The sequence below is a fragment of the Ambystoma mexicanum genome, chromosome 1q (genome assembly GCF_040938575.1).
Source record: "Ambystoma mexicanum isolate Mex_15411 chromosome 1q, UKY_AmexF1_1, whole genome shotgun sequence".
Taxonomy (NCBI): Eukaryota; Metazoa; Chordata; class Amphibia; order Caudata; family Ambystomatidae; genus Ambystoma; species Ambystoma mexicanum.
Window position 1 is genome coordinate 844,136,286 of NC_090922.1, and position 576,716 is coordinate 844,713,001.

General features: G+C 45.8%; 1 protein-coding gene across 1 annotated transcript; it reads right to left on the reverse strand.

The window, feature by feature from the left end:
* Positions 1-2,395: 2,395 nt before the first annotated feature.
* SOAT1 (sterol O-acyltransferase 1) lies at positions 2,396-456,424 on the reverse strand. Its single transcript, XM_069641479.1, has 16 exons — positions 456,292-456,424; positions 341,182-341,311; positions 235,880-235,938; positions 197,582-197,730; positions 194,779-194,838; positions 171,636-171,743; positions 159,031-159,313; positions 142,863-142,941; positions 141,921-142,002; positions 110,597-110,642; positions 103,171-103,300; positions 88,051-88,148; positions 64,601-64,699; positions 35,354-35,489; positions 33,803-33,948; positions 2,396-4,951 (listed from the first exon to the last, which is right to left on the reverse strand). Exons 2-16 carry the CDS (start codon positions 341,303-341,305, stop codon positions 4,895-4,897), a joined length of 1,656 nt encoding a protein of 551 aa, XP_069497580.1. The 5' UTR covers positions 341,306-341,311; positions 456,292-456,424; the 3' UTR covers positions 2,396-4,894.
* Between the last annotated feature and the right edge of the window lie 120,292 nt (positions 456,425-576,716).

A 576,716-nucleotide genomic window follows, 5' to 3' on the forward strand; every position in this document is an offset into this window, starting at 1 on the left:
TACACATGTGGTGCAAGCTGCTAGCACTTTACTTTCAAATTCGTTTTTTTAACTTTCCATCTGGATTCCCACCCTGTTTTGCAGCTATAGTTATTTTCTTTTAGGCAGTAGTTTATTTGAACCACCTATGCACTGAAATTGACATAGCCCAGAGCTGGAGTTCCTTTAGAATTACTGATCCTTGACACTTTGCAACTTAAAAGTGAAGCTTTTTCCTGTGCGGCGGAAAATGAAGTTTGTTGATTTTTCTCAGATTTGGTTTGACAGGGCATGTCATTCCGGGGTCATGCTTGGTTTTGCTAAAGCACAATGGGGATCTGAATGGGCATGGCAGGGCCTCATTACTAACAGTAGTTTGAGGAAAAACAGATAAAAATAGCGTCAGAGCAGCATTATTTTAAGGTAAAATACCCCCTTTTCAATGGGTACATTGAGCTGGCAGCAAAACAGCGCTGCTTTTTCACTTTCCTTGGTATATGTAAGAACACACTGGCAAGCTCCCTCAGTGTGCACCCTTGTCCCATCCTGCCAAATATGTGCTTGGCAAGCTGGTGCAGCCATCTTTCTGTTGCTGCAAACGCAGTTTTGGTACAATGGTGCTTACTGGGGCCAGCGCAGCCATTTTGTTGTTTCTGCTGAAATGCAGCTTGGTGATGTGGGGAAGTACAGCTGAGTTCGCAAGAAGCTGTAAGCTCCGACCATCGAGTACAACCACATGGGGGAACACTGGGTTGACAGGCAGACACCCAAATAATGACCATTGATTTAACAGGAAGCATGCATTGCTATTTGAAGAAAAGCAGATACAAGTCATTTTGAATACCGAACGAAATGAAAGCAAATTGTGCACACTCTTGAAGCTTAAGAGGAGTGAAGGAAAGATTGTGAATCTTGTTTGTGAACTGTATTGAAACAATGGACTGCATTATATCAGAAATCGAGCTCTGGCAAAAGCCAAAATACAAGGAACTGTATTACCTGAGAAACAAGTGCTGGCAAGGCCAGGAGCACAGCTGTATGGTATGAAAAATCCATCCTTAACCAAAGACAAGAGTCTTCAAGGAACTGTATGAGGGAACAATCATTGGCAAAAGTATAAAAAGTTCATGGGGGCCAACTAATTCACAGTACTGCGTCAGGAGAGGGACACCTGTGCATGAAGCAAGCATCACTAAGGAGAAGCAGTGAACTGGTGTTGATGGGAAAAGCAGTCAAGAAGGGGTACTGGCTGTGTGACCTGTAATGGGTGGACCGTGTGGTCAGATCACTGTGCATAGACTGTGCCCCCTGAATGGAAAAGCCACTGAAAACACCCATGAAGAAGCTTGCGTTTTGAAAGAACCTTTTAGGGGATTCCAAGGTCAAGTGTTTTGAAAAGTTGGAAGATATGAACTCTTGGGAAAGGGACCCCCATGTGCTTTATGAACTATTTTGAACTTGGGGAAAGGAAAGCCGATTACAAGCCAAACGCTAGAAGATCTGAACTTTATTTTTAACACATTTTTGTTGCGACATCCCTACACATTGTATGCAGTTAGCTGTGAGGGCAAGTATAGATTTTGGACATAGACAGATCTATACTTTGGATTCCCTGGTGCAGACCAGCCTTCCATTTTCTTTAGGCAGGAAAATATCACCTTAGAATAGGGCACGTTAGGCTACTCCATCCTGCCTTTTGAGTTAATACAACTTTGTGAGACGAACATGAATCTGTTGTCCGTGTCTGACTCATGACTTCACACCATCCATTCATCCATTCTGAAGCACAGACAAATGCGTACACACAAGCACCCATCCATTAAGACATCCGTACACTTGCCCATACAGTACAAAAGCAAAACATACTAGCTCCACCAATGTGGTTTATACACGTGAAGGCTTGCATAGTGAGAAGAATGTAATGTGCAATTGAAGGGCGCCTTTGCAAGCCAATCCTAGAGACGGGGGAATGGGTAGAATGCACATAACATAATACATACAATAAAAATACGTATGGCTGTTTGCAGAGGCATACACTGGTTTCTAGAGGCTGAATAAAACTTGTGTCAGGGGAGATAATCTAAAACAAATAACTTCCCAAATTATTTACTATATAATTTCTTCTGACTTGTAGCATAGTTAACCCATAGAAAACTTTAGTCTCCATGAAAAGAAAACAGAGTTGCACATCTGGAACAGACTTCTCAGGTAGCCTAGGTCTGCCGATTTGTATTACCTAAATGATTAGGGACCCTTTCTATATACAACATTTTTCAGGAAAACCTGCAATAACTAATGAGTTGCACAAGATGAAAACGAGGTGTTGAGGCTCGTGAAACGGGTCAGCCAATTTGTTATGTTTTCCTTTTGCCTCAAGCCCAAAGAATGCTTCATTCCAATAGAGAACACTACAAGGTTTATAAAGTGAAACTTTATTAATGTGACCTTACACATCAGATCATTGGCAAGTGCACTTTATCAAAGGACGGCATAAAAATACTACTACATACACTCAGGGCCACCAGCCCAAATCGCTCATCCACAATTATAACACAAAGTCTGAGGATACCAAGGCTGTTGCAGTGGCATTTACTGGCTTAATCACCTGGAGCCAATTACTAAGGACAACTGGCTTAATCCACACTACCTGGGATTGTAAAGGTTTTTGTTGGGCTATCTTTTCATAGTCTCACAAAGAATCTGGTTTGGCTTCCAGTTGGCTTGCTAACATAGCATTCGGGCCCACAGTCTTACAACTTGGCATATGTAAGAATTCCGAGCAAGCACTGAGGTTTCAAGTATTCTTCTGACATGTCTCACTTATTAATACAAACATAGACAAAGAAATTGCTTTTATACATCTAACTGTAAATTCCCAATAAAGACATTATTATTACCTCAAAATTAAACAGAAAAGCAAGATCAAATATCATTAACAAAAGATTTTCACATCAACAACTTCTGGACGGATTCAATAACAGAAAGAAACCTTTTTCTGCAGAGTGGTCCCATACCTTTTGGAGAGCTATTTCTCTAGGCAGTCTTTGGCCGGTCTTACCCACTGACAAGTTGCACTAAAGGGATGCATGCTACCCTGCTGGGAAACCAGCTCTTCAGAACGTAGCCTGCTGGGTATTTTAAGGTGAAGCAAACCTTTGGGAATCTATCCATTGGAGCCATCTCAGACAGGAAGTGATTTCTTAGGTAGATTGCCCTATGATGAGGGCCAAAGCACAGATCAGTCAGCCAAAAACCCAGAGTTGACAGTTAACCCATTAACAGTGTCACAGGGGGCCATCCTCTGTCGGAAAACCATGTTTTGTGGTGATGTTATAACAGAAAGCAACCCTCAGGTTTGCGCTCCCTTCAGGGACACATGACTTGGGTTTTCTTCCCAGCTGGGAAGTCGTGCAGGTCTGCCCAAAGCATATCGGTTGAGATGCAATGTCAAAGGAAAGTTATCCCCATTATGAAAACGGGCCGCATGGGGCATTCATTTTTCAAGAAACATCTTGGGGCAGTCTACCCAGACAACAAGCCACACTAGAGTAGTTTCTTCACTGGGAAGCCACACCTTTGTGTGTGCCCCTGTTAGCAAGCTCACAACTCAGAAAGGTAAACCCAGACTGCAGATTTCGTAAGGGTGACTAGCATTTTCCACCAACAGTCCCCCTTATGATTGAGAAGACAAATACCAGGAAGCCCCTTTGCCAGAGGGCCACACCTATGCACCATCTCCTAATCAAAATCATCCATTTCAGGGTGCTTTCAGCACACCAGAAAAACCCACTTCAAGATGCTCTCCATTGTCGGAAAGACCTGCTTAATAAGGGTCATCCCGTTTGTCAGGAAGCCACAATGTTGGGATATTTACCAATCATGAGGCCACTGGTCTCCATGTTGGGAAGCCTCACTTTGGGCTGCAGTACAAATGGGATGTTTCACTTCAAAATGTAGGGAGGCTATACAGCATTCTCCTCTGTGGAGGTCATTAAGACAAGCCAAGTCTACCCCATGACAGGAGAACTGTTTCGTGCATAGGTCAGAGAAAACGCATGGTCAAGGATGGAATGCATCCTGTGAGCATTTTAGTGCACAAAATCTCCAGCTGCAAGAAAGCAGGACAAAATTGAAAGGACCAGTATATTTCAGTTGTGGGCTGTTATGCATACAACCCTCTTGCTTGTACAAGCAATGTTTTAAGAACATTTGAAAGGTGTTGTGCTCTACCGAACAGTGTCCAATAAGAGTGACTCTTGTTCTGGCAGTCTGTAGCTTCTACTTCTGGGACGCAACTAAGCATTCACATTGCAAGGATGTCTCAGTGATGGAGAAGCCAAAAAAACAGAAATGTTGGAAGAAATTCAGCAAAGGGGAAATGTAATAGGATTTCAAAAGCAGTTCATTAGGATATATCATATCCCAACATGAGACGAAAATATCACTTGCTGTCTTAATGGTACACAAATGTTGAGTGATGTCCCAACACGATTGACATTGTACAATGTCCAGACAGTCCAGCAAATGCACAATGATATCACAGGATAGCAGAAGAGGGCTGATCAGGCTGCGCAAGAGGTGGATGAAATGTCACATTCATTGTCGTTTCGCTCTTGGTACATTTGACAGTCACATTTTTGGACATAATTAAAACTGTACAGCAGTATCTGCTCCTCTGGCAACCCATGCAACCTCTGCTTTTTGTCCAACAATATATCAACTTGTTGTAAAAGCTCAAATATCAAGAGCTTAGCCCTGCCAGGGTGAAAGTGCCATTCAGACAGATTGCTTATCAGATGTCAGGATCCTGAGCGTATTCCTTTTCATTTATATTTCTTTTCAGTAAAACATGATAATTCAACAATTGAACCTGAAGGTCGAAACAAAGCATAACTTTTGTTGCTTAATACAGGGCTTAAAGATGTCGTCGACATGTCCACGAGCGAGGTTTCACGTAATCCAGGAATGTAGGCTACAAAGGAGAGAAGTAGAGGGGTTAGTGTTAATGGCAAACCATTGAAAATACGCTATCTGCTGTGCTAAGAAATATCTCTTCCTTTACAAGGAATAGTGAAGGACAGCTACCACAATTCAGTTCTGAATGAAGGAAGGATACCTTTCCCTCAGCATGGTTCAGTGAGGAAGTGAAACCCCCTCGCCCCCCACCCTTCTAGCACCCTACTTCAGTCTAAGCCAAGGCAGGTTATGCGAGCCCTCCTGTCATTGGATTTCCCCCATTCTGCCCCTTCAGGGTAAAGGCAGTACATAAGCAGCACATGAGATGCCATGTCATGTCAGAATTCCCGTCATGTAAGTAATCAGCATAAGTTTAATGTAGTGCTTGGACGGTAGCAACACACTAAACACTTGGACAGTCTATACTGCAACATGACATTTTCGAGATCGCAATATAGTGCTTTAAGCAGCAAGAAGTCAAAACGATAGAGTCCTGTATTGGCCTACAGAAGCCTAATTTTGCAGCCACTTTGTGTAAAGTGTGTTTGTGTGTGCTTCTTTCATTCATTGATAAACATAGCCATTCATTTCAGTGAAGCGCTCAATCTTCATGCATGCAAACATGTCTACACGTGTAGAATTAAGCAGGTTGGCATAAAAACGACATTTACTTACATACTGAGCCAGTGTGCCGTAAAAATCGAATCCATTTTTCCTTTTTTATTCTTCATATGAATGGCAATCTGCCAATGAGGCACAACCCGAATACAAGCCGAAGGCCTTCACTTAGGACCAAGACCAACATAGTCACCAGACGCTTCAGAGCACATTGCTTACAAAGCAAAATTCTAAGAACTGTTCACATGACGAGACGTCTCAAGCGCCACGCGAAGAATGGATATTGTCACCAGACACTAAGGGCTGATAATTCAGAACCTTACTAAAGGGGGAAGTGCTTTTTTGATTTGTTGATCTACATCACACATGTGGGGAAGGGACTAAGCGCCCATGCCACATAGACTTCAATAAAAAGAAAAGGGTCTGCCCTACGAGTGACAAGTAGGTTTTATAATTAGCAACGCATAAATTAAGCAGTGTCACATAGCAATTTGATATGCAATTTATAGGTTTGCTAATTAAATTGACACTTATGTAACACAACTTGCTATTTAAATTACCTTGTTCAATGAAAGCGCAGCTCTACCAGCAATCTTCTTACCCTTGCGGCTCCAACTACCATCTTTTATCTGTTCACTGCAAGTTCAAAGCTGCTAATGGGAGATTGTGCCCGAGTAATCATCTCCTCCACTTTTAAAATTGCCAAAGACCTGTGTGAGTGTTAGGAAAGAAACTCTCTTTTTGAAATAATTGCAAAGGAGAAGTCATTGAGATGATACAGGTATTAAGCTAACTATATAATCTTTGGCAAAGACCAGTATGTGTTAATTTAATTATTTTTAAAAGAGTCCTGCAATTCCCTTCCTAAAGATTTCAGTTGTTACAGGATACACAATTACAGTATTGCTACTGTCAAACACATCATTGTTGCCAGTGGCAGCCGATATTTAGGGTGTGGGGGCGCCACCCCCAGTCCCATGGAGTGCAGAGAGAAAAGAATCCTCTGTTTGTGATTGTGTTTGTGTATAATGTAATTATTTTAAGTGCAGTGGCTGACCGCAATGTATATGCGTTAAATAAATTACACGGTCTCGTTTGCTCAGCTCGTGGCAGGCTGTGCCTGACCACAGGGGCGCGTCCCATTTTATGCAGTTTTCCTTCCATTACACACTGCATGGAACTCATAGCTCCAAGCACATTACGTAGCAGCACTGTAGCATTTTAATGTCTAGCCTGGCGCAAGAGCAGTGGCCACGGCTCCGCCAATATTAATCTATTCTCTGTGCCACAAACAGCGATCATTGGACTGTCTGCATAGTAACAGTCTTTACAGTTTTTTCATTGGCTGTTTGTCAGCCAATTAAATTCATTACGGTGGTCAGGTCACGTGTAGTGGGCGATGAGCACACGTGCGCAGCGCTACCTTCTCACTGAGTTGGTTGCCCAGGACGTGGTCTTCCTCCTCCATAGCAGCAGAGCCTCCCCGATCCATGTGTGTTGTGTGGCCTAAAAGCTTGCCTTAGCTAATTGGCTTGTTTAGCTCTGGGCAACCCCGAACCGAATACGACAGGCCCCTCCACTCAACTCAATGCCGTGTAAGTAAAACTGTGTGCAGTGTTTGGGGATCAGCAGGCTGCCAGTGCCACACTAAGGCCTGGTGATTGGTGCAGGCCAGGAGTGGGGTCCAGATTATGGTGACCGTGGATTACACATTTGGAAGCTTGGTGATGAATTTCTAGCGCTCTCTCCCCACGCACAGGCGAGGTCTTTTTACCTAGTACCAAATGCATTGGGCATTTTTGGAAAGTGGCTGTTATTGGCAGACTCTCCCCTGCCTCCCCCATTAGCATGTCTGTATAAAACATTGCTATAGTGCTGTATATGGCGCAGAGTGTGCCGTTGTTTTCAGTAACAAGTTGATTGACAAACTACTACTGTTATGAGCATTTGAGACTGCTGACATTTGATGTGTGGTGTTTAATTAGTGACTATATGCTGGTCAAGATGGCTGCTTCCCAGGTGCACATTCAAGCTGCCAGTAATATTGCCTGAGGTTCAGGAAAGTGTTAAATAAAAACACAAGCTATTTCCTGGCATTGAAAGCGCTGTTAAGAGTAAGACATATGGAGGTTGATGGTATGCAACTGGACACTACCATGCAAGATAGCATTAAGTCGCTGCCGATTCTGAACCTATCGTTACTCGCTGGCACCACGAGGACAAGTGAGGACTCTACGAGCTCATTACAATCCCTGGAGGGATGTTAGCTGACACCAGCTCGGAGCCCACTGGCACATCACTTCCTCACACAGCTAACACTGTGCTGGCCAACACCTATATGCCAGGCATCCGCACAGAGCTGATGCAGCTGATTTCAGAAGCATGTCCATGGGCGGCATGTGCACGCACCTGCCCGAGCATGTACATGCACGATTTGGAGGCCTGTTGCGATAGCTTGTCGGCGGCAGATTTTTGGACATCGGGTATTTTATGTCCAGTGGACTAGAGCATGGTATAATCTACTGTTGCCGCACTGCGACACAGGCAGGTGTGGACTGGCCTTTACGGAATTTTGGAGATTTCCCAGAGGCTCTTAATCATGTGTCTCTTTGGTGTAGTTACATATTTCATTCACAAATTAGACCTTCATTCGGCATGAGACCATCCTTAAACCCTGCCAATGAAAACGCTGAAAGCAATGAACAGCCTTACGGCTCTGTACAGCCTTACAAAGCTATTCGAAAATCTGGACAGAAAAATGAATGAGCAGCATATAACTCAATATTTGCTAAGCTAGAACCCTTATCGAAAATGTACTCTACAGAAATGTTCATTGAATGTTAAACAATCAAGAAACATTCAACCGGGAGATAACTGAACGCTGCAAGCAACTAATGAAGCTGAAGGAAGGCACTGATACAAAGCTCTCCCCCTCAGTGGAATTAATCAAACCTAAGCAAAATAAAATTACAAATGGAACACAAACAATTTCATCCGGAACACTAGAAGACGGAAAGATCAGCAAGCCATGGGAATAAATGCACCGTAAAGGAATCTATGAAAGACAAAGAAATCCCCCCCAGATCATACATATATGTTCTCTTGCTCTAAGAAGAAAACTAAGAAACCAATCACTGAACAAATCAAAACACAAGTAACTGAACAATAAAAACTAAAAAATAAAAATAAAAATCAAAGAAATATTAAGCAAAACATTCAAAATCAAGTGTTAGGAACGGTCACAAAATGGCTGTTGAAGGAACAATTGTTGAGGCTGAGCCAAGTAATAAAACGCGTAAGCCTGCTCCTTCTGGAAATGAGGAATCACAGAAAAATGAAGCAACAAAGTTTTCTAGTAATTATGATAATTCATCCGTAGCTGAAGATGAATAAATATAAACACAATATCAGAAAATTATGAAAATGAAAGAAGCACTACATCTTTTGAAAATAATCAGCAAGAGCATAGTGAAGACCAAGATTTGAAACAATGCCTACTGAGAAATGCTTTAAAGATGAAACCATTGGCTTCTTGACGCTTGAACAAAAAAGGATTAGCAATGAGAAATCCGTGAAGATGACACCAATTGACCCTTTGATTCTGAAAAAACTGAAGGTTTCAGTAGAAACCAACATTGCTTAGAAAACTGAAGTCCAAACATATCTAAAAAAAAATAAATCCAGCCCCTGAAACGATTGACCCTTATATGGATAATAATATTGCAAAACCAGGATGTCAGACGTTGAGTCGTGCAGACATTATACAAATGACAATGCTTGACCAATCCTGCAGACACCCCTTTCTAACCAGATCTACTATTCTGGTGAGCTTTTGGGCAACAAATGATCCAAGATTAATTGAATCACAAGATATTGAACCAATCTACATAAAAAATAATTAAAAAAGAAAACACTGCAATTTTAAAGATTTCATATACAGTCAAGGAAACAATATGGAACCGTAGGAAAGCTGAATGCTCTGGGATTTGAAGTAACCATCAGTAGATTGTATAGTACCAACAGAAAAAGCAAAACAAATCATTACCCATCTGAAAGATATAATGAAAAGAGAACATCACCTACACATACATTGTGAGGGTACTAAAGGAAATCTACAGAGAAAAGTGTACTCTCACCCCGATAAAAACAGAACAATCGTCAAAATGGTTATGGCTTCAAGAGGCGATGAATAAAACGAATCATACAAGCAAACAATAGAACTTGATAAATGAACCGTTCAAGGTTATCATATGGAACACCAGGGGTTTTCCTCATTTGCCAAGTAAAAATCCTGAATGTCCTCTTGATAACTACACATTAATCCTTTTATAAGAGACATGGATAACATTACAACCAGTAATCCCCAACTACGAAGTCCGCTGGAAACCAGCAGTGAAAAAAAAAAAAGGAAGACCTATGGCTGGCTCATCAGCCATGCGCCTAGATTCTGGAGGGAAATTATCTTCACCACATCCTTGTATCCAATTATTGAAAATAGAATTGAGAGAATCAACACCCATTTCTAATGAATATTGCAGTACTAAAGCTGTATTGGAACTCCACAATTATAGCCGACACCTTATTCATAAAAAACATATCGGACTTGCTTGATATAATAGAAGAGGATCCTTTATCATACTCAATTATTACTGGAGATTTAAACACAAACTCTCACCCATTAAATTTGAATGGTAAAAACAGGAGACTGATGAAAGAAAAGAATTTAATCATCCTTAATGGCACTATATCTTGAACATTATGTCTGAAGCCAACTTGGAAAATTAATGATGCCAAATCAATAATTGATTATACATTTATATCCACTAAAAATTTTAATTAAATCAAATCTTTTAAGATCATTGAATCGACGAAATGTGACCATAATATGATGGAGACAATTTGCAAACTCTTCGATTCTTAAAAATATAAGATGCCTGGGAAATTTTTCACTAAAAAACTGTCTTAACAGATTCAAATGGTATGCTGCTAAAATAGACAGATTATGGACAACAGTAACCCAAGAAAAACGCCAATTAACAAGCAAAGTCTGCAGGATGTAATCCCATATAATAATTTCTTAGCAGTTCTACATGAGCAAATTCAACATATCCAATGACCAGTTTTTTTGCATAAACACGTATCGGAGTCTGAGATCAAACTATTAAAATTAGAAAGGAGATGCAAGTCGAGGAAATTAACAAAACTTCCAAAAGAAGTACGTACAGCAGAATAAAAAAAAAGAAAAACAAAATATAAAAACATTAAGCAAATACAAGCGAAAAATAAACAACCAGGAAACGAGAATATATTGAAAGCGCCGTTTACAAAATCTAGCGCTCAAACATGGCAACTACTAAATAACTCACAAGAACGGAAATAGGACCACAATGACATTTCTAATGCCATCAAAAGACAATACAGCTTCATTGCGGGCACTGGAACTAGCCCCAATTTATTGATTCTCTTAACATTAAAGGAACAAGCAAAAAAGTCTCAAAAACCGCTGTATATTCCCTTCATGGACTGTCAAGCATTGATTCTATAAACAGATTAAAACAGTGGGGAAAACTTGAGAAAGCAGCCTGGCCAAAGTGCATCATAAATGCAATAAAACAACTTTATACTGACACAACCATTCTAATTAAATTAGATGAAAACTGACCCTTATCTGAACCAATACCAATTCTGCAAGGACTAAAACAAGGCTGCATACTGGCAGCTTCGCTTTTCAATTATTATATACAGGAAATAAGCCTGCAATGGTAAGAAACTCCTACCCTCCGTAAATTGGAAAGCAAATATCATATTTGGTCTGTGCAGACAATCTAATAATAATCGATCAAACACCTATTGGTCTACAGCAGTTAACTTATGGCATTACAGAAATATACCAAACAAACTAGCTTGAGATAAACACTGACAAAAATGTGCCTACTTAATAAAAAAGGACCTCTTAAAAATAACAGATTTAAAATGGTTCCTTGGTAAAGCGCAGCTTGAAATGGTCTCTGAATACAGATTATCTCGGTATACATTTTAACAATAATAAACATGATGATCCTGATAAATCTGAAATTCAAGCTAAAATAATAACACTGGCATCACAAGGTAGAAGAATTCAAACAATATATGGGAAATTCGCATTAATGCCATCAATCATTTTTATAACCAGAAGGCGATACCAATGATCCTCAATACCAACCTAAAACAGGACTATATTGAAGGGAAGTACTGGAAAACATTACTTCTTGTACTTCCTAGCTTTCCCATTGTTATAATAAGGCACAAACTTGGATTATTATCATTAAAATGTAGATTGTGGTGAAATATGATCTCACTTTATAGAAAATGCTTCATGCCCAAAATATACAAATTAACCTTAATTCCGACAATATCTGAAGCCATCACATCTGAAACATGTGTGCCCCAGTCCACTGGAAACAGACTGTAAAATGCTATTGGAAAAAGCTGATATATCAATAGAAAACCTGATGGTGAATCCAGACAGTGCAAAAAAAAGAATTATGGGACTAGGATTGGTCTCGGATTTAAATGAATGCAGAATTTATAAAATCTGTACAATTCCTAATCTGCCTCTAAAAAAAAAAAAAAGGGGTGTGATACCGAAGTTCTTTGAGAAATTTTAAGACCCTCGGTATCGAGAACAACCAATGCGACTGAGATTTGATTTTTGGCCAACTAAAAAAGTCTTGGTGCAACAACAAAGGAATCCGGATTTTAGCACAAGTTGCAGATTCTGCAATGATAGAAAAATTATTGAAACACGAACATTTATTGACTGATTGTAAAACCCTAGCTGAAAAGTGCATTACTTTAAATACAAATAAAAAACAGAAACTTTGATCAAGTGGTAATGTGGAACATGATAATGCATAATCAATCTCTGAATATTAATACAATTTGATTCCTTGATCTAAAATTGTAATTATAAAATCATTGATCACATGTTACTGTAATTTTAAATCTGAAATGTAGAATCAACAGGAGTCATGTTATCTATCATGCGATTAGAGATGTATTATATATGGCTGAAAATGTCAAGCTTATGTATAGCATTATGAATAATAAATTATAAGTTACTCTCCGTATTGACGAACATACTCTTAGTCCATAGTCCCCTTTCCTCCATACTGTATGGGCCTCCCTTCCAAGGGACGGGAGACGGAACCTTTATCAGAAAACAACTTCTTCCCCTTTAAAATTAGAGGTGCGCAGGGGTGCTGTCCAGGGAGCATGCGCTGCCCTGGCTCCGCATACCGGCGCCACACCACAGTCCCCATTGACGTGTCAACAATAGATTTAAGATTGCCTAATGACACCAGTATTATTAGGGGGGAGGTTGGTGGGACATATGGAGGAAAGGGGACTATGGCTTAAGAGTACGTTAGTCACTACGGTGAGTAACTTAGAATTACTTTTACATCCCGTCCCCTTTCCTCCATACTGTATGGGCGATTACAACTGAATGTAGCCTCAGGGTGGAGAGGAGACCCTCCTTAAGCAAATAGATTCCCGAGATCTGCCTGTCCGAAGGCTACATCAGATCTAGAGCCGGCATCCAAACAGTAATGCTTACAGAAAGCCGAGAGAGAGGCCCAAGTGGCCGCCCTGCTTAAGACTTGCCAAGGGATATGGCGCTGGAATGCGATGGCCGTTGCCTTTGCCCTGACTGCGTGGGCATGCATGTTGGCCGAAAGTGGCTTGTGCTGGCCCTCGTACGGTTCTTTGATGACACAGACCATCCAGCAGGATATGAAAGCCTTAGAGGCCCGATAGCCTGGTCTTGACCCTCAGCAAGTGACAAACAGGGCGTCCCACTTGCAGAAGCCCTTGGTCCTGTCCAAGTAGAATTTTAGGGCACGCCTGAAATCCAGGCAGTGCAGCACTCTGTGCTTCATCCTTGGGATCGGGAAAAAACGTAGCAAGGATCATTTCCTCATTCAAGTGGAACGCAGGCGGAAGCTTTGGCAGAAATGCCGGGTGCGTCCGCATAACTACCTTGTCCTTGTGAAAGGTGGTATATGGTTCCGAGGCAACCATCACTTGGATCTCGCCGACTCTTCGAGCCGGGGAAAAACCAACTAGTAAGGCTGTCTTGATGGTGACCAGTCTGATGTTCACGGACGCCATTGGCTCAAATGGTTTGTGTGCTAGGGCGCCCAAGACTATGTTAAGGTCCCACACAGAATGGGGTCTCTTGACGGGCGGATAGAGCCTAGCGAGACCTGACAGATGTTTCTTGACTATAGGGTTGGTGGAAGAGAAAATGCCCTCCTCTGAGTTCCTGTAGGCCCCCAATGGCTGCAAGGTATGTGCGGCAGGAGTCCACATGCACGCCTGAATGAGCGAGGTGCGCCAAAAAAGGAAAGCACGTCGTCCAAAGTGCACGTCAAAGGGTTGATACCCTTGGAGTCTGCACAGTGACAGGATATGGTCCATTTGCTTTTGTACTGGGCCCTGGTGGCTTTGCTTCTGGCACCCTGTATGATCTCCAGATTGGCCTGTGAGAGGCTAAGGTGCCGAAGTGTTACCTTCTCAGGTACCACGCTGTGAGGGCTAGTTTCCCTAGGGCACGGTGGATGACTCTGCCCCCCTGCTGCACCAGAAGATGTGCTGGGCCTGTCGGAAGGTGAATACAGCCGTCTACTTGGAACATTGGAGCCAAACGAACGTTGCTGCGAATTCCAAACGAAAGGGTGAGTCTTTACCCTACGTTTTATATTTCAAGTGAAGGAAGGTTTGTCACTTTCTCACCCCGTAACTTTCCTCTGTGACTTGATATGGGATTTGGTTTGCTCTGGCACCAACGATTTGGCCATAACTCATTTATATGATTCTCCTAGCAAGCTACTAAAATGGAATCACATTGTCTGCCTTTGACTTTGCAAATTACAGACTAGGACTGGTTACTTGTAATTAGCAAATATGAAAATTATGGATTTAACAGCGCACCCCAGTACCCTGCCTTTTTCAAGTCACCATCTGTTATTGCGAGTCACTTTTTGTTGATAAAGAAAATGTATTAGCCTGTTATTCAAAGGGGTAATGCATCTTAAAACACCTCTCTTCTCGAATTTTTATTATTTTTTCAGACTTTTTCGGGTTGCTGATGCCGAAAAACTAATTTTCGACCTTGAAAACTACAATTAAAACAGAAACACGAAACTTAATTGTTGCTTCGATTAACTGGATGTGAACTGAAACACTATCCGCATACCCATGGTCTAAAGAAATATACAGTAAAAACAGTACCTTTATCCTAAACTGTTATTTGTTTGCAGCTTTTTATATCTATGAAATAGGCAACTCAAGCTTATTTTGTGTTATTTATCTTTTTCACATTTAGAAACTTCAAGATAACAGGAAGGAGAAGAATTCTTTTTCATTCCCAATAATTTTGTTTGTAGAATATTGAACGCACAAGCCAGTGACAGTGGGTCTCGGTTATGGGATAGACTGCCCCTGTCAATACCTTACAAACTTGGATGGTAAGAATTTTGGCAGTAATTTTAGTCAATCATTCTTATTTTTTGTATTTTGACTAAATTTACCTTTGAAGTTAAACACAGTCAGAACAACATCTCTCTTAAACAAGCCTTCCCTTTTGTGTTTGCCTCCCTCATAGGGATTGGTTTTTCCCTTCACAAAACTGCCCTGAGGAAGGCGTGCTTTGTGAAATAGGTGGTCACGCTGAAACATAATTGAGGTCATCAGTTAACGAAAAAACATCTTGGGACTTTTAACAAATTAGAACTATAGCCTCATCGGACCTCATAATCAACAAATGTTAAGCTGTTTTTTTTACGTAGGCAAACCTGTTGTAGACAAACATGCTTTACTAATTATGGTAAACTTGTTCCAAGTAAATTGAAAATTTGGTTATTTAGGCAAAACCTGTTACAAACATGCTTTGCTAATTCATGGCAAACCTGTTTCAAATAAATTGAGAATTTGGTTATTCGGGCAATTTTGAAACTGACTATTTAGCCTGCAAGAATTATACACATTATTTTTTCAATGTTTCTTGTTGGATATAATAATCTGTTTATATTTTTTTTCAAGATTTTAATGTTTATTTCATTTTTCACTAATAATTCAATCACAATAATTAAAAATATTCCTTTTTTCATATTTTGTTTTGTTCTGGCTGATTGTTTATTTTAACTACAAAAGGTAATATTAGGCCACAGATATCTAATGATACTGATATCATAAAGTAGATTGAATTCATTGTAAAGTTTCCAAAAGTCTGCTTATAAAAGTATACATTTTGCCCAGTTTTTTTAATGTTTGGTGGAAGGTGAATCGGGGGCACTTCAGAGAGGCTGAGAAGCTCCGAAAACCATGGCCTGGCCGGCCACCATGGAGCTATCAGAAGAATTGCAAATTACCCTGTGGATCAAAGGAGTGGGCGGAAAGGCATAGGCTTTCATGCCGGTCCACGGGAGGTGAAATGAGTCACCCAGAGAGCCGGGCCCTGCCCTTGCCAGGATGCAAACTGGGGACACCTCTTGTTGTGCCAGGTGGCAAACAGATCCATGTGGGGGTGACCCCATCTGTTGAAGATCTCCTGAAGAATGAGGTTGTTTTACTGCCACTCGTAATTGTCCGCTCACAGCCTGCTGAGTCTGTCCGCTTCCAGGTTGGATTCCCCCGGGAGGTGGGACTGACGTGAGGTAAAGGTCATTTTCTAGGGCCCATGCCCACAAGCTGATCGCCAATCTGCACAGAGGAGGGGATCTGGTGCCTCCCTGCTTGTCGGCGTAGTACATGCTGGTTGAGTTGTCTGTCTGGATGTGGACCACCTCGCCCCTGAGAAGTGGTAGGAATGCTCTGATTGCTAGCCAGATGGCATTCAGCTCCAACCAATTGATGTGGTGTTCCTGCTTCTGTCGAGCCCAGGTGCCGTGGACTGAGAGGCTGTCCAGGGTGGCTCCCAGGCCCTCGAGCGAGGAGTCTGGTGATGGTGGCCTGCGTGGGGTGCGGCCAAAAGGCCTTGCCCGTCCGTAGGTTGCAGTCCCTGGACTACCATGTTAGGTCTGGGTGGAGAGATGGAGGGACGTTGATGATCTCTGATTGAGAGCTCCTCTCCTGGTTCCAGGAGGCCGCGAAGTGCAGCTGAATCCTACTCATCCTTAGTCTCGTGGGCGGAACGGCTAACAGGACGCTGCAAGTAGACCCAGGAGATGCTGGTACCACGCCGAGGTCACCACTCTGCTGAGGAAGTGGGCGGTGGCCCTCTTGATGGCTGAGATTTTGTCCTCCGACGGGAAGACCTTCTCTGAGCACGTGTCCCGGGTGACGCCCAGGAAGGTCAGAGTCATTGTGGGTCGGAGCTGTGACTTCCTGAGATTGAGCGAGAAGCCCAGATTGTGTAGTGTGTTCATAAGGGCCTGGGAGGAGTGGTGAACCGCATCCGGAGATGTGGTCCTGATGAGCCAAGTCGTCGAGGTATGGGTAGATGTGGAGACCCTGCGCCCTGAGGAGGGTCGCCACGGCATACACAAGCCTGGTAAAGACCCTGGTAGCCGAGTTGAGGCCAAAAGGAAGGACCTTGTATTGAAAATGGTAGCCCATGATCCTGAACCATAGGAAAGAACGATGGGGCTGCCAAATCGGGACGTCTAGGTACGTGTCATCCAGATCCAGGGAGCACATCCAGTCCCTGCATCATCTGTATATATGCTTCTCTGTATTTTACACGTATATCTTCTATTGTACATTACTGTACAGCAGTGTAACCAAGCTGAAAATATCCTTACTGCCTTCTGCGCTCTGATACCCACAGGTCTGGCACGCATTAAAAATATTAAAACAAACAAAAGTCTCCCTTGTCCAATGTCTCCGCAATAAAAGCTGGCGTAACCATCTTGAATTTTTGCAGGGGTAAGGAGAGATTGAGGGTGGTGGTACTTCTGGATGGCAAAAATCCTGGAGTAAAAGCCAAAGCCTCCCTGGGAGGCTGGTACTTGCTCCACGAGTGACAGGATCTCCGCCAAAAGAGTTGCTGTCCCAACCTGTCGGAGTGGAGGGGAGGAGATGCTGGTCAAGGGAGGCAGTACCCCGTGGATACTACGGATAGTATCCAGGGGTCTGAAATTCTGGCACCAGAACTGTGGATGGAGAGCAAGCCTGCGCCACCCCCACCTGAGACCTGGACCCGAAGGGACGTGTCATGCCTTCCTTCCCTCGGAGGCCGACGTTGAGGAGGGGGATTGGAAAAATCCCTTAATTCCCCCCCCCACCTTTTTGTTGCTTGCGCCGGCTGATACGGCGAGCGTTCCAGTTCCGACTTGGGCGTGGTCTTTGTAAGGATGGATAAAGACTTTGCCGTTTGTGAGCTGTTTTTCTTTTTTGTCCAGCTCTTCGTCTGTAGAGGAGTGGAAGAGCCCTCACCCCCTGCCCCCTGAAACGGTAGATCTATAATGCTCTCCTGGATGTCCGGGTTGAATTTTTGTTGCCCGGAGCCAGGCTGTTCTTCTCATGTCAGTGGCAATACAGATGGCTTGGCCTGAGGTATCGATATGAGCCACTGTGGACTCCATGATGTCATGTGCCACTAGCTTGGCTTCAGCTAGCCCCACCTTAAAGCGCGATTGGCTCTGGGTGGGGAGTTCCGGGAGGAAGTCCGCAATTTCCCGCCATAATCTTTGGTTGGCGGCAGCCAGCATGGCATCTGCATTGGTTTGACGAAGATGCAAGGATGCGTTGGAATAGAGTTTCTTGCCGTACACCTCCAAGATCTTCTCCTCCTTGCCTAGCAGCGCCGCAGAGGAGGCGGCTGAGGACGCTTGAGGTTTGGAGTATAGTGATGCCTCAGCGATCACAGAGGAGTCTGGCTGTACTTGGCATCCAGGCTTCGATTGACCGGCTGGGCCGAGTGGGGTTTGAGCCAGCCCTTCTTGGCCAGGGAGACTATCGGAATGCATAGGAATCCCCGATTTGGTAGAGGGGCGTCGCGTGGGGACTTCAGCAAGAACCACCTCTGCCATCTGCTCGGGTTGGGGGAGGCCCAGGTAGTCTGCCATACCAGCAAGACGTTCGTGGAAGGCCCTGGCTGAGGATGGCAGGTCCGGATCCTCCTCCTCATCCATATCCTGCGGATCTGTGGGATCCTGTGGAGGAGGAGTAGTTGGCGCCGGAGGCTGGGGTACAAAGCCTGCGGCCGGAGGCTGAGGAGGCAGCGGAGGCTGCGAAGGAGCCCCCTATGTAGTCATCCTGGGGAGACGGAGGAGGTGGCTACGCCAGGGCCCGGGGCGTTGGCGGAGGCATCTGTGGTGCCTCTAGCATTGCGGGGAGGACTTCCCTGATGGCGTCTGATAGCCCCCATCTGAGGTGATGTCATGAGGCCGAGGAGCTTCTCGAAGAGCACCTCCTCACTAGCCAAAGAGGTGGCAGTGGGTGCTGACGGGGTAGCAGGGAGCTGCTTGAGCCGCTGCATACCCTGTCCATATGGACGCAAAGGAAATCTGCCCTGCGCAAATGAGGGGTAGACTGTAGGCCACGTACCTAGTTGAGGCCAGTCCCACCTTGACACTAGTTCTTAGCCGAATTCTTGGAATGGCGTTGGACGGGTGCCTCTTTCTGGCGCAGCGGCCATTTTGTCGAACTGCCTGCCACGTGCCTGCAACGTGGTGCTCGGCCCGCTGGGCCCGGCCTCGTCCAAGACTCTTGCGTGTGACACCCTCGACTCAGGGGTCGATAGAGCTGCGTTTAGGCACCCCTTTGGACGTATTGCCAGTATTAGGGCAAAGCCCCTCGGCCATGGTGCCGGTGAAAGGGCAGAAGCCCTCAGGTGTAGACCCAGTAAAAGAACCTTCCAGTCCCCCAACACTGCATCCGGAAGGATCCGAGGATCCCTCGACCCGACGGCCGGTAGATGAAGCAGCCTCGGTGCACATGTCGGTAGAAGGACCCGACCAGTTCCTCCCGCAGGGGATAGTCCCTGTGAAGGAGTCCCCCTTGCGGGGTGCGCTGGAAAATATCGGCCCTACCTTGGGCCTGGTGCAATGCTTCACAAAGTTCTTGAGATCCTCTGGAGGCGACCTCTGGAAGAGCTCCCTCCACCCAGCTAGTCTGCTCTTCAGCGTCTTCGAGGATAGAAAGTCACACGCCGAACATGATTGCCTACTTTGCCTTGGCCCAGACCACGATTGCCAGAGGGTGTGGGGGTCTGAAGTTGAAAGAGCCCGTTGCAGGATGGACACCTGCTAAACCCTTTAGGAGTCGACATGCGCCGGGGAGGAGCGCGACGCCTGAGGACAGAGTACCTGAATAATATATAAGACAAAAAAGACAAAAGTATTGGCGCGTGGAATTACATGGCCAAAGCCAAACCCATGAGAGCTGGTGAATTCGGCCCGTTCCTGTAGACGCCGAAAAGGGGACTGAGGTGTGGCGCCAGAGAGCGGAGTCAGGGCAGCGCAAGCTCCTTGGGCTGCACCCCCACGTGCCTCTAAATTTAAAGGGGAAGGTTTTTTCTGGTGAAAAAGGTTCAGTTTATTGTCCCTTGGCAGGGACACCCATACAGTATGGAGGAAAGGGGATGGGACGTAAGAGTGTGTTAAATAATATGTATATGAAAGATATTTTATGTTTGTAACGACCGATGAGATACTCTTATAGACCATGCATTTTAAAACTTCTACTGATCCTTTTTATTTTAATCGCTTTTTGTAAGATAGATAAATATACAAACAATTAATGCTGATAATAATGCCAAATGACAAAACATGCAACCATGTCTCATTATGTGGAAGCAAGATGTAAATTATACACCTAACAAGTAAAAGGCTTAATTTAAGCCAAACCTCTTTAAATAAAAAAGTAGGCCTTGCTCGATTGATCAGGTCTGCAATAGGTCAATTTGGGGTAATCCATAGATGGAAAAGAACTGAACCACAAACTTCCCTTTCAGCTACGACTTGTGACATTCCCAAGAGATGACCAAGTGTGACCACTTGCAGATTCAAACTGCTGGCGAGACAGTCGCTGTTAACTCATTCTTGATTGCGCAAAACCAGAGGAGATTGGATTCTGATGAATCCTATGGATCCCCCACTGCACCCCTGCCTAAAGTCTCCTTCCAGGTTGCCAAGGAAAGGCAGACGCTTCCTGTTCCTGACCTTGGGATCAGGAACAGGAACCGTGGGAGGATCACCATGAAGGAGACAGGGCCCAGGGAGGTGAAGGGATTCAATGGGACGAGATACTATTTTTGAAAGGTAATAGCCTTTCATATATACCAAAACATACAATATAATTTGTATGATCCCAAATTAAATGGAGAAATATGGTCCGAACGGGATAAAACATCTTTAAAAATATTCCACTTAGGGAGGAACTAGTTAGACCTGATGTGGTTAAACATCCACCTTACTTCCAAAGGTATGGAGAAAGAAGATCTGTAAATGGTGGTATGCATGAACTTCCTTTCCCTACAGTGATTAAACATGAAGTACTTTTTTAAAAATCTGTAAACAAAGTATTTCTAAAGTCAAGAATAGAGAATTACTAGTTAGAACTGATTTTGTTGCTTGGGACTCAAGTCCCATAATTGCAGGAATACTGGGACGAAGAAGAGGGCTGAAGAGATTTGCAGGCCTGGAGATCAGGCAATTAGGCTTAACAGCCCACACCTGAGTGAGGATTAAAAAGTTCCCTCCGGTGCAGGCAAGTAGAAAAAGTTGTGGCTGGAGAGGTAGTAGCAGAAGTACTTGCTGGGGTAGGAGGAGGTGGCAGAAGAAAACAAGCTGCTGGCGAAAGACAGAAGTAGGAGAAGAAGGGACGCCGGGATTTACCATCCACTTATTCCAGTGTTAAATCTGCACTTGGTCCTTTTCCCCCAAAGTCTGGATTACAGAGTTTTCATAGCGAGAAGAGTGTGGCAGACTGTGCGTGGAGTCTGGCATGCTCCAAGGGTTCGTGTAGAGCCCAACTCCATGCCTGTGGGGTGGAACCAAAGGCAGCTTGGAGAGTGGAGCGTGCCTGGTCAAGAAATCAACAGTGGTAGAATCTGGGCAGCCTGTGATAGAGGCCGAGCGGCCGGCGACTGTTGCCACACGTCCCCAAGCCCTCAGGGAGTGCAGGAAAGCAACTGTAACCAGTTTCCTTTTACTCACGAAGGACTGAAATTAAATAAAGCTGACCGGAGCGTGTCAGACAATAGAGTGCAAAATATTTAGCACTCGTATGAGCCAATACTCTGTAGAAGGAAGTTTTAAACTTTATACGTTCTTAAAACAGCTTCAACAACATTAATAATTGTCGCGTGCACTTAAAAGTGACTAACAAAGACCAAGCCTCCGTAAAGGCCCAACAACATTGTATCTTGTAAAAACCAAGAATTGAACTTCTATAAGCCTAGAGGTGAACAAGCATTGCCCTCAGCCAAAAGACTGAGGGCAATGCTTGTTTTCCCAAAGGAAAATAACAGTTCCTTTGGGAATAACCATTACTACCAGAGGAAAAAGGGCTGATCTACCATCTTTAAAGGTGGAGCTTGTACATTAATGATGTATAATGATGAATAATGATGATGTAGAAGAACCAGCTATTGGTCAGAAACTCACATGGAGGTCGAATTCAAAGTACTTGGTTGGTGGCTTAACAAAAGACAAGAATGGCTGCTGCTAAGGCTTGGAATGCTTTGCCTCTCTGTCTCAGTGTGACGGCGGATCATCTTAGCTTATGCCAGTTATTGAAAACCTTTTTATTCTAAATCTTATAGGAAAAGACTGTACCTCTGCTTCCAGCACCAAGGTGCCTTTGGGTGTACATGTGCTCAATAAATATACATAACATAACAATGGTAAAAAGGTGGCCCTAGAAGGAAGGTGGTGTTAAAATGAGACAAAGACATCGCTTTTCCAGCAGTGCTAAAATAGCATTGGTGAAAATATTGTCTTTTCTATAATGTTGTACAGAATATGTTAAAAGCTGTTTGAGGTAGAAGCAGTTGTGTTTAAATGCAGATTAAGTAGTCAGATCTGGCAGGAGAGTGGACCAGACAGAAGCAGAGGTAGAAGACTGGGAGTGGATCACCCCAGTGAATGTTGAAGTTCTTGTGTTTCATGGTGCCAAGCAAAAAGCACTGATATTTTCTGAGGAAGCCTGCGTGTTTCATGGTGTCAAGGAGGAAGCACTTTGATATTTTCTGGGTCAGAAAATGATTGCGTTACATGGCACTGCAAGAGAAGCAATACATTCTTGTTTAAAGAACTTCTTGAACTATATTTCCTGGAGGAGAAGGATCTTCTCTGGGTTGAAATGTTTCGTCATGGACCTGTGGACATTTCATTCAATCCAAAGAGACTGATCAGGAACTGTGTTCGAACTTAGTTACAACCTTAACGTTCCTTGTTGGACCAGACTTACAACCCGAGGAAGGGGAGTTCACTCAGGTTATGAACATCACATTCAAAGGTGTTACACATTTAAGTGTTTGTCTTGCAAATTGCCATATACTTTGTTTATGTTAATGTAGACGTCTGAGGGCCAGAAGTATGTCATGTTAGTGTTTCTCCTTCAGTTATTTAGGCTGGGGAAATACCTGTTTCAGTGGGACAAGAGAGGAGTTTGATTTGCAATTTTTGGTTTAAAAAAAATGCACGTTTGAAAAAGCTCTTAAATGTGTCTGCTTCACATTTCTGGCCCCTCACAAATCCCTGTACAATTTGAGTGACGCCACACAGCACATCTAGTTGATTTAGTGCATTGCGGTTGTGTTATACGTAAGGATCTAAAAAGGTGAACCTCTGGTTGAAAGTAAAAAACTGCAATACCAGACCATCTGCCATGAATTCCAGTAGTTTATGTGGAAAGGCTTCCCACAGATAACTCACTGAAAGGTCCAGGAGATGAGCATTACATCGTAACAGTGACAACCCAATGTCCAGGGTGACCGCACGCTAACCCTGCCAGAAATGCCCTCCAACGACCAGCAAAGCAGGTCCTCGTGAACCTGAGGGGTGGGGGTACAAAATGCCCTCCATGTCCCTATTGAACTGGGAGCACTGGCATCTCACGGCCAATGCAGTAACCACATCTGCAGTCCTGCTCATGGGACTATGAAGATGTAGCATCCTCAAGAAAGCCCCTGCCAGGAGTCCACATTCAATTGGAAGAGAGCTAATCCTTGCTCCATGTTTATGAGTGCCCCTATAAACTGTAAACATTTGAAAGTGATCAGAAAATGCTTTTTAGTTTAAAGAAGAAGCCTAATTGGTCGCACAGTAATGTAAGGACTCCTCTGATGTGGCTGACATCCTATCTACGCAGAAAAAAGGTATGTCTTTCTCTACCTCTATGACTAGCTCCTAAAACTACTACATTCATTAATATTGGAGCCTATGTGAGGCTGAATAGGAGTACTACAAAGAGGCAGCAAGTGCTTCCCACCACAAAATGAAGCTATCTCCGATATTTGGGGTGGATAGGGACATGAAAGTACTTATGTCCTGCAGATGTAAAGACACAAGCCAATTGTGCAGCTCCAACGCCTGGAGAATCTGTGCCAACGTGAACATCTTTAAACAGTCCTTATGGAGAAACTTGTTGAGGAGTCTCAGCTCTGTGATGGGTCCTTATGAGCTAGGAAGTGGCAGGAATACCAGCCTTTACAGACTTCCTCTGATGGCACAATTTCCAATACTCCCTTCAGCAAGAGTGGAGTCATTTCTTGGGACAGGAGCACTTCCAGAAGAGGCTAAGCCTAAGTATGGGAATTCTAGGAGGGCAGGCGATCATCTTGATCCAAGATCTGTAGCACCCACATTCCCAAGGTCATTTCCTACCATGCCTTTGTGATACGTTCAATCCTGCCCCCTTCAGAAGACTTTTGCAGCATTGAGGGGGAAGAAAGCAGTATTGGAGCCACTGGGCATGAGGGAACCGAGGCTGCAAGCTTAGGATTTGATGCAACCCCCACCCCCCCACCCATCCGCAGTGGATGGTTAGGCCTTTTTAGGTGCAGTTTCTGCAGCAAATAAGCCTATCCTATAGGCAAGAGATATTACGGGGAACAGAGCAATGGGGCAAAGACAGATCCAACAGTTTTGCCACTTTACAAGAATCTTTCAGTTCCTGGAAACATTTGTTAGTCTGGGTACAAAACCAATCAGAAATGTCAAATGGCGGAGTGTTGACAGAGTGTTGGCAATCTCACTGGTGACTGGAGCTGCGGGAGCCCACTGTGCGGAAGAGTCCGTCTTCCATTCTATTCCCCTGAAGGAGGAGTCTTTTCTACAAACACTCCACTCGCGGAGCGTCGCGGAGTGCTGACAGAGTGTTTGCAGAGAGGTTGTGGAGCGATGGACCCACCAGACACCCGGGAGATTGGAAGGCTCCTGAGGACGCACAGCCAGGCGAGGACTCTGGTATCGTCTCACGGAGGTGGTGGGGGAGGGGGGCACAGCATTTTGAGCAATGTTAACGCCAATATAAGAATGAATGCTAAGAACTGATTAACTCACTGGCATTACTGCTGTTCCTGCGAGAGATCCCCTCCTTACACAAAGTCTGGACCCAACCAGAGGCAAAGCAATCTGGAGTGTTCCACTGAGACTCATTCCACCGGCACCTGTAACTGCTCTGATGTGCCCAGTAGTAGCCCCGCCCTCGCTCCCATTTAGAGAAATTCCCTGCTTACCTTCAGTCACGGATGGAAAACCTGTACCCTAATCATCCTCTCTGCACGTCAAATGTTCTACCCGGGCCCACTATAAACATGATACTTCAACCACACTCACAGAGCCTGCTGGAGAAATTGATATCTGGCGCCCTCCCTGCCCGTGAAACGAACGACCCCATTACAGAACCATTGCTTAACCTTCAAAAATCCTCAGACGAAAAGCTGACAAGGGAGACAGATAAAGTCACTTTCCCGCTGCCACAGGAAGCAAGCAACATCGCTTTGAGGGGAAAAGAGGTAACCGTGCCTTTTCTAAAATGAGAAGCAAATCCTTGTCGGACTACAAAAATGTAAAATGACATTTCAGACCGAGGGAACCGTTACCACTGGCGCAAAATGAAGATGGCCGCAGAAGCCGGTCTCCTGCCATCAATATATCCTCTGAAATGACCTCACAAGAGGAGAGCTCCACCAACTCATCCTACGCTTGATATAGCGGGTGAATGGCAGGTCCCCTCTGAAGCTGACCTGCTGTCAAGTCCCGATCCTCTGATAATACTGTTACAAGAAAAAAATAAAGTAACAAGGAAGAAGGCATCTTATCCCGGTTCGGAAACTAATCTCCCTATGTTACTGGTCCAGACAGAAGGCTTAAAGGGAGCTCACCCAAATAGTCCAGAACTAGTCCATTTTCACTCAAAAATGCCATTAGATGACTGACAATAACAAAGATGCTTCTGAGTCCTATTCCCGTGTAACAACTGCCGACTGGAGCCCAAGCCGAGACTCGGATAGGGTCTCTCAAACTGAGGCAGAAATAAATGCCTCAGCAGCTCGCCTGGTAAAAGACGTGGCAAATCTGACCCTGCGATTGAGCACAAACACAAACTATAGGGTCGGTAAGCGACTGACATGGAGTCCAGCCCGCCTTTTCCTCAAAAAAAGTAAGATCATTGAGAGAGCTAAATGCTGCCGTGATTTCCCATACGAAAGTTCCTAGATCTGCAACAATGGGTAACAGCCTGGAAGGGCGGAAGACCTCTTGTAGTTATGAAGGTAACCGCTCTGCCACTCCTAGTTCGAGAGAGGATTCTAATGAGGACTCCAGGAGAGAAGATCTAGAGATACAGATAAGAGGAAGAGTCGGTGTGAAACTGGCTATGACAGCGCAAGAACTTCCTGAGCATCAAGGAAAAAGGTAGTTGGGAGAATCTAACGGCACAACTTCAAACAGCAACTGGATTGATGGTTACTATCTCACTGTCCCGATACTTGAAATTATCATTGAGATTTTTATATGATTTCAAGGATCAAGCGATCCTTCTCACCTTGATGCATTGCAAACCCGTTTTTATTGAATCTCACATCGAAGCAACTAGGGAAAGACTACTAAAAGAAAAGGCGACAGGGGGTAATCTTTAAGACTTTCCTCAATCTAATTGAAGCAGCAAGAGAGGTCAAAAAGGCATTTCTAGACTGCTTCCGGGATTGAGTAAAACTAATGAAGCAAGATAACTACAGAGGTAGAAAATTTAGTCCAATCAAGATGATAGGGCGTCGAACCTGTTACAACTAGAGCCCAATATAATTATGAGGTTGCCCAAGATAAGAAAGGAACCTCGTCAAATTCAGGAGGTTGGAGCACAGTTGAATGTAGAATCCAACCTAATTCTCGAGTCCGATAAAGCTGGAGCGACTAGAAATCAGAAAAACAACCGACTCGACACCAATACCTCATTGATTCAACCAGGTTGTAGCACCATGCCAAAGATCTCAATAGAGACGGTAAATCGAGAAGCCCTACAGAAAAAACCAACGATGGATCCACATCACTACCCCATCTTTGGAAGTGATCTTGTAAAGCAGTAATCCTCCATCCAAAGTTAAAGAGAAGAAAAACCACATATCTTTGAGAAAACCTAAGAACACTCCTAGCGAGAAAATAATGAAGGCCAGTACCACAAGGAACTTTATAACAAATTTGAGAATTATTTCGGTTTAACCAGCTACGACTGTAAAATCAAATGCAAAGGACCAGAGGGCCCCTTCACTAGTGGCCCAACTGCATGAGCTAACACGGGGGAGAATGCTTAGATCTCAATCTCCCCAAGAAGTTATTACTGAATTGGAGATTGCAGAGGATCCCCTTTTACAACTCTACATATGAGCACTACAAATCGGAAGACTATTTGCCGGAATCAGAGCCAGACCCTGATTTGAGTTGGGATTTTCTGGAAGTTAAACAATAAAAATATTGCATGAAATACTCAAATCAAAATACTCCAGCATTTGAAACCTTTGAGTAAAAACGGAATAGAGCAACCCGAAATCAACCTCCTCCGGAGAAACGAATGGATAAACCAAACCCTTATACAGGAAAATAGAAAGGTGATTCTGGAAAGGGTGCTCAAAGAAGAGGATTATTTAATTCTGAACCGGGTGAACATTACGCGTTTATTCCTTCATGTCCCTCAATTGTGAGTCATAGAATCAAAAGACATTAAAATAGTGGAATTTCCAAACAAACTCGGAAATGATTGAGTATGTCTATACACAACTTCATCAGCCTCAATCTCCTTAATGGTGAACACAATTGAAGAACTACGAGCATTGGGATTCAACCTTAAAGACTGCAACACTTCGGCAGTCAGTTGATCTGATCTATATTCAAACACAACAAAAGAAAGAGCGCGAGAACGCGTCAGCAGTCGTAACATAGAATCCAGGGTCTCGTCCAAACCAGGGACAGATATTCCTGCGGTCTTTAAAGGGCCTGAATCCCTGAAAATAACCATAACAGGACCGAATGAAGAAAACCCACAAGGCGACGACCTCTCGCCTTAGTTTTCCTCAGCTACGATGGATAAAGCCCAGTCTTGGGACTGGCTACCAAAGCCTCCCGGGATTAGAGGGCGAACCGGAATGGACCCGGAATTCTATAGATTGGATCCCGGAACACTCGAGGATTCAGCCATCTGTTCCAGGCGCTGAACATAAGTTTGGCTGAAATGGACATTTGTTTCCAAGGATCTTGACTAAAGGAGACCCCGCTAATGGATGGCTTTACTGGCTACTTGAACAAAGTGCCAAAAGGGGTCCGAGGTAGACCTAGCTCTGGATTACTGACATTGATAAACGAGGGATCGGTGGGCAGGGTGCTACGAGTCATCCACCCAAACCCCCTCACTCAAATAATACTAAAATTATTAGATGACTATACAGAAGTACAGGGGAATCTAGCACTATTCAACCTTATTGGAACCCTGATGCCAAGGATTCCCATACCTTTGTTAAATGTGTCATTAAATGGATAGATTGGATATATGCTAAAATGGAGGGTGCATGGATCATCAGTGCAGATTTAAACATCGAGTGCTTCCGCCCTGCTCCAAGAGTTAAAGGAGTGATCGTGAAAATGCACCAAAAAAAGAGCACTCAATTAAAAGTCTGGCTGGAAGAAAAAGCCCTTAGAGACCTCCATATGGTAAATGGTCAAGTGAAGGGAGAACGGAAGGGAGCTCCAACTTGGCACTCGAGATTTGCCAGTGCAACCCTGGACTATTTTAGTTTCAGGACACCTCTTTCCTCGCGTAACATCTTTAAAAAGGTAATTGCAACTGAACCCAGCAATCACAACCTATTAGTGCCGCCTTCTCAGAAATCATGGCAGAATCAACGGCCCAAAATGTAATTGAAGCACTAGAAACAGCATTTACTGTAGTGCCGGGCGGAAATAGACTTTGCATTAACCCAAAGATCGTACCCTGCCTTACGGAAAACCTTAAAGCCTGGCAAGGGAAGAGATCCATAAAGTGTAGAATACGAAACCACCTGAGCACTATTTAGAGAAGAGAGAATAAAAGGAACAAAATGTGCTGGCAAGCCTAAACACGAATTTGATGCACTAGTGGCAACAAGGAAATGTCCCTTGCATCGGTATCCAAGGTTATTAAAAGCACTTCCATTGATCTCTAGGGACCAAACAATCAAAAGGGGAAACAAATACAAAAACTGGCTCCTATTTCATAAAGCCATTGTTTATCAGAATGATGCCGAATACATACTACAGGCCATTGATTAAAAAAATATGAGAAATCTATGGCAGTTGATACATGACAGAGAAAATGCCATGAATGTGCTACAACTAAATCCAATCCCCAAGAGTGTGTGGGTTGAACATTCTGAAATCATCTTCACCATGGGAGTCCTGGAGAAAGATGAGGCAAGCCAAGCAAAATCCTGGGCAATATAATGAGCGCAAGTAATTCCAGAGCACCAGGCTCGGATGGATTAATAAATGTTGTGCTGAAAAAGACCCGCGAAGCCTGGGGCAGATTTCTGTGCGACTATTTGAAAGGATTGCAAGATGCGGCAAAGGACCAGCCTCATGGAAACTAGCAGTTGTGATTCCCATTTATAAAAAGGGCGATAGAGGGAACCCTAGGAACTATCGACCTATTGCCCTCTTAGACGTACTGGGAAAGCTCTTTGCAGGGAGTCCTGCTCAAGCGTCTAAAAGAAGGGATAACAGTCAAAATCATACGAACCAAGGCAAATTGGCTTCATCAGTAATGTAGGCTGCGATTTGAACTTCTTGCTTATTAACCTTCTCAAGATGAAGACCCAGAAAGAGAAAGGAAACTTCTACAACACCTGCATTAACATGGAATGCGACTTGGACTGCATTGTCAGAAACCGGCTATGGGCTAAAACGTTATCAATGGGGTGCCTAGGGATTTAATAGCTGCAATTCAAGGCCTATACACCGGGACTGCCATGCAGATCAGACTTGATCAGTTTGGGAATCTAACTAGCGAGATAAAAACATCTCAAGGATTGAACCAGGGCTGCCCCCTAGCACCTATCCACTATAATCTATTCATTTCAGACATGAAGGAGGCCTTAGATCCTCAGAGATTGTGCCCCCAAGGATCAATGGAAATTCTGCTGCATGGCTTCTATGCACCGATGATTTGGTCCTGTTGGACAAGACCCCTCTCTCCCCCACCCTCTAGAAAAAGCTAGACACATTACAGAAGTATGTGCAACAAAACAGACTGAAAATCAATACTGGAAAAATAGAAATGCTGAAAATTGAAAACTCAAGAACAAGTAGTAAGATCAACAAGCTGGTCGCTGAGGCCAAATAAAATAAGATCTGTGGCTGAAATAAAATATTTAGGGATAATGATCAGCACAAGCAGGTGGGGGATGCCCTGGAATCTCAATCTGAATGTAAAAATAAAGCAATGGCTGTGCAAGGTATGACAATAGGGAAGAAATATGGAAAATGTTATCTACTCCCCATCACCAAAATTTAGTATCAAAATGGTAGAGCCAACACTGTCCTACGTGGCAGAGGCGGGTTCGGGGCTGCCATGCCATTCCTGGGAGAAACTAGAGCATTTTCTGGAAGAAGATCCTAATATTGCCAAACGCAATTCCCATGGCTATCCCAAGACATGAGCTGGGTCTCCTATCATTGCATGTATGAATCGTTTGGAGAGCCCTGTTGACTTTCGGCAAACGTAACACTGCGGATTGCCCGCCACAGTTCCATATTATAAGGATGAGAGAAGAGGGTATGACGGACTGGGCGTTAAATCTATGGCGAGACAGATGCCTGGGAATGCGCTCTAAACTGGGTCTGTCAGATGATATCCTCTGCAGAAATCCTTTAGTGGTTAAAAGAGCACTATGGATGACAGATTGGAACAAAAAGGAAACACGAAGATCAAATTCAAAGATTCACACCTTATCTAGATCACTTATTTGACAACTAAACATCACTCCATAATATTTGAAGAAATTCCTGCATGCCAAATATAGGGACCCGTTTTTGAGATTTCGACTGAACATTCTACATACATACCAGTCACCCTACTTAGATACAGTGGTATGGTTGAAGATGATACATGTCGTCTATGTAAGACCCAGAGACCCTAAAATATTCTCATCTGCCTGGAACTAAGAATTGAGAGAACACTCTTCTTGTACGAGCGGATGAAGAGAACTTTTGGGACAGACGCAAATGCCTGGTGGGAGTGTCTTTACAGGGGAACTAACCTAGGCCTAATGAGATCTCTGGTAAAATTCACAGAGCTCATATTTGATCAAAAACTCAGAGAATTTATCAAATCTCAAAGAGAAAGCGATAGAAACGCTTTGGCTTTTGGATGTAACAGGTCAGTATAAACCCCCTGGATGTACTATCTTAGTCTTTGATGATGCCAAATGGGAATAGTCACTGAGAATTGTGCTAATTGAGGATTTGATAAATTTGCAACTAGTAATTAATCTGTGATTTTCATCTTCCTTATTTATTTTTTGGCACTTTTACCTCTGTATTCTTTGGACACTCTTTCCTGTTAATTCTGGGTGGCGTTTTTCTAGGCTGGTATTTTTAAATTATTAAGGATTGCAATAGTGAAAGTGTATAATAAACTAAAGGCAAAATGCTAATGCTAACAAACAAAAAACAAAAAAATGGCTTGTCTTGGGTGAAAGTGTCTGGCCTTGCCTAGGAATAGCACCTTAGGACTGTGCCCATAGCAAGGCCCACAGTGTGTGGAGGCTAAGCCCACAACCAAGATGTTCTGCACCATATCTTTGCAATCCTGGACCAGCTGCACGAAAGATACCTGTAAATGTGCAGGAACATGGCTGCACACTATTTCAGCTGCTTCCCACAAAGCATGGGAATATTGTGCCAGAGTACCTCTAGGGCTAGTAGTGGCAGCGTGTATAATTAGTTCTCTGGCAAAGCATGGGCAGTTTATAAAAAAAAAATAAAGATATATGTTAATCTGGTCCAACCCTATGTTTTTGTGTCATGTTCATGTCCATGAATGAGCTGGACACTGGCATGGACCACAAGGGAAGCAGCTTGTCTGTTAAAGTCCCGCTACAGTACAATAATGGGATCTTTTCCAACATGTGGGCAATATGCAACATTTGCGTAACTAATGAAATGGTGAGCAAAAATCATACCTTGACAGAACATATCGGCATCCATATGGTGGCAAAAATATTGCAACCCAAATTATAACAGTTACAAACTTAATATCCCAAATAGATATTAATGTATAGTAATTAATATTTTAACCCAGGCAATTTGGCAAACTTAATTTAAGATTAAATTGGTGCATACATTGAATAATGCTTAAGATGGTCACTGTTGAGTACAGAAGACTTAACAGTGTTCAAAACTTAGAAGGATTAACAATTTACTAAGGCTTTGGGGTTATACTGCAACAATATTTGAGGAACTAGTGTAAAAAGGTGCATTTGGCACATTGGTCACAAATTGGATCATTCAAAGACCACTTTAAAGAACTGTTACGGGGATTCCAGCTTTGATTTGGAGGAATCTATTGGCATGTTCATTACAAATTATGAACAGCAAGTTCATGGATTCTTTTCAGAAGCTATGCAAATGATTACATCACCCCGGCACCTCATCGACCTTCCCTGGCTTCCACTGAGCGCACAAATCTTCAAGTCTGGTTGCATCCTCTATAAGGCAGTCACGCTCAAGTCACCCAGCTACTGAGCGGAGAAACTTAGCATCTCTGGTGGACAGTGCATCACCAGAAGAAAGGACAGTGCAGCCTTGAAATCCGCCGCTGCAAAAATGAAAGGACCAGAAAACAAGCATTCTCTGCCTACGCCCCAAGACTATGGAACCTTCTTCCCCTCAACATCAGACTTTCACCCGTGTTCCTAAAATTCAGAGAAGAACTCAAGACCCACCTCTTCAAGGAGTCTCTCCTCCTCAACACCTAGGCCATCTCCTTGCCCTTCGCGCCACCTGATTTGCTAGATGCCGGCCGCCCCTCTCCTTCCCGCCACCCAGTACAGCTGTACACCTCCTTTGTGCCTCTCTGTATCCTACCCCCGCTGTATTTCTGTTACCTCTGAAAAGTGCTCAGTTATGCTTAAAAAGTTGTGTTATTCATGTGGACTGTCGTATACCTCTGTAAATTGCATTGCAGGTTCTATTTTTTTCATCCTGCCCCCAGGTGCCACCACCCGCAGAGTAGCCAGCCCATGTTTCTATGCAGTGCAGACTGTGCAGGTGGGCCCAGACAGCACTTCAACACCCAGAGTAAAGATTTGGGGAAATAACAAACCTAATACACCAAGTCAGAGAAACATCCAGATGTCAGAAGGGGCCAAAAGGGATACAAATGATGCATACGCCAGGTTGGAAGCAACAGATCAGCAGAGTCTTGAAAGGATGTAAATAAAAGATCAGGAAAAATGGCAAGAATTAAATACCTAAAGAGGTTTATATGGACCACATTGTTCAAATGCAACAAGGTAGAAAACCTAGGAGTTTGAGCCAGTGATGGTGTATATGGAAGAGGGGGATGCCTGAAGCATCAAGGGGATACTTGCACGGGGGGGAGATTCTAAATGTCAAAGATGCAGTTTTATAAAGTATTGTTTTATAAAGTATTGTTTTACATCCTGTGCTGTTCCAGGGTTCACAACAAGTTGGGAAGTATGAAGCATGTAGGGCATACGAGTAACATACTTTTTAAAAGCGCTCCACATTGCGACTCAATCCCTTGCTAAGCCCCTACCACCACTCACATTTGTCACAGGACACTGGCTCTGCGCATACCACTCCTGCGAGTACAAACAGAGGAGAACTCCTTGTCCTAGAAAGAGCGACGTCCACATCACCACGTTCCAGATGGGTCCTTTCCGCCGATCGTGCAGGATGAAGTTGAAAAGCACTGCGTTCAGGGAAGAATGAAGAGATAGAGAAAGCAGGTTAGTCAAAACTGCATTCAGCTGGAAAGGGTGCGGTGGCAAGCAACTACACTGCATCTCTAGGGGCCAGTTGCCCACATTCACTATGGGATCTGGAGGTTTACACCCCTTTACCTAAACAAAAGCTGCTGCAGGATTAGGCACAAAAAACAAAAAAATCAATCTAGGAGGTGAAAAAAGGGGTAGAAATTGGCCTTTTTTAATTTTTTCCATGAGAATGCAGCAAGGGTCTCCCCCTGCATTCTCTGAGTGAGTCGATTTCTGCCCTTGTACTCATGGGGAAGAAATAAGGGCTCCCTAAAGGGAAGGTGTAAAGCTGCCTTTATTTTCACAGATAATTTGTTTAGTGTGCGCACAAATAAATACACAATAAAAATCAGCAAATCGGCTTTTTGCCGCCCTATGCAAAGATGTATGTGCTTGCCTCAGACACTGTTGTTCAACCTGGAGGACACAATCAAATATTGGTAAGGTCCACTTTGCTCTTCATCCTCATCAAGTTAAACTCAGTACAACAAGAAATAGGACACAAGAACATGCATTATTACAGCACTTGGAACCAAAAGTAAGTTGGATTGAAGTGCTAATTAAAAAATGTATTATCCAGTCCTGGATTGGTTCTTTGCGGGATTCTTGTCTTGCATTTGTAATGGAAAATCTAAGTAGCAGAAATGGAACTTAAAAACAGGACTGGATGATTTGCTCATGTTGCATGGGACAACTGGAGACCTACTAGCTCAATGATATTCAACCCTCCCCCCACACCCAATTCACAAAAGGCTTCGATATCTTCAATATGCAGTTAACTGACAGTTTTCCTCTCCCTAGTTTTCCTTCTTTTATCTCTCATTTTGTCTGTTCCTCACAACTCATTTCCTTACTTTCCTCTTGGATCCATTTTACATTCACTTCCCCAATTTTTGGCTACTCCTTTTCCCTCAACCATTTCCTTTCCTCCCCTCCCCATCTGCAACAGTTTTCATTCTCCTGTTCTCCCTCAGCATTTTATATTCTATCCATCTCTCAATTGGTCCTCAGCCTCTGCTCACTATATAAACTTACCATCCTGGCACCAATTAATTCATTTATTAATGAATTCCTCCTTCGTTCCCCCCTGCACTGTTGCAGATGTTTGACTTTACTTTCTCAAACACTACTCAAATTGCTCCCTTTGTATCCCCTCACCCATCTCATTGCTTATTAACCTCTGCTACCTAGTGTCTTTTACCCTGCCGCCACACCTTAATCCCATCCATTTTCCCCTCACTCCCCGCTTTCCATTTCTCCCCACTACCTTCCTGTCCATTTCCTTGTCACCCCCATTTCATTTCCCCTCACACATCAGCCATCAATGTTCCCATTACTTACTACCGAAGCACATGAAGAGGACGAAGAGGACCGGATAGAAAAATCCAAAGCAGATTGCCAACGCGTACTCGTGCACCACAGCAGAGACGGTGAACACGGACAACATTGCTGCCACTTTAAAGCGCTTGCCAGTGAACTGTGAGAAAATAGAGAGAATGACACGGACGGTGAGGTTTGACAGAGGAAGACTGACTGGAAGGGCAGAGCAAGTGAAGGCGAGAGACTGTTCTGTAAAAAGGAGAGATGGCAGTGGTAGATGGGAATGTGAAAAGAGGCATGCAGGAAAGAAAAAATGCAAACATTGCAGGGGGGAGCCATCTATAAATCCAGGAGAGTGGCAGTATGGGGAGGGTGGTGTTAAAATAAGGTAGGGAGAGAGTGAAGGGAGTGTGATAGTGGTGACAGAGGGATAGGAGTCGAGAAGAATATGACAAAGGAATGAAAAGATGGAGAAAGCCATAAATAGGTTACATACAATCCGTTCACTGTGTGATACTTAGAAGGGTGGTGCAAAAGGAGCTGGGCGTAAAGGAGCTGGACATAGTGATCATGAGATGCTACATAATTTAACATAGTAAGGCACTTTTTATTCAGTCTGAAAATTGCTTGACATTTAGACAGCACAGACCTTACACGGTCGGCAGTCTAGCCCATGTTTATTGCTCGCAGACTATTTTGAAGCAATGTATTGGTGGTCTATCGGCCACAACTACTAGGAGGATGTTTCATACATTCACCATACTCCCATAGAGAATATTCTGCAGCCACTAGGAGGGTTTACTATACCACCGTTGGTGTGCGGTTTAGTGAGGCCAACCTGTAGGGTTCCATGTTCTTTTGCCGACAGCAATTACTTCATGGTAATATTTTGATCAGCATGTTTTTATTTCAATTGGGGGTGGGGTGGTTTTGCCCCATGGCCAATCTTGCCCTTCATTACTGCCCCTACCCCAAAACCCAACCCACCCCCTTTTTAGCCCTTAACCCACAATTCCCTACATATTGCGAGGAAAATTCCAATAAGTACTTAGTGGTAAAATGACTACAAAGTAATTACTGTTGGCAAAAGAACGGGATTCCACCTTAGTGGACCTGCAGAGTTTCACCAAACATTAGGCTAATTCCCAGGGGAGACCAAGTAAAAGATTGCTCACACAGAACATATACGAACAAATAACTAACATGTATTTTAAAAGAATGTGCATTTAGATTAAGTGTACCTTAACTTTAAGTATCACTATATATAATTAACAATAGTAAGGTATTGTAAAGGGAAAACCACCAACACTTTAAATGGAAAACCATATACAGTTGTATACAAAGAGGTTACAAGGAGGTAAAGAAAAAGTGGCAAGGAATGACATGGTTACAATATATTACAGGCTTTATAAGGTGACACCAGAAAATTACCAATATGAAATTCACAAGTCAAGCCTTAGCCCCTGAACAATTGTCCAGCAAGAAGCAAAAGTAAACTTTCACTTATTTAGGAGAAGCTTAAAACAATACGTAAAATTCTCCCTTGGACTAGTACAGGACAAAGTCAATAAGCAATTGTGGTTGTGTTACAAATGTTAGGTATGTACTCCCAGGTGGTGTGAAGCGAAGGAGAGACTATAGCAATTTGGGGAGCAGAAGGACCTCACAGCAGATACCTACACCCAGGTTCCGCCACCTCCAAAAACAAGGCCAATGATAGCTACAGCTAAGGACTTCGTTCCCTATAGAGATTTACACACCCTAGGGGTGGGAGGCTGAGGGGGCAAAAGAGTACGCAAACATGCCAAGGAGGCCCCCACAATTACGAACAACTCCAGGTGAATCAGAAGACTTAGGGAAAACCAATCATGCTAATGTTTGCAGTGAAGAAAGTTCAGGGTAAGAGGCGAGTTAAGGGGGTTGGGATGGTTGTGAATGAAGGATAGCACAGGGGCAATGCACTGGTCTTTGAAGCAAGACCACATAGAGCAAAGAGGTTCGAATTCTGGATCCGCACTTAGAAACCAAACTCCGGTATGGTATTAGGCAGGTTATTTAAAAAAAAAAATAATAATAATAATAATTGGTTTGAAGCTGGCGACAGTTCAATTTTCCTTTTCAGACCGCACATGCCTGTAGCGGACTTAAGTATCCCAATGCGTGGAAGACACCCACTTGAAGGCATCTGTTCAGATAACCCTCCGCGACCAACATAGCTCTCTGGAAATGGTATTCATCCGTCACTATGGCTCTCCTTCCAACCCCTCAGCAGACCTCTCCCTACCTAGCCTCCTCCAAACTCCTTGCTCCTATTCAAAAACACCACAGTCAGACTGAGCAGGCTGGCTTTTATAGCCTGGTCCCTCATCCCCTTTGGTGGTGCTTAGGGGCACGAACTGCAGCTAGGATTTGACCTGAGGTTATGTCAAGTATTGCCGCAATTTTGGATTTTAAAAGGGTCCAGACATGTTGATCGCTTTCCCTCCCCTTTGAAGCCTTGATGGCATGACCGATTTTGAAATCAGAAGTTAGGGAAACCGAAACCATTGATAAGCAAGGGAAGTTTGTTGTAAATAGAAGGCTTTCGTCATGGATGGTAGGGGAAAATATAATCTTTGGGGATTCTGACATCTCTTTTTATGGACAATAGACAGTCTTATTTTGGGGATTCTGAAGCCATTTTTCGGGTCTCGCTCAAACTCTTTGCTTCCCACTCCCATTTTTGTTGTTGCTGCTGCTTGATCTCCAATTGCTGGCCAGAGGGACTTCTCTGGGAATCCCCCTGCCATTATGTCCGTTTTCACCTTATATGAGGTATATGGTATTGGGGTTTGTGGGGTGCATGTACTCCTGTGACTGCCCCTTTCCCAAATGCAGGAACCCAGTGAGAGTGATCGTACAATTCCCCACATACTTTCTTCGTGTCTAGCTTCCACTAGCTCAGGAGGACCCTGGCATTTTGGATCAGCCCACTGTCTGTCCCCATGGCTAGGTAGGCACTGTCACGGCCATGTTGCTGATGAGTTCCAGTGGGTGAGGTCATTTATATATTTAACAGAAGAAGCTGGAACCTTGGGGCACTCTAAAAGGTCAGGTTATGAGGGGGTCATCTGATCTTAAAGTTAACACAAGTGCTTTTAGTCTCTCAGTCAGGAAGAATGCAATCCAGCATAGGGCGATTTCTTCCACCCAATGACCTCTAATCCACTTAGTAACCTCGTGACTAATGGGGTCTAATGCGACAAATGTCCACAAGGATGATTGCACTGGTAGGGTTATTGTTGGTGTCAGGGAGAATTCTCATTTCTGTGCTAATTCCTTTCAATCTTAGAGACCCCCAGCTCTTCTGCTGGACTTTAGGACTTAATTTCTATCCTAGAGTGAGCGAGACCTTTTTCTCACTCATGTATTTTGATTCTGTATTTTCTTTGTCTGACAAACTTGTCAGACTTTGTTTGGAGTCTGACAAACTTCATAGGAATCTACTTTTCGGATATGATATATGATATGGTATTCATAACGCGCCTATACACAAGTGTTTCAAGGTGAGACAAGGCAAGGGTGGGGGAACAAAGGGAGGCCAGACAACGATCATACTAGGCCAAATGTCATTTAGATTGCGCAAGTGCAGGGGATGGGGCAAGGGGGAAAGCGCGGGAGCAGGGGGAAGGGACAGTGCAGTGCATGGGAATAGAAGAATAACAAGTAAAAGTAACGGGCAGTGGCAAGTGCAAAGGTGAGTGCAGACATCAGGTGTCAAGTGCTGGTAGTGGGACTGTAAGGATACAGAAACAGTCATCTAGTGCGGGGGTTGGCAGGCAGTGCAGGTGTGTGTGTGACTGGCGGGGGAGGGACCTGGGCCTGGGATCAGAGGGTGGCCAGGTAACCAGTGCTGATTCAGTTTCAGCCAGGAGGTCAGCAGGTGAGAGGAGGAGAAAAGGCAGAAGCAAAGAGAAAGGTTTTGAGGTACTTCCGGAACCAGAGATGGTTCTTCTCAAGTTTAAGGGAAGCAGGGAGGCTGTTCCAGAGGGAAGCCCCAGCCGAAGAAAGATCTATCACCAACTCGTTGCTTGGAGAAGCGACTGACCCTGAGGGAGTTGGAGCGGATGAGCAAAGAACTCGAGAAGGAAGATATTTATAAAGAGAGAGTTGAAGGTATTGAGGCCCCTGGCCCCAGAAGGCCTTGTGGACAATGCAGAGAGTTTTGAACTTGATCCTCGTAGCCACTGGGAGCTAGTGCAGATATTTCAGTCATGGAGAAATACGATCCTTGGGGTTGAGGCCAAGGACAAGTCTTGCAGTCCTGTTCTGGATGAGTTGCAGAGGGCGGAGAATAGAGGCAGGCAGATTTAGAAAGAGGCTGTTGCAGTAGTCCAGCCTAGCGAGAACCAGAGCTCTGGAGACAGTGAGCTTCTTGGGGAAGGAGAGGAAAGGTAGAATACCTCTGAGGAGGTGCAGCTGGTAATGTGACTTCTTAGAGATGTCAGATGTGAGGAGAGAAGGAGTGTGTCAGGGACGTCATTTCACCAAAATGCCAGGGGTGGCGGAAGTGACATCACACAACCCTTGACCCCCTAATGACATCACCAGAAGTGATGTCATTTGACCCCACCCCAAAGTGATATCGCGGGAAGCGATGGAACACGACCTTTCACCAGTTGACAAAACATGAAGTGGCATCACATAGCATTGTACACTACGAAAAATATGGTTACGATACCACTATATTGTGATGTACATTTCATACCTGAATGGATCGCCATATGTATTGTTAAGATCAGTGTGTATAGGCCCATATTACCAAATTACTGTGGTTGCAAGCAGACGTCCATGATCAAATGATAATGTGTTATTATAAAGCACCTAAGCTTTAGCACTTTACATAAAAGAAATATACACCCAATATCACCCAACCTGTGTTGATACCCATTTATCGACCTCAGAAGGATGAAAGGCTGAGTTGAGGCGTTTCAGAACAAACTAAATCAGTGACTCACCCCCTGAAGTGTTCCTGAAATAAACCTTTAATGAGTCTAGCAATTATTGTATAGAATTTCAGAAAGACATTTTTTGGCATTCCTATTATTTCTTATTTAGGTTCAGTGCTGAAAGTGTTAGACTTGTGGCCCTCATGTTCTAATTTTTCTTTTTTGCCTGAACAAGAAAGCTAGCCACTCCAGAATTAAAGAGCCACATGGTGCTGACCACAGCCCAGGAGCTTGCATTGCAAGCAAAAAAAAAAAAAAAATACATTTTAAAAAACTTTTTTTGAGAGGTTGCAAGAGTGAGACCACAGAGGTCGCACTTGCGACCTCTGGCAACCCCCAAATGACGTCCCTGGAGAGTGTGGGGTTGAAAATGACCCTGAGGTTTTTTGCCTCGCAGGTTGGAGCAGGAGGTAGCCAAGAGAGTCCGGCCAGAGAGCAACAGGGAAGGAGGGAGCGGGTGTGTCTTACTGGCATTAAGGCAGAGGCCATTGGCGGCACACCAATCCTGGATAGCAGACAGTCAGAGATGGGAGACGGAGAGGAGGTGGCCAAAGGTAACCTGAAAATGAGCCGAGTCATCCGCATAGCACTGAAAGTTGGGGCAGAGAGCGGCAATCCGGTGGGCAAGAAGTGCCAGGTATAGGTTGAAAAGCCAGAGAGAGAGGTTAGGCCCCTGGGCGACACCACAGGCAGAGAAAAAGATAGCGGAGAGGAAGGGCCCAAGTTGGACCTGGGAGGGTCGGTCAGAGGAGGAAAAAAGTCAGCCACGCCAGGGCCTGACCAGTGATACCCAGGTTATCATGGTTGACCGTGTAAAAGGCAGAAGAGAGATCAAGCAAGATGAGCACACGGGGTGTTGGAATTAAGGTTGGAGAGCAGGTCTTCATGGATGTTCAGGAGAGCAGTTTCCGTGCTTCTGGCAGTTCTGAAGCCAGACTGATGGCCATGAAGACAACCAACAGATTCAGTGTGGAGATTAAGTTGGGCGATGGGCAGTTTTTTTAAGAGTTTGCCCAGGAAGGGAGTGATGGAGATTGGGCAATAGTTAGCCAGACAGGAGGGGTCGGCAGAAGGTTTCTTAAGGAGGGAGTGCTTCAGGGGGGATGGGAAGACTCCAATGGCGAAGGAGTGGTTGCAGAAGTCGGCCGGGGCAAGAGCCGGGGAGTCGAAGTGGTCCTTAATGGTTTTGGAGGAACAGGGGTGAACCGGTTTAGATGAGACTTTCAGAGATCGGACTTGTCTCGAAACTTTGTCTGCGGAGAACAGGGGAAAGGCAGAGAAGGAGGGAGGAGAGGTGGCTACAGAAGGGCCAGAGGAAGAGCAGGGAGTAGAGGGAGAGGAGGAGAGTGATGACAGAATTGTCCTGAGTTTTAGAGATGAAGTGAAGTCAGGGCCGTGCAGAGGGCCTGGGAGGAGACTGGAGAGGTAGAGACTGCAGCAGGATTGGTCAGTTCCTTGCAGATTTTAAAAAGTTCAGCCGAGTTGTTAGATGCCACAGAGACGCAGGTTTGGATAAGAGCTCTCTTCTTGGGGAGGACAGAGAGGCGGTATTGCCTTTGGAGTAGGCGGCAGGCCAATTTGTATGGTGACACACAGCACCTTAAGTGCAGTGTCAGAGAAATCCTTTAGATTTCTCTTAAGGTTTAAATACCTTTTCGTGTGAGAACTACTGTTCCCAAGAATAGTAAAGTGAAATTGACTTTACTTACCTTTTCCCTTTGTAGGTCCAGCACGCCCCATCTTCTGTGGATTGCTGGGGGGGTTACTTAGTAGCCCCTTTTCCTACTTATTTAACATTTACTATGTTACCCTCAATACTTTTAATGGCTGGTGGCAGTGGTTAATTTTCCTACCATTGTGCTTCTCTACCGCAGGCCAAATCCTCAGCTGCACTAAAGCACTCATGGTTGACCATTGTGTCAAAATGGCCCTGGTTCTCTTTTTTCACTATTTCTTGTTAGTGTGGTCTTGCTTGGGTTTTACTCGGTGCGCCAAACCAGGTTTAACGCTTTTGTTTGTTTTGCCTTTGGCTGGCTCCACTACTGAAACCCGCCTCTGGCCTCAGTGTGTCTGGCAGGGTAGGAAGCTAGGGAGGTGCCTGAAACTCCCTGTCCTTCGTCTCCTTGGTTACCTGAATGCACTCAGTCCGGACTGGCTGGCTGTCCTTGTAGGACAGCCACCCTGATGTTTGAGTGACAGCTGGACTGTGCATGAATGGGAGAAACCTGCATAAAAGGAGAGGCTTCTTGTACTGAAGACAGTCGAACACTGAAAGAAACATCCGAAGGAATCATGCAGAGAAGCTTGCTGCATCCTCCTGGACCAACTGCCCGGTGAAGCCCTGCTGCTGTGCTGAAACTCCTTTTCCGAATCGACTAGAGATGCTCTGGAAAGGACGACTTCTTCCCTTGGGTTGGTGGGACCAACTAAACCCAGGATGAATTTTGCTGAAAGTCCTTTCCCAACTGACTGTACTTATTTGCTGCTGCTGTAACTGAGTGCCAGGGTTTGAGAAATCTGTAGTCGAGTGCAACGTCTAAGCCAGACCTTAGCTCCAGGAAGATCCTGAGGACCCTGCCAAAGTAGGACAACCCAAGCTCGAGTCACACCAGAGTGCTGGACTGAAGTAGTGAGGGAAGCCCATTCAGTGTCCAAGATCCGCGGGTGTGCTATTGGCCGGTAGCTGAAACCACGAAGTGCTGTTGAACTGAAAAGAGCCCGTAGCTGCCGCTGACCTTTGAACTGCAGTGCAGGAGTTCTCCAAAAAACCTTCCTCTTGTCCCCACGACTGAGGCCCAGGAACACAGGATCTGTAACCAGGACAGAAGCCAGCTGGATCCTCTTCTAACCTAAGGTACTGTTCTGACTAAGGGGTACTTACCTCTTTGCCTGTAGCTTGCATTTTCTCACTAGACTTGCAGTAGCTGCTTTTCTAGAGTTGATCTCAGCTCTATCTTTCACAAGCCTAACAGGTTGTGGCCCAACAGTGATTTTCTACTAACTCTAACTTTGTGCAAGACTTTTTTGCCATCTAAAAAATTGCCTCCGCTCCAAAGACTTTATTCAAATTGACTTTGGCTGTCCTGGCTCCCTGCAGACTCTTCTGATACATTGCCTTGAATTCCAACTGTCTCTCATAGGTGGTACATTGGGTTTTAACTAGTATTGCTGGGAAAGGTTTTATCTAGACTTCATTGGGGGGTTTAAAAAGTGCTCACATGCTCTGAGAACTTGTTTCCTTCCTTAACCTTTCCCACAACCTCAGAACTTTACCAAGTACAAAAGTAATATATAAATTCCAATACTGCCCTAGCAATTGAAGTCACCTAGGGGTGTAGGAAGTGTGTATGAAACATCTCTAAAGAGTATCTTCTTATCTTGATTCTGAGAGTTATGAAGTGTATTTTTATTGTTCCACATTGCCCTTTTAAAAAAATGCTTATTTAAAACTGACTGTTAAATAATAATTGTTACTAGAAAACCTTGTGTGTAAGTGTTATTTGGATACTTGTATGTGTGGATCTCGATGCTACAGCTCTACAGCTCACATATACCCCTCTTGCGATAAGTCTGGCTGCTCACTCTACTAAATTGCATAGTACAGACCTATACCAATAGGTGTATTAGTTAATCCCAAGTGGACAAGACTGGTTTAGTCTACCACAGGGTTACTGCATACAATCTTGCCTAACAGTCGACATTATTCATTAGAAGGTCATAAATGGAGAAAAGTGTGCATTCTGTTTCTCTCGTTGGCCTGAATCCATGTTGCGATTCATGGAAAAGGATTTTGAATGACATTCCAAAAGGTGACAGTAAATGAATTTGTTGAGGACTTTGCAGATAAAGTGTGTTGGATATTGAGCAGTAATTGGCTGGGTTGTTTGGTTCGGCCATGGGTCTTTTGGGGAGGGATTTATTGACAGCACTTTTAAGGCGAGTGGGACTGTCCACAGCCTGAACAAGCCATTGAGAAGGGATAGGAATGCAGGAGTTAATCACGATTGCGTCATTATAGTTCTGTAAATTATCAGGGAGAGTTGCATGGGGGTTACAGGTCTTGCAGAGAACCCGCTGGGTTGATGGTGTTGACAGTGGAAATCAAGTCCTGGGTGGTAAAAGGGAGGAACAAAACTAATGATAAAGAAGAATCTGTAGTCATGGATTCCCTAGTTCGGTCGTCAAGTGCTGGTCCTTTCCTAACTAGGAGGCCTTGGATATGTTGAAAATTACTGTTGCAGTATATCACACATTTATCAGAGTTGTTGCCCAAGTGCAGGAGTCGTGTAGTAGGGTTCTTGAATTTTTGTATGATTTTTAAGACCTCCTTCTAACCATGTTGTGCGTGTGACCTTTTTTTGACGGATAATCCCTACACTTTAGTACTATAATTGTGCACTATAAACATGTTTCGGACAAGGTATACACACCATAAGACCACGATGCTGGTAAAGTGCGCAGTACAAATGCTGTATAACAACCATTTGGTCATGTTAAGGCAGCTTGTCTCTCACGACAGTCCTTCAGGTTTTTATGCAATTCTGCTTGGGAACAAACCATTTGGAGATATGTTTCTTTTGTGACTTTTTGAAAGGCTTCTTTGGTGCCATCCTATCCAGAAGTGACTACCTCTAGTTGTAATTGTTAATTTGCTCCTTTGGAGCTCTGGTCAAAGTTTCAGTTGCTTAAAGAGGCTTGTATGCATTGGGGTTTTCCAGCAGCGTGTCTGTTGAGACCTGTTTCAATGGCCTGGTTAACTTTGGGAGTACTAGGGAGGGTTTCATGAGTGCTGGCACTTCAGCGAAGATGGTGAACAAGCTAGAAAGTTGCTCTCTCCTATGTAAGCAGACTGAGGGGTAAAGGGCAGTTCTTGTAGCAAAAACCATTCAAGACATGTCCAGCTTCATGGGAAGGTTATTTAATCAAATATTTGAGATGAAGTCAATAAATGTTTGCAGAGAGAAACATTGTAGCACTGATATCCTCCTTCTCAAGCCAGATGTTAAAGTAACCCAGTATGATGAAGTGTTGGTGAACTATAGACGGACACTCGTCTGCGAAGGAAGGCTTCTATGAAGCTGGTCTGTATGTGTAAAGTATGTAAAGTGTTGACATGCATAACATCAAGTAGATTATGAGATTTACAGTCTGGGATACCAAAGACTGGAGTTGCAATGTTGATGCAGTCCCTGTGAACAAGTGTAGTTCCTCCTCCACTCCAGGCTGCTTTCTTCCCCCACTTAATTTTGTAGCCTAAAGGAATGGTTCTGTGTAGAACTAATAAGCAATATTATGAGAGCCAGGTTTCTGTGATAAGGAGTAGGTCTCCTTTGTCCAGGAATAGAAGGTCATAGATATCAAAGAATGTTTGGCTGTGCAGCAAGCATTGATGAAGACATCTGGTACTAACCATTCTTAAGTGGTTCCTTCCTATAGTAAGGAGTTGATTTGGTTGACTTGTACATTAGGTTTGTCATGAACTGCTGACCTTTGGTTTTTGCCTTCATCTTCAAATAAGGATCTTGGTGGGTCTGGTTGTGCAACAGCATTTTATGTACAACCCTTTGGTGAGGGCTGTGCAACTATTAACCTTGGTGCGTGGGGAGGGGTCGGTTAACACCATACAAGAAAGGGAAGAAAAGCCCCTCTTAAAAAGGTAGGTAACGTGGACAGATCGACAAGGCGCAACTCTCAAGTAGGGGGTTGCAGGCTGAAACATTTATAATTACTCAGCACCCGTTTCTCTAGAAAATACAGCACAATGATGTATTGAAAAAATATACATCTTAATTATGCTGCACATGTAGAGCTCCAAGTTCAAATACTTACTCCGGCACATGATATACCGTATTAAAAAATACTGGGCATATGTATAAAATCAGTAATGTGTTTAATGGCTGTCCTCACCCCAAGACTTTAATGTGGTCTGTACAGGTTGATTGTCCAGATTCCAGCGAGGGATGTCTGCCGGATGCAGTTTCTTTACACGAAGGCCTGAACAATACGGACTTCTGAGCTGATGTGGTGCTGCAAGCTGGTCTGACCAATGGTGTGGTTGTCAAAAGGAACTTGCTTGAAGTTATATGTTGTTGCTATTGCTTTCTACTATTTTCCCATGCACCGAGTTGCTAGCATTAAAAGAGCTGGTCATTTGCTGCTATTGTGGAGAGTTGTTTGAGGAGGGATTGGGAGGTCAAGAGCCTTTTTGGCAGGACAGGGAGGGGGAAAAACAGGTCTACGTCCAGTGTTGCGCGATTGATTTGTAGGAATTGGGAAGTTTCCTTCTTTACTCAGCTCAGTTTCTGCTACCTTTCAGTGTTCTAGTCAGGAAGAGGTCTTGCTCGGAGGTTACTGGTGGGTATAAGGGAGATCTATGACAACCTGTTGTGTGGGTCCCTAGGTAGTACGTTTCATTGTCTTCAAGTGATGTTTCAGTTGCAATTCTTCGGGTTCCCGGGTCGTTGCAGGCAAGCAAGAGTTTATAATATGCACTATATTGGTCTTTGAAAGAAGTGCAAGGTAATGAACATTCAGGTACTGTGCAGAGTAAGGCAGTCTATACAAAAACTTTCTGCTATGAAAACTATTAATTTGACTGATCAAAAAAAAAAATGAGCTATGCAACATTTATTCAGATTTGTTGATTTACGTCTGGCTATGCAAGAGTTAGTCTAATTGTCCAAATTAAATATGGGTATTCAGAGTGGGTCTAGCTATGCAAATTGGTCTCATTGTGCAACACAATGAAAATTTAAACTAAATGAGCAGGGAATATTTGCCCATTGTGACGAATCCAGGGAATTCGTCCCTTATCCCCAAGGGGAGCCAGACCCCGCTATGCTTAACACCTCACAAGGATCAGGGTGAGAGGTGGTGATTGCCCCCACCCACCCATCTTAGGGGGACAAGGAATCCCCAAACAGGATTTTTGCTCATCCTCCCTCCACTACAGAATCCCACGTATTTGTGGTCTATATCAGGAATGAGCGGGGAAACGACACACAGGGCTCTTTCAAACCGACGAATGTGGTTTCTGACCGTTTATTGTTGCCATCATTGTGTGAAGCACAGGACCAATGATCTGTCCCATCTCGTTTCAGGGAACAAAGATCCAGTGACTCAGACAAGAGAAAAGCAGAAGCAGAATCTAAAAAAAAACAAAAAAAAAAAAAAGACTGCCTTCTCTGACCAGCACTGCAGCAGAGAGCAAAATATGCGCTGCGACCCTGGAAGTGGTGGCATGGCCCGGTCATTACCCAAGAGGGGGCAGGACTTAATAGATCAATAGAACCAGAGAAAGGGTGAGACACCATATAACCTAAGAGCGGATGAGTTTCAAACTAAGAACTGTACAACCTGCTAAACTGTCTGGGAAAAGCCATAAAATCATTTGGGTCGGGGCAAGATCAAGCACCCAGGTGGCTGAAAAGCCACATAGCCCATGCTGGGCTGAAAACCAAGATATGCCTTCGGGGGTGGGAACATTAATAACTTCAGAAGGGCTACAAAGCCACATAGCCCACCTTGGGCTGAGCAAAGAGATACCTCACAAAGGGGTGAAAGAAGTGAACGTGCAAAAGCTTGGGAGGCCACCTAGCCTACACATGGCTTAGAAACCAGGTACCCCTTGTTAAAACAGTGACACATACAGACTGGCTGAAGAACCTGGCAGCCCATGCTACACTACAACAAACCTAAAGGGCCCCAAGCAGGAGACAGATACAAAACATAACCAAACAGAGACCCAGACCCAGACAAGAGGACATTATCAGGCTACCCAAAGGAGGCCAAGACAGGCTCTCAAAAAGCAGGTTTGCAGGACCAGTTTCCACAGTTGAGAATATAACTTGTTTGAACGGATTAGAACATCTGCATTGGGGGTCTGGAGCAACCCTCTCGAAAGAGAAGAAAAGACATTTTGAACTAAATTAGGTCAGGCCTGAGAGAGTGAAAGAACCAAGACGACAATTGGGTGGGGCCATGAAGGGGGGGCTCAAGCCAAGCAGTGGGGAAGCAATATTACCTTGGCAAAGTTTATGTTTAGTTCATTAGTGGTAAGGATGAACGGACGATCGTTTAGAATAGGTTTGGTCAGAGGAAGGAATCTTTTGTAAGAAATCCAAACAAGCACTAGTTTGCCATTTTTCTTTTAGTTTAGGAAAAAACAGCAATAAACATTTAAGTTGAAACAGGTCTTCTTGTCCGTCTCTTCCATCTGACTTAGCACACTAAGCAAGATGAGTGCACACCACCTGGATGGGCAACTGATAGAAATGGCTGTACCAGAGGCGTCAGGCTGTGCAACAATGCCAGTTAAGGCTTCATACACATGCTATAGTCACCACATGTAAATGGGGGCTTCATGTACAGTTGCTGCCATCATATAGATGCAGTAAAAAAAGTATTCACTCAAGTATTGCTTCTAATGCTATCCAAACACAGCTAATGCCTCATGGTTAGTCACCATGTAATGGTCAGCTTCCAAAGTTCAGCTGCTGCCACCACATGGATCAGTAACGCCAACCATTACCAGTTAATCTCATGTTCAAGTTTTGCCACCATATGTAATGCACAACCTAACTGGACCAGCTGCTACCATTGTTAGGACAGGTTTTCTAAAGTCACCCCCAAAGAGCCTTTATAAAACTATACCTTGGGTAATACAGAAACTCCAACTCTTAGTATGAAGCTGTACCACCTGGTGGTATGTCTGTAGCAATGACAGAGCACAGAGGGGTAGATTAGGAGGGAGAGAGGGCCGTAGAAAGGTAAAACAAACTTGTTGCATACATATGTTTCAAGTAAACACTTAAACACTGATGTATTGTCAAAATAATTGATTTCTTATTTGCATTGGTTTCTAAACCTTATACATCCTTATTTAGCAACTGGTTTAAAATACATTATAAATATATTCAATGCAATTGCATTAGTATAATAAGAGTACAAAAACAGTTTTATTATAATTTCCAAATTATAAATAAAAATCAATGTACAAATATTCTGCTAAAACATTAAAATACATCAAGCTACTTCACTTCCTTTAAAAAGGTTACTGCCCTAATTAATGATGAGTGTGGTTGTCGCCCTATACTACAATGCCAAAATGAGTAGGGAGATACGATGCATCATGGACATAATTCTTTTCTTTTTTTTTAATTGTATTTGCTTATCTTCCAACGCTGGACAAAGCTAAGTGTCAAATATGTGCTTAAGTGTTTCTGTCCGGTCGCCGACCTTGAAATGTGCATGTATTACTTGCAATCCGACCTCTAATGCATACTATTTCCCTGGTGTGGATAAGATTCAATCCAACCCTTAGAAAAGACCTCATAATTCTTTCATGTGGACAACGCATCAGATAATCTAGCAAATTTCCTCCTTTTTTGTACCCCATACAGAGATCTCCATAAATCTTATAAACTCATCTTTTATTGCAAGTTTCGATCCAGTCTAGCTCTAAAAATGTCCTTTTAGTTATACTGTAAATTTCAATAAATTATCACGGTACTGATTAGGAGGAACACTCATATAAAGGTTTTGAAAGGGATAGGGATGGGCGGATGGTGATTCTGTTAATAGAAGTACAGGGCCAACTGGTATCTCTATGTAATATTTACGCGCCGTCAGTGGATGATGGAACTTTCTTTTAGAAAAGTGGCGCAGGCCTTACAAGACATGGGTTCGCGGGACATTATCTTGGGTGGTGACTTTAATGTTGTATTTAACTCCAGTATGGACAGGAGTTGGAATTCGGCTAAGTGGGGTGCTGACAGGCAGCACTTGGCATTGGATGATTTAGTTTTGGAACATGATCTAAAAGATGGTTGGAGGTTGGAGCATCCGACCTCTCGTGAGTATACTTTTTTTTCAGGAGCGCATTCGGTGTATTCTAGGCTGGACATGTTTTTAACGGCCGGCAAGATAACAGAATCTTATAAGAAGAGCGAAATTGGCAGTATATTGTTGGCTGATCATGCTCATGTGACTCTGCAGCTACGGTTGAGATATGCCCTAAAGAGGCGTAATTCCTGGAGGTTGAATGTTGCCTTATTGCATAGAGATGACGTGGTGGATGCAGAGGGAGATAGATTGTTTTGTGGCGAGTAATCATACGGGGGAAGTTCGTCCAAGTATGGTTTGGGAGGCTCTGAAGTGTACAATGAGAGGGCACTTGATTGCTGTTTCTAGTGGACTTAAGAGGCAGGCTGATGACAAGGAGGCATTGCTGGGGGGAAAGTTGAATGATCTATCCAAGAGAGTTATGGCGGGACAGGTTGGGGCTGAAGTCATGGCAGAATTGAAAAGAGAAGAGAGCTGAAGTCAATGATAGATGAACGTGCAGATCGATGTCACTTTTATCTTAAATGTGCTTACTACGAGAAGGGTGAGAAGTGTGATAGGTGGTTGGCTTATAGACTGAGGAAGAGGGATGCTGAAAGGGCAATACCGGCGATCCGTGATGGGAATGGTAAGATTACATATCATCCTGGTGAAATAAATAAGGTTTTTCAAGACTTTTATGTGAATCTGTACAAGAATGAACCTGAAGTGACCGGGAGGGGTGAAGCTTTGATGGATAGATTGGGTCTCTCGAGGATAGGTGACCGTGATTCAGCGCTACTGGAGGCGGATGTCACAGTTGAGGAAATTGAGAAGGCTATTAGTAAGTTAAATGTGGGGAAATCCCCCGGCCCTGATGGGTTTCCAGCTGAATTTTATCGATTGCTCCCTCAATCGGCACTTCGGCTCTTAAGAGACATGTATTTGGAGTCGTTTGATAATGGTGTCCTACCAGATTCTACTAGGCATGCTATGATTTCTGTTTTTCGGAAGAAAGGAAAGGATGATACTCTGCCCGCAAGTTACAGACCGATTAGTCTTTTAAATGTTGATAACAAAGTTCTGGCAAAATTATTGGCAATTCGGATTGAAAATCTGCTCCCGACACTGATTCTTGTTGACCAATCTGGATTTGTAAAAGGTAGGAAGACCTCTAGTAACATTAGGAAGGTATTGAATACTATTTCAAAATCGGAGGGACGTCAGGGAGATTGTGCTATGTTGTCGTTGGATGCTGAGAAAGCTTTCGACAGAATAAATTGGGATTTTCTTTTTTCGGTTTTGTCAAGGATGGGTTTCGGTGCAAAATTTGTTTCTTGGATTAGGCTGCTGTATGCTGCTCCCACGGCTGAGGTTAACACTAATGGTTTGCGATCTGGGAGGTTTGTGCTGGAGAGAGGAACTAGACAAGGGTGCCCTTTGTCGCCGCTATTATTTGTGATTGCCATAGAACCATTAGCTGAGGCGATTAGGGACGCGGATGAGGTGGTGGGACTTTCGAGTTGGGGTTTGAAACAAAAAATGTGGCTGTTTGCAGATGATATGCTGTTGGCTCTGGATGATCTGGAGAGGTCAGTCCCGGTGCTTATAGGGATTATGGCTGATTTTCAGCTGTGCTCAGGATTTAAGATTAATTGGACTAAATCGGAGGTTATGCCTTTGACACCTTTTGTGGACAAGAGATTTATGGTGGGCCTGGGATTTCGTTGGTGTCCTGTTAAGATGCGGTACTTGGGGGTGTGGTTATCTCCCGTGGTTAGAGACTTGATCTCGGAAAATACGAAATCAGTAAGCAGTGGGTTGAGGGTTGATCTTGACAGATGGGGGTTTATTGAATCTCTCGCTGTGGGGCAAGGTGAACGCCCTGAAAATGATCTCAGCCCCAAGGATTAATTATGTTCTGGGTATGCTTCCTTTGGTGTTACCATCTTCATTTTGGAAGGATTTGGACAGGATGCTTCAAGAATTTTTGTGGGATAAGAAGCCTCCAAAATTAAAGTTGTGGAAATTACAACTGCCATTAAATGAGGGTGGTTTAGGGGTTCCTAATTTCAGGGCCTACCACTTGGCCTTCATGTCTGATTTTTTGGTTCCGTTCGTGGATGAATTGCAGGATGTGTGGGTGGAGGCTGAGACTAGCTTTGTTGGACCGTTGACTCCGCGGGCGGTCTTGACTTCGGTTTCAAAAAAGAAGTGTGGGAAAGATCCGCTGATTGAGAATTTGAGGAGCGCATGGAAAGGTATTTGTGAATGTTTGGGTGTGGACGCATTTAGAGAACCTGGTGCGTCGTTGTGGTTTAATCCTGCTATTCGGATCAATGGTAATGTGGTTTTTTGGGCGGATTGGTTTTTGGGTGGAGTGCGGTGGGTGGCTGCTCTGTTTGAGAATGGTATTTGGATGTCTGCAAGGGAATTGCAGCGGCACTTTGACATAGAGAATTTTAAGATCTCAGATTATATGAAGCTGAAACGGGCAATTGGGGTTATGGACTTTGACAGTAAAATTGATCTGTGTTTGTTTACTAGGAAACCGATTGGGAGGGAAGGTGGCCTGGCCAGTCGAGTCTATAAAGAGATTGTGTCGCACTACAATGGTAATGACTTGCTTAGAGAGGAGTGGGGTAGGAGAATTGGTTTGGATATTTCTGAGGATTCGTGGCACAGGATGTGTGAAAATGTTAAGTTATGTTCTTTGGGGCTCACGGAGAGGTCGAGACAGATAAAGATTCTTAATCGGGTTTTTTGGACACCTGAGAGAATGGTGAGTAGGGGGATGTCGGAGAGCTTGGATTGTTGGAGGTGTATTCATGTGGCAGGTACGTTGGAGCACATGCTGTGGGACTGCAGGTTGGTGAGATTGTTCTGGGGTGAGGTTGGTCGGGTGTGCGATGTGGTGATTGAGGGTTTACCTGCTTTGGATTTCAAAATGGTGATATTGGGGGGTGATGAGTCTCTGGAGGATCTTACTCAGAATCAGAAGAAGTGGTTGTTCCGAGGGGCAATGATCGGTAAGAAAATTGTTTTGCGGAACTGGAAGTCGGTAATGACTCTGAATATTGAGACGTGGTTGACTGAAATGCATGACTTGGCGGCTATGGAGAGGACACTTTACAGAAGGGAAGGGAAATTGGTTTTATTTGAGAAAATTTGGGGTAAATTTCTTCAGCTATACTAGACTTGGTGTTGTACTTATGTAAATAGGGGCTGGGGGGAGGTGACTGGGGATGTGGTGAATTAGGCTGGGGGCTATGTGTGGTTATATGCTTCAATGTAATTAGTTGTTTTTAAATAAAATGTGTTTTGATGGTTTCAAGTACTTTAAATGTCTTATGGAGTGTATTGTAATGTATGTGATTTTATAGTTTTGTAAATAAAGTTTCCAAAAAAAATAAAAATAAATAAATTATCACATTTACAAATAAATTCAAGGGATATTTTCCTGAAACGATTTATGCATCCCACCTTAGATTTGTTCAGGTTTATTTTATATGTACCCAGGCAGAGAGATAAGTGAAACACAATATAAAAACCAATACAATACTTACGGTAAGTAAAGCAAAGCATATATCCACATTTAAAATGGAATTATGCAATTCAAGGTGAGGAAACCCCAGCATTACACATTTAGAATAGCAGTACGCTATTCAATGGGAGTAACGCCACATTATTAGACTTTTAGAATGATAGTATGTAATTCAAGGTAAGCAGAACCTATTGGTAGTAAACTGTCACACTTCTTCCATGTCAAGCAATAATACAGTTCTACTACTAACATTACTTTCTAGAATAATGGAGCACAATTCAAAAGTAAACGACTTTGAAAATACTTTTCAGAATGCCAGTAAGCAATTCCCAGGTAAGTAATAACTTTGTAACACTTGTAACTTCTATTTCAGGAATATGCAGTTACAACACCAACACATAGCAAGTAAGTACTTTGCAGCACTTGTTATAATTTCTTCACAGAGGCCTTATACTTTAGAATTCCTTCTCTAATCTAGAGCATGAGTGTTCTCAGAGGTAGAAGGGGGACATTAGTTAAGTGGCCAACATTAGGTAGGCAGGATAAGTGCCAAATGCAGGAAAGTCAGAGTTCCAGAGGATTTCTGGTCGTACAAGAAACAGACTATAGAGTTAGTGGAAATGTTCAGGGACTTCGTAGAATGCTCCCTAGATGCGTTCCAGCATGAGGCCTGGGCGAATGGAATGGACAAACTCCCAACTACATGAATCACTACCATAGCCACACAGGAGCAACAAATACTTTAAGTATTACCTCAAGCCACACGGTACCTCAGCAGTGAAGAGCTTGCAGACGGACGCCTTCACGATGCAGCAGCACAGGACCCGGTCTCTGGATTCTTGCCGTGGTGACAAAAGGACACTGGATGGGAAATTACAGCAGCAGCTGAGAGGAAAGGCTCCCAGCACAGGATTCCTCTGTGCTTCTAGTGGCTCTACAGATTTGGTACCTTTGTCAAGGTACCAGAACAATTGTCCGATCGATTCACCTCGCTATCTCGGTCCAGCACTCTGGTGAGGGGACCTTAACGAGTGGAATTTTGCTTCTGTAGGTGCAGCAGGATTCCACTGAAATTCCAGTGAGATTCGTTGACGGGAATACGTTGCACAGCTCTCAGCTTCGAGCTCCTAGGGTATTTTTCGGTTTGCAGCCTAGGAAGGTCACAGCTCGCTGTGGGATTGCTAGAAATGAAGGTCTTCTTAAGACTGATTGTTCCCACCAGTCTAAGGGTCAGCGTCTTCGGGACTCCTCTGTCGCATGGATGAAGGGGGTCAGCACAGACATCGGTTACACAGCAGGCATCGGCGGTAACTGGATTCAGCTACAGCCGTCTTCTCTTTCTCATCAGATTCAGCACCAGTGGTCGACTTATTTAAAACCATACACATCGCCTTACCATGAAGTGCGGTTGGGATATTTCTGTCCTCATAATTTTCTTTTGCAGGCACAATTTGTCCAGGATGGACCAGTGGACGCAGATTCTTTCATAATGCGTTTACTTTTCTCTCGGTGCACGTTTGATTATACTCTAAAATGGCTGTGCCACAAGGTCTATGCGTGTCCTTTGACAATTTTGTGCCTTGGATTTATTCCTGCTCTATCGGGTCCTAAATATATTTTTTTACAGAAAGCCCTTTCTCGGGCAAAACCTCTGCTTTCCCGAGTAAAGTGGCTGTCTGTGTTGGGGCCTAATGTGGGAGCTTGGTCTGTCTAGAGTCCACATTCAAGCCACAGTGTGTCTGTTGCTGGGCAGATATGTTGGCCAGGTGCTGTCCATGATTGGCCAGCCCCTGCCAGTTTGAATAATGCAGATTCTCACCAATGCTGTGCTTAGAGGCAACTACAGTCCAAATCCTGGATAAAAGGAGGACTCCTGCATCCATTCAGCAGATTGTTGGAGCCAAGACCACTAAGAAGTGGTGCATCCTGCTGACGACCCCAGGACGGCTGTTGCAGCCAACCAGCATTGCCTCCAGCCAAACTCTGGTGAAGCACTGCTCCTCTCTACAGACCTCCAGAAGGCCCTTGTCGGTGATTGGACCGCAGGACCGGTAGAAACAACCTGTCACAGACCCCTGCTTGAGAATACATGCCTGCTGAGCCTTTGGAAGTGCCCCTGGACCACTCTGAGGACTGACCAGCTTTCTTCCCTGGCTACCTCACTGAACCGAGTGAAGCCTTAGAGCTCTGCAGATCTTCAACTTGTGGGACAAGACTCCTTTACCTGCAATTTCTACCGTCCTGACTGAAGAGATGCTGTGCAGGGCCCATTCCTTTGTTCTCAACACGATCACTGCCTGACGCTGGCTTATCGTGGTGACTACTGCTACAACCCACCTTCGTCGTGTCCCTGAGATCTTGTGTCTCCAGGGGTCACCTACTTTGAGAATGTCTTCATCATGTCATTCCAAGGATGTCCAGCTATCCAGCCTCCATAACCGTTTCGTCAGAGCCTGGAAACACTGATTAGCCAAACCCAATCCAGACACTGCAAAAGACCATTGCAACTGCTGCCAATGGACCTCTTGATTAGACAAAGCCTAGAAATAAGTGGGCCAAGCGGATTCAGGAACCCCTGAAGTGGTTGCGGAAGAAATCTGAGTAAAGAGTAAGGGGGCGAGGTTGCATGCCTATTCCCACCCTGCTTCTTCCACCATAGGATTGAATGGACATTAAGTGCTAGCCTACCTCTTCTTTGCCTGGCTAAGATTGGTGGTGGTCTAGAAGGGTTCCCCTTGAGCTTCCCCTAGAGTGGTGGGAGGGAGACCGTAAAGAACTTTACTTCCCTTGCTTTTCTAATTCTATGTCAAGACCAGAGGCTCACATTATGCTTCTCTTTCTTTATTAGTACATGTAAAGAATGCTCAGCAGCAAGATATTTTTGTGCACCTTATATACTAAACATGCTCATATTGGAGGTGCACCAAAAAAATATATAACAAAACAAAAATGCATCCAAAGTACATAACAGTCTAATAACGGCAAAAAACTCAATTTCCCATGATGGTCCCCAAGGTCATCCAGTGGTCATTGACATGTGACACCAGTCCTCCAATGGGCAAGTGGGTAGCCCCATAAACAGTCCTGAACAAGTAGTAACTTCCTCTTTCTTTGCTGCTCACAGCAACAGATAAGTTCAATTCTTGTTCAGAACTGTTCATGTGGTGTATTTGATCATATGACATAACAATTGTGTATCTGTTTATATTGTTGTTTATATTATCATCATGGATTTGTCTGTCATCTCGTAGCTAGTTACTTACAAAGATTGCCATTATTTTCTCTCGACAGCTGCGTTTTACCTCGTTTCCTGACGCCAGCTGCTTCCTGCTGGCGTCGGATACTGTATTAATAGCGAGCTTTTCGTTCTGTAATTTCGCTTGCGACGCCTTTTTAGCCGCTGCAGCGGGTCCCGCTGTGTCTGCGCTCGCTTCCCTGGCCCAGAGGAGTTTCGCGCGGGCTTCAGGGAAGACAGCGCAGCCTTTGCCGGTGGGGGGGGGGGGGGGGGGGGGGGGGGGGCGGCGCCCGTGAGCCACCAGGGGGAGCTCCTGCTCTCCCTGGTCCATTTCTTTATACTCCGGCGCTCGCGTGAGCATTTCCGTTTGAAATAACGGTTAATGTGAATGCGAGCGCCGGAGCCTCCACTCTCCTCTTACTGTTTCTTTCATACTGAAGCATAATAAAAAAACGAAAGGAGGAATTCTTTCAGACATTTGCTACTAGCAGCCTGATTAAGGAACATATATATAAAAAAAAGGAATTCAGAGAAAAGAACAGGAGCAGAATCAAGTACTCCTAAGAACTGGTTTACTTCCAACTACTGGGCTGTGAGAGGTGTTCAGGAAGCCCAGAAGAAGAAAAAAATAAAATAAAAAAGAAGGTTAAGGTGCTCATAGTTATCATGGCAACGCAGTACTCCCCTCAATCAGATCAGGCTTGGTCTGAATGGGAGGAGGATTCATGCTATATTCATGAGGTGGCTATGGAAAAAAGCCTTCAAAAAAGGTACTGGGATTCACTGTTGAGAACAGCATTAAATAACAAGCATGCTCCTGCCAATACAGCAGCTCCTAGAGAATATGGAGGAGCGCATGTGTGAGGCATCTCCGACAGCGAGAAAAAAGACCCAGAAGAGGAAGCACCTTACACAAGGGGGATGTAGTTGGCTCGTAAGAGCAAAAGCTCTCTGAGCCCCCCCAAACCAATCTATTCCTGCCACTGCTGCCGTATCGGACGCCTTCGCCAGGCTGAAAATAACCTTTATGAATAGGAAGGTAACCCTTTCCCTTAAAGGACCCTCTAACCCAGAGGAGAAAAAAGAGGTACTAGACCCTCAAACCCAGAGGGAGATGGACAGGGCATGGAAGATGATCAAAGTGCAAGAATATATGATGGCGATCTATCGCACTCTTCCTCAGATGAAGATACCCAGATCTGGGATTCGAAACCCTCAACCTTGGGGATTGCGGCTGCCCCCATCCCCAGGAAAAGTACCAGGGAACAGCCACCTGCAAAGGGGATGTTCGCTCCCGAAGACTTAATACATCCCAGGTCCACTGACTGGGAGCCATCAGCCAGAACAACCGATTACATTTTTAGTAGGCTGCGCAAGCCTCTCGACAGAGATCAGAGCGAGACGCCGGGCAGAATGCCCACATCCAGAGATACCAGACAGAGTGGCTTTGACTCCGGAGCTAGACTCAAAGATGATCATGTTTTTGGGCAAACACGTGAAAGATCCTAGGAAAGGCATCGACCGAGCCTGGGAGTCCTGTCAGGATATGCTTCTGGACATCACCAGTCCTCTTGCAAAGATCTTAGACCTGGTAGAAGAAGCCACCAGCTTTTCAGACCCTATTGACCCAGTGATTCTCTCGGGTTGGGCTCAGAGTCATCCGTCTACTGGGAAATGCAAGCTGCGCTATTTCTACCGAGCGTTGAAAGGGCATCCTCTTCAAAATCGACTCAAAGCTAACTGAATTGGTGAACACTGAGTCTGCTGCTGCTGCCCTAGGCTTACTCTTTGGGGATCCTTTCATGAAGACAATGTCTACGTTTGTCAGTACCTTTGCCGCATTGGACAAAGCCCAGGCCTCCATCAAGAGGGTCTTTCCATCAAAAATGTTCTCCAGGGCCGGTCAAGGTCAATCCTCCGGCCGTTATTCCTTCGAAAGAAGACCGCAATACCACTGGGAGCAACACAATGCCTGGCAAGAGCGCACAGATACCTTCTTTCCTTCAAGAGGATGAGGCAGAGGGTGCTTCTGGAGGAGAGCCGCTAAGAACGCAGCCCAGCAACAACCCCTCAGGTCAGTCTACTCATAACAGCGCCAGTGCCGCAAACACCTGTTAGGGGGAGGCTAGCGCTCTTTACAGGTGCTTGGGATGTCGTATCAGGGGATGCCTGGGTCAGGGACGCAGCACGCAGTCTGTGCCTAGAGTTTTTCATGCAGCCCTTTCAGGCCAGTCACCCCACCCCCATAGTGATGTCAGGAATAGATCGGAGGGCACTAGACAGCGAAATACACAGCCTATATAAAAAGCGGGCGATTCGCCCCTGCTCTAGTCCAGGCGGTTTCTTCAGCCCAATTTTTCTGGTGTGCAGGAAGGAGAAGATGTGGCCCGTCATTTCAAGATGGAAGGCATCCACATGCTCAGGGACATCTTGAAACCAAACAATTGGCTCATGCGCCTGGACCTGAAGGATGCCCATCTCGCAGTGCCCATTCATCAGGCACACATGAGTTATCTAAGGTTCTCTTGGGGGTACCGAGACTGGTAATTCACGAGCCTACCCTTCGGGCTCTCTTCAGCACCCTGGGCGTATGCCAAGCTGCTGAGACCAGTGGTAGCTCATCTAAGAACAGGGCGTCCGACTGATAGTTTACCTGGACAACATTATTTTTATGACTCAATCTCAAGAACTAGTGCAAGACCAAGCCAAGCTAGCCATATATTTACTGCACAGTCTCGGCTTTCTCATCAATTGGTAGAAGTCAATTATTTGTCCTTCCAGGAATTTAGAATTTCTGGGGTTTGTAGTGGACACCCAAAATTCACAGCTCTGTCTCCCAGCTGCCATAATACATTCCACCAAGCGGGAGATTTGCACACTTCTGCAGAGGGACCTAATCTCTCTCTGCCGGAGCTAGCGAGTGTAATAGGCCTTCTATCCTCATCTATCCAAGCAATATTTCCGTGTCCCCTTAATTACCGAGAACTGCAAAGACTGAAGGGTCAACACCTAAGGTGCAGCACCTCTTAATCTCCACGCCTGACACGGTCCCCCAGGCAAGAATAGAACTCAATTGGTAGCTCACGCACATGGAGGCCTGGAACGGTTGGGCCATCTTCGGTTCCACCCCGGATATCATCTTCGAATCAGACTCCAGTCGCTCCGGTTGGGGAGCGAGAAGCAGCTCGGTAGCCACGGGAGGGACTTGGTCTCCACAGGAGCTGGAGATGCATATAAACTGTCTGGAGCTCCTTGCGGGCTCATTCGCAGTTCGCTCCTTTGCCAGAAACAAAGTGAGCGGCTGTATCTTGCTGAAGATGGACAACCTATCCGCAGTCAGATGCATCAATCATCTGGGTGGTACCAAATCACGTCCACTAGCGGAGCTAGCCAAAGACTTTTGGCATTTCTGCCTGGATCACCGGATTTTCGTCACAGCGGAATATCTTCCGGGTCTCAGGAATGTGATAGCGGACTGGCACTCCCGCCATTACGCCGATTCCAGCGACTGGAGACTCAGCAGGCCCTTTTTTCTCTGCCTGCAACAGATCTGCGGTCCAATGTCCAAGAATCTCTTTGCCTCCCGCCTCAACACTCAGCTTCCAGTGTTCTACAGCTGGAGACCCGACCCAACAGCCTCGGCGACAGATGCATTCTTACAGTCCTGGACAGAGGGAATTCACTACGCGTTTCCCGCCCCTTTTCCATGATAGCGAGGACCCTGGCGTAGGCCCGTCAGGAACAAACAGAACTAGTTCTCATAGCCCCAGTCTGCACTTCTGGATACCAGGTCCGAGTTCTTCTGGAACTTTCTACGGATTCTCCAATCCTTCTACCCCATTCTCCAGATTTTCTATTGAATCCGTTGGGGCAAGCTCACCCCCTGCTCCTCTCTGGGTCCCTGACTCTGGCGGCTTGGAGGATTTCAGGGCGAGATGGAGGACTACGGGCATGTCCCTCAAGGCAGTCCATCTCATTGAGGAGAGCTGGGCCCCTGCTACCCTCTAAAGGTATACCAATTCCTCGAGCGCCTGGAGGGTCTGGTGTCAGTACCAGGGTTTTCACCCAGTTTCAGAACCTTTAGAGAAAATTATCAATTTCTTAGCCTCTTTGGTGGAAAGAGGCCTTGCGTACAGAACAGTGAACGCAATTTCTGCAGGCCACAACCTCATACAAAGGGGCCCCAGCTGGGGAACATCATCTTGTTTGCAGATTGCTTAAAGGCGTCCGGCTTACAGTGCCGCCTCCGACCCGTTATAACAAACTGTGGGGCGTTCATAAAGTGCTCAATCTTTTTCTCTCGTGGCTGCCTAACGAGGCGCTATCACGTACGGCTCTCTGGCAAGCTTACTATTTTGCTTTGCCTAGTTTCTTGCAGGAGAGTTTTGATGTCAGAGCTCTAGACCTAGCGGGCAGGTCTTTTTCTCCGGACTGTATCGTTTTTCACATACAAAGAAGAACTAAGTGCGACTCCAAAGTGATTTCTTACCCGGCTTTTAGGGAACAACCCGTTACGCTGACCTGGTATCCACAGGGACGCCACCCAGCCCTGATTGGATGATTTGCACTCTCAAACCCTCTCCCTGTCCCTTGGTAAGGCCTCTGGTTAAAGATGGCTCTGCAATATAGGAGAGCTGGATTCAATACCAGATTGTCTTTGTTTTCCCACCTCCCTTGGACTCAACTCTTTCCTCCCCCCCTTGGGCCTTCTCCTCACCTTAATATTGTAAAAGGTGGATTCTCTGTCCTGCTCCTCGTGGCAGGGGCGCGTAGATGTGGGGGCGAGCAGCGACCAAGTTACTTCACTGGTGCAATCCCCCCCTGTGGGAATCCAGGCCTGCTGCGACTCCGTAGGTTTGCTGCTTTACAGTCTTTACATGCAGTTCTTATGTTCCTCTTAGTTCGAATAATAAGGTCTTGCTTCTTTCCCCTTTAGGTATGGAAAGGTATTTTGGTGGTGTCATGCAGTTCGAAGATAAGCATGGGCCGGTAGGCGAAAGCACGGTGTGCGCAATGCTGTCGGGTGAGTAATGCGTGATGTGCAGCGCTGTTTTGCCTTTTATATTGCTAACCTGTGTCTTTTCTCTCCTTGCAGGTCGCGATGTTTCTCGCCGAGCGCCGTAATGTTCCAGCAATGATACTGACCAGGAGAGGACTATCCAGGTAAGAATTGTGTGGCTTTCTTCGATCGGGAAGAAATGCGAGTAAACGCTTACTAATGCTGTCTTTCTTTCTCCTCTTTCCAGGTTATGGTATTCCAGGATGCATGTGGTGCCGGATGATGGAGTTCATATCTTCAGGTGAGTGGAACTGAAGTCGGCGATGGATTGAAGACAGCATAATGTTCCAGGTAAGATACGTAGTGTGATCTCTCTGCAGGTCCTTGGTTTCAGGTAAGCTGTCATCAAAGAACTGGACACGGTGAGCGATTTGCTGCCCACAGCAGAATAACGCAAAGCATGTTCTGCTGTTTGGGTGCGGTTTAAATGGTCTCAGGTAAAGTAGTCCAGGTAAAATAGTCCCAGGCCTGCCACACCCAAAAGACTAGACCGCATAGCTAAGTTCCTTGTAACTGAGCTATGTGTGCGCCTCCATGTTGGCTGGAAAGTTAAATTGTCCCAAGTAAAAAGTCCCATTCCAGTGTTGGTCTTCATGATGGTTATGAGCCAAAGGCGCCAGGCCTGACTCCAAGAGAGTCTTGGATGAGGTTTCAAGGCCTTCGACCTGGCCCTAACTGGAAGGCCGACTAGCCAGTGAGGGCCAGGGGTAAGGGTCATGACACAACCCAAGCTTTGCTTAGACAGTGTTTGAAGGTCTACAAAGAAGTGACAGCTCCTCTCAGGACCTCACCTAACGGTCAGCTTCTCATAGCTATTCGCAGACCCCACAAAGCAGTTTCGGCCCCTACTTTAGCACGCTGGGTGCGCTGGACCCTAGCTCAGGCGGGGATAGATACACTCCAATTTGGCACCCACTCTGTCAGGGGAGCCATGGCCTCCAAAGCCTTCCAAGTTGGTGTCCGTTTAGAAGACATCATGAGGATGGCGGATTGGGCAGGCGAGTCAATATTTAAAGAGTTCTACCTGAAACCAGTAGAACAGCTTGCTTCGGTTGTGGTTAGTAAGCTTTGAACGAGCATAATGGGAGCCTACGGTCTAGACATAGAATAAAGATTTTCCATAATAACTTACTAGAAGGTCTTAATTCTATTAAAAACACAGAGGTGAGCATTATCCCAACCAGCGGGGGAAAGGAGCGAGGCGTATCACTTAAGAATGATTTTAGGCATTGCAATAAGCTGTTATTTGAAAATCCATGCATAGTTTGCAGTAATACAATGCTCTTTTCTCTCCCACCCCACAAAGGGATCTAGGGTTACCATATCATGAAGTAATTATAGTTCTGTATCTTTTTTCTTGAAAGCGTCTACAGACAAGTCCGTCTGATCCGCAGCTCGATGCCTCTTCTGGTTGACCGCAGTTGTGATTCTACTTAGCATTCACGGACAGCCAAGTTCGCAGCCTCGAAAGAGGAAGTTAATTTTTGTTCAGGACTGTTTATGGGGATACCTACATGCTCATTGACAATTTGCAAGAATCGAAACTATAGCACTAGCACCTCCCTGGGGTAAGGGGTGCAGGGCTGTCGGCCTGAGCATTAATGGTAAAGCAAAATAGAATGCCATGCCCCCAGCAGATTACCCCACCCTAAATGTAGTGGCCCCCACCCCACCAGCACACATGCACATGCGAACTCCAACACAGGGCCCAAAATTGCTGGATGCCGTTTAGCTCCTGCTTCTAGCCCTGGAGAGTCTAGTTAGCTTTACACCAAAAGCTACCAAGAGCTTCTTTTGGCTAATAAGGCCATCCAGTGCCATACAAACATACCAGTGACAATAAGTTTCTCTATTTGGCAAGGTCTATAAAGAATCAAAAGAGATATAGAAGATTGTATATAATTGACAAAATATTTCACATAAACATTAGATTTGCAGCACACTATGCACCATCTCCTGGTTTGCTAGAGGTAGCTCCCACCTACTAGGTGATACCGAATACCCAAGAGCTAGTTTTAATGCCTGCTCATGAAATGTTAATTTCGAGCTCTGCCACACTTTCTCCCGCTTAGTCGTACATCATTCAAACAACTCTCGCATGCAGGCATACATAAAATAAAAACATTCACGCGCACAAACATACATTACATTTAAAAAATAAATAAATAACATACCTTACCTGCTTGCTCCCTCAGCATCCGCTGAGCTGCTAGGGAGGACCAGATAGCCCACCTCTCCTCTTCCCAGAACATGAACACGCTGACTGACAGGAAAGGACCTCTCTTCGGTTAGTTGGCATGCTACGCTGTTAGTACAATATCAGAGACTGCGGGGTCAGACTTCTGAAGTTCCGCTAGCCTCACATTATTGTGCGCTACATTTGTTGCTGCATACGCAAAAAAAGAATACAAATGCATAGCGGGACACGCCCCCTGTTCAGAGGCAAGCAGCGCAGTCACCCAATGCAAATCAAGCACATGGGTGGAGTGTGCAGCTTGCCACTCGGGCAAGGGTTCGGTGGCCTCTACCCATAGTGGCAAGCCACCAGGATAGGTATCCCAAGCAGCAACAATTTCTAATTTTGCTAAAAGAAACCATCCATTCATTTGCTGGGACTCACCCACAGGAAATCCCGGTACACATAGTTATACAGCCAGTCATGCACCACTACGTTCCAGGTCCGGTAATAATTCGAAAAGGATGTAGAATTCCACCAATCCTGGGAAAGAAAGAATATAGAATTTGAACTAAAATGGCAGCCAAAAACCTTGTCAGAATAAACAACGTCATACACTTTCTTTTTTTATTATTTTTTAATGGAATCCACAGCTCTGGCCCTGATGTACAGACAAAAAGTTCAGGTGGAACTCGCAGCCGTTACTTGTGAAACCCAAATAGAAGATAGCTCCAGAAGATACAGCGTGGACATTTTAACTCCGCTCACTGTTAGAATGTAACCAAAGAGATTTTCAACAAGGATATTTTTAAAACAAAGTAGCAATCTTAGATGCATGATATCAGGAACGTGATATTGGAGCATATTATGCATAATTAATATTTCAAAATAGGAGCCAACTGGCCTGTTGCATGCAAGTTTTACAGAATATAAATGTGAAAAAATATTTTAAGCCAAAATAACTTTTGCAAGTTAAATGCCAGTGAAGTTATTAGGAAGACGAGGAAGATAAGATAATAGACTACACAAACTTTGATTTGCTTCAAGTTATTTTAGTGTGCAGGAGGAGTCACGGAGCAATCCGAATTGGCTCCATGCTCAAAAAGGATCACATTTTGTAAAAAAATACTGACCAGTTCAGGTTTGAAAAAGAAACTAAGTAAAGCGTTAACGGATTTCCTGATGCCTTAAAGGATATAAAGGCGACAGATCACTGCCATAAATTGCATTCCTGATATTATGAGCTTGAGCAGAGCCACTGCATTGCCTTTAATTTTGCTGGTGAACCACTGAACCTGTACTGTGTAATCAAAAGTTGTGCCATGACTGATCACAGGCGTTTCTAGGAAAGGTGGGGAGATTAACAGGAGGCCAATCTCCAGGGCAAAACAGGAAGGTGCCAGGTTGTACAACAACCTTTTACTTTGTTAAATGTACATGTGAAACAGGCATGTCAGTAGAGAGTAGTTTCTTACCTGTAACTCCATTTCTCCAGCGTTGGAATCTTTCATGGATTCACATGCTTAGAATAATCCCCGTCGTCAGGCTGGGAACCCTCGGTATATTTATTAAGATGTTTTCCATAGGAAAAAATGTAGACACTTCTGTGTCCTATCTATGTCGTTTTTTTGGGCTGCTTACGCATGACCCAATAGGACGTAGCGGTATAAATAGCTCTGCCCCCGAGGCTGCCTTCAGGTTTTAACCCCCAAAGTAGTAGAGTCATATAAAGTTTGCATTCAGGGGAGGCCGGCGGGCGCATGTGAATCCATGAAAGATACCAACGCTGGAGAAATGGAGTTACAGGTAAGAAACTACTCCCTTCTCCAGCATTGGATCTTTCATGGATTCACGTGCTTAGAATAGATTATATAGCAGTACCCCCAACTTGGAGGTGTGCAATGCAAACCAAGATTATCAGAGCCGCACATGCAGTTAGGCATACGAAAAAAAAAACATCATGGCACATTAACAATAACCCAAATTATGGTATATTGACAAGAGAACACATCCCTCTGTGGGGCTTGCCTTACTGAAACAAATGTCGAAGGACTGGTCGTCCCATCTGCATATTCGCTCCATGTTGTTGCTCTAGGCAATAATGCCGAGTAAATGTGTGCGGCACGACCTGATGCCGCTTGACAGATGTCCACCAGTGTGGGATTCCGGACCACAATGCCAACGATGACGAGGCAGATCTTGTTGAATGAGCTTTTGGACGTCTTTCCAGAGGCTTTTCTGCCTTAGAGTGACGAAATGCAATAGTCGACGCCACCCAGAGGCCAGTCCTTGTTTAGAGATCTGTTTTCCCTTCACAGAAGGTCCATAAGCCACAAACATTTGTATCATATTCCTAAACTCTAGAGAGAGATCTTTTGACATCCAACGTGTGGAGAGCTTTTTCCGCAACAGAAGAGGCTGTCACGAAGAATGTTGGCAGAACAATAGAAGAATGCTTGTGGAATGCCGTTGGAACTTTTGGTATGAAATGAGGGTTGGTTGCCAATACCACCTTGTCTTTCAAAAACCGCAAGTATGGGGGGTCAATGACCAATGCTTGCAATTCCGAAAGCCTTCTTGCCTAGGTAATGGCCACTAAAAAAGCCATTTTCCATGACAAAAACGTCAACGACGACATAGGCTCAAAAGGAGCCTTCATTAGTGCTGACAGTACCAGATTGAGACTCCAGCTAGGAGGAAACTTTTTGGCTGTAGGAAAGGTCCGAAATAAGCCTCCCAGGAAATCCTTAACCAGTCGATCGCTGAACAATGGAGTTGAATGTCTTTTACGAGTAAATCTTGAAATGGCTGCCAAATGAACTTTTATGGAGGAGAAAGCTAATCCTCTCTCCGCTAAGTGTAGCAAATATGGAAGAATCTGTTCTGACGCGACGTTTAAGGGGTCCACCCCCGGTTGATCCCTGCACCACACAGAATCACTTCCATTTACATGCATATGAAGTGTTAGTAAACGGAGCTCGTGGCACCTGTAAAATTCTTCGACACTCCAAGGAAATGTTCAGGTTCCCAAACTCGGAGCAGTCAGGAGCAAGGCTGTCAGGCTGAGGACGACCGGGTCGTGATGCCAAACTGCTCCCTTGTCTTGGGATAGAAGGTTCGGAATCTTGTGGAATCTCACTGGTTCTGCCATCGACAGTTGAAGCAGGTCTGAGAACCATGATTGTCTAGCCCAGTAAGGAGCCACTACAATTACACGACATGGGTACTTGCAAATCTACTGGAGGGTCCGTCAGATGAGTGGAAACGGAGGGAATGAATACGCGAACTTGTTAGTCCACTGGAAGGAGAAGGCCTCCCCCAGTGAGCTGGGTTGTGGCCATCTGCTCGCGTAATGTCTGCACTTCTTGTTCTCTCAGGTTGCGAAAAGATCTAGGGAAGGATGACCCCCCACTTAGAAGTTTGTCAGTTGTTGATCATTCAATTCCCACTCGTGCAGTTGATTCATCTCCCTGCTGAGAGAGTCTGCTTGTACATTGCTCACTCCTGGAAGATTGTAAGCCATTATGCTTATATCCTGTTTCGAGGGCTCAAAGCCATATTTCTTGAGCTTCGCTCGAGAGCGTCCTGGAACGAGTGCCCCCTTGGTTCCTGAGGTAGAGCACGGTTGTATTGTCTGTCAATATTCTTAGAACTGATCCCCGTATGCGTGGCAAAAAGGATTTCAGAGCTGAACGTACCGCTCTTAACTCCAGCACGTTGATGTGAAGAGTCGACTCTGCCAGGGACCATGGACCTTGAACTTGTAGGGTTCCCAGATGAGCTCTCCATCCTTTCAGCGATGCACCCGTTACCACCGTTGATTGAAAATCCGGTTCCTGTAGGGGCATCCCTTTCGTCAAATTGTCCGAGAGCTGTCACCACTCAAGTGCTCGTAGAAGCTTGCTGCTGATGCTCAACTTGTCTGACCATAAACCTCGACTTTGGGACCATCGGTCCGCCGGAAACTCCTGTATTGGCCTCATTAAGAGGCGACAGTTCACCAATGGGATACAGGATGCCATGGCACCTAGTAGTGACATGTACTTTCCGACTGACACTCTGGTGCCCCGATTCCACTCCTTTGCTTTTTGTTCGAGTTTTTGAACTCTCTCCAAGGACAGCTTCACTAGCCCAGATTGGGTTTGGAATTCCACGCCGAGAAATATCAAGCTCCTTGAGGGAGCTAAGGAGGATTTCTCGAAGTTCATTGCAAAGCCCAAATGCTGCAGAAGTTGCATGGTGGCTTCTAGGCTTGCTTGACCAGCCAATCGTCCAGGTAAGGGTAAACATGATGACCTTTTCTTCGCAGCCAAGCTGCCACTGGAACCAAGCATTTTGTAAATGTCCTGGGAGACGACGGAAGTACTTTGAATTGGTAATGACTCTGACCGACTACGAACCTTAGAAACTCTGTCGTTGACGCATGGGTATGTGGAAATATGCGTCTTGTAGGTCTAACAACGCTAGAAAATCTCCCGGCTGTATGGATCGGAGGACCTCCTTAAGCGTAAGCATTTTAAACTTCAGGCTTTTCAGAGTCTTGAGAGCCTGAAGGTCTAGAATGGGTCGCCAATTGCCGTTGGGTTTTTGACCACGAAGTAACTGGAGTAAACTCCCCGACCTCTCTCGGCCACCGAAACAAATTCTATAGCCCCTTTTTGCCACATAAGCACCACTTCCTGTTATAATATGTGAAGATGTGGTTGTGCCGAATACACAGTTGGACTCTGTGACCTAGTTTCATCGTGTCTAACACCCTACGGTCTGATGTTATTCTTTCCCACTCGTCAACGCGACAGGACACTGCCTCCCAGGACGTCCTGAAGCTCGTCATTGTTGGGACTTTGACTGCTGGCCTTTCGTGTACGACGAATATCCTCCCTTTCTCCTTGAAGCCTGGTAGTCTCGGCCTCTCCGCATTGCTTGGACAGCATGCCTATAACCTTGGGAGGAGTAAGATGGTCTGCTGAAACTACGGTCTCTGGATGCGGTAAATTGGGAATTCCCTGATGCTCCTCGGAAGGGGCGAAAGGACCTAAATGCTCTCCCGCTTTGTAGGGCTCCTAGTGATCTTGCTGTATCCGTGTCCTTTTTCATACCTTTTAGGGCCTCGTCCACCTTCTCCCCGAACACTGCTCACCCTCATATGGCATATCGAGCACCTTATACTGGACCTCCGGTCTAAAGTTAGTACCTTTCAGCCAGGCTTGCCTTCTCAAAACCACTCAGTTGTTTATTTGCTTGAACTGGGATTTTGCCAAGTCCATGGCGATGTTGATAGAGTGGTTCGATGCCTCTTGCCCCGCACGGACCAGCAACAAGGCCGATTTTCTATGCTCCTCAGGGAGGTGTTCCAGGGTAGGGGCCAAACGATGCCACATCTCCCGGTCGTATCTTGTCATGATAGCTAGCGAGTTAGCTGCCTTAACCGTCGTTGCACTTACCGAAAACACCTTCTTACCAAAAGCGTCCTGCCTTCTAGCCTCATTGTCCAGTGGTGTTGTACATTTATGCTGCAACCTGGCTTTTCTAGCAGCTGCCGCTGACACTAACGACTCCGGGGTGGGCTGAGCCGTCAAACATTTAGGTGTAGAATCCGGGGCCTTGAATTTCTTTTCCAACCTGCCCTTTATTGCTGGTTCTGAAAATGGATGGCACATTGTTCGCAAGCCTTCCTGCTAGACGTGGTCCAGAATGGGCCCCGAGAAGACTAACTTCCTCCTCTTCCCCATATGGTCAAACAAGAAGCATTCCTTCTTTTCTTCCTCTGGGGTCAGACCAAATTCAATACAGGCTTTGCCCATCATCGCCTGAAAAGAGCCGATGTCATCTGACAGTGACAGTTGAGCCGGGCTTTTAGGCGCTTGCACTTCTGCCTCCGATTCCCATGTAGGATCTCTCGAAGGGGACGATGAAAAATCTGAAAAAGAGTCTCTAGGCACTTGTTCTGACTCTGAATCTTGCAATTCCCCTTCTTCCGGGTGTGAGCATGGAGGCTCCTCGCTAACTGGACTGGAAGCTGGCATCCCCGTCGTTAACCGCAGAGAGGGACCTGGTTCGTCGTCAGCAGGCATCGCCAGCATCCCTGTAGGCGCACCCACCGGGGGGAGGGGTAACCTCGCATCCAATTGGCTCAAAAGAGACCATAGTGTAGTCAACACCTGTAAGGATAATACTGACTGAGGGTTTAACTTAGACGATGCAACGGGGACACTTTGCCCTCCCGAAATCGTTGACGAGCCAATGCCCTGCAAACCCAGATCCGCTGGACCAACAATCTGTTCACGGTCTTCCTCCATTGATATTGAGAAAGCTGCCTCCTGCTGCAACAGGGTCTCTGGCAAAACCGCATCATACACCTCCGGTTGCCAAGCCCTTGGAGGATCTACCGTCAATGTGGAAGCTCTTTCAATCGTCGCTGCCGGAGTCGACAAAGCCATTGCAGGTATTGTCTGCGCTGGTGTCAATGATCCCGTCAACGACGGAACCCCTGTCGACGGTGGTGGAGGCTGTAAGGCAGGCTCTTTAGGCAATCCCGCCTTTTTTGAGCTGGACCTATGTTTTGTCGAGTCTCTACTCAAGGAAGACCTGTGATGGTCTCCTGAGGAGGAGGTCTTTAAAGGATCTTTCCCTTTTTTCGGCGAAGATGAAAGACTTCCCTTGATGGTGATCTTGTCCATGTTTGGAAGAGGATTCTTTTGCCGGGCATTTCTCGGAGGGACGTTTCTCCGTAGAATGTGGCTTCTTCGTCGGTGGCTCTGCAGACACTGATCGGCGATGGACTACCAACGATTTAGGCCTCGATGCCAGACTGTGTGCCGATCCTACCTCCGATGAAGGGTAGGTTCCTTCATTTAGCCACGTCACCAGACGCCTATTCCGATCTTTCAGCGTCTTCTGTGAAAAACCCTTACAAATCTCACAAGTGTCCGCAGAGTGATGCGGGTGTAGACAGTACAGGCAATCCATGTGCCCATCTCCTTCATAGACTTTCTTCAGTCCGCACGTGGCACATGAGTGGAACAACGCCTTTCCACACATTGTAAAAGAAAGACTTGCAAGAGTAGAATTCAACCTTGTACAGAGTAGAAAACACGAGGTGCTCCCGCTACTTTGGAGACGGTTGAAATCTGAAGGGAGCCGCGGGGACGGGGCTATTTATACCGCTACGTCCTATTGGGTAATGCTATGCAGCCCAAAAACGACAGATATGACACAGAATGGTCGATTTTTTTCCTATCGAAAACGTCTTAATAAATATACCGATGGTTTCCAGCCTGACAGGGAATATTCTAAGCATGTGAATCCGTGAAAGATCCAATGCTGGAGAAGCTACAAAGAACAAGTTACTCTCTTACCTAGTAACGTTCTTTAGATGGGATGGTTCGACGACGTATTCCATATCTATGACAGTAATCACCACAGCTGTGCTGCTTTGAAACATTTTTGGCGTCTGCGTCCTGCATCAATGACGTCGATAGGCTGTCCTCAAGGGCCTCCATCGAGCCGACGTCACTGGATGTTATAAGTAGGACGCACAACGCCCGTAGCCTCAGTTGTTGCGTTTTCCCCAGAACATGTGGTACCAACTACTGCCAGTATGAGCACAGAAAGCCTTGCGGAAACGTAAGCTGCAATCTCATAAGAAATTCTGTCGTGGGATAGGCAGGGAGCGATATGGAATACGTCGCTGGACCATCCCATCGAAAGAACGTTACCAGGTAAGAGTAACTTGTTCTTCCGAGGGGATTGGGTCCTCCAACATATTCCATATCTATGACAGACTCCCAAAGCAGTACCAACGTAAGGAGGTGGGAAAATAATTTAAAAAACAGAAATTTAGAATGCCTAATCACATTGCAGAGTAAAGGACCGCCTTGCCAAAGGCCAGATCCTGCCCATGGATAGAATCTAGGGAGTAGTGTCGTACAAAAGTATGGACCGAAGCCCATGTGACTGGTTCACAGATGTTACGAATAGGAACACCCCTCTGCAGGGCACTAGAGGCAGCCATACCCCTAGTAGAATGGGCCCGTAAGCCTACCGGAGGGTCCTTATCCACCAAGCGGTAACATTCAGATATTGCCAAGATAATCCATCTAGACAGTCTGCTTAGTAACAGCTTGTCCCAAACGCCTTACAGCGTAACCAATAAAGAGCTGATCGTCCACTCTGACCCAGCACATGCGTGAAATATAGAAACTTAAAGCTCTCCTAGGATCCAACCTATGGAGCCTCTCCTCTTCCTTACCAGGATGTGGAGGAGGGTAAAACGCCGGAAGAATAACCTGGCTTAAATGAAATTCCGACACCACCTTCGGAAGAAAGGAAAGGAAGGACGAACTCTAAGGACAACCCTGTCCTTATGAAACACAGTGACGGGTGGCTTAACTGAAAGTGCCTGCAACTCAGTCTGCCAGCGAAAGTGACAGCAACTAAAAATACAGTTTTAAGTGTTAACAGTCTCAAAGGACAAGAATGTAAAGGCTCAAATGGAGTACCGATTAGGAATTTTAGAACAAGGTTCAAATCCCAACCAGGCACCTGGAAAGGTGACGGCGGGAACACGTTAGTAAGCCCTTTGAGAAACTGAGAAATTAAAGGAATTTTGAAATAAGAACACTCCTCAGACGAGCGCTTAAAGATGGACAGTGCCACCAGGTAACCTTTAAAGGTACCCACTTGCAAGCCTTTGTGGGCTAACGAAAGCAACAAAGACAGAGCCACAGGAATGTCACATGAAAAAGCATCCACATTCTTAACCCTGCACCAGTCGCAGAACTTTCTCCAACCGCAAAGGGACTTTGTTGCCAGCCGTCTGCCCGAAAGCAACACCTCCATCACGTCTTCAGGGAGGTCCCAATCCTTATACCTCAACCTTTCAGAAGCCAAGCGTGAAGGTTGAGGGATATGACCTCTGGATGGAGAACCCGACCCTCCCCCTCATATAAGAGCAAATCGTCTCGGTAGGGAAGACGACGTGGAGGGCAGATGGGCAAGTCGAGAAGGTCTGGGTACCACGTCCTCCGGGCCCATGCCAGAGCAATGAGGATCATCCGGGAACCGAACCTCTAACCTCTGCAGCACTTGCGGGATGACGGGGACTGGAGGAAACGCGTACAGCAGTGGGAAGGACCACTCCACCACGAACGCGTCTCCTAAGGTTCCTCTTGGAGGAAATTCCCACAAGCAGAACCTTTCGCACTTCCGGTTGACACGGGAGGCAAAGAGGTCCACCTGAGGGGTCCCCCAAAGGGCGAAGATCTCCAGGAGAATCTCCTGAGCCAGCTCCCACTCGTGAGAGATCGCGCTCTGCCTGCTCAGAGCGTCCGCCGTCTCGTTTACGTGTCTGGCTAGATGAACTGCCGAGATCGAAATTTCCCGCTGGATGGCCTCCCTGCACAGAGGAAGTGACCCTGCCCCCCCCTTTTTGTTGACGTAGTGCATGGCCACTGTGTTGTCCGTCAGAATCAGGACATTCTTTCCTCGCACAGTCGGCAGAAAGGCCTTCAGGGCAAGCCTGACGGCCCTCAGCTCCAACAGATTGATATGGAGGCTGGACTCCAGAGACCAACGACGGCTGACTGTCAACTCGTTGGCATGAGCTCCCCATCCCGTGACGGATGCATCCAGGGTAGCCAAAATGGAGCCCCCCTCATCAGATTGCCTTTGACGGCCCACCACAGAAGGTCCTGGGCGACCGAGGGCGGCACCTGAACAGGGTCCGACATCCTGCCGGAGGACTGCGACCACTGCATCTTGAGAGCCCATTGCAGAGATCTCATCCGCAACCTGGACTCTGGCACCAGAAGATTGCAGGATGCCATGAGGCCGAGCAACCACAAAAACTCGAACGCCGGGAGAGTCTGGGCATGTTGAAACTTGTGCACCATCTGAGGAGCCCTCACCTGGGGGAGGTAAACACTGCCCCAGGGACGTGTCGAGCACTGCTCCGATGTACTGGAGCCGCTGAGTTGGCATCAAGTGGGACTTCTTTAAGTTGAGGGAGAAGCCCAGCTTGTGAAGGGAGTGGCAGGTGACGCACAGATGATCCAGGACTTGCTTGGGAGAGTGCGCCCTGATCAACCAATCGTCCAGGTAGGGGTAGACGTGAATCCCCCTTTCATGAGATACGCTGCCACCACTACCATGAGCTTGGTGACGACCCTCGGGGCGGAGGTCAATCCGAACGGAAGGACCCGAAACTGAAAGTGCGGGTCACCAACCGCGAACCTCAGGTACTTCTTGTGCTTGTGGTGGATCGGCACATGAAAATAAGCGTTCTTGAGGTCGAGAGACACCAACCAGTCCTGAAGTTGAAGGGCCTGGAGGACTTGAGAAAGAGTAACCATCTTGAACTTGTCCTTCCTGAGGAGCTTGTTCAAACCGCACAAGTCCATGATGGGTCTCAACCCCCAGTCTTCCTTCAAAATCAAAAAATATGAGGAATACCATCCCTTGTTCCTCTCCGCTACAGGTACCAGTTCTATGGCGCCTTTCTCCAGCAGGGATTGAATTCCCTGCGCAAGGAGCGGATCCGGACTCTAAGAGAGATTCCCTGGTGAATTGTCGTGAGGCCTCTGCAGGAAAGGAAGACAGTAGCCGTGGGCCATGATCTCCAGAACCCACACATCTGAAGTAATGGCACGCCACTCTACAAGATGCTGCGCCAGCCTTCCCCCAACCGGCGAACCATGGGACATGGCCTCATGACTGAGCTGAAGCGGCTGCGGCAGTGTCTGAGGGCAAAGAGGCAACTGCCTGAGCGGCCTTAGCACCTCAAGTACCCCGTTTTCCACCTCTGGCACTCCTATGGTGGTCCCTTTGACTTGCAGCTCCTCTCGATTTACTAAAGGATGAGTAATATCGAAAGGAACCTCCCCTCCATTGCTGTCCCCTAGGACAAAAAGGCGGAGGCTGGCGAACTGCAGCGCTCAATCACTTTGCTGCAGCTTTGGAGGCCTGCAACCGCTCAAAGTTCTCGTCAGCCTTGCTGCCAAAAAGACGTCACCGTCAAAGGGCATGTTGAGGAGCCGGGTTTGCACATCAGGAGCAAACCCTGACCTCCGCAACCATGCAAACCTGCGTATTACGGTTCTCGCGCCATGGACCGGCTGATGCAATCTACCATGTCCAGACCCGACCAAACGGACTCACACATGGCATCCTTGCCATCCTGCACGATAGCAAGAAAACCATCCCGTTCCTCCCCTTCGGTAATATGTTCAGCCGCTAAGGAAATACAGTTCCACAGAGTGTGCGTGAAACGTGACAAGGCACATACGGAGTTGGCTGCCTGAAGAGCCATACCCCCCTGAAGAAAGCACCTTCGCCCAGCCGTCAAAACGTTTGTCGTCCCTATCAGGAGGGATGGTAGGGTACGACGCCTGCTTTGCGGGGGCCGTAGCCGCCTGCACCACAAAACTCTCCGGAGTACGGTGCGTGGTCAAGTAGCAGGCGTCTCCACTGGCTGGCTGATATTTCTTCAGCAAGGACTTGCTCACTGCCGGGAGAAGTCCAAGCTGCAGCCATCCTTCTCTGCAAGGCCATATGGAATGGCAGCACCGGGTCAGTTGGAGGACCTTGGTCGAGGAGATCAGTCATGTCATCCTGCTGAAAATCCCCTGGAGACCACCCCAGGTAATCTGTGACCCTCGACATCAGGCGCCGATATGAGGACTCGGCATGCGTGCCAGGCTCAGGCCTACCAAACTCCACCTCCGGAGAGGTGTCTAGACCATTGGCGTCGTGCAACGACTGACGCAGGTCCTCAAGTTGGCTATGCCCAGAAAGGAGGTCATCAGGAACCTCTGCATGAACCACACCTTCCTCAGACCCCTCATCCACCTCAGAAATATAATCCAGAGGCCGGAAGGAGGGTACAGAAAAAGGAACAAAGACATGTTTAGCCTTGGCCAGAGCCTTTCTGGGGGTTCCACCGTGCCACGGGGAACCTCCGACAAAGCCGCCTCGAAAGGAGTCGATGGAATCTGCATCGAGAGTGGCGCCGACAGCTTCGACGGTGTCGACACAGGCCTTGAGGGCAGAGCCCCGAGCGGGTCTCGACAGCCTGGGCGCCAATGGCGTCAACGACTTCCTCGGAGGCGGAGCCTCGAGAGAGTCAGTTGATGATCTCGGCGCCGCAAGCATCTATGTCTTCTTCGTAGACTTCACAGGTTCTTGCAGTCTTGAGGGCGTCGAGGACCGGGACCTGGAACGGGCATGTCTAGAGCGACCATCCTTGTCCGACCGGGACCTCGAAGGCGCCCGATAGTCGCTATGACCGTTCGAGCCCGAAGGCGTACGAGCAGCGTCTCTAGAATGGTCACGGCCGGCATCTTGACGGCGTGGACGGACCAGAGCCCTGCGATTGGAAAATCCCCAACATCTCCTTTCAGAATGGAATGCTTGTTGGGACAAGCAACCCACCGACGGGCAGAGTCCTCGGACGAGAAAGGTGGCCTGTGACGGCCCTTCCTGGAGAGCTTCGAAGAGGCAGAGGAATGGCGGGACCAACTCCCAGACTGAGAACCCCCGGACTCACGACGACGATGTGGAGAGTCGCCCCTCGAATCATCCGTCGAAAGACCAGTGGAACGCGACTTCCGGGGCTTGGCCACCTTACCGACCGACAGCTTCTTCTTACGCTCCCGCAAGGCCTTCGATGTGAGCGATTGGCAGTCGACAGTCACCCGTATCGTGGTCCTCCCCGAGGCACCAGAGGCAAGCGTTGTGCGTGTCCGTCAGCGACATCTTGGACCCGCACACCCGACATTTCTTAAAACTGGACCGCGGGATGGAAGAAGCCGAAGACATCCTAAGAAACAGGTTCGAAGAACCGAAAGAACAGGATTCAGTAGAACCGAGGCGCGCCGAGATCTCCCAAGCGAACACGTTCGCGGAAATAACAGGACCGAGGCTACGGGCGTCGTGCGTCCTACTTATAACATCCGGTGACGTCGGCTCAACGGAGGCCCTCGAGGACAGTATCAACATCATCGACGCAGAAAACTTTCTGAAGCAGCACAGCTATGGTGATTACTGTCAGATACTGAATACGTCGGAGGACCCAATCCCCTCGAAACCATGCCTATGCCGGTTGTATGTGTAACTAAACATTAGCAAAGAAGCATGGACGAAGGCAATAGTTCTGGCTGTTGTAGGGGTGTAGTCTGAGTTCATGCACATAGGCATATCTAGGCAGAAGGACATATCAAGGGGAAAGCAGAAGGAGTGGAGAGAGTACAGGAGGGGCAGCAAAATGAATGGGAGCACTTATTGATGAATGAATGAATGCGAGGGAAGAGGTGTGATGTAATGATTGGGAGTATAATGTGCGACTAAAGGCATGCTGGAGAGATGAAATATGTGGACGATGGATGAATGAAAATATAATGCGTAGGACAGTCTGAGGATGTTTGCATGGGTAAATGGATAATGATGAATACATATGTGAATAAAAAACATCTACATTAGTAATGCATGTTTTCGGTGTGCCTTAGTTCGAATTGATTAACACTGCTACCAATTGAATGGAAAATGTTAAAGGCAGAATTCCATTTTGGGGGGTTCTGCAGTCTCATTTTATGGGACCCCTACCCTTTTTGCTTTTTCCTTCTATGTTTTTGGAAGTTTTTTTTATTAATTTTGGTGGTAAGAGGGACTTTTGCTGAAGTGCCCCTGCCACAACATCCCTTTTTACCTTACTTAAAGGTATATGGCATTGAGTCAGCCCATAAAGGTGCCCAGTCCCCATGGTTGCTTCCCGGGCACTCCATTTTTCCCCTCAGGTGATTTTATCACCCTATATTGGTTTTAGGAGGGGTAGGCTGGGAGTGAGACAATCTATCGCATCAACAGTCCAATGTACCTTGCATGTTTTTAAATATTATCCATAAAACAATTGTTCTACCAACATAGGCTCTTTGTGATCCCAGGATGGCAGCAGCCATAGTGGTGTAGAGCAGTTTCTGACCTTCCAGTGGGGTGGGCCTGGGTGTTTGGCAGTTTGTGAAGCCAACCTGTGTGGCTGGCAGAAGGCGACCACTGCGAGTGAAGAGAGATCTGGATTAAACCCAGTTCCTGAGCTCAGTCATGCTCGATTTATGTAAGGGGAGCAGGTTTGCTAACCTGCTAAATGATGTACAACCAGTGCTGCATTTTTAAGCCCTCTTCTGGCCATGGCAGCTGCATGCAGTAGTCTGAACATAGCCCGGGGTTGGGGTTTTGGCTGCTGGGTGTCCTTCCCGAGACTTCCTCGTTGTGCTAAAAGTCCTCATCTGCTGGGACCAGGCCTTCCATCCTAGGACTGTTTTCTGGGCAGTTCTACATTTTACCATTTTCCCTCCAGGGTGTGTCGCCTTGGTTTTTAAGCTGCCACCATCACAAAGGTTATTGGTACCCCAACAATACACCAAATCTTTTAGTCTGGTAATCTCTGGTCACTACCACTGTTGTCCTGCTGCAGGGCCTTTTTTGCTGGTGTGCCATCCACGTTTGCCTGCTCAGCTTCAGGGGTTTGCTGTGTAGGTTCCTCAGCTCTCCTGCAGCCATCTTCATCGTTGATTCCACTTCTGGATGGTGGGTCCCTCTCCTGTGAATGACTATTGTTCTGCTTTTGAGCCCTTGGGGTCTTCGTTGACTCAGGGTGCAAAACTATGGTTAACCAGAACCTTCAACTCACCCATTAAAAAAAATAAGCCTTTACTTACCATTGTTTTTCTCTCGCTTTCTGGGAACTGACTTTCTGGAAGAAACACCAACTACTTATCTCTGGGACCTGGTTTGGCGGGTTACTCAAGATACTCACAGGGCTCTCTGTGGTACAGCTTCAAGTCCCCCTTCGATCACATTGGGGCCTAAATCCAGCCCGGCTTTTCTGCTCCTGGCTTTGCTGGATCTTGAACCATCCCCTGGATCATGTCTTCTACATCTCCAATGGTGTCTCACGTGGTAGATTGCTTTCTTGGGATACCTGCGGAAACTGACACATATCTGGGATTTTATGTTTCCTACAAGAGACGGTTCTCAACACTGGAACTCCTACAGGTGGCCCTGCAAGGTACTTTTCTAGAGTCACCATAGATTACCTCTCTAACAAGCCCTGGATTTGTCTTCAAATTACTATGTATATCCTAGGCAGGAGTGTACGCTTGATTGCTGAACATGATAATTACTGATTCTATTATCTAGGTGTCTAAGCTATAGCTGACATCTGGAAGTATATAGGTCATCTGTCTGCCACCAGTTATGGGGCTTAAATTTTGTATAACATGAGTACTTATTATTCCCTTCATAAATAGTGTATGTCCGACCTTAGAAACTAAGTCTTTTTTTCAGTATATATCGTTTTGCCGAAGTAAATTAATTAGTTGGAATATACTTCAACAACATTACTTTGTGGAGAAATAATTATGTATATGTGAGTGCTAGGGGGGTAAAGTGGGGTGAGAGCATTGAGGAGTAGAGGTGATAGTGGCAGGGGAAAAGGGGATAGGAGAGGTCACCCATTTAAAAAAAGTAATGTGAAGGTTAAATTGCCTAGTGTGTATTTTAAAGGCCTGATAAATGATTGCATATGTGTGTACTCATTGCAGCCCTAGACCACACTCGCACCACTCCAAGTCTAAGCCTTACCGCTCTGCTATTATATTTATTCTTTGGTTTGGTTAGACTTTAGTGCCTTTCCTGTTCACCATAATAGATTTGCCTCACAAAATCCATCCGTGGGGTGCCTTCTGGGAATCCATCTTAATAGGATCCTTATTTGAAACTCACCCACCTCACCTCCATCTTTAGTTTTTTTTTTATGTTGGCCACAGTCCAAAGATAATCTTCACTTGCCAGAGTAGATTTGAGGGAACTTTTATATTCTTAGATGTATTGTGTGCATTATAGAGACCTTCAATAGCTGAAACTGGCACACTGATTGGTGAAAGCAATCCTGAACTTTTTTCAGGGATGTTCATTATCGAATTCTCATTTTCAAAGTTTTTGTCTGGCCCACAACCAACAAGCATTGGCAAAGCCAACAGTTTGGGCTTTGCACCTGCTACTATCGGCGCCAGTTAATACCACTATGGCAGTGCCTGGTTTTCCAATAGTTTTGTCGTATATAGTAGGCAGGAAGCAAGTAGTAGTCTGCAAGTAAGTCTTCAATGTAAGTTCCTTATTTAAGTTCACTGTCACAAGTAAATATTAAGCCATTAGCAGCAACCATACATTTATTTCAAACCAAAGATTTGTTTTCCCACGTACTCATTGCAACTTCTTGTAATGTCTCTTCTCATGTTGCCACTAATAAGAGCTGGCAGAGGCAGGGAACACTGGGGTAGGGCCGAGCCAGGACCAAGCCTTTGGGTCTGGCTCTAGAAGCCCAATGCGGACCGAGCCAGTGTCTGGATCAGGGGTGGAGGCCAAGGGGGAATAGCGGCACGCAGTGTGGGGGGGGTTAGAGGGGCAACGTCAGTCTTTTTTATGGGGAGTGGGGCTGCGAAAGAGAACAAGAGGATGTTGGTGCTGGGGGAGAGGGACAACGCTACTGTTTTAGGGATGGCAGGAGGTGCAGGGAAAATGAAGATGGTGACACTTAGGGCGAGATGTAGACAGCATGAGTATTTTTTTTCAAATAGTGAGGAGAAGGCTGGGGGAGTATGGGCAAGGGGAAAAAATGCTGTAGAGGTAAGGCGGGCGAGTGATTTAAATTCCCCCGCCAGCCCCTACCCAGCCGTTCCAGGAAGTGCTCTGGCCCATTCCAGCCAATAAAGTGGCTGGGTTGGGACAGCAAGTCTTGCAGGCCAGACAGGAAGTCAGGGGCTGGGCACCTGAATGTGTTACCAGCACGCCCAGAGCATTCCTTTTAACGATTTTCCGTGTTATGGGGCAGCAGGTGAAGCTCTTGATCAGTCCCTGCTTTGGTCAGGCACTGACCTGAGAGAAGGGTCAGGCTAGAGCCCCAGTTTAGGCCCAGGTCGGCCAAGCACCACTGGGCTCGCCCACTTCCATCAGTAAATATCAAAGATTGATGATGCTCCTTGCATTGCTCTTTCCTGTGAAGTCACTTCTGTTGGTGTGAATATATAGGCAAATTAGGAGGTTTGCATGTGGCCTGGGCAGATCTCTAACAGTTCAGGTCCTGCATGGATAATGGCCCTACAGTTTTGTTATTTGTTTGTGCTGCGTATGTGCTAAAATGCCATATGCCACTAATGTTCCTAAAAAGTTGATGGTGGGGAGGGGCATGGACGTGAATGACACTGTATGGAACCACATGCACTGCGCTACTACGTCTAAAGTGTGCTGCACATCCATTTTGTAAAGTCGACCACCCTAGATGGAAAATGTTGGATGGGGAGGGGTGTGTGCGCCTGTGTGAGTGAGAAATTAAATTATCATCGGACGTTTCAAAGAGAAGCTACGTCCCAAAATTAATGACAAAGGTGGAGTGCTTCAAACGTAAATATGAAAACCAAGAAGTCTACAAAGTACTGTTTAGAAGTAGGAACAATGTTTATATTCACTCTTTTGACCCATCATTAGACAAACGCATCTGCTCTTCTCACGCGTGAGTTTGAAACATCCGAAACGTTCATTTATTCAACATAAACTTCTTTCCTGGAAATGGGCACGGGCTGCGAAGCTCGGCTGGTTTACAGGAGGAACGAAGCCTATCTGAGTACAGAATGTTTTCGACAAGCTGCAGAAGCCAAGCCCAGGGAGTGTCATGGAGAAGGCACACAGCATGCCGCTCACATGCCCTCCTCTTGGATGCAATCACATGGATGCAGTGAGAGCAAAAAGAGCACTCTGTGCAAGCTCTTCCCCTGTTGCTCATTTACACTCCATTCTCACAGAGTGCCCAATGCGGGAACTGGCCTCGCTTCTCAGGGAACTGTTCCTCTCACAGGACCTCACCGCTCAAGGAATACGAAATATGCCTTGATTTTAGTCTGTACGAAGTGTGAAAAACACAAGCCTAGTGCTGGAAAAATTTTGATCTGAAACAGATTAAAGACCAATACACAACATGCCAAACATACAGATCCAGTGACATACCATGTTCAAATGCAGTTACTTAAAGGGGTAGTTCACTCTAAAAAAAATGACAATAGATTTTTTTATTATGGCCAACATTTTTAAAGCATAACATTTTGAAGTTCCGATGGCAAATCATTTTTAAAAAGACCATTGAAGTGTTGAATTTCAAGCACTTGGTTTTCTAAGGTGGAGCAGTTTTGTGTGTGAAAGTTCATGCAGTGCTCTCACGGCAACAATCAAGGAAAGCTTATTGCAGCTGGAGAGCATAGCGTTTTCCAGCATTCAGGCAGAAGAATCGTTGATGCTGGTGACATTTAAAGTGGAAAGCAGAGCACCCATTTAAGTGGAAACAGGGAACTAAGCTGATCTCACCAGGGCCATGTGATGCTTACGCCACAGGTCTATTCAGCTGCTGTGTTTATTCACTGATGCCTCGAAAGCGAGGTCACTCCAGAGCAACCAACCAATACACAGAGTAAGCGGATACACCTACACAATAAGCTTCAATCACACTGTACTGCGGCTTGGCGGCCGCACCGGGACCCAGCTGAAACAGTAATGCGCTGCACCACCATTTGCCAGTTTCCCCCACTCAATGATTTGGCAACTAGATATCATGCAGAATTTGCCAGGAACACCACAGTGCTCACAGTATGATTGAAGCTTATTGGGTAGGTTTATCTGCTTACTCCATGTATTGGTTGGTTCCTCTGGAGTGACCTCACTTTTGAGGCAGCAGAATGTAGAAGAGCAGGTAGTTGCTATCCTGCTAGCTCCCACCCCCTCACAGCCGTAATATTGGAAGTCAGAGAAAAGCAATAAATGGGACCCTCTGCATCATTCCTATACTGTATCGAGTGTATGAGATAGGTTATGCATGCAGACATCCATACAGAATGTACCCTCGCGCTGAAATGATGGAAGAATGTTGCATGGAAGAATGATATATGGAAGGATGTTGCCTGCCAAGATGTCAGAACACACCTGTGGACATCATGGAAGTAGGTTAAGTGAGGACAAATTGATGTCATAAAGAAGATGTATGAAACTATGCTGAAACTATATGAAAATATTAATTAACGATGTAATTAAAGCACCAGGAGTAACATCTGCGCTGAAATCCCTCCAGTAGCTCCCTGTGGCTGCAAGGATCAAGTTCAAGACCCCATGCATAGTCCAGAAGGCTTTCTGGGGACTTCCTAAATACTCTCCCTCTAGAGCACTACGCTCGCCATCCTCCGACTCTGCGGGTGAGCCATTTTTTCCAAACAAAGCTTTGGGGGTAGATCTTTATCCTCTGCAGGTGCCTCCCCCTGGAACAATCTCCCTCTCTCCCTCTTGAGCTGGATCTCCTTAAATTCCGGAAACTCCTCAAGACCTACCTCTCTTGCTAACCTACTTCCCTCCTCCTTCTCTTCCCTAACTCTGCTCAGTTTTGCTGACTGGTCGCCTGGTGCACCTCCAGAGCCTCACAGGTCCCAGGCTCCCTCGCCAGTCTTTGCACTTGCCTCCGGGCCTCTGCACTGTGCTCAGCACTGCTGCACTTCAGAATTCGTTCCATAAGAAGGGTAACCTCTCTGCACTAAACCCAGGGCCCTGCTGGACTGGGTGCACTTGTTCCCCTCCCCCTCCCTTGCGCTCCCGTACTGTGCACTTGCATTACCTCATTGAACTAGGCCTACTTCGTCAGGCCTTGATTTCACATAGTTTGCTTTGTCATAGTGATACATTTGTTTATTTTACTCAATCCCACAACTGTTAGTGGTTGGAGCGCGAGTCACCTTCCCTGATCATCAATTAAATGTCTGAACTTTACAAACCCTGTGGGTGGTTTGTGGGAATTGTGTGTTCGCCGCCACCACACTCTTTTGGACCAAATTTAGATTTTGCTAATGGGAGTGGTCACTAGCACATAGAAGTTAGATCGAACCCACATCCTTTGATAATAAAGTAGGACTTTGCCATATTCTTGGAGTCTGTCCGATTATTTGGTCTGAGACGATTATTGTAATTCCATCTAGCACAAAAGACGTTTCAGTGTGCTAGAGCACAAGTGAATAAACACAGCAGGCGAATAGACCTGTACAGTAAGCATCATATGGCCCTGATGAGATCAGGTCTTCCCTTTCTCCACTTAAATAGGTTCTCCGCTTTCAATTAACACTTGAATGGTCATTTTAAAAATGAGTTTCAATGGGAACTTTTTTAAAGCAATGCCAATATATCTTTTATTATGGCCAACATTTTTAAAGCATAACATTTTTGAGGGAACCAACCCTCCAAAAAGGAAAACGGATCAATGTGAAGACATGGACTAACATTGTATTCAGCAAAAGAAAGGTCCAACATATTCCGAATACAGATTTTACACACTAAGATGCATGGTATCTTTCAGCATTCAAAGATGGCTGCTAGTTTCGGATTGTTTCCAGAGAGCTTCCTTAGAGGCAGTCATCCAAAGTGGCTGCCTCCATGGAAGAGCGCAAAGAGTTCAGCGATGGGCAGGAAAGTGGTGGGGGGAGTGGGGGGATTAGTCATAGGGATTAGCATGGCTAGGGGCAGGGAATGGGGAGGGATTCAATAACCGGACAACTGTGCATCCTTCCTCAGCACTATCTTCAGCACTTGCCTCAACTCCCCCTCCACCCTGGAGGCTCGCACTTACCTTACATTGCACTTCACCCGTTGCTCACCTATGAGCAACCTAGCACCTATCCCATTCCCCCGCTCTTTTGCATTACAGACCCTCATTCAAAGTCCATATTTGAAGGTCTTACGTTAAAGCTCTTATTTTAATGACAATAGTTTCGGCTTAAAGGTAGCGCTTTCAGCGCAACCTAATAGCACATACTAAAAATGAAACTGCTGTACCAGGGTCTTTACGAATCGAGCATTCTCCGTCAAATATATTGACTCTGTCCAGACATGACCAAATTGTATTTTGCCAGGCGCAACATTTTTATATTTTGGAGCCCATGTCATAAAATTCAACGGTGTCAAAATTCCATTTAAACCACCACCCTGGTTGTACATGTCATTGTTAATATTGTCATAAAGATGTACAGTTGACTGTAAGAGGATATTCAGTGTTGTAATAGGAGAAAGCTCCCTAGAGTCCAACTTCTCTCCCTGGACCACTTTCTCCTTAATTCGCACCGAGTAGCTTGCAGGATCCAATACACCACTAATAGTCTGACTGTACCCATGGGAGCTTACAAATGTCTCGGGTGATGCACTTAGATCTCCACATACTCTCCTAAAACTAGGAGGCAAGAATAGTTTTGGAGCGGTCTGCTCCACCAGTCAAAGTTAAATCATTGTCCCTGAGCCAGAGCTGGTGTGAAAGAAACAACTGAATCATCTTACTTCTAGAGACCATGAGGATCCTAATAGGAAAATAGTCCTTTGTTTTTTTCCTGAAGTTGAAGCCGCTCTTTACTATTCCTTATTTGGTGTCCTCCTTAGCCTCCATTATTAAGGGGCACCAAGATATCAAAGTCATTGGCACTATTATTTGATAACTGGAGTGGAGTGCAAACCAATTTGCACATTGCAATATAGGTCCTCCTTCCTCACCGCTGTAAACCATGCTGTGGGGCGGGGATTGGATTTTCGGATAGGCACCAATTTGTGACGTTAAATCCCCTGCCGCCAAATTGGGACTGCGTCTTCAGTTATTCAAAATGCCTCCAGTTTTCCCATTACTCTAGAGATTGTACGTAGCGGCCCTACCCGACTATGATGAAAAAAATCAGGTATCAAAAAGGAGAAACTTAGCCGTTTCCGCTGGAGGAAAATCTAAAGGAAATCTCCCAAATCGAGGCAATCGACACTGGTGGAAAAAGCTACCAACCACACCACGTACCACAAACTGCCAGAAACAGCAGTTCCTAGCACTTCGAACCAAACTGGCATATAAGTACTCAGCTCACAATGCTTATCAGGGCTGTCGGCTGCAATTAAAGTGCCAGTTGTAGTTTCCTCCTTGAACTGCCTCCGGTCTTCCTCCAAAATTTGGCATTTGACAAATTGTCACCCAAACAAAGTCCATAGCAGCAAAACACAGTCTTGGCCTTTCCAGTCAGAAACTGCACTTCCTTGCACTTCGCTGTTCAAAGAAGTTCAGTGGTTCCGACTGGTGATTTTCTGTCCCTTTGTTACTGCATTGAATTTTGTAATTTTACAGAGATTATGCATAACATTTTGAAAAATTATCAAGTCATTGGTATGCTTGTTTTGGTGATTTCATATCTTGCCACCAAGGGTCTGGCAAAGTCTTGGTCTTTGCTGCAGAGGTGTTCATTGTGAACACCTACTCTAGTTCTGCCATACCTTCCATAAAATGTTCTACACTAGCAACACAACCGCACAGAAAGCAATTTCGGTGCCACTAGGATAAGGGGGCGGGGGGTTATGCGACCTGCAGCTCGCCTGGAGTTTTAGACTAGGACTCTGATGGTAGTTGTCCAAAGAAATGTATTGAAACCCTTCAGAGTCCCATGCCATCTAATCTGCATGCTTTGCTCTTTATTCAGTGCATGCTTTGCTCTTTATGCAAGGACAGTTGACCCAGCTTATCTGGACTATTAACCTTTCTGTAGTATATAATCAACTTTCTAAAAATGAATCGTGATGCTTCCATTGCATCTTCCATTTATCAGCACAATTATCCCACTAACAATCGCATTAAGGTAATCACTTCGTGGAACAAACAAATGGACAGCTTGCCTGCATGTAATATCACTATCCGATTAGATGCAAATATACATAGTGATATCATTTCACAAGGACCACCATCTATGCCACTTTATTGCCGGCTACCACGAGTAGTATATTTCTAAAAACACATTAGCGGGGACACATGAATGCATGCTTGTAACTCCAAACCACCTTCATAGCCGCAATGCCCCCCCACACCGGACCACAGTGATGATTTCCTGCCTGTAAAAAACACTGGGTGCCTGCTCTGCAACACCACACTATGGTGTGCTTTATGAACTGAATCAAATAGAAGAAATTTAGAAGAAACGTTGGTTTCTTGCATGAGGGAACATCTAGTCCACCCATGTCTCCTGTTACTTACCTTTAGAGTGAGCCTGTCAGTTAAATTCTACTAAACCTGCTGCCGTTCGGAATCTTTGTCGATTGACTGTCTTTGCCAGCAGTGCGGGAAGCACATTCGGCCACTATTGCTATTTCTTTGTGCAGTGCAGATACCTACGTACTGTATACATTTGAAGCATCTTGAACTTAAGTTTATTCATGTTTATTTTCTATTGTACATCCTCTGGACACTTGTTTTGCTTGTAGCTTATTTTCAAGTCTGTTTGAAATGTGCTCTGGGGTTCATAGAATGTCAGTGGAAGTGTACCTTTGCTAGTTCATAAAATGTTAAAAACTTTGTGAATAAGTAAATCAATGCCTTGATATGCCATTATATAATGGAGGCAGATTCTGTTGGCCTCTGTTACTGCTCCTGTGCTTGACATTTGGACAGCATCCGTGTACAGGAGTACTGCTGCATAACTGGAGTATTATGCCCGATAGCGCCAGACATTTGTCTGCAAAATTTTTCTTGCTCTAAACTCAGACTGGCAATTGCAGCTGCATGTGCTTTTGTGGCTGGCAAGCACAGTAGAACGGAATCAAACGGTTAATGCTTTTTTAAAGCAATTAGAAGGATACGCTACCATACACAAGAGACCCATTTTCAGATTTCAAAAATTGATCCAAGTTTCCCCCTCACATCTCTGAGATCAAATGGACATTTAATCCCATGCACTGTACAATATTTGAAATTTTGCAATGAATAGAATGGTAACATGGCAAACCAGATAATGTAGGAATTTTTTCATTACCTTATAGAACATCCGGTCCGCAAAGCGCAACATCTCTGCAAATGCATTTAACCAGCAGTGGAGTAAGGCGAAAAACCCCAGAAATAGAACTAATACACCTGGAATGATAAATATATATCAGGACATTAGAATTTTACCAGCATTCATTCATCCACTCCAACTTATGCCAAAAATAAAGTACTGATATAGAGTACACAGCACAAAAAGAATGGATTACAGTTGGTTCCAAGAAATAGGTGGGTGGATCCACTGGGGAGGACCAGGGGCGGGGAAGATGCGAGTGAAGGCTTCTGAAGCAGAGAGTTGCAGCTCTCATTTGGTGCTAGGGATGTAAAGATCACTATTCTGGTAGGTAGTAATAACTTTCTAAACAATCTCCCAATTATTTGTTGTCCATCATCCCTGCACCCCCCCCCCCTTAATGGTCACGACAAAGAATAAAATACACGGCCACCCACACTTTGCCAAGTCAACTGTTCACGGTTGGCTGAGCTGATTCTGAGGAAACTATTCATCTGTTGCATTCTATACTTTTAGGCACTATAAAGTCTTGCTTTTTAACATGTGATCACAGTGAACTGAGCCTTAAGGTTCAACATTGCTCTCATCTATTAGCAACAAAGACTCAAGAAACATGCAGAACACAGATGACGAAAATGTTTTTGCAAGATGAAAAAAAGCTTGATGCACATCCCAAGAGAGGATACATATCTTTAAAACTTGGAGAAGACACTTGCCTTCGCACACTCCTTATGTACTCAACCTGCAAAAAGATTTCCCTCAAGGTTCATGAGCTGTCCAATGCATCCATGATAGTGAAACCCTAGACCTCATATTTTGGACAAGGTGATAGATAATATTTCACACTTCCATTTAAAGCCCTTTTCACCTCTGCACCAGCTGAGACAAAAAGGTGCTGCCGTTTTTGTATGAATTCCGTCCACTGTCCACTTGGGGATTGCATTTTAACAGGGAAACCCTGAATCTGGCTGTCCTAGTGTCCTGCAATCCCAAAGTTATTAAGGCAGCCCTCCTCAACGGACCAATGCATCACGAAGATTCATTATATGCATCTGAGATCAGGAATGGTGCCTTGATCCATTGAGACCTCACTGCCAGGAATCCCTGTTGATTTAACTAAATAAACCTGGACACTTTTCAGACTTCTCAGCTTCCAGTAATGGCTAGCAGCCAATAGAAAAGGCTGACCTTGGACATCCGACTTTTGGACTGTCCTGGACGATGTGCACCAAATTCAGGTGAGGTTTTGGCTGGGCAGGAGGAGGGAATCCGTTGTGTCGGTGCCAGACAATACATTAAAAAAAACAATGAAATCCGTGTCCTTTTATTAGACCTGTAACAACTGTTTGACACAGTCAACCTTGCCCTCTTGGTCAACTTTACTCTCTGGGGCAGCGGTTAGCCACACATTTTTGGGGATTTCTATTGTTGCATTGATTTTTCTAGGTTCAATGACATAATGTAGCTATCACAGGGACTGAATTCTCCCTGCAAACCTTTTTACTATATGGTTTTGTGGTAGCCCATATGGCTCCTAGGACAGGAGTACTTTAAGCACCCGTTTTTAACCTTGGGCGAGTTTATCACCCTATTAATAGTATTGTGGAATAGGCTGGTGGCAGCTGTAATTTAGTTTTAGCTTCACAAGGGGTGCAGCTGATTTTACCAGATTAGTAGCTGAACTGACCTTTTTGTTAGCTATTGGGGCACTAACATTTTTAGAAGTACTGCTAGCTGCTATTTTGTTTAGGCCATCCCTTTACCATGAGGTAGGTCTAAAATGGCTGTTGTGCAATTATGGGCACACACTAAGAACCTCTGTGCACTCAAATGGTTTGAACTGTTTCGGGCTGGTCCCTCGTCTGACAAGCCAATACACAAACTATGTGGGTGGACCTGTGTGGTTGGCGGCTTTTATGGACAGCCTGATTGGCTGGCTGTCAAAAACATTGCCTTTTTGTGTGATTGGAGGGCTTGCGTTGTGGCACAGACTCCGATCAGGGATGTTAGCTGAGTTACTTTATTTAAGTAAAGGTAGACAAAGCGGGCGGAGAAAGCAGCCCTTTAAACCACCTTCCCCAAACGTCAACTCCCAACATTCTATTAAGCTCACTGGATCTCGACATGGAATCTTGGGACCTGCTGCACGAGGCATGTGATTACAACACACCCCTCCCCTTTCACATTACACAATGTCCAAAGTCCCATACCCTCAGGGGCATCAACAAAGGTCCAATGGATTAAAAACTTATTCCAAGAATAAAAATAACAGTAATTAAAATATACGTAACTCTGTGAACCGCACATTACATTAAAGATCTATATGCAAAGCAATGAACATAAAATGATGCAATTAACAACATCAACCACTTCTTGAAAAATCACAGAACCAATATAGTACTTTAGAACATACGACACACTTCTAATAATACAAAGTTGGCTGTCCTGCATCTAACCACATTCCTTCTTTAACGGTTTCCCCATAGGGATGCCATGGGTTTAGCATAGCACATACCAGGGCAAATGCAGTGGGAATCTGCGCTCACTTAGGCTCGTACTCATGCTCTCCCTGCATCAGCACACGCACTAGCAGGCAAATCAACCGACTGGAGCCCCCGGCTTCGGTCGCCCTTGCACAGCCCACAATCCCCCCCCCCCAACGTTTGTGTCCACAGGACCAGTCGGGAAGCAATTCTCCACTGGAACCATGCTACATTGCTTCTCTAACACGGTCCCTTGCGCAACAATATCCACACAAACCACTCTGCCCAAGCTCCATTTTTAATTCTCCAACATTCAATCCTGACCAACCGTAATGACCTTCACGAGAGGCAAATACCGGGATACCCATTTATTTATTTTTATTTTACTTATTTATTTATTTCTGTAGCGCCGAAGGCCGCAGGCATCAAGGCGCATTGCATGAAGACAAGGACAACAGAAAAGTGACGGGACAGTAGAGTAAGATTACTGGTATGATTAGATTACATTACATGGACATTAGTATTATGCAGGTCCTTTATTTGAACAAAAGGGTCTTCAGTTTCTTCCTAAAGGATAGGTAGTTAGATTCTAGCCTTAGGCTGCTTGGGAGCTCATTCCACTTAGATGCCACTTTGGTAGGGAATGCTCGTCCAAGTCCATTGGCTTTTTTGGAGCGATTTACTTTCAAAAACCCTTGCACCTTGGATCTTAAGGTGTGGCAAGGTTCGTATGTGTTTTTTTAAAAAATTTAATTTAATTATTTTTTTAGGTATACGGGTGCAGATCCATACATACAGTGTTGGACAATGGTCATTGCTTTAAAGGTGATCCGGTCTTCCAGGGCTAACCAATGAAGGGACTTTGTCTTCTGTAATACGTTCCTCTCTTTTTTTCTTGGTAATTGTCCTTACTGCATTGTTCTGAAGGACCTGACCTTGTTTGATGCATTTTTTTTATTATCCCCCCCCCATAAGTAGTGCATTCCCATAGTTCAGTCTGGATAATATTGTGGCTCTGGCGATAATGGTGCTGTTGTGTTTACTCAGTAATGGCCTGATGCGGCTGAGCAGATTTTGGTGGTAGCAGCAATTGTTTGTCAGTTATGTTATGTGGGCTTCCACTTCCAAGGATGCTTGCAGGTAGACACCTAGTGTCTTGACCTTATCAGAGACCCTTACATTTGTGTCTTTGATCTTAAAGGTGGTGTATTCGGTGTCTACCTTAGCTCTTGCCTGGTGTGATACAAAGATCATGAGCTCAGTCTTGCTTCCGTTGAGGCAAAGCCAATTTGTCATCATCCAGGCTTCGATGGTGCTATAGATGCGAGCAAGCTTATTGTTGTCAGTGGTATGACAGCCGGACAGATCAATGACAAGTTGTGTATCGTCTGCGAATTTTGTGGAAGACCCCCAAGTTGGTTAATAGGGTACATAGACACTGCAGACAGAGATTGAGCAGAAGGGGCGATAGGCTGGCCTCCTGGGGTACGCCATGATTTATAGGTCTGGGTATGGAGTAGTGGTCACCCCAGTGGATCTTAAAGCTCCGCTCTTTGAGGAAGGATGTTACCCAGTCTATGGCTCCTCGAGAACAATTACCTGATTTATCTAAAGCTTTGTGGAGTTTGATGGTCGAGCAAATTAAATGCTGCCGAGAGGTCCGATAATAAAAGCATCCCTGTTTTTCCCACGTCTAGTATCCTAAGCATTTTAATCTGAAGGTCGAGCAGGACCGTCTCTGTACCATGTGCTCCTCGAAAGCCCGATTGTTGGGTGTGTAGGAGGCTGTTCCTGTCGACAAAATCTTAGAGTTGGATGTATCGACTGTCCAAAATTTTTAGGAGAAAGTTACAGTTCATTATTGGATGGAGATTGGAAGGGTGATGTGCCTGGGATCATTCACTCCAACATCATTTTCGACAGGTAAATCAACATCCATCCCACCCACGTGGGCGTTGTGATACCACTTGTATTTTAGCTAATTGTTCCTGACCCTTCCCATCACCTTAAAGGTCACCTGAAGCCGAGTCAACGACCTCACCAGATGGTGTTGCTCATCGCCAATTGTTGCGACAGATGCCGTTAAGTTAGCTGGGTTACTATATTTAAGTAATACCCCTTGGTGTTAAGGAGAATTCTTAGAAATGTGCTAATTCCCTTCACCTTAGAGACCCCTAGCAACTTTGCTGGATTTTGAAGACTTGATTTGTTTTACCTGGAGAGTGTGTGAGGCTTTTTTCCCCCATTCTCTCATGTATTTTGATGTGTGTTTTACTCTTGTGTTCTTTGATTATGGAGTTTTAGACAACTCCATAGGCATCTTTTCATGTGTGTAACAGCACCCTCAGTGCAATAACACAGGGACGCCTTTCTAGGCTGTCCCAAGGTTTAAATACCTTCTCTGGGATAAACTACTGTTTCCCAGAAAATGTAAATTTAAATTGACTTTACTAGTCTTTTTAAATTCCTAGACTCAGCACGCACTATTTTACAATAGAGTGCTGGAGGGTTATCTAGTATCTAGAAACTTATTGTAGCAGTCAAATGCTACCCTTTCCTATCGAAATGGCTGGTGGCAGTGTTTTTACAACGAAATACCAAGTTTTTTCCCGACCGCGAACACCGGTAGCGTTAAATCGCGGGAGCCATGTTTTTCAAGATGGCATCTGAGCCTCCTTTGTTTAAACGGGTCCCGGTATATTTTCGCCGTTTCTTTTTGGAAAGGTCCAATCTAGAGTTTGTCTCTTTGTTTCTATGCCTTTGGCGGGCTGCAGGACCGAAGACCGCCTCTGGCGTCCGAGTGTCTGGGGTGGGCAGGAAGTGAGGGAGGTGCCCGAAACACCCTGTGCTTAGTCTCCTAGGAGACGCAAATGCACTCTGGCGGGATTGGCTGGCTGACTGTCCCGCAAGGATAGCCACCCTGCTGGGTGAGTGGCAGCTAGGATGGAATGAATGGGAGAAAACCTTTTAAAAGGTGAGTCTCTTGGCTTGTAAGTCAGAGTCGACCACTGGAACAAAAGAACCGAAGACGAGCTGGAAGAGGACGGCTGCTGCAACTAATGGACCGTTGGTTTGCCTGGTGGAGCCCTGCTGCAGGTCCGAATCGCCAAGTTCATCTCGACAGAGAAGCCCTTCAAGGACAACGTCTTCCTTTGAGTTGGTAGGACCAATCAATTCGTAAGCCACGTGGACACCATTCACGGAGCTGGTTGTATTTTCAGGAGTGCTGCAGGAAACCGAATAGCCAGGGAGGACACCAGTTTGTGTGCTTGAAGACAGCTACCGGAATCAAAGAATTGCCAGTTTGCCAGCTTTGTTACTAGTCCCTGTGCAGTGCAGGAGTCCCCCGTCATCCTGCCTCTTGTCCCCTCAACTGAGGCTCAGAAACAGCGAGATCTGCAGGAACAGAAGTCTTCAGCTGCATCATTTTCTTCAAAATAAGGTACCGTGAAAACCCGACCGAGAGAACTTACCTCTCACTGCGAAAGTTTCTGGAACTATGGCATCTTGCAGGCCTAGTCAGCTTGTGACCCGACAACTTTCTTCTGAGAACTTCTTCCGAGAACCGTGGCAAAGACTTTTTTGCTTATATACCAGAACCGTTTTTACCTATACAAGACATTAGCCCATTGACTTTGGCCTATATATTGCATTGCATCAACTCCTCTGGTGAACTCTTTAACTATTTGCACTGTTTGAAAGTACCTCTACTTCGTTTTAATAACGTATGCCTTTTTGCTCCTACTTCAATTGCTCTGAATGCCATTTTGCTCCTACTTCAAAGTAGTTTGAATGTTTCAGAACCGGTTAGTGTGAAGTATTGTAGGATATTTTAGTGTGCTATTGATTTCCTCCTTTTAGTGAATGTTTTCTAAATGACTGTGTAATAAATTAAGTGTTTACCAAGAAACATTGAGTGTAAGTGTCTAATTGAATACGTGTAATTGTAGACCACTGTGTAACCTCATTACGAGCTCACATTCACTCTTGAGATAAGCCTGGCTGCTCAGCTCGCTACCAAAAACCGTGGTACAGACCTATATCAACGGTTGGTTTTGATTATACCTGTAGTCCTAGTTGTGTCTAGTGGTCCCAAAGGGTACTGCATACAAACTTTGCATAACACTTGGTTAATCAATCGTACTCGGGTACTGAGAGGAGCTGAGTTGTTCCAACAGTTAATCTTTTCTCAGCATGGGATATGCTTCACAGACCGATAGCATTGAGTTGCCTAAAGTTCATACAGAACCTAATCGATCCATCAGGTTTTGGTAGTAAAACTATAGTGGAGCACCATGGGCTTTTGGAAGGTTCAATTATTCGTAGCCACTACATTTCTTGTATTTCTTACTAGATGATTTGGTTTTGTTCGTATGTGGTGTTCTACCAGGTGGGTTCTTATGCTTATGAGTAGGCTAGAGAAGAGATGTGTGATTGTTTCCAGAGTTCTTCTCACATCTTTCTTTTCTTCTGATAGATGCTCACCCCATTTCACCTCTGAAAGGTCAGCCAGCTCTCCGCCTGAGAAAGTTTCAGTAACCAGTTCCGTTCCAGTACTGATGTGATCAATGCAATTCCTGTCGGCTTATCACTCCATTGGGAGCATAGCTCAAGGGCCACACCTTCGCCTTGGAAGCAAGACGACACAGAGCAACACAGGGTCAAGCCCTGGGTCCGCGCTTAGAAACCTCTGGGTATTAAGCACGTTATAAATAACTTATAATAATTATAATTCCTTGAGGAGGTTGACATGGTAGACCTTTTCTTTCTAAAGTCTGTCAGGTTGACTTATCAAATAGTTAACTTGCCCCAAGATCTCCTTGACAACATATGGTCCCCTCCACCTGGCCAGCATTTCGTTTTCGTGGGTCGGCAATAGTACCAACACCTTGTCTCCTTGTTTAAAGCTTTGCATTTGCGCTGTTTGGTTGTAATGTTCAAGTTGCTGGTCATGTTTTTTCCCATAGATTGACGGCAAGATCCCGTAGAGAAGACAGGTGTGTTCTCAACTTGTCAGCATATTCTGATAACTGTTTCGCTGACTGCTTCCCATTCTTATTTCACTAGGTCGAGCAGGGCACAAGGTCGTTGACCAAAAAAGTTCAAAAGGAAAGATTCACGGTGGAGGATTGTGGCATATCTTTTAGTACCATTAGTATTATCAGTAAGATTTTGTCCCAATTTTTCCCATCTGGTTCGGTTCCCTTTTTCCAACATCTGTTTGATGGTCTTGTCAGATCATTCCACATGTACGCAGTTGTTTCACATTCATGAGGTGACACACCCATTTCATCACCGTTGACACAAAGTTGGGCCTCTGTTCGGACACTTTCTTTTGGAAGTCCGACTCATGAAAAAACCTGTATCAAGACATCACGTACCTGTTTTGCTGAAATCTCTTAGGGGAAAAGCCTCAGGGTAACGAGTGGCATAATCTGCCAGAACTAGTATGTACTCAAGTCCTCCTCCCACTTACTGGAGACTACAACCTTGATGCAGAAGCTCTCCTCCAGATATACTCCACTATCCAAACCTGGATGGCCATCAATGGTCTGCCTAAATGGGGATAAACCTGAGATCATCATCTTGGGCCCCAAGGAAACCATCTCCAAACTCAACACTAAATACACTGACTTCATCATCGACCACACTAACATAACAGTCTCCTCATCTGTTAAGAGCCTCAGAGTCTACTTAGACACGACTCTCTCGATGTCAAGACAGGTCCGCGCCATCGCTTCTGCCTTTGCTCACACCACTAAACTTAGAGCAGCCATAAAACCTTTTCTAACCACTCAGAACTGCCTATCCATAGCCAGAGCCACAACAGGAGCCAGACTTGATTACTGCAATGCCCTTCTGGCAGGCACCTCGACTACAAACATCAATAGGCTCCAGATAACACAAAACAATGTGCTCCGCGCAGCCCTTCACATTCCAAAAAAAAGGACCATATATCCCAAGCCAGACGTGATGCCCACTGGCTCCCAGTCAAGGAAAGGCTCAACTTAAAAATGATCACTCTTACACACACATGCATCAATCTTTCCGCCCCATCATACCTATCAGACACCATATCCAAAAACCTCACTACTCGCCCCGCCAGAAGCCACCATGCTAACCAACTCTGTGTACCTCTCATAAAAATAGCCAACGCCGGAGGCATGGTCTTCCCCTACGTAGCTCAAAAACTCTGGAATGCCTTCCCCAACGCACTCAGAGCAGAACCCTCACTACTCACATTTCGCAAAACCCTCAAAACCACACTATTCACATAAATCTCTGCACCCTGCAACTCCATGATGAATCAGAAATGCATATGTCTATCTAATTACCAGGTCTTCCTTTGTAACCAGCAATGTATCATGTGTAACAGCGCCACAATGCCTCTGGGCTGATGAGCGCTTTAAAAATGTGAATAATTAAAATAAATACTTCTACTCTCTGCTGGTCGATTCAATGGGACCCATTATGTCCATCCTATTCGCTGAAACAGTTCTTTAATTGGAGGCATTCTCTGCATTTGGAGGAATATATGCGCTCTTCTGTTGACAAACTGGACAAGTTTTACAGAATCTCATTACTTCTCCATAGATTCCCGGACAACAGAAGCATTTCAATAAGTTGTTTTGCATTTTCTTCAGTGGCCATGTGACCTAGCGCATGTTCGTGAGCCATTTTAAGAAGACCTTCTCTGAATGTTCTTGGTACTAAGAGTTGTTCTTTGGGTGGCACATTGTTCCTCTTGGATACTTTTTTACTATAGACCCCTATTGTTAATAAACCAGTGATCCCCCTGAGTGCTAAGCTTGCTCATTACTGTCTGATTTTATTCTTGCACTTTTCAAGTTTTCGTCCGTTAATGGTTCTGCCCTAAATGTAGGTACATGCGATTCCACGTACCAGTCGATGACGCAACGCTAATATTGGTCTTTTAAAATTATGCTTGTTCTCCCTGATCTCTCTCTGGGTTTCATGTACCCGTGTTGTTAGACACCAGTTGTTCAGAGGCAGGGTTAGGGAGTTTAGGTACAATGGCGGCATGCAGGATGGTTCGGTTGATTCGTACTTCTAAGTAAATCATTCGGCTTGGGTAACCCTTAACATCTCCATGCCCAGATTTAATCTGAATTATTATGTCCCATCTCCCTTGTCTTGCCCACTTACTTGTGGCGTAATGGCAGTCTATTGGCTTCCGCTGTGCAACATCGCTGGAGCCGCTACTGCATCCACCTGAACTTCCATCATGTAATGTTGTTTTCCCGGGAAGACTTGAGTATATATAGATATGATTTCCATGGGTATGGCTTTGGTTTTCCTGGGGCAAAATCTAGCTATATGCCCCCACTCTCAAAGCATTGTGGTTGTATTTGTGTAAATGTTGTGGGTATTGCCCCCACTCTCAAAGCATTGTGGTTGTATTTGTGTAAATGTTGTGGGTATTGTCTTTAGTTCTGGCCTGGCAGTGTTTCCTTCATTGGTGGTCCATTTAGGGGTTACCACACGGGTGTTGATACCTCTGCTGTATTCCTGGTTGGGTTGATCACGCTGGTTCCCTATTTGGAAACCGCTGCTTTTTGATATGCACTGGCAATATTAATGGCTTCAGCTAAGGTTGGTCTGTGGTGCTGTCTCATCCATCTTTGAATTGATTTGGGCAACGAATCCAGGAACTGTTCAAGCACAACCTTTTCAGTAATTTGTGTAGTAGTGGACCCCGTTGGCTGCAACCATTTTTCAGTTACATCTTGAACTCTAGAGAACATTTGCCTTCGAGTTTCACCAGGTTTTAGATGTGCTTCCCTCAGCGGTAGGTGGTAAGCCTCTTCATCCATTCCAAGCGTCTATTTCTCCATCTGGCGTCTCACCAGTTGGGTTCACCACCTGGTATGCTCCCTGCATAGGGCCGGTGAGTATAGGTGCCACATAATGTCCCCATCTTTCTGGAGGTCACTGTGCATTACGGGCTATCCTTTCAAAATTAGTTTAAAAAAAAAAAAATGCAGGCTCTTTCCCGCTTCATACTTTTGTAGAATCGACGGAGGAACCACAGGATAGACACTTTGGTGGCAACCATGGCATCCATGATCGGTTTGCGGCTTTGATTTCTTTCTTGAAGCATGATTTGTCTGTCTGCCTGTAACTGTAGTGCTTGCTGAAACACCTGCCAGCCCCACTTGTGCCCAATGCCTTTGGACCTGCAGCATCTGTTTTAACAATTGCTGCCCTTCTGAAAGGGTTTTTATGATTGCTTCCATGGCGTTCTCTATCTCACCACTGCCACCATTTGTGGTAAGTAGAGAGCCAGACAGCTGGGTAAGTAGAGTTAAGCCAAGTTTATTCCAAAAATAAAATAACAGCTTATTTTCAGCAAAACAAAACATTCTTGGTAGAAATTCTTAACAGTCCTGGCATATGGTTATCTCTGAGCCTTTCTCCTTTGTCTTCTGGCTTCCAGTTTAATAGCCCCAACAGTATTTGACTCCCTCTTGTTCATGGTCTGTGTCCTGCAGTTCAAAAGATCCAAGAGAGACATTGTAGCAGTTGTGCCTGCTTTTATACTCCGATATTGCCTTATTAGCCCATTAGCATGAATGTTACCCCCTCAGAGCCAATCCTCTCTATACTCGTGAAGCACCCGCCCCCAGCCCCTTCCACATGATCACGGGCCACCAGGTTTCTTTTTCGCGAGGCCCGTGAGCTCCATGTTCCGCCACCCCCCCAGAGTTCCAGTCTAAACTATTCTGCATTGTTCCTGCTACAAGTAAGTGGCGTGAATATGCATATAATACATGACACAGCTGTGAGTCGGTGTTGCTGTTACTTTCGCTGTGTATATTCACCATTTGTAACCCACCCATGCTGCAACGTCTTTTCCCTCTGCGTTTAGGGGCCCGTTCAGGGTTATCCTGCTGTGAGGCCAATACAGAGCCCATCCCAGCATGGGAGTGGGGGCTTCACTGCTGAGATGTGAATGCCAGCAGCTAGACTGCCCCCTCAGCCGCTGTGACGGTGCAATGTTCTTCTGAAGTCCCCCACCGTCTCTTGTGGGTGGCTCGCTGCACCTCTCCCGCCAGTCAGCTGCTCAAAGCCAGTCAATGACTTCTGTGGCTCCCTGCACCTCTCCCTCCCAGCCCCACACAACCCCACCTGGGTTGGTTAAATCTCCCTTTTATATCTTTTCCACATTTCTTGTTAACCGGTTTCGTCAATGATATTGCGTCCTCTGGTCTGGGATGAGTTTCTCTGTTCACATGGTACCAGTCTTCCCAACTGTTATGGAGAATTCTCAAACATGTGCTAATTCCCTTCTACCTTAGAGACCCTGAGCTATTTTGCTGGACTTAAGGACTTTTAATTTCTAACCTGGAGAGTGAGAGACTTTTTTTTCCCACTCTCAGGTATTTCTCTGTGATTTGGACTCTGTTTCTTTTGACTTTGTAGTCTGACAAACTCCATAGGCATCATCTTTACGTTGTGACCCACAGCACCTTCAGTGCAGTAGCACAGGGAAATCTGTTAGATTTCCAAAAGGTTTAAATAACTTCTCTTGGTGAAACTACTGTTTCCAAGAGCAGTGAAGTGAAATTGACTTTACTTACATTTTGTAACTTTCCAGACCCAGCACACACAAACTTACCATAGGGTGCTGGAAGGGTTACTTAGTATCCCCTTGTCTAGGTTCTCATGTAACACTTCTGTGTTACCCTTTCTACAATTAATGGCTGGTGGCAGTGGTTTACGTTTTACTACCATTGTATGTTTTTACAGCAGGCTGGGTTAGCAGCTGCAGTAAGGCACCCACGGGTGCCCATTTTGTCAAAATGGCCCCAGTCTTTTTCGCCATTTTTTGTTGGAAAGGTCCTTCTTGAGATTCATGCCAAACCAGGTTTGGTCCCTTTGTTGGTTTTGCCTTTGGCGGGATTAACGAGTGAAGCCCGCCTCTGGCTCCAGTAAGTCTGGCAGGAAGTAAGTGAGGTGCCCGAAACTCCGTTCTTAATCCCCTTGGTTACAGGAATGCACCCAAAGATGATTGGCTGGCTGGCTTGCATTGCAGGACAGCCACCCTAACAGCTAGGCTGGAATGAATGGGAGAAACCTGCATAAAAGGCGAGGCTTTTTGGCTTGGAAGGCAAAGTCGACCACTGGAAGGAATCTGAAGAAGAACCTGAACAGACGCCTGGTGAAGCTCTTCTGCTGTGCTAAAGCTCCGAATTTGCCTCGACTAGAGAAGCCCTGCAAAGACTACTTCTCCTCTTGGGTTGGTGAGACCAATCAACCCCAAAGTTAACTTGTCTGGACCATCCTCTCGGAGATGGCTGTACTTCCATTGTTGCTGGAACCGAAGTACCAGGGAGAGTAACACCAGATCAAGTGCATCACTTTTAAGTCAGACCCCAGCGCCAGGATAATCCTCCGTACTTCCATGAAGTAGGACTGACCAAGCCAGAGCCACCTCAGAGTGCTGGACCCCAGATGCGAGGAAAGTCTGAAGCGGTATCCTACAACTGCAGTGTTGCTATTTGCTATAGATGCGAGGAGCTGAAACCGCAAAGTGCCGCTGAATGGAAGTTTACCCATTGCTGCCGCCGACCTTCCTACTGCAGTGCAGGAGTCCCCATACATCCTCCATCATATCCCCACAACTGGGCCCAGGAACAGCAGGAGCTGCAGAGCTGTACAGGAACAGAAGACAGCTGGAACCATTTCTTCTAACCAAAGGTACTGTAAACCTAAGAGGACTTCCCTCTTATTGTGTAGCCTTGCTTGTTCTCAGTTGAGACTTGTCTTGGTTGCCATTGCAAAGTTGCTTGCAGGTTTGCCCTTCACAAGCCTCCCAGCTTGTGATTCTTCAAGTGAATCTTATTTCTACAAACCTTTCTAAAAACATTGTGCAAGACTTTTTACTTACCCGCAAAGAAGATCTTCAGCTCCCCTAGACTTTGCACAGCTAACATTGGCTGTCCTGGCTCCCTGAGAGACTTCCTACCTCTGTGTGCTGTTGCCTTTCCTCCAGGAAAGGGTCAACTTACTTTGCATTGGAGGGTTTAAAAAGTACTTACCAGTTTATGAATTATTTGTTAACCTTTGTTGTATTCCCCTATCTAATCCTTTACACCCAAAACTCAGTATTGCTCTAAATGTACCAGTGATATGTCAATATCCACGGTGTCCTAGCAATTTAGGTCACCTGAGGGTGTAGGAAGTGTCTTTGTGCCATCCCCAATGGGTATGATATGATTTAGAGAAACAGTGTGTTTTGAAGTATACTGTAAGTGTTACATGTTTTGCTACCTTCTGAAGAAGGCGTACATAACTGACTGTTAAATTAATAATTGTTTAATCAAGAAACCTTGAATATAAGTGTTTATTTGAAGAACTGTCACTGTGAAACTGTTTTACAACCGTGCAGTTCACATTAATCCCCTCTGGAGATAAGCCTGGCTGCTCAGCCACACTACCAACCTGTGTAGTACAGACTTCTACCAAAGGTTGGGTTCCCTATTGCCAGAAGGAGAAGGTTGCTGTAGTCTCCCAAAAGGTACTGCACACAATCTTGCTTAACAAGCATTAATGCTGACCGAGGAGTATTATTGTAAGGGAGGTGGTGCTAGTATTTTTACTATGCAAAATGTAAACAGATGAAGGACACTTTGCCATTCCTTGTATGTCTTAAAAGTGTTCAGGGAAATAAAGCTTGGCTTAAGTGGTTCAGACTCACTGCTGTTGCTTCTTCACCCACACTCCAGACTGCTACACTTTCAGCTGAAGTCCCTCTGACCACAAAAAATAGGCCAGTGATACAAAAATAAAAATAGGGCAAAAGAAAAAAGGTTAAGGGCAGCAGAATTTCCAACAATAGAAAAGCGGTCTTTACAGTTCAGAACATCCAGTTTTTAATCTTTCAGTTCTACTCTAATAGCAATGATACCGAGATCCTCATTGGTATAAATCAGCTGCTGGGAGGTAGATATGCACTGCAGGATTATCCACTGAAACTCAACAGCGCGAAGACCAGTAGTCTGGCAGGAATGAGCAATCTAATGCAACACTGATACGAAGAGATGGGATATTTTCCCAGCCCTCCCATTTCAACAATGAACCTGGAATTGTGGTCGGCTGTGAATGTATCAATCACCATCTACTCCAACCTCAGTTTCCCTTTTGTATCCTTTTTTCTGACCAAATGCCATTTTTGGCTTTAAGGAAGTGTTGTCAATGTTCACACACTTAGCCTCCCTTTATTAGTTGGGAAACTATCCACAGAAAGGCACCTATCCGTGTTCAATCTACACTTGCTTTCAGTGCCTATTTTAAGAGGTTCTGACTTTAGCATTGCACTTGGATTGTATGGCCTTGAAACATCTGGTTGGAAGAAAACACTTCATACTTAAACTGCAATATACAACATTTTCTAATCACAAAGTATCAGCTAGTGCCAGGTTTTCACATTTGAAGTAGAAGGGGCAAGGGCATATGGAATATGATCTAGGTTAGAACATCTTTACATTTGACTTACGAGCTTAGCAAAATCAATATAGCAGTCTCTAGAGTTGCAAAGGTTTGAAGAGTTGCAATTCTACACAATGTTGCAAAAAAAATTCAAAATAATCACCTGGTAGGATGGAGTTAAAGATGCAGAGGACCAGAACTCTTAAGTTGAAGGGGCCCTGGCCGATGTTCCGGAACAGTGGGATACAGAGACGAACAAAGATATAGTACGCATAGAACGTGCAGCCCATAACCTGCAATAGAAATCAATCACTGCAGTGAAGGAGAGCACCATTTAAAGATTTTCCAGAACTCTAAAGTTTAAACCAACTTCAAGATTGGAAAAGAAATTTCAGGAACAATGTATGTTTGTTATTTATCAATAACACATAAGGTGGGGGGGACATTAGCATTTAGGTCTGAAGATGATGGCTATTAACCTCCAAACCCTGTTTCCCACATCACAGGGAGCGGGTTTATAGCTATTAGCATCCTTCCTGGCATGTTGTCTGTAGTACCAAATGATTTTTATTTATAAAAGTTAAAAGCTGAGAAAAAAGAAGAAAGTACTCCACTAGGTAATAGGATGGCAAGGACAGAGTGGAGGTGGTGGGGTGGAAATAAATAAAGTCCAGGGGTGGTGGTGGTTGGTGGGGGCCCTGGATTGTGGCATCCCGGGGGGGTGGGGGGGAGTGAGTCGATGGGAGGGACACACACTTTGTGGGCAGAGCAGGAGGGAGCGAGGGAATGGCTGTGGCAAAGCAGGCAATACCCATGAGATTTGGCTTGTCTTTCAAAACCCCCGATTGGTTGAGATGCCGTCTGAAATTGAAAACCCAGTGCTAAAGTGTTGCACATTGAGTACTGCTGTCATTTGCATGGTCTCCAAGTGCTCTGGCGGATGGCAAAGAACAGGGGTGTGTTAGGTTAACGTGGAGACATGAAAAATGCAGTACACTTGGTCAGTCTAAATTCGACCTGCTTTTTTTATTGGAGGGGGTGGGATGTCCCCATGACGCTCTGCCCTAGCCCACACCTCCAACCTCCCAGAACCCTCCTACATAATCATATATGACAATGCATTACTTACCGTAAAAGCATTTCTGATGGTTGTATCTGCTTAGATTCACATGCTGTGCATAGGTCCGACATCCAGTGGTCACTGCAGAGTATTGCATTTTGTTTTTCGTAGTCGAAAAGGGGACGTCGACAAGGCGTGTCTGTAACACTATCCCTATAGTGACGTGCGTTGTACCCACAATCCCTCACGCGTCGAGGTCCCTCTGTTTGTATTTTTTCTGCCCTGAGGGAGCCTTCTATACGTGAGTGAGTACAGAAAAGAGAGAGAGATGTAGAAAGGTGTCTATGTTCCTTCCATCCGAGCGGGGAGGAAGGGTGGGCGCATGTGAATCTAAGCAGATACCATCAGAAATGCTTTTACGGTAAGTAATGCATTGTCTTCTGAGGTTTGTTAATCTGCTTAGAATCACCTGCTGTGCATAGACTAGCGAGCAGTACCCGGAGTTGGCGGTGGGTTATGAGAAGGAACAGTAGAGAAAAGATGTCTTAATACTGCCTGTCCCACCTGGGAGTCAGATCTAGAGTGTGCATCTAGACAGTAGTGTTTCGTAAAGGTGTGCACAGAACTCCAGGTAGCCGCTTTGCAGATGGACTCAAGGGGAACATTTGCAATGAACGCTATGGAAGCCCCAGTGCCTCGAGTAGAATGTGCTCTTGGCTTGAGGGGTAGTTCTCCCTTAGCAAGAGTGTAACAGAGAGTGATGCATTGAACAATCCATCTAGATATAGTGGACTTTGAGACTGCATCTCCTTCTCTTCCTGCTGTCACCGAGACAAAGAACTGATTAGTCTTTCTCAGTGGTCTGGTTCTTTCCATGTAGAATATGACAGCTCTGCGTACATCTAGTGTATGCAGACTTTTTTCTCCCAAGCTGGAAGGGTTTTGAAAGAACGTTGGTAGTTCTATTGATTGGTTTACATGGAATTTCAATATGAATTTTGGTGCAAACCTTGGGTGTGTGCGTAGAACCACCTTATCCTTGTGAACTGTTACGAAGGGGTCTAGAACAGAAAGAGCCTGTCGTTCACTAGCTATTAGGAAAGCAGTCTTAAGAGTGAGGTCTTTAAGAGTTGCCTTGTGCATGGGTTCAAAAGGACGGCCCAGGAGACTAGAAAGTACCACATTTAAGTCCCATCCGGGAGCTGGGTTAGCTATCGGAGGGTGTATTCTCTTTAACCCCTCCATGAAGCCCTTGATAACTGGGATCTTCCATCACGACAATTTAAGTTGGGAAGTGGTGTATGCAGAAAGTGCCGCCAGGTGGACTTTAATGGAATTGAACACTAGACCTGAATCCAGTAAATGGGTCAAGTACAGAACAATGTGTGTGGGAGAGCAGTCAACCGGGTGGATGCTCTTATCTTTACAGCAGATGACAAATCTTTTCCACTTGCTAGAATAGCAGTGGCGAATATTAGGTTTTCTGGCTTCCCTGAGGATGTCCATACATCTCTGCGGGAGTTGTAGATGTCCAAATTCTATGATCTCAGGAGCCAGGCTGCTAAGTTAATGGTCTGAGGGCATGGATGCAGTGTCCTGCCCTTGTCCTGTGACAGCATGTTGTATGGGCAGGGAAGTTTCACTGGGGGAGATAGGGACATCTCCATCAAGTGAGCGAACCATGGCTGCCGGGCCCACATTGGGGCCACTAGTATCATGGTAACCTGCTCCTGGTGCATCTTGTGCACCACTTTGTTGAGAAGGGGAGTCAAGGGAAAGGCGTAAACAAATTTCCCTGACCATTGAATCGACAGACCGTTCCCCTTGGACTGGTTCTGGGGGTACCTGGAGGCGTAACTTTGGCATTGTGAGTTCTCCAGAGTTGCAAACAGGTCTATTTCCGGGAATCCCCATTGCGTGAAGACGTCTAGGACGATGTCTTCGTGCAATTGCCATTCGTACTCTTCGGGCAGGGGGAAGTCTCTGCTGAGTTCGTCTGCTAGCAGATTGAGTTCCCCTGGTACGTGTTGTGACAGTAGGAACATGTTGTGTTTGAGAGCCCACTTCCATATATTCTGGGACAGCTTGGACAGTCCTGGAGAGTGGGTGCCCCCCTGCTTGTTGATGTAGTACATGGCTGTGGTGCTGTCTGTAAGGACCATCACTGTCTTCCCTTGGAGGCGTTCCTGGAAGGCTTTTAGTGCTTTGAACACCGCCAGTAGCTCCAGTAGGTTTATGTGCTTGGATGCTACGTTCGGAGTCCACACTCCGTGAGCAGTCTGATGGGATAGGTGAGCCCCCCATCCTGTGAGGGATGCGTCCGTGGTTAGAGTGGCCTCCACCGTAGGTGTGGCAAAGGGTTTCCCTATTATCAGGTTTTCCTTTGTCCACCACCGTAGCGAGATAACCAAGGCTTGCAAGACCACCACTAGATCGTCCCATTGTCCGCTGGCCTGACCACTGGCTGTTGAGCCACTCTTGCATTGGGCGCATGCGCAGGCGTGCGCGAGGTACCAAATAAATACACAACGCCATCATTCCTAGCAATCGCATCGCTTTGCGCACCGTCACCTCTCGACCTGCCACATATTGGGGGATCTGAAACAGCATGTTTTGGACCCTCTCGTTGGAGGGGAAGACGAGGCCGTCCTTTGTTCGAATTAGAGCCCCTAGGAATTGTTTGACTTGGCTGGGGTCTAAGCTGGACTTCTTCTCGTTGATGGAGAAGCCCAGTTGGAACAAAAGGTCTACAGTCTTTTGGGTGTTTGAGAAGCATGTCTCGTAAGAATCCCCTGTTATGAGCCAGTCGTCGAGGTAAGGGTATACTGGGATGGATAACCTGTGCAGGTGGGCCACTGCCACTGCCAGTACGTTCGTGAATACCCTTGGTGCAGATGCTATGCCGAAGGGTAGCACTCTGAACTGGTAGTGTTTGCCCTCTATCATGAACCAGAGGTATTTTCTGTGCGGTGGCAACATTAAAATATGAACGTATGCATCTTTCAAGTCCAGTGTTGTCATGTAATCTCCCTGTGATAGCAGTGGGATCACTTCCTGTAAGGTCACCATACAAAACTTTTGGGGTTTGACAAACTTGTTCGCTGGCCGCAGATCTAATACAGGGCGCATGGTTAGATCCTTTTTGGGTATAAGGAAGTACACTGAATAAATACCTTCCATTACCTGGGATAGAGGCACAACCTCTATGGCTCCTTTTTCCAGCAGTTGGTCCACTTCTTGGAGAAGGATGGCGAGGTGTTCTGGTGTCATGCGGCTTCCCCTCGGGGGTCTGTATGTTGGGGAACTGTTGAACTCTATACAGTAGCCGCGGGCTACGGTGGAAAGTACCCAGCGGTCTGATGTTATTCCCTCCCATGCTGGAAGAAAGGATGTTAACCGGCCCCCGACCGGCGTTGCATGGGAGGGGACGCAAATCTTCGCGTCACTTGGTGGTGTTGTTGGCTTGGGAGCCTCTGGGGGTGGAACCCCTGCCTCTTCCCTTGCCACGACGTTGACCCCTCTGATTGTACTGGCCGCTATTACTCTGGTAGTTGCTGGCAGAGTACTGTTGTAGTTGGTTTTGTTGCTGGCGTTGTCCACGAAAAAAACGCTTATTACCAAATCCCCGCCTGTTAGGGGGTTTTGAAATTTGGTCTAAGGTCTTTATTGTATCAAATTCTTTCTTCGCGTTCTCCAGCGCGTCATCCACTGCTCTCCCAAAGAGGTTGGACTCCTCTATGGGTTTGTTAATAAGGGACGCTTGAGTTTCCGCCTTAAATCCGGAATTGCGAAGCCAGACATGACGCTTCAGTAAAATTCCTTGTACCAAAGTGCGGCCAGCCGTCTCTGCTGCATCGAGGGTATTCTTGACGATGCTTTGATTAACCAGAGAGCCCTCGTTAACTGTAGCCAGTAAATGAGTCCTTAGGGGTTCGGGAGCTTCTTCGATGTCCTGTCTGATTTTAGCCCATTGAGCATCGGCGTAGCTTGCCAATAGGGTATTATTATTGGCGATTCTGGTAGAGAATGCTGCAGAGGTGGCGATTCTCTTGGCTAGGGCATACAGCTTCTTCCCCTCTTTATCTGGGGGTGCCTTGCTAGTAGATAGTGGGACTCCTGCCCTTTTCCTGGTGTTGGTCACGACCAGGGAGTCCGGGATTGAGTGACCCTTAATATAGAATGGGTCTGATTGAGAGGGAGATAACAGTTTCTCAATCCTCGGATTGACCCCTCTCAGCAATGCAGGAGTGGAAAGAGAAGGTGTAATACGTCTCTTAACTGAGGCGAGGATGGGTATAACCTGGCTAGTGGGGGGGGTTTTCTTTGATAATCCTCTCCACAAAATCGGTGTCTGGGGTGACCTCCCCAGTTTCGATTTCGAAATGTGCTGCTGCCTTTTTCAGCAGTGCATTGAAGGTGGGTTGATCATCGACAGGCGAAGGGTTCCTGACTGGTAGTTTCAGTAGACCTGATGACTATACTGCTACTGCCTGTGTCAGTTGACCTAGCCGGTGACTGCCAGGGATTTGGGTCGCCCTCGCCTGTGTCTTCCTGGAATCTTTCCTCACATAGGTTAGTTTCCTCGTGAAAACCTTCCTCTTCGTGAAAACCTTCCCCTTCTTGTTGGTCCTCAACATAGGTGAACTCATCTTCCTCTTGGAAGAAGGTGTCTTCCTCAGTGGGATTGTAAGAGTTTATGTCCTCCTGTATGGGGTTATAAAACTTCTGGTATTTAGCCCTTGGACTCTCCAGGGGTGCCTCCCTTGGTCTCTTGGGTGTCCTGTCTTCTGGGATGGACATGTACCTATCTAGTTTGTCCATACAGGTCTGGAACCTTTCAAGGGTCCACTGAGGTCGGCCGGGACGGTCAGGGAAAGAAAAAGGGGTTTCTTCCTCCTGTAATTGTCTGGTTCTGTCCCATAACATCAAAGAAAGAGAGCCTTCGCCTTCTGAATAGCCTTCTTGTTGGCTAGGGCCTTCTGTCGGCGTCGGGAACTGGCCTGATCTGTTTTCCGGCGCCTTCGGCGTATCTTTGGCATTGTGCACGGTTTTCGGCGTTTCACTCGCCGTACGTCTTTGGCCGTCCTTAGATGCTATGCGCGCGAGGCTTTCGGCGATCATTCTCTCTTCCGAGGGATCGGTCGCCATCGCTTTGCTCGTCGAGTCCTCCTTGTTGGCAACGTGAGCGCTCTTGCGATGCGCGTCGCCGGGAATTTTGCTGTTAGCGCCCTTATTTTTAGAGTGCCCAGTCGCCTGTCGCGGAAGCGGTGGCGGGGAGGGCTGACGACCCTTACGTCCCCGTCCCCGTTGGCGCTATGGCTGCCTTCGTCTTCGACGAATGTGTGCTGGGGGGTATGTGCTTTGTTGTTTTACTGTGTGCGTCCTTGTCGCCGGGGTGTTCATCCCCCATAAACTGGGCTTGAGCCGGGCTTGTCGGGGCCGGGGACGGACGAGGAGCGTGAACGCTCCTTTGAGAGGTCTACAGCCTCTGTTACGGGGGCCGTGTAGTCACTGTCCTCGTCACACTCGGCGGCGGCGGCAGCAGCGGGCGAGGAGTCAGGCCTAGACATGGCGTAGGCCGCCCACCCTTTGACCCTGCGGTCTTTTAGAGTTTTGGGCTTTAGTAATTTACAGGCCGCACAGCCGTCCTCCTGGTGATCGAGGGGTAAGCAACGGTTGCACCATTTGTGCTTATCCTTCCAGGTATATTTACCCTTACAAAGCGGGCAAAACCTAAATGGTGTCCTCTACATAGCTGAGGGTAATAAGTGCGACTACGACCTCGAAAGAGAGGCAGGGGAAAGAGAAAGGCATTCTTAAAGAAAAGAAAGGCCACAAAACCCCACTCTCCCTACTGTGTATGGCCGGCGAGGCCAGGCCACGTGTTCGGCAGCGTCGAAGGATCCCCTCCGCTTGTCCTTCCGTCGAAGATCTTGTTCAGCGGAGAAACGGCTCTGCGTCGAGGGAGGGATCTACGTTATTGATATTATAACAAACGACCAAAGGTCGAAGAAACTATTTGGCAATGTCTCTCGAGGAGCTCCGCATAAAGGCGACCAGTAGCTGGGCGGAAAAAAACAATCTGAGGGACCTCGACGCGTGAGGGATTGTGGGTACAACGCACGTCACTATAGGGATAGTGTTACAGACACGCCTTGTCGACATCCCCTTTTCGACTACGAAAAACAAAATGCAATACTCCGCAGTGACCACTGGATGTCGGACCTATGCACAGCATGTGATTCTAAGCAGATTAACAAACATCAGAAGTATATATACACACACATACATACATGTAATCAGACGATTCAACCAAAAGGGCAGGAAAAAAAAGACTTTCAAATGAAAGTCTTTTAAAGCAACTGTTTCTTGGGGCCATGTAGATTGGACGTATGTCGTATACGTTTAACACTCACAGAAATGTTGGTTATTATGAATAAAAGGTCAAACACAATTGATATGGTTATTCTTACCCACAAGCAGCCAACAGGCGAACACAAAAACACAAGAAAATGGCAGAGGAACTCACCTGGGCAAATTTGGTCGCCACATAGCCCCATCGAATGGTTGGATTCCTATTCATAATGTTGGGTGAGTGGGGTAGGGGAGTGGTGGAGAAAAAAAGGAGATAATATAATTTGACATAACAGCTTATATGGTGAGGCAACACATACGTAATCATATTCAGAGTCAAAAAAGTTACATTGGTTTAGATTAAACACCTTTATAAACAGATTGCAAAGTCACACAAAATATTAATTCCATTTAAAGAGGTGTTGGGGTGGGTGCATATGTTCCAAAGAAAAATGTGGTGTGCATTCCACATTCTGGCCCTTCCCAAATTTGAAATGGATATAGAGAAACATTTCGTTAGGTATATTAACATCCACTGCCCCATTTATATTTACCAGTTACACAGCCGTTAAGGCAAAGGTGATGTAAAATGTGCATTTACCTAGAGAAGCACAATGAATCTTTAAAGTATGTCCAGCACTAAGTGTTCTCACTGCTTCAAGTAGGTCACGTGACTTTAGTTGCTTTTTGGCTCTTTACTGAATTCCTGAAAATCGCTTTTGGGATTTCGGTGTTTTGATGTGTGTAGATTTACAAATAAAGGAAATCAACTAGTACTGACAGTATTGGGGACGGATGAGAAAGGGTGTCCCATGGAAGTCTATTGGAGGAAAGCAGCAAAAAGACAATATTTCCCAACCTGTCAGTTACCACCTCCATGCTTTGAACAGAGCCCCATTTACCATCCGCATGAGCGCCCTACTGGCATATGTGGGGTATAAGAAGCGGTTGAGATGAAGTTTGTTTTTGATGGTTTTTAGCATCATTTTGAGACCTTACACTAATTTCCTGGCTTTTTTTCCCCTGGCCCTTTTTGCAAATGACGTGTTGTCCACCCCACGTGCCTCTAACTCACATCTTGGGACAAGTACTGGCCAGACCCTGCAGCTGCAAGTACAAAAGGGCCAAATGACTCACCATTCTGGTTAATCACAACTGCTACTTAAGTACTTCACCAAAGCTACCCCCACAGGAAGTGACCGGGATAGTTCAGGGACCTATGATGGCCTAAACCAGTTAGAACCAATATGGAGACTGCTATGGTGGGTTTGCAAGGAGCCCACATAATCGGGAAAGCCATTTTGGTCCTACCTCATTGTCACCCTGAATAAAGAATGACCTGAAACATAAAATGACAGCAGGATTTCAAAAATTCTAATTGGGACCAGAATCGCTAACAGCAAAGTACATTGAGCTATGAATGCGTTACAATGTTTTGCACCCTTTGCAACGCCAAAACTAAAGTCTAGCTGCCACCAACCAACTCCCTAAAACCGGTGTAGTGTGATCAACGATGGGCAGAAATGGGGGTGCGGGGCTGAGGGCCAACCCTGGTACGGGGCACCTCCAGGGAAACCCAATACTATATACCTTAAGTAATGTATAAATGGTCGCAATTTAGGAGAAGTCCCTCTAGCTACCAAAAAGAAATACTATAAAAGTGAGAGGAAAAGGCAAAGTTATAGGGCCCCAGAAAGGGGCAATAGAATGCCCAAAATAGGAATTCTGACAACATTGAGGGAGAGTGCTTGCAGGTAATCCAAGTATAACATTACAGACTATATGTGGTCTTTGCGACCATACGAAATTCCAGATGCTCCAGAGTCTTCTGAATGAACCTTTGTGTCATTCTACACACAACCATGGTCACAAAGTGCAGAGCTAACCCATACTTTTATCCTTGGATACCGGCAAGTACTCTCCAACAGCATACAGATATACATCTCTGAATTTACCCCCCCTGTTAGTTTGAGACCAGCTTGAACAGGTGTTTGTATGTAATATAAGGGGTCAGAAATGTGAGGCGGACAACTTTGCGAAGAGTTTCTAACTTCTGCCATTTTATTAAATAAAACAGGTTAAATAAACGCCTCACTTGCCCTACCCTAACATGGATTTCCCTTGCATTAGTAAACTAAAAGGAAAACACGCTAATCAAGGGATTTCTAACACTCACACTATTACAACAATCAAAACAAAAAAGGTATAATATGGCAACTCAATTCAACAAATGCATACAACATATAACCTGGTTCACAGTATAACCAATGTCTCTTGCAATGGAATGGGCGAACTGCGCTTCCCCAGATATAAACAAGGATTTTCTTCACAGTTCAAAGGAAAACCAAGGAAATCCAACTGTAACACACATAGTTCTGTTCTTTCAATGAAGTAACTTGTCAAAGTCAAAAGCTCTCACTTCCTGGAATGAGAACTCCTTCACACCTTTGGCAACAACAAATTATTTGTGATCTGCTTCAGGTTTGACAATTGGTGTTGTCTTAATGGTCTGCGCCATGAATTACTGCAGGAAGAATTGTAACCTTCTCAATCAGCTTTCACAATTCTTCCAAATGTCACAACTTAATATGTTGCTTTCCAATAGTACCACTCTTTAGCATTTTTAAAAAAATTATAATTTGTTTTAGTTTATCGTAAACATTTACAAAACGACTAAAAGGTAGATAAAATACATTCAACAATTATCTATTTTACAAAAATATGCAAAAAGAAAAATGAAACATACATCAACAGAAAACATTTCATAAAGTATAAACACGAGAAAAAAGAGGTTTAAAGAGAAAAAAAAAAATCATTTCAAACCAAAAAAACAATCAGGCAAACAATATTATGACTAAGCTATCAGTTGTCTTAGGTAGCAAATGGTTTCAAATAAAAATCTCAGATCTAAAATACAAGTGGTAATACTATAAATCGCTCTGTTCTCTATACCACAATTACTAAGAATATAAGACACCTCTTGAAAAGAAAATAACAAGTTTTATCAGATCTTAACTTAGATCACAAACGTTCCTCAAAAAGGAGGATACCCGAATGTTCAAGGTAGAAGAATTCTCATGTAACATTCTGTACCATATAAATTATTTATTTACATCCTGAGTTGATCGAACAAATTGGGCAAAATAACTTATCCTCTGAGACAAAAGACCTGGACATACCAAGAGGATATGTTGTAAAGTTTCAACTATCCCTCCTTTTTACAATACCTACACCATTTCCAATCGACAGAATTACTGTTTCTGATACAAATGATCTGATTGGTCAGCATTACATTAAATCTGAAACGCATGAATTCATTGCAATGTCTTTTGCTGGGATATTTCTTTAAGTACCCCTTCCATAATCGGAAACCATTTCCATGATGAACATGCATATTTGTATAATTTAGATTTCAAGATTCTATTCTTGGTTTTCTGCCAATCAAAGCCCATAAGGCTTACTTTGATTTTATTCGGTTTATTACGCAAGGATAAGACAGACATACCTAGCCCAGCTAAGCGTTGCATCATTTCAGTATGTGTAAGAGTTAGAGGGTTGACTATCGGCACAAACAAAGAGTATCCACATCTGCCATTTGACATTTTCTCCATAAACAGTCTTTTCCAGACTGCATAAATAGATAATGATGTTAAACCCAGTTCATATTTTATCAATTCGAAGGGGGTACATTTAGGTTTAAAAAAATAATAGTCCTCCAAATAGTAGCTTCTATGTATTTCAGATATTCATTCATCTCATTTGAAAACAAATCCATGCCATAGGTTAGACGAGGTATGATTTTTTTTTTTACATAAAACTCCTAGTGGTATCATAGAAAATGTTCCAAATTTTGTCTAAATTGCACACATTTGCCAGATCTCAAACTCTGCCTTTAGTTTGAGCTGGCATTTGTTCAAAGTAATAGAGCCGACCACAGAAAAATGATAGCCTAGGTACTTAAAAGCTGGTTGAGCTTTAATCGTTTTATCACCACACAGCCAAGAAAAGGCGTTTTCCTTCCTATTGGGTCTTCCAAAGCGAACAGTTACTGTTTTTGATGGATTTATTTTAAGTAATAAACTATGTATAAACTTCTCAAAAGCCTTTAGCAATCTTTGGAGACCAATCTTGGTGTTACCCACCAGAAGGAAGTCGTCCGCGTAAGCCATCCAAGATAAACAAACGTTATTTAATTTGGGACAGACCAAGCCCTTGTTGCTTAACGCTTTGTTTGCACCACTCTTATATAGATTGAATATAGTAGGAGCCAACATACATCCCTCTCCAAGACTGTTCGGAATGATAAGTTCTTTAGAAAGGAGGCCCTCAGAATTAAGTCAAACTTTCAGCCTGGTGTTTGAATACAGAGCCATAATGATATCAAGCAGATTTGAAGGGATATCGAGATTTTTTAATAGTTGCCATAATATTTTCCTATCCACCAGGTCGAAGGCCGAACTCCGGTCTATAGAGGTGTCATGATCTCTGCTTCCAAAAGATCAGGACTTGCCCGACTCCCTTGGAAGCAGACCCATAACCCCGGTTCCGAGTGCCAGCCAGTCCCAATTGGGACCTTTTGGACCCTGTCCTGGCGCCAGTGGCACCAGGCTCATAAAAATGCCCAGTCCCAGCGCTGGAAGCGCCGGGCTCATAATGCTTGGGTGGACTTACCTGCAGCAGACCATGCTGCTTACTTACCTGCCAGTTGAGCCCCTGATCCTCTTCTGTTTGGGACTACTTTTCCTGTTGGGTGGGGCAGGAGCCACTCCCTAGGTTCAGAACACTGGAACTCTTCTGGAAAGCAGGAACTCTTTTCTCACCTAGGCGTGGCTGTGGAAGGAGACACCTAAGCACTACAGGAGGCTATTTAAACCACACCCGATGGATGAATCTTGCTTTGCGTTATTCTGCATTCTCTGCAGCAGAACGCTCATCGTGTCTTCTGCTTCTGATCCTGGGCCTAAGGGAACAAAGGCTTACCATCCTGGAATCCAGTCTTCAGCAGCACCTGTAAAGACAAAGAAAGAACAGGTTAGCACTACGGTCTTCAGTGGCAGGGCATCTCTTACCTGGTCCATCGGCTGTCACCAACGCCTCGTGCTGCATTCCGGCATCTGAAAGACAAAGGCTTACCTACTCTTCGCATGCTCCGGAGGTCTTCGCACTGCATTCCGGCATCTGAAAGACAAAAGCTTACCAGCTCTTCGCACGCTCCGGAGGCCTTCGGCGCTGCATCCCGCATCTGAAAGACAAAAGAAGGTGCGTTTAAAGACATTGGGCAACTTTATTACTCACGTGCCATTACTCCTTCCCACGCCGAATCCAGTGGGTATTCCAGCACCCTTCAGCTTCTCTAAAGCTCCGAACTTGTACCTGCAAGATAAAAGGGACAGTTAGTGCGCATCGTGAAGCAGGCTACAAGCGCTTACTTGCGTGCTTCCAGGCGCTTCTATTCCTCACGCGGGTTCGATCCTCAACTCTCATCAGCCCGCCATCCGCCATCGCCGGAACCCTGCAAAACAAGAGATATCATTACAAAAGACTTTTAAGACATTTGAAGTGCCCAGAACTTACCGTTCGTGCAGTTAACGACGGACAGCAGTCCTCTGAGGTCAAGAGGCCTGCACCCTTATCCAGTGAAGAAACTGGTTACGGCACCCTGCCCCGAGGCAGATGGAGAGCTCGGCGTTCACTTACCTAAGGTGAGGGCGTTAACCTTTGGGGTTCTACAGGAGAAGAGAAAGGGAGGAGGAGAGAGGCACCCAATAACCCCAGTTCATTAATCCCATATTTTCTATCTGCAGACATCTTACTCTTCGAGTCAGACATACAGTGCACAGAGGTCCAGCCCAAAGAGCCAACCGTGTGTTACACGTCACCTTTGAAGATACGGTAGGACAAAGACTGATATGCAGGGAAATTTCTTCTCTGTGAAAAGAACAGTGAGCTAAAGACTTGGTTGAGACTCTCCCAGGGGCCATTCACCCAAGAACAAGTCAATGGGCTGTGTTCGTGCTGGTAGAGAGTTTCCCAGACACCCCTTCTTTTGCAAAATTAACTTTGGGTCTAACCCTAAGTTACCAGGGCGATCCAGACGTGGACCCCTTGCTCACTGTTCTTAGGGAGGCGCAGCTTCACCTCACTGATGATGCCCAACAAGGCTGAAACACGTGTATGGGGTTGCTGTGGTACTCTTGTTCAGAGGAGAATTGCCTAGCATTTCGGTGCTGGACTGCCTCTGGGCAGGACAAAGACTGATATGCAGGGAAATTTCTTCTCTGTGAAAAGAACAGTGAGCTAAAGACTTGGTTGAGACTCTCCCAGGGGCCATTCACCCAAGAACAAGTCAATGGGCTGTGTTCGTGCTGGTAGAGAGTTTCCCAGACACCCCTTCTTTTGCAAAATTAACTTTGGGTCTAACCCTAAGTTACCAGGGCGATCCAGACCTGGACCCCTTGCTCACTGTTCTTAGGGAGGCGCAGCTTCACCTCACTGATGATGCCCAACAAGGCTGGAACACGTGTATGGGGTTGCTGTGGTACTCTTGTTCAGAGGAGAATTGCCTAGCATTTCGGTGCTGGACTGCCTCTGGGCAGGACAAAGACTGATATGCAGGGAAATTTCTTCTCTGTGAAAAGAACAGTGAGCTAAAGACTTGGTTGAGACTCTCCCAGGGGCCATTCACCCAAGAACAAGTCAATGGGCTGTGTTCGTGCTGGTAGAGAGTTTCCCAGACACCCCTTCTTATACAGTGCACAGAGGTCCAGCCCAAAGAGCCAACCGTGTGTTACACATCACCTTTGAAGATACGGCATTCACCCAGTCAAGACCGGCGCCTCTGCGGGAATCAGGTGAGCGTTACAAGAGGCAACGAAGATTGGTCTAGCTCCTATTTTCATAGATTTGGTAATTAAAGATTTTAAAATTAGATCACCAAAATCAGTGCCAATGTTCTTTTTAAATCCAATTTGTTTCAAGTCTAAGATATGGTTTTCCATAATCCATTTTTGTAACTCTAACAATACGAGAGAAGAAAACAATTTGGACTCTGGATCTGCAATTGCTATTGGCCTATAACTGAATGGACACAGACAAGTGCCTTTTTTGAAAATTGGGATTATAATCGATACTCTCCAGGACAAAGGAATACATTTATATAGTAGGATATTCTCGAATAGCAACGAGAAGATATTTGACCAAATGGCTGGTTCAAGTTTCAATAATTTATTAGAAAGGTTATGAGGGCCAGGAACACCCATATTTTTTGATTTTTTAAAAAAGGCTAACTATATCAGCTGTGGTGAATTTTAATATCCATCTTGAATTCCGAGTGGTTTTAATAGGTTCCGTAATTCCTTTATTGGCATATAAATTTGAAAAGTGCCCCAACCATATATCTTCGTTAATTGCATTAAAAGTACTATTCTTCTGTGGTCTTTCGAGGTTAAGTTCCAAAAATGTATACAGTTTGGACCTCGCAAGGCTTTTATCACTGCTTCCCCATCCAATTGACAGCATTTTCCTCGATGGTAAATTAACCAATTTCTATAGCTTTGAGTTTCCTTTTCAGATTTAATATCTCTAGTGTTGGCAAACACGATTTTTGCACGTATCTAAGCTCCTTCCTAAGTGCACGTTTGCGAATCTGCCCTTCGAAATCAGGGTAATGTTTTTGGGCTTTATTTAGGCTTAAATTCAAGCATACGTGCTCAATCAAATTCTCCATAATAGAGGTAATATAAGGTGTAAAGTTTTGTATTGAGTGAAGATCCACCCGTTGGTAGTGGGACCGCATATCAAAATCTTTCACCATAGTTGCAATAAATGTGGCGTTTTTCTTTTTGGTCCATTTAATTAGATTACCCTTGAAATTGGACACCAGACCTTCATTATACACACTTTCATTTCATCTGTGGTATTTAACAGCAATTTCTATGGTTAAAAAACAATGCTCGCTACAGCTCGATTCCTTAATTGAACAAGTTACTCTCTTACCTGGTAACGTTCTTTCGATGGGATGGTCAGACGACGTATTCCATATCTATGACATGTAATCACCACAGGTGTGCTGCTTCAGAAAATCTTCGGCGTCTGCGTCCTGCGTCGATATGCCACCCTCTAGGACCTCCTCCGACAGCCGACGTCACTGGATGTTATAAGTAGGACGCACGACGCCCGTAGCCTCAGTTTTCGTTTTTTCCCCCCAGAATGTGTGGCACCAGTCTTCTGCCAGTCTGACACAAAGCCTTGTGGAAACGTAAGCTGCAATCGCATAAGAAATTCTGTAGCAGGGAAGGCAGGGAGGGAGCGATATGGAATACGTCGTCGGACCATCCCATCGAAAGAACGTTACCAGATAAGCAAGTAACTTGTTCTTCGAGGGGATTGGGTCCTCGACGTATTCCATATCTATGACAGACTCCCAAAGCAGTACCAATGCAAGGAGGTGGGAAAAGAATTTTGAATGCCCAATCAAATTGCGGAGTAAAGGACCGCCTTGCCAAAGGCCAGATCCTGCCCCCGGATGGAATCGAGGGAGTAGTGACGTACAAAAGTATGTACCGAAGCCCAGGTGGCTGCATCACAGATGTTACGAATAGGAACACCCCTCTGTAGGGCAGTAGAGGCAGCCATACCCCTGGTAGAATGGGCCCGTAAGCCGACTGGTGGGTCCTTACCCGCCAAGCGGTAACACTCAGAGATAGCCAAAATAATCCAGCGAGACAAAGTCGGTTTCGTCACAGCTTGTCCCAAATGCTTTCCAGCGTAACCAATGAAGAGTTGATCGTCCACTCTGACCCAGGACATGCATGAAATATAAAAGCTTAACGCTCTCCTAGGATCAAGCCTATGGAGCCTCTCCTCTTCCTTACCAGGATGTGGAGGAGGATAAAACACCGGAAGAACAACCTTCTGGCCTAAATGATATTCCAACACCACCTTCGGAAGAAAGGAAGGACGAACTCTAAGGACAACCCTGTCCTTATGAAATACAGTGAAGGGTGGCTTAATTGAAAGTGCCTGTAACTCCCTCACTCTGCGAGCAGAAGTGACCGCAACCAAAAATACAGTTTTAAGAGTTAACAGTCTCAAAGGGCATGAATGCAAAGGCTCAAACGTGGCACCCATCAGAAACTTGAGAACAAGGTTCAAATCCCAACCGGGCACCTGGAAAGGTGACGGAGGTAACATTAGTGAGCCCTTTCAGAAACTGAGAAATTAAAGGAATTTTAAAATAGGAACACTTCAGACGAGCGCTTAAATATGGACAGCGCCGCCAGGTAACCTTTAACGGTACCCACTTGCAAGCCCCTGTGGGCCAAAGAAAGCAAAAAAAGACAGAACCATGGGAATGTCACATGCAAAAGGATCCACATTCTTAACCCTGCACCAGTCATAGAACTTACGGCAATGGTACAGGGACTTTGTTGCTGGCCGTCTGGCTGAGAGCAACACCTCCATCACGTCTTCAGGGAGGTCCCAATCCTTATACCTCAACCTTTCAGAAACCAAGCATGAAGGTTGAGGGTTCTGACCTCCGGATGGAGAACCTGACCCCCGTCCCGTGAGAGCATATCGTCTCGGTAGGGAAAACGACGTGGAAGGCAGATGGACAAGTCGAGAAGGTCCGGGTACCACGTCCTCCTGGCCCACGCCGGAGCAATGAGGATCATCCGGGAACCGAACCTCTGCAGTACTTGCGGGATGACGGGGACTGGAGGAAACGCGTACAGCAGTGGCAACGACCATTCCACCACAAACGCATCTCCTAAGGCTCCTTTTGGAGGAAATTCCCACCAGCAGAACCTCTCGCACTTCCGGTTGACACTGGAGGCGAAGAGATCCACTTGAGGAGTATCTAAAAGGGCGACAATCTCCATGAGAATCTCCTGAGTCAACTCCCACTCGCGATAGATCACGCTCTGCCTGCTCAGAGCGTCCGCCGTCTCGTTTTCGTCTCCGGCCAGATGAACTGCAGAGATCGAAACTTCATGCTGGATTGCCCAGAACCAGAGCTGCATCGCCTCCCTGCACAGAGGAAGTGACCCAGCTCCCCCCCCTTTTTGTTGAGTTAGAGCATGGCCACTGTGTTGTCCGTCAGGATCAGGACATTCTTCTCTCGCACAGTCGGTAGAAAAGCCTTCAGGGCTAGCCTGACGGCCCTCAGCTCCAACAGACTGATACAGAGTCTGGACTCCGACAGACACCAACGACCGCCGACTGTCAACTCGTTGGCATGAGCTCCCCATCCCGTGAGGGATGCGTCCGTCACGATCGTCACCTCCGGCCAGGGTAGCCAAAATGGAGCCCCCTTCATCAGATTGTCTTCGACGGCCCACCACAGAAGGTCCTGGGCGACTGAGGACGGCACCTGAACAGGGTCCGACAACCTGCCGGAGGACTGAGACCACTGGAGCTTGAGTGCCCATTGCAAAGATCTCATTCGCAACCTGGCCTCTGGCACCAGAAGAATGCAGGATGCCATGAGGCCGAGCAATCTCAAGAAGTCGAACGCTGGGAGACTCTGGGCAAGCTGAAACCTGTGCACCATCTGCTGAATGTGATGAGCCCTCACCTAGGGAGGAAAACACTGCCCCAGGGACCTGTCGAGCACAGCTCCGATGTACTGGAGCCTCTGCGTTGGTGTCAAATGGGACTTCTTTAAGTTGAGGGAGAAGCCCAGCTTGTGGAGGGAGTGGCAGGTGACTGACAGATGATCCAGGACTTGGAGAGCGCGCCCTGATCAACCAATCGTCCAGGTAGGGGTAGACGTGAATCCCCCCTTTCCTGAGGTGCGCTGCCACCACTACCACGAGGTTGGTGAAGACCCTCGGGGCGGAGGTCAATCCGAACGGCAGGACCCGAAACTGAAAGTGCGAGTCGCAAACCGCGAACCTCAGGTACTTGTGCTTTGGATGTATCGGCATATGAAAATAAGCGTCCTTGAGGTCGAGAGACACCAACCAGTCCTGAAGTTGAAGGACCTGGAGGACGAGAGAGAGTAACCATCTTGAACTTGTCCTTCCTGAGTTTATTCAAACCGCGCAAGTCCATGATGGGTCTCAATCCCCCGTCTTTCTTGGAAATCAAAAAATAAGGGGAATACCATCCCTTGATCCTCTCCGCGACAGGCACCAGTTCTATGGTGCCTTTCTCCAGCAGGGATTGAATTTCCTGCGCAAGGAGCGGATCCGGAATCTTCAAAGAGAGATTCCCTGGTGGATTGTCTTGATGCCTCTGCCGGAGAGGAAGACAGTAGCCATGGGTTATGCTCTCCAGAACCCACACATCTGAAGTAATGGCGCGCCACTCTGCAAGATGCTGCGCCAGCCCTTCCCCAAACGGCGAACCATGGGACATGGCCTCATGACTGAGTTGAAGCGGCTGCGGCGTTGTCTGAGGGCAAGGAGGCAACAGCCCGAGCGGCCTTGGCACCTCGAGTATCTTGTTTTCCACCTCTGGCACTCCTACGGTGGCCCCTTTGACTGGCAGCTCCTCTCGCTTTACCAAAGGATGAGTAATAACAAAAAGGAACCTCCCGTCCATTGCTGTCCCCTAGGACGAAAAGGCAGAGGTTGGCGAACTGCAGCGCCCAACGACTTTGCTGCAGCTTTGGAGGTCTGCAACCTCTCAAGGCTCTCGTCAGTCTTGCTGCCAAAAAGATGTTCCTCGTCAAAGGGCATGTTAAGGAGCCGGGCCTGCACATCAGGAGCAAACCCAGACTTCCGCAACCACGCAAACCTGCGTATCATGGTGCTCGCCGCCATGGACCGGCTGACGCAATCTGCCATGTCCAGACCCGACTGAACGGCCTCACACATGGCATCCTTGCCATCCTGAACCATGGCAAGGAAACCATCCCGTTCGTCCCCTTTGGGAATATGTTCAGCCGCTTAGGAAACAGTTCCACAAAGTGTGCATGAAACGTGAAGGCACAGAGTTGGCAGCCTGAAGCGCCATACCCCCCGAAGAAAACACTTTCTTCGCCCAGCCGTCAAAACGCTTGTCGTCCTCATCAGGAGGGATGGTAGGATAAGACGCCTGCTTTGTCAAGTAGCAGGGGTCACTACTGGCTGGGTGGTATTTACGCACAAAGACTTGCCCACTGCCGGGAGACTCTCCGGAGCAGTCCAAGCCGCCGCCACCCTCCTCTGTAGAGCCATATGGAATGGCAGTACCGGGTCAGTTGATGGACCTTGGTCGAGGATATCCATAAGGTAATCCTGAAGAAAATCCCCTGGGGGAGCAGACCATCCCAAGTACTTGGTGACCCTGGACATAAGGTGCCGGTACGAGGAGTCGGCATGAGTGCCAGGCTCAGGCCTACAAAACTCCCACTGGCATCGTGCAGGGACTGCCGCAGGTCCTCAATTTGGCTATGGCCCGAGTGAATCTCGTCCGGCACCGTATCCGGAACCATGCCATCATCAGAGCCCTCATCCAGCTTGAGTTTATTTCAGGAGGTGGTGGTAAGAAGGCACAGAATGTGGAACATAGCCATGCTTGACCTTTGCCAGAGCCTTTCTAGGTGGTTCAACCGAGCCCTGGGGAAACCCCGTCGAAACAGCCTTGAAAGGCGTTGCAGCGTCGACACAGTCCTCGAGGCCGGAGCCCCGAGCGTGTCCCTCGACCGCCTGGGCGCCGACGTCTTCCTCGAAGACACCACAGGTGCACACGGTCTCAAGCGTGTCGAGGACCGGGACCTGGAACGGGCATGACGAGAACGATTCCCCTTGTCCAAGTGGGCCCTCTACCGCGAATCGTGCCGACCACCCGAGCCCGAAGGCGTGCGAGTGGTGTCTCTCGACCGATCACGACCCAGCCCACTCGGAGGCACGGACGGACCAGTGCCCTGCGATTCAAGAATTGCCAACAATTTCTTCCCAAAGGAAGCCCATTCCTCCGGCGTTGCATGCTTGGTGGGGTAAGCGACCCGCTGATGGGCGGAGTCCTCGGATGAGGACGGGGAAGGCGACCTATGACGGCACTTCCGGGAGTGCCTTGAAGAGGCAGAGGAGTGGCAGGACCGACTCCGGGACCGAGACCCACTGGACTTCCGACGACGAGGAGTCTCGTCCCTCGAATTGTAGTCGAAAGCCCCGCAGACCTTGACTTCCGTGGCTTGGACAGCTTACCTACCGATAACTTCTTGCGCTCCAACAAGGCTTTGGACGTGAGCGACTGGCAGTCGACACAGTCATCCATGTCATGGGCCTCCCCGAGGCACCAGAGGCAGGCGTTGTGCGAGTCCATTACCAACATCTTGGACCCACAGTCCCCGCACTTCTTAAAGCACGGACGCGGTGTGGAAGACGAGGTAGACATCTTCACGAAGAAAGACTTCACAATACGAACGGGTTCGAAGAACCGAGAAAGAACAGGAACTCCAAAGAGTCGAGGCGCGCCGAGATCTCCGAAGCGAACACGTTCGCTGAAAAAACGGAACCAAGGCTACGGGCGTTGTGCACCCTACTTATAACATCCAGTGACGTCGGCGGTCGTCCTCGAGGACGGCGTATCGACGTCATTGACGCAGGAGCCGAAGATTTTCCGAAGCTGCACAGCTGTGGTGATTACATGTCATAGATATGGAATACGTCGGAGGACCCAATCCCCTCGAATTAAAGTTGCACATATCCTTTGACAAGGCTACCGACAGAAAATGTAATCAATGATTGACTCAAGGCCTCTAGCCTTCCACGTATAGTAATACAGCAAATCGAGGCCCCATAATCCTGCATGATGGGTCCGTATTCTCCCTCGAAATTTGGTATTGCTCTCTAGTCTGACATGTATGTCGGGTTAGCTAAAACAACGTCCCTGTCATGACCCATGACCCTGGCCCTCACTGGCAAGTCAGCCTTCCACTTAGGGCCAGGTCAAAGGCCTTAAAACCTCATCCAAGACTCTTGGAGTCAGTCCTGGCCTCTGGCCCCAGGCTCATACACGAAGACCAACATTAGAATGAGACTATTTACTTGAGACTATTTAACGGGGGGGGGGATCAGCCAACATGGAGGCGCACACACAGCTCAGTTACAAGGAACTGGGCTATGCGGTCTAGTCTTTTGGGTGTGGCAGGCCTGGGACTATTTTACCTGCACTACTTTACCTGAGAATTATTTAAACCGCACCCAAACAGCAGAACATGCTTTGCGTTATTCTGCGGTGGGCAGCGTAACGCTCACTGTGTCCAGTTCTTTGATGCTAGGTTACCAGAAACCAAGGACCTGCAGAGAGAGAAGGAACACTACGAAACTTACCTGGAACACTATCCTGTCTTCAATCCATCGCCGACTTCAGATCCACTCACCTGAAGGTACGAACTCCATCATCCGGCACCGCATGCATCCTGGAATACCATAACCTGGAAAGAGGAGAAGGAAAGACAGCATTAGTAAGCGTTTACTCACGTTTCCTCCCGAATGAAGAAAGCAACACAATGCTTACCTGGGTAGTCATCTCCTAGTCCGTATAATTGCTGGAACGCGCTTGGCGAGGAACATCGCAATCTGCAAGGAGAGAAAAGACACAGGTTAGCAATATAAAAGGCGAAACAGCGCCGCGCATTACTCACCGGGCAGCATCGCGCACACCGCGCTTTCGCCTACCGGCCCATGCTCATCTTCAAACTGCATGACACCACCAAAATACCTTTCCATACCTAAAAGGAAAGAAGCAAGACATTATTCGAACTAAGAGGAACATAAGAACTGCATATAAAGACTGTAAAGCAGCAAATCTACAGAGTCGCAGCAGGCCTGGATTCCCACAGGGGGGCTTGCACCAGTGAAGTAGCTTGGTCGCTACTCACCCCCCCCCCACATCTACACGCACCTGGCACGAGGAGCCAGATGGAGAATCCACCTTTTACAATATTAAGGTGGGGCGAGGGACCAAGGGGGAGGAAGGAGTTGAGGCCAAGTGAGGTAGGAAAACAAAGACAATCTGGTATTGAATCCAGCTCTCCTATATTGCAAACCCATATTTAACCAGATGCCTTACCAAGGGATCGGGAGAGGGTTCGAGAGTGCAAATCATTCAACCAGGGCTGGGTGGCGTCCCTGTGGATACCAGGTGAGCGTAACAGTCCCCAGACAAACAATCACAATAACAATCAGCATTCACATCTCCTGCTATGACAAGCTGCCCACCTACATTCTTGAGGAGCCATAGTTCGATTAAGGTTCCTAATTTAATTAGTTCTTTTTCAAGTTGTTGGTCGACCAGTTCGCTGGGGTTCCAATATACATTTACAATTAATACAGACATACATTCTTTACTGATTCCAAGCTTAAAGGAGGCCACAAGGAAGTGGTGGGAAAAACACCATTCCCCAGTTTTTGTCAAATCGTGGAGTCTTTAGCTGCTATGATAAGACCCCCTTTAGGGCGCCCCTTGTTTACACCATGAGCACAATTGGATGTCACAATAAAGCCTTCCATACACAATTGAACTCTAGACCAGGTTTCCTGTAAAAGGATAAACTCAAACTGGGCCAAATAGCACATCAATTTTTCATTATGGATAAGATTGTAGCTGTGAGGGATTCCAGCTCACAATCTTTAGGGTACTTTAAGAGCTAGAGGGACTTTCCCAGTTGTTTAAGCAAGTCAATAGACTCACGCAAAGACAGGGCAAGCCACCTCCAGTCTTGTTTATTCAGCTCAGAATCAATTTTGGAGTTGATCCTACCCGAGTTTGATTCTTGATAAGCCCTATCCTGTTTCATTGGTCTTGATGCCAGAATTTGAGCCGCTGGCATGGAAAACTTATGCTCGTATATATCAAACCCACGAGATTGCAGTTTTGCCTCTTTCAAAAGAAGGGACCTCACCAAAGGTGAGAGTATGACAAGTCGTACATAATCATACCTATATTATCTATTAACTATGTCTGTAGACAGGATCAAGCTTAGCTCTGGAATTGTCGCAAATAGGGATAAAATGTTGGGTCTATTGAAGGATATGTTGCCATCGTCGTTGAATGTTTTAATAATTAACCCTGGTGTCTCCGGAGAAGCCGGCTGTTTAAGGTCTGTGTCTTGGTGGTTTGAAGCCCTTTGGTCACCATCATCACCCATGACATTCTTCATGATAGGATAGACACCACCCCTAGCCCTCTCCAAATCATTCCCTTCATGTTTTTCAGGAAGGATTTCCAAGGTCTTAGTTTCAAGAATTGGATCTAACACATTACACCTTGGTTCTGATGGAAAATTGTCCTTAAAGACCTTAAAGATAAATTGACGAAACGCCTCTTCACTCGTGTCTCGGTCAACCCCCTCCACGAGCTTCTGCTACTGCCTTTGTGGGTAAAGTCCCAAGAGTTATGGTGTTGGTAAGGTCTTGATCAAACACATTGGGTTTGACTGCATAGTTATTTCAGATGCTGTCCAGTCAGTGTTCCCCATACCAGAGTTAACGGTTAGTCCCCTTCCGACAGTCACCTGGCTTCCTTTTTACCCTAGCACTGGTTTCACGGGGTCCCTCAAGGCTATTCTGTCCCCATGCAAGTTTTACTAGTAATTTTGTGTGTGGGGAAGGTTTTAAAAATGTCATACATTGCTTCCCTTGTCTTTCATAGTGTCACAAAGGGCATGCTCCCCCTTGGAAAATACACCCAATGTGGCTTGGACGTTCGTTCCTTTAGGGTCTGGCAGGACAGGGTGCATAGAAATTTGTTTTCTTTGGGCTTAAACCTTTAATTTCAACAGCAGAGGTTGCACTACCATCATCCTCTATTGCGTTTTTTAGATCAAGGTCCCTCATGAATTTTCTAGATTACTTTTTGAGTGCCTCATTTTTTTTCTTTACTTTGGCCAGTTTTTTGCTCTGTCTTTTTGATATTTTTATTTCAAAATCATCCTTGCCCACCGTACTCTGGGCCTCGCTTGTTTCGACGACATTATCTTTATCATCCACACTACTTATTCTTGCTGTGTTGCTTTCATCAGGCCACCCACATTCAGCTTCCTGAGTCCCTGATATTGTTATTATCTCATCTGTGGTTAGTGAGTTAACTACCCCCACCTTCAATTTTTCACCATTGTCACCCCTTCCCACAGTCCTCAGTGTGGTTTTCTCAACCTTGAATATAAGGGTAAGTGACTCACTTAATCTGGAAGGTAAATTCCCTAGTTCTGTGGCTAAACTCATAATAGCTGCCATCTGCCTTCTCAATTCGGACAGCATCAATCTGTTGAAGATACCAATCATTGTAGTTAAGTCTGATCCCTCTGTTGGATAAGTGGGATCAGAGATGCTCCCTGTACATTGATCAACAGACTTATGCTCATTAGATGGAAAAATATAAAGCAGATCGGCAAGGTTGTCATAACAAACTTCTCGGCTTTTGTAAGTCTTGCACAACCGGTACCGTTTCAGTTTCAAGAATAGTTAATCCTTTTAGTTTGATTGCATCACGGGACCCTGTTTCTTTAAAGAGTAGTTGAGCTGGATCAATTGGATCCTCAGTTGTTTTGGCCATGGATGAACAGTTTTGAGCACATTGTAGTAACGCTTCTTCATCGTCATTGAAGTCGGGTAGCGGGAGTGCCGCTGCACGGGCTAGACTAGCTAGTCTAGTGCTTACTGCGGCAAAGAAGTCTGCTCCCGCTTCTTTCCTCATTACAGGGAGTTAATTTTTTCTCATTTTTTATGTGTAAAGTTTGTATACAAGAAATCAAACAAATAGGGGTACAAAACGCAAAATAGCACCTCATTACTATGGCATATGAATGAGCACTTGCTGCTATCGTAGTAGAACCACCAGCCCCCGTCCACCCGCAGCCCAACAGCATACACTTACGGATGCGCACGCGAGATGCGCATGCACCGCATTGTTATGGAAACGCTGCACCCATAGAATTCGAATGGGGCGGGGCTGTGTGAAAAACAAGGATACTTGTTGTAATTTCAAAACCTGCACACAAAAAAGAAAAAAAAATACAAACAAAAGCAAGAGAGTGCGTTCCTTCTACTGCCTTGAGTATCCCTTCACCATGTTTTTTCGGGGCAATCACCTCTTGCCCTACGTTTCTTCTCACCTGCCCATGTACCAAAACAGATAAAGTGCTTCAATGGTAACTTCCACAGTAGAATAACAATAACTTCAATGGACTTCTTTATCAAACCCAGATTAACAGCTTCAAGCAATAGAACAGTGACATTGATCCTTATACGGACCTCTCCACAAACTATGCTCATCTCCCTCTGGATAACAACCTCCATAGGCACAGCCTGTTCGACACCTTTCACTTCTGCGTCAATAGCGAAAATAATGGTCAGGATTCAAGTCTTTTCCTGCTATTTTGGCTGTAGCAATGTGCATCTAAATTGACCACAATGTTAGGTATTCCCGATCCTGAATGGCAACCTTTACAACCTTGGGGCTTCTCGCCATTCCCCTCTTGTGTTTGGCAATCTTTATAGGACCGATATTGCCAGTTTCTCAATGTCTCTTGGCTTAGGTATTGGTTGTATGCCTAGGTTTCTAGAACAACTTCCCCACCAGCTTGTTGGTGTTTGCCCAAACTCACTTTCATTATCGCACATCGTATGTTTACGATGGGCCACTTTTGCAAGTCTGCTGCAGTTCAGTAGTCATAAGATTTACTAGCTTGCCTTTGGAAAGGTGCAATGATTCGGTATTCGCAAGATTAGCTTGCCTTTGTAAGTTTGTAAGAGTTTGGTATTTGTGATGCTTATTAGCTGTTTTTTGTACGTTAACTACACTTCAGCATTTGCAACGTTGCTTATACAGCCTTTCACCTGCTTGCAAGTGATCCTGTCTGCACTGAACACACAGCCTGCACCGGAGCACCCCATAGTCAAGTGCGTGGCTTAGACTCACCGTGTAAGTCACTTTCAGGAGCTCCTCTCTGCATTCGCAGGACTGCTGCAACTGTGGCTTCTACCGACCAAGCGCACCTTCTCTCTTCAGTCGTCGCCGCCAACGCCATGTTGATTTGAAGAATCTGACTCCTGACACTACGCCTGCAGCATGATGCAGTCTTCCTAGATAAGCGTTTCTTCCCCATGCTTCCCCTTGTGCAACCTCTGCAGTTTAGGAAGATCAAGGCACAGTTCCTCTCAGGACTCGCAACGGCCCAGGCGTCTTCTCGCTCCTCTACTCCATTCTCCAGCTGCATACACGGCCCGTACTTCTGCTTTTCAAACTGCTTCTGCTTCTTCTCAACTACCTGCACCCGAGGAGGCCTTTTATACCTTCCAGTCTCCCTCATGTGTAGGTCATTCCTGTTAATAAACTGACCATTTCTATATCCCTCTTCCTCATCTCAGTAGTTATGGGACTTGAAGTCCTGAATAAGTTTGTTTTCATTACTCTTTCCCCATCGTGAGTTTGATATCCACTTTCTACAACATTTAACAAAGGAGTTAAACATATTACAAGAGCCTGTCATAAGGCACGTTTAAGAAGTGGAATATGGTTCTTGGCTCTTAAGACTTCAGTTATTATACAACTTCCTCTTATTAGGTTTTTGGGAACTTGGGGAATTTGTAACTACATAAATATCTTGGGTTATAACAGGATATTTGTTATTCTTACCACCACAATGTTTATGGTTTATTTCATTCTCACTCATACGGTCACCTTGTGGAATAATGGAATTATGATAGCAACACGCCGTTACATAATGTGCTATTGGTGGAAGGTCCTCTTGAAAAGAGGTTAAATGATGTGTCTCATCCCACAGGTATCCCGCACTCTCCTCACGGGAGGTCCTCTCGCAGTACACCATGCCCAAGGTCAGCATCAGGAAGGGTCTGCTTTTCCCTGGCCACCCGAAGGATACTTTAGGTAGGGTTTCAGTGAGGGATCCATAGAAATCACAGTAAAGAGTTACTAGAAGGTTGTCCTGTGCACAGGATGAGAAGGGGTTAATCCTTTCCTGCGTCGAGTGACCAGGGTGAATGACAGCACTGGTTCTAATTGAACAGGCCTCCTTGACAGAGTGGTTTACAATTAATGTGTATTGCTAGGAGACAGATGACCTGGCAACTAATTGCATCAATAAGAGAAAAGAAGGCTTATAGTTTTGCTCCTTCGAGATTGAATTGAGAAGAATGGATTCATGCAAGGGAAGATTTTTAATACCTGTCCCAGAACTCTGTCTGAAAGATTTTCAGGATCATTGACTTAAGGAGGGGATGCCCAATCAACATACAATTACAGACTATCTGAATTAGAATTATCTGGCTCTCAAAACCTCTGGAGTAACCCACCCAAGAGGGAGACTACCTATGGAATAGGCAGGGTATAGCCCCTGTGATCGTTTTGATTGCAGGAAGCTGCAGGTTATGACCAGACAGACTGGCTGGTACGATGATCATATTTATACAACTACTTAGAGAGGCCTAGCAGCCCTAGAATGCTCCCAATTCACGTACACTTCTACCAAGAAGGTGAAGGTTCAATATCAATTCATTAAAGCTCTACCAAAATGTGGAGATTCAGCAGCCACTTGACACCTCAAGATATGTCACTATATTGGGAGAGTAGCACACATCAGCCGATAATGGCTGAATTCATCTCCAGTTCTATTAGGGTGCAGAGGTTCCAGCAGCCCCTGTAATGTCGAAAAGCTTTAGCAGGTGCACCACGCCAATACAGCTGTTAAATGAAGGTGCCAATAGGGGTGTTGATGTGTAATAAAAGAGGAGCCCATAGTTACTACTCACAGATGTGCTTCTCCCCCTCCAGACCTTCGTGCCCCTCCACTGCCTGAAGCAGGTGTCAAATCTGAGGCAAAGAGAAACATCTCTGGGGTCACTTTTGTGGCTTTCGCTTTGCACCTAGGGGTCTGGTGATAAAGTGCTGAACTTCTGGTGGAGTAATAATTGGTGTTGACTGCTGTTTTCCACCCTTATCAACCAACTTCTCTAGGCAGCTGTTAAGCAAGAACTAATGTAGTAACCCTGTGGGAGATTACACAACCCTGGTTCTCTTAGTATTAGTTAACCCACCTTTTGCTATAGGCCTGTACTACACAGGTTGGTTGAGTGACTGAGCAGCCAGGCTTATCTCAAGAGGGGTACATGTGAGCTGTAGAGCTGTAGCAATTAAATCCACCAATACAAGTATCCAAATAACACTTCTACACAAGGTTTTTGTTATAAATAGTTATAACAGTAGTTTTTAAATAAGCATTCTTTAAAAAGGGCAATGTATGTAACAAATATACTTTAAAATTCTTTTCCAGAATCAACACAAAGCTAGTCAGACCCTCCAGGATTTTGCGGCATAAAATGGCAAATTTTGTGGCACAAACCTTTATTTATGGCGCCATTTTTGCAGCACAATTTTTATTGACTGGAGGGTGCAAGATGGGTACACTGCAGGAAAGAGGCCGGGTGCAAGGCTACAAGAGAGCCAGGGTGTCAATATATGTATCTTTTGTATCAAATAGGAAGAGTCCTAGATGTCTCTGGCTTGGCAGAACAGGGTTTGTTTTGGCAAAGGTTTCTGGTTTAACGTGCATGCCTATTTAATATTATTAACGTTATTAATCATTATCAGTTGCAATGCTGAAAATGTTCCCCTTCTATGTTCCCCAATGCCGCAAACACCCACTCACCTCTCACCCAACACACCTCACACGTCTCACCAATTCCCCATCACAACTTGTATTTTTGAACCTCACGCTCAGTCATACACATACTCACATGCTCTGTCACACTGCCAAGTCACAAGTTGCGCTCTCTAGTCCCTACCAAACTGCAAATCACACTCCCAACTCACACTGTAAGCTCCCCAATTCCTCCCGCAGTATACAGTCCTTCATTCTTGCATGCTACTTCTGCATCTTTAATCCTTTCTCCAATTCTATCACACTCTTCCCTCATCCTTTCTCCCAATCTGCAGCTTACTGCCCCTTTCTGGCCAACCCCTCTCTGCTTTTGGCCCACTACTACCCCTGAGCCCACGTTCCTTCCACTTTCTGTACCTCTGCTCTCTCTGATTTCTGGCCCACCGCCCCACTGCATCCACTCTGCTCTCTTGCTCACCACTTCCCCCTCCGACCCACTGCTCTCCCTGTGATCTCCCTTTGCTTTCTTGCCTATCATGCTACAGCTCACCCATCTCACTCCTTTCTCTCACATATTGTGACTATTTTTCAATTTTTTAATTAAACTGTAGATTTTGAACTAAAAAGATGGGGCATCTGAAAATAGAGCAGAGTATGTGCTGTTTTTAGATAACCCATTTTTGGAAATAAGCAGGTCACCAAAGGTGACCTGCGCATTTCCACGGGGCTGAGCTGAAGCACAAATGATGCACTGGCCAGCCATGTTGAATACGTTTGTGTTGGCAGCGCTCTCCCGACAATGGTCTACAGGCTCCCTATGCATTTCACCGTGACTGGCCCTTAAGGGTCGTGCCACTGTAAAATGCAACCCAAAAAAACACATTTCTATCCCATTTGGGGAACAGAAATGCAAGTGAGACAGCAGCTGTCACACTTAAAAATGTTTTTTTTAAAAGTTTTGCATGAGTCAGTAGGGTCAGTAAAGACCCTATAAAGCAGTGGCACCCCTCGTGCATGTATTTGAAGTGGGCGCATAGGGTGGCCTACAGTTTCTGCTCATTTAAAAGTACATTTTGCTTGTCAATTTGGGATGCACTTTTAAATCTGCAGAAACGCCCCCTGATTTGCGCAAAGGGGTGAAAAAGGACATCTGAATGGGTGCATATAAGAAGCGTCCATTCAGATGTCCTTTGTGGATTGGACTGCTCTTTTTTTTGTTGCTCAAGTGATGAGATGTGCTAGCGCATTTAATTTCTTGAGTCCAAAAAAAAAGTTCAGAAACTGGCCCCTTGAGTATATATTTTTTTTGTTGCAAAAATGGCCATTTTTGTGGTGTTTTTGCAAAAACTGCCATTTTTGCGCTTTTTTGCAAAAACTGCCGTTTTTCGCTGCATTTTGCAGGATCGCAAAATCGCTATTAGCTGGAGGGTCTGGCTAGTAGATACTCTTATGGGATGCTTCATACACAATTCCTACACCCCGAGGTGACTTCACTAACTAGGACAGTAATGAAATTTATATATCACTAGTACACTTTGTAGATGCTGAGGTTTGTAGAAAGGAAAGGTTAAAGGAAGGAAAAAGGTTAAACAGGTTCTCAGAGCATGTGAGCACTTTTAAATCTCCAAATGAAGTCTCGGTAAAAACCTTTCCCAGCAATAAAAAGTAAAAACCAAGTTATCAGTAAGTATCAAAGTCAAATGGACTAGAAGAGTCTGCAGGGAGCCAGGACAGCTAAAGTCAATTGGAGCAGTCTATGGAGCTGAAGCACTTCTTAGATCACAAAGTCTTGCACAATGTTAGAGAGTTTGTTGAAGAAAAATCACTGTAGGGTCACAAGCTGTTACACCTGTGAATGGTATAGCTCAGATCAACTCTAGTAAGGTAGCTACTGCAAGTCTCAACTGAGAAGAGCAAAGCAACAGACAATGAGGTACATACCCCAAGTCAGAACTGCACCTTAGGTTAGAAGAGTGGTCCAGCTGGCTTCCATCTGGTTGCAGTGATGCAGATCCTGTGTTCCTGGGCCTCAGTCATGGAGAAAAGAGGCAGGTCGTCTGGAGGACGCCTGCACAGCAATTCGGATGTCGGCGGCAGCTACGGGGTCTTTTCAGGTCAGCAGCACTTTGCGGTTGGTTTCAGCGCACGGTAAACCGCACCGCCGCGGATCTTGGATACTAGTTGGGCGTGCTGCACTCTGGTGAGGTGACTCAAGCTCTGGTTGTCCTGCTTCTGGAGGATCCTGGGGAGACTCCCGGCCATAAGCTCCAGATCACTGGCGTCGCACTAGACTATGGATTTTTCTACCCCTGGCTCTCGGTTCCTGCAGCAGCAAAGAAGTACAGCCAGTCGGGGAAGGTGGTCCAGTGGAGTTTGTTTCGGGGTTAGTAGGTCCCACTAACCCAGGGGAAAAAGTCATCCATTCCAGAGCTACGCTTGTCGATTAGAAAAAGGAGTTTCATCACAGCAGAAGGGCTTCACCGGGCAATTCAAAGGTCCAGGATGATGCAGCAAGCTTCGTTCACGGTTTCTGAAAGAATAGTCAGCCAGCCAGCCAGCCAGCCAGCCAATCAGGACTGGGTGCATTCAGGCATTCCGAAAGACAAAGGACACAGGAGTTTCAGGCACCTCCCTCACTTCCTGCCCTTACAGACACACTGGAGCCAGAGGCGGGTTTCAGTATTGAAGCCTGCCAAAGGCAAAAACGAACAAAGGGCTCAAACCTGGCTAGGCGCGCAGAGTAAACCCAAGAAAGACCTCACAAACAGAAAATGGCGAAAAAAAGAGGACAGGGGCCATTTTGACAAAATGGTCACCCATGGGCACTTTACTGTAGCCAAGGATTCAGCCTGCGGTAGAAAAGCACAATGGTAGGAAAATTAAACCACTGCCAGACATTTAAAGTAGTGAGGGTAACATAAAAAATGTTACATGAGTAGGTAGGAAAAGGGGCTACTAAGCGACCCCCCAGAACTCCACATAAGATGGTGTGTGCTGGACCTATAAAGAGAAAAAGTAAAGTCAATTTCACTTTACTATTCTTGGGAACAGTAGTTCTCACACAAAAAGATATTAAAAAATAAAGAACACATACTCCAAATCAGGTCAAAAAACACAAGAGTGAGAAAAAGGGCTCACTCACTCCAGGGTTAAAGTTAAAAAGTCCTAAAGTCCAGAAAAAGATACATTGATCATGGCTCACCCTCTGGTTCAGCAGGATGGGTATTAATTAGGTACTGGAAGTTTATGAGCACTTCCAATGAATTTATGAGCCAACATCCCATTATGGATCATCAAGTACGAATTTCCTTTTGTAAATCAGAAACTAATTCTAAAGCCTGCCTATTAAAATTACGACTACGGACATACAGAAAGTGTTGCTCCGAGTTGGTCATTGCTGAGGGTGTTTATGTACATGCTACAGTTTGAGGGAAACAAGTGATCCTGAGTTCTTTCCCATTTTAGGGGCTTGCTATACATTGCCCCCCCTTTAGCTAGGTAGGGGCACATACCTGTCTTAGGATGGACATTCTATAGTTGAGGACATCATAGTAAAACAAGTGGTGTATGCCATGTCCACATCATGCTACGGGTAGCACCATGCCTGCCTCTCAGTGATGGTTTCCAAGAACAAGCACGTGTGCATTTAAAAAGGGGTTACACACGCTTCAAGTTAGACATCACCCTCACGAGAAATGTGCAGCTAGTGGGTGAGAGAAATGTGATAAGATGTGTGTGTAAGGGAGCGAACAGAGAAAGGCCATGGATTATACAAGTGGGTATGGCAGAAATGGACAAATAAAGTGGCTGTGCGTGTAATTAGGGGCACTAGAATATTGCATGTTTTTAAAGTGACACTGTGTGTGGGTATGGCAGGAGTCCGGGATAGTGTAGGTGGAAGAAATACAGCTGAGTTTATAAGCAGTTGAAGTGTTTTTGCTGATTGGTGTTTTATGAGGCAGTGTACTGGGGAATGTATTCTGAAGATGCATTGTAGACACGGTCTTGGGCGATGCCCTGGGCACAGTGCCCATCTTTGAAATGTGGCCATAGTTCATGACCAAAGCCTATGCACTGTGGGTAGTGGCACTAGACTAGGGCATGGGCATTGTAGGAGCCTGTGGGTGAAGACAGAAGCATTAAAGCTAAGTGTGGATTATTGTGACTAGATATTCAGTGACAATCCTAACAGAAAATGTTTAATAAAATCAGAAATTAAAGAATGCATGTTCACAAAAGAATGATTCAGTATACCACTGACAACACCAAAATTAGTTGAAGACCCGGTAAAAGGAGTTATTACTAATATTAGAGAGTTAAAAGAACTATGACAGTGAGCCACACGTAGGTAACACAGTAAATGCTTTACTTGGCAGTTCATATATGTAACAACCTGCTAGGTTCTGCTTTAGTGCAATTGTTCTGCTCAAGGGATTATTATGGACTGTACACTACTTTCCAAGCACCCACTCACGTATTTTCCCCTATCAAGCGCCAATGCTACACAGCTCAATTTTTCCCAAAAGTAACCTATAATTGTTTATACAACCTATACATGATCATGGAGATATCCGGGTCTCTTGAGCCTCAGTACTGGGTCTTGCACACCTTTTTTGGTGGAATACCAAGTGTCTACTACCTTCTTATTGCGATAGATGGGATAAGACATTTGGCACATAAGATGGTGTACCCTTTGGCAGAGGAAGAAGCCTGCATGCACGATTTCCGCCTCTGCCTTGACACCTAACCAAACCCCCACAATTGCACACTTGCCAGTCATGGTCTTGATTGTGTGGGGATGTTTTTCTACTACTGGCAGCAAGCAAGACCACCCTCCCAGGAGTCGGAGTTTGATCTTAACCTAGGCTCCTACTTCCGCCTTTGTCCCTTTTAGTGCGTTTGTATTGTCAAAGTCAATTTGCTTGCTTGTCATACCCTGTCCTTTAGTCATGCATAATCTAAAAATTGGACACCAGCTTTTCTCATCCAGGTAGGGCACATTTGTGTTTGATCTGCGAACCCTTCGGATTTCAAACAGGTATACTAGTGGTGTGAAGCGATTAATGATCTTCACTTTCACAACTTCTTTAAACTTTGTCTGTTCCCAATGCAATTTGAATGCTTTCCTTTATGACCATGTTGCATCTTGCTACCTTCCCATTGCTTTTACAGCGAGTAAATCACAACGGTGTCAGGGCGTACTTCAATTATCCTCAAAAATCCCTTTTGGTTTGAATTGTACCCCACTATCAGTAAGGATCTCACAGTGTATCCTTCCTTTAAGAAGATTTAATCTAAAAATGGTATAACCTTTCTTGTAAGGATCCCTCTTGCAAAAGGCAGTACCAACTACCTGGATGGATTGTCCGCTAAAACTACACAACGGGCTGCCCCATTACAAGTTAAGTGGCGAAGGAAAAAAGTGGCGGTAATTCCGATACCGCCACTTTGTTGGGTGGTAACAATTACCGCCGTTTGTCCCACAATGTCAAGTTAGAAAATTGGAGGTGAAGCGTATCAACAAGCTGTAGGTGAACCCACCACTTTACCGCCAACAATTGGTGGATTTACCATGCAGTAATCCCGCCAATGGTAAATCTGCCCAAAATCCCCATGGATTCAAAAAATGGGGAATTACCTCCACTTGTAATCGCATGGTAAATCCACAGGACCAAGTAGCGGTTACTAATCTAGTTTAGCGGTAATTCTGCAGATATGCTGTCGAATTACCACCAAACTCGTAATGAGGCCCAATAGTCTTTCCTCTGAGCAACAATATCCAAACCTACCCCTTCCTACCCAGACATACCCTTACAACACGCTCTACTGGGAAATCTTGGCCTGGCCACCATAAATCTATTCTTCTCTAGGTCAAGGATGAGTTTGTGCAGTCCATTTGGTGGCACTATTCAGTCACATAGTCCTCAATCTTGACGTGCTACATGTAATTCCTCCCTAATGGCCTGTACCCACTCTTTACACATTCCTTGGACAACGTCCTATTACAATCAGGTAGATTTGAAAATTCCCTTAAATCTGCAGCATGGGCTACTTCCGATTGGATCTGTCTATCAAACCCGGACGTACTTCTAATGCTCGCTTGTCTAGCACTTCCCGGTTGTCTTGTACGAAGGTTAACCTGGTTATGTAGTCGGTGTTCATCTCTGCAATATGTGACATTAAATTCCTGCAAGCCTGCTACCAATTTTCTGATGCACGATAACACCTTCTTAAGGCCTTTAATTCCAAAATCTTGTTGCATGGTTTATGGTCCCTTTTCAACTCAAATTCTACACCTCACATGAACAACATTTTATTTTGATTGCTAATTCCCATCAAATTTCCTTTTTCTCCAATGAATGCGCATGGACACTCGTCATCACAAAGAACCCGTGATGCAAATGCAATATTTTCTTCAGATCAACCAGGCCCGGAAAGGTGCCTAGGCCTACATTACTGACAGTCCTCTTCACATAGCACTAATTTGCTAAGAGGGAGGACTTGACAAATTGCAGTTTCACTTCTGTTAATTCCTTTGTACACTCCTTGTCTCATTTAAACACTTTCCCCTTTTTTGAAAATTGCATGAGTATCATCAGGTATGAGGTAACCGGTTCTTCCTCGTTTAATGGTATGGGTTTGTCCCATATAGACCCACCAAATCTTTGCTGGGGTCTACTCACTGCTCCAAAATGAAGTGGACAATGTATCTCTCCATATCAATTTTCCTCAACTTCCATTTCTCTCTGCTTAGAGTCACCACACTATTAGTGCAGCGGATGCCCCTAGTAGCTAGAATTATGACAGAGCACAAAGTAGGTAAAATGTTTTTTGATCAGATCATGTACATCCCCACCCACCAGCTGTGCCCTTGCCGTTTGACCCTCAAGGGAATCACAATCCAGAACTGTGCAGCTGTCTACCTTCCAAGCAACCACTCATAGATGTTCCATTCTAGCAATGCCACAGGAACCTTAAAGATTTCAATGAAATTCTGTAGTTCTGGACAGCTACCCAACCATTACGCATTCTACGAATGCACAGCTTTTGGCATCACCCATGATGCCACAGATATCACCACATATAACATCACTAAATATCTCAATCACGAGATTACGGATGCAGCTGTTCCGTTTTAAATTTGTAAATACCGCAAGACATGTGTTGGTAATGTCAGATATACATCTATCTGCTCATGGTTAGGTGGGGCAATTTTGATACGCTTTCCTCTGGAAGCTGTAAACAGACTGGCCAGTTTCTCTAAGCACTCCCGTAAAAGATCAGTGGGTTTGCTTTTCTGCTGCAGAGTTCCATTTACAACTTGCAAGATACAAATTTGAATGCAAGTGGACTAACACTACTTTAATCTTCCAGAGAGTGACAACACAAATGCAACTGAATTAGGTACATGAAAAGGGTATTAATACACAGAGCTAGTAAAGTACACCTGAATAAATATTTGCTTTCCATCATTTTAAAAATCATTGCTTCTTTGGTCGAGCAAAATGACTGGCACTGCAGGTACCTCAGATCAAGATGACATAGGCTAGTGGTGTGAAATAAACCTGAAACCACACTAGAAGCTGGGGAAGACAGCAGAGGGCAGTGGAATGGGGGAATAGTCTTTACATAAGGGGCGTTGCACTCTCCACAAACTGGTTTTCCCATACCAATTAAGGAGGCAGTCCTAAATACAACAGTGCTGTGCTCCCAATGGACTAAGATTAAAGCATAGGTCAGATAGTCAAGTTGCTGAGCAGTTTAGAGTGAGTGCAACCCTAAAAGCACTCAACCAATATTTCTTCTATTGTAGAGCCGTTGCTAGCGTTTTCTTTTCTACATTTCTTAGCATTGTAAAGAAAGAGGTGTTGCTATTCTCTAGTATAAGAAACGTTATACCCAAATGCAAATGCTCCTTTCTGTAACTAAGATAACCACAAGTAACAGCGCTGTGATCCCCAAGGGCTGTATGTGCGCTATAGAAATGTAAAATAAATTTCAAAGAAAAACTGTTATTCTTACCTGATAGGAGTTACACGCCAGATAGAAATACCCAAACTATCTTGGCCAATGGCAGAGACTAATATATCTGCATGCAAGGATATGATTATATTCTCAATTGTAACGTGTACAATTAAAATGTGTTTGAAATGAACGTGGCAAAGTCACTACATTATTTTCACAATCACCTGGTTGCAAATTTTGAATAAACAGAAATCTCAGATTTGACCACAACAGTGATGCAAGATCACAGGTTCAGGCTCTGATCAAACTGTATGCTGAGACTTGAGTTTGGGTACTCGGAGAAACCAAAGCCCGCATATCAAGCGCACATTTAATTTTACAGCAGCTTTCATATGATGTTTGTTTATTTATATAGCGCCTATACACAATGTGTTTCAAAGCACTTCAAGGCAAGGGAGGGAACAAGGGAAAATACAAACACATTCTTACAGGCCATGAACAGTAAGGATGTGAAATTAACTATCGTACTGGGCCTGACGACTATTCAGATAGTGCAAGAGCTAAGACATAGATAAGGAAGGGAGGGGGAGAGTGGGAAGGAAATGGAAACAGACAGGCGACTACCGTACTAGGCCTGACGACATTTCTGGTAGAGCCGGCGAAAAACAAAAGATGAGGGAGAGGGGTGCAGAAAGGGAGAGGAGGAAGAAAACAAGCAACTATAATACTAGGCCTGACAACATTTCAGATAGTGCTGGAGGGGTGGTGGGGAGGAAAAAACAGTAATGGGAGGGTGGAGGAAACAGACGAGGTTCTTATCATATTAGGTCCAGGGACAATTCTGATAGAGTAAGTGCATAGAAAAAAGTAAGGGGAGGAGATAGGAAAATGAGAGAAGGGAAAGTATGAGAGAAAAGAGTAAGCAGTCAAAATGAGTGGAGAAGCAAGAGTGGAGAGCGAATACAATTGCAGAAGTCAGTAGTAACACAATGTTGCAAGCCAGGATACAAGATGAAGATGGGAACAGCATGATTCAGGGCCACCATGAGTACAAGATGCAAAGGAAGTCCAGCATGAGAGTTGAGAAAGAGTGACACACCGTGAATGAATGAAGTCCAAGTCAAATCCAGCATTGGCCACAAGACGGTGAAGGAAGGAACCAGGTGGGCACGGCTTGGTAAGTGGTGAAAAAGAGCAGCAGGCAGGAAGGTACCAGGTGGGCGGGGCTTAGGCCAGGTGACCTAGATCCACTTGCACCTGCTCCCCATCTGCAAAGGAAAAGAAGCTGGAGGGCTCCTTAAGTAGGGAAACCGAGCGGCAAGCTGGAAGGCACCAGGTGGGCGTGGCTTGCTAAGTGGTGAAAAAGAGTGGCAGGAAGGCACCAGGTGGGCGGGGCTTGTTAAGTGGTGAAAAAGAGCAGCAGGCAGGAAGGCACCAGATGGGCGGGGCTTAGGCCAGGTGACCTAGATCCACTTGCACCTGCTCCCCATCTGCAAAGGAAAAGAAGCTGGAGGGCTCCTTAAGTAGGGAAACAGAGCGGGAAGCAGGAAGGCACCAGGTGGGCAGGGCTTGCTAAGTGGTGAAAAAGAGTGGCAGGCAGGAAGGCACCAGGTGGGCGGGGCTTGTTAAGTGGTGAAAAAGAGCAGCAGGCAGGAAGGCACCAGATGGGCGGGGCTTAGGCCAGGTGACCTAGATCCACTTGCACCTGCTCCCATCTGTTGTTGCGAGGACTGAGACTACCAGCTCATTGGATTTTGCTGCGTCTACTTTTCCATCCACAAAGCAACTTCAGATTGCAGGTCAACACAAGAATTCGACCTTGGGTACCAGAGAAAGATTTGCAAATAGGCGTCCTTAATGCAAACATTACTGCTCAGACCTCCATGTGAGGGCGCCTAGTCAAATATAGTTCGCTGACTTGCCTAGTGCTGGTCTCAAGAGTAGATTTGGTATCTAAACAGTTTTGCAAGCAGTGCCTTACCTGGGGTAGCTGTCCCTATAGATGAGCGTGGGAGCAAACAGGAAGTAGAGGTAATGCGTCAGCTGTGGGACGGGGACAACACCTGCAGGACGAGAGTTACTTTTAAAGTAAAGATTTCCATAGCTGGGAGCAAGCCAAGGTTTGGATGCATGCCTTGATGCTAGAAGGTCCATGAAATAGTGCAAGGGGTCCGGCATGGTGCTGCTGTAGTACAATAATGCTGCGTATTATCAAGTGAAAAGAGCTGGTGTGCAGAGTAGGACCATAGTAGGCTGCTTGCCATTGCTTGCAGAAAAAGAGGAGTTGAGATACCGTGCGGAGTGCAATCATATGATCCAGGCTCACTGCTTAGCAGGCCCAGCAGACAGTGCAAGGGTGAGTCAGGATGACTAGTTTAAAATGAGGTGCAGTGAAAACGTATAGGCTTTACATAACGAGCAGTGAGTGTCAGGGTGACAAGTTTGGCATGGTGTGCAGTGGTAAGAGACGTGCAATGTGCTTATTGTGGTGTCCAATGTAGCTGTGACTTAAGGGTGATAAGTTCATGTGTTTCTTTTGCAAAAACAATATCTACCACTGTAATTCATGAGTTATGATGATGCCCAGTGGTAGGACCAAGGATATGTCCTTGGTAAAGACAGGCTTGTGTACTTACGATGATCTGTGGTGCAGTGCAAAGGCAAGGTTTGAGGTATCTTATTGGATGCTTGGTGCGTTTCAGAACAGGGCATAGCATACACTGTGGTCAGAGAAATCTACTTGAGGTGGTTAAGAAGTTTGGTATAATAAAGTTAAGTTTGTGTGTTTGGTACAGTAACATTAGGTCGATGTGTGTGGCACGGTGTGCAAGTGGCGGAGTCAATGCGATATGCGTGAAGTGTGTATTGCATGGAGTGCATCAGTTTGATGATCTTAACATTTCTGTGCAACGTAATCACTCACTGGATTTTTCCTTGGTGGAAGACAGGACTCTGGGAGCATTTTCTCTAACAAAGGAATGAGCCTTCATAACAAGTCGCACCTAAGAAATGAAAGAAAAAAAAAGACATTGTCTGAACTACAAGGAGCGTAGAAAATAACCTGAAGAGACCCAAAAGGTGCAATTGCCCATTTTAAGATGAGTCTAAAGCAACATAATGACATTCAATTCTCAAAACTGAAGCGCTCTGTTAAATAGCAAAGTTGACGTAATATACATTTGCAGTGACAAAACACTAACAACTATGTCGCCTCCATTGTAAATCAACCATAACTGCCATCGCCGTGCACAGGACCTCTCCATCTGGGAAACCGGCCCATTCATTTCATTTCTGCAGTTTCGGTGTTCTTTAGCGTTGTCCCTCTTGTTAATTTCAAAGTGCCCCAACTAGTTTAGGGTAATCCTATGTTGTTTTAGCTTGTTGGAAGTGGGTGCACAGCCATGTTTGTATTGTCATATGTGTGGCCTAATGAGTGTGCATGACGGTGGTCGAGCTATGGTTGCTTTAAGATGTCACTGGTGCAATTTTTGTGACTTTATAAAAATGGTAACTGGTAAATGTTTTTTTGGTCTTTTGCTGCAACCAAAACGTTCCTTTCAAAATGATTTTTTAAACTAAATTTGAATGTTTTTCTTTAAAGAAATCTAACCCTGAACGTTTCTGTAACGAGGATTTCGTCACTGATCTTCAGTGATTTAAGCAAATGCAATATATCTGCAGTGTTAGGTGGACAGCCCACTCGCTACCGGATGTGGGCCCTCTGTACTTTTTGCTTGCTTCTCTGGATTTTGCACTTTATCTTTCCTTTCAGTCAGGCTTAATCTGAAGCCTGCGAAAGTGTCTCTCCTATGAGTGAGTGATTAGGAAAGATTTTCTTTTTGCAACCTTCCCTCCATTGACATCAACGTAACTCCCACCCCCCAACTTGTTGCTATGGCTTGAACCCTGTCCTGATATTTGGGGGGGGGGGTAAAGCCTTTTTGCTTTACTTAACTTGCTTCACTCATCTCTTTTGGGGGCATTGGTTTCCAGTTAATATGGCTACAAGTGCAGAGTGACACTGTACCCTTTACAAGATTCCTTTACTTCTTCCTTAAACGGAGGTGCATCAGATGTACTTTGCATCCCTTTTCAGGTTTCTTGGTAACACTGGTTACATTTTTTGACGCATCCAAGAAGGGCTGGTTGCAGCAGACTTACATGTTTTTTGTTTTCACCACATGCACTTCATAGTCAAACTCCTCCCCTGCTTCCTGTCATCAGACACACTGGAGCCTTGGCGGGCACACAAAGGGTTCCCGCCAAAGACCAAACTTGCATCAAGGCCTCCCCCTCCCAGGATGGTAGAAGAAGGGCTGAAAAAGGACAACCATGTAAGAACTGGCGGAAAAAGAAAGGAGCCACCCATGTTAAAACATTGGGGATCCTCTTGTGCACAGCCGCAGCTGTGACTACAGCCTGCGGTGGAAAAAACACACAGTCAGTAGAACACGTCCACTGCCATCAGCCATAACTATAAGGTTGTCACTGTAACCAAAAAGTTACAGGAGCAGGGAGAAGGGGGATACAGGGTTGTTAGGGAGAATTTTCATTTCTGTGTCAATTTCCTTCCACATTAGAGAATGCCAGCTCTTTTGCTGCACTTAGGACTTTTTAATTTTAACTCCTGAGTGAGTGGGACCCTTCTCTCCCTCCCTCCTGTGTTTTTCCCTGACTAGGATTTTATCTTTTCACTGTTTCTGGAGTCTGACAAACTCCATAGGCATCTGCTTTTTGCGTAGTGACACACAGCACCGTCAGTGCAGTGTCACCGAGGTGAGGAGTACCTTGGATTTCTCAAAAGGTTTAAATAGCTTTTCTTGGGTAAACTACTGTTCCCAAGAGTAGTAAGGTGAAATTGATCTTATTTACCATTTTACTTTGTAGGTCAAGCACACATCATTTTACGTGGAGTGCTGGGGGTGTGGGTTTACCTAGTATCCCTGTATCAGACTTTCTCATGTAACATTTTTTATTACACTTAAAGTGGCTGGTGGCAGTGGTTTACTTTTTACTACTGGTGTGCATTTTTACCGCAGGCTGAACCCTCAGCTGCAGTATAGCACCCATGGGTGACCATTTTGTCACAACGGCCCAGTCATCTTTTTTCATCATTTTCCGTTTGTAAGGTCTTTCTTGGCTTTTACTCGAAGTTGAGACAGGTTTGTGCCTTTTGTGTGTTTTGCCTTTGGCGGGCTTCAGCCCTGAAGCCTGTCCTGGCTCTTGTGGGTCTGGAAGGACAGAAAGTGAGGGAGGGCCTCGAAACTCCCCTGCCCTTTGTCTCTAGGTGTGTCTAGAACGAAACCAATCCCGATTGGCAACTGGCTGTCTGGGAAGGACAGCCACCATGCAGGGTGATTGACAGCCTAGGGCTGTGAATGAATGAGAACCAGCTCAAAAGGAAAGTTTCTTGGGACTGCAGGCAGAGCATGTCCCCGCATAGGTTGTAATTTGTTTCAACACTTTTACTTCTGGGAAAGACTTACCTAGATTTCATTAGAGGATTCAAACTGTCTTCACGTTATACGAAAGTATGTTCTAACCTTTCTATTTCCCTAACCATTCCTTCCTGAAACCAAGAGTCTAAAAAGTATATTGGTGTTTAAGATAAATGCAATACTATTCTTGTTATTGAAGTCACTTCAGGGTGTATGAGAAAGCATGCCCAAAGAATATTTACCAACTTTGACTTTGTAAAGTGATTCCAAAGTTTGCTTGACTGTTACAAACAATTGCCTTTAAGCATGCTTAACTAAAACGGATGTCTAAATAAATACATATGCATAACTGAAACCTTGAGTGTAAGTGTTACTTGTATCGACTGATTTCATCTGTACAGCTCTACAGCTCACATTTACCCCTCTTGAGATCAGGCACACTACCAACTTGTGTAGTACAGACCTATACCAAAAGGTAGGTTACCCCAATACCAAGCAGATAAGTCTTGTGTAGTCTCACACTGCGTGACTGCACCAATTCTAGCGGTATCCCCTCTGCACTCCACATAAGGTGGCGTGTGCTGATCTTTCCTTAAGAACAGTCGTTTTTAAGGAAAATAATATAAAAAGAAGAACCCAAAGGGTCAACAGCAAAACTGCACATAAGGTGCCGTGTGCTGCAAAAGTGATACAGAGATGCCTTTAAAGAGTATGGAGAAAAGCAATACTCTGTAAAATAAACAACACAAAGGACAGATTTCCCATGGTTAGAGCAAATAAGAATGAGGGGGAAAAGGCTCCCCTCATTCAGGCGAATAAGAAAAATATCCAGAAGTCTAGCAAAAAGTGCTGGGGGTCTCACTAGGAGAGGGGATTATGCATAAAACGGATACATCTTTTTAACACTTAGCCTCTCTAAACACTTAACTCCCAGATAAAAAAAAAAAGCATTTTATTTGCCTTAAACTGCATTTTCCTTAACAGGAAAGCCACAATACTGTATATACAATATAATGTTATACAAATATAGTGTGTGGACAATCTTTCAATGAGTGTAGTGAACAAGTTAACCACCCCGCTCACCTCCTAAGAGTTAAGGCTGGGCTTCTCAGCCACACTACCACTTAGAGAGCCTGGTGAAATATAAGAAAGTCCACTAGCCAAACAAATAGGCTAACCACAGGGCGTCAGGAAAATCTCACTAAAAATACAGGGGCTACAGGGTAAGAAGGCCTGCGGGCATACCTGGTGGACGCAGACTCGGACAGGGCCTTTAGCAGAGCCCTGTGCACACCTGTGCCACCAGATAAGCCCACAGTGTGAAGGCCTTGCACGTGAATCCCTGACTAACCAATCATCCCGCTGAGCAGGGCCTATAGGCGCGTGCACACACAGCGGCCACTTTAACCAGGGAAGGGCTAAATGTTATCACTGGCAATGGTCAGTTGCCATGGCAAGTGATCAGTTTTCCTGGTCTGGCCTATATGCCCCAAAATGACACATTGTGGCAAACGGCCATGTCCTGCGGCGTGGCTAGTGCACCTATGTCCTGGGGATGACCTTCAGCCACACCCCAATTACAAACCCAAACCACCCAAACCGCACACTGGCCATGGTGCCTCAAGATTGGCCTATGGGCATTGCCCGGGCTCAAAGCTAGACTCCAAGAGTCTGCTCTGGCAATGGTCAGTGGCCCCAGATGCCAGACTCTCCTAGTGGTAAAAATAAGAGAACAGTCAAGTCTTTTCACTTACCAGGGATGCAGCTTGGTTAAAAGGTACAGTCTAACACACAATAAGGAACGGTCCACAGAATATATTAGAAAGCATACTTTATACAGTAAAAAATAGAGAGGACGAATGCATTATGCAACAGGGAGTCCCTTTTAATTTACATTTTTTGATTCATTTGGCTGATCTACAGAAACTCTTTTACCACAATAACAGCTCTTTAGAATATGTTGGCATACAGTAATATTAACACGTTTCCATTCATAATTTGCAAAAAAGGAGAAAAAAAACCCAGCAGAAATCACATTATAAAAGAATTGGTCAGTTCGAAACTCCATAGAAGCATGTTTTCCAAACAGTGACAATCTCCAAGTAATTTCATACCACTTCAAACCTCTTCCCATTCTTACCACATAGGACTCAAATACTTTATAAAGTAGGCTATTGTGAAGAATCTTACAAATCCCTCCTCAGAGAACCCCTGCCTAAAGTCTCCTTACACGTGGCCATGGGGAGGGCAGATGCTTCCTAATCCTGACCTTGGGGGTGGTGTACTGCGGGAGGATCACCTGGGAGGAGACCGGGCCCAGGGTGGTGAGGTGATTTTCTGGAATGAGACAGTATTTCTCCTCAGACAGGAAGATTCTTACCACTATGCCAGAAGAGGTTATGGCTTATTGTCATTTTAATGTCTCTCAATCTCATGCGATTTATGTTATGGGTATTTGTAAAGCGGACATACGCCCAAAGGCATGGCGCTAGAATTGGAGGAGCGGCAGCATCCATGGGCTTAGAACAGTAGTGTCTTTAAGGAGCAGCGAAAAAACCAAATGGTCATCTGTGGCACGCAAGGATAAAGGAAGGACATTCCAGGCCTTTGCCGCCAGCACGGCGAAGGCCTGGCTGCCTGTACGCGCCATTCTGTTACAAGGGATGGATAGCAGAAAGGCAGACTGGGAGCACAGGGGGCAAGCCGGAACATACTGTGGAAACCTTTCCTGGATATATTCTGCTCCTAACTTGTAGAAAGCCCAGTGCACAACACACATGGACTTGAAGAGGATTCTCTTTTCAATGGGGAGCCAATGGAGCTGTCTGAAATGCGGGGTCATATCTGCTTGAAAAGGGGAAGGGGGTGCAACAGATCTAGCAGAAGCGTTTGAGCAGCTGAAGACGAGAGGCTCCGTGCCATGACATTTGACAGGGAGGAAAGGGAGCACTTCACGTAAAGTGCGAATCTTAAAATGTCCGGATTTGCACACAGCCACCAGTTGCTTTGCAGTGGATAGAGAAGATGACATCACCCCCAGATTTTTTACTGAGGTGGCAGGCAGGGGGCACGGGCCCAGGGAAGAAGGTCAAAACTCTGATGTCCAAAAGGAAAGAGGGCAGGAAGTACCAACAACAAGCACCTCCGTCTTGTTGGCATTGAGCTTTAGCCAGTTGGCCGACATCCAGACACCCAAGTCCTCCTGGAATCTCCTCAGCTGAACCACAGTATCTCAACAGGTAAGGTCCAGGCGGACCAGAATCTGTGTATCGTCTGCTAAGAGTAGTATCTAAAGCCGTGTGAAAGAATGAGATGAAGAAGAGGTCTAATGTATTTGTTGAACAGAATTGGGGAGAGTGTGGATCCCCGAGGCACAAGATTAGTACAGATTTATAGAGAAAAGGGGGAAGCAATACTGACTAGGAGTGATCTGCCAAAAAAGCAGAAAGCCAGTCCAAGACCTGGCCAGCAATACCAGCATCCGAGAGCTAGGAGAGCAGTGTCGGGTGATCAACCATGTCAAAAGCAGCAGACATATTTAACAGTAATACTGCTCCCACCCCACCCTGATCCACCAAATGAGCAAGATCATCCATGACAGAATTAAGAACAGATTCAGTCCCCCTCCCAGGCCAGAAACCAGACTGGAAGGGATCAAAGAGCCTGCATGTTTCCAGAAAGGATGAAAGAAAAGAGGACACCAGGGCCCCAAGAACCTTCAAAGAGAAGAGTAAAAGAAATTAGGCGAAAATTACCCAGCACCGCAGAGTCCAGAGATGGCTTTTTCAACAATTGGAGCACCAGAGCATGTTTCAAAGGGCTGGGAATAATGCCTTCTTGGAATGAGGTATTGATTGCGGGAGAAATGTTGTGAACCCTAAGGTTAGAAAATCAGAACAAACTATACCGAAAGAAAGATCTTTTTTGGCATTCCAGACTTAACACCTTCCTCAAAACCAAGGTTACTAGACCATTTTCCTCTGTAATAGCTAATTCTCACAACCCCCCGTTAAATACCTTAAGGGAATTATGTAGAAGTGGAAAAACCAAACTTGTGTAAAAAAACTACAAGTCCCAGAATCCTAGAGGTATACAGATATAGTTGTCAGGCAAATAAGTGAGGCAATTAAGGTTAATTGCCCCATACCTGTAGACAATCATTGAACTTGTGAGGCATAAAAGGCCCCAGCAGCTAAGGAGGAGTAGACGGAGTTGGAACAAGAGTTGGAAGGCTGGCTGTAGTAGCAGAGGAGAAGCATGAATGAGAGAAACCTGCTTAAAAGGCTAGGAAACCGTGAACAAAGTTTTATATATCCTCCTGGACCTTTGAATTGCCCAGTGAAGCCCTGCTGCTGTGCTGAAACTCCTTTTTCTGATCGACGAGAGCAGCTCTGGAAGGGACGACTTCTTCCCTTGGGTTAGTGGGACCAACTAAGCCCGAGAAACTCCACTGGACCATCTTCCCCAACTGGCTGTACTTCCATGCAGCTGTAGGAACCGAGCTCCAAGGGTCGAAGAATCCGTAGTTGAGTGCAACATCTGCAAGCCAGCCAGGAGCTCCAGCAGCCTCCCCAGGACACTCCAGAAGCAAGACCACCAGAGCTCGAGTCCCCTCACCAGAGTGCAGGACCCAATGAGTGAAGGAAGCCCAAATGGTGTCCAAGATCCGCGGTGGTGCCGTTTACCGAGTGATGAAACTGCAAAGTGCTGCTGATCTGAAAAGAGGCCGTAGCTGCCGCCGACCTCCGAATTGCTGCCGCAGGAGTCCTCCAGACATCCTCCCTCTTGTCCCCATATCCGAGGCCCAGGACCCCAGGATCTGCATCACTGCAACCAAACAGAAGCCAGCTGGACCACTCTTCTGACCAAAGGTACTGTTCCGACTTGGGGTACTTACCTCGAGTGTCTTTAGCTTTGCTCTTCTCAGTTCGGACTAGCTACTTTGCTTGAGTGGATTCCAGCTCTACCCTACACAAGTGTAACAGCTCGTGACCCTACAGTGATTTTTCCTTCAACAAACATTCTAACTTTGTGCAAGACTTTGTTATCTAAGAAGTGCCTCATCTCCATAGACTATGCTCCAACTGACTTTGGCTGTCCTGGCTCCATGCAGACTCTTCTAGTCCACTTGACTTCGATGTTTACTGTCCCTCAGAGGTGATAACTTGGGTTTTAAACCATTATTGCTGGGAAAGGGTTTTGTCTAGACTTCATTGGAAGATGCTCTGAGAACCTGTTTAACCTTTTTCCTTCCCTTAACCTTTCTACAATCTTCAGAATCTACAAAGAGTACTAGTGATATATAAATGCCATTACTGTCCTAGTTAGTGGAATCGCCCTGGGGTCTAGGAAGTGTCTAAAAAGCATTTCCAAAGAGTATCTACTAGCTTTGTGTTGGTTCTGGAAAAATATTTTAAAGTTTGATTGTTACATATATTGCCCTTTTTAGAGAATGCTTATTTAAAACTGACGTTAAATAAATAACTAACTGAAACCTTGAGTGTAAGTGGTACTTGGCTACTTGTATTTGTGAATTTCATTTTTACAGCTCTACATTGCACATTTACCCCTCTTGAGATAAGCCTGGTTGCTCAGTCAAGCTACCAATTTGTGTAGTACAGGCCTACGCCTATAAAAGGTGGGTTGCCTAATACCAAGCGGACAAGTGTTGTGTAGTCTCCCACAGGGTTACTACATCAATTCTTGATTAACAGGGCTCATTGATCTAGCTTGTTAAGTTTCTCTATGTCAATGATTCCACTCCTTTCTTAATCATTCTCATTTAGACAGTGGTTTTGCAGTTTTTAGCACCCAAATAATCTTACTACAGACATAAAATGTCTGTTTTGCATTTTGTGCAGCAAAGGAGGACTAGGCTCCTACCTTGGAAGCAGGTCAAACAAAACCATTATGCAATCTAATTTACCCTCCATCGCCTCCGGTTAATTTAGCCAAGATCAGACTTCTATAAAACAGTTCTGGATAGATCTGGAGTCCTACCAGTCCTGCCAATATGATCTCTTCTTAAGGCAGTTTCTCCAGCAGAGATCATTCATCCGAGGATACATTCTGGAGAACCTAACCAGAGAAGGCCGCCGGCAATGGAGGATCTTAATACCATGTAGCTTAAAGCCTACAGATCCACTATGGCTAATCAATTTGTTACAAATTAAAGTCCAAAGATTAGAGAATGCAACCCCAACATTCCTCCTCCCATTTTTCACATACACAGAAAAAGGCTTGTTCAAATGGTCCTCTCACACGGATTGGGGGGAAAAAAAAATGTCAACTGCCACTGTAAGCAGTTCGACTGTTTCTGTTAAGGCTGCCAATCCTTTGGTTCTTACTTCAGATGCTGAAAAAGCTTTTGATCATGTGTCCTGGGATTTTTTGTTTGAGTCTTTTAAGTGCTATGGCTTTAGCCCCATCTTTCCAAGATCCAACAAAAATCTTTATTCTTCTCCTAGTACGCATATCTTTATTAATACCAAATCACAATCTTTTGACATTATGTGAGGGACCCAGCAAGGATGCCCTCTATCCCCTTTGCCATTTATTCTTGCCCTTGAACCTTTCTTACAAAATATCAGAATAAATATGAATATCTGGGGTATCTCGATTGGTAATTAGTGTGCAAACCTTTCGGCATATGGCGACAATATCGACCTAATCTATTGATAGATTCATGATTAATTACTTTCTTTTGGCCTCATATTAAAAACTAAAATCTTGATAAATCAGAAATGCTTCCATTAACTAATATATGCTCTCTTGGTAACATACCGTTACATGGAATTAATTGGTGCCCTACTTCAATAAACTACCTTGAAACTCAAATCTCTAAAGACATAGTCATGACTATTTTACTTAACAGTTCTTGTGTTCTAGATGGAATCAGAATGGATTACTAGATGGACACCATTCGATTTGACTCAATGGGGCTACCAAAATATATTAAAAATACTCTTGGTCCTGTTATTCTGTATATATCATCTATACCACCTGTTGCTTTTCCCTTGTCATTTCTTAACAAGATTGACTACGTTTCTTTGGAATAACAAAACTCCCAGAATTGGAATTCCTGGACTTCCATACTTTTCATAGAGGTTTTATTCTGAGACAAATTGCCATCTTTCAGCAGTCTGAAAACCAATTATCTATTCATTCTATTTGGATAAGAATTGAAACCCAACTTGTTGCTCCTTTTTCCTTATTACACTTTTTTAAAACTACTGCCTGGCCAAATATTAAGTAATTCCTGTTGTTGCATCTATTTAAGATAACTTGCAATACATTTCAAGATGTTTCTTCTGACTTCGGTGATATTAACATTCAGTAGAACAAAAATAACTATTAAACTGCCTATTCCCATCATTCAAACAGCATATTTCTAGTAAACCATATAATATTGTTGCGGGCCTTACCTTTTCCTCATTTGTATATTAGATTTAATGTATTACTTAAAGAATTAATGAGTGGCATAAAAATCTAAATTTGAATCTAAAACTTGTCCTATTTTGGCACAGAACTGCTGTTCCAAATGTTTGCTACATTCAATCCATTAGTCTTCCAAAGCTGCTAAATTTTATACAATTATAAATGAAACTTGCAACAGAAACCGCTTACATACTAAACCTATCGAAGTGGGGAGTAAACTGAGACCTACATATTTATCTGGATATTTGGGAACACAGTGAGACAATGTCACTCTCTCTGTTGCAGCCACCATTACTCAAACCAACTTCTTCATATTACATTGTGCTTAACTTACCATTTGTAAAATTTCCAAGATTTCACTTAGCACTCCAAATCTTTGTTGGTCTTCTAATATTTCTAATCCTTATTTTCTTCACTTCCTTTTCAATTGCTAATTTGTTTCAACATTTTGGGAAAGGATATGGGATTGTTTACAGGCCATTTTCAATGTTCATGAACGCCTAATGTAATGTAATTATTGATACACTAGTCAACCCCAATATGACTTTGATCCCCTCTCCGATGTTAATCTCTTTATTTCTATTGGTTTTCACCTTATTTCATCTAATTGGAAAAACCCTGCAAAAGTTACCTTTTATTGTATGATGTAATTTCATTTGTTTCATTCACAGAATTGAAAAATGTCATGCTCTATGCAACAATCTTTCTACTTTTTATTAAAAACAAAGAGGAGGTTTTCAATATGTACCTCAACAGTAGTTAACAGATTGTTGGTTAATTCTTTAAATTAGTTTCTTCAAATTGTTATTGTTCCATTACAGCCTACCTCTTCCACATATTATCTCATTGCCGGTCTTGTTTGTAACCTGAGATCTTTCTCAAAATTAGATAGGTTGAATGTTACCTTCCTGTTATCAATGACTATTTATTATATTGCTCTTAGTTATACATCGTTTCACGTGTTTGCATATACTGTTTTTGATTGCTTAGCTCTTAATAAAAATCATTCAACACAAAATGTTTGCATGTTTTGGTAGCTCTGAAACCTTTACTGATTTTTGCAATGCCTTAACCCTTTTACCCTGTGAGTCCACCCATTCAATTCTTGCTGAGGCCACAACTATTGATTTTTGTCTCCATGGGAGTTAGGGCTTCCACAGTGGGGGCTACCAAAATGGTGTCCCTTAAGTCTCCTGGTTGAGTAACTATACTGATGCAGTGCGTCTAGGTTCTGGCTTGTGATAGATGTATCTTATGTCATGGATGTACTATTTGTGTCACTTTCAATGCACATGAAGCCTTTTTGTTCCCCCGAAGAGCCCTAGCAACGGGTTTCCTTTTAACGTTGAGTATGCAAGCAAATGTTTTTTGCTGCCATGTGTGTGTAGCAACGGGAGTTAATAAATATGGTCACTGCTGCCCTGAGCTCCCTCAGGAGCACACAATGTGGTTCTCAGTAGGAGTCCCTGTGGGTATCCAGGAGTGGGATGTCTAGCAGTCCTCTGAAATTCACACCTTTTTGCGCCAATGAAAGATAAAGAAAGTTGAATGTGGGGACAAGCACAGATTGGCAGACTGCCACATGTTTGAACAGTTAGTACATGTGGACATCGGTAGCTAGGTCAGCTCCAAGTCCTCTGTTCAGGACTGAAAGCCGAGACCCACACTAGTACATTGTCTATCATTGGGATTTGATCCTGAAGCACTTGGAAAGGACGGCTCACCTGCAGATGCAGAAGACATGCTTATGCCACACCTCCAGATTCCTTGGATCACAGACAGCGGAGCTGTGCCCCTTGCTGACAACCAAAGAAAACAAACTTCAGTGATCCCTTCCTTTGATAGTATGGGGCCAGTCGGATCTAAAATCTCTCTGCAGCTTTTGGATTACCTTGAAACTTTCTAGATTGTGCCTGTGTTGCAGTCCCAGAAGCAGCTCAGTTTGCCTTAAGATGCCTGGAGTTGCTGCTGCTAATGGACACCATTGCTTGAATGGGATACCATCTTCCAGCATGCAGATCACCAACGGCTTGCTCTGCAGCCTTTGTCCTTCACTGGGACCTGTGCAGACCTTTGGAGGGTAATCAATCTGTTAAAAGATGCAGCTGTGGTGCATCTCTGAAATCATGAGACAATTTGTGTAGTAGTCTGGCTTCACCCAAACCCCCGTTCCATTCCTGCAGTCACTGTCTTTTTAAATTGCTCACCCTGCCCAACTGGCAGTGAACCATGACCTCTCCAGCTGCAGAGTCTGGAAACCATTCCCCACACACTGATGAGGAATCTTCAAAGTATTTTCATTTGGGATCATCTGACTTCATCTGTGGTTTCAGTTCATTCCCTAAGACATTGCTAACTTAAGTTGCAGAACCTGCCCATCTTGCATTAAAAGGAGACTCATCTGGTTACTAATTGTGGACCTCTGTCGACACTTATTCAGCAAGTGCTGTGACGAATCTGGCAAATACGCACCCCTTTCAGCTCCAAGAAGCCCCTCCAGCATAATAAAAGTGGAAAGTTGTCCCAAAAGACATCTAACTTTCACTCACTCTAGCACAGACCAAGCCAATACTGGTTTTCATAGGGAAGTGAATGAAACAAAATATCTAGAAACTCCTTTGAAAAAGTATTATAATGGTACTGCGACGAGGAGGCCTTACAGAAAGGTGCTGTAGAAGGCTCAACAATGATCAAGTGCAGAGGTATTCAAACTGTGGGGCATGCCCCCACAGGAGGGGCCAGCCCCATTCCAGGGGGGGGTGGTGCGAGTTGTCAGCTTAATGAGGGGTTGTGGGGGGGCCCTTGGCAGGTGCTGCTTGTCCATAATGGGCACGGGGTGTCGACCCAGTGGCCCCTCACCCATTATGGAGGAGCGGAGGGCCCAGCCCAGGGAAACACTGGCGCTCCCCCTCAGCTGCTTTTTCCAGCTGAGGGAGTGCTCCTGGGCTGGCTGAACTGTCAAAGGGAAACACTTTTCCCTTTGACAGTCCAGTTCCCCAACCGTGCATGCTCAATACAGACAGGGCAAGCTGGAGCAGAACATTTCAGCACTCGCACTCAGGTCCCCATACGCATGTGCAGGAAGCTTTTGCTTCCCGATTCCTGTTCAAGATGCAGGAGCTGGAGCGCTGGGGATGAAACTTCATGACCAGGGCAGAAGCTACGTTTATGTTCACTTATTTATGTGTATGCGAGAGTGTGCATGCGTGAGCATGGGTGTGCATGAGTATGAGTGTCTGTGAGTGAGTATGAGTGTGTGTGAGTGAGTATGAGTGTGTGTGAGTGAGTATGAGTGTGTGTGAGTGAGTATGAGTGTGTGTGTGTGTGAGTGAGTAGATTTTGGTGACGGGGGGTGGGGGGCTGCCAAAATCTGCTCTCCTTCTGAGGAGCAGTGGAGCCCAGGGGACGGGGTTGATATTTTTTACTGGACATCAGTCATATATGTCCTTGAAATAAAAAATAAAATAATAGCATGCTTTCCCCCTTGGCACCCCAGCTCCTTGCATACACCCAAAATCACTGTGTGCATGTGTTAGGCGCTGTGAGGCTCAGGGGACATATCTTTTTACTGGACATCAATCATAGATGTCCAGTCAAAAATACCATGCCTGTCCTCTAGCCCCCACCCCCCAAGCACCAATTGCAAACTGTTTGGCTTTTTACCCAATATTATTTTTTTAAAGTGTGATCTAAAATGCAACATTTGAACCCATTATTTAAAAATAATGGGGGTGAGGGGACCCCCCCAAAACTGCCTTGATTGGCTTGGGCTCCCTCGGTACCTCAGTTGCTGTGGCATATCTGGGAGAAATAATTACGCACCTCCGCTTAAATGATTCTCCAGCTGCCACTGGCCCTGGGACTGACTGTGCTGGGAGCGGATGGGGGAGCCATGGCATAGTGGTGGCAGCAGGGTGGGGAGCGCCTAGGGACTGGGTTAGTGGTGGGATGAGGCAGCCCAGAGACTGATGGGAGCAGGTGGGGGAGCCCAGGCACTGTACTGGGAATAGGGTGCAGTGATGGCGTGTGATAGTCCATAGACATTTTGACTTACTATCCATTTGGCATTTTTGGAGGGGCCTTAGCCAGCCCACATTTTGCTCAGGGGGGCCCAGGCCAAAAATGTTTGAAGAGCACTGCGCTACAGGTTGTCCTGTTTTTATAGAAAGAGCAGTAGAGAGCAATAACGGTGTGTATAGTAGTGGCAGTGGTCGCAGTAGTAGCGGTTCGAGTTGCAGGATACAAGAAGGAAACAGCAGAGTAATTACTGTGCGTGTTGGAAGAAGAGAAAAGCAATAAAACTTAGCATTATGGCAGAAGAGGGAGCGACTTCATAGAAGTTTAGTTAGAAGCCAGGGTAATGCAGATACATTGCTGCGGACGGAACGCAATGAGAAGTTCACCGAATGCAGAGAGGGAACATTTTATCAGACAGGCTCATTAAAGAGCCTCTCAGAAGTACTTGAGGAAATCTAAACTATGGGAATACATGGTGATGTGAGGAAAAGAAAACACTTCCAAAGCGAAGTAGAAGTGTTTCAACTTGCTGGCGTTCTAGAAAAGGAAGCCGTGACAAGAGAGGCGAAGGACGGCACAAATCATTATACAGTATGTAAGTGTCGAGATGCAGAGAAAAACTTCCCCAGCTCAAGTGACGGCAGAAACCAGGGCTGGGGAAGTGGTCTTGCGTCTCGATTTTTATAATAGAACAGCTCGCATTGAAACAGCAAACCCGTGTCGAAAGGGAACCTCAGGAAACAAACCCTTTGTCAGCTAGTGCCAGCATCAACACACACAAGAGGAGAGACTACCATAACAAAATTAGGAATAAACCAGAGGGGTGGTTATTCGCCCCAAAGAAAATACCCCTATGAACATCAAAAGCAGCCACACAACTAACAGGAAGAAGAAAACATTGAGCAAATTGATAACCCGCACTTGACGGAGGCCAAGAAATATGCTCAATATTGATCGCCCCGTGCCCTGTACTTCCTCGTCCCAGTGCAAATGCAGTAGACAATACCTTGAGAAAACAAAACTAGCTGGCACAAGACAAACCAACGTTAAGTTATTTTTACTACAGTGACTATAAGTGTGGAGAAGACCTAGGGAAGATGATTGTCCCCCTTGGTATTAGTGGAATTTCATTTTTGAAGAGGTTTGGTGCATATAGAGTGTCAGAGTTAGAATAGGTTTTAGACACAGGACAGTGAATACTATTTTGGACATTCTGATGAGGACAGCCTCATTAGTTCGTTTTGTTGAGGCAGGGAACCCTCTCACAGAGATAGGGCCTATGAGGCATTATTCAACCCCCGTTTATTATTTCAATAAAAGCACTGTAAAACAAACCAACCCTGTGTCCATCGCCTTACTCTGTGTTCTGGGTCTTTCGGTTAGCCTCATCCTCTTTAGGGTGTTCATTCTGCTCTTCTGGGTGGCAAATGGGGGTGGTGGTTTGATTACTCAGTCCGAAGACTCTGCATCTTCGCCCATACGTACACATTGGACCATTAAAAAGTATTGCAAACTGTACAATTCAACCAAACATAGGAGAGCTTTTTTCAAAAGGGAACTAATGTGTAACCCATTTAAGGTGACTTGGTTTAAGGATTCTCTCCCAAAAGGTCCCACTGGGCAGTAAAACTTGTGAACACGTATGACCATCAGGTCTTGATGCCTGAAAGACTATTATTGAAGAGTAACCTGTAAATTGTAGTACTCGTATACACACTTTAATACAAAAAAAGATTTGATAAATATATCATGTGGACTTTCCCATATTGTGTGCCAACTACATTTCTTTTTTTAATGCATCTTATACACCATCGTGATCCTTCCTAAGAATTTACCTCGACTGCCCAGTAGTAGTACCACTTGGGAAATAAGGTAACACCCTATAAGCCATGAAGATTGTTTGACTCATAGTACCAAACAATCTACACAAGTCACCTTCCCTCCTTAGATGGCGAATTTAGAGCACACTGGAACACTCACAGTTGTATGCAGTCTGTATATATCATTGTTGTATGCATTACAGAGTCGGACAACTCAACAATGAAGTCCCACCAGCCTCTGGTACATCATATCCAGGTTCTGCATACATTCATAATTCTATAATATCCTCCCAAAATGGCTTCCAGTGTCAGGACCTGCTGATCCCAACATTAACCAAATGTTAATCTACTGGCCAGATTCACCTGCATCACAACTTACCTGCTCCAGGATAACAACGAAGCGGGATGCTGGTGGAAGACTGTTCTGAAGCACCACATATGCTGGCCCAAAGACCAAGCCCAGCATCTGGAAGATCATGAAGAGCGATCCAAAGAAGAGAGAGCGAAGCGTTCTGTGAGATGAGCTCCGGTATCCTCTGGCCCACATCAGGAATAAGCCATAAGGAACGATGAGTGTGGAGAAGAACATGCAGAGCCAGACCGAGATCACCAGGGGAAACTGGCCAAAGGCATAGACTAGTAGATCAAACTCCAGCACCAACCTAGATTTGTTAATATGGAAGAAAAAATAAAACCGTGGCATTACGAGAAAGAGCAAAACAACAAAAAACAAAAACATAAGGAAGGCAAGAGAGCAGAGTGGGAGCAATAACAGACCACCAAAATGGACATTAAGAGAAAGAACATAACAGGGTTAATGGTGCAGGGAAGGACCAGTGGGAGGGAGACTGAAAGAGACCAGGGAACAAACATCAAAGTGACAGAACCCATAAAAAGGAAGACAAAAGTGGCCCAAGAAAATAGGGCATGTGGGAAGAGACAAGAAGGGAAGGAATAAGAAAGGATCATAGGGCGAAGGAAGAGTGACTCGTGTGGTGACAAAAGGGAAAGCAGGGGAGAGAGAGAAACCTTTCTTTCTCCTTACTAGGATGAGGTGGTGGGTAGAAAGGTGGAGGTACAATCTTTTGGGATATATGGAAATCTGAAACTACCTTCGGTAGAAAGGTAGGTCTGACTCTTAACATTACCTTTTTCTTTGAAGAAAACTAAATGGTGGCTTACATGACAAGGCCTGCAACTTCTGACCCTGCATGCAGAAGTTATAGCCGTTAAGAAGATAGTCTTTAAAGTGAGCAATCTCAAAGAGCAAGAATGAAGTGGCTCGAACAGAGCACATTTGAGGAATTTTAGGACTAGATTCAAATACCAAACGGAAACCACAAAAGGGATTGGAGGGGACACATTTGCGAGTCCTTTTAAGAATTGAATTACCAGTAGTAGCATCTTAAAGTAATTTGTTTGCTCAGAGGTGTGCTTAAAAACAGAAAGCAGGGACAAGTAACCCTTGACAGTGCCAACTTGGAGCCCCAGATCAGCCAGATGCAGTAGGAATGATAACACCATAGGTGTGTCGCATAGGAAAGGGTCCACATTCTTCTCTTTGCACCAGCTGCAGAACTTACTCCACCATCAGCCATACAAAGATTTAGTTGCTGCCCTTCTGGCCGAAAGCAAAATCTCCATCATGTCTTCCGGGAGGTCCTAATTCTTGTATCTCAGCCCCTCAGAAATCATGCACTAAGGTTGAAAGTCTTGAACTCAGGATGGAGAACCCAACCTTGTCTTGCGAGAGAAAATCCTCTCTTTGTGGAGGACAAATTGGAGGGCAGATTGGAGGGCAGATGGACATGTCCAGACTGTCTGCGTACCATGTCCTCCTGGCCCAATCCAAAGCAATTCAAATCATGGGTTTCCCAAAGTTTATCAACCTCCTGAGCATGCAAGGAATGACTGGGACTGGAGGAAACGCACACAGGAGTGGAAACTCCCAGTCCACTACAAACATTCCCCCCCCCAGCGCTCTTCTTGGGTGAAATTACCCAGAGCAAAACAGCTTGCACTTCTGATTGACACTGGATGCAAACAGATCTACCCGAGGGAGTCACTAAAGGGTGAGGCTCTCTTGAAGGACTTCCTGAGCTAGTTCCCCACTTGTGGGAGACTGCTCTGCCTGGTGAAAGCGTCCGCTACGGTGTTCTCTTTGGCTAGGAGATTCCTTCTTGAAATGCATAACTGTACTTGCTGCCATGGCTCTGCTAACACCATCGACAGAATCCAGAACTGATCGGGAAGACTCACACATAGCGTCTTTCCCATCCTTCACAATATTCACAAATCCATCGCTCTCCTCTAAGTCAGGGATGTGTTCAGCTTCCATAGAAATGCAATCCCACAAGGTGTGTGCAAAAGCGCAAGTGGCATTGATCAATTTTAAAGCCATACTACTGGCTGAAAATACCTTTTTAGCCAGTGCATCGAAACAATTGTCTTCCCTATCCAATGGAACGGTAGGGTAAGCTGCCTGCCTTGATGTAGAAGTCGCAGCCTGTGCCACAAGCCTTTCCGGGGTATGGTGTCTTGAACGAGATCCTGAATCAATGCTATTTGTCCGAATTTTACTGATGGCTGGGTTTGTATCTGCAGACTCCCAGTTAACATTGACCCGTTTCTGAAGAGCTGAATTAAAAAGGTAAATGTGGTCTTTTTGCAGACTTATCCAAAATGTCAAATCATCCTGCTGAAAGGGTGCAGCTGGTTTCCCCCAACCCAGTTATTCGGTTACCTTGTTCATAAGTGGTCTGTAAGACACCTCAGAATTCTCAGACGGATCGGCTTTCCCAAATTAAATTTCAGGGGACGCGTCAAGGCCACTTGCACTCAGGAACATTGGGAGTTCCAGACCAAAAGGAGGGAGGGTCTTGATCTGAAGGTTCATGTTCATCAAAAATTCTATGAAAGGGATTTGAAAATTCCTTTTTCGGAAGAGGCTTGGAAGACTTTTCAATTTACTTTGAGCGTGAAGGTTTCAACATCTTTAAAGTCAGTGGCACTGGCCTCCACTGCGACTAGGATGAGTCTTCAAGGGTCGAGCACTGGGCCTCACCTAGAGTCGAGGCTTCCAAGGCTCTCGATGTGTCAACGGTTTTTCACTGGTCTCGAGGGCACCTGAAATCTAGCCTTTGTTGCTTCCTTTTCGGCCTTAGTAGGATCGACAGGTTTGTGGCCTTTTATCTTACCTTTCGAGGCGGTTGGGCTGCATTCTCAAAAATGTTCATCATTTAAAGCCTAAAGGCCTGCCATTCAGCTTTCAAAGCCGACTTACCTGGGCAGGCTACTCTGCGTCCAGGCAAGGAGTCGGAGGATGTAGACCTGTGAAGCTGCTTTTTCGATTTCTTGGAAGACTAAGAGGAATGGGGAGAACCGCTTCGAGACCGTGAACATTTCTTTTAATGTTTCCTCGGCAGCGACTAACACCTCAATTCATCCAATGAACATCTTTTGGAAGGTGTCATGCAAGGGGATTTATGAGGGGCCGACCAGCAGCAAACTGCCCTTTCGCTCCTTGAGCGCCTTCCCCATCATGGACTGACAGGATCCACAGTCAGCTGTCGTCTGGTCAGTGCCAAGGCACCACAAACAGAGGCGATGAGGGTCGATTATGGACATTTTCGACCCAGTCAAAAAAAATGTCACCCAGTCTTCAGGGTAGAGGATGTAGACATGTTTGATAATCATTCGAAGATTGTCAGAAAACAACCGTGCCAGATCCGAAGCAAAAGCTTAAGCAGAAAAACGGAACTGAAGTAATGGGAGCAGTGTGCGCTATTTATACTGTTGATGATATCAACCTCAATAGGGGACAGAGGACGTTGAGGAACATTGAGTCACCGATGCACGGCATCCTATACCGCAAAGCTGACGCTGGAATGGAGATATAAGATGAGGAATACGTAGGAGGACACAATCCATTCGAAAGATGTGTCTAGAGAGGGGAGATAGAGAGGAACTATTGGGCAAGTCACAATGAAGGAAAGTGGTTGTGGGGTAAAGGTGAGCATAGAGAGTGAAATTAGGAGACCGAAAGAGAAACTGATAAGAGGAGGAGGGAATGTAAAGTGAACATGGAATGAAAATGTTACTGTAATGAGAACAGTACTCCTAGACCATAGTCCCCTTTCCTCCATTCTGTTGGCACTCCTATCCAGTAGGGTGAGACCAGAGCCATATTTGCAGAGCAATGTGCCATTCTTTTGTTATTTCTTTTTTTTTTTTAAACACAAATGTTGCTTTGTGTTAAAAAAAGAGCAAAGAAAAAGCATGGCACATTGCTCTGCACATGCGCAACACCTAATTGTGCAAGTGCATGCCCCGCCCTCTGTAACCACTGTTGAGCGCTTTTCAATCAGAACAAGTAGACAGATTAGTAGACAGCAATTTCCAAAGGTGGACAAAAAAAAAAAAAAGACTATAAACTAGTATTACAGTAGAGCTTACTATCTTGTACATACTCTAGGACCTGTCCCTTCCCCACCTGCATATTGCTTGGAGCTTTCCAAACATGCTCTATTCCAGAGTCTGGAAATCTAAAACTTACCAAACAGGTTAGAGAGCACTACCTGCCAAAATTGAGCATCGCTCCAAGCACTGATGAATGTTGAAGACCAGATAGTTGCCCTGCAGAGTACTTAAAAGGGCACATGCCTCTAAAAGGCAATAAATGCAGTTTTTTTTTCTTGTAGCGAGGGAGCATGAATACATTTTGGAGAGGACTTTCTGAATCTTGTAAGCTTTCAGGATGCATGAGACCTGCCAGCTTTTGCTAGGCGCTATGGAGGTCTTTAGAACCCAGACAATTCTTTCATAACGTTTTTCAGGTGCCTCGAAAGGTAAGGCCCTGTCAAGGTAAAACATGAGGGCCCTTTGATCTTCCAGGCAATGAACCTGCTCAGAATCTGAGAAGTCAGGAAAAATGGTCAGAAGACAGATTTCTTGTTGCATGTGAAAGTCGAACAACTTCAAGGGAAAAAAAAAAACGAAGGTGGAAGGATGAGTTTACAACATCACATTGTCCTTGTGGAACATAGGATGCAGTACCCATGTAGAAACAGACTAACTTGTTTACATGGCAGGTGGAGGTTCGAGAAACCTGGAAGGGTGCTTCGTACCACACAAGGCAATTTCTGCAATGGCCACAGACTCAAAAGGTTTGTAGAATAAGACAGAAATTACTACATTTATATTCCAGGCAGGATGAGGTGATTTCACCAGCACAAGGTGTAGGGATGCCTCCAGTTGATGCATTACTATGGGATAAGAGCATAAAAATGAAATGCAATCAGTTTCTATAGTTGCCAATGGGCACCAAGTGAGCCATGCAAGAGTCTACGTTTACTCCAGATGAACAGAGGAGGTGAAGGCACCAATGGGAAAAACAGAGCTACTGAGTGTTGGACCCTGGTTGATGCTCCCAACCTGCATTAAGGACAATGCTTTTTTAAAGGAGACAAGCCCAAGAGACAGCAAGTCCCGGCACCAAGCTTCCACACTCACCCATTGATGTGAGGGCTTGTTCCCCCAACCCTACATGCCCTCAGGTGTATAAGAGCATCAGGCCGAAGGTTAATGAAACCGTGAGGAAGACGGGCCAAGATAATTAGGTTAGACAATGAGCAACCCACCGCCAGTAAGACTACTAGAATTAGTTTGAAGTTGTGAAACTCTTGGAATTTGGCTAGTACCAAGAGGGGTCAATGGAAAGGAAAGATGGTAAGGCACATAAAGACACTGTTCCATCTCAGCATGACGAGGGATCAGAAATACAGACCTCTAGGGTAGGCAAATTGAAGGCAACTTGATTTGAATGATTTGGTGAAGGAATCCCCCTCAGGGAAGTCAAACTCCTTGTGACATCTTGGAGTTCCAGTTGGGCAAAAAGGCATAAACTGCAATTCTAGCATGAACCCGCTGATAGGTTTTCTTTTTTGAATCAGTGCACCAATGCTTTCTCCAAGTGTGCCCTGATCTAAGGCATTACTAGGAGCACAACTGTTATTTGCCCTATGAGAGACTTTAAGACAGTGAGGGGTGCTCCAAAAGTACCCAATGTTCCCCTGGACAAGTAATCTTGTCCAGTTACCTGCATTTACTCAACAGGGTAGCAGCAGTGATACTTGTTACAACGTCTTTGCTACTTACTTGCAGTTTATCAACAGAACCTGCTCCCAGCAAAGAGCTCCTATATGGCTCTCTTGGGTTAGAATCCCCAAAGGAGTTCCAATGCTAAACTTGGATTTCTTTTTTCTGAAAGGCTACATCTGTGGCTATGTGCGGTCAAGGCCACTACCCGATTAGTAAACTGGAGGCAGGGGTGGCTAAATTCAGGTTTGGCAGTACATTTATAGGAGGTCTAGGATTCAAGACTGAATTCACATGCAGTGTGCTTTCCCATGAAGAAGTCTGAAGATCTGAAGATGCGAATAAGACAGCCTGTAAGGACTGGAGGGCTGCCAAAAGATAGAAAAGGATAAAGGACTGGTCGAGGAGATTATACCCCTCTCCTAACAGTCCTCCAAGATATAGGAATCTGCACATTGCCTTTGTCATCAATGGGATACCCAGAGCACAAGAGGAGAGTATGCCAAACTACGATGCATGAGTAAGCTCTACCGCAACATCGTTGCAAGATCACAAAACGAAAGCTATTTTCTTGTGGGCTCTCCGGGATCCAGCCTTCTCCAGAACATATGGAACCATGAAACTGGTGCTCCCTTCACCCTCATCCGGTGGGGTGTATCTGAATTGCCAGCCTCCAGGACACACTACTTCCAGAAGATGCCTTGCTGCTTGCTCGCATGGCTTAAGATCCGAGACGGGAGAAATGGATGACTAGAGAAGTGGAGATGGATTGAGATAGATTCCTACCATTCCAAAACAGCCTGAAGCTCAAAGAACACCTGGGATGTTGAAGAACCCCATGTTTGCCCAACCAGTGCTGGTGGATCATGGCTTGAAACTCCTGGTACCTGACCAGCAACACTAGGTGTTATACAGCTGCACCGGACTCAAGCATCAGTTTCTCTCTCCTCCAGTCCAACAGAATCTACAAAGGCTACAGAGTCTATGTTTATACCATCAATGCCACACCAGAGACCATCTTTGGCCCTGGTGAACTTTGACTTGACAGTTTTGTTAACTTGCAATGGATTTCCTTAAACCGCAATAATGAACATTGCATAAACACTGCACCCTAGAGACTTTCTTCTAGTTAGAATAAACCTGGTCCTCCAAGACCCTACTGTTACAGATGGCCTTAAGAACATCCAGACTCCAATAGGTGGTTCAAGGTTTATTTTGAAGATGTTATGTTATAGGTACTTGTATAGCGCACCGTCACCAATGGACACCGGGTGCTGAGCTTTGGTGCGATGCTGAAAATCAATTTTTTTTTCTGGTCAGGATGCAGACACGGTGGACCTCTGGAATTTCCTCTTTTATCTATTGTGGGCTTCCCACCCCACCAACAAGGCATCCTATTAACCCAGGTTTATCCGCTAGCTATCAGTAAAACTTCCTGTCTAACACAAGCTTTTGGTGAGGGCATAAAGACAACGCCTTACATACCTGGCAACCCTAAAAGGATTTCCTAAGGGTACCCTAACCCACAATCCACCAGGTATCTTAACAGGAACAGTTTTTTTGTGATGTGCCTTGTACTCTCTCCACAACCACCTACCATACTTGCTCACTTTCACTCTCCAATTCCCCGTCACTTCTTCCCATCTTTATTTCTCAACTATTATTCACCCCTCACACTACATTGCATACAACTGGGACCACTTTCTCCCACAATAAAAACTGTCCTCTGCCTGGTCTCTTGGTCCACCTACACACCTTCATCACCACAATCTGCACTCCATTCCTTACCCCTTTATAATGCTCTCTTTCTAGTTGACTTTCTGCCTCACCTCCTCCATTGGTGCAATCCCTCAACTGGCTATTGGCCAATCTAAAGCTGTCCCCCGCCTCCAGAGGCCTGGTTACACAGTTGAAAAAAATTTAAAATCCTTCTCAGCCAAGTCCCCTTTTCAGTCCGTTTGCAGGGCAGTGGCCAGGTGCTCAGGCTGCTCGTTTTTCATGTGATTTTCCTCATTTGCAGGTGAGCTTTGTTTTCAAATTGGTTTGGGGAGAGTTTCCATGTTGCTCCTGTTCCCCTGCAGTCTCTCCTCACCCCATGGTTTGTGTTGCCCCATAATTTGTTTAAGGCTGGCAGTTCAGCAGTTGCGTGTCACATTTCTGTTTTACAAGACAAATCCCACTTTCTGCCATTTTAGTGGACGCCATTCCCCTGTTTTCCCATGTGCACTCAGTTTTTGCTCTGAAAGAGAATGGAACTCTGGCCAGAAAAAGTACTAGGAGGCAATCAATCATATGACGGAGTGCTACCCAAATTTACATTCAAGACACTGGAGGGGCTTTCAGGGACTGGGCCTGCCCAACTTACTCCCTTGCATCTGGGACAGAGCCGGATCTGGCTTTTGTCCTGCTAACCCTCCTGCCCCAGGTTGGGAAGATTCACTGTTCACCCCATGACAAGGTCATAACCTTTGTCATGCTGCCAGTCAGTCTACGTGTCCACTGGTACTGGTTGAACTTGGCTTAATCCAGTGACCCCACCCGGAAGGGGCTCTGTAAATTCGAACATTTTATCCTACAACCTTTTTCAAGTCCTGTGATATTTTTGCTTGTACTCTCGTTTCACTGATTTCCAGAGCCCATACAGGGCTTTAAAGGAAATTAAACTCTGCAACGTGTGCCTGGGTGTCCCTCTGACTCCAAGGATCCCAAAGGAAGTCTGTAGACTATTTCCCAGAGCAGGGCACCCTTGCCAGCTACTTGTGCTCCTCACTGGCAATTTCTAGTTTTGTGTGCAATTTTAAAAGCTGCACACTTTAATAACCATTTTATTTTTCAGGGAACAAAGGTTTGTTTACTGCAGTGCAACATTAAAATGATGGCCTAGTTTAGGTATTGCAGTGAGATTTCACAACAAAGTTCTGTGTTGGGAGGGTTTTCAAAGTCACTACCTGTGGCTGGACTTAGAAAATCCAACCCAGGGTTAGCAAGGTTTTCACAACTACTGTTGAGCTAAACCACTCTTCAGTACGTTAAGCCAAGCAGTAATGCTCAACTAATGAGCTACTACACATCGCAACACAAAACTAACTTTCCCATGAGATGCAAACACTACATTTCTGTCTGTAATGCATTCATATTGCCAGAGTTAATATCATGTATAAGGCATCCTTTGCACTCAGTGGCCAAACATAGCTATGAATACGGCCATTCGTTACTTTAGAATCACAAGCAGTTACTCAGACAAATAAATGCAAGAACCATGGTAGTGTGAAAGATGTTACACTCATCTCAGCTAGTAGGCCTTATACTTGTAAGCATGCAGCAACATCGAAGTAGAGCCCTAGCATACTGTCACAGAGGGCCTAACTAATACTCCCAAGGACAGTTTGATGGTTATTACCACCAGGTTGCAAACAGGCACCATGGGCCGTCTGTTATGAAGTCATCTTCTGAGGCAGCAGGTATCAGACTACATAGGATCAGGTAAATGAGATCAGGAGCAAGGTTCTTTAGGAGAGTCCACTGACCCCTACCACCCAGGCTACGTATCTCCAACTGCCTGGAGTGGAATGATCACGCAAACCCAAATATTCCATGCACTCTCAGAACTTTCTCACATGACATAACACCTCCCGTCCTGCCACACAGCTAAATGGAAACCGGTGCCACAATGAGGAAAGGAGAGAAAATACCTTTCTACCTTAACAGAAACCTAACACCACCACAACGGCACATACACATCTTCACCACACAACCATCTCCAAACTTAGACAGTGATGCCCAACCAGGCACAGCCAACCTTCCGCACAAGGATGTACCACAAATCTACACATGCAACCACCAAGAATAAAGAAAATCACAAACCCGTTCATAACCATCAAACGTGACCATACACAAATGCATCCAAGCCCCATCAACACCAAACAGATGTTCAACCCGTTGGTGTACCCGGGCATGCTTCAATTAGACATCGCCCTGACAGAAAGTAAATATATCCTAGTACACACATCACCGCAACTCAAAGCGCAATGTGCTCACACAAACTCAAACATTACATGCACTCACAGAACATTTTCACATGACATCACACTGGACATACAGGAAGGGAGACGGGATATAACAAGGTCTTTCTCCAACTCTTCTAGAAATAGCGCGTCACTTCCTAACCTAGGTCTTCTTACTCCCTGGTTAGTTTCTATCGATTATTGATCCCCAAATTACCTAAAACTCAGTCTGCTCAGGTAGCAATGGCCGAAAGGCAAAGGCCTTTTTGCTGAAACTTCCTCAGGGACCTCTTGGGTGGGACTTACTCTGCTCCCCTGGGTGGTTCTAGCCATCAGGATGGTGCCTTCCAAACCCCTACGCCGTAGTCTGTCTACTTCCATGCCCTGATGTCCTACTCCCTAGGTCTCTCACATTCCTTTTCCTCCTCCCTCTCCTTATTACTCCTCTCAACAAATCCTCCCTCCTTCACACCACTATGCCCCTCCTTCCGCCTTTCCTTCCCTCCTTGCTACCCTCTCGCCCTCCCTACCTCAAACTACTAATTTCACTTCAACATCTCCCAAGCACAATCTAAAAACAGTACCACTTTCTCTCATCAACCAATACTGCACCTTTTCTACAAGGCACTTATGCATTCCTTTCCATAGTCCTTCCTCCTTCGGGGCTCTTGGTCTGCCACCTCCTCCTCTAACCTCACCCAAACAGTCCACACCTTGTTTCCTGTACCTGGTATGGTCTCTCTGCCTATTGGTCCTTCCATGAAGTTTCCATGGCCAATATTTTCTATTTTTCCCTGCCCGGGAAGGGTTACAGAATGGTAAATGCATAGAATTGGGGTTAAGGCACACCCCCTTCTGCTTCACGGGCTTATATCAATGGCAGCTCACATGAAACACTACTGTATAGTGTTTTGAAGCTGCTCTGCGGCTATGTGATAGGGCAAGCAGATTGTGTCATAGGAGCACGTTTTTGTCCTAGAGCAGCTGCAAGGCTGAGCCATGGATAAGCAGCTCTTATTATAGTAAGCACAATTATAGTATGCTTAATTGTTAGCTTGGTAAGCAGACTTTGATATTATTAGCCCTTAGCCTGGAGGATGAAAATAAGAATGATTTCCTGGGTGAGCCAAGAAGATGCAGCTCATTACATCTGAGCAACATCTCTTTCTTGATGGAAAGAATGTTGACCCTGCCCAAATGCGAATGATATGCTGTAAGAGAGAATGTGCGATTGGGAAAAAGTTGAGAATGTGTAAGCTACAGAGGAAAAAGAATTCTGGCGAATATGGTCAGTAGGGCTTCCCTTGAACCTACTTGACCAAATGGAATGATATGTATCTGAGAAAGTTCATTGCCTACTTGCGGTTTAATATTCTGCCCACTTCGGAGTATACAGGTAACTGGGTAGACATCCATTTTGGAGGCAAGACTCTGTAGGCTATGCTATAGCGCAGTTGAAAACTGGACGCAATTTATTAACATGTCCATGTTTGTTCTCTATAACAAGGGATATCACCATTTAATTGATCATATTGATTTTATTACGTCAGATCAACTTTGGAGTTTTTTGTATTCCGCAGACTCATTGGTCCTTACTGCTGCTGCCGGTTATGTTTGACACAAGGTTTTAACTTCTAAGATAACCGATTAATCCATTTAAGGGCTTGAGTATCATAGTAGCTGAACCAAGTAGAAAGATCATCATTTTATGAATTATTTGTAATGCTATGCTAACGTTTTGAAACAAAGATTTTATATGTCATAGTGCATCATTGTTGATGACTGCATTAAGTTTGAAATATATTTGATCTTTTTCCTTTGTGCCAAAGATATGATTAGCCAAGTGCACAATAACATAAAACATTTTTTTTTTAAAGTAAGCACAAGTTCATGTCATGGAGCCGCTCTACAGCCATGTTTAATTTGCATGAATCTGAATCAGCAGGCGGCACAATTCTCTGGCTACGCTCCGAAGTGGTGCTTCCGTTACACACAACGACGCACACTCTTTGGTGCATTTAGGATTCTGCTGGCGGGAGACTTCTTAATGAAGATTGTGGTGGAGTGCCTCGTTGCAGGTGATTCACAAGGGCATTGGAACCATGTTTCTTTCTGCAATAAGAAAGAATGGCCAGCATCTTTGTCAAGAGGTATGGGTTAATTACCAGTCTTACTGTTCATACACATATGGGAATTTAGATAGGGGACCATTCGCAAGGCGTCCCAATATCATCTACAGGAATTCACTTACACTGAACTCCAACAACAGTGCGCAGAAGTTGTAACCTCCAATGAGAGAGCCAGTGGTTCTGAAAAAACTGAACCTAGTTTCAGTGAAGTTAATGAGTCAGCCTTCTGAGCCTATGCACAAATCTGGTTGATCGCGACTTTTCTGGAAGGCTGGTCAAAGCAAACACCTCATATGACGTTCCATACTGATAAATTGTGTTCTTACATAGCGCTTAATGCCAGATTGCTCCTGCTTCTAAGGGCTGTAATAACAGGTGTTATGTTCCTATTTTATGGTACTATATCAACCTTGGAAAAATGAAATTTCAAGTTGGCCTACCAAAAGATTCAAATTTGCTAAGTGCAGGCTGTCCTCATGTCAAACACCAGTGCCTTCCTCATAAACCATACAACAAGGCAGAAATATATTTAGTATTTTTGGATTTAATGATAACATGAGAGATTTCAAGGATTACAATCAAGTAACATTTTCTAGTGATCCCGAGATACCTTACTCGGGTCGTCTATGCTATGGGGACTGTCCAAAATCTCACTCCAGGAATGAACACCTAGAAAAACCTCATCTTCAAAATTAATTCTCATGACCTGTGCTAGCTTCATGGTGCAGTGTTTATACTTTGTAGAGGATCCTTACCTGCCCTCATCGATGAAATCCACAACTAGCGTGCTGAAAATAAATAGGATGAGCACAGCAATGAACATGTGGTAAATTGTCCGAATGTGGTTCACTTCGAAGAGTTCACTGCAAAAAGACAAGAGAGCCATGTTAACTGAAGAGCCAAACAAAGATTTAAGAAGTACTGCAGTATACCACAAACATACAGAGCAATTCATGTTATGCCGAGACTGTCCCATTACAATGTGTACAGCTCAGAACATGTCACACATCTAAAAGGTTATCCAGAACAAGAATGTTGTATGATCACATCCTATATCAAGGTACTTAACTGAAAATGTTTAAACATTGATTAAAGGATACTTTAAGCACCAGAGGAATCCTAATGAGGCTTTCAACACATCTAAAAGGTTCTCTCTAAAAGTATGTTTGCAGCTGAATGTGTATGTACAGTTAAGTCATTGGGACAAACCCAAAACACAATTAAGTGTGCCAAATGGTTTCTCGACGACCTGCTCAAATGTTTATAAAAAATAGAAGGTGTCAAAGAGATCAGTGAGTAAAGCAGGAAATAAGAAAGATGGAAAATAAAGACAGGGCAAGTTTAACTAGGAGAGGATTGGAGGGTAGGGAGATTGCAATGACTTGCAGAGTTAATATACCAGTCCTCCCCCAATTGCCATTCACCCCAAAATTGGTCAACCCTCTGTTTGGGCAGTATTACATTTTGGGTGCCTTGGTATTCCATTTTATGGATCCTTAACATTTTCATTTTTCGTCATGGTTATTCAGAATCTCAGACCTTGTGTGTGGTCAGAGGGGCTTCTGAAACTGCAACCATTTTTTTTTTTTTTTTTTTTTTTTAGACACTTTCCTATGGTAGCTGTGAAGGCATCATGAAGTAAGACAACAGACTTAAAGTTCAAACAAAATATATTTATTAACCTAAATGTCAGGATGGTAGAAGGCCTAAGTTGCCTTATGCTATGGTGGGATTTCCCTACCTGAACAAAACTAAGGGCAGTCTGAGTCAAAGAGTTAAACATAAATATCTGTGTGTCCAAAATCTATTCTTGCCCTCACAGCTAAAGCTAAGGGATGTTACTAACAAAATAAACAGTGTTTAACTCGAAGTCTGAGCTTCTTCTAGCTCTCTGCTTTCCTTCAGCTCTCCTTCCCCAAGTGCAAGAAAGTTCCACAAACTCTTAAGATTACCTTTCTCGCATTCAAGTTAACAGTTCCAAACAAAACTCGGAGTTCCCTTCCCCAAGTTCCAAGCAACACAGTTAAAAAAGCAAAGGGGTCTTGAGGCGTCATCCTCAAGACAATACATGCATTTACTCATGCCTCAGGGTTGCCTTCCACAAGACTAACTCCCCAAGTTTATTTCAGTCTTTTCAAAAGTATAACATAACTCAAGGTCAACTTGACGCTCCTTCCGATTTACCTCACCAGTTCACTCGCAATACTTCTCCTTGGTTTCTTTCACAATGTCCGATTTCTCCTCATTCAGGGCTCACTGGTCTAGGCGCAGTTGTCAGACCACACAGTCCACCCATCATTTGTCACGCAACCCAAGATCCCTAGGTTCTGAGGCCACACAGGTTTTTCAGCTCCTGCCCCCATGAACCAAGTCACTTTCATTTAATTCCTTTTTTGTTGGCCTTATGTGCAGGTTTTACACTTCTCTGGCTTCTCCTGGTCAACCTCTTGGTTCTGCCATGTCACACAACTCTTGCCAGTCTGTGGCCTTGCCGGATTGCATTCACTGATAAATGTTTACCTTTGTGGAGTTTTATTCATATCAAACGTTCTGTGGCACTCTTTCACACTTATGACCTTTTCCGTAGTTTATTTTCACATGGGCACTTTGGTTGTTTTTGGAAAGGCATTTTTTTTAAACTTGTTTTCAAAGACTGCGTTACGTGTACATGTCTGTTAAGATCAGCCCTGGTTCCCAAGTGCTCTCCCTGACATTCACCGGCTCTTTGCAGCTTCTGCTGATGGTCCCCGCAGCTTCCTCTTAACGTGGCCAGCAGGCCGTCTGGCGCAAGCCTTGCTTGCATACCGGGCATCCATAGAGAGATCTATCTCGATCTCTCTCTCTCTCTCTCTCTCTCGATCTCTCTCTCTCTCTCTCTCTCTCTCTCTCCTCGCATTCTGTGCTGAGGCTCCCACACCTGTGGCCACGGCATGGCCCACTTGGTCTGGATATACAATATATGATGTGGCTTTTATAACGCGCCTGTAAACAAGTGTTTCTAGGTGTGACAACACAAGGAGGGACAGAGAAAGAGGACAAAATAACGATCTTACTAGGCCTTGTGTCATTCAGATTGCGCAAGAGCGGGGAAGAGGGAAGTGGAGAAGTGCCAGGGGGTAAAGGGGGAGTGCAGTTAACTCACAAGTGCAGCCAGAGAGTGGCTCATAAGTGCAGAGAGAAGGGACTGTAAGGTTGCAGATACAGACCCTTGAGTGCTGGGGAGCCCGGAGGCAGTGCGAGGGCAACTGGACATGCAGGAGCCTGATCCAGAGTTCAGAAGGTCACCAGTGCGCTTTGCAGTCAGGTGCATCAGCAGGGGAAAAGGAGAGGGTACACAGAAGCGAAATGAAAGGTCTTGAGTTGCTTCCGGAACCGGACGTGGTTCTGCTCAAGTTTGAGAGAGGCAGGAAGGCTGTTCCAGAGGGAGGCCCCAGCCAAGGAGATAAGTCTGCCCCCAACTCTCTGCTTGGAGAAGTGTCTGACCATGAGAGAGTTGGAGGTGGATGAGTAGAGAGCTCGAGAAGGTAGATGTTTTGGAAGAGAAAGTTGGAGGTAGAGCGGTCCCAGGCCCCAGAAAGCCTTGTGGGTGAAATACAGAGGGTCTTGAACTTGATCCTTGCAGCCACGGGGAGCCAGTGAAGAGATTTCAGAGCTGGAGAGATACAATACCTGGGCTTGAGGTCAAGGACAAGTCTTGCAGTCCTGTTCTGGATAAGTTGTAAAGGTCGAAGAGTAGAGGCAGGAAGATTTAGAAAGAGGCTGTTGCAATAGTGCAGCTTAGAGAGGACCAGAGCTCTGGAGACAGTGAACTTCTGGGGGGAAGTGGGAAAAGGAAGAATACCTCAGAGGAGGTGCAGCTGATAGTTTGACTTCTTAGAGAAGTCAGGGATGTGAGGAGAGAAGGAGTGGGTGGAGTAGAAGATGACACCAAGCTTCTTAGTCTCATAGGAAGAGGGCCCAGAGTGGGTGGCCAGAGAGGAAAAGAGGGAGCAGGTGTCCCAATGAGGAGTATCTCAATCTTACTAGCATTAAGGCAGAGATGGTGCCACACCATTCCTGAATTGCGGCCAGACAGTCTGGTATGAGAGAAGCAGAGGTGGCTGAGGGGAGCCTGAAAGAGCAGTGTCATCCGCATAACATTGAAAATTGGAGCAGAAAGTAAAGTAGTGAGCCGGTTGGCAAGAGGTGCCAGGTAGTGGTTGACGAGCAAGGGAGAGATGTTGGACCCCTGGCAACCACCACAAGTAGAAAGAGATAAGAGGAAAGACCCCAGTTGGACCTCATGGTTGACCGTGTCAAAAGCAGAGAGTATAAAGAGGAGAACGAGGACAAAAAGGGAGATTAGAGTCAAGATTGGAGATCAAGTCTTCACGGGTATTCAGAAGAGCAGTTTCTGTGCTTCTGACAGCTCTGACGCCAGACTGGTAGTTATTGAGACAACCAACAGATTTGGTTTGTAGAGTAAGCTGGGAGATGGCCAGCTTTTTCAATAGTTTGCCCAGGAAAGGAGTGATGAAGATCGGGCGATAGCTGGAGAGGAATGATCGGCCAAGGGCTTCTTTAGAAGGGGGTGCACAAGAGTGCTTAAGGGAGGAGGAGGAAGTTCCAGTGGCAAAGGAGTGATTGCAGAAATCGGCCAAGGCTGGAGCAAGGGTATCAATGTAGTCCTTGATGGTTATTGGGTTATTCATCATATTTTCCAGCAAGCGTTGTACAGGTCTTGGAGTAGTGGGATATTGCAGGCTTCGCCATTGGAATCTATTGCCTCCTTCCTGCTCATGCTGGCTGCATCTCGAACATGGCCATGGAACTCTTCAAAGGTGCTTGTATGGTATCCCCCTGGTTTGGTTGCATCTTTTTCCACACCTATGAGGTATAACATATATTTACCTGGCTTTTCCCATAACGTTAGTGCTGCCGATTGTATTTGTCCTGTTATTCCCTATGGGGAACACTACTACAACGTGTAAATGGCACTAAAGTCCCTTTGGAAGGTACTGACCTGAACGCCAACATTTTTCCTGGGTCCCCCTTTGGGTCGCTGGAGTCTTCTACAAAAGACGGCATTAAATCACTGCAATCCTGATACAAAATTGTACTACAATACTGTTTCAAGCTGTGGTTAACGATCCTTTCTAGAAGTGCAACAGGACTATACTGGCCTAGCACTGTACATCTAAGTGTATTCTGACTTGTTTTGGTTTAGCAGCCTGGGTATTATTGTAAACATGTTAACCCTCCTTCACTACATCTATGTACAACATCAAGTATATGGTCTACATGTGCATTCATACGTTTTCCTACTTATTAGAAGTTGTGGGGATTACGACTACTCTGTGGTGGATATTTTGTTCCCAACTTGGACTTGGTAAATGCAATTTAATGTTGCCTAGGGTTCCTGGCCCCCCTCCCCAACCCCTTAGCCTTGTGGGTATTGCATGTACCATCAGGTAGAAGCCATAACTTTGGACTAGGAGTGGAAAGAGTCTGCATTTGGCCCTTTTCTGCTTTTATACATACTATGTTTAACACAAAGTACTTTTGAACTGATAGTTAAGATGTATAATTCTATAAAAAGGTGCATATTTTTCAGTATATCCAAGTATTCTTTTGGAGTTTATGTGGAACTAATTGTACCTATCCAACAGTCTTCCTTCCTCCTTTTTGTGAAGACAGACAGCTCTGCCATAGCTACCTATTCAGAGAGTTTGGTCTATCTTTTGGTTGGCAATGTGTCTTCTTTAAATAGGGAGATTTTTCCACAAACCTTTGCATAGGGGTGTGAAACCACTGAACACTTTGCCTGGTCGAGTCAAGAGGCTGTGGCAGAGAAACAGTGATGACTAGTAGCAACAATGAAGGCAATGGACAGTATGTACAGGATTTAGAAAATAATTAAGTGGACAGTGAAGGCATCATGTTCAACTCCAACAGGTGCACAGCTGTGAAAAGAAACTAGGGTGAAGAACATGGACTCGAAGGACGAGTTCACACCACATTTAAAAGCCTTGCATGTACTTCTGGAGACCGAAAATAGACATACATGGAAGGCTTTGTACAAAGCTTCAAGAGACCTCTACTTTCTAGAAGACAGCCAGCCATTCTAGTTTCAGAAATCTCAAAGGATCTTTATGATGGGCAATTTGAACGATGATGGGATCATCTGGAAACATGTTAGGCTAAGGAGACCAGCAATGCCATAATGCAAAAGAAAGATGACGAAGAAAAAGAAAGGATACCAAGAGCTGTAGCACATACACATAAGAGGCAAATGGCATCCTACATAAAACTAAGGTTTTATTTTAAGCACCTTTTCATAAAGAGCCAGTTGAAACTGGGGGTGATAACGAATGGCAAAAGGCAAACAGCGATAGCAAAATTAGTGATCTTTGGGGCAGATGGGTATGAGGGCGTCTGGCTTAGCAGAAACAGGCAACAATTACTAGCCGAGTGGAGGCAGGAAAAGCCTGATGCAAAGTCGATGTCAAGAACAGAATGAGGAATCACCTGAAGGTTCTAAACAGACTATAAAAGGCAAATTGTATGGGTCCATCAACCAGGGCTGGGCATGCTGAACGGTTTCTTGCGGGCAGACTACAAGCTGAATTATTTCATTGTATAGCATTTCTGTCTAAGGGAACATAAATGGCCAAAACCTGACCTTGTCAGGAAGAGGGGTAAACCCAACTATGTGGGGGGGGGGAGGTGAACGGGAAGATCCAGAGCCAACATTAATATTGAGAACAAACTCAGTAAAGCAAGCCCAGATCCCATTTACCCATCTGTCCATATGTAGATGTGCCAAACCATGTCTCCCACCATGCCTCTTGCCAGAAAGTACACTAGCGTTTCTCTTTTTGTTGCGGATCCACTGCAATGCCACACTATCAGACGGACCATACCAAAAAGAAAGGCACCAACATCACCCACATCATTAGCGAACCTGAAGTTTTACAGAGCAAATCTCAAGCCAGCCCAAACTACCGCAGAGCCACCCTGGTGACAAAGACCAGTGTAAGGAACTAATTTTGGCAACAGTAAAGACTGACACGAGAGATCACAGTTCAAGAGTGTTTATTAAAATGTATAGGTAGGTTTGGAAAAACGCTTAATCTAAACCTAAATCTAAGATGGGAGCAAGCTGTGACCATCAAATAAATAGAAGGTAGTCCTAGTGCCATCTTGTCAAATATTTTGTAACCCAGAATCAAGCCTTCGTAAGCACTTTTATAGCGCCTCGATGACTGCGGGCTGCAGTGCGCTCTACAAATACAAAAAATAAATAAAAAGAGCCTATACTAAGAAAAACCTATTGCCAATCCTTAGAACTAAATATAAACAGTGTGGGATAGGGTTAACAAGATAGAAAGAAGTGTTCACAAATGGTAAATCAGTATGTGGTAGCCAGGGGTCTCCCCCATGTTTTAAGCACAGGACAAGGCGGGATCCACAACAAGTTAAGTGATATCAGGACCTTCGGCGGTTAAATATCTTGCTTCCTAGAACCTGGTATGTTTAAAATAACCAAAGTTCCTTTCCGATTGCACTTGGGGTGATGATTCTTCACCACTGGGACCCCCTCTTCTGGGCTAGGACCCCTCTTGAATATCAGCCTCCCTTCGTCAGGTTCACTATGGCTTGTATGCAAACAATTGTATCCGTTACTTTCATGTGTCGGTGGATGGTGGTTTTTCACCCCTTCTGGGCTCAGACCCTTTGAATGTTTGCCTCCCACTGTCTGGTTCACTACGCTTTTACCAGATCAAATTCACCTGTGGTATTCATGAGTCTTAATGTCTTTTTAAACAGTTCACTGTAGACATCCCTCTGTTGGGTTCACTCTCGTCAACAAAAAGTTCCTTCTACTTTCTCACTATACGGGATTCATCTCCCTTAGCGTTCAAATTATGTGTAGGTGAAAGCCTCGACTATACAGGTGGTTTTGCTAGACGCCTGTATGACCCCTTTGACCTTCCCTCGTGCAGCTCTCCTAAGGCCTTCTGGTATCAGTAGTTTCGACAAAACAGCAAATCAACCAGTCTCAATGAGCACCCACGTGGCGTCGGACACTTCTGCAGCCGGTTTTCCCCTTAAGACGATGACAGTTCTTTGAACTTCCCTTTTGCAACTTTTGTTCCAACACAGTTTGGTTTCTTATCGGTTGTCCCCTCGACTCACAGGCTGTGATGAACCGCTTCGCTTTCCTTTTATCTGGAGTCAAGGACGGTAGCACAGTAGCAAGCATCTCCTTCTGTCCTGATTATCAGCGTAGGTGTGCTCTGTGTACCGTTGACCTCTGCTGCAACACACGCTGGGTACTGTTTGCAGCCTTAGGCTTCCTTCCACGGAGGCGTTACAGGTCTGGGTTGGAAATGGCAAGGTCGCTTCTATCCTCGTCACCACTTTGGTTCTCGCCGCCTTTCTCCTTCTCTTGAACTGCCACCCAGGAATAGCAGTCTGGTTGTGCTGTCTGCCTTGCTCCTAGTGTGCTCTCGTGCTCCAGCTTTTATCCATGTGGGGGAAGAGAAAGGGGTGCCAGGTGTGTGTGATTCTGGTTAACTGCTGACTCTGCCAGACCTGTGTGTCCGGACATGTCCAGAAAACTGCTCTAGGGTTATTCCATTGCTTTCCATGGTGTGAGAAAGTGTCCAAGTCAAAAGGGGGGTTGGTAGAGTTTCCAAGCATCCTATGGGGTGGGATGGGGAAAAGGTGTTATATGGAATTATAGCCCTCGTACTGGGGGGGATTGGTAAACCCAGAAGGGTAAGATTGGTAGGGTTTGTAAAACAAACGGAAATGACAGATTATTATCGTGAAATGAACAAGGCGAGGAATGTGGGAACGGTAGTGTTTGATCAAAGTAGACTGGGAAAGAATAATCAGAGGGATGTGGGTAAGCATGATGGGAGTATTCGGATAGGGAACATGAAAACAGGGATTCTGGGAGTTGTGGTTTTCGAGTGCAATGTGGTTAGGTCTCCTAAGAAGAAATTTACCAAAGATGGAAGGGCCGCTGGATCTGGGCAAGAGAGATTCATTTGGGGGGGCAGGGGGGTAGACAGACAGATGTGGTACACCCTACAAAGATCTTTGGGATCCAGTCCTCTCCCCGTTCCCCGGTATAATACTGCTTCTCACCTGTGGCATTTCCCCAAGCACATCCACAGGCTCCCCTACTCAGGTGATCCTTCCTCGCTCATCCACCCCCAGGGTTGAGATTTGAGAGCACCAGGCTTTCCCTGGCAACCTGAATAAGGGATTCAAAAGGTCTACTCGGGAGAATAACTTCAGGTTTCTCACAGCAGCAACTGGAAGCCGCAAGTGTACGCGTATACAGGCAATCACAGAGACAGCGCAGTCCTGATTGGATGCACCAGCAGGGCCTATTGCATACATCCACTGAACCACCAGGGACAAATAAAGAGACTTAACAGTAGTGGGGACATGTTCCCCCATAACCATTAACAAAGACTTGGTACACATCCATTATGTGGCAAGTACCTGCAGAACTGGTGGGCGGGGCTTAAGTTTGTCTTGAAAGATTCCTTCTGCACATACATGCTACGGGAGCAAAGCAGATTCACTAGGGAAAGAAAAACAATTCCTGAGAAGAGATGAGTATTTATGAAGTAGAGTAAACAGCAAGTGGTGGGTGTACCAGGTGAGATCAGCAGTGGAGGACGACCAAGAGACCAGCAGAAGGAAGGAAGGAAGGTGCAGGAGTGTGTGGACAACATTGTTGGAGAAGGTGAGGCATTGGTTTAGGAGTGTTAGTGGTTCTGCAGTGTGAGTGTGTGAGAGACAAGGATAGAGTAAGGAGTAATAGAGAATGCTGTTACTGGGTGAAAGGAGGTTCTTTGAGTGAGGAGAGTAGTATTGTGGGCAGAGTAGTGGTGGGAGAAGAATAGTAGTAGAGGAGTTTGGTAAGAAGCGAGTAGAAGTGGTTGGGCGAAGAGCAGTAATCGAGCAGCTATATTTGTAGTAATAGAGTGGGTGGAGTAGTAGTGGTAGTAAGGGAAGAAGTGGTAAGGGGAGAGAAGTAACATGAGGCAGGAGAAAGGAGAGGTGAAACATCAGGGGGAAAGGACACCGGTGGGGAGAAGTAGCATATAGAGTAGAAGGGAAAGGTGCAAATGGTTAGGAGAGAAGTAGACTATTCCTAAGAGCAACTGCAGGCACTGTTCCCAATTCCCATTCGAAAGGTAACCGTGGCAGGTGTAGGGAAAGTTAAAAAGTCCCTGAGGGAGTTGGTGAACCAGCATTTGGGGACACCATTGCTAGTACACGCTCTTAGGACAGGACAGTAGGGGATAAGGTTTGGTGGCACCAACCCAGATTTACGGATTTCTGGCTAAGGGTGGGAATCCCAGGAGAGACTAGAGAAAGTGGAAGACAGCCCAAGGACTCACAAATACAACCCTTGAACTGTACTCGAGACTCAGAGTGGTTTCCATTACATCTTGCAATCCTGGTTCTTCTACTACCCTGCCATCTTTCTTTAGGTTTTCATGTAGCCATGGGGCCAAACTAAAGATATGCTGCAAGGAATTAAGCATCTTACAGAAATATGTAAAAGTGAGGCTTATCTGTCTTTATTCACTTCCCATCTACAATATTGCAAATGTAGAATACTGAAGGAATGTACTCTGTAATAATGAAATGATAGGGGAAGAAATTGAGCTACAAATACTGGTGCAATGTTATTGAAGTAGTAAAGCATACTAAGCAAGTCCAAAATGTCCAGAGTCACTGTCCATAACCAAAGCTCAATGTTATTACTTGATTACACCCCAACTGATTTGGATGTCATCGTATTATGGTCAATGATATACATCTCTGATTAGTATAGCTAGATAGTTACTCAAAATAATTAATGGTCCAGCTCACTGATTTCTAAAAACATGGTTAGCACCTGAACCCCCTTTCTCCAGGGTAGCTTCTGAAATCAGAGCACAAAGGACTAATTATAACTCTTGAGGCTTCAGGAGCCAGTGAAGCCAGCCCACCAGCAACGAGTTTGCCTTCTCACACACATTTTGAAACCGAAAGGGCAATACATGAAAATAATCTATTGTGGTATTCGTCCACAATGCTGTACATATATCACCTTTCAGGCCAACTCTCTACTGGACTGGCAAACTGCTGCTCGGCATCCTTTCAAGAAAGCCTACAACTGTCGCTTGAATCTGTTAGCAAAGATTTTCCTTTTATGCTGCTTTAATCTCTCAGACCCTCCCCCCCCACAACCAGCATGTTTGCTGGCTAATTTGGTTTTTCTTCACTTATTTTAGCAAGCAAGGTACTTCACACTCCAACTCATTTCTTAGCACAAACACTCACCAACCACTAAGGCTGGTAAGTGCAAGGGGACTCCTTTAACAATTTTTTGGTGTAGTACTACTACTGTCCTTTTGGCTGGATGCTCAAGTGGACCGTGACCCCATCTATTTCTTGTGAGACAGAGTGGATTTGTCATACAGTGTTTTTCTGATAGTGGTGGCTGTGTTAACCTATTTTTAATCGTTTTACAGGTGCACTGTGCACCTTCATTGTTACCACCAGGTTGACCTGTGCCCAGTGCAGTGCCCAAAACAGCAAACTTGTCTATGAACCACTGCCTTTGTTTGCCCGCCTTCCGCTTATGTGGTGCTATGTACTTGGAACTAGGTAGGTATCTAGGACCTCCTACTCAAGCTCAGATGAATCATCAATGACAGAATTCCGGGTGTGTATATTGAGGATTAGATAGCCTTTGTGTTTGAATGCTTCATGTCTGTATGTGTGCCGGGATAGCAACCAGCCCAGCATTCTGTCCATATGGGGATGTTTTGTGGCTGTATGATAGTGACCACTGGAACCTTAATTCGAAGCACTGAGGAACGGGAAAGATGCTGGGACCACAACTGCCAAAGCGAACTCCCTTAAGGGGAAGCTCTGCCTCTCAAATGGGGGAGCCATTCTAGGCGATTCCCTACCTTGGATCAGTGAGAGCAACTGGTCACTGCCCTACACCTCAATGGGCACCCTCCTGAAGCTTGTGGGACCTGCAGATAGACTTCAATCACAAAGGCTGCAAATCATGAATGAGGTATCTGCTGTGTCAAGTCAGCATACCTTGATTGCTACTCCGTCACTGGCTCTGCTGCTGCTGCTCTAGGCCACCGGGCAGAGTTTATCTGCTGGTTCAGAGTCACACTGTCCTAGACTGCTGCATGCAGGTCTTCGCTGGGTCATCGCAGAACTGACCACCAGTTTCATCTTCTGCACTTCAGCTTCATGGGATTCCAAGCAAAAATCGTACTTCAGTGGGATCCTGAGATCCATCACCATCTTGTCCTTAAAGTCCATAAGCAGATGCCGGAATGGCTGTTGGTGAGACTAAACTATCCACTTTCCCCCTTCCTATCTCCCCATCTTCACCTCTGCTCACAATCTTGGCATCCAGACTCCTCCCTCTCCTTCTCCTACCACATTTCTCTCACCTCTTGTTCCCGTCGTCACCATCTCTACAATATCCGCAAGATCCATTCCTCCCTCACCTTCCACGCTTCTAAAATCTTAAACTCTTAATATCTCCCCTCATCTTCTCCCGTCTCTTCTACTGTTCCTCTCTCGTCTTCGGTCTATCTGCCTCTCATCTGAACCCCCTCAAATCCATCTACCACTCCGCCATACGTACTCTCTGCCTCCTGGGTCCTCACGACCATTTCCTCCTCACTCTCTCAACTTGGCTGGCTTCCCTTCCCCTCCCAACTTAAATTTCAATTTCTCTGGTCCTTCAAATCTCTCCATGACCTTGCTCCCCCCTATCCCTCTTCTCTCCTTCTACACTCCCTCTCGCTCTCTCTGCTCTGCCAACCACTTTCTACTTACTGTACCCCCGTCTCCTTGTGCTGCTTCTCGCTTCCACTCCTTTCAGCTCCTGGCCCCCCTACGTTGGAACTCCTTACCTCTCTTTATCCGCTCCACCCCCGCATACACCTCCTTCTGCACCTCCTTGAAAGCCTTTCTCCACTCCCCCCTTGGCCCCTACCTTCTCTCCTCCCATCTCCCCTGTCCCCTTAACTTCCCTTTCTTCCTCTCACATCCACTTGACATGATATCACATAATTGAATCTTGTTCCCCTTCCCTTCTCTACCCAGTCTCCCTTCCTTCATATTTTTCCCTCCAATAGCCAAGGAAACTGTTTTACATATTGTTACACTGGTTTGTCTCACGTTTGTTAACTTGCTTCTTACATTATTGTCTCTTGTTGTTTTATTGTAAAGCGCTATGGATTAAAGCTCTATATAAACTTAATAAACATAAACCCAAACACTGAACTTATCTCGGCATCCATGGCCCCGCCTTCATTACTGCAACCATCCGCGCGAATAGTCCCCCCTCCCCACCCCCTTCACCCCAGGTCTCCTGAATTAGGAGTAGCTGGTCTTGCGCTTGGGCACCTAGGGCTACTATTTTCGCTTGCCTGTCAAACCGTGGCATAAAAGGCCCTACATGCAGCCACCCTTTGCCTGGGTCTTTGGTGGTGGAACCTACCTGGACGCAGAAGTCACTATGGCCAGCCATACAGATGGCCGCCTTTGCTCCTTTCTCAGAAAATTAAGTACATCCGTACCAAACACATTACCATATACTCTTATCCAATGTGGTATTGTATTTTTCTGTCAGTTCACCCCAGAATGTGCCCTGTTTTGCCACCAAGGTTTCTGCAGATTATCCTGAAGCAGAGCTCTTTTCAGGCCCGACGCTGACAAAGTGTGGTTGAACCAGCTCCTTTTGGTTCCTGTGTATTTTTGTCACACCAGGAATGAAGCAGCGTTCTTATTCCATGCACTTTGTTAGTGTGTTAAGCATGTTTGGTATGCAAAACTTTAGTTTAACATTTACATTTCTGCAGACTGTCAATGCCTTTGTTTTCCATACATGTTTTATTCTTTTGTGTTTCAGCCTTCCTTTTGAGTAAGTAGCATAATTTTGGCCTCTTTCAAAATGTAGCGGTGTTAATATCAGCTTCATGGTGTATATCTATTTTTCTTCTTTTGGGTTATTTCTGAAGATTGTCCACTTTCCTTGATTTTGAAATGTAACTGGATCTCGCATTCAGTTTATGTGTAGAAAGCACTTTGAACACTGCCAAAGGTCCTGGATACTTGTAGGGTCACTGCTAACCAAGTCAATCTGTTTACTTATGGAGTGGGCCGCTTAGCATGAACAAGAGCCAGGGTAAGACCAAGCAAGACATTGGGGACTCTAAGTGCATTTTCAGTTCAGGAAGCATCCTCAAATGACTGCATATCCCTTAGGTCTGAAGAAGTGGGTTAAGTGGTACGTGGTGTTAGCAGGGGTTTGGGCACCCTCCCAACAGGTATGGTTGAGAAGAAGTTGATGTCATGCAAGTGCTGCGCCTGATCAGCAAATTGAAATGACGCATTTCTGGGTAGTACCAGATATGGCTCAGCCATATTTTTGTCAGCATTATATGGAGTAGCTAAGTATACAGGGAATACCAACAACACACATCCTTTGATTATCTAAAGTTAATGGAGTGCATGATGAAATTGAGCTGCATTCAAATTTGTATCCTGAGCAGCACTTACCATGGCATTATGTATTCTTACACCAGAGATGAAACCTCTGTTCATGCAAATAGCACACATCCCTTCAATGCCTTTACACCTGTGCACTAAACCATGTTTGTCAACCCCTTCTCTACCTATCAACTATGGGAAGCGCCTACCTTTTGATACTGCAAAAGTATGCTGAATTTCAATGTTACTCCTGCAGTAGGGATGTGACCTAGCAGTTTGGGCTGGACGTCTCCTTCTGGGGTGGGACCAAGCCCGATTTGCATATGTCTTTTCCTTTCTGTAATGGCTTGGCAGGCAAAGCACGATGGTCTGGAGGCTTGCCCAGAGCAATGCCAGGGGTTAAGATGGATTCTAAACCTTCCAACCATCACCTCTTGTGTTTGGCTACTGCTGCAGCATGGCCAGAATCACAGCGATAGTGACCGGCTCTAAGAATAACCATTTACAGGACTGCACGGGATTGCCGATTTACTGGAGGTTTATTTTCATATACAGAACAGAGGGTTTAACTTGTTTAACAGTCCTGTAAAACATACTGAGCTTAAGCGTGCATAATGTAATATAATAAAGGGTTATACTTCATGACTGGAAGGGGCACTAGTATAAAGCACCTGTGGAGTGTTGTCAACAGGCATTTGAACTTGAACTGAAATAAACAACTGTGAGGCTTCCCGTCCCTTACCCACAAAACAGTCCACCACAGTAATGTCACAAGCAAACTGAGGCATCATCAGTAAATATGCTGCTGAGAAAGAGCAGTGTTTCCCCTTGCGCTGGCTGACAAGTTGGTAGAAGCAAAACATATTAGGGGTCCTGTGATGGAATAGCCTTATGCATAAGCGCAATTCGAAGTCATGCATTGGGTGGAAACGCTGAGCTGTGCTCTACTCGGACCTCAATGCCAGATTACAGAGCAGCCGGAAGATGTGAAGAGTGTTGCTATTGTGGGCCTGGGTTATCTGTCAATATACGGGGCTGTGTTTTAGGATGATTTCTAGAATCTGACCTGGACAGAGATTTTCGGAGGCCGCCCTAGTTATAGTGAACAGGGTACTCTTGAGAGGGTAGCCAAAACCCAATTCAGGTAGGCGTGGAGAGCAGTCAAGACTATTCTCAGAAGAGTGCAAGTGGGGTCAGGGGTCCACAATGAGTCCACAAATTGAAGCACACAATAATTCAATTTATACAGGAATAAGTATTTAGTATAGGCCTTAAACACACACTAAGAAATTAAACTAGCAGGTGATCTTATCGCACAATACTCAATAATAAAGATATATACATTCACCATAGGTTCTTAAAAGGTATTCAAATGACGTAATCAATATCAGAGGTAAGTCAATTAATGCAGTAACGATGGAACCAAGTCACAAGTAAATGTCCCTAGCTTCAGCAGTCCAATCCCTAAGAAGATTGGAGTCTTGTGCCCAAATGTGACATGTGCCACCATGCTTCTCCCCAGAATGCATCTGAAGCAGGAAATGCATAAATGTTCTTGTGTTGGCAAGTTCAAAAGAAGAGATGCAACAAAAATACTAGATAAGTAAATTGTGTACTACACAGGTTTGACGACCAAAGGGCAGTGAAATGGAATGTTAGGATACAGACTGGTTCTCAATGTTATCCTATGGAGGAAAAGGGGAAGACAAATGCTTTATGTTTACTCACCCCCCCCCACCCAGTTTTTTTCCCAGATGACTTGATTGGTCACTAGAGGTTGGATTTCTCGCCATTGGTTCCAGGGAGAGGTGCCCAGGAGCAAGGATTATTCCGGTCAGGTCCAGATGCAAGATACAATCCCAGGCAATGGAGAAATGAAAGATTTGCCGATGCAGGCCTCTTCAGGACACATCATGGGATGGGGGAATTTTGAGTTGCAGAGACGGCCATTGCACACAGATGACAGCAGGCATCCTTCCAGTCACGGTTGAAGAAGCCTCTCTTGGATAGACAAATGTTTTGTCTCCTAAATAATATTCCAGGGACAGGCGTGTGGCTTCTTTCCCCTGGCTTCGGACTGGTTCTGTTTAGGAGCGTATCTTCTTTTCAGTAATGGATAGTCTGTTTCTCGTAGGGTGCCAGACCCTCTTATTTGGTTCTCATATGGGTGCGGGTCCCAGACACTCAATGCGGCAACAGCACGTCTTGGTTGACTCTACTGTCCAGTACGAATGCCCTTTTCAAATATCTCTCGCTCATGACTAGCAGTATGTATTCACCACAGTTCGGTTCACTTCCCTGCTGAGCCTGTGGTTCTCTTCCACTTCCTTCAAATACTTTCAAGGTCCCAGAACCTCTCATTCTCCACTACTCATGTGGGGGCGCCCCAAACTCGCACCTTGTTTTCAGAGTCCCCAACCCTTCTCAATTGCGTCCCACACCACCCAACTCACCCCCAGCTTCCTCGGATCTCTAGCCCTGCTCAGTATACCAGTGTACCTTTTCTCTTGGTTTTCATCTCCCAGGGAACAGGACCCTCCTGCGAGGCTTTGGCGGCACTTGGGCTTGACTTTGCAGTTTGTCACTTCGAAGCCTTTGGTGTTCTCGGAGTGGCTCTGCTCTGCCGCTCTCTGGTTCAGGGGGAAGCCGAGCGGTTGATTCAGGTACTTGCTTACAGCATCCATTTTTCCTGAACCCTCCAGCGACGTACCCCGCCCTCTGTGTGCAGTGTCTCACCTTTTTTACCAGACTCGCTGGTGCAGCTCTCACGGCTGCTCGCGACTCTCCTCCTTGGAGGTTAGCTCTCTTTGAGTCCCAGCTGACAGGGATTTGAACCCCCGCACTTGGAGTGATCTGCCTCGTCTTCACAATACTTGTGTAATCTTCATATGAAAAACCAGTAGTGTCCCCTGGTATTCTAGTCAGATCTGAGGTTGACAGACTGCACAACAAAGGATGCTAACCCTAAAGACGAGAAAGGGTTAGTCTTCAGTAAGGCAGGGGCTTGGGAAAAAGCAAGAATATACTGTGTTCTCTAGGAAGGGTCGTCCCTAATCCCATAAGGGGCTTCTTTACCCATGTGATCCTCCCCCTCTGTACCACCGCCAGGGGAACGATTATACTCGGTTTCCATGGGAAAGGTCTTCCACTAGAGGAGAAGGGATGGCATCCTCAGATTCGTCGCAGTGCAGTCACAAGCAAATATCTTTCGAATTGGAATTTATACACTACATTTAGCAAAGATAATCAGTTTCCAGGGGAAGGGAGTTTTGATATAATATATGCCTGTCATTCTGCATAGCACTCTAGAAAAATTGATATTGAAGAGTTTTGCAATGTCAATAGGAAGTATATTTTCCGTGGTAGGACGAAGCACAGAAGCGTCTCAGGGAGTCTCCGATTCGATCTTTTAAAAACATGCATGCAAATTTAGAAAAGGAATTGCCACACTATAAAAGTGCATTCAATGCTGGCTAGTCTCGAGACACTAAAACAACCTAAGTATACCCTACTATAAAAGTAACCCAAACGGCCACATGGGCAGTGAAGTGCCCCGCCTGAAGATCCCATAGACTATTTGCCTCCATACTCTCCACCGGACTGCCCCCCCCCCACCCTCCTCCTTCACGCCAACCCATCGCCTCTTTGCTGGCAGCCACCACACAGGCCCCAATTTACACGTGGATCTCTAAACAAGCCACCTTTGGCAGCATCCACATCACTACCAGCTGCCGAGTCTGAATCCACCTGTGGTCTTTGTATCACCACAACAAGCTCACCTCCCACGCTGAAACAGCATGGACAATATATTGTCAAACCAAGTCATACACAAATATCTAGTAGCAGTAAGACTAGGGTCCCTCACCAAATAGGACACCAAACCTAATCCATCAATGCAAGACCTACAACTCTCCCTTACTGCCTTTTCAGAACCTCCCACAGTGGACACCTGTGATCCTATGTATCCAAAGCACACCCGCGATCCCAATGCCAACATCTTGCCTATGCGCACATATCCATCTCCTAATGATGCACAGCACACTTTACCCATACACTCCATCGAGCTCCACCGACATATTGTACGACACAGCAATTCCCCTCACTGCCTGAGAATTTATCTGCATTTTTGGAACACCTAGCAACAGTGAACTGTAACCCCCCCAGTCAGGGATTAATGACTGTATCCGGGCACGTTAAGCCGTGCTGGGATCCCCAAAAAAAAAAAAAAAAAACGAATCGGATCCCCGGTGCAAGTGCCACACCAGGGATCAGGAAATTAAAAAACGAGAGTAAGGGTCCATCTTACATGGGCACGCGAAGGTCCCTTTACGCTTAAAAAGAAAAAAACAAAAACATTGCTGGTGCGAGCGCAGCACCCAGATAACTAAAAAAATAAAATAACTTCAAGAGTGTTAGTGGTTCTCCACTCAGCAGCAGCAGGGGAGTGCCCAACACACCGCTGCCAGCCCTTGTGGCCCATACTTGCAGCCAGCTGTGCGACACACCAGATTATTGGTGCTCCCCATAGTAGGGGGTGCGCCCAACGTGCTTTTAGTCCTCCTGGGGCTAAGTATAAAGGGGCCACCCCCTTTCAGGTGACCCACATGGACTTCCTGGGCCAGACGTGGCCCAGGTGGAGAGGAGTTGTGTGGGGCACATGCTATTACCAAGTGCTGTGCTGCACTTTGCCAAGCATCCCATCCCAAACAAACTTTTGGGGGGGGGGGGGACACACGGGGGGGACACACACACACACACACACACGCACGCACACACGCTGCTGCTGCCTGCCACAAGAGCCACCACTTAAGAGCACAGGAAGAAAGAAGAACCCGAGAGCAGCAGCAAGGACCTTGAGACAACCCTGTACAGGTTGTCTTGCAAGTAAGGTCCTTTTTAAAAAGGACCCTTCTGATATTTATGGGTTTTATTTTTTTTGTTACAGAGCTGCTAAGTTGAAGGTAATTTGTATATAGTGTCTTGTGTTTTACCCCTTTTTGTAAAAAAACTCACAAAACCCTGCTAGTGTAATGGAAGAGGAAACGTAAGCTTATAACTAAACATAAACGAACACCAGCATTCCTTTGTCCGCCTTTCCTTTAGTGTTCATTACTCTAACCTTGTGTTTTCTCCTTAGGGGTATTTGGGGAACCTGCCTGTGCTAACCTCTTGATTTTCCCCTGCCCTTACAACTTTCATAGCGAAGTAGACAGGGGTGTTTTTGAACCCAAGAGAGCAGGGTTTGGAGACAGGTAAGAGGCAGGTCAAGTTATAAGTGAAGGTGTAAGCTGTATATGGAGTGCCCGCCTTCAACCATCATAAGGTGCGTTAAACTATCACCCCGCTACAGAACACTTGCTACAACCCCACCCTTGCAGACCTTGAGCAGCTTCTCAGTGCTGTTCTGAAGGACTTGTTACAAACAATTCATGGCCAAATTACAATGGCCAGACGTTTTATAGGCGAAAATGAAACATGTGTCAAGAAAATGACAATTGGCAAATCTTGTTAAAACAAAAATACCCCAAGAAATCCGACAACCAAAATAGAAGGCTGTAAGCAACAATGGTCTGAATCCCCATCAGACTACCTCTCTAGGCTGAATTACTGTTTAACAAGTACTCTAGCATTGATAATGTGGCCCAACAAGCCAAAACAGCTCTTGCCTCACATTTTGTTACTTGTCTTTCTTCCCGAAATTTCCAACAACATTCAAAATGACCAGATAGGCTGGCAAGCAAAATCCACTGACAAGGCCCTATAGGCTGCTCAACATTTTTATGATAAACAAAAAAGACAAGAACATGTTGCTAGACTTCTGGCATTACAGATTCAACATTATCAATCAAGGAATGTGACAGGGGTCAGAGGACGCTCCGGACCTACTCATACTTTATGACGTTCTACTTCCTGGCACGCCCAACCACCAACCCTGCCTTCCACAGCAAATACAGAGGCAACAACCTTTCCCTCAACATGGTTTGCCTCCCCTGCAAATGCAACCTGCACAGCCATTTTGTAGGTATTGCTAATAGACTAGCCACCTTATTCAACAATGTGAAATCGGACCTCCAAGACTGCAACTCCAGAATATTGCTGCGCCTCAGCAACACTTTTCCCAAGCTACCATTGCTGGTTTTCCTACTCCCCCGATGTCTGATTATCAGGATATGCGCATTTCTTATGGCACACAATAGGAATGCCAGAGGGTCCCTCCTGTGATATCAGCTGCTTTGCTCCCTCTGGACAGTTCTGGTCCATATTTAGAGTGTAACATTAAAGGCAAATCTGTAAACTCTTTGGTTGACCCTGGAGCTAGATGTTTCACTTTGCCCACTATTTTTACATGTTTCTACTTCTAATGAAATCATCAATGCCGTAGGACTATCTTGTACTACTGTTCCTCACCGGGTTTCCAATGACCTGTAGGTTTCCATTGGCCCTATTTCCGACCAGCACGCTTTTCTGTTGAACCCTTGCTCTCCTGCAAACTTATTAGGTATTGACCTACTAAGCAAAATTAATTGTACCATTTATTGTTCTCCTGATGGCATATATTTAGACATGCACAAAGGCTCCATGCTAATTTTCTCTTTCTCTTGTAACAACCACCTTCTACATCTGCGGTTTCTGACAATCTGCTCACGCCCACTCAGGTGGCACAGGTCTTAGATTTTTGCAGTATATCCCTGCTTTGCTGTGGACATCTCATGCTAATGATGCTGGTCCTATTCTTTCTGCGGAACATGCATTCATTACACTTAACGCTGCTGTACCCTTACCTACAATACCTCAGTAAAGGCTTTCACCACAAGCTGAAGAAGGCATCAAGCCTGCCACCGACTCCCTCATTCAACAGGTCATTCTATACAATACCATCAGCCCTTGCAACACCCCAATTATTCTCATTTGTAAGAAAGGTACGAACAAATACCATTTTGCTCATGGCCTATGCAGGTTTAACAAGGCTGTAATCCCCTCCCACCCTGCGATTCCCCAACCCCATTACCACCCATTGCTCATCACCAATCGCATGCATTGACTTGGCTTCAAGCTTTCTTCTCTGTACCCATTCACACCGATTCTCAATAACTACTTGCCTAGGATGATGAGCTCCGTTTTGTCATCATTCAGGCATAAACCATGGGTGGCCATTCATGCCTGGATGATACACCTTATTCACCAAGGCCAAATCCCTGACGTAATCCCCGGAAAGTGGGAGGAGAATCTGAGTATCATCTGCATAGTTAGTGTAGGTGATACCCAGATGGTCCAGAACGTTAAAAAGGGGCTTAGTGAAAATGTTGTACAACATAGGGGAGACACAAGAGCCCTAGGGCACCCCGCATGTGATAGGAATGGGGTCTGCTGCTGCTGACGGGGAGAAAGCCCTCATGGTCCCGTCACTTAAAGACTCAATCCAGATTATGGCCTCTTGAGAAGTGGGCAGTTGAGTCGAGATCCACAAAGTCGAATGCAGCCGAAAGGTCAAGAAGTAGGAGGAGGCTTGTTTTCCCCTTTGTCTCTTAGCTCATCGACCTGTGACTTCAGGTCGATGAGAGCGGTCTCAGTTCTGTGTTGCGGGCGGAAACCTAATTGTCACGCTCCTAGGAGTTTTAGGAATTCCGAATATTTTTGGATTTGAAGCTAAGCGATCTTATCAAGCATTTTTAACAGGAAGGGTACTGTCGTAATGGGACGGTAGTTTGTAGGTATGAGAGGATCTAGGGATTTTTTTTTAGTAGTGGGAGCACCAACGATTGTTTGAGATTGGATGGGACAGTGCCGGGTGAAAATGAGGCATTGATAAGTTTGGCTATAGAGCAGCAATCCCACTACTGGTGTAATAAGTCTTCCCCCAGGTCTGACTTCAGCCCCTTGATGTATAGGCATTGTGTGTGTCCTTCACTGAAGTCTTGTTAAAAACAAGCACAAAGCCAACAGTTTTGGCTTATGTGTAAGTATTGGGCATTTGCCAGGCACTGCTACTAGATGCCTAGGTACTTTGATTATTTTGCACCCAATACCATCAATGGGCTGTTAATACCGGTGCAGTGCCTGGCAAGTGCCTTTCCCAAGGCCAAGCTGTTTGCATTGCCAATGCTGGTTTTAAAAATGCTTTGAAACAGTTTGCTTTTCCAACAACATATTTTTATAATTTCTGGGTGAGAATATGAACTATCAAACATCAGGAGTCCAACAACTTGAAGCGCCATGGACTAGGTGATTGTTGGAAAATGAGACTGTAAAGAGTAGTTACACTGGTGCACTCCGAATGTGAATAGTTGTGGCTGCTATAATGGCTGCTGCAATGCCTAGCCCTCCAGAAAAAAGCCCTCAAAGCAAAACTCTGTTCCTGCATAGAACAGTAGAATTATCTGGGTATAACATGTTGAGGATGTATAGAAAAAAGGTACACCAAGAATGTTCATCCAAATTTCTAAACTAAATCTTTAATGAGCCGGGTTTGGCAGACAGGATGTAGTTACATGGTCCATGGTCAGCTCTCCTACACAACCTTCAGCAGACATGCAACTGAGAAGGAATTACTGAGTTGCTTGAACCCGGATGACTACCATAATACAACACGAGTTGGCTCATGTTTGAACCCACTTACATGTAACGTCGTATATACACTGCAACAGTCAAATTATGCATTAAAGAGTTATTCTACTAATTTGGAGGGACATTGCTGGAGTATGTTTTGACTATGCACATTGAACCACAATACAATTCTACATGGTTTTCATGACATTCAACTTGACCTCTAATATAACAGAGCACGAGAAACAGTGAATAAACTCCCTCCCTCCATTAAAAAGGCCAATTTGGTTTAGGGCTTGGCAGTTCAAAGCTGGACTCTGACGCTATCTACACCCCTCCACATCACCAATCCAGATTGTGCAAGAAACTGACGCACAACCATCCTCAACTGCATACTATTTTTTCCATATGTTCCCTTAGCTATAGTTGGGCCATGGAGATAAAAAAATTAAATGGATTTTCCAGACCTTTGTTTTCAGGCTAAGTGCAAAATATTTCTTACTATTGCTAACGGAATCAGTTACTGAAGAGAAGCCTTTATACAGGTCACATACCTCCCCCAAAGGCACAGGTGCTCAAACTGGTCACAATCACTCACATAGGCAATGAGGCATAACAGAGGTCCATGAGTGAAGGGGGTGTTTTATAGACTAATCCCAAGAAAATATACCCAGCCCAAACCATGTCAAAAACGAACTTGCAGGCATATATAGATTGAACATCTGAAAGCAGCCCACCTCCATAAAGACCAATATAGATTACTGAACTGCTGAGTCAACTACATAATTACAAAGATGTAGTCACTAAATCTGAAATACTCACTCAAGTAAAGACCGCCTTGATATGAAGAGCTTCCCATGCTCTGCGGGTTGTTTCAAACCCCTAGGGGAAAAATTCAAGATAAAAATCAGGAACAAGGTAATAGCAGTAGAAAGAAGTCAGAGGAAAGGGGTGAAACAGCATAAGAGATGGGTAAATATATTTTGACATACAAGAGGACAATGGAGAGCAGACGGAGCAAGAGGGTGATAGGACAGGAAATGGTGCAAACAAGAAAAGAGTAGAGCAGGGCAGAGAAGGTGGGAGAAGTGGCAAGAGAAGGAAATAAAGTCAGGACAAAAGCTGAAATGCAGGCACGAAAGGGGAGCCAAGAGAAAGAAACAGGAAACAAACAGTGCCACAAAAAGATCCAGACGGAATTATTGAATGTAAATTGCGACTCAAAAACTAGAACAAATCGCACCATAAAAACAATAAATGCCTTCTGAAAAAGATTAAAAGAAAAAGCTAGCCATCAGTTCAGGTCATTGTAGAATTGAGGTGTTTCTGATGTGGAAGGAGGATATTGCCCCACCGTGGCATTGTTGTGGTTATAGACTTATTTGGGTTAAAATAAGAGGAAAACCCCAACTGTCCCTAACACGAAGAGGGGTTTCCCTGTCTCAACTAAATACCAAGGATTGTCAGGCTGTCTGTCTAATGAATAATAGTCCACTGTCCTGTGCCAAAATCTATTTCCGTCCTTTACACTCTTAACTAAGGAAAAACGAGACTCTTCATACTCAAGAAGGTCTCTTGTTGTACTGGGGCTTTGTGTTCACCTTCTGGTGGTGAGACATTCTTCAACTTGCATAAAACAAAAGTTCTAAACGTTCTAAGCTCTCTTGGAGGATTTCTCAGTCAGTGGTAGGCACAGAAAATAAAGTATCTTCATTCATAATACCAAGGAGATGGCTCCCTCCCCTCTGCGCTGCTCTTGGACTCACTGACGACTCAGCCAGTGGTGGGGGAATATCTCCTGTCCCTGGTGTTAGACCCTTCAGGCAGTTCAGCAAATGGTGGGGGAATGTTTTCCTTCCCATGCCTTTCAGCATGCCAGAGAAAATGGACTCCTTGTGGCTCTTTTCCAACTTCTAACTCCAACGGAAGGACTCCCTTCTTTCAACGCCAGAGGAATTGACTCCCTTCCCTCTAGCTCTTCAAGCTTCTCTGCCGTTTGTGAGGTAGACCTGGTTCACTATCCTACCAGATACTGCTACTTTTTATATAGTAATTTCTCTGTACTTGGGGTTCCCAGACCCTTGTTTCATCTGTAACCATTTCTTCACATTCATTCATGTACTTATGTTACCAGACCGCTTCATAGTATGCAGTTGTTCGTTTAAAGTCTCTTTCCCAGGCTTTCCTCCCAGCCTTCTACTCCAGGGTACTTTTACCTTTAAGAGGTTCCCAAATCTGCCCTCCGTTCACCAGCTAGCCCAGGCAAGCCCCCATCTTCAGGGAGCTTCCGTTCGGGGACTAGCCAGCTCCAGGAGTCAATGTCTTCCACCCCCATGCTCTCGGTTTAGCCTGCTCCAGCCACGGCATCTCCGTAGTTGCTGTTCACCGCTGGTTTGCTTTGCAGGTGTGCACAGTGCGGTGCCTTCTCTCGGGCAGACCTCGGTGGAAACCCTTTTTGGAAGTTTCACCTTCTTGCCTTTAGTCTCGGCTCACCGGGTCTCCCCCTTCTCAGCTCCACCGTCCTGCTTGCAGCTTCCGTTTTTACACATCGGTTGCTTACATATTGTCCATATTGACAAGACTGCTGGAGTTGGTTCCGCAAATTAATAAGAGAGCACACCGTCCCCTTCTTCATCCAAGTACTGATGCCATTCCTCTAAACTGGGTTACTTGGCATCTCTTTTGCCTCAGTACTTTTGCAGGATTCATACAGGTAGTTCCTACTCTACCCAGTCGCTGGGTTTGATTCTCTCCCTTACATAGGTACATGGAAGTGTGTGGAATCATGTTGCCCTGCATAGGGTTGGAAGATTAGTAGTGTGCATAGTCCCATAGGCGGGGATGCCCTCCCCTGAGATCCACCCACTGAGTACCAGCACCAGGGGGATTATAGCGGCCTCACCTCCCTGGCCTCATGGGAAAGGTCGCCTTCTAGGGAAGCAGCTGCAATATCCTGGGATTTATCACAGATGGTACACACAAAAAAATGCATAATTTCCAGATGACAGGATAACCTTTGAAGCAAAGACCAAATACATCAATAACTAGCTCCCAAAATCAAAAGGCAAACATGATCTTGTTAAATATCAGAATTTAAATGGTGGGCTCCATCTGTTGTGTTGTTCCCACACAGTGCTCAGCCCGATGCATGGTAGTCTGAGCGCAGACAAGAGATCCACAAAAGATCAGAAAACACACTCTTCTGCCTACATCTATTCTACTCTCGATTTACAGAGCCTTGGTCCCAATTCCTCACAAGAGGCAGATTCACAATGAGACAAGGATGCATAACAGCCGTAATATATGCCAAAGTCCCAAAATGGTTTGGGAGCTCCAGATGAATGCAAAGGCCAAAGAACGAATATATAAAGAAAGGATGAAGGTTGACTTAGGAGAAATGACAAGCTGGAAGAGAAATGCAACAGCAAGCAATGGGGGAAAGGAACAATGGGCAAAAAAGAGACCCAAACAAGTGGTGGGCAAAGGGGGAACTTTTTTTTAAAGTTTAAAAAGTGAACAGGCCCAAAAGAGTACAGTGGACTGAATTGAGGAGAGGAAAGAGGAGTTTAAAAAAAAGCAGGGCAGAGTCAAAGTGGTAGGTTGGTCAAAGTGGAATGCCATTTACCTATTCTTGAGGGATTCCTTCTCAGAAACAGCAGGGGTAAAGATTGATGCCGATGATGCAGATTCCAGCAGCGTTGATTCCTCAATCAAGTTATCCACAAACTCATTGAAGTGGCAATCGACCTCCTTCATTAATTCGGTCTTCAACAGCTGCAGGGGAGGACAACATTATTATACATGAACAGCCAAATTAGACCTTGAGGGTGCACAAAGCTGGGAGGGGAGACATTGATCAGATGAACCAATCACTTTCCAGGATAACCTGTCAGGTAAAAATCGGTTTAAAAACCCAGTGCGTTTCTCCAAGATATAGTTCTAAAACTTCAAAGTATACCACAGCCTCTTGTGGGGCCTCATTGGAATGCAAAATCAGGTCATTAGTTATTAATAGTGCTTCACTGAAAAGCTGCATTAGCCTACAAACAAAATACCCATAACCAAAGCAGGGGAGGAATTGGGCCAGAAGAAGACAGAACTGTACTCTGGCAAATAGAGTGTTGCCGGAGCGCCAATCTGTGTAGACCAGAGGCACAATCACCCCCAATTGAGGAAAAAAACTCAGCGATTCTATGTCATTTTACCGACTGTCATTTCTTCGATGGACACACCCACATCCTCTCCATTCTGTGGGAGTTTCCTCCCTGGCCCCCAATTTTGACAATCCCCTCAACTGGTCTGCTGTACTGGTTCTACGCCACTACGGGAAACATTCTGCAAATCGCAAACATGTGGAGCCCAGGTCCTCCAGCTCCTCTTCTCCCGAGAGACCCAGGAAAAAGGCTGCAGGGTTTTCTGAGCGGTTGATGCAGATTTTCAGGAAGGCTATTCGGGAAAGAAAGGTTGGCCTCAAGCAGTAGCAGTATAGGCTCTCTCCTGCCTCCTCTTCATTGTCCTGCGCTGCCAGCCCCTCTTCCACTGATTCTGTTGGCTCCATGGAAGAACAGAAGGGCAAGTACCTAGCTAGGGACTCTCTGGCCTCTGCCCAGATCCAGGTGGCCCACTGCAAGGGGTTTGCCTAGCCGGAGCCCGTGCCCATGGATGCCTCAGGGGAATATCGCCGCCACAGTTTAAAAAGACCTTGAAGTCTGGACTTCCTTTCTTGACTGAGGTGAGGGATGATATCCTCTATAAATGGAGGGTACCCGACTGTTGCGGTCCTCAGTTTTTTTGGCAAAGCTCTATCCTCTCCAGGGGAGGAGAACCATCTGCCTAAGCCCATTCAGTTTGATACCATCCTCCTATGTTTGGTGGGCCAATCCTCCATGGTTCCAGAAGAGTCTATCCAAGACTCCACAGACAAGACGACGGATGGTGCGCTGCGTAAGGCCTATGGGGGTGCTCATCTCTCCATGCATGTGGCAGCCAATTTCTCCTATATTGCCTGCTCGGGGCGGGGGGTGAGGGGGCAGTCTTCTGTGTCCAAGGCCATGAAAGCCATCATCGTGGGCCATTTTATCTCCATATCAAGGATGGCGTACTGATTTACACAAAGCGGCTGTGGCCTTGAAAATCCCCCTTGAAGGACATACCTTGTTTGGCGACTCTGGAAGACCAGGCTGTCAAGCACACGACAAGCTTCAGAGCAAATCCAATGCAAAGTCAAAGCTGCAGTCCTCTCTGTATCAGCCTCTACTTTTGGGGGTTTCTAGCCGTAAATGTGTCAGGGATCACCCTCACTGGGTGTCTCGGAATAGGCATCCATTCTCCTCTCAGAAACAACCGAAGTCTTGATGCCAGGCCTGTTGGGGAGGGCACCTGCGGTAGTTTTAGTGGGCTTGGTCTGATTCGTCCAGTGACCCCTAGGTCGACCAGATGGTGCGTTGGGGCTACCAAAGAACAAGTTACTTACCATGTCTGGTAACGTTCTTTCGATGGGATGTTCCTCCGACGTATTCCACATCTATGACAGGTAATGTCCACAGCTGTGCCGCTTCGGAAAATTTTCAGCAAAGGGTGTCCTGCATCGATGGCGTTGATCTGTTGTCCCTCGAGGACCTCCATCGAGGGTCGACGTCACTGGATGTTATATGTAGGACGCACAGCATCCGTAGCCTCAGTTGTAGTTTTTTCCCCAGAACGTGTGGCACCAATCTCCTGCCTGTATGACTGCAGATAGCCTTGCGGAAATGTAAGCTGCAATCACATAGGAAATTCAGTAGAGGGGCAGGCTGGGAGGGCGGTGTGGAATACGTCGGAGGAACATCCCATCGAAAGAACGTTACCAGACATGGTAAGTAACTTGTTCTCCGAGGGGATTGTGTCCTCTGACGTATTCCACATCTATGACAGACTCCCAAAGCAGTACCAAGTTATGGAGGTGGGAAACGAATTTACAATTTAGAATTTTAGAATGCCCTATCAAATGGCTTTATAAAGGACTGCCTTACCAAAGGCCAAATCCTGCCCATGGATGGAGTCCAAGGAATAATGTCTCACAAATGTATGGACAGAGGCCCATGTGGCTGCTTTGCAAATACTGCGAATAGGAAAGCCCCTCTGTAGAGCAGTGGAGGCAGCCCCACCCCTAGTAGAGTGAGCCCGTAAGCCTACTGGAGCGTCCGTTCCCACCAAACGGTAACTCAGCGATCATCAAAATGATCCATCTGGACAAGGTCTGCTTGGAAACAGCCTGACCCAAGCGCCTTCCATCATAACCAACAAAGAGCTGATCGTCCACTCTGACCCGGGACATCCGTGAGAGATAGAAACTCAAAGCTCTCCTAGGATCCAACCTATGGAGCCTCTCCTCTTCCTTACCAGGATGTGGAGGAGGATAAAACGCCAGAAGAACCACCTTCTGGCTCAAATGGAATTCCAACACAACCTTCGGAAGAAGAGAAGGTCGCACCCGCAGGGCACCCCTGTCCTTATGGAAAACAGTAAAGGGTGGCTTGGCAGAAAGTGCCTGCAACTCACTGACTGTGTGCAGAAGTAACCGCAACTACAAACAGTTTTAAAGGACAACAGTCGCAACAGACAAGAATGTAAGGGCTCAAACGGAGCTCCCATTGGGAACTTTAAAATCAAATTGAAATCCCATCCCGGCACCTGGAAACACATTAGTTAGCCCTTTAAGAAACTGGGAAATCAAAGGAATCTTAAAATAAGAACATTCCTATGACAAGTGCTTAAATATGGACAGCGCCGCCAGGTAACCCGAAATGGTACCCACTTGCAGGCCCTTGTGGGCTAAAGAAAACAAAAGACAAAACCAAAGGAATGGAACATTGAAAAGTTTCCACATTCTGTACCCTGCACCAGTCACAGAACTTTCTCCAACGGCAATGGTACACAGATTTTGTTGCGGGCCTTCTGGCCGAAAGCAACACCTCATCACGTCTTCGGGGCGTTGCCAATCGTTATACCTCAACCGTTTAAGAAACCAAGCATGAAGGCTCAGAGCCTTGACCTCTGGTTGGAGAACCTGACTCCCCTCCCGTGAGAGCAGATTGTCTTGGTAAGGAAGACAGCGTGGAGGGCAGATGGACATGTCTAGAAGGTCCGGGGTACCACGCTCTCCTGGCCCAAGCCGGAGCAATGAGGATCATTCGGGAACCAAACCTCCGTAACCTCTGCAACACTTGCGGAATAACGGGGACTGGAGGCAATGCGTACAGCAGTGGGAAGGACCACTCCACTACCAACGAGTCCCCTAAAGCTCCTCTTGGAGGAAATTCCTGCGAGCAGAATCTCTGGCACTTCCGGTTGACACCGGTGGCGAAGAGATCCACTTGTGGGGTTCCCCAAAGGGCGAAGATCTCCAAAAGAACTTCCTGAGCCAGCTCCCACTTGTGAGAGACTTTGCTCTGCCTGCTCAAAGCATCCGCTGCTGCGTTTTAGTCTCTGGCCAGATGAACTGCCGAGATCGAAATTTCCTGCTGAATAGCCCAGAACCAGAGCTGCATCGCCTCCCTGCACAACGCGAGTGACCCTGCCCCCCCCCCCTTTGTTGAGGTAGTGCATGGCCACTGTATTGTCTGTCATAATCAGGACATTCTTCCCCTGCACAGACGGCAGAAAAGCCTTCAGGGCTAGCCTGACGGCCCTCAGTTTTAACAGATTGATGTGGAGTCTGGACTCTGACAGAGACCAATGGCTGCTGGCTGTCAACTCGTTGGCATGAGCGCCCCGACCTGTGAGGGATGCGTCTGTCACAATCGTCACCTCCTGCCATGGTTGCCAAAATGGTGCTCCCTTCATCAGATTGCCTTCGTCGGCCCACCATAGAAGATCCTGGGCGACCGAGGTCAGAATCTGAACGGGATCCGACATCCTGCCGGATAACTGCGACCACTGCATCTTGAGAGCCGCCTGCAGGGATCTCATCCGCAGCCTGGCCTCTGGCACCAGGAAAATGCAGGATGCCAGGAGGCCGAGCAACCATAAGAATTCGAACGTTGGGAGACTCTGGGCATGTTGAAACTTGTCCACCAGCTGCAGAATGTGATGAGCCCTCACCTGGGGAGGCGAACACTGCCCCAGGGATGTGTCGAGCACTGCTCCGATGTATTGGAGCCGCTGGGTAGGTGTCAAATGTGACTTCTTTAAATTGAGGGAGAAGCCCAGCTTGTGAAAGGAGTGGCAAATAACGGACAGATGATCCAGGGCTTGCTCGGGAGAGCGCGCCCTGATCAACCAATCGTCCCGGTAGGGGTAGACGTGAACCCCGCCTTTTCCCAAGATACGCTGCCACCACCACCATCAGCTTGGTGAAGACCCTCGGGGCGGAGGTCAAATGTGAGTCGCCAACCGCGAGCCTCAGGTACTTCCTGTGCTTGGGATGAATTGGCACATGAAAGCAAGCATCCTTGAGGTCTAGAGACACCAACCAATCCTGAAGTTGAAGGGCCTGGAGGACTTGAGAAAGAGTTACCATCTTGAACTAGTCCTTCCTGAGGAGCTTGTTCAACCAACGCAAGTCCATGATGCGTCTCAATCCCCAGCCTTTTTTCAGAATCAAAAAATAAGGGGAATACCATCCCTTGTTCCTCTCCGATACAGGCACCAGTTCTATGGCGCCTTTCTCCAGCAGGGATAGGATTTCCTGCACAAGGAGCGGATCCGGACGCTTCAAAGAGAGCTTCCCCGGTGGATTGTCGTGAGGCCTCTGCCAGAAGGCAAGACAGTAGCCGTGGGCTACGATCTCCAGAACCCACACATCTGAAGTAATGGCCCCGCCATTCTCCAAGATGCTGCGCAAGTCTGCCCCCAACCAGCAAACCATGGGACATGGCCTCATGTCTGAGCAGACGTGGCTGCGGCAGTGCCTGAGGGCAAAGAGGCCACTGCCACAAGCGGCGTTGGCACCCCGAATACCTTGCTTTCTACCCCTGGTACTCCTACGGTGACCCCTTTGACTGGCAGCTCCTCTCGATCTACCAAAGGAAGAGTAGTACCGAAAGGAACCTCCCCTCCATTGCTGTCCCCTAGGATGAAAAGGCAGAGTTTGATGTACTGCAGCGCTCAAAGACTTTGCTGCAGCTTTGGAGGTTTGCAACCTCGAAAGGCTCTCGTCAGCCTTGCAGCCAAACACCATCAAAGTGCATGTTCAGAAGACGGGCAGGCACATCAGGAGCAAACCCCGACTTTCGCAACCATGCAAACCTGTGTATCATGGTGCTCGCAGCCATGGACCGGCTGACAGTCTGCCGTGTCCAAATCCGACTGAAGGGATTCGCACATGGTGTCCCTGCAGTCTTACACAAGGGCTAGAAAACCATCCCTTTCCTCCCCTTCGGAAATATGCTCAGCCGCCAAAGACGCACAGTTCCACAGAGTATGTGTGAATCTCGCTAAGGCACAAGTGGAGTTGACAGACTTCAATGCCATACCCCCAGCCGAAAATACCTTCTTTGCCCAACCATCAAAGCACGTATGTCCCCCATCAGGAGGGTTGGTAGGGTACGCAGCTTGCTTTGAGGAGGCCGTAGAGACCTGCACCAAACTCTCCGGAGTAGGGTGCGTCGATAAGTAGCAGGGGTCACTACTGGATGGGCGGTATTTCTTCAGAAGTGACTTACTAACTGCTGGTAGACTCTCCGGAGCAGTCCAAGCCACCGCCACCCTCCTTTGCAAAGCCATGTGAAATGGCAACACCGGGTCAGTGGGTGGACTTTGATGGAGGCGCCGACGACTTCTTCGAGGCCAGAGCCTCGAGAGCGCCCCTCGACAGACATGGCGCCAATGGCGTTGACGCCTTCTTGGAAGGCTTCACAGGTTGCGACGGTCTTGAGGCGTCGAGGACCGGGACCTGGATCTGGCACGGCTACAGCAATCTCCCTTGTCCGAGCGGGACCTCGACAGCTCCCGATGATCGCACCGGCTGCCCGAGCCCGAAGGCGTGTGAGTGGTGGACCTAGCCCGTTCCCCGCCAGCTCCTTTTGAAGGCGCGGCTGGAACTGTGCCTTGCAACTCAAAAATCACAATCATCTGCAGGCGGAATGCATCCCATTCAGCCGGCGACGAAGACTTGGTGGGACGAGTCAACCGTGTGGCGGAGTCCTCCTCCGACGAGGACAGGGAAGGCGACCGGTGACAGCGCTTCCTAGAATGCCTCGACAAGGCAGAGGACTGGCGGGAACCACTCCTAGACCGAGACCCCCTGGATTTTCGCTGACAGAGTCGCCCCTCGAGTCATTGGTCGAAAGCCCAGCGGACTTCGATTTACGGAGCTTAGACACCCTACCTACCTTCAATTTCCCCTTCCGTTCCCATAAGGCCTTAGACATCAGGGACTGGCAATCCTCGCAGTCGTTGGTGGCATGGCTTTCGCCGAGGCACCAGAGGCAGATGTCGTGTGGGTCCGTGACGGAAATCTTCGAACCGCAGTCCAACATTTTTTAAAGCCTGACTTCGGGGTAGTAGAAGAGGATGAAGACATCGTACACGCAGAAAGAATCGAGCAAGCCGAGATTCCGAAGCAAACACGTTTGCGGAAAAAACAACTGAGGCTACGGGCGGTGTGCATCCTATGTATAACATCTGGTGACGTCGACCCGATGGAGGCCCTCGAGGAACAACGGATCGACGCCATCGACACAGGACACCCTCTGCCGAAGAATTTCCAAAGCAGCACAGCTGTGGACATTACCTGTTAGGGAGAATTCTCATTTATGGCTAATTTCCCTCACCTAGTGAGTCCCCCAGCAGCTTTGCTGGACTTCTGGAGTTGATTTTTTCCCACTTGGTAAGAGCGAGTGCTTTTCCCCCACTCTTACCTGCGTTTTGCTATGTGTTTCTACCTGTTTTTGTGATTGTGGACTCTGAAGTACACCACTTCAGTAGCCCCCCTTCTTTGTGTGTCACAGCACCTTCAGTGCCGTGGCACAGGGTTGTCTTTGAGACTTCCCTCGACTCTATTTCTGAGGCGACTACTGTCCCCCAGAAAAGGGTAAAGTTTCCATTAACTTTACTTCGTCAATCTACCAGAGATCCAGTATACCCAATCGTCCATGGAGTACTGGGAAGGGTCAACTTGTATCCCTTTTGTATCTGTACCTCCTAGAGCTTTGTTTCGCTCTTTTAACATTTAGACTTGGCTGATGTCAGTGGTATCTACCCTAACTTTTCTACCGCGATTATATTAGATAAACTTGGTACTTTTCTTGGCTATTAGATTAGCCTCGAACATAAACCCGCTTGACCAAATCGTTTTTCTCTTGGCTCCGGTTGGGTTTATTCGCCATTTCTTTTTGTTAAAGTCCTTCTCGTGTTTTACTTTGCGCAGCAAACTAGGTTCGCCTTCTTTGTTCACTGTCTTTTGGCGTGCGTCTGCCCAGAAGCCCTCCTCAAGGCGCCTGGGTGTCTAGGTCGGCTGAATGTGAGGGAGGGGTTTTGTCACCCCCTGCACAGGGTATCCTAGGAAACCCAAGTCGCACTTTGTCGTGATTGGCCAGGGTGGACAACTCCCCTGCTGGGTGATTGACAGCCAGGCTGCGTGAATGGGATTTTTCACATAAAAGGCAGGTCTCTTGGGCTAGAAGTCAGAGTCGCCACTAGAACTACAAGGAACTGAAGAGAAGCGGGGAGAACGACAGCTGCTGCAACTACCCAGTCATCCCGGTGAAGCTCTGCTGCAGTCCTGAGCTATCTGCCCTTCAATGACTCGGAGAAGATCCAGTCCGGAGTCTTCTTCCCTTGAGCTTGGTGGGGATAACCAGCTCATCTTCTACAGCCAGAGGATCCTCTTCCGTGGTCGAAATCACTGCACACTGCTGTAGTGGTCCGGATAGCCACCTTAAGAGCCTCCTGTTTTTAAGGAGTGCACCTTTTCTTCCTTAACGCTGCTGCCGGCTTCATCCCTGTGTGGTGCAGACCCCCTTCAGACGTCGTCCTTCACAACAAAGCTCCAGGAATTTTGGGTCAGCGGGAAACTAACAGGAACAACTGCCAGGGCACTAGCTGCACCACTGGAACAAGGTACTGTGTTCTGTTGAGGAAACTGGGTGAATCCCTTTTTCTTCATTTCCAAGGCTTGCTCTTGTCTTCCCTCCTTCTTATAACTTTTGCTTCCGAACATTGACAATACCGAAGTACTTTTGGCTACGTTGAATCGTGAACTTTCTGACCGTGTGATCTTCGGCAACTGGCCCCGGTGTCTTTCGACCCTGGCTTTGACTTTTGACCTCCTGTCAGAGGGTTTCTTGATTCTGCCTGCCTAACCAAAATATTGCCTGTGATTTTTGCGTCCAACTCCCTCTGGGTATCTCAGGTGCTAAGTATGTTTTTGCCCCGGTAGCATTTCATGGCACGGATACGTGTTTGTTTAGTAGACCGAACTGTCAAAAAGTGATCGCAATCGTATTCGCGGTAATGTTTTTTTCAGAACAACGGTTCATTCAAACACAGGGTACTTACCTTGAGACTTACTGTACAAAGTGAATTGGTTAGTTGTAGAATATTTAATGTGTGGTTTTTATTGAAGTTTAATAGAAGTGTTGTGTTTATAATGCATGGTTTAAAAATAAATGTACTTATATTTTTCTACCTGAAACCTTGAGTCAGCGTTTGCTTGAGTCACAGTAATTGTGGTCCCTTTGTGTCATCTCTGCTACTGCTCATATACTCTTGAGATAAGCCTGGCTGCTCTGCCACTGCTACCACTCTGACATAGTAGTACAGGCTTGTACCAAAGGTAAAACTTGTAATGCCACCTGTAGTCTTAATTGTGTGTAGTGGTCCCTAAGGGCACTGCAGAGGATTCTGCCTAACACATGTTATAGATGTGCAATACATCAGAGGACACAATCCACTCAAATCGAATTTGTAGACACCCTGGGTAACTCAGGGCTTGTCAGGATGCCTCTCCCCAAACAGACTGTCAATAGGGCTGCAACGCACCAGGCTATCGTAGGCCATCTAGTGAAGGTGGCCAATCGCCCAGTGCCCCGGACCGAGAGGGGCCAAGGGATATACTACATAGTCTTCCTTGCTCCCAAGCCAGAGGGGAAGATTCCGGCTCATCGACCTAAAGGCCCTGAACCGCTATATTCTGACACGCCATTTCAAGATTGTTTGCAGCGGGTGATTCCTCTGATCCAAGACAACTCACTGGCCTCCTGGGACCTACGGGATCCCTATTTCCACATACCTGTTTGGAAGAGTCATCAGCGGTTCCTTGTAAGGGGGAAGCATTACCAGTTCCAGGTCCTGCCCTTGAGCCTGAAATCTGCTCCTAGAATCTTTACCAAGGGTCTGGGTCTTGTTGTAGATCTTCGCCTCTGCGGCATCAATGTCTTCCCCTACCTTGATGATTGGTTGATCGAGGTTGCCTCCCCGGAGGTTTTGGGCCTTCATCTGTCTGACCACCGGGAATCTACAGGACCTGGGGTTTCTTATCGGATGTAGGTGATTTGACTGAATCCATGTTTTCTAAAGAGTTCTCTCCCTCCTACCCCCTACCTTTATCAATATCTTTTACCCCAACCCCACATCTCATTTAAATTTTTTTTTTTTTACCCGGGATAAAATCTAGTCGGTCAGTTTTTCCCCGAAAACATTGGATTTGGACACTTCTACTGTATCGTTTCTTATCAACTGGAGCAAGCCCCATCTGAAACCCTCCCAGGATCTCCAATTCGTAGAGATTGGTTCTGGACGTCATGGGGGGAAGGGTCCTTCTCTCAGGCACAGGCTTCCAAGCTGCGCTTCAGTCCCTGTTGTACTCCTGCAGGATGTCAGTGAGATGCTACCTCTGATCCCTGGGCCACACGACTTATTAAATCTCCTGGTGCCATCGCCTTGCCTCCATCTACGTTCTCTTCTGTGCTATCTCCATAAGTTCCGGCAGGACGATGATCCGGACCTGGAGCAGTGGATTCCAATCACCTCCATGTTGACCCTGGATCCGCAGTCGTGGTCCTGGATGGACAGCATTGTGGGTGCAGCGCTTTTCTTGTGGCCCGGTGCCTTCCAGAGCAGTGGTCGGTGCAGGAGTCGTATAACTGGAGGGACTTTGTAGCCAATTATCGTGCTCTCTGGGCCTTCGGCCCTACCTGGCGGGGGAAGGTGGTCCTCTTGCAGACAGACAACACAACAATCGCTTACATAACCTGCAAGGAGCAGGGTTCGAGGGGGGGTTGATCAGTCCTGAGCCCTCAGACTGCTGGCTGATGCCCTGAGAACACAATCTACTGTTCCTCAGAGCAGTCTACATCGGGGGTGTGGGGGTGTGGGTTCAGCAGCGTCTTCCTGTACGGGGACTGGGAACTTTAGGGGGACATTTTTCTGGCTGTGCAAAGGTTTGGACCCCGTGGTTCGTACAGCTTGCCTCCCCCCGGACAAAGAAAGCCCACAGTATCTGCTCCTGATGTCCTGATGTCCTTGTTAAGGTGCGTGGGGGACAGATGTCATGGACACAGAGCCTCTTTATGGGTTCGCACCTCTCCCCCTACTCCTGAGTGTTCTACGGAATATCAAGCAGTCCGAGGTGTTGGTGCTTCCGGTGGCTCCCTTTTGGCCCAGCAGAAGCTGATTTCCCCTTCTAGTGGAGCTGGCTGTCGCTCCAGTGTTTCTCCTGAAGTCTCAGCCAGTTCTTGTTCCTCTGGCTCAGGGGTTGGTGCGGTCCTGGGAGTTTGGAAGTTAAAAGGGCCCGTCTCTAGGGCACGGCAGCCCTTCGGGGGTCCTATCCTCCACCCTGACCTGCTTCTAACGGGATGCATCTCGATCCAATTACTGTTGGAGTCTACAGTTACCAACACGGCAAACCACCTCGTTGCCAAGCATCCCAGCCCTAGCCCGCAGGGCCAGACATAGTTCCTCCAAAGTTACCCTAGCTGTCATCCTGGGGATGACATTATTTGGCCCTCCTGGAGGCGGGTCATCCAACATGCGTAATTATCCTGGGCTCGTGGGGGGGGGGGGGGGGGGGAGACCTCCTCTGACAGCACTGGTCGGCAATTCAGAAATGTATGTCAGCTCCCCTCATCTCCTCAGCACCGACCAGTTAGGGTCCTACGCAGCTCTAAACTTCAACCGGCAGGATAATCTTGGAGTCCCCCTGCTAGCAATCTAGCCTGATCTTTCGACGTCCATTAGGGACCTGAATACATACATTCCACCCAGATGCCAGGCCTACACTCGCACCTGCCTGCCTTATAGAGCTCGGAGGGGTCTTAGGCCTACCCCCCCCCCCCCACCGGAGTAGAAAGCATTGCGGGAGCCCCCCCCCTCTATATTTCCAAGAGGCCACGCAGGGGGAACTTGACGGGGCCTGTAGAAATGGCTAGGCACCTCAAATCTGCTAAGAACACTGACCTCAACACTATGCTGCTCTCTGCTGAGGGGGGGGGGGGACCAGAATCTCCAAAATTCACACTTCAAACATCCTCTGAAGGTACGTGACACCTGGCAACCAAGGAGAACATTCAAGCTTCATGTCAGACATCAAAGCAGAATTTAGATCCTGTCGGGGCTTACAACTAAGCTGGAGCAGACGGACCAGTGGGTCGCTGAAGTAGAGCAGAGACTGGGGAGATAGTGGATCTGACCCAAGAGCACTCCACAACTCTTGGAAGTACAACGCTCTATCCAGGCTCTAATCAATAAAAATGAGATTTGAAAATTTAAACAAGAGGACCTCGAGAGCAGGGCCCGTCGAAACAACCTACAGATTTGGGGGGGTTCTCTCCTCACACCTGGACAAGAAACTTGCCGAATACGTGGGCGACTCTTCGTCTCTGCTGCCATACCTGGACAAATCACAACTCATGCTGGACCGCACCCACAGACTGTGGCCTTGTCACATCGTAGAGACGGACAACCCCCAGATGTAATAACAAGGGTACACTTTACACTACCAAAGAAAATACCACAGCAATACGGTGATTCCGAGCTGAGCTGACATTCCAGCGCTCCCACTTCAAATCTATCAAGATCTGTTCCTGGTGACAATACGAAAACGGAGAGCCAGAGACCTCTTACGCTCTTCCTCCAGGACCAACAAATTAGATACTGCTGGCTGTTTCCAACTGTGTTGCAATTCTCTTATAAAGGAGTTCTCTGTAAGATTAGCCACCTGGACGAAGCTGCATCAAACACATGCCCGACTCTCCTGGAGTGATGGATGGTGCCCTGCCTGACCATACGACCGCCGAACCGGAGAAGTCAACCCCCCACCCAGCCCTGTAAGCCGAAACGCTCGACGTGGACGAAGGTGCAGAAAGGCCGGAACGCGAGATGAGCCCTACACTCAGGACTTGGCGAGGTGGACCTGTGGCTCTCTCCCACAGCATGCCGCCGTCCCCCTGCTCCAGACTCTGTTGCTTCAGCTGGGCTTAGATGGCGACGGAACACAAAGCTACTAAATTATGGTTGCGGGCTTCACACGCCTCATGCCCAATCCAAGGTGAATGACACCAGAACCCCCTTGGAGTAGGATACAGAAAAATACTCTACAAACTGTTTTCGCCCCATTGGCTACGGGATACGCTAATGAGGAGAAATCTGCTTCCCATGTTTCTGTAGTTTTAGCCTCCCGTTGGAGGTTGATGTTAAAACCCCGGTCACACAATGAGGTCAAGATAACTAAGCCCCCAGATGATGACTGAGCCACGCTTGGACCAGACCCCACTCCCAGGACACAGAGATGCCCAGGACTCATCCCCTCCACACCAGAAATTGAGGTTCATCTCGCTGAACATTAGAGGTTTGAACTCACCCTACAAACAAAAATCTACATTGCAGCGGTAGCACGACGGGGAAACTCGGTGGGTTTCCTGCAAGAAACACCTAATGCATGCGGATTTTACACGTCTCCGTAATAGACTTTCTGCTTCAATACCGGCTTCCAACGTAACCAAGAAAGGGGGTACAAAGACCACAGATACTTGAGACTCAGTGTCCAGAAGGCGGCTATATGGCAGTCAATATGGCAGCTTTAGTCCATCGTCTCGATTTATGCCCCAAATGATGGGCAGGAGGCATTCTATGAAGCACTGGGTGAAGCCCTTCACGCGTTCGCCAAAGGCCAAATCATCATTGGAGGAGACTTCAATGGGTCCCCTGACCCTAAAAAGGACAGATCACAGCCCCCAGAGACTTTAAACTTGCTACAAGCCTCCTTCAACTATTCCGAACCCTAGAGGTGGTAGACACGTGGAGAGTGCTTCATCCCAGCAAGAGAGACTTCTCTTTCTACTCACAACTGCATAGAACTTTCTCCCAGATTGACCTCTTGTTGACTTCTCCACAGACAACTATTGATGATGTAACTATCGGACGGAAGGTACTATCCAACCATGCTCCGGTAACTCTGACCCTCCGTGCTCATGATCCTGACCCACCTCCTCGACGCTGATGGAATCTATATGATCCCATTCGAAATTAAATGCCATTAAGGGACTCCGTAGCTAAAGCAATCAAAACATTTTTCAAGGAAAATCCGAATGAAATCACCTCCCCAGACACATGGGACGCTATGAAAGCTGCGGTGCGGAGAGAACTAAAATTGCACATCGGGCGGCATTCCATAAACGCAAGTGACAAATCTGAATGATCTCGAAAAAGAGGTCCAGAGAGCCGAAGCCGACCACAAACGCAAAGGCTGGTCCCCAATGTCCCAACGAGCTCTACAAGCAGCCCGGAAAAAGCTGGAGGCCCATTAAGCAGAGGAAACAGCGCATCTGTTGGCTCAATCCAAGCAGGGCTACTATGCCAGAAAAAACAAAGCAAATAAACTATTAGTGAAGAAGCTACCCAAGGCGAGGAAAAGAAATACTATAATGGGTCTTTGTGACACCCCCCCCCCCCCCCAGGGCAAGGTCCAATATGCGGAACGAGGTAAACTGCGACTGTGCACCTCTCTGAGGTAATGTCTGAATCATAGCGGAACCAGTACCTACAAAGTGCTGCACCTCCTTGGCTCAAGGACTCTAGAATCGACACCCCGATCTCAGGTGAGGAGATTGACGCAGCCATTAAGTCCCTGAAACCTAGAGCCCCGGGCCCGGACGGGTACACAACAAGGTAATATAAAGTATTTTGCCCACAACTGATAGCCCCACTAACAGCCCTCTTCAACCCCTTTGGTGTGCCAGGATCCATTACCCACTCAATGCATGAATCCATCACTGTCCTCTTACTTAAACCGGGCAAAGAGCCTAGGGACAATAGCTCTTATAGGCCTAGTTCCCTACTTAATATCGATGCCAAAATACATTCGAAAATATTGGCGAACCGCTTAGCGAGCGCCCTACCCGACATAATAAACCCAGACCAGACGGGCTTCATAATGCATAGGTCAACTGGGGATAATACCCGTAGAGCCCTGAACCTAATTAGATGTTGCAACGCAAGATTCACAGAAGCTGCCACTGCTGGCTTTGGACGCAACCTAAGCGTTTGATAAAGTGGATTGGGCCTTCCTGCGACTCACCCTAGAAGCCTTCCGTTTTGGTCCAAACTTTCAAAAATGTGTTCTGGTAAACTATCAGTCCCCAAAGACCCTTCTCAGGGTCAATGGCTCCCTATCAGACCCGATACCCTTGACCTGTGGAATCAGACAGGGATGCCCCTCACCTCCTCACCTATTTGCTCTGGTTATGGAGCCCTTTGCCCAACGAATTCGGCTAGACCCGAAGATCAAAGGCCTTCACATTAGCACCTCCCAGCACAAGATTGCACTGACAACGTGATGTTAACCATCACTAATACCTTGCTAATGCCAGCCCTCAACAAGATCCGCAGATTTGGGAAGGTAGCAGGCTTTACTATTAACTTTGGGAAGTTAGATGCCCTAGGGATTGGTCTAGAGCCAGGGGAGTGGGAGACCCTGGAAACCCAATATCCGGTTCAATGGAGCGAGAAAGCTATTCCTACCTGGGGGTCCAGATCCCTGCTCGCCCTGGAGATGTATATCAAATGCATTTACCCCTGCTCTGTAAAGAGCTGGAGAGCGAGCTCGACCGATGGCTCTCACAAGACATCTCACTCACTCATTGGGCGTATTACCACCTGCAAAATGAATCTCCTTCCATGGTTCCTATATGCCTGTTCCTCCCTTGCCCAACACAATCCCATTGCCCCCCCCCCCCCAACCTCCCCTCCCCTTCGACGCTTGGAGATGTTTCAGTTTATCTGGAGGGGTAGGAAGGCAAGTATTTCCCAGAAAGCTATGGTGGGCAGCGCCAGATGGGAGGGCTGGGGGTCCCTGACCTGCGTAAATATCAGGTAGCAGCACAGCTGGCACACATACGGGCATGAGTCATGACCGCTGGATGCCCGAAAGGGGTGGAGGTGGAGGTGGAGCAATCTCGCCTGCCACTCCCCCTGAGCTTCCTTCCGCATGCCCCTGCTACCCCGGACTTGGAGTGGGACTCCGACTTCTGCTAAAAACACTAAAAAAAGTGGGACTGGGCTTTGAAATATAAGGACATCCTGGGGGGGTTTGGTCCCACCTTCCCAATATTCCATAATTTGGCTTTCTTGCCTGGATCCCGCCCACTGAATTTCAAAAACTGGATCAGGGGGGTTGGTTGGGGGGGTAGGGGGGCGTTGTTCGGTCTTGAATCCCTGGGACAACTCTTTGTGGGGCACCAGCCTCGCTCCTTCCAACATTGCAAAGCAGCCTTTCATCTATCAGAAACGGATAGGTTTTCCGACTTGCAATTGTGACACTCGTGCGGACACCCTCAAACCCGTCAAGCAGCGGTTGGCACCCCTAGCCCTCTTGAACTTACCTTAAAGGAACTTCCGCTGCAAGGGAAAATCTCCATGCTCTACAAATTACTGCAGGAAGACTTACTCACCACAAGGGCCTCCTACAGGCCAAACATGGGTAGATATTTGGTCAAGGATGCACTCCTCACCCTTTTGCATCACTAATCGGGAATGCCCCCATAAACTGCTCCTACGATGGTACTACCCTCGTATGCATCACTTTAACTGGGTCCTGGATCTGGATCCCCAATGCTCAGTCCCATTTTCTTGGAACTGGGGTTATGGTATGTCTTTGCGCTGGTAGAAAAAAAAAAAGGAAAAAAAAAAAGGAAAAAAAAAATAAAAAGGGTGGGGGGCCTGACCTGTCGATTGGTTGATTTTATCCAGCAGGGTGAGTAGCCCGCTACCCTAAAATCCAGGCACTGGGGTGTTTTACAAGCTTGGTACTCTCAGAATGCATTCTCTGCCGTCCCTTGTGAGGTTCCTGGGGTTCTTCAGTCTCTACTGGAGGATTATGAGACCAGGGTTTTGCTGTGTCCACCTTGCGGGCTCAGTGGGCAGAAGTTGGGACATTTCTGGGATTTTAGCCCGGGGGATTGTTCCTAGGCCTCGTGCTTACTTAAGAGTGGTTTCTGCTGAGTGACTCGGCCTTTCTCCCCAAAATTGGGTCACGCTTTCATGGGTCTCAGGAGGTGGTCCTCACTGCATTATTCCCCAATTTCTTCCATAATTCTGCAGCTGAGGAGGTGATGGGCTGGAGCCACCTGGATGTCTGCCAGGCAGTCCTGATTTATTTGAAGCATTCTGGCCCCTACCAGACGACGGATAGTCTGTCACTTTTGGGGTAATGGGACGGGGTCTAAGGCTTCCATTCCTACCATTAGCAGATGGAAGAGGGACGCTATCGCTTTGGTCCATCAGTCCGCTGGGTTGCAGGGGAGGTCCACATGGGCTATGGCAGCCTCTTGGGCAGAGGCGCAAGGGATTTCCACTTAGACATTTGCAGGACTGCCACGTGTGCTGACCCCAATAACCCTTGTACGACACTACCGCTTAAATCTTCATATGGCAGGTGCCTTTGACACCAGGATTCTGTGAGTTGGTACCAAGTGAATCTCTGGGTTTATTTTGTTCTTCATAATAAAGCGGTGCTGGGGTGTGCACTCCTTGGTGTCTTGTGTGTTACTTGCTCCATTCAGCGTATCCTGTGGCATGCCTCATATGTTGGACTGGGAACAGGAAGAGGGACAGGGAAGTAATGTGAGGATTGTGATGCTGGAAATGCATCGGAGGGACCGGGACTCCGTATCCTTGTCCTTTACTGCTTTTTATTGTGTGTTCTGTCGCGTTTTCCATGCAGGAGTCTATGTGGGTCTCCTGCCGGTGCAGCTCTCTTTTGGTTTGATGAACGGACCCGTGGGATACCCTTATGGCACCCATGGGTGAAGGTGCAACCCTGTGCCCCTAGTGTATGTTTTTGGGCACCTGTGGGTGGCCCACAGAGCAGGGTATGGGCTGGTGGCAGCTCCATGCTGAATTTGACAGGTGCGCGGAGTATCTTCCATTTTGGGATACCCCGGCCCTGCCATTGGGATCAGTTGATTCCTGGTGGAAAATAAGATGGCCCCGGTGGCCTCTTGCTTTCTATTACCCATTACCTTGTTTTCCTAAAGTCCTGGGAAGCCCCGACTCTATCCCTTCCCCCTGACTGGCTGTTGGGTGGAAGTGCCATATATGATGTTGTTGTAAAGGCCCGGCAAGACTAGCTGGAGCCTTCCCGGTGATGTATGTTGTGGGTACCTCCTGTGGGTGGGACCTGGGTGAATAGAGTGTGTGACAAATATACATTGTGTTGTGGATGTATAGTATCTGGTGGTTGACACAATGACTGAGAGTCCTGCCAGAAACCGGTATGAATGCAGTTTGGAGTGTTGAATGGCTCGGTACTTGTCCCAATAGACATAACTTGTTGTGAATGTCTGGAGAGAAGTGAATGGCCTGAATACCTCGTGTGCCCGATTGGCTGCCTGCCTGCATGAATGCCCTTAGTCGTGATTGGATGCTCGAGTGTGACCCAGCGGAATGAATGGGAGATCAACAGTATATCTGGGGACCTCTCACTGCTAGGAATCGTGTTCAGAAGCTGAAGTCCACTACGACGAGTAACTGGAGTAACTGAAGCTTGACCTTGAAGCCCTGCTGGACGAGAAGAATTGCTGTTGCTCTCCTTCACAATCTGAAAGTTGCTGTGCCTCCAAGGACTGACCCAGAGAGGACCTGGTAAGGCGCCCTCTTCCCGAGCTACGAGGAACCATCGTGTACAGCTGACCTTTGTCAAGGCTCCCTGGTTGACAGACCTTCGACAGGCTGCCGACCCAAGACAGGCACTGCCGTGGAATCTCAAAGAGAAGCACTCTGACTGTTGTCCGCCACTGTCGACGACCGCCGTCGCCGACCGGAGCCACCGTGCTCCCGTTTGCCTAAGAACTTCATTTGATCATCGGACGCTCTCGTCTGCATCATCGCCCGCTTTATCCTGCTGGAGAAGGCCCGACCGTCGACGCGCCGAGGGGCATCCGCCAGTGGGTTTCCCGCCACCTAAGGACCACAGACGCCGACGACTCGACGCCCTTGCTGGGCCACAGTTCTTCATCATCTCTTTGCGGTCCAGAACTATCGTCACTGAGGTGCCCCGCACGCCTCTTCCTTGCAGGACGCCAACGCTCTGTCATTGACGAGCATCGCTAGGAACGAAGCTGCCACTTCACTGCCGTAGTTCAACCTGTTCACCGGCGGACGTTCGACGACCCGTGACTCCTGCCTTAAAGGGAGGGCACTCAAGAAGGGCCGTCGACTCCCCGACACCGAACGCCGAGTTCCCCGACGCCTCTTGACGATCCGTGGCTCCTGCTTTAAAGGGAGTCACTCAAGAAGGATCGGTCGATGCCTCTTTGGAGAACTCTACTCCACCAGGTACATTGGGGGGGTAAAACCTTTATAGGAGGAAATAGGACTATTGAACATTACATGGACTGGGCTTGTGCTATATATCTTTATTTACAGGTTGCCCAGGTGGGGGGGCGAGGGGGATCTCCACACAGAGCCGTGTCTAGGTAACGGGGCCAGCATCCTGCCTATTGTTTCAACCATTTCCTCGTTATTGATCTGTGTGACATTTTAACCGTACAGTTGATGCACTTTAATGAGATTCGATAACATTGGAGGTACCACTTTAGAATAGTTTATATTTATCATTATTGACTTCCGAGTACAAAGTGCGTTATTGTGATCATGTACATACCTTTGAATATTAATTATATAAAGACTGTTTTCAGTAATACAGTGTGTGGACATTCCTTTGTGGGGGTTCGGGGACTACACTGTACTTAAGAACCAGCCTGCATCACCTCCTGAGAAGCTAGGCCTTGATTGCTCGTCCATTGCTACCACAATGGAGAATCTTGGCTGGGGTCCTCTGTGCCTCTCCTCTACCATATAGAGAGCGGAAGTACAGACACCCCCTACCAGTCTTTACAAGGATAACTTGCCAAGAGGGTAAAAAAGTGATGCAGTTTACGATCCACTTTTAGATAGCTGATTTAGAGACAAGGTCCCCTTCTCTGCCAGCTGCCACTGAAACGAAGAACTGGTTTGTTTTCCTTAGTGGCTTTGTTTTTTCCAGATAGTAGACAACCGCTCTCCTCACATCAAGTGCGCCAAAGCTTCTTTCTGCCACGTTAGTGGGATTCTGGAAAAAGGTGGGTAGTTCTATGGATTAGTTTACATGGAACTTTGAGATAAATGTAGGCGCAAAGCATGGGTGTGTGCGCAAAACCACCTTATCTTTGTGAATTGGGATGAATGGGTCCTGAACAGAAATGGCCCACAGTTCACCAACTCTCCTTAGAGGTGATCGCCACCAGGAAGGCGGTCTTGTAGGCGAGTGCTTTAAGGCTGACCTTGTGCATTGGTTCAAAGGGAGGTCCCATTAGTCTGGTAAGAACAATATTCAGGTTCCACTCAGGAGAAGGGTTGGAAATAGGGGGATGAAGCCTCTTTATCCCTTCCATAAACACTTTAATTACCAGAATTTTCCACCACAAAACCTTACTTTGTGACATGGTGTATGCCGAAACCACAGCCAAGTGCACCTTTAGAGAATTGAAAACCAGGCCTGAATCCAACAGGTGGGTTAGGTACAGGACAATATGTTTACGTGTGCATACAATAGGATTGATGCCCTTGCCATAACACCAGATGACAAAGCGCTTCCATTTGCTGGAGTAGCAATGCCTGGTGTTAGGTTTCTGTGCTTCTTGGAGTATGTCCATAGATTTGTACGGTCTATGAGTACTAGAATTGACTTCCCCCTGCAGGTTTGTTTGGAAGGCCTTTAGGGCATTGAACACTGCTAGCACTTCCAACAAGTTTGTGATTGGATGCTACTGCTGGGGACCACACGCTGTGGGCCGTCTGATGGAGGTGAACCCTCCTTACCCGTCAGATGCGTTTGCATGAGAATGGCTTCTACTGCAGGGGTAGTTTAGGTTTTTCTCTGCAAAAGGTTTTCCCTTGACCACCACTGCAGAGACTGAACGAAGGCTGCCGAGCCAACCACTAGATCATCCCACTGGCCTTACACCATTGGCCCGAGAACAACTCTTGCATGGGGTGCATATGCAGGCGAGCATGTGGAAATAGGTAGATGCAGGAGGCCATCATTCCCAACAGTCGCATGGTCTTGCGTATGGTCACCTTGTGACTGACTACATAATGAGGGATCTGGAATAGCATGTTTTGAACCCTCTCGGAGGGAAAGATGAGACCATCTTTGGCCGAATTAGAGCCCCCAGAAAGTGACTTGGCTGGGATCTAAGCTGGGCTTTTTCTAGTTGATCGATAAACCTAGGTTGAAGGTGATCTACCGTTTTCTGTAAATGCTGACTGGGGAACTGCAGAACTGCATGTCTGTATGTGCAAGGGGGCGTCCTTTTAATTTAAATGTGTGTGTATGCATGCATGCTTGTGTAAGGTGAATGTATGATGGATGCCGGTGTGAATGAAAGTTTGCTGGGTGTACGTTGTGTAAACGTGTGTATGTGCATGTATTTATTATTTAAATGTGTATGGATGCATGTGTGCTTGTGTTATGAGTGAGTGCATGATGGGAGCGTGTGTGTATTGGACGGTGGAGCCGATTTTGGTGAGTGGGTGCAGGTTAGTTTGTACAACAAAGGCTTTTTAAAAATGCCTTTGTTGCACAATCCCAAAATGAGCTCTCCTGAGGTGCTGTGGGGCAGAGTGGACAGACATGGCAGTTTGTGTTCTGGACATCTTTGATAGATGGGGTACTCCAAACCCCCTTGATTGGTGCAGGGTGCCTCGCTATGCTCAGTCGGAAGCTATCGCAGATCTGGGACAAATAATTAATCCCCTCCCATTAAAAAATTCACCAGCTGCCACTGTTACTGAATGGGGTAGCAGGGCACATCACCCCAAGACACTACCAAATCACAATGATCGATCGGTATCAGAGGCCCTGTGTGGTGGGCCGTTAGTTTGTGCTGCCCTCCTCCAATGCAGCATGTCCCTTGGGAGAGATCACGGGCGGTGAGCGCATTTTCCTATTATGCTTGCTGCATTTGAACATTTCACGGTAGGAGTTGAACGGAAGATTGGTGGAGCTGTGGTATTTAAGGGCACGGCTCGAGTAACAGGTCATTCGGTTGCAGTCTGAACACAGCTTCCATCACACGTCTTCATAGAATCAGCCTGTGTTAAGCAAGTTTTGCTCCCAGGATTTAAAAGGGATCGTCCCCGAATCGAATGTTAAAATTTGGTCTACGGTGAGCAAAGCTGCCTTTCACATCAGCTAGGTTAACACTTTGCAAATTAACAAGGAGTGTCCTGGGAGTCCCTCTGCCAGACATTAGTCCTGGTTATGAGAGACACACCCAGAGTCTTTAGCTCACTATCTTTCACAGAAAAGAAATATCCCACACATCAGTCTTTGTCCTGCCCTGGGCAGTACAGCACTGAAATGCTAGGTAATTCTCCTCTGAACAAGAGTACCAACAGCAACCCCAGACACGTGTTTCGTTCTGGGTGGACCTCATCAGTAGGGTGGAGCTGTGCCTCTCTAAGAATAGTGAGCAAGGGGTTCACGTCTGGATTCCCCTAGGAACTTAGGGTGAGGCCCAAAGTTACTTAAATATGCAAATTAACAAGGGGCAGGGGTCCTTTAGCTGGCTGGAGCATGTGGTCGAAACTTGATGGGTTAAGTTAAGGAAGCAGCTATCATTAAGCGTCCGAAACCCCTGCCATACGTCTGCTAGGGCAGGAACTCACGTGAGGCCAGAAAGTACTCAAGAAACCACACGAGTACTCGGACGGGATGAGCGATTTTCCTCGAAAGGATTTCACATCCAGTCAATATGTGAAGAGGCCCCTCCCAAATCCAAAGCTGTGTATTGCTACCCAGCAAGCCCAGATGCACTCAACAGGGACAATAAGTACCCTCTATTTTAAATCAAAATTCATTTAAACATTTGGCGCCAACAGAGCGTAAATTCTACGGTGTACAAACACCGCCTAAGTTTCTCTAGTTTCCAAAAGAAAATATCATTACACAATTTAACAGTGTTAAGAAGGATAAATTGTAAACACAGGTGTAAAATGAATGGAACAATCAGAACCAAGACATTAGAGTTAACTTTTGGATTTTAATCCCCTTAATCCAATAAGTCCAGGGACGTCATTTGGGGGTCGCCAGAGGTCGCAACTGCGACCTCCGAGGTCTGCCTTGCGACCTCTGTGGTCTCCCTTGCGACCTCTGTTAAAAAAAAGAAATTAAAAAAAACATTTCGTTTTTTTTTTTCGTTTTTTGTAACGCAAGGTGGCTGGCTCTCATGTTCAGGCCCTTTAAAAAAAAAAAAAAAAAAAATAAGAACAGGGGTGCCACAAGTCTAACACTTTCAGCACTGACCCTAAATAAGAAAGAATAGGAAACCAAACAATGTGTCTTTCGGGAATTCTGTACAATAATTGCTAAACTCATTAAAGGTTTATTTCAGGCACACTTCAGGGTGTGAGTCACTGATTTAGTCTGTTCTTAAACGCCTCAACTCAGCCTTTAATCCTTCTGAGGTCGATAAATGAGTACCAAGACAGGTTGGGTGATATTGGGTGTATATTTTTTCTATATAAAGCGCTTAATCGTAAGTGCTATACAATAACACATCATTATCATTTGGGCATGGACGTCTGCTTGCATTCACAGTAATTTGGTAATATGGGCCTATACACACTGACCTTAACGCTACATATGGCGATCCATTCTTGCATGAAATGTACATCACATTATAGTGATATCGTAACCATATTTTTCGTAGTGTACAATGCTGTGATGTCACTTCCTGTTTTGGCAATGGGTGAAAGGTTCGTGTTCCATCGCTCCCGCGATATCACCTCGGGGTGTGGTCAAATGACATCACTTCCTGTGATGTCATCAGGGGTCAAGGGTCGTGTGGTGTCACTTCCGCTACCCCTGGCATTTTGGTGAAATGACGTCCCTGAATAAGTCGTACATGAATAAACAAAAAGTAGTACTATCAGTGTACTCTATTTACATATGGAAAGAGCACTTGTGGGTGTTCCATATAACACAAGTAGGAACAAACGGCGTAGATAGAAAACAGCCCGTATAGAGCAGCACAATTGCAAATCCAGCAGTTTACAAAGCTGTAAATGCATAGGTTCGACCATTCAACAATTTACAAATTAAGTCTCATATTTAGATATAACAAATGAGGCCGACGCGTTTCGGTTCAAAGAACCATCTTCAGGGGATAGACTTAATTTTTCATATTCATAACCATTAAGTCATAGCACAGTCTCTGTGGAGTAGTAAAAGAAAGAAGATTTTTCAGTAGAACTCTTCAGTTTGTAAGAAATCCATTATCAAAGTGAAAAGAGTCAAAGTCACTAACCTTGCTGATACAAGCGCCGAGACACAGAAAAGAGATCCAGACATTGTCACTGTAGTTTGTTTCATTATCTCCATGGTTACGCCACACTCGTTTTTTCCCATACCAAGATGGACGTCGCCTTGGTGCACTCACGCGCATGCGCGAGGTTACCAAGGCGACGCTTTTGTTTGGATTGGTTGAACCTATGCATTTAGAGCTTTGTAAACTGCTATACAGATTTGCAATTGTGCTGCTCTATACGAGCTGTTTTCTATCTACGCCGTTTGTTCCTACTTGTGTTATATGGAACACCCACAAGTGCTCTTTCCATATGTAAATAGATCGTACTAAATTTTGTTTATTCATGCACGACTTATTGGATTAAGAGGATTAAAATCCAAAAGTTAACTCTAATGTCTTGGTTCTGATTGTTCCATTCATTTTACACCTGTGTTTACAATTTATCCTTATTAACACCGTTAAATTGTGTAATGACATTTTCTTTTGGAAACTAGAGAAACTTAGGCGTTGTTTGTACACCGTAGAATTTACGCCCTGTTGGCGCCAAATGTTTAAATGAATTTTGTTTCAAATAGAGGGTACTTATTGTCCCTGTTGAGTGCATCTGGGCTTGCTGGGTAGCAATACAAAGCTTTGGATTTGTTTGGTTTTCTCTCCCAAGTGGCCTTGTGACGACAGCCCGATTGCATCAGAAGTCTTTGTATAACATTTGCACACTATTTCTTGTTGATACATTGTTATTCACAATCCTTCCACTCTCAATCCTTTATTTAACTTGTCTGTGCACCCCTATACTTCTCTCAAGAGGACCCTCCCCCCTTCCCTGCAATGGGATGAAGAATGGATAGGCAACCGCTCCCCCTCACCAGCAATGGGAGTGTGGTGGGAGAGGCGTGACATGTAAGCAGCTGGAAAGTGTCCTGCTTAATTGTGACCCCAATCCAGTAGCCTCACAGGTGGACTTCATAATCTACTTTGAAAACACTGGCTTCATAAACATGCACAGCTCATTTAGAGTATTTGAAAGCATGCTCTATTTTGCCCTCTATATAGAGATCCCAGGGGTATCTTGTAGCTGCCGATTATTTTTAAGGATGAACTTTGCATTATTCCGCGCGGGGACGGGAACCCATTGGCAAGAGTGGATGTGTTCGCACCGGCAAGTCACGATCTGTGGTAGAAAGAGCCGACTGCTGCTCTTTTAATTTGCCCTCTATGGCGCTCTACAGGTTGAGGATACAATTCCATGCTCACAGTTACATACACAAATTGACGCATTTAGATACGACATACTATGCTACAAAATGCCCCTCATTTACCTCGAAGTGCAAGAGAGACGAGCACACTCCCAACACAAAGCACAGCTCTGCAGTTTGAGATACAGATCGGAGTTTCACAGTTTTGCATTCATTAACAAATAAAACCTATTTGTTTATTTTACCTCAAGGGCAGGTAGTAGTTATTTTCTACATTAAGAAAAGAGTCCGTAAAACGATGCACCATCTAGAGTGCTTGGTTGTGGAATTTGTGATTTTAAGGAGCGTGAACAAGTAAGGTATAGCGCTTAGAAGCCGGACAATAATAGCACAGAACGCTATAACAAAATTCAGACAACACACCCCTTTTGGGACAGGTTTAATCCTAATATTCGGTGAAATACTTCTCTAGCAAGTACGTTTTTATGTATTTTTACAGATACATTACCGCTTTTGCCTTTCTTTGACTACATAGGCTAAATTATCACACTTGTGTGCTCTTCGGCGTGAGCATTGCACAAAGAAAACAAGCATTTTACGGGCCAATATACAATAAAAAGTGACTGACGAATAATTCTTTAAAAAAGGACTTCAGGTCCTACATTCCCAAAGCGATTCCTTTTATGAAAACCAGGGAACCTGCACAGAAATTAAAACTTGAGGTGGAAAGATGCGACAATTTTATCTGATGCAAGAATACGTACCTGCCTTCAGCATCCTCTGCGGCAATCGAAAAAGTGGGATTTCTAATCGTAAGAATGTCAAACAGTAGGAAATTTAACATGGCCGTAACCTAGGAATTATTTTAGCAATAATGGCGAATTTCGAGTGAAGACACTAAGGGGGGCGAAGTTACCTCACAAACTATTAATTGAACGAAGGCTAGGGCATTATTGGCATTGCAAAATCCAACCCAAGCATTGCAGAATGCTAGGTTTAAAACAAGGAACGAAATTAAGAACCGGGAGCAATATTAGAACGCTCGGACAATTTACTTAAGATGACTTCCTGCCCTCTGCAATTGGACTGCCAACATTCCAATCTTAGGAGGAAACGCCCCATAAAAGCTCCCGACGTGTTAGAAAGTGGAGTTTTGCGCTGGACACGAATTGTTATGCATAAGAAAGCTGTAGCTTCAAGTCAGAGGCACAGGCTGAATTACTCTTTCAAAAGGAAACGCCATCAGCCAGGGCATCTGGAACTTGATAGCAACATTTAAATATTAAAGATGGTGTCATGTAAAGGAAGGGAACACCACTTTAAGGTATAAGTAGCCAGACAAAGGGAAGGATCCTGGCTAGAAATGCATAATTCAACAAAGTGAGTAGAAGAGAAATCCAGGTGCGGTGAGAGGGCTGGGACTGTAGTCATGGAAGGAATTGGGCGGGAACAAGACAAAGCTGTGCTCCAGCAAAAAGTGTCTTGCCAAAGCGCTGGTCTGTGTAGACCCGAGGCCCGCCCGTGCTACTGACAATCCACCCCCCATTGCATGTGCGGTGGGGGAGGAGTGGAGGGGTATGAGTAAATGTTAATTTCCAGCACGGACTGTAGGTGAGCGGGCGTGTGCAGAGATTGCGGCTTACTTTCTCAAGACTGGAGAAGGCAGGGAATGGATCCATGATTGCCACAACAGCCCCTTAGCCAACAGGAAAAAAGAGATCTGTGGCCCAGGAAATGAACAGGCCCATTACCGTGCGTGTCCAAACAAAATAAAAGTACATCCTGTGTCTGTAATCCTATTCTGGCCTATTAAGGTGTAAAGGTCTCTTGATTTCTGAAAGTGCTCAAATATTCAAATCCGACGCAAAAGTTCAAATCGAACGAAAAGGCTTGCAAAGGGCAATATTCACAGTGCCAGGGAATGGCTCCCTTCCCCAGATTCCTTGAACGAATATAAAACCATTAAAAAATAATAAAGTGTCTCAGAATAGAAGATGATCACTCTGTACCCTTGGTGTACTCACAGTTCTCGGGAAACGGCACTCTTCACCGGGTTTTCTCTTCACCTTTAATATTCTGCACCTTTTTAAAGTGCAGGTTGCAAATTCACAACTTATCTGGTATCTCCCTTGCCACACTTTTCGCACACATTCATAGTCTTAAGGGAGTGGGTCTTCCTTGACATTCTCTTTACATTATAATGTACACGTACACACACACACACACACACACACACTTGTCTTCACCTCCTGCCAGGACTTTATTTAACAAAACACTTTCCCTTTAACATTAGCCCATCACTGGTTCATGAAACCTTTTTTCATTCTGTTCTCTTCATTACACGTCACTTTCCCCACATGGCTGTTAGAACTGAAGTTCACAAGGTGAGGGGTTATCCTTCTATCCCATTGACCTCTCTCGGGGTATGGGCCTTCTTTTGTCCAAGCACCTTCAGCTTTAATTTGCTTTTTCCTTTAAGGTCGTGATCCAATAACCTGTTTGTAGACTGCTTTTTTTTTTTTTTAACAACTTTAGTCGGTTGCAACATGGAGTATCATTCCATGAATCAAGCTTCAACCATCGAAAATAAACCACATAACAGATCCCACAGGAATCCTCCCTCTGCCCACCCCAGCCCTCCTCCCCCTCCCCATCTCAGTGACATGCTATAGGGGCTGATGTGCTTGTAAGAATAGTCTCAGTCATTAATTGCATGTTAAAGCTGGGAACCCTGTGTCATAGTCCAGGAACAGGGACCACATCTCAGAACTGATGTAGTCTACCCTCCTCTCTGGCTGCTGTAATAGCCACTAGAATGTCCCAGAGTTTGAGCCACCATAAGGCAAATATGGGGCCCTCTGGAAATGTCCAGGCCCGGCTATAGTAATCTTAGCAGACAGGAGGAGTGGAGTAATCAGCTTGGCAGTTTTGCCGGATCTGGGGTATATCCCTGAAACTGTTGCCCCCCAAAAGAGCACTTCAGGCTGAAGAGGTAGCCTAATTTGGGTGAGATCCTGGATACAGTCAAGTATCTTCTCCCAGTAAGTTTGAATTAGGGGACAGTCCCACCACATATGAAAGTATGAGCCTTGTGTTCCACATTTTCGCCAGCACGTTGGGTCCAGGGCACCCTGTATATGATGTAACCGGGTTGGGGGAAGGTACCACCGAAGCACCAGCTTAAGGGCGCACTCCTTGTTTGTTACACAAGTGAAGGAAGAGTGGCTCCTCGTCCCGATGTCCAACCATTCTCGGTCATCTAACGAGCGGCCCAGATCCTGCTTCCATTGGAACATACATTTGGGCTGAGAAGCAAGCAGGTCATCTTGTAGTAGTTTGTAGATTTTAGATATGTTGCCCACATGAGACCCGTCTTTCAGGCTAAATTCAATTGGCCCAACATTTCGAGTGAGCCCCCCCCCCGTTTGACTGCGGGGTGCGCGATCCAATGGCAAAGTTGGGCATATGTGAATCTGCGCCAGTCCGGTGGAACTTTTCCTTACAAAAGTAGAATGGCCATCGTCAAACAGGTCTGCTATGGTGAACAATCCCCCCCCAAATCCAGTGCACAAAGTGGCCAGGTTGCAGGCCCTGGGTGAAGGAAGAGTTATGGAAAATTGGTGTGAGTGGGCCTATACCTCCTGGGTTCCCCTTATACCTAAACACCCAGTCCCAGATTTTTATGGAAGTTTTCGTGGAAGACAGCAGCAAGGGCCATGATTGCCGTGTCGAGTGTGGAACATGTGGGAGGCAGTGAAGAGGAAGTGAAATCCTGGACTGTTCGATGTGAACCAATTTCGATTTGTTAGAGGGAACCTGCCAGGTAAAAAGCCTTGGCAATTGTGCAGCAGCATAGTATTGATGTAAATGTGGAACCCCTAGGCCACCCAGACGTGGACTGCCCATCACCCCCCTTTTGGGAATTCTAGTTTTTCTGCCCGGCCAAACCTCTGTTGTAAATGGAGAAAGGGGCTCAGCAGGATCTCCACTGGGAGTGCTGAACAGAAATATTGGAACAGGGGAAGGTCAATTTTACAGGTCGTAATGTGCCCCATTAATGATATCTCTTGAGTCAACCACCTTGCCAGATCAGCTTCCAAAGCTGTGAAAACAGGTGGAAAGTTGGTTGCATAGAGCTTTCCAGTGAGGCTGCAATACGCACCCCTAGGTACTCCAGGGAGTCCCCATTCCATTTAATTGGACACATCGGTTGTAGGGAGAGAATGTAATTTGCGGTTAAGTCCACCCTCTGAGCAGCAGATTTATTATAGTTAAATTTGAAAACTTGCCATTTGACCAAAGGATTTTAATTCGGACAGTGTGCTGTAAGGAAACTTGTGTGTTAGTTAAGGTAAGAAGAACATCATGTGCGTAAAGGGATATCTTATGCTGCATCTGGCCAATTACCAGCCCTTCTATAGAGGGGTTGTTCTGTATCTTTTGGGCTAGGCTAGGGGCTCCATTATCAGGGCGAATAATAATGGGGTCAAGGGGCAACCCTGCCTAGTTCTGCAGGTGAGTGGGATGGGGCTGTATGTACCAGGTTAACCCGTAAGAAGGTTTTCAGGGCCCTATTGTTAGCCAAAATCATTTTACGAAAAATGGGTCTAAACCGAAAAGCTTCTACGGATGCCTTTGTTGCATCCAGGGCCAACAGCGCCAGTTTATGATGATCTCAGGCCATCACCTCCACCAAGTTTGGGGCCCAATGAATATTGTCCCCTGTCGTCCTACCCTGAATAAATCCTGTTTGGTCCGGGTTGGTAAGTTGGGGGAGGACTCGGGACAATCGATTGGCCAGGACCTTTGAATAGATGTTGGCATCAATGTTAAGCAATGAGATTGGCCTGTAAGAGGCACAATCTTTAGGGTCTTTCCCTGGTTTCAACAATAAGATTGAGGGCGTTTGCATGTAGGGGGCCAAGGATCCAGTTTGTTGGAAGGAGTTGAACAGAGTTGTTAGTGGAGATATCAGCTGGGCCCAAAAGATTTTATAAAACCTGGTTGTGAACCCATCTGGGCCAGGGCCCCTAGACCTCAATGACGATGAGTCTACCACTTGTAGGGTAATAGGGGCTTCTAATTGAAGCTTGAAATCTTCTGCATATTGCACCTTCCCCAAAGTATCCCGTAGGCCCACTATAAAGTTGTGTCGTCTACCCTTCGCCAAATTACTGACCAAGAATCTATTAGCCTTATTTCCTTTGGCGCAATATCCCCAGTTTCGTGGTTATAACAGATTGAGCTGATTCCTCCGTGTACAGGGCTTCGAGCTTACTAGGGCCAGCTGCAGGGACCAATGACTTTTAGGGAACCACCTCTTTTTAAGTTCATCTTCTGCCTCCAGTATTTTTCTCTCTAGTTGGGCCTGTGTTTCCCACATACATTTTCGGTATGCCGCTGTATGGTCATAAGTTCGCCCGTCGCAACCACCTTCATTGCATTCCAGGTGATTGCCACCGATGTGAGATTGGCAGGATTCTCCTGAAATTAATTGCAAATCGCTGTTGCCATTGCATCCCTCAGAGACATTTCGTTCAGGATAGGGTCAAATAAAAGCCAATGTGGCCTCGGAGGGGGCAACAGGTCACAGATGCAGGCCGTCAACCTGACAGGGGCATGGTCGGGTAGGATCCTGGGCTCAATCTTCACCTCATCCACGTACGGAGGAAGGTGGGAGGTAGCCAAGAGGAGATCAATACGGGAGGAGGGGCAGTGGACATAGGGAAAAGAAAGAAATCCTCATCATTGGGGTGCAGCACTCCAGGTGTTGACCGACCCTCTTTCTATAAAAAAGAAGAGCAAGCCCAGGGCAATATTAAAAGTCCTTCGAAGTGGGTTAGTGAGTTCTGTCCATCAGGGGGTCCGGGGCCCAGTTTAAATCACCCCCAATTACAACCTGGCCCTCCGAAAAGGGGTTAGGGGGGAGAACTGATTTCAGCTCCCGTAGAAATGTCTCCTGGTCCCTCGTTGGGGGCATAAATCGAGATTAGAGTATAGAGTTGTCCAAATAGTAAACCTTCAACCCCTGTATAGCGATGCCCTGGATCAATCACAGTTTCCAGTCCCGTGAATGGAGTTTCACGAAAGAGGATTATGCCAGTTCCACTTTTTTTATCTGCTTGAGGCATGACATTGTATGGGAACATCTTGGTTCCACAATCGAATAAAGTCTGGTGGGGCCAGGCGAGTTTCGTGCAACAGTGCTACCGATCCCTTTAAGTTTTTCAGGTGTAGTAACATCGATTTACGTTTTACTGGGGAATTCAAGCCTGTGACATTAAGCATTTCTGGTGGGGTGGAAGAATCTGTTGGGAATCAGGATCCACCAGGGAGGGGAGAGGGAACTGATGCGATTCATCTGCCATTTAGCTTCTTCTGAGCTCCAACTCCACGTGGCAACAGGGTTTTAGGGTAAAAAAACCAAAACAAGAAAAAATAAAATAAAGTCCAACTTATGCACTGTAGCCAGAACGTAAAACTGAAATAGGGGCCTTCGCCCCGTCTGCCATTGGGTGCCATCGCACTCCCGGCCAGGCATGGGCTGTGTGAAGCCCGGGCCATAAGAATTCTACTTCCATTTGTGTTGCCGGGAAACCCGTTGACCGTCACAAGCAGAGTGGGGCTCACTGGGGCTCTGTCAGTATGTGGTCAAGTTTGCTGTGGGGATGCCATGTGTTTCCACCGCTTGGCCACCTTTGCCCAGGTTTTGCGTTTCGGGAGCATCCAGTTTCAATGGTGTGGGAGGCTTTGTAGGAGAGCCTGCATTATCATCAGGATCAGCGTTCTGTAGGAGGTCTTCGGCTTCTTCTAGACAGCTGATGGTCTGCTTTGTGCCCCTAGGGTAAATTGCACAGTAGCAGGAAACAGCCATCAACATAGGACCTATTGGTCTTGCAGGAATGTCGTTAGTGGTCTGAGACCCCCCTTTGCCTTTGGACCGTCGCGATAGCAAGATCTTGGAAAATGTGTAGACGTGTCCCCTAGAAGGTTAGCTCCCATTGTGTCGGCTAGCCACCAGGATTTCCTGTTTAACCGTGAAGAAGTGGACCTGTGTGATGACATCAAGGAGGAATCTGAAGACAGACCGCTACAGGCACGTAGTCTATGGGTCCGGTCTAGGAGACGGATTGATTTGTCGAGGTGCAGTAGAAGAGTTTGGAAGAGTTCCCTTATGTATTCATCCAAGGCTTGATCTGGGATTGAGGAGAGCGCCCCTTTGACCCCAGAGGTTATTTCTTTGGGCCCTAGTCTCCATATCTTGTTTGTACTCCATGGCCTTGCTTTTCCCCTCCATTACCCGAATCCTGCGTTGTAGCTCCGTTAACAGCGCGGTTTGATCAATCGAATGATCTTCAGCCTCACGAGCAGTCGTTCCATCTCCAGGACCTGTTGATCCAGACGGTCCACCTTTGTTGAAATTTCGGTCATACAACTGCGAAATTCTAATTTAATTTCTGACATAAAGGACTTGAGGTCCTCCTTTGTGGCTAGTTGAACTGTGGGTTGCTCCGGCGAGTGGGTTTGGGTTTTTGCCGCCTCCATTTTCTTCCCTCTGTCCTGGGGTTGCAGGATGACTAATATCTGCCGTCTTTGGAGGCTTCAGTTTGGACATGGCTGGAATGAAAAATTGTTGGCAGGGGCTCAGCTCTCAGCATGCCCCTCGAAGCTCTGGCTGTGGTTCCTTGCCCTGGTGCTAAACCCTCCAGCTCAGCATGCAAGGAGGGTGCGTTCTTTGGATGAGGCAAGGACCTTTGACCAGGGGTCTTGGAGCTCCCGCTTTCAGGGTGGTATGGCCCAGGGGCCGGGGCCCCGCAATGTGTCTTTGGGGAGATAACTACTCTACAGGAGCCCTGGGTGACTCCCCATGGCAATCCTCAATTCCTCAGCCCGCAGGTGGTGGGGGCCGCATGACATCAATTGGCACAGTTTATGTAGGCTCTCTGCCCCCCCCCCCTGCACCCTTTCCCAGTGGCTGAGGGCTGCTGCGATTTTGTTCCTGCTGACCTGGAGTTGCTGATGGGCAAGGGGGTGGTCCCCTCACCCCAGGACAGGAGTTTGAAGCTGACTAATGCTGCGGATCAGGCAGACGGCTCCTCAATGCGGGACTCCCTCTGCAGGAGAGTGGCCACCCGTCGCGATGGATCTCCGTGGTGGACCGTCTGCCACGTCTATCCCGCCCATCACTGGGCAGCTCATCGCCTTATTGATAGTGCTCTCCACGGGCGGGCTGCCGTGATGGTAGAGGCAGCAGGGGGACAGAGTGTCGTCTCTCGGCTGGTCGCCGCCATCTTGGGGGAAGTTATGCCACAGGCACAACGGAGCTGTCATTCGATGCAAGTCAGCTCCTGGGTGGTCTCCTGTCCAGTCTTCCCACTGCTTGCATGCCGTAGTCTGCTTTATATTTACTTTCACTTCTTTAATTGCCTCCCTTTTGGTCTCTCGCTGTGTTTGCATGAAGCTGCACATTTTGTTAACCCGGTAACCCACTGGTACTCCTTGGGCTTACTGGTTGTTTCAGGACACCTTTTGCTTTGGTTCCCAATTCTATGTCATACTTGGATGGAGCGGCATATGCTTGTGGGCACCCCGATAACCCAACTTTTTCCCTGGGCTAACCAGTTGCATTCAGTGCTTCTTCGCTTCAGTCTGCTTCAATTTGTTGGCTCTGCCTGCACCCCATTAATCACTGCACCGTTGCTGCGTTACCCTTCACGGTACATGATTCACGTTCTCTTTTCTCGAGCAGTGAACTGCCTGCACCTGGGATCTCCTTTCCGGGGTCGGGTTTGCCTCCACACCGCTTGCCACAGCGTGTTTGCCCCTCAGCGATGAATTCAGCATTGGTGCGGGTTGCGATCCAGCCCGGCGTCTGCAGCTCTCTTCTCCTCGATGTCAGCTGTGTCTGGCATGAGTTTAAAACTTCCCGGCCTGGTTATACATTTTCCAACAACTAGACCGCTGTGTTGGTCGCTCTGTTTTAGTGATCTTCATTGCGCAGTTTCTTGTCGACAGTAGTGAGGGGACCATTTCTTTAATGTGGTTGAGGAAGAGGATATTGAACTTCATTGGGCGTGATCCTCACTGCTCCCTGCCCCTTCCTTGTCCCAGTTGTCATATTATTCTTAGTGGGATGTTGGGGAGTATCCATAGTAGCTCTAACAAGAGGTTGGGGAAGGGTGTGACAATATGCCATTAAGGCATGTGGAATAGAGGAAACATCAATGAAAGGGAGGGGGGTTGGGGATATATGGTTTCCTCCAACAATGCCCTGATCTCCCTGGTGGTCATCTCCTCCCATGTGGTCCTCCCTCATATGGCCACCCCCAGGGTCAGGATCAGGTAGCGGCTGCCCTCCCCTGGCCACATAAGGGAAGGCTACCTTAGGGAAAGAAGCGAGGACATTGCTAGATTCATCACAGTAGGTTGGCAGGCCAGGTGCAGTCTTGAACTTTTGCCCATCAGGGCCTAGGACGGTATTCGGAGTAGGGGCCAGTATCCCTTGTCGTTTCTCCCAAAGTCTACCCTAGTGTATCCCATCAGACTCAAACGCCTCTCCCACAATGCACATAACCCCTAGCCAACATGTAATCCCTCCTCCCTGCCTTTGCGGCCGTTCTAGAGCCTGTCAGCGTTTCTTCATGTCATGGCAGTAATAAGGTAAGAGATAGTCCCATGGCTGAGTTACAGTGGAGCAGGTGAGGCACTCCTTGCTAACCTTGCTAATGACCAACGGAAAATGAGTAAAGTGACGATTGGTTCGGATTACTTTCTTCATATGTCCCGAGGGTGGTCACACGCAACATCACTTGCCATGAGCCTCCAACACTGATCACTACGTTTATGACTGAGCCAACTGCTGTGTGCCTACTGTTAAGCAGGTTGCTTTAAACGTCTCATTTCAGCAAGTCTGAGGGAAGGGCAGTTGTACTGGGCCCCGATCTGAGGTGGGGTAATGGGCAGTCACCACGCAAGATGCAGAGGCGTTGCTTGGGGAGGTGTAATGGGGGGGGGGGCTATAGCTCCGGGTCTTTTAGTTGTAGCCCCAGATAGAAGCTCAGGGTCTATAACGAAAAGGCTAGCTAGCCCCGTGTCCCCACAGTTCCGACATTAGCGTAGCCCCGGATTGTTTCCAGACCTGGCAACATCATAGTAAAGGCAACTGGCCTACATCCATATGCCCCAATCGTTTATTTTATTGAAATTGGACCCATGAAACGCAACCGCTCCTTTGACATTCTATAGGCTGATAAGCTAGATAAAGCCCCGAGCAGAGAGGACTCGGCCACCACAGAAAAGAGGATGACGAGTGTATGGAGGGGTGGGGGGGTGGGGGGGGGGGGGGGGGTCACTCCAGCTTTGCCACGATCCTTCCTGTACCAGATGAATGCAAATTCATGGTGATTGTCACAGCATGCATTAGTGTACATGATACGGTTATTGCAGGACTCTAAATTAGTAATCTAGAAATAGGAGTACACAATTCAATCAGGTACAGCAAGCTAGTAAACTGGGTCAATAAGTTCTTCGGGTAAACTCTACTGATCAGTGGAGAGCATTTTAAGGAATGGGAAGGGAATGACTTGAGCGATTTTCCATCCAGTGGCCTTCAAAATAGTCCTGCCTAAAAGCAAGGGACTCGGAAGGAAGAAACAAATGCATTTAGTCAGATAGTACAAAAAAGGCTGCAGGGTGCCCTACCCCAAACAGTGACAAAATAAGGTATGCTTTACACGTCTTTGGCCTCTGGCTGATGCTTTGTAACAGTTCAGTGCAGCCAGGGATCTACAAATGGATGGGGATGGGGATGGGTGCAATTCCATTGGTCTTCCTGGTGTTCGTTTATTCCTGCATTTCTCCAGAATGGGAAGTGAACAGCCAATAGCTAAAAGCATAGTCGCATAGTCCTTAGTTGTACAATAGAGACTAATTCCTTCAGTCTGAAAGGCATCAGAGAAGCCATTAAAACAGCTCAGTCCTCATATTTGGAGATATTTCTTCATTATAAACTCTAATACCTTTCGGATTAACCTGCTCGCCAGCACACACCCCTCTTGCAAATAAATGGCTAAGGATTTCCTTTCTTGATCTTTAATTTCAGGAGGTTTAAGTGCATTGCAGCAAAGTAAAGTAAAGCCAATCAACAGTATCATCTGTATTCCTATTGCATTCGTTTGTTGTGTATGTGGAGAGATTTGGCGCTCTGCCAGAGCTCAAGCAGAAGTAGAAGAGGGGTCCACGAACGGCATAGAAAGAGTGCATCACAGTGAAAGCTCTTATAGTGGCATCCATTTTGTAAGATGATCAAGCTACGATGTCAATTGGGCAAGGAGTTAAATATTGCTTTTAACAGTCTCTATTGGTTCCATGTTGCTTGATATATTGTTTTTTCCACTGTTGTGCTGGATTACATTTCTTTGTTATTACTGCTGTTTTTTATGCTGCCTGGTACATTCGTTATATTATTGGAAATGGTATTGTGTTGGTCAATTTCTACCAAAGTTTGCAGTGTTAAATAATAGAATAGGGCTCCAAACCCATAGTCATTTCCAGTCAGATTCAATGGCTAAATTACTTAACTAAGCTTTAAAAAAAAAGAAACCTGGGATTCCGGGCATCTTGAACTGGATAGCAACATTTAAAATATTAAAAATGGTGTAATCTAGAGGAAGGCAACGGATAGCCATATCAAATGTGAAGGTTTCGGCTAGAAATGCGTAATTTAGGACAGATCATAGGAAGAGAAATGCATCACTAGCAGGTGGTTGCTGCTGAATAAGCCTTGGCACAAAGGTGGAGCAGTCAGCGAGGAGACACAGCTAAAAGGGTTTAAAAAGTAAATTAATGGCTTATTTGGAAAGATTAATTTCGCAGCAGAGGATTGGACATAAGAATCCAAGTTCAAAAAACTCTGTATGCTGTGATTAATTGTTATTATTGTTCTTTTATAACAGGCCGGTTTCTAAGCGCGAGCCTGGGATTCGAACCTCTGTTGCTATGTGTGGTCTTGCTTCCAAGACACATGCGTTGCCCCCAAGCTATTCTTCCGGCATGTGTGATCGATCTTGTATCATGTCAATACCCAGGAAACTCAACAGCCCTATGGTAACTCAAAGAATGATTATCTGAATAAAGCAATGTCGGAGAGAGCACTCTGCACCTAGAGAAAAGTGTCTTGAGAGCAGTATTTGGGAGGTCCCATTAAGCGGTTATAGTAGGACAAGATCCTTCCTGTACCAGAAGAATGCAGATACATTTGTTTTTTCATTATTTACATGGCGATTATTCAGGTTAAGCAAGTGGGTAATAAACACGTGTGTGAAGGAGAGAGCAAGGCGTAAGAGCAAATGAGGGTGAGATGCAAGTGTGTGAGTGAGCGAGAGAGGGTGCAAGCAAGTGAGCGAGCAGGGCTCGCGATCGCAGGGAGCGAGTGGGCACTAGTGGAAGAGTGATAGCAGGAGAGAGAGAGAGTGCGAGGGGGATACAGCGAAGGGTGTGTGTGCGCTCCTATTCCTCTGCATGTGTGAATAAATAATAGGGCATGAAAAATAACAGATCTCAGTCAAACACACCAGAATACAGGATTTTATTATGCATAAAACCCTTTTCCTTTCTTTTGTTACTCCTCGGCTCTTATTACGCAAACCATAATTACACGGTCTAAGTCAGGGCTAACAGGTTATCTCACTTTTGCTGAATGTAGTTAGCCTAATATATACCACAGATGGTAAGTATGGGTAAGGTATATAGAAGGTAAAATTTGGGGGGGGGTGTTTAGGGGGGGATCTCCCCCACTGTGTGGTAATAAAAACGGGTAAAAACGGCAACAAACAAAATCAGCAAAGTTGCCAATCGGGAAAAAAGACTTTGGTACAGACTAATGGATCCTGGCTAATCCACTCAGTCAGTTTACCATTTTCACCAGGGATAGCAAGAAGTATAAAAGTACAGTTGGTTTACCTCTGCCTTTCTTTTCAGCTCCATCCTCTTGCTAATCACATGCTCCACATTCACCAGACCTGAGAAAAAAGCAAAGAAAATCAACACCAAAGAGCACAGAGGACACTTCTCATAGTTGGGGATCACACCATCATGGGAGTGAAGCTCCAAGTACCCGCAAACAGACAACATGGCAAAACGTAGAAGCACACTTACTAACAAACTGTGTTCTTTCCGAGTAACCAAAAAGAGCACATGGCAAAATGTAGAGGAAGCACACTTGCTAAAAACCTATGTTCTTTAGGGTAAAGTTGTACAAAAGCTGCACTACTCCAATCAACTACTGTAGATTATACACGTCAGACAATATAAACATTTCAAAGCATAAGAGGTGTATGTACCAATTTAAACATTTTCTGAAATTTGGACTCATTTTCTAAATATTACTTGGTCCATCCCTCCAGACCTTTTAACAATTACTTATTATTCCTATAATAAAAAAAAAAGTGGTACATTTTCAGTACAGCCAGTGAAGCACATCCACACATCGTTCATATCCCCCTATCAGAAGGAGCCCATCGTTAGTCTACCCCCACCAGAAGGAGCCAACTAGCATCAATACAGGTTCTGCCTCTTATTGCATTGCTTGTTGGCTTCAAGAATGTTGCTCTACTTAAGTAGCGTCGAGCACATACAAACAAGGTGAACCGTTTCAATTGTTCCGTTACTACATTAACAGGCTCCTAACCACAGCAGCTGCTTCCAACCATCCACCACCGCTCTCATTTCTAGTTGGCACAAACGGGATACAAGAAAGCACCTCCCATCTTTAGGTCTGGGAAGGAATTCAAAATACTGCCAATAGCCCGGAGAATGAAAAGCAGTACAATTTAATCTTGCAACAATTCAGTAAAAACATGCTACTTTTTGATTAATCTATATATTTTTGGTGAATCGAAGACATGCAACCAATTTTTCTTGGCACATGTATTAACACCCTCCACCGCACATTGCATCTCAAATCGTAGCAAGAAAAACGTTAATAATGGGGGCATAGTATTAGGGGACTTCAGACGTCTGCTCATAAAGGAGTCCGTCGTTACCTTGGCTATATAGCTTGAGCCTAGCCACAATGCTGCAACCAGTATGGAGACAGAAGTCCAACAGCTTTGCCACAAGGAGCTTCACATTTAAGAAGATATTTTCTCATCTTGGGATGCGACCAGATTGAGTAACCATACAATATTACTGTCAACAATGAAAAAGTAAGCTTCACTCCAAGGGTTTAAGTGTAAGATCACCATATAGACTATTAAAGGGCAATAACCCTCAGAAAATTGCTTTATGTAGTGCAGAAGTTATTTTAATGTGTTTAGGCTGTTCCAAATCCCGACCATAGCAGTTTCAAAGTCTGGAAAATTGCTTTTCCATCTCATAGCAGGTAATAACTCTAGCCCTGAAGTTCTATTAGCACTTGGCCTCTACATTTTCCTTAACCGGAGTAAACAGACTCCTTTCCGGCTGTTTGGGACCGCCATTATATATTTATTCTGTTTATTCATTTTAGTATGTTTATCAGCACAGGAAGCCCAATACCTCTGAACACCTTTAGTAGAGGAAAACAAAGGCAAGAAGGAAAAGTGCCTGTCCAAGAGGCCTTATAGAGAGGGTAGTGAATAAAGAATATGGATATCCCAAGGTAGCATCACACACACACAGATTAAACCCCCCCCACCCAATCCCCTCAAGAACGAGGTCATGTGACAAAATACCTGCAGCAGAAGGTGGTAAAGATTGGATCCACATATGAACAAGCAAGACACCAGGCTCTACCCAATCAAAATCAATCCAACAGAGAAAAAGGCTTGACGACTGATTGCAACCAATAGTCTCCTTCTGAATATCTGAATCTAGAATAAAAAGAAACACCTGCAAGAGGAGAGAGGAACAAAGCTCTACTGTGCTCAAATCACTAGTCAACAAAACCAAACCACAGGAATCGCAACTGTACCCAGATGTCAATGGGAACGACAGAGAATAATTTCCTGCAGAAAATAAAGCCTTCCATCATGATGGTAACAGACACGGAAGCCTAGCTTTGCCTAATCCACAACTGCTCCAAAGAAGATGGGATACGAAAACAGGATGCACAAAATACTAGCACTACCCGAAAGCACCCAACATGAAGGTACACAAGAGAAAAGCCTGCCTAACCTTTAAGAACAGTCCTGAAGGCAGACTAAACCCTATCATAAAGGGGCAGCTTGCAGGATCAAATTAGATGACTTTTTTATTGTATTCATGACATTTTCAGTTTGTATGTTTTTTATTTATGTGAAGTTCAAATATGCGATTAAAGGTTTTCAAATGTATAACCATAAAATCACCTTAAATAAATAAATAAAATATTTTAAAAAACCTGACTTCACCCAGTATACTCAATGCTGCATGTCAAAATGCAACTTAGTTGCGCAGCAGCCCACAATGCAATTTGAAAAAAATGGGGTGGTCCATATAGCATTACTCTAGCTCAACTTTATGAAATCGACTATCGCACTACATACAAGTGTACTTATATTAATGAGGTTTTACTGCGGTCTTCCAAAAGAAGGTTCTTAACTTCTTAAACATGTATTTAGGGCATTTTGTACAACACTAATGATGAGAACAGCAGGCGTGAAGGTATGGGTCCTTTATTAACATCTGAACCATGTATAGGTACGGGAGGATGGAGCCACTGGCACACCGCCACCCAGGCCTGTGTCCAACTGTTAATCCTAGAATTTCCAGAAGGGGAAAACGCGACGCGCAAGAATTCCATTGGTGACCTTGTGCTGAAAACACACAATTCATACAGATCACACATAGCCAAAGATAAGTTGAGAGAACACACGTCACTACAAACACCTTTTAAAGTGGACTAGCAAATAGTACCCGTTGTCTGAACGGGTTATGTGGACAGACATGACAACACTGTTGAAAATCAATGACCCTGTAGGCCCCTGTTCTGGTTCGCTTATCGTTTGATGTGCTTTGCACTCTGAAGTAAACGGCACTGGGAATGGGTGTGTGTGGCTGGCTGCCATAACCCGAAGCAAACGTTCGCAAGGGGGGAGGCGAGAGTTGGTGTGCTACTGCATACTGAGACACTGCTCTCTCCCCACCTGTTGCCACACCCTGGCGTAATGCAGTTCATTGCCGTGCAAATGTCCCAGAAGCTGTGCATTCTAGAGTGGAGGGCGGTCATTCTACAACAACAACGATATTTCGCCTATTTCAGGCAACCGTCACGTGTGTGAAGGTGCTGGAACCCGGGGGAAGTGGTGGGATGTCCAAATGTCATGTAGCAAGTAGCATCGGCAGGCCCCTAACGGACAACTATGCAAAATGTGGTGCAGATTGGTGAAACTGTGTGGAATTGTATAAGGAACTACTTTTCGCATAGCCGCAAACTCAGCCACAAACCCACACATTTTCAATTTTATAAATATAGATGGAATTAAGACCATTTTGGGGGAGTGTAGTCTAACAAAGATTTTGATTTGGTTTGTGATAACTTGCTGTTCAGTCATTTCCACATCACGAAATATACAACCAATCTCTAATTTGATGTGAGCATGGACTCAAAGATGGAAACCATTCCGCGTGCTGCCAATGGATAGGTTTTAGGTGAATATTCAGACCGATTTATTTGGGATTTTGTTTGATGGGGAGTTATGGATTTTTGAATACGTTTTAAGTAAAGCAATGCGATGTAAAAGAATCAAGCATAATGCCAATAAATAGGCGTTCTACAATTTCCTGTGTAGACTAAATAGAAGGCAGTGAGGTTTTTAATTATGTACTTAAATAGAAATGTGCACGATTTAAAAAAATCAATTTCTTTTTCACTAGTTAGTTTGCACCAAAGGATTAAACCTATGCCACTAGCTTTGCTGTACTACCAGATAGAGTTCTAAGCAGAAGACGTGTTTTATGGTTCAACTCTTCTTTCACAGACAGACTGTGCTTGGATACACACAGGCGACGAGTACTTGGGGTAGTATAGGCATCATATTCCTGTGTCTGGTAATCAAAGATTTTGTAATGACTCTTTTCTGGTGTTGGAAATGTGTTTGAAAAATTCTGATATGCCAATTTAAAAGACCACGATTGATTGATTATTCGAGAACACAGTGTTCTAAAACAAAGCATATCATTAGATTGTTTGAAGGAGAACTCAGGCAGGGTTATGCAAACATTATTAATACAGCCTTTTAGCCCCTATGAGCTGGCTATACTAACCGTTAATGGTCAGGGCACCAAGACATTCCAGGAATACAGATTAACACCTGCTATGGATGGGGGCGTGACTGTACACACCCAGAGTGAAAGAAAATGTAGTTTGTTGGTCCATGGAAATAACTGAACAGGGAATAGCCTGAAAAATAAACCGTATTAGATCCGGCATCCCTGCATGTACAATACGAATTATTTCTTGCAATGAGTTTAGTCCTTAGCAGTCTAATCAATAATTTGTGTTATGAAAAAGCACAAAAAGATAGAACTGGTCCATTTGTTCCTGAAAAATTCTTCTACACTATATATGGTACAGTACAATCGTACCTCCAGGAAGTTAAGTACCTGAGTTTGTAATAGTATCCCTCTTGTTAAGCACTGCAAAAAAAAAGAAAGCAACTTTTTAGAAAAGATTTTAGGTTGTAGAATTTTTTTTTAAATCTTACAAGAAATGCTTACTTTGCATTGTCAAAGCTGATAGTTTAAGCGGCCGACAAATGTATGCCCGCATGTGGTGGTCATTGATCGACACCAAGGACAGACAACATGATGTGCTTAAGAAAAGGTTCATTAGAGACTGTGCACAAATTTAGCCAAAATAGGAAACTTGAAGGATCTGAAATACTTTCCTTAAGATTTTATTTTATACACCACAAACCGAAGTGGTCCGATGGTTACTCTCCAGGATATGGGTAGTCCTATAGGATAACTGAACAAAAGAATGTGTCCCTCTCAGGGCAAAGAGTCTTCAAACAAAATATTCTCCCAGTTATCTAACCATGGGGCTAGGTTTCTAGCAGCAGATAAATGCAACCTGTGTGTTTATAGTCTCACGTTTAATATGTACTAGCTTTGTCTCACTCATCTCCTTAGGATTGTTCCTCCTTCGTTCACAGTCCCAGACCCAATAAGAGGAGACCCCTTTCTCCCAAAAGGAGACATTCTAGGAAGCTTGTTGGTGGACTGTTGCAGAGGTCGTGAGTGGCGGGCCCTCCAGCATGGATCAGAACCATAGGTTGACAGGAGGCAGTCCAAAAAGGCGACAGGATTCTCATCACAACACTAAATACCGGTTTTCTGGTTCTCCAACTTTTGCCTCCGGTCTCTCACCCACTCACCCACCCACCCCTTGGAATCTTTCCTGCAGTCTTGTTCCTCAACATCTCGAAATGATTAATACAGCATTTTTGTGTACCGCTGAAGTCAGTCATTAGTGAGATTAGTGTCTTTGAATGTAAAAACTGCCTGATGAACAAAAATGATAACAAAAAAAGCTCTGAAAACAGTATTCAGTGCAAGGCTCTGTGCACATTGTTAAGCGGAAACCTGTGCAGTTCCCTCTGGGACCACTGCAAAAGATTTAGGACTACAGGTGTTTGGCAGTAAACCCACTTGGTAGCAGTCTGTACCACACAGATTCACTTGGTAGCTGTGGCTGAGCAGTCAGACTTCCCTCAAGAAGAGTTAGGCAGTATGTGGAGTATACAAAATAGGGCAATCTACACAGTAGGACAAGTAGACACGGAACAAGGCTTCGGTGTAAAGATATAAAAGGTATTTATTTATAACGACACATCTATGGAGAACACTCTGGCACTAATTCGGCAAACAACTTCAATCACAATTACTTATACGAAGAAACAGATCAATCCCCCTAACAATAGTTTGACAAGTCTAGGTTCACCGGCATCACTTATTTGCAGACAGAGGTGTATGCTTTAACCTAGATGGCACTCTAGTATTCGTTAGGACGGGAGAGAAAAATAAGGCAGGTTATGAAATCAACTCGGTACCAATACTTTACGGACAAATGCAAGGCAAGTAAGGCAGGGTCTACTGTAGATCACAAAGTTCAGAGGCCAGGCCCACTCGGAGGGAGGCAAGGCGATATGTCCCAAAAAGTGTCTCAGTGGAAATGTGCTTCAAGTCTTTATCGCAAATTGTTATGGAAAGATTGGACCAGTTCAGAACAGTACGTTAAAGACAGCTTGGAGGCGACCCAATGGAAAGGCGAGGATTAAGACACCTCACTATCCGGCAGAAAGGGAAGCCAGGCGGACACGGTACCTTGTTTGTGGAGAGACAGCTCCGGCGGGGGCAGTTGTTCCTGGTGGTGGATGCACATTGGGTCTTTGCCAAAAGTAGAGATGATCTCGTCGTCGAAGAAAAGTGAAGTCCGGTGCACCACCAGGGAAGAGACCAGCTGCGGAGTGCTCCGTCACAAGGCACCACCTATTGGTCGCGGTACAGGGGTAGTGGCTATCCGGTTGCCGGGGTGCTCTGCACGGGCAATTCGACCACTGCGTGCTGGGGCGAAGAAAAAGCAAAGGTGACTGGTGGTTCCCACCAATCAGGGGAAGAGACTCTCCAGCAGGGAGATCTCCTCTGTCGTCGGGAAGTGGTGAGTCGGTTCAGCAGGGCTCCACCGGAGGTGTCGTCGTTGCAGGTCGGCTCAGCTTTACCCTCGTCGGATTCTTAGGTCCTGTGGCAACTTCTAAAGATCCAGTCCCAAAAGCCCTGCTTTTATGCAGAAAACCCCCATTCATTCAGCCTAGCTGTCAATCAAAACACGCTAAGTGGTGAGCAGGGTGGCTCACCACTTGGGCCAATCACACCAGAGTGCGACCGGAGTTGGCAAGGCAACTCGGTCCAGGGTGCCTAAACCCCCTCCCACACCCCTGTGGTAACCCAGACAGAATGGCACCACTTTGGAGGGTCTCTGTACAGAGGCCCGCCAAAAGTGGAACAAAGGGCTCAACCTTTGGTTTAGGAGTCAGAGACGAACACAGACGCCATTTTAAAAACCGAGTTCTGGCAGAAAATACCATCCGATAGACTTATTTAAGATAAGTAAACCGGTGGTATGTTAGAGATTAACGAGGAAAAGTATCAATCTCCAACAATGGGAAGAATCCCATAGGGTTATATTCGGGGTCGAATATAACAAGTAGTTTCCACTGCCACCAGCCAAAACTGGACATGGGGGGACGGGACAGTGCCCCCTCGAATAACAGACCCAGGAGTAATCGAATTACCCCTACTAGTATGTCCACAATAGGATGGTTTGTACTAGTTCTGTTAGTAAATTTAGGTCTAGTAAAGCCAATGGTGACTTTACATGCCCGGGGAGACAGTAGTCAGTCCCCGGGTATGGAGTTTATGATGTGGGTCCGCTAGGACGCCCCAGCGCTACGGCACGGAGGGTGCGTGTAACACACATAGTAAAACATATGAGACCCTATGGAGTAAAAGACCCCATAGCCCATAGAACACATTGACATTCAAAAGGAATTGCACACATTCATGTCCAAGAGTGGGAGAAAAAGAGTCTCACTCTTGGCAGGATGGAAAAAACAAATTCCAGAAATCCAGCAAAGCTGCTGGGGGACTCACTAGGTTAGGAAATTCAGCCTAAACAGAGAATTCTCCCTAACACACATAGATGCAATTGGTGTTGCACAGGGCACGGTCACATATATTGCATGCTTGACCTTCCATTTACTGTGTGAGGAGAAGTTCAGAAGTATCATAAATCAAAAGGTTCCCTATGTTAAAGCCTGAGTCTAAGTAGGTAGTCTGGTGTTGCGGCAGGCAGGGTAATGATCAACTACAGGTGGACAAGATGGCCTTTGCCCGTCATTGATATCAACTGTTTTCAGTATAGTGTTAAATACCACTCGAGGGAGGGCAGTGCTGCTAAAGGTCCTCCAGCCCGAGCCAGGGAGGCCCAAGCACAGTTTTTTTTAGCCCTGCGCACCCATGAAAGCAGTGTTTATCTCCATTAGCATTCACACCCCAACCTCTGTGGTGCGGATACTCTTTTTATGTTTGTTTTTAAGGGAGCCAGGCTCTGCGCAATTCATGCTTCCATTACAAAGAAATTACACACAGGTCTGCGATTGGAAGAAAATATTTCCAGGAGTGGGTGGTAGGAGGGGAGGGGAGGGGGGCGAGGGGGGAATGTAGGTGTGGCATACCAGTGGCAAATTGACCTGGGCCATTGTATTCAAGGACAGGGTGAAGACTGGTCAGAGGCCCAGCATGAAATGCATGTGGCACCTTGCAGATTCCGCTTGTGTTCCTGGCCTCCATATTGGCCAGCACTCTCTTGCAGTGGTAATATATAATGCAATCATCATTGTAAAGAAAAGTGAGCTCTAGAGGCCAACTACAGTGTATGTTATTGCATTAGATCTGTAGATGTACAGACTCGATGGAACTATTAAATCACTACTTTGCATAAACATCTAGCTTACTTTGTGTATTCATTTTGTAAGAGGAAATAAAGTAAGACTAAGCAGAGTGGATGGCACAGCAGGCAGAGAACTGGGCAAACTAGATGGAATATTGTATTTTGTGGCATCTCACTTTCAGGTTAGCTGGTAAAAATCAACAGGGTGATGAGATGGATTGTCAATCAGTTTGGGATCAGCTCATGGGTTGAGCACCTGTTGCATAGATGTATGCAACCAGCAGGTCACAGAACAAAGGGAATGTCCTAATAGATTGACTCCTTGTGCACCAGGTGTGCATCTGTTTTTGAAGGAGCCGATCAGTGGCTGTTCATTTTACATCTCAGCAGGAACAAAGCATACTCATTTTAGCTTTTATCAAGTAAAATGTGAAGTGATATTATTTTCCTCCTTCAACATTGTCTTTATTCAGCATGGAATAAAGTGTTCACTCGTCGATAGGATGCACCTTCCTCAACAAAATATATCTATTTTTGTTTTTGTATAGCGCCCCATCGCTCATGGGCCTCAAAGCGCTCACGAAGAGACGACATGGAACAGAAAGACTCAAGCATCCGTATGGCAGCCAATGCCGATTAGGTTTACTCTTCATCGAAAACATGTGCCTTGAGTAGTTTTTTAAATATGGTGAGAGACACCATCTTTGATTCCAGAGGGCCTCAAATCGTGGGGGCCCGGTGAACAAAGTTAGTACCGCCAATTTTAGTCTGCGTTTTCAATTGGTGTTGTAGGATATTTTTACTGTTGGATCAAAGACTTCTACGTACTGGTGCCTTGGTTAGTCCCTTAGTGAGATAGCTTGGGGCGGACCCCACCAGGCATTTGTAGATCGTAATTGAGCACTTGAATTTTATTCGCTGTTGTACCGGAAGCCAGTGAAGTTTTCTTCTGGCTTTTGAGATTTTTTTCTCTGCGTCTATTTAGTCCAAATACAGCCCTTACTGCACCGTTTTGTATAGTCTGTAGTTTTGTGATGTTACCTTTAGACATGCCCATTAAAAGGCTGTTACAATAATCCAACTTGGAATTAATTATTGCTCCAGCAATCAGTGCTAAGTTTTTCTCAGATAGGTATGTACGTATTTGCCAGATGAGATGTGTAGAATGCACATGACGACTTAAAAAAGAGACATGTCTTTTATACAGGAGATGAGAGTCCATGAAGATTCCCAAAGTCTTGACATGCTCAGATACTTCAATGAAGCGGTCATTAATCTTACATTTTTTAAATTGTTGATTTAGCTTACCTACTTTCTGAGGTGTGCCAAGGATGAGCAGTTCAGTTTTTGCCTCATTAAGTGCAAGGAAGTCATTAGCCATCCATTTTTGTACGGCATTAAACACCTCATTAACTCTCATCACATCCCTTTTATATGATCCTGTCAATTCAAAGACCAATTGGGTGTCATCAGCGTAATTTGAAACTGGACTCCCATAGTTTTAAGCATGTCGCATAAAAGTTTGGAGAAGATGTTAAAAAGTAGCGGTGATAAACACGAACCTTGGGGGACGCTGCATGTGAGCAATGTTTTCAGAGAACTATAGTTGCCTTTTACCACCGCGGCCATTCTTGGGCCCAAGAAAGACTTAAACCAGTTTATAGGTGATGAAGAGCATTGACCCGTTGTTCATAGTCTCTCGGCCAGAAGATCATGATCTATGAGATCAAATGCCGAAGAGAGATCAAGCAACATTAATAAGGCCGGATTTCCTTTTTCGATGATGTTAGCAATATTAGCCTGGAGATCCAAGAGCACAGTCTCGGGTCCATGTTTGGCTCTATATCTGGATTGTTCGCTTGCCAGTAATTCATTAGTATCCACAAACTTCTGATACTGTATGTACGCAATCTTATCAATGATTTTGAGTAAGAACGGCACATTAGTTATTGGCCTGCAATTGCCGGGTATTGATGGATCTAGGTTTTCCTTTTTCAGAAGCGGCGTAATCCAGGCTTCCTTGAGGTTTGCAGGGACATAGGCAGTGTCAACAATATAGTTGACACTTGTAAATTTAGATATACTAACCTAAACTTTACTGACAAAGACCATGCAGTGTTGTACAGTAGCAATACTGTAATTCTGAATTAACACATTTTTACGAATGACTTGGTCTGTCTTTTAAAAAAAAAAGTAAAGCTAACCCTTACTGGTCTTTACCAAACAGGGGCTTGGTAGCTTAATAAAAGTATCCATTCGATTACTTATGGTTTGCAATTATTTGAAAAAGAAAGAACTTTCCTTGCCTAGCACTCCTACACAGGCCTTTGGCACTTTAAGAAATGAAGATGAGGACTACTGCACTCTCTCCATTAGCCCCTTTGAACCTGCAGTGAACAGAGAAAGAGGGCAGAGTCAACCCTGCGGGCAAGAGGAATGCAAGGTGAGCTGTGCTTTCATTGAACAGGGCAATTTAATTAACAAGTTGTGCTACATAATTGTCAATTTTATTAGCAAACCTACAGAATGGCATAGCAAATTGCTATACAACACTGCCTATTTTATGCCTTGGCTATTGATGGGGACTGCGGAAATCAGTGCTTAGATTTAGGAGACCCATTCTTGCTGCCAATCCAAACACCCCCAATTTACTGCTGTTAAACTCACCCCACTGTCTCGTCTTCCAAACTGGCATAGCAAATCTGTCGCGTCAAGGCCCTCGGAGTGGCCCAGATCACAGAATTAAATGCAGTCACCCGGCAGAGCATGCAGATCATTAATCTGAGCACACAGTGTCCGTTAGCCAGAAAGAGGGGCATAAGTAGTCTATAAGTAGTGTATGAAAGAGTATTCACACTGAGCAGCGAGTTGTTGACCGTAGGCTGTTACTAGTATGAGGTCAGCATTGCACTTTCCAGCTGCTTATCTGTCAGACGTGTGAGCCAGCCATGCTTCTCAGGTGGGGACAAGGGTGGGAAAGAAGGCTGCAGGTAGTGAGCCATACAGGCGATGGGGGTCTCGTAGCAACTACTCGGGCCTTGCAAATCCTTTAAAACCCCACAAGACCTGCTGGGCGAGTTCCTTAGTTTACATACTTGGCCTATGAGAAATACAGTCTCCCCAGGAGGACAGGCAATGCTGTGTGTTAATGATGCATGTCGCCATAAGCATACTTCATATTTTGTGCAACCCAAAAGGCTAGCCACGTACAGTAAAATGTATTTGACATTTACTGCAAACAAATTACTGCCAACTGTTTGCAGTAAATGTCAAATAAAATGTTCACTCTCAATAACTGCCAGAAAGTTTGTGCGTCATATGAATGCTCCTCGTCCTACACATCCTTTACTCACCTATGCGAGTGGGCTAGTAGATTTTGCAAGCCCTAAAGCTACTTTAAAAAAGTATAATTACTTATGAAAATATTGTTAGCCATTCGGCTGACTCCCACCCTGACACAGCCCTCTCCTTGCTCCACTCTGCTATTTCTGATACTCTTGATATCCTTGCCCCTGTCATGAGAATCCGCCTGAAGCCCAAAGCCAAATGTAACTCCTGGTATGATTTGGATCTCGTCACCCTAAAACGCAAGTGCAGGGTGGCAGAGAGGAAATGGCGTGCTTCTTGTTCATCCTCTGACAAACTGGCCTGCCGCCTGCTCCAAAGGCAATACCGTCTCTCCGTTCTCACCAAGAAGAGAGCCCTTATCCAAACCCGCATCTCTGCGGCATCTAACAATTCGGCCGAACTCTAAAATCTGCAAGGAGCTTGCCACCCCTGCTGCAGTCTCTACCTCTCCTGTCCCCCTCCCAGGCCCTCTGTACTGCACTGGTCTCTCACTTCATCTCTAAAACTCAGGACATCCTGTCCTCACTCTCCTCCTATCACCTCCGTCCCTGCTCTTCCTCTGGCCCTTCTGCAGCCACCCCTCCTCCCTCCTTCTCTGCCTTTCCCCTTTTCTCTGCTGACAAAGTTTCCAGACAAGTCCGATCTATGAAAGTCTCGTCTAAACAGGTTCACCCCTGTTCCTCCAAAACTATCAAGGTCCACATCGACTCCCTGGCTCCTGCCCTGGCTGACTTTTGCAACCTCTCCTTCGCCTCTGGAGTCTTCCCATCCCCCCTCAAGCACTCCCTTGTGCACCCTCTTCTTAAGAAACCCTCTGCCGACCCCTCCTGCCCAGCTAACTATCGCCCAATCTCCATCACTCCCTTCCTGGGCAAGCTCCTGGAGAAACTGCCCATCTCCCAGCTTAACCTCCATGCTGAAGCTGTTGGTAGTTTTCATGACCACCAATCCGGCTTCAGAGCGGCCAGAAGCACGGAAACTGCTCTCCTGAACATCCGTGATGACCTGCTCTTGAACCTCGACTCCAACACTCCGTGTGTTCTCATTCTGCTCGATCTCTCTTCTGCCTTTGACACTGTCAACCATGCCATCCTGCTCAACCGTCTCCACGATAACCTGGGTATCACTGGTCAGGCTCTGGCGTGGCTGACCTCTTTCCTTTCCAATCGACCCTCCCAGGTCCAACTTGGGTCCTTCCTCTCTGACATCTTTTTCTCCACCTGTGGTGTTCCCCAGGGATCTAATCTCTCTCCCTGGCTTTTCAACCAGTATCTGGCACTTCTTGCCCACCGCATCGCCGCCCTCTGCCCCAACTTTCAGTGCTATGCGGACGATACCCAGCTCATTTTCAGGCTACCCTCGGCCTCTTCTTCTCCTGCCCTCATCTCTGACTGTCTGTCTGCTATCCAGGAATGGTGTGCTGCCAACGACCTCCGCCTTAATGCTAGTAAGACTGAGATTCTACTCATCGGCACACCCACTCCCTCCTTCCCTGCAGCTCTCTGGCCAGCCTCTCTTGGGCCTCTTCCTGCTCCTACCTGCAAGGCAAAAACCTCGGGTCATCTTTGACTCCACACTCTTCTTCTCTCCTCATATATCTGACGTCTCTAAGAAGTCACACTACCAGCTGCACCTCCTTAGAGGTATTCTTCCCTTCCTCTCCTTCCCCCAGAAGCTCACTGTCTCCCGAGCCCTGGTTCTTTCGAAGCTGGACTACTGTAACAGCCTCTATCTTAATCTGCCTGCCTCCACTCTCCGCCCTCTGCAACTCATCCAGAACAGAACTGCAAGACTTGTCCTTGGCCTCAAGCCCAGGGACCGTATCTCTCCAGGACTGAAATCTCTACACTGGCTCCCAGTGGCTGCGAGTATTAAGTTCAAAACCCTCTGCATTGTCCACAAGGCCTTCTGGGGCCTGGGGCCTAAATACCTGCAAATCTCTCTTCCTAAATATCTTCCTTCCCGAGCCCTTCGCTCATCCGTCTCCAACTCCCTCAGGGTCAGCCGCTTCTCGAAGCAACGAGCTGGGGGTAGATCTCTCTCCGCGGCAGGAGCCTCCCTCTGGAACAGCCTTCCTGCCTCCCTGAAACTTGAGGAGAACCATCTCCGGTTCCGGAAGCACCTCAAAACCTTCCTCTTTGCTTCTGCTTTCTCTTTCCCTCTCCCCTGCTAAATTCTTCACTAAATTCTGCACTGAATCTGAAACTTGCCCACTCTCACCGACCTCGGTCCTGGGCCCAGCCACTCTCCACTTGCACTGCCTCCCTGGCAACCCCTGCACTGCGGGACTGTCTCTGTATCCCTACAGCCCCCCCTTCCCAGCACTTGTCTGCACTTACCTTGCACTTGCCACCAGCTGGCCCTATTTATTTATTTATCTATTTATTTCTATTCTACTTACCTTGTACTGCACTTTTCCCTTCCCCCTACCCCTGCACTTGCGCGGTCTGAATGACACCTGGCCTAGTAGGATCATTGTCTGTCCTCCCCCTGTTCCTCCCTCCCTGCCTCGTCGCGCCTTGAAACACTTGTGTATAGGCGCGTTACAAATGCCATATCATATCATTACAAATGCCATATCATATCATATTAATGCAAGCAGTAACCAAATGTACTGTTCAGAGATACACAAATATCTGGGAAAGTCAAGCTTGAAGAGCCAAGGGAGACATCTGCTGACATCCATGCATGCCACTGGACTAGACATAGGGAGGGCATATGTTTGCCAGTTTCCTGGTGGTAAATCAGGATACCAGCAGACAAATGCAGATACCGGCACTACGAGCACCGGTGTCGGTTGTTAATCCCCATTCCATTGAGTCCCACTGGACTATGGGGGAAATGTTGCTGGTAATACCAGTGATTTTTGCCGGTAAGGTACTTGACTTACCTCCAGCTCTTGGCTGGCGGTACATCAGGCACCTCACTGGCAAACCTGTAGTTGGCCAGTGCGGAAAACTGCTCGCAAATATTAATACCGGCAAATTAATTACGCACGGCCAATTTATGAGCCCCATAGAGGTGTGTGTTCCATTACAAAGGAAACATGGACTGACAATTTGGGAGGGCCTGCTCCATATCCAGGCAGAGCCCAGAATGAGTAGCATGATTAGTCCCCTTACACAATGGCACAAATGGCTAGAATACTATGAAATTAAAAGTTGTCCAGATGAATTCCTTACGGTTAGAAACAATTCAATGTTTTCTATCCATCACCTTTTGTCAACATAACAGGTACCAACACACCCAAGATAGCATACGGGTACCTGCTGTGTAAGCAACTGTAGAGGTCATAAATTCCATTGCCAGAACAGCTCAATGCGCCTGCCACAGAGATCTCCCTTTAACTTACAAAACAGGGTCCTACAAGCGTTCAAACAAATTATGAACGCACATTGCATTTGCTTTAGCTAATCTTGGTCGCTCCACTTGACCAAATCGTGCAATACATGGAAAATCTCTCCCTCTCCCTCTCCCGTTCCCTCCCGTTCCGTCTCTCCCGTTCCGTCTCTCCCGTTCCGTCTCTCCCTCTCCCGTTCCGTCTCTCCCTCTCCCTCTCTCCCTCAAAGGTGGTCTAATATAGAGGGCGCTAGAGGGCCATCCAAGATGGCCGCCTAAGTCTCAGCTCCCGTGTAGCCCCGCATCAATCCAGCCTAATCCTGCGGTTCCTGGCTCTGCTGTGCCCCGGAACCCCTGTTCCTGAAGCTCTAGCCTCCTTAACAACACTCACGAAATCTGGAGGAAAATCGGCGCTCCCTGCCCGAAAAATCGGCCCAAGCGGCCCGACCGCCGAACTACGCAGGACCGGTCCACTCGACTCCACGCTCCCAGGGCCGGCTAGTCTATCTACATCGAGCACCTCCCACGCTGTCTACGGAGAGTGTGCCCAGAGAGAGGGAGAAAATCAGCAGCAGACCGAAGCGGGCCGAAGAACGCCCCCCCCCCGGCCGGTGACGAACCATCGGGTGAGCCTCACCTTCCTCTCTCCCCCACGTGCAGCGGAGACAACAGCCGGTTGACCGGACTGCCTCATCGCCCGCCCCCATCGGCTCCGGCAGCCGGCTTCCCAGCCATGGGCTGTGGAGCGTAGCCTCATCCCCCCCGCTGAAGAAGGCGGTGAAGAACCAGAGGGAGCAGCAGCGACGCGAGGACATCTGAGCCCGGCCTCCTCCACCGAGCCCGTCCGGCGGTCGGTGCCCGATCAAGAGGAGCATTGAAGTGTGTGCCCAGTGCAAATCGAATACAGTTGGCGGCGTCCCAGGGCTGCCGGGAAGTAAGGAGGGGTGGAGAAACTTCGACTCTCCCCAGGAGCTACCCCGAGGGGTGGGGACCCGCTCCCCCAGCTAAACTTTCACAACAGTCCCCGCCAGTCAAGGATTGTCGTTCGGAGCCCGTGTGGTACCCTGTACTACTACACAGGGGTAAGGGCATTAGACCATCCCCCCCTCCCGCCTCCTGCGCTAGATCTACCCAACGGTAAACATCCCGGTCATCGATCAAAGGTGCCCCTTGGGCGGGCATTCCCTTGTCACACATCAGTCCTGTAACAAAGCTACTTGTGGAATCTGCGCCACCGGAGGAGGGCTCCATATATGACGAGAACAGACCCCCCCCACCCCTCTCCTGTATCGCCGCCAAGAGAGGTGAAAGGACACAGCAAGACCTCCCGCATTCCAATTTAAGCTGCCTCGATCCCGCAGCCGTGATGGGGAAATACGATAAATCACAGAGGAAGCTGAACTTCGAAAGTGGCACGACCCCTAGGGCTCTACCCCCCCCCCCCCCCCGAGAAGACCAAGCTTCCTCGTCTGTTTGCCCCCAACAGGAAGCAATCGAGGAGAACCCCTTTGAAATAAAAGAAATCCTTCTGCTGAAAGCTGGCATCGGCAGTTTGAGTAACAAAATGGACGGCCTAGCATCCAAGGTCGATCTCCTACAACATCGCATGGACTCCCATGCCGAACGCATGAACGAGATGGAGCAAAGGGTGTCGGATCTCGATGATAGCTCGGCAACCCTAACCAACAGAGTCTCTCAGCTGGAAACACAGATGAAACTAACCACTGCCAAGTGTGAGGACCTAGAGGGTCGATCGAGGCGGAACAACCTGCGGATAGTCGGAGTGAGAGAACAGCAAAAGCAGGAGAAAATGGAAGACTTTGTGGAATCTCTATGCTCCACTCTATTTTGCTGGGAGGCCTTGTCCCAACTATTTATTATTGAGAGAGCCCATAGGATTCCTGCGACAAGACCAGCACCAGGCGCTCCTCCCAGGCCAATAATTGCGAGGGTGTTGAATTACAGGGATCGCGACGCCCTGCTCCGCCAGGGAAAAGGGCGAGTTAAACTACGACGGGGACACAATCCACCTCTATCCCGATTTTTCCACAGCAGTACAGCTACAAAGGAAAACATTTGCTAGTGTCAAACAGAGACTCCGCAACAACCAACTGCCGTATTCAATGCTCTATCCAGCACGCTTAAGAATCCAGCACGGGGGGAGGGTCCAGTTCTTCCAAACTCCGGACAAAGCAAATCTGTTCCTCGATCACCTAGGTCTCCCAGATCAGAACCAGGCTCGCCCTAGACCTCAAAGAGACAGGAACCCCAGGAATCCTCCCTAAAAGGCACTTCAAAGCTATGCATAAAATGCAGCACAGCAGTGCAGAGTAAACCAGTTCATTTACAGCAGTATGAGTCGGGGCAAGGCCACTTGGGAGGCCCCAGGTGCCCCCAGCACAGCTACTGTTCGCCTACGTGGAGTCGGTACATTCGAGGTGTGATTTAACGCCTCGGCATGGTGACTCCAATGGCCTTTTTGGTTTTGGGTTGGGTAATGCAGAAACTCCCAGCGGGCCAGTTTGAGGTTGCCCGCCCAGGTGAGAGTTACGCCTTGGGCCTGTTGAGTTTAGCCCGCAGTTCGAGCCCCTCGATATTAAGGGGAAAGTTAAGCGCCACCGGATCGCGTCTGTCCGGCTCCTCGCCGGCTCCCTGCCCGCTGCCGAACCAGTCGCCGCACCGAGGCCCGCAGCCCGGGAGCAGGGACCCCAACGAATGCTCAAATACCGCCAGACCCCTGCAACCCATGAAACCAGAAACGCGGCTTGTTATAAAAACTAAGTCGCCCCATTCAATGTTCTAACATGGAATATAAGAGGCGGCAACATTCCGGCTAAATCCAGAAAAATTCTGCAATACCTAAGGCGCCACGAAGTGGACGTAGCACTGATCCAAGAGACTCATTTTGCTCAAGGGAAGGACCACCAGTGGGCCAAAAGCTGGGGCTGCCATAGATACTTTTCATCTTACTCCACATACTCGAGAGGAGTCGCTATCCTTATACACAGGCGGCTCAGCTTCCGGCTACTACACACGGCAAGAGACGATGAAGGCAGAGCACTATTGGTGAGCGGCATTATCGCAGGTCAGAAAGTGACTTTTGTTAATTCGTATGCACCGAATATAGATGGCCCCGACAACTTTGGCTGGGTGCTAACGCAGCTATCGGCGCTCAACCCAGCAACAATCGTCTGGGGCGGAGACATGAACACGGCGTTAGATCCTGTAAGGGACAGATCGTCGACCATTCAACATCCACCCTCCAAGGCCAGTCTCCAGAAAAAAGAAATTTGTAGAGCATTTGACTTACAAGACTCGTGGAGAGTCTCCAATGGGGACAAGCGCGAATACACCTTTCACTCGACAGTCCACAATACAAGCTCCAGGATAGACTACTTCACCTCAACAAACACCCCCCTATCATGCGGCCGGTGCTCCATCCACCCGAGAACACTCTCAGACCACTCACCAATCCTTCTTAAGCTCAAATCTGCCACCCCCGCTCCACCGCTACAGCGTTGGCGCTTTAAGCAGGGGTCACTAAGAGACGAGGTCTTTGCCTCCGAGCTAAGAGGAGATCGACGTGTTCCTGGAGGCCAACCTGGGGTCGGTCCCCTCAGCAGGCACAATCTGGGAATCCTTAAAATGCTTCATCAGAGGTGTCTGCCTCGCCAAAGAAAATGGCATTCTCAAACTTATTAGAAACAAGCTTACAACCAGCGAACAAAAACTGAAGCAACTCGAGATCCAGAATCCGAACAAAACCAACCCGCAGTCAGCAGCCGCCATAAAAAAGGAACTACAGAAATTCAACGCAACAGCGGAACGTGAGGTTAAGTTTCTATACCGCACCAGCCAAGTGCGTCAATATGGTGAGGGCCAGAAACCAGGAGCTCTACTGGCAAATCTAATCAGAGCCGACAACAAGCAGTCCCAAATAGAAAGGATCAGAACCAGGCAAGGAGAGGAAGTCCACACGGATGAAAAGATAGTAGAAGAATTTAGGCTCTTTTATCAAGATCTCTACAGCGCCAGGCTCCCGAAAGACTCGAACCTCCCGCTGAAATACTTAGAAGACACCGAACTCTATTGGGTCAAGCACCAACTACGCGAACCTCTGAACGAACTAATTTCACAAGAAGAGATCCGTGCAGCTATAAAAACCCTACCATCCTCCAAGGCGCCAGGCCCTGACGGCCTAACGGGTGAATTCTATAAAGCCTTTGCAGAAACCCTGGCTCCCCTGTTGGCAGCTGTATATGAGGAGGCATTGGAGCGTGGGTCCCTTCCTCACTCCTCCCGCGAAGCCAATGTCATTCTACTACACAAATCAGGAAAACCTCCGGAAGAATGTGCCTCGTACCGCCCGATCTCATTGCTTAACCTAGACAATAAAATCCTGGCCAAAATCCTAGCGAACAGATTGATGCCCCTGATGCCTGCCCTGGTGCTAGCTGACCAAGCGGGCTTTATACCAGGCCGCAATACGACCTTCGGCATCCGAAGAATGTTTGGAATGATCGAGGCTCTTGACCCAGCAGACCAAGCAATTGCAGTCCTGTTAGACGCAGAAAAGGCGTTCGATTCGGTGGAGTGGCCGTTCATGTTCCTGGTTCTCTCCAGGATGGTGTTGGGGGCTCGCTTCATCAAGCTCGTCTCCCTCCTATACACCAATCCACAAGCTAATATCGTAGTGGGCTCGGCAAAGTCATCCGTAATAAACCTACAGCGTGGCACAAGACAAGGTTGTCCTCTTTCGGCACTAATATTCGCTCTGGTAATGGAGCCACTAGCCTCCAATCTGCGGAAACTTTGTCAACAGAGGGATCTCATAATCGGCCCACACAAGCTTATAATATCCCTATACGCCGATGACATGGCCCTATATATACGTGACCCAGAGGTTAATCTGAACCCAGTCATGCGGGAAGTCATCAAATTTGGGGCGGCCTCCGGATTGAAAATTAATCATTCAAAATCAGTCGTCTTCCCACTGACTCGAGACACAACTGTTTGCAGACGACTTCGGACTCACGTGGAGAACCGCCGGGGTTCGATATCTGGGGATCCAACTGTCACTGGACCATCAAGCATCGTTCCGGGATAACTATGAAGAGGTGCTCAAATCCCTGCACGACAAGGTCTCCCGCTGGAAGACACTCCCAATGACACTCTGGGGCAGAACCTCATTAGTCAAAATGGTAGTATTGCCAAAACTACTGTACCTCTTCAACAATATACCGCTGTTACTACCACAAACCTACTTGAAAAGGCTCAAAAGCTTGGTTCTTGAGTTACTCTGGGCGGGCAAACCAGCTAGAGTGGCGTATACGACACTGACACTCCCCGTGTCCAGCGGCGGCCTGGCCCTCCCCGACCTTGAAAAATATTTTTGGGCAGCCCAGGCACAATACCTCAGCCACTAGTATGCAAAGCAAACAATCCGTCCTCATGTACAGGTGGAACGAGCCCTGGCGACTCCCAACTTCCTAACTACAGTGGTCTTCGCCCAGCTCCCTGTTCCCATCCGCACGAGGAACGTGATGCTCACAACTTACAAGGTCTGGAGGACCGTGGCGAAGAAGTTGGGGGTGCACACAAGGTACTCTCCCCTCTTGCCAGTCAAATTTATCCCTGGGATCCCTCTGACATCAGAAAAAGTGTTTCACTAGTGGGTTGATAAACTGCACATAAGATCCCTAGGGGACCTATTCACAGAAGGTGGTTTCATGACACCAGACCAAGCCAAACAGAAAGGGGGCAACACTGCGCTTGATGTGTTTCTCTACTTCCGAACTCGCTACACCCTGCAGACCCACCTGCCAGACTTCCCACGTCAACCACCTACGTGGCAATTGTTGCACGATGTCATTCAAGCGCAAGGAGACGGCAGGTTGGTGTCGCAAATATACAAAACTCTGACCACTGGAACACCCCCCGTCAACACTGGGGCGAAAAACAGATGGGAAAAAGCGCTAAACACAAATATACCAGAAGCAGATTGGAGCTACATATTGAATCAGACGCAGAAAATCGCACTTAATTCCCGGCTCAAACTTATTCATTTCAATTTCCTTCACCAAACATACTACACACTGGAAAAAGCTACCAAACACCATCCCGACATCCAGTCAGTGTGCAAGAGATGCGGAACCATAGCCGCAAGCTTTATACACATGGCATGGGAATGCCCCGAGGTAGCCCCCTTCTGGAACAGAGTGCTGGATACGTCGACGGCGATCCTGGGAGAAGCAATACAACAAAGATGCACGGCAGCCCTGCTGGGGATGACCAGGCTGCTAACAGCCCCTTCGAGGAAGCTGGCTGGAGTCCTACTAACACTAGCCCGCAGGAGAGTCGCCCTGGCATTGGGCCGCGGCCCCCCTCCATCCTACACAGCCTGGCGAAAGGATCTACTCTACTACCAGGATGTTGAGGCAGACTTCATTAAACTCCTTCCTCAGCACGCGCGCCCGCCTGACATCTGGGGCCCGCTGATAACTTTTCTGATAAATGAAGATGAAACCTCCTCGACACACACTTCGGAGTCAGGCAACGCACCCTGATACAGGCTGAAGTCAGACCAATAATCCCCGGAACGAGGACCCAGTGGGGCGAACTGTTGCTAATCAGCATATCTGCCTTGAGGCGCCGGGTGGGGGGGGGATGGAGGGGATCTAAGTTAACGGCACAAAGTTGATAATCCACCCTAATGTGGGTGTGTATTTGTTCGGTGTGTTAAATACCAAAAATAAAGGTTTTTTAAAAAAAAGGTGGTCTAATATGCAAGTTGGCAGCTTCCCCACTTGACCAAACCGTGATATTGGATACTGTTAAACATTTTGACCTAACCAAATTGTTCTCTTGGGCAAATCACTTTATCCAACAGCAATGAGTTAGTTTCTAAGTACTTCCAACTTAAAATGAAAGAGGAAAGTTTGCTTGACCAACCAAGTATACTACCCTTCAACACAAAACATGTGTCTCAATTGCAAGAAGACTACTGTCCTCTTTCCATAGTTCAACAAAAATAGTACACAATATCCCAACAGAAAAAAGCTGGTCAGTATACAAAAACCAGAACTATTGGCTTAGCTAATGCTCGTTACTAATCGATATCAACCACATTCTGAATATCTGGCAGTGATCATGCAGGTTTACGTTCTGGTTCTGAAAAAAATTGTGCAAATTCATTATCTGAACCAAACACCGTCACAATTGTGGCGAACAATGATCCAAAAGTTCTGCAGGTGGCATATCTGATGACAAATTCTCATCACAAGATTTACCACCACAGGAGGAAGCAACTAGGATAAAGTCAGAGGAAGAGAAAAGGGAAAACAAAAGCTGTGTCCCGACAACGGAGACTTGTATGCTTTTGCAGAATTAAAACAATTGAAAACGTTGCCAGTCAAATTGCCCAGGTTTGCGTGAATGCTCACTCTTGCACCCAAATCCGAGGCCTTCAAACCATGCCAAACGTCACCCTGGTATTTAAATGTATAATGAGCACAACACGGAGGAAAAACCTTTAGTTAATTATCTCTAGGTCACTGGTAAACTCCAAGTTCAAAAAACAAATGCCAAGTCTAAGAAATGGCATACTTTAACTGCAAAAAAGGTGGATCTGCTTAGTACACAAAGTTTCTAGGTGCATTTGGGCAAGTCAAGGGTGATCGTGAGGAAATCGCATCATTCTGAGACTCCAAAATTGGGCCAAAAGTCACAGACAGGAACCCAAACAGTTCCAAAAGTAGGAAACAGAGCTTTGGAGGTGGCAAGTGTGCCATGAAAAACAAACATAAAAAAGGCAACAGACCAAAATGGCCAAAAACCCCCAGTGTTATGGCATAGGAAAGGGTGTAGGGTACAAAATGAAACGATGCATGGAGTATCACGAGTGCTATGGGAAGTGACAGCAAAAATCATGTTGTAATTCACAGTGGTGGGCAAAGTGAAGTTTCATAAGATGGTGAAGGGGAAAGGTGAATCAGCAGAGAATGGTCATGTGGTGCACTGTGAGCTTTGCCTTTGAGTAGAAAGATGCACTTATGCAGTGGCAATGCCTGTAACATTGAAAATCAGCTCCGTCTTTTGCTGGATCTCTACCGCCTCGCCCGCCAGAAGCAAAAAAAAAAAAAAAAAAAAAAGCCTCTACACTCACACAAGTACTGAACTGAACAGAGAAGGTGGCAGGATCCCCATGTCTGCCCTTTAGAGCACGAACAACGCAACAAAGGAGCACCAAGACAGAAGCATATTAAGACAGAGTCCCTAAGCCCTGAGTTCAGAGCGTGGGAAGCACAGTCACCTTCCGACCCCCTGCAGGATTTCCATGGCTCACCAGTGGGTGAGCAGTCAAGGGCAGCTCACAATATAGCACAACACCAACATTCAATAATTAAGTCCACAGAAAGAGGCTATGAAAAAAAATGCTTACTCTCAAAATGTTCCACAGATTACAAATAAACTGAGAATAGTCTTCAGTGAACATTGGTTGTCACCCTACCAGTTAGGGTCACCAGCAAAGTTCAATGGATAGACCATATTTGTCTGTCAGTAGCACAGGGCCACCTCAGGATCCAAAATCGCTCAGAGTTAGTCTGTCACAGGAATCAATGGGAAAGGTGGTCCAGCTTCTCATTGAGCAGGATACTGGTCCTTATAAATTGTGGGTACCACACTAAAGGTGTGCACTGTGTGTTGCAGTAGATGGGAAGCAGAGAAGCCAGAACTATTGCTGCTGGAGGCTGTCCTTCAAAAACCCACACCGGCGCGCAGTGTGTGATGTGTGTTTCAGTATTACAGTGGGCCAGTTGGGCAGCTGGCCTATTAACTTTTATCCTGGTCTTGTGGCTTTCTGCTCGTCTTCTATCTCAAGAAGGTAGGGCGACTGTTTCTTTTACTCATCAATTACAGTGTTAAGTGACTGCTCGCCGGCAGTTTGTTTGGATTCCTCTTATGGCTTGTGAACTAAGAAGTCAGAAATGCCAAACAGTGTGAATTTATGTCCCCTGGAGTAGGGATGGCGAAGTAACTCTTGGGGAAGGACCTTGAGGGTGGTCTTAGTCTGACGCCATCTATCCTGCCGATGGGGCCTCTCACGCGATCACACGACGCAGCGGCTACTGTTATCAGTGCTGGGCTGGAGGCTTCAGCTTTGATAGACAATTTTCCTACCCAGAGACTAAACCCCCTACCCTTGCTGCTACGATACTCTCTCTGCAAATGTCTCACTGGAGATGGTACACTCCGAGGCCTCTTGTTCCTTGGACCATGTCAACCCCTAAGACTTCTTGGCTTGTATAAACATAATTTTGTGTCTGATGTGTAAATATTAGCGCCAGTGGTGGCACACGAGTTAGCAAAAAGGTTTCGTCTTTGGACACAGGTAGCTCATATACTCCTGCTACTCCTTCAGTGATGGGGGTGGATAAGGTACGGCTGCACAGGTCCAACTTTAAGTCTAACCTCTAATTTTGCTTCTCCGAATGGGGAATTTTTGGAAGAGAAACTGCAGACACTGACTCAGGAGTACATTTTCTCCAATCGTGGGAAAACTACCAGTTCACTGATGCATATCTGGTTCCTTTCAGGAGCATACTGCGCATGTGCAGGGCATGTTTTCTCCTGCATTTACCCAAAAGCACAAGCAGGGTGATCACATAACAGATGCCTTTTTTCTTACTCCATTTTATCAAGGATTTTAAACTCAATGGATAAGGGACATGACAATACACAATATGACCTTCGGGTGGTCCGTACTACCCTTAAACAACTCTCAGCTAAAATGAGCTTTATTGAAGGGTTTATTATGCGTTGCAGTAGTTCATTGGGTAAAGTGAATGAGGACTGCTGTCACTAAAAGAGGCAGTCCAATGAACAAAGCTGCTCTGTGGTTTCAACCGCTTGCCAAACATTGCTTTTGGACTTGCAGTTACCAGTGCTCGAGTCAGTAGATCATTCCACCAATCCTGATGTACTCTCATAGGTCTTACTTGAAGTAGCTTCTTCGGGTCCTTGGGGCTCTGTTGAAAGTCAGCCTGAAGCTTTGCTTAAAGAATTGGCCTAAGAGCCGCCTTCTCAATCTGCAGTATTTTTCTCTGTGGATGATGTAGAGCCTAATAATTCTCTCAGAGCTAAGCGATGCATAACAACAAGAAAAAGAAATCGAAAAATAGGAAAATCTCACTTGGCCAAGGACAGAAAGGTTCTTTGAAAGGTCTTTGTTCACCAAGGCTCAGACTGAAGCTTTTCCTGAGGAATGCGTGCCAGTGGTCCATACTGGTTCCACTAAACATTTGCCATATACATCTTGTGCTATGGGTCAGCTGAACAGGTGTAAAAAAAGGGAAACATAATATTACTGATTTATGTACTTTGTCTACACTGATTGTTTCTCCAATGCCGAACAAAGGGGAATGCATTTATAACTGCTTATCTGAAACCAAAAGCAGTGTCTAGGGTGTCCAACAACATGGATACGAGTATCTTTACAACCCATTCAGTGCACTGAGATTATATTGACTCAATGAACCAAATTGAAGTGGTAATAGCCTCAGAAACTAAATCTGAGGCTACCATGTATCGGCAATTGATTCCATGAATTGCGGATGTTCGGCCTAATCAATTGGCACTGCTGCCTACAGCACCGACTTTTCTTCCGCTAGGTCGCACAATGAATCTTTTGTTCAAGGAATGCCGCATTTCTTACTTTGGAGGAGAGACGCAAGAATTGTATGAGTCAAGTTCTTCATCTGGTCCCCAACACATCTAAGGTGCTGGATCAACAAAACACTAAACTGCCATCCGGTTTTCAGCTGCCACGGAAGGGGGGGGGGGGCTGAGTGCCCTCTCTCAAATTGGTAGCAGACTCTGAAATCTCCACACATCAATTAATGGATGGGTTGCTGTATCTATATCTTAAGCGGTTGTTAGGGGTACTTATCCTCTAAACAGACAATATATCTTGGGTCTGTTTGGGGAAGTATTAGCCCTAAAACCACTAACAAAAGACCTAGCATGTGTTGAATTTATTGATAAGGTGTGGTAGGATGTAGTAAAGTTGGGTTTTTACTCTCACTTGGTGAAGAACTTGGTACTGTTAGAAGTACCACAGCTGAGAGATATGGGTTATCCCATTTTAGACGCAGTGGATGAGGTTTATTCTAATGAGCCAAAAGAGACCAGGGGTGGTAAACCTTTGCCTATTCCACGCAATCCTTAGGTGATCAATATTAAATTAGATAATCAAGTTAATATAAGTGCTGTGCTTGTGCAATTTTAGGAAGGTTCAGTAACCTGTCACTGGACATATATAAATAATTCCCTCCATGACCAGGGTTTGGACAAAAGAGGACATATTGAAAAATCGGATTACCAAAATTGCAGGATTTCCATCAACTTTGTACTAATCTTGAGATTTGGTCTACGGCCGATTTAATTTGTTTACATGAGACACTAATGTTAGATGTCCCAGTGCTAGATGGTTTTACTGTAGTACACAAGCCTGCAAGAAGGGGATCTAGAGTAAGGCCCTTTGTTGGCCTATTATGTGCCTGGCGATTAGCTCTGGGTACGATGGTGGAAAAAATTAATTCAACTGGGGAGATCTGACAGATGATGGGGGTGGGAGGGGAGAGAGAGAAACATTTTTTTTTTTATTTTTTAAAAAACAAATGGTGGAGGAGGCTCTTGTAAACTGGAGAATGTTTATTGCTTGGTGTGCAAACAGTGCGTTTGATGGTGATAGGAACTCTGTTCATTCTCAGTCTTCCTGGATACTTGTCAATTGCCTTCACTTTTTTGGTTTTCCTTTCGGATTCGAGACCACAGCACTGCGCATGCGTGGTGTGCAAACAATGCGTTTGGTGTTTGGAGGCTGGGGACTGTAACTTGGCGAGAGCAGAGGCATGAACTATTTCAAGTGACAGAAGTTGATTTGTTTGGAGCTTGTAACTGATTGAGACTGGAGATTTTTCAGACCACAGCATATTTACAGAGCATCTGTATGCTTGGGTCCGGTTTTCATATTTTGATATTCGGGAGTGTGAGTGGGGGATTCTGTCTCAAAGCCCTTATATAGTAGCCACGATATTGGGGATTTGGGAGTGTGAGCTTTTGTTTAAAAGCTTAGCCGTATCCTCTAACCCAGTTTACAAAACACCTCTGGTTTATGAAGTACGACCAGTTCAGCACTGAGATGATCTTTTAATAACACAAGTAGGCAAATCTTACTATTATGTGTGAACTATGCAGTGGAAAACCTGATTCTCTCAAACAAGACAGTCCAGTATATATCGGATTCAGAGATGCTCACTGCAATTAATCTGCCTCTGCTACCCCCTATATCTATCCATCTACATTTTACTATTGAGGATTTGTTCCATCAAATCTTTTTTATTTAAAGATATTTCATTGAATTGCCATACATAAAGTGTAAAGTGCTCATGCATTGAAACCCTTTCATCAAATAGGGTTTAGTCATATAAACACTTTACATTTTTTGCATGGAAAGTCGGTGAAACATAACGTTACATGGAGCTGTCCAGCACTGAAGTGGAGTACAAAAATTACCAATCTAATCCAGCACTGGACAGCTCCCTCTAACTTTCTCTCTTTTTTTTAATGGGGGGCTCCCCAATAAAATAAAAGTGCACAGTCCTGAAATAGCTCACTAATACTACACAGGTCAGAGGGAGCTGTCCAGTGCTGAAATAAATTCAATACAGTTACAATGTATTTCAGCACTGGACAGCTCCCTCTAACTTGTGTGGTGTGGGTCCCCCCCCAATTGGGGGTGGGTCCCCCCCCGACCCACGTTTTCAAAACTGAACTCTTTAAAGTTATATTTAAAATGTTATATTGTTTGAAAAAGCATTTTTAAAAAGGTATGTTTGAAAGTATTGAAATGCTTTTCCATCAAAATACAATGAAAATAATTCAATGAATATTCATTTCGATGGAAATGTATTTCAATCGATAAATTTCGATGGAAAAATAGTCTATGGATGTTTTTTTGATGAAAAGACTGCATACCAAGCGGAACAGGACAATTTGGCCTCACATTCCAACTTTGGGACTGCGTCGGCTTCAAGTGAGGCGGTGGCAGTTCCATCGTGTTCAAGCTATCTGCAAGTCCCAACTGTGAATAAAACGAATAAACTGATTACCTCTTTGTTTGCCTCTCAAGGGAAAATGAAGACTGGGGTCAATTCGATACATGCTACATCCTTAATCACAGATACAAAGGAGTCCTCAGAGATTACCAGTGAAAGGGTATGAAATGTGCGATAGTGAGGACTCTGTGGAGTCTAGCTTTGCCGATTCTCCTCCGGACATTGCAATTAATTCCACCTCAGCTACGGATTCCTTTTCTGATTCTCCCCCAGCGTCAGCCCAACCGAGAACTCTTCATTGACTCCTAGAATGAATTGTCGATGTAATTCTTCATCGAATCAAACCCCGATTGAGATGAAGCAGGTTCTGTGCATCTTGGTTTTCTCGGTTTGAAGTACGAAGTTAAGTCAAATTCAGCAGCATGGGAATCGCTGCCGTTTACGTTTGATAACCTAACATTTCATCTAGCAGCAAAAGAGTTTCTCTTCCAACAATGGGGTGGTCCTGTTTTGAAGGCCACAGGGGTCAAGCAAGTATCAGCTGCTGATAATTTGAGGTGGGGGGTTGGAGGGTTCAATCGATTCACATGAAGGACTGTTCGAATGTGGCAAAACCCGGGAGGGTGGGTGCTGGCGGGGAACAATGTATGTTCATCCTCCATGTCATCCTCCAATCGTAGATTAAATCACTAGGCAGGTTCCTGCTACACTACACTGAGACGCTAGATTACAGGTCAGACTTCACGAAAGGGTAGTCCTAATCAGGCTGGATTTATAGTAAGGAGTCCTGCATCAGGGTTGCGTTCTGGCCAGGTTTCTTTTCAATATGTATATCTCTGTCATAGGGGATTGCCTATGTGACATTGGCACTAATCCACCGAAATTGGGCTCACTAAAAGTGCACTACCTCACATGCAGACTTGGTTTTGGTTGATTACACCCCTATTGGCCTTCAGCGGGCTTTGAAAGCTATTGGTACTTATTTTCACAATATTCAACTGAACATAAACGTGCCAAAATCTAAATCCTGATTTTGAATACTCTGAGGGTGAGAAGTGAAATTCGTTTGGTCAATTAATGAGCAGAAAATGGAGGTGGTAGATAATTTTAAATATCTGGGTGTTGCAGTTAAGGCAAAACTTCGCTTTGTGATTTTAATCAGGCCATAAAAGCAGAAGCAATTTCCGCTGCCTGTCAATTGCATGTGGTAGTTAAGAAATATGGTAGATGGTCCCCAATTCCGGTACTTAAAATGTACAAGCAAATAATACCTAGACTTACCCACAGAGCAGAAGCTCGAGAAGATGATTGGTCTAAATTTATATGGAAGCGGGTGTTATCCTTTTTTGCAGTTTACTATCCACTATGAAAAATATACGATTGACTTTTTAGATCGAACCATTTTTGCAGACACTACTAACAGGTTACAAGTCAAACCCTTCCACAAATCCACTGATCGGAATTTTGTTAAAATACGACTGTTTCCATCCTAAAACTCTCCGGGACAATCTTCCATTTGGCCAATTTCTTAGGTTGAAAAGAAACAGTACCAATCGAGATACTTTTGAGACAGAAGCAAAAACTGGGAGAGAATTTAATCAGAAGAGGTTATCCTCACAAAATTGTCAAACATTCTTTTAAAAGGGCTTCCAATAACCATCGACAGCCACTGTTGGAATACAAAAAAAGATCTTCTACAATAAGTTCTGATGGACTGGTGTTTGTGAGAATTTACAATCCGTTGTCTCAAAAGGGAACAATCCCATTTCGGCTCCCATGTGCGCGTTTAAACGCGGACGCAATCTTAAGGAAATGCTCACGAGGAATAACATCAGTGAGCAATTGGTTCCACAGAAAACAATCCCTGAACAATGGGGTCTAGATAAACCTAGAGGCCATGCTCCGTGTGGTCAGTGCAAGTGCTGCTCCTCAACTAAAAGAAGTGTCTGTGGATATAGGCCTAAAAAAACCTTGGGAACAGAAACCTTTTACCAATTGTAACACCAGCGGTGTTATATATGCCATCTGGTGCAATTGTCCAAAATTGTATATTGGACAAATGGAGCGCAAAATCAAAATCCGAATAACAGAGCATAAGAGTTGCATTAGGACCAAAAATGTTGCAGCTCCTATGGTTGAGCACTTCTTGAGCAATAATCATAGCTGCGAGGAATTTAATTGGACAGTGCTGAAGAAAATATGTTCACACTCTGGTGAGAACATAAATAAAAGTGTCTTGAAGAAAGAAGAAATTAGGTTAATTCTTTTTAACCAAAAGCCATCTTATTGGACTTAATGAACAGCTTGATTTGGTTCTGTAATAAGTTTCCAGTGTACATTTCTAGCAATTTGTTATTCACATTTCAGTGATTTAGATTTGTGGCACCTTACCTTGGTCGGCTTGTTATAGCTATTCGATCACAGCCCCTGCATTTAACTTCATTTACTCGCGGTTCTTTGTTATTCTTTAAACCATTACACGACAGCCGCACGTTCCATCTTTTATGACGTGCACATCATGTGATGTGTTTTCTGACGGTGACTCTACACATATTGAGCCCACCTCCACTCTTCCGGTAGTCCGTCGACCAAGTTTGGGACGACTCTGCTGTTTTGGTTCTTGACAGAAGCCCGGCAACTACTCCCGATGAGTTTTCTACAGCAACAACACTTCTTATACCAAGGTTTGGACTGCTGTATTCTCTGCAGACCGTTTTGTATTCTATTCACTTACGATACGTGGGTGACTATCTTTATGGCTGATCTCGGGTTTCATGCATGCTTGGCCCATTAATCCAGCTACGAGAGTTGGTGCGTTTGTTTCTTTAACCTCACACATATTGAACGGCCACCATTGTTGCATTACCTCCCTGCCTTTCTCCTTTCTAATTTTTTAGACGCTACTTGCACTTGCCAGTATATGCATTTACTTTTCAGTGTTTTAATGAAGGTTTCCTTGACTCAGCTTGATCGTGTAACACACATTGCGATGCCGGCTAACACGAGTTCACTTTTCATACTTTGTTTTGCAATTGAATAAACTGACGACTGTCCACTTGTTTGTCTGATTATGTTGACAGGCTCCTGCTACCACCTATTAACGAGATTTTCTTGTTATTTAATACATTGGACTACTTCTTTGATTCAAACCTTGCGTGACAGACTGTGGCCATGATTAGTAAATGTGTAACGGTTTCGCCTACAGAAGGTAGATATGCTAGTTTTTTCAACATATCCCATTTTCTGATTAACTGGGGATTGTATTCTAATGGACGCGTGATTTAGTACATTTGTACAAATTATGGCACTATGTGAATTTTCTTTTTTCTTTTTTTATTTCCTTTATTTCCCTCTCCATCTTGAAGGGTACAATAGTATGAACTATATATAGACACGCGTGTGACTACAGACTTACAGATCGACCACACTGCCGTATTCTATTTGAACCCCTCTCGTTCTGGACCGAGTAAGCGCGAGTATATGGCAATTCCTTTGTTGTGTTGAATTATATACCATTTACAAATTGACTCTGTGGGAGCTGATGCCAGTTTGGATCTGTATTCTGATTGTGTCGTTTACCAAGTTCAGGTTGACTGGTCATGTATTCAGTGACCAGTTTTAATTTTAAATTTTTAATCCAGTAATTAGAAATTGGGACCCGTTCCAATTGCTCGACTCTCATACACGGGACAGTTGGTTTTTGAATTCCATTTAATGCAGTTCTCTTACCTTAACGGTCCTTCCATTGAAGTTAGTGACCTCTCTTGTATAATAGGTCCTAGGACCTTTATATCCAGCCCATTGATAGAGCTGGACTATAGTTTCACTGTTCCTTTCTTATTTATTTTGAATGTGAATTGTGATCCTTACTCTTGTTTTAGGTGGCAGACCAAAACTTTGATACAGTGATTTCTGACAGTCCAGGACCATTCGTCTCCAGAGACTCCCAACCTCTCTCTTCCCTGACGAATTTCCTAATCAATCTAATAACGAAGATGGAAAGAAACATGTCGGTTCTTTGATGGGTCTCTTCTTTTCTTGTCAACTAAGCCGACAATTGGTGCCTCCCAGTTGTGGGACGCTTTATTCCTAGCAGTATAGTAAGATTACTGGCTAGTTTTTGAAAATTGTGTTTAATAATATATTTTTTTATTTAGTTGTGTGTTGAAATTCTTTCTCATGTTTATTTTTTGTCATGTCTGTGTATTTTGACATTGTTGACCAATACATTTTAGGTATGTATGAGTGCAGTATGGATGGAGTATTTGGAATCGTGAGTGGGTCTTACTTATGGCATTTTTGCTTAATTAACATTATTGTACAAATAGGAATTATATATTTTTCCCGTTTCTATTTTTCTATTGTGTTTTTATGATCAATACATTATATAATGTGATAAATATTTAATTGAATTTAAAGATATTTATTTTTTATATGTTATGGCAGTGAATTGAATTTTTTCACTTTCCAGTGGTTTACATATATTTCTATGTATTGCAAGAGAATAGGCTTACTGCAGGCACCGTTTCCACTTGGTCTGCGACCTACACAAGTTTACATATCCCGACCTCCTAGTTGTTTTCTATATACATGTGCTCTTTCCAGGCACGGCCGTGTATATATACACGTCTATTTCCCTGGAGTCCCCTTAATGTTTTCACAGCGGGTGTTATCCTTACAGGGGGGCGCCTTTTCCTGCTGTGCACCACAGGCTAGGTCTATTCTCAGAGGAGGCACGTATTAGCTGATGGAGGTTACAGCAAGATCTATTCTGCTTCCTCCGGTGAATACTTTGGGCCTCATTACGAGTTTGAGGCAGCCATGCCCTTAAGGGCATGGCTGCCTCCAAACTCTGGTCCAGGTTCCGTGAAGGAGGAATTAACGGGTCATTCCAACCTTGGAGGACACGGTAATTCCTCATTCAAAAAACCCATCCCCATTTGAGCCCCCATAGGACTCAATGGGAAGGGGGCTAATAACGGGCCCGTTATTAGCACCCAGGTCCCCTTGCGGGACCCGCAAAGGACGTCTGGTCTGACCAGACGTTCAGAGCGGGTCCCGCAAGGGAACCTCGTAATAGGGCGGAATGGGTTTACCGGCGCCGTTAAACCCATTCCGCCCACCTCGTAATGAGGCCCTTTGTTTGTGAAGATAAATGATGTATGGATGAAGAAGGCATGTAGGTCTTTAAATGGGTGACTGCTTCGCTAATCCTGATGACAAATAACTCAATCAATGAAGATGATTTTGTATACTTTCCTTCCTGAGTGAAGAGAATTTTCGAAAACGAACAGATTGACAATCGAAATCTACTGGTGCCTTAAAAAATATTTGACCATTTAAGTATAGATATAAAATCTACCAACACCTTGCAGCCCTTTAACAGATATAGCTGAAGAAAATTAGAGATTTTTCTGATCAGAGTCGATGTTAAATCCATTTCTTAGTAATGATGTTAAGGGTGAAAAACTAAAATCCCAAAGGAGGATCGAGTTTGCTGCTGTAACGCTCACCTGATTCCCACGGAGGCGCTGATCTTGGCAGGAAGGTGTCTGACTCGAAAGGTGATGTGCAGAACCCGATGGGCTTCTGGGGTCGAACCTCTTCGCACTGTGTCGAACTCGTAGGGTGAGGTTTCTGCAGGTGAAAGAATATGGGGGTTAATGGTCTGGGTTGTTCAATGTCCCTCTTCCTCTCTCTCCCTCTCCGTAGAGCCCCCAGGTCAACGTGCTCACCTTAGATAGGTGAATGCTGGGCTCTCCATCTGCGTCTGGTGCAGGGCGCTGTTGCCAGTTCCTTCACTGGTGAAACATAGGCCTCTTGGACTCAGAAGACCGTTACCGTCGTTAACTGCACGAGCGGTGAGTTTCCAGACACCTTTTTAGTCTTTATAGTCTTTAGGTGCAAGGCACGTTAACATTGAACAGGACTTCGTATAATGCTTTTCTCCCTTTTGTCTTGCAGGACTCTTGAGGAAGATGGAGTGAAGCGCCTGGAAATGCGTGAGTAAATGCAAGCGCTCTAACTGTCTTTTCCTTGCAGCGTAGTTCGTGCTGAAGAGCAGGCGTTCTATTGCGAAGAGCGCGATGGGCGTAAGTAAATACCTGTCTAATGTCTCTTCTTTTGTCTTTCAGAAGTTGGTTTGCAGCGCCGGAGTCCGAGGAATGTCCGTAAGTAGTGACAATGCTTTTGTCTTCGCAGGCGGAGGTGCAGCGTGCCGAAAATGACCGCAGCCGATGGATCAGGTGAGTAGCACTGCGAGATAAGGCTGCTTTGCTAACCTGCTGTTTCTTGTCTCTGCAGGTGCTGCTGTCGACTGGATGCAGGAATGGGGAGTATGCTTCTTGCAGATTCAGGATGCAGGAATGGTGAGTATGACTCTTGCAGATTCGGGATCGTAAGAAGAAAGGCTGGAACAGACTCGGTGAGCGTTCTGCTGCAGATGCAGAATAACGCGAATCACGTTTCGTCTATCGGGTGTGGTTTAAATAGCCTTGGAGTGATGAGGCGTCTTCCTCCACGGCCCCGCCTAGGTAAGAAAAGAGTTCCAGTTCCAGAAGCTTTCCAGTGCTGAATCCAGGGAGTGGAGCTTGCCCCACCCAGGTAAGAAAGTAGTCCCTGTTCACAGAGGACTTCTAAGAGGCTGGTAAGTAAGCAGCATGGTCTGCTGCAGGTAAGTCCACCCAAGCATCTGCACACATATTATGAGCCCGGCGCTTTCAGTGCCGGGACCGATGATTCCGATGAGCCTGGTGCCACCGGCGCCAGGACATGGTCCAAAAGGTCCCCGTGGGGACCGGCTGGTGCCTAGGATTAGGGTTAGGGGCCTGCTTCCAAGGACGTTGGGCTGGTCCTGGCTCCTTGGAAGCAGTGATCATGACAGCTGCTTTGTATGGAATGTAGAAAAACGTTGAAATACTTGCTAATTGAATGCATGGTGCTCCTTTGTCTCCAGTTGTACTACTTTTTACAGGCATGTGAAAAAATTGTCCATTGTATTTTAGGAGTGTGTGTGGTGGCATCTACCCATTGATTCAAATGACCAAATGGCTATTGCAACAATGAATTTTATGAAAAATATTTTTGGTAATGATGGTCTATCATAGCATGAATTATTTTTCCCAGTAATGTATCTGCTTTTAAAAAAAATTGTATCTATACATTGCATAAGATTTGATTACTGTTTTTAATGACTACAAAGTGTTTCTTTGAATTATTTCTGTGTGGGTAAAGTTTTACTAAAGTTGAAACCAAGTCACGCAATAAATAAATAATAGGCCCTATATAGAAGAAGGCTGACTGCTAACTGAATATGTTGCATCTCTGCAAGTCAATGGGTTCACATTGGCAGTACTGGTCTCCGGTACGGTTGTGACAGAGGTTAGGTAGGTAAGCAGGATGACAGAAGGTATGCTGGAAAAGGTGTTGAATAACAGGGAATATTAACTGCTGAAGCACGTGGCTTTTGCGCAGTTTACCGCAGGTATGGCTATGGTACTAGCCATACCTGGGGCATCTGGTGTCCATCAGTTGGGAGTTCAGATAGGCCCAAATCCATTTTTTAAGGTTGCTGCTTGGCTTATGTAGTGTTCATGGTTCACTCGCAAGGCTTTGTCGAAAAAGGGCATCCTTGGGGCTTGTAACCCGACTGCCCACCAGATTATGGGTAGCAGATGGGAAGAAGTTGCTGGTTACTCAGTTGCCGAGTAGTTCACTGTCCACAACACAAGCAGAGATACAACATGAGAGAAGTCTTGGCAAGAAGCGGACAGCAAAGCTTTAACACAGTCCTCTTCCGTTTAGCACTTCTAGGTTCCAGTAAAGTCTGGCAGAGGGCCCAGTCATTGAGCTAGGGAGCATACCAGACATGTACTAATAAATGCCCATATACTACCAACAATAAATGAAATAAAGCCTAAAACAATTCCCAACTTAAAAAAAAGTCATCGGTCATATCTGCTTCCACCCAAACAGCTCTATGCCTATGTTCGGAGCATTTGTACCAGTATAGCAGTGGTACAGGAAGGAGCTCGACTATTATTACTGCTTGAGCTATAGATTGCTATTATTATTATTATTATTATTATTATTATTATTATTGCGAGGGGTCAGTAATGTGAGGCTGACAAAAGCTTGTAGTTTTCTCAAGATCAGACATTTTATTAAAGTAAAAGTTTGAAAATAAAGCCTTGCTTGCCCTACTCTATCAGGGAATTCCCTACACATTCTAAAGGCTAAGGGAAAAACTCCCAACATAGGTATACTGGCCCTCAAACTAAACAAAACATTCAAACAGTAATCATAAAACAGAAGATAATAATTGAACAGTAGTTAGATGACCTTCACCTGTCCTGGTTAAATCCTGTCCCCAGGGTTTCAAAGTCAACCTCAAGCTGTTCAAACAAAAAAAATTGCCTTGTACCCGTTCTCATCAGTTCTTCAAAATGTTCAAAGCAAAGTCTTAAACCAGGTCATGTAAGGTCCAAGTCAAAACAAACGTTCAAACAAAAATCCACTGGTAACAATTCTCCGGCTTTGGATGAAAAGATCACCTTCCAATTCCAGTCAAGAAAATAGCACGAACGGTAATCCTGGATCACCTCCTTCCAAGATTATTTGCTACAGTTCAAAGAATAGATACAAAACAACTTCTACAACGTTCTACTTAATTAGGACCTCTGCAGTACATGCAGTATATTTGTCAGGAGGCTTCCCTTTGGGTTACAGTTTCCCTCTTAACCACCCTCCTTCTGTTCTTACGTGAGAACAGTCACCACCTTTGTCCCACAGTATGCCACTACTTCATTGTAACATCCACTGAGTTTTTACACACCACCACAGTTCAGGTACTTCTGCTTCAGTCTTATATGTACACATTATTAGGCATGCATTGACAAGACACTTCAACCTCTACAGGTAGCCAAGGCACTCTTCCATTCTATATAAGTTCTGAAAGGGGCAGCCTCTTTGCCTCTTCCGTCTGTCCCACATATAACTTGCCTCTGCCCCAAGACGGGTGTCTTCTCAGCTTCAGCAGTCTTTTGCATTACAGGTGGTTTCCTTAATATACTTGACAAGCACCCATCTCCTTTCCCTAGCTTTACTCACGCCTTCCCTGCTCCAGAACACGCTATGAACCCTCAGGCATCTGAGCACTGCTTATTACCCACGGTGTATGGTGCTCATGCATCAACCTTGGAAGGATGAAAGGCTGAGTTTGGCCCTGCCGGGATTCGAACCTGCATCGGCAGGCTCTGCACGGATGTCAAAGCGAGCGCTCTACTCGCTGTGCCATCTGACAGGCTAATGGGCTTTGTTCCACTTTGGAAAGGGTTTGCTCTTGGCTTGGGTAATGCTTGTTCTGCTAGTCTGAATAATAACTTCTGGTAATAAAGAATGATTGCTCAGTATGCTACAAGGTTCAGTCTTCAAAGGGGAAACGCATTTAGGCTCCGCGACCACTCTACGGTAGATCTGTAACCTTAAAGAACTGCAAGTAATTGTATTCCCAGACAATCGCACAGAGATGATTTCAAACTTATCTCGGGAAACACAATTGGCCACATCCGACCTTCCTTTGATGCTGTATTTGCTTGTAACTCTGGTGGAAATGTTCAACAATGGAGATAATGTGCTTTACTTCTTACGCAAACACTATTTCACCATTAGTGTGCGTGCTACATTTACATTGTTAGAAGGTATTTTAGAACAAACAGCTTTCACGCGCTTCAAAGTATACGCAAGTAACTTAAAAGTTGGATACAGTTACCAGCAAGGCTTACAGAGTGAAACTGAACTTCAGTCACAGGCTCCAGGAACACTGGTTGCGGGCTGCTTCACTTTCCAGACTTCCACAACTTCTACTACTGCTTTGGGTACACTTGGGACCTGCATCCTTCTGCAGCATGGGTGCCTCTGGTCCGGCCACGTTGCTTGGGAGTCTTCTTCACTCCCAAGTCAGTCGGCTTGCCTTCTGCTTCGGGCATCTGCTTCAGCACGGTCACGCACATGGGGAAAACTTTACTCTCAGCACATCTTCCTTTATGCAGCCACAGCAATGCAGGTTTTGAGACCCTCTCAGAACTTGCAGGTGAAATCTGCTGTCTTCGCATTCCAGTGTCCCTTCTGTGCTCCCACATACTCGTGAATTGCCAGCCTTGTGCTTCTCTTCTACTACTACTACTACTACTGCCAGCTTTCCAACTCCTGCTCCTTCCTCCTTCCTCCTTTCTTCTCCTGCTGGTACCTTCTATGCCTCTCAGGCTTGGCAATTGGCTTCAGGAATGAGCCATTAGTTTCAATTGTCTGACTCCTGCCTGAGCTATTAGTCCCAATTGCCCGACTACTACCTCTATATGCCTCTTCAGCACTCTTCCTGGTCACAGTACCTCTAGGATTCTGGGACATGTAGTTTACTTAATCAAAGTTAGGTTTTTCCACTTCAGGGGTAGATTGAATTCACTTTGTAATTTGAACAGAGGGGCTGTAGGTTTTAACTTTTATAGAGTAAGATGGATTGGAGAAGACGTTCCCTCAATCTCTTGTAGTGTACCCTGAAAAGTGAGAAGGGTCTTTAACGGTATAAACCAGAAGGAGTCTTTCTTTTGGTATAATATGCTTTGGTGTAACAACCTTAGGATGTACCATTTTAGATTTAATAGGAGGTTGAGAGACATCAAAATGACAATAAGCCATAACCTCTTCTGGCTCAGTGGCGAGAGTCTCCCTGTCAGAGGAAAACTACTGTGTCTCATCCCACGGAGCTACTCCCTATACTGGGCCTGGTCTCCACCTAGGTGATCCTCCCACAGTACACCACCCCCAGGGTTAGCATCAGGAAGCGTATGCCTTCCCCTGGCCATCTGGGAGGAGACTTTAGGCAGGGTTTCGGTGAGGGATTCGCAGGATTCTTCACAAGAGGAACTTTAACTTTAAGGAAGGTAAAAATGCACCTTTTCATTTCTGCGAATTACTAGGTGCATTGAAGTATGCATTACAAAGCATCCGATTTAGAGTTAAAATACCTTTTTACTGTCCTAAAAATGGGGCCATTTTCATTAGGAAATCCTTTTTGCACACTAGAAAAAAAATGATATACTTCAAACTTACCAAAAATATGGCGTAAAATACTCTCACTTCAAAATCATATCTGGTGCACTGATAAACACTGGCAACTAATCAGAAAACCCTAATTCTACGGATGTTAACCCAACTCCTTGCCATCGTGGTTTGCCAGCACTGGACATATATTCTAAAAAGTATTCCACAAAAAAAATGAGTCAACTTATCTCAGCATTAGTGTAGCAATTTTGGCATGCTGATGGATACTAGTGGGCAAAAGTTTCATAGTGTCGAGTTGCTGTGGGTGTTGGCATCATGGAATGTCACGATGCTGGGTGACTCCACTTGTGGGTACAGTTCCTGTAATTATAGGAATATTTTGGCATTACTGTAACCAGTGCTCCAGATAAGATTTGGAAGTGGGAGAATTTTATTGCCTATTTTATATAGTTGGGAGTAAAAATGTTTAGGGAGTCAAAATTTACAATTAGTGTATTTTAGAAGCGAGTAAACATGTTTTACCTGAAAAACAAAATGTTTTTGTAATATTTATTTCTTTGCACCTACTTTTTTACGCACATTAAAAATGCATTCTTACTTCTTCCAATCAGGAAGTTAAAATTGTAGTTTCTTCATGTGGTACTACGTGCACTACTAGCCAACCAGTCCATGGAGCTGTAAGGGTGAAAGTAGTGGCGCAAGATTATATGTGTCTTTTATATTTTTTGTTCAGAGGATTTTTAGTCCTTTATTTTTTGGGAGTATGTGCCAATTTTTAGGGAGTAAAAGTGGCCGATACACCCCTTATCGTAGGGCTGACTGTAACACTGCGTGTTTGTCACTTTCTGGGGGAAGAGAACATTTGCTTGATATTTACTAGCAATATGGTTGTCTGGTTCTCCTATGATGGACGCGCAAGGTGTTTCTCATGGTTGTGGGGAATACATTATGTTGGGGGTGTCAAGCTTTGAGAGGTTGGAAGAAGCGGTCAACCACTGAAGAACCATGAGAGGTGACAAGAAGTGTCCAAAACTGGGTGAGGTCTTAACAGACCTCAGTGAAAGCAGAGGCTTATTGGGATGAGCAGACTGCATGACCGAGTCAAGAGCTCACTCAAGGGGGAACTCTATACTGGTGAGATTAGGCTAGGGATAGACTTGTGAAAGTTAGCTTGTAAACTTTTTTGGGCCAATCCTAAGAACAATTGTTTTATACACTGGGAGATATGGAGAAGGGATAATTAAGCTTGGCTTTGAACATTTGTTTTTGGCACCCCTGTAGAGACATTATAGCTCATTAGTTTAGGGTGTCTCGAAAAGACAACGAATGTATAAGCATAGGTACAGATACTAAAGGCCGCCAAGGGGCACTGCACCTGTAGAGATGCCAACGTTGTGTTGCCCCATCCAGTACATGGTTTTACTTAAGAGATTCCTATTCAGTTATAGTGTATTTCCCTAGAACATGTAGGCAGGTGTCCAAACACTAACCAAAAGAATTGAAGAAAGACGGTTTGGGGTGTAAACCCCATTTAAGGGACTTGTGTATCATTGCTTGGCCTGCCACATAACATCACTAGCTTAAGAAAGGAATAGTCACAAAATATTTCACTCAGCTAAAACACCAGTCACAAGATGAGACGGTATGATTTCGAACGAACACCAGCTACAGAGGTAAACAGACAGAATTCAATATCTGCTGAACAAACACCCATTGCAGAGGGGAACAGATCTGGAAGAATCAGTAGCTAAAACAAGAGAGGGCAGACACTTGAAGACTGCTCCTGCACTACCAGCACCTGCCCTATTGAAGAAGACAAAAGGTTCTACAACCCAAACACATCCATCGGAGAAGATCACAAACAGGCACATACTTTTATAGAGCCATTAACAAATAAGGGTGGAACTGAAACAGCATAATACTAACAGGTGAAAGTACAAGTACAATAAACTATACAATTCAATAGTTAGCGAGTATGTGGATCACGGTACTAAATGCAATAAAATGATCACTCTGGTGTGATAAGACGAAGGCTACAATAACATTTTACAAATCATTAGTGCTTAGTATCTTGCTTTGGACCAGTCATCCAGGCAAGGCCAGTTTGCCACATGAGGCATGAGTTGCCCACAGAAGGGGGCAAGGGTCTTCATTGGTCTGGAAATCGTAAGATGACATTTTTTATTAGAAAAGATCAGTTTGCCTCATTTTTCAGAATGAGAGCTGATCCTTAGTACAACAAATACCAGGGCCCCATACAATGGTTAATCCAGCAATACATTCTACTTGCGCTAGTACATTCTTTAAAAGAATTGCAGGGGTTTCCACAGGACCATAAAAAGTGGAAGAGGGAGCCCAAAGCAGAGAAACCCCCTCCAACATAATGGAGAGAGAGGGGTTAATTGTGTGTAGCTTTTCCGGGGTAACATACCATTGGTAACAAACCTTCACTGTACCCTGTCACACATCTGGAGCCTCCAAACGTGCAAGCCCAGATTCGGATACACTCATCCGCATCTAGCTCTTTCTCCAGATTCTCTGTCCATTTTTTCATATTGTAATTGTTTATTTAGACAGAGCTTACACACAATTGAAGTGCTTCAAGGCAGGAACGGAGCAAGGGGATACAGTAGTCCTTGAAGTTTCCAAATGTTCTAACAAAAAAGTAACTAGCATACTAGGCCCAACGTCCTTTCTCCTAGTGCAATTGCATGAAGTGTTTCAGGTGCAATGAAACTAGGGAGGGGAGACAAAGGGGTTCAGGACAGAACTTACTAGCCTAGTAAATTCAGGTAATTCAAGTGTACAGATGGATTTGCGAGGGATTGTGGGGGGGGGGGGTGAGACAAGTGTGCCCAGTCCAGCAGGGCCCTGGATTAAGTGTAGAGAGGTTACCCCCCTCATCGAACGTATGCTGAAAGTGCAGTAGTGCTGAGCATAGTGCAGAGGCCCAGAGGCAAGTGCAAAAGACTGGTGGGGGAGCCTGGGACCTGTGAGGCTCTGGAGGAGAACCAGGTGACCAGTCAGCAAAAAATGAACAGAGTTAGGGAAGATCAGGAGGAGTGAGGCAGGGCAGGAAGACAAAGCTGAGGTTTAGCATGTAAGAGGGAGAGAGAAAGATGAAGAGAAGAGTAAGGTCTTGAGGAGTTTTTCGGAACTGAAGGAGCTTCGGCTCAATGCGAAGAGAGGCAGGGAGGCTGTTCCAGAGAGAGGCACCTGCAGAGGATAAATATCTACCCCCAAATCTATGTTTGGAAAAACAGCTCCCCCGCAAAGAGTTTGAGAACGAGCAGAGGGCTCTAGAAGGAGAGTATTTAGGAAGAGAATGTTGCAGATCGTGCTGACGCCGGGCCCAGAAAGCTTTGTGGACTATGCAGACGTTTTAACTTGATCCTAGCAGCCACGGGTAGCCAGTGGAGGGATTTCAGCGCCTGAGAGATGCAGTCCCTGGGTTTGAGGCCAAGGATAACTCTTGCGGTTCGGTTCTGGATGAGTTGTAGCAGACGGAGAGTAGAAGTAGGAAGATTGAGAAAGAGGCTGTTGCAGTAGTCCAGCCTGGAGAGAACCAGAACTCTGGTTGCATGCCTTTTTGGCGGGAAAGTAAGAAAAAGGTAGAATACCTCTGTGGGGGTGCAGCTGGTAGTGGGACTTTTTGGAGATGTCAGAGATGAGAGATCAGAACGAGAGTGGAGTCGAAAATGACCCCCAAGATTTTTTGCCTCACTAGCAGGTGGGTGCGCAGCCAACGGAGGCAGTCCAGTAAGAAATTGGGAAAGCGGGAGCAGGGGTTCCAAAGAGGACGATCTCTGTCTTACTGGCATTGAGGCAGAGATCATTAGCAGCACACCAAGACTAACTGCGGACAGTCAGGAATGGGCGAGGAGGAGGAAGAGGCTGAGGGTAGCCTGAAAGAGAGCTGCGTGTCATCCACATAGTACTGAAAGTTAGAGGTGAAGGTAGAGATTCTGTGGGCCAGAGGGACCATGTAGACATTGAAGAACCAAGGGTATAGGTTAGATCCCTGGGGGACACCACAAGTAGAGAGTGATAAAGGAGAGAGGACCCAAGTTCTACCTGGGAAGGACAGTCAGAGAGAAAGGAGGCAAATCACACCAAGGCCAGATCTGTGATGCTCAGGGTATCACAGACGGGAGATCAGGAGGTTGTGGTTTACTGTGTCAAAGGCAGAAGAGAGATCGAGAAGAATGAGGACAGAAGCAGAGACCTCCTTGACCCAAGGACCAGATCTATCCAATAATTTGCATAAGGTTGACATTTTCCCAGAGGCTGCATTCGATGTTAGGATGAGATCCAGAGCAGTGGACTCCCTACCTCCATGTGTCTGTATTTGGGCGAGACATCCAGTGTCTCAGTTGGGCATATCAGAAGTGCTGGTTTTCCGAAACTTGCAATTTGGTCTTACACTCCCCGAAAGATAAGTGTTTTTCCATTTACATAGAAGTCGCAAAGCAGTGTTAAGCCCCTCCCGCCCCACCCCCACCCTTTCCATTGTCGGAATCTAATTGCATCGCATCCTGCGAGAAAGTCTTGATTATTCCGGACTGGCGAAAAAGGCCCCAAAGTGGATCCGATTCCCTGCGTACTCGCTGCCCTTTTCCAATAATAAATGATATTAGTAGTAGAGTAGTAAATGTGAGTGGTTTGGCCCCAGGGTTCTGCTGGGAGACTCTTTGAGGGAGAAGTGATAGTGGTTTTCAGGCCCAAGGTTCCTCTATTAGTTTACATTTTTAGGCTTCCTCTAGTACACGCCAAGTAAACATGTGGGATAATTGTGCAGTGAGATTGTACCCAAAAACATCAGGGACACCCAACCCCGTCCCTCCCCTGCTTTTGATCACCACCATGCCCTCCCAACACCCCTCCTCCGCCCAGGCTTCACCCTCTTCAAGGAACAGGGGTTTTTCTTTCCCCATACAAATATAATTCCCCTCTGTAATGTTCCCCAAGCCTACATCTGGGATTTTGACCAGTAAGGTGAGCCAATAGTAAAGGAGTCTGGAATGATATTCATTTTAACTAAGCTAAACCGCCACTGAAAATCCATAGATTCATGTTGTCCCATGACTTGTTTGTATAATTGTCTCTGCGTGTACATGTGGCGCCCTGATGCCTGCGGGCTCCGGCGCAGTATAAATAAATAAAAATCTATTTGTCCATACATGCAGCTAACCTTTTACATTTTACAGATATTCATACAAGGCTTGTAAAGTCTACTCACCCACTTGCATATTCTAGTAGATTTTATGAAGGGGAGTACCATTTACAGGGGAAACTTGTATTTAACATTTACTTTGTCGTAAAGGTCAAGTGATGGTTTCACTGTGCATGGCTAGCGGTGTGCCAAACAAAGTGGGTTTGTGGTGACATGCACCATTTTACAGAAAGCACACTTACATTTTTTGTCATCTTTTGGCATGGGTCGAGTGGTTTTTCTTAGGTCGAATGCAACCTGCAGGTTTAGCATAATTTTATAGAATTTTCAAGGCCTGACTCATCTCACTGATGCCTTAATTCAGTGATACACAAACATGCTGTATTTTTGCTCATTTTATGTCTTGGTTACAAATAGTTTGTGAATCAAGAAAAATGTAATTGGCAGACTCTGCATCTCAATTGTTGAAAACGAATGTATGCCTTCTGGACCAATTACATTTCTTTAAAACCACATGTTTGAAACCCCCTCACTCCCGAAAACCCTCTTGTTGGTTTCAGGGATCCATGCTTTGCTCGCTCTCAGGATTCAGGGAAAATATTTCTGCCGGCCCACTTAAGCTCAGTAGCTACCACTGAGCACCACCACCAGTCTATTCTCGGCGTTAGACATTTTTGCACCTCTAAACAGCTGTCTTGTGACACAGGCATTCAAATTAATCTGTATCAGATAAAAATAATGTAGGAAATTGAAGTGCAGCATACCATCGAAACCATAGGGAAATAATAAAACATTCTGGTTAAACCCGGCTAAGGCATAATGTCGTCTCGTAACTAGGAATTCAGTTGTCTTCTTATTTGATTTAATATGGTGCTTAGTATTAGGGATCACATTGTTGCCAAATAAATTAACTGACCAAAAGGCATACAAACAAAGAGACCAAACCTAGTTTGGCACGGAGAGACAAAAACTTGAAGGACCTTGCCAAAAAAGAAATGGCGAAAAAATAAGACCAGGACCTGTTTAAACAAAGGGGCTTAGGGGGCAATCTTGAAAAACATGACTCCTGCGATTTTTAGCTACGGTGTCCGCGGTCGGGAAAAATCATGGTAGTTTGTTGTAAAACCACTGCCATCAGCCATTTCGATAGAAAAGGGTAGCATTTGACTGCTACATGACTTTCTAGACACAGGGGATACTAGATAACCCCTCCAGCACTCTATAGGAAGATAGGGTGTGCTGGGTCTAGGAATTTAAAAAGACTAGTAAAGTCAATTTAACCTTACATTCTCTGGGAAACAGTAGTTTATCCCAGAGAAGGTATTTAAACCTTTGAGAAGTCTAAAAAGACATCCTTGTGTCACTGCACTGAGGGTGCTGAGTGACACACATGAAAATATGATGCCTATGGAGTTCTCCAAAACTCCATAATCAAAGAACACACATCAAAATACATGAAAGAGTGGGGAAAAAAGGCTCACTTTTTCCAGGTAAAAAAAATCAGTTCCTCAAAAGCCAGCAAAGTTGCTGGGGGTCTCTAAGGTGAAGGGAATTGTCACATTCATGAGAATTCTCCCTAACAATATGCAGAGGTGCAGCAACTCTGATGCATTTATTCCCTCAACACAAATTATCGGCATGTTCCCCCATCCCTTTAATTACCCAATTCTAGTGGCAGATAAACTGGCATATTTTCTGGCTCTCTCCCTTTGGTTGGAGTTATACCATCTCAAACAGCGTAGCAGGTCTGAAATGTTTGCCAACCACAAGAGTTATGACAAACATTATGTTATTTGTAAGATTGTCATCAGATGAGCATTTTTCCTCTGGCACCATAAAACATGTCTGCATAGCCGAGCATTGTTTGCCAGCCGACAACCACAACTAAACTTAATGTTTATTCTGAGAATACCGTGCTTTCTTTTGGTGCATACATTTATGCTTCTCTGCACAGGAGTACTGTGGAAGATCTTGAACTCTTGGATTGGTTCATGGGCACTTTAGAAACCACATATGAAACATTTTTTTTTTTTTTTTTTAGACATTTACAGGAAAAGTGCTGAAACAGTTCTTACTACTATGTAAAGAACTGCAATGGTTTGGAAGGGAAAATTCACTTCCACCCACCCTTCAATGATGATCGCTAACTCATGCTCATTTCGTTCGTCTGTTGCGCACATAGAAAAGAATGTGCAAACGAAAGCAAACAATTTCCACATTTACATACAAATATTTTGAGCGAACATTGCCTGGGATCCCTTAAAGGTGCCCACCATCTTGGAGGAAGAAAAAGCCGGCCCCTACTTCTTTGGTGGGGCTTTCCTTCCCGAATAAAAATAGTGGGGTGGTTGCAGACTTTGTAAACCTAAATAAACGCAAGCATAGCGGTATCTTTTCTCAAGAAGCTTAATTATTGCCGTGTTTGTGTGTAGGCCAGTGTTTGTGGGAAGGCCAGGCGCCTGGATGGCTAGAGTGGGACAGGGGACACGTTCTGACTCCCAACGTTACAGTTCTTTGGGGAACTAGCCTGCTGTTCTCAGTGAGTGACCCACGGCGCTCTTGAAACCGCAGCCTGCAGTCAGAACAGTGTGGCCGTTTGTGTTCAGGGAGGACACTCCTTTCACTTCCCTTTGCCCTCACACAGACGGGAAGGGTGACTAAGTTGCGGGCCGTTTCACAGTCACCCTGTGCATGACTCGTGGACGGTGAACTCATACATAAGCATATCTGATTTCTTCCTCCCACGAGGAACACCGCCAAGAAGAAACACTGCAAGAACAAAACAAGTACTTGAATGAAAAGATTACTTGGAAACATCCTGTTAGAAAGAAAACACGTGCGCTGCTGTTCTCGCTTGTACCAGAGCCTTTGTTGCCGGCCACAGGCCTGTGCGCTTTTGTTCCATCTTGCCCTTGCAGAGTCATGACATCCTTATTGTGAGCTTACAGGAAATCTACCCGAGGCCTGCCCTTTACTCGGAAAAAAGAATATTCCGAAAAGGACTAGTACCAGGGCATTACACTTTCCAAAAGGATTTCCCAGGTAACATCCACACTCGGGGCCACCAGCAGCATTGGGCGGTTCACGTTTCAAGTAGAATTGTGGACATTCCCACAATGGAAATTGGCAGATAAAAAGGCACCTTTCCAACACTGATTGTGTTACATCTTTAAGGCACAGGCATAATAGTGTGCAGACACACACACACCTAAGATTACAGAAATTGGCTTGTGAAACAGGTTTTGTGGATTTCGGTCTCAAAAGGTGTGGCTAAGGATATGTGGGTGGAGCCGAGAGGAGTACATGTCTACAACAAATACTGCAAGCAACAATTAAAGACCTTTAACATTTAGACCTCCCAAATTCCTTTTACGTCAGTTTCTCAATAGACAACTACCAGCTCCAGTCCTTTGAGCGTAGCAGCAACAGTGTGTAAACCAGAAGCAAATGTTACATGACCTCAGCTGTTTCATCTCAGGTTCCACTGGTTTGTGAAATGATGTGTTATGACCCATATAATGGTACCTCTGAAGGATGAAGGGTGTGATCCCCATCCCACCCATAGAGATTACAACCCGTGAGTACAGATTGATCATACTCTTAATTCTGTATTCCTTTGCGCCTATGGGCCCGATTCATGGATCGTTTTCCTATGGGATTGCGCCATTATGAAACACTTCCATGAATCAGGCCCTTTATATCTGAAGGTGAATTTAGTTGAACCACAGTTCTGAAAATCAACTGCCCTAGATGTAAGCTATGATAACCCTTCTCCGATTTTTTATATTGCTTTTGAAGAGACTTGGGGCAACCATATTACCTATGCAATTTTTGTTCGGCAATTGACTGTTGAAAGGGATAACTGACGAGAGATCCAAATCCATACACAGTAGTGGCCAGAGTTTTGCCAAAATCTTTGAAACTGTTTGATGTTCATTATGAAAACCAGAAGTCAAATCTAGTAATTCACTCTGGCCAATCCACCACTCATTTGTAAAGGGTTTGGTTTTAAAAGTGAAGCACGATGCACTGTCCTTTTAGTCAACTATGTAGGGCTTCTTCCAAACATATGTTACAATAGCGTTTTATTGTAAATGTTTAACTATCAAATTAGTTGAGCTTTGGATGGATGTCTTATAGAGCAATAGTCTTAAAGTCTGAGGAGCTCGCCATTCGGCATGCCATTTACAAGTGAGCATGGATGTGCACTTTTGTAATGCAAGATGGTATTTCTACATGTGGGTTTCCTACACCTTGCGCTCACATGGCTGCACTCGGAGATGATCATTAGGTCTACAAATCTGACTGACTCATGACCATTTGGCTGGCTCAATTCAACACACACTGGCAGCATTTTTTACAGTATGCCCAATAGTCTTTGAAATCCTTTAAGGTATGAACCCATATTAAAAGTAGGGCCAAATTACCCCAGCTGCAGGGCAGCATGGTAACCAAGATGTGAGAGGTTATCTGCACATGCATGTGCCATCAGTCACCAATCCCTACGTTAGTTAACATAGGGAGACACACCTGGTCCCCACTGTTGTACCCTACAGATACAGGAGGTCCTCCCCATTAAACAGTTTAATAGAATAAATCTGACCAATTCAACAAGCATGTTACTGGATTCATTTACCTCACTGGTTTAGTAAGGAATATCTTTCCAATTCACCTGTCCAGAACATTGCTATTTTCCCTCTAGTCACTTCTGGTCAATATTAACCCCGGTCTAGGAAGGGATGCCTCTGGGGGTCATATTGCTCATACTTACAATTCCACTTCATCAACAATGATTGAAGAGGTAGCACCATACCTGCCTAGTCTCCGGGTGCATCCCTGACACTTGGGATTTTACGCTCTTCTCCATGGAGTCTCTTGGATTTCCGGACCCGTCTGGCACGTCCAATGCAGACTATGCAGCAAATAATGTTAACGCAACTAGCCACCAGGCATCCGCCTTGCACGGGCCGGGCAGTGTGATACTACTATGGAATGTGCCCTGTTGAGTGCTTGCATGTGACCCAGGTCACAACATCAGAGTCAAACTACAGGTACACAGTCGCCTGTGACACATTGTTCGAGCTGCCACACGTTGCCATTCCTAATGTTAGGAGGGACAGGGCACCGCTTGCTTTGCCCTCTGTGCCACCCTGCTTTTTGCACTGTATCATTTCAATTGATGGAACCATGCATTGCTCCCCAGTAAGAAACAGCCTGTGGGTGGGCAGAGTCTAGGGAAAAGGGGGTGGGGTGTCCAATGACATCCTCTGTGTTTTTCTTTAGCAAATGTGGGCAGGTATGGGTAGAACCTATAAAGACAGAATTAGTCAAGCCTAAGACTTGAGGAAATAGCTGGTACACAGCCAGGGTGTTTTTCAGAAGACCACTCTAGGAGATGAAACCATGACTAGGAAAGATTCCTCGCGCTTAAACAAGACTGAGGCAGCTGTAAATTAGCCATCAGGGATAAACGGGACGCATTCCTATTAGACCCAGCTTCTAATTCGACTAATTAATTGATTAAAATTCATTAACCCCTACACCCATGAATTACAGCAAGTTGGTGCAACACATTTTCATCCTCTTCTGGCAAAAAGATCAACATTACAGCAAGTAGTAGCCCACCCTCACTATGTCTAGGCCCTACATGACTTCCCGATCGATCTTGCTGCAGCCTTTCAAAATCCCACAGATGCCCATCAAATCTTCTTTAGCCTAAACACGGATTATCAGGCTAACATCTATTGTAAGCAGTCCACGTTCGTGCACATTTAGAGATGGATGTGCAAATGGTGGCTTGTGATAAACCAACACAAAACAGCTCCTCCTGGACTCTATTTCCTCAATTACGGGGGAATTTCGATTCTACTCTTTGATAAAGGCCAACATTTTGGGGGCAGTTTTGGATTCTCTCTTCATGAATGGAAGACAATAATAGTGAACTCTGTTTCACTACCATCTAATGCTATTAGCGAAGTTCAGACCTACTTTTGCCAGTATATTGTGCTACCATTGCCAGAGCTATTAAAAGCCCCAAACTGGACAACTGCAACACTCTGCATGCCGGATCTTTTGAATATATCACCTACCGGCTCCAGGCACTGCAGAATACACAAGTGTGATTAGTAACTAATACCCTTTCATCTCCAGTCATCAGGAAACTTCGTTGGCTGCCAGTCAAATAAAGAGTTGCAGCGAAGCACAATACCATTGCATTTAGAGACCTCTAGGGCCAAGCTCATTTCCACTTCAAAAGACACAGCTCCTCGCAGTTACAAAGAGCCATTGATGGGAACAATATTTTCATGCCACACTTTAAACAAGAGATTTTGGCGGTTCCTCCTAGGTGCTAGCAGCAAGATATTGGAATGCTTCCTATGGTGATATTCAACACATCAGGGACCTCTACGTCACCCCTCAGCCCCACCTTGCTAAATGCTGTGCGCCCCTCTTATCCCTGCCACCATGAACAGCTGTACACCACCTCTGTGCCCCTCTGTATCCTACTCCTCGCTTTATATCTGTTCTGTTACCTCCATACAGCGCTCTGTTATGCATCTGTCCTGTTGTATACATCTGTAGAGCGCTCTGTTGCTTCTCGAAGCTACGTCCACCCTCAATAAATACCATAATAATTATATGTTGTGCATACTCTGCATTATTTCTCAGGGTCGTAGCCCTTCAAACGTACCCAAATACTAATACACATCAGAAAAACATCTAGGGCCTGGAGCAGGGACTAAATGAGCAGTAAGGTTACATTAGGATTTATTATACATGGCCAACATTTACAGTTTTCCAGACTTCTTGGTGCCGACTAGGGGATGACAGTTCTGTTGTTGGTTGACCTCATCACACAGGGTGATCAGGTAGTAGGCCTTCTGCAACTCAAGGGTGCCTGTGTGGTGTATTTTTTTAAATAACTTTATTTGTTTTCAATAACTAGTAATTTGCAAACTAATCACTACACAGTAGTTTTACAATCTGCTCATCAGGGCAAACACCCTGCATTGCATACAATATTACAGTCAGGATTGACTTATCTGTGTGCTCATTTCCGGCCAGTGCTTCTGTGGGAGGAGTTAATGAGTGTATAGTCGAAGCACTGCAAGGTCTTTTAGGTGGCGAAGAAGAGTGCAGAGGGGCTGAAAAGAGGTGTGTTGAGGGCGACTGAAGTGAGGGAAGATGGGTGGGAGTAAGAACGGTGGTATGAAGGTGAATTGTAAGAACTATAGAGTAGTCTAGTGTATAAGAGCTATTATAGGCAGGGGTGATTGGTAATGGGGTTAGCAGTTAATGGTTAGGTGGAGGGGTGCATATTGATCGTGCTTGCAGTTGTGGAAGAGGTAGTGAAATGGTGAAAGCTAAGTGGGGGAATAGTGTAGTGAGGGAAAAGGTCGGTAGGAGGCGCCTGGGGTTTCCGAAATGACGAAGGAGAAGGGTGATCTGCATAATAGGTCTTAAATAAGATTATCTTATAGTTAATCTGCCAGTACCGAGATCCAAAACTGCTAATCTGCCTTCTATGGTTTACAGTACTTTCACTGCTCGCAGCTTTAAAGCCACATACTCTACTCCTTTGATCTATCGCCCGCATAGTCCACTCACTACCTTTTTCGTTTAATGTATTCAATTGTTGGGCTTCAGGATTTAAGTCTCATTCCTACAGATTTTGGACAATGCCTCATACCTACAGATTTTGGACGATGCAGACTTCGCACATACTGTATTTGTTATTCCATAATGGATAATATTTTCCCATCATAATCCCACCTTGCTGATTTATACCCCCAGTACATCAGGAAGGTCAGAATATAGATCACGTTTTGTCTAGGGTTTGCAGCACAACTGTTATTCGCATGATCTGTGCATGATTTGACCATTTTGACAGACTTTTTCATTACACTGGGCTAAGAAACTGTTTAAAATAACTAGCCTTTCGGGATGTTCGTACTAAAAGCAATCATAAAAACGTTTAATTTTAGAATGCCACCTTGTATAGTAGGTTGACTAAAATGAGCAATGATACAGCTCCTCTTGAAAAAGAGAAAAAAAAAAGCTGCTCGTGGTTCGCAGGATCTACACATGCCCCCCCCCCCCCCCAAAAAAAGGATCTGCCTCCGATTAGAGACAATGGCACACGTGTTTTTACCCAGATCTAAACGTGTCTTTGTGAACCCACTGATGAATTCTCCAGCCGTATTAGTTGTATATCCAAAATTAAAGACTGGATGAGCCTAATTGCTATTATAATAAAAGTACCTCAAACTGGCCCCTTGGCATCTGCTTAACAAGCACAATAGCTCACCCGTTCCAGATACTTCAATGCAGCTATAATCAAAAATCAAGCAAAATGACGAATCAGATATTCTCAGTAATGAGCTTTTTCCCTCCACACTCTGCCTACTCGAAAGGTCTGCTATTCCCCCCGCCCCAAATAAATCACCATGTTGTAGTCAGAGCGTAGTTCATTTCAAATTGAATTACGCGAACGTGCTGTACTCAGGATATTCACTATCAAAATGAACAACTATTGGGAGTACAGAATGCAGTGATTCACTTGACCTTTCGCCTCAGGTGTCGATACCAGGTCTCTGATCTTTAAGAGACCTTTGCATTGGCTTCCAGTTGAATTATTTTGAGGACCTTGAGCCTAACCTTTACGTGCCAGAATGGACTCGTTCCTGTTCATTCAAGTCAGAAAAATCAGATGTTGCATCCCTCCTAGAAAAATGCATTCTTCTAAACTCCACATGCTAGAAGTTCCCTCTTTCAGATGCTCCACTGAACAAGGGAACTTCTAAGGGCTGTGTACCGCCATCCCATACCATGCAAGAGCCATAAATGATTCCTACATTCTCCACAAAACCATTAAGACCCATCATTTTGGCTGAGAAAATCTGGGTCTATGCTTGGGAGTACTGGAGGGCGAGGACTGATAGATTACTGCATCGACGGGGTGATGGTCCTTGTGGTGGCGAAAGAGTTAAAGAGTGTTCTCAAGGGGGTCAGCAGCTGGGGGCGAAACTTTTTATAGAATCGGGTCGAGTTCCCATCTGGCCCTGGGGCCTTCGGTTTGAGACTCTCGATGGCTGCGTCAACCTCTTTGCACGTGATTGGTCCTCTAGTTCTTCTTTCGACGCATCTAATGTGAGGGAGGGCTGCATCCTGTAGGTAGCTTTGTTGTTCCTCAAGCGACCGCGGTCTTAGACAGAATCCTATGCAGTTCCCTTAGGGAACACTGCAAATAGATTAAGACTACAGGTGTTGGCAGTAAACCCAATTGGTAGCAGTCTGCACCACCCAGATTTACCTGGTAGCTGTGGCTGAGCAGTCAGACTTCTCTCAAGAAGAGTTAAGCAGTATATAGAGTATACACATTAGGTACTAAAATACAGTAGCACAAGCAAGCACTGACCAGAGCTTTGGTATGAAAGTATATAATTATTTATTTAAAAACACACTTGTAAAAATACACTGGCACTAATATGTCAATCAAGTTCAAACAGTCCCTAGAAGTATATACACCTCCCTGATTAAATTATTTGACAAGTCTAAGTTAAGGCACCACTCATTTGCAAAACAGAGGTGAGCGCGTAAAATTAGATGGCACTCCGATACTTCAGTTAAAAAAAGGAGAGAAAAGGCAGGGTATGGAAATATCACAATACCAACACTTAAGAAACCACAGCAAGTCAAGAAAGGCAGGGTCTACTGTAGAGTAAAAAGTTCATAGGCCAGGCCCACCTCTTGGAGAGAGCAAGGCGGAATGTGCACAAGATCAAACAGTGGAAACGCACTTCAAGTCTTTGCAGAAACGTCACAAAAGGAGTAGGAATAGTTCAGAAAAACAAAGTTAACAGGTCTGGGGCCAACCCAGTATACAGGACAAGGATTTAGGGGACACCTTGAGCACTCTGTAGAAAGGGAGGCCAGGCAGGACACAGTACCTTAAATGGGAAGGAATTTCCAGCGGGGGCAGTTGTTCCTGGCAGTGGTTGCAGCTTGGTGTTCCAGTCAAAGGAAGAGAGGATCTCGTCGTAAAGGAAGTTTGGGGGTCGTTGCACTGCCCAGGGATGAAACCAGCCGCGGAGTTCCTGATTAAAAGGTGCAGTCCTTTTATTCTCAGTCAAAAGTGGTGAGCTTGGCTATCCGGCCGCCGGGGTGCTTGGCACGGGCGATTCGACCAAGGCACACTTCTGGGAGCGAAAGAAGGCGAACTTGATGTTCCTACCAGCTCAAAGGGGGACAGACTCTCCAGATGAAGATCTTCCCTGTCGTTGGAAAGTGGTGAGTTCGTGCAGCAGGGCTTCACCAGTGGTGTTGTCGGGTTGCAGGTGGCTCAGCTTCTTCCTCGTCGGATTCTTAGGTCCTGTGGTGGCTTCTGAAGTTCCAGTCCCCAAGGCCCTGCTTTTATGCAGCAAACCCCCATTCATCATCCTAGCTGTCAATCACACATGCCAAGTGGTGAGCTGGGCGGCTCACCAGTGGGCCAATCAGAACAGAGTGCGACTTGGGTTGCCGAGGCAACGCAGTCCAGGGTGCCTAACCCCACCCTCCACCCCTCCTAAGGAACCCAGACAGAGTGGCACCACTTGGAGGGCTTCTGTGGAGAAGCCCGCCAAAATAGTGGAACAAAGGGCTCAACCTTTGTTGGAGTCACAGAGATGGACACAAATGCCATTTTAGAACTGAGTTGTGGCAAATAGACCTAACCGGGGAATTAATATTAATTAAATAAACCAGCGGTATCTAACATTGCACCAAGAAGTGGTGCGTTTAAAATCAATGGGAAAATCCCATAGGAAATATTCTGGTGGAATATTTCGCGTGATATCCACTTCCACCAACCAGAAACTCGACAAGGGGGGACTGGACAGTGCCCCCCTTGAAAAACAGACCCAGGGGCAATCGAATTACCCCTACCAGTACTTCCACAATATGATGGTTTGTACTGGTTCTGTTCACAATTTGAGACTAGTAAAGTCAATGGTGACTTTACATGCCCTGGGAGACAGTAGTCAGTCCCAGGGTATGGAGTCTATGGTTGGGGGTCACTATGACACCCCTGTGTTACTGCACTGAGGGTGTTGTGTAACACATACCAAAAACACATGAAGACCTATGGAGTAAAAGACCCCATAGCCCATAAAACACATTAACAGTCAAAGGACACTCTCAAATCATGCCTAAGAGTGGGAGAAAAAGAGTGTCACTCTTAGCAGGAGAAAAAACAAACCCCAAAAATCCAGCAAAGCTGCTGGGGGACTCACTAGGTTTGGGAAATTACCCTTAACAGAGAATTCTTCCTAACACGCGGGGATGCTGACATGGAGTCTGAGATGGGCAGCTGCTAGTTGTAGCTTGTCCCGATCAGCAAACTTGACTCTGCCTTGGGGATCATGAAGGCCTCGGATGGTGTTTCGCTTCTTGACCTTAGCGAGTTTCTCCACCAGGAGTTTGTTTGCCTTATTTTTGGCATAGTAGCTTTGCTTCGTTTTAGCTAGCAGCTGGGCCGTGTCCTTGGCGTAGACAGCTTCGAGGCCTGTAGGACCTGGCGAGTTCTCTGGGTCCAGTTTCTGGCTTTACAAACTGCTTCTGCCTCTTGGACTTTATCCTCCAGAATCTGGCGGGCCTGTCACCTGCGTTTGTGAAAAGCTGCTCCTTGAGAGATTAGAGCAACCCTCACCACAGCCTTCATTGCGTCCAAAGTATTGGCCGGGGAGGTATCCTCATTCCTATTTTCCGTAAAGTACTCCTTGATTGATTTCACCACGGAATCCCTCAGTGACATGTCCCCGAGAATCAGGTCATATAGCGTCCATCTTCACATTGGGGAAGGGTCAGGGTCATGGTCTGTAAGTGTTAAGGTGGCTGGGGCGTGATCTGAGAGCACCCTAGGACCAATGGTCACATCGTCCATGAAGGCCAAGACTTGGGGGGAGGCCAGTAGGAGGTTGTATGCGGGAATACTTTGTATGAACATATGAGTAGAAGGAATAGTCTTGCTCGTCGGGATGCAGGACTCCCCATAGATCCACCACATCTAGGGTTCTGAACAATTGGAGTAGGCTTGCCGCCAAATTGAAGTCTTTGCGAGCGGGAGGGTGCGATTTGTCTTTGAACAGATATGGAATTCCATTGGCCCTCAATGAAATGCGGGAGGGCTTCCTCTAGGGCTGAATAGAACTCTTGTTTGTCATTCGGCGCATAGATCGAGATGAGCAAGTAAAGCGGACCATGGATTATGCATTTGATCGCCACGAAGCAGCCCTCAGGGCAAAGCAATGTGTCTAAGATTTGTGGTCCGAGGCCCTTCGCAAAGAGAACAGCCGCCCCACCTTTCTTTGTACCATTAGACACCAGAAATTGCAACGGGAAGTATCTGTCGCAGAGTCGGGTGAAGTCCGCCGGGATCAAGCGAGTCTCCTGGAGGAACAGCACAGAGGTGTCTTCATTCTGCAAGTGCTGCAGCGTGGATTTCCTCTTATATGGGGGGAGGGGAGGGGGTTGGAGTTCAGGCCCCTGACATCCAACATCAGGAAGTTCAGTTTTTGGTGTGGAGGGGGTGCCTCCTGGGCTTCTTCCGGCTCCCGGGGCAGACTTTGGAGGGGGGGGCGGGGGGGTGACTTCGTGGAGCTCTACCATCATCTAGAGGCTTAGTGAAGGTGTGGTCCTCCTGCGGCTGGGTTTTGTAGCACCTCCAACAGGAGGGTAAACTTGTGGTGGTGCGGGAGTCTGATTTTTGTAGCTCGGCAACTCCCATGGCCATATCTGTCCCTCCAGCCAACGGGACTAGGACAGTCAAAAACAACGCTTCCAAGGGTAGTTAGGTGGCACACGCCTTGGAGGAGAGCATGGGCTGCTCGAGGCCCGCAGCATTGTTTTTTCCATTTTCGGTTCCGCGGTCAGTCTCCCCCCCACCCCCGACAGTAAGTTGCAGCAGCTCCATCTCACATTTCGACGTCTCTGCACCTTGGACCAGGCAGGGTGCCTCTGCTTAGGGTGGCAGTGGGACTGGTTTGGCTCTTCCTGAGGGCAGAGCGGGCAAGTCCCCAGGAGATTCCGGATGCAGGATCGTTGCAGCGTCCTCCAGATGGCCGATTCTGCGTTGGGTTCCCTGGTAGGTGAATTGCAGGGCGGGGGGGGGGAATAGCCATCGGTAACAGACATACTGGTCCTGCAGAAATAGGGTTAAGGGTCAGAGGGATCTTCTCTTTTGTAACGTCCCTAGGGAGAGCTCCTGATAGATCTGGAGCGGGGCACCTTGAAAGGTCAACTCATCTCGGGTGCGGCCTAGCGCCAAGATGGCCTCTTTTGTGGTGTAGAAGTGGACCCTCATTATCACATCCGGAGGAGAGTCCGAATCTACCCCTCGTCTTGGGCGCAGCCTCTGGGTGCAATCTAGTATGAGTTGGGCCTTGTCCATGTGCGGGAGCAGGGATTCCTTGTCCTGCACCGTTGAGGGGGCCCCTCGGATCCGAAAATTGTTCCGTCTAGCTCTACTTTCTAGGTCCTCCTGTTTTAATTCAAGCACCTCACTGCTGTTCTGTAGGGCCTGGAGCGAGCGTTGCATTTCCATCAACGTAGCGTTGTGACTCTGGGTTAGGTCTTCGACCTCTCCCAGCCTTTGTTCCGCTTCCATGACTCTCTGATCTGTTCGTTCCAGTTTCATGGAGGGCTCTGCCATGTAGGATCTGAACTCCGCTTTAATATCTAGCATGAAGGACTGAATGTCTTCCTTGATTGCTAACCTTCCCTGCTCTTCAGAGGTCTTCTGTGGGGTGTTTGGGGGGGGGGGCGATCAGATTTCTTCGCTTTAGCCGTCGTGAGCAGCATGGTGGAAATGGCTGAGCTTTTGGATGGTTTTAGGTGTTTAGCCATTGCTCTCGGTCTGATATGGGAACCCTTGTGTCGGCTCTGTGATAGACAGGTGAAACAAGCAGATCTCAGAGGAGAACGTTCCCCGGGGCTCCAAGCAGAATCTGCAGCTATCAGTCCGTCTCAGATGGAGAAGCGCAGATGCGGGCTTGTAGGAGTGATGCCTCTTGGGTGAGGCGGGGGCTTATTGTCACTCACCTGTGTCTCTTCAGGAGCGATGGACGAGCCTCCCTTGACCGCGAGTCTTCACTTCCCATGTTTCACCCGGAGGAATACCTTGATCTTTATTAGGGTGTGCACTCCATCCTGCATTCGCAGGGGAGCAATTCACTCATGTGATTGGTGCCAATGTCTGTAGGCTGACTTCAGATGCCAAACGCTGTGTTATGCCTTCACAGCAAGGCCGAGAGCTCAAGGCGCCAGTTTCTTCACTGGCTAGAATGTCCTTCCCACAAATGAACGTTGCGTGGAGAATGTGGAGTGTCCAAAATTGTCCATATTGTCTTTGTATGCCGGTATTTTTGTGGGTGAGTAGCGCTGCTATAGAAGCTAGCTGCTGATAGGTTTGTGCAGCGCCTTCAATTCGAGCGCGCCTGGTAAGGTCTCTCCCTTTCCCTTGCAGGAGAAATTATGTGGTATTAGCGCCTCGAGTCCAGCTTCAGCGCTACTGGAGACTTAGTGGTTAGGTAAATTTGCACAGAGGCTTTTGGTAAGTATGCACCGCGTAGAGAGGGAGAGCGCAGTGAAATATAAGTCTGCGTTATGGAGCGAGCGCAATAGATGAGGTCTCCTCTTTCTTGTACAGGGGTTTGTGCGCTCGTACTACTAACCTTGATTCCAGCGTTGTGGGAAGATTCGGTGAGTATGCGCAGCGTTATTGATGTGCGCATGTTAACGTTGTACTTCTTTGTTCTAACAGGTGCCGGTGTAGAAGTCCCCGATTGACTGGAGATAGCTGCAGTGGGGAGTAAGAACCAGGTACGCTGAAGCTGAATGATCCAGAGCAGGTAAGCAGAAGCAGGATGATGCTGAGCAGGTAAGCAGAAGCAGGATGATCCGGAGCAGGTAAGCAGAAGCAGGATGATCCGGAGCAGGTAAGCAGAAGCAGGATGATCCGGAGCAGGTAAGCAGAAGCAGGATGATCCGGAGCACAGCAAGTGTGTTGCTGATACAGCTCACAGTAAGCAACACGAAGCACTGGAAGAATCTTGGGTGTGGCTTATATAGCCAGCCACACCCAAACACTAGAGAGCTCATGAGTTATCATGCACTTCCAGTTTGGCAACAGAAAGTGGTAACCAGGAAGTTACTACAAACACTAGGAAGACATGAAAGGAGGGATTTGTTATGGGTTGTGTGCCTATGCAGGGCCTGCCAAGCCTCCACCCAGCTTGCCCCAACTACCTGCCTCATACCCATGACACTTATGTTACTGGGAGGGCTTTCACTTTGCCAGGGGGTGTGAAGAGAACCTTGGCTAGGATTCACTAGCTGTTGGTAGCCAGTCTTGGGCATTTAAATAGGCAGACCTCCAGGCTTCAGCATTCCTGAGGACTTGGTTGATGGTAGCTGGGTGCCCCACAGGGCGGGTCTCTCACTGCTGCTAGCTGGCCTCGGGTGGAAGAGGTATTATCTTTTCCAGCGATAGCCGTTGGACCTCAGATCGTCGGTGGAATGAGGCGAGTGGCCCGGGACGCCACAGGAAGCAGCCGGATGGAGAGCCCCCACAACAGCCGACTGTAGAGGAAGCAATCTAGCTAATGGCTCTCGCCTCGTAGGAGCTGTAGTGTTGCTGGGATTGCCGCTGATCCGTGGTGCTGCTGAGCTAGTGAGGCCCAGCATCGTTAAGGAGAGCTCGGGAGCACCCGGAGAGCAAAGAGGTTGGCTCTCAGAATACTGCAGGTGGAGGTAGGCTGTGGATTGGGCTGGATCCCTGCTGCTGTAGGTAGCCGTCTCTGGAGCTCCCCTGGGATTGTCGCCTTGCTCGCCCCCTACCTTTAAGGGCCCAGAGGCGTATCGTGGGTGCCTCTGGGGGAGCAGAGTGCGTGGTATGGTTGGGGGTGGGGGGATCCTTGTCTTGAAGCTATAGGGTCCGGGTGAGCCGGGTGTTCTGTTTGCGGCAGGAATCTCTCACCTCTGGGTCAACGGGTGCTCCGGGCTGCTTCTGAAGAAGGGCTGAGTCATGGGAGGCTCAGGAAGTATCAGGCTGGGTTAGTTCCCAGGACTGCTGGTTGGTCTGGCGCTTCAGGGGCACTGACTCTCCGTTGCCAATTCCTTGCTTCGTGGCGTGGGCTACAGGTCTCTCCACGTCGCGTTGAATTTTGTTGCGCTGGACAGTCTCTGCCTCTAGGCCTACGGGCCGTGCTAGTCTGGTACGCAGCAGTGTGGCACGGGCTCTGTAGTCAGTGAGACCGCGGCACCCCGGGTTTTGCTCTTCAGCATTTTCCTCCAGTGGGGGGTCGGGCCACTCGTCACTAAGCTTTGGGGTTGGCTCATGCTCGGACTTGAGATGAACAAGTTACTCTCTTACCTGGTAACGTTCTTTCGATGGGATGGTCCGACGACGTATTCCATATCTATGACAGTAATCACCACAGCTGTGCTGCTTCGGAAAATCTTTCGGCGTCTGCATCCTGCATCGATGACATCGATACGCCGTCCTCTAGGGCCTCCATCGAGCCGACGTCACCGGATGTTATAAGTAGGAAGCCCGACTCCCGTAGCCTCAGTTGTAGTTTTTTCCCCAGAACGAGCGGCACCAATCTACTGCCAGTATGACCACAGAAAGCCTTGCGGAAACTTAAGCTGCAATCGCATAAGAAATTCTGTAGCGGGGAAGGCAGGGGGGGAGCGACATGGAATAAGTTGTTGGTCCATCCCATCGAAAGAACATTACCAGGTAAGAGAGTAACTTGTTCTTTGAGGGGATTGGGTCCTCCGACGTATTCCATATCTATGACAGACTCCCAAAGCAGTACCAACGTAAGGAGGCGGGAAAAGAATTTAGAAGATACCAATTTAGAATGCCCAATCAAATTGCAGAGCAAAAGACTGCCTTGCCAAAGGCCAGATCCTGCCTATGCACCAAATCTAGGGAGTAGTGACATACAAAAGTATGGACAGAAGCCCAAGTGGCTGCATCACAGATGTTACGAATAGGAACACCCCTCTGCAGGGCAGTAGAGGCAGCCATACCCCTAGTCGAATGGGCCCGTAAGCCAAAAGGAGGGTCCTTACCCGCCAGGCGAGAACATTCAGAAATTGCCAAGATAATCCATCTAGACAAAGTCCGTTTAGTTACAGCTTGTCCCAAACACCTTCCAGCGTAACCAATAAAGAGCTGATCATCCACTCTGATCCGGGACATGCGAGAAATGTAGAAACTCAAAGCTCTCCTAAGATCTAACCTATGGAGCCCCGCCTTGTCCTTACCAGGATGCAGAGGATAAAATGCCGGAAGAACCACCTTCTGGCGTAAATGAAATTCCGATACCACCTTCGGAAGAAAGGAAGGACGCACTCTAAGGACAACCCTGTCCTTATGAAACACAGTGAAGGGTGGCTTAACTGAAAGTGCCTGTAACTCACTCACTCAGTGAGCAGAAGTGACTGCAACTAAAAATACAGTTTTAAGAGTTAACAGTCTCAAAGGGCAAGAATGTAAAGGCTCAAACGGAGCACCCATCAGAAACTTGAGAACAAGGTTCAAATCCCAACCGGGCACCTAGAAAGGAGATGGAGGGGAACACATTAGTGAGCCCTTTTAGAAACTCGAAATCAAAGGGATTTTAAAATAAGAACATTCCTCAGACGAGCGCTTAAATATAGACAGCGCCGCCAGGTAACCTTTTATGGTACCCACTTGTAGGCCCCTGTGGGCTAAGGAAAGCAAAAAAGACAGAACTACAGGAATTTCACATGAAAAAGGATCCACATTCTTAACCATGCACCAGTCGCAGAACTTTCTCCAACGGCAACGGTACAGGGACTTTGTTGCCGGCCGTCTGGCCGAAAGCAACACCTCCATCACGTCTTCAGGAAGGTCCCAATCCTTATAGCTCCACCTTTCAGAAGCCAAGCGTAAAGGTTGAGGGATCCGACCTCTGGATGGAGAACCTGATTTCCCCCCCCCTCCCGTGAGAGCAGATCATCTCGGTAGGGAAGACGACGTGGAGGGCAGAAGTCGAGAAGGTCAGGGTACCGCGTCCTCTGGGCCCATGCCGGAGCAATGAGGATCATCCGGGAACCAAACCTCCGTAACCTCTGCAGCACTTGCGGGATGACGGGGACTGGAGGAAACGCGTACAGCAGTGGGAATGACCATTCCACCACGAACGGGTCTCCTAAGCCTCCTCTTGTAGGAAATTCCCACAAGCAGAACCTTTTGCACTTCCTGTTGACACTGGAGGCGAAGAGATCCACTTGAGGTGTCCCCCAAAGGGCGAAGATCCCCAGGAGAATCTCCTGAGCCAACTCCCACTCGTGAGAGTGCTCTGCCTGCTCAGAGCGTCCGCCGTCTCGTTTTCGCCTCCGGCCAGATGAACTGCCGAGATCGAAATCTCCTACTGGATAGCCCAGAACCAGAGCTGCATCGCCTCCCTGCACAGAGGAAGTGACCCTGCCCCCCCCCCCTTTTTGTTGAGGTAGTGCATGGCCACTGTGTTGTCTGTCAGAATCAGGACACTCTTTCCTCGCACAGTCGGCAGAAAAGCCTTCAGTGCTAGCCTGACGGCCCTCAGCTCCAACAGATTGATATAGCTTGAGCTCCCATTGCAAAGATCTCATCCGCAACCTGGCCTCGGGCACCAGAAGAATGCAGGATGCCATGAGGCCAAGGAATCTCAAGAACTCGAACGCAGGAAGACTCTGGGCATGGTGAAACTTGTGCACCATCTGCTGAATGTGGTGAGCCCTCACCTGGGGAGGAAAACACTGCCCCAGGGACGTGTCAAGCACTACTCCGATGTACTGGAGCCTCTGAGTTGGCGTCAAGTGGGACTTCAAGTTGAGGGAGAAGCCAAGCCTGTGAAGGGAGTGGCAGGTGATGGACAGATCTAGGACTTGCTCGGGAGAGGGTGTCCTGATCAACCAATCGTCCAGGTAGGGGTAGACGTGAATCCCCCCTTTCCTGAGATACGCTACCACCACCACCATGAGCTTGGTGAAGATCCTAGGGGCGGAGGTCAATCCGAACGGCAGGACCCGAAACTGAAAGTGCGAGTCGCCAACCGCGAACCTCAGGTACATCTTGTGCTCGGGATGGATCGGCACATGAAAATAAGCGTCCTTGAGGTCTAGAGACACCAACCAGTCCTAAAGTTGAAGGGCCTGAAGGACTTGAGAAAGAGTTACCATCTGGAACTTGTCCTTCCTGAGGAGCTTGTTCAAACCACGCAAGTCCATGATGGGTCTCAATCCTCAGTCTTTCTTTGAAATAAAAAAATAAGGGGAATACCATCCCTTGTTCCTCTCTGCTACAGGCACCAGTTCTATGGTGCCTTTCTCCAGCAGGGATTGAATTTCCTGCGCAAGGAGCGGATCCGGACTCTTCAAAGAGAGATTCCCCGGTGGATTGTCGTGAGGCCTCTGCTGGAAAGGAAGACAGTAGCCGTGGGCTATGATCTCCAGAACCTACACATCTGAAGTAATGGCACGCCATTCTACAAGATGCTGCGCCAGCCTTCCCCCAACCGGCGAAGCATGGGCCGCAGGACTGAGTTGTAGCGGCTGCGGCAGTGCCTGAGGGAAAAGAGGCAACTACTTGCGCGGCCTTGGCACGTCAAGTACCTTGTTTAACACCTCTGGCACTCCTCGGTTGCCCCTTTGACTGGCAGCTCCTCTCGATCTACTAAAGGATGAGTAGTAACAAAAAGCACCTCCCCTCCATTGCTGTCCCCTAGGACGAAAAGGCGGAGGTTGGCGGACTGCAGCGCCTAACGACTTTGCTGCATATTTTGAGGTCTGCAACCTCAAGACTCTCGTCAGCCTTGTTGCCAAAAAGATGTACACCATCAAAGGGCATGTTGAGGAGCCGGGCTTGCACATCAGGAGCAAAACCAGACTTCCACATCCACGCAAACCTGCGTATCACGGTGCTCGCCGCCATGGACCGGCTGATGCAAATCAACCATGTCCAGACCCGACTGAACGGGCTCACACATGGCGTCCTTGCCATCCTGCACGATAGAAAGGAAACCATCCCGTTCCTCCCCTTCGGGGATACAATCAGCCGCTAAGGAAATACAGTTCCACAGAGTGTGTGTGAAACGAGATAAGGCACAAACGGAGTTGGCCGCTTGAAGCGCCATACCCCAAGAAGAAAACACCTTCGCCCAGCTGTCAAAACGCTTGTCGTCCATATCAGGAGGGATGGTAGGGTACAACGCCTGTTTTGCTGGGGCCGTAGCCACCTGCACCACCAAATTCTCCAGACTAGGGTGCGTGTTTCAGTAGCAGGGGTCGCCACATGCTGGGCGATATTTCTTCGGCAAGGACTTTCTCACTGCCGGGAGACTCTCTGGAGAAGTCCAAGCCGCAGCCACCCTTCTCTGCAAGGCCATATGGAATGGCAGCACTGGGTCAGTTGGAGGACCTTGGTCCACGAGATCAGTCAGATCATACTGTTGAAAATCTCCAGGTGAGGCAGCCCAACCCAGGTATTCGGTGACCCTCGACATAAGGCGCCGATAAGAAGAGTCAGCAAGGCTGACGAGAGTCTCAGGCCTACCAAACTCCACTTCTGGAGAGGAGTCGAGACCACTGGCGTTGTGCAACAACTGACGCAGCTCCTCAAGTTGACTGTGTCCAGACACAATGTCATCAGGAACCGAGGCAGGAACCTCACCTTCATCAGAATCCTCCTCCACCTCAAATATATTCCAAAGGTTGGAAAGAAGCAACAGAAAAAGGGACAAAGACATTCTTTGCCTTGGCCAGAGCCTTTCTGGGTGGTTCCACCGTGCCACGGGGAACCCCGACAAAGCCACCTCAAAAGGAGTCGATGGAATCGGCGTCGAGTGCGGCGCAGACCGCTTCGACGGCGTCGACACAGGCCTCGAGGGCAGAGCCCCGAGCGTGTCCCTCGACAACCTGGGCGCCGACGACTTCCTCTGAGGCAGGGCCTCGAGAGAGTCCGTCGACGACCTCGGCGCCACAGGCGTCGATGTCTTCCTCGAAGACTTCAGAGTCTCACGGTCTCGATGGCGCCGAGGACCGGGACCTGGAACGGGCATGCCTAGAGCGACCATCCTTGTCCGACCAGGTCCTCGAAGGCACCCGGTGGTCGCGAAGACTGCTCGAGCCCGAAGGCCGGCGAGCGGTGTGTGTAGCGCGGTCATGACTGGCGCCCTCAGACAGCGCCCTGCGATTGAAAAATCGCCATCATCTCCCTTCGAAAGGAATCCCATTCCTCGGGAGTGGAATGATTGCCGGGACAAGCAACCCGCCGATGGGCAGAGCCCTCAGAAGAGGACGGGGAAGGCGACCTGTGAAGGCGCTTCCTGGAGTGCCTCGACGAGGCAGAGGAATGGCGGGACCGACTCCCAGACCGAGAACCCCCGGACTCACGACGACAATGCGGAGAGTCACCCCTCGAATCGTCCGTTGAAAGACCAGTGGAACTCGACTTCCAGGGCTTGGCCACCTTACCGACCGACAGCAGCTTCTTACGTTCCCGCAAGGCCTTTGAAGTGAGCGATTGGCAGTCGACACAGTCGTCCCTATCATGGTCCTCACTGAGGCACAAAGTCAAGCGTTGTGAGTATCCATCAGGGACATCTTGGACCCGCACTCCCGACACTTCTTAAACCCAGACCGCGGGGTGGAAGAAGCTGACAACATACTTCACAATATTCAAAGAAACAGGTTCAAAGAACCGAAGAACAGGATTCAGTAGGAACCGAGATCTCCGAAGCAAACACGTTCGCGGAAAAAACGGAGCTGAGGCTACGGGAGTCGTGCGTCCTACTTATAACATCCGGTGATGTTAGCTCGACGGAGACCCTCAAGGACGGCATATCTATGTCACTGACGCAGGACGCAGAAAGATTTTCCGAAGCAACACAGCTGTGGTGATTACGGTCATAGATATGGAATACGTCGGAAGACCCAATCCCCTCAAAGCCCTGTTCTGGGTTCACCGTCCCTCAGGGCACTTCGTGGTGCTATTATGTTTATTCAGCAAAATGCCGAGGTTCTCTTCCTACGTCGGGCCTCATCAGGGATTCCCCCGTCCGCCATCTTGGATATGTTAGGCGAGCCAGGCCTGTATATATCTGCTTCGTTTCAGTGGGGTTGGGGGGGGGGGGGTTTCAGGAGCCCATTCAACCTGCCCCAGCCCTTCTCATAGCCGTCACTGCAGGAGTAGCAGGAGTAGCGGGGAGCTTAATTTATTGTTGAATGCCGCGGGTCCCGAACGGAGGCCATCAGAGGAGCTGCCACATCGCTGGCACTCCTGGCCACGCCCCCCTCCAGATGCTCTTTTGTAGTTGGTCACCGGATGCAAGTAGACCTAGGTCAAATGACCTTGGCCCCATCTACCTGCTTAGCACTGACCCCTTCCAAACTCTTACATCACAGGTTAAGGAAGAACAGTACAAGCCGTGTTTGGCCCTGTAAGACCTGGCAAGGGCCAGAACACTGGCTCCCTGCATACCAGGTAAGTCAGCAGGATGTGACGTTGCTCTTCAAACCTGTCTGTCATCCACTGCTGACCATGCCCACCTCAGGCTTCACTTAAGGGACACCAGTTGCGTAAATGGATCCATGCACGTCCAGCAGATGTGGCGAGAGTAGATCATGTGGCCTCACTCTTCCCCCCCCCCTCCCACTGTGGACCACACCCACCCTGTGCTTCATTTAAGCAGTCTCGCCTAGTTGTGCTTATTAACGGGAATCTGCACAAAGGGTATACGAAGACGAGGACCTCACCAGTTTGTGCCTATACTAGCCTAACGGGGCCAAGTGCTGACCTTCTGCACAACATTATTAGTAAGACCCAACCATGCATCTCTCACAAACTAATCTTAATCCACAAGCTCTAGAGAACAATGGACTCTAGAGGCCATGATTATGTCCCAGCAGTCTGCCGGGAGATTCAGATTCATAAGTCTACGCTGCTCAGGAACCAAGCCTTGATGAAGAGGCTCGCTGGGTTGTGGTGAAGGACTTTGTGGTTCTGTTGCGTCAATAGGTATTGATGCGCTTTGAGGCGAACTGAAGACCATCGGGATAGATGCTGTAGAGTCTGGTACCAATTCGGTCGCACCCAGTCTGGCACCATTAGGATCACAGAGCAATTCTGCTCCTTCATTCTGCATAGAATTCTCGCTATGAGTGGAAATGGGGGAAAGGCATACAGGAATTTCCCTGTCCAGTCCACCAAGAAAGCGTGTCCTGCTGATTGCTGTTCCGGGTACCTTGAGGTGAATTCTTGGCATTTTCTGTTGGTTCTGGTGGCAAAGAGGTTGATCTGCGGATGGCCCCATATGGAGAAAATCCGCTGGACTTCCTTCTTGTCTAGCTCCGATTCGTGGGATGACATGTACTCCCTGCTCACTTTATCCACTAGGACAGTGTCCACTCCCGGGAGATGTTCTGCCCTGATTTGGACTCTGTGGTGTAAGTGTCACGACTGCTGGCAGCTGGTGAATCTGGCGGAGGTGGAAACTCCGACGCCATTAGACTGTTCAGCCACGTTTCCTTCAGGTATATAACCATCAGTTCCTCGACGGATCAGCGCGTTGCAACTGTGCTTTCCCGTGTTGCGTGCGCTCTATTCTGTGTTTATTCAGTAATCCTTGTTCCACCTTCCTCCCCTTTTCCTCTCTCTCATTTCCTTGCTTCAAGTCTATCCGTTGTTACTTGCCACTTCCTCCTGGATCACTACCTCTCCTTCTTCGTTTTCTGCTTGTGAAGTTGTTTACCATCCTCACTTCCGTCTTGTAGAGCTCCTCCGGAGTCTTCAGCTTCATTTACGGAAAGATTACCTCTCATCGGATCCACCTATTCGACAGTCCTCTTCAAAACATCGTGGGGTTTTTTATGCCTTCGTGGCTTTTTCCCCTGAAATATATCTGGCTGTCGCGGAGAGGAGTCACTGTGAATTTCTCGATATAGAGTCACGGTGGCTCTGCTCACAAAGAAGAAGACTCCAGCGCAGCAATCCCGAAGAAAGAAGCTAAACTATTCTACCTCATCAGGTGAGGAGGAGGAAGTGTTTTTGGGGCTGTGCAGTAATTCTAGCAGTGAAGAGGATATAGCAGATTCTGAGATCAATCCGGTAAAAGAGTCTGCTAGTCTTGACAGTAAGGCCCATTCCCATAGCAGTTGAGATTCTTGTGACAAGACCTCTGATTTTTTGCCCCCTTGTTTAGTGCATGCAGGTTGTATTGTCTGTCTGGACGGTCAGTACCTGTCCAGCTACTACTGGAAAGAAGGCTTTCAGAGCCCACCGTATCGCCCTGAGCTCTAAGACATTGATGTGGAGCTGTGACTCCTGGTCTGACCAAGTTCCTTTTGTTTGGAGGTCTGCCAGGTGAGCTCCCCAGCCCAAAAGGGACACATCTGTCCTTAAGAGAAAAGTAGATGTTGGTGCCTGGAATGGCATTCCTTATAGCAGGTTCCGGGGAGTATTCCACCACCGAAGTGCCTTGTGTACCGTCGTCGGTATATGGACTACATCCTCCCATGAACCTATAGCTTGCTTCCCTTAGTGTTCCAGGTCCTCCTGGACTGGTCTCATGCGAAGTCTGCAATTTGGTATGAGAAATGTACATGAGGACATCATGCCCAGGAGGGATTTGAAAGAGCGTACCGTGGTTGTCCCTTTTTCTAGGAACCATGAGGTGGAGCGGAGGATAGCTGTTACTCTGTCCGCCAATGGTCCTACCCTGGGAATGCTGGTGTCGAACTCTGCCCCCAGGAAGAGAACAGTCTTGCTGGGTACTGGGCAGGATTTTATATTTATAGAAAAACCTAACCCTTTTAGGAGGTTTACAGTTTTCAAAACTGCCAATCGAGCTGGAGGAGTTCGCCCTCATCAACCAGTCGTCCAAATATGGAAAGACTTCCGTTCCCATCCTTCTGAGTTTTACTGCAACGGGAGCGAGACATTTGGTAAACAGTCTTGGTGCTGACTTTAGCCCAAACGGTAACACCCGGAATTGGAAATACAGGTCTCCTAGCAAACCTGGGGAACTGCCTGTGGGCAGGATGAATTGGAATGTGGAAGTATGCATCCTCCAAGTCCAGAGTGGCTAGGAAGTTGTTTCTGTTTAGCCACGGTAGGACACCCTGCAGGGAAATCATCTTGAATGTGATGCATTTGATGTATTTGTTGAGCGCTCTCATATCTAATATGGGTCTCCACTGGCTGTTTTTCTTCTTGATTAGAAAGAAACAGGAGTAGAAACCTTTTCCCCTCCGAGAGTAAGGAACTGGTTCTATTGCTGCTTTGTGCAGTAATTTTTGAACTTTGGACAGGACTTGCTTTAGCATAGGCTCTTTGCGAGCGGTGGGAGCAAGGGATGGAGGTTGGTCTAGGAATTCTATGGTGTGACCCTCGCAGACCACCTTTAACACCCCCTTGTCTGATGTTATCGAATGCCAGCGTTGAAAAAATTGGCTTACTCTCTCCCCACAGGTGTGTGACATTGAGGGGGAAGAACCAACCTGTCAATGTTGTTTGTTCTGGGCTTTACCTTGGGTAGAGCCGCGTCTTCCTCTTTGGGAGTACTTGTTGGAGGATTGGTATGAAGTGCGTTTCATTGCATCTTTTGACCATAAGAAGATCGATTATACCCTCTGTCTTTTGACGATTAGCCTCGAAAAAGGACCTACAGTCTCTATATTTATCCTTTAAGTAACGGATGGCTCGAGCTGTATCCATGCCCATTTTTATTCCTTTTAGGTGGTTGTCAACTTTAACAAATAACTCTTGCCCAGCAAAGGGCATGTCCAGTATTTGTGCTTGCACCTCCGGTCTGAAATTCGTGGCTTTCATCCAGGCTGGTCTCCTTAGTACAGTGACTTGAGCCATCTGCCTGAATCCCTGCTCCGCCACATCGACTGCAGCATCGATACGAAGTAGCTTCTCTGTCTGCAACAATTGACTTGGCTTCTTCCTGGAGATCCGCATGTAGATGTTTGGTCAGCTTGGACATGCAAAGCCAAAGCTGGCAGTCAAACCTAGCAGTCATGGCCAGCGCGTTGCCCTCTCTAATAGTGAGAGATGCTGAGGAAGACACTTTTCTACCCATGACTTCCAACTTACGACCTTCCTTGTCTGGCGGTGCCGACAGTGGTGATGAAGCGTTGGCTAACTTTTTTCTGGCCGCTACAATGATAATTTTCTGACTTAGTATGACCTCTTAGACAAAGCGGTGCCGAGTCTGGTGCCTTGTATTTATTTTCAGGTCTTGAAACCAGCGCCGGCGTGGCCAGTATCTTCGAACCAGCCTCCCATATGGTGTTGAGAAGACGAATCGTGGTAACCGTTCTGCTGCGCTTGTTCCTGTACTCGTAAAGCACTGACTTCTTCTCTTCCGATGCAACTTGTAATTTGAACAAGTCTGCAGCTTTTCCGATAATAGTATGAAACTATACTAAATCGTCCGGTGGTAAAGAATCACCTGGAGAGCCTTTCTTTCTGGGCTTCTCAACGATATAATCGTCCTGTTCACTGGGAGCATCAGGCTCCTGTGTGATCTCTCCTTCAGGGTCTGAGAAATCCCTGAACGGGTCCTCCTGCCAATCCAAGACTAAAACAGACGATGGCACCGTAGTTGGATCTCGAACCGGAGATCGAGGTCTATGTGACGATGCTGGAGATCGGACCCTTGTCGGTGAAGCACTGAGTGTTCTCCTCCTGGATCTACGTGGAGGGTCAGGCGATATTACACCGAGACACTCCCCTTCCAGGAGTAGACCACAGAAAAGAGCACGATGTCGAGGTGAGATGTCCCTCTGGGGGTTTCTGGACTCCTTCGGCACAGATGACCTATTCTTTTTTCCTTGAAGTCTGTTGAATTCCTCGATGATCCTTCGCATCAATTCCATGAGCACAGGGTCGTAAGGATCGGAAACAACCTCAGTAGATGGCTGCGGGGAGGACACTTTTCCTTGGGGGGTGAGAAAAGGTTGCTCACCAAGAAATTCTGTGTCAGAACTCCTCTTGAAGAATGAGGTCAGGGAGTTCGGTCATCTCTTTTAAAGGAGATAATTGTGCTCCAACTGGTTCAGGAGCCTCTGAAACCAGAGGCATTGCTCCCATAGGCTTAGGGAGACGGCCGACATTGGATGGTTTATCTGTGACATCCGCGAGGGGCATTTTGGGCCTTATTTCTTCCATAAACGAAGTTTGCGGTGTCGTCGACGGCAGCGCTTTCATAGACAGTGGTTTCATGGATGATGGCTTTGTCTGCAGTGGTTTTGAGGACGAAGACTTTGAAGATGGTTGATGAACCTTATCCGTCGACGAGAGGTTGGTGGACGAGAGCTTCATCGAGTGATGAGCTTCCTTCATCGACAACCGTTCTGAAGTTTACCTCGACGACGAGGATTTGGTCGTGGACGATGAGGCTTGGGAGTGTCGTCGTCGATGAGGGTTTAGTCGACGGCATGGTGGTTGGCGGCCTCTATCTTTACTGCCGCTCATAGACTGCTTCTCCGTGGATGACTGCCCTCCCCCCGGTTTTTTTTAAAAACGCCTCCTTAGCTTTGGAGGTGGTTTTTTTCTTGAGGATGTCTCATGTTGTGGCCTCCAGAGCCCAAGGAAGGCATGGAAGAAGTGGTTTCCAGCTTTCTCTTACTCTTTAGAGTGGGAAGAGGAACTCCTTTGCACTGAACAGGCCCTTCTTTTAGAAGTTTGTCTCTCAGATGGCTTAGTAGATATTACAGGAGCCGTTTTGGCAGACTCTTCGTCAGAGGACAGACCTTTGGTTTATAGGTGTAACAGAAGTCTCCTGTGTCTGTCTTGCAGGGTTTTGGTGGAGCAAGAACTGCAAATGTCACATTTATTTATGTCATGAGGGTATATGCAGTAGATGCAGTGGTCATGTGGATCCTTCATGTAGACCAGTTTTGTCTTGCACCTCGTGCAGTCCCTGAACAGGGAAGGCTTCTTGGCAGCCTGAAGTTCAACCATGCTGAGGAGAAATTCACTTGAGGAATTCGAGGCAAGAAAAAAAAGATTCTCTGTGCCCAAAAGTTCAGAATAGATAGCCCCTAAGCAGGGGAAACAGTAGATTATAAGAATATATATTACACACAAAAAATAGAAGCAATCAAAAGCTCAGAGAGCTGGAGGATTCCCTCTGTCAGACTGCGGTGAAAAATCTGAAGATGGCTGACTGGGACGGAACTTAAACCCCGTCACCTCATTGGTTGGGGGCATAAAGGACCAAAGTGAGGTAGAGGGACTACAGAATTGAATGGCTCATAGGCCAAAATAGGGTATTTATATGCATTCTCTATGGAATAATGGATGTATATTTAAAAAAAAAGGGGTTCCCAGTCTGACGACGGGGAATATTCAAGCATCTGAATCTATGAAAGATCCAATGCTGGAGAAGTATAGATACCCTCCAGCCACACCTCTAGAAGATTTGTTGGAGTGAATGTGTTTTTCCTTGAACAATTACTGGATCAAATAAACTGCAATAGTCAGGGGCCTGAGAAGATTGGTTTAATAAGAGTAATTAATTCATGTGGATTGACTCAAGAATCCTTATATAATTTGCATGTCCCTCTTCATGAAAATTGCTTGTGTCCTTCAAAATTAATTTGCTAATATGTAAATTGTCAGATTACATTAAAACAAGTTTGACAAAGACTGATATGCAAATGGATATTTCCCATCTGTGAAGGAACAGTGAGCAAAAAGCAATGGCTGCAAACTCTCAATGTGGTTAATAACCACTGAACAGGTTATCATGCCTTGTTCTTTCGAGAGAGGGGCGCCTGCTACCTTTTTTGTATTTTTGAAAGGAACTTGGGGTTGGTCACCCTACGTTACCTGGGGGCAACCAGACGTGGACTCCCAGCTCACTGTGCTTAGAGAGGCTCAGCTTCACCTCACTGATGATGCCCAACAAGGCTGAAACACGTGTATGGGGTTGCTGATGGTACTCTTGTTCAGAGAAGAATTGCCATAGCATTTCGGTGTTGGACTGCCCTTGTGGGCGGGACAAAGACTGATATGCAAATGGATATTTTCCAACTGTGAAGGTACAGTGAGCAAAAAGCAATGGCTGCGAACTCTCAATGTGGTTAATAACCACTGAACAGGTTATCATGCCTTGTTCTTTCGAGAGAAGGGCGCCTGCTACCTTTTTTGTGTTGTTTTGATTATTGTTCTACCATATTGCTGTGTATACTCAAGTCTGCAGAGTTTTGGATAAAAGTATGGTGAAAAGTCCATAAGACATAAAGGTAAACATATAGCTGATTTGAAGAGACAGATGAGCTGGATTGGGCCTACGAATGAGTGGTAAGTTTACGACAGTCTAGTCAAATACGTCCCTGGAAGTATAGCAGTTTTTGGACGAGAGAATAAAAAGCTTTACATGACTTTGAAAGAGGGTAGCAACTCTCGTGGGACGTTTGCTATTGTACGAATGCTCCTTTTTTAAATGAATATTATGCATGACATTTTTGTGGGTACTTTATTTAACTGCTACTCTGGCTCCTTGTACAGCTGTTACTAGAAAGGGAGTTGCTTGACCTAAGTGCTTCCTCTCCATTTATATCATAGCGCACTAACTTAAACAAGTACTATTGGCTCCTCCTCCAATTTGTTTATACGTTTTAGTTTTGTGGTTTATGGTGGTGTCAAGACATTTTAAGATGGTAGCAGTGTTCTGATCTTGCAGCGCTTTCCAAATTGGCCGTGAGCTCTTAGCTATCCTATATTCAGCTTTTCAGGACATAGCTTTGGAAAGGAGCATGTGCTGGAGGCACATATGAGGGCAGCCTCGTTGAACCCATCAGCAACATGGGGCAGTGTGTAGATCCTCTATGCTTGAGCAGGTGTGACTTTGGGCCTTTTTGTATGCTGGTTAACCTCTGCGGGTGAAACACTCAAGAGGCTATTTACAATTCCATATCTCAACGGTTGTTGATCATGCAAGGATTGTGTTCAGTAAAAACAGTACATGCTGACCATAAAACCAGACTTCAAACAACTTCCGCCTTGGCTGCTTGGGCTGCTTCTTCCGGTGGCGCTGCACCAACTCTCCCAGTCTTGAAAGCTTTATGGCTCCATGTTTGCTATTTATCTAAACATTCCAGTGAGATGTATGATCTATTATCACATGACCTTCTAGAAAATGTGTGCATAACTGAGTTAGTTCCATGAAGCCATGGCCAGGCCAACGCAGCAGTCATTACGGCCCTGGAATTTAAGAATTCTCCAGTGAGTACCCTTTCTTTTTCCACCGTTCAAATCCTGTAAGACTGGTGGTAATTACCAGCCTCCACACCCCGCCCAAACAAGTTTCTACCAGAGCCCTTGCACATATAGCACTTTAATGGGATTGCTTTGGGACATTAATATCTGTACTGAGTGATTTTGCATTTCCTGCCACTTCATCTCACCTGCGCAGCTTTCAGGTCTCCAGCCCTGCTTAATTTGACTCTGCCTATCCCAAGAGGCTGGTCATAGTCCTGATTGATCTTTGGCTCTTCTCCAGGGGAGACTGCAAACTGCATAAGGCTACTGCTTGGTTTGACTTTTATTCTCCAATTTCCCTTCCTTGTTCACTTCAAACCCCCCCACTTTGTCAACATAACACCCCACACACCAACTAAAACAGTCTATCAGAAGTACGTACTGACCTTTTGGGTTCTGCCCTAAATGTTTTACTTAGGATACAAATTTATCAGCTGCAACATTTTTATGAATAGTTCATCTCAGCCTTTGATAATCAAAAAGCACTCAAGCTGCATTGGTCCAAATAGTTCCCTTTGATCCAAAAAACGCTAAAGCAGCAGTGCGTTGCTGGTACTTTTGCTTGAAAGCAAGATGCGCCTTGGATTTCAAATGGCTGACCTAATGGCTAAAAGAAAGCCTCTTGGGCTCACAAAGCCTTTCATTCCTCTCACATTGAGAAGATCAATAAGTATCATGAACTTCAGTTCTTAAACATCTCATATACGGTTTTTGTGGCTTCCGCTATTCCTGAATCAATACAATCGAGATTAACTTTCTTCCTTTATGGGAGTGTTGCTAGCTGGCCATGTAGGAGGCTGGGGATCTCCGGAGCCCCTGTCGATCCGAAACATATTCTGCTATTGCCTGCCTTCCCGGTGGCAAAACCTGGCCCCCAAATACTGGATGTTGGATGGGAATATTAGCTGCATGCATTGCAAGTTTCAATGACTCCAACGGTAGTTTGGAGATGAAGTTATTGGCTGTTCTCGCGATCGCCATGAGGAGCGCCACCCAAAATGGCCACTGCTCTCCTGGACAATGGCTCTGAGATCGGGGCGCAGCGGTGAGGAAACAGGGACACCTTGCGGTCCCCGATTGCAGACCCGTCGGGAAGGGAGACTCCAGCACAGAGATGGTTCAGCAACTGAAGTGGTGCGCCTGTGACGGCGGTGTGCTTGGAACGTTCTCGGAGGAGAAAGGGGGACCAAGAAGGGCGGATCGAGACGAGGGCGACGGGAGCTGCGGACCCTCCTCTACAACTGGAGTTTCGGGGCGTGCGGGGCCCGCGATCGTGGTCGGGTCACAGAGGCACACGCCCCCGCTATTAGGACGTGCAGCATCCTGGAAGCTGTCTGGCGCTCCCGAAGGGGCGCGCAAACACTGACGAGGAGAAGTGGTAGCGTGGGGCAGCGCCGGCGACCCCCCCCCCCCCCGAGCACAAGGGGGTCGCGGGCTGCCCGCGGTATACGAGGGCCAGGTCTTAAGACCTGGTACAGTGAGGACCCCCTCCCCTCCCGGGAGTGGGGGGCAAACTTCAGTGTCTTGTGTGTGGCCCGGGGCGCCCCTGCAACTGTGGAGGAACTGATCCTCCTTGCCATCACCGCTGGATCTGCATATAGGTCGAGCGCAGGTACACTCTGCCCTACAAAGGAGCTCCCTGTCCCGATCGCTCAGGAGCTGATGCGGCGGAGCCCTCCATGTTGGGATAGCTGTGAAGCCACAGGAGTCTGAGAGACCACATAGTGACTGGAACCGCCATACTGGAGTATGTCCAGGGGGCACAACCTGGGCCGGCCAAACTAGGACCAGTGGAAGGACCCTGGGCCCCATACAGACCGGTGCCCCCCCATACAGACACGGAAGGGTAAGGGCCTGGCATATGTAGCCCACACGAGAACTGCTCAAGTCTGTCCCACAAGTGACACTGTAGGAGCGCATAGTAGTTGAAGAGGATTTCTGCCCTAGAAGTGGGCTACCTGGCCACCTGTGCTCACTAACCTAAGCCCCGCAGGGCGACATCACACTAAAGCCTGAAGCAGGCTGCCCGCTTGCACAGCGGAGCGATAGACATGGCGTCTAGGCTCATCAAAACCAAAGGCAAACAGCCCACGATGGAGGATTAAACCAAGACCCCACAGCCTGCGGAGGGCGCCAGGAGCAAGGACAGCAGTGCCCAGCAACCAGCCTCCCCCTCAAGGGAAGATCGGTATAACCTGGAGGCTATCGCTGACCTGAAAGCCTCATGGGAGACTAAATTGGAAGCGGCCATGTCTACACTGAAGGTGGCGCTGGAATCAAAAATAGACGTAGTGCAAAAAGATTTGAACCTCCTTCGACAAGATGTAAGGTCGATAGCAGATCGCACAGGAGTACTGGAAAAAGGAGTGGATGCCAGCACAGCGGCTTGTGCTTCACACGCATGGGAGATCCACACGTTACGACAGCATGTGGGCAATCTTGAGAGCAGAGCTGAAGAGGCGGAGGGCAGAGCGCACAGAAACATACGCATTGTGGGGCTTCCTGAAGGAGAAGAGGGTGCGAACCCCCACAGACTATGTGGAATCTCTGCTCCTGCAAGAGATCGAAGGGGGCACTCTGTCTCAGGGATTCGCTGTGGAGAGGGAGCACAGGGCCCTGGCAAGGAGACCCCCCCCACCCTAATCATTGCCAAAATACTAAACTACCGCGACAGGGAACGCATACTGGAATACTTCCGCAAGGGTGGCACAATCGAGAGGGCGTCCGCTACAATTACAGCATACCCAAACTACACTCTTCAAGTACAAGGAAGGAGACTACGGCAATCGGGCCATAAATACATGCTGGTGTATCCAGCGAGACTGAAGTTATTCCATAATAACAGAACACTGTTTTTCGACACTCCAGAGGAAGCATCGGACTGGCTGGATGCTCAAAACTGCCCTGAGGGAAGGGAAGACCAGAAAGGACGCAGCACAGAGAAATGATGCTGCGATCCAACGAGTAAGGTGCCGTATAATGACAAGCCAATGGGATTTGATTATAGTTGTGCTGAATAATGGGAAGGCAGAGTGATGATGCATGACTGGGAGCAGCAGAGCACCCCACCTCATATCCCCCTTAGATAGGTTAGTTTGGTTTCCAGTAGCTTGGTAACCTCCTGCTGGGTGTCCGGTACCGGAATAGCTGGACGGATCCAAATGCAGGATCGCCTGAGATTCAGGGGTGGAGCTGGGTAATTGTTGGGGTTGGGGTTGGGAAGGGAGTTGGGGGTGTGTGTTGGGGTAGTAGTTAGGGAACAAGCATGTACCCACGCGCGTAATCCAAGACGAGCACCCCCGATCCAGGAATCTCAGAGGGAGGGATAAGAGGAGAGCCCGAAATGGTGATGGGTGATCTTAGGGTGGTAACCTGGAATGTCAAAGGGCTCAATACTTACCTGAAGAGGAATAAAGTGATGATGTTCTTGGAGGCAAAAAATAGATATAGCTCTGTTGCAAGAGGCCCACCTCACGAAGGAGAAACAGGGAGGTTATAAAGAAGAAATGGAAGGGCACTATGGTGGGCGCCACTTACTCAGCCTATGCCAGGGGGGTGATTATATGGGTGGCACCTCAGGTCCCTCTTCAGATATGACTGTGGCGGAGCCTGATGGTAGGATGGTGGCACTCCGGGGACTTCTGGAAAACGGGGAAATTAGCATCATAAATTCATATGCTCCTAATCAAGACACTGTCATATTATAAATAGCTGTACAGGAAAATTAGCCCCTTTATAGACGAGCTGGTCATTTGGAGGGATCGGGGGGGGGACTTTAACTGCACATTAGACCCTACACTAGATAGATCGGACACGAAATTTGATAGACCCACCACCGCAGCGAGAGCACTACAGGCCCTCCCGAGGGGTTTTGGGCTCGAAGACACATGGAGGCGGCAGAACCAGACAGCAAGACACTACTCCCACTACGCAGACCCACATAATCTTTACACAAGGTTGGATTACATGTTCACCACCCCCGGAGTGTCTAGGCAGGTGGTGAGCTCTGAGTACGGATCACTCCCCCATGGTCCTGGAGTGGAGACATCAGCCGCCAAGGGCAAGAGTTCCCACATGGAGACTCAGAGCTGAGACCCTGAGAGACGCATCATTTCGTGAGGACCTCCGGATTCAACACGGGTAGTTGGAATCGGATGGGACCCTGTGGGAGGCCTTTAAGGTGGTAATCAGAGGGGCGGCCATTGCCAAATCTAAAGGGCTCCAAAGAGACACAGCGGGAGTTGCAAGAAGTCGAAAAGAGATTGGAAACGATAATGGAGAAGGAGGGGACCTCGCAGGTTCACTCTGAAGGGGTGAGCTAGCTGCAATTGGCGGGAATAGAGCTATGGGATAGGCTCACCAACCTAAATTATAAGAAATACATTGAGCGGCAACATGCAGGAGGAGACAAACCGGGGAGGCTGCTAGCGTGGCTATATAAAAACGAAGAACATAGGCCCGTGATTACAGAGCTAATGGGGGAGGCGGGACGGATCTGTGACACCCAGGAGACAGTGAACGAGAGATTCCTCGAATTTTACAGACACCTCTAAGCAGATGTGGGGGAGAATATGGAAAGAGAAACTCGTGATCCTAGAGGACATAGGGCTGCTCAAATTAGGCACAGAAGATAGGTGAGCTTGGAAGCCCCGATCACGTTGGAGGAACTAGAGGCGGTGGTGACCCATCTGCCCACGTGTAAAGCCCCTGGCATGGACAGGCTCCCAGGCGAGTTTTATAAAACATACAGACAGGAAATCCTACCCCCATTGTTGAACATGGTGAATGAGGCTTATGAGACTGGTGGACTACCAGAGTCCCTGAGAGTGGCAATGATCATCCCCCCTCCTCAAGCCTGGCAAACTCAGTGTGGACTGCGGGTCGTACAGACCACTGTCCATGCTGAACCAAGACAGCAAGATCCTTACTACAGTACTCGCTAATAGACTCAAACCAATGATAAATAAATTAATACACCCTGACCAAAAAGATCATGTTCCAGGTAGGAGCATATCCGACAACCATAGGAGGCTCCATCATATAGAGCAGACGGAGGGTGGCCCAGGCGAAATGGCAGTAGTCTCACTGGATGCAGTTAAGGCATTTGATTCTGTCCGGTGGCCTTGTCTAATGGCAGCCCTAAAGGGATTCGGGATGGGACCTGGGTATTTGCAGTGGGTGAAAAAGCTTTATAGCTCCCCCATAGCCAGAGTAAGAACGGGTAAGATCATATCGGAAAGCTGGCAGTTGAGTAGGGGCACGAGGCAGGGCTGTCCAGGGTCGCCAATGTTGTAATGTTGTATATATTAGCTCTTGAGCCCATGGCCATGTATCTCAGACAACAGTATGGCGAGATAGGGGTGCGCACCAAAAGGAGACCGCACCCAATATCGATATACGCAGATGATATGCTCCTATATCTGCGCTACCCGGAGGAGAAATTGCAATATATTTTGGAAGTGATGGAGCGCTATGCGGCCTTCTCCGGGATTAAGGTCAACCCCCGCTAAGTCTGTCATGTTTCCCCTGGGCAGATACAAAGATACTCCACAAATTAACCTGCCCACCCTGCAAATAGCATGGCAGACCCGATACGTTCAGATACCTGGGGATTAACATCTACCATACTGTAGCAGCTGAGCACAAGCATAACAGAGAAAGCAGTGGAGGGTATAAAAAATAGCATGGATTTTTGGGCTAAGTTACCCCTGGCTATGGTGGGAAGGGCGGCCCTGCTAAAGATGGTGGTTCTGCCCAGGCTGCTGCACTATTTTACTAACATCCCATACATGGTGCCCAAGAGCTTCTTTACTAAACTGCACAATCCATGCAGGGGTTTCCTGTGGCATAACACAAGAAACAGAGTGGCCCTGTGGAAGCTTCAGAACGCATATGATAAAGGGGGGGGGGGGGGATTAAGTTACCCACATTTTGAGATATACCACTTAGCGCGCAATTACAATATGTGGCCCGGTGGCTGGCGGAAAACAAGACGGCGGAATCTAGGCTGCTGCAAGAGGACAGTGTCCCTTCTTTTTAAGAGAACTAATCTGGCTCCCCAAATCTGAGATGCAAGGGGACCAGGACTGCTCAGACTGGGATGGGAGGTATGGCATAAAGCGTTCCGGTCCATGGGGAGGGGGGGGGACCCCGTGAACCCCGAAGGCGCCACTGGTGGCGTTGTGTGGAGCAGATGTCCAATTCAGGAGAACGTTCCGAAAATTCTGGGAGCCCATGGGCCTGGCCTCCCTGGGGGGCATCTGACAGGAGGGAGAGGCAGTAGACTTCCAAACACTTGTGGAGACCGGGGTACCGCTTGGACAGTATATCACATATAATAGAATTGTCAGAAAAGTGAAAGAAACGTGGTCTGAGCTAGAGTTGCCGGAGTTCCCAGCCATCGAAACAAAGTATGATATTTCAGAGGGGGGGGCACGAAATATCCAGGATTTACGAATTAGCTCTGCTGAATGTGGGGGAAGGATCTCGCCGATCTAAGGCGGGATTGGGAGGAGGAGGCAGGAGAAACTTTGCAAGACGGGCAATGGGAGAGGGCCCTAAAATATCATAAGAAGGTGTCTAGGAATGCTACGTTACAATAGATCTAACTATACGTCACTCAGAGCATAAATGACCCCCCGTATAATAGCGAAATATGGAAACACAGAGGTACATAAATGCCCCAAGTGCGGTGAAGAGAGCCGGGATGATCCACATGTTCTGGGCATGTCCGGAGGTCGCGAAATTTTGAGGGGAGGTGAAACTCAAGCTATCCAAGAAGGGGATTATGTCAGAAGTAGAATATATCTGGGCATGCATGCTAGGGGGATTTACCAGGCCGCGTACATTGAAACATGTATGCAAACTCAAAGATTTAGCATACATCCTGGGCAAGAGGAGAATAGCTATGAGCTGGAAAGCCGCTTACGAACCTAGGGTAGAGAGGTGATGGGAGGACCTCCTCAAATGGGCATATGCTGAGACAATGCCATGGTACGATGCAGCCAGCAAAGGTGAGGGAGAGGAAGTGGGACCACTGATGGAATGGAGACAAATGATTGCCTTGCTACATGGGTGCACCCCTAGTGGCCCCAGTGACAAGGATCTGCTTGAGAACCCTGAGGAGGACTTACCCTGAGCAACTGTTATCGGAGGTACAAGGAATAGTGCTAGAGTTTCTTTGTTGGGATGGAAGGGGGGGAGGGAGGAAGAGACATTGTAGAAGATAAATATGGAATGCATATGTTGGAACACATGGAACTGGAAATGTTGGGAATGTGGTTAAATGTTGAGTGCGGAATTGATCAAATAAAAATATAATTAAAAAAAAAAGAAAAGTTCTTCCTTTATTGAAAGGACAACTCCTTTGATCCAATATCCATGGCACAACGGAGGCCAATTTGAAATCTGACTAAATGCTAAACACTTCCACACCATCGAAATCTTAAATGTTGTGCTCGCAACATAATAGCACTAAATCAAGCTGTTATGAATCCCAGTCTGGTCCGGATCCTTTAGTGTCCTCCTCAGGATATCCTCCTCATCGGGATTTGCTCATCTATCGTGGCTCCCTGAAAGGGTCCTGCACACCTTCAAAAGTGCTACATTCCCTCCACTCCTTTAAGAAAAGAATCAGTTCTGAACCCTTCCCTTACTTTCAAATTCTGTCCTTTATGTTTTGTCCCCACTGCAGTGCTAGCGGTAGCCTTGGATAATCTGCTTAGAGCAGCAAACATCTATGGTTTCATGGCCTTCTTAGATCTTTCAGCCCGTTTCAACAACCAAGAAAATAGCCTGGTCAGCTGCTTGAATCAGGCCGTCTGTTGCAGTGCCCCGTCCTAGCTTTTCTCCGTCTGATCGCTCCTAGGTATTTGGCCTCCCACCTAACATCTACCTTTATACTTCACCTGTGATATTACCCAAGGTTCCACTATCCCTTATTTCATTTACCTTTCAACATTTGTCAGAGCTTAGTCAGACCTTTGGAATTCTTCCCACACATGCCGATGATGCTTGGCTCCACACCTAGTCACGAGTAGGTGTGGAATATCTCTGCTCTTTATTTTCAGCCTTGCATCAAAAGGCCCCCATCTCATAGAATAGGGTTGCAATACTTTGAAACTGAACTTGGAAAAAGATTTGGAATAGAGCAGTGGGCTGTCCAGATTCATGAAGCATATATATGTGTCCACCCCGAATGCCTCTGCTCACCATCTGCAGATGTGGTGAAAGATCTCGATTTGCAACAGATTTGACGAATCCCATGGTATTGTCACTGCTTCCATAGGGGAAGCCCCTTTCCAGGAGGGCAGGGAAGTGAGGCTGCTACCCGATAGTCCCCCTGAGGGTGGTACTCAGTAGGTGGTTCTCACGGGAGAGGAACCCCCTGTGGAACCAGTGAAGACTATATTGGGAGTACACAGGGTTCCCCCTCAATCACTTGACCCTAGAACCTCTTCATATAAACTTAAAACAACCCCTTCCCTAAGAGGGTCATGAGTTGTAGTCACCCTACCATTTGCTTAGAAAGTACGGGGACTATGAAGAGCACAAAAACCCAAGGGAGATCAAGGGTAGAAATAATGAGACAAGAAAGACTAGGGACAAGTTCAAAGATATACTATTGACAACTATTGTGATGGAGATGCGGAGCAAAGCAGAGTGCCCTGCGTAACACAAGAGGTCTAGACAACTTGGAATAAGTACTGGGACGAAGAAGAAGAGTTGCAGAAACATGAAGATTGCCTCTACAAGACATAGTGAGCATTCTAGTTGTTTGCAATCTCCTATTGGCCTGAATACAAATGAAGTCTGTGTCGAGACCAGAAGCCGGGCGATACACAGAAGCGAACAAGACGCTGCACCCGAGAGAAAATCCACCCGAGAGTACCGGTAGACAAACTTATCCCACAGTCTAGCCACTGCAAGAAAGACTGTTCCTGCAACTGCTGACTAAGGAGAACAGTGTGTCCCCAGAAGCGAGTGGAAGCTGTCCGCTCACCAGAAAACAACCATGGAAGACTCGTAAAGAACAGAAATTTCGTGCACAAAGACACAAGGTTCTCCGGTTACCAACGTGACCTCCGGGAATGAATCAAAGTATCAGGAGAGGAAAACAAGGTGCAAGAAGCCATAGAGACTGGGTCTGGGATCCGAGAGAACGAAACAAATAAGGGAGTTTGGAACACGAAGAAATCTCGGTATATGAGAAGGGTCTGGGACCCGAGCAAGCGAATTAAGGGAAACAGTAACAGAGGGGTCATTCTGAACCAGGAAGCAAGATTGGAACATTGAGTTAAAGAGAATCTGTGTCTTGGGAAGACTTCTACCGCTTGGCATTTTGAATAGTCTGCACAGAGGAGCTAGGCAAACAAACCCATATGAAGATTACTACTACATCCAGCTGCATAGTCACAGTACCTGGCAGGTTAGTGAACCGGGTATGCTGTGAGCTTTATGGACATTGTAAGTTGAAAAAGCGAGTCTGCGAGAAGATTAGCATAGCCTACATGGTCACAGTACCTGACAAAATGGCAAACCAAATACAAAGTGAATATGGGAACATTTGGGGGGGAAAGTACCCAAAGGATGGAGACATCCCCTTTACTTGTGAGAAAGCAGAAAAGGGAGTCATTCCCCCCGGGTGGCCTATGAGAGAATTTTCAAGAGAAGGAACCAGGTGAAGGTAGTTGTTGAAAAGTTTGTGTAACAGAAATATCGAAGAACTTTATGGAACTTTGTTTTACATTTAAGAACTTTGCGATTGGAACTTAATATTTGGCGCCCTCTTTGATCCAAAGAAGGGAGACTCCAGAACAACTCTTCCCCTACTTTGACTAGATCTGCAACATAGTTTCTCAGTTAAGACCTTTTGTTCTTTATAGTTTAGTCAATAGTGTGAGGGATGGAAATAGGCCTTGGACTTGTGACAGTGAACTACTTAAATTAGACAAAGACAGCCTGTCAGTTTCCTTAGTTTTGGTTGAGGTAGGGGAAACCACTCTCCATTTTAGGGAAAGGTAGTTTCCCCAAACCTCACCCTTTTACTTTCAATAAAGGTTTATGGTAATCAACATGAGCCCACTGTGTCCGAGTCTACTTCTGCACCCTTACATAGATCAGAACTTTCACAAATTGCATGTGTTCAACTAAGTTGTTGCCAGATTTGTGGCTTTTCTTGCTTGCTTTGCTCCTGCATCAGGCATTCAGCCATGAATGCTTTAGAGCAACTTCGTTGGGTTTTCCTTCCCAGTTTCTTGATCCATTCCCTTGATCCAGAACACAGTTGCCAGATAGGTTTCCAGCGTTCCAAAAAAAAAAAAAAATCCACACATTACCCACATCCTGCAAGAACTTCCCTATTAAACAGAGGGTTCCATTTAAATCTTAAGGCCTCAATCACCATTCATTTTCAATGAGTGGTCGCCATTTATTTCAGTTTGCTATGTGCAACATCTTCCTACCCTGGACCCTTGTGTTCAACTATCCAGGAAAGGAAGCTGAGCATGTTTTAGGTTTGCTGCTATTTAAACGTTATATCTGCCAACTTCGATCGATATAACTTGCAAGTTTATTCAATTTCCATTAAACTCCAACTTCCTGCTCCTCAGACTTTGACACCCTAATCAAGGAAAATGTGCACTTTACAAGTGGATATTACATAACACTATAGAGGAATGTTCTTGATTTCTAAATTAGAAAGAGGAATCAGAGGAGTCCCTATGCATCTTCGCCAGCAGGACAGTTCAGTTCAGCAAATTAAGCTTGCATCAAAATGTTCGATATGTAGAATCCGAAGTTTGAATACCGGCAGGGTTGTCTCAGCCATTCATCTTTCAGAAGTCGATAAAATGTATAAACACTACAACCTAGTATAGAGTTTAAGAGTGTGGAATCTGGTCAATGGCCACCCTTTTCAGTCTTTTTCCTAGTGTCTGCCACCGATGTATAAAGTGATAGGGAAAAAAGTCAATATATCAGAGAAAATAAAAACATTTGATAAAACAGATGCAATATTTTAAAAGTATTTTAAAAATATACTGAAATTACGAAGCACCATCTGGCTGCTGTTAATGATGAACAGTGGGGCTGCGACTTTCTACTCGGCATCCTAACAACTGGCTTAACGGGTGGCACAAACAAAAGTACATTGCTTACCTCTGAAAATAGTAAAAGCCACAACGAAAGAACAGGACATATACACCAGCCAAGCCTCACTTTGTACCAGAACCTAAAGATTATTTACTCCTCCAACTACCCCATCCCCGCCCTCCCTGCAACGCTCCCGCCTGGTTCCACAACAGCTTGCTGGGTTCTGGAAAATGGCATTATTTCATAACAGTGATTTACTACCACAAACCTAAACATGCAAATTGGACAGCCCAGCCTTTAAGAATCCTTAGCCCGGACTGCTCCAAGGATAACCATGCCGAATCTGCTGAAACTGTTGGTCCGCAGGCCTCCGAAATACAGTATGAAAAACATGATCAACAGGTGGCCTGCAAGTGGCCAGGAGCTTGGTATGCTGATCTCCACAGCAAATGTCCTTGTGCTGCAGCCACAGGCCAATGGGCAGATACATATGGAAAATGGCATTTAAGGTTTGCACGGGCAGGCAACAGGCTCAGGCATGTAGGGTCCGTCATAGTATTTGATGTAGTTAAGGGGTAAAAAATGCCTGTTGGCCTGCAGTCAAGGGGCCTGGAGTCCAGGGTATCTGGATTTACAGGGGGAGCAAGCGTGCATTAAGGTCAACTGAAGGAAGCAGCATTTTTTTATATTTAAAAGGAGTGTTCTGTGAGGCAATGTTTGCTTATCATTTCTGGTGAGCATGTTTAAGAGTGGGGAAGTGGTTACATTCATTATATAAATACTACCGTTTGGTTTGACTGTTCAATTGCTTTAAACTATTGCAACACAAATGTTCTTTTGCTATCATAGAGCACATGACACTTACTACTCACTTCCTGCAATTGCATTATTGCACAGAAGAAGAGGATAACAGAACCTGCCAGATACTTGAAGGGAATGATGATCAAGCACTACAGTTGGCAGGAGGGTGGAAATGTCATTACAGGACACTGGTCAGAAAGGAAGAATTCTTTCAGAGATTTGCTATCTCTGAAGAGCAATGAGGATTTGAATGTCATTGAATCTAAAAAAAGATAACATTACACAGATCTCAGTGACCACTTACCTTTCCAGACACTCAATGAGATGTTCGAAAGCACTCACTCTGAAGTCCTACATGCAGCCGAATTCTGACCCTTCTCTCCATCCACGACCTGGACGCGTTTTTAATATAGTGGCCAACTTCAGCCCCACATCTTCCTGTGTACATTTCATCAGCATCCAGTCTTAGCCAGGTGCTCCTCTTGGTTTTGCTTGCTATCAATTGCAACTGTAGAGTGGCCTTTGTAGTAGTGAAGACTAAGGAATTTGGGGAGCACTTTATCTTTTGGGTGAGAGTGCCGTATCGCGATCCAATGGCTAGTGTGTTTATGAATGGGGAAGCCCCTCTGGTGTTTCCTCATTCGAAACACTTCAAAAAGGATGTCCTTTGTCACCTCCTATTTTTACCCCGGTCACCAAGTCTTTAGCTTGTGTGCTGCATGAGGCACACCCAGTGAGGATGCACACATTCTGTTCCAGGATGTGCCGTCATCCCTGTACGTGGACGACATACCAGTACATATTCACTCCCCTATGAATAATTTCACCCCAATAATGTAAGCAGAGCTTAGTGACTGGTCAGGTTGGCAAATAAAGTGAAGCAAATGGGAATGATACCCTGCAGTGGTGGCTGGTGAATTATTTGGAGGGGGCGTAAACATTTCCAATGAAAACACACAAGGGTAAGGAGGAACCCAAACCATCCAGTGCGGTGTGGGAGAGCGGGGGAATTCAGGGTGTTCTCTTCCTCCTCTTGTCCCCTAAACCCCAAAGACATTTTTTAAATAATGGGTTAAAATGGTGCATTTTACAGCATACTTTCTGTGAAACAGAATGCAAAAAACCCCAGACTTTTTACAATTTGTTCAGTAGGGCAACTTATGAAACAAATCCAACAGATGCCAATTCAACAGCGCTAAAGAGCATTTTCTTGAGCGCTGTCCAAAGCATTTTCATGATGCCTTTTCCCACAATATATGTCAGTATAAAAAAAGCCGTTTCATGCTAGCTGTGCTCATACATGTCCATGATGGCTTCACCAATAGATGGCAGTATTTAGACATAAGAACATAGTCATGCTTGTTATTCCTGGAATGTCAGTACTATGAGAAAATATGTCCATACTGGTTCTGTTAATATGGACTGGTCAGAATGCCAGCACAAATGCCAGCGTCAGAAAAACCTACATGCTGCCTGTGTCACAAAACTTTACATTTGGAACCAAGAAGCATGCCAACGCCCGACGCTCAAAGTTAAACAATTTTATTATGGACTTTGTACAAGGATGGGCCAACTTAAATATAAACGGGATATTCACCAAAGAAAAGAAAATCTAGTACTGCCTCCGTCCACAAATGTCTCTTGCAACAACATTCTCAGTGTCGGGAGGAAAGGTCAGGTTTTCAAGCCTCAACCACTCTTCCAAAGTCTCAGCGGAGTTACCTCACTCCTGCATCTAGTATGTTGCAAACCCTTCTGCTCTGTTGCTGGCTTTCTGGGATCCCGTACCCAAAGACCAAACCAATCCTTGGTATTCCGCAGGACCTTCAGGGGTTGCTTAGTGATCTCATTGGGGTCAGCAAGGAGAGAGGCAAAAGGACCAATCCCTACTTGCCTTCCTTCCCGACACCGTTCTTCCCACCAGCTTTCTAAACTCGCAGTAGGCTCTGAGATAGTTCACAAGGAACCGTTACTTCTCCCCAGCAGGGAGCCCTTCCCCTTGAGGTGAGGGAGGTGCATCTGCTACCCAATAGTACACCTAGCAGTGATTTTATGTGGCAGACCTCACGGGGAGGGACTCATCCTCTGGGGACAAGGACGATCACCTAGGGTGCAGCCCGTTGAACCATGTCACTCCCCAACATTCCCTAGCCCCCCCCCCCCGCCATACTAAGCCTTTGCATAGAGAGTAAGCCCATGTATTTTTGGAACACATGGGACCTTGCCCAAACAGAAAGTACTAAGAAGAGGAAGAACACAGGAACCATGAAGAGTAACCAACTCACATAGTGCCACAAGGTGGCTCACCGGGGGCATGAGGAATGCCACCGAGACATTATCTGCAGGTGTTTCTGCTGCACCTGGGGCGTAGTGCCGGACATAAAAAGGAAAGAGAAGGACTAAAGGAAATCCGATCGTGGGAAAGCTGGAGCCCAGGAGTTACGAACTCTGAGCGGGGGCTGGAAGGAAACCTGTGCAGGGGACGCTGGCAGCAGACTGCGAGAGTCCATTGTGGGTGGACGGAAGAGCAGAGGAAGCCACAGACGGGGAACCCCATCCCAGGAAGGACCAGTGACGTGCCACATCCCACTAGAAGGTAAATGGTGGCACGGGAGACCCAGTAGGGATACAAGTGAGGTGGAGAGAGGGACACAACATTGTCCCTCACCCCAGTGGCAGCTTTAGGGCTACTGGAGATCAGACCTGTGTAGCGTGCATCAGGGAGTATCTCCCTCATCCCAGTAGTAACAAATTAGCTACTGGACACTCGAAGAGTGAACCAAGCATCCAAGGAGACCTTCCTTGTTGCAGTGGCAGCAATATGCCCACTGACCACCAGAGAAGGGCCCGGGACCTCCAATACAAGGGATTTGAGAACCCGAGGAGAACTTCCTTTGGACAGAGTGGCAAACGTAAGCCCATTAAACCAGCAGAGAAGGATTTGGGACTTTGCTGGTACCAAGAGAGTGGAAAAACATAGCAAGTTGAAAGACACGACAACTTTTCAAATACCAGGACAAGGTTCTCTTGGGTACGACACGAAAACCCTTGAAACATATTCCAAAGATGCCAGAGGAGGGAAGTCATTCCCCCTGGTCTTATTGTGAACTGTACCAGGGGAAGGGAGTCATTCCCCATGGTAACCTTTTTGCAAGAGAACATTCTTTTGAATACCACCCAAATATCAGGAGAAGGGAGTCATTCTCTTGGGGAAGAAACATTGTTGGATTATATTAGTCTTTAGTTATGGTGTAAGGGATAAGAATAGGTTGCGACAGTGGACTTTGATGGACATTCTGACGGATCCTTTAGTATTAGTTTAAGCCAGGGAAACCCCTCTTAAAAGATGGGGATTAGTGAGGGTCTTTATTTCATGAATAAAAGTCTATAAACACCATGCCACCTGTCAGCTTCTTCAACACCCTTACAGCTCCCTGATCCCCACTGGAACCTCTTCCAACATGTTAGACCTGTGTAGGGCCTGACCTGGCCCTCTGGAACCTCCAGCTTCTAAATGACTTACCTACATTTGGCTCCTCGCCTCCTTTTTAATATTGTCATAAAAAGCCATTGAAAGATAGGCATTGTATCTTTTACTTCCAATAATAGTCAACCTCTGGGCAATCTTACTCACTCTCATCTGAAGAAGCATCATCCTCCGTCTCCTCACTCTCACCTACTCCTTCCTCCTACTGATTCATCACGGTCTGCTTCCTACCACCTTGGCCTGCTGTAACCACCTTCCACTCCTCTCTGGGTCATAATTCCGCCTTCCAGACTTCTAATGTTATTCCATCCTTCAACTCCACTCCTGTTTTATTTCATCCCTCCTTCCATCTGCCCTCATCTCCCTCCTGCCACTCCACATTTAGCTTCCAACCTCCTATTCTCGGTTACTACTAGTACTGACTTCCAATCCACTCCTGGTTTTACTTCCTCTTTCTTTCTCTCACTTGTACATTTCACCACTTTCTTCTCTTCTGTATAGATCACCTTCTGCTCTCCCCTGCTGCCACATCTCCAGCTCCCCTCTCTAGCACAACCAGGTCTACAGTCTCTGCAGCATCTCTCATCTCCATCATTCTCCCCTCTCCAAACAGGTGTGTCTGCTCCCGTCAGCCACCACACTGAACAGGTCTGCTTGGCCTATATAGCAACATCTCCCCCTCCCCTTGATTGGAAGTAGGGCTGATAGACAGCAGCTGTGAGCCTAAAGCGTGTGAGTATTGGGACTGGCTGGGCTCGCTCAATTCCCGATACTCAGATTGGGACTAAGAACCCTCGTAACCAGCTTGAAACTGTGCAGGGAGACACTGAATCACGCTGTGCTGCTGTTGAGAAGGCAAGTGTGAGAGCATCCAAGGTGGACTGAATTGCTCATTTAACTTATGAGCCAAACTTCACTAATAAAAATGGTAATACCAAATGATTACCAGCATTTCAATGTTATATTAATGTTCTTCGCTGCCGTTCACACCTCCATGATTCAGCTAATAAGGGTAGGAGGAAACCTCCCTCTCAATTGGGAAATAATTGCATTCCCACTGGAGAAGGCCGGCCTAGGGATACTAGATCTGGAAACATACAACCTGCAGCCCACATACAACACCCTATAAATGGAGATTTAACTACCTCCCACCCACTGGAAATGAAGCATGCCTCAGCTGCTGAAAGCTTTTATACCAGGCCTTTGAGTAGACTTAGACACCTCAGTAGCATGGTGAACTCGATATTCACAACCAACAGGGCTTATACCAAGCATGCAAAGCATAAACGCCTAACCCCATACAGTCCTTTTTATTCTCTTTTACAAGGACAGAAAACCTTAATTAACCTTATGAGAAGTCTGTAGTTAAAGAATGGCTCTCTGTGGGGCTGGTTTCTTTAGAGCATTTATATGTGAATGAAGAATTCTTCACCATGGTACGGTTTCAAGAAACAGGAAACCGGTAGTCCCACAGGCAATCTTGCTATGTTATTCTGACCTTTTAAGTGGAGAAGGCAGCTTGGTTTTTTTTCACCTTCACTAAGGCCTGAGAGAGTAGTTTGGTTGTTGTGTACATCACTGAAGCATCCAACACTCGCAAGGCAGTTTCATCAATGATATAAGATAGAATAAGGTATTTATAATGCGCCTGTACACAAGTGTTTCTAGATGCGACAAGGAGGGGGAAACAAAGGGAGGCCAAAACAACGATCTTCCTAGGCCTCATGTTATTTCAGATCGCGCAAGCACAGCATAGGGAGGTAGGGGGAAGAAGTGTTAAGGGGGAGGAGGGATAGGGAAGTGCAAAAGGGAGGGAGAGGGAGAAATGCAGGTAACAGTGCAGCCAATGGGGTGGCTAAGTGCCGCTAATCAGAGGGTGCAGCCAGCGGGTGGCTAAGTAGTGCAGAGAGAGGGTGGACTGTAGGGTTGCAGATGGAGACCACCAGTGCTGGGGGTGAGAGGGGGCAAGAAGCAGTGTGAGGTGCAACTTGACAGGCAGGGACCTGTCCCAATTTCAGAGGGTAGTCAGGTGACCAGGTGTGTGGAACAGACAGGTCATCAGCAGGGGAGAGGAAGAGAGAAAGCGGAAGCAAAAAGGAAGGTCTTGAGGTGGAAGGTCTTGAGGTGCTTCCAGAACCGAAGATGGTTCTGCTAAAGCTTGAGAGAGGCAGGAAGGCTGTTCCAGAGTGAGGCCCCAGCCGAAGAAAGAGCTCTGCCCCAAACTCTCTGCTTGGAAAAGCAACTGACCCTCAGTGAGTTGGATGAGCGGAGAGGTCGTGAAGGGAGATACTTGGGAAGAGAGAGTTGGAAGAAGTGCAGACCCAGGAACCAGAAATCCTTGTGGGCAATGTAGAGGGTCTTGAACTTGATCCTTACTGCCACTGGGAGCCAATGTACAGATTTCAGAGCTGGAGACACACAATCCCTGGGCTTGAGGCCAAGGAAAAGTCTTGCAGTCCTGTTCTGGATAGGTTGTAGAGGACTGAGTAGAGGCAGGAAGATTTACAAAGGCTGTTGCAGTAGTCCAGCCTTGATGACCAGAGCTCTGGAGACAGGGAGCTTCTGGGGGAAGTGAGAAAGGGAACAATACCTCTGAGGAGGTGCAGCTGATAGTTTGACAACATCTTAGAGAAGTCGGAAATGTGAGGCGTGATGGTGGGTGGAATCGAAGATGACCAAGGGTCTCAGCCTCACATTTGGAGAAGGAAGCGGATCCATAGTGGGTCGGCCAGAGAGCAAGGAAAGGAGGGAGCCGGTGTTCCAATGTGGAGGATCTCCCTCTTACTAGCATTGAGGCAGCGATTATTAGCGGCACACCACCCCTGAATTGCAGACAGTCAGGAATGAGAGTAGTACAGGCGGCCGAGGGGAGCCTGAAAGAGAGCTGGGTGTCATCTGCATAACATTGAAGGTTGGAGCAGAGCGCAGCTATGCGGTTGGCGAGAGGAGCCAGGAATTGGTTGAACAGTCAGGGAGAGAGGTTAGACCCCTGGGGAACACCACAGGTAGAGAGAGGGATAGAAACGAAGAAGGACCCCAGTGGGACCCGAGAGGGTCAGTCAGTTCGAAAGGAGGTCAGCCAGGCCAGGCCCTGATCCGTGATACCCAGGTTATCACAGAGGCACTTGAGCAGGATGGCATGGTTCACTTGTCGAAAGCAGAATATCAAGGAGAATGAGGACAGAAGGAAGATCAAGGTTGGAGAGCACATCTTCAGGTATGTTCAGGAGAGCAGTTTCCGTGCTTTTGGCCGCTCTGAAGCCAGACTGACGGCCATGGGGACAACCAACAGATTCGTTGTGCAAGTTAAGCTGGGAGATGCCCATCTTTTCCAAGTGTTTCCAGAGGAAAGGAGTGCTAGAGAAAGTTAGCCAGAGAGGAAGGATCAGCTGAGGGCTTCTTGGGGAGGGGGTGCATAAGGGAGTGCTTCAGGGGGAGAGGGGAAGCTCCAGTGGCAAAAGAGTGATTGCAGAAATCAGCCTGGGCCGGAGCAAGAGTGTCGATGTGGTCCTTGATGGTTTTGGAAGAACAGGGAAGAACCTGTTTTGATGACTCATCGATCAGACCTGTTTAGAAACATCTTCTGGGGTGAACAAGGGAAAGGAAGAGAAGGTAGGAGGAGAGGAGGCCACAGGCAAGTCAGGTGTGGAGGAGGAGGAAGAGATGTTGTACAGGATGTCTTGAGTTTTAGTGATGAAATGAGAGGCCAGGGCTGTGCAAAGGGCCTGGGAAGGGACAAGAGAGGTAGAGACTGCAGCAGGGTTGGCCAGTTCCTTGGCGATTTTGAGTTTGGCAGAGTTGTTACATGCCATGGAAACGCGGGCTTAGATGCGTGCTCTCTTCTTGGAGAGGACAGAGTCTGTACTACCTTTGGAGCAGGCAGCAGGCCAGTTTGTCAGAGGGTGCGCCAGTAGCCTTCCACTTCCCCCTCAGCCACCGTACATTTGCGGTTCAGGGTAAGGTCCGAGTAGTACCTAGATTTGCACTTTGATTTAGGCTTCAAGCGGATCCTCATAACAGGGGAAAGTACATAAAGAGTGTCGGAGATAGAAAGATCTAGGGCTGTATCAGGATGAGAGTCAGCCAAAGGTACAGAAGGAGGGGAGAAAGCAGCGGCGAAAGCCTCAACTGACACGCGCTTCATTGGTCGTTTGACTGTGAAGGTAGGTGGCAGTGTTGGGATCGGCTTGCCTTGGGGGTGGAATAGATGGAGTTATGATATGGCATTTATAAAATCCCTATACACAAGTGTTTCAAGGCGCGACAAGGCAAGGGAGGGGGGAACAGATGGAGGACAGACAACGATCCTACTAGGTCAGGTGACATTCAGATTGCGCAAGTGCAAGGGATGGGGGAAGGGGAAAAGGGACAGTGCAGTAAATGGGACTAGAATAATACAATGAGTAAGTAACGGCCAGAAGCGGAAAGTGCAAAGTACAAAGGTAAATGCTGGTAGTGGGACTGTAGGGATACAGAAACAGTCCCCAAGTGTGAGGGTTGCCAGGGAGGCAGTGCAGGTGTGTGTGTGACTGGCGGGGAAGGACCTGGGCCAGAGATCAGAGGGTGGCCAGGAAACCAGTGCAGTTTCAGTCAGGAGGTCAGCAGGGGAGAGGAGAAGAAAAAGCAGAAGCAAACAGAAAGGTTTTGAGGTGCTTCAAGCTCGAGAAGGAAGATGGGAAGAAAGGATAAAGTGGTCACTTCAGGAGAGAGGAGTGGTGAGAGGGTTGAGAGAGGGAGGTCTGAGGAGATCAGAACATCCAGGGTGTGCCCTGCAGAGTGGGTCGTGCCAGAGGGAAGCAGAGAGATGGAGGGAGCCGCAAAGGTTGTGAAATAGTCCTGCAGAAGGACGACAAGCATCCAGGAGGATGCTAAGGTCTCTGAGGAGAAGTTTAGAGGTAGAGGCGAGGAGGGAGGAGAGATCCGCCCACTCAGAGAGGAAGGTGGCTACCTGGTCATGTGGCCAGTAGATAGTGGCCACAGTGAGAGAAATGCCAAGGGGTGTGGGGATGGAGAAAGAGCAAGAGAGCGAGCGAGCGAAAGAGCAAGAGAAAGAGCGAGCGAAAGAGCAAGGCCAGAAGAGAGAGAGAGAGAGAGAGAGAGAGAGAGAGAGAGAGAGAGAGAGAGAGAGAGAGAGCGAGAGAGAGCACGAGAGAAAGAGCAAGGCCAGAAGAGAGCGAGCGAGAGAAAGAGCAAGAGAAAGGCCAGAAGAGCAAGAGAGAAAGGCCAGAAGAGAGCAAGAGAGAGAGCCTGCAGACCAGACATTCAAAGTAGGATTAGTCCTGCGTAGGAATGATAGAACAAGGGATCCACTCGGGGAAGACCAAGGCTACACCCCCACCAGGATGATTGGTTCTGGTCAAGGAGAGGATCTTGTAGCCATCAGGAAGGAGAGTGTCAAAGCGCGTGACAGAGCTGCTTGGGAACCACGTATCGGTCAGACCGAGGACATCCAGATCGAGTTCTTCCAGGAGATGGCAGATGTCAGAGTACAGAATGGTCATGCAACAGACATGGGTCCTCATTATGACCCAGGCGCTAAGTGTTTAACGGCGCCGTAAAAGGCTGCGGCGCCGTTAAACACCTAGCGCCTAATTACGAGGTCCCTTTGCGGGACCCGACCTTAACGGCTGGTTTTACCAGCCGTTAAAGTAGGGACCCGCAAAGGGACCTTGGTGCTAATTAAGGTACCGCAATTTGCGGTACCGTAATTAGCGCCTTCCCCATTCCCATTGAGCCCTATGGGGCAAAAATGGGGAAGGGCCATGGCGGCATGGGGAATTACCGCCCCACCAACCTCGGAATGGGGTGGTAATTCCCCATTCCGCTATGGCGGACTCTGGCATGGACCATGGTGCTAATAGCACCATGGTTTAGCGCCGGAGTCCTAATGAGGCCCATGGACTTAATCCCAATTTTCCAAATGCTTGTGGAAACGGCTTTGAGCATAACTGAAGATGTATGGGCTAGAACATTTGTGCCAAGTTATCAAATATAGTACACCACTTAGAAATACAGGACATCGGATTCCAGGTCCAGCAGGGAATGCCCCAGATGTAAGCAAGACAAGCTCCTTTGTATATTTGGCTTGGATCAAATCACCTGTTCTCTAGTGCCAAGTTACTTTGAAATTATTCACAACCTCCAATGGGTCAATTTCTCGCGATACTTTTCTGTGTTTGTTGGGCTACACAGAAGTTGTCCTGAGACATGTGTCATTTTGTCACTCTTGCAATACTGTACACTACAGGCAAGTGGCTTTACAGTGGATGTGCCTCAACTCCACTGCAACAGACCCTCTATGTGCTAATGAGCATGAAGAGACCTATTGCGAGTTGTCTCCTAAATGCTATCGTCCAAGGAATAAATGGCCTGTTTTTTAAATTATTTGACTACCCTACTTAACTCAGACTCAAATGTGTTAGCTATGACCGAATCATAAATACAGTACATGGGTTTATCTCCTTGATTTTTATTGTGCATTTTAAGGTGCTTATACATCAATAAATTATGTTGCAAAGCACCCACAGGGCAAAGGGGAGGGAACAAGGGAACAAAACAAGAGAATATATTAACAATGATGAGCCAAAGTCAGAGGGGTCCTACTAGGCCTTGTGAAAATTCGGAACGTGAAGGGGGAACAGAGAGAGAGAGACAGAAGGTGGTTAGGTGCTAGAGGTTCCGCAGTTGGGGAGGGAGTGAAGTGCCAGAGAGCAAGCTGCAGGGCAACTGGTAAGTGCCAGGCAGTGACCACTTGGTAGGAGAGTGGTCACCTGCACGTACAATAAGTGCGGGCCTGTGAGACGACACAGGCTAGTGGGGCCCAAGGGCAACTGCAGGGGGAGGGCGGGAGCTGCATGCGATTGGACAGGTGGCCAGGGTCCAGAAGGACACGCAAGGGCCCGGCCACCAATCTCAGCAACCGAGGGTTAGCACCGAAGGGAGAAGAAGAAAGTCTTGTGGACCTTGCAGAATGGCGAGATTCGGCTCAAGGCGGAGAGCAAGGGGAGGCTGTTCCAGATGAGGGAGCCAGCCAAGGAAAGATTGGCCACCCGCTCACTGCGCTTGACAAGCAGAGAGTTGAGTCGGAAGAACGGAGATCTAGACAGAGAGTATTTGGTTAGAGCAAGTTAGATGGCATAGTCCCAGGCCCCAGACAGCCTTATGGATGATGCAGAGGGATTTGAAATTGACCCTTGCAGCAACTAGGAGCCAGTGGAGAGATTCTAGCGCTGGCGAGATGCAGTCCCGGGCTTGAGGCCAAGGAGAAGTCTTGCAGCCCTATCCTGGATTAGTCACTACAGAAAAAGGCTCTCCTTTCATGAGATTTCCCCGGCAAACCCACCACAGAAGATCCTGCGATACCCAGAACGGAATCCGAAGGAGATCCAGCATCTTGCCAGAAAACTGAGACCCATGTTCCTAAAAGCCCACTGAAGGGATCGCATTCTCAGTCGGGCCTCTGGCACCAGAAACATGCAGGACACCATGAGGCCGAGCAACCTTAAGAACTCAAAAGCCAGAAGGCTCTGGGCATGTTCAAATTTGGTGACCATCTGGAAAATGTGTTGAGCCCTCATCTTGGGTGGTGAGCACTTACCCTCAAATTTGCAGCCACCCTTCTCTGTAGAGCCATAGGAAATGGCAACACGGGGTCGGTAGAGGGACCCTGAACCAAGAAATCCATAAGGTAATCTTGCTCAAAGGGCACAGGAGGCCTGGACCTCCCAGATACTCCAAAACCGTAGACATGAGCCTGCGATATGAGTCGTCGGCATGCTCCCCTGCATCCGGCTTGCCAAACTCCAGCTCAGGGGAAGTATCAATACCACTGGCATTTGACAAGGTTCGACAAAGATCCTCCATCCGACTCTACTCAGAATGAGGCATTCAGGAGCATTAGGGGTTCCAGACTGGAGACCAAAAGGGACAACATACTCATCAGATTGCTCCTCCTCCTCATAAAGGTCAGTAAGGGACTTAAAAAAAAAAATCCTTCCTTGGGAGAGGAGGGAACCTCCTATCAGGAACAAGCCTTAAAGACTTAGCAGTGGCCTTCCTCGGAGAGTCCACGAGAACAGGAACATCCACTGGCAAAAGTGGCCCAGATGGCACCTATGGTGTAGATGGCTTTGGCGTTTAGGGCCCGTCCAGGGTTGAAAACCAGACAGGCACACCCGACAGGCATGGCGCCGATGTCTTCAAGGGTGTGGAAGGCTTTGCCGGTTTTGCCGGAGGTGAAGACCTTGACTTGGCAAGTCTCCGGTGATCTTTCGATGCCTTGTCTGAACGGGGCTGTGAAGGCTCCCAGTGTTTATCACGCCGTCTACCTGGGCGTGAAGGCGCGCAAGTATCCAGCCGAGAACATTCCTTGCTGGCTTTGTCAGGAGGCGCGGAAGGAACAGTGCCATGTTTATCAAACATTTTCATCATTGCCACCCGGAAAGCATCCCACTGAGCCAGGGTCGATGACTTGGACGGGCATACCATCCTTCTTGGGGAGGCGTCCGACAAAGAGGACGTGGAAGGCAACAGATGGTGCCATTTGCTGGAACTCCTCGATGAGGACGAGTGCCGGGAACTACTCAGATCGTGACTGCTTGGACTTCATCCGCCGAGGAGACTCGACTCTCGACTCGTCGGTCGAAAGTCCAGAAGGCTGGGATTTACAGGGCTTAGATAACTTCCTTACCTGTAGTTTCCCCTTACATTCCCACAAGGCCTTGGCAGTCAACAACTGACACCGAACAGTAATCCATATCGTGGCTCTCGCCGAGAAACCACAGACAAACGCGATGCGAATCTGTGATTGACATTTTGGAGCCGCAGTCCCGACAATTCTTAAATCCAGATTTCGGGGTTGTCGGGGTAGAAGATAAAAACAATCTATTTTCACAGTAAGCACGAGGCGTGCCAAGTTTAACAAAGCAAACACGTTTGCGGAAAAAACTGAACTGAGGCTACGGGCGGCATGTGTGCTACTTATAACATCCAATGACATCACCCTCGACAGAGACCTTCGAGGGACATCGACCAAATGCCAGTGAAGCAGGGCGCCATCTGCTGAAACATGTCCAAGCAGCTGAGCTGTGGACATTACATGTCAAAGAGGAGGACTACGTTGGAGGACACAATCCATTCGAAGTACATTTAACCAAGACGAGGAGGCTGGAAAGGGAGAATACGCTGAGAAGTGGTAAAGCACTGACCGAAGACCGTAAGCAGTGGAACCCCTCCCCCATTCCCGACAACGTGATGCCTGGAGGAAGTGTAGGTTTCAGAGGATTCCGGAGCATCAGAGGGAAACGCTCGAGGCCCAGCGTTTCCGAGCAGAGTGAACCTGAGGAGAAAGGCATCCTTCTCTCAGTGGTGGCGTGACGTCGACTTTGTGATGGGCCGTGCGTCTGTCCAACTCTGCCGAAACCACCCAGCAGGGGAGTCAACGAGACACCATGCAACCTGCATCCAGACCTGGATGCAATGAGACAGGACAGAGTGCGGGACACCGACAACAAGGAGAAGCATGAGATCCGGAACAGAGGAAGAGTACCTGAGCAAGCGTGGAGCCCATAAGCCTTCCACTGCCAATATAGAGGTAACAGTGAGTACCGGGAGGCTGCCGCAGCACCGTTATGGAGCAGGAGAAACTCGCCCCTGTGAAATTGATGAGATACTAAATATAAAGGCAATGAAGTGGAACTGCGTTAATGTGATCAAGAGAATAACAAATGAGCCTGAAAGAGAAGGTAGTAAGAACTGGCACAAACACCCTGCGAAGAGGGGAAGCACCCCATGGTTTAAGACAAAAAGGGAGGGCACCAGAGGGAGAAGCCTATAACCATGAATGGGAAGTGAAACCAAGTGAACAAGATAAGAGGAGAAATAATGAAACTGAGAAACCCCAAGAGGAGGAAGGTCAAGCCCTACTAAGGATAACCAACCTCAAGCAGCCTGGGGTACACAGTCAGAAAGACATAAAAGCCTGGATCATTGTATAAGAAAGTGATACAAAAAGGACCTTGGAACAACTGTACCTTAAGGGGAGACAAAACCCAAATACATTATAAAAGAGTTATAAGGATTTGTCCAGAAGGTGGCAAGAGACTATTTGAAAATATCTTACTGAAGAGAACTTTGGACTAAGAAGAGACATTGACACAAGAAATAACCAGCAGAGGGGAGAGATTCACCTAGTATAATTTAAGTTAGTTAAAATAGTCGTAGGGTCAGTTAGAACTAGTTTTGGACCGTGGACATTCATATGAACTTCCAGACGACTGACAAGCACCTTTGGTTATTTATATAGGCAGGGATACCCCTCTAGCCGTAGTGAACGATGGGCTTTATCTTTATTATTTAAATAAACCCCAGTAATAATGTCCAAGTGACTGCCTCCTTCTTCCGACCCTCAACAAAAAACTGTGCCATTCAGCCACACATGAGGTGAGGTTACAATGTGGCTGGGCATGCACAATCAAATGGCACTCCCAACACGCATATTGCAGCCATGCACAAGTACCATTAACGTATATTGTACAGACTGCTTATGATATTCTGCAAGAAATTGTGTTTGTGCCCAATTGAAACATAAAATGTGCATGTGTTTACCATTCATCAATTGTCTTACTCTGTGCCATTTATTATCTGATGGTCCAGATAAATTGAAGGTGTCCGTTGACAACACTCTTTGCCATGGTCTTTCCCCATATCCAATGCCAAATTACAAACTAAGGTTTCAGTCTCCCAATGTGACCTACACCACATCCCTCCAGAAAACATTAGAACAGGAACACTTCACATCAAAATCCTAACCTCAATCTCAGAGCGCATTTGTTCAGCAGACAAGGCACTTACTACCCATGTTTATGTCCCCTGAAATGCTGGCTTTATTCTCTAGAGAGATCCATCCAGATCTCATGGGGAATAAGACAACTTTTGTGATCCTTCAGGATCCCCTGTGAACACTTAAATGAGGGTGCTACAGCCAAGGTGCTCCAACTCTCTCCGCCTCAGTACCCTGACTAAAACAGTTGTCTGGTTAGTCGCAGTGTCCTTTGCATAAGTGGCTCTATCCATGTGTTGTAGCCATTTAGGCTCATCAGAAGTTTTTTTTTGCTGGAGGTTTCTAAAATGGAGCATTGAGAGTGGTCAAATCTTGTATACAGGTAACTATTTTGTAGCCTTTGAGTTTCATTGGAAGGAGCATATAGAGCCGTTTATCGAATGCAAGCTCTGGCTAGGAACACAAAAACGCAAAGCTGTGGTTACATGGGAGTGAATGCAGGGGTTGGATGCATAGGATTTCTTTGGAATCCACATCCCCAGAGTTACCCTGAGATAAATCCTGCAAACATTTATATGGGATGGCCCGTCATGGTTGGCTGACTACCTTATATTTCAATGATGCATGTGGGTATGAATGGTGGTCAGGAGTATGCTCAACTTCGATTTGACATAAAAGCAGACACTATGCACCAGGAATTTTGTCAACTGCTCGGCTTCGTTCTTGGAGCATCCACAGAGACAGTTGATCTGAAGGGGACCATGAAAGTTCTGTACCAGCACCGTTGGGGCCTTAAACCCAGATGATTAAGCTCTGCCTCCCTCCTTCGCAGTTGGACCCATGTCCTGTGCTCCTTTCCTCTGAGCCAGTGGGGACAGCTGGTTCCATTCTTCAAGGGGTGTTCTTTTTGGCTCTACATCCCCAAACTTGCTTTGGCTGCTTGGTCTCTGAAACAGAGTACCCCTCCATCACGATATCTCAGTTTGGCTGCTAATGGGCCCCTTCTTTGAAAATTCATCTGTACAGCGTAAACCTGTTAACATTCTCCCAATGTGGCGACTTGGGGCAATTTCTACGAACAGTGGCTGACTAGGGCTCCCATTAATGGATCTCCATTACCCATTCCCTGAGTCATAGTCTGCATTTCTTCAAGGGGCACCTTGATTTTCAGGTTGGGTCCTACTGGCTCAGGGTCTTCAGTTAATTAAAGTGTCCATCCAGCAGTCAACAATGACCATTCTTGCTCCCTAGTGTTAAGCTCTTCACTGGAACAACTCAGTCTTCCATTCTTCATTGAATGTCCTTTTGGGGGTCTCATGACTCATCAGTTGGGGTTGTTCCATTTTCCAGTCATTGTGCAGTTCCCATGCTCAGCTAGCCATCCACAACTGAACCCTGACATTCCCTGCTGGTGACATCACTCACCTCTGCAATCTACCATCTTGGGGCTGGTGAGTGTCTCCAACTGGGCTGCCTGTGTGGAATCCTCTGATCCTTCAGAGTGTCGTCTTTGAGTCTGAATGGCTTTCAGGACCCATTAACATCAGTCCATTGTTTTCTAAAGAAGACCCATAGACTTGAAATTGGGCCCTTGGGATAACGGTTAAAGGCCTTTGGGTTTTCCGAAAAGATCCAGTGGCCTACGAGACCACATTCTAAATATGTAACCATAGCCTTAAAAGTTACTGTAATTATTATCGTATTTATTGAGCGCAGACCTAGCTTCAAGAAGCAACGGAGTGCTTTACAGAGGTACACAACAAAACAGATACACAACAGAGCACTTTAGAGGTATACAACAGTACAAATGCATAACGGAGCATAATGAGCTGTGTATTCTGTAGTTCATTTAAATGCACAACGTTTATTTCCACATATTTAGTGTGTGGCCGTAATCAAGACTATTTACAGTAGCTTTAAACCAAGTACTATTTTGCACCTGTGACAAAATTACCTCTCCCCCACAGGAGTACAAGGATAAGTAATAGCTAAACATCTTACTTAGCCCTCATACTTCTACAGGAGTGATCCCAACTATAAAAAGGTAAAACATGCAGAGGGAAGACAAACCTCCATCACCTTTTATGGTAACATGGGCCTAGGACAGGCTATACCCTTAAAATTGTTTTTTTGTGAAACAGAAGGAACCCAAACAGCAAAGTATAACAGTCCAAAATAAAGGCACACTTCTGCCTATATTTCAAAAGATATAATTGAAAGGGTACCAGATGTTTCCACATGTATTTACTTTATCATCCTAATATGACATCAGGATTTGATTGGTGTCAAGTGTAGTGAAGAGTTTTGGTAGATTTTCTTACCAGTGTTGTCCATTTGCGTACGCAATGTCTAGGGAGGCACTAGTGGGAGCAGTAGACATTATCTCTATGACCGGCCATGGCTACTAGGTAGGATAGGGTAGGCGGCTGCACAGCCATACCCGGCGGACTCTCTTTTGTGACCCTCAATAGGCACCAATATCTTATTATTCAGTAGCAACCCTCTGCGCACCTGGAAATAATGAGACACCAAACCTTTAATTTCTTCAGGGCACGGTCCTCCCCCAATCCCTTTACTGTGTGATCAAAGGGAACTAGGCCTGATGCCCACCTGGCCAATTAGGATTATTGTGAACATATGGAAGAGCTTGGTATCTGACAAGTCATCGCTGTTGTGTTCCTCTGATACAGATAACGATCATGGCAGTGCCAGGGCCAAACGGTTAGGTTTTTTTTTCGTTGAGATGAGGGAGGGTATAGGGCGAGATTTCCTGCAGGGCCGGGGACCAGGTTATCCATAACAGAGGTTTCATGATCAGTCATCGCTACTAGAGGTGACCTAGAAACTACCCCTTGATTGAGGTTCTTAAAACAGTGATTATATCGGACATGATTTTGTTTCAAGGATACCTTCCAAAATCACTGAGCAATTTGGTGTTGGCAGCTACTTTATTCTACCTGAAACTACTATTCAAAATGTGCTTTTCTGTCTCACACTGCAGCTCACTCCTATCCAGCATCCTTCCTTCAACCCCCACAAAACCAGACACGGTCCTTCAAAGCACTCTGCAGCCAGCTCTCTCATGAAGGACACAGATGTCCCCAGTACCTTTTCAAAGTTACACCTTCCCCTTTGCTTTCACACCTGGTAAATACTTTTGTTGCTGGCTCTTCTACATGTTTGAAACAACCCTATCTGTGCGTTTTCATCTCGAGTTTAGATGCTCTATATCTACATTGGATGTCTAGAATTACCTTTCAGTCTTCTGAAACCTTTCGTGCTCAGCTTGCTAAATCCCTTGCACCTCAATGTCCTCCTCTTAGTTCTCTTCAGGGCTTTGGCCTACCACTCAATGCCAAACATTGTTTGCTAGGCTGCTCCAGATGTACTTCAGCTCTTTACATGCACATTTCTATCAGCTATTTGATTGCTCCTCTGACTATTGCTCAACAGGTGTCTGCACCAGAGAATGAGTCAGGAAAAGGGTGAAACTTGATCCCAATTTATAGGTTTAGTAGGACACTATGGTGCCATCAGCAGACGAGTGACAGATAGAACAGGAAGAGATTCATCTCTCATGCAGCAAAGGTTTCTGTTCCCTGGCCCCAGGGCGGAATACCAACAGATGAAGGCTTTTTTACCTTTGGACAGATGATCCTGTTAATACGTTATGAGGAAATCAGAAGAACAGGTTGCATCACATTTTCTGTTTAATCAGATTGCAACGGAGCTATTATAGTTATGAAATGCCAAACTCATTGCAATCAATCCAAAGAAATACACATTTCCATGACTGCCATGGGAATATACATTATAAATTGCTGAAACAAAGAAGTGATTACCACAGTTAACATGTCTTTTTCACAACCTTGCATCAGGGCTCATCAGATATCTGAGCAGAACAACAAATACTTCACAATAATCATAAAATGTCAAATGAATCCACAAGAAATCCCTCCTACTCCAAATCCACAAACGCGTTATCAGAGGAAATCTATTCTGCACGAGTTAACACTTGCTCCTCTGAATCCACAGATCATTTGCCCCAGAAAATGTCTTTACAATTGCAAACACCTTCCACCAGCAAAGAAAGTCAGTTGCCAAATATAAACATCTGGGACTTCAGAAAAGACCTCGTTTTATTTGTCCACAGAAATTCCCTAAGGATTTATCTTCCTAAATATAAATTTCTCTTCCAAAATAATCCTTCCTCTATTCTAATAACGAGTAATCAGCAGAACACTGGCAATTTGTCTAAGAATTGCCTAGAGGACCGCACCTAGCACCACAAAGTGTGCAAGCATGCCACACGGATGCATGGTCTCACCATTGCTCATGGACGACAAATCCAAATCTGCTTTCCGCAGTACTTCCTCCTGCTCTGGGTTCACTGCAGTTTTGTGGGACACACGTCGACTTCTCACAGAGATGCCATCTTGTACTGCCATCATGAGCACCTAAACATGAGAAGGAAACAGTGTTTATGTGAATGCATGCACAGGGACCAGTATAATTATACCAAAGACATCCTAATACCAAAGACATCCTAAACCAATGACAGGAGCACACAGGAATGACAATTTACAAAAAACAAAAGTCTCCAAGATTCTCATTGCTCACTTGTGCCAAACCCACTGCTCAAAGGAAGTACAGGGAACAAGGTCTCCAAATTCCAAATGGGAGACTGGCTCTGGCTCAGAAGTGGAAGAATACTTCAGTCCCCAGCAAAGCAGAGTGGCTTGCCAAACTCTGCGCCATTTTCACATATGAGAAACTAACAGCTGATCCCATGATAGAATGAATGCTTTTGCACAGGAATGGAGAGTGGTGCTCCTTCATGAAGACTGTGGTACTATGCAACTCTAAGGATTCCTGCCCAGTAATGACTCATTCCATTGCCTCCTTGCAAACCATTCATGAACACCCATAGTGTTCTTATTGCAATCAGTGAACCCCATTTCTCAGCCTACCTATGGTTTATCATCCCACAGAAGTGTTTTCCAAAATCCCCATGGCCAGGATCGGAGCAAAACTTGAATTTGACCTCATTTCTTGTGATTTATTGTCCGTTCTGTTATCTGAAACTGTTCAATAAAAATTAAGTGGAAAAAAGGGGCTACAGGCACCACCTTTAAATGAGTCCATGCAACTATTTTCCAATCTAGAACAGAAATCCTTTCTAGTGAAAGCCCCTGGAATGCTTTCATGCCTGCATTCAGCTGGATTGCTCAGTTTCTGAACTGGTTTCCTGTTACCTCTAGGTATGACACCATTACTAGATGTATACAGTGCAATTAAATCTAAGGCATGTTTTGTTTGCTGAAAAAGGAGTCCAACTAAAAGAGGTTATAAAAGATTATTGGGTTCCAAAAAAACAAGAAGGATTTTCCAAACTAGCGTTTTGGATAGATCCTCTTTGATGTGGTCAATAGCAGTCAATGATCACAAGGTGGCTAATTTCGAATGGAAGACCTTGAACAAATTAGGATATTCATTGAGTGCGGACCTAGCATCGAGAAACAACACAGCACTTTACAGAGGCATATAATACAGACACATAACGGAGCACTTTACAGAGGTGTACAACATTACAGATACATAATGGAGCGCTTTTCCTGGCAACAGAACAGATATACAGCAGGGGTGGGGGGTAAGATAAAGAGGGGCACAGAGGAGGGGTACAGCTGTACCGGGCCTGGTGCTGGGGAGGCAGGGTCAAGCGAGTCAGGTGGCACTAGGGGCGACCTGATGGCCTAGGTGTCGAGGAGTAACCGTGCTCTAAAGTTCTCTGCCCCATTAGGATGTCTGTTTGGGTCCCTGGAAGAAATAGCGGGCCACACCAATTAACTCTTGGGGGTTGACAGGGAATCTTAATTCCGTTATAGGCATTTCACATTGGACCATTAAATATGATAGCATGGAGAATCATTTTAAAACAACCCTCCAGCAACTACAGTAACTATCAATTTCATAAATTAATCTGCTTGACCTACAGTTTTAACCTAAACCAACTCAATAGCTGCCACATGACTTTCTCCTATATCCTCTCCATTCTCACAACCGTTTTAAGTTTGCAAGGGTTGGATAATACTTTGCCTCCATATATTTGATGGAATCATGACTTTTGCAAATCTACTATGGATAATCTATATTCTATGGCAAGAACGGATGTTCCTATTAAGTGTGTTTGAAGCTTACTATAAATGCATCCACTTCAGTGTTTGAAATTTCTAGGAGCTCGTAGCTTGATTACCCCCCCACCCCTCCCAAGATATCCTGGCTGGCTTAACACAAATAGCTACCAGGAGCTACATTTGGTTCCCCTGGCCAACTGCTGACATACAAGGCATACTAAATGGACATTAACTTCAAACATTTGGGAAATGTGTATAAATTAGCTCTAGGACGCATCCTGAAGGCATTTAAAAGCATAATGGGGTCGTGCATAATGGAAAATAAAGTTACAGTAAATGAGAGTTAAATTAGTGGTGGGACGCTAGGCTGCATAGCTAAGATGTGGCTCCTGCCTACTGGTTAATGTTGGCTACCCCAAAGAGCTTCTTTTAGCTGCTGCTAATCAAATATTTATGTTCATCTCTGCACCTTGATCAAAATTTAAGTAGGAGCTCTTAAACACAGATTTCCCTAACAATATAGAGCCTTCACAATGTTTTCCCAACCTCGCACCTGCTGCCACGGCTTTTGAGGCAATGGCCCCTCTCGCTGTGTCAGCACCAGAAATCTATTCCCATTTCTTTAAATGGACCATCTGGCCCCACCATGCTAGGACACTGCAAGAGCCAGCGTTATTGTGTTTGAAAAGCCCCAATAAATGGATTTCTCTGGCCGACCTATATTTAGCAGTCATTATCACATAGGTTGAGAGACAGCCGACACCACACATTTATTATTTATTTGTACCGCGCCAATGGCATCAGGGTGCAACATAAAGACGCCACTAACATGAAAACGAACGCGAGGAAAAGACAGCTGGTGGCCTTAGTGACCGAAAGTAGCTTAATGCAGGATAGTGCAAGGAATTATTTGAAGGTGAATTTTCTGTTTTTTTTTTCCTGAAACTGAGAAGGTTAGTTTCTAATCTCAAGTTTAAAAGTAGACTTACATTTTGCTGCTGCGGATGAGGGAAATGTTTACCCAATCTGTTAGATCTCTTGTGAGGAGCCACAATGATTTGGCCCAACGACCTGGCACATATCGAGTGATTTTAGATTGGACATAAGCCGGTGCTTTCCTGTGGAGACATTTGCGGACCAGAGTCATGCTTTGAACAGGATCCTGTCTTCTACCTTCAGCCAGTGAAGCTCCCTTCTAGCATTGCTAATGTGGTCCGTCTTGGATTTCTGCTTAATAATTCTGACATGGATTGATGAAGAAAAGCCTGATATGATGTGGTCGTGATGGCAGTCATCGCACATCTGGAGATGTGAAAGGTTATCCTTCTGTGGAGAAAAACATTTATTGTGCCAAAAGCTCTAACGTCTGACAAGACAGAGGAGCATAATCAGTTAGGCTGACAAGGCTTTCCAGGATTGTGTCCATGGCAATCGAACAGTTGAGCATGTAGGGTCTAGGAGCTTGAACAGGAGAATACCTTTTATTAATCTTAACAAGAACAAGGAGAGGTTCACCTACTGCTGCACTATGGAATGTCCTCCTGAAATCGTGGATCTGAACACATTTACTGTCCTATGTGCTTTGCTTTCCATGGCTAAACCCGAGAGGAAGTTTGCAGCTTCCACAACATCGACTGTAATGGGATCTTGTACGACTCCTATGTCTGGATGCCATGAACTAGAGAGGAAGCCTTAAGGCCTTCCCTGCCACTGAATAATCCATGCTACCAGTGCCAGAGACCCATCCAGCAATATCGGGTGAAGATTCTCTGCTGGTTCTTTCACTGTGTGAGGCATCTGTGGGAGGATAGGAGCCTTAACAGTGTTCTAGGGAACGCAGAAGTCAAGCTTGGGATGAACAGAAGGTTGTGCTCATCACCAGCCAGACCCTATGCCTCCTTACTGATGAAGGCAAGCCTACATGAGCCAATTCTGAACAGGACTCAAACTCGTATATGTGTATTAGTCCCCACTGTTGAAGCACAAGTGCTGGGCCATCAGATCCCGTTTCAAATGAAGAACCTCTTTCGCAGATAGTTGAGCTTTGAGGCAAACTGATCCATCAAGCAAGGCTCCCAGATGTCCATCAAGTACTGGAAGGCTTCCCTGTAACTCTTCCACTCGCTGGAATGTCTCAGGAACCGCGAGTTGTACGTTTCTCTAAATACTAGTGGCAGTTGTCCTTGGCCAATTCCGCTTGATGATACAACCTTGTGCCTGCCACGTGATTGAAGAGACATTGTCCATTCTGAGCAAAACACAGCACTTCACCTCTTGCAGAGTCAAGGCTTTCATAGAAAAGGAACCAAAAAGTCAAAAGTAATGAATGTAAAACATCAGTTCATAAGAGATTCATCCACCGCTGAGTATCAAGGACCCAAATCGGGCATATTAGCCTGTCCTGAAAACTTCTCCCACTCCAGGTCTCAAATTGGAACCAATTCGTTGCAAGCCAGTCCTCTGCGCAGGTGCTGAATCTTCAGGCACTAGCCGACATAATGGAGAGGTCCCAGAAAAACTTCTCGGATGGATTAAGCCAGCAGGTATGTTACACTGCATAGGCTCCCAAGACAAGTTGTATCCTTCACCAGCATCCAGCTGATCTTTTTGTGACTACTCTATCTTGCACTGCAGCAGACTAAGGGAAGCCGAGAACACATCTGAGAAAACCAGGAACTCCACCTTCTGGACTTGTTCCAGTTTTGATTTCTCAGAGTCCATCTAGAAACTAAGAGTTTGCAACAGTGTCAATGTGGTTTGAACTTTGTGAGGTAAGCAGAAGTTTGTCCTTAAGCACACATCATGTTGTCCAGATATATAAAAACATTCGTACTACTTGTTCCCACAGCACAGCTGCTAGTGGTGTTTGCACCTGGTGCTTTTCAAAGCTACTAAGGATGGCTTCAATGGGGAGATCACCAAATGCCAGGTCTGTCCAGCCCATCAGCCCAGAAGCATATGGGTGGGTGGGGGAGAGTAAGGTCCGACCGGTATGCATCCTTGAAGTCCAAACAAGCTAGCCAGTCTCCTGCTTCCAATACATCCCATAGGAGGTGAATGCCAAACAGCTTGAATTGTGTGTGTATATGAGCTATACGTTGAGACCCTTCAATTTCCCGGCTACCTAAAAGACTACATATCCATACAATATCCAGTTCGCGTGGTAAAGAAAGTGTGGGACAGACACATACACCCAACCCCATTAGCACCGGGGCAAATGCCTCAGTACCTCCTGTGGTGTCCTGCCAGTGTTCAGATTATGAGCTATAGTTTTACTGTGAAGTCACTGAGTCATCTAATTATTCATAAAGATTCCCGTGTAGGCTTCACTAAATATGGTGCCAAGTTACTGTGTGCCACCCATAGCAACACAAATTGCTATGCTTATATACCCGCTATTTAGAGATTACTAAGTCGTTACCAATTGTTAAGGTTTAATTGTTGCCCCAGTAGGCGATGCTCCAACTGTCAGTGTTCATATTGTTGCCAGTGTGATTAAGGTGGCAATAACAGAAACATACAGGGCTTCGGCCCATATGAGAGTTTCAGAGTTGCCATGGTTTCCCATGTAAGCCATTCATCTGACCCAACAGTGTGTGTATGGCAACCGCTTAAGTCCAGATAGGCCGAAAGACAAGTATTCATGGGCAGAAATGGGGCTACAATGAGCTCTGTATGGGCAAAGTGGCTAGTTACATGGACAAAGCTCAATTTACACCATTTCAGAAAAAGTACAAGACCACATGGTGGGTTACAGTAGAGCTACAGAACCGTGATACTTGAATAAAATCACACTCCTTAGTGCGGATGATAACAGATACAGGCAGACTAGAGAGCCCAACTGTCCTATATTTCACACGGCTGACCCAATGAAATGGGCTGCTTCTCGCAGTAGTGGCCCAACTCTCAGTGCCAGTTTCCCCTCATTAGTTTAACGACCATATGCGAGGTTAGGGAATATATATTGTATTATTCAAGGGTGGGGTTAGGTAAGGGTGCGACAAAAATGCGGGAAAATGGCAGCAGTGAGTTGGGCCACCACAAGCTGACCAGATCTGTTTTACGTGTCCCGCACAGCCTCAGAGAAGAGTCTAATTGTGCGATGCAATATCAACGGTTCAAAGCCAGTTGTCGGATCTCACACTTTACATGGGCTCCTGCAATTGCAGGACAGCACAGCATCTCCCACGGCACGGTGGTCTCTTTTTCAATCAGCAGAGCATTAAAATGGGCACAATTAGGAATGGAAGGTCTTCGGGCAGAAAAGGGGATTTTGTGAGGGGCTTCTGTCTCTAAAGAGTTGCAAATGGTGGCTAATACAAGGGGTACATAACGCTGCGCGAAATAAGCTGATGACCAAACTCCGTGCATGTTCTTTCATCTCGGGTTTCTAAAGCTTGATAATAGGTTTTAAAATTCAAAGGAGATTTTTGGGCCCACTTGTGTTTGTATGAAGATACAATCTTCAATTCAGGATGGGAAAAAAATAGAGCTATAACCATACTCTTTGGTCGCGTTTCTGAAATGCGTTGCATATCGTCAGGTTAGGTTATGATGCGAGGTCTACTTTTCAAGGCATCTCGAATAAATCACTTTTTTCTGCACTTACCACTTAAACCAATTATTTATATGAATTTAGGATATGTAGGTCAAGAGTTTAAAGTCGCAGACAGGGCCCCAAACCTGATCTCCCCACTACATCAAAGTGGGGGACAATGGGCAAATAATTTCATCCTACTGTTTTAGCTGCCAAAGTTGGGAGTAGGTTGAAGGGATTCACCTTGCAGCTTTTTGCTTAAAAAAGAAAGCCTCCCGGTGAAATAGAGCGAATAGTTGCGCCATTTACAATAGTAAGCCAGGATATACTGCGCAACGAAGATATTTGTCGGGGTGGCTTGCACACGGGAACTTCTTTCAATGTCACGACCATGTTCCTTGTCTATCAAAGACGGACGATGGGCAGTGCATTTTTCTGGCTTGTCCCAATACATGTGCATATTAAAGTGTGTGCATGTCTCAGCGTACAGGGCCTGGGGAATCCCAAGACAAGCCCTGTATGTTAACAGTCCTAAAGAGTTATTTGTTTTGTTCAGTGTGTGTAAAAATGGCATTCACCAATAATGTCAGAGGACACGGCTCAATTGCTTTAACAATGTATTGCGCTAGTGTAGCGAATTCAAGCAAACATTTCCTCACTTTAACCCCGCAGCTGCACCTTACTTCAACCCATGCTCACAGCCCACCTGCTGCCACGCCCCGAGCTTCTCACAAAGCCAGCTCGGCTGTGAACTCACTTCCCTGCACTCTTAACACCAGCGGAGCCCACAAATTAAAAATGGTCGCGATGCAAGAGACACGAGTTTGCTGAATCAGTCACAGCTTGAAGCCAAAGCACACTGTGATGTGGAGTCATGTGCTCCTTCCCCTTCTGCGGCCAAGGGAGCTTGCCCATGCGGATGTCATTCCAGCATCGTGGCTGTGGAGGCGGATGCACATCGTTCAGGAAGCCAGCCAAGCATGCAGGCGCAGGAGAGCAGTACAGCCTCAATGGGCACACCGGCATCAGCAATGCATGCAATATATACATGTATGTACACACACCATCAAACATGGGGGATAGTGCAACCAGCAGGCAGGGGGGAGAACTGGGAGTGGGCGTTAAACATCAGACGAAGACAAACCGAAGGGTTGGTTGCTCGGGCAGTTGGGGTCAGAGTGGCAAGCAGGAAAGAGGATGGAGCGGGCCCGGATTTAGGATAAGCGGGAGAAACGCAAACATAATGCGAGGCATGTTAGATTATTGCATGCCTTATGCATCCGGCATAAGCTATACACAAGACTGGTCCACGTGCAACAGGGTAACTAAGGACCAGCAGGGCTCATCCTGGAACAAAATACTAATTTTATAAAAACAGATCAGATTAAAACAAAGCAATCAATATATAAACTATTGGGCTATTTACAGATAAAGCATCAAGACACTGAAAGAGGCCTTCTTTTAACATCATGCAGGGGAAAGCTCAAGGGCAAACATAGAAGTCCAAAATGCACAAATTACAGATGGTTATTACTCATACTCTTCCTCACACCAGTACTCACAAAATGTGCTGTTTCATCTGGTCTCAGGGTTTAAGGTTATTATTTGTAATGGGAGCATTACCCCTACATCGCACTTCCACGTTCCAATCCGCACAAACGATGAACTACTCGGTTTTGAGTGGGCTGGGGCTTGCTAGGGCAGTACCCCAGCAGCCTCCAAACAGTGCTCTTGAGACAGGGCATTGCCGGGGCTCCCCAAAGTCCACCAGTTGCCCAAGAAGGTCCGATTTCTCTTGTACGGGCAAAAAGGTGCTTCAGACATAGTAAATTGTCAGTACCATAAAATGCATTGGCTTATCTGCAGTGTCATCTGGAGTGAGATGATGGTTCTGAGAGTGATGACCACTGCCTCTCTCCCTCTAGTCAATGGGATGCATGTGGGGAAGGAGGGGTGTTTGCGACACCGCTGCTACAGAGGCATAGATCGGGTAGGGCCCGAGCGCTACCCAAAATCTGTAAATGCCCACTCAGCAGCGTTGTGTGGGGATTTACAGATGTTAATGTCACTGTAGTGGGCCCAGCTACATTAGTTTCAGGCCACACTTGTTATACAATTCTGGACATGCCTCTGGAGCCACAAAGACTGACAGTGACAAGAGTACACATGGAAATAACGAAAGGGTCTTCAGTGATTGATGAATTGTAGTCACACATAGCCACTCCCGGTGAAGCTTACAGAACACTGGTTGTGAAATGGATTGCAATTGTAACCAAGACCGATTACATCAGAACAGGTCTGCAGAAGAACAATCACTAATAGAATTAAAACAACAAAAAAAGGTTTAAACATTTTGATAATTGACAGGAACTTGTCTGGTTTTAAATATGTATATGCCAAGTTTAACACATAGATACATTAAAATGTTTAACTAGAAATGATGGAAGGTTCATCCAAACACAAAAAACAAACCTAGGCGAACATTTTGGAGAGCAGGGTATGAGTTTGCCTGGCACACTGTCGCTCCGTGCCTCATAATTTGTCACAGGTAAAGAGAATGAGGCAGGGGAGAAGTGGAGAGGAAATGAATGCAAGGGAGTGAAACTAGTGAATATTTAAGAATGGAGGAAGGGAGAGACTGGGTGATGGGGAAACGAGATGAAACTATATATTGTCAGGCTGCTTCATTATACACATTACTTTACTTTTCAAAATCGCTCTAAAAAGTGCAATATTACGTTAGCCATGGGAAGCCAAGCATTAACACATGGCTTAACCAACTAGATCTGGGATTAATCTGGTTAAGTGCCTACATTGCAGGCTGGGCTCAAATCGCTGATTGACAAGTGTATGATTCTGCACAAATCATGTATTTGCACTGTTGCGTAGCTACTAAACTTGGGAGTCCCTAGCAGTGATGCTCTTTTCAGCGTGCGCTATTCAAAACAAGCTACACTCATGGTTTGACTATAGGTCAACATTCACAAAGCCAATGGTTAGGTCTAGGGGGTAGCAACGTTTTTTGTGTTGCAATTCATTCACTGCACAAAGAAACTGTTTCAAGTGTGTGGGTTGCCCCCCGCTCAAAGAAGGGTTATGTATTGTTGGTGCAGGTGGCCCTTGCCTAAGCCACATGCCACTCCTTTAGGCCATGCCCCTTGTCCAAGACCCCGCCTCGATTTCTCACCGCACTCAAGGAAGCACTGGGAAACCCCAAGCTTGGCCTTCAGCAGACCAACAAAAAAACTGCACATAAGTGTCAACACCTGTGTAATGTCTGAAAATGACAGTTTGAGAACAGCAGTCCACCACCTGGAAAGGCAACACCCGGCTGAACCATTAACGTGTCCGACCTATACATACCCATGGTAGCGAGAATTGCCAAGTGAAAAGAATGCCCACGATGTTGCCTTGTTGAAGACAGGGAAAGAAAAATGTGGAAGCCCATATAGGGGTCCCTCTGATCCCAGGGTAGAAATATGCAGAAAAGGAACAGGATACCAAACATACATCGGCACATCGTACAGAGGAGGTATGGCATTTTATTTCATACACCCCTGGGCTGCATGGCCAGAACAGCCCCGGAGGAAAGTGGAAAGGAGAATAATCCCAAACTCATGTAAAGACATTCTGACTGCAACTTCAATCTGGATCAGACCCAAAGAACGCCGCACATGGCATGAACAGAATTCTACATCTGCAGCCGAACACCGCAACGTTGAAAGAAACCAGCTTGATAGCAACAGCTATAATATAGAATAGGTTATTTATAATGCGCTAAATACCTAGAGGTTTCTAAGCGTGGACCCAGGGATCAAACCTGTGTTGCTCCGTGTCGCCTTGTTTCCAAGGCAAGCTTGTTGCCCCCGACATAAGGAACGTTATGGAATTGGAACACAATTGAGAATTAACTGGATTTAAACAAGTACCATTACAAGAATGTGAAATTGAAAAATGTTTAGTTGTTTGCATAAAAGATTATACGAAAGTACAACTTGAAGGATATCTATATTTTTTATCATTTTAGCTGAAATATTTCAACTTTACATATTTTATAAATAAAACGAAAACATTCTTTAAAACACAAAATACATTCATAACAGTTAATACATGAAAAACATAGTTAAACATCTTAGAAAAAGCCATAGCAAAACTTACAATATCATAAATCTAAAATAAACACATCTCTTACAACTTGGATGATATTCCATAGAATACTAATTGGAAATTCAACTGTTTGCTACTGAAACTGGACACAAAAACATGGAGCAAACTTATCATTGTTTTTCTTGTTAACAGGCAGGGCTCTAAAATAGGGGCCCAATAGGATACCAATTTGCTGGATATACATGAATTCACAAATACAAGCTTAATTTAGTAGAGCCGCCTCGACAAAACCCACAAGGGGTTAAACATATGCACAAATTGGTTTGTGTTGGCATATACTGGATTATATTTGTTATTGTGTATTAAATCTGTATTGATCATATTTGGAATTGGTCCTATTGATTTGATAAATGACCCAGCGCATCCTTAATAGGTTTTTGGACATTCTATAACTAGTGTGTGGTTACACACATCTTGGTAAAGTAGCACCAATACCTCAGATAAGAGACTCCAACAAGACGGACCAGGACACTGAAATATCGAGAACCATAGTGAATAACAGCTGTATTTTCAGCCATTCCACGAAGTAGCTGGAAGGGACGGAAGGTAACAATGATTCCACCATCAGCAATGAAATGAGACAGCTAAGAACGCCTTAAGGAAAACAGAATGAGCCCTTACACACTAACACCACCACCGTAGGTACCAGAGGAAGACCTAAACAAACTAGTCCATCCATGTTCCCGATAGGGCGTCCGCCCCAAAACAAGCAGACCTGGAAGCCAGTTATTAATTCTATGCAGAGTAACATCATACCCATAGTAAAGATGTTCATTAATAGAGAATACTCCTTCGCAAATTCCAGAAACAGTAGCCAGACAATAGATGCCGACTAGATAATAACTTTGCTGAGACAATTACTTATTTGTGCATTGGTACCTTGGAAATCAGATGAGAATCATCACCATAGATGCATTCCTGCTAGGACTTCCCTCAGCATAGTTGAGGCAGTGAATGGATCACGTTTTATCCTCTGTTGACGAATGGTACAGTTATTTGGATACCTGCATACCTAGAATTACCGCCAGATCAATGAATAGGGGTGGGAATGTGTCCGACCCGTAAAAGGTAATCTGGACCACTGCTCGGTCCCTTTAATGAAATATTGATGCTGTGCAGTCGGATGCCACCGGCATTATGATTCAGTTGTTCTCTGATCGGCTCCCAAATTCTAATAGCATTCAAGTTGCAGGAACCCTTGCAGAGAATTTTTTTTGCAAATCCCCTGACATGGTTTTGAGCAACTGCACACGTCCCAGACATCGCCCACTTTCAGTGGCAAAGAACCTTGCAATAGAGACTTATTGAAGAGCAGGGGCAGCTCAAAAGTTCTTGAAAAACTAGAGGGATTATACATTGCAGCATCCACATCATCTCGATAGAAGACTTATCACCCCTCACAGATAGAATGTTGTGTCAAACCAGGTTTAGCCTCAGAATGAATATACCCGGTGACCCTGAAATTATTGGGGCCAAGAACTACCGTCCTTCAAACTGATATAGAACGAAACACTTACATTCGTATGATACGGCCTTTCCTCTTTTTCATGTTACTTCACATGCAAGGCGAGCATAGCCAGGGATAGCATATACTTCATGGGGCAGGTGGCAATGAGCATGCCCTCTTTAACTTGCAGGTGACTTTTTCCAAGGGATCATTATTGGGTTTACAAGATAAGGTATAACAGTCGAACCCTTTACGTGCAGGCAACTTCTTTTAGTAGAGAGGACTTGATGGAGAAGTCTACTGTCCAAGCTCTGCTCCGTTTAAAAGGGTGAACATTCTACTCAAGAACAAGCCAATTTTAATGACCTTTTTTGTCAAGTTGGAATACTATTGCTGTTACGATGGACGAGATTTTTGGCCTATGTTCCACTTTGGCCAATGAACAGAAAGCAATACAAGTATTTTGTGCAGGGCAGTGGATGCGATATTGAAGAATAGGGTGATCGAAAGGGGACAGGTGGGAGAAAGAGTATAGGCTAATCTTGAAGATGCGGGTGAAGACACATCAAGGGAGCCAAGTATGTTAAAATGTTAAATACCCCGGTCTCAATTTCTGACCATTTTATGTCTTCTCTGGATATGAATCAAGGGAGGGACGAAGGGAGGGACGGCATGAACAGCCAGCCTGGTACCGAACCTCTCACAATCGGTGTCTTCATATCTAATAGTCAGCCGAAAATGGCACAGAAACATAGAAACCGAAAATATAAAGTTAAGCCCCAGACTACCTGTAAAAAGCATGTTCCTGCAAAAGCATCTAGCAAAGTATCCTCACTGGGAGCCATCTGAAATGTAATTAAGATTATAACACCTAGGAACGGTATGAGAGCTAACCCTCGGAAAATCGCCAACAAATCTAAACAGCTAGGTATCAGTGCGGCACCTTCGACAAATGGCTGCAATTTCCTGAGGAGGATTCCTTACCTCAGTTGGAAATAAAGAGCAAACATGCACTTAAAGAGATAGAAGGTCAGGCCACTAAGGTACAGCAGATACAAATTGATATAGGTACACAATGTGTGCCAAACATGGATCGGGAATTCCTCCCGAATATAGTAGAGAATGTGGACCTGAGAATAATGCCCAAGTCCGTGCCCGAAACTGGGATGGCCCATGTATATAGATGCATGTTGGCGACAGATTGACGAATCTGGCCCTTTACATCCTCACCACAAGGGCCGACATTATACATGGACCAATTCACATAACCTGCAGGGTGACAAGCTACCTAACAACGTTATCATATTATCCACAATGTGTATGCATTGAGGAAATTGAGCCTACTAGCTATAACCCATTTCTAAACCGAGGAAATCTGACGGGCCTGCTCTGGCAAACAGAAGAGTAGTCTATTATGACCCCACAAGACATTGAAAGGGTAGAATTACCCACCTTCCATAGTCCATCTAATTGGGTGGTAGTTACGTTGGTCAGTGGTATGGTTGTGGAAAGGCTCATGATATTTGCTAATTAATTTTACACCATAGGATATTGTATACAACCATCATGGCCATTGAAATGAAAAACGATTCAAGTCCCCTGTGTATACCATGGAGGGCAAATTAACAACTAAACCTGCCTGGACAAAAAAAAAAAAAAAAAAAGAGGATGGGTATTCAAAAACAACAATTTAAAGTGGCACAGCAAACTCAATCTGAGGAGTTTTAGGTATCTTCCTCAGAAGAGCCATTGTATTGACCTGCGGCCCATAGTATCATGGGTCCTGTCCCATCATGGAATATGAGGATATTTAGATTGTTCACCTTCCATCAACCGGATTCACTACTTTGACCACGACTGAAATGTTTTTGCTTCAAGAGACTTCTCGTTGGATGGCTACCAAATATTTGTACAACCAGCTACTACGGCACGGATCAGGAGGCCCAAGGGTGGTCTATGTATAGGCCTCAGACATGATTTATGAGGCAGATGGTTAGAATATTGGTGTAGCATGTGATAATGGTTTAGCAGCGGAAATTAATATTTTTCTTGATAGGAACGTTCGCACTTTAATACGGAACGTATACAAATTGCCTGATGGAATGCATACTGATTCACTGTTGAAATGGGCGATATACTGTTTACATGGAAGATAAAGAACCCGAAGGGATACATAATGATAACTGACAATTTTAATGCCCAATGCATTAACGTGGAAAGAGAAGTCATTACTGAATATCAATGAACGCAGCTTCATGAGCACTCTCGAGTACTAATTCAGAAGGGTCGAAGTGGTCGAAAGCACTATTAGAATTTAACCTGTTACCAAGTAAGAATGAAACCCTGCCGGAGGTCGTCACATTGACCAATGGGTGTAGTGTTGCATGTTTAGATTGTATATTTGTTACTGACATTTTACACTGCAAAAAAAAAAAAAAAAATACATTTACATCACTTAGCGATCACACGATGTTGAAATCATGTTTCAGGTTTACTCTCGACAGAATAGGAAGGTAGAATTAGGTAAAGCGTCAGTTTCCGCCCAGGGTAATACAATTGTGTGGACAGAGGCCAACTTTAAAAGGGCTAATGAGTATATTGTGCGGATAGCTTGCTCTCCGGAAAGAAGTACTAAATCACTGTGTTGGTGATTTGGATGAACTATACACTAATCAAGCCCTGACTCCATATGGCAGGGAAGATGGCCGTTCAAGGCAAGGAAAATGCTCCAATTTTATAAGATCCATATTGAAAAGTGCCAGCCATTAGGAAAATAAGAACCTGAATTATCAAGATCAAAAATGTAAGATTGGGACCATGTTTTCCAAATAGAAGAACTGACTACGTAGTCATAAAGCAAGTCTTGAATCAGCCAATTGGAAAATAGTATACAGACTGATTTGCACTCACGAAAATGTTGGTACCTCTATCGGACCGATCTGTGCCATTGCAGAAGAAAAAATGGATGGCACATGAAAATGAGCTTTATCGGAATCAATGTAAAATATAAGTTCTCTTTTCTATATGGGAGGCCCAGTATTGAATTTCAAAATCATCGATATCCTAAACATCTTGACAACCAGGGTCCCTGGCCCGGATGGGTTAGCCAATGTTGTACTTAAGTCTAATCCTCAGTTTCGGGCCAGAGTGTTGCATGAAATGTATAATAAAATATGCACAGTTGCAGTGTTCCCCGGAGCCTGCACATCTCAATATGGTGCCGATACATAAACGTGGCTCACGCACTGATCCTAATAACTATATGTTATTAGCCATGTTTGACACAAGTAGCTAAATATTTGCAACAATATTATTACAGCTGTTTAATAAGTGGATCAGCAACAAACAGCTACTTAAACCCCTCCAGCTAGGATTTAGGAAAGGCCATTCTCCCATACAGGCTGTGGTCCTTGTGCCTGTTGGTGGCCGACATGTTAAGTGGGACAGAGGTGTGGCCTTTTCTTATGCTTTGTTGACTACAAAACAGCATTCAACTGTGCTGATCGCTTAATCCTATGGATGAAGCTGGAAAGATGGGGTATAGATACAAATCTGCTATATTTCATAAAGGCCCTACATACGTATACAACCATTATGATTCACATCTCACAAAAAGGCAATATTTCTCCCCCCATGCCTACCAATAGACGATTGAAGCAGGGGTGCCGAGTTGCGCCCCTGCTATTGAACCGCTATGTGTCTGCCATGGGGAAGCAATTAAGTTTGAATCTGACTTTGCCGCCACGTATTGGAGGGGTAGCGGTGCCATGGATTACTTATCCGGATGACACGGTTTTAAGTGACCACACCCCACTTGGCTTGCAAATAGCCATTGACCTCTTGGCTCAGTTTGCAGAAGATTAATTATGCAGAGACCAAGGTTATGCATATACGTGGAAAAGGGCATCACACTACCAGGTTTAGCTGGTGCATTAGTGGCACTAAATTAGAGCTGGTCAAAACTTATGTTTACCTTGGTTTACCCTTCTATAGCGTCCCCTCATCCACACAATACTATACATATATTGTAGTTCAAGCGATGCGACGATGGCTGGTTTTGGGGAGATTCATTAATAGTTGGAAGGGATTCTGTCGAGGGACTACTGGAAGGGTTTACCAAAGCAATTGTCCCATGTATTTTATATGGGTTACAAACTATTACAGAAAAGCATGTGGACTGGTTAAATAAATTAGAAGAAAAAATACTTAGATCACTCTTGGGTTCATCGCCAACAGTCCCTGTTGGCGCTATGAGAATGGAGATTGGTACATCTCTACATAACACTAGAAAAATGTTTTTTTATTTTTAAACCACTAGAAAAACGGACCTGTAGAAATGTAAAAGTCATTGAAATGTCCTCCAGTGATCATTGCGTACTTGCACTGTCTTTTGACAAAAATGTCATGGAACATGTTTTTGAAAATATGTTCGGTTGACATCCATCCAAGAAACAATGCTCTTACATGGGAACCGGGGTTGGCACTGATTTAATGAAAATGTATTACGAATCGAGTACCTGGATAAAGATGCACTGTTAAATCAATTTCTTTATAAGGTAGTGCAGAAATTATTAGAAATTCTGTATGCCACTAAAGGTGTGGCACATGAGTTTGGGCCACGTATGCGGACACATGACAAAGCTTGGCGACAGGAAGCGATGTTTGTGAAAAGATCCAAGACACGTAAACAAGGCTGTTCCAGGTAATGAAGCAGAAAAGAACGTGCTAAAACAAATAAGAATTGGGTAAAGAATTATTGCTTTAACTTTAATATGGAAGATGCTGAGGCTATGCTTGGGAGAATTTTGTCTAAAAATGCACGCTCATTTTGGCAGTTGGTTAAGTCACCTGATGCTCCCTCCAAACTCAGCCGATACAAGCTGAAATATGGGAGGAACATTTTTCTAAGCTGTATAAAGAGAGGGGGGTAAGGAAATAGACACTGTATAGTGCGTTTGGCAGACTATATTGAGGTGGACTTACAAACAGTGCAAACAGTGATAAAGACAAGTAGAGCATCTAATGTACCCTGCCCGGATGGGCTTGCTAATGCAACGCCAAAATCAAATGTCAATCTTTGAGTAGCTATTTTATGGGGGTTATTTTTGAACTTTGAGGCCAAGTGAGTTTCGAGTTAGAAAGCCATAATTGTAATCTACAAGGGTAATCATTCTTATGAAGTAATCTTGCTCTTTTGTACTGCTCATGCAAAATATTTGGTGCCCTAATTCTCAAGGAGCTTAATAAGTGGGCTTCTACAAATAGTTGTCTGGACAAATTGCAATCAGGATTTAGAGCGGGTAGGAGTAAAGCCCAAAATTCTTAAGTGAAATGTGAAGAAAAAAAAGTGCAGATTTTTGCACATTCTTGTATATTATGCAAGCCTTTGACTCCGTAAATAGAGCTAGGTTATAGGAAAAATTAGAGAAGCTGGGCTGCCCAAGGTATTTTGGGTATGTTGATAGCACTTCATTCAGTAACAGGTATTAAAGTCAGATTGTACTAAGAGGTAAATGCGACGAGGTGCATCACAACAAAACTGGGCCTACACCAGGGTTGCATTTTGGCAGCCTTTCTATTTAGAACAGCGACTTAGGAAAGAGTTTCACAACAATATCAAATAATCCTCCAAAACTGGCAACTTGCAAATTTGACTATTTGCCATACGCTGATGATGTTTGGTTTGATCTCCCCACCCATTACCCTGCAAAGAGCCCTTGCAGCAGTTCTATGTAATTTCATCGTCAGGCATTTCAAAGCCTGCAATTTAAACGTGTTTGACAGTTCATCAAATTATTATTATTTTTTGGGGGGGCACCCGCCCCAATCCCCCCTCCTGCACCTATTTTTACCTATACCCAACCCCCCCAACCACTTATCTCCCCTTACCCCACCCAAAAATTAGATTAACCGTGAAACACGTTTAAACGTCAGGCTTTGAAATGCATGACGATGAAAGAACGTCGTACCCTTGCAGCAACAAACGCCTATTTCTTATCAAAGGAGCTTTTGTTAAATGTGACTAAATCAAAAATCTTAATGATAAACTATAACAAACCGAGAAAGATGAAATGCAATTGGTTTTTAGATCATAAACATCTCGAAGTGGTCCAGAGTTTTAAATACTTGGTTGTAGTTCATGCCAGGAGCTCAAATAGCTCATCCATGGAAAATATGAGAAGCAAAATAAAGGTGAATGCTACTGAATTATTGGTCTTGGTCTCAAAATATGGTCGCTTTTCAGCTATTCCCCTTATAAAGTACTACCATCAAAAAAAGGTTCCTCGTCTTTTATATGGAGCTGAAACAGACTTGCTGCATAATTTATGGGACAAGGCTGAATCCTTATTATGGAAGAAGGTTTTACCCGTATCGCAAGGAATTCCCATTTCAGTTTTTTTTTTTCCCAAATATGTTTTTATTGGTTTTATGCAAGCAAGTTATACATTGTGGCATGTACGATGAGAATGCTTCAGTCAGCATTGCCTTGCTTGTGAGTGCAAGAGAGGAAACAAAAACAAACAGAATACATGAACAACATTAGGTCAGAGAAGACACAAGTCCATGGGGGAGGACAGGGCGGGGGGGGGGTGAACTAATCGAGGCCCCTCTTCGAGTTAATAGCTCGGGGAGGCTGAACATGCTTCAGGGGTCCTCTTGGGGAAGGATGAGGAGGCACTACCAGGTCAAGGGTTTCGCTATTTCGTCTCCGAGTTAACAGGCAGGCGAGGAACTCCCCCCGGCCGATAACTTTGGCTGCCCTTCCATACTCCATATCAGTCATTTGTCCATCCACCGTAGAGAGGGGGGTTGACGGGCCAAGCCTGGGTAAGTCTGTGCATAGTCCAGGAAAGGAGACGAAGTTTGGAAGAATTTGTCTGTTCCCGAACCAGAGGGCAGTATTTATTTCTGCCACTATAATGTCCCAACATTTAGTCCACCACATCTGGATTGCTGGACCCTCTGGGTTTTTCCAGAGCCTTGCTACTGAGATCTTGGCAGCCGCCGGCAGGTGGGCGCATAATTCTGCTCTGTGGCCTGATAGGGGGAATTGGCCCTCGCCGCTTGCTCCGAGCAGTACGATACCCGGGTCCCATGGGATTGACAAGCATGTGATCGTGTCGATTAGATCTAACACTGCTTTCCAAAATTGAGGCGCTTTGGGGCATGTCCAGAGCAGATGGTATAGTGTGCCTTTGTCTGGGCAACCTCTCCAGCACGACGGTGGGATTGTCGGATTGCATTTGTTGAGAGATTCTGGGGTTCGGTACCACCTGTAGCATACCTTGAATGCCCCCTCCTTATTGGTCACGCATTTCAAGCTTCTATTTGCTCTTGTCCAGATGTGGTCCCATTCCTCCGGCTCGATGGGTCGCCCAAGGTCCCTCTCCCATTTGAGCATGTATGGCTCCTTCCGGGACAGGTCAGATCTGTCTAGGATCTTGTACAAGGTAGATACCTTGCCCTTGGGGGGAGGTGAAGTGAGGGTTTGCTCCAGGGCTGTGACGTCTCTGCTTCTGAGGAGTTTCATGCTCCTGTTTGAGAGCCAGTGCCGAAGTTGGGAGTATCTGAACCTCTCATTTTCAGGAACGTTGAATTTCACCTTGCATGCCTCGAAGTCGAGAGGGTTCCCTTCCTTGAAAAAGCCCTGCACTCTCTGCAGTCTTCCCTCCTTCCACCTCATGAAGTCCTTGGGGTTGCAGCCCGGTGAGAATTCCGGGTTCATCCAGATCGGGGTGAGTGGGCCCGTAGTGCTGCGGACTCTCCACAGCCGCGCCGCCTTCCTCCAGCTCGACACCGTGTTTTCCGTTGCCGTCAGAGGCCCCCTATCCGTCTGGTCGATGGAGCATTTCATGTGAGGGAGCGAGTTTATCGGGATAGGGCTCCAGGCCTCTTCTAGCTCCAGCCAGCGGGGTTTCGGCGAAGCAGGCGGCCAGGCGAATGCATGCGAAATCTGGGCGGCCAGGATATATCTGGCAACATCCGGTGCTCCCAGACCCCCCACCGCCCAACCCCGGAGCAGGAGTTTCCTGGGGATATGGGGTTGTTTTCCTTCCCAGATGTATCTCATAATGCCCCTTTGCAGATTTTGTGTCGTCTGCTTCGGGATGGGAGTTGGTAGGGCTGAGCAGTGGTAAAGTAATCTTGGAATCAGGTTCATTTTCAGCGCTGTGATTCTCCCGAACCAGGAGATCTCCCGTTTCTGCCAGCATCTTAGATCGGACTTGAGTTCCTTGAACAGAGGCAGGAAGTTGGCTTTGTATAGGCTGTTGGGTGTGCACGTCAGCTGGACCCCCAAGGTATGGTAAGTGCTTTTCCGCCCAGGGTATGCGATATTCGTTTTCCAGCTCTGAAGTTAGGGCTCGAGGTAGGTTGATGCTCAGCGCCGTTGACTTGGAAAGGTTGACCTTGAACCCCGATGTTTCCCCAAATTCTTTCAGTTCCCTCCACAGAGCTTTCATGGATTCCCTGGGCTTGGTTAATGTAAGGAGGACATCGTCAGCATACAGAGCGGTTTTGTATATTTGGGTTTTGAGTGCGAGGCCTTGGATAGCTGCGTTTCGTCGTACCCTGTCTGCGAACGGCTCCATGGAGAGGGCAAAGATCAGTGGGGAGAGGGGGCATCCTTGCCTAGTGCCTCTTGATATGCGAATTATGTCAGATCTAGTTCCATTGATTCTCAGCCTGGTGGATGGATGCTGGTATTTTGCCAGTGTCCATTTTATGAAATTTGGACCGAAGCCGTAGTGTCAATGTTTTTTGGATATAGCCCCAATCTAGCATGTCAAAAGCGTTGTGAGCGTCGAGCGAGAGCACCATCAGCTCCTGACCCTTCCTGGTGGCTGATTCGATTATGTTTATGGTTCTCCTTATGTTGTCGTGAGTGCTACGGCCGGGAATGAATCCAGTTTGGTCTGGGTGAATGATGTCTGGGAGTAAGGGAGCCAGCCTGTTTGCTAGGATTTTGGCAAAGATTTTGGCGTCATAGTTCAGGAGAGTAATGAGTCTATAAGGAGGCACAGAGGCTCCGGTCACTGCCAGGTTTCAGTAGAAGCACGGTTAGCGACTCCTCCATCGAAGGGGTGGTCGACCCTGACGATAGGAAAGAGTTGAAGAGGGCTGCCCGCTGGGGAGCAAGAATGTAAGAGGACTTCTTATAAAATTGAGCTGTGAACCCGTCCGGACCCGGAGTTGAGTTTTTCAATTTTGCTATGCCCATTTCAGTTTTAAGGCTCGAGGTTGGGCTAATATCCCTACGAGCTCAGGCAGATTGGAAACAAATTCAACTATGGAGAAATATTTTATTACCTCCTGAAAATTGTGCTTTTTTGCCCTTAAAGCCGAGTTAGATCGGAATTCCTGCAAGGCTTTAAATGAGTGGAAACATCAAATTATGAACTTCTCAGTTGTTTACAATATTTCTGATGAGCTTAAAGGTTCGCCTATAGGGTGAAAAAGAAACACTTTGAAACAGACTGCATAAATAACCAGGCCTCAGCAATAAATTATCTTTTTTACCATTTTAGGAACGAAATTAAGGCTTATAATGTGCTGCCCTCTTATTTGTTAAAACATCCCTCGAGACCCCATACATATGTAATGATGCGTTTTAAATGGAATTCAGTTTCAACTGGGAGCAAGGGAAAGTGTCCCAAGAAATGTAAATTGCTGTAGATATTGTGCCAAAGACATCGAAACATTGTACCAACTTGTTAGTGTGTGTTCTGGATAAGTGAATATTAGATATTGCACTTTTTAAATGTTTGGAATGGATTTTAAAGAGAGTGATTGCATTTCTATTTGTGTATTCTTATTTGCGTTAATGAATTGTGATTTTATTTGAAAGGTTTTCTATGTAAACCGTAAGCAATTCATATATATAAGCAAGGACATTTGATCCATTATCTGATGCAACAAAGCCCAAATGTGAACTATGAGGATTTAGCCACATCACCCTCCCATACCTCCAACCACATCTTCTCCACCTTATCCCAGATGTCAATTCCCCTCTGGCTTTAGCCCTAAAACTCTAGTATGCACAACATTATCTAGTGCAGAACTGCATATATCTACTGCTCCATTGAATTACTTCTAGGCCCATCTTGGTTATTAGTAATTATAGATGATGTTGCGTATCTTGTGATATTTCTAGTCATACGCAAAAGCTTCCACTCGACACAATGGAGGATCAACGCTAGGCACCGCTGGGGTATCCAGGGTAGAGCTTGGCATTAACTCTCCAAAGCACTAGCAAAGCAGCAGTATTTTCATGGGTAAATGGTTGGACTTGTGGATGGATGATGCTTTTCTGATGATATGGGTGTGTAGAACCTCAGATCTTTTCATTTAACGTTCGTGCAAGGTGTCGCAGCATATGCGGCTGCACAGACATGGTACCAAAGTTGGTTCCTGCCTTCCCGTTTCCTGGCAGTGTGTGCAAGTGGCCAGATTCAGTTGCTGTTTATTCTGTGTAAAGTACTGACACTTCATTTACACTAAAGGCTAGTGACAGGCTGGGTTTATCTGGGTGCACCCGGTGGTGTTCTGGATGCCATTTAGTGGGATGTTCCCTCTCATTTGGGACAGCCGTTTCTCGAAGAAACAGCACACAGGTTGGGGGATTGGGAGTGTTCTATTAATACAGCCTCGAAATCTGTGGGATAAATCATTCTCAGTTCCGCTGCTTCAGCAGCAATGTATCTTCCCATCTGGACTAAGGGTGATGATTAAGACAAAGATTATGATCCATCAATCTAGTCATGATCATTACCTTGTTTGATCAGTGGCTGGGTGGCAGCAAACTGGGTTTTTCAATCTCCTCCTGCTTTTCAACAACACCGTTGTGCTTCCATGATCTTCAGTAGAAAAAAAATCTTTGCATCTCCCCCTTATGCCCCAGAGATTACAGTAGTGCAACCACCTGTGTGGGTCACGATAGATGTTAATCGTCATTGTGCAATACCAGTGCATTTACTTTTTTTGCACAAGTAAAACAAAGACCAGTGACTTGGGTGTGGAATGATACCTTCAATTGATTATGTGCAATTCTGGCATCCCCTGTATATGCACCAAGTGCTGCTGAAGTGAAAAGAGCACACGCACCACATCTACCCTCACCTCGTTTGGGCACAGCCATTGTTCCAATGTGCCCTTCATTCACTGGTTTGTCAGGGCCTCCCCGATTCTCTGCCGATCTCTCCACCAAAATCAGGTGTGCGTGACCCTCTTTTAGCAGATAACCCAAGGAATTTCGTGCTCCTCCTCCAAGGCATCATCTGATGGCATGTGGCTTGTCACATTTCAAGATTGAGATGGGCTGGTGTGGCACCAGCCTCCCCGAATCTCTGGTGCTCCTGTCCACCAAAGTTACAAACTGCCCTCAGGGAAGTCAGGAGGCACATGCATTTGTATCTCGTATTCACAGAAGGTACTGGTAATGTTCGCCCACTTCAAGTCACTGAATGAGTCACCTTGTTGCATAAGCAAAGGCAGGTCAATCCTACATTTAACTAACTGGGCCCCATTCACGGACTACCTCTCCCTATACTTCCGTCCACACAAACACTGCAATGCCAATATTTTTATTAACAATTCCCAAGCCTGCCCCCAGAAACGACTTTGTGCCTTACAGACTTAAAAAGAACTCCAGCCGCAATCCCAAATTTAAAGCCATGTGGTCGAACTTCGAATCAACTTTAAAAAAAGGAAAAGGTGATCTGCGAGTCTATTCGCAAAGCGCATTCAGGCATACTTCCAAAACATTGATAAGAATATCAAGCTTTTCACACAGCAGAGCTATACCCAAGGCTAGCTAGTCTGTCACTGTAGGAGCAATGCATGTAAAAAGGGCAGTGGTGAGGTGGAGAGGGGGACAAGAGTAAAGAAAGGCCACCTTTTGTGAACAGCTAGAGGAGAAAGAGAGAAAGAGACTTCCTTCATAACATTTTCTCTCAACACATCTGCAAAGTCTGTGCTATTGCCTCTCAATTTCTGTAGTAAAGATTGAAGCACTCATCCAACCATATTAATGCTCATTGCAGGTCATATCTGATCCATATTGCGTCAAAAGCTTGCACATAATATAATAGGCATTGGGTTAGAAATCCACAAGCATCCCACTCACATACAATATAGTGATATCCTTGTGACAGTTGTACAAAGAATCATTTTGTTGTGTGCAAAAGTCTAGAGCACCCATTACTCGTTGGGTACTATTAAGACATAATTCCATTTTTAGGGTTCTCTTACTTCCCATGGGGCCCATAAAAACATTTTCCTTATTCCCTTGTTGGTTTTCCTGGATCTTTAATTATTTTTGTTCACAAAAGGAACTTCTACGAAATCTCCCATCGCTGAAACCCTTTTTCATTTACTGGCCATATGGGTTCTACGGCACAGCTGCTTTTAAGCAGCTGCGATACTGGAAATGCCTTTTGGAGAGACAGGGGCTCCAAGTCCTACCACTAGTCTGTGTGTTTTCTGCCACTGAGTTCCAGCCTGGACCTCTGGCAGTGCAGCAGCACTTCATGTTATCCTTGTGAACGCCACCCATGGGTGGGAGGGGGTACACCCTTTTACCTCTTATGTGCATTTATGGGCACCTGTGTGATGTCCACAGCACAGTGTATGGGCTGGTGGCAGCTACATATGCTCACTTGGCTGTGGCTCCGAGTGGCCTCCATTTTTTGCAACACCCAGGCCCTGCAATAGTAATCAATGGATTCCTGAACAAAGGCAAGATGGCCACTGTAGCCTCTATTGACCATACGCTTTTCCTTTTTACCAAATTCTAAGGTAAATTTAATATTTCACAGACAGAGGGACTATTACATATAACTTAGTGTTGTGAATTAAATAAGGACCATATTATGCAATAAAATTAGGTTTACTATTCTACAGATCCTTAAATATATGCTCCTGAAGAAGGGAACAATCCCGAATCACGTTGAGCTGTACACAATGTCACTATAAAGGATCATACCGTTTGACGTTTCATTGAAAGGTCACATTAGTTTAAATATATCACTGATATCATTTAATTTCAGTTCTTGAATGTAGTCATATGCTTAATACTCATAGGTTAATACAAACTCTCCCAAACGATTTTTTCATAAATGTTGGCTTATCAGTTCAATGGGGGCAGGAGTATCCTTAAGTTTAGGATACCTTCATTTCCACACAGTTTACACAGAGCAGCCCTTTCACTCGCTCTATGACATTGAAGTAAATGTTTCACCCATTCTACTGCATATTCGAGGCTTTGTCAGAATACTTTGTTAATGCATTGCCTTTTGTGGTTCCCAATAATAGAGTAATTCATTTTGTGGATGTCTAAGGATCCAGCTTTTTCCCACCCTCGAGCATTATAATGTACTGAGTTTACCACCAGGTACAGTCCAGACATTGGTGTATGTATTGTTTTCGTTTGTGTTACATATAGCGATTAACTGTACCTTTCCATTAGCCATCTCCCCCTCCTTAAGAGTGTAGCATAACTGCTCTGCCATTGCTACTCAGAGAATTTTAACTATCTTTTTGGATGGAACCCTGTTTTGCTCCCAAGATATATGGTTTCACACCCTTCATCAATGGGCTGCGGGAAAAGCTCTCAAACGGGTACTAATGTGAAAATGGTGCTGGTCTTGAAAGAAGTTTAGAACAGACTTATTTTTTTGTTTTTGTCTTCTTTTAGCTTTCATGGCCTTCATATGCCTGCTAAGATGTGCATTCTAATGAAACCATTAGAGGGCACAACAACTGTTCGGTGGTTAGATCTTTCTCTGCAGGCTAATTAAACGTGAAAGCCCACATCCGACAACCAAGTATACTTGATCAACCACATTTATTTATTTGTATTGCACCAAATCGCCCAAAGGCATCAGGGCGCACCAAAAACACTAGGGGACGAACGTTCAAGACGAGACAATCAAGTACCTAGTATTCTGACTAAAGAGCGTCATATTACATAAACAATGGATTTCAGCGCTCAGCAGAAAGCAAGAGTATTTTCTTCCAGCCTGATAGAAAGTGGGAGTGCGTTCCACAGCTTTGCTGAAAGGACTGGGAAGTATCTGCCCAGTCCATTAGATTGTTTGTAGCCAGGACAACTGACCAGTCCAACATGAGTGCAGCTGCCTATTTGGCCGATGGTGGCTAATCCGTGCTTTTAAGTAGGATGGTACCGTCCCAAATAGGTAATGGTGCACAAGTGTGCTTATTTTGAAGTGAACACGTTCCTTTACCGGAAGCCAATGGAGCACTCTCCTGTGTGACGAAATGTGTTCGCTTCTTGATCAAGCCAACAGCACTATTTTGTATGGTTTGGCATTTCTTCAGGCACAGACTGCTGGCCCCAGCTCGTAGGGCTTTACAATAATGCAGCCTAGAAAGAATTGTTGCTCGGGCAATAGTAGCACATTTCTTTTAATTAATAAAAGGTCAAAGATTATGAAGGATATGGAGATTGAACTGGCAGCTTCTGGCAGTTTCGGTTAATCTGAGTAACATACGCCTCCGCGCTCATAGAAGACACCAGCCAAGTTCCTATAGGTTTTCACTTTGCCCTGTACGGGGATCCTGCAATTTCTTAAGTTAACGTTTTTGTAGTCGGGACTCAACTTGGAACGGGCCTGCTACGAGCCAAAGACAAGGAGCTTATTTTGTCGCCTTTTAGACACATCCAGTTCGATGTCATCCAAGACTCGATAAGACCATAAGTGTCCAAGAGTTTAATGGAATCTAGAGTTTATGTGCCCCTGCGCTCCAAGAGCAGTTGCATGTCATCGGCATAGTTTGTAAAGAACACACCTGAAGCCTAAAGGAGTGCAGAGTGGCCTCAAATCTAGATTGAAGAGCAGAGGCAAGAAACTGGCACCCTGTGGGACGCCACACAAAATTGGAGACCAGGCAGAGAAATAGTCACCCCAGTGGATTCTAGATGTCCGGTTGGGCAATAACAATTGAATCCACTGTATAGCTCCCCTTGAGCAGTTGCCCAGGCGTTCAAATGTCTGGAGAAGACGACCATGATCAAGCAGATCAAAGGCTGCAGATAAGTCATGCAAGACCAGCACTCCAGTGTTCCCACGTCCATAATGTTCAGCATGTGGGTCTGAAAGTCAACCAGTGCTGTTTCGGTACTGTGTGCTGGCCCAAACCCGGATTGTTGCTAATGGAGAATCCCCCCGAGTTTCCACAAAGCCCTGGAGTTGTGCCGTGGAACATTTGGCAGGATCTTCAGGTGGAAATTGCAATTAGTGATCGGCGGAGGATTACTAGGATCTTTCGGGTTCAAACCAGGCTTTTAAAGCAAGGGTGTTAGCATGACCTTCAATCTGTAGAGGTCATATGCTGCCCTTTCTGATTGATGTACCTAATGTCTAGGGTCAGGGCTGTGTTTTAAGGTGTGGTGCTATCTGAAAGAAGAAAAACTATATCCCTGCACAGCATCTGTTTCGGGGATTCAGTAAGCCAGGGGCATATCGTAGTCAATGTATAAAATATATCTAAAATTGAAGTGAGAAAATTAAATGAATCATGCTGAACAGAGGTTACTTCTTTCCTCCTAAAAAGTCTACTAGGGGGTTATTTACTATTCCAACTTCAGTTCTAGAAATTTTGGGGAGGTTTTTAAATTTGGAACCCATTGGGTGTACCCTCATGAAGTCAACCAGGGGGACTTTTGGGAGAATACAAAAGTATAGTAATCCAGGAAAAGGTAGAGCCAGCCTGCCCTCCCTCTTTACTTCAAAGTCTATGTTCTGCATAGACCCTTGAATTATGCTTCACAAATATGCCATCCAGATTAAGAACAAGCTGGGACCCTGTAGTTTTGTTTTCATAGGGGAAGTAGCCGATGCACCAGCAACAAGTACAATGGCTACTCTACCACTTAGGAGTTATTCATCTGATTAAATTGGAATAGAATACAAAATTACAGTATAGTGGATGATTGGACATCAAAATACGTGCTTCACTTTGTATTCTGTTTTGTGCAGTCAGTGTCTGAATATTTCATAGTTTTTCTTTCTCCTTTGCAGTTGCGACTAGTGTTTATATGAATACTTTTCATAAATGTGAGTCAATAGATTGAATATAGATGTACCCAACGTGTGCAATTCTAATGACTTTAAAGTTTATGTGATTAGGCATATGAACAAAAACAAAAAGTGTACTGTGTTAAGTTTGGTCTTTTGTTATGTGTAGTTACGCAAATGTAAGACGAGAACTGTTTGAGGACACACTCTGAAACGTGAATTTATTAGTAGAGCTGGATCCCATTGAGAAATGTGTTTGAATACTGTCCTGGAGTTAATCTAGTGATTAAACGGTTCCCCTGCCTGCCCCCATTTTGTTTATATGCTCAGAAGATGCTCTCTGAAAGACAATCCACAAAGGTATGCCATCCAACTTCACCCACGTGCAACCATTTTGGGGACTATCAAGATTGCAACAAGCATTGCCCTTTGCGGGCTGCCTACTCGAGTGCAAGATTTAAAAAGGTCTAAAATAGGATGAAATCATCTGTGAAGAGCCTCTTCCTTGGGAGACTAAACCTGCATAAGTCAGTTATCCAATTAGTGATAGACGTGGTAGTTTCTGCGACAGCTCAAATAATCTTAAACTGCTTACAGAGCTGAGACCAACCGTTGTAGCCTAAAGCAGGTCTCACACACACGGAACTGCTTGTTTTGTTACCATGCACCATTTGGAAGTTCCCTGTAGAAAACAAGGGTAAACATTTGAAAGTCCAGAATTGAATGCAGACCCACAGGCACGTACAAAGCCTCAAGCCTGATGTACTTAGAAACCCAAGCTGAACCTCACAGATGACCTTCAAGGAGGCTAAAACACACCATGGGTTGTTTGTGGTCTCGTACAGAAGGAATGAGGCTAGCACTTAGGCCTGAACTGCTGCTTTGGGGTGGGACCAAGCATGAAATGGTCGTTATGCTTCTTTAATGACATGGCACAGTGATAGAATGGTCTAGAGCAAGGGTCTCCAACCAGTAGATCGCAAATCACCCAGATCGCCTGAGGCTTCCCTGTAGCCATTTGTACCAGACACCAAAATTAGAGCTGGGAGAGCCCAACTGGAGTTGGGCTGGACAGGTCAAAGCGTGGGCTCTGGCCCAACAGGCCTTTCGGATCAGTGCCTGCCCAAAGCGAGGGCTGGCCACGATCCCCACCGGCTGGCCCCAGGGGAAAAAAGTGATTAAAAAAATAAACAAGCGCTGCCTGATTTCCTGTCCACCCCAGTCACACATTGATTTCATGGGACAGGACAGACCTGCTTCCTGGCCTTACCTTGCAGGGACTGGCAACGATTTCACAGCTAAGTGAGCACAAAGAGCTGGTAGGCAGTGCCTGCCAACTTTTTGTGCTCCTCTGACGATTTCTCCCCTTACCCCATCACCTGAAAAGGCCACTATCCCCTTTTCCTTTCCCAAAAACACCAGTATTGTCCCTACATCACAGTCCCTCTTGCCTCAGCATTCTTTACCCCCTTTCATGCCTCCAGTCTCATTTAGCCTCTTTCCTTGCCCCCGGGCCCCTTTATTTGCCTTCTTTTGTTGCCCATATGCCTTTTGCCCTTTTTCCTGCCCCATTGCAATTTAGCCGATTTTCTTGCCCCATTTCCTTGCCTCAGCCTCTTTAGCCCCTTTTCACTCCAGTCCCATTTAGACCATATTGTTGACCCAGATCCTTTTTGCCCACTTTCATGCTCCCAACGCTTGACACAGGCCCCTCCCCATTCTGTGCAGCATTTCTTTTCCAGCTCAGTTCGTGTTTGGCTCCAAGAGTTACGCCAGACCACCAAGCTCAGCCCTACCCCTGAATTCCCTGGCTCTCCCAGGTCTAACCAAAACGAACACTGCATTTTTTTGGCGTCTGAAGTCCCAGGGCTTCTTTCCCGGCCCTCTCCCTCTCCCTCTCCCTCTCTCTTCCTGTGCACAGTGAGGGCCTGCACCTGAAAAACTCAGTTAACCCCTTGTGGGGGACACTATCAATAACAAAAGTAAATGGTAGGGGAGGGGAGGGGTGCACACAACAAAGCTGGGGCTGTGATATTTTCACATTTATTTCAGTTACCATTGCTTAGGATAGTATTACCGAGATAGAGAGTATATCTATCTACATATCTATATCTATATCTCTATCTATCACACACATACACCTGGCAGTGGGGGTTTTGGTTAAGGGTCATGACAAAGCTTGAATTTCACTGACCCTTCTTATGGAGGTGATGGCAACTAAAAGGGGTTTCATGCTGGGAAAGTAGGTTGTACCGGCACAGGAGTTTGATGGGGTAGCAAATTGCATAGGTGTGGATACCATGGTGGTCTTGCCCACACAGGAGCAACCATGATAAGCGTCATCGGTTCCCTGCGGATATTTTTCACCACCTTCCTCAACAGAGGGGTTGGTGGAAAAGCATAGGCAAACATCCCTGACCAATTCATCCATAGAGTGTTCCCCTTACAGCCTGGCTGGGGGAACGTGGATGCGAAGTTTGGGCATTGCCAGTTTTCGCTTGTGGCGAATAGGACTATTATGGGGAAACTCCACTGACAGAAGAGGTCTCTTACGACTTGTGTAGTCTCCACTCATGTTCTTCTGGAAGGAGATCCCTGCTCAGAGCATCTGCTAGTGAGTGGAGATCCCCTGGAACATGTTGGGATGACAGGTAAATATTTCGTTTGAGCACCCATTTCCAAATTTTCTGGGCAAGCTTGGACAGATTTGGCAAACTAGTGCCCCCTTGTTTGTTTAGGTAAAACATTGCAGATCCTAACAGACGGCACGACTGCAATGACTGGTTGGATAGGAGGGGTTTGAATGCCCAAAGCGCTCTGAAGACTGTCAGAAGTTCTAGCAGATTGATGTGGTTCTGAGCAAGTGTGTGAGACCAGAGATCCTGAGCTGTACGGTGAAGGTAATGGGCTCCCCACCCTGCTAGGGAGGCGTGTGTGGTGACAACGGCCTTTATCTATGGATCGTAGAAGGGTTTTTCCCTTCGTAAGATCCTCTCTTGTCCACCCAAGACTCTACTAGTGTTGGCAAAACGACCACTAGATCGTCCCACTCACCACTTGCTTGAGACCACTGTTTCGCCAACCATTCCTGCATGGGTCGCATGCGCAGGCACACGTGGGGAACCAGGTAAACGCAAGAGGTCATCATGCCGAGCAAACGCATTGCTTTGCGCACCCTTACTTGTCAACCGGCCTGATAGAGGAATTTGCAGCAACAGATTTGATGGAAAGGTCAACCCCTCTTGGGTGCTTAGGACAGCTCCCAAGAACTGTTTTGAGGTGCTTGGCACCAGGCTTGATTTTTTCTCGTTGATTTAGAAGCCCAATTGGAATAGGAGGTTGATTGTTATTTGGATGTTTAGTCTTCAAATTAAGGGGATTCCCCTGTAATGAGCCAGTCGTCCAGGTAAGGGTACACTGGGATTGCCTCCCTGCGTAGCTGCGCCGCCACCACCGCCGCCAATACCTTGGTGAATACCCTTGCAGCCGAGGCTATTCCGAAGGGCAGCACCTTGTACTGGTAGTGTTGGTTGGCTATTTTAAAACGCAAGAATCTTCTGTGCGCTGGGAACATTGAAATTTGGATATGAAAGATGCCCATTTTCATATCCAATCGAGTGTACCTTCTGTCTCGGAGTATGGTCATGGGGGCGTCGTAGTAGCTCCATAGAGTATCGTGCGGACACTGTGGACACCACCCATCTGTCCGAAGTGATCCCCTCCCATGCGTGGGTGAAGGTGGAAATGCACCCCCCCCTACTGGGGATGCATGGGGGGGACCCGAAGCGGTGCTGCCTCTACCCCTAGTACGGCCTCTGTGCTGCCCTGTGGGGAAGCTTTGTGATGATTGGAACGGATTGTCGCCCCATGAGCTTCCTTTAGTTTGAACCCCTCTGGGAGCTTTGGCCCCGAAAGCGACAAAAATGTGCGTTTCCCCTCTGTCCTGAGGGTTTATTCGTGAGTTGTCCGAGAGATTTTAGGGTCTCGTACTCGTTCTTAGCTGTTTTTAAGGCTTCCTCTACTGCCTTGCCGAATAGTATGTTCGGCTGTACCGGCATGTCTATAAGAGTGGCTTGGGTTTCGGGTTTGAACCCCGACTGTCTTAACCAAGCGTGACGCTTTATTATAGTGCCTTCAGCGATTAATCTTCCAGGATTATCTGCTGCATCAAAGTTTGTTTTCAGTATGCATTCTGATACGGACCTACCATCTGCTGCCAGCTGAGCCAACTGGCTCTTCAGTGGTTCAGATGTGGAGGATACTAAAGCAACTACTTCTTCCCACTGGTGGCAATTGTAGCTTGCCAAAAGAGTGGCACCGTTAGAAATATGTGCCTGATAGGCGGAAGTGGAGGCAACTTTCCTACCCAGAGCATATAGTCTTTTGCTCTCTTTATCGGGCAGTGCTTCAGAAGAAGCAAGTGGTGTACCTGCCCCCTTTCTGGTGGTCGTTACTACCAGGGAGTCAGGTTTTAATTGACCCCTAATTTACAGGGGATCGGAGGGTGCAGCACAGAATAATTTTTCAACTCGTGGATTAACCACACGAGTAAGATTTGGAGTTACTAGCGAGGTGTCAATTCTACGCTGGATAGATTTTAATATAGGGATAGCCTGAGTAATGGCTCTTTTGTCACCTAGGATCTCTTCCGCGAAATCCCTGTCCTCTTGGACACCTTGTGTGTCAATATGAAAATGGGCTGCTGCCTTAGCCAGTACCTCATTGGAGGAGTGACTGATTATCTACGGGAGAGTCATTCACCAGGGGGTCTTTAGGAATTGGGGAGTCAAGATCCTCCTCCTGGTCCTCATCATCCCCCATAATAAGAGACCCCTGTCTGGTCTTCCAGCATTTGTGGTTCTGTTTCCTCACAATATGACTCGGGATGGTAAGGTTCAATGACCAAAGGGTCTGTGACCAAGCCCTATGCCGGGGCATCAGAGCGGAGTCTTTTAGCAGGGGGTTGAGAGGCCTTGGACACCAAAGGGGCAGAGGAAGCTGGTGTGTTGGCATAACTATGAAAATAATTAGGGTCTATTTCATAGAAGTCTGCCATAAATTACATTCTTCTCACTACCCTATCGATATCAGCTGAATTTCATTCTCTGGAGCTAGGGATAACCACATCTTCTGTTTCCTCCTCCATGCACATATCGTGAGCAGTGGGAGAGATGATTTTACCTTTAGTGGGAGGGTCAGGGACCTTGGACTTTCCTACTGATTTAGGGGCCTTTTGTTTCTCCTTATGAACATGGTGTGCTGAAGGCTTTTGTGTTGTTCATCCCCCTTCCCACGACTAGAGGAATGTTTCCCAGTGCTTTAAGGGGCTTCTGAGGGATCTGATGCCTCGCATTGAGATTCGGAGGTGGTCTTGCAGGAAGGACGTTGAATCTTGGGAATAGACGCTACCCGCCTTGCCTGAGGATACAGGTTGGAATCGTCCGACGATCGGGTCTCTGGGACTATTGGACTATTGGGAGTGCGACACCTTTTCCAACCTTGTACGGTTAGTCTTTGTCATGAGGCGAACGGGAACGCCCAGAGGACAGATTTGCTGGACCGCTCTCTTGGTGTCTTCCGTTGCCGGGGCTGATGGGTCTTCCGTTGCCGGGGCTGATGTGTTTAGTGGAAGTAGCGAGTGTCGCGCTTATGCCGCTGGGTGTTGTCCCCATAACTGGGCTGCCGGACAGTCTTCCGGGGTTGGGGGCTTGCGCGTGGGTGTCTGAAGTCACCCCTCTGCCCTCACTGTCCGATACGGCAGCATTGCTGCCATCGCTAAATGACCCTTCGGCATCCATGGCCTCTAGTTGCCTGGCATAGTGGGCCCAGCGTTTAGTGGAGCATCCTTCAGTGTTTTCGGCTTGAAGAGCTTGCAAGCTCGACAGGTAGCCTCGGGATGGTCTTGTGGGAGGCACAGATTGCACTGACTGCGCTCATCTACCCAGGGAAACTTCCTGTTACACTCCTTCCATATGTCTGAAATTGGCAGCGGTCGGGTATATGTAGGAAATAAATGTGGTAAAGCCTGTATGACCACCGCCCAATCTCCCTACTTGTATAGGGCAGAGGCCAGAGGCCTTCCAAGGCCCAAAGTCCGTCGTGGAGTTCTCGATGGCTGGTTTCCTCGATTTTCACAGACGTCCATCTTCAGCGTAGGGTGGAAGAGAACGAGGAAGATTTTTTTTTAACAATATTAGTATAATTGGCTAATGCCAAGGGAACTCCTCAACATGCGTCCGACTAGTATGACGGAAAAAAACAATCTGAGGGTCCAACACGCGTGAGGGATCATGGGTACAGGGGACGTCACACTAGGGATAGTATTACTGGCACACCCTGGTTCGACGCCCCTTTTCAAGGTTCTAAAAACAAACTAATACTCTGTAGCTTCCACTAGATGTTGGCCCATGCACAGAATGTGATCTAAGCAGATTCCACAAGCCTCAGAAATATATAACACACACACACACACACACACAGTAAAAAAGACAATCCATCTGAGTCAAGTTTGCAAGAAAAATGCACCAACTAGCATTACGGGTTGCTGTTTATAGTAAAACTGATTTATTTTTTTTTTAAAATCTTTGAAGAAACAGTTCTCCATTTTAAGGCAGTAGCCCCACTCTATTAAAGGTTAAGATGGAATTTGCCAGAATATGGAGGAGCCCACATCCATGTGTCTCGCAATACAGGAATTAGCGTGCCAACAGCAATTTTACATGTAATTAAATGTGGAAAACTACTAGCTGCACTACATTCTGGTTCTTGTCCACTGACATTTACAAAAACTAGATCGGAACATAATACGACGTGCTACAAATGGCAGGACTTAAAAAACAATATCTGAGCATTCTGCTTCAGCCTATGTTTTACAAAACAAGACTATGAATGAAGTAATTTGGTGAGAAATGTGAGCAGTGGTTTGTATGTATTTATTTTGATATGTATGGGATTCATGTAACTTAAACCTAGGTACTAGGTAACAGAGCACTGTACACAACAGGCTGGTCAATACAGGGAGACAAAATGAAGGAGGCCCAATGCGAAGTGAGAATACTTAATCTGGGTGATCCCCTTTGGCTAGGTACACATACCTGGAGATGTACAATCTGTGGAGAACCTAAATGTTCAAATGCCGAAGGGGATTTCCAGCCTTTCAATACTGGGTTGAAATGGTGCAATTTATAAGCACTATTTCTGCTAAACAAATTGGGCAAAACACTACACAATTTACAAGTAATTTGTGAACACATGAAACATCCTAATATAGCATACAAACCAGGCATGGACACTGATCATTATACCTGCACGGAGAGGCAGTGATCCTGTGAGCTGTTCTCTCAGACACTGCCTCTAAATAACAGATGGGTGGCAGGTCACCACCCTTAAGTCACCCCTCTTTAAAAGATTATCTTGTTGCTCAAAATGCGAATATAAAACATTTCATATAGTGTCTGGTTGGGTTGTTATTTGGTTCATGCACGTTTCAAGTCATTGCTATAAAATAATGTCATTTTAGCCCTGTGATTTACACTTATTTGCATATAACTTGATCACATGGTTTCTGCACTTTCATTTTTTCAATCTTGAAATTATTTTTTTACATAAAACCTTTTAAGTGCAGTCAACAAAGTAGGCTTTGGCTTACTTTTCCTTGGATGAATTCAGTGACCTGGCATGTGAGCAATTTATTAATTGGGGATATGCTAAACTGGTCGTGGATTTAATTGTTTGACAAAACAGAACATGCTGAATTGTTTAAAACTGTATAATACATGGACTGAAATACAGATTGTTTTTGCACGTGGCCTCTAAAAAACTACCCCAGGTGAAATCCTAGATGCAGATACAAAAAGGCAAAAGCTTCCATCTCGAGTGGGAAACCAATTTCTAGCATAAAAAGAAAATGTGCATCTTTAATCTATGGTGCCCAAGTTATAGTGATAAGAGAGTAAAGTAGGCATTTTGAAATAATACATAAATTATGAAAACAATGTTCTTAAAGGAAGCTATCTGCGATCCAGTACACTAAACGCTGCAACCCAAATGCTGTTACAGAGACATCCTTCAAACTTGCTAATTATTTGCTAAAAACCATATGTACTTTTACACAGTGACCTTGTGGCAGTCTGTATTACAAGATTTTAAAAAGTGTCCCGAATTTTTGTCGTCCACGTCAGTTGTGCAGTTAGGTGCAAGCACTATGGCAAGAAGGGTATCTGTACTATCTGCCAAAGCAATTGCCTATGTCTGTGAATTTTCCCTTCCTGAAATCCAAACTTTGATCAGTCAGCATGCAGTGTCAGCCTTCACAGTGAATATCCAGATTGGTTTCCTACATTCTGATATGCTTGACAATTTTTAGGAGACAGCCACCAATAAAAAATTAAGATGTTTTTCAAATTATTAATATGGTAAATTTTGTATTTAAATAGCAAAATTAAAACCACCCCAAAATATCTTGGTACAAATTCTCATACTCGTGGACATGACCACCCCAGTAGCTCTCACCTATTAGCCATTATCTTCGAGTAGCTCTTGCCAACGTAAAGGTTTTAGACCCTTGGTCTACAGGATTACTGAGAGCAATACCAAAAAGGTAAAATAGCCATTGGTCTTCAGTTTTGGAAGTACAAATTCCAGGCGCCTTCTGCCTTGCACCCAAACAGAGTAGCTTGGCTAGCTCAGCTAAGATATTCAAGTCTCAATGGTTTCAAAATTGGAGTTGAAAAACGGGACTGAAGTGCTTTAACAAAATCAAAAGGGCGTTTTAATTTTCCAGTTTTTCAATAAGATAGAATATGCTCCTCCCCACCTGAGAGGAGAATTGCATTGACCAATAGCAAAGGGACAAATCAGATTAGTCACTTTGCATCTTGAGACACGGACAGGCAAGAACTCTGGTTAAGAACATAAGACAAGTATGCTAACGTGGGTGGCTGATTGGTCTGATCTAGCATGACATTTGAAAAGCTCTGAAACACACACGAAGGTCTTTTTCACAGCAAAAAAAATAAGGGTGGATAAGATTGGTACACCAGCTCAGAGTCTTCTCTGGGTTAACAGCTCATCTATAGTGGCAGGAATCAACACATTTCAATCAAATCAAAGGCCTTTGTCCCATGTCCTGTCCCAGGACTCAATTCATCATGGAGGATTCGAGTACGCTGTGGCTACACGTGTAACTCCAAAAGCTTACTTTTTGGGGTATTGACGATGCAGTAGCAAAAAACACAAATTAAAAGTCTGACTAATGATTGTTGCCAATACAGAAAGAGCAAGAAATTAATGTTGGGAAATGCAGACCTTTTTTTTCTAACAGGAGAGACAGCAAACACCTCCGTTAGTAAACTCATTTGTCATAAAAGCAGGGAGACAGTTTGTTGGAGGCTGGCTGGCTGGCCCACACACATCAGAGCCTACTGGGAAGACTACAATGGAGCATACCATGCTCCCTCTACTAACGCTTGCATATCTCTGGAGTTGGCGGAGGCCCCCCACTATAGGGAAACTACATCTGCCCAAGATCATTCACGAAGTAGCCCCATCGTGCCCATGTACTACTAATGATGTTCACGCTGTGTCAGAAGGAAGCCACATACCCGGAAATAAGGGTCACATTCAAGGATAATCAATGCTTCGCAATAGACAGGTTATGAGCAGCGACGGATGCGTTCCAATGAATTCCAGGTACTACCAAGTGTAACAGGAAGACCTTGTCTGCAAGGTTCTGTGGTGTACCTATTTCCATATCCCAGTAATCCTCAGTGAGGTATAACAGTCATGACCAGGTCGCAGCAGCTGTATGCTGCCAACACAACACTGCAGCATTCTAACGTGTGCTGGGCACCTCTCTGCATATTTCAACTCCTGCATGCATGCCGGTATTGGGAACTCAGATCAGCACCTCCTCTTGACATCTGCAAAAAAAGTGACACCACCGGAAATGAAACTAATTTAATTTGAGGCTAGTATTTAGACATTCTTGCGCCAAGATGTACCAGCTCCTCTTCGCATCTTCAACAAAGTAATTGACAAATTACCTGGCTAAGATCAGCGGACCTCTCCCTGGCCATGTGACGGGGCCAGAAAGCAGAGTTTGATCGGGAAAGAGGCAGAGTTAATACTCAGAGCCAACAGAATGCAAAAGAAAAGAAAAATGGAACAAAGCACCCTACCAGTCGGGACTCAAGAGGATAGGAACAAGAGGAAGACTGATGGAAGACAGAGGTTCCTGTTTGGAGCAGGAGGAAGAAGCATTGAGCTGCTGCACTGCGAGTCTGGCTGAAGCAGCCTCCAGCTTCTAGTACTTGGTCGTGTACTGAAACACCTGACAAATGCAATTCTTTGCCTAAAAAGGTAAAGGATCCAATAGGCCCCACTGAGCACAGCAACAGAGTATGTTAAAATGAAGTATTCAATTGCTCTAATCTGGCCCAGCAACACTCAAAGTAAGATGTAATGAGAGCCCGGGTTGTTCTCATCTTGGAAAGAGCTTTCTATGAAGGAAAATGTTCACACCAGTACTTCACTTACACTTTTGTATGGACAGTGGCAAAGACAGTGAAAATATAATTAGTCTGTGGAGGGCAGAGGTTAGCACGAGGAGGTGGTCATGCTTGGCTATGCTACACTACTCTTGTGAATAGTTTACTGTGCCTTGATATACATGGCTTCTTGATTGCTTCGTAGGTGGTCTTGCTCCTGGCTGATCTGTTGCACCATTACAGTCCAGGTAACTCCGCAAACCATTAGTATCTACTCCTTGATGACAACCTGTGACATTATGCTCACGCTTGACGTTTATACATTATCTGCACTGTACTAATCTTCTCAGCCTCTCACCAAAACAAACATCACATCTCACCACACAACTTACCAACACCCGAGGAGTAAGAGTGCCAAGTTACTAACCAGGGATAAAAAACGCCTCACCCTTCATTTGTCCACATGCACACAGCACCACATGCACGTTTTCTTATTCACCAACAGTCGGTTGTCAAGGGCTTGCTTCGAATGCGAATGTTAATGCCTGCTCTACACCAAACCCAATGACAGTCTACATTCATCTGATCAAACAAGCACCATCATCTCCCCTAAAATCTCATCCCAACATCTGATTTTTGTTTTCACCTACTCCTGCTTTTGCTACACCTTCAGAGACCATGGTCTGGATACCACAAACTGGTCACAACACTCTTTAGACATGCCTTAACGCCGAAACGACTAGAGTGGTGATACATGCAGTATAAATGCCCATTACATTTCTTAAGTGTCATCAGGGCCACAAAAACTGCTTATGTCAATGAGGCCTTCTCAGGGCTAAACAGGAACTAAAACCCTTCGTTACATGCAGCTTTCTAAACCATGCACGTCTCCCAAGTGCAGCATGCGGCAACGTCTCAGTGCTTGGAAGCCCATGTAAGGCAGCATGTTAGTGCTATAAAAAATTAATTCTGGTCGTTACCATTGCTTTCAAATCAGATATGCCTTGGTTGCCAGCTTGCTTTGATGACAGTAGAAAAAGGCCCTACATGTTTCTTGTAGCTAGAACATAATGCCTATAGATGAAGGAGAAAAGTAATTTGTTTCAGGGTTGAATGAAGCAGATGTGGAGGTCCTCAGTTTTTGTTTGGTCCCGTTCTCCACTCTCATTTTGCCAGCCAAACTACGAAGGAGCCAACCTCAAAACTCAAAAGAAGAGGAACAGGGGCTGTCTGTGGCGAGGTTGGTGTGGATGGTTGGTCCAGTGTTTGGGCGAGGGGATGAATGTGTCGGTCACAAAATGTTGCTGTTCAAAGGTTTCTAGCCTGTTTGAGGGTCCTTGTGTTGGGCTTTTAACATGGTCCCTAGGCGCACCCTCTTATTCCAGCACCCACCATTTTATTTGCGAGGCTAACTTTATGGTGCTGTTGCTTTATGTTATTTTTCTGGTATACTAATTTAGGTTTTTTTATTACATGTTTGGGTTATGCTTCGACCCAATTAGACGTTCTACCATTTCTTGGGTTTAAGGCTACCTACCCAGGTCTTGTTAAACTGCTGGGACTCCTCTAACCCAATGTTTGTCTGTTGGGATCCCCGTTATGTTCCATCTGTTCATGGAAGCGTTAACATGAATTGGTTTCCTGGGAGTTTTGCGACCTCTACACACTCCCGTTGGACTTCCACTTCATCTCTCTGCATCTATACCTAACCCTGTTACATGTGCGGTCTTTTGACAGGCAGTTTATTAACACGAGCTTGTTATGCCACTCCAAATAATTGTAATTTTGCTTTTTACAACGCCGTCAACAGCTTTGAACCTGCTGGAAGGTGACCTGCAGTACTCTATAAAAACTTGTTTAGAAAGGGTCGTGATGCCTGGACTAGTACAGCTGCTTCTCCATTCTCCCCACCTCCGATCCCACCACGCTGAACTGTGCAGGGACATTCCAAGACTCAAAAGAGCTGTGCAGTTACATTCCTGAAACACATTTAAGGGCAGCTTTGTGCGTAAACTGCGAGCATCTGTATAACACTACCTTGGTCCCATTCTCCAAGACAGACCTGGCAACTGGCCACCTCAGAAACCATGGGAAGTGAATCACTTTGGAGAAAGATAATTACAGTACTGAACATTATCCATGTATTAAAATGTGAAAAGTTGTCTTGTGGCAGGAAATTAGGACAAAAAATATCAGTCATCAACAAACCACCTCTTTCCAACTTCCACTCATCTGTGGACAGACTGCTTGTATGCCAAGATCACTTAAATTTCAAAAGCGATGAAATTTGAACGTAACAACTTTAAAGTTTGTGGTTTTCATACATGCATTGCTTCTTGAGCTTGTAGTTTTCTCTCACTTTTAGTCACGGTAGCTCATTGAATCGTGGACAGCGCATACAGTGGCTCAAGGATTTGTCAGATGCTCAGCATTTCTACCCCTCAAATGGCCTTTAACCTACACACACTTCATGGCCCCAGAACCTTTGAAACCAAAAATGCAGAGATAGTGCAGGCAATAAAGTGATAAGGGGAGATAAACTCTCCCTCCACACGAGAAATTAGGTCCTTCAATTATCATACAGAAGGTCACTTTGACAGTCCAAGGATCACAGTTGTAATGCTCAGCCCGCCCTTCACCCTGCTTATTCTGCACAAGAAACCAGCTAATACTATGCCTTGAGTCTACCATTTACTCGTCCAAAGGACAGCACGAGGGGTCTGTCACATCCACAATTAAACAAGCATTGATAGAGATTCGACTTTTGTATGGCGTGTGTGTTCAGGCACATAGTTATAAGCAGAGAAGAGGGGAGATACAAAGGGGGAGAAAGGGTGAAGAAAGGACAAATAGAATAACAATGGGTATGTATGGATGGATAAATTAGCACGAGTGGGTGAATGGATAAAGAAGGATAATGGCAGAGTATGATAAATGAGAAAGAATGGATGAATGAGAGCTTAGGTTTGCAGAGACGAATGATCTGAGTGGCTAATACATCATCCTCAACTTTCTTTGTAGTGCAAGGAAGGTTGACTGAAAAACGGTGCATGAATGTGAGAGCAAACAAGTGGAAAGATGCATAAGTGAATGAGAGCGAAGATTAATGGGAGCATGAGAATGCAATGATGGGTATAGAAGATAGAAATGCATAGAAAACTTCCTCCACTTTGCTCAGTACTGAAAAAGTAGTTCAAAGGCTGAAAATTGTAGTAGCACATAGTATCCCGCATCTACTAATTTTTCTATGTAGACTGCTAAGTGTTTTTCTGTGACATATCTTGATATGGCAGAAGCACAGATGGTAAAGTTCCTCGAGTTAGCAGGATGCGATTCTGGGTAACAGACTTACTGTGAAATGAGTGCACGTCAGAGGCAGGCTAGGGTTTTAATAGCAACATGGAGCGAGCAATCTAATCTGCTGTGTCACAACCCTCCAACAGTGTGGGGAACCTGATGGAAAAGGAATACTGTGACAAATGAAATTCTGCCCTGCAGAAGTACAAGGATCACTAGCGGTTAAAATGCCCCATCAGCCAACACACTACTACAATACCCAGGCCCAACACAATCCTAAAAGGTATAACTGCCACAGTTAAGTGATAAACCTACTTTGCCCTTTGTGGCAAAGTGGACCGAGCGAGGGCTATACTCTAAAGAGGGGTTTGAATGTGATTCAGTTTCAACCCACATAGCAAAGCAGAACATTTCCGAATAAAATGGAATGTCCAATTAAGGTTCTGTGAAAAATAGATATACTTTATTAAAATGCACTATCTGCAAAATGACTAAATAGACACTAGACAAAACCCACCCCAGAGGAAAGAGCAGAGAATAAGTAAATAACTCACAAAGCAGTACTCTGGGTAATGAATCAGGGGTGTAAGGTAAGAATACCACAATGTTATTGTAAAAGGATACATTTCCTTGAAGATGAGGAATGTAGTGACCTAGCCATTCTAGGAACCTAACTGGACCAGGGAGGCTGTTAGGAGTCAATGGTACCTTCTTGGGTTGCTTGTCGAACCAGGCTTTTGGGTCATGTTCCAGCAGTTCGAATTGGGTTACACTAGGTCGACAGTGTTCCAGATGGGGAGCAGGAGCTCAGCTGAAGTGCATTCCGCAGATCATTAGGGCCAACAGCCTCGGTTCAGTAATGAAGCGGGTGCGGACTGGATTTGCGGTTCGAGTTGAATGGCTGGAGTGCAGTGTTCAAAGGTTGCAGATAACTCCAGCGTCTGGTTGTCTATTGAGGATCTGCAGTGAAGATGTGGGCGGTTTGAAAAGGAAGTTCAAAGACTTCAGGTGCAACAAGGAGCTTCAGGTTCGAGCCGGGGCAACACTCAGCTGGCACAGTGCGACAGCGAACTGGTTTGAAAATGCAGTTCAGTGGCTCGGAAGCAGCAGTACCATTATTCTAGGTGGAGAGCTGTATCGAGCTTGGTTCAAACAGGTGTCTGCTGCGTTTCGCACACAATGCTTGAGAAAGGAGAATCATAAGGGCCACCAGAGTCAGTTTGACAGTTGGCACGGCTGCAAAGATGCTGGAGACTGGATGCACAGTTATGCTGTATCAGTTTAATAGAGCGCTTGAGGAGCTGTGGATCTTAAGACCCACCAGGGTCAGTTTGATGGTTGGGTCAACTGAGAAGATGCTGGAGACAGGATACACAGTTTGTGTCAAGTGGCTCAATGCAGCGTTCAATGGTCGTGGCTAGATTGGCCACCGGGGTCAGTTCAACTGGCAATGGCAATCAACAGCGAAAATGCTTGTGGTTCGAAAGCCTCAGATGCAATTAGGAGCATTTAGTTCAAGCCAAAGCAAGGACGTGCTTGACTAGCACAGTGCGGCAGCAAACTGGTCTGTACACGTAGGACGGCGGTTCGATCAGGCAGAGATCCAACAGCAGCTCCAGAGATATGAAGGCGTCGAACAGACTAATCACGACTAGAGTTGGTTTGACAGTAGGAACATAGATTTCCTGGCCGTCTCGGTCCTCTTGTTGCTGCAAGTCCCAATCCAGGGGCTCAAGGATAAGGTTTGGTCCTTGTTTTCATTCTCCCAAGCACTGGGAAGGCTGGTCCACAATTTCGAGGGTCTGATGATGCGGGATGTCCTGGGCACTGTTGTGGCTTGAAGAGAGGCAGGTCTTGTCCCAGCAGCAGGTCATCCCAATGGGCCCTAGGAATGGTTAGGGGAAAGAGCTAACTCCTGCCTTGGATACTCAGTCTTCACCTCACTTGCAGAGGACTTAGGAGAGATCAACTCTCCCAACGGAGGTCCAATTAATTCTCTCAGGTTTATGTTCAAGGTGAATTCAAAGAAGTGGCGAGAGACCCCTTCCTTTAAAAAGGTAAACGACCGCAGGTGGATGGACTAAAGCTAGCCTGCCTCAGTGGTCCAATCCCTGTTCTTTAAAGAAGTTGACTTTGCCCTTTTGATATCAAACCCAAAGTGCTTTGCTCTAGAGAACGTGGAGGGCACAGGAAAGAGAAACAAGATGGTGGAAGTCTTCCTCCAATGTACAGAGACCACCCATCTACTCTAACCCTGCCCCCTGCTCCCCTTCTCACTAGGATCAAAATGCCTTTAGAAATGGATCTCCCGGTTGTGAAGCTACTCACTTTGAATGGGTGTGCTCCTTTGATGCCTGGGACAAAGACAGCTGCTTGTGGTGCATTACCTACCCTAACAAAGAGGTGAAAGAAGAGGCTTGGCCATTCAAGTTCCTGTTCTGTCAGTTGGTAGGCTCAGACTATCTGGTCACAACACACCACCTTCCAGAGCAGGCTGCAAGGATCATAAGTAATATATCATGCACAATGTCCTAACCTAGGCATAGCTTCTCTTTAGAGTTTACCCTGCCACCAGCTACTTATGATCGTCATAATTCTGGTACAGGGTGCATATTTTAACTTTGCTCTCATTGCTGCACCTGTAACCTCCAAGCCTGCTCACTGCCATTGAGAGCAGGCACTGCAGATCAGGATACCGATGCAGCAAGAAACAGATACACACTATGCTTTCGGCGTGCAGTTTAGGAAAGGGGAATTTCATCAGCAGATTATTGATAACTAAAATGATGCAAGTAATTCCATCTCTGAAAGGATAATCAAAAAAATCAAGGGCTTCTACACCCTTGCCAAATGGCAATCCATCGCAAATACACTGGGGTTGGGATCAAGACATTGTGCAAGGGATCCAGAACAGATATATGTAGGCCTAGTATAGAACGTGGGGGCCATGTCAGTCATGGAAAATATTTAGTGGAGACAGAGGGCCACAAGCATACTCGGCATGGGCCATGTGAAGTGCTGAATCACACAAATGGATAGTGCTGGTGGAACGATGCTGGAAGAACAGCAATCATGAGGGTTGGAAAGGGGAGGCCAGTTGACATTTCCCTAACAAATAAGACACAAAGGGTTACCGAAGGATTTTAGTCCAGCATCAAGGTGCAAGCACCGTATGAATATGCACATTGTCATTGAGGAAAGCTCACCTTTCAGATCCAGTGACTGACAAATCTCTGAATAATGTCACCATGCCAAGTTTGATAGCCAAAACACTTCTTACACATGGGTAACAATCCGATACCAATTCAACTTGTAATGGGAAAGTGGCTGTAAGAAAACACTGGTTAGAGAACATAAAGTAGACTTAATCTGCTTTATGATAATAAATTAGTTTATTTATAGCGCGCGCTAGACCCGAAGGTATCCAGGCGCGTGTGCAAGAATAATTTAAGCTTATAGGTTCCAGTTACACATTCCAAGTAGATACAGGATACATTGACAACAGGCTAATAATTACCCTACAAGTTTGTACAAGAGTTATATACACACAGGTATTTGAGGTGTATACACAGTATACATTGGCAGTCAAAAAGCAAGGGGGGAGTAAGCGGGGGAGATGAGCATGTAAGTATGTGTTCAGCTACAGGTTAACAGATGGGTAAGACGTAGGTAGTCCTGGTGTTGGTCAGTTATAGGTCATTTTCTTTGAGCCATTTAATACAGTTAAGTCTGAAGTGTGGATAGGATTGGTCAGACCTTAAAGAGGATGGTAGAGCGTTCCACAACTGGACTGCTTTGACAGGGAAGCTGTTGCCTCCGGCAGTGCTCAGTTTAAATGGGGGCACAACTACCTGGTTGGTATATGCTTCTCTGGTAGGTCTATTGGAGGTTGTTCTTTTGAACCTTTGTTAGGTGCTCTGAGCTGCATATTGGGTACTGGCCCACTTTGCCTGCCCTGAGCTTCCTATTGTGGACCTGCCTACCTTTCCTGCCCCGAGCTGCCTATTGTGTACCTGCCTACCTTGCCTGCCCTGAGCTGCATATTGTGTACTGGCCCACTTTGCCTGCCCTGAGCTGCCTATTGTGGACCTGCCTACCTTTCCTGCCCTGAGCTGCCTATTGTGTACCTGCCTACCTTGAGCTGCATATTGTGAACTGGCCTACCTTTCCTGCCCTAAATTGCATATTGTGTACTGGCCTACCTGCCTGCCCTGAGCTGCATATTGTGTACTGGCCCACTTGCCTGCCCTGAGCTGCATATTGTGTACTGGCCTACCTGCCTGCCCTGAGCTGCATATTGTGTACTGGCCTACCTGCCTGCCCTGAGCTGCATATTGTGTACTGGCCTACCTGCCTGCCCTGAGCTGAGCTGAGCTGCCTATTGTGTACCTGCCTACCTTTCCTGCCCTGAGCTGCCTATTGTGTACCTGCCTACCTTTCCTGTCCTGAGCTGCCTATTGTGTACCTGCCTACCTTTCCTGCCCTGAGCTGCCTATTGTGTACTGGACTACCTGCCTGCCCTAAACTACATAACATGTACTAGCCCACTTTTCCTGCCCTGAGCTGCATATCGTGTATTAGCTCACTCTGCATGTCCTAAGCTGTTTAGCTTTGCAGACCTACACGATTGCCTAATGCTAATGTTAGCTACTGCGAGCCTGCCTGTCTGCAATAACCAACTACTAGACTTATGCACCCACTGAAAACAGCCTACTGCCAGTCGCTGAGCTGCTCTCATTACTTAGTAAACCTTGGAACCAGCCTATGCCCCTGGCCTAACCGGAGATAAATTACTCTGCTCTCCACTACTACGACTGTTACTACTACAATGCTAGAAACCATGAGCTCCATAACCTATTAGTGATTACTTCGACATCACTGGGGCCCCCCACCAGACATAGATCAGCATCCCTAGGATAGAATGATCTCCACCCTCATCTCTGACCTCTCTCTGGTCCACAATGATAACAGTAAACCACCCACTGCAATTTTTGCCCACTGTAACATTGAACTCTGATGAGCGCCGACCAACCATCACCCCAGACACTGACCCTCAGTCTATAAAGTTACCTATCCCCTACCACTTTCTAACAAACATCCCGTGTGACACCTTAAGCAGACATGCCAAATTACGATCAAGACTACCCAAAAATCTATGAACCTCCAGCCAGACTAGTCACCAAACTTAGTAATAGAAGAGACTTCCAACTCAATGCCACCAAACTAAACACCTCCCCCACCAAAAGAGATTCCCTCTTTAACAGTCCCATTAACAATCACTGCAAATTAGGCCCACCAAAAAGAAAAGTCTTGCCGCCCCTGCGACACAAACCAAACACCCCTCTGAAGGGTGCCCTTATTAATGCTAGGTCATTAATAGCACATGCCACCGAAATTGTCAATCTCATCCAAATAGGTGATTATGTCCTCCTAGCCATAACAGAAAACTGGCTTCACCAAGCAGCAGGACCCGCCCTGATGCTTGCCCCCCCCCCCCCCCAATTACAACATTCTCAGAGAAGATCGAACCAACTCTCGAGGAGGCGGCTTAGCCATCGCTAAAAAATCTCACCATAAAAATAGAAACGCCTTCAAACACCAAATCCAGCAAATCCTTAACCGTTAAACTCTTAACATCATCCTCTCAATCTATCAATATACACCTCATCTATAGGCCACCAGGTCCCATTGGAACTTTTGAGGAGGACATCTCTATGATCCTCTCAAATAACCTAAAAAACTAATCACAAGCCATCCTTCTGGGAGACCTGAACTTAGGTTTCAACGACCATAAAGATTTGCAAGCGACCAATATCGCCAATGTCATCTCAGAACTAGGATTCACCCAAAGAATTTCACAACCTACCCATGAAAAAGGGCGAACACTCGACTGGGTAGCCAACCACAACTGTAATATAACTATAACTGATGTCAGCCCACAAATCTGGACAGATCATGCGCCAATAACCTTCCTCATAAATGAAAGCACTACCCAACCTAAGGAAAATATATTAGCTCCCCCTTTACCAACCAGAAATAAAAACATAACCACGGACAAACTGCTACCACTTATCCACCCAACTCTAAACTCCCTACCTGAATCACTAAACCCCTCAGCTCTAGTGAATGAATTCAACTCAGCCATAGCCTTGGATACTATTGCCCCTTTGAAAATGAGAAAAAGTAAGCCCAGAGCACACAAACACCTGGTTTACCCCTCACCTCAAATCCCTAAGGATTGAAAAACGCAAATGTGAATGTGCCTGGCGACTAACTCCATCTGAGACTAATAAAGCATCTCTCGTCAACGCCTCTAAGATTTACAAGAATGAAATAAGGAGAGCCAAAAAAGAACTTTAACAACAGAATACTGCAGGCTAAATCTGCAACCAAAGAGTTATTATTCATTATACTAAAGGAACTGGAAAACCCAATCCTTGCTCCGGACAACTGCGACAAAAACAAAACGTGGTGCTCCAATATCCAAAAAGCACTTGACGAAAGAGCAACACTCCAAACTAAAATTGAGAAAAAGAAACAAAATATTCCTCCTTCAACCAATCAAAGAGGTAAAACTACTTCTACCAAACCAGAACAAAAAATTCAACTTCACCAAAGTAACTATTTTAGAGATTGAAAAGATAATACTCTTGCTCAAACCTTCCAACTGTCGAGGCGATATATGCCCAGCCCAACTGATAAAAGATGCGGCCACAGGCCTATCCCCATTTATTTCTAAACTCATTAATGCGTCATTTGCATCAGGCACGATACCAGACAACCTCAAACAATCATGGGTCCTCCCCCTCCTTAAAAAGCAAACTTTGGACACGTCCATCCCGACTAACTACAGGCCAATTACAACGGTACCATTTCTGTTAAAAATACTAGACAGAGTAGCTTACTTACAGATCCAAAAATACTTGGAGCTGCATTAACTATTAGGTACCAGACAATCAGGCTTCAGGCCTCAGCACGGTACCGAAACCGCGCTTATCGATCTCAAAACCCAGGTCGATGAGCTGAGAGATCTTGGAAAAACAGCCTTACTCCTCCTACTGGATCTCTCAGCGGCATTTGACTTGGTAGATCATGATGTGCTCTGTACCCATCTGGAATCTGCGGCCCACTTATCCACACATGCCATTGCATGGATCAAGTCATTCTTAAGTGGCAGAACTATGAGGGTTTTCTCTACCTCGGCAGCGGCTGACCCAGTACCTATCACATGTGGCGTTCCCCAGGGCTCCTGCGTCTCTCCTACCATGTATAACATTTTCACGAAGCCCCCGTTTGATTATCTGGACCTTCTGGGTGTCACCTGAACTAACTATGCAGATGACACTCAGATTCTCATCCCACTATTGGGGGATTATGAACAGGATTTGACCTTGGTGAATAAGATGTACCTCATCATCCAGGCATGGATGGCCCGTCATGGTCTATGCCTGAATGATGACAAAACGGAACTCATCATACTGGGGAATACACAAAATATCAAAAGACTGAACAATGACTATTCATCATTTGTTATAGATGGCAACACCATTAAAGTAGCAAAAGAGGTAAAAACATTAGGTTTTTACCTCGACTCTTGCCTCTCTCTAACAAAGCAGGTGAGTGCAATGGCCTCTAGTATCGCATACACCTGTAAGTTGATTAGAGCAGCAAAACCATACCCGTCTGCTACCAGCTGCCTCACCCCATCAAGAGCTCTGGTATTATCCAAATTGGACTACTGTAACGCATTATACATAGGGTCTAATAAACACATGCTGCAAAAAATCCAAACCTTGCAGAACAATGCCCTCAGAGCCGCCTTAGGAATCCCAAGAAGAGAGCATATCCCAGATGTCAGAAGACAATCTAATTGGGCCTCTACAGCGGACAAAATTAAACTCAAACCAGTATCACTAACATTCAAAAGTATTAATGATTTAGCCCCCTACATAGTAAAATGTAAAACTGTTAAAGATTAAATTTTATCGTAATTTCAATGAAAAATTATCACTACAGATCTGTGTTGCCAAAACCTTGCATTGACTTGTCACACATGATTGACAAGCTAAGGGGAGCACTAGAACAATGTAACGTATTAAATAACAGTCTGACAATAGCTCTGAGGGATGATAGAAGCCATTATCGAAAAAAAAAATTAAAAACTCCTCCCACCGAGTGCTAATCTGACTGAGGTCTGGATGCAAAGGTCTACTGGTTTCACTACATAAGCAAAAAATGTTAGACCACAGCCTCTAACAGAACATTTAAAACACTTCCACAAAAAACTTGCTGTAGGTTTATCATTTACCAACACATCCCTAATCCTCTTGCTTCCCCAAGACCTCCATCAGTCATGTTCAGTTCGTATGTAGCTGCTCCCACTTGGACCGCCTCTTTCACCCTCCTCCAGGCCTCTCCTCCTCAGAGTGGATACCCCAGGCTGGGAACAATTCTCAAAGCTGCCACGCCTATGAGCTGGACCACACAATAGTGGTACACATGCAGCACAGTATAAAAGACCAATCACATGTCCACGTACCATATTCTGATACTTGGACCATAAGGACCATATTCTGATACTTTGACCATAAGGACCATATTCTGATACTTGGACCATAAGGACCTCACCCTCTCTCAGTTGAAAAGGCTCTTTAAGGCAAATGCAAAGCAGAGAACACAGATGCCTCTTCAAAAACAGCAAATGTCCTTATTCTTTCTAGCCGCAGATGTAAACCTCCACAAAGTAACACTCCGCAGCAATTCTTCATGGCTACTTTTAGCCTAAGAATTCTAAAATACTCAAGCAGTTCTGAGATCATGAGAGACCACCAGAAAAAGGCTAAATAGACTATGCCCGAATGACACAAACCAATCCAGCCTGCCTAATAGCTTCAGAATACATACCAGCTGCAGACTGGGAAAATCTCATCCAAGGAGGAAATTAAAGGCGGCATAGAAGGATCAGCTCTCTGTGTCTCGGAACCAGAGTAGTCAGTGTGGCCACAGTGGGAGGTCGTCTGCAGACCTCACACTGGATGAGACCAGATGGAGTGTGAATGGATGCAGCATGGTGACCTAGCAAGAAGCAGACTGTAGAGAACAGTTGTGTTGGGCTCCGCATAGCTATCTGAATACTTTAGTGTTGCAAAAAGCCTTGGTTTATACACAATATGCCACCACTTGGAGCAGCAAGTGCTCTATATGAAGTCCAACGGCAAGACACAGACTGACTCACACTCTCATGCAAGTGGTTTAAATCCCCTTCTCATTTTATTCCCCCCTTCTATCACAACTATGAACCACCACCAAAGTAAAGTAGGGACCTAAAATTTATATACAAGTTCCCTTAACAATGATAGTGCCTTACGATAGTTTGAATCTGAGCGTTACTGTAGCGGGAGAGTATCAGACCACTCCTAGGACTACAGGTCTCATAGTATATTTGAATCTTAGACAACTATGAGGGTTTAAGGGCTGGCATGCTTATTCATGGGTATGGGGATGTAAACTTGCAAAAGAAAACTGCAGTCTATGCCCAAAAGTGAAGTGGGTGCACAGGTGCAGCCCGCGGGCTACAATTTACCAGGCAATATAAAAAAGGTTTGTGCGGACTTCAATTGTTTTAGGTTACTTATATAGACAACACATTTCACTCTACTACTCTTTGTAGAGATTTCAGTCTAGATCAGGGCTCTCACAACCCTGGTTCTTTTCACCTCGCGTGCCTTTAAGGTGGGTACCCTGCCAGGCATTTCTGGACTTCAACAGTGCTCCGAGAACACTACCCCACACCTTCTGCCGCCGATACATCCACTCCATAATCTTCTTGTCAAGAACAGTCTTCTCTCACTGCCACACCGGTGTCCCACCAGACGGATAGCTAGTGCCTCATGAAACAGTTTCGGGAGTCCCCCTAATCGGGCAGGCAACCTGGGAGAATAACTCCAGAGGCTGTATGGTGGAAGGCTGGGACCACAGTTAATGGGTCTAGGGTAGGGATATAGGTCAGAGTGTGTTGCCAAAGGCCGGCCAGTCAGCCAGCCTTTCACCGACCGACAAATGCCAACCTCTCCTTAGCAATTTGTCATATCAACCAACTTGGACTATTGGCGGTGTGCCCACCACATTCCCTGGCTTGTACCCATTTACTTACAGCATAGGAACCAAGCATTATCTAACTGTTTGACCCGTTACATTTTTCTACATTTGCATACAATAATATGCTCTCTGTACACTTATGAGGTGAAAACATAAACTAAGCTTATCAACTTCTATTGCTCTAATCCATATTACATATTTTTTTTAAAAATGTTGCACTGTGCACCTGATAAGCAGCTTTCAGTGACCATTTGAGAGGCTTGCTCAGAGCTGTTACGGGGTACCGTTTTTCTTTCTTTGCCCAATATCATCCATAGCCCTAAAACATGTTAATATTAAAGATTTTGGAATCAACAGAAAATTCATAAGAGTGAATGTGCCAACCAATTAAACGTGTTTTAAGACTCAATTTCGAAAAAGCCTTTAATGCATAAATGACTGATGTGTAATCATACAATAATTGATAAAAGTAGTTGAAGGGGGTACTTTCCATCTAACGTTTGTTTTGACAGATGGGCACACACCTCTGGCTAAGTCCCACCCCCTTTTATCAAAACTTGATATCAATTTAATTGCCCCCCCAAAAATGTTTGATATGGCATGTATATAAAATGATAAAAGCCCAATAATGTTGAGGACCCCCAATATTTGAAATAAATTATTTTTAATATACATTTTATATGAAATAAGAGCCCCAATAATTTGTATATACATTCAATATAAAATGCTAAGAATTCCAAGAATGTTTTAAATGAATTTCATATAACTTTGATAAGGACCCCAAACATTTTTATATACATTTTATATGAATTGGATATAAATGTGATATCAATGGGGTAAGATTGTGGGGGTCATGCATCGATAGAGGACGTCATGAATGAATGCCACACGCTACATTTGAGGGACCCACCCCCAAACCTATTGAACCCGAACATTTTGTATATAAACTTTTATATGAATTGGGTATAAATGCGATATAAATGGTTAAGACCGTTACAAGCGTGTATCAACAGATGTCATGAATTAATTAAAACATCCAGATACATTTGAGGACCCCAAAGGTTTTGATTTCAATGGGCTATAAAATGGATAAAACCGTCATGCATGAATGAAAACAAACAGTAAACCTTTATATAAAAACCCACCGGCTGTGATGGCGTGCATTTATTTTTTGCAGCATCATGACCCTTCTAATCTTGATATAAGGGAGTGGTCGCACGGTTTTGTACTTCTAGTGATAACGCTCACACTTCTTAACCCACAACTGGAAATCAATTCCCAGTTTCTGCGCTAAACCTTACCGTGTAATCTTCCGCAAATCCTTGCTGCTCCATTCCGTGAAGGTGTGTGAACTTGCACAAATCCTTGCAGCTACATTACACACACGTGTGTGACCATGAAAAAAAAAAACAAAAAAAAAAAAAACCTGTGGCTGGAACTTGCACCGAGTGCCTCGGAAAACAGAGAGCATCCTTTAACATCCAGTGTCGCATTACCCCAAGGCACGCTTTGTCCAAAAATGCTTTCTCAGAAACTACAGTCAATCTAGTTTACTTTTCAAAGCACCGCCTAGAGCGGAGGCTGTTAAAATCTTGTCCCAAGGGGAAGAAGACTGCACACACAAAAAGAAAAAAAAACAAGCAAGAAAAACGTTGATAGTGGAAGATAAATATTGAATAGCATGAGTCTGAACATCAGAGACGACAGCGGTTAAAACAAAAAAAAAAAAAACATTCTTTCAGACCTCGTAGACAGCTGGGCTAACCTTCTGCACTGCACATAGGTCGTGCTGTGTCGATTTCCGAGCCACGCGCCTCGAAAATATCATGTTTTTTAAAAAAAGGGAGTTATGCGAGGCATATCGTGGAACTGGTCTGTCAGGCCAGTGGGGAGACGCTGTTAATGGTAGTTTGAGAGAAAACATGCCCGGGACATAAGTCCTTCAACAATAGCCAAACAGGTGCACAGATGTTTTATTGATGTACAATTGCACTTATCTAACTAAAAAAAACGGAAATGCTGTTGCAGAGGTTTGTGGAGATGTTTTCAAATAAGTGCATGCGGGTCACTTGTTTGAACAAAACAAAGGGTGTGATATGTTTTAACAAAAACATCAGGGAGACTAAGAAGAACCCCTTTTTAACTTTCCCTGTGACCCTGCCCTTCTGATGGCCTTTTGCCAAATCCCTCAGGGACTATGACGAAGGCGGCTAAAGAGACATGAGGAGGTAGAGACCAGACAGACAGGCCTAATAGCCTATGGCAAGGACAAGACTGAGGGTCTGCACCTAAAGCCAATTAGCCCACCTGATGGGTATAAAAGTTTGCCACAGAGAGAAACTGGAAAGTTGGCAGTAGCATTAGGAGAAGAACAGGTGGCTGGCAGCTCACAAGAAGTGGGACCACAGAAGAGACGCCGGAGCAAAAGAAGAGCAGATTTCACCTGACGGCTCCGAGTTGGTCGTGTACTCACAAACCCCGTCTGGCTATGGCTGCATTGAAGGAGAATGGAAGAAGCTTGTCAGTCTCTCCAGGTGTGCCTAAATTGTGGTGACTGCAGAGCTTGAGTCCTATGCGTTATTCGAGGCAGAAGCAATACAAGGGAAACTGAAGAGAGGAAGACTGCACGAACAAGGCCAGATACGAGAAACACGTGCTGAGGAGTGGTGTGGGTCCTGAGTGCCTGTGGTAGCAGTAGCAGGGAAAAAAGTTGGGAGGTGGAAGCAGCCCACAGCTGCTGTAACTCTGGAGCCAGTAAATGAAGGGCCGTACTCCGAAGCAGCAGGAAATCCTTGTCAGTAACTAACCAGCTGGAATTCGCTTGCCCTAAAGGTAATGCAAGTAAAATCAATCTTGTTAAAACAAAGGGAAATGTATCATGGGCTTATCCTGCAATAGCTGAAGGGCCCGCGTGTGAAGAAAGTCTTTTTCCCATTGTTACACTGAAATCAACCGAAGAAGTCTCCTATTAACAGGGAGAACGGGAGCGGTAATGATTAAACAAGCCGTAGTTGACTTTCCCAAACTGTTACAAGAATCTCTTACTTCAGAGAGGCCGCGTACGGACTATTAAGTTTCCCCGATCAGTGTCAAAGTCGAATGCTGTTTATATTAAAAGGGAACGCAATATTCATTTATATAGCTCCTGAAGCAAGTGTATTACGATGCTATATAAACTGAAACCTATAAAAGCTTATTTGCATATATGAATACGAGTAGTGTGTAGCCATGCCCATTATAAAAAGATGGGCAATGCAAAAAGCAGCTTGCACATGCCATTAGAACATTGTGCCTTGTACTTTGAAACACATAACCCAAAAATAGCTAGGAAGAGGTTTTGAAATGGAGAAGACACTTGCTTTTGCTTACTTTATAAGCTGCCTGGGACATTTGTTGTAAACATTGTGTGCCCATTGCTCTTTGTGAATAAGAGTGACACATGCTCTGCTATAGGCAAACGGCACCACGAGCACCAGAGGGAAGATGATGCTAGCATTCTAGAATGGGTAAGACCTTCCGGGAGAAGTAGATTTTGTTTATTTGAACCATAATCTTTGCTTTTTGTTTATATTGTGAAGAAGCTCACAGCAGGTGCTAGGAGAATCTTATTTACTTCCCATAGACGTCAATTATATAGAAGTCTTTAAAAGCCCTGCTTCTCAGCAGAGCGAGGCTGCTGCTGATGATTGCAGAGGGACCTGCTGTCCATGGACAGGGTGGACTGCATATCCAGAGAGCCAGGCTCGGAGTATATGCATCAAGGAGTCCCTCACACAGACTCTTAGGGACTGAAAGCTTTTAATTGCTGGTCTATGCTTTAGAAAACAGCAAATAGACATGAGTCCATTAACTGCCACAGCAAGACAATTTCATGTTTTTCTATTATTGCTATGTATTTGATTGATGAATTGCTTTACCTTCTAGCAAGTGTGATTTATGATTTTCCATTAGCCACTTCTGAGCACGTAGGGTTAAGAAGGGATGTAGTACTACTACAAGTGATTATAATCTTCCTTGACATATGAGAAGATGTCGTATGCACCCTCTGCTTCATCTTATTGTTGCATTCTGGAAGTAGTATGACTGCATCTGAATGTTCTTAATTTGCCTGTATTTTGCCATTTTCGTTTCAAGTGTTTATAGTGCCTTTTGCCAAATCTGAATCTAGGCGCTCAATTTTGTATTTTGCCCTTTTTGTCTTAAGTTCATAGTGCCTTTTGCCCATTTGTCCACTTGCACTTTGCCAGGCCAGTCTTGTGTGCATTCAGCGCCACATGGATAAACTAATACCAAACATGTACGCATCCACTTGGTCTTTCAGTGTACACTGCATTCTAGTATATATCCAGTCTAGTGCCCATACATGCACGTAACCATGTTATGTGTTGGGTGCTTATAAAGCCACAGCAGCCCGCAGGCATCAGGGCGCCGATAACAAACATGTAATGGTCACATTTGGAATTAACGTCTGTCTCACCGGGTTCTTATTTTGCTAAGCATTAAAGTTTACTTGAAGATGCAAGTCTTTAAGCTCTTCCTAAACGTTTGATAGTTCTTTTCTAACCGTCATTTAGGAGTTAGTTTGTTCCACTGTTGTGGCCCACAAACAGTGAAGGATCTGCCCATGCCTGCTTTGAGCTTGTATCTTGGCACGTTTAGCAGTCCTTTATCCGCTGAGCGTAGTTGTCTCGAGTGGCTATATCTTGTAAATTGTTTCTTAAAGTATAGCGGGGCCACTACAAAGATACACCTGTGAATGATTGTCATTGACGCCAATGCAATGATTTCCTTGCCTCCGTTGTGTGCTCCCTAGTTTTTAGTTTTTTCACTAGACGAACCGCGTCATTTTTCATGACTTGACATCTGGCAATGTCTTTTTTCGTTGCTCCAAACAATGCATTTCCATAGTCTAGTCTGGATAGTACTATTGCTCTAGCTATAGTTGCAGAATTCTCTTCGCTCAGGTAGGGTATAATGGCTTTAATGAGGTGTATATAGTATGAATTGTTTTTGTGTAAATAGTTGACCTTAGCCTCTGAGCTCACCTGGGCATCTACCATCATCCCCAGGGTCTTAACCTTGCACGAGACTTGGATTTTGGCCGCTTTGATAGAGAAGAAATTACACTCCTCTCCCAGTTTGGCTCTGGCTGCACTGGTTCCGAAGATCAAGAGCTGTCTCTGTTATTTAGGCACATCCAGTTTTGCTGCATCCACTGGTCTATTATGTGGTATTTTTCCACTATTTTCACACTCTTGTGTGATCGCCCTCTAGTTCTAATACCAGTTGCGTATCGTCTGCGTAATTTGTGAAAAAGATGCCGACGTCCTCCAACAGATCACAGAAACTTTGCATATACATCTTGGACGAAGACAGGCTAGCTCCCTGCGGTACACCGAAAATAATTGAGACAGCCTCGGAAAACCATTTCCCCCCAGTGTACTCTGGCTTGCCGCTCCAAAAGAAAGGATATGAGCCAGTCCAAGGCACTAGGAGTTGGTGATCTACCAGGTCGAAGGCTGTGCTAAAGTCCAACAGCATCAACATCCCAGTTTTGGCTCTGTCCACTAACTCGGGCATATGGCTTTGCAGGTCTAACATGGTCGTTTCCGTACTATGGACTGCCCTGAAGCCAGATTGTTGGAGTACCGCTTGCTCCTCTATATGTCTAATTGGATCGTAGCCATTTTGTCCAATATTTTAAGGACAAAGTTAGCATTAGTAATGGGACATAGATTACCTGGGTCGTTGGGGTCAAGACCAACCTTTTTAACCAAAGGCATAATTGTAACTTTTTTTAATGTTCTTCGGTAATTATTTTAACCAAAACAGGTGCAAATAGTTCCTCATTTTAAAGTATAATTTTTGAAGGAAGTATATTTTCGGCACATGTTAGTTTCATTTTGTTTAGCACCACCAGCAGTTCTGCTTCCGAGACTGATGTGAAATTAAAGGAATCAGTGACTCCCCGATTAAAACAGTCTTTCTCTGGCATGACTTCTGCTGATTGTTCTCTGGGTTTAACTAGATTTTCTCTTGCCTTTTGGACTATATTGCGGTCTTCCTTAGATGGTGAAAAGGGCAGAGTGAGGACTATGTTTTTCTATGCTTTTTAATATTTCAAATATTTTGCTTGTAGCATTTGATGCTGCTGCTATTTATTCATTGTAATTATTAGCCTTAGCTTCTCGAATGCTTTCCCTGTATTTTTTATTGGCTTGACTCCAGTTGTCTTTATTTTCCTTGGAGCGATTTTGGTGCCATTTTCTTTCTAGCGCTCTTTTTTTCTACTCCGTTTAGTTCTTCATGAACCACTTCTGGTGATTACGATTTTTCCTCGCAATTTTAGTTTTCATGGGGGCTTCCTGTTCCACCAGATTCGGAATCTGTGCAAGGTATTTGTCCAGCATTATTTCACAACTGTCTTGCTCTTGGAAGGATTTGAGGATTCTTGTGATACAGTGTTTGAGTTGTTCTGGTCCTAAATTTGTAAAATGTCTACTCTGTACTTTTATATGAGGATTATGATGCCGTTTGGCGTTAGCCAATAATACCTCAAAGACACCAGATAGTGATCGCTCCATATACATGGTTCTGTGACGACCCTCTGAGTCTGCAGGTTGCGTGTCTCCATCTCCTCCATGCTTATCGCAGGCTGCGACTACCACTCCCACCTCACTTGCTCAACAACTCATGGAAGTAATTGATTTTAGCGGCCTGTGATCTGATCCAGTTTCCTCATTCCCAATCCAGACATTACCACCATAATCGGCACTACCCCCTTACATTACCTTTGCTGTGCTCTCTAACAGCATACCAAGTCTTTCCCGCCAGGCCACCATAGCCCTGTAGCCTTGCCACCCTCACTTAGCTGGTATCCAACAGCTGGCACGGGACCAAGGACTATTCACAACGCCTAGCCCTACCCTCTTCCAGCTTTGCCAAGCCACTGATGCCCAGGAGATGGCAAGCCACACCATTAACTACCTGCCACATGCTACCACCAAACATATACACGCACTCCCTAGAAATATCTTCTACGATGCCCGACTCACACGCCACCCCTCCCCCCAATCACCCTTTCTGCCTAAGGCACGGCCATTCCACACCACCGCAAACCGGGAGACAACTGCAAATAAAATGGCCCTGAGCCTAAGCCATGCTCCCTCATTAACAGAAACATGAGACTAGCGTATCACCTAGCCACTCACCAGCAGCACCTACATACAACCACCCCACCGGTCATACAGAGAAATGGTCGTTTCAAATCTAGTACCAATGCCTGCACCACAACAACCCAACATCACCCCCTCCCTACCCCACTGGACAAACACACCAGGACTACATCAGGCCAACCCTCCTGTCCAGACGACCATACTGGACCCTTTGGAATGATAACAAGCAATCTCAAAATTATGCAAACTTCCACTGGCGATGCCCCAAATATATTTCAGAATAATAGCATGAAGTGGAACTCTGCCATACACTCTTCTGAGTCTAATGCTCCTAATGCTGTCACCCTATTATGCACATTGTTGGCCAATGTTCCTACTTCTGATGATGCCACAGTGTCAGCTCTTTATACCTCGCCAGAAACTTCCCACACTTCCACTGAAGTAGCAGCCATAACTCTTGCCAAAGCACCTGCCTCTCTCACCCCCCCGAACCCTACAGAGCATACGCCTAAACAAGTCTCCTCCTCCAATTACGCTAAAGTGGATTCCATCAACCACCTCAATGGAGCCCTTATTAATACTAGATCCCTCCTGGCCCATGCCCTCGACATATCCAACCTCATCATTTCCATTAACCCAGACCCCCTAGCGACCAAAGAAACACAGTTGCACCCAGCCGCTGGTAGAGTCCTCTCTGGACATCCCAGATGGATATACCATCCTCAGGAAAGAGACGGGTATCCAAAGGAGGTGGAGTAGCCATCATCGCCAAAAGCCACCTAGCTACCAGAGAAGTACCAAACCAAAGTATCCAATCAGGTGAATTACTCTCAACCAAAATCTCTATCAGCTACAACCACCCTCACTATCCACTTAATTTACAGAGCACCTGGCCTACTGCTTTCCTTCGGGAAAGACATTGCACAAATCCTTTCTACCAAGCCCTCCTCCAAAATCATCTTTTTGGGAGAAGTCCACTTAGGTTTAATGACCTCTCTGATCTTCAGACAAAAGTCCTCACCAACACTATTGAATCACCCACCGAATCTCAAGCCCTACTCATGACAAAGGCTGTATACTAGATTGGCTAGCAGATTTCAACTGCAACACCAATATACTAGCTAACAATCCTTTCCCATGGTCAGACCATGTCATCTCATTCACCATCAACAAAATACCACAATCAGATGTCCTGACTCTTAGTCTCGGCCTCCCTTTCAAGAAAGCCACACAACATCACTCCAGATAACCTACTTCCCCTGCTACAACCTTTGACAGCCTTCGCACCTATAATGGACGACCCTACAATGATTGTCATGCAATCAAATGCTCATAGAAGCCATTAACAAAGTAGCACCACTGGGCAACCGTAAACCCAAACCAATAGCCCACCTAAACACTTGGTACACCCCTAGTCTCAAAGCCCTACGCTCCTCAAAAAGAACAGCGCAGAATGCCTGGAAAATAAATACTCTCAGATGAGAATAAACAGCACTTTGTCACGGTTTATTACACGGCACACGCCAGCCAGGGAACTCCTTCCCCTACAATGAATGTGGCCACAATAAAACACTATTTTTAATATACCATGGATTCTTTTTGAGTAGGCCTCCAACCCGTCTCGCACCCAACCTCCACCAGCACCCAGTGTCACAATGTACTAGGAACCAGGCCGGTGGGTGTTGATAAAATAGTTTTATTAATTTATTATTCATTGTTAAGGGGGATAATCAAAAAAACAGCCACCAAAATTGTGGCAACACAAATGCAATATCCTATCTAGAGCTACCACGTTGAAATAGACTGTTACACTCGCTTTTATTTTCATGACAAAGCAGGAAAATAATTCCACACAAAGTTATAGCACCTACTGTTAAGCACTCCCCCCGCAACACTTGCCCCCAAACATCAATTGGACATGGTTCATTTGAATGGAAGGTAGTGGCAAGGAGTAGGAATATAGGGGGGGGGGGTAAGTGAAGCCCACCACCACAATATGGTAAGCCAGCAAAAAAAAGGGAAAATTTGTTTTTGGAACAAAGTGGAAGAATGGGGTTTTTATTATTTCTCACAACTGCAAGGGGACAGAATAGAAGAAAATATGTACTGCTTACACTTAAGAGACAGGCAAAGTTTTAGAGAATACTAATCAGCACACCAGGGAAAATAGAAATGAAGTAGGAAAATCGTTTTTGAGAAAAAGCAAATGCGAGGGGAAAACAGTGGCAAATGGAAATTCGTTTACACTGAGACTTATAATGACAGGTAGGCTCTGGGAAAGGGGATTAGCTCACAAAACTAAAATCGGTTTTGGTTCAGGCTGACCAATGCAAAGAGGAATGACACTGGCAAATGAAAATTCCCTTAGCAGGGCATCATTTAAAAACAAGGACAAATTCGTTTCTCAGCTCACAAGAGGATTGATTCTTTTGGGCAACACTTTAATGACTATAACAATTAACAAAAACACTGGGGAAAAGATTGTTGGTTTCAAACTCCACCAATCCCAATACTGTGAAATTCAATGGGCAAATTGATTTACTTACAAAAATACTAAGGATTTAAACCGAGAAATTAGGGGTTTTTCAATGGGGATATGCCAACATACACAGGCAAACGAGAGTCTTCTATGGGGAGATGGCTGAACTACACTGGCAATTGGGGTTTTCAATGGGGAAATATTGGATGCACTGCTACAAAATTGAAGGGCTTATGCAGTTTAGGGCAAAGGTTATTGCTACTTGCATAGCAAGCCTTGTTTAAGGATTAGGAAAGCCAGCTGCATCTTAGGACACGCCTGAAAGAAAGGGCAGGGGGGCTGGTCATTCCACTCTCAAAGATGGAAAGTGTCAGCAGCCTTCTCTCCGTCCTCTTCCTTTCTCCCCGGTTTTTGTGTATGTCCAGAATCCTAGTACAGTCCCCCTTATATAGCAGAAATCACATCACTAATTTTACAATCTAGAGGAAGTACTCTGCAATAATCCCTGCTGCTAGGATTGGACAGTTACCCTCTCTCTCCGCCCCCAGTCTGGATTGGTTTAGGGGTTGGGAGCACCGCCATTATCCTTTGTTCTCTTTTCAAATTTTTGGCAAAAACTAGTTATGTATCACAGCTTCATAATTGTACGAGCAACTGCTATACATACGAAACATATTTTCTGTTTTAGCTGATCATGGGGAATTAGATAAACTGACTGCCAAATCCGTACGATGTAGCATGACCACGTGTCACATTTCTGTCGTTTTCATAAAAAGTACAACAGTTATGAATATGCAAGTTATCAAGCATATTCCTAATTTCAATTTCCACCTTTTCACCCATTCTCACATTTGTAACATGTTCAGATCAGCCAGAAATCTAGCCTAACTGGCCATTACAGTTCCCAGAGTCACAGGTAGACGCATTTTATACCCCCAAAACCGCCTAGAAATTACATGAAAAATGGCATTAAATGAAATTAATCCTCAGTCTGGTTGCTGCCAAAATGCCTAAAATGAAATAGTTTTTAAATTAATGATGAGTGTTTGTCAGCAAATGGGAGGGCTGCTTCATCCCCCACACCTATCTGTTCTCCTGGGTCAGCCTGTGACCAGAGATTTGTACGAGTCTTTGTAGTTAGTGTGTGCTCTTTGGAGTGGGTGCAACAAGGACTCGCACATTTTAGTCATGTTTCAGCCAAGGATGGCCTTCTCTTGAAGTCCCTGCTTTCCTGCCAGCAGGTCTGTAGAATAGTGAATTTTGACGCCTTAAGCGGCATCAAATTTTATTGCAGGTTTATTAGAGGGGAGGTGTGACCGCCAGCTGGAGTGGGGCTTTTTATTGTGAAGTTTTGCACCCAGCCAGACCAGGTCTTTCCTGAAGTAAGTGTCTCTTCAACAGTCATTGGAGTTTTGTGGGTGAACCATTGTCACGACTCCAGCCCTTGGACTGGGGTGTCAGACCATGTGGGGTGCACCCAGTACCTCCATCAGGGCCTCAAGGGCCTTGACATTTGCCCCCAGACTCACTTGGAGTCAGGCTCATGTGAAAAGCCAATCTGGGCCCATAAGGGCATTTTTTCAACATGGCTCAGTGCCATAAATGAGTCATGCGGTCTAGCATTTTAGGTGTGGCAGGCCCAGGGATACCTGGGATACCTGCAGGCTATATAAGCCACGCCCAGATTGCAGAACACGCTTCGCGTTGCTCTGCTTGCTGCAGCGTGACGTTCACCGCGGTCAGCTGGAATCTTCATCCACACGCCGGACCTGATCTCCTGCAAGAAACAAAGATAAAACACATTGGTATTCGCTTACCTTTGAAGTCAGCTCTCGTACTCCACTCCAGGATCCCGAACAAATCAACATCTCGACGGATCTCGCTCCATCAAGAAAACCACTACCTGGGAAAAGAAAGAAAACATTAGTAAGCGTTTATTCTTCACATTTAATAAACACTCGCTTACCTGCATAGAACGGCCTCCAACACCTGCAGAAGAACGGAAGGCTGGTTCCAACTCAGAGTGCCAGTAAGCGGCTCGCTCACCACTACTAATCGCTCACCATCTTCTCAGCACATGTATTCCGGATCAGCACCGCAGCCTGCAAGAAAGACAATATAAACAGGTTAGCATAAGAAAAGCATGTAGCGCCGCGCTTTCGTACCATCTCGTGCACAAACTGTGCGACATCACGAGGACAGCATCCACACCTATAAACAAAGGAAAGAGTTAGAGACATTTACAAAACAAAGAACACACCAGCAAGACAGACTTACCTGAAGAACGGAGTCGCAGCATGTCTGGACTGTGTAGAAGTAACTAGGCAGCGACGAGCCCAACACACCCCTGCACCGACTGGCAGGGCGGAGAGCGCACCTTACAAAGAAGCAAGGTGAGAAGGGTGCCAGGGGGTCCTTGGGTCCATAGGGGAGGTGGGCCCTGGGTCAGAGGAGAATACCAAGCTAAAATCTAACTACTGTGTTTCAGACATGGTCTTCAGTCACACGAGGCTCCAAGGAAGAGGTCCAAGGGTGAAACAGTTCGGACTTGGTGGCGCCCCCGTGGATACCAGGTGAGCGTTACAACCATAATATCCATTGCTTTGGTCAACCCACACATCCTGTTCTGCTTTCCTGACATTTTTCTGTGTGCAGTGATATCTTTTTCCAATGTGACTTTTTAAAGCTATTTTTATTTGCAAACACATGTGCAGGCCGTTTTTGCTTCCAATGTTTAAAAATCCTGTTTTCCATGTCACATGATTTTTTGATCCCTCTTTTTGTGAATTAAACTGCTGCTTGTCCATTGATAATGATAGGTATGCCCCCCCCCCAATGGTTCTTTAACTTTACATGAACAAAAGAAAAAACCAGGCTGTTTTTGTTGCAGTGTTTAAATTCCTGACATTCATATGACACGGAAAGCAAAAGCCAGGCTATTTTTGGTTGCAGTGTTTAAATGGCTGCTATTCATGTGAAAGGGACTTCTGTTTGGGGCCTTTAAATGCACCCCATAACTTTGATGCCCTATCCAAAAATTCAAAACAAACCATTCTTCAATGTAAAGGTGACATATAATGAGGATTGTAAAAGCAAACTCAGGCACTAGAGAGCTTTTTGCCATACTACATGAACTCGAAACGCCAGCTCCCTCACCAGATAACTGTATTCAAGACCTCCCCTGGTGCAGGAATAGATAAAACACTCTTCTCTGCAAAATGACACTACTCCAAACCAAAATCGTGGCAAAGAAAACTAAACTTGCGTCAGCCAATCAGCCACTAGTCCATCGACCCGAAACGCCCCCCCATTAACACTCCCTGGTTTGAATTCACCCCGGTCACGACTATGAAATCACCAAAAGCTTGAAACCCTCCAGATGTCAAGGAGAGATATGCCCAGCCTCTCTCAAAAAAGACTGCGCTGAAGAGCTTGCCCCCTTCATCACGGCCTTGATTAATAACTCTCTCAACGTGCAATGTACCAGAGAACTTAAAGGAAGCCTGGGTACTCTCACGCCTCAAAAAGCCCACTCTAGATGCCAACTACCGCCCTATCACAACTGTACCATTCCTCCTCAAAATACTCGATAGAGTGGCCAATCTGCCAATACAAAAATACCTGGAAACTCACAATCTTCTCAGCCTACGCCAATCGGGATTCCGCCCCGGCCATGGAACGGAAACCAATCTAAAGATTCAAATAAATGAAATTAAAGACAAAGTTAACATGGCCATCCTCCTCTTACTTGACCTCTCAGCCGCCTTTGACTTGGTAAATCACAAAATACTCTGCTAACACATCGCCTTAGCTGCCCACTTCTCAACCAAGGCCATAACATGGATAGAGTCCTTGTCCAACCGCACAATGAGTGTGCTCCACCACCACTGCAGCACCAGTCACCTGTGGAGTGACTCAAGGTTCGTGTGTTTCACCAACACTTTACAATATCTTCACCAAGCCACTTTTTGACCTACACAAGTTGGGGTCACCTACACCAACTAAGCAGATGACATCCAAATCATTCTACCCATCACCGGCAACTATGACACAAATTCCATCATACTGAGCGAAATATACCATTCAGGCCTGGATGGCACAACATAAGCTTTGCCTAAATGAGAAAATGGAATTGCTCCATATTGGCGCATAGTCTCAGCTAAACAAACCTTTACCATCGACAAAAACATCACTGTGGCCAAAGAGGTAAAAACCATAGGAGTATAGCTAGACTCAACACACGCTCTCTAACGAGAGAGGTAAATGCAATTGCATTGGCTGCAGCATACATTGTTAAACTGATCAATGCCTGCAGGCTCTTCCCGACAACTGCATCACACTTGCCAGCGCCCTCACACTGTCCAGGATTGACTACTATAACTCCCTCTTTGCAGGTTCCAACTCACATAATATAAACAAACTACAAATCATCCAGAATAATGCCAGAAGAGCAGCACTCAACATCCCTAAAAAAGACCACATCTTCTCAGCTAGACAAAATATTCACTGGCTCTCTGTCTGAAAACATATGTTCAAAACACTATCCCTAACCCACAAATGTTTACCCAATAGGGCCCAGACTTATCTATCCTGACAAATTACCCAAGCCCAATCTAGCAGACCTATGCAGTCTGCCTATTCGCAACTTCTCACCATCCCCATATACAGGCGTCAGAAAGCTGTTGGTCGCAGTTTCCTCGTTATTGCGGCCAAACAATGGAATGCCCTGCCCCTAGCACTAGGATCAGATCCATCCTTCTGGTCCTTCCGCAAAGGCCTCAAACCCTGACTTTTCTCCCAAGAAAACCAGAGGAACTGACATTTTACAAATTTGTTTCTGCACCTGGCAGTCTGTCTCAACGAAATTCCCTGTCAAGTACCACTTATGTTGAAACTAACTGCAGTCTTTATGTTCAGGTTTACTACTTACTTTATTACCAATTATGTCTAACCAACTACACCCTCTTCTAATTATGTCTAACCAACTACACCCTCTTCTCCTACGTAAACTACCTATGTATGTAACCATTGGAACCTCTAAGCCCATGTAATCTCTAGCGCCCTGATGCCTGGGGGTTCGGTGCGCTTTATAAATGTCTAAATAAAGTAGCAAGTTGGAGTTTACCATCAAGAAGCAATCGCGTATGCCTAAATCAGTTTGTGAAGTAAAGCTCTAACACTACATACTGGAGACACCAGCCCCCCCAAGACCGCGGATCCCTACATGGAGACTCAGGACCGAGGCTCTGCAGGACGAGGGGTTTCGGGAGGGCCTGAGGGATGCCATCGAAGAATACTTTGATATAAATACGGGAAGCGTAAGCTCTGGGCACACTGTGGGAAGAGTTTAAGGTGGTGGTGCGCGGGGTAGCCATTTCCCAAGCTAAGGGGCTACAGAGGGGGTGTCAAAAGGGAACTCCAGGAGGTGGAAAGGGAGCTAGAGGATCTCATGCGTTGCGAGAGCACCGCTCATGATAACAGAACCAAAGTAAAGGAGCTACAGTTGTCCTGCAGCGCACTCTGGGATAGGCTATGCAGACTCAATTACAGGAAATATACAGAGAGATACACGCAGGGGGCGACAAGCCGGGCAGACTGCTGGCCTGGCTGTATAAGAATGAGACCCCCCCCGCTCGGTCATCAGTGAGATTAAGGCTGTGAGAGGTTGCATATGCAACACCCAGAAAGAGGTAAATGAGGAATTCCTTAAGTTTTACAGAAACTTGTATGAGGACACGGGGGAGGATATGCGTCATGACATACTGGACACATTGGAGGACATAGAGCTGCCCACCTTGGATGATCTAGAACGCACCGAGTTAGACGCACCCTCGGATGAGCTGGAGGTAGTGATTCAGAACTTGCCCACTTGCAAGGCGCCTGGTGCGGATGGGCTGCCCAGCGAGTTCTACAAAACATACAAGCAAGAGTTGCTTCAGCCACTGCTTGCCACTTCAACGAGGCCTATGAGCAGGGGGAAATCCCATTGTCCCTCCGCGAGGCTGTAATCATCCCACTCTTGAAACCAGGCAAGCCAGCCGTGGAGTGCGGGTCTTACAGACCGTTGTCCATGCTTAACCAGGATGGCAAAATACTCACGGCTGTGCTGGCTAATAGACTGAAGAGGTGATTAAGAAACGGATACACCCAGATCAGACGGGATATGTTCCAGGCAGGAACATCACTGATAACCACAGGAGGCTACACCATGTCATAGACCAAACTGAGGAGGACACAGGCGAGCTGGCTATAGTGTCGTCAGACGCTGTCAAGGCCTTCAACTCGGTACGATGGCCCTGGCTGAAAGAGGTCCTGAAGGGGTACGGAATGGGACCTGGATACCTCAGATGGGTCCAGTTGTTTTATAGCACCCCGATGGCGAGAGTCAAAACAGGGTCCACAGTCTCAGATTCTTGGCAGCTTTGCAGGGGAACCAGACAGGGATGCCCATGGTCACCCATGCTATATATACTGGCATTAGAGCCGCTGGCAATATGCCTGCGACAACAATATGGGGAGGTGGGCATAAGCACTGTCAGTGGAGAGCACCTGATATTATATGCGGATGATATGCTCCTTTATTTGCGTTATCCAGAAGAAAACCTGCAGTACGTGCTGAAGGTAATAGAACGGTATGCCATCCTCTCGGGCATATCGGTGAACCCTGGAAAGTCTAGTCTGTTCCCTTTGGGCAGATATAGGAATGTCCTGGTACAGACGCTGCCGGTCCTGCCAATACCATGGCAGCCCGTGACATTTAGGTATTTGGGAATAAATATTTACCACAAGGTCGAGGCAGAACACAAGCATAACACGGAAAAGGCAATAGAGGGGGGGATCAAGAACAGCATGGTATTCTGGTGTAGATTGCCCCTGACCATGATGGGGAGGGCGGCCTTGCTCAAGATGGTGGTCCTGCCTAGACTCTTGCACTTTTTTGTAAACGTCCCGTTTTTTGATACCTAGGAGCTTATTCGCGAAACTTCATAGCGTGTGTAGGGGTTTCGTGTGGGGCAGCTCTAGGAATAGGGTTGCTCTGTGGAAGCTTCAGAAACCATGTGACAGGGGGGGATAGGCCTGCCTAATTTTGAACTCTATTACCTGGCGGGGCAGCTGCAGTACGTGGCCAGGTGGCTTTCAGCTGAAGACTCGGCGGAAGCTAGACTTCTGCGTGGAGATACAGCCCCATACTTTCTCATGGAAGTGGTGTGGTTGTGCAGAGACAAACTGGTGGGGAAGGGGCGGCTACTGAGGCTGGGCTGGGCGATCTGGCACAGGACATGGAAGATTGGGGGGGGGGGGGAGACTCTGAGCCGTACTCTCGACAGGCCCCGTTGGCGGCGCTGTGCGGGAGCGACTCAACTACTTGATTCGGTCCGTAGATACTGGGAACAGGTAGGCCTGGCCACCCTCAGGGACGTATGGCAGGAAGGGGAGGCAGTGGACTTCAGAGGTTGCAGGAAGAGACGGGGGTACATGGTGGCCAATATATAACCTACACTAGGCTTGTGAAAAAGACTAGCGAAAGATGGCCTGAGACAGTGCTAGCGGATAGCGGAAGACCCTGACGCCTCCCTGGAAACCATGTATGATGTATCGGAGGGCGGGCACGAAATATCGAGGATATACGAGCTCCTGCGAGTAAGGGCAGGGAAGGAGTTGCTTCAATTGAGACAAGATTGGGAGGAGAAGGTGGGAGGACCCATGACGGACGGGCAATGGGAACGGGCCCAGAGGTACAACAAAAAGGTGTCCCGAAACGCGAGATTCCAACAGCTTCAATTGTACGTTACCCACAGGGCTTATTCAACCCCCGGGAAGATGGCAAAGTTTGGGAAACCAGCTACGCAGCAAAGACCCAGGTGTGGGGAGGTGAATGCAGGACTGCTACACATGTTTTGGGCTTGGCCGGAAGTGCACAGATTTTGGGACGAGGTCAAGACGAAACTGGCTGGTGAGGGGGTGGTGCTGGATGTGGAATCGGCCTGGTCATGCATGCTTGGGCTTTTTCCTAGACCCCGGCATTCAAAACACATTAGCAAGATGAGGGACCTGGCTTGTGTTTTGGCCAAGCGCAGGATTGCCATGGTCTGGAAGGCGGCCCACAGACCTAGGGTGGAGCTATGGTGGACGGACCTCTTGAGGTGGGCGGAAGCTGAATCTGTAGTCTGGTTTGAAGCGGTCACCAGGGGAGGGGGGTGAGGAGGAAGTAGGGCCCTTGCTGGCCTGGCGGCAATTGGTGGCCTCTATGGCAAACTCTCACCAGGGTAACAACGGAACAGAGGACCCGGATGATGACTGCCTAAGTACTGTGCTACACAATGATGCTCCCGTAAATTACATGTGAGAACCGGCTCTAGTTTAAGGGGGGGGGGGAGGGAGTTCTAATGAAAATATGCTGGACTATGATGCTTTCTATGTTTTGAAACAGTTGTAGTGTGTTTGTTTGATTTCAAAATAAAAAAAATATTTTTTTAAAAAAAAACTCTAACACACTACATTTGTTGAACTTTTAAGTAGAACAAGCTCTGCCCAGCCAGCAGACAGAACCTTCCAAAGAAGAAAACAGCACATTTAAGAAATGAAGTTCGTTGTCCTGAAGTTGAAGCTGATACTACGCCAGAGTCCTCGGATACAAGGGTGACAAAGTTGTATAAAACTGGGAGAGTGGCATTGCAGCTTTGGGATAAACCCTGGAGAAACAGATACATAGGAAATCTGGGGAAGGGAGCTTGGTGCTTGTATGAAGAAACAAAGACTAGAAGAAAGGAAAAGAGGCTGCCCTTTCTGGTAATAGTGGAAGGAAGAGTGCCTTGTCAACCTGTAGAGGTTGAAGAGTCTTGCTCGAGTTGCCTAATACATTTCCACATGATCAAGTTGCAGCAGCAGAAAATAGAACCGTGGTGGTCTAGAATTTTGTCAGAACATTTACATGTTGATGAAGTTGAAGTAGCAGCAGTCTGAGACAGAAGTCTGGTCTCACAGTAACACTGGCAGAAGGAAGTTTCCAGGGAAAGAGCAACTCCCTTAAAGAGAAACATCCTGACAAATTGCATTCAAGACGGTGCAGAAGCAAAGTTGCTATCAAAGCGGAATTGGTACTTTTGTTTGAACATTATCCAGGATTACCATTGGTGCCCGTTTTCTTTATGGAACTTTGAAAAGGGAGCTTTTCATCCAACGAAAAAGAAACAGTTGCCTGTGGATCTTTGACTTTGTTTCTTTGGAACTTTTCAAGAATGGATTGAAGACTTCTTTTCCTTGGCCGAAATGGACTTTGGACATTTCTGGGGTAGAGGAATCTGCCCAGAGCGAGTAGAAATCATCCTAGATCTTGATTATTTGGTAATCTTTTGTTTATGCTTTACTTTGAATGTTTGGTTGTTTAATGTTAGTTTTATGTATGCTAGGTTTTCCTTTAGATCCTACAATAAGTAGGGAATCCACTGGTAGAGTATGCTTGGCTACGGTTTATTTCTAGTTTCTGTTCATAATTAAATGGCAAACTGAGAAAACTAAACTCAGTTGTGAGCCTCACATTAGTGACCCCTCAAACAAGCCAGGGTATTTTCCAATCTGGGGCTAGTCCAAGGCAGGCTGCGATGCCCTTCAAAGACCCATGCTCCACACAGCATGTGGTAGATGCCCTTAACTTTGGAGTTTTGGTAGGGTTTTGAATCTGTAAGACTGTGGACGGAGACCCATGCTGATTTTAGGACAGGCGGCAAGACTCCCGAGATGAACACTTCAATGCTCCAGGGACAAAATGGCTCCTTCGGAGTGCAAGGTCAGATCTGCTGCAAGAGACCTTCAAACTTCTGATCAGGAGCAGCGAGGCGAGACAGAATTGTATATGTGAACCCATGACATGCCCATTAATCGTCTGTCTTCATATTTATTTCTAAATGTTGAATGACCATTTGTTTTGTGTTCAGATTTAACGGCATATTATGGTTGCGATGTGGGGGGCATAGATATGAAAGATTGCCTTACAGGTGCTTGAAGTTGGTGCCTGCATACATGTGCTTAACGCCTGTACTCAATGTTACCTTTAAATGTCAAATCCTTTGATTGTTTAAATTGATAACGATACTGCAGGATTGGGCATTTCCTGGATGGCACAATGCTGCACTTATATGTTGTATTGAGAGGTCTGATGAATCCTATGGGTCCTTCACTAAACCCCTGCCTAAAGGGTCATCCCAGGTAGCCAGGGAAAGGCAGACGCTTCCTGATCCTGGCCGTGGGGGGTGGTGTACTGCGGGAGGATCACCTGAGAGGAGAAAAGGCACATGAAGTGAGAGCTTTGAAGCACTTCACTTGTGTATAAGCACTATACAAATAAACTATTACAATTACAATAGAGGAATCCATGGGGTGAGACGCAGTATTTGCCTTCCTCTAGGGAAGAAATATCACAAATGCCAAAGTATACAATCGCTTCTTGCCACAATAACCTATCTTAATGTGGGTAAAATCAGCCAGAACTCCTGTGGTATAAAAAGGAATAAAAGCACTTCTCAAACCCATAGAGACAGAAACTTCCCTAGCTCAAAAAGGGGTAATGGAAGTAGATTTGTGAATAGTAACTGCCAAAACTCTAAAAAGCCTTATTCCTCCTTTCCAAACAAGAATGATGAATAATGTGTGTGATAATCCCTCAATAAAAATGTTGGAGAGCAAATCAAAGTTCCAAAGTTTAGGAAAGCGAACTTTTTTTTCTTCCCATAATTCCCTCAGTATTAGGACGAAGAAGAGATGCAGAGGAATATTGGTGTAGGAGCAGTCGGCCAATTAATGTAGACGGCCTACACCCAAGGGAGACCAAGAGGCTTTAAAAGCCCCCTCAGGTGCAGGCAGTAAAGCAGCAGCAGCTGGAGCGGAAAAAGCAGTGTGGGCTGTGTATGCAGAGGAAAGTGAAGTTGGCGGTGAGAGAAGACGCCGGGACTACAGGGAAGACAAAAGGAGTGGCAAGTCCTGAGCTGGTCTTTGCCTCGAGTTATCCCTGTTGCAGAGGTTGTGCAGCGGGAATCAGCAGTAGCAAGGATAGTGTGCGCCTCTTCAGAGGCTTCAGGTGGCTCGGTTGCACCTGAGCGTCTCTGGGGCGGAAGAGGTTACATTTTCAAGTGGCGTAAGCAGAGGTGGCTGCTCGCCTGATCGCAAGGTGTCAGAACAACAGAAGACCTGCGAACACCAGGCAGAGCGTGAGCGAGTAACTTACCCAGTGAGTTCAGGGCTTGCAAATGACTCCAGTGCCCTCCAACATTATCCGCGTGTTCATGGCAGGCAGTTTCACTCAAGTTTGAGTGCGAGTAGCAGTAATAACATTTTTGAATATCAAACCCTTCGAAACCATCAAAGTGGCTATGCAAGCAAGCATGTGAATTGGTGGAAGATGCACAAAGCCCGTGGGGAACCTCTAGAACAAACAAAGGCTTACAAGCAATACCTGCAATGCTTACCTTGGACTTTGCAGGGGCGCCTGGACTCTGATGATAGCTCCTCACCTCATCTCCCCACACCGAGGTAGCGCCAAAATGACCACCATCAGAGCGTGGGGTGGAAGGAGCGGTGTGGTGCTGTAGGATGCAGCAACCCAAGGATACCTGGTGTTGCGCAGGATTGAGTTTCATTCCTAAAAACATGTGCATCATAGGTCTGTGTGATGCACCCCATCACCCCCTTGGTGGAAGGCTGGACTTACCTGTTGAATGTCACAGTAACACGTGGTTCCTATTCTTCATTCGCGCCAGTTCCTTCCCTGACTCTGCCCAGGCCGGCTGTGGCTTGTCAGATGGGGTTGGCTAATGTCCGCTTCACTCTTTAGTCTCTTGTCTGAGTCTCTATGGTCTCTGTGCTGTACTCTTGCTGTGCGCTATTCCTTTCATAGTGATTTTAACTTGCATGCAATGCTGCTTCTTGTGTTGCTGATTAACAGCAGCTTCACACACTTACTTGTACTCATGGCTTTAATTGTCTTTTCTTTGTCCTTAGATGCCGGGCCGGAGCTGTAATAGCCAAAGCGGAGGGAACTGGCAGCTGCTGAGGGACAGATGCCTAGCACCAGGACAGGCACCAGGGCCGCTGGAAATGCTGGAGAACTGGAGCGCGACAGTGAGTAGTCTGTGCCTTTGTTGTATCCTTGCTGTGATCCACTTTCATCTGTGGTCTTTCCTTTTTGCTAGGACCGGGATGCTGAAGGCTCCGAATTGGTTCCGGGAGCCGGCAGTAAGCATCACGCTGCTGATAGCAGAGAAGCGCAAAGCGAGGAGGAAAGCATTGGTGCGGTTCTTCTACACCCAAGCACACTAGTCTGCAGAACTGCAAGAAGGTTTGAGCCCCGTCCGTCGGCCATATTGGTGGTGAATCCGGATGAGCATCCAGGGTGGCCATCTTGGAGGAACAGCCCAACAGTGTTCAAGGACAAACCTATGGGCATGGTGAGCGCCAGGCGTGCAATAGTGAGGTCCAGCCTTACCTTTTCCTGGCCCATGGTGTAATGTGGGTTTGAGGGTGAGGGTTTCAGTGATTGCCTGGGTGATTAGGGGACCCCCAGTGATCATGACAATACCCAAGAATACTTGAAACCTCAGCAATAATCAATACAACAAATATCCCTCAAGGCGAGAGGAGAATACTGGGAACCCCAAGAGTTGTAAGACTTGCTTTTCATGTGTTGTGAAATACAAATCAGATGATAAAACCACAGATTGCAAAAGACAAGACAAAAACGGAGTAGACCATATGTTGGTCACTATTTGGTTGTTGGCGTAGAGGGGAAAGAAAGGTGGCGGACAGGCTACCCTTCTGGAGAAGATTATCCAGAGGGAGAAGAGCAGAGCTAAAGAGGGGTCTTAAAGAGCACTAACGCGATGCCTTGTTTAACCCTAAAATGGTTTAAGGTTTTATGCCAACGAAACCTTGTGAAGTTGTTGTTGTTCCAAGTTAGAAGTTACTACTGAAGCACACACTCTTGTGAAGTATTGAACGGGCAGGAGAGTTAACGTGTACAGCAAGTTGCTGATCTAGAAGGCCTGGCATGGGTGTAAACCAAATAGTAATGAAAGTGAACTGTGGTTCTAAGAAATACAACTCAACCTGCTGTCAAGGAGTTTTCTACAGAAATCAAAGTTGCTGGCAAATCATCCTGACCAAGACAATTGTTGTTGTTTACTTTGAGAAGACAAATGTGAAACCTGTTCGTACTCCAGGAGGAGGTGGAACATACCATTTATTTTGGTACACTGTTGAGAGAAATGCAATTTCTATTATCAAGTTTAAATCCTCAAGAATTGTGTTGGAACTTTGTGGCAAACCAGGATTTCCTTATTTCTTTTGAACTGTGTAGCAACACCTTCCTCAAGCATGGGGAAGGGGAATTCTCAAAGGTTATGAGAAGAGACAGTGGTCGTATTGTGAATTATTTGTCAAATTGAGCTGCCATGCATTTCCTTATTGCTTTATTGAATGCACAAGTGTGAGGGACAGATAGATTGTTAGTGCGTTTTGTTTAGTTTATTTTAGGCAGGGAAATACTCATGAGGCGTTTATCCAACCTTTTTATTTAATTAAACGGCTATAGCTGAAAACTCTTTGCATAGTTGTTCACCTCACATTTCGGACACCTCACAGAAGACTACTGAATTTCATAGTGTTCATTTGTTTTAAAACACAAGGGTTTTTAAAGATCCTTAAAAACGAGGCTTGGGGAGAGGAAATATTCTGCCAGAAGTAAGCATGTATTTGAAACTGCGAGGACAAAGGACAAAAAGGTAGAAGGTGTTCAGATACCGTTGCTAAAATGTAGGATTTCTGTTTTTTGTCTAGGCCATGTCACCGTCATTATGAGTAACATCGCCACTGTGTTGCACATGACTTCACTCACGGGTGTCTGCCGTTTATTTTGAACTGTCTCTTGCAGGGGTTGAAGGCTTAAAATGGTGCTGGTTTAACTCGAGATCAAGAGAAGTTTCTATTTGTTTAACTTTTTGATGCGTTTTGCATCTTAGCAGTTAAAGGTGGAATTTCAGGTTTTCATGTCAGGGCATTTATTTGCATGGGTTTGCAGCTTACGGTAGCTGCTGCTTGTTCAAACAACTATTGTGTTAGTGAAATCAAGATGAGATTTAATAGCCCTTCTTGCAGGGAGTTGAAGACTTTAAAGTCAGGGTTTGTTTAAGGTTTATTGACAGAAACCATGCTGCTCAAAGAGGTGTGCTTAGTCAAAATGAAGTAATTACAAGGTACGCGAGATCAAGGTTTTTCTCGGTTTAGCTCGCAATGTGTTTTGTGCAGAATGCGACGTTGAACACAAACGAATTTTGGCAGCGAGTCTTGTTCGGAGATCCACTGCATCCTACATTTAACATCGAAATGCATCTAGGTATCGTGCTTGTGCATATTAATGGCAAAGCATTTTATAATTTAATGTTGCACTCTAATCATTACATAGTGTTTAAAATATTGACATCCAAAGCGCATTTACATGGGATCAAGTGCTCACAAGAGGCTGATTGTTTAAGGTATATTGGCAGAAAGCAGGCTGCTTCAGACAGAGCGATGCAATGGAGTTACAGTGTGAAATAAAACAATGGTTTTCTCCCGTTTGCTCATTTTCGCAATATGAGAAAATAGTTAACTTTTTTTGCCATGCAGACAGATGAGCAGAGCGGCATCAGGGGGCTTGTGATAAATCTCCCGTTTGTTTTGTTTTACTTTGGAAAATGCAACAGCCCTTTATTTGTTCGCCGCAGACTGTTGCACGTTGAAGCACTTGGACCTTGTCACACAAAAGCTAGCCAGACTGGGCTCCTCATTCAAAACATTCTAAATCCGACCCTTCAGCGGGTGCAACTGTCACAAAACAAAAATATGTGGGTTATATTTGCAGCTGAAATAGAAAGACTGCCAGGTATGGACTGCTGCGCCAATCCAGACACCCATACAACGTGTTCTCCATGCTGCGCTTCATGTAGAGTCTGTCTAGCTTCAAATCACTATTTATTAATAGGCTCTGCTATTTTACACGATTAATGATTACATCACGCCGCTTAGCAAGGGTGCTGCAATTCTGTTTTCGCCAGTGGTCGAAGTGTACGAAAAGAAGTAGTGGAACTATGTTCCCTGCCGGACTGCCCCTGTTCTCCACAATCCCCATTGCTGTGCCCCTTCCACACACAATCCAAACACCCACACAAACACACCAGCTATTTAAGGGAATGTTCAGTGCAGTGCACTGAAGTGCAAGCTTCAACTTCTTCCTACACTTATTTTTAAATCGAAACCATTCGAAACGGTTTCTTTTTAAAATAAAACTATGAACATTGCTCCCGCCCACTTTGACCTATGGTTTTCGCTCTGCATATTTCTGGGGATTCGTGTTTTGGGTCAAGTTGTTTATTACGATTTCTGCCTCGCTAGATGATACATATTCTTAAAAGCCAAACGCTGACGCATCGTCTTAATCGTAACGCCCGAGAAAATAGCCGATCCTGCCTAAGTTCCAAACCGCTCTCAAATCCAGGATACACCTCTTCACTAAAGCGTGTGATCCTTGTCAGATCATTTTATCTCAACCCGCCGGATCAATAGATTAAAAAAAAAATAATAAATGTGCTGGCCCCAGCTCTTACCACAAATAGATGATGATCTGATAATTGAACAGAAGACAACTGCGTACGTACTTGATGAACAAAGCAGGAATGTTTAAATAGAGCTGTTGGTATTAAGTGTGTGCGTGGAGTTCATGCATGTGCATTTATGCATGTGTGTGCCTGTATTTGTTTGAGCATGTGTGTGTGGGCGAGATGATTAGTTTTATATTTGATATACAAGTAAATACTGAAAGATTAAAAAGTGAAGCATTTATGTGCGACAGGGCCTTTGTCAATGTTAAAGTTAGAAATCCATATTCTGATACTATATTCTTGTGTATTTATTTAGAACTTATTTATGGGGATGAATCTGAGCCGTTAAACTAACCCTATTGCCTTCTTCTGTATATTGTGGTATTTATTTAGAACTACCATGGATTGTGGACCCTCGCTATGGAGGACTAAACCTATGGTGGCCTGAGGATTTTCCACCCTCAGAACCAACACACGGAACTGCTGAGCAGATGCGTGTGGCTGGTTCAACACGAACCGTCGGTTCAGGGGAGTCGCAAGAATCACCGTCAATGGCTGGGGGACACCAATGGATGAGAATTGTTTACGCAGCAATGTGGTGGCTGGGACTGACCCATGGACGAGCTATGGTTATTGTGCCATTCCATAAATGTCAAGTTATATTCATCAAAAGAAAAAATATTGATGAAAGACTTGTTCACTCCAAACCTTCCTTTGTGCTTTATTATGTATAGAAATATTTTTTGATAATGAATATAAATTACAAGTGCCACTTCACAAATAATTATCACATTCCTCTGTTTCAAATAAATACATCTGAAAATAAAATGAAGAATCAATAAAGATTTCTCAACATTACATGCTACACAAGAACGAAGGAAAAAAGAAAAAAAAAATATCAACGTCGTTGATAAACATCATTCTTTATTGGTTGCAGCTTGGTGTCACACTACAAGTGATACCACACTGATGAGACCCAAGTTCCCTCCGTGTGGTGCTTGTGCGTGACCCCCTCACTACGCATTTCGGTGCTAACCGCCCCTTCTTCCGGTGTAGCTGTTACCACTGAGTAACCTGCAAAAAGTAATAAATTTCATCTGAATAAGAATTTAACTAATGTCAAATATTGTACATCATTAATTATTGTATGAGGAAGACTTACACTAACCTGACTAATATCTTTGTCTCACTGTATCCCTTTTCTTTTCACTGGATCAGTTCACACTGAAAGCGACACTGAATGTAACCCTCAGCAATTGTTAATATATTGATTCTAAAGATATAAAATCAAATCACCCAAAGTCCACAGAAAAGCCTACATTAGTACATTGCAAGCCCAAAATGTGTGCTTAACGCTTCAAATGCCTTGATCCGACAGCTTCCTTGGTAGTGCCTTGTGTCATCTCAATCTACAAAGCAATTTCAAAAAGATGGGATCAGATTAAGATACGATCCCTTCCCTGTACTCTTCACTTATTACATCAAGATAAACTCCACAGTTTACCTTAGATGTACATAGCGTGATGCAGGACCCCGTGACTGGCTGAATGAAAGCAGCCTCGCATCCCGCATCCGCTGTTAAATATACTTCCTGTTGGGTTAATGTGACCATGATTCAGTCACGCAGCTCGCCGTGCGATCGCATAGTCATACTGTGTGGAAATCTAGTTCCTGTTGGTATCATGTGATCATGATGTGGTCACCTGATGATGCCGCGTGATCACACTGTAACAAAGATTAGAATTAATAATTACAGACTCTACTTGGACCTCTTCCCCCTGTAAAGGTTCAACATTGATTAAACATACTAACCAATGTGACATACCACTATCAATTTTGTCCAAAGTTTTAATTGTAATCACGTAAGGAAAAAAAGGTTGAACAATAGTCATCCCTTAGATAAGAAGATCGCAAAGCTCTAGATCACTTTGACGCCCTAACTAGTGTGTGATGCCACTCTCAGTATTGACCCAAAGTTGTAATCATAATCATGAGACAATGTTAAATGCTTCCATGATAAGTGTAAATAAGTTATTCAATAATCACAGATAATAAGATCACCATGTTATTACTAATTCATATTTATTAGTACGTACCTACCGTAAACTTCGCTATTCTCAAGACGTCGCAGCGGTGGTCATTCATATTATTGTCCCTGGTAAAACAATTCTGACTATGTGCTAGAGTACTAGTACTTGGGTCATCTCATGTACTCATTTTGAAATAGCTTAAATAATATAGAAACTGTGGTTTCATTAATGTGGTATACATTCACATTCATTATGTATTCACTGTCAAACAAACATGTTATACTGAGTGCTTCGACAAATATTCCGTTATGAGATTCTACTAGAAACAAACAAAGGCTTATGAGATTACACATTTGGAATAGCCTGGTCCACGCTTATTTGATCTGTCAATGTTTAACATGTGTAATCTTATCTCCAAAACCCTCCATATTAATAATCAATTCACATGCATATCAACAAAGCATGTGCCAAATCATAAAAAACAAACGCAAGTCAAATTCAATGTTCATCCCCTTTGTGGCTAATGAATCCAATCTTTCAATTCATTGAATCTACTTCTGATGCGATAAGGTATTAATGTCACTGCCCCTTTTAGGAAATTTTACATGTTCTAAAACGACCACTCTCCTCTGGGGTATTGAATGATTCAAAAGTTTGAAATGTTGTGCTACTGGAGAATGAATTGAACCAGTGCGTATATTTGATTTATGCTCAGTCCATCGTAATTTGACTGAGTTGTCAATCCGACATAATTGATGCCACACGGACATCTAATGCCGTAGATTACATTTGTTGTGTGACATCTACTTGTATGTCTAAGTTGGATAGGTTTGCCTGTATATGGGTGAGGGATACAGTTTCCATTAATGATGTTATGACAATGTTGACAGTTTTGACAAGGGAGGGTCCCTTTATTGCTTACAGTCTCCCTTCTTGTTTCCACATAATCTGCTCTGACCAGGTGGTCTCGCACACTTACTTTTCTTATATGCAAAGACTGGCATAGCCTCAAATAAATGGGATAACACAGCAATCCATCTTCAAGATGTCCCAACTTTGTCTTATTACTCTCTTGATCGTATAACTTTGTTCTGAATATGTAGTAACATAAACCACTTTTTCTGACTCTTGCTCATTTCTGGATTCCAAGGCTGTCTGTCTCAATACCTCAGATACTTTTAGCTGAGCTGATGTCAAGGTTTCCTCAGAATATCCTCTAGGAATTGCACGTAATTTCAACAATCGTTCTCCCAGTTCTGATTCTTCTGAGATAATCCTTTTGTACCTCAAAAACTGACTCTAGGGAATACTTTCTATTGTGTTATTTGGGTGAAAACGTGATGCTTGGTAAATTCTGTTCTTATCAGTAGGTTTGCTGTAAATTGTTGTTTCAAGTTTGTTGGTTTTGACATAAATCTCTACATCCATAAATTGGGAACTGCTGCAGAGAGGAGTGCGACTGATTCAACACGAACCATCGGCTCTGGTGAGTCAGCAAGAATCACTATCAATGGCTGGGGGACATCGATGGATGAGAATTGTTTCACACGAACCTCGTACTAGCATCCACATTGTCTCACTGCTGGCCTGATAGACCGGTTCCACAACATGCCCTGCAAAATTATTTTTTTTTAATAAACATGATACTTCCCGAGGCACGTGGCTCGGAAGTCAACACAATAAGACCCACGTGCTGTGCAGAAGGTTAGCCTGGGTCTCTGCAAGGTCTGAAAGGAATTTCACTGCTGCCGTCTCGGATGTTAAAAGATACATGCCATTTATATTCCTCTTCCACCATCAACGTTTTTCTTGCTTGGGTTTTATTATTAAAGCGTATGGAGTCTTCATCGCCTTGAGACGAGATTTGAACAGCCTCCACTCTAGGTGTTGCTTTGAAAAATAAACTAGATTGACAGTAGTTTCGGGGAAAGCATTTTTGGACAAACTGCGCCTTGGGGGTAATGCAAAACTGGATGTTAAAGGATGCTCTCTCCGTTTTCTGCGGCACTCGCAACAAGTTCACAGAGCAGAGACAGCAGAATGACCAGTCCTAAAGCTAGACGTGTTTGCATGGGATCACACAAGCACATGGAATAGAGCCAGAATTTGCACAAGATCACACATGCACGCAGAATAGAGCAGCAGAGATTTGCACAAGATTATACAGTAAAGTGGAGCGCGGAGGCTAGGAATTGATTACGATTTGCGTGGTAAAAAGTGCATGTGTGATCACTACAAGTACAAAACCGCTCCCTTATATCAAGATTATATAAAAGTTTAATGATTTGGCGCAAAAAAGAAACAGGCGTCATCACAACCGGGTGGGTTTTTATATAAAAGTTTACAGTTTGTTTCATTTATTCATGATGTCCTCTATGGCTACATGACGGTCTAGTCCATTTTATAGTCCATTGAGATCAAAACCTTGGCGGCCTCCAATGTACAGGTTGTTTTAATTAATTCATGAGATCTATCGATACATGCTCGTGACAGTCTTATCCATTTATATCTCCTTTAGACCCAATTAATATAACATTTTCTATACAAAATGTTGGTGTTCGATTAACATTTCCGGGGGGATGGAGTCCCTCAAATGTAGCTGGTTGTATTAATGAATTCATGACGTCCTCTATCAATACATGACCGCCACAGTCTTAGCCCATTAAGACGCATTTAAATCCAATTCATATAAAATGTATATACACATTTGTGGGGTCCTTACCAAAAATATGAAATTCATATTAAACAGTCTTGGGATTCTTAGCATTTTATATCAAATGTATATAAACATTATTGGGGCTCTTATTCTTATATCAAATTTATATTCAAAGTATATCAAATGTATATTAGAAATGTTGGATCCTATCAAAATTATTAGGGTCTTATCCTATATAAAATTCATATCAAACATTTTAGGGGCAATTCAATCGATATCAAAGGGGGGGGGCAGACTTAACCAGAGGGGGCATGGTCACCTATCAAAACAAACATTGGATGGAAAGTACCCCATACAATTACTGATAATGCATCATAACTCTCAAGCATTTTCTAGGTCTCTAAATGCACTAATGTTTTTGTATACTTAAAAAAGGCCAACACGTTTAGCTTCTTCATGGCCTACACAAACTTTTAAACTGTGTTCTGTGAAGTGCTGAAGATTTCATAAATTCCACAAACTATGTTTGCACAAGGTATTAAGCATTCAAAATCCTTCTTGTATGACAGTTTTCACAATTAAAAGCTCTTTTTTGAACTGAGAACAATGTTTGTTAGACAGCTGTGTGATCAATTTCCTTCCAGATGCAGCGTTCACTCTGGGGTCATTCCCTTGGTTAATTTCACCATCTCCATTATGTCAGGTTGTCCTTACTGGAGGTTATTTACCTTTTGGAATGTGCAAGTTCAATCCTGTAGTGTTTGTTTCTGGCACTGCTGCATCTGTCTGCCAGATCTGTTAGACAGCTGCAGTGACAGTAAAGCCACTGCTGAAATAGGTGCAGATGTAAATTCAGCCATCACCCAAAGCTATAACAATTATAATAAATTACCGCCTGGTGGCAGGGCAATCTTAAAATGGAAGCCATTCCTGGGTTTTGGTATGGGGCTTGTTTTTCACATTATCGAAAAATAAGGATAGGATATATGAATGGCAACCTATAGAGTAAAGTAGGTGAGCAAAAAAGAATGGAAAACTACATTTTATTTCCACACATAAGAATGAAAGAAAAATAAACATACATTAATTTGAAATTCACAGGCAGTAATGGAAGTGCAACAAAGTGTAGACAAATAATTAAAAAAGGTGTTAAAACTACAAATACAAACAATGACTCGCAACCTCTCTAGGTGGGAAAGGCTTCTATAAGAGAGCCTTTAAGGTTAGAATGGAGTATGTAGTATACACTCTTGGTAGGAGTTATGAAAACTCAAAATATTTATACACTATGACCTTTGCATTTCTGCATTGGTAAATTCTCTACATGTTTCTGTTCATAGTCCTATGAATGTTGAACATTCATCAGGAGCAAAAAGTATTTAATTAAAGTCACTTGTTTGGCTCTACAAAAGGAGCATATTTACTGCTCTTTGGAGTCAATTTAGGTACTGAATGATATGATCGTTTATTTATATAGCGCCTATACACAATGTGTTTCAAAGCGCTTCACGGCAAGGGAGAGAACAAGGGAAAATACAACCACATTCTTACAGGCCATGAACAGTAAGGATGTGAAATTAACTATCGTACTCGGCCTGATGACATTTCAGATAGTGCAAGAGCTAAGACATAGATAAGGAAGGGAGGGGGAGAGTGGGGAGGAAATGGAAACAGACAGGCAACTACCGTACTGGGCCTGATGACATTTCTGGTAGAGCCGGAGAAAAACAAAAAGGTGAGGGAGAGGGGTGCAGAAAGAGAGGGGAGGAACAAAACAACCGACTATCATACTAGGCCTGACGACATTTCAGATAGTGGGGAGGAAAAAACAGTAATGGGAGGGTAGGGGAAACAGACAAGGTTGCTATCATATTAGGTCCAGGGACAATTCTGATAGAGTAAGTGCATAGAAGAAAGTAAGGGAAGGAGATAGGAAAAGGGAGAAGGGAAAGGAGGAGAGAAAAGAGAGTAAGAAGTCAAAAAGAGTGGAGAACGAATACAATTGCAGAAGTCAGTAGTAACACAATGTTGCAAGGCGGATACAAGATGAAGATGGGAACAGCACGATTCAGGGCCACCACGAGTACAAGATGCAAAGGAAGTCCAGCATGAGAGTTGAGAAAGAGTGATGCACCGTGAATGAAGTCCATAAAAGTCAAATCCAGCATTGGCCACAAGACAGTGATGGTGAAGGAAGGCACCAGGTGGGCGGGGCTTGCTAAGTGGTGAAAAAGAGCAGCAGGCAGGAAGGTACCAGGTGGGCGGGGCTTAGGCCAGGTGACCTAGATCCACTTGCACCTGCTCCCCATCTGCAGAGGAAAAGAAGCTGGAGGGCTCCTTAAGTAGGGAAACAAGAGCGGGAAGCAGGAAGGCACCAGGTGGGCGGGGATTGCTAAGTGGTGAAAAAGAGCAGCAAGCAGGAAGGCACCAGTTGGGCGGGGCTTGCTAAGTGGTGAAAAAGAGCAGCAGGCAGGAAGGCACCAGGTGGGCACCAGAATGTTCTTGGAAGTACTTCACTGCTTCCACGATATAGGCTGCCAAAGAATAGAGACAAAAATAGCCATTAGTGCTATTCTAAATGTAGACGGTATGTAATCATTCCATCTTCCGTATTAAGGTATTTAAATGTTTACCTTAGGTGGATAGTGGAGTAGCTTTATAGCACATGAAAGGCCTCAGTTATTGGTCTTTAACCGTGAGTAGTCAGTGAAAACACCGTAATGTGTTTATAAGCTAATGTGCACTTAGAATTTCTCCCCCCTAGCAGCACTCACCCAAGTAAAGGGTGCAGAGAAAAAAAAAAACAGTTTTAGTAACCTTAACTAAGACGGACACCATCAGCATTGATGCCAATCTCCAAGACGTCAGAACGCTAGCTGATCACACCGGCACCCTAGAAAAGCAAGTTAGAGAGAATACTGAAGGCCTGACAGGGGCCACGAAAGACATATCGATACTGCAACAACAAATAAAGAACCTGGAAAGGCATGTCAAGGATGCAGATGGCGCACAAGAAGGAACAACGTCCGAATCATTGGGCTACCAGAGGGGGAGGAAGGCACAAACCTGACAAATTGTGGAAAACATGTTGTTGCAAGATATAGGCCCAGGCAATCTAACGCAGGGCTTCACAGTGGAAAGAGTGCATAGATCCCTGACTAGGAAACCACCTCATGGAGACCCACCAAGATCCATCATAATCTGGATATTAAATTATAAAGACTGGGAAAAAAATTCTTCACACTTCAGGAAAGGAAGCACGAAACAAAGAGCATTAGCTAGAACCACAGCGTTCCCCGATTACACCCTGCAGGTGCAAAAGCAAAGGATGCAGTTTACAGCTGTCAAGAAGTGACTCTGGGAAGCTAGCCTCAAGTATATGTTGCTATACTCAGCAAGGCTGAAAATATAAACAATGGACGTGATGGTTTTTTGATACCCTCGAGGATGCGCAAACATGGATGGATGCCAAAACTCTGCCAGCGAGAATGGACTGCAGAGAAGCAGCTACAGCTGACACATAAGCGGGGGTCCCATTGGGCTGGGTGTGCCCAAGAGACAATCTCAGGTAATCAAAATGAACACCGACAAGCACACCAATACCACAACCTTTGGCGACTCATCACCCTTGGGACATCAGGAGTACCCCACTCAGACCGCAAGCCACAGTTAAAAGGAGGAGAAGGAGCGTCCTTTACCCAAGATCAGTTTTAGGTTCCATTTACCCGGATGCTAGCCGTTAGGTATCCACCCGTCGCACTCTGGACACAGGATCAAGGTACTGGTGCGAAGGTGAAAAGCGGGAATGCCTGAGCACGAGGAACTAAGCTGGGCACATGTTGGGTAGGGGAAGTCAATGGGGAGCAGGGGGACAGTTGGGAAACAGCCTATAGGACCACACAGCACGCACATGAGTCGTCCAGATTACCGCTTCGAGACACAAAAAAACAAACCAGTGATGGGTGAACTCAAAATTGCCTTCTGGAACATAATGGGCCTTCACAACTATATTAAAGAACAGAGTGATGACATACCTACACCGCCAGAGGATAGATATAGCGCTCTTACAAGAGACACACCTCAACAAGGAGAAACTTTCGGCTCTTATGGGTAGATGGCAGGGCACTACGGCGGGCTCCCCCTATTAAGCATACACTAGGGGAGTGTTAACTTGGATAGCACCTACGGTCCCTTTCCGGGTGCTGCATATGGATAAAGAATGGCACAATGGTCATGATAAAGGGCATGTTGGAGAACAAGGTGTTGTGCATCATAAACACTTATGTGCCCAATCATGACACGGCAGCCTACTTGCGTACATTTTACCCCACATTGGCAAACAGAAATTATACACTACTACGGGGAGGAGACTTCAATTGCACACTAAACCCCAAGCTAGACAGATCAGACAACAAATTCACACACCCACCCTCTGCGGCCCTGAACAACTTGCTACGGGTGTTTAACCTGGTGGATACACAGAGGGAGCACCACCGTCGAGATTTAGGATACTCACACTATGCTGCCCCAATAAAACTCTTTACTAGGCTAAATTATCTATTCACAGGCGAAGAAACCTTAAGCGAAATGACCAGAGAATACAAGGCGCAGGTACTATCGGATCATTCACTGTTAATATCATGGCACGCTCTCCCACCTCAGAAGCGAGGCCTAGAAGGACGATGAGTTCCAGGAACATGTCTGAGGGGGACTTTGATAACACAGGCAGTGCAGCGTCCACTCTGACCCTATGAGAGGCCTTCAAAGTAGTAATTGGAGGTATGACCAGCCCTCCAGGTAAGATGCCCATCAGGACTTTTTACGCAGTAAAATCTTGCATACGATTCACGCTAGCTAATTTTAGCAGTTGTTTGTGAATTTCCAGCCACTTTTCTCCAGTAAATGGCGATTAAACATTTCAGCAGTTGCAAGCCTTTTGTGAAGACTTTGCATTGTCATGTATTGGAGGATGATCCAGGCAGGCTGCAGAGGACGTGGCACGGATTTGAACAAGACCTGCTAAGTGTGACCTTAACACAAATGTACCAAAGTGCCCAAACGCTGCACACAACGCTTAGTTACACAAACCTGTGCCTCTGCAGTGCCCCCCCCTACAGTGCAGTACATTTCGTAAAAGTCGGGCCAATTTCCAAGAGTCAGACCTGACAGGCAGCATAGGAGGGTATGCCAAGCAGGGGTCAAGTCCTAAAAATAAAAGTGGGCGAACTCATCAACAAATGCAATGGGATGTGACTGCGCCAGAAATTAGCATATCAAGGTGAAACATGCACATTTCATTAAATTGGCTTTGCATAACCACCCAAATTGAACAGGATGAATGGCATTTGCCATTCATAAAATCAACACACACACAAAACCAAGACAGGATATTTTCTTCCAATAGTGTTTTTGAAAACGTTAAAAGGTGTGTCCGTTTTAAACACCAAGAAGCAACAGAAATGTTTCCCCTGAAACTTGCAGCACCGAAAAGGGACATTTCACCTTTAGTTGTTTGTTATTTTTCAGCAGGATATTCAGGTTATAGTGTAGTGGTGAAGTGTCTGGCCTGCAAACCTGACTACTGTGGTTCGATCCTTGGAGTTCGGCTTTAATTCATATAAATTCAAAGAGGACATTAAATGTTTATCATTTTAGCTGGGGGGACTCCCACATGTACCCTCGACTTGAGCTGCCAAGATTGGCTCTATTGTTGTTGACAGCCAGTCAACAATTTCTTTTCCAAGTACTGAGCAGGCAAGTACAAGTTGCCTAGCTCAGTTCTACGTGTGCAGCAAGCTGGCTGTGCGTTTCCATTTATGGCATATACTGTTCTGCAGTTAGAGCGTTGCCTGTGGACTAAACATGTGCCTTATGTGAGATTTACGCTCCAAAACGAAAGGGGAGCTTCCAGCGGGGAGCCCATTATGTTCAGCTTTAAAAGTACAAGAGAAGGCAGCTTTGAGCCGTTGACTCATTTTCCTTGTGGCAGCACCTGATTCAAATGTGGAAGTAAAGGCAAATGAGTCCAAGCTAAGGGAAAACATGTCAGGAAGCCATCACATACCCAGTTGCCACAGAACGATTGTTTACAAACACATGCCCCAATGCTATTGTTGTGTAGATGTGCCCTAGAGCCACCTGGCTGCAGTAATGACATTCTCAGAAAGGTGAGTATCCATAAACAGCTAACTAACCACACACACAAAGATATCATTTCTTTTGACTAGTGAAGGCGAGCGTCCCCCAGATAGCACGATCCTCCCCACAATGAGAGACAATAATGGACTCTCCCAGGATGGGAGTATGGCCAGGACAAAGTGCGGGTGAGCTTAAATGGGAGTTTATCAATCAGAATAGGGCATGCAAAGAACTCTGCAAACTCCGAGGGCGCTCTGTCTGACAATAGCAAAGACAGGCGTATATATTTACAAAAAGCGTCATAAGAACCTACATGCTATAGGGGGCACAAGTTCGTGGGGATTGGGTGGCGACGACTAGCTATAGGTGCTGCTGCGATGTGGTTTGCCGTGGCTGGAGGACGTCACTGGTTACCCTCGTGGGTTGGGCTGGGCCTGGCAGGTCAGCTGGGCTCATCCAGACGGTGTGGTTGTGCCCTAGGGCCACGCACACCGCAGTCATTCAACATTGCAATATTATCTTCCCTGTTAAATCTTCCAATAGGTTATTCTACAGATTAATGCAACACAGGAGGAATGCACCTAGAGTGGGGTCTGTTGGCGATACATCAATACATGGTTACCATCGTCCTGTTGACCGGGTATCATAGGTCGCGAGGTTGGGTCTCAGGGCATGGGACAGGCGGTCCGCGTTATCATGTCTCGTTAGAAGTCATTATGGATGTGTTCCTGTGGTGTTGCCATAATATTGGGTGTCCTAATTTTACAGGGGCCATTAACCTAAGGTGAGCCGGTGGTTCGTGGAGCCTAAGAAAGGGCGCCTTTGGATCTGTGTTTTAAGGCCGGGGTTTACTGCTGGGTTGTAAATAATTCAGGTAGCAGGCCGTGGCCTTGGGTACTGCGGGGGAATGTGAATGTTTGAAGTGGCTCCAGCCGAATTGGGGGAGGTGGAGCAGAGCAGCACAGGCCTCTGCTTTTTCGCCTGGCAAGCTTCACTGGGGGAAGGGGGAATGGCCTTGCGTGTGCTCACAAATGTATTTTCCTCGTGTGTTGCAGATTTAGGTGGAAGAGACAAACATTCACATAATATACAATACTCATCGTGTCCTTTTAAAGCTTATGTTTGGACATTATTAGTGCCTTTCACATGGCCATTTAACACATGTTATCTATACGCTAAGTATTTAACACCCAGAACATTCTGTTACATTTCTTTACATGTGCGGTAAGTGAGGTAGTAGTAAGGTTGGTGGAGCATGCAGGAACAAAACCATCAACAAGGCTGACGGCAGTGACACATAGTGAGCTCGGACCTACATATGGTGACTTTTCATGCACCCCTTACATGAGCTCTCAATATGGTTGCATTTGTCTTCCTTTGCACTCTAGCAGCATTAGTTCAGTTATGGCGCGGGACCGCGGGGTGCAGTCTTCATGATGAAGCACATAACACAAAAACCCCGGGAAACTTACTATTTGCGCATAGCTACAGGGATGTGGGTGCTTCATCCCTAATGTCATATAAGCACACATTCTGCCATTTGTATGGAGGTTACAGGTTTTTAATCAGAGAGGTCGTGAAGAGGAATGTTTCATCACAGGTGGTTTGCTCGTTAGCATTTGGGGACTCTGCTTTTGTCAGGGGACCATTTTACAGTTCTTTTCCACCCCGGCCCTGCTGGCCGGGTCATACTGGAAACAGCGGTACACTGCGGAAGGTGAACTGTTACAGTGTTGGTATCTAACACTAGCTCATGTCCGTCTGTTCGTGGGAACGGGCTCTCAGCGGATCTGCCAGAGAGCTGCGGCCACAGGGATAATTGAAACTCTCCAAGGGTGGGGGCCGCGCTGCGGTGCACAGGGCTCAAAACCATCTTTATTTCACAAAATGGTTTCCAAGGCCTAGCTAAATTGAGCAGGTTTGGTCAATGTCTTCAGCCAGCGGCCCCACCCACCACCTGAGCCCTGGTGGCAGGGGGGGGGGACCCCTGACGAGCCATGGTCTTCACCGGGGGAGAGGATGCAGGGGAGGGGGGTCTCTTGGACCAATCCTCCCATACATTTCCCCCCTTTCGTTACTTAAGTAACGAATACTTTAAATCCTCCAATCTCCTGCACTCTTCCTCGTCAATTATAGCGTCATCCCATTTGCAGGGGTGCCTTTTATGGGCATCCATGCCCTGCACACCCCTCGCAGGCTCTCTCCTCTCCTAGCATATTCATCTGGGGTGCAGGTCAGGTATATACAACCGCTCTCCCCTTCCAAGTCCACCCACACCTCCTCGTACCATTCAAGTATACAGGGCTCTTTAATTGTAGTGTGCCATAATCTATCTACTATATCCTTGTCGTGGTACCTGGGCACCATCTGGTATCTTGACGTCTCATCTGACCCTGTTTGTACCTGCACTTCCTGCATGGTTTGTATTGTACCGCGGGCGTTGCCCATTGTCACCATCATCATTGCACCATTCGGCACTGCGTTAGCGCAACATCGAAGACCCACCTGGCACAGGCAAAAAATGAAAAGGAGGAACACTACAGCCGGCATCAAAAATTTAACAGTCATTCCCAGCCACGATGGGACCCAGGAGAAGATGTTGTCGAACCATGTGCTTTCTTCGTTAGTGGAGTGCATGACTGGCTATACTCATACTAGCTACATTATGGACTCCGCCTATTCAGTTTAGATTGTCACACGTGATGTAGAACTGCGTACCACCACCAGTCAACAGAGTAATCACTCCAGATTTTATATTTAAGGCACCTGTGCTTTCAAATACAGGTGAAATGGGAGTTCAAAGTGAGTTACAGCCCTTACAATCTAAAGGGCAGGAACTCTTAATGCAAGTTATACTGCATTGATAGAACAGCGGCACCTTTCCAAGATGGCCACCAGAAGACGTCATGAGGCTAGTCTATTTACGCAGCTTGAAGGGTTGCCATTGTGATCTTTTGAATACACGAACGAGACGCGGCTTACTCGATCGAAGAGCATACACGCTCTGATATATGGTAAGCTTGCAACCTAAGTTTTTTAACCCACATCTATAGCTTTATACTATATTGCTAGACTACATAACAGTTACTAGCAACAGAATGAGAGCATACTAACCGATCTTGGAGTTACATAGGGTCAGATAGTGGACATCGGCTACCTAGCAATGTACTTACATGCTGTAACCACTACACAATATACCTAGACCACCCTAGGGTATCCAATATACATACTTAGGTTCATGATATCTACTAGATTTTCCTAAGAACACCTCTTGGCCAACTGGCACCACATGACCACTAGTTATATTACAATACCACTAATAAGATGTTAAGCATTCTATAGACAATGCTGCCTATACATGTGTTTTTCATTCTATGACAGGATCCCTACATTGAGGAGACCTCGGGGAAACCATAACAGGTCTCTGTATGCCACAGCAACCATATGATTCTGTACAATAATAGAGGAGCACAGTAATGCTAAAAAAACTCAGTAAGTGCCACTGTACCACAGACCCATTACATTATACTTATTTAACCATATATGAGATTAGTAACCAGATCTCTACTGGGGCAGTTATACAGATCAAGCGGATCAATTTCCAATGCAAGAAAAATATATATTTTTGAGAACCTGAAAACTAAGGTTGTTTATGTACCAGACACATGCACCAAAGGTTAGTAACAGTGTTTTTTCTGCACCCTTTACTTGGGCGAGTGCTACGAGGGGGGCGGGGGGGGGAGAGATTTGTGCACAGTAGCTTATAAACACGTTATTGTGTTTTTACAGACTACTCACGTTTAAAGACAACAACAGAGGCCTTTCCTGTGCTATAAAGCTACTCCACTATCTAGCTAAGGTAATCATTTAAATACCTTAGTACGGAAGAGGGAATGATTAAATATTCTCTACATTTATAATAGCACTAATGGCTTTTTTTGCCTCTATTCTTTGGCAGCCTATATCGTGAAAGAAGTGAAGTACTTACAAAAAAAAAAAAAAAAATCAGTACCAAAATGGACTCCAAAGAACAGTAAATATGCCCCTACTTTTAGAGCCAAAGAAGTGACTTTAATTCAATACTTTTCGCTCCTGATGAAGGTTCAATAGTAATAAGATTATGAACAGAAACATGTAGAGAGTTTACCAACGCGGAAATGCAAAGGTCATTTACATAGCTTCTTAAGCTATCTGCTTGAAATCTCCACTAATGATCTACACCTGTATGCCTCTGGGCTACTTTGGTTGCGCATAACAAATAATAATGTATAAACATTTCAATACACTGAGTTTTCGTAATTCCTACCAAGAGTGTATACTACACACTTCATTCTAACCTTATAGCGGCCTTTCCCACCTATAGAGGTCGCGAGTGATTGTTTGTATTTGTAGTTTAATACTTCTTTGTCATCGTTGTATACACTGTGTTGCACTTCTATTGCAGTTAATTTTCTAATTCATGTATGTTATTTTTCATTCATTCTTATATGTAATTAACTTTTTTGCATACCTACTTTACTATACAAGTTGCCATTCATATACCTTAACCTTATTTTTTTTTTATAAAGTACCTACTTTTCCGGGTAAGGTTGTGGTCACACGTTTTAGGTGCATGCCTCCTACAACTGGTAGTTCACAGAATTATTAAAGTCACATCTAATTTGACGCATATACATGTCAACACTGCAAGCTCAGGCCATCCATCCATAGACAGGTTCAGTATATTCTCCCTAGACTGCCTACCTCCACTGCAGCAAGCAGAACAATAGGCAGAGGAAGTAGTCTGGTTTTATCCTTTGTGAGGTCAAGTAACACCTCTCCAACCCAGGAAGATCTCAACAGGAGCCTCCTGGGAAACAGCTTCAAAGTGCCACAACCTAAACAAAACAGCCAGCCTCACACTAGGGCACTGCATACCAAAGAGCATTTGAAGTTGCAGGCTTTGGATGGGGCAGGTTTAGATATTCAGAACAGAATTGAAAGGATGAAGGATTCCTTTGTCTTGATTTTCTGTGGGCTTATCTTTCATTCCGTCTCCTCCACTTCCTGCACAGCAAAGAACTTTGGGTCTTTTGCCAGAAAGCAAGAGTCACTTGTTACTTAACAGGGATTGAATCTATTAAATCTGGCTTCCTTTTACCAACTAGTGGGGTGGGTGACATTTTAGGAAAGAGGTATCCCACTCCTCCTTTGATTTGCTTTTGAACCTGAAAGGACATCAACAAGAATTCATCTGGGGCTCCAAGTCGGAAGCAAGCACTGCTCCCTACCCATCCATAGGGCACACTGGGGGTGAACTGCTATTGGGCCAAGACCTGCCTCTCAGCCAGCTGCACTGGTAGCCCAGCCCCTCACTGAAGGTGAAGGACTCCTAGAGGCACAAACTTGCCTTCCCTGGGAGGGAGTGAAGAGAACAAAGACCCATGTTGTCTCACAGCAACTGGATTGGGATATTTAGCACCAAAAGCCGCTTGTTTTCAGCATTCTACAGTGTTGAACTGTTATGAAACCAGAACCGACTACATTGAAAACACCACCACCCATGCTACTGCTTCTGCCAATGTTTCCTTTGAACCACTGTTGCATTAATCAAAACGGCTCAACAATGCATCGTACTAAGCAGAGCATGTAACTTATCTGGGCTCAAACAACCAGCTCTCCGCTACAGATGACATCAAACTGCTATCTCCTCGAACATCACATAGGACCATCAGAACCACAGCTTTGAACCAATGCTGGACCTCGAGTAGAACCGCAGGAAGCATTGCATCTCTTATTAACTCAAACCAGAGGTTACCAACATCTCAAACCGGCAAAGCCCTCTGAACAGCACCGCTCGTACCACATGAACGTACTGCATCAAACTGACTCGATGCCAGCACCACTAGCCACTAATACAAACCTGGTCACTCACACACTGACACAAACACACACACTTTGAACCTACCAAAACGGAGAAAGGTACTGTTGAGAGGCCCAAGCCAACTTGGTCTAATGTCGAGACTCTAATGACTTAAGCCACCAAAGTTTTTCAACAAGACATACTTTCTGGTGACACAGTCTCCATATATTACCCTTCATCCGTGCTATATTGCCCAGGAATGCTTGAATCATCTGAATACTGTACATTCTGTCCTTCAGTAGGGGTGAATTTTTGTGTTTTATAGTACAGTTATTGGTGGATTTAATTAAAAGTAGTTGTATGTTAATAGAACCTTGATTTACAATACCTTTATTTTGGACCGTTAATACTATTGCCGTTTGAGTTGCTACCGTCATAACATTTACCCCCCCCTTTAAGAGTATAATCTGACCACAGCCTCCGTTAGGCACACTTGAGAGATGGGCCTTTTGTGCTATCATCTTCATGATTGGGATCAGTGTTGTGCTTTAGAAATGTGGGTGCTAAGTAGGCAGTTCAGCCCCTACTCATCCCAGTGCTTCTGCAAGGCAGTAATCATTTTGTTGCAGTCTCCTTTTTGGTGGTCACACGCTGATCACAGCGTGGACTCCCTTAGCTTATTTGTGCTCAACTGTATGGAAGTGGAGGCCTTGTGCAATGACTGGCTGGCTGCCCATCTTATTTCTGGCCTTAGTTCAGATCACTCTTTTAGAGAACAAAGTTGCAAGCAAGGGAATTGGAGCAAACAGAGACAGATGGCGCCACAGAGCGACAGCTCCTACTTTCGCTTAAGGGGCGAGGAGCATCTATGGTGCAAATGTGATGAGCCTCTGCATCATTGGGCTTGAGGTGGAAGCATGCCCCTCCCTTGGTGATCCCACCATACAACAGCAAGGTTAGGCAAAGGACTTCATCTCAGTTCAAAAGAATTTGCCATACATTTGTAGGCTTATACTCAATGCTGTGTGCACTGTTCTCATCAGAATACGCCAATTTGGAGGGCTAAACACGAAGACGGCAAGGATCAAAATCAGGATTTGTTGTCCGGGAGCACAAAGCAGCTCCTGGATATCAGTTAACACCCGTTAGGCAGGAGCTAGCTCTGGGGAGCCAGGACCTAGAACATAGTGCGCAGCAAATCTAACTTGGCTGCAAGATGCACACTAACGTTTTATCTGGTATATACTAGCCAATATGCTTTAAAAGTCCCTTAGGTGCGTCCTTAATTGTCTTTTATACATATTCCCTAACCTACACAGTTAATATTGCATAGCTCTTTGTATGGCACCACTCACATGGGGTGTTAAAAGTAGCTGTTGGCTTCAAGCTAACCAGGCTCCCCTTCATTATATCCAAAAGCTAAATAGCTCCCAGCTCCTGGCAATTTCGAACCCTGCAGGAAATTGATGGATAAAACACCCTGCACAGAAAACAATTTGATCGAAACAGGCCTGCCACAGTGCTAAGTGGTAAACAGTTAAATGAGTTAGTAAAGCAAGCTCATGGTGACACTGGGAGCTTGTGAGCCATGTGTGTCGCATAAATCCTCTGGATAAATCAGATACTAACCCAACTAGAAAAGTTCCAGGAGACACCTACAATTTGTCACAGTATTAAAGAAGTGTCCTCTCAAGGCACGAAATCTTGTAGACTTTGGTTTAGTCAATTTAAATTCAGTTTGGAATAAAAATAGCATTCCATAATGAACCTGTACCCGTCAAAGAAATGACTAGTTAGCCGATACCAACTATGTAGCCAGGCTCAAAATAATGTTTTCAGCGCGGTCTAGTCTCCCCACGAATTTACCCACTACACGTTTGAGATTACTGATCGTACCATGACAAGTACCGAGTATAAACTGTAAGTGCAGCTTGCTGTAGTGGTATTGTATCAAAATAACGAGGACGAACGCTGCGAGTCAAACAATTTGTGTAATCGAATTTTGTCACAGTTCTTTGAAGAAGAACAAATATGAAGAGAAAAAAAAAAACAAGGGATGGTTGGGGTATGAATTAAAGTGAGGGGATTTTGGGGGTGGGGTGTGCAGGGGGTAGGGGTGTCGTGTCTCGCATTTGTTTCCGATGGACTATGAAAAAATTCGAATTTCAAAAATATTCTACGTTTTGGGACTCACTGTAAAATGTTTTTATTTTAAGATATCCGCTTTAGTAGCTCAAGATAGCAGTGCTTGCATCTTACTTTCCGACACCTGGTACAACCACGAGAATTAATCCACGCATTGCCAAAAATCCATAAAACAAACACAACCAAGACAAAAACATAGTTAACAAGTATACACATTACATCTTGATCAAATCCTGTTTTATTTCCTCTTAAGCCTCTTATGCCGCGAGTCAAACTAACACGTTCTGCACTTTTCATTGCCCCTCTTCTCAACTATTTGCAAATACACACAAACACACACCAACGAGCATTGTTTTTTTTTCAAAGAAACTGAATGAATTACATTTTTCCTAAAAAGCATTTCCTCAAAGTTTATCAAAACTAAAAAAAGCCAACTTGGAAATACTCAAGTTCATGACGATTATCACTCTTTCGCCATCAACTACGACAATGGACTTTATTTTGTTAAACTACATTGGGCACACTGGTCCTAAAACTGTGGAGTCTTCACAAAACGTGGTTTGGTTTAGAATTTCGCTAGATCTGATGTCACTGTACCGTGTATGGGATCAACCTTGCAAAAGTGCCCCAAAGTCTCTTTAAAAATGCTTTAATGTAGTAGCATATTTGGCAAAATGTAATCATCAATAGTGAGAGAACTTAATGCACCTCGATATGAATGCTAGAAGTAACATTAGCAACGCCGCTTTGTAAGGTTTTAAGCAAGCATTCTCAAAGCCAATATGATTTGGCCATCAAGCCAAGTGCAGCCACAAACAGTCAAATCTCACAGCATGACGAAAAGAGTCACAAAGGTTGTGCCATTTCAAGTGATAAATCACTAAATGTAGTAAACAAAAAACGGGTACAAATTACAAACAAGTAGAACAAAAACTGTTCCGACAAGTCTAGGACATTTTGAACTCTCCATTTAACTGACAATTGAAGCAACCAAGTGCGACTATGGTTGGCACAGACAGAATGTGCAGCTTTCAGCAAAGCATAAAGCTGTATTAAACATACAAAAGAAAGGACTATGAAAACAGTAAAGAAGGTGTCGTCATGCCCCTTTTCGATTACTAGCCCCAACAGTGTTTTTGCCCTAATAGGGGTTACTAGGAGCCAAAACCTACAAATGTTAGTTTGTATTACCTCGAAAGGCGACGGCTAGGAAGGTTGAAAATGACCCAGGTCTGGCCCAAAAGGAGAATTCGCACAAGTTCAACTTACTAGGTATCCCGAAGGCTATCTCCTGCATGATGAGTGAATGTAGCACTGGCTGTTGCAGTTCTTTCATGCTCCTTGCACAACCAGAAACCCTATGGTCAACAATGAAGGTTGCATAAGGGTCCGTCTTTATGCTGTCAGACTCGTGCAGGTACAGATAATTCTGCCTAGTTAATATAAATAATTGAAAAAAACATTCCACAGTTCCTCTCCAGCATATCACTTTGTCCAGTAAACCCAGGGTCCACTTCTTAGCCACACAACACCATGTGTGAAGTTGGGCAACAAAGTAAGGCAATGGTGCCACACTTGCCAAATGATGCAGTCTCAAGCACTCCCCCACCACAAGAACAGCTTAACTGAATTAACTCACATTGGCACAGGCAGCAATTAGAACAAATGGCTTGCCAATTTAGTTACTCCCTTCAATGAGGCTCACTCGCTGATGCAGGGACCAGGTCAGACCAGCGGTAGACAGGGCACGGTATACACCAAAATGCATGTTTGAGAGTATTGTAGGACTACTTGGTAACTAGGTAGTGGGGAGTACCTGGATGGTTGGTACGAGAGTGGGTGAGAAGAGGAGAAAAAAAAAGTACATGACTTACACCCCTCCAACTACTAAATGTCGGTGTGCTTGTGTGTCGATAGGTCTGCCATACCCATGTGGGTACCTGGGCAAGAGGCACATTTGCAGAGGCAATATGGCAAATCAGCATATGATAACATGAGTCATTTATAACACGCCTGTACACAAGTTTTTCTAGGCGCGACAAGAAAAGGTAGATAGCCATAGGGAGGACAAAACAAGACGATCTTACGAGGCCTGTGTCATTTAGATCGTGCAGAAGGGAGCGGAGAAGTCATAAGGGGAGGGAGAAAGAAAGTGCGGTCAGGGCAGCAATGCCCCGAGTAAATGCAGCCGTTGGAGCCAGCTATGGGTAGTGGAAGAAGGGGGTTTGACGTGGGGCTCTAGGGTTGCCGATACAGCCCCTAGTGCACAGAGGCCCGAAAGGCAGTCCAGGTGCTTGCAGGTCGTTGAGGAAGCCTGGTGGCCAATGGGTTTAGAGGGTAGCCAGGCGACCAGCTAATGCGGAAGACAGGTGGTCAGCAAGAGAGAAAGCATAAGCGAAAAGGAAGGTCTTAAACTGCTTCCGTAACCTGAGGTGGTCCTGCTCGAGTTTGAGAGGGGCAGAGAGGCCCCTGCAGAGGAGAGAGATCTACCTCCAACTCTCTGCCAAGAGAAGCTTCTGACCGTCAGAAAGTTAGAGGTAGCTGAGTGAAGGGATAGAGAAGGTAGATGTTTAGGAAGAGAGTTGGATGAAATGTGGGCCCCCGCCACAGACAATGCAGAGGGTCTTGAACTTGATCCTTGCAGCCACCGGGAGCCAGTGGAGGGATTTCAGGGCTGTTCTGGATGAGTTGCAGAGGGCGTAGAGTACAGGAAGGCATGTTGAGATGGAGGCTGTTGTAGTCCAGCCTAGCGAGAACCAGGGCTCTGGCGACGGAAGGGAGAAGGAGAGACAATGGAGTCGAAGATGACCCCAAGGTTGTTTGCCTCACAGGAAGGCACAGGGAGAGGACCCAGGGAGGGGGGCCAGAGTGAAAGAGGGAAAGTGAGATAAGGGGTCCCAATGAGGAGGATCACCGTCTTGTTGGCATTGAGGAAGAGAGTGTTGCAGGCACACCATTCCTGAATTGTGAACAGTCAGAAATGAGCGAGAGAGCAGAGGCGGAAGAGGGGAGCCTGAAAGAGTTGATTGTCATCCGCATAACACTGAAAGTTAGCGGAGAAGGTACAGATGAGGTGGGCCAAAGGGGCCACATAGAGGTTGAAAAGCCAAGGGGAGAGGGTGGTGCCCTGAGGAACACCACATGTGGAGAGAGAGGTGGTGGAGAGAAAGAATCCCAGCTGGGCCCGAGAGGGACGGTCCAGGAGGAAGGAAGCAACCAGGTGGGGGCCTGATCCAGAACGAGCAAGTTCTCTCTGAGGCGATTTATCAGGATGACATGGTTGACTGTATCAAAGGCAGAGGAAAGATCGGGGGGCTGGGGGGGTAAGGACAGAATGATGGCTAGAATCAAGATTAATGATCAGGTCTTCACAGGTGTTCAGGAGAGCCGTTTTCGTGCCTTTGGCTGCTCTGAAGCCAGACTGATTGTCATGGAGACAACCAGCAGATTCACTGTGGAGTGTGAGTTGGGTGATGGGCAGCTTTTCCAACAGTTTGCCCAAGAAAGGAGTTCGAGATTGGGTGGTAGTTTGTCAAACAGGAAGGATCGGCGGACGGTTTCTTCAGGAGGGGATGCACAAGGGAGTACAGGGGGGGGGGGGGACAAAGGGTGAGGTAAACGTGCCAGTGGCAAAAGAATGATTGCAGAAATCGGCCAAGGGTGTCAATGTGGTCCTTGATGGTTCTGGAGGTGCAGGGGAGCACCTGCTTTGATGACGCTTTCAGAGATCGGACTTTTCTAGAAATATCATCCGGAGTGATGATAGAAAAAAAAAGAGGAAGGAGAGGCAGCCAGAAGAAGGCCATGAGAGGTAGAGGGGAAAGAGGAGGAGAGAGAGGACAGGATATCCTGGGTTTTAGTAAAGGGTGAGGCCATAGCGGTGCAGAGGGCCCGAGAGGGAATCAGAAGAGGTAGAAGACTGCAGCAGGATTGCCCAGCTTCTTGCAGATTTTGAAGAGTTTGGCCGTGTAGTTAGATGCTGCATAGTTCTTTTCTGTGTAGTTTTCTATGAGCAATGCGAGAGGTGGATTTAGAATGAGCTCGTCTTGTACAAAATGGCATGCCGCTGTTTAAAAATGGCAAGGGGCTATGCAACACTAGTGAAGTAATGTGAAACTGGCCTGGTTAGTTCTGAGGGAAATGGTGTGAAATGTGCTGAACAAGGGAAATGTACACCTGGCGTGATCCTGTTAAAACTGACATGGATATTTTCAGGGGGGAATTTGAAAACTGGCATAGAGGTGCGGGCATAGGGTAGAAACAAATGAAAATGTGCTTCAATTGATGTTAGGTGAAACTACATGACCATTTTCTGTTGGGAACATACGCGATTTGCAGCCGAGAAACTTTGTATAACAGCACCAGACTTGGCCTCTGGGGTACAGGAATTTCTCAAGATCACCATTAGGAAGACCTGTTAATCATATACTTATTACCCAATTTCACATTAAAGTAATGGCTCTGTAAAACGCTACATTTGGCTCAATAATTTTACTTTTGACATGTTCTTGGGGCAGAATACCCCCAAAGGAGTCAGGGGCGAGAGAGGGGGAGGCGGGTTCGTTAGGTTAATTTTTCCGACCGATGCAATTTAGGTCACCTGTTTGTGAATGCACAAACGCGGATTATAACTTCACAAACAATACTATAAAACGTGTAAACCACAAAGTTCAACCCACACACGTGTTGTGGGGATCATCGTGAGCCTTTTCTAAAAAAGGAGGACCTGACCCGAACGATACTTGTCTGCTTAAGTACACTTCCGAAGCATTATGTCTCATAATATTTTTTTTAAACTAACACGCTCAAATGCATATTTCTGGCACGATAGAAATCTGCACCAACCACATTCATACGATAAAGGGCAATTTCCTAGCAGAAATGGGCAAGTCTCAACTAAATCAGTTCACAAACAGGTTAAAGCTTGCGCAATCTCCTATTGCAAAAAATAAATAAAAAATACACGATTTATGACCAGTGTCAAGGAGTCCTTGGTAAAAAACCAACAAAAAAAAAACAACTAAAAACTGCCAGTGACCCAGAGTAGCTAAAGAATATATAAATAGACTTGACATGTCTCAAAAAGGGCTCGCTACTTAAGCTTCGAGGCAACATTCCAATAAACGTTCACTGACTTGCACAATGGTGCAGGCAATTTTGATTCATGGATTTGAAGCAAATATCAAAAGCAAAGATTGAAATTGACAAATAGACAAATAAGCCTCAATCGTTTTGACATCAATACAAAATAAATGTTCTCCTACTTTATAAACTGAAACATCCTGCATCTCAGGACAACAAACAAACCACTTCCTTACCATACCAAGATAAAATGATGTACGACCACCTAGCCAACCCACAGAACTACCAGAGTGCATGCAAACCATGCAAATGTGCAGCGTGCGATATAAATCCCAGCAACATAACTCCCTGATCACTGGAAGTATATGGGAATGCCGACAGCCACCTGTTATTTTTTCCCCGACTTAAGACAAGCAAGCTGCTTCCCTCGGAGAAGTATAACTATTTCTAAATGAGAAAAGAAATGTTAACACTGCCGGCCCCTGGAAAACACTTGCTTCTGCAGGAATAAGTTAATAAATAACAAGACCGGTCTGCTTTCTAGATGCAGTGGCAAGGCCCGAATACCCACCCCCGCAGCACTTTGCAGGCGGGCAAGGCCATCTCCATCATTATGCGTGATCTTCATGTCAACTCCACAAAGAACGGGAAGGAGGCTGCATGGGCTGGGGTGGAGTGGAGAGATGGCGGCTGGACGCACTCCAAGGTCACTGCTCATGGCACATGTTTATGTTGTCATGGAGGCCAAAAGATACTAAAGCAGAACAGATTTGGAGAGACAAACCCACCAAGAGCTTCATGGCTGTCCCGCCTAAGCTGAAGGGCTGATTTTGGCTCCCACCAAATGGCAGCACGCAGAGTGCAATGGGGAAAATCAAGGCACTGATGCTCCAGATCCCCCTTTAGAGCGCGAGAGGGGGCACCGAGGAGTGACGGCAGGCAGGACCCCACCGATTCCAGAAACAGCCTTAACTGTCGCTGCAGCTTAATGGAGGCGGATGATCACAGAGACTTAAACAGTGCGGCAGAGGCGAGTCTCCCCATCCTCCCCAGGTGGCTACAGTGGGAAGCCTAACCTCATCTCCAGCCACCATCCTTTTTTGCTGGGATGGTGATTCCCGGGATCCCAATGCCCATTGGAGACAGGGCTTTGGAGCAGGGAGGGCGGAACAGAGTGCAAGAAGATAAGGAGGATGTGGCTGATAAATTACCTAAAAGGGAGATCAAGGTGTAGCAATTTTTCCACAACAGGTTATGGTCTCTTTACTCCCATTGATTTACATATTGGTGCGATTTGGTTTTTAAAACGTATTTTAACACTAAATAAATTAATGTATTTCGACGAGTAATATGGAGAACGTTATTTAGGCACCTAAGAAAGTATGTGAAGGGTTTTCCTGGCTAGTTCTTTGGCTTTTAAACCAGGCCCCCCCACACCCCAACCCCTTTTACGTACCTATTGCACAATCTAAAGCAAAAAGACATGACTGGACCTGCCCGTTTGGAGGCCATGACAGACACATATGCAATATATGTTCTAATGCTCAAATCAGGACTACAGACACCATAGAGTACTAGACATCCTGATCAAGGAATGGAAGGAACCCAATGTGGCAACAGTACCCAGGGCTAGGCCAAGATGGACCCCCTGCTGGGGTTTAGGAAGAAACTCCCTGCACCCCTGAACAGTTGACCATCTTGCTTTTCTTTGCAGGCCATACGTTGGTGGAAACAGGATGCTGCTCCATCGGATAACGTAGGCAGGTGAAGAAAGCACTAAAGAGCACAGAAAGCAGGACACTTCAGTCACTTGTTCGGAGCTTTCAGGCTCTGATCCCACTCCTTCAGGGCGGAGACGATTGTTCTTTCTACAGTATGTCAATTTGTGTTGGCTTAGGACATCATCCAAACCATTAGAACCATTTCCTTGGGTGATGTGTCCGGTGTTTTGGGAAGGAAGCACTACTGGCTAACACCATGGAGTGGAAAACAATTGCAGAAGGCACTTTTCCACTGCATAGCCGTCCATGGTCCTAAAAAATGTCTTACAAACCAGTGAGCATGTAAAACAGGCCAAGGATCATAATACCCTTTCTAGTCACTCAAGGACCAGGGCAGCTCATTTCGACACCCCTAATAAATACCTGGCATAGGCAGCCTTCCAGCCTCTGAAGGGTCTCAGAGAGGCGAATTAGAGTGCAGCAGAGGCTAAAAGCCCATCAGGAGCAGAACAGAGCCAATTGCAACCTCCTGTGTCTTAGGCTTTGGATCCCAACCTTCCATCTGCATCAGAGAACCGCCTTGAGCCACATCTACAAAAAGAGGTGAAACGGCACAGAACAGAGTTAAAAGATACCTCGAGCAAATTCAGTTCTAGCCCCACAGAGTTTGGCATGTTGGCGACCGCATGTTCAGAGGACCCTCTCAAGAAGAAGGCTCCCCAGAAAGGGACGCAGAAGCTTCAACCGTAACAAGCCATTATGGCTGTGTTTTTGCTAGAACATGGCGAGATGAATAATCGATTTTCAGGGTTGCAAAAGCAACAGCGTATTGAGGCATATATACTACAAGAAAGTCAACAAGTATGTGAATGCCATACCCTTTAAAATTGAGACTTTGCAGAGTATCATCCCAATGATGCCAAAGGGGGATTACTTGACAGCTATCCATCTCCATTTCCACACTCCATCCATCTCAGTGGGGTCATTCCACCAACACGTCTGGGTACTCCACTATGGGCAATGAACTGCCCAAAGAGTCTACTCAAAACCAAAAAGGTACAGACTCCGATAGTGGCGATGTTGCACAGCAACGTGAGAAAAGTGCCCCCATACCTATAGGACTGGTTCACCTGTGCCTCATCTTCTCAAGATCAATCCAACACCACAAATACTTTGGAGAGGACTACTGGAGTGGTTTGGATGACTTCTGAACATAAACAAGGAAACTCTCAGCGCAGCTATGTAGATGGAATGTGTTGGGGAGGCATCGGTCTATTCGGCCATCGAGTGCGAACGGTCTTACTTCCCCATTCCCACCCACAGAGCACGCAAAGTGAAGGATAGACTCATCCCTCTTGAAGAGGAGATGGGCCTTGGCTAACGGTGCAGCTGAGACATTGCCACAACAATTTTTGTAGTCCAATAGGCCAAACGTCACCTCAAGCCTGGGGTGAACCATCAGTTGACAAACTGGAACGCAGCAAAAATGGATTCGAACTGAAGGGTTGGAGTATCCCAGATCATAAAGAACTCTAGCATTATGAGTGGAGAAGAACCCCAACAGGTTTCTCACTGGAACCACAAGGCCCTGACCCTGTGATCCTAGCAAAGGACACCGGCCAGATTTAGTGGGTTGCAACCCTGGGCTCCTACTCTGTCCAGCAAAAATGTCCACTGGAAATGACAGAGTGGTCCTACAAATAGAGGGAACTAACTGCTATGCTGGACTGCTCAATCATTCCTGCCAACTGGTGGCTCAAAAGAAAATCTAATCTAATTCCAGGGAGCCTATGTCCTGAATGGGGAGAATGTAAGGGAAGTGAATCCTGGCCCAGTATTCACCTCACCTCTGGTGGGAAAACCCCAGAGTCGGGTCACATTCCAACATTTGCATCAGGTTTGGTGTTACCATAGTAGAGCTCCGTCTAAAGAGAATATGTTCTTACCTAAAAGACATTTCCTAAATCAGCATTAGGCACAGGGTGCTTCATACTTCACATGGCCTTAATCCACTCCATTTGTATTCCAACCGTTTTTTCTTCCTTTCTTCCAGTTTGGAGGGAAATGGCCCAATTAAGTTCAGTCAACTCTAACAAGCCAGGAAATGCATAGTATTCCCACCTAGGGCCTGCTCAAAGAGAGCAGAGCCTCTTTTGTTATTGGGACCTTGTCTACTCGAGTGGCCAGTCCTCCCCTCCCCTCCATGAACCTGTGGAGAAAAATATTATGGCTGAAAGGCTACGTTTAGAGAGGGCTTATCACCTAGCCTGGATGCTCCTTCACCCTCAAAGCTTATGCCAGATGATGGAGGCCCTTTTTAAACTGTTGCCACAGGGAGGACCCCGAATCCCCTCTCCTATGACCCAGTCAACTGTCTTTAGTTCCTCCACCATGGGTTTCAACTTTGTCTGGCAGTAGCCTCACCAAGGTCTCTGTTAGCAGCATCAAGGGCCTTCAGAGGTTCACAGGTCCTCCTCACAGAAGTAGAAGCATTAGCCACCAGTCTCCTGAGAGAAGTTGATATTTGCCACTCAGCCTCCATTCATTCGGGGACCTACCACTCCTGAAAGAATGTCAACTTGCTATGATTTACCATCATTCTTACCCACATTCACTGTGCTTAATTTACCACCTTGGGAGGCGGGAGGCACGAGTTGGGCTGGAAGATTACCTAACCCTTGCCCTAGGGATGACTCCTCCCCTACGGAGACACCACTATCTCCACTCCTTTATACTGAATGCAGGGGCTTTTGCACAGCTTTTGAAGTCATTAATGTTTGGGTATTAGAGAATGAAAAGATCGATGATTTTAGAACTGCCAGCTTCAGGAATGGCTGCTTAGGTGCTGAGCTCCTGTGCCAACTGTAGTTATTTGAATAATATCCATCTTCATTATGGCCGAGGAACCACTTGTGATTAAAACTGTTCAACCAGCCAAAAGGCAGGAAGGAGAGGAGGAGGGACGTGATGACAAGATCTTGGACATGCTTCACAGATTGATGGCTGAAATGTCTGACATCAAGGCAAAGCTGATCACCTCTGAAGAGAGATACTTGGACCTTACCTCAAAGGTAGTTTCTATGGAGAAACACCTTACAACAGTGGATGACCAGGTTACTCGTTTGTCGGATCGAGTCAGACATCTGGAAGAGGTGAATGAGAAATTGTCATCAAAACTATCTGAGCAAGAACATTTTTCAAGGCGCAACAATGTGAGGATTGCTGGTTTTCCTGAAAATGCTGAGCATGGTAATCCTATCGCATTCCTGGAGAAAGCACTTGTTTCCATGCTGAATTTGGACCCGAAGCAGCCATTGGAAATTGAGAGGGCACACAGGTCGCTTGGTCAGAAGCCCGCCCTAGGCCAGAGACCTAGACATTTTATTGTAAAGTTTCTGAGATACCCAACAAGAGAGCTCATTCTGAGAAAATCCCGTGAAAATGGTGATCTTGCCTGGGGAGGACACAAAATAATGATTTTTGCTGATTTGAGTAAAGACATTATGGAGAAAAGGAGATGCTTCCAAGTAGCTAAGGAGAAAGCAAGAAGCAAACATCTTAAATACTATATGATCTACCCTGCAATACTCCGTATTGTGGTTGAAGGCAGAGTACATTCATTTATGGATTGCAGGCAAGCTTAAGCCTTTTTAACTGACCTGGATGTGGAACCTATGGAAGCAAGTACTGCACCTACTTCTCAAAAATCTACGCAACAACAGAAAAAGAAAAAAGGGATAAATAATAGTACTGAATTGCGCTTGTTTGTTTTATTTATTGTTGTGTGGTATTTATTTTTACTTATACTGTAATATTTCTCTCAGAAATCTAGGTTTTTTTTTTTAATGTCAAACCGTTAGTTTAAAACGGTTTCTTTTTCTCAAGCACTGTTGTAAATTCGGCATGGCCATGGGAATCTGTTAGAAGAAGGTACCTTCTGTGTTTACTTGTAAGCGTGCCGTACGTGATGCGGTGCATGGCGTACTACGCATTGCTTACGGAGGCCTGGCGAGTGGATTGCGAGGAAGGGTCGGTCTTCAGCAATTGGAAGTAATGTAATTGGCCGTGACGGTGATGGACAAAGGGATGTGAACTTGGATGATCTCTAGGGTACATGGTCAAGCGGATTTTTTTCCTGTGATGAGCTGCTCTGACGGAAACAGTGATTTTCGATGTCGGGAAAAAGGTATGACATTCTCTCAATTGATATGTATATGGAGCTGTTTACCGGTCCTTGGGGGCTGCTCATATCGCACGGCACCATCTTCTCACTTGTGCTGACACTGAGTTTTTTTTTACTCATTTGTATCTCACGCAGCCTTCCCATGCGTGTTGGCGCTCTTGTTCTTCATCTTGGTGAATGTTTTCTATCCCAAGCTTGTTTGTGATCAGCAACTTAAGACATGTATGCGGCCTTGTACATCTTTACGCACGGCCCGTTACATGATGTATGGTAATGTTAGGAACAACCCCAGTCCTCCAACTATGCGCCATACCCGTCTGTGTGGCTCTTTCAAAATGGGCAATAACTTTCAAGTAGGGGGTAAACAGTGAAATGGTGTGGTGCTGCCACCTGCAATGCAACGTCGATGTGTTTCTGTCAGCGGCATGAGCAGTGCATTTCACAAAGAAGGCACACCATTTCTTTCACCGTCATTTGTGGCTCGTTCATCATCAGTGCCCCAGGCTTGAGATTTGATTTGTCGGGGCTTTTCAATTCATAAAGATGCTTCCTAATAATCCGAGAAACACAGGAGGTTACTGTGACATTTATACAACCTGCACATTCTACGACTTCCTTTTCTCTCTCTTTTGCAATATGAGGGTAAATGTATTATTAGATCTTGTGGGATTTTGGTATAGTTTTTGAAAAATGCTCATAAGAATGATATGTGATACAACTGAACATTTACCTTGGTGTTAGTGGATTGGTGGGGAAGTATATGTTTTTGCTTACTACTTGACATGTGATGCTGATAATGTATTCCGGGGCGCCTTTTCTCTGGGTCTTATGTGTCACTGTTTGTGCACTAGTTTCGGGAGCACCCTTGTACTAATACATATTGTGGTTGCTGGGGTTAGTGCAAGTACTCTATGGCACTGTTGTTATGGCTAAGCGGTTTGGTGGTGTGCGTTTACTTTTCTCCTGTGATCTAGCAATCTTGTGCTGATGTGTGTACTGTGATAAGGTTGTCTATGTGCTTTGGTGTAGGGCTTTGGTGTAGGGCTAATGTGGAGTACTACTCTTTCCTTTTCTCTTCTAGTCAATCGTTTGCGCACTGTAGTCACTGTGCCACTAAGCACGGACGAGACATTGTTTTATATATATATCTTGATTTGGTCATAGGTCGCTTGTTTTGAGTGACTGCTGATGGATAAATGTTTGTTTGCAGTGGTGAGTTTGTCTGAGACTATATACATAGTAGCGCCAGCATTTTTGGAGTGATGGGTCTTTTGGGGTTTTGTTGAAGCTTTCTCAGGTTCCTGTTTGGGGGGGAATATTACTCGTTGATCACGACTTGTACTTGTTGCACTGTCTAGATGGATAGTTTATACCTTTTAAATTTGGGCACAGCTTTCTGGAGGGTGGTCATGAATAGGTCTAGTTTTGTATATATTGTAACTCATAGTGGGCCCAATCGCTGTTGGGCTCTTTTTTGTTCAATTTACTTGTATCTTTGTGTCTTTTGTTTTGTTTGTCTGTTTAGCAAGGTGTGTGTTGTTTTTTGCTCTGACTCGATTATCCATTGTTAATTGCTTATTGTTCATCATTTTGATGTAATGCACTTTATTGAGGTCATGTGAATGGTGATTCTGCTGATTTTTGCTTTAGAGGGAACTAAAGTACGGGCTTATTGACTATTGGTACTTGGAATGTTAAAGGTATGAGGTGTCCTTCTAAAAGGAAAAAAAATTCTATCCAGATTATGGAGGGAAAAGATTGATGTGGTTCTATTTCAAGAGACACACCTTGAGGATGGCACTGAGAACCTCCTTACTAATTCTAGATATACGAAGGTGTGGTTGAATGGTTATTCTACTAATTCACGAAGAGTTGGAATTTTGGTTAGAAGGGGGTTGGGTGTAAGTGTTGATAAGATAGTTATGGACGATGCAGGTCGGGTCATTTTAGTTGATTTGAAATTTGAAGATAGGCTGTTTACAATCGGCTCAGTTTATGGCCCATTTGCAGTGGGGGGTCTCTTTTTTGATACTGTAACTAAACTTCTGGCTGACATGAGGGGAGAAGTAATCATTTTAGGTGGGGATTTCAATTGTGTTATGGACTTCAAATTAGATAGATCTTTACTGGCCACAGATCTAGTAGAGAATTTTCTGATTTTGTGGATACCTTTGATTTGATTGACTCTTGGAGAGTCTTGCATCCGAAGACAGTAGAGTATTCATTTTACTCTCCGGTTCATGATTCCATTTCAAGGATTGACTATTTACTTATATCAGATCATATGGCTGAGACGATAATCGAAGCTAGAATGTGTGAGCGGCATCTTTCGGATCATTCTCTAGTTTTGGTTAGATTGTGTCTTGCTCCGCACTCTCTGGATTCTGCTAGGTGGAGGCTAAAACCATTTGTTCTGAAAGAGGAAAGAGCATTACAATCGCTTTCTGGTTTTGTGTCAGACTATTTTGCTGTAAATAAGGGTTCGGCTGATAGTTTAATGGTTTGGGATGCGTTTAAGGCCTCAGCTAGGTGTGAATTGATTACTTGGACATCTAGAGTGAGGAAGGAAGGGGAGGCAAAAATGAGAGATCTTGAGCTGGATCTGAGTAAATCACAATCGGCTTATGCTCGTACTGGATCAGTGAGGGATTGTTTAAAGATGGAACGGTTGTATGAGATGTTGCGTCTGGAGTCTGAGATTCAAGCAGACCGTGGGACTTTTAATTCTAAACAACGCTTCTGGGAGAGAGGGGATTCTGGGGGTAAATTGCTTGCGAATAGGTTGAAATGTTTGTGCGAGAGGTCTTTTGTCCAGAAAATAAAAGAAGAGTCTGGTAGGATTATTGTGAAAAGGAAGGATATTGGTGAGTGTTTTCGCAATTATTATGAATTGTTATACTCTGAAGAGAAAATGATCTGGTGGAGTTCTTTGATAAGATTGAAGTTCCTTGTCTGTCTGATGAGGCCAGAGAATTTCTGGATGCTCCTATTTTAGTGGAAGAGGTGATAGAGGCCATTATTAAAATGAAGTCTGGTAAGTCACCTGGCCCAAATGGACTGCCGACTGAGTTTTACCAATCTTTTGCTGAGCAGCTAGCTCCAGAATTATGTGAACATCTGTTTCTTATGGAGGGTGTTTTATGTCCTTCAATGAGGGAGGCACTGATTACGGTAATCCCCAAGGAGGGGAAAGATGCATCGAATTGTTGTAATTATCGCCCCATTTCACTTTTGAATGTGGATGCAAAATTATTTACGAAAATTTTGACTTCCAGGTTGGATAAATATATGGGTTTGTTAATTGGTAGGTCTCAAGTGGGTTTTATGAAGCAACGTCATGGATATGATAATATTAGGACTCTCTTGGATATTTTGAATTTGTCATCCTCAGGAATTGATGATTTGATTTTCATATTTCTTGATGTTGAGAAGGCATTTGATAATTTGGCTTGGGCTTTTTTAAATTTTACTTTGGTTAAGATGGGTTTTGGTCCCCTATTTATAAATGCTGTTGGGGCATTACAGTCGGGTATTAGTGCAAAGGTCTGGGTGAATGGGGTACTTTCATCTTCTTTTAGGTACAGTTCAAGGATATCCACTATCACCTTACCTTTTTAATTTGACTCTTGAGCCATTTTTGTCATATATTTGGCAGTCGGTTTGCCTATCTGGTTTTATAGTTGGTGAAGTTGAAGTTAAGGTTTTGGCGTATGCTGATGATATAGTTATTGTTCTTAGTAATCCTGTAGAGGGGGGAAACATCTTGAAAAATATGATTTCTGAGTTTGGTGGGCTCTCAGATTATAAAGTTAATTGGGAGAAGACGTTTTTTCCAGCTCGAGACGCTCAGGTGTGTAGACGATTATTAGATTGGAATTGTAAATGGGAAAACTGTAGGGTGAAATATTTAGGTGTCTTTTTGTCTAGAGATGTGAAAGGTATGGCGGAGTTCAATATAGATAAAGTTCTGGAAAGCATGAGGACTATGCTCCGTAGGTGGAGTAGACTCTCTTTATCCATCTGGGCAAAGGTTAATGCTATTAAAATGGTGCTCCTACCTAAGGTTCTGTACATTATTCAATCGCTATCTTTAAGGTTTATGAAAAAAGTTTTGGGCCGTGTGGATAGGGTCTTTCAGGAGTTTCAAGGAAACCAAGGATACCCAGGTATTTAATGGTTAAGAGTGTATATGAGGGGGGTTTTGGTTATCCTAACATTGAAAATTACTACAAAAGTTTTTTGATTAAAAAATGTGTATCCTATTTCTCATTGAATGAATCATACATTCCAGTTTGGGCTCAGATAGAAGAGTTTAAGATGAGACCCTTCCGAATTGAATCACTGTACTCTCTTGGAAAGTTACCTAAATCGGTCAGTACATTGCAGGCTGTCCATGCTTCCAAAGATGTAGTCACATCATTGATTGTAAGTGGAGGGCAGGGACTTCATTTCTATGGGGAGGCCTCCATTTGGCAGAATCCGGGGTTGCAGATCAATAATCAGATGCTATGCTGGAGGAGTTGGATGAACAAGGGTATATTACTTATTAGAGACATATGGGATGTTCACGGTACGATATCTTTTGAGTCTCTGAAGCGGAAGTTTATGCTACATAATAGGGAAATGGGGAGATATAGATTGTTGAGAGATTTGATTTCTGAGAGAGTATTAATGCTTACTGACCCTTTGTTACAAAGACCAGAAAGGTGTAGTTTTATTGTAGTTGCGCCTCGTGCAGTGTCTAGTTATTTGGAGGTTGTTCCCGGTAGAAGAGAAATTTAGATCTTCAGGGAATGCTCTTTGACTAATGTGGTGTGCTGAACTGGGTGGAGATATTTCTATGCAGGATTGGGAGGTTCTATGGAAGGTTCCAGTTAGGATGAAAATTGATCTAAATTTACGATATATTCAACAGAGGATTTTGGGGCGCCTGTTTTGGACTCCAGTTAAAATGCACAGATTTGGCTTAAGGGAGGATAGTATGTGTTGGAGTTGTTCTACGGAGGAAGGCACTTTGCTTCACATGTTATGGAATTGTTCGAGGGTTAAAGGTTTTTGGAGTGAGGTTTTGGATAGAGTTGATTTGGTCGGGAACATCCCTTTTCCAAGGACACCATCATCAGTTCTTTTGAAATCACCAGTGGGCACTCGTCACTTTAGCTGTGGACTCGGTGTTGGGCTAATAAGGTGTTTTTGGTGGAGACACGTCAAATTTTACGCCTCTGGAAGACGAGAAAGAAACCAAGTATTGATGAATGGTTATCGCAGGTGCAGTTGATCTCAAGATTTGAGAGTATAAAGTATTATGCTTTACATAAAGAAGAATTTTATAAGGAACAGTGGGAGGCTTTTAATGAACTCTATGTGTGAATTAAGTGCTGATGGGCGATGGTTTTTATTTCAGAGTGGTTAATTTACTATTGTGTTCTTTTTATTGTGTTTGTCTTGTGTGGTTGTGTGTTTGTGTTATTTTTTTTTTCTCTTGTTTTCCTCTGATTTTTGGCTAGTTATCATTTCAAATTAGGTTTGTTGCGATTAGTAGAGATAATTGATAGGTTTTTCTCATTAAGTCTGTACTATTTGTATCAACTTGTATAATGCTTTTTTTTGTTTTATTTGTCGTTTTCTTGTTATCATAATTGTTGTTTTGGAATGATATGTATTCCTTTTGATAAATCTTTAAATAAAGTTGTCAAAAAAAAAAAGTATATTATGTGACAATGTCCTGTCCAATTATATGTTGCACTGTATGGTACTATTATTATACTGCAACAACTAAATATTAAGTGACCTGTAATACATAATTGTATACTGTAAGGCACAGAAGTGCTACTCTAACATGAATTTTGAGAGATGGATACATTTCTTGATTTTACGCAATTATGACAAATTGTGTGAGTTTTTGTCTTGCTTATATTGTGATAGTGACGATGTCAAATAAAAAATAATGTAATTTAATATAATAGAAAGTTGCCCCCTGTCAGTTGCAAATTGTTCAGATATCACTTGCCATCAAGTTCACATCACTTTACATTGTGGTACTTGCAGTTCTACGTTTACAAAGTTGAATTTAACACTAGGCCTACATTACAGTAATTAAAAAGGCCATGAGCTAGAACACAGGACTTGCAAAACGTTGCTTACAGGCGCTATGTATTCTTTTCTTTAAAAGAGGCGTGAATGATCAAGAAGTAATGCTGGGTGGGAAAAACGTGGACCCTAGTTTGTCAGCATAACTAGGTGTGTTTTATCAGCAGCGAGTTTCCATGCGGAACACTACCGAGTGGCAGGTGAAAATCTTTACCCACCCAATAGGCCAGGCACATACTAAAAGCAGGGATACAAGTTTCAATATACTAACCAGTCATAAAAAGTCACTTGCCACCAGACAGCGCCAATCGTCAACTGTACATTTTGGGGCCTGATATTGCCTTTCTATCACTCCACGTCTCCTAATGTCACTTTTTGTGATGTTGCGTAACATATGTAAGTTAGCTCTCCCACTTATTTTTGGGGACTTTTGCTTAGCCTTCTGTTCTATAAGCTGTTCATCCCAATGACTCGATAACCCCGCCTCTAGCCCTTTCCTCCTTCTTCCTCCATTGAATAATTACTTGCCAGTAATCCTATTAATTTGAACCTTGAACCCACCGGACCCTCACCACAGTCTGTAGACAGGCACTTCTGGCAAGGCAACCACAACACAACACGCCAACCATTGTTTCCTCTGCCCCCCCCCTCCTCCTATTACAGGAAGGAGGACTTCCAGATTGCCAACATGAAAAGCAGTCATGTGATGTTGCATCTTATAGACAAACTTTCACCAAGCATCTTTATTTGCAAAATCACAGTCAACACAAAGGGCACATTAACGGGTGAACACAGCCACCCTAGCCCGTCAGCATCATTCACTGAGGTGAACGTGTACAGCTTTAACGAGAACAGTAACACTTCGCTACAGACACAGAGCTAACAACTCGCCAACAGTGAAGTAATCACACTTCCGAGCATGCCTTGAGTGAAGTGCGACGAGAGTTGCACAACGTTAGAGATAGGGCACAGTTATCTGGCAAGAACAAGGCCATGTCACCGATAAGGCCATATCACCGATCTCAACCAGTCGCATTCGGATAATCACGCACGTAGTCATTCGTGAATTAAGCAATGATCCACACACCCGCATACTGAAACCGTCAGCCGCACAGCGCGTCGGGACGTAGTACAGCTGTAAGGTACTGCTCTCACTTACTCGCCCACATAAAGCGTTGTCAAACACAGTCACGAACAAACATGTAATGCAAAGAATGCTTTCTGACAACCACTGATACGCTGCTCCATCACACGATCTGCAACGCACACAAGTGCACAGCGACTTTTTAGGCGTTTCACATTGTTCCGACTCACAGCAAGCAGTTTTGCCAAACACACAGAAACAAGACGGATAAACAAAACTACTCCTGGCTCTGTCGTGGTGCTCCATACAATGAGATGCACCACACAAGCCATCGGTGTACAGTGGTGACAGCATGCGCCCAGGCGCGTTATAAATGCCATATCATATAATAAACTGTCACGGAATCAGCTGTATTCACAATTAGCTGTAACGCAACCAGTCAGGGACAACTACACATATCATGCACACCAACACACAGTCCAGTTACACCCTCAAAAGACATACTTGTTGTTCCGCAGGCATACAGGGTGCTCTTTTCCAAACACCCATCACAGAATTCTTCGTGCACACACTTTTCTTGTTCACACTGCCAACTGCAACGTAGCTGTGCTGTTTCTCACATACGCTGCTTAATTATAAGCCCAGGCAGTCATACTACCCACCTCCATGCAATCTCAACCATGGCCACAAAACTATAAAATAAATCACATAACTAGAGGCACTGCTGTATACCGCTACATTTTCTTTATAGACAGAACGTTCACCCGGAATCTACTTCGTACAAGCACACGGACCGATTACCCTCAGGATCACAATACTTCCTGTAAGATAAACCATCCTTTATATCTCACACATGTACCTCTCCATGTCACACAAAAAGCAGCTAAAACACAAGCAAAATGCTGTTCCACTTGTTCAACCATGCAGGGGTTACACTGCTGATATACAGATAGCTCAACGCACGCTGACCAAAAAGACCCACCTGCCCAAGGTTCCCCTCAGCTGCAGTGCTTAAGTGTATCTTTCGCTGACTATCACGCGTCTCTGCTCATGCACCCTCTGAAGCCTCAAATGTACAGCTCATAAGGGGGCAGGTCTACCATGCTCTATGACCACGAGGGGCGGAGCGCAACTAAGAACACACTGCCGTGTGCAGACGACTAGGCGCCCACGGCGAACTTCAGCAAGCCAAGCCGTTCTGCGAGCTAGTTGACTGTAGACATAGAAATAAGCTTGCCACAGACAGGGTTTTCACTGGTTGCACCGGGGCGGCCATTTTAAAGTAAGCAGGGAAGTGGGCGAACGGTACTGCCTTCTGTAGTAACTTAATGAACATTCTAGTACTCCAGCCACAGACCAGCTGTACGCCGTTTAGGATGTCCAGGTACCTTTTTAAAAACCTATGATGCTGTATTACAACTAACAAATTCACGTTTGAACATTTCACGCTGTCATAGTAATACAAGTACAATATTTTATCCTTATTATTTCATTACATAATTTAACAGGTACACTTTATCAAAAAAGGGGGATGTTATCATAAATAAAACAAGTTAGTTGACCAAATACTCCAAATCCTATGAACTGATAGGTTTTTCCTCAACCAGATCCATAAATTCGTTAGTATAAAAATACATTTGTTAATGCCAATATGAGGGCTACCTGTCTGCTGAATTACACATCTCCACCAAAATTCTTCTGTTCTTATCACACACCAGTCATGGACAAACTTCCCAAGATGGGCTATTTCAGTTGATTCTAATGCTGCACACTGTTGCCATGTATCAGGCAAAGGAAAGCACACACGCACAGAGAGGTTAAGGAACAAACCTTTATTCAACTTGCATAAACTGTTATTGGCGATTTGCGCGCCTTTTCTTCTTTTTTTTAACATTTTTTTTAAAAAAATTTTATTTTTATTTGTTTATTTATAAAGTTTACACCTAGATAATCAATCAAACAATCAGAACAATACATACTCAGGCAAAATACACAGAATAACAGAATATTATATATACATAACTTGCAATAAATCAGTAAATACTCAGAAAGTCATCCCACACCTTTCTGTACAACCTCAACTTCCCTTGCCTCTTGTAAACCATTGATGCAATATTAATATGGGAGGGAATTGCGGGGGGTCTCCCCCAGCATGAATATGTTATGTTTATTTTATTTATATGGCACTTTACACCAAAGCGCTGTACATTATAACAACAAGAATACAATAACAGTAGAAGCAATATGTGGTGTAAAGGGTTAAAAAACAAGTTGGCATTTTTGGCTGTCGCAATAATCACATAGATCAGTATAAAATGAATAGCTGCTTTAAGGAGGCAGAAGCTGGCCACAGCGCTCAAATGTCACTCATTTGGTAATTGTGTTGATCATGATGGGCAGAGGGTCTGGGATAGACCACACCAGGCAGTCCGTTCCTGTGATCTCTTCAGGGTCATATGTCAGGTGAGGCCATTATTGGTGATGTCATAAGGTCAAAGTTTGCATGACATAATTTCCTGTGATGCTATCATTATGCTAATTACATTTTTTGAAACTTAAAGGCATGGTCCAGTAAAAATGTTTATTGTCCCTAAGGGTTGGCCATGTTTTTTTAAGCCTAAGTGGCTCGATTTTAGAAAACTTTCCTATGGACCTTACCCGAGTTTTCGTCCATTAAATGCACGCTTTTTTTAAATCCAACTTGTTTTTTAACCCTTTACACCACATATTGCTTCTACTGTTATTGTATTCTTGTTGTTATAATGTACAGCGCTTTGGTGTAAAGTGCCATATAAATAAAATAAACATAACATATTCATGCTGGGGGAGACCCCCCGCAATTCCCTCCCATATTAATATTATATTCTATACCCCCCACATATATATGTTGTATAAGTGGGGGGTAAGAAAAAAAAGTCACCATTTTCGTCTGTCACAATTGTCAGGTCGACATTTTGGTACAATTCCCTCTTATACCACACCAATAACAATGATCTGATTCTTCATTAACTTGGATTGTTAATTTTACCACTGGAGAGGGAGTTGCGGGTGTCAGTACTGTGACAAGGAAGAGTAGGAATAGGAGTAATACAGATTACCAGTAAATAATCGGAGCATTACCTCCATGTACCTCTTCCTCCTCACAGTACTTACTTATTGAAGTATACCAAAGATACAAGATCAGACCGGCAACCGGTACATATTTGGACCGAAAAGGAATGATTTCTCCTTGCACAGTGGGAGCAGTAGCATCCCATGGAGAATCGCAAGCAACCTCTCCCCTTACCCCCCAAGGAAAAAAAGGGAGTGTGGAGGGCATTCTTCACAGAGATCAAACGGGAAGGGGCCAAAAAGGCAAGTGCTCTAGATGGGCCCAGATCCAGGCCGCTCAACAAGACAAACCAAACCAAGGGACCCCACAGAATCACAGAAGTCCCAGGAAAAGCAGGCAAGGCAGGAGCATTGTGGGACATGGTATGTACTTTGAACCAAAAACTTTGAGGGGGTGGCGTTATACAAAAAATTGAAAAGGGTTCTACGGAAGCAAAGTGTACCACCTTCAATAAGTACCGTGACCAGAAAGAGGCACGTGGAGTTAATGATATTTTATATACAGACCCTGCCTACATACACCAAGAAGCAGACATATGGGCAGAACTCTGCAGAGAAAAGTCTGTGTGTTCCTTGAGGGCCACTGGACATGGCAGCTTCTTCAAGGGTTATTCATATGTATCTGTTCACGTAGCATTTTTGCAACACAGTTTAATACTTTTCAAATGTATTTCGTTGGCTTTTAATCCCCCCAGCATAGGTATTCTGACAAACCTATTTCATTTGACACTCAACTCCGGTGCCACTGGAGCTTTCTTTCAAATACAGCCAATCACACACTTGAGGGAAATATTTGTAAGTGCTCACACTTTAAACTTTTCTTCATATTGTATAATGTATAATTGGAGTACACACCTGTGTAACTTGGCAGAGTTTCAGATTTCATGATTACACAGAACTGACACAGCCAGGCAATGTTCAGTTTGACCCTAACCTCTACACATTGATTTGCGAAATCAATTTATATCATCTATTTAATCAAATGTATTCATTTACACAATGTAATCACCTGAATAACAAACAATCAGCTGGAAGACATGTAGCTATATGCATCTGCCAGCAGATTCTGGGAAGCATTTGTGCACCAGGGAAGAACTGGAGTAAATCATCTCTGCATGGACACATTGAGAGAACAGAACTCAGGTGTCACCTACGCTGATGCTCTAACACTTGCCTGGGCCTTGAAGCAGGTGTCTCTCCCTGTCTCACACGAGGTCAGTTCTAGACTGCAAATACTGTCAGCATCAATCACATTTATGGGCCATTAGCGAACCATGAATGGATGCTGCTCGCTGGGCTGATGGCTGTGCCTCAGTCAGACAGCCATAAATCGATAGGATCTGTACATGAAATCGGTAGGTGGTAGGACTGCATAAAAAGAAGCAGCCTACCGCTTAAATCTGTAGGGTTGGAAAGTATGCCAACTCCCTCCAACGTTCGTCATTAAGTCCCGCCCCTATTGTGGGCGGGGCAACCGTTAACCCTGTGGTGGCCGGTAACATCACCCCCGGACAATATGTCCAAACGTCAACTCAACACTCTTCAACCAGTCGTGTTGGCCTCTTGATTGTCCGCTGTGGCCTCCCACATCAGGCGTCGTGCCCTTCCACGTTCTGAGGCTCCTCGCTCTGTTCTGTCCCTCTGGCGTCTCCTTCAGGAGGGGCCCATAAGTCATGTCTCGGGATTCGTGGCTCCGGGGTGACGGGTCTCAGGGGAAACTCAGTGTCTTCTCTCTTGAGGTAGTGTTTGAATTGTTGGCAATTCCTTGTGATGGCTTTGTCTTGGTCTTGTGCTGTCACCATCGTCCCTTTTATTGCTGTGACTCTCATGGGGCTCGGGGCAAACCGTGGGTCAGTGTTGCGTACCATGGTTTGTTGTACCAGGACTTCATCACCGATCTGAAAGTCCTTTGCCATTGCTTTGCGCCTTGTTTCGCTCTCTCTTTTCCTTCTGTGTCTCGCTGGAGTATTTCAACATCTGGAGACTCTGTGACAGCCGGGTTCTGTGGGGTGCGGGTGTGTACTGTACTTCATAACGAACCATGAGTTCAGCAGGTGTCTTGTTCGTGGCTTTGTGTGGTGTGTTCCGGTAGTCTCTGAGAAGTCGACATAGTGCTTGATGCGGGTTGACTGTTTCAATTCTGGCTCTCTGGATAGTCTTTTTAATTGATGCCACAAATCGCTCCGCCATCCCATTTGCTTGCGGGTGGCGAGGTGTGATCTTCATGTGTTTGAATCCTAGATGTCTTGCCAGTGTTTCAAATTCATATCCGCAAACCGGCGGTCCGTTGTCAGACTTGATGACTATGGGGATTCCCCATTCGCTGAGTATTTCTTCCAGTACTGCAGCTACCCGCTGAAAGGCTGTGGTGGCTACTTTTCTTACTATTGGAAACCGTGAGTATTCATCTATTAGGAGTAGGAGGTAATCTCCTGATTCTGTGGGTCCATAAAAGTCCATGGCTACTCTTTCCCAGGGGTGATTGGGTATTTGCGTGTGCTGTAGAGGAGCAGGGGGTTCGGCTGGTGATGTGCACTGGCAAGCGTGGCAGTTCTTGACCCATTCATTGACTGCGGCGTCCAGGAATGGAAACCAGACATGACATCTCAGTTGTTTTTTTGTGTTTTCGGCTCCTCTGTCCTTAATGAGCAGTTCGGACAACCTCGTTTCTTAGGGTGGCTGGGATGTCTTTTACAGCTAGTTCATTGTGTACTCTAGCTAATCTTTCAATTTCTTGTCCACTCACCCCCGGGTGGGCTAACATTGCTCTGCGGTGGTCTTTCCATTTGTTGGTTGTCGTGAGACTGATTGCGAGAGCGGTTTTGGGGTTCGCAGCTGACACGGCAGCAACCGTATCTAATGACAGTGCCGGCGGTAAAGAGTTGGAAGCGATGTATTGCACATATGCATCATCCCCTCTACACGTTATCGGGGCCCCAACCGGATGTCGTGACAAGTAGTCAGCAGGGTTCAGGTCGCTTCCGGGTCGATGAATAATGTCGTAGTCATATTCTTGGAGGCGAATGCCCCAACGCTCTATCCTTGGAGGCATCTTGGTGTGTGGGTTGCCGAATAAAGAGAGGAGTGCCTGGTGGTCCGTTATCAGGGTGAATTCTTTTCCAATAAAAAAATTATGAAAGTGCTCACATGCCCAGACAGCGGCCAGGCTTTCTTTTTCTGCCTGGGGGCAAGCCATTTCCGGGGTTGACAGTGCCCTGCTCACATGCCCAGACAGCGGCCAGGCTTTCTTTTTCTGCCTGGGAGCAAGCCATTTCCGGGGTTGACAGTGCCCTGCTTGCATAGGCTACCACATGTCTGGGGTTGACATCTGCACCACTTGTCTGGGCTAGAATGGCTCCGAGGCCAACTGGGCTTGCGTCTACTATAACTGCCGTGTGCCACGTCGGATTGAAATAAGCAAGGCAGTGAGCTTCCGTGAGGGCCTGCTTGATGTCAGTAAATGAGCGTTGACATCCTGGTGTCCAGTCAAACGTTGCTTCTTTCTGTGGAAGTCTCCTGAGTGGCTCTGTGAGGGATGCGTAGTGTGGTATGTATGTTGCACAATATTCAGCCATGCCTAGGAAAGAGCAGACGTCTGCTGTCTGTTGTGGTTCGCTGAGATTTGTGATTGTGTGGACTTTTTCAGGATCTGGCCTCATCCCCTCAGTAGAAAAGATATGTCCAAAAAATGTAAGCTTTGCTTTGCTGAAACAGCATTTGGCGATGTTGAGCGTGAGGCCGGCAGCTTGTAATGCTTCACAGGTGGCAAACAGAGCAATGTCATGAGCCTCCTTTGACGAGCCGAAGATGAGGATGTCATCACTGTAATTGAGGGCACCTCGTATTGGTCTTATGATCTGACAAACCGCCTCCTGGAAAATCTCGGCTGCGGAAGAGATTCCAAAGTTTAGTCTCCGGTACCTGAACAAACCATTGTGCGTTGCGAAAGTCGTGATTGCTCTGGAGTCAGGGTGCAGCTCCAATTGGTGGTAGCCTTGGATTAGATTGAGTTTGGAGAACATGCAAGCATTGTTCAGCTGCACTATCATGTCTTCAATGCATGTACCGGGATGTCTCTCGCGTTGGATGGCAGTGTTGGCTACTCTCATATCGACGCACAGGCATAGCTTGTCCCCCTTCTTTGGGTACAATGACAAGGGGGGACACCCATGGTGTTGGTCCTGTCGCTGATTCGATGATACCGTCGGAGAGTAGTTGTTGGAGTTCTCGCAACACTGCTTCCTGGAGGTGAAATCCGACTCTTCTTGGATGTTGTGGCACCGGTTTTATGTTGGGGTCTATGTGAAGTTTGATTGGGGGACCTTTGAGCTTTCCCAGTCCTGAGCATATTTTTGGGAATTTCTGTGTAATGTCCTCTTGTGTGATGAGGTTTTGGGATTGTTTGCACTGGATTGTCCCAATCTGTCCTTTCGACTCTTGTCTGTTTGTTGTTGTGGTGATGGTGTCTCCGGCTCTTACGTGAATTTCAATCAGTCCTAGGCGGGAAGCGGTGTGATAGCTGAGTGTGCACCGCCCTCTGGTGAGTGAGCGAATGACATGGATGGTGGTGTCCACCTGTCGACTGTTTAGGAAGAAACAGCGAGTGAAATGGCCAATTGTCTGCAAAGGTGTGGTGGCTCCCCACTGAAAAATTCTTGAATGTGACGGCTCGAGCATTGGTGGACTTGGAATCCTGGCGTAGTCTTGCTCGCCCATAATGGTTACGGTGGCGCCAGAGTCTGCCATAAAGTGAAACAGGCAATTTTCCCTTTTGATCGGAATTTTGGGGGCTTCTCTGGCTTCCTCATTGTCGATTATGAGATTGACATACTCATCTTGGTTGTATGGATCGTAATATGTGTTGTTTGCGGTCGTTGCCGGATCCTGGTAGAATGCATCGTCCCCATATTCTTCAGGTGGATTGTCATATTCATCCGTTAAGTATTGGGGTTGATCTGTGTGGTCAGATATTTGCGGGTACTCATGGTCTTGGTATTCATCGATAGCTCTAACATATCGCCGTTGGTTCTGTTGGTAGTATATTTGCTGTCTATATAGTGGGGACGGTGGACGGAACGGTATCCGTACAGGTGCTTGTGGGCGTACCAGGGGAAACAGTATCCCTTCTCTACACACTGACTGAAAGTGTCCTTCTCTCCTGCAGTTTGTGCACCGTTGTGATAGAGCTGGGCATGATCCTGAGTGTGGAAACGACATTCCGCAGCAATAGCATTGTCTGTGTTGACGTGGGACTTGTGAGGCTTGTGGTCTGTACGGGTGTGATCCTCTGTCACCCTGGCGAGATGGTTGTATGGTGGCTATGACTTCGGCAGTGTCTTGTTTTGGGTTGTTGGTGCCGATCATGGATGCGGCTTGTGCAACGACCCTCTCAAAGATGCGGGCGAGCTCGCTGACTTCGGGAATGGTGAGGGGCTTCTTCAACAATTGCTTTTTGAGTGCCGGCGATAGGCAGCCCTCTATAACCCTAAGTCGTATCGCCTCTTCAAGGGAAAATGCAGTGGGTTCCTTTCACCCTTAAGCGAGTTATGAATTCATCCACCGTCTATTGCGACTTTTGTGAACATTGGTTGAAAAGGTATCTTTCGTAATCACGATTCACTTCAATTTTAAGGAGTTTGTCCAGTGCTTTGATTAATTCTGCAAAGTTGTTTTGTTCAGCTGCAGGAATTGTCTTGACTATGGTCTTAATCTCTCCCCCCACTAGATTGAGGAAAATGTCTCTGATATTGGGGGAATCACCATCTCCTGAACCCCCTCACAAAATGATGGAAATCCTCCATCCATTCAGTCCACCTGGGCCCTTTCGTGGCTTGGGGCGTCGTGGTGAACGGTGGCGGCATCCGCAGTTGTATGGATTTGGCTGCGCAGGCAGGCTGAGGAGATGCTGAATTGCTCATCTTGAGGGGTGTTGTTTATTCTGTTGTGCCCTTGGGGAGTAGGGCAGTCTTTGTCTTTGCATTGTTGGGGGAGTGTAAAAGTGCGCCGCCGGTGGGCGCGATAGGTTGAGGTGTGGGGCACTGTGATTCTTCAGGTGAGACCACGGGCCCCTTGTGTCTCAGGGTGTTTGGCTGGTGGAAACTAAGGAAACTTGCAATCTGCCTTAATGGGGTGTTTCAAGTCCACTCACCAGTAGGTGCGCACGTGTCTGTTGCTGGACACCCTTAATCTGGAGAGTGGCCGGCCGCTCTTTTCGCCGTGGTGATTTTCTGTGGACCATGTGTGGCCTCTTGGGTGGCGTAGGCCTCTGTAGTTTGGGCAGTATGTGAGGTGTGTGGTTGCCTCTAAGTGTTGGTGGGCCGCCTCTAGCTGGAGGGTCTGTGCGGCAGGGTCGCTGTCTCACTTAGGAGGAAGGAGGCTGGCGAGCTGCTGTCACCGGGTGTGTGTGCCTGGATCATTCACACTTGCAGGCAAGGATGAGACCTGACGGACTGCCAGGGTCGGGCGTGCGCGCCGCAAGCCCACGTTGTTTGGCTGTGGAGGAGGAGTTGGGAACCTGGCGGGGTGCCTAGGCCCACGTTTGTGCGCGGCGGGATCGCCGGCGGTCACACGTCGCTTGGATGAGGCAAAGGAGGAGGAGGAAAGGCCTGGTGGAGTGCCCAGATCTCAACACATGCGTGATGGGATCGCCCGCTGCTTCAGGAGGAGGAGGAGGAGGCTTGACAGAATGTCAACAGCCGCGGGGTTCGGCGGACTGCCGATAAGGAGGACTCCGTCGTGTGCGGGACGGTCCTCATCGCCAATGTTGCCGTGTATCAGGCAAAGGAAGGCACACAAGCACAGAGAGGTTAAGGAACAAACCTTTATTCAACTTGCATAAACTGTTACTGGCGCTTTGCGTGCCTTTCCCATAAACCCTAACTCCCTTCAACGTTTGTCATTAAGTCCCGCCCCTATTGTGGGCGGGGCAACCATTAACCCTGTGGTGGCCGGTAACACACACTGTGTGAGAAACTAGCAGATGTTTCCAACAAAATAATACCTTTACATGACAGGACGGTTATGTTCCCTTTAAGACGCATGGTGTCTACACGTCACTCCATCGAGAGAATAAAAGGGGTGTCGCGCTACGTGAAAATAGAGCAGAGCGGAGTCCGATGCCAGCACACCATGTCTCTGCGTGCTTTATTTCAGGAGAGCATCAACCTATTTAAGTGTGTCTCCCCACTAAACAAAAATGGCAACAACGTTGCCTGTTGCGCCCGTTCATGGTGCATGACTCGCAATGGCGCCAACCACATATCCGTGCTCCTGAGCCCTATAGATGGCGGTGCACTGCCACTCAGTGGCTCAAAAGGAGCTCTCCAGAAGGGATCACGCAACAACTGCATCCAGTATTCTTTCCTTTTCCAACTTGGGAAAAAATTAAAACAAATTTATACTACAGTGAAGCACAGGCCGACAGTGAGCTTTTGTGGGTCTATGTGGGCATGATCCTCCTACATTTTCATAAAAGGGGAATAGCTAGGAGAACCATGAATATACACATGGCTGTGAAGTCCAGTGAGTGACGGAGAGTGGTGCAAGCACACATCAACACGTTTGGCACCGTTGACAGATGTTGCGAGACCTCAGGGAGTGCTCGTGTGCCTCTTGGCGAGCGTCCCTGAGTCTGAACACACCCCCAATTGCCTGTAGAAGCAAACGCGCATTAGGAAAAAAAAAGACACACTGCATCTATAAGAATAGTGCACAATCGGTTACACTAATCAAAGAGCCTATAGCGAGGACACTATTGTACTATTTGCTAACAATGCCAGACATAGTGGAAAGGGCCTAGGAGGCTGAAATATTACTGAGACAACAAGGTTCTCTAGCCCCACTAGTTGAGTTCAACATCTCAGGAACACCGTCAAGCCTGGGTCTCAGGTGGGCGCTATGGGTCAAAAGATTAGAAATGTACTTTGATGCTACAGGTGAACTTAATGACAATGCTAACAAGTCCACCCCTGTTATATTCAGCTGGTCTGGCAGTGCATAACGATTTCAAGACACTCCACCCTTCGGATGCATCACATGCTGCGGCGATGGCAGCGCTTAATGAGTACTTCAGCCCTATGGTAAACATTGGCTATGATCTGTGTTCAGGGCTGCTGAACAGAGGGAGGAGCAAATGCTTAAGGCATTTCATGCCAGGCTACACCGGCTGGCATTCATGTGCGCACTGCTGAATGAAGAAGATGAAGCCTGTGCTCTATTAATCCAAAGGGGGTCCTCAGTGAAACTAAAGAAACAAATTTTACATGAGCCTAGAATCAAGTTTGCCCGTATACTGGAACTGGGTAGATCACATGAGTTGGCAGATGTGCGCGGACCCAAAATGGATGCCAACACGAAGGCCATCAAGTTGGAGGATGCCTTTGCAGTGAACAAACAACCAAGAGACGTTTCAAGAAAGACTGGACCTTCAAAAGCGATAACTGTGGTTACAACCTGCCACACTCGGGTGAGTGCCTGGCAAAAGTACACACATGTGGCAGGTATGGCCTGCTAAACCATTTTGCAAGGGTATATCGGGCAAAGCCACCAGCAATGCAACAAACAAGCCCAAAGCAAGACTTTAATTTCAGAAGAAGATGAAAAAGGTTGCGCAGGTGGCACGAGCTGAGCCTGATGAACAGCAATCTGGGGAGGTCGAAGAGGATGACCGTAAAAAAGAGGAGACAGCAAATATGCACAATACTCATTCAAAACACTGACACCCCTGTCCTCATTGATACAGAGGCTTCAGTCAGTGTGATGGCAAATTCACATTACAAAGCACTGCGCCAGCCCTCAACATTGACTTGCACTAAGGTGCGCATTTTTACGTTTGGTGGCACTAAACCCATGCCCTTGGACGGTACTGTGATGAATCTGATGTTGTCAGCACTCCTTAGCCTTTGGTAGCCTCTCCCCATGTGGCCAGGGGACGTCAGCCGCTACCTGAACCTGACCATGCTGGTGGCATTATGAGGGAGGACCACATGGGGGGACGAGACCCTGAGGGGAATAACATCATTGGATGAAGGCACATACCCCCCTTCCCTTCTTGGGATGTTCCCTCTGTGTCTCAAGCTTTTATGGCTTTTTGTAAAAGTTCCCTCCCACTGCCCACAAAACCTGCTTGTCCATCATCTTTATTTAGTCATCAGAGCTTTGAGGAGGGCCGGTCTCACCGCAAAACCCCAAAATGCCACTTGGCACAGTCAGCAGTCAAGTATTTGGTATTTTTTGTTGTGAATGGACTTGTCCAGCCCAAGATGAAAAGGTGAAACCCCCGTGCCCAAAACTAAGAAAGATTTAAGAGCATTCTTAGGCTTAGTAGGGTATTACAGACGATTCATCCCTCATTACTCGTCTATCACTTCCTGTCTCACAGACAAACTCAACAACGCTGAACCCCAAAAGATAAAATGGAGCATTGAAAATGAAAATTGCTTTGATAAGCTCAAGGGCACTTTGTGCAACAAACTGGTGTTAAAAGTCACTGATTTCAACAAAGAGTTTATCTTGCAAACGGATGCTTCACATGTTGGGTTGGGGTCTGTTGTTTCCCAGGATTACGATGTAATCAAACATCTGATCCTTTATACCACCCGGAAGTTATATCCTAGGAAAAAGAACTATGCCACAATTGAGTTCAGTGGGCGGTCACCTACTTAAAATATGACCTCACTGGTAGAAGGTTTAAATTGGTCACTGATCATTCTCCATTGACATGGATGAGTCTTAGTAAGGACACCAATGCACGGGTCATGCGCTGGTTCTTAGATATGCAGTCATATTGTTTCATGGTAGAACAATGAAAAGGAATAGAACAGGGAAATGTAGACTTCCTTTCCCGTTTCCCAGTAGATGCTGAGAGAACTAGCAGCATTAGGGGGAGGGTATGTGATGAATCTGATCATGTCATCACTCCTTTTGTAGCCTCTCCCCATGCGGCCAGGAGACGGCAGCAATTACCTGATCCTGAATCTGGGGGCTGCTATATGAGGAAGGACCACATGGCGGGAGGTGACCCTCAGGGGAAGAACAAGGCATCATCGGATGAAGGCACATACCCCCCTTTCCCTTTTAGGTATGTTCCCTCTGTGTCTCAAGCTTTTATGGCTTATTGTAAAAGTTCCCTCCCACTGCCCACAAAACCTGCCAAAGACCTCTTCCAGTATCATGTAGAAAGAAAACCTTGGAAAGCCCAACATTGCGATATATATGAGAATACTGAGATGAGGAAGCTGAAGGGAACAATGCAGATCCACAGTGCAGACAACTACAGAAGGTATTCTAGTACTTACAAGCGCTTGATAGGTGCTGGAAGATTTAAAAGGCAGAACCTGAATGAACACAGTGAGAGATACCTGCAGGAGCCGCGTCTGCTCGAAGTCAATCTAGGGACTGCTGAGCCGCTGTGCAGGTGTCCATGGTGCCAGCAGCTCAAGGCAGGAGGAAGGTTGCAGCAACTAGTGTGCCATGCTGGGACCGCTCAAGAGGAAGTAGGTAAGTCTGGCCGGCGGCCGTGGGAACTGGAGAACAGCTCCTCAGTCACAGAAACACAGAGAGAGTCTTAAATACCAGGTGCGAGCCACGAAGTACTTGGAAGCCGGCGAGTAAGGATTATAGACCTGCAAACTAGAGGCAGAGCACTGGAACGCCGCTCCCTGCTCACCTCAAGGGAACTGAAGAATTCTGCAGAAAGCCGGTAGTTCCTGGAGAGAGAGAATGGGACACTGCAGCGCTTCGGCAACAATACCGTAGAACCCTAAACAATTGTAAATGGAATAAAAGGGAATCATATTGGGAGGTGCGAGAAACCTGATGTTGTCTCACTTGCTACTCCCCGGGGATCTGTCATCCAGGTGGCCAGGACACGGCCATCGCTATTGGATGCAGTTCCTAGGGGTGGACCAGTGCGGAAGGATCACCTGCATGAGAGGTCCTCGGGGAGTGGAAGTGGGACACTGACGAGTGAGAGGCGGTACCCCCTTTCATATTACACCTTTTCCCCATCCGACCTTGTAGGGTACTCGGAAGTTCTACCCCCCCTTTTCCAACACAAACACTTTCCTATACCATGACAGACAACGGAACAACACCAGGGTCATTTACCTGACATGTCCCAACACAAGGGTCAGGCAAAGTCAGGCAATTAACTATAACTACACACACCAGACAGCCCTTTCCCTTCCCCACAGGGATAAAAGGCGGAGCACGAAAGCACACTTCGAGCAAGGCCAAACGCACAAGGAAGTAGCTATTCCGGACCGGCAGTTTAAGCGGAGGAGAAAGGCAGAGAGACCTGGAGGGACAACGAAGTGGCAATTGCCCTTGCCCTTTGCAACTCAGATCCGCGAAGCCTCTAAAAGGGAAAGCATAAGACCGGGAAGTCCAGCTGGCATGTGGTGTGACAGGTGTTAACGGCACACAGGGCCCTCCCACGCTGATATTCAAAGCAGAGAGAAGCGCTTGCCGCCGTAGTGCCGTCCTTGACCCCGGAGACGAGAAACACCCAACAGTTCAGCACAGCCAATGAGTCGGAGAAGACAGATAGTAAAACTGAACTGTGCAGGCAAGCTTGTTAACAAAAAACTTGTGTAATTGAACTTTAAAGAAACCTTAGTAAAAGTTTCAGAGGCAGAGTGGTCAGGAGTCGCAGGGACGCTCATTCAAAGGACTCTGGCTGAAGCCCTTTTTGGGTTGTGTTGTTTTGTTGAAACTACAAAAACCAAGAGGCCTGAGGAGAGGCTAGTGTGAAGTGTCAAAGTGGTCCTACGAGGGTTTAGCAAAATCCCTCGTATACTCGAAAGTCTTTGACACATTGGAGAAAACGGATTGAACTGGGAAACTGGCAAATATGAACCAGACAGAGGGATGCTTGCAAATTGACGGTAAAACAGTGATATACCGGTGAACATTGTGACGACAAGTGTGAACCCGGCTGAGGAATGTCCACAATTGATAGTTGGTTATAAAGACATTGAGACTGTTAAGTGAAAGACCGTAGTGAACCCGATTGAGGGAGGCTAACGTTGCAAGAAGGATCGAGCCAGGAGGAGGGGGATCCAAGGGGCAAAGAGCAATCGCCTAACGTGAAGGAAGTGATACGTTTTTGAGTGAAAGGCTGTAGTGACACTGATTGAGGGATGCTAACGTTGGAAGAAGGATCGTAGCCCGGCTATGGGGTACCACAGGGCGAAGAGCAATAACCCAACGTGAAAGATTACCAAATAAAAGTTTGTGTTGTTTATTGTTTATGGTTCAGCAGGCCTTCTAAGGCAAGAGATTTTGCAGGAAAGAGACCTGGCCCCAGAAGGTCCTGGCATCGTTGAAAGAAACTAACCTTGTGCTGGCGAGGCCCAGGAGTGTGCTGTACTCAAAGGTCCTGCCTTGTCCTGTGCTAAAATGTGGGGAAGGGAGACCCCCGGCTATAACATCCTGACTTATCCTTTGTGAACCCTTCTTTCTTTTCTTATGAACACTATTGCACACCTTTTTTTAATTTAGCTGTAAGTATTGGCAATAGTTCTTTTTAGTACAAGCCCTTTTATTTGACAAGACGTCACTATGACTGCCTTATTAATATTTGAGGGTCGTAGCTATTTAGGTTTAGATTAGGCATTTTCCCAGCCCCTTTATACAGTTTAATAAACAGCCTTCAACTGTGATCACTTCGGTCTGTCTTTACTGTTGCCACCATGAGTTCCGTACATATGATGTCAGAAGTGGGATGTGATTCAATTGATGAAAATTGAAACCCATGTTAATAATTGTGGTACCAGCAGAAGGGAAAAATAAAATAGTTTATCTCCTAGACTCTGACCGCGTATCCACATTGAAAGAGGTGTTGTCCTCTCAACTACTTGTCCCACCTGGTCAACAGGATCTGGTCTTTAAAACTCAAGTGTTGCTAGATACCCTTCCTCTCTCCCATTATAGCATACAACTGTGAGACCGAATAATTATAAAAGTTTGGCCAGTCTTTTCTTTTATCTGACCCAGTGCTCTGAATCCCCCTACCTCCGAGCTTTTTTTTTCATAGTACCCAGTCATCATCTGTCGCAGGACCATCAGTGTTAAAGATTAATTTGCCCCCGTCCACTCCTTTGACAGACTCAGAATCAGAAGCCTCTAAAGATTTTGAGACATTATCCGAGGGGGTCGAGAGTTGTTTCGTTTCTGATTCAGATACCACAGAGGGAACCCTTACACCCCCGGAAGAAATGGACGTCCTACCCAATATCATGAAAATCTAACTAGATCAATTGAATTGCAAGTGAGGTCCTTACTACCACAGGGCGTACTTCAACCATATCTTGAAGGCAAAGATTTAGATTATTTTTTTCCGAACTTAGAACGCCTGGCCAAGCAACTGGGATGGGAAGAGAACCTTAAAAGATGCTATTTGGGTCCCTTGTTGAAAGGCAAACTCCAAACCTCCTACTGAACCCCGCACAGGGAGCCACTTTTTCTATCCATCAAGGAAGGGTTTTTAAGCGGTGGGACAGACCTGCAATTTTTATTGGCAGATATTAAGAGCCATAAGGTTAAACCCGGGACAAACTCCTTTAGAACTGGGTAAACGTGTCAAAAACACAGTGGCCCTGCGGACTAATTACAAATGTTTAGAAGAAGGGACGAAGACGATTACCCTAAATCAATTTATTAATTCTTTACCCCCTTTTTTTAAAAAACCCATCCTTCAGTTAAATCAACCTACTCTAGTCATGGCCATTGAGACTGCACAAACCCACTCGGATGCGGCTAAACAGTTCCACTTGGCCGATGGATGGGAAAAACAGAAGCATCATAAGCTCATCCATTGACCTCAAACTCAGGGAATAAATAAACAAGGGGGGTCATATAGGGTCCAGGAAGGGATGCTACGAGAGTAGAAATCAGTAAAACTGATCCAAAAGCTAAGGATGAAAGCAGAAGGGAGGAATTAAAAGGAAGCAGACCACCTCCTCCAGTCTGTTTTTCCTGTAGAGAAACAGGACATTTAGCCAGACACTGTCCAAAGAATATAAAACACGAACCTAGTGGAGGCGTGGCCAGCAACACCACCGATATGGCAGCTATGCTAATGGCCTCCACATGAAGCCCATCTATAAAGCATAATTCTTTGATTCTGCAACAGTGTTGAAGTGCCTTCCTGATCACAGAAGGATTGGAATCAGTGAGGCACAGGATGCGCTGCTTTTGAGTGAAATGCAGCTTGGAGTTCACCTGTAATCGGCGATGGAAAGAGAGCCTGGCAGGAAGGACGTCACCCGGATCAACGAAATCTTCTCCATCATTCAGGCATGGATGTCCACCCACGGCCTCTGCCTGAATGATGAGAAGACGGAGCTTCTCCTGATCGGCTCTCCCCATAACCTGTCTAAACTCAGTCCTAGCTACAAGAATATTATCATAGACGGTTACACCATCCCTATCGCTAAAAGTGTGAAAACCTTAGGCTTTCACCTCGATGCCAACACCAACCTCTCCAAACAAATCAACTCAACTGCCTCGGCCAATGCCTATACGGACAAGCTAATCAGGGCTAGCAGACCCTTCCTATCCCCCGACAGCTGCCTCACTCTGGCCAGAGCACTCATTCAATCCAAACTAGACTATTGCAACAGCCTGTACCTAGGAGCCAACCTATCCGTAACTAAAAAACTCCAGGTTCTCCAGAACAATGCTCTGCGTGCAGCACTGAACATCCCAAGTCGTGCGCATATCTCCACTACCAGGAAAGCGTGTAAATGGCTCTCCATACAGCAAATAATCGACCTCAAAACTATCTGCCTCACCTACAAGGCCTTAAACAACCTAGCCCCACCGTACCTCTCTAACAAATTCACTTTAAAACCCACATCCAGAACCACCAGATCTTCCAACTCCCTATGCCTGTTAGTGCCCAGATTTGCCTTAAAAAGAGCAGGAGGCGCCAGCTTCACTGTACTAGCCTCCCAACTCTGGAACACCCTACCACTCAACATTAAAACCACTGAGTCCTTCCCTATCTTTAGGAAACTTGTTATAGGCTGGTTACTGAACAAAGAGTAGCTTTTTAACCTCATCTCTAAACTCTAACAGCCGTAACCATACCTATACTATACGTACATTGCTGTACGTTGTAAAACTCTTTGATGTACTCTGTAACTGCAAATGCTCTTTGTAACTTGATGTACTCTGTAACTGTAAATGCTTATCTTATGCCTGTAACGATTCGTTAAGCGCCCTTCTACCCACGGGTCCGGAGCACTCTACAAATAAATAAACAAACAAACAAACAAGCAGCGTCCCCACAAGATGGCAGAGAGGGACAGCGTTATCATAAGCAGTTGATTTCACCCAGACGGCCCCCTCTCACAATGATGCCAGTATCAGACTCCTAACAACATATGGAGGGGCTCCCACCCAGGACCCGCCTGATCTGCTGTATCGCCAGCAGAGTGCCCCGGCAGTGCCCCCCGCGGGGAGTCCGGCGGGCTGCGGGACTTGGACTCCATCTGGGACCTGGCGTGACGCCAGAGGCATTGACCCCCCCCAGCCTGTAACTGGGTGCCCAGAGATAGGGGAGTTATCGGGCCCCCCGACCCGGAGCACCGTTCCTGTTGTCAGCTACATCCCAGTGCCAAGGCGAGAACCGTGGTGCTGCTGTGGAGGCAGAGTTCCAACAGGGAGCCACTTCAAATTGCCTGACGCCGGATTCAGCACCCAGCTGGTGGATGAGTCCCTGGCTCCCTGCCGGCCCAACTGCTATGCGGGAACCAACGATTTGCCCGCCTCCTTCCTCATGGAGCCATCACGGGGTGGAACGGACCCCTGCATAATCCAGCTGGTGGGTGAGTCCCTGGCCCCCTGTCAGTCCAACAGCTATGCAGGATTCAGCGGTCTGTCTGCCTCCTCCCTCACTCACAGAGCCATCACAGGGTGGGAACGGACCCCGGCACATCCCCACTTCAGCCTCCACTTCAGTGGCCGCTCTCTGGAGCCAGCCCTCGGCTATTAGGTGGGCTGTCAGCTGTTAACCCCCCTGAACCTTTTATTGCAACGGTTTGTGGACATTCTGGGTGCTCCTCTACGCCCACGGCATTGGAACACTTGATTCTACTCTGCAGCAAAGCTTTATGCCTCCCCTCAGAGTAAGCAGTACCACAAATAGACACAAGCCTGGACAGCTTTAGTGACCTTACAACGCCTAGGAGTGAACGTGAGGAGGAGGAGATAGTGAGTCCCGCACCCAGGGACCTTCCGTCTAGTGGGGCAGGACGTCAGCGGGTGGCCCCCCATATAGGCTGAAGTAGCCCTTGCTTGGAGCCCGGTTGAGGGCCAGTCTGCACCGGGGCCCATGGAGAGGAGGGGATGACTACGGGCCTGAAGCAGCTAGTGGCCCCCAAGTACAACCTGCAGCTGCCTGCGCTTGGAGCCCAGCTAAGGGCTAGCCTGCCCTGGGGCCCACAGGGGAGAGGTGACCGATGCAGGCCTGAGGGGCTCTGGGGCATGCAGCCTACTACGGAGGTGAATCTGAGCGGCAGCAAGCAGCGGTTGAGGTGGGCAGACCCCGAGAAGTACATCTCCCCCGCCTTGACTCCCCTTGCCCAAGACCAACACAATCACTGAGGAATGCTCTACACTTCCAGAGCACCTTTTACCCGCACTACCAAGATGTCTAAACAACTGAAAGCACAGAAAAGCGGGGACATAACCACCATGCTGCTCACAAGCGAAAAGGGGAAGAAACATGAAATGGGGAAATCCCCACACCAAGCCTCACCAGGTCCCCCGGGACAACTTGCCACCAAAGAGAACATCCAAGCAGTCATGATGGATATAAAAACAGAATTTTGCAGTTGCATGACTGAATTGTCAACCAAAATAGAACACACAGACCAGAGAGTTACGGGGATGGAGCAGAGGCTTGGGAACCTAGAAGGTGAATCCCGGGAGCAGGTGGCCTCGCTATTGGAAGTCCACTAGGTGGTGCGAACCCTGACGAACCAAAATGAGATCTCAGGGTTTATGCAGGAGGATCTGGAGAATAGGGCTCGGAGAAATAACCTCCAGATTAGGGGGGTCCCGTCGTCTGTCCAGGATCGTGACCAGCCTGAATATGTGGGCGAGCTGTTCCAATTTCTTCTCCCACATCTGGAGAAATCACAGCTGTAGCTGAACCGCACTCACAGACTGCGTCCTCGTAAGGGTCTTGACTCCGAAAGCCCACCGGACGTGATCACTAGAGTCCATTTTTACACCACGAAGCAGGAAATTCTCTCGCTGGAACGCTCTCAAGATGAACTAACATTCCAGGGCTCCCCTCTCCAAATCTTGCAAGATCTAGCGAGAGCCATGATGCAAAAGCGATGATCCCTTCGACCCCTGATGCTCTTTCTTCGGGACCAGAAGATCAGGTATCGTTGGCTCTTCCCCACAGCTGTACAATGCTCATACAAAGGGGTTGTTCGTTCATTCGTTCGATCGCGTGCTTGGAAGATGCAGAGGAGTTTCTCAAATCTTCCCCATTGGAGGGGGATGGAGCTGGCTCCCCCCAAGGGACTCACATGGGGCTGGAAGACCCTCCATCTAAAGCCAAAAGACCAGTGTGGTCTAAGGTCCAGAGGGGTCGCAATCTCAACAAGCCACCTACACGCCCCTGAACAGCAGACCCCGGAAACGGCCGGAACGTCACTCAAAGGCGCCGGAAGAAGGAAGCAAGGAAACTCGTTACAGAATCATGTGGTTCAAAACTCACGAGGATAAGATGGGCTTCATCCGGCCTAAGCCTACCCCCAGGGCTGGGGCTCTAATTGGACAGCCACAATAGTTGGGTGGCTTTGAGTCCGTGGTTGGGACTATAAAGTTAAAATCTCGGTTGGAGCTGCTACCCGCCTCTTTGCGACCTGGAAATGGCAACAGTGGCTTCCTTGACCCAGCCCTGCCCCTCCCCTGCTGGAAACGACAGGCAGTAAGGAGATTCCTCACCAGCCCCTAAACTTTGTTTCATTAAATGTTAAAGGCCTAAACTCTCCGATGAAATGGAAATCTATCTTGAAGAGGTTGAAATACTTGGAGGGTTCGGTTATATTCATACAAGAGAGCCATCTCCTTTGGGAAGATTTCTCCCGGCTTCGCAGCAGGGTTTGCCCTAAACAGTTCTTCGCCTCAGTAAGCACTAAAAAAGGGGGTTCAGCGATCCTCCTGTCAAGAGATGTCCCATTTGAGGAGCTGGACACGATCCGAGACGCGGAGGGCCGATTCATCGGAATCAAGGGTCTTCTCTCTGGTCAACTTTACTCTGGTTTCCGTTTACGCACCGAATGTAGGCCAAGAACGTTTTTTTGAAGATATGGAGCCACTCTTCTCCCTTTTCTGGAAAGCCTGTCATTGGAGGGGATTTCAATGGGGTCCCAGACTAAGGACAGAACCTCAATCTCATCTCCTAAAGACTTCAGGCTGGTGCTGAGTATGCTACACCTCTTTAGAACGCTGGGCGGGGTCAACACCTGTACACCTGGTCTTGCACCCGAACGACGGAGATTTTACATTTTTTTCTCATGTTCACTGCTCTTTGCCTTAAATTGACTTGATTTTAGCCTCCCCACAAGTGTTGTCTTTCACAAAGGCTGCGGTCATTTCCCTGAAGGTTCTCTCAGACCATGCCCCAATGTGCCTACAGAGCAGGGCTTGGAACCCAGCCCCGGAGCCCAGATCGCAGTGGCATCTATATGACCCAATCTTAAATGACTTGGCCTTGCAGGATGAGGTAGCCAAAGCTATTAAGCAGTACTTTCAGGAGAATCGTACGGAACTCGCCTCCCCGCGACCACCTGGGACACCATGAAAGTTGTACTGATCTCGCACACAGCAGTCTACCATAGACGTAAGAAACAGACGAGGGATCACTTGGAGCAGGGGATCCTGTGGATTGAAAGCAAGTACAAAAAGGGTTGGTCTCCCAAAGTCCATGCTGCCCTCCGCATCGCCAGGAACAAACTAGAGGCCTTCTATGCCGAGGAGACGGCGCGCTCACTCACGGCGGTGCAACAGAGCTACTATGCGAAGGGCAATAAGGCCAATTGCCTCTTAGCCAGTAAGTTGACGCAGATGAAAAAACATAACTTTACTGTGGTCCTCAAGGATCGACAGGGCACCACCCACTACGAGGAACAGGACAAACTGTGCATGGCACAAGAACATTTTTTGGAAGCTATGTGGAATCCAGGAAGATCGTCCGCAACACAGAAGGAATACATTGTGACCGCAGCCCTACCGCACCTCACCAAAGAAGCTATAGAGGCATTGGAAGCCCCTATCCAACTGGAGGAACTGGACAATGTCATTAAGGCCTTATCGCCTAGAGCCCCGGGCCCTGACGGTTTCTCCCCAAAATTCTACAAACTCTTCAGCGCTCAACTGGCCCCCGCCCCCTAACAACTCTCTTTAGCACGTTTGGTGCTATGGGTACAGTGACTCCATTGATGCAGACCTCAGCCACGATTTAGATCCTCAAGCCAAGTATAAACCCCAAGGTGTGTGCCTCCTACAAGCCGATTTCGCTCTTAAACATTGACACTAGTATCAACTCACAGGTTCTGGCAAATTGGCTTGCCCCCCTGCTTCCCTCACTAATCGATGCTGACCAGACGGGATTTATCATGGGGAGAAAGACCGGGGATAACATCAGAAAGACCCTAAACATCATCGAATCTACCACTCAGGTAAAAGGGAAACTGGCTCTGTTGGCGTTAGACGCCACCAAAGCGTTTGATAAGATAGACTGGTCTTTTTTACGCCTGACGCTTGAAGCATTTAATTTTGTTCCCCAATTTAGAAACATGATTATGGCCAACTGCGCCTCCCCAAACACCTTACTACACATTTATGGAATGCGTTCAACCACAATCGCACGAGACAGGGCTTCCCCCTCTCCCCTCTCTTGTTCGCCTTGGTTATGGAAACACTAGCGCAGCATATTCGGGGTAATGATGTGATTAGAGGGGTACCAACCCAGGAGTCCTCACACAAAGTTTCCCTTTACGCTGATAACGTGCTCCTCACCATCTCAGACATCCAGCCGTCCCTCAAGGCAGCCCTCCAGGAGCTCGGGGCCTGCGCGGATGTGGCAGGCTTCGAAATAAACTATGGGAAGTTATTGGCCCTGGGGGTGGGTTTGACCCTACAAGACATCTCTCCCCTCCAACCTATATGCCTGATTCACTGGGACGAGAGCACCATTGACTATCTAGGGGTCCGGCTCACAGATTCACCAACGGATCTCTATGCAGCCAACTTTCCCCTCTCTTCCAGCAGCTTGAGAAAGATTTAGACAGATGGGCAAAACAGGAGATATCCCTAATGGGCCACATAACAACGATAAAGATGAATCTGCTACCTCACCTACTGTACTCCTGTGCCTCCCTCCCAGTGGAGATCCCTAAAACGGTGATAGACCACCTCCAGTGGAAGGTCCTGGATTTCATCTGGTGGGGGAAAAAAGCTAGAATTCCAAAGAAAGTTATGATGGGTGGTGCCCGATTGGGCGGTCTGGGAGTCCCAAATCTATGGAAATATTGTGTGGCAGCTCAACTCTTGCACCTAATGGCGTGGACATCCCAAGCACCTCCTCCGAAATGGATGGACATTGAACAATCACAATGCTCGCTCCATCTCCGCTGCCTCACATTCATCCCACACACACAACGAAAACAATGGCCTCTCCTTCTTACCGCATCCAAGGTCACTTTGAAGGTCTGGGATGAAGCACTAAGAGGGGGAAAGATTCTGAGCGAACCCTCTCTCTGATCTTTGGCAACCCTTCTTTCACACCAGGTTTGCCCCCAGGGGCATTTAAAAACTGGAAACAAGGGGGCTTACAAATGCTGGCGCAATTGTATGTGGGGAGCCTACCTCGTACGTTTGAGGAATGCAAGAGAGGATTTCACTTACAGGAGTCGGATAGATTCCCCTACCTCCAGCGGCGGAATTGGATTACGCACCCCGAGACCAAACAGAAAGCCACATGCTCTTCAAGCCTGCTTGAATTAAGGATTTGGGAGGGCCAAAGCAAGAGGGGCATTTTGAGACTATATGACCTTTTGAGGGTGGACCTGTTAACCCCCATAGATGGGTCTTTGTGTCCCGATGTGAAGCGGATCTAGGCCTTCAGCTGGACGACACCCATTGGTTGGACATCTGGGCCAGAGCCCATTCATCCTCCAGATGCATCACGAACAATGAATGTGCCCTGAAGTTGATAGTTCGATGGTACTATCCCCGGACCCAGATTCACCATTCTCTCCACCTGGGGCTCAAAGGACGTATTTTCATATGTGGTGGAGTTGCCCCCGGGTCCAGTCATTTTGGGAGTATATCACGGGGCAATAGAAGATATAACGGGAAGCAAACTCCTGACCGCCCCAAACCTTTGTTGCTGGGGTGCCCAGTGGAGGAGGTCTGTCCCAAAATGGGGACACGCGCTAAACCTCTTACTCAGCTACTGTTGGCGGCAGGCATCACCATTGCGCGACGTTGGAAAGCCCTGGAGGGCTCAGACATGGTTTTTTGCTGGGGAAAGATTTGGGATGTGTTGGTGTCGGGGAAAGTAACCGCAGCTGGAGAGGGGAAACTTCACCTATTTCAGGCAATCTGGTCACTGCTCCTTGAGTTTGACAGCAAATACCCAGCTTTGACCTCTAAGCCCGCCTGGCCTGATTGTATCGGGGTCGGGACAATAAAGGTTGTTAAGTGCAGGTGGAGGAGTGCACTAGCTGGTAAAGTTAGATGAAAAGGGGACTCTGGGCGGGAATGTGCAAGTGTAATGTGCTTCGATGTTGCCTATTCTCGTTGGTACTTTGGTACTATATGGCTGTATGTTGCTCCAACCGTTTAATAAAATGTGTCTAATAAAAAAAAAATACGAACCTATGGAAATAAGCTGTTTGAAGGGTGAAGAGTGGGAAGAACCAGAGGAAGAGCTAGAGACGTTTAGCATCTGTCTGTGTCAAACTCCTACCAAATTCACATATGAAAAGGCTTGGGTAAATGGAAGGTAAGTAAGGGCCTAAATCGACTCAGGTAGTAAGCAAACCGCTATACGGGCCGATTTAGTTACAACAAAAGACCTAGACAACACGGCCCTAGTTAGAGTGACGTGTGCACGGAGAGAATGAAGTATACCCTAAAATACCAGTGCACATTGAAATCCGGGACGAATCCTGTGAAATATCATCAGCCATAATTCCCAGGCTCCACGAAGAAATTATTCTGGGACAGGACTTCCCCATCTTCTCTGCTCTCTTACAGGAATCCCCACCTCCCTTAGGAGATGTTCTACCCCAGAGGTCCTGACAGACAAACTACTACTCCCAAAACTCTCTAATATGGTACTGGGAAAACTCTGAGCCAATGAATCCCAAAACAGCCCTTGAAACCCAATTCATAGGTTATTGTAAACAGACTGCTAAAACCCCTCCACCTCTACCTACAGTGATTAAAACCAATCAATCAGTGGAATATGCAAGAGTTCCTGGACATCTCTTGTCCCTGTTCTCTTCCAGGTCTTAACCATGGGGCACCTGGACAAAGAACAGGCATATCCACCTTGCATAGGGGAAGGGTATGTGAGAAACCTGACGGCGTCTCACTTGCTAGTCCCTGGGGATCTGTCATCCAGGTGGCCAGAACACAGACATCGCTATTGGATCCTGTTCCTGGGGGTAGACCAGTGCGGGAGGATCACCTGGATGAGAGGTCCTCGGGGAGTGGAAGTGGGAGACCGATGGGTGAGACGTGGTACCCCCTTTCTTAGAACACCTTTTCCCCATCCTTCTTCATAGGATAATAAGAAGTTCTACCCCCTCACCCCTGTTTCCGACACAAGCACGTTCCTACAACATGACAGACAACGGACCAACACCAGGGCCGTTTACCTGACATGTCCCAACACAAGGGTCAGACAGAGTCAGGCAATTAATAATAACTACGCACACCTGACGCCCTTTCCCTTCACCACAGGGATAGAAGGCAGAGCACAAAAGCATACTTCAAGCAAGGCCGAACGCACGAGGAAGCAGCTATTCTGGACCGGAAGTTCAAGCGTAGGAGAAGGCGGAGAGACCTGGAGGGACGATGAAGTGGAAATTGCACTTACCCTTTGCAACTCAGATTCACAAAGGCTCCAAAAGGGAAAGCAAGACCGGGAAGTCCAGCTGGCGTGTGGTGTGACATATGTCAACGGCACACAGGACCCTCCCGTGCTGATAGTCAAAGCGGTGTGGGGTGAAATATAGCTCCTAAAGACCAGAAATAAAGAGGCCAGAGTGATTTGTAAATGCCCTTTGAAATCTAAGGCCAGCACAAAAATGGGGATGTCAGACATGAGGCCTATTAAACCAAAAACAGGCCTAAAGAAAGAAAGTGGGCTTGGATTTCAAAAGTGCAAAGATATGCGCAATGCATTTCAGCAGGAAAAGAAAGACATGCGGCTGATAATGCCATTTTACTCAACCCATGGAGAGCTGCACTTTTACTTAAGGAGAAAGCAGTGCGTACATTATCTTCAATGTAATACCAGATGGTGCTCCAGTCATCGAAATTGAAATCAAGCTCCTTGCATTTACAAGAAATAAAATAATTTCCTTTTGGTTTTCCCCTCATCCAAATGACAGTATCCTAAGAGAAGTGCTCACTAGAATTTCAAAGTTTGAACATGGTTTTCTCATGTAACTGCCGTATACATATGGACAATCCAGAAGTGATACTCATATATTTTGAAACTGTAAAATTAAAGAAACATAGTACATATAGATAAGGCCAAGGTGCCTTATAAGATGTCATGTAAATTGCATTGTGCGTGTGTTTAAAAGGACATTGCTTGCAGGGTACATGAGCCGGTAATTTCTCCATATATGAAACTTAACCTCCAAGACCTTTCCTCTGCTATCCTGAAGAGAGGGGCCTGGGTGTCAACCATCAATCAGGGCCATTACTTAAAAATATAGAAAGAAATACACTGCTTAGATGTAAACCACAGTAAAGACAGATAAGGCCATGCCTGTTCTTTCGGCAGAAGTGACCTTGAGGTCACAATTCCCATAAAATGTCCATTAGAGTTGCTATCAGGGCCTCATAGCCCTTGAAGGGGGAGGCAGACATAAACATGAGCCAGCCTCTGCCTGGTCACATGCCTAAGGGTAAATGCAACTTAAGAGAACAAAGGGGAAGTCTGCAGTTGAAGTAATATACATAGTATTGCACTACAGGCCTGTTACGAATTCGGCCTTTCTGATGAAAATCTTGGACAGGGTTGCATATAAACAAATAGCCAAACATATAGAAAGCCACCCCATACTTAACTGTCAACAATCGGGTTTCAGAGCAGGGCATAGTACTGAAACAGCCCTTCTGGAACTCAAATTCAGGCTTCTATTCAACATGGATAAGGGAAAGGCCACTATGCTTATGCTGCTGGACCTCTCAGCCGCATTCGACCTGGTTGACCACACGTTACTCCGTGATAACCTGGGTATTACTGGTCAGGCTCTGGTGTGGCTGACCTCTTTCCTCTCCAATCGACCCTCCCAGGTCCAACTGGGGTCCTTCCTCTCTGACATCTTTTTCTCTACCTGTGGTGTCCCCCAGGGATCTAACTTCCCTCCCTGGCTGTTCAACCAGTATCGGGCACTTCTCGCCCACCGCATCGCCGCTCTCTGCCCCAACTTTCAGTGCTATGCGGATGATACCCAGTTCATTTTCAGGCTACCCTCTGCCTCCTCTTCTCCTTCCCTCATCTCTGACTGTCTTTCTACTATCCAGGAATGGTGTGCCACCAACAACCTCTGCCTTAATGCCAGTAAGACTGAGATTCTACTCATCAGCACACCTCCTCCCTCCTTCCCTGCAGCTCTCTGGCCGGCCTCTCTTGGCCCTCTTCCTGCTCCTACCTGCAAGGCAAAAAACCTCAGGGTCATCTTCGACTCCACACTCTCTTTCTCTCCCCACATATCCGACGTCTCTAAGAAGTCACACTACCAGCTACACCTCCCCAGAGGTATCCTTCCTTTCCTCTCCTTCCCCCAGAAGCTCACCGTCTCTAGAGCCCTGGTTCTCTCGAAGCTGGACTACTGTAACAGCCTCTATCTAAATCTGCCTGCCTCTACTCTCCACCCTCTGCAACCCATCCAGAACAGGACTGCAAGACTTGTCCTTGGCCTCAAGCCCAGGGACCGTATCTCTCTGGGACCGAAATCACTACACTGGCTCCCAGTGACTGCGAGGATCAAGTTCAAAACCCTCTGCATTGCCCACAAGGCCGTCTGGGGCCTTCTGCCAAAATACCTTCAATTCTCTCTTCCTAAATATCTTCCTTCTCGAGCTCTTCGCTCATCCGCCTCCAACTCCCTCAGGGTCAGCCGCTTCTCCAAACAACGAGTTGGGGGCAGATCTCTCTCCGCTGCAGGGGCCTCCCTCTGGAACAGCCTTCCGGCCTCCCTGAAACTTGAGGAGAACCATCTCCGGTTCCGGAAGCACCTAAAAACCTTCCTCTTTGCCTCTGCTTTCTCTCCCCCTCTCCCTTGCTAAAATTACTGAAACTGCACTGAATCTGCAACTGGGCCACTCACCGTTCTCAGTCCCTGGCCCAGCCACTCTCCCCTGCATTGCCTCCCTGGCTACCCCAGCACTGCGGGACTGTGTCTGTATCCCTACAGCCCCCCTTTCCCAGCACTTGTCTGCACTTACCTCGCACTTGCCACCAGCTGGCCCTTGTTATTCATCTTGTATGATAATACCCCTGTACTGCAATTTCCCCTCTCCCTTTCCCCCTTGCACTTTTCCCTTCCCCTCTACCCTTGCACTTGCGCGATCTGAATGACACCTGGCCTAGTAGGATTGTTGTCCGTCTCCCCTTGTTTCCCCCCTCTGCCTCGTCGCACCTTGAAACACTTGTGTATAGGCGCGTTACAAATGCCATATCATATCATATCATACCAGGCTCGAACAGGTGGCAGTATTCTCCCCAGAAGCTTTGCGGTGGGTAGCCTCCTTTCTTAAGAATCGGGTCAGCTGCGTCTGCTCAGACATAACTGAAGCAAATGCAATTTTGATCGAATATGGAGTCCCACAGGGAGCAAGCCTTTCGCCCTGCTTTTATAACATCTTCACTGTTCCCTTCTTCTCTATGTTGGTGCTAGAAAACATCTGGTTTACCAACTTTGCGGACAATACGCAATGTATCATCCCTCTTACCGGAGACCACTCACGAGACAAACAGTGTATTAATAATGCCTACATGTGTATTGAAAATTGGATGGTGCAAAATGGTCTAGCACTAAACAGAGGTAAAACTGAGCTCATGATTTTGTGTTCTCCCAGCCGGATCTCCAAGCTAAATCCCAGGTACAGCAACTTCCAGCTTGGTGAAGTCAAAATTGACACCCTCAAGAAAGTCAAGTCTTTAGGGGTGAATCTTGATAAACACCTTTCTATGAAAGCGCATGTGGGAAGTGTGGTGTCTGGCGCGGCTTACTATTTAAAACTTTTCGCACACCTTCTACCCATGATCTCCCAGGCTAATGCAGAAACTCTGGCTAGAGCCATAGTGGGAGCCAAAATGGACTACTGTTGAAGTCTGTTGACTGGCATTAGCAAAACAGAAATAAATAGACTGCAAGTTATCCAAAATGGAGCAGTGCAAGTGGTTACGGGTCTAACAAGGCATGACCATGTCACATCAGCTAGAAGAGCTCTACACTGGCACCACATAGAGGCCAGAATCCATTATCGCCTACTACTCATCACCTTTAAGAGTCTTCTGGGTATTATGCCCCGCTACTTGAATGAGTTGATCTTGCCGAAGAGTACCTCTTGGTCTCCTAGGTCACAGGAGACCAAAATGCTTATGATTCTGAGAAACAAATCCAGGAAAGCCAAAAAAGGAGCTTTTGCCGTAGGAGCTCCGACAGCCTGGAATGGTTTGCCACTGGACCTCAGGCTGGAAACCAAACTTGAGCTCTTCAAAAGTAAGCTTAAAACGTGGCTGTTTGATTAAGGTCTCATCTCCTGCTTTAGTCCATGACTTCTCCAGATCGCTACTTCCCTCCTGTTTTTGTCATATGTGTCTTGTCCGTGCCATCATGCCTATGGGTTCATTGCTGCACAATACAAATCAATTAAAGTAAAGTAAAGTAAAAGGGGCAGTGTAGATGCCACAATGGCCATTCCAGACTTTTATTAAAGGTGACAATCACCCCCTTTGAACCATGCTAGAACAATGTTTGTGTGATAAATATAACTAAAGTTATTAATGAAAATTTGATTTGCGCCTTTCCTTGATTCCGAGAGATTTGAAAGTTGGTGAGATTTGAAAGTTGGTGTGAGGGTGAAGGAAATAATTAACATGAACACTATGAAGTGGCATATTTTCCAATGATACAGCTCCTGAGTAAATGAAGAAATAACATATCTCTGCATAGGAAGGGTGTACCGACTTCAGATTAGCATCATCTGAATTGCCTTAAAATGTAGTTCTTAAAAATATATTCATACATTTAAAGATTTGAAAAATGAGGGTGCTTCCCAGTGTGTTTTGAGCCAGTATATACATAAAGATCTGCCAAAAGAATTAATGCCAAAACCCTGTTTCCACATGAGTGTGCAGGGTGGAAAATGAAATTCCCCATTGGTCCCCTTCATTTTAAATCAGAAGTGTGAAGCCTGGTATTTCTATGCATCTGCAGGGTGCAAAACGAAATTGCCCCTTTGTTTCCACTGTGCTCTGACCAGAACCACAAAGCCCTGTCTGTTCTTTTTCAGTGTGGCAAAACAAATTTCCCATTGCTTTTCTTTCCCTCATATTGCACCTGTGATTAGAATCCCAAAAATTATTTTCCCATTGTGTTCCCACTCTCTGCCACTGGCCTTCAATTCAGAGGGGTCAAGTCTAATTGATGTTTGGAGCGTGGGGGTTGCTGGGAGAAAAGTATTGTAACCAAATCAGCAATCACTGTGTGTCTTGAATTGTTCTTTTTCTGTATTGGTGGGTGATTTGAATTGAAATTGTGACTGCATATCTCAGTATTATCTCTGTGTTGGTACCTTTACGGAAGTCATTTTTGTTCTTGTGTTGCCACAGCATTAGTGGCTGATGTTAAATTTGGTTTAAATAAATTAATAAATATCTATATTCTTAATGTGGGGTGGGTGCGAGGCGGGTTGGAGGCCTTACCAAACTGAACCGAATCAAAATCAAAGTGATTTATTGTGCGCCACATTCATTGGGGGGAAAGGAACTCCCCGAGTTGAGTGTGACAGTGTATTGAACCGCAACAAAACAGAGAAGCGCTTTCCGCCGTGGTGCCGTCCTTGACTCCTGAGACGAGAAACTCCAACAGTTCAGTACAGCCAGTGAGTCAGAGAAGGCACATGGTAAAACCTAACTGTCTGGGACCAAGGGTGCAGGCGCCAATCTTGTTGAACAAAGAACTTGTGTAATTGAACTTTAAAGAAACCCTAGTAAAAGGTTCAGAAGCAGAGTGGTCAGGCGTTGCGGAGACGCTCATTCGAAGGACTCTGACTGAAGCCCTTTTTGGGATGTGTTGTTTTGTTGAAATGACGAAAACCAATAGGCCTTAGGAGAGGCTCGTTTGAAGTGTCAAAGTGGTCCTACGAGGGTCAAGCAAAACCTCTCGTACACGACAACGTCTTTGACACATTGGAGAAAACTGATTGAACTGGGAAACTGGCAAATGTGAACCTGACAGAGGGATGCCTGCGAGTTGAGGGTAAAACAGTGATATACCCGTGAACAGTGTGATTGCGTAATAAACCTAAAAAAAAACTGGGGGCTCGTGTGCTGGGATTGGTAGAGAGTTTTCACTCATGACAGTGCAGTAGCAGCAGACTATTCATTTAGTTGTAATTGCATTTCAGCGGATGGAATGTTGTGTTGCATTGTGAAGGTGCCATTCAGACCTGTACCTTGGGTTTCAGGGCTGTGCGTAGATACAAGTTTTCATTGAGTGTCATTGTGAGTACAAACTAAGCAGGAACAGGGTTGGGATTTTGCCCTTGTATAGAGAGCATAATAGGTGCAGAACACATTTCAGAATGAGCAAAGTAGAAATCAATATGGCTGGGAAGAACCTTCTATCCAAATTGTTTATTAAAAGTGACTGGGTAGAACAGGAGCATGAAATGTGGCAAGCTATAATGATGCAGGAGGTTACCTATCTAGATGTTGATACGTGGTAGGATAATGGGCTGTTACATCAGGCCCTGACAGACTTTTATATGACACAGACCACTCAGCTGATCATGGAAGAAAGATACCGGGATAGTGTAGCCTCTGTGCAAAATCAATCTGAGCTTTTGGATCCAGCACAAAGAGAATTGAAACAATTAGAGGAAATAGTGCAACAGAGCCAAAATTAAGTTAAAGTTAAGTTAAAATGAAAAGACAGTATTCAGCAGCTAAAAGATGAGTTAGTGACACAGCAGCAAACAAATTTAGAGCGAGAGTCTCTGTTTTCTGCACTGGAAGAGGAGTATCAAGAAGGTGTTGAAAATCTGAGAGCGAGTCAACACAAATTAAGCAAGCAGGTGGTTCACAATAGAGCCTGCTTAGAGGACATTTTAGCATTTCAAATGCAGATTAAGCAACTGAAAGATGAGAATAACCAGTTGATCATTAGGGATGTAAATTCCCAGGCGGAATTCAATCAGATGCGCCAAAATCTGAGTACTTTGAAACAACAGAGCGAGTACCTCAGGGAAGAGAATAGGAAATTGTGTCAGAAGAAAAGTGCCCTGTGTCAGGAAGTGTATCAGTTAGGACGGACATGGAGAAAAGTGAGTTTGTTCTCAGAAACTGACTGAGATAAGGATAGAAAATGAAAAATGAATAGAACATGTGAGGCAAGCAGAGTTGGAAATAGAGCAGGCAACACAGGACAAAAGTGCACAAAGGGAGGAGAGTAGTCTCCTGCAAACAAAGAGGTCTGAATGTGCCCAGACAATACCAGCATCACAGAAGTAAAATGTGTCCCTTTTGTGAGGAGAACAAGGGACTCAGTGACCAAGTATTGGCACAAAACAAAGTACTATAATCTACTCAAGCCCTGGTATCAGAGTTGAAAGCTCAGGCCTCCATATATCACCAAGAGATAGGGGCTGAGAAAAATAAATCTGAGAGATTGGAAAAGGAAATAGCCAAATACAAACAGGCTTTGAGGCACCCCGACCAGTTCGAGTATGGAAAGGCACCCTCCGATCACAGAGAGATGACCCTCCTTACCAGGGATCCCAAGCCAACTCACCACATTATATGCACAGGGTGCTGCTAACTTCTTGCCTGCCAGTTTCCAAGAACAGGGAAACATGAGGCAGCTGGACTCAACCAGGCCTAGTCCAACTGAGCCGGAAGGCCAGTTCTTATCAGATATTGCCAGATATTCATCTTTATTCAGATTTAAAAATACCCTGGCATGTACTGCTGCCCAGGAGGACTCCTATGATGAAAAGATCAGGGAGTTAGACTGGTAGAAACTAAAGTTACAATGCAGATCGACCACCGGATCCGCTTTGCAAACAGAGAAAACCCAGAGTCCAGGCCTCAAACCTTCACACATTCAGGGAGGTGGAGGGAATTCGCCACCATACCCGGAAGAAGGGCTGGGGAAGATGAGTACTCCCCTGTGCGAAAAGGAGAGTACAAGGGAAGTGACCCTGAGAGCCCACAGCCCCACAGGGGAGAAGCGGCCAGACCCTGTCATTCTGGGAGGGATTCCCAGTCTCATAGAGGTAGAGGGTGCCTAGAGGACAGGGAGTGGACCACCAATAGTAGCATCTCTGAGTCAGAGGGTGAGTAGACTCAGGTGCAGCGGAAAAGGAAGGCTCCCCCAAACAGAAGAGAGGTCTTGTAAAAGACACAATTCAACAAATAAAGGCCACAAAGAGCTTTATGACTCCCTACAACAAGAATGCCAAATACTCTGTATGGAAGTATCTAGAACTGTATGACCAAATGATGACGTCATTTGGTAGCAAGAATGATCAAAATTCCATGGAGTTTTTCAAATGGACATTCTCCCCGGAATACTCCAGCTTCTTTGCAGAGCTGGAGGACCAAGATCACCAAAGATGGTCCACCTATAAGGCGGCGTCTTAAATCATTTCTCCGTTCACAGGAACTCTCAGGAGGCCCTCAAGACGGCCTATAACCTGCAGTGCAGAGAAGAACAAGCACCTAGAGAGTTTGTGCAAGAGCTGAAGTGGGCATTTGCCTAGACCTCTAGGCGGGTGAACACAAATAGCCGGGAGTTCATTAATACTTACTTCCATGCACTCCCGAAATCCATTATGACCCAACTGGTAAGGGACTTCCATGAGTGTAGGACCCTGGATTGGGTGATAGAACAGACCACCCCTATTTATGAAGTACAAAAGCCCTCTAAAAATAAAAATAACCCTAAAAACCCCAAACCGTCAAACACACCCGCTGCTGCAAATACCCCCATATTGGACTTGGAAATGGGGGGGCCTAAAAATGATCCTCCCGCTAATACTAATAGGCAGAATGAGAGGCAGAGGAGACCCTCAGATCCAACCCAATCGGGTGGTAGCCAGGCAGGGTATCTGACCAATGCCCCATCTGACACTGCCGCCTATATCAGCCATAGATACAAGGGTAACAGACCCATCTTGGGGTATGTATGGATTCCCCTGGCAAAAGGGGGGTCCAATCAGGTAAGTACTGCCCCAGGAAACCTCCCTCAAAATTTCCCTCAGAACTTCCCTCAGGCGGGAAGAAATACTCCACCCCCCAGCCTAAGTTTCCTTCCCAGGTACCCTTCAAACCCCAATTTCCCAAACAATCCTCCTCTATCTCCCTGCTTTCAGGACAATAGATTCCCGAATCAGGGAGAGGGGGAAGCAAGGATGGAGGGGTATCAGGGAAACTCTCAATACCCAAGCTACTCTGGGAGAAGGGACAGCTACCCTTTCCGGGAGCAGCAAAGGTATGAATCCAGACCCCCTACCAACCAGAAAGGAGGTCTCAACTGGAGCGCAAGGTCCAACATTTGACACAAGACCTGGGTCGCATGTTGAGGGCTCAGTAGAGCTCTCAAATAGAAATTGCTGCCCAGAACAGCTCAACACGCGGGTCTGGTGCCCCAGAGCAATGATGGGAAGAAACCCCCGACAACCAACAGGTTCTAGAGGAAGGGGCCTTGGGGAAAGGGAGATGCAAAGCCCTAGAAGAAGCTTCCTTTCTCACTAGAACCAAACCCCTGGAAACCTCTGAACCTGAACACAAATCTACCCCTGAAAAGCTGGAACCTACGGAACAGAGGTTAAGTAGGAGAAATCAAGAGCAAAAGAGAACTCACTGTTTTGGAGGATGTCCGCATCATCCCGTTTGAAGGGGAAGAATCCCTGGAGAATTCAGGGAAGAAATACTTCTCTTTCAGGGATGGAGGGATCCCTCCCAAGGAAAAATGGGTCCCAAAAGATCATTTTTAAAAAAATGTTTTATTTTTATTGTTATATTAGTCCAAATACGGACTTTTTACACAAACAAAGGAATACATACATTAACATTATCACACGACAATAAAAAAGCCATCAATACTGCCTTAAAAGAATATCTTCACAAATAAAATACAAGACGATCTAACAAAAAAGAACATAAATATCCAGATAATCATTCAATTATCGATCCTCATCATAGGAAAAATATATAGATCACATTTGCTAATGATTTCATATCATTTAAAAAACATGTTACTTCATTACGTAAGAAAAGTTTCTTGGCCTTGCGACAGTCTTTCCCAAAACAGATTAGAGTTCAAGATTTCCGGATTATGCACAAATTTGAAATCTTTTCAATCTCAGGGGCCACGTTCCCATACAATCTGACAGCAGATGGGCCGTAGTTTGCTTTACACCTTCTTCACATATATCACAAATGTTGGAGGGGTAGGCTATTGGGTCTCTATTGTGCTGCAGTTCCAGTGGGAGAACCAAATTTAACCTGAATCTTAAGAAGTCTGATGTTATTCTTCGATTAAACGATTTTTTGAGATATGCCGGGAGGGATCGGATAGGTTTTTCAATTTTCGTCCAAGATGCCGATAGTTTGGCCGCTCTCATCTTGGAAATGGTTCTAATCAAATCCATTTGCATTACATATTTCTTTACCTTTAGAGGATTCTGGATTAGAGTGTCCATGGTGGTATCTGCTGCTACTAGTATGTTATTACAAAAAGAACTCAAACTGTTAAGAAAGATGTTATCATTCTTTTTCATCTGATCTGCAGCTTCAACATAGAGAGATGCTTTCTGCGGACACAAAATTAGTCTATACAGACTTAGCCATTTCCATTCCATTAGAAACATCAGAGAACTAAGGCCCAACTCATATCGTACACATGAAATTGGTATACAGTTTGGCAGTACTAATAGTCTTTTCCACAGCTGGCTCTCTATTTTGTCCCAATGAACTTCGAAAACTGTGGATAGCACTATAGCCCATAGCTAATAGATGGAAGGAGCATCGCCCCATAGAGTTTTATCAATGGTATAAGGGAGAATTTACCGTACTTGATGTACACTCTTTTAATTTGCGCACCCAATTTTCTTTGTTTGGGTTCAATGGTTGTCAGGAGATGAGACATGGAGGGATAGGACGGAATCTGACACCCTAGATAGATAACCTCTTTGTCTGCAGGTACCACAGTATTGTTCAAATGCCATGCATATGGTTTGGTTATTTTCTGGGGATGTTTAAAGATTACAATCTTTGACTTTGCTGGATTTATAGTCAGGTCATTAAGGCTTGCATAATCAGCTAGGGCTGTCAGTAGCCGCTGAAGTCCGACTTGGGTATGATCCATTACCACAATATCGTCTGCATAAGCAAGCCAAGATGTTTTAACCGAGCCAATCCTAGGAGCCACCAGCAACAGCCATTGGGACAGATCAGCCATAAATAATATGAACAGAAAAGGAGCCAAAAGACAACCCTGACAAACCCCCCTCTCTATAATAATAGTAGTAGAAAGAAGACCAGATTTTTTAAGTCTAACTCTGAAGGCAGAGCCTTGATGAAGATGTATCAGGATATTTAGGAGGCCGACCGGTACACCCCAATTTTTTAATTTGAGCCACAACCTATTCCTATTTATTGTATCAAACGCCTGGGAGAGATCTACCCAGGCAGCAAAAAGTGGAGTGCCTGCTTTGACGAATGATGATGATGTAATACAAGTGAGGATTAATATGTTCAAAGTGGCTGATAGACCTCTCCGAAAGCCTGTCTGTTCCCTAGGAATTATACCATTAGATGTAGCCCAATTCTCCAGTTCCACCAGAACTAAACCACTAAAGATTTTACCATCTGCATCCAGTAGTGACATGGGCCTATAGTTGATTGCCAAAGATCGATCTCTGAGGTAAGGATTGTTGCTGTTCAAGATGTGGTCTTTTTCATATTGTGACCACATCCGGGGCGAAGGTGGCGTAAACCTTTGCTAACTGTGTATCCAAGAGATATTGCACCATCAGAAGGCTTGCACCCTCCACACTCTTGAGGGTGGTACCTAGTGGTACACCTACATATCAAAAGTACAACTGTCTGTCTGTTATTATGCTAACAATTGATATATTATATGTATCATCACCAAAATTCAGAGATTAAACTAAAATTATCCTGAATCTCAAAAGTGTGGGTCCCCCATCCTGATTTTTGTTTGAATATATGGTTTGACTATATGGTAATAATAGGGTTCAGAAATAATCGGGGCATAAACCTTCAGAAAATGAGCCACCCATGCCTTTTTGTCAATCAGTGACTCTAGGGTTCGGTTAACAGAAGATTGTGATATTTGACCAAAAGTTCTTAGAGTTTTGTCGGGATATAGCCTTCAGCATTTCTTCCCCATCTTTTTGCAGTAGCATAAACCTATGGCTTCTAACCCAGCTCTTATATAGGTTATTTATTTGTTTAATTTGGTCTAAACATGCCTTCTCATTTTTTACTGTTTTTTAATTTTATATTTTTAAGCTCTTAATTGCTTCTTTTCATAGATCTGATTATCAAAGCTATATTTATGTCTTTTATTAGGTTTATCCTTTCCCATCATTGGTGGATTCAAAGACCACAGAAAGCCAATATAGTTGCTAGGTTTACAATGTTCTCCCAATTCTTCGGCTGATGCCTGACTAATGGCTTTTCCCAAATTGTCATTCAATGTTTGGCCCCCTTTTTCAAATTTTACAACTCAGTTCCCCGCTACATTCACCTCAAGAGAATGTGAGTAATACAGATTTGATAATGTATCTTCAATTCTTGTCACAAAGTCCAATATAGCATGGTCACTATCTGGAGGATGGGTGAGCTTCAGAGTTAAACATTACTTAAAGATGTTCCCAGAAACAAACACATAATCAATAGTTGAGAAGGAGTCACCTCTCTCCCAAGATGGTGCACATGGGATATCCCCTTCACATTCCCATTTAACATAGTTAGATTCCATTCCAACATAAACTCCTCCCACGCATACCCATTCAATGATTTCTTTTTAGGGACTAGCGACCTTACACCTGTAGGAACACACTGCGAGTTGAAATCACCCAATATTATCAATTCATCCAAAGGAAATTGTGTTAGGACTATAACCAATATATCAGACAAATGCTGAAGAAAATGTCAGAGAGAAGCCACCGCAGGATTCCAATATACTGTAATTAGAACCCAGTGGGCAGGAATCAAATTATCTTTGATCAGGACTCTAACCACCAGGAGTCTCTGGACTTTGTTTGATAACAAAATACATTCCTTAAAGATCTCTCTTTTGCATGCTAACAGCAGACCTCCACTCGGTCGGCCAACCCCTCTGAGTTCAGCGAGTTGTTGAAAGACATAGAAACCCTTGATGCCCACAGCTTCCACTAACCAGGTTTCTTGCAAAGAAATCAAACCAACATTCTGAAAGATAAAACCTCTCTAGTTATCTCCCGTAAGTTGTAGCCTCTGGAGTTCCACGATAGGCATCTAAGTTCCTGTTTGGCTAGAGCTTCTGATTCGGCAAGCCCATCTTCTGAAATACTTGTGCTATGATTTCTGGCACCATTTCCCATAGAGTCACAGATCCCCCCCTCTTTGGGGGCTCCTTCTCAGAAGATATGTTTGTAGCAGCACTTGGATTTGTTCTGGATATAATATATCCTCTTTTTAGCCATTCCTCCTTTGACTCAAGCATGGACTCAGAGGCTAATCTGGACTTCATTAGAATTTCAGTTGAGCCTATGTTTCGGTAGTCTGGAAAGCTTACTCTTTCTATATCGCTAGAAATAAGACATTTTAATAAATGTATCTACTTCATATCTTCCAAGATAACTGGTCTGTTAATTGGGCTCCTTGATTTGTTGTCTTGAGACTTGGATAAAAAGATCCTCTGAGACATGAAGTTGGTCGCACCATTTTTAACAGCCGGGACCGAGGAGACGTTAGAGTTCAAGTTAGGGAGCATTCTTGCCACTGGATTTGGTATCCTTAGATCCACCTTCTCCATCTGTGGTTTGGCATACCGATCTTCTATAGTTTCCATCTTCTCTTTCTCTGTTTCTTGACCTTTATACAAGTCATTATTTTTCAGAGTTGGAATACTAGTTCCCATGCTTTGTTTGTTTACACCCAATAATACATTGTCCTTTCTCTGCTTTAGAAAAATTTGACCAATTTTCAAAGAAGGCATAATAGGATTCAATGTTAGTTTTGGAGGGAGGAATATTGGGGCAATTTTCTTTGGTAGAGCCATAAAGTCTGTCTGACTACTCACTGTCACTTTGGTAATGGTCGGGAGGGTCTCGTCCAAATTCTTATTTGATTCCAGCTCTGTCACTTTCAGTTTACGATTTTTGGTCGATCCCGGCCTTGGGCCTTTCAGATTCCCTTTATCTCCACTTGGCAGAGACAGTTGTTTCAGATTTTTGACAAATTGCTTTGTATTCTGCGTGTGGGATTCAACCTCCTTTTTCTTTTCTTTCAGCTTGTTCTTCCTTTGTTCCTTTTTTGATTCTTCGGCTTTCCTTTTTCTTTTTTTTTCTTTTTCCATTCAGCTTTTTTGTACCTTTGTCCAGAGATTCCAGTTTGCCTGACTGTTCCTCAACCAAGTCAGGAAGTTCTAGCTTATCTTTTTTCTCAGTTGGAGCAGCTACATCCTCTGCTAGTTGTGCAAGGCGCATACATTCTTCCATAGTCGACACAGATAACAGCGTATCTTCCCAGTCATCAGCCATCTGACCTTCCTCCAAGTTCATAGGAGCAGTAGAGTGCCCTTGGATTTTATGACCTGCTTCCCAGTTTTCTTTCAGGAGTGCTAAATCCTGTTTTAATTCAGCACCAGATATATGTATAGATTCCATTTTACTTAGTTGTGCTTCCTGGAAGGATTTCCATAGATTTATTGAAGCATTTCTCTCCTCATTTATGGATGATTTTAGTGCCACCATGTTTGAGTCCACTGACTCCATATCCTTTGACAATTCCAGCAAAACTCCAGAGTGCATTTCCACTTTCGATTTACTGTTTTCAAAAACCTTCACCAGTGAGCTCAGTACAAAGTTTAGAGCTGCAATAGTGGGGGTCCCAGGTCTTCCCCCACCGTTGCTGCTAATTTTGAGTCCTTCTTCTGATGCTCAGAAGCTGAGTTAGTAATTTGCTGTTTCAGCGAGCAAATTTCCTGAGCTACTGGCCACAATTCCAATACCGGATTTTGTTCCATGGATAGATTCAAATTTTGGACATGCAAGGGAGCAACAGAAGAGTGTGAGCTTTGATCAATTTGGTTGTCGGAATTATCTATAGATTGTTGGCAGTGGGCATATTGTTCCATTAGCATAGATATACAGTCTTTTGTTGCAGCATCACTAGCTCTTGGAAAATGAACCTCAATAGTATTTTTCAACGTTCTGGCTGTAACAGTATAATTTAGATTTGGTATTAGAGTGGTTTTAGCTGTAGAATTTAGGGGCAAGACTTGGGTTATGTCCTTTCTTTTGTCTGTCTTGATTACAGATAGACCAGAGCTTGTAGGAACTTCAGAGTCCTCTGGGTAGGTGCTATTTGGTGGTAGAAACCTGCCCCTCCCCGATTTACAATGAGTTATCAGGAAATTCTCAGACACATTTCGCCGGTCCACAGGGGTTGAAATAGCTTGTGGATCCAATAACATTAGTTTGTCTGCCATAGGTCCACTCCGCAGATTGTAGATATTTGACATAGCCCCTTTTCACACAGATGTCTAGCCACCAGATTATAACAAGTATGGAGGAAAGAGAGGGCTTGAAAGTGACCCTCACAGCCTCAGACCGAGTCAAAGGGCCTAGACCCACAGTCCTCGGTCAGATCTTAATGGAAATGGGGCTCAGATAAGTTGCCCCACGGCCAGAGAGCAACTATGTGCAGAGAAATTGCCACGCCTGATGATCCCAGCGTTGCACACAGTTTTAGTCTTGCTGAACTATTATGATGTCTATTAAAGCCACATATATCACGGCAGGATAGCCTGGGAGCCGCAAGATCATAGGAGAGAACTCCAACAGTCTCTCTCGGTTCCCGACCAAATTAATGTCAGTGTGAAAAGAAGCAGACAATCCTTACTGTTCCTTTATGGCAGTTGGATGAGATACGTTCCGCCGTGTGTTTTCGAGTGCTTTCGGGCCGAGTACTTTCACAGTGGCGTCTCCTCCTCCACGCACTCCCAGCACAGCAGCAAAAACAGTAGAGCCAGACGCGTTGCCCTTGTCTCTGAGTTTGGGCTTAATGCCGCAAGGGTCACGTGGGCTGGCTTAAACCAGCTGATTTCCTGGTGGGCGTTGCCAGCAACGCCAATCCCCTTAAAGCAACAGGGGTAGCTGTGTTTTGTTATTCATAGTAGATAAAGCAAAGTCCTGAAGTCCTGAACACACTGTCAGGCTCTCAATCCACAGTCCAAAGTGCCAATCTCCGCTCTTCACAGGCCCCGGACCGCTTAAACCAATTCCAGCACATCAGCAAAAACAGTAGAGCCAGACGCGTTGCCCTTGTCTCCGCGTTCGTGCTTAGTGCCACATGGGTCACGTGGGCTGGCTTAAACCAGCTTATTTCCTGGTGGGCGTGGCCAGCAACGCCAATCCCCTTAAAGCAACAGGGGTAAGCAGTGTTTTGTTGCACGTTATTCGTAGTAGATAAAGCAAAGTCTTGAAGTCCTGAACACACTGTCAGGCTCTCAATCCACAGTCCAAAGTGCAAATCTCCGCTCTTCACAGCCATCGGACCGTTTAAACCAATTCCAGCACAGCAGCAAAAACAGTAGAGCAAGACGCGTTGCCCTTGTCTCTGCGTTCGGGCTTAGATCCTGACTTACATTGGGTAAGTATGGAGACTGACCTAGAGCCACAAATTCTTAAATCCCAACAATGTCACCCAGATGACCCTGAAAGAAATGAGGGATCCTCCCCCCAAACAGGTTCGGGTAACTGTCTCCAGGAAAAGGGGGGCAGCAAAGAATCAGTGGAAAAGGGGACTTCCCAACCCCGCAGATATCTGTGTGCAAAATCTTCTTTACAGATTCCTGGACTCCGATACAAAAAACTGTCCAAGATCACACAGTGGCGGAGTTCAATGTAAAAAAAATAACTGCCAAGCTGGCACAAAATGCACATTTTCTTTGTCCCCTTGAAGAGCGAGAAGGAAGATTTTCTGCCTCTTTCAAGGTATAGGGTCAATGTGCATTATCAGCGCTGGTGGATACTGGATCCTAAACCACCCTCTTGTCCAAAAAGACCTTTGACCAAATAAATTCAGTAAGGGGGCAGAGTCACCAAATTCCCCTCACACCTCCTCCTGGACAACTCCAAAACTTCGATGGAAATGATATTTCCGTCGAAGGGACTGCGGATCTGGAGTTAAAATTGGGCGACATAGGGTGAAACACCCAGTGATAGTCGTCACTCCAGAGGGAATGCCTTGTCTACTGGGGAATGACCTCCTTTGGAGGTTATCACCCCTGATTAACTGCGTGAACAAGGTCCTCTGGACTCAGACTAACCAGCCAATCAAATTAAAATAAAGTGCAAATTATGTGAGTTTAAATGGCACATGCCACCTGATTGAACAATAGCCCAACCAGATAGAATTTCACTTTAGGAACAATCAAGTCCCGGACATCACTGTCAGCTCTGTAGGAGAACAAACTGGTGATGGGAACGCTTCTCCATTTTTGAAAATTAACCTTCCTCCCAGTTTTAAGTGGCATTCCACACTGGAAGGAAATACTCTGAAATTAAATACTAATCCACAATCAGAAGAAAACCCAAATCCCATGATAAAAGATGATGAAAAACCAGCTCAAAGTTTAACCAACATCCAGAGAAAGGGTGAACAGCTGTTTTTCCCCATTCAGATAAATGAGGGGGGGAGCCTGTTATCACCAGAGTATGCCTGAATGACGCAAGAAGCTTAATCAGCGGAGCATTATTCAGGAAACTCCCAAAAGATCAGACCATTCCCAGTTGATTAAGTGGATTGATAGGTGGGAAATGGGCCTGGGAACTCAAAATTCCAAACATCTCCTGCCTAAACATTTCCATTGGCGACAAAAGCATAGAACATAATTGTTGGGTTGTGAGAGATGTCCCCTCCGCCTTTTACTTAGGCAGTGACATTCTCAATCGATTCGCAATGAATTTGGATCTAATTAATTACAAAGCCTGGTCCTGAACTGGGAGGTAACCCCATGGGCTTTGACAACACTGAGAGAGCATTTCGGTCAGCTCAATTGCTGCCGTATGTGGTTGAAGTTCAAAAGGGAGAAGAGGTCACCATCCCAGGACAGGTACGACAATTTACAATTCCCCAAATATTTAAGCGAGGACAGAACCTCAAAAACAAGGACGCTTATATAAATTTGAATTATCACCTCCAACAGCAAGGTTTGTATTTACATCCGACACCCCTAGTTGACATAGAATATGACACCATTCAAATATTGGTGGATAACAGCAAACCTAGAAATATCATTCTGGACGCAGACACCTTTATTGGAATGGTGGGTGATGCCCAAAATGATTCTATTGACTTAGCTAATGAGATCATGGGACCAATTCCAAATGACTGTTACAATTCTGACGACGATATCCCTCCAGAAAAGATTTTTACGCGGTGGGGGGGGGATTTCTTGGTGTACTCTTCCTGCCCTTATGGTGGGGAAGAGGTGACCTTTGACATCAGGAAGGATGAGGTGGTATTTCAAGTCAACAGTGACTACCTCCAATCCTTGAAACCTCCAGGCCAACATCATAACAAGAGATCTATCCACTCAACTGGAGGATACCGCCGAAATTGCAAAACCTGAGGTATTTCCAGGATTTAAGCAGATGGTTGAAGAATGAATCAATCTTGCTGATGCCTGTGAGACTGAGGAGCAAAAGCAGAAGCTGAAACAGGTGTTTTTGGATTTTCAGGATATCTTTGCAGTGGATTTGTACAACTGTGGTCGCACAGAGATACATTCAACCTCCATACCTACGGACTTTGAGATGGCTCCCGTATTTGTGAAGCAATACCGGTTGCACCTCGCGTCTATGTAGTCACTCACGAGATTATTAAAAACTTAGAATCCTGTGGGATAATTCGTCCAGTCCACAGTACCTTTAATAACCCGGTACTGGGGATACTGAAAACCAATGACCAGTGGAGACTTTGCGCAGACCTTAGGGAATTAATAAATGGGTCCACATGTCAAGATGGCCCCTTCCCTACATCGATCAGGGACTGGCCCAAGGGTCGAAGGTGTATACTGCCATTGACCTGACCAATGGTTACTGGACAGTACCTGTGAGTAGGGAAGGCCAGTACAATCTTGCCTTTACCATCGGGGGCAAAATACATGTGGTCCCGAACCCCCTTTGGATACATAAACTCTGGCAACAAATTTAATATCTTCCTACATAAAGCCATGCCCGACTTGGGCGAAAGGGGAAACCTACCTATGTATATGATGTCTTAATCAAGAGCTCAACTGTGGAGTAACACATAGCTGAAATACGCTATGTTCTGACCCAGTTTCAGAAAGCCAGAGCAAAAATGTCCTTACAGAAGGCACAGTGGTGTAAGACCCGCGTGAACTTCTTAGGGCATGAAATTACTGTCACGACCCACATCCAGAAACCCCTCTGGCAAGCCCATGGGCCACGAGGGGTCTTGGCTCGGGTCTCCAATAAACTTAGGCATCCATTGCCTAGGCCCTCTTGGGGCCGGTCCTGGCGCCTTTGGCGCCAGGCTCATACTTAATAAAGACATGTGTTTAGGGAACTAATTTATTTCAAGTGCCAGCCAACATGGAAGCATCCACATAGCTTGGCTACTAGGAACCAAGCTATGCGGTATAGTCTTTTGTGTTGTATTAGCCTAAGAACTACTTTACCTGGACTACTTTCTTGAAGCTATTTAAACCACACCCGACTTGGATAACACGCTTCGCTTTACTTTGCAATCCTGCAACGTGACGTTCACCATGTTCAGCTGTACCCACGAACCTCAGAAGAACAGCATCTGCAAGGAGACAAAGGACATTGTTAGCAGCAGCAGCTTATCTGTAATTTTCATCGTTAGCTGCCCACAGCTCCTGCGAACAGCTTCCTAAAATCAGTGCGTCTCCCGGACCGACGGATCTGCAAAAAAGGAAGGAAAACAAGATATTAGAGACTTACAACATAACGAACTGTGCTGAAAGGCTTACCTTGCAAGTCGCTCCTCAACCAGCATCGCCTTGGAATTCCACACTCCGGGTGAGCACCGCGATCTATGGGAAATAAAAGACAACAGGTTAGCAAAGGCAAGGCATCACAGCGCTGCACATAGCGACTACTTACCGCATCACAGCGCTCTTTACACGCCATCATTTACCGGCGAGACGCAATTCAGCCAATGCATCACACAGGACCTCCGCACACCTAAGGAAGAGAAAGAGACATTTATTAAACCAAGAAAGGCATGCAAGAATAACAACGATATACAACAGCAATAAGACCTACCTGAAAGACTCCAAATGGGCCGGCATCAGTGAAGTAACTAGATTGCATCGCCCACAAAGGACAACACGCCCCTGCCAAGAAGGCAGGATGGAGAGCACATCTGAATTAACAATAAGGTGAGGAGAGGCCGAGAGGGGCTGCAGGCATACGGGGTGGTGGGGGGGCTGATTACCCCAGTTGGCCAGTCTTGAACATAGCCCTCCTGCATTACATGCAGAACTCCCCCGCTGGTCACACCTGGGAACCGCAGAGAAGAATACCAGAGTCCCTACGACTGGGTGGCGTCCCCGTGGATACCGGGTGAGCATAACAATTACCCCTGAGGGTCTCAGTCCACAGACGAAAAAGGTGTAAGCATTATTGAAATTAAAAGACCCTACTATTCTGCGTGAACTAAGAAGCTTTCTTGGACTCACAAATTATAGTAGAAAGTTCATAGAGGACTACGCAGAGGTCACACAACCTGTGGTGCATTAATTAAAAGCCGGGGTCAAGTGGGAGTGGGGTCCAGAACAATCTGAGGTAGAAAAACAACTAAAGAGAAGCCTTTCTCAAGCGCCTTGTTTGGCTTACCACATAAAGAACAAGGAATTCTTCTTGGGGAGTAAACCCACTTGTACGTATCAGGAAGGTACCAAAAGCAATAATCATGTCGGAAATTGTATACGTCACATGAAATGTAATGTATAACTCGTTTTTTATTATCAATTTGCACGCCGATCATGCTGGGGAAATTAGTACTGTATGAAATGCTTAACCTCTCTTTTATTCTCGGCAGATTAAATAACTCCCAGCCTCTACAGGCTGGAGATGGAGCTACCGGAAAGGGAGGGGTCCATGACCAAAACCCAAAATCCGAAAAGAGTGAGTGCAGACCAGAGCGCCATTCCCTCAGCACAGGGAAAAGAGTGGACATGCTCCAAAGGAGATTCCTGGAATGAACCCAGGCCACAAGGAAACAAAGACAAACCCCACTCTCTCCTTGCTCCTCTCTCTGTCTCACTGGAATCAAAGAGCCAGGAGGGGGTATGTGTGGGGTGAAATATAGACCCTGAAGGCCAGAAATAAAGAGGCCAGAGTGATTTATAAATGCCCATTGAAATCTAAGGCCAGCACAGAAATTGTGATGTCAGACATGAGGCCTACTGAACCAAAAACAGGCCTAAGGGAAGAAAGTGGGCTGGATTTCAAAAGTGCAAAGATATGCGCAATGCATTTCAGCAAGGAAAAAAAGACATGCAGCTGATAATGCCATTTTACTCAATTCCTGGAGAGCTGCACTTTTACTTAAAGAGACAGCAGTGCATACATTATCTTCAATGGAATACCAGATGGTGCTCGAGTCATCAACGTTGAAATCAAGGTCCTTGCATTTACAAGAAATAAAAGAATTTCCTTTTTATTTTTCCCTCATCCAAATGGCAGTATGCTAAGAGAAGCGCTCACTAGACTTTCAAAGTTTGAACATGGTTTTCTCATATAACTGTCCTATACATATGGACAATCCAGAAGTGATACTCAAGTATTTTGAAACTGTGAAAGTAAAGAAACTTAGTACATATAGATTAGGCTGAGGTGCTTTATAAGATGCCATGTAAATTACATTGTGTGTGTGTTTAAAAGGCCAATGCTTGCAGGGTACATGAGCCGGTTATTCCTCCAAATATGAAACTTAACCTCCAAGGTATCAACCATCAATCAGGGCCATTACTTAAAAATATAAAAAGAAATACACTGCTAAAATGTAAACCACGGTAAAGACAGATAAAGCTATGCCTGTTCTTTGTTAAGGATTTCAATCTGGCGACACACACCTTGGTCTCGGTCTAGTATGTAGCGCACGACTGAGATGCCTTTTTCCTTATTCTATGCAGATTCAATTTGAGATGGTACACAATTCGTATCACACCCCCTTTTTCAAATACCCCGGGTCGCAATGGACCATGAACCAGGCTGGTTGGTGAAATGCAATATTTATTTATTTATTTTAAAATTCAAAAGAAATGCCATTTTTAATATGGGGCAGCAATCACCAATGGGGTGATAATTACAATGGAAATGAAACCAATGCACTTGGTTAACATTCCCCTAGAACGTATATACAGCACGGTTGAATAAGAGCACTTTTTGATTTAGAAAAGATAGCACCCAAGTTAAAGTTTCCCCCTGCAATGTTCCCTCAACACACAAATAATCGCATTCTGAGTGGATAGAAAAAAGCAGCAGGTAATCAGGAATAAGAAGCAAAAACTGACTCTAAACCCTTAGCAAAGGCCTAAAATAACACTTGGAAATGGCAAATAATTAATTAATGTGTGGTTAAATTATAATATATATATGTTTTATCACAATAGCATGTATGTTATATCACTGGCAATCACAAGGCAATGGTCAGCTAAAGGCATACAATTCGAAAATGAGTGGAAAGTTTAGAGGATGCTGCAGCCAAATGACATGTGGGAAAACTTTTCTCAATTCCCGCTTTAAATTACCCAAACGGTTTTTAATAAAAACGGGTGAAATACTCTGATTTGGAGTGCAGTATTTGGGCTGGGGGACAGATATATATCACAGGTACAATATAGAGGTAAAAATAGGTCTCTAGCTATGTAACTGGATGAGATATGCACAAGATAAAAAAGGGTCGATTTGAATAAGATGAAGCCGTGAAATAGGAAATTAAATCAGTTGTGACAAGAACGGTTTTACTTTAAACTAGAGTATTCAGACTAGACCACTAAAGATGGACACAGTAAGATCCAAGATTGATTTGCGAGTTCAACCCTGTCACCCCAGCACCCAACCCTGGCGGAAACCAGTCTGATCACTCGAAATATGACTAATGGCTTAGGATTATGCAAGACAAAATTGAAAAGAGATGGCGCTAGCACTTAAAAATTAAGGACAGGATACAAAGTTAATTCTAACAGTTTCAACAAGTTACCAGGGTAAAAATAGGATTGCTTAGGAAGTGGGATAGATACAAAGGCAAGACAAGGTAGGCTATGTATTTCTATGGGGTAGGGATTATACTCACAGTCCACTTTTGAGGTTTGGGATTTATGGACAGTCAACAGGGTTTGGTCAACACACGGCTGGCGCGCCTGGCAAAAGACAGCTGGGCAAAAGACAGGTGGGCAAGGTCTGGTCACCAGGTAGCGAACAGCGGGGCAATTCGGGTCACTGGATGGCACAGGTACCGCTGGATGCAGTTAGTGGGCAAGCAGTTAATGGGCAGGTAGCCAGACTGGTTCAGGATGCTTCCCAAAAGAATACCATAGCTTTCCCCTTTGGTTATTTGGGATTTTAGTGGGACTTCAGAATTGAGGCCTTTCTGGGATAGGATCAGCAATGCTCAGGCCTTATTGTTGAGATGAGCAAGATGGATGGAGCAGATCAGGAATGCAGCACAGGAACTTCAGGAAGAGTGTGCTTCAGGAAGAGTGTGTGTCTGGAGTCTTGTCAGGGACTCTTATTTATAACGCATAGTGACATCATCAAAGTATATAGCTGGGCAGGCTTAACTAAGTCCACCTCTAACCGACTGGAATGGTCAGGGTTGCTAGTCCGCGCCTCACTCTCAACTGGTTGGATTTCAACGCAGAATGTCAGATTTATGATGTGAGTTTTACAATGTTCAAAACCCTCCCACAGTTACTTTAGCTAAAATCTGATTTTTCCACAAATGGAACCTTTATACAGTTGAAGTCTCTTTGCAACTTTGATAAACAGGTTACATATTTTATGCAGACCATTCCACTCCAACTCTGAACTCTGTGACACATTGTTTCGCCCTTCTAATACTTTTTGGTAATTTTGAGTATGAAAGATTTGGCCTAAAATTCTGTAACTTTATATACGTGTGTGGATTATCATAAGGGATGTAAGTATTAAAATTCGCAATGACATCATGGATACATTCCTTATAATTTCCCCAATTCTTTGCCATTTATGTCCCCAAGGTGTCAGTGAATTCTACAATGTCTCAAATTATAAACCACAAAATCACTTTTAAACTGCGAGATTTTCACATTTTTACAAAGTCCTGCTGTAGAGATAAAAGTCTTTACTTTTTTTTTTATAAATAAATAGTCTTTGGAGGCAAATGTTCAATCTGTTCCCCATGTGTGGGCCTGCCTTCCAAGGCTACCCCCCTTCAGGGGCAGGGTCCTCATGGGCAGGGTCCTCATGGAGATTCCCTTGAAGCTTCCTGTAGAAATCACAAAGAAGTTTGACTTTCTTTTCACATGTCCTTGTCCTGAAAGTTCCATTGTCAGAGGGCTCAGCCCAGACCAGATTCTGTCCAACCTAGTAATTATCACTGAGGTGTTAGTATCTACTGAGAGGCCCTTTTGTCTCTGTCATCCTCTCAGCAGAAACCTGAAAGTTTATGGTGGTTCCCTTTCTTTGGGGGAAGCCTTAGCTCTGCCAACTGGAATAACCTGATTTTGGGTGCTTGCAAAATCCGGCCAAGGCAGTTTAAAATCTTTATTTTCTTTTACTTGGTCCTGAATCAAAAAAACAAGCCTGTTGAATAAATAGCCCATGTGTGTTTCCCAGCAGCCAGCCCCTTCACATTGCTAGGCACAGACAAGCTTTCATTCAACATTTTACTTTTTAAAACGGGCATCTTTTTTTCTTTAGTTTACACAAGCCCATTTTGACACATGGGGTGAAAGCTGGCATTTCTTTTTAAATTCGGTTTTTGCATCTGCCTTTCCAATATGGTTCTATAGCTGTAGAAAGCTTGTTTTACACAACAGTCTGTACAAGGCAAAGGTCTCCATGAAATTGACATGTGCACAGAAAGCTATGATTTCTTTTCAAACTGTGATTTTGACGCTTGGTAGCAAACGTTAAGCGCTTTTCCGTGCTGCTGAAATAACGCTTTTGTGAATTTTCTCAGATTTGGTTTGACAGGGCCTGTCATTCAGAAGTCATGCTTGTCTGCTGGAGCGCAATGTGAATGTGGATAAGTATAGCAGGGTCTTATTAATAACATATTGTGATAAGGAAGCAGAGGAAAAGAGCATCAGAGCGGCATCATTTTTAAATGTGAATAATTCCCTTTTTCCATGGAACTTTGGGCTGGCAGCAAAACAGCGCTGCTTTTTCACTCTATTTCCTTTGTATATGTAAGAACACACTGGCACGCTCCCTCAGTGTGCCCCCTTGTTCCACCCTGTCCAATGCGTGCTTGGCAAGATGGTGCAGCCATCTTTTTGTTGCTGCAAAACGCAGTTCTGGTGCAATGGTACCCCCAGGAGTCAGCGCAGCCATTTTGCTGGTGACTGTAGATGCTCAGCTTGGTGATGTGGGGAATAACTGCTGAGTTGGGTCAATATATCACACATCTTTTAGCAGAAGTGACCTTGAGGTCACAATTCCCATAAAATGTGCATTAGAATTGCTATCAGGGCCTCACAGCTCTTGAAGGGGGAGGCGGACATAAACATGAGCCAGCCTCTGCCTGGTCACTTGCCTAAGGGTAAATGCAACTTAAGAGAACAAAGGGGAAGGCTGCAGTTGAAGTAACCAGAAAATACATATTATTGCATAAAAGGGGCAGCATAGATGCCACAACGGTCATTCCAGACATTTATTAAAGGTGACAGTCACACTCTTTGAACCATGCTAACACGATTTTCATGTGATAAACATAACTAAAGTTATTAATGAAAATTGGATTTGGGCCTTCCCTTGATTCAGAGAGATTTGAAAGTTGGTGTCAGGGTGAAGGAAATAATTAACATGAAAACTATGAGGTGGCATATTTTTCACTGATACAGCACCTGAGTAAATGAAGAAAAAACGTATCCCTGCATAGGAAGGATGTGCCAACTTCAGATTAGCATCATCTGATTTGCCTTAAAATGTAATTCTTTCACTTATTCCAGGAGGCAACCTACTGCTGAACTCTTGCGAGAAACAACACAGGAGAGAGACCCAAATCTTCCATTGGAGACAGGAACCAGGAGACGTAGAAGCTGACTGGGACCCCTTGGAGCATTTAGAGGAGACTCTCCTTGTCTGATCCTTGCTGTCCCAGCAGTGCCCTGCCTTTCCCTGATGCCCATAACAAGGCCTCTCCTGTAAGTAAAACTATCCCCAAAGCCATAGATTATGTAGGCCCTGCATTTTTCCAAGTATTGTTCAAGTTATTTCCCCATAGCAATATATCATGTTTGTCTGTGTAGATCCTTAGCATATTTAATTAAAGTAAATCAATGAATTCCCCTATAGAAATCACAGGGTGTGTTTTGTTGGCATTCAAAACCAACAAGCTCTTCCCACTGTGTTTTGAGCCGGTATAGACATAAAGATCTGCCAAAAGAATAAATCCCAAAACCCTGTTTCCATGTGAGTGTGCAGGGTGCAAAACGAAATTCCCCATTGATCCCCTTCATTTTAAATCAGAAGTGTGAAGTCTTGTATTTCTTTCCATGTGCAGGGTGCAAAACAAAATTGCCCCCTTGTTCCCACTGTGCTCTGACTAGAATCACAAAGCCCTGCCTGTTCTTTTTAGGTGTGGCAAAACGAATGTCCCATTGTGTTTCTTTTCCTCATATTGTATCTGTGATTAGAATCCCCAAAAACGATTTTCCCATTGTTTTCCCACTCTCTGCCACTGGCCTTCAATTCAGAGGGGTCAGGTCTAGATGATGTTTGGAGAGTGGGGGTTGCTGGGAGAAAAGTATTGTAAACAAATCATCAATCACTGTGGGCCTCATTACGAGCATGGAGGTAATGAAAATAAGGCAGAATGGTATTACCGGCACCGTTAATGGGTCCGGCCATTATGACCCGACAACCCGCCAATACCGCCACCGCCCGTACCGTGCCCCTTCAGACCGGCATGCGTGCATACACGCACCCCTTCTTGGTGGAAAAACCCAGGATTACGCTAATAGGAGGACATCACAAGTTACGCGGGCATGCGCTTACCGGCACCCCGAAGGCGGTAATTAGGGCGTGCAACGACGGCGGCAACATAGGCATCGCGGACCACCCGTAAATAGCAACCTGCAGTGTAGGCAACTGCCACAGGTGCACACAATCACCACAGGGGGAGTCAATGGAGCCTGTCCCAGTACAAAAGGAGTACACCCACACACCAAAACCCCTTCCCACACCGAAATGATACCACTAGCTGTTGTAATCATGGGGCTGGAAGACATGCCTGTACTGCTACAACTACCGCAACAACAACTACAGCCACAACAACAGGCAGCACAGAGGAGACGCTGGAGGAAAAGGAGGATGCGGCAGGCCCAGCAAGTTCCACCAGTGCAGCCAGTGGTACCACGTAGGCAGCCACCAATCCCTCGCATCAGACCCAGTCCATTCAATCTAACCCCATAGCAGATCCACACCCTGTACCGGTTGGACCGGGACACCATCACCAACATAGAAATACGCACTGCCGCCCCCCCCGCTACTAAAGGTGGTGTCTGTGCTCCACATCCTGGCCACAGGCACCAGGACACAGTGGGCCAGCTAAATGGCATATCACAACCACTCTTTTCGCGCTTGCTGACCCAAGTGCTGGATGCCCTCCTGAAGCACGCTAGCACCCACATATCCCTACCACGGACTGCCCAGGAGCTTGCCGACACTAAGGTAGGCTTCCATGCACTGGCAGGCATACCAATTGCGTCAGTGCCCTCGACTGCACCCATGTAGAATTGGTGGTCCCTCATTGTCATGATGCATACCCCCGGGCATCCAGACCATGTCCATCAGCCCCGGGAGCAGGCATCATGTTGCCTTGAGAAAACCCAGCAGCCCCTGTTAGGGGCTGTCTGGGTTCAGTCCTGGCGCCTATGGCGCCAGGCTCATATGGGACATCAGTCCTGGTGCCATAGGCGCCAGGCTCATAGGTGCACACTTACCTGATGCAGACCATGCTGCAAGAAGATCCAAACCCATGTGAGTCCTGGAAGGGACTACTTTACCTTAGGGACTATTTTGTTACTCGGGTGTGGTCGGGGAGGAATACCTACCTGGGACTACTTTGGAAGGCTATTTAAACCACGCCCGAAGAGCAGCACATGCTTCGCGTTATTCTGCATCCAGCAGCGTAACGTTCACCGTGCCAGCAGCAGCATCCAGCCTTCTGCCACGCCCGCCTCGTACCTGGAGCACCTAGAAAGAAGGACAGAAGCAAAGGTTAGAACAAGAGTATTACCTGATTTCTTACCTGATTCCGGATTCATCGCATCTTCAAACCAGAGGAAAGACTTTGTTTTAAACGCGTCGCATCGCAGCAGCAGCGCCGCGCCATACTCACCGTTCCATGCAGCATTTCTTCGATCCGGCGCTGTCTCCATCTTTACATCGCCGAATCCCGCCACCTAAGGGGGACAAGAAACAACAAGGTGAGCAGAGAGAACAGACAGAGATAATCTCTTTAGCCGCCATATGCTTACCTGATTTTACCGCCAGAGGTATTATTCATCAAAAGGAGAAAGCAGCAAGTTCAACCCTTGGCATTATTTACCGGACAGTGTTGGGTAACACAGACTTTTACCGGAGCGCTTTCAGCAGTCAATCTTCTTATTGGGTCAAAGTTGCAAGATAAAAGAGGAATTGGGCAGGAGTGAATTCCAGACATTTTGAACTCTTACGAACTATATACTTACGGCTCTTCGCCAGGACCTTTTAGAGTCAGGATTCATCTACAGCTCTTCCAATATCTTCAGGCCAGTGAAGTAACTGGTCATCAACGCGCCCCTGCTTGCTTCGCAGGATGGAGGGCTCATCCTTCAAGAATATAAGGTGAGATTGCTGAGAGGGCACCGAGGTGATTAGTGGGGAGGACAGTGGGGGTGCTATCACTTGAATCCACAAGTGGGTAAATCCATCTCTCCACTTGTAGGAGAATATTTCTACGGGTCAAGCAGACAAGATTAGGAGGGCAGATCCAGTCAGTCATCGCTGCACTACGCATCACGTGGGTGGAGGCCGCAGCAGACCGGGTCCGACCGACGCCCCTGTGGGAGCCAGGTGAGCGTAACAGAATGCAAAGCCTACCTAAAAAAAACACCCGGGCGTTATGGAAACCTCTGAAACCGATCAACTAGCCCAACTGTTAGCGGAACTTAGGGCAGAGGTGCACTCTGCACGCCAAGAGAATAATGCCCTCAGGAGAGAACTTATTTTGTCAAAGGAACGCACTGATGATCTTGCTAGACAACTGCTGCAAAGCCAAGCCGCTAAACACCACTACCTGGACTCGGAGGGAATCCAACTCCTGTCTCTTCAAGCAATCCTGTGCAAGTGGTTCTACCAGGGAGCATTCTTTTAGCTCCACCCGAACGTTTTGCTGGGGACCCGAAAAGGTTTGCCGTGTTCATGAACCAGTGCCGCTTGCACTTTCTATGCAGACCAGGAGCTTTCCCAAACGACCAAGACAAAGTAGCCTTTGTACTATTGTACCTTAGTGGCAGCGCAGCAGATTGGTCAATCCCGCTGGTCAACCAGGATGACCCTCTTCTTCGGGATTTTCAAGGTTTTCATTTAAGCATGGAAAAACTATTTGCCAGACATTCGCAGGGTCAGGCCCTGGATAACAAACTTTTATCCCTACGACAAGGCACTCAGGATCTGCTAACCTATATCGCAACCTTCAACAGGTTAGTGGTGGAAACCTGCTGGCCAGAGGAGAAAAGAATTACTTTATTTCATCGTGGGCTTCGGGGTGAACTCAAAGATGTTTTGGCCCAAGTGGTGAACCCACCCCAGGATTGCACAGAATATATAGACTTATTAGGCCAGTTTGACCACCGACTCCAGAATTGAAAGGCTGATCGAGCTAAATTTGAGAATTGAGTACTGGTCAAACCACATGTTACCTCCAAAGGAACTGACACATCAGAACCCATGCAGATCGGGGGGGTTAAGGGACCCTTAACGCAAAAAGAGAGAGAAAGAAGATGACAAATGCAATTGTGCCTTTATTGTGGGGCTTCAGGACATTTTCTAAGGGATTGCCCTATTAAACCATCCAAGAAAGTAGCCGGAGTAGCTGTTAGAAATCAAACAGAGCCTGAATTGGGAAACAACCACGCCCAACAAGCGTAGAGGTCCGCTTACTGAGCTTGAAGAAGGACACTCAGACCTCGCCTCTAATCATACCAATGGTCCTCATTGATCCAAGACTCCCATCACGTATGCACGCAGCAAGGACATATATCGATAGCGGGGCCGTAGGAAACTATATGGACCATAAATTGGCTTCTAGGATATGAATCTATCTCTCTGCAAAAAGACCGCTCCGGATGTCATCACCACAGTCGATGGAACTGAAATTGCCTCAGGGCCTGTAACTCATTCCACTACAGAGATGACATTGCTGGGTCAGGACGGGCATCGAGAGACTATTGTGTTTGACTTAATCAAAGCCCCACAGTTCCAAATAATACTGGGGATACCTTGGCTAGAAACACATAATCCTTGTATTGATTGGCGAGAGAAGAGAATAACCTTCCCGGATTGTGCACACACCTGCTACCCGGAAAAACCCTTGAACAAAGGCCTGGCCACAGTCACTACTCCAGTCGTGCAGTTACCTCAGGAATACCAAGAATTCCAGGACGTTTTCCAAAAAGAACAGGCAAATACCTTACGCCACACAGATCATACGATTGTCAAATCGACATCATCCCCGGTGCACAACCCCCATGCAGCAGAATCTACGCCCTCACGGAACCCGAAAACCTGCACCTACGACAATATTTAGACCAATACCTTGCTAATGGTTTAATTCGTCCATCCAAGTCCCCTGTTTCCTCAGCTTTGTTCTTCATGCCAAAAAAAGGAAGGTGACCTTAGAACGTGCATCGACTACCGCGCACTAAATCAGATTACGGTAAAAAAACGGTACCCATTGCCTCTGATCCCCGAATTACTAGACCAAGTAAAGGATGCTTGTATCTACACCAAGTTAGATCTCTGAGGGGCATATCATCTGGTACGTATAAAGAAAGGCAACGAATGGAAGACGGCCTTTCGCACTAAGTATGGATTATTCGAGTATCAGGTGATGCCCTTCGGGTTGTGCAATGCACCAGCAGCCTTCCAGTATTTTATGAACCATGTCTTTCGTGAACTCATTGATGTCTGTGTTGTCGTATACATAGACAATATCCTTGTGTACTCCTCCTCAGAATCAGACCATGTTAAGAACGTACGTGCAGTCCTTGAGAAACTACGCCAGCACAAGTTATATGCAAAATTGGAAAAATGTGTTTTTCATGTTACGGAAGTTGAATTCCTTGGATTTATCTTGACTCCAAAAGGAGTCCGAATAGACTCACGAAAGGTGGACGCAATTCTCAAGTGGCCATCACCTAGTTCAGTTAAAGGGGTACGAAGCATGCTCCGATTTGCCAATTTCTACCGCAGATTCATTCCGGACTTCTCACACGTTGTACATCCCATCACAGCACTTTTGCGAAAGAATAAATGTTTCTTGTGGGCCGAAGAGGCTGAAAAGGCCTTCCAAGAGCTGAAAGCGAAATTCACGTCTGCGCCTGTCTTAAAGCATCCACGCCCAGAGCTTCCATACATAGTGGAAACTGATGCATCCAGTTTAGCCATGGGAGCTGTCCTGACCCAGAAGGATCCTGAAACTGGTCAACTTCACCCAGTGGCATTTTGGTCCAGAAAGTTCTTGGCACCCGAGTTAAACTATGCGGTTACCGATAAAGAGTTATTGCCATCAAATCCGCCTTTAAGGCCTGGCGACACGATCTTCTCGGTGCCAGGCATACCATTACTGTAATCACTGATCACAGGAACTTGCCGTATCTAGAAACAGCCAAAGCCCAGTCATCGCGCCAACTTCGATGGGCATTGTTCTTTGCTGAATTCAATTTTGTGATTACTTAATCGACCAGGCTGTAAAAATGGCAAGACAGATGCCTTATCCCGAATAGGAATGGAAGAAGCATATGTGAACCCGGAGCCGGTGCCCATCATTTCTGAACAAAGAATTCTTGGCATAACTACTTTACAGACACTAGAAGAAATTAATTTAAAAATCCAACAACTCTTCGATCCAGCAGCCCTGCAGGACTGGGTAAAGAAAGGCCCGGATTACTCAGTCATCAATGATCTACCCTACTATCAAGGACGACTATTTCTACCACACAAGGAATTACAGGAACTTGTCATCTCCAATTATCATGATACCCTGATGGAAGGTCATCCAGGTATCGCAAAAACCGAAGCTAAAATTAAAAGACAATTCTGGTGGCCCACCTGGCGAAAAGATATAAAGTCATTTGTGATGTCTTGCGGCATTTGCGCCCAAAATAAAAGTCAGAAGAAAAAACCAGCTGCCTTTTACAACCTTTGGATATTCCACCTACACCATGGCACATCTTATCTTTAGACTTTATTACTGATCTGCCTCCATGTAATGGATTTAACACCATTCTAGTTATCGTGAATCTTTTTTCCAAGATGGCCCACTTTATTCCTTTGAAGGGATTACCTTCTGCTTCAATTCTGGCCAAGGAGTTCCTCGAAAACATCGTTCGAATACACAGGTTTCCTTCCGTATTGGTCTCTGACCGAGGTAGTCAATTCATTTCACATTTTTGGAAGAAATGTTGCCAATTGGCGCAAATTCGACGTAAGGTTATCAACCAGTCACCATCCCCAGACCAATGGTCAGACGGAAAGGACCAACCAGACCCTTGAACAGTACCTACGTTGCATGCTTCACCAGACCGAAAGTAATTGGAAAGATAGTTTATGGATTTCCGAATATGCATACAATAACTCTGTACATTCAGGAACCGGACAAAGCCCCTTTTACACCATATATGGACACCACCCTGAAACCTCAGAACTCGATTCGCCTCAGCACTTAGAAATGCCTGCAGTTAGTCATTTACATTCTACTATTACACAAGCCTTCAAGAAAGAAACAGAACATATAAAGCAAGCAAAAGAGAAATACAAGAAAAATGCTGATCTACATAGAAGTGAAACTCCACAGTACCAAATTGGAGATCAGGTTTGGCTAGCTACAAAACACATACCTCTGAAAGGAACTCGGACTTTTAATCCTAGATATTTGGGACCTTACACCATTAAGGCCATTATCAACCCGGTGGCCGTCAAACTGGAATTACCCTCCAATATGCGAATTCATCCTGTTTTTCATGTTTCACTTTTAAAACCAGTTCAACCAGGAACAAGATTAACCAAACCACCAGATCCTATCTTGATAGATGGAGAACCTGAATTCGAGGTGAAAAACATCCTGGACTCCAAGGTGGTTAACTCAAAACTTTTTTACTTAATTGATTGGAAAGGTTACGGGCCACAGGAAAGGTCATGGGAGCCTAGTGACCACGTTCATGCACCACGATTAGTGAAGAGATTCCACCGGGACTCCCCAGACAAATCAGGACCAAGGGGAGGAACGACTTTAGGAGGGGCCTTGAGGGGGAGTGCTGTCATGATGCATACCCCCGTGCATCCAGACCACGTCCATCAGCCCCGGGAGCAGGCATAATGTTGCCTTGAGAAAACCCAGCAACCCCTGTTAGGGGCTGTCTGGGTTTAGTCCTGGCGCCTATGGCGCCAGGCTCATATGGGACATCAGTCCTGGCGCCATAGGTGCCAGGCTCATAGGTGCACACTTACCTGATGCAGACCATGCTGCAAGAAGATCCAAACCCATGTGAGGCCTGGAAGGGACTACTTTACTTTAGGGACTATTTTGTTACTCGGGTGTGGTCGGGGAGGAATACCTACCTGGGACTACTTTGGAGGCTATTTAAACCACGCCCGAAGAGCAGCACACTCTTCGCGTTATTCTGCATCCAGCAGTGTAACGTTCACCGTGCCAGCAGCAGCATCCAGCCTTCAACCACGCCCGCCTCGAACCTGGAGCACCTAGAAAGAAGGAAAGAAGCAAAGGTTAGAACAAGAGTATTACCTGATTTCTTACCTGATTCCGGATTCATCGCATCTTCAAACCAGAGGAAAGACTTTGTTTTAAACGCGTCGCATCGCAGCAGCAGCGCTGTGCCATACTCACCGTTCCACGCAGCATTTCTTCGATCCGGCGCTGTCTCCATCTTTACATCGCCGAATCCCGAAACCTAAGGGGGACAAGAAACAACAAGGTGAGCAGAGAGAACAGACAGAGACAATCTCTTTAGCCGCCATATGCTTACCTTATTTTACCGCCGGAGGTATTATTCATCAGCACGCCACATCTTCTTATGCCGCACCTGTAAGAAAAGGAGAAAGCAGCAAGTTTAACCCTTGGCATTATTTACCGGACAGTGTTGGGTAACACAGACTTTTACCGGAGCGCTTTCAGCAGTCAATCTTCTTATTGGGTCAAAGTTGCAAGATAAAAGAGGAATTGGGCTGGAGTGAATTCCAGACATTTTGAACTCTTATGAACTATATACTTACGGCTCTTCGCCAGGACCTTTTGGAGTCAGGATTCATCTACAACTCTTCCAATATCTTCAGGCCAGTGAAGTAACTGGTCATCAACGCGCCCCTGCGTGCTTCGCAGGATGGAGGGCTCATCCTTCAAGAATATAAGGTGAGATTGCTGAGAGGGCACTGAGGTGATTAGTGGGGAGGACAGTGGGGGTGCTATCACTTGAATCCACAAGTGGCTAAATCCATCTTTCCACTTGTAGGAGAATATTTCTACGGGTCAAGCAGACAAGATTAGGAGGGTAGATCCATTCAGTCATCGCTGCACTACGCATCACGTGGGTGCAGGCCGCAGCAGTCCGGGTCCAACCGACGCCCCTGTGGGAGCCAGGTGTGCGTAACACTCATGCCAATGAGGTGGTGTACTGCAATCGCAAGCAATACCACTCCATCAATGTGCAGATTGTATGTGACTCCAGCAAGATCATCACACATTGTTGCGCCCGATATCCTGGATCTACACATGATGCCATGGTGCTGCGTAACTCCACGTTACCCCGCCACATGGAGCGACATGTTGGACGACGTGCCTGGCTGCTTGGTGAGTTGCCTGACTGGCCCATGATAGTGCATCGTGGTTGTGAGGTGTGGGATGCATACTCCACCTGGGTGGAATGGGGGGGTGCATACTCTACCTAGGTGGGAATGGGCGGTGAGTGGACAATGCACTCAGAGCTAAACACTTCTGACCTGAACCTCCCAACCTGAACATGACACATCAATGCCATGCATGAGACCAATGCTGTACATCAATGACAACATGCAAGACGCACAAGCAGGCCACCATGGGTATGTCAAGCGATGCATGACTAAACATGATTACAACTGTGCCAATGTTGCTAGTGTGATTAGGCACAGAGTAGCATACACTGCAATAATGGGAGGCAGGACATCGTTCCACATCCACAGTACATCCGCATCAGCATGCAAGTGAACACCCTGCATCATCTGTACAACGCAATTTACACTAGCAGACCATATTGCAGTACACAATGCATCCAATTAATCTGTGTGCATACGTACAGGGACATGTGCATGTCAACACCGAATAGCTGCGGCCATGGCCGTGAATCCTAAAGGTGGCAGCTCAGAATGACTCACACATACCTCTTTGTGCTACCATGCAGGTGATGGAGGCTATCCCTTGAAGTCGTGGCTACTTACCCCTGTGCGGAACCCACGTAACAGGCATGAAGAGGAGTACAATCAGGGTCATACCCGTACCCGTGTCGTGATTGAGCAGACATTTGGCCTGTTGAAGGCACGGTTCCGTTGCATAAGCAGGTCTGGTGGAGCACTCCTTTATGGCCCTGAGAAGGTGGCAAAGATCACCATGGCCTGTGTCATTCTGCACCACAACATGTGCATCCGGAGAAATGTACCACTGCCACCTGACATTGACGTGCATGCACCAGGTGAGGATGATGAGGATGATGATGGAGGAGAAGCAGCACCCCTGCCAGTACGTGATGCACAAGATGGCCAAGCTGTATGCCAATCACTGATTGACGAATACTTCTGAACCACAGGGACGTTGATGGATATAATAATAATTAATAATAATTTGGCATTTATATAGCGCTGTGAACCCTCAGGTATCTGAGCGCTGCTTACCCACGGTGTGTGGTGCTCATTTATCGACCTCGGAAGGATGAAAGGCTGAGTTTGGCCCCGCCGGGATTCGAACCTGCGTTAGCAGGCTCTGCACGGATGTCAAAGTGAGCGCTCTACTCGCTGTGCCACTTGACCGGCATATGTGTCAGTGCTACACTGAGCACTGGGTCCATGTGGACATGCACATAGGGTATGTGGGGAGTTGGGCACTGTGCACTGTCATGAATAGAATGAACACACACGAAATGAGCGATGTCCAGGCATTAAATTATTTTGCACACAACGGGTGTATTAATGAAAATTACAGAAAAGTGCTTCCTCCCTCTGCCACTCACACGCCCTCCCCCGCCCCAAAACACCCAAACTCCCCATACCCCCACTAAACACCCCATACCCCCCACTAAACGTCCCATACCCCCCAATAAATACTCCCCAATAAACACCCCCTTAATCCCCTATGTACCACCAACACCACCTCCCCCTCACACATTGTCATCCCACAATATTTGCGGGCTTTTTTTGTGTCCGGGGGCAGCATTTCGGTCTGCCTTGTACTACGCCTTGTCATCCGCACAGGGCTGGAGGGTGCGGAGGATGCAAATGTAGAGGTGGGGTGGATGCAGTTGGGATTGGCACGGCTGGCGCAGTTGTTGGCGCTGCATGTGTTGTAGCATGCTGCTGAGGACCTAGGTGGCGGCCCCCAAACTGTCACGGATCATGTCTGCACGGGCATTAATGGCGGCGTGTTCCCAGCAATGGCCTGACTGATCTCTCGCCGTGTCCCTCGCCGTCAGCCACATATTGGCACACAAGGTAAATCATGGAGTCCTGCCTTGCCTCCACCCTTGAGAGCGGTGCCTCCAAGTCAGTGGGAGCAGCAGAGGTTGAGGGTGCTGCGGCTGGGTGTGCCAGTGCAGGGCTGGCCTCTCGGGTGGTACTGAGGTCGGAACTGTGCAGTGGAACTGCAGAATCCAGCATGTGGCTGGAGAGTGTGCCCTGAGTGGCGTGTTGGGGGGGTGGACGGGGCCTTGGTGTGTGTGGAATTCCACATGGATTGTTCCATCTAGGTCCATGGAATCCTCCACTCCTACATCAACGTCACTGAGTGGGGCTGTGGCTGCTGCCTCACCCACTGAGCTTGTGGCTGCGGACTGGGTGCCATCAGCCTCCCCTTCAGCTGTAGTTGGCAGCTCCGTGGTAGCAGTCACGTCCACTGCTGTGGTGTCCTCCTGTGCCTGCATGTGCTGTGCACTTGCCCTTGATTGGAGTGTGGGCCGCAGTGCTGCCCCGGAGGTGGATTGGCCAGTGGCCAGAACCCAGGGTTCTGGCCCTGGACATAGATGGCCTTGTGGCAGGGTGCTGACTCCCACCTTCTCCATCAGTGCCTGTGGGGGAGGAAGAGATGCAGGGCATCAGAGATGGTGTTACATGCACAAAGCATGAGATGGTGCTGTACAGTATTTAATTTCTCATGCATTGCAATCTTATAGGTGTATCACACAGGGTAGTTTCAAGGGGGGGCATATTGGCATTAGCTGTGGAATCTCCATTCGGCACTGATGCGTACCAGGTGGTATGCCATTGTATTGGGCTTTCTGTGATGTGTTACATGCAAATGGTCCCTGTGTGTTGGGTGTCTGTTGGTTATCGGATTGGCAGACAGCATGCATTTCAGTGTGGCATGATTTGGGCCTCCATCTGGACATGGATCTGTAAATGTGTGTACGGTGGGCCATGCATTGCCTTGGCTCGGCTCACTTTCACATCAGTTGTGCTACGTCATGGTTTGACCTATTGGGGTTTGCAGGGTCACTCACCTCCTTCTCCAGATGTCGCGGCACCCGTCTCCATTTCCCGAAGCCCTCTATCGACTCCATCTGGATGGTTGTGCTGCAGGTTTCCTCCCAGTACATGAGTTTCACCGGTGAGGGCGCACCCCTACCTGTGGCCATGGCCTCCCTTCGATTGCTGGCCAGGATGTTCCGGACCCTGAGACGGAGGTCGTCCCATCTTTTTTTTGCAGTCTTTGACTGTCCGGGGGGTGTTGCTTACCGCAGACACCTTGCGTGCTACCTCCTCCCAAATTTCCTTCTTCCTCAGCTGCACCTCCCTTTTGAGGTTATTCATGAATATCTCATCGGCAAGGGCAGCAAGGGTATATGCCAAAATATTCAATTCCTCATCTGAGAAGCGCTTCTTGCGCAGGCGGGGGGTGGTTTTACGGGTTGCCTTGGACATGATGTACACAATGGCTCTTGTCTCTCCTCTGTAGCAGTGGTGGTTTTGGAGGATTGCAATGGATTGTGTTTTTAAAGATGGCTGCCAGCGCATTTCACGTTCTGACGCGATGACGTTACTTCCGGGTCCGGTATTACGAGCCTGGTATTAGCATGTTGTAATTACCGGGTCGTTATTAAGGGGTTGCTGCTTGGCGGAGGCGGTATCGGCGGGTCCCGTGATGGCACTATCGGGGGGTTGGAGGCCCTTTAGCGGCATGGTGGTATGGCCATTACCGGCATGGGGGTTCGCGCGCACTTATAATCAGCTGCTATTAGCGGTGTCAAAGGAGCACAGACCCGCTACTTCCTCCATGCCCGTACTGACCCCGTTTTTAGCGGGATTCTCCTAATGAGGCCCTGTGTGTCTTGAATTGTTCTTTTTCTGTATTGGTGGGTGATTTGAATAGAAATTGTGACTGCATATCTCAGTATTATCTCTGTGTTGGTGCCTTTACAGAAGTCATTTTGGTTCTTGTGTTGCCACAGCATTAGTGGCTGATGTTAGTCGGTTTGTCATATTTGGTTTAAATAAATTAATAAATATCTATATTCTTAATACACACCGGCCTGGTTCCTAGTCCATAGTGGCACCGGGTATTTGTTGGGGTGGGTGCGAGACGGGTTGGAGGCCTTACCAAACTGAACCGAATCAAAATCAAAGTGATTTGTTGGACGCCGTATTATTTGGGGGGAAAGGAACTCCCTGAGTTGAGTGTGACCATGTAATAAACAGCTACAAAATGGAGAAGCACTTGCTGCCGTGGTGCTTTCCCTGACTCCCGAGACTAAAAACTCCAACTGTTCAGCACAGCCGGTGAGTCGGAGAAGCCAGATAGTAAAACCGAACTGTCTAGGCCCAAGGTTGTAGGCGCCAACCTTGTTGAACTTTAAAGAAACCATAGTAAAAGGTTCAGAAGTGAAGCGGTCAGGCGTTGTGGGGACGCTCATTCATAGGACTTTGACTGAAGCCCTTTTTGGGTTGTGTTGTTTTGTTGAAACTACGAAAACCAAGAGGCCTTGGGAGAGGCTAGTTTGTAGTGTCCAAGTGGTCCTAGGAGGGTCAAGCAAAACCTCTCGTACACTCCAAAGTCTTTCACACATTGGAGAAAACTGATTGAACTGGGAAACTGGCAAATGTGAACCCGACAGAGGAATGCCTTCGAGTTGAGGATAAAACAGTGAGATACCCGTGAACATTGTGATGACAAGTGTGAACCTGGTTGAGGGATGTCCACAATGGATAGTTGGTTAAAAAGACATTGGGAATGTTGAGTGAAAGGCTGTAGTGAACCCGATTGAGGGAGGCTAATGTTGCAAGAAGGATCGGAGCCCGGCTGAGGGGATCCAAGGGGCGAAGAGCAATCGCCCAACGTGAAGGAAGTGATATGTTTTTGAGTGAAAGACCGTAGTGAACCCAATTGAGGAAGGCTAACTTTGCAAGAAGGATCGCAGCCCAGCTGAGGGGGGTCCAAGGGGCAAAAAGCAATCGCCCAACGTGAAAGATTACGAAAGGAACTTTTGTTTTGTTTATTGTTTATGGTTCAGCAGGCCTTCTTAGGCAAGAGACTTTACAGGAAAGAGATTTGGCCCCAGAAGGTCCTGGCATAATTGAAAGAAACTGTAACCTTGTGCTGGCGAGGCCCAGGAGTGTGCTGTGCTCAAAGGTCCTACCTTCGCCCGTGCTATAAACGTGAGGAAGGGAGACCCCCTGGCTATAACATCCTGACTTACCATTTGTGAACACTTCTTTCTTTCCTTGTGAACACTATCCCACACTCTTTTTGAATTTAGCTGTAATGATTGGCAATGTTTTTTTAGTACAGGACCATTTTATTTGACAAGACGCCACTAGGATTGCCTTATTATTATTTGATGGTCGTAGCTTGCTCCTATCTCAGATTTAGGTTTTGATTAGGCGTTTTTCCAACCCCTTTATACAGTTTAATAAACACCCTTGAACTGTGATCACTTGGGTCTGTCCTTACTGTTGCCACCATGAGTTCCTTACAGAGGCAAAGCCTGAGAGAAGTCAAGGGGGGAGAACAAAAAACCCTCACCTCGTGAACTTTTGCAAAACCATAACAGTTACGAGTCTGTAACCCGTACCCAAGGGGAGCAAAGCCTGAGAGATGTTAAGGGTATAGGAAGACAGACCCTCACGTCGTGAACATTTGTGAAACCACAAGTCAGCAAGAGTTTGGAAAGTGTACCACGCTGAAAGACCTGGCAGCAGAGTATACCAAGCAAGCACAAGTCTGCAGTTGTTGAAAATAGACCACTGTGAGGAACCTGAGGGCATCCTCCATTCTACTCCTCTTGGATCGACTTCTCAGACAGCCAGGGTAAGGCCATCACCTTGGGGTCCTGACCCTGGTGGTTGATATGTGAGGGAGGATCACCTGGATGGAGGGACCTTGGGGAGTGGGGAGAGGATGTCTCCAGACGAGACACAATATTTCCCATTCCCTTTTTCTAATGAACATTCCATCCCAAACCTCATCTTTTTCTTCCATTAAAAAAAGCCTTTGAATATATCATCAATATAAATGGACAAGAAAGAGGTCGGTCAGGAGAACACATCCTCATGTGTGCAGGTTAGACCTATATCCACCTTCTCTTGCCTCTGCCCTCCTCCTACCTTTACAAGCCTCTCCTTCACACACACACACACACACACACACTATCCCACATGTATGTGCCTTTAAGACTGGGTTGAAGTAGAGGCAACTAGGTGTAATGCACACTTTCATTTGTGCATACCACTCTTGTACTGAAATGAAGAAGAGGACTGTGAAAGGGGACTACCACAATCAGTCATGCCTCCTTAATTGGGGTCAGACAAAGGACTTACACCTGCAGCCAGTTGAAGGGCCACAGGTGTATATAAGGAGTAGAGATCTGTAGGGAAGGAGAGTCTCATCTAGAGGAAGAAACCCGCTTGGGGAGAAGGACTCTGCAACCCGGTACAGAGCAGGCTGGATAGGTACTAGTGTATTGGACCCCGAATTCTGCAGGAGAGCGAGAAAGATGCTGCAGCCTGAACCGGCTGTGAGAGGATTGGGAGCTCTGCAGAATTCAGTGCCGTGTGTCCCCTGCTGGGGATGGGGTACACTGAAGACTCCAAGGAGCCTCCAAAAGCAGAAGGAAGGTTTACAAGAGGTCAGCACTGCTCGTCGGAGCTCCCGTTGAGTTAAAGGGGATCGAGAGACAGCATAGGAGAAAACCGAAAGCAACTGCCAAGTAGAAAAAGAACTGTAAGTGGACAATTGACGCAGGTTCAAAGAGGGGTCATGTGTTGACAAGGAAGTCCAATGAGAACAAGTGAATATAACAAAGTGCCAAGGGTTATTGGTTGCGTGACCTGTAGTCGGTGGATTGTGTGGTCCGATAACTATGCCTAGATCGTGTAACCCCTATTTGGAGTGAACTAAGGAAAGTTAAGACACTGAAGCTGTTGTGCCTATCAAGTATTGAAGTTATTCAAGAAAAGAGTGTGCTAAGTGAACCTGATGAAAAGCCTGAAAGGTTGCAAAGTTGGTTTGGAATACTTATTGAAAGTCAAGAGAACTGAGTCTGGTTTGGATGTTAAAGAGCTGCCTTCTTGGGGAAGATAACCCCAAGATCTTTTGGAACTGTGTTGAACTCGGGGAAAGAAACCCCAAGGTCTTTTGTGTGGAACTGTTTTGAACTTGGGGAAGGGTCTGAAACGCAAGCCAAGAAGCTGGAAGAAGCTCAGAACTTTATTTTGAACACAGTTTCTTTGGTTGCTGACATTCCTACACATTGTATATCTTTAGTTTTGAGGGCAAGTGTACATTTTGGACACAAGCAGACTTTTGTGTTGGAATTAATGACACTGACTATCCTTAGTAGTGAAGGTAGTGAAATCCCACTTTAGCATAGGGCAAGTTAGGCCTTACTCCATCCTAACAAATAAGAAATAAATTCTTGATTTTAGAAAAAGTGAATCTGTTGTTTGTGTCTTCATAATGCCTTCACACCACCCAAAGAGGTCTTGGCACAGGGATTGGGGCAATGTGAATTCACATTATAAAGCATTGCGCCAGTCCCCAACATTGACTCGCACTGAGGCATGCATTTTTATGTTTGGTGGGACTAAACCCCTACCGTTGGAAGGTATTGTGATGAATCTGATGGTGTCATCACTCCTTTTCCTTTGGTAGCCACTCCCCATGAGAGGTCAAGGGAGTGGGGGGGGGAGAAATAAGCCTCATCTCATGAAATTTTCAAAACCATAACAGTTACGAGTCTGGGACCCATACCGAAGGGGAGTTAAGCCCGGGAGAGGTTAAGGGAAGAGAAAGAGAGCCCTTTACCTTGTGAACGTTTGCGAAACCACAAGTCTGCAAGTGTACGTTAAGTGTACCACATTGAAAGCTCTGGCAGGAGAGTATGCCAGGCAAGCACAAGTCTGCAATTCTAGAAAATAGACCACCCAAAGAAGTCATGGCACAGGAATATGCCAGGTAAACCCAAGACAGTGAATCAAGTGAAAATTAAGTGGAAAAGAACCTGGCAGGGGAGTATACCAGGTAACCTGTATAGTTGGAACTTATAGCCAAAACTGATTGGAATACAAGGTTCGGCCTCATTGCGATTTCGGCGGTAAGCCCTAAAAGTGGCTATAACGAATTAGCGCCACCAATACCGCTCCACCGGATCACAAACTGGTGCAAATTCTGGTGACTGTAAAATCAGCTGGTGCTATTACAGCCGGCATTATTTCAGACGGCGCATTATTACAGCCGGCAGAATCCGTGGCAACAACACAAAGCGCAATCACTGCCACATCGCAAGTCCACATACGTATGGCGGTATTAGTGGTGAAACCCGGTGCTAATACCGCTGAAAACATGGCACAATTAGCCCCAGCCTACAGGTGGAGGTAAATGAACACAGGTGTCAGAAATGTAGCCACAGGTGATCCCAATCCACCCCAGAGGGCTACATAAGGCACACCCCTTCCCCAAACACTGTTTCCAACACCATGATGCCACTAGCCACTGGGAAATGCAGCTGCTCATGCTGGGCCTGGAAGTAGAGATGCAGTACAACCAGGGCAGGGCACAGGCGGGAGGGGGAGGAGGAGGAGGAGGAGAGCCCAAGCAAGGCGTGCACTGATCCCAGGGTCAGGCCCTCACTCTGGACCCTCACTGACAGCCAGTTGGTCACCCTGTACTACCTCAGCAGGGTGACCATAACTGAGCTGCTCACCACAATATAGGATGTCATAGGTAGCAGGCTTAATATCCGTACAGCTGTGCCTCCACTGCTGAAGCTAGTGTCCATCCTACAATTCCTCCGAACTGGCACCTTCCAGCACTCGGTGGCCATGATGCATGGCATGGCATGGCACAGCCCACATTCTATGCAGTGTTGGCCCAGTTGCTGGAAGCCCTCCTACGTCATGTGCAACACCACAGCTCACTGCCTACCACCTCAGCCCAGGTCAATGCCATGAAGGCACAGTTCTATACTGTTGCCCAAATGCCAAATGTAATTGCATCCCTGGACTGTACCCATGTTGCATTGGTGGCCCCCCAGGCCCACAAAGCAGTGTACCGTAACCGGAAGCACTACCACTCCCTGAATGTGCAGGTGACCTGCAACCCCAACCTGTACATCACCCACTGCTGTGCCCGCTACCCTGGTTCCACCCACGATTCCATGGTCCTACGGAACAGCACAGTGCCAGGATAGATGGAGAGGCACAGAGGACAACAGGCGTGGATAGTGGGTGAGGAAAATTGCCTGCACGCATTTGCTGCAAAGCACCTGACCAAACTGGGGGAGTGCGAATAACTACACAAAGCATGGCATACCTGCATGGAGAAGCTAATGAACACATACAGTAGTAACTCCAAGCACAAACATGACTACAGGGCCGATAGGAAACCCATCATGCCACATGCACATGAGCAATACACTGCCACCATTTCAGCAGCACATGTCATCGACAGACACCTTACGTAACATCTTCTGCAAGGGAACAGGGTGCATTTGAAGTAAAAACAATGTATGACACGAGTGGCACAGCATGCACAGGCACTGAACAGACACATGACAAGAAATGAAGCCCCATATGCATGGACATGATGTCCATTGCCCTGATACTGTGTAAGTCCACCCCCACACATTACACTGTGACTAATGGCTGTGCCTTCCCCCATGCAGGTGACTCCAGGTACCTGTAGCTGCTCTGGTTAATTACCCCTGTGCGTGATCCAGAGACACCGCAGGATCTTGCCTACAACCACGCTCACAGCAGAACCTGCGTGTGCATCGAGCGTACCTTTGGCCTCCAGAATGCACGTGTCCGCTGCCTCAACCATACTGGTGGAGCCCTGATGTACATTCCAGAGAAAATGGGTAGAATTGTGCTTCTGTGTCCCATGCTTCACAAAATCTGCCTACAGAGAAATGTTCTGCTACCCCCTGATGAGGACATGCCGCCACCAGAGGATGAGTATGCAGTGCCTGTGGCAAAGGCAACTGCACGCATTGCCAGAGATGACGTGAGTGATGTGAGACTGGTTCGCCATGAACTGATAGACAGTTCTTCTGAAGCATTCACATGGCACAAGCCATGCACCACTGTGTGACACTCACCTCTATTAATAAACATGACAATGACACAATCAGGAATGTCTTCGCATTGATGAAGTATAACAGTGTTAATTAAATGATGTACACTAACTATCCCCCCACCACCAACTCCCCATCACACTATTCTCCCTCCCCCCACCACCAACTCCCCAGCACATTAGCCACCCTCCCCCTCCCACCACCAACTCTCTAGCATGGCCACTCAGGGCAAAATGTGTCTCAATGATATTTCTGTAGTCTCTTTACCCCATATCAGGCCCTGGTGATCAGGGACCCAATTGGTGCTGGGACCGGTGCTTGGGTGTGCTTGGCTGCGATCCCTCATTGGGCGTCGTAGAACTTGAGGGTATCAACCCTGGCCCCCGGATGTGCTGCAGTGTCACATCGGTGCTCTGATGGATGGCCTCTACTAGGTCATCACTGACATCTAACATGAAGGTTTGATTTTGATTTTAAACATTTATACCGCGCTCTGGACAGACTTAACTGTATAAAGGGGCAGATGATAACAGACCACTAAAAAGAGGTGTGGCCGAATGATGTACATGGACGCCCCATAAACTGACAAAATCCTATTTAAACAGGAAGGTTTTAACCACCTTCCGGAACTGAAACAATTTCTGGCAGCCCCTAATCGCCAAACGTAGCTCATTCCACAGTCTGGCCCGAAAACCCCAAACCTCCTCTCGCCTCTAGAAACACACATTGTGCACAGAATTCTCAACAACAGCTGGTCCCCTGAACATAACAGCCTTGACAGGTTGAAGCGACAAATTTTAGTGCTGAGCTACTCCGGAGCCAAACCGCTTAGACACTTGAAAATCAGACAAGCACTTTAAATTGGTATCGTACAAAAATGTCGCCCTAATTTGTGCACCCCCGCAGTCACTGTGACTTTGGAGGCGCACAAAATGAGGGTGACATTTACTGCGCCCAAGCGGAGCGGGGGTTGCGAGGGTGTCCCCCGCTCTTCCTGGATGCAGTAATGGGGGTCAGGGGTTGCGGGGGTGTCCTCCGCTTACAATTTCGGAAAGTGGGGGACATGTAAGAAATAAATAAAAAATAAATCTCCCGGCGGCGTCAGCTCCAACCCACGGTAGTGGGAGGAGCTGAAACCGCAGGGATCGCAGAGTGCAGCCGCCCTAAAGGTAAGTGGGTGGGGGGGTGGGACGGGGTAATGTAGGCCAGGGGAAGTGGGCACAGTGATCCATATGATCACTGCGCCGCGCCGCAACTGCTGTCGCCATTTTCGGCGGGCGGCGCAGTGATCACATAGATCCCTTTAAATTTGATCCAGTCTTCCACCGCCAGCCAGTGCAAAGTTCTGTGCAGGGGGAAGGCATGATCCCTTCTCCCAAGCCGGCCTACCAGTCTGACCGCAGCATTTGGGGCCTTCTGCAGCCTGTACAATTGCTTGGCCGGGATTCCCATCAACAGACTATTACAGTAGTCCAAAAAGGTGTTTGTCATGGCCCCCAACTACAGCCGTGTGGTCTTCCACAGGTATGAATGGTAGCACACTCTGTAATATCCACAGTGAATAATAAACTGCCTTGACCTTAGCCCCCACCTGTGTTTCACTTCCCAAATTCTCCTGCCACACACAGCCCAAATGCTTCATTTTTGTAGTATATCCTCGCTGAGGATACTTGGGGTGAAGGATTCCTTAGCGGTCAGAACTCGCTGCCTGGGACCAAACAAAATAAGCTCAGTTTTCGCATTGAACTGCAGCTGTTTATTGGCCATCCATTTGTTAATTTCTACTAGACATTGGTTAACTTTAGTAAAAGCATCCTCCATGTTATCGATCTTAATATAAATGTGAGTATCTTTGGCGTACGAATGGTAACTTAGCCCATGATGCTTCACAATATTTAAGACAGGTCGCATGTATAACAATGGGGACAAGGAAGATCCCTGTGGAACTCCGGAACTCAGTACAATAGGCTCGGAGGTATAGCGCCCCAATATCACCCGCTGGAGTCTATCTGCGAAAAAAGACCCAAACCATTTGAAGGCCTGTTCAGAGACCTTACCCACCCTTCTTAGATGGTCTCTAGTACGACACCATGATTGACAGTATCGAAGGCTGCGGATAGGTCCAACATCAAAAAGAGTGTTGGCCCGCCCCCATCTGCAACCTCCAACAAGTCATCATACACTGCCAGCAGAGCTGTCTCGCTCCCATGCTTCAGACGGAATCCTGATTGGAACCCGTTAGCCAATTCCTCCAAAACTTTGGATGGCCACGGTAGACCAGCAACTGGCCGGTAGTTTTTTAAAGCGGCAGGATCCAAATGGGTTTATTTTAGTAATGGTGTCAATGTAGCATTTTTTAGTATGTCAGGGACCAGACCCTGTGCCAGAGATTTATTCGCAAAGGTGGTCCTAAAGGGAGCAATATTTTGGGCTAACCGCCTAGCAGTACAGGCGGGCAACGCAAACACAAGGTTTCTAGTTGGCTTGAGGTTCGACAAGAGGGAATGTATTAGATTCTCTGTCACCGATTGAAACTCAAAACTCCCACCGGGCTTGTGGCCTACAGATACTAAAATGTCTGGCTGAGTATGCGGTGGCCCGTCCTCCCCCACGGTTACCACAATGCTCTTCTGTATTGCTTCTATCTTTTCTTTAAAAAATAGATTTAAAACTTTGGCCTGTGCCGTGACGGATCAAGGGATGCTGCGATGCAGTTTGGCTTGCAAAATTTGCAAACCACTGAGAAAACTTCTCTTGGGTGGTTACTAGCCCTGCCAATCTCACAATGAATTAAGTCCCCTTTTGTCCCAAAGATGGCTAACTTGCTTTCAGCGCCGTCTTAGCCTTTTCGTCGTTGTCAGCTAGCTTACTTTTTCTCCACAACTTATCTGTTTGCCACACCTGCTTCTGGAATTTTCTTTGTGTGAAAAGTTTAAATTATATAAATAAAGAGGCAAAAAAACAACAACAACATGCAATTTCATAATGAGGGACAGGGTCCCCTGCACTCATAGCTGTAGGGACTGATTAGTGCCGCCAAAATAGATTAGCTAAGCAAAGTAAGTAAAGCAAAACGGCTTTACCCACCTTCAAAAGTCAGGTCAGGTTTCAAACAAAAGCAAACGGTTTGGGGATCTATAGTCTGCCCATGGAGAGAAAGCTCAAAAAGAGCATCTTTCTTAACAGCTCTCAGTACGTTTGTGTCATATTTCCACGCCCCTAGTGATGTCTTGATCCACCCGAGGCCACCAGTAGACTTCCCTAACGCTTTTTTGCGAGGGTGCTTCCCAGACGTCCTTTATGTCCTGGGTCTATATAATATATAATATTGCTGCTCATGGGTACTAATGGTATAATTTTGGCATTTCAAAACAGCACGTCATTCCTCACTGCAAGTTCCGAAGCTATTGACATTAAGGGCTCAGTGCAAGGGGAAGACGTCTCTTATTGGGTCATCCTAGTTTCCACCACACTACATCTCTCTACCAGGAAGGATAACTCAGGGGCAACGCGTTTGTCTTAGAAGCAAGACAATGCAGCAGCAACATAGGTTCAGATCCTGAAGCGCGTTATTAAAAAAAAGAAAAATTAAATATAAAATACCGTTTGACTTGTTAGCTTTATTGACACTTCTCAGGGGTCCTTCGGGCTTCTTTAGTGAGAAGGGTGCAGTCGTCTTCTCTTTACACATGTCCTGAATTGTAGTCACTATGCTTTCATCTCTAATGAAGGTGCTTGCTTGCTTGTGCTTCAGACGTCTGTGCTCCTGCAATTGGGCAGCAAGCCTTGCTGTAGATGTGTTGGTACCTCTACAACTGAAGAGGTGGACAAGTGGTTTATGACCAATGATCATTAAAAACGCTCTCCCCAGAAGCATTCTGTTGACCAGGCGCAGGCCACCATTCTGCACTCTAGAACAGTGTCATTTCGTCTTTACTTTTCTGGATGTGTAAGCACTTATCTTTTGTGTCTTCATACATATTGCTTTTCGGCCGTATGCACTGACTTCCACAGTGATGGAGCTTTTGAGCTTGGGTTTGAAGGGTTCCAAGCAGGGTGGCTGAAGAATATTTTCTTTAATCTTCTATATTGTCTCTTTCTGCAGAGGACCCCACTCAAACTTGTTCTTTTTTCAAGGGTGATCTTAGTGGTTCAGTCTCTTCAAAAATTGTGGGTATGAATTTGACATAGTACTCATCTAAGCCTAAGAATAAATGGAGTTCAACCTTCTTTTTTGGGGCTGGAGCATTCGTGATTACTCCAAGGTAGGTGTTCTTAGGCTTGATTCCTTGCGTTGAGATGGAGTAAGCTAGGGACTCTGACAAGACCAGCAATCTGGCCTTGTCAAGAGGGGGTGGGAACCCCTCTCAGTCGGGGTTGGACGTCTACCAGGGAGCCATCCAGTGTCTTTACTACCCATTAGGTTGATGTTGGCAGCAGAGGGGCCCCCAATTCCTGCACCCCCCTGTGCCAGTATATTTGTTTGCAGACCCATGTCTGAAGCCTTACCTCATGGCTCAGATAATGGCTGTTTTAAATCATATGCTTGGAGTCAGGATGGAGAAAAGCAACTTGGCAAATCAATATGGTATTTACTCGTGCACTTATGTGTTTGTACCTTAGCACAATTATTCATAACCTTTCTTACACTGACCAAAAGTATCATTGTGTATTACTAACAGAAGCAGCTTTAAACGAAAACGAATGAAGATAAGTAAGTGGGAGTGCATTTGTCCTGGTTATCTCTGGAAGTCTGGGGAGCAGCCTTGGGAGGCCTGACTTGCCTGTCTCCGTTAGAAGGGCATTGTTTAATTGGAAAGAATAAAATCCTGTGTAGTGAAGTTATAGAATCATCCACTTGTATTGCAATCAATGTTCTGAAATTTTATAAAAGTCACTGATAACGTGATTATTAGCAGTGTTGGGATTACTTGGAGATTGTGTGCTGTCCATTCCTGTGTTCAGTAGAAAAAATGTTTGTAGCCAGACTAAGCTCTCCCTTGGTGACAGCTCTATTAATTGTTTAGTGATCTATTTGTATTTCTTCTTTCTTTAAGAAAAAAGGTACAGGGTTGTCAACATGAGTAATTCGCATAGAATTTTGTGGCTACTACACAAACAAGTTGCATTCGTTTTTGGATATGAGAAAATGTCACTCAAATGCGCCAACTCCTATTTAAGGGTTAAGTGAAGTGTACATTGGTGAGTCAACAAATAAATAAACAACCATTTAGTTCATAGTCATGATGAAAATGAAAATTTGTTTTATTTCTCCCACTGAAAATGTTTCCTCTTTCACAAAATTTTGAGCCTTTGAATTTTTCACAATTTTTTTTGCCTTTGAGTATTTCACAAAAATTATTTCCTTTGTGTTAATATCACACTGAAAATGTTTCCTCTTTCTCAAAGATTTCTAACCACCATTTTTTTGACTTTGTGTTAATTTTACATCAATCATGTTTCTTTTCTTATAACTTTAAACAAATTTCCAATAAACACATTTCCTTTCCCGACACGTGTTTCCACATTGCAAGTTACAATGGTTCATCAGGAGAAAAGAGATATTTTCTATATGCAGAAAGAAAAAAAGGGAGAAAAAAAAAGAAAGAACAGATATAAATTTTTGCTGAAGCATAGTAAAACGGAAAGAAAATCTTTATAATTTTAGATCAATTCAGACTCACCCAGTTTTTTAGTGATCTCTAAATCTTGTCCAGAAATTGTTTTTATATATAATATTTTCTTACTGCCTCTTCAGATAGGCAATTCTTAAATTCTTAATCACATGAATAAAACTGCAAGGAAGAGAAAAAGGAAGAAAAGAAGAAAAATCCCTGATTAATTCAGTAATGGGAATATAAGAAAAACCCCTATATTAGTTTGGAGAAAAGCTAATGTTCTAAATTTAAAGGTTACACTGTATTCTGGTGCAAGCTTACCTTAGTTCAAAGTATCCTAAAGTTGTCTCAGTAGATGAAGCTCGCCATGATAAGCAGTTCGTAGCTTCCTGGGCTGGTTTCGCAAGTATTATGGCCAATTTGCGCTATTTAATGTGTGCGCACTGTGGCATGACATCATCACGTCACGCGCAATGTTATTTTGCGTGACGCGATGACGTCACTGCATCAGCACGTCCCCAATGCTCCCGTCGGCCATTTAAGAGCATAAAAAATGCTCGTGTGGGTAACTAAATGAATAAGGTCATTTTGAATGCTGTTAATCCTAGTTAAAAACTGTAATCAACCAGTTGGTTGATATTGAGCTCTTATTAAGACCAAAGAATAGGGTAACTAAATGAATTAGGTCATATTTAATGCTGTTAATCCTAGTTAAAAACTGTAATCAACCTGTTGGTTGATATTGAGCTCTTATTAAGACCAAAGAATTGTAACATGAGAAGTTATTTTAGTTAAAGAAAAGGTACTTCTATTTCTTTCTATTACTTGTTACTTATTAGCAACTTATCTGTTGATAAAATAGCGTGAATACAATAATATTTTCCCTTGAGAAAATCTATTAATAGGGTAAAGAAAAAGATTGAAAAAAAAGAAAAAAGAATCTGAATAGAGGCAGAAAATATAAGAAAGTACATATGAAGTATAAACACAATAATTTTCTAATTAAGTCCGGTAAATAATGTCCACACAAAAATCAAATTTTAATCATTTCTTACATGCTATGACTGCATATTGGTAAACAAATTTATAACCAATTACTCATTTCTGAATCGCAATTCAAACCGGATACACATGTGTCCATGATACAAATCCATTTGCTTTCATGTTTTCGTAGCAGCTCTTCTTTATCACCTCCCCTCAGGGTGAAGGGATTTTCTCCAAACCAAAAATCTTAAATTGTGAAATTTCAAAAGATGGATGATCAGTGATTATATGAACAGATATTGGGGATCTTAAGTCCTTATTTCGACAAACCATCGGCCGACAATAGTCTCCTCTTTACCTCATCACATCATCCAAGACACACCATAAACAATATTCCATATGGGGAGATCCTAAGGATTAAAAGAAATTGTAGCACAAATCTCACCTTCCAGGAAAATGTGAAAAACTATCTCTAAATTCAAACAGAGAGGGTATGGATCTAAAAACATAATGTCACAGGTTTCCCCCCTTCTCACCTGTCTATGTTGCCTGATGTCCTCCTTGGGTGGAGTCTTCTTTCGTATGGTTCGGGACTTAAATAAGCCCGCTCGGCCGTCCTCGGCTTCCAGATTACGTTCAGCTTCGATGTCCAGGATCACGGGAAACTCCAGGAGAAGGAGGTGTTGGGGGCATGCGGAAGCGGCACAGAGATTCCGGGAAGTAGAAAAGAAGGAAGAAGTCAAAAGAAGGGAATCCAGGAGCCAGGAAATAGCGCTAGAGGAGTTTGGAACACACGTCCGATCACAGCTAGCAGCAGCGTTGAGACGCGCGGGGCCGCGGGTGTGTGGCTTCTTTATAGAGGACGCTGCGTAGAACGTGAAGACTGGCGAGCAGCGTGCTGAGCTTGTCGCCATGTTGGTAGTATTATGGAGTGTAAGGCCCGACGTGACAGGGACCAGGAAGCCCAGAAGGGGCGAGTTCGAAGGTTCATGACAGCATGCCTCCTCCGGAAACTCGTTCCACCGGGTTTGCCCGAGTGTATGAGATGGAACCTTCTGGGCAGTCTGGGGGTATTTAGATTTGAGATAGGTTCCCAAGTGCGTTCACTAGGGGGATATCCTTTCCACTCCACTAGGTACTGGAGTTTTCCACGTCTATATCTAGAATCGCAAATCTTTGAGACCTCATACTCCAGTTGGTCATTGATGATTACTGGTTTGGGCCGAAGGTTAGTTCGAGAGGTCTGAACATATGGCTTTATTAAGGACGTGTGAAAGACTGGGTGGATTTTCTTCCAGGAGTCTGGAAGCTTGAGTCGGTAGGCCACTGGGTTGATGTTTGAGAGGCTGAAACACGTGTTAACAACAAACAGGTAATGGAGTTAATAAATAAAAAATTGCTCCGACAACACCGAATCATGGGTGACTAAATTTCATTTATTTATGGAGGTGGCGCAGTACAAGTGTGTACCAATCTGTTATTGCTTTGAACCAAGGGAAGGAGGGGATTGGTCCTTCCCTAAACCAACACACCAACGCAACACCAGACCAACAGGAGGTATACTAAGGTCGCTGGCATAAGTAGCTGCACCCAGAGCAAAACCCCAAATCCAATACCATTATTTGACAATTTGGGAACAGCAGCCAGATGACCATTATTTAGGTCAAAATACAAAACAGAAGAATAAACTATTCAAATGGCAGACTACAACCTTAATCGTGATGAAGATGCAAGTAAACTTTTTTCACCAAAAGGAAGTATGGAACATGGCTTTTCCAACATGAACCAGAAAAGAACCGAAGATTTTAAATATAAATTTATAAAATTGGAATGGGCTTCCTGAAAGGAAATAGACAAATATTGGGAACTAATATCACTCAAAAATTATCTCAGCAAGAATCAAATACCAAGCAGACTTAGAGTACTCATCTTTCCAGATTTTTCAAAGGAAGAGGACAAGGACCTGGCCAATGATTGGGAATTGAATCTCAACACAAGTTCAGAAAACATGCTCAGAATTTTAGTACAACATGCTGAAAGGGAACACAAATGTGCAACTGACCAGATCGACATTATCACTAAGGAAATTGCAGATGCTACAGGATTGGAAGCAACGAAAGAGAAGAACTATAAAAAGTGTATGAAATCTTAAAGGAATACCAAGACGATATAAAACTGAGGAAATTACAAAAATTCTTCCGAGATGAGAGAGATTATCAGGATGATCGTGTTTACACTTTTCAAGAGAAATTTGACAAAGTAGCCAAAACAGCATCTAAATGGAGTACACTGAACACATCTTCCGCCAGCTCAGAGGTGGATTCAGATATTGACAAGGAGGCTGTGGACCAAGAAGAGTTGTCTGGGGCAGACAAACCCAGGAAAGGTAACAATGAGAGTGCAGGTTTTCTGAATCAAATTAGGAGGTACAAGTAAGGAACCAGAAATCAAAATCAACAGCAAGTCCGTTTTCAGTTACCGGCTTCACAGAGCAGAAATACACCATTGTAAGGAGAGAGGAAGGAGGGGGGGTTGTAGACACCGTCAATCCCGATGCGCTAGAAGATTTTCGACGGTTGACCAGAGCGGCCGCCAGGGAAGCTGGCAGGAAAAGCAAATAACTATTTTGGTAATGAATATCTCAAATCGGGATTTGACAAATGATGAATTATCAGTTTTGAACAAAGGATTATGATATGCACCCACCAATCATTTAGACATCATAGATACTACTAAAGAGGCTTACTAAATGTTTTGGATTACAACTCCCAACAGGATAGTCATCAGCAGATTCAATGATGTGGCATTATGGGTGACATGGTCAGAAGCATCTGAAGAGCAACTGGTTGCAGACCCATGTCCTAGAATTAGACCCTTTACCTCTTCTTGGGTTATTATGATGGTTCTAAAGGCTCTACAGGCCAGGGTGCAACTATTGAGCCAATCTCAAGCACCTTCTCTAGAATATGGTGTTCATCAAGACGGTATTCCTTATGGCTCCTCCTGACCCCATTAGTCTGACAGAGGAAGGGTGTATTGGTGGTTCCGACCACCCTTTTCTTTTTCGGTTTCTATAACTCTTCTTCCTTTCATGATTACGTACTCATTTTCGCTTTTACCTTGTTGGTTTAGGAGTTGTTTCTGTGCCCAATCATAGGGGTTTATTTATTTTTAGAAAGTGCCAAAGCCAGCAGGCATCAGGGCGCACACAGACATAAAAAGACTTGCTAGGACAGGACAACACAAATATCAAAAGTGAGTGAAAAAACAAAGAATCTTTTCCCATTAGATGTTACCATGCGCATCAACAAGCAAAGTGAGCGTTAACAGGATGCTACGCGAATAAGAACGTTTTCAAATGCTTCCGAAAACACAGCAAGCGATTTTCTAATTGCAGTTCTGTGGAAGGGTGTTCCATGCCTGAGCTGCAAGGACGGAGAAGGAACGCTCAAGGGCCCTTGTTCTTTTAAATTTTGGGATGTTCAATTGTCCTTTGGAGATAGATCGGAGTGATCAGGATAGGGCGTAGATATTCATTTGCTTCTTTAGGTAGCCAGGCGCACATCCATGTTAGGGAGAATTCTCACTTATGGCTAATTTCCCTTACCTATAGAGTCCCCCAGCAGCTTTGTTGGATCTGAAGGGTTTATTTATTTTTACCTGCTAAGAGTGAGACTTTTTCCCACTCTTAGGCATCTTTGCTATGTGTGTTCTAGGCTATTTTTGTGTTTAATGCCTATGGATCTTTTCTCTCACCCATAGGAACCATCTTTATTCACATGTGTTACACAGCACCCTCGTGCAGTGACACAGGGGTGTCGTAACGACCCCCAAACATAGACTCCATACCCTGGGGCTGACTACTGTCTCCAGGGCATGTAAAGTCCCCATTGACTTTACTAGTCAATCTCTATGAACTAAACCAGTACATCCCATCTTAAAATGGAAGTACTGGAAGGGGTTAATAGTTTTTCCCCTATGTTCATTTTTGAGAGGGTACCTTAAAGTCCCCCTTTACAAAGTTTCTGACTGGTGGCAGTGGTTATTACCTTTTATATTCGACCACAAATATTTTCCTATGGGATTTTCCCATTGTTTGAGGCTAATACTTTTACTGACAACCTCTAACATACCGCCGGTTTATTTTATTATTAACTTTACACCGGTAGGTTTTATTTGCCAGAACTTTGATATAATTTCTTTCTTGGATCTTACTCTAAACTCCTAACCCAGGTCGGGGATCCTTTGTTCGCTCTTTTGGCAGGCTTCTGCCAAGAAGCCCTCCTTTCGGCGCCTCTGAGTCTGGGGTGGGTCTGTTGTTTGGGAGGGGGAGTAGAACCCCTGGACAGAGTTGCCGCAGCAACTCAGGTCGCACTCTAACCTGATAGGCTGGAGGGTCTCCCTCCAAGAAGACCACTCCACTGTGTGAGTGACAGGTAGGCTGTATGAATGGGTCTCTTTCTGCATAAAAGCAGGGTCCTGAGGACTGGTAGAGCAAGACGTCGCCACTGGAACTACGGAAACGAAGGGGAGAGAAGCCACAGACATCTTCAGCATCTACACCACCGGTGAAGCCCTGCCGGATCGTCTCACCACTTTTCTTTCACACGACGAGAGGAGATCTTCAGCGAAAGAGCCTCCTTCCCTTGAGCTGGTGGGGTCAACCAGTTCACCTATCGCTTCCTCGGACCTGCCTTGGTCGAATCAACAGTGCCCAGCACTTGGAGACCGGATAACCAGGCAGCTATCGACCCGGACCCCGATTTAAAGGAGCGTACCTTTTAAACTTTGTTTGGCAGCACCGTGGCTGGCTTCATCCTTGGGTAGTGCAGCGACTCGAACCTTCCTCCACGACGAGAGCCTCTCTTACTCCGTTGGATCCCTCGACCTGCAGGAACTACCAGGAACAACCGCCACCGCAGGAGCCACTTCTTCACGTTTAAGGTACATTGTTCCGCCAGGCCGCCCTTTTTCCGTGGTAGCCCTAAAGGTGTTTTAAATCCTTTAACTACTTGTGGGGTCGGCCGCCCTCTCTCTTAACATTGTCTTTCGCCTCGCATCTACCTCTTCAATATTTTTCTACTAAAGACTTGAATGCAGCTACAAGAACATTTTTGCTCCTAAGCTCTTGGTCCTGTACCACTGACTCTGGCTCAGGCCTATTGACTCTGGTTGATTTCTTAGATCTGCTCTCACTAGATTGGTTTTCAATGAGAAATGTGTTGATGCACCTAAATCTTCTAAACCCCTCTTCCTTCCTACTGTTTTAACTTGTGGAGTGCCATTTTGCTCAGTTTTCATTCACTTATCTTTTGGCTAAAGTGTTACTGTGCATTACTTGTTCACAAAACTTCAGGGAAGTGTTGCTAGGGGGGGTCTGAAGATATTTCGGTTTAACTTGTGCTTTCCCTCCCTTTCGTTGAATTGCTAGAGTGCCATTTGTAGTTAGTTGGTTTTCACTGTGCCGTTTTGCTCAGTTTTCACTTTACCGCAAAGTTGTCTACAATTGAATAGGGAGTTGTATTTACTTTTCCTTGACTGAATTTTAACTAACTTTACCAATTGTGAGTATGTGTTGACTTTGAAGTGTTTAAAATAAATATATATTCTCTTTTTAATACAAAGCTTTGGTCAGTGTTTCCTTGCTCTATAGTACTGTACTACCTATTGTGTAAACCCTGAATACTGCGCATCTCCCACTTGAGATAAGTCTGACTGCTCAGCCACAGCTACCAACTAAATCTTTGCGGTACAGACTGATACCAAAGGGGATTTATTGCTCTCACCTGTAGTCCTAATCTGGTGTAGTGCTCCCTAAGGGAACTGCACTGGATTCTGCCTAACAATCCATAAATACATTGATGGGCCAAAGAAAGAGCTTTAAATGTTATTCTAGTTGGCACAGTGAGCCAGTGAAGCTTTTTCCTGGCATCAATCACATGGTCCTTTCTAGAGATGTCACAATTCTAACCGACTCATTCTGGAGAACTTGCAGCTTATTCAGGCATTTCTTGTCAGCTCCAGCTAAAAGGGCATTACAATAATGTATGCGTGGCATAATGAATGCCCTAACTAAGGTCCCTCGATTCTTGAGTGACAAGAGAGGTTTGACATGTACCGTAGATGGTACTGTGCATTACAAATCACTCCATCTACTTGAGACTCAGATCCAAGAGAAGCCTGTATGTGGATTCCGAGAGTTTTGACCTTCTCAGCAACATCTATGCAGATACCATTGATATTCATGCATTTGTACTCTGGAGTAAATTTGGCTCTGGCTGGAGTGGAGCCAAAAATGAACAGGTCACTTTTAGTGCTATTTAACCACATCACATGTTTGGACATCCAATTCTTAACTAGTCCATAGATATAATCAAGACCGGCTGAGTCTGTACTGTAGCATCCACTCAGCTCCATCACCAGCTGAGTATTGTCCACGTAGTTTCTCTCTCCTCAATCTCTGGGGTGTAACTCTGCCCATTCCTATGGGTATCACTCACCTCCCTTTGGGGTGGAATTTTCCCCAATCCAGGGGTATCTTTTTCACCTCTGGTGAATAACTGGCCTCGATCGTAGGGGGTCTCTTTCTTTCTTCCTCAACCTGTAGGGTAGCGCTCTCACCAATCTCTCCTTGGCTTTTTTTCAAGTGTACCTGTACCCGCTCGCTAACATCACTGCTCATACTAGCAACTTCCTGTTCTACTATGATGACATTCAAATCCTTTTTGAACTCCAGGATCCCACTGATAACCTCAACCAGTTCGCTGGCTGACTGTGGCAGATCAAAGACTGGATGATTGAATATCATCTCTCTCTTAATCCCACAAAAGCTGAGAACTATTTTGGCAACTCTATCCCTCCTTCTCTTTCCACTACTTGGCCTCCTTCATTGGAAGCTCCTCTGAAGCAGTCTGCCTCAGAAACATACCCTTGTTCCATGTTTGACAATCTGTTGCCTCTGTTTCACTCTGCACCGTTTATGGTATTATTCTCCCCCCTCCCTCTGCTCTCCCAGCATTCTCATCACCTCTGATCCAGCTCTCTCCTTTCTCTTTTCTCCTCCAAATCACCACTTCTCTTCTCCAGATTGGTTCACTGCCCTTTCATCTCCTAATCAGCACCTCTCCTCCATATCTTTTCCTTCTCCTTGCTTCTCCCCCTTACTACCTCTGCTCCTGATCTTCTCCTCCTACCTCCTTCTCTCAGTTATTTCCTCTCATCCCCTCCAGCTACCTCCAAAGGTCTATTCTTCTTAACAGTGCTCCTCCTCTGCTTGCATCAAACTCCCATATAATCTCTTTTCCTGCCAGACCTTTTAAACTTTTCCACCTCCTCCCCTGGGGTAGGTCCTAGGTCTATGGTCTGCAGGTGTGCAGAGTCTGACCCCCTTTAGCAGTGATTGGTTAACTTTACTTCAAAGGGGGTGTTTTGTACCCCTCTCTTGTTCTGGCTTCAAAGGGGGTGTTTTGTACCCCTCTGGTTCTCCAGACTTATGCTTTTTCTCAGGGCTACGCCATCTTGGATTCTTAGAACCAGTGTATGCTGTTAGACAGGCATGGGATCAAGAGAGTTGACACAGACAACAAAACTCTATTAATGATCAGGATGGTGTAGCGCCTAACTAGTCCTATTGTATAATGGGATTTTCCCTACCTAAAGAAACTGGGCCTCATTACGAGGTTGGCGGTAACCCATAGCACTGAATCCGGCGCTTGACTTACCAGTGCCACCAGGACATTACAAGTCCCGGCGGCGCGGGAAGTCAGGCGCCGGATTTTGTAACTCCCCATTCCCATAGAGTCCAATAGGACTCTATGGGAGTGGGGAGACGGAAGCGGGGAGTGGGGAGATGGAAGCGCCGGCACCGTTGCTAACGGTGCTGGTGCTTCCATGACGAATCTGCCTAATGAGGCTGCTGCTCTCGGCAGGGTCAGACCTGTCAGGCACAGCGACTGTATTGCTCTCCCACGAAAAGTGCACGAAACAACCATAAATAATCAATGCAATTATAGAGCAAGTACTTTGGACCATAAACAGACAGACACAATAACTCACAGCCGCGCACTCTTAGAAGATAATCAGATCTTTACTGCTATTTATTCAAAGATTACAAGTACATAGAAATAACTCATAAAAATAATAAGGACATAAATCACAGAAGAAGTAAAGAAGTCAAAAAGAAATACATCACCGTGAGCGTAACAGAATTCCTCATCTCGTCCAGAAGCGGCTGGAAGACCCCGGGAACAGCCAGGCCGAGCGCACCACAGCTCACAGGAAGGCCAGACGTAAGCGTCCTTCTCCGGCTGAAGTCTCACCTGACCACCTCCAGGCTTCCGCATATATACACACTCCACAAAGGGGAGTTAATTCTCGAACATTTTGGAAATTGCACTTGCGCAGTTGAGGAACAGCCGTCGGTTGCCAGCTGGGTCAATCGAGAGCACCCCCCAAGAAGCGCAGTGCCTCCCTTCTCTAAAAACACACTCCACTGAGAACAGTAGCAAGCCATAACAACGTTAGCTTTTCCAGCAGAAATGGCCTTGACCGCATACCAGGTTTGGAAAAGCATGTTTGTCTCAGCACTGTGAATCTAACACTCAGCAAAATGTGTGCAGCGTTTCACTGCGGTATGAAGTAAATATCCAACATGGCTCCGAGCGCTCCCAGAATGCATTGCGCACCCACGCCATTTTGGATCAAGCATAAATCAAGCATAACAGCGACCCTGGCAGACAGACACATAGTGTGGCGGTTCGGAAACAAGGGTGCCGGTAAACTTACCAGCAACCTTGTTTCCGGACCACCACACTTGTAATGAAGCCCAGTGTCTAAGTCCAAAATGAAAGTCTGTCTGTGTCAAAACCTATGGTTGTCCTCACAGCTATAGCAAAACATGATGTTGGAATCTTTCTCAACAAAATAAAAGTGGTCAAAAGTAAAGTTCATGGGTTCTCTGTTTCCAGTTCAACACGGATCCAATGAAGATTCAATTCAATAGTGTTTAATCAAGTTCTGAAATTACCTTCCCCAAGTTCAAATGTGCCAAGCTTTATACAAAACGAGGGCCTGGGACTTCTCTTTCCAAATGGTTCTAACGTAACACAATCCACACTAAACTAAAAGTCCTGGGCTTCTCTTTCCCAATTTCAATGTAGCACAGTTCACACAAAACGGAGAGCCTGGGTTTCTCTTCCCCAAGACAGCATTCTCCGTTAGCACACTCCACACAATATAGAGGTCGTGGGACTCCCCTAAGACAAAGTTCTTTGGTTGTTTGCTTGTTAGGGTTCCCTTCCCCAAGAATTCAACATTACATCTACTTCAAATGTATCACAGTTCACACACAACTGAGGCCCTGGGACTCCATTCCCCAAGACAAAGTCCTTCACTTGTTTGACTCTCAGGTTTCCCTTCCCCAAGACTGTAACATAACACTCACTTTTATCTGCTCCAAGTTAAAAAAGAAAACACTGTGTCCGATTGACCGTCCTTCAGGTTTGTATCACCAAATATTTCACAGTTCTTTACAGTTTGTTCATCGTTCAGGGTTTCCTGGTCTAGGCGCAGTTGTCAGACCACACAGTCCACTCATCACAGGTCACGCAACCATAAATTTCCCCAAAGCTGTTGGGCCCCTTTTAGACTCTTCTACCTTGGGTTTTCACTTTCCACACTTGTCTTTTTTGTAGCCACTTTTGATATCTTTGCACACATTACACTCACCACAACTCTTCAGTCCTTCATATGCCTTTGATTCTGTCAATGCTGCTCTTAGTTGATAGTGCTGATTGACATATCTATTAAAGTGTTCATTCACCATTCAGCATATCGTAGTTTTACTCATTTGGCAGCTTTCTTTCAGTTTGGCATTCATTATAGGTAACATTTACTTGTGCACATTTGAATGGCCACTTTCTTACAGTTTGGTATTCAATATGGATAGTATTTACTTATGTTTGTTCAAGTTGTGTTTTTCTTTCAGTTCGATATTCAATATGAGTATCATTTACTTAAATGCAGGAACCGTTACTTATGTAAAGTTCCTTCAGAGTACTTCAGCCTCCTCAGTGTCTCCTGACACTTACCAGCTTACCGGCTCCTACCAGCGTTTCTCCCAGAACAGGAAAAATGTCAGTATGTTTGCTGGACACATCTCCAAATGCGGCCCGGCACTTCTGTTCTTCTCCACACGCGGTCCGCGTCTCTGGCGTCTTCCACAGCTCCAGAGCTCCAGCTGCACCCCACTTGGGCGTGGTTGGCTTTTTTCTCTCTCCTCTACGACCTGGCAGCGCCTGCTGTCAGCCTTCACAGTAGGTAGAGGGTTCCCGATCCTGCAAAGCTCCTCTGGCAGGTCTCTAGGAATCGTTGCTGGCATCTTTGCTCCTTGGCTCGATCCCAACATGGCGGATTCTCAACCCTCTCTCTCATCTCTCTGCTTTTGGGCTCAAGCTTTTATACACTTTATCCTTATTAACAGGCTGCAGGTGCAAAGGGTAAGACTCAATTGCCTGACCTTGTATAAGCCTGTTAGTGTGACATGCCTGATCATCATTCCTAAGTGCATGCAGGCCCTTCTTGTTCGTCCCAGTACCAGAGTGGTGTTTACAATAGAAAATATGCATTACTCTTAGTTGCCTCTTCCTCGCCTCAGTACTTGATGGGAAACTACAGATGAAACTGGAAGGACTAAAAATATCCCATGACGAATGAGGGTGGATCGGGTAGGTCAGTATTAGAAAAGGAGGATACCATGTCTCACCTTCAGGTACCGTCTCTCCAATATCCAAGGACCCTCCACCTAGGTGATCCTCCCTCACTTGTCAACCCCCAGGGTCGGAATCCAAAAGCGATGGCCATTCCCTGGCCACCTGCACAGAAGATCCCCAGGGAGTAGATGTGAGAGTACCTTCAGGTTTTGCACAATGCCCAGAGAGAGTGTTTCATAGTCAACAGGCTGAGCACACACTTCTTGCACCCCATGGAGCCATGCCAGAGCCTGCATGGAAGACAAAGCTCTTCAGATTGTGGACTTCCGTGTCAACGAACAAGTAACCTAGGTGTGAAATTAGCAGCACTGGGCAATTGTGCTCAGAGTACTAGGTAGGTATATTGGTAATGGTGTTTTCTGCATATTTTCCAATGCGTCTGTCTATACACCTATGTTAGCAGTCCTAACCTCCTTGAAGGGGTGATGATGTCTGGCCTGCCCTTGAGACAGGTCCTTTCCAAGCTTACAGGTTGGGGTGATTGTGCCCAGAGGATCCTCCCTATGCTGCCCCTGGTTCTTAAATCACAAAGCACATGACGGCACCAGACCCTGGTTTCACCTCCATCCCAAACCCCTAGAGCAAAGCAAGACGCTTAGTCACAGGTGGTAGCCTCATTCCACATGTCCCTGGAGAATATCACTTCCGTTCTATCGCTCCCATTTTACCCTTGGAGGAGAGGGAAGCTATGGAATTCCTGAATGTGAAGCAAGTTCACCTAGCTTAGCTAGACATGAGTGCACTTGTCAGGAAGTCCAACAGATTGTTTGTTACATTTGAAAATTCAGATCAAAGGCACAATGCATCAACAATGACAATCAGCAGGTGGGTGAGGGCACCATCACGCTTGCTTACTCCCTGGGGTTTTGAAATGCCCTATAGGAATACAGGGGTGATTGACTAGGGTTATGGTTATGTCATGTGCAGAGGTCAGGTGGGCTTCCATCTTGGATACTTGTAGGGCAGCTGCCTGGGCAACCCCCTTTACCTTTGCCCATCATTACCATCTGCACCTGCAGGGGCAGGCTGTTCACAACTTTGCTCATGTGGTCCTGCAAACTGATATTCACTGATTGTACCTGGTTTTGTTATTATATTTCCAATGAGTGGGTAGCATACAGTTGTCCCATGTATCTATTCTACATGGGATTGGAGCACTTTATGTATTGGGTTTACTTCACGATTTAAGGACTGGAATGAGGAAAGGGACATGGGGTTAATGCACTGATTAATTATGGGTACTATTCCTAGTCCCATTCTTCCTTGTCCTGGTACTTTGATCCACCTGTTAATCTGGGAGCTCCAAGCCACACATCTGGTCTTAAAACCTGATGGCATGAAGGCATACAATAACAGTAAAGAAGGAATCCTAGAATGCCTGTGCTATGATCCTGAATTCTACAGACAAAAACTATGGGAAATTCGATTGCCATCTAATGAAACCCCTCAACAATGTGACCCCATTCCTACCCCCCTCATTCCTAAAATCTACTCCCTCCTTATACCCTATCTCTCCTCTTTCTTCAACACTTGCCTAATGTCTTCCATTTTTCCTACTTCTTTCAAGCATGCGACTAATATTCCTATACTCAAAAAACCTTCTTCTAACCCCCACTTAGCGTCCAACTATCGTCCGATCTCTCTCATACCCTTTCTCTCTAAACTTCTCTAACGCATTGTCTACTCTCAACTTTCCTCTTTCGTCTCCAACCACTTTCTCCTGCCCGCTACTCAATCTCGTTTCCACCCTCTACACTCCACTGAAACTGCCCTTACCTCTGTTCTCAACTCTCTCCTTTCCTCACGCCACACTAAACACTCCTCTATTCTTATTCTTCTCGACCTCTCTTCTGCTTTTGACACTGTTGACCATACTCTTCTGCTTAATTCTCTCTCCTCATTTGGCCTCAAAGACTCTGTCCTTCTATGGTTCTCCTCTTATCTCTGTAACCGTACCTTTGCGTCTCCTGGGGTGGCTCCACCACTCCCACCCTTCCTTTCAACCATGGCGTTCCCCAAGGTTCTGTCCTTGGACCCTTTCTCTTTTCGCTCTACACGTCCTTCTTAGCCCCCATCATTTCCTCCTTTGGTGTCTCACATCATTTTCTACGCAGATGATACCCAGCTCTTTCTCTCCTTCTCCTCTTTCTCTCCTGACATCCACCAGAAACTTTCTTCTTGCCTCTCTGATATTAAATCTTGGATGTCCTCTCACTTCCTTACTCTCAATAACGATAAAACTGAAGTCCTTTTCTTCCCTGCATGCACTCTCCCTCCTCCCTCTCCTCCCCCTTTCATTCTCTTTCCCTCCTCCAATTTCTCCTTCTCTCCCCACACACGCAACCTTTGTCTTTATCTTGACCCCCACCTCTCCCTTTCTCACCATATTTCTTTTACTGCTTGATCTTGCCGCTTTCACCTTTACAACATCTGTATAGTTCGATCCTTCCGAACCTTTCATGCTACCAAACTTTTATTCTCCTCCCTCGTCTTCTCTAGACTCTTCTACTGCTCTACTCTTTTCTTTGGACTCCCCTCCTCTCACTTCTCTCCACTTAAATCTATCTACCACTCTGTCATACGCTCCCTCTGCCTTCTCTCTCCCCATGACTCCATCCCCTCTTCTCTCACCTCTCTAGGTTGGCTCTCATTTAATTCCCAGCTCACATTCAATTTCCTCTGTCTCGTATTCAAATCCCTCCATGGTCTTGCCCCCCCTATCTTTCCTCCCTCCTCACTATCTACACTCCTTCTCGTTCTCTCCACTCTTCCAATCTCTAACTACTCTTCTCCCCATCTCCACCCTGTGCCCTTTCTCGCATCCACTCTTTCTAGCTCCTTGCCCCTTACCACTGGAACCGCCTTCCTCTCTTCATCCGCTCTACTTCTTCCTTCACTTACTTTCGTACCTCCCTAAAATCCTATCTCTTTCATTCACCTCCTTAAACCCTTGCTTCCTCTCTTACTTCTATTAGTACTCTCCCCCACACCTCCTTTTCCTTTTCCTACTTCCCTTCCCCATCTCTCTCTCCACTCTCTCCTTCCTTATGTCCTGCACGTCTCTAATCCTCTTCTCTTGTTTCCTTCTTCCTACTCCCTCTGCCTCGTACCCACTATCTCTTCTCTCTTCTTGACCCTTCTCTTCTCTTCTTCCCCCTTCCATAATGTAAATTGTTTTTGTACTGATTTCTGCTTTAATTCAATTGCTATGTAATGCTTGCTGTATATTGTTGGTTCCTCTTTTAAAGCATTTTGGGTTAAAACGCTATATAAATTCAATAAAATACAAATACCAATACAAATACATAATAGAAGCAAGTGTGTAATCAATAAATTGCTGGGGAGTAAGAAAATTGAAGAGGTTAAAACCATCTTGTAGCTGAACCAATGTACTAAATACTCCGCACTCTTTCCTACTGATCACCAGTGATCACTAGAGAGTTTATCTAACCCGTTCATCTGTGGTAGCTCCCCCTGCAACTAAAGCTGCCTCTAGAGGGGGCAGGCGCGAGGCGACACCTACCCAAGCCTGTGGACCCTGACCACAAAACTCTCCTAAACCCTGACAAACCCTTCCAAGCAAATCGACCAGCGAAGCAGGCCGGCTAGAAGACGTCCCTCCATGCTTGGTTGCGTTCCCCAAATGTTATTTCTGTGGGAAGGAAAACACATTGCTTGTGCTTGTCTGGATCTTCACCAGGGATCACTGATGGACACAAGTTACATGTGGCCTGGTGAAGGTCTGGAGCAATAAGCCATCTACCAGTGGTGGTACTCAGAAGGGGAATTGGGAGGAATGACAAGGCAGACAATGATCCTGGGTTAGAGGGTATGGCAGAGCCTAGGGATAAGCTGGATTTTCAGATGGGAGGAACAGTCAAACACCCAATATTAAAAAAGCTGATTTTGTATTTCCACACAAACTCTCAGGAAGGAAGAGCAAATTACATGTGTGAATGGAGACGTGGAGGTGTGCCCTAAGGCTCTTACCCTTGAAATGGAAGGGGTCACATTTCCTGAATGAGTGACCAGGATGCCAGGAATCCCTAAGCCTTATGTGCTGGGATGGGAACAGGCCGTAGAAATGTTTCCCAGTGGTTAGGATAAACCCGAGGGCCAGAAAGTGAGTCTGCACCTAGGACGTCTTTCACCTCTGGATCAGAAGATCCTGTCTCATCCTGTTTGAGAGTATGGGGCCACAAAGATCATCAGGAGAAGGTCTTAGAATGCCCTACGATTTCCTTTTGAAGACCCTGGGAAGTAGTGAAGAACTATCCAGGAAATAGACTACATCCTATGTAATTGTGTGATGAGATAGAAATCCCTTTTCAGTGGAGAAGCCTGAAAAGGGGGAAGGGAAAACAGAAATATAGAGGGTGCCAGAAATTAGTTATGGGGTTATATATCATATATGTGAAATGCAGTCAGTTTCCACTAACTTTGTTCGTAGTGGTTGCCATTCCTGAGAGTGTGTGTTATTCAGATAAGAGAAGAGCTGCAGAGAGGTTAAAGGCAAGGGTTGGGGGAGAAGACGGGGTAGAAAGAGCAGGGGGAAGAGATGGAGTGAAAGTGAGAGCAGGAAGACATGGAGAAGTAAGGGCTAAAACAGAAGGGTGTGGGGGAGTGAGAAAAGGAGAAACGGAAGCAGGTGGAGGACAAGAACGCGAGAGTGAAACCCATGCGGCTGACTAAACAGCAGACCTTGGGGCTAAAAGGGATCTCCTCCAGGGTACCTCTGTGGTCCACTACCCAGCAGCAGGCATGGATCATTAAGAGTAGTAGGAAGGTTACTCATAAGGGTCAGGGGCAGAATAGACCCTGGAGGTTGCTGAGCATGTGAGAGGAGCTATATCTCTTGAATTAGCAAGCTGTTGTTCTTTTGGAAAATAAACATCATTCAAAATATCACATGAGTTGGACATATGTCACGTCTGTTTGAAATATTCTTCGCATTGAAAGGACTGACCTAGAGCGCAAGACACTCCCCCGAAGCTTAATTCTTAATTTTCAAGTTCAAGACCCTCTGTATCGCCCACAAGGCTTTCTGGGGACTGGGACTGCACTACCTCCAACGCACTCTTCCTAAACATCTCCCTTCTCGAGCTCTCCGCTCATCCACCTCTAACTCTCTGAGGGTCAGTTGCTTTTCCAATTAGAGAGTTGGGGGCAGATCTCTTTCTTCGGCTGCGGCCTCCATCTGGAACAGCCTCCCTGCCTCTCTCAAACTTGAGCAGAACCACCTCTGGAAGCAACTCAAGACCTTCCTCTTTATTTCCGCTTTCTCTCTTCCTCTCCCATGCTGATGACCCTTCTGGTCCACGCACTGGTCACCTGGCCACCCTCTGAACTTGAGCCCAGGTCCCTGCATGTCCAGTTGCACCTCGCACTGCCTCTTGGCTTCCTCAGCACTTGTGGACTTTATCTGTAACCCGTCCCTCGCACACCCGATTTGTGTGGAACCTTTTTACCAGCCGAGGTGCATGGACGTGGTCGCTGGGTTCCCAAGACCTTTCCTGAGGCCCGTACCCTTTCCAATCAATTAGATAGAAATGTTTTGATTTTGAGATCTTAGAATCCAAAATGTTCTTCACCTCGAATTCAGGCTCACCATCTATCTGGATTGGTTCTGGTGGCTTTATTAATCTGGTTCCTGGTTGCACTGGTTTCAAAAGTGACACATGAAAAACGGGGTGAATCCGCATGTTAGCTGGTAGATCGAGCTTGACTGCCAGTGGGTTAATTATAGCTTTGATTGAGTAAGGGCCCAAATACCTTGGATTAAAAGTTCGGGGTCCCTTGAGCAATAAGTGTTTGGTAGCCAAGCATACTTGATCCCCTATTTGGTATGGAGGCGCCTCACTCCGATGCAGATCTGCATTCTTTTTGTATTTCCCTTTCGCTTGTTGCAAATGTGCAGTTGCATCCTTGAAGGCTTGAGTTATTGTGGAATGCAAATGGTCCACTGCGGGCATTTCAAGGCTCAGAGGTGAGTCCAGGTCTGAAGTACGAGGGTGATGTCCATATAGGGTATAAAAGGGGCTTTGTCCAGTTCCAGAGTGTACCGAGTTATTGTATGCATATTCGGCCACCCATAAAATATCCTTCCAAATACCCTCCGAATGGTGCAACATACATCGTAGGTATTGTTCAAGGGTCTGGTTTGTTCTCTCCGTCTGACCATCGGTCTGTGGGTGGTGGCTGGTTGAGAGTCTTACATCGATTTGTGCCAGTTGACAACACTTTCTCCAAAAATGAGAAATAAACTGGCTTCCCCGGTCGGAGACTAGTATGGATGGGAATCCATGCAAACGGATGATATTTTCGAGGAATTCCTTGGCTAGGACAGAAGCTGAAGGTAATCCTTTCAACGGAATAAAATGGGCCATCTTGGAAAATAAATCCACCACAACCAGAATAGTATTGTATCCATTACAAGGGGGCAGGTCCGTGATAAAATCTAGTGACAAGGTGTGCCAAGGTGCTGGTGGAATATCTAAAGGCTGAAGAAGACCGGCGGGTTTTGTCTTTTGGCCTTTGTTTTGGGCGCAAACTCCACAGGACATCACAAAAGATTTTATATCCTTTCGCCAGGAAGGCCACCAGAATTGTCGTTTAATTTTTCCTCAGTTTTGGCAATGCCAGGATGTCCTTCCATCAGGGTATCATGATGACGGGAAATAACCAGTTCTTGCAACTCCTTTTCTGGCTGAAATAAGCGTCCTTGGAAGTAAGGTAGGCCATCGTTGACCGAAAAGTAAGACCCCCTTTGGATCCAATCCTGCAAGGCTGTAGAGTCCAGGAGTTGTTTTACCCGTGCTTGAATGTCTTCAAGGGTTTGTAAAGAGGTTATCCCCAAAATTCTCTGTTCGGGAATTATCGGCACAGGTTCTGAGTTTGTGTCTATTTCTCCCATTCCTATTCGAGATAGCGCGTCCGCTTTGCCATTCTTACAGCCGGGGCGGTAAGTGATTACAAAATCGAACTCAGCAAAGAACAAAGCCCATCGGTGCTAACGTGACGATTGAGCCTTGGCAGTTTTTAAATATTGTAAGTTTCGGTGATCAGTGATCACGGTGATGGTATGCCTGGCGCCAAGAAGATAATGCCGCCAAGCCTTAAAGGCGGACATAATGGCTATTAATTCCTTGTCGGTGATTGCATAATTAACCTCAGGCGGCGAGAACTTTCTGGACCAAAATGCTACGGGGTGCAGTTGGTTGGTTTCAGGGTCTCTCTGAGACAGGACAGCTCCCATGGCTAAGCTGGACGCGTCGGTTTCGACTATATATGGGAGAGCGGGACGCGGGTGCTTCAAAATAGGTGCGGACGTGAATTTAGCTTTCAATTCCTGAAAGGCCTGTTCGGCTTCCTCGGTCCATTCGAAGCGTTTATTTTTTCGCAAGAGTGCAGTGATGGGTTGTACCACACGTGAAAATTCCAGGGATAAATCTGCGATAAAAATTAGCAAAACCAAGCATGCTTTGGACACCTTTCACCGAACTGGGTGATGGCCATTTGAGGATGGCATCCACTTTTCGTGAGTCCATGCGGACCCCTTTAGGTGTCAGGATGAATCCAAGAAACTCAACCTCGGTGGTATGGAAAACGCACTTTTCCAGCTTTGCAAACAGTTTGTGCTGGCGCAATTTCTCAAGGACGGCCCTGACATGCCTTCTGTGATCAGATTCCGAAGAGGAGTACACAAGAATGTCATCGATATATACGACAACACAAACATCGATGAGTTCCCGAAGGACATCGTTCATGAAGAATTGGAAGGCAGCAGGCGCGTTGCACAACCCGAAAGGCATCACCTGGTATTCGAATAATCTATATTTTGTACGGAAGGCCGTTTTCCATTCGTCGCCTTCTTTCACTCGCACCAGATGATAAGCCCCCCGGAGATCTAACTTGGTGTATACGCAAGCGTCCTTCACCTGGTCAAGGAGTTCAGGGATCAGAGGCAGAGGGTAACGGTTTTTAACAGTTATCTGATTCAATGCGCAGTAGTCGATACAAGTTCTAAGGTCGCCTTCTTTTTTGGGCACGAAGAACAAAGCCGAGGATGCCGGAGACTTTGACGGGCGAATGAAACCATTGGCTAGGTATTGATCTAAATATTGTCTCAAATGCAGATTCTCAGGTTCAGTAAGGGCATAAATCCTGCTACAAAGGGGTTGTGCACCGGGCACCAGATCGATTTGGCAATCGTACGATCTGTGGGGAGGTAACGTGTTGGCCTGTTCCTTTTGGAAGACGTCCTGAAAGTCTTGGTATTCCGGAGGTAGTTGCATGGAGACAGAGGTTACAGACGCTAGACTAATCTTCAGATTTTCTGGGTAGCAGGTTTGTGCACAATCCGGGAAGGTTCTTCTCTTCGCTCGCCAATCAATTCGAGGATTATGTGTCTCTAACCAAGGGATTCCGAGAATAACCTGAAACTGTGGAGCCTTGATTACATCAAACACAACTGCCTCCCGATGGCCGTCCGGACCTATAAGTGTCACCTCAGCAGTGAAATGTGTTACCGGTCCAGAGGCAATTTCGGTTCCATCTACTGTGGTGATGACATCTTTGCTGGTTTTAGGACGCAGAGGGAGGTTAATCCTAGAGACCAATTGACGATCCACATAATTTCCTATAGCCCCACTATCGATGTATGCCTTTATTGGATGCAACCGCTTAGGCTGTTCCGGATCTACGAGGACCCTTGGCACAATGAATTGCGAGGTCTGAGAGTTGGTTTTCAAGCTCGGCAAGCGGACCCCTATGCTTGTCGGGCGTGGTCGTTTGCCGAAACAGAGTCTTCATGGTTTTTATCAGCGGCTCCTACCACCTTCTTGGGTGGTTTTGCCGGGCAATCTCGTAGAAAGTGTCCAGAGGACCCACAATAAAGACATAATTGCATCTGCCGTCTTCTTTCACGTTCTTTTTGAGTTAAAGGTCCTTTAACCCCTCCGATTTGCATAGGCTCAGAGACATCAGCACCCTTGGGGTTAGCGTGGGTCTTGACCAACACCCGGGTCTCAAACATGGACCGATCTGCTTTTCTGTTTTGAAGTCTGTGATCCAATTGGACCACTAAGTCTATATATTCTGTGCATTCTTGGGGCGGATTTACAACTTGGGCCAGGACATTTTTAAGTTCTCCGCGTAGACCTCGATAAAATAACGTGATTCTTTTATCCTCTGGCCACCCAGTTTCCACAATTAGTCTATTAAAGGTTGCAATGTAGGATAGGAGGTCCTGATTGCCCTGTCGCAGGGATAGGAGTTCGTCATCCAGAGCCTACCTCTGAGAGTGTTGAGCAAATAACCTTTCCATGCTTGCTTGAAATCCTTGAAAATCACGGAAAATAGGGTCATCTTGAGTAACCAGTGGAACTGACCAATCGGCAGCACAGCCGCTGAGATATGACAATACAAAGGCTACCTTGGTCTGGTCATTAGGGAAGGCCCAGGTCTGCATAGGAAGTGCAAACGACACTGATTCATGAATACGGCGAATCATTTGGGGTCCCCAGCAAAGTGTTCGGGTGGGGCCAGTGGCATGTCTCCAGGTAGATTAATCTGCACAGGGTTGCTGGGAACCACAGGAGCGGGGTTCCCCCCGGAACCGGGTAGAGGAGTGTGTCCAGCTTGACCTTGCAAAAACTGTCTAGCCAGGTCATCAGTTCTTTCCTTTGATACAATCACTTCCCTCCTGAGAGCATTAGTCTCTTGACGAGCGGCGTGTACTTCGACCCGTAATTCCCCCAGTAGTTGGGCCAACTGATCAGTCTCAGAAGTTTCCATAGCGCCTGGGTGGGAATTTGTAGGAAGGCTTCGCGTTCTGTAACGCTCACCTGACTCCCACGGAGGCGCTGGTCTAGTCTGGGTTGCTGTGGCCTCTTCGAGCGTGATGCGCAGAACTCGGAACACCGACTGAACAGGACCCTCAAATCTTGCTTGTCTGGCCCGTAGGAATATCCTTCTGCAGATGAGAAAGGGGATTAACAGTCTGCAGAATAGTGTGCCTGCTCCCCCTTCCACACTTCGTTCTTCTCTAACTTCCTCCGAAATCCCCGGTTGAAGCTCACCTTATGGATTGAAAGGATGAACTCTCCATCCTGCTTCTGGTGCAGGGGCGCGTGTTAGTCCAGTTACTTCACTGGTTTTCAGAATGGCGCTGGCAAAATCCACTCGACTTTTCCGAGCGGAACGCCGTAAGTATGAAGATTACAAAAGTTCAAGTGTTGAGCCTCCTTTTCTGTTGCCTTCCTAACCTGTGATCTGTCCTTTATTTCAGGTGCAGAATGAAGGCGATGCGTTGAGGGATTGAATTGCCGATGGTAAACTCAGGTGAGTTAGCGATGGAGGCGATCCCTCTTAATGTCTTTATATTCCTCCAGTAATGTCTTTTGTCCTTTCCCCATAGGGGCCGGGGTGCGGTACCTGCCAACGAAGCGGCGCCGACCCGAAATGAGGAATGGTCCACCAACAGAAGACCGGTAAGTGTTATGGCAGAAAATTCGGCTTTCCTCATATGTTCCTTCTGCTCACCTTTTGTCTCTTCTTCTCTCCCCTAGGCGCAGAGATGTGGCGACCGGTGCAGACAGTCGCGGTGGAGCCAGAAGAACTCCCGAGGACAGGTGGGTGAAGCGCGGCGCTGCAGCGAGCAACGCAGTGCTTTTAAATGAAAGTCTTTTCTCAGGAACAGGAACTCTGGCGTGAAGGTTCCGGATGCAGGTAAGAAGTTTGATAAAATTCTTGGTTTTCACCTTTCTCTTCTCTTCTTTCCTTACAGGTGTTGCAGGATCGAGGCGGGCGTGGCTGGAGACCAGATGCAGGAGCAGACAAGGTGAGCGTTCAGCTGCTTGGATGCAGAACAACGCGAAGCGTGAGCTACTGTCTGGGCGTGGCTTAAATAGCCCCCAAAGTAGTTCCAGGTAAGTATCCTTCCCTGGCCACGCCCGAGTGGCAAAATAGTCCAATTGAAAAAATAGTCCCTTTCAGGTCTCAGGGAGGCCTGAATCTTGCAGCATGGTCTGCATCAGGTAAGTGCACAAAACACCTTCCTTTATGAGCTTGGCGCCTATGGCGCCAGGACTGATGTCCAACATGAGCCTGGCGCCAGGACAGAGTCCAAAGAGCCCCAATAAGGGGCCGCTGGGCTTTTACCCGGGGGCATGATGCCTGCTCCCGGGGGTGCTGGGCCTGGCCTGGTGCTCCGAGGGTAGGCATCATGGCAGAGAGAGGAGAATATCAATACGGAGGATATTTGCATTTCTTTTAACAAACTTTAGCAGAGGACTGTGAACTGTGTCAATACATTTCAAAAGGAACTCTGGGACTGAGAATAAGTCATCTACGAGTTGGGCCAGGCAGAAGCCCATTCCGAGGCTATTGTGCAAGCCTCTCTTTTCCTTTTAGTTAGGTTTTCTAAAATGGTAAGGTTAGTTAGTTACTTAGGATCTGGACTCCAGACTTCGACAAGCACACTTAGTTTTTGTTTTAGAAGGTAGGGAACTTCCTTCCCTCAGAGCGTTAGGGTAAGATAGTCCTTTTTCCTTTATTTTAATTAAACTGAACCATCACCCATTGTAATCAGAGTCGTTCTTCTTGTTTGCCACAGTACCTACCCGAATTGCCCATGATGCCACGGTCAGCCCAGGAGACCCTTGGAGCAGGAGGGGAACCATGCACCTGTCGGTTCCCTACCATTGAGGACATGGTGGATTCAAAGAGCATTGGATGCCTTCATCCATCACAGGAGAAATGTGGCCAAGGCACTGGCAAGCAACGACCATGGTCCCAAAGGACCAGCCCCCCCACCAAGGGCAAGGAAGTGTGCCAGGACCCTACAACTCCTGAAGACTCTGATGGCTTTTGTTGCCCCTGATCTGATGTGGTCACTCAGAAATTCGTGCTTTCTAGATAAGGGTCTGGACTTTTGCACCCCAGCAATATATCAGTCTAGATGGAATACACAATATTATTTCATCCATCACGACACCGTTTTGTGAGGACTGTGGACATTTCTAGTCTTTCTGGTTTGTCTAAAGAAACCCCTCAGTCCCACATGAGGTCTCCCAATCATTCAATATGGCTGCTACTGGGAAGGAAGACTGCAGGCTTGAGGGAAACCTTTTGATTTCTGATTACTCCTCTGCTGCCTAGCAGGTTTTCTGTTTCATTATTCTCTGGTATTTGCATGTACAAACTGTGCTCATTTTCCGGGTTTGTTGTTCGTCCCTTTTTGTGGCAGTGAGTTGAGCATAAGTGCCTTCCCAAGACTTTTACTAACTTATTGATGCCATTTTCTTTCCTGGGCAGGACCACTACATCATCTGTTAATAGTAGCAGGGGTACATTCGTACTGCTTAATCATGGAGCATCAACCCCAACCTTCAGCAACCACCTTTTCAGGCCATTAGTAAATAAACTGAAAAGGTTTGGCTTCAAACACACCCCTATCTGACAACTTATTTGAATGGGAAATTCGCAGTGCATTCCCCTCTTTGACCCAAATTGCACTTATCCATCAGTTTTCTCTTGCAGTTAAGGAGGAACAACAATCCTTCCTACACCCTTTTCTTAGAAAAGGATGCCCACAGGATTCTATCTATGCTAAAAAGACTCTGCAGCTCACTAGCGAACATCAGGCTTTTGATTAATTAGATTCTACGTTGAATTTGTAGGTTTATCCACCAAAGAAGCCTGTGTCCATAGCTCACATATGAACACATAAATTACTGCGCCAGAAGCTGGGGCCTAATTAGTTAAGGGAAATTAAACCTTGATAACTCTTTTATGTGGTCTGGGATTGCAAAGGATGGTCCAGATCTGCCATGGAAAATCAGTGCCAATTACCCTCAGGAAAGTCTAATCCCATTTCTCTTGATGGTGAGATCATGGCTGCATTGGCAGAATGTAAGACCACTACCTAATGTGCAGGGGATGGATGTGCATCTGGAGAGGAGTCCCAGATTGTGTGGCAGCCTACTGGCAAGCATTAGCCGAGTTGCTCTGTTGGATGTCCTTAATCTGTTCTGTAATCAGTAGCGGCCTGAGGAATCACTGTGCAGGGCTGATTCTGGGGGTGAGCAAACAGCCTGCAAACAGGCACTGAGTCCTGGGAAGAAGGGAGGACTAGGTCCTCCGCTCTCATACCGAGAGCCAACAAGAGAGAGAGAGAGAAATCCGAGATGAGCGGAACGCGCAGACCGCTAGCATCCAGTGCTGAATGGCGACAAGTAGTGGAGAACTCTGGAGTCACTTATGAGAAGGACCCTCACTGGAGCATGCACAGAAACACAACAGGTATGTGGATGAAGGGAAGAGAAGAGAGAGCGAGCGGGCAAGAGGGAAGAAATACCCTAGCCCTATCAGAGGGTCACAGGGACCTGAGAGAAGTGAGACCACGAGACAAGGAAAAGGGTTACGCGTGCCAGAGAAACCCGAGCAGCATAAGCCCCGAGAAGGGTTACAGGGACCATAGAAAACCAAAAGAGCCAGGAGCAGAGAGGGGTCAAAGGAACCCTAAAGAACAAAGTGAAATATTGGGTCGGAGAAACTCAAAGGAGCCACAGGGGTACAATAAGCAGAGTAAAAAGCAGATATCACGGAAGCACTGAGGCTCCTGACAGTTGGTCAAAGTGGGGAGAGAGCGACCAAGTTGGTGGAAAGGGATCAGGGAAATATCCCTCTACCTAAAGAAGTTTGGACATTTTGTTTTTCCAGGAACTTTAGTCTTCTTGTTCGAGGTTTGGGCAACTTTGAGGAACTTTTGATAGACTGATAAGAACTGTTTTCTTTCACATGAACTGTTATTTACTTCTAATCATTGGATCCAGATCTAGGAGGGATTTCCGGTACAGCCAGATATACCTTTGAGAAGAACCAAGAGTTCTGGGCACTCAACCTATTTTCATTTATGTTTTGCTAAGTGGTAGGGCCAGTTTAGTGGATAGGTTTGGACCGAGGACAGTTTATTTTATTTTTGACTATAGCCAAGCAGTTAGTTTAGTTTGGCTAGGAAGGGAACTCTCTTTTAATAGTAGGGTCAGTGAGGCATTTTCTTTTAATTTAAATAAAACTACGTTCAAACATGTCCTCTGGTCCGAGTCCTTCTTCTGGCTTGCCACAGAGGGCTAAAAAGGCATTTATTATCTGTGCTGGATTAAACAAAGACTGCATGGCTGAGATGAGTGTTAGGAGTGTGGGATCTTACAACAAGTTGCTGGGATCCTTTTCTTTTGTTATCTTTTTTAGGGCCATCATTTGAGTGACTATATGTCAAACAGACACAATTTCTCCAATCCTGTGTATTTTTTTAAATAAATCATTGTTTTCTGCTACATCAATTCAATTGAAACGAACAAGACTACTGCTACTAGAATGCATTGGTTTGCTGAATGAAAGCCTATGACCTGACTTGACAAAAGGTGTCACGGTGACATCATGCAGAAACATGGGCATCTTAAATTTTTACAGGGACACAGGGAAAAATTATTGGGCACATTGGGAACAAAACATTTTTATGCAAGATGTTTATTGCTGTTCTTCAATTTATAGGCAAGGAGGCCAATATTTGGAAAAAAACAAGGGCACAGGTTAGAGCAGATTATGTTTAATAGACTCAATGGGGCAGGTGTACCAGGATAAGGGACATTGGGGCTCATTACGAGTTCGCTGGTAAAACAGCAGAAATACTGGCCTGCTGGTTTTACATTTACCAGCAGAGGCATTCGCCGGAATTATCAGCATAACACGAGTTGTCAGGCATGCACACACACCCCCACTGGAAACTTCAATACCGGCACACCGGTATAACCTGCAAAACATCAATCGGCCGGTAGTACTGGCTGATTCGTGCCAATAATATCGATACCGACATTAAAACTTCCAGAATCACTAGTGCTGGAATTACTGGTGCCGGAATTACCGGCAGCAGAAATAACGTTACCACAGGAATGGGAAGGCTACCGGCAGCCATCTTTAACACACAATCCAACCGAATCTCCCATTTCCTAATGACATCTGATCCCAGAAGAACTGCCAACAGCATGTCCCAGCCAAAGACGTCCTGGTATCAGATTGCCGGCTCTGAAAGCTGAAATTCACAGATGCAGAGCTCGCTCCATATTTTTATCTCAGACACTCTTGATGTACTTGCCCCTGTCATGAGGATCTGCTTCAAGCCCAAATCCAAGTGCAACTCTGACCTCGTCACCCTGAAACGCAAATGCAGGGTGGCTGATGGGAAGTGGAGGGCTGCAGGTGCACCCTCCGACAAACTGGCCTGCGCCTGCTCCAAAGGCAGTACAGACTCTCTGTCCTCACCAAGAAGAGAGCACACATCCAAGGCCCCGTCTCTGCTGCATTTAACAACTCGGCCGAACTTTCAAAATCTGCAAGGAGCTGGCCAACCCTGCTTCAGTCTCCACCTCTCCTGTTCCCTCCCAGGCCCTCTGTACAGCCTTGGCTTCTCATTTCAGCACTAAAACATTCTGTCCACCCTCTCTTCCGCTTCCTCTTCCTCCTCCTCCTCCACTCCTGGCCTGCCTGTGGCCTCCTCTCCTCCTCCCTTCTCTTCCTTTCCCTTGTTCACCCCAGACAGCATTTCTAGACAAGTCCGATCTATGAAAGTCTAGTCAAAATAGGTTCTTCCCTGTTCTTCAAAGACCATCAAGGACCACATCGACACCCTTGCTCCAGCCCTGGCCGATTTCTGCAATCACTCTTTTGCCAGTGGAACCTTCCCCTTCCTCCTTAAGCACTCCCTTGTTCACCCCCCCCCTCAAGAGGCCCTCTGCCGATCCTTCCTCTCCGGCTAAGCATCGCACAATCTCCATCAGTCCATTCCTCTGCAAACCCTTGGAAAAGCTGGCCCTCCCCCAGCTTAATCTTCACACTGAATCTGTTGGTTGTCTCCACGACCACCAGTCTGGCTTCATAGCACCCAGAAGCACGGTAACTGGTCTCCTGAACATCCGTGAAGACCTGCTCTCTAACCTCAATTCTAACTTTCCTTCTGAACTCATTCTCCTCAATCTTTCTTCTGCTTTTGATCAGGGACGTCATTTCACCAAAATGCCAGGGGTAGCAGAAGAACTCTTGTCCACGCCCCCAAGAGTGACATCACAGAAAGTGATGTCATTTGGCCACACCCCCACAGGAAGTGATGTCATTAGACCACACCCCACAGGAAGTGGTCATTTGACCACGCCCCCACTATGAGATCACAGAAGTGGCCTCATAAAGCATTATCCCTCAGTGCACTAAGAAATAAATGGTTACGATATCAGTGTATTGTGACATTTCATACAAGAATGGATCATCATATGTAGAAGTGTCAAGGTCCGTGTTGCCACGTGAAGTGTATGAACCCCAATCCCCTCTTTATGTGGATCTGCCCTGTTATTTCAATAGAACTACAGAGCGAAATCACATTCTGGGGGGACAGGGACGGATAGGCGGGCTTGGGGATAGGGGAAAGCCAGGATAAAAGGGGAGAGGGAGAATATTTCACCAGAAAACATGTATGGCATCCTCAGTTTTTAATGATTCTTCTTCTTGTGTTATTTTGGCTGCCAAAAGATTAGTTCAAAATGTGTTCAAGGCATACAGTGCATTACTGAGTGATACAAACTTCAGTACCAAAAGCCTCATCAGTCCTGTCCCCTATGGGGGAAAAAAATCCTGGCTTCATTTTGTATTACTCCCACACTCACCAACACTCTTTATATGCCTACGTTTCTGTTCCTACATGTTCATTGACCTCCACACCCCGCACCTCTCCACAATGGTACGCATTCCAACAATTAGTACTATTATATAGGTTTTGGGATAATGCCCAACAGTTGCTCTTCCTTCACTCTGATCATAAGTCTTAAAATGTAGTTTCTTACCAGATTGAGCAGAACAGTGGCTTGACAGACGTGCCGGTGCTGCTGTTTCAATGGCATGTGAGGTGAAGATTCTGACTCGAAGGCAGGTTGTTGCTTAGGTGACCGGAAACCAGAGGAGAGGTCTGTGAGTGTTCATTGGCAACAGATCAAGAAGACAGAACTCTGGTAGTGGAGCTGCAGGTGTTTGGCAGAGAAGAGGCTGCAAGTATGGCAGGTGCTGTTTTGAGGTCACAGAATACTGGCTGTGATGCCGATGGTGCCGGGCTGGTTTTAACAGAGGACACTGACTGGGTGTGTCTCATCATTGCTTGGTTGACTACAAATCAAGGATACGGTGCTGGCATTGTGAAGACAGAACTGTAGCTGTGGGGCAGCTGGTGACTGGCTTAAAGGAAGTTGCTGCTTAGATGGCTCATCATTGCTTCCTTGACTGGAAATGAAGAAGAGCCAGGCAGGAATCGGATAGAAAATGTTTTCATGACACAAAGCTCCAGCTGTGCTGCAGCATCTGGCTGAGTTGTCAAGAAGATGCTGATGGAGGCTACTCAAATTCTAAGAGACTGGCGGTTGACAGATGCTTGTGGCTGTGCTACTAGTATTGCCTGTCTGGCTTCACAGGAAAATGTTAATTGAATGTCTTGCTGTTGCTTAGACTGAAAATCTGTAGGATGCCGGCAGTGTGGCAGATGCTGCCATTTTAAAGACACACATGATGTTTCTGACGTAATGGTCCATTGTTGCTTAGCTCACTGGTAAATAACCGGATGTTGACAAAATTCAACAGCATACCATGCAGTGTTTTGAAGATAAGACAAACTGGTTGTAGTGCATGAGCGATTTATCATGTCTGACTTCATGAGGAGAAGAGGCTGGTAGTGTAGGAGAGTAGCAGATGGTTTTGAAGACTATGTGGTGCTGATTAGGTCTGCGTGACTTGAAAAGAAAGACCTAACTGGAAAATCTTTTCAGAGGATACCTCCTGTGTCGCAAATCGGTCAATGGCATCACTTAAATTTACCTCTTCAACTTCCATAGGTTCACATGCCATTACCAACAAATCACTAAGTCTGTTGTCTCCACATCTATTTCGCAAATAGTTTTTAACTAATTTCAAACAGGAGAAGAACCTCTCATTTGTTGCAGTTGTAATCGGCAATGCAAGAACCAGATCCAACAGGTTTAGGACCTCAGAAAAGCCTTTTGAATATTCATTGAGATAGTACCTGACAGAGTGAATACCTGCTAAAGTCTTGTCAGATTAATAGCTCCTTGCAATGTCAAGGCCTGAATGCAATCCAGCATAATTTGCTTGGGGCTCTAGGTAGTGCCGAGCAAGAACATCTGCAGATGAGCCCTCCAAGAAATTTTTAGCCCTTGGATTGAACATGCCGGCAGCCTTGATAAGCCCCATGTTATCTATAAAACGAGCATCCAACTCTCTTACAAACCTATCCAAGGTGGAGAAAAACACCTCTTGCTTTATCCGTTCAGTCTGTGGCATTCGATCCTCAGAGTGCTCATAATGTCCAGGCCTCTTCCCTACAGTAGTACCAACAAGGTATTCGTTTAGTTTGCTGCTCAGTTGGTGCTGCCTTACTGGTAAAGCTCTGCGGTTGTGGTCTTCAACTGTTTCAATACCACATTTTTCTGCCAATTCCGTTGCGTCATTGACGATTTTCACCCAATGGCATTCTTGTCGAAGGTTGACAAGGGCAGTTCTTTCACTTGAATTAGGTTACTCGCATCTGGCAAATCAAGATTCTTTCTCTGAAGTTCATCAGATAACACACTAATCTTTTTCAGAATTGATTCCATACTTAACAAAGTTAGCAAAAACTCAAAGCACTGCATATTTCGAAGAAGTCCTCTGGCTTCTGAACAAGCCTGCTTGTCACGTTGTTGCAATGATTCTATTACACTGAGAACAACTATAATGGTTTCAAATCGAGCCTGTTTTTTTTTTAACACAAGCATACCAATAAAACCATCTAGTGCCACAAGGTCTTTCTAATTCTTGTACTGCCAGACCACTTTCTGTTTGAGCTTTTACAAAGAGTTTGTGTCGAGGAGAACTTTGTGAAAGGAACACATACACAGCCTGCAAAGTTGAGAAAAAATCTTTCACTGTTTGTATGTTGGTGATAGTTTGCACTAACGCAAGGTTTAGACTATGTGCATGACAGTGAATGTAAACTGCCTGTGGAGCAATTTATTTTATTATCGCTTGCACTCCATTGAAACAGCCACTCATAACTGATGCCCCATCATAGCATTGTGCCACACAGTTCTTCCAGTCAAGGCCAGCATTGCGTACAGATTTGTCTATGGCTGCAGCTAAACTGGAGGCATCCAACTTCTCCATGTGGTAACATCCCATGGCTTTTTCCTGAATGTTCCCATCTTGATCTACAAACTGGATCACAAAGCTCATCTGTTCTTTATGTGAAATGTCTTTGGTTTCATCAACCAACACTGCAAAGTGCTTTGTCACTTTCCTAACGATATTCTGACGTACAGGATTTGCCACAACTGAGATCATGTCATTTTGATACTCAGGAGATGTGTAGTGCCCATATCTTCTAGCCATTTTTACTTTAAGAAGTTAATTATTATCAGACAGCAAACGCAATATTGCTAATGAGTTTCCCTTATTGTGGGAGTCTTGCGACTCGTCTGTGGCTCGGAAAGCAAGTCCTTGATGACCCAAAAGACATACAACCTTAAGTAACTGCAGCACATGTTGACCATTCTCTTCAATCTCTTGGTCCCCAACCTTTTCTAGCATTGAAACAATTGAGTGTTGAGGGCCTGTAGTCTGTTGTACACGCTTATAGTCTGCCCAAGCTACAACCGAAGACTTATGCTTATCAGAATCTGAGTGCATCTTTAAAAAACGACGTGTCTTTTCCCACTTAGCGAAGCCAATGTCAACAAATGGAACATTGCCACGTGCACGCCCCCCTCCTCCAGAATTAGAACCAAAATGTCTGCATGCAAAGCAGTATACTTTATCCTTCAGAATTGAATACTCCAACCAAGTATATGTTTGGTAGTCTCCGTTAAACTTACGGGAACCAGTTACAGGGTATGTAGGAAGTTTAGGCTGTACCGGGTCACTGCATGGATTTGGTGACAGATCAGTCACCACACTGTCATCTAAATTGGGAGCTGGAGATCTTCTTGGAATGCCTTGCTCAGCTAGACACATCTGCATACTGTTATCGCTCTGCAACCAAGAGCTGCCTGTGCTCTCCCCGAGGAGTGAAATGTCGGGAGAGCAAGCAACAGTGGGGGGGGGGATCATCAAACATGCCAATACGGGAAGAACAATCCTCAACATTAGGGTTGAAAGAGCACTCAGCGCTATCCAGGAAAGTTGAAGTGTTGCTTAGGTCATCAGCATCACGTGAAACCATCACAGCAATGTTTGCGCGTGAACAAGAGCCTTCAGTGGCCACCACAAATGAAGGAGATGCTATGTCAGCCAAGGAAGGTGGAGCTGTAGACAAAGAGTCAGCATGCGAAGATAGTGAACCAATGTCAGCACATGTAGATGCACTGTCTGCACCTGAAGAAGCAGCTTCGCTGCCAGCAAGAGTTGATGTGCTGGCCGATGGTTGGACAACATGTGCAGCTTTGTTTGAACTGCCACTTGAGGTATCATCAGACCTCTTGCGCTTGCTTGAATCAGAGCCTGGAGTAGGGCCAGCTCCTCTTGCTTTTGGAGAAAACATATCAACAATTGACCTCTGTTTTGGATCCTTGGGTTTTCCTGTAGGTGTGGACATGTTCGTTCTTTTAGTACTGCTAAATCAGAAGCTATTATTCAAGCAAATGATGGATTCCTCAGTGTCCTCCCGACACTTTTGTGCTTCACTCTTCTTTGGAGGACCACTTCCGCTGAATACCAAAGAGGAGACAAATCTGAAATGTATTGCTTTGGCTTACAAGTTTATCACTGTACTCCCTGAAAATAAGCGAGTACTCCCCAAAAAGAAAAACAGATTACAAATACTCCCAACAAAAAATAGGAAACAAACACTGTGGACCCTGAGCCCCTGCTTTCACGCACACAGCTCCATGGATATTTGGAGAGGTAACGCACATAGTTCTAAAGGAAGAAAGTACTATTATTACTGCTTGATCGGTAGACATGCACATGATCTTTTAATGTGTATGAGTAACTAGGTGCAACATAATTATTAGAAAAACCTTTCCGTTTTTCAGTTAAAGCATTTTTACTTGCTTACAAAATACTGCCGTGGGGAACTGGATTTACATTTTTACTCCCTAAAAATCATTTTACTTCCAAGTTTACAAAATAGGGAATACAATAGTCCCACTTCAAAATCTTATCTGGAGCACTGAGTACATACCTAAGCAGTGTTTTCAAGTATTTATTTTCGTAGCTTACTTTTAGGTCAGTCCTATCTGTCAGGGTTATACTTTACATTTGAGAGATTAACAGTTGCAACCTGTTCAAACTCTGCCCCTAAAGAAAAGAACAACGGTAGTGACGCATGAGTTCAGTGTCATACAGTTTGAAGTTAATTTCGTGGTGTTCTCTGATTAAATGGAAGAGAAACAGCCATCTTTAGTGTTGGAAAAACTAGGACAAGGCTGCAATGCATAAATAGATATGGACTAACATATCAGATCATTAACATTTGCTGTACATTTTCAATATGTTGCTTCATTTTCCTCCCACAGCGGTCACAGATAAGGCTGGATGTCAGCTGCTCAATGTTGGTACTGTTTGCTGGCGTTGAGAACACAGAGAGGAAGGAACTCCCACACAAAGATGCAGGTCTGAAAATAATAACAAAATATCAGAAAGATTAATTTGTGCAACACAAGACCATATTCATTTTTAATAGAATTTTAGAGTTCTGGGGTGCACGCATCATGCAAAGACAAACTGGACCACAGAGGCTTTGCACAGAACAGACCTAGAGACTGACATCCGGCCCGGAAAAGATTCATCATTAACCTTCTGTGACTCAGAGGGACGCATGTTATGCGCCATTGCCCTAGGATCTCTAGGAACTAGCTCTGTAGGCCGCAGCAGGCCCAGGCTGAGTGTGTGGCTCGGGCAAGGAGCAGTTTACATAATATTGTGTCACAATGTAAAATCCTAGTTAAATGCATTGCAAAATGTATAGGCTGCAGGCCACAAATGACTTGGATTTCATCTGCCTGTGGTTCATTTAAGCAGTTTAATTTACATAAAGTGTTGCTGCAAGCTGGAGTCAGGGGGCACTTGGACACACTGGCGAGGGGCAAGGGGCACATGGGCACACTAGCGAGGGGCAGGAGGGCACATGGATACAGTGGTGAGGGGCAGGAGGGCACATGACCCGGTGATGACTTATCTTACAGCGGGAAGTAAAAATGCCTTCAATCCCTCCCCAACATGGTCTGTCAAAGACAGGGTAGTGTTGGTCATTTCCTATTGAAATATAGCAGCCCTATTGAGAAGTGTCATTAAAAGTGAAGCTGTCCAGTAGGCTGGATCAGTGCTGCCCCATAAAAGGTGTAGCAGCCTCCGTATAACCACAACAGTGTTGAGCTATTCTGATGATGATGTTAGACTTGCTCAATAGTTCTGGTTCTGTATCATTAAATGTACTTCAGATCTTCAGAGTCTCGGGAGGATAGCTCAGGGGCAACATGGCCTTGGAAGCAAGACGAGATAGAGCAACACAGTTTCGATCTCTCGGTCTGCGCTTAGAAACCTCTGGGTATTAAGCTTGTTATAAATAACCTATCATATCATATCAAACAGTCTCATTTGCCCTCTCCCTGCCACCTCATTTCGCAGATGCAATGCAAGAGGGGCGCCAAAAAGATTTTTAGAAATTGAGGGAAAGACTTGCTTTGCATCTGTGCCTCCATTTCTAAAAATTGTTAGATCCCAACCATCGGCAGTACCCGTCTCACCTGATCCCGTCCCTCGCCCGCATCCCTCTCACCTCACCGGACCCACATCCTCGCTGGCCCCCTCTCACCTGATCCCCACCCTCGCCGGCCCTATGAGATAATAGTAAAGCTACACAACTTTAAGAATAAAGAAACTATGCTTAATGAAGCTACAAAGAAAGGTAAAATAGAATTCATGGTCAGCAGTGTACACATCTATCAAGATTCGGTCCAGGCTGCCCTAGTTGGGCGTCAAAGCATTGAAGCCATTAATGGAGAAATTACAGAAGCAGGCCATTCACTATGAATGTACATACCCATTCGCCTCCTATTCAAATTAAATGGAAGGTTCCATGCGCCTGCTATTCAAATTAAATGGAAGGTTCCATGCGCCTGCTATTCAAATTAAATGGAAGGTTCCATGCCATCTTTTCTCTTGAGAGTGGCTCGGAACCTCTTAATGTTGATGTGGCATCAAGCACAGGCTCATCTTAATTTTTGCAAGAATGATAAAAGTCAGATAAACTCCCGTCTTTATGGTCACTTTGAAGTTTCATAGAGAGGGTGTTATCCACAGTCACCTGCATTCATTTGCCAAACACACAACTGGATACAGATATACAAGGATGACAATAGTGATCTTATAAGAGTACATTTCCCCTCCCTCCCAGTAATCTGAATTACTGCAGAGCTTGATGGGCCCAACCTGTAAACAAGGTCTCGACAGTGCACTCCCTTCAAGCCACCAAAAACACTTTTTACCTATATCAATGGGCATGCTAACCAGAAAAGCTACTGCAAGTCACTTCCCCCCCAAGTAAATATGAGCCCTCTGGCCCTAAAGTACCCTGTGATGTGTCTAATGGAGCACATAATTCCTTCCACGGTCCTTCTACACTGGCTAAGGTCCCTTAAACCTGCCCTCCCACCAAAGTGCCCAGCGACCTGCTCTCTGCAGCCACCCAGTTTCCCCATCAGAGCTCCAAAGTACCAAGCTTGGCAAACTCCCCAGCCAAGGTGTCAGCTCATTTATATACCAAATGACCATAATTGCGTACCAATTTGGGGTTCATAGCTTCTACTAGTTCCAGAGCTGAATCAAACAGACTTGTACAGATTATTTTTATAAATAGGTCTCAGTGTTCTGCTTACTGCAGGTTTGTCAAAGCCTTTTTTACATTTTTTAAATATTTAGCTGCATGGGATTTTCTTAGGTAACTAATGAATTAATTTAAAATGAACACTGACAAGACATGCTTAATTACTGTGTACTACTTGAAATAGGCACTATCTCACTCCATCTGCAGTGAGAGAGATTGTTGTTGTGTGCAACCAATGGTGAACCAAGGAATCAATGAAACCAGTTTTGCCTCTAAAACGTTAGAAGCCGGATTACTTGCTTGTGAAGGGGACCATGTTATGTTTCACTGTTGTTGCTACTTAGCTGTAAAAATAAGCGATGGCCTGACAAACCTGTCCTTTCTCTCAAAGTGCCCTGCATTTGCCTTCTGGTCACCAATTGTCCTGCCCTGATACCCTCCTGCTATCTACCCCCTCTCTTAGAGAGAACAAGTGTCCCAGACACAAAGTACTTATTTTGTTTCATAGGTCTCGTGCACCTACCATTTCTTGAAACCATACATGGACTGGTTTGGAAATCATTTCCCTGGATGCCGGATCTGCCTGAACTAGGGTTCACACCCGAGTATCATGGATTCTTGTCTTAATTGTGCATGAGTACTTTGGATCACCAGGTTTCAGAAGAGGTTTGCAGCCGTTCTAAGCATACCTCTCAAAGATGTGAAATTCCTGACAGGCCATGAGAAGCAACATAAAGAGTTGCAGCGCCCTGAAGCAGGACTTTCCGGGCGCACGAAATTGTAAACAACTTCGACAAATCTCGTTGTGCCTGTGCTATTTATTTATTGCGATTTATAAGGGTGCTAATCGCAAATAATATATTGGCTGCGCTATGTTGAAGGGAACTGCTGTGTGGAACCACTGCATCATATTTTCAGAGGAACTGAAGAACACATGACACTACCACAAAACGAAAGGGTTCTCCCACCACCCAGATTACTAGCTGGTTTCATGTACACACGTTTATATTACAAAACGTAAATGCAGCCTTCTTCTGTGTTCTGCTCCGTCATATAACAGCAGAATCAATGTAAACTAGTGGCGTTAGATGTTTTTGCACGAGCACAGTAAAACGTTAAAGCTGGTAGTTTCAGGAAAGGTTTTCCTCAGCTCCCTGTCTAACAAAAATCAAATGCACACATCAGCGCCCTCCCATGGATGCAAGCCAACATATAACAACGTTATGTGTTCTTTCACACCCAAGGGGAGAGGGGTGATGTGCACACTTGCTTTTTGTTAAGCAGAAAGGTCATGGAAGTTTGTTCATTATGTATGTTTGCGTGCAAGGTAGAGGGTAGGAGTTGGAAGGAGGCATGTGGAGGAGATGGAAAGGGGTGGCACACTGCACTACCGCCTGGTCCCCTGGTGTTTGCATTTTCTTAAAGGGCGAAGCCTTATCGGCAGGGCCGGCCTTAGGGCAGGGTGCAGTCTCACTCAGGGGCACTGAGTATGAGGGTGCTCTGGGGCCCGCCCCCCACCCTGCATGAATGGCCAATTACGTGAAAATCCCCATATGTTGCAATGGGACTTTTTTTGCCACCCCCACCCACAAAACCAAAAGTCTACACCCCTTGTCTCACTGGCATATTGTGCTTTGCTTAGGCCCCACACCAGACAACACTCAACACCAGTTAGCCCCCCACGAAATGTAGGTTTAGTTGCAACCCTGCCACTCATCAAACCCACTACAGCCCCTTTTGAGCTTTCAGCCACTTCCCTCATACACCAAGCCATCAGCTACCACCTCTCTCATTGTAAACTGAATGCTTTCCCCTTCAACGACCTCCAGTTCCCCATATCTCACTTGCTGCCCAGTACTTTCAATTGTCACTGCCTCCCCACGTCCTTTTCACCATCACTAAGCACCCAAACCTTCTGCCCCTATTCAAAACCCTAATATGCCAGTACTCAACCATCCCTGCATTATTGACCTCCAGAACCCACTTGACGGAATCTTAACGGCTTCAGTCCATTGTTGCGGGCTCTCAGAACCCGCCCTTCTCCAACCTTCAAATCCCACTTTCACCACTCAGGCCCCCTTTTCTGATCATCATCACCGGCCGCTTTCACAGCCCTAAAACCAAAAGTGAAAATCATACTTGACTGACCTCAAAATTCCTCAGCCTTGGCCTCCTCCTACTAACTACAGATCGCATATGGTACTCTCGGATGACGGGTCACACTTACAACCAACACTAGTGCCAAGTGACAAAGCATCTGTACAGCCCAGGTCATACCTACGGGATCAGCATGTCTCTGCGACTCTGCCGTGCTGGTGGTCGGAAATGTGCCACTGCCCTAGTGCCCTCGCCTGCGGCGTCGCCGCCGGGTCCTCGCGGCAGGGACGCTTTAAAAACGAAACCACCCAGGCAGCCAGCAGCGCGCACCGCAAGCCGTCGCCGACGGCGGCAGTGCTGCACGGCAGAGGCCCGGCCCACCCGCCCCCCCCACCGCCCACACACACACACACAGCGACACCGGGCACCCACTACTCACCAGACTTAGTCTTGGTACGGCAGCTGGTCTTCAGGACACGGGTCACTGGAGCAGCAGCCGGAGTTGATCGGGGAGCAGCTGCCAGCACGTGCAGTTAACCGCAAATGAAATCTAAATGGAGGACCAGGACCACAAGCATCGCAGCATGCTGTTGCCACGCCCCCTCCTCCTCTGATTGGTCAACAGCCAGAGGTCGCAAGAGATTGACAGGGGTCGCTGGCCAATCGCAAGTGGTTGCTCTTGCGACCTCTGGCGACCCCCAAATGACGTCCCTGCTTTTGATACGGTTAACCATGCCATCCTGCTCAATCGCCTACGCAATAACCTGAGTATCACTGATCAGGCACTGGCCTGGCTTACCTCCTTTCTCACTGATGGACCCTCCCAGGTGCAGCTTGGGCCCTTTCTCTATTCTATCTCTCTCTCTACCTGTGGTGTACCACAGGGGTCTTTCTCCCTGACTGCTCAATCAATAACTGGCACCTCTTGCCCACCTTATCGCTACTCTCTGCTCCAACATTCCTTGTTATGTGGGTGACACCAAGCTCTCTTTCAGGCTCCCCACGGCTGCCTCTACTCCTTCTCTCATTCCAGACTGTCTGTCCGCAATACAGGCGGGTGTGCCCCCAATGATCTATTCCTTAATGCCAGTAAGACAGAGATCCTCCTCATCAGAACACCAGCTCCCTCCTTTTCTCTCTCTCTCTGGCCGCCCACTCTGGCCCCTCTTCCTACCTGTGAGGCCAAGAACCTTGGGGTCATCTTCGACTCCACCCTCTTCATCTCCCCTCACAACTCTGACGTCTCAAAGAAGTCAAACTATCAGCATCACTTCCCCCAGATGCTCACTTTCTCCAGAGCTCTGGACCTCTCTAGGCTGAACTACTGCAACAGCCTCTTTCTAAATCCTCCTGCCTCTACTCTCCGTCCTCTACAACTTATCCAGAACAGGACTGTGACACTTGTCCTTGGCCTCAAGCCCAGGGATCGTATCTCTCCAGCACTGAAATCTCTTCACTGGCTCCTTGTGGCAGCAAGGATCAAGTTCAAGACCGGCAAAATGATTGTAAATGTGGGATCAGTCCCTGTTGGTGCGCCAGTGACCACTCTCGATTAGTTCCAAAACCAGCCTATAAAATTAGTTCTGATTATCCTGGCAGCAAAACAAATACTACCCCCTCAAACTTCCCACAAAGTTTGTATATAACATTGAAAATTAAGAATTAATTATTTAGGACTGACCTAGAGCGCAAGACACTCCCCCGAAGCTTAATTCTTAATTTTCAAGTTCAAGACCCTCTGCATCACCCACAAGGCTTTCTGGGGACTGGGACTGCACTGCCTCCAACGCTCTCTTCCTAGGCATCTCCCTTCTCGAGCTCTCCGCTCATCCACCTCTAACTCTCTGAGGGTCAGTTGCTTTTCCAATTAGAGAGTTGGGGGCAGATCTCTTTCTTCGGCTGGGGCCTCCCTCTGGAACAGCCTCCCCGCCTCTCTCAAACTTGAGCAGAACCACCTCTGGAAGCAACTCAAGACCTTCCTCTTCATTTCCGCTTTCTCTCTTCCTCTCCCATGCTGATGACCCTTCTGGTCCACGCACTGGTCACCTGGCCACCCTCTGAACTTGAGCCCAGGTCCCTGCATGTCCAGTTGCACCTCGCACTGCCTCTTGGCTTCCTCAGCACTTGTGGACTTTATCTGTAACTCGTCCCTCGCACACCCGATTTGTGTTAAAATAACTATGAAAAAATTATCTTCACATTTTTTTTAGGTACAATGATCATTTGTATTTTGCTGTTCTCATATGGTTTGTACATCATATATTCAATTTCCAGTTTATGTTACAATATGTATCTCAGCTTTCATATGTAACTATTGTGTGTATCATCCAACAATGTTGAATCTGTGATCAAAAAATTGGTTTTCAAAAGAAATTAATCAAGCATAAACAATAGATTTGCTCAACGTGTTTCAGGTGTATTTGTTCCCTTCATCAGGAGCTCTTTAGTTCAATATCAATTTTTGCACTTTGTTATATTTAGAGGAAAATATATATGCAACATATAATCAGCAGATCATTCTGTGTCTGAATTCTCAATATTAACATCATTCTGTCATGTTTCTTAATATATAATCAACTGGATGTTCATGATTCTTGTTTTATTCTTAAACTTAGAACTTTAGGTTCCTCCCTTTTTGATATACAGTCCACCGAAAACTCCCATTGGAAGAGGTGTGATGGCTGGAAGAGTAAAAACATATATGTATATATGTACAAATATATACATGGGAGGATATATCTTAGTCAAAAACAATTAAAAACACTCCATGATCCCTTGTAGAAGTTCAGTGTACCTGTATTATAGGGTAACAGGAACACCCCTCTTTGGTAGATCTGGACATGAGAACCACCCATGTCTGCCAACCGAGGCCATGTCATGAACTGATGCCCCACTCCACACACAACAACCACCTACCTTGGCAGGCCAACAGGCAATGTGCACTCCCACGATCCACATATAGGAGCAAACATTGGAGCCAACACACCCAAGTAATTCACATGAAATGTGCAGTTGCAGGACACACACAATGTCGCATGAGCGTAATGCAAGCCTGCAGAAAATAACTGCCAGATAACTAACAGCATGCCATTCTATTCCCAACAGGAACACAGTCCACATACAGTGACTGGGCTGGACCCACTGCATCTGGCATGGTTCTATGTTATATTAACGAAAACGATAACACTGAAAGTGATTCGATTTTTCTTTTAAAGGCACTAAACACCCACCCCAACATATTTTAGGACTGGTGCAATTATATAATTAAACTAACTCCAGTCCTAGAAAATTTGGGATAGTGCCTTTAAAAAAATATTGAATCACTTTCGATGTGATTCTGTGTTTTGGTTTTCGTTAATATCACTGGATACCATCTGGCACATAAGCCATATTGAAACCTGCACAGGCCACACCCCTTGGCTACAGGAGCAGACAGCAGGGCAGGGCTACCCAGCTACCTCTGCCACCATTATCACCATCATCCCCATCTCCACCTTTGCCACCATCTCCACCTCCACCACCATCACCACCTCCGCCTACCACTGCAACGGGCACACCAGCAGTTCCTGCAGAATTTCCCATCTCCATGGCAGTGCTCAGTGGTCCCTCCACCGGAGGAACCGCCTCTGGGCCTGATCCAGCCCTGTCAAGGGACATAGTGCTACCGTCCCTCCCGTGTCCGGTAGTGGCCGGGCCCAAGCAGGCCCACCTCACCATCAGGGGCAGTGCAGCCAACAGGCCATCGTGGCAGGGTCCATGTACCCACAACTGATGAGGAGGAGGATGACACCTCGTATCCGTCAGGCTGCTACAGCCCCGGGTCACTTCACAGCCCACCACCATTGCCGGTGCCCAGTTTCACGGCCTTAAGTGCACGCTTGCGTGCCATTGAGGATCACCAGTCTGCCATGGCCGATATTGCAAGCAAGCAGCTTGAAGAAATGCGCACCATGCGGGAGTGCATGCAAGGGGTTCAGTCCCAGGATGGCCAGGTCACTTGGGCATGCCACTGCTGCCATTGTCACACGTGCCCAAAGAGTGCAGGAGCATACCGACTCCTCCTCGGCCTCTGCCGGCAATCAACTAGGCCATTCAGCTGACCCTGTAGCACACGTGGGCCCAGGGATCAGAGCCCTCCACCTCTGTGACCCCCACAGAGGGCTCCCTACCTGGAACCCCAAGGCGCCACTCAGGGTGTGCGGAGGGTGGGTGTTTGGGAATTTGGGAAGCCGTTTTTCTGTAGGGCATTTTATGATTCACGTTGAAACCTAAAACACACTTTCACTTGAAGCATTGAAAGGGCATTCCTCTTTTTCCTACAAGTGATTACTGTGCTTGTGTAGAATGTATACAAAGGTGCAAGGGGAGTGCAAAGTAGAGGGGGAAATCAGAAAAAGTTCTCTACCAGTTCCTGCCGGGCCATGCACCCTTCCCTGGCCTCCATGTACATGTGCATGGGCCCAGCTGTCACTGCAGCTTCATCCTCTGGGGGAGGCATGTTCAGATATGGTGGCAGGGGTATATTGCACCTCACTTGGATGTTATGCAACATCGCACAGGCCAGAACAATCTGTCTCACCAATTCTGGCCTGTACATCAGCTTACCCCCAGACTGGTGCAGGCATCTGAATCGGGCCTTCCAGAGGCCAAAGATGTGCTCTATTGTCACCCTGCTCCTGCCATGGGCCCTGTTATATGCCACTTCCTGTGGGTTTGGATATTCCTCAGAGGGGTCATCAGCCATGGAAGCAGTGGATAGCCAGAGTCACCTACAAGGGGGAAAGACACAGGTGTCACGCATGATGATTGGCAGTTGCATTACATGTTATGACGGCATCTCAATGTCCCATGTATCAATGCGCCACACTGTTCTACATTCCAGATTTGCATGTGGATTGCACTACTCGGGAGAGGGGGGGTGTCCAGTCTGCCATGGTATTACTTGCACACAGCTGATGGCCAACACTCATTGCTTCTTGGTTATTTGACAGACAGGGCAACATGTCGGTGGGGGGTTGGGTGGTCTGGGCCTGTGCATTACTCCCATGCATGATATGTGATGGGAGTCTTCTGGGTTACATGTGCAGGTCCTTTGTGTGGCATCCACGATGGTCTAGTTTTCCTGGGGTACTGAGTGCATGCCATGTGAATTGGCAGGATAATGTCCCTCAGTAGCTGCTTGCCATTGTGCCATTCCATGTATGGGGGTGTCATTGAGTGCTTCATCTTACGGTCACACCATGTGCACCATTGTTGTTTGTGGGCCCTGGACCTAGTCGTTGTACAACCCCCTGTGCTCACGGTAAGTGTGTCTGGGCCTGGGCAGCCTATTCCGTTCATCCTAGTGTAATTGTGGTATTGAGCTAATTGAGACTCACTGTACTATGTTAAGTCATGTGAATGAACGTCGACCTTGCTCATTGTTGGTGCAAAATGTCATCTTCTGCCTTGCCCCCAGCCTCTTATGGCGGCCCCTAGACAGACATTTGAAACCCCTAGATTGCCAGGCCCACCACTTTACTCCCATTGCATCTTGAGGGATGTGTTGTTGTGCATTCTGGTACCTGTAGTGCATTGTGTGTGAATGTCCTGTTGAGGTTGGAATGGCTGGCCAGTGGCTGCTGCTGCTCCACTCATATGCTACTCCTGTTGGATGCACCCTGTCATTTGTGGGCTATGCCGGTGGGTCTTGCTTGTACTGGGCATTGTCAGGACATGCATTCATAACATTGTTGCTCCCCCCCCTTTGCCTTCTCACTCATACAGCAAGATAGGTGGGATTATACATGTACTCACCCAATATGCAGGTCCTTTGTCCTCTGTGACACCCCACGTACACCAGCAGTGTGCTGTTCCACAGGACCGTTGCTTCATGGGTTGATCCTGCATACCAGGCACAGACAGCAGTGGGTGATGGTAAGGTCAGCGTCACAGTTGATCTGAACATTAAGTAAATAGAATTGCTTCCGGTTTCTGTAGACCTCCTCTAAGGCATGGGGGGCCAGCAGCTCAACATGTGTGCAGTCCAATGCTACCACTGCATTGGGAATGCCTGCAATGGCACAATAGCGGGCCTTGGTGGCATTCATCTGTGCCTGGGTGATGTGGAGGGAAATGTGCTGCCTCGCATGGTGGCGGAGTGCCTCCAGCACCCGCCCCAGCACTCTTGAAAGGGAAGGCTGTGAGATGCCATGCAGCTGGCTCACAGAGTGCTGGAATGTTCTGTGCCCAAGAAGTGCAGGACCGAAACCAGCTTTACCAGCGGTGGTATGGCTGTCCTGATGCCGATCCTGCTCCCAGTGTCCTCCTGGATATTGGGCAGGAGGTCTAATATTGTTTCCCTGCTGATGCGGTTCAGAGTGAGCATTTCTACGTCTGTAAATTCCCAGGGTGTGGCTCTTGTACGGGGTATCATTGCACGCCTTGCATGGCATCTCCTCCTCACCACCTGTATCCCAGTCATCATCATCCTCGTCCTCCTCCTTCTCTCCATGGCCTCCTGTTGCCTCTGGTGGTACTCCAGCCACTGCAGCCCCAGGATGGCCTGGAGCAGCGCGCGGTTGATGTTTTAAGCAATGTGTGGCAACATGGTTGTGTTGGGAAGTGTTTTTGGGGAAGGTGATACACTTCCGTACTCTTCCTGTGTGCATTGGGTGCACCTGGGTGGGTTGGGGTGCACCTCTGTCCTTATTTCCTCCACCTGTGTCCATTTACCGGCTGCTCTGAGGTGTAGGTATCGCTGCTGTGGTTTTGCCAATATTACTAGCAAATAACAGGTGTATTACTGGCAAATCCCAACTCGTAATCGGCTGTTAACAGCGTAGTGCCAGTAATTCCAGCGCTGGTGGGCCATCCAGAATTACCGGGTGCTGCTAATT

Coding starts and splice junctions, on each gene's coding strand:
- SOAT1 (XM_069641479.1), bottom strand. CDS start 341,305: ATGATGGCAGTACAAGATGGCATCTCTGTGAGAAGTCGACGTGTGTCC. Junction 194,839..197,581: donor AAGGAATCCCTCAAGAATAG/GTAAATGGCATT, acceptor TTTTTCCCCTAG/GGGTTTGAAACAACCCGCAG. Junction 4,952..33,802: donor GCCAGTGTCCTGTGACAAAT/GTGAGTGGTGGT, acceptor TCTCCTTTGTAG/CCTACATTCCTGGATTACGT.